Genomic DNA, 538,457 nt, shown 5'->3' with positions numbered 1-538,457 from the left:
TTTCAATATTGTTTGGTTTCCAACAAACTTGTGAATTTACTATTCGAAAACGACCGCAATAAGCAGACTGCTATAACAATTATATTAAGAGTTTTGTTACGGCATTGTACTTATTCTGGGAGTTCTGACAGGTAACTGAGTAACCGTGAAAAATCTTTCTGTATTTTTTTTACTTTTCTCACCACTGTATGTTTAATTAAATGTGTGCTGCAATTTAAAATACCGCCACTTGTGAAGTACATTCGGTGGTAAGGTTTAAAAAAAAAAAAAAAAAAAAAAAAAAAAAAAAAAAAAAAAAAAAAAAACAGAAATCAATTGAAAACTATCGCCAGCTGTGTGAAGTTTATGGAAATGGAATAATGAGTGAAAGCAGATAAGGCAGTGGTGTATTGACTTTAAAAATAGCCGCACCAATGTTCATGACGATAGTCTTAGCGGTTGGCCTAGCCTAGTGACCAAAGATTTGATGTTGAAAATTAATGACAAAGTTCTTGAATATCGCCGCCGTTTCACAATAATTGAACTCTCGGAACACTTCCCACAAATTTCACGAATTTTACTTCATGAAATTGTTGTACGGAAGCTTGGATACCACAAATGTTGTGCTAGGTGGGTTCCAAAAATCCTTACGAAAGATCACAAAAAAGACTTGCTGCATCGTTAACTTTCCTTGATTAATACAACAAACATGGTAACGAACTTCTCGATCGTATCGTGACTGGTGATGAAACGTGTCAATTGTGAAACAAAAATGCAGTCTATGGAATAGGGGCACACACATTCTCCCAAAAACCAAGAAAACGCCTCCAAACTTTGTCAGCAAGAAATATTACGGCAACTGTTTTTTTTTAATGCTAAGATGTGCTGGTTGATTTCCTTGAAAAAGGATCAACAATCAACGCAGAGAGGTACTATGAAACATTGCAGAAGAAACGCCGGGCAATAAAAACAAGCTACACCGGGACGATTGACCTCAAAAATTTTGTTTTTCCCAATCGTACATGACAAGTCTTGGATGATTTTTATTGGAAAGTGTTTGATCATCCTCCTTACAGCCCAGATCTGGCACCAAGCGACTACCATCTCTTTCCAGCGATGAAGACCTTGTTCGCAACGCTCCTAAAAGTCAGTGGTTAAGTTCTCAGGCGGTAGATTTCTACAAAGCTGGGATTGAAAAACTTGTGTCACGTTATGATAAAAATGTCTCAATTTGAACGAGGATTACGTTGAAAATTAGCCTAAGAGTGTAGCGTTCAAGTGTATATTATAAAATGTTCCTATTTCAATTGATTAGTTTCTTTATTTCAAAACGTCTGTTACTTTCTGGATAGCCCTCGTAATTTAAATTCTAGAAAGAATAAAATATCGGTATCCTCACTCAAATTTAAGAGCAACGCTGGTTTTTAAGAGTATACTGTGTTACATCACAACAATTCTGCTTTTCACAGGCATATTCCAAGGCTTCATCGTTGTATACATATAGGTATATATATATATATATAAAAGGCCCAAGTAATATTTTCGCTTTCCTAAGTAAAATATTATTTAATATAGAATAGGCCTATATTCATCCCAGGAATCGCAAGAATGTCCATGTAAATTTTCAGAACAATCGGTTAAATACTTTACGCGTGAAAACAAAACAAACAAAGGCATTTAACATGTATAATATTGTTAAGATTAGGATTAGGATAACGAAAAAATTAAACTAATAGTCAATATCAAATCTGTTTGCCTCGGATGAATTACAATGTAGTTTACGTTAGATGTTAGTTACGATTCGTTTATAAGTTTGCATTACTCAAACTTTTCAAAAACATAAATTATTCTAAAATTAATTATAAAACACACTTTATTTTAGTTCTCCACGTATAATGGCGCATATTTCATAAAACGTGCCTTTCTTGAAGCTTTTAATCAAACCCGTTTATGTAATACAAAACATGGAACAACCACAACACTAAGTTTGACTGGTTCATAGCTAAAAGATTCGAGGAACTGAGCCTGCATTATCCAAAGATATGCGGAACCATAACAATGATTATCCCGTACATCCCCTGATTGTCTGACATCCTCCCTCCCTTACCGGAAGGTCAACGGCCCGGGCCGACCCCTGGCACCAATTAAATCAAAGAGGTCACAATTGAACCATGTACATAAAGCCTGTTACGCTCAGTCGGCACACCACGGCCGGAAGCTCGTGTAGCTGTTACAATTAACGTTATTGTCTTGCAATTTAACTGGTTGGGGTGGCTAAGAGGCCTCTGCTGCTCCATAACCGAGGATACTGGAATGAACAACATGCTGTAACACAGGCTTTAATATAGAAATCTAATGTGAAGCTAGAATCTATTGTAATTCTAATATTTTTTTACGGAAAGTAACTTAAAAGTAACAAGCCGTTTTAAAATGGCGGCACCAAACGTAACATGTATCAACAACAATTGTATTTCTGTGTACCCATCTCCGATGGATTTTATAAGAGGCTTTTCCACCTGCGTTGGGTTGCAGGATTGTAATAATATATTGAATAACCTAAAGTTTCAAAGTCTTAAGATTACTGTAATGTGGAGGAGTTATCAATTAAAAAAAAAAAAAAACATTTGTAAAGAACAACTTTCAACTCTCACGCTCTATTTACAACATATCGAAAACTACTTATAGTAAACATGTTGGTACTGGTCTAACTATATTCAACATGTTGTGACAGATATGTGTTTCATTAGATTACGTATTTTTAAGCCATCTAAAGATTTAAAAAACAACGAAGGCTTGAACACACAAACCAAACAAAACACAGACACGCGTGCGCGTATGGAACGTTTCAGACCACCCGTGCAGTACATATAGCAGCCAAACAAAACGAGCTGCATAATTCGTTTCAAAAGATACCACAAAGAATTATTAATAGTAAAACTATTTCAAACCGGAAATAAATCGCCCAAAAAGACATTTATTGAATTATAGGAGATTTTTCAATGTTGCCATTTGAAAAATTTCAAATGGCAACATTGTCTATTGATACCTAATTTTAAAGGTCTATTTACCTTAAGCGATTTGCCGCCAAAGCCTTAATAAAAGCTATATTTGTGAAATCTGAAATCTTTTCATCCTGGACGTCACTATAGTATTTGGATTTTACTAACGTTGGCCCAAATATAAGGTGTTTTTCTCTCACCTCTACTAAATTAGGTTGGTTGATCTATTCGTTGAATAATAGTTGGATTATTTTCAGGGGTCGACTTAGTTGATCGGTGATCAAGGTAGAAAGTAATACAAAATATATTGGTGGCTCAGAATATCATGTAGGCCTACATTGTAGATTATCAGCTTAAGAACTCAGTCTCCAAATATGTTATTCATAGCCACACCATTTCATACTAGTCCGACTAATTTATATCAAATCACTAAAATTTCAGGGTATACCGCTTTCCTAAGTAAAATATTATTTAATATAGCAGAGATTCGCCTTGGAAAGGTAATATAATTACACGGTGAAGAATTATTAAAAACAAAACAAAAACAGGTAGTCTAATGATTATGTAACATATACGAGTGTTAACCGTCACCCTAACATATCACATCACTGTTAACTTTGGTTGTGTTAGTTACCCAGGAGATAAATAATGCATATGTGTGAGGTTTGCTGGAGGCCCGGGGGGTTATTTCAGATAGTTCAGAGGTCCGACGCTAGGGCTGCTCCACGAATGCTGTACCGTTCAATATTTGCTACCTGACTCCACACTCCAATTAACTTTCCCGTGCCTCATTTGTATTATTAGATAAGATATCTCTTGTATAACTAATACAGTCAAAGTTACTATTTATACAATTCGGCAGTATTTATACAGTTCTGCTACCATTTTACGGCTGACGAATGCTCCACGAAACTAGAAATACCACGTTTTGGCAAATGACTATTCTGCTTATTATGCAATGACATAATATTTTAAACCTTCATTAATTAAACCAATACCATACTGTGGTAGTACAAAATGTATACTATAGGTTACGTAATAGGCCAGCACATAATTTAAAATTCCATCACAATATTTGGTTAAGATTTGCATGCGGTTACTTTAAAACAAATAAAACTACAAACCCTATTTTTGGAATATTTTGAGATGTGGGTAGACGTAAAGTAAACAAAACGGAAGGTCCCTACAGGTGTATAGAATTAACAATATTTCAACTTGTTAGATGATTAACTCTCATAATTTTCTCACTGAATAGGACTGAAAATCGAAAGTTTCTATTGTTAAATGAACACACCTGCGAGTTGTTACACACAAAACGGAAGGTCCCTCCCTACAGGTGTATAGAATTAACAATATTTCAACTTGTTAGATGATTAACTCTCATAATTTTCTCACTGAATAGGACTGAAAATCGAAAGTTTCTATTGTTAAATGAACACACCTGCGAGTTGTTACACACAAAACGGAAGGTCCCTACAGGTGTATAGAATTAACAATATTTCAACTTGTTAGATGATTAACTCTCATAATTTTCTCACTGAATAGGACTGAAAATCGAAAGTTTCTATTGTTAAATGAACACACCTGCGAGTTGTTACACACAAAACGGAAGGTCCCTACAGGTGTATAGAATTAACAATATTTCAACTTGTTAGATGATTAACTCTCATAATTTTCTCACTGAATAGGACTGAAAATCGAAAGTTTCTATTGTTAAATGAACACACCTGCGAGTTGTTACACACAAAACGGAAGGTCCCTACAGGTGTATAGAATTAACAATATTTCAACTTGTTAGATGATTAACTCTCATAATTTTCTCACTGAATAGGACTGAAAATCGAAAGTTTCTATTGTTAAATGAACACACCTGCGAGTTGTTACACACAAAACGGAAACGAGTATATTATGTAAAAATAAATAATAGATCATCACATCATTTTGTTATTACCATTTATTACTTCAGCTAATAAGTAACAACCCAGGTGAAATGGGATTATCAAATCTTAAAGCATAGTGTGGTATAGTTTCCATGTTTTTCAAACTCTCGAAAAAGAATTAAGAATTAATTTGAAGTAGGATAATAAGGTTATTATTAATTAAGGTCAATGTATGCAGGCTAGAGCGATGAGCGACTCTAATAAATTAACGTGTGTCATACTCTTCGAGAAAAGTTAAAATATGTTAAGTAATATAACATAGAACTGTCTAATAAAATGTAATTAAGTTGATCAATTAGTTTAATTTCTTTTATTTATTTACTGTTTTATTACTGGAATCGTAGGGAACGAAAGAAAATATATACGATACGTTTGTAGTATATAAATTATTAATTAGTATTACCTGATGCTTGTTGCTACTACTTATACATTGCTCTTCACTACCTAGTGCTATTTCATCATTATATAGTAGTGATGAACACTTTAATCGATGCACATCCTTTAATTAAATTATTATAAACAAAAAATACTATGTGAGAATGAATAAGTTTCAATACTTTACAAACTAATGCCACAGAGTAATAAGGTATATATATATATATATATATATATATATATATATATATATACCTTATTACTCTGTGCTAATGCGTTTGTTGAAATGTGTAGCGTTCATACTCTGTAAAGAGAATATTTAATTTGTGGATTAGATTTTTTTAAGAGAACAATTCCATTCCTGTCGTGTCTACAGATACTTGGCGTGTATAAATTCTTATGATTGATTACTATTTTCATACTATTTAATTCATCAGATTTTGAGTTTACTCATTAAGGTTTTATAGGTAGCATAGTATCAATGCCACACGATGTTATAATATTCTTGTCTTCTTGAGGATAATGATCCCTGCCTCCAGCAAAAATATAATACATTTTAGCAAATGCAACCATTTATTAAATCAATCTTAAATAAACTGAAACTTAGTAAAAAGTAAATTTCAGTAAATTTTTAAAAGGAACAATATCATACATTCAAGTACCGAGAAGTAGGTACTCGCAGTGATTAGTAAAGCTATTATAATAATAGTTATAATACGTAGAATGGTACTGCTTTACCGGCATTTAGTACCTGCAATGTCTGATAGAGTGCGCATGTGGCGATTCGTTCCAGTTTTATTTTCAACACAGGGTCATCCTACTGTTAACGAACGTGTGAATCTAATTGATGGATGTTGATCTTTTTTGTACTTAACCAATTGAGTTGAAATTTTGTATTGACGTAGTTTAACACTGGAATACTGTTATAGCTCAGCCCCATTGATACTTCCATGTCCCATGAGATGTTATAAATGTCTAGAGAAGCTTATACGATATTTACATAAAGTCTTGGAAAGTAATAAATAACCCTTATTATTCCAACCCGTTTCTTAATTTTATCATCAAGTTCACAGAGTTTACCTGATAGAACATGGGGGTTTAATTTAAAATATAGTTTTAAGCACATGTATTAGAAATATTTAGTAACGTACTACCTATGGCTTCACACGCAAATTTTTAAAATAAAGTCCTCAGCTTGTTTTGATAAAGCACTAATGATGTAATATGATGGTGTCGTTTGATATTTTGTAACCGTAAGTAAGCATACATCAGGTTAGTTATTTTTTAGTGTTCTTGGTGAAGTTTTGCGCGTATTTCTGGTTTCAATGAATTATATTACCAATAGCTTGTCCCGACCAAGAAAATACAAACATAGGTCTCACAAACCTACTTTGGTAAAAAAAGTTTATTTTCAGCCTTTGTAATCAACTTCCGGTCTAAGATATTGCCAATGCCTTAGTTAGTTTTTACCTTGTTGCCTCGATGGTGCAAATATACACACATACTTATGACTATGAAGCCTACTACAGTCAAAAATACTCTCGATATAAGGAAGGAATCCTTACTAAGTTCGTGCAACATTTTAGAATACTCGTATCGTATAATAGGGTTTGCATTATAGAAGTTTTCCAGACCTACAATTCTGGGAAAGAATGGTTCTTGAGGCCTGTTAATGTTCATTATGCTGTTTTTTCTTGAAACCTCTGTAAACCAGAAACCTAAACCTAAACCTAAACCTAACCTAAACCTAAACAATGTCAAGGAAGCCAACCAGTTTTGATTACCTTATGTTCAAACATTCACAGCTTTGATCATTAAGATGGGTTTTATAGCAGTGTTTTCGTAGTATTTCCAGAACAAAATTTAAACAAAGTACTTCCAATGCATTACATGTTTTCGATTCGCCATTGGCGCAATTTGGAAAAAAAAGTTATGTGGTAACTTTGTCTCTATTATCTGTATTCCACTACTGATCAAGCTCTGTGTACTTATTATTTTATAATTTTAAAATATTAACAAATGTTTCAACCTTTTTGTCGAACTTCAGCTGAAACATCAAAGAAGGTTAAACAGTGTCAACAACTGTTCAATGTCAGTTAAATTTGTATTGCAAAATATTATATTTTTCTAAATTCTAAAGCGCTCGAGGAGAATTTTCAGTCTTTCACTTCCTTGGACTTCAACGAATATTCAAAAAAAGAATTAACCAAATTGGTCCAGTCATTTTTTGCGTTTCATTTTTATTTATAAGATATAGTATGACTTGATCAATAGTGTACTGCAAAAATCAATTATAAAAGGTATTATCTAGGTTTAGTATTATGGCTGCAGTGACGAATTTAAGCGATTTAACATTGGTGATATTGTTATAAAACCCGATTGAGTAAATACAATTTTTGTGTGCACTCGAGTTATTCGCAATTGGCAACCCTGACATTGAGGCAATGTATGTCTACAGTAGATCAAAAACAAACAAATTGAGCAGGGTTGTCGTGAAAAAACACTAACTACTCCAATCCATCATAGCCTGCTATATCAAGTTCCACCAAAGAAGTCCTTTGGGTGACAGCCAATTGAAGATAACACATGGTTGCCAGATCGAACAGCCGGTGAATCATTTCAAAATAGCAAATACTTTTCTGTTATATATATTTAAAATCACTATTTTTAGGTTGTTGCCAGAGGGGGGGGGGTCATTTTAGGGAAGTACCCAAACAAACTTCCCGTTAAAAACTTTTTCAGTTATAATGTTAAAATTAATGTAAGAGTTTGTATTGTTCTGCTATTATCATGCTATGTGTGAGTTGAGATTTAACGTAAACTTGGGCAAATATTTAAGTTTAATCTCTCTTTAATTGTTATTTTACGCGCGCGCCCACACACACACACACACACACACACACACACACACACACACACACACACACACACAAAATAATGATTCCTAATAAAATTGAAATTTAGAACCAGAAATCCCAAAGAACCGAAGGTGGTTCAGTTATCCCATTGTTGCAAATGTTTTTGGTTTCTGATACAGTTTCAACATAAAGTAAATGAATCACGTTTTAGTAACTAAGAAATAGATTCAAAGATATTACCAATGTACTAATATATTTTCAAATCAATAAGATAAACCACATCTGTAACTAACTCTTCGCATTGCGTAGCCTATGTTTAACAACGGATTGCAATGGAGCATCCAAGGGGACAACGGACATGCACTGGGATAATATTGGTTTGGAGTACTAAGTTAATCCTAGATATCTACTCGTACAGCCAATGTCCAAAGTCTTACAAACATTAGATTACTGTACAGTTCTGGCGACTAACCGATGTCTACACTTTTAATTATATTAACCCGAAAATTCACAAAAATATACACATTCAGGTTTTGTATTACTAAAAAAACCTCTATGGCAGCTTTAAGTAAATCTGGGTTTAGAGGTTAAGTAAAAGTGAGGACTCTAGCAGTATTTATTTCATTTCAGTTAAATAAAGTAATTTTACCCTTTATTTTATTAAATCATAGTCAAGGTTTCGTTTGTTCAGCTTTGATTCGTATTTTTTAAATTTTATGGTTCAAAAATCTGCTAAGTTCACTTACTAGGTTAATTATTAAACTAGCAGAACTTAAACTCTATATTAAGCAGGTATGTCATTTCGACCAATAGGTTTTAACGTCAAAATGCCTTACACCTTGTAAGTGATAAATTTGATCTCTGTACAGAATCTTGTCAAAATCGAATCTAAACCGTGTCATGAATGTGCCCCCGTGCAGTGGTTGGCGAGAGAGAAAAAATGAGTACAAGATCGAGGAGAATAACGGTTAAAGTAAAACATTTTTTTAAGTTTTTACCTTGTTTGGGTACTTTATCTTGATAGTTTGCCTTATTGGTGGCAACACTGAGCTTATGTGAGTTCCGGCGTTTCACTTTGTGTGAGATCGCGTTTTGATTTGATGTACAACTATACTAAAAGGTGGGTGTTTTATTATATTATATATAACCTACATTGCTTTCAAGATACCTAATAATATGGTGACGTTTAAAAAATGTCTATAAATAGGTGCGAGTAATAGAATCTTTGAGTAATTAAATTGAGTAATCAAAATCTAATTACGAAAGTACTAAGTAAGTGTGTTCACCATAACATTATTCCAAATGAAAATCAAGCATCATTTGCAGGCATTTCTTCCATTGACGTGAATCAACATTTGGCTTAGAATTAGATGTTTTTATTTTTCTATGCTTATATGTATTGCCAGGCTTTTATTTTAAGTATATATTCAAACATTTAGATATATACAAAAATGATAACTAAACACTAATTATCATTACATAATAGTAAACTTAAACATTGAAATTCATTTCCCTCATTTTCTACCATAAAAAACATATTTGTTCTTCCCTTCGAGTCATGAACTCGAAACATGAGCATACGGTCTCTGTTTCTCTACAAAATAGAATTTATTTACACGGTACCCGGTAATTAATTAATTAAATCTAATCGATAGTTTTAGAAGAAAAATCAACATAATACGAGCATACTACAGTTCTTATTTCTTTTCTATCATAAAATAATTATAATGCATTATAAAATACATGCTCAATAAAAACATCATAAAATTGTTTGATATATAAAGGTTTATAATTCTAGGATACATCTAATCAAACGATATATTCGTGGTTTAAGGGATACCAACTATACAACTTATAATAATGCGATATATAGTTATTTCAATTTTTTTACTTTATGTGATTATTAACTAAATCAATAAAGATAAATTGACTCCATATCATAAATTAACACCATCAATAAATAAATTATTGATGGAGTTTATTTTAAAAATTAATATTTTTATTTTCATATTTATTCAAAGACATGTTAACCTAGCAATTAGAGTCATCATGGTTTAGTTTATAATCTTTGAGGGTCTCTTGTATGTTAATGAAACTTAGAAATAAAAAATCTGTACTCCGCATCAGCCTGATTTAAAATTAATAAAGTATTAAAATAGAGAAAACGGTGGTACTACGTTTGAAGTATCTGAAATCTGGCTCTTCCTGATTTATATCATGAATAATACAATAACAGAAAATAAATCATAATCAGAGCAAAGTAACACAGGGTTATTTAATTGTGTCAAGTCCACTATAAATAACATGAAAACTTGTATTCATTTCCATACATAATGATGTAAACAGTTTAATCATTATAGTACCACACCACAAAATACGAGGGCGTTCCTACATGAGATCTGTGTGGTATGTATTCTCCTTTCCTAACCCTTTTTTAAGTGGTGATATAAGAGGTCTCAAATAAATACTTAGGGTAAATTTATTATTTACTGGGAAAATACGAAACAAAGTATTTATAGTCTCGAGGCTTATAATAGTGAATTTCGAATCAGCATTTAACATTCCTCTATAGGTAATTGGGAACCTGTTTGTTCTGAGACCTTCTTCAAGAAAGGATTAGTTTGTTTATAAATAGCAAACAACATACTTTTCACTTAAAAGAAAAGGATGAGTGTCTGGCAAAGAGAATTGAAAGACCTCAATTCCATATTTGTATTTGAAAATAAACTTCTATTACATAAATGTTGTTAAACATTTTCAAACATGTTCACTAAACGAATTGTTGTTTCTGAAATATAATTAAATATTATGTATTAACACAAATTTTGCCTTAATAAATTTTCCTGCGCAAAAGTAGGGTGTTTTGGAAGATGCAATATTTATAATGCAATCAGTTGACTTCCTAAGTAGGAAGTCAACTAATGCAACAATTTTTTTGCATTAAATTAAACGTAACTAAGTAGTTACGTTTAATTTAACGCAAAAACATTTTTTTCAATATTAATTGACAGTGTTTTTTTTATAACTAAGCACACTTGACAAGTGTTAAAGAGTGTAAAAAGGGACCTGAGTCACTGACTGAAGTACCTTTCAACATTCGACAGTTGGCAGCACTACCTCAACTGTTTGACTATCACCTACCAAACAACTAATTCCCTCCAATACTGTTTACTTTGTGTTATTAACTATATCAAAGTTAATAATGTTTACTTTGATATAGGCAGTACTGTAATTTTGTGTTGTCTTGTAACGTAAACTTTTAACTTTTAAAAGAGCGTATCTGATGTAAATCTTATATCAGGAGAAACAGGAAAAAGCAAGAGACAAAGGTGGAAAACACCTATATATAAACAAAGTGGGCCCAGATGAACTTTATAACATACACACGCATACAGCTGTTTCCCTATAAACATCTCACTATAAAGGCACTACAGAGTTTAATTATATTTCGGCCGAATTGTACGGAAGAAATAAATATTATCTGTATGAGATATACAGGTACAAGTACCAAGTACGAGTTTTGTTCAAATAATTTCAATGATAATTTGACTTCATGTTTGGTGACCGCAAATGAAAGCCTCATGTTTTCGTGAAAAGGTTACGTATAAAATGTCCTAAATTTGAGTAATGTTGGTACAAAATTAACTGCTGTTGAATTGATGGCAATCAAAAAAGTTCATAATAGTTCTTTGTGAGATACTACTGTAGGGCTAGTTTATCATTGCATGTAAAATGCCAGTCTGCAAAAAATTAGGAAATAATTACCTAAGGCAAATAATAGTGAACGTATTTTGTGTTTTTATACAAAAACAGACTTAGCTTTGTTGTATAAGAAATATGAATGTTCATTGAATTATACTGATTTTGCACAAGGCACTCTGTTTGGAAAATGTACAAACCAGCTATACAAAAACAATCTAATGTGAAAATGAAACAATGGAGAATTTTTAGTAAATATTTAATAAAAACAAAAAAAATCATCATTTTGACTAATTGTTTGTACCACGTGATAGAATTGTTTGTTGTGTTAAGGATGTGAAAGTCCCTTCCTAACCAAACTGTCGGAGATGTTATCACGCTTAGATTATATTTACTGTATAAACTCTGGAATCGTTTTCTCTTGTTAGATATGAGTGCACATTTTCGACATTGCCACTCGCATGTAGAAAGAAAGAGTTGTGACGCAGCCTGGACTCTGACCTGGCCAAACAAACATGAGCGGCGGATAGTGACTCAGCCGACTGGGTTATGTTCGGGGGATGCCCTGGGTTCGGAGCAGTCTCATGGGTAGCAGCCTCATGGATAACATAGGGTGAGCTCTGAGAGTCTCAGAAGTTCCGGGGAGTTTCTTCGCTCGAGTCGCTGGATTTAAATCACAACTGGAATCGTCCTAGAACAAGTAAGTTAATCTGAAGGAGACGTTCTTCCTTATCGGAAATAACTTCTCGTAGCAGTAGAAAAATCACAAAAATGTTCAATAATTTTGATTAAAATAAAAATTATCGAACAGTATGTGTAATTTTTCTAATGCCAGTAAGCCACAGTCTTCAACACTAACTCGTTCTCTAAAAATCTGTAAAGCAATTATATATTTGAAACAAATTTTAAGTTTTCAACTCAAAAATGGACGATTTAGGTTTATAAGTGGATGATGCTTCACAAACAATTTAAATTCGTAAAACGGTTATATAAATATTTCTGTAATTACCAAACTCTTGGACGCTAAAGAACTAAACTTAAATAGATTTTGTTGAGCTTATAAAATATAATAAACCAATGAACTGGACGATTTTGCCCAATTTAAAATAATAAAAAATGTTAGTACAACTAAAGCTTCTAACAATATTTATATATGTTGATTCTGTTCTTTTCTAACTATTATATTTTTTAATTTTAAAATCCTACAATGTATTTATAAGTCAAATTTAAATTTCGAAGTATTAAGGTGGTGCAATAAATTGTTCTTGGAATATTTTTAATTTTTAAAGAAACATGTGGTCACAGGTCGTTCAAAATACTATTCCTAAATACAGAAAAATAGAAAAGTGTTTTGATTATTTTACTAGGAGTGATCGGAATCAAATATAGGACATCTCATAATCAGGTTCAAATAAAAAATATTGAAGATAAAGTTATAAACTTCTTACACTACGTACCCGAAGGATGACTGGCGAGATTTACTTGTTTTTTATTATAAAAATGTTAATTGCCTTAAGAACACATGTATTATTAAAGCATATAATTTTCTTAAATAAAACTCAATTAAGAGAATAATTTCCTTAAGTCATAAATGAATTGTAAAATATATCTTTCCGTTATGTACATAACGTTACATTTTACATTTTTATATTCAGCCATGTTCATTTGGGCCTAATTACAAACTTTCCTAAATTTCTCTTTAAATGCCTTTAATTTCGCGTGTGGTCACCAAAAATAACTCTCTATAATTTTTCACTTCAAGGAAGTCTTAAGGGGCTACAAATTACGGCCTTGAACGGTTTTACGACGTTTTAAATACGAATATTTAAGGTTTGGTTATAGGTTATGTCTAATTTCACAACTAAAATACATCAGTACACAGGAAATTAATTAATTATAATGTACAGTTTTATTTATGTAGTAAATTTACGGCAAATAACTGTGAAAATCTAAACATTTTCTGCTTAATTTACATAACAAAGGCTGCTAATGTTTTGGTACGTGTTACAAATATGTTTTGATCATGTTGGGTAGTTGTAAATCGCGATTTTGTATATTGTGTTTATGAAAATTTGTGAATTATTTTTCCATAGAAGTATTGCTGATTTCATTTTGTTAGTTAACATTTTCAGACTTAATTGCTATATTTTTTCAAAAGTTGTTTTTGAATTTTTTGATTACTGAGCTGTTTATTGTGGAATTAAAATGGTTTACTGACAGTTATATTTTATAGTCTAATAATTTATAGAAAAATCAAAACCGTGTATTCGCAACAACTTTTGTACATTCTCCACAATTTGCGTTAACCAATTCTGATCAATAAATTACCACTATAATATTTAATAACAGAAAATAAATAAAAAATGATGTCATAATGCAAAGTTTGACATGTCAAAAAATAGCAATTAACCCGTAACAGCCTAATGTAGCCATATAGACACAGTTGTTCACGCAGTAACCTACAGTTTCCGCATTTGTTTTCTCATTTCTTTTTTATAAGTTGATTGATTTAAGCAAAATGTATCTTTCAGATAGTATTAAACTACTATTGGATATACTATATTTGAATATATATAGTACTTGGAATTGCCAAATTTGAGTAGTTGTTTTGATGTCAACCTTTATTGTTGTATAGTTACTAAAGCTACGTTAAAATATTAAACCAGTGTAAATCTCCTGTTACATTTTGTTATGTTTATTTAAACTAAATATATTACAATAATTGTTTGTTTTGAATGTTTCTTGTACATTAAGAGAAGAATTTGTTGTGTAAATGTTAATAAGAACCTTTAGTTGATAATATTTATTACTTAATTGACAATTTAAAACGGTATAATAGTGTCCAATATATGTTGTTTAATTTGCACCTATCTCGTCGTGTAAGTGATATACTATAGTTTGTTCAAGAACATTGATGATACACTGGTGTCTATACGAATAAAATGTTAATTATTATTAAAACTATATCATATGTTCAAAACTAAAGTTAAGTTTGAAATGTATTAAAAGCAGCGAACTATTCAAAATTGAAAATGGGAATTAGACCATATAGAAAAATCTGCTTAACTTTTAAACATCTTACACGTACTATAATTATAATGATACTTTTTAGTAATGTTAGTGTCAAAACATATATGAAACTTGTTTTATTCAAATATACAATTTATCAGAATAACATTAAACTTACAAGTAAATTTACGTATATTTTATTTGTATGTCGAATTAATTAGTTATAATTAAATTTAATTATATTTTTAAAAGGAATCTCTTTTGTTACCACGAGAAGAACGCCTGTGTTATGTCTATACAATCTTGTTATCATTTATCATTAAGTAACTTTAAGATATCCAGCATACAAGAAACACCGAATCTACCCCACAAGAAGTAGCAGCCCAGCACATTGTTGTCAGAAAACAGTCGATCCGTGTCTTAAGTAGTAGCTCCGCAGGTGTTCCCCATAGTAGGGACACCTGGGTGCTTCTGCTTGTCACTCTGGTCGACTTGGACTACTGTTAGGTCTCCAGCTAGTACTACTGTTGGGTCTCCAGCTAGAACTACTGTTGGGTCTCCAGCTAGAACTACTGTTGGGTCTCCGGCTAGAACTACTGTTGGATTGTTGGGTCTACATCCTTCTTCAACTGGAAGTTTAAAATATGTGATTACATTTTAAATTAAATTAATTCTCATATATTTACTTTCGATTCCAAATTGTCAAAGGAATCCATCATATTACTTCATACGCTTTAGCTAAAATTTTGACTGACTAAGTCTGGTCCTTACTAACCTAAAACAGATAAGTTATACTGAAATTTTAGAGCTATATACTGAATTTTTAGAGCTATTCGATAAAACATTATGGAATGTTGAAGAGAAATTGGTATATTACATTGTTGCTTATAAAAAACGTGTTGACTCTCCGATTTCAGGGCCCCAAAACATTGCTCTTTAATCACCAAATGTTACGAATTAGGAGATTGTAATGCCTTCCAGGAACCAAAACGTATCAAGAGTGTTTAAGACACCATTTAAAAGTACTTGCCTGTAACGTACAGGCTATTCAATATGAAATGCCGTGCAAAGCCGCGGGCAACAGCTAGTTTGTAATAAATGACGAAATAATGTATTTGATATTATTCGATTTTCAATTTCTAAGCAAAATTTCAGCTCTCTAGGTCAGTTCGTTCTCGTGATATCGTGGGACAGACAGAAATAAATTAAACTTTTCTACCCCCTTCAGCGATAGGCATTGTTAATGCTCAACTAATGAATTGTTCAGTTTTGTAGTGGCAATTGCAATTTTAAATTCTGAAACCAATTTTAAACTGAAACCAGAGTGGAATAATAGTTTATTGCTGTCTCTTTCCTCGCAACCGACCCAATTTACTAGTTATTTTGACCAGTTCGATCTTTATACAAAACAGAGCAGCAGAGCGTAGTAGGCGCGACAGTGTTTCCCCCTGGTTGACATTGTGTGTATCAATTGAGCGAGGGGCAATTTGTCGACCATCTTGGTCGGCGCTAAGCAGGATGCTGCAATCTGGAACAATGGTCGGCTACTTGAATCCCATTGGATGCGATAAACAGACAGGTGGTGCCGTCCCGTCACATCATCATCACCACTATCATCATCACCAATAGCAGAACCATCATCATCATCATCACAATTTATCACCATTGACGTCACTTCTGCACCATTTGTATCAACTTCCTGCACTGTGATGATTACCCCTATCAGTCTGTCGTTAATAAAAGATCATATTATAGTAGTATGTCTCACACCAAGTCCTTCTGCGCATTTAGATAACTCGATACTAATGCATGATCCATAGATAAAGATACTGCTGATGTTATATTTGCGGTTGTTGGAAAATTATGCAGGGGTATAACAATGGATTTAATATTTGGTCTGATAAGGAACAATTAGACCAATATGGTTTTATAGTTTCCACATGAGTCTATAAAATAATATTTCATCCTAATGAAGACTCACCGTGACATCAAGTAAAGATAAGTTTTTCGTAATTTCAATGCAGTTTTAAATGAAGTAAAACATTTTCGAAGAAAGTAACCCGTATTCAGAAATCGTAACACATCTCTCTCTCTGAAATCTATACCACTATATAAAAACCTAAGAGTGTTGCTTTGTGCGTTTGTGCGTGGGTTACTTAATCATGTAAAAACTACTGAAACAATCGTACTAAGATTATACATGGACATTCGTAACGTCTCTGTGTAACATAGGCATGTTCTTATTTCGAAAATCCCTCCGGGCTACACCCCTTGGTCTTGAAGGTTCCCTTTTTGCGTAATCAGCTGATAGTAAGTGTGTTTTTCTACCACATCACCTATCAAACTCAAGAATAATAAGTTTAATAATTTACACACATTAAACTGGTAATAGAAAATATCATGTTGTGTTCAGAAGCTTCCATTTGTCTGGGTTCCTTTTCAAATTAACTGTTTGTAATTAAATTGTGATTTAAAATTAACTACTTTGGAATGCCATAATTTATTACATCATAAGTTTGATAGCTTAAAAACTAAGGACCAATCTTAGTCTTCCTTTAGACTTAAGGTTTCTCCACACGGGCCTAAAATAGTTCAATTGTTACTGAAATAGTTGGAGCTATTTAATAAAATATCATGAAATATTGGAAAGAGAATTGAGAAATTACTTATAAAAAAACAGATTCTCTCGCTGACTCTAGGGCCTACCTTTAAGCTTTAATCTAAAATATATTAAGAGATTGGGAAATCTTTCAGTGATTATCACTTATCTCAAGGATTGTTTGGAATGCCATTTAAAAAGAATAAGCTCATAGTGTCTCTGTTTATCAAAATGAAAATGTATGCGAAACCACAGTAATTGATAGTTGTTTTTTAACTTTTGGAGTTGACGTGTCAGTTTCTTACACTGGACATAAAAGATACAACATTTTATCTATTGGGTGATGTGAATAAAAACAAGCTTTTATTGTAGCACTTACTACAGTTTGAGATTTTCACTTAAATCGATTAGATATATATTATATTATGTTTACTAATTTAAGGCCAATAAATATATTATATTTTATTTGTATATAGCATTAATTCAGCATAACTTAATTTAATTTAGTTATATTATGAAAATGACTTCCTTTTATTGCTACCACAAGAAGAACGCCTGTGTTATTTCTATACAATTTTGTTATCATTTATCATTAAGTAACTTCAAGATATCCAGCATACAAGAGACACCGAATCTGCCCCTCAAGAAGTAGCAGCCCAGCACATTGTTGTCAGAAAACAGTCGATCCGTGTCTTAAGTAGTAGCTCCGCAGGTGTTCCCCATAGTAGGGACACCTGGGTGCTTCTGCTTGTCACTCTGGTCGACTAGAACTACTGTTGGGTCTACAGCTTTAACTACTGTTGGGTCTCCAGCTACAACTACTGTTGGATCTCCAGCTAGAACTACTGTTGGGTCTCCAGCTACAACTACTGTTGGGTCTCCAGCTATAACTACTGTTGGGTCTCCAGCTAGAACTACTGTTGGGTCTCCAGCTAGAACTGACTGCACAACTTATAACGTTAGGTAAGTTTCTCAAAGTAACCCTTAGTTTTGAAGCATGGACAATCTTGTCTTCAGTTTCTATATCACTTTTCCATTTCAACTCTCTCTATGCTTTGAATTAGATTAAACCTTTTTTCTTAGGTCATGGGAAGTTTGAAAGGTGTAATTAACAAATGTGGTACCTTGTAGCATGAACCGCTCTGGTAAGCAATTGTATCTGCCGAATTCAAACTAATTCTGGTGAAATCACTAATTTCCCCTTACTTTACTTGCTGCAACTCTGTCTTACATGACATGATTGTATCACTTGGTGAAATACAAAGGACTCAAAACAACTGTTTACACTACACTTTTGACGTACCAAGAGATGAACACATAACCCCACAATATGTCCGATCAAATATTTTAAAGCCAGCTGATCAAAGATATATAGAAATTCTTTCTTTTACTTATTATTTTATTCACACGAAATTGCCAAAATATTTCTCTTATGATTTTAAGTTTTTAGCGTATAGGAGTGCAAGTGTCAGTCCTGTCCCACCATTTAGAACTGTGACATATATGATAAATAATTTACAGTATCGACTTGTCGATTGTGGAATTCCCTGCTACTGTTTGTGACGTTATTAAAACTGTATTTCATGGAGTGGATGATCGCAGCTGGTATGCCCTAGGTATCGGGCCTTGCTGGAGTAGTCTGGGGAACAAGTATGATTGTTAAAAGTAATAGTTTATTCTTGAAAAAAAGTTTCTGTTTAATTTTAATAATTAATGTATAGAACTGTGAAGGAATGTACTGTAGTTTAAGAATTTTGCTTGATTTTAGCCTTTGATAATATGTGATGGTCCTTTCTTTATTTGATTTCTTTGTATTTTCAAAATATGTAATTAATTAATATGGTTAAGTGTAAGAAAGGGCCTAACTTCACCTTTTGTATATTGTAAACATTGCAAATAAAGAAATTTCCGTTCTATTCTAAGCATTCTGTCTCGTATCACAGGACACACGTCTCACCCTTGCGTCACGGACACCATTGGTGTCACTCAGCGCTAATACTTGTGAATTTTGCAAAATCATCACACTTGGCTTACACATTGGTACTTGCAAAACGTTTCCTGCAGACTTATCGCCGTGCAATTCTGGCTTTAGAATTTCGAGATGAGTACAATCCAGAGCGCCGATTATTATTGGTAATCGAAAACATCAGTGATAAAAACCCTTTATCATCTCATTCATCTGTGCAACCGTCATTGGAAACTTACTTCCAATTATGCGATTGATGAACGATTCGATCCATAACATAGCTGATAGTCTTGTTAATTGTACTTCGGGGAACGCCATATCCTGTCCTATATCGGTTTGAAAACCGATCACTAAGAACGTATCACGAAGAAACGGTAGGAATATTTTCATTTGCTTCTTTCTTGATTTTCCACCACCACGAGTGTAATCTTCAATGAGAATCTCGTTTGCCAACAAATCTACACTGTCACTTTCGAATGTTAAAAGTTGTCTACAACTATTTATCACTATGCCTCGTCGGACACTGCAAATCTCTCTGTAGCGAATTGGTATAATCTCTGCAATGGTTGCAAATCGACTAACGGGCATGCGAATACAATAAGCAAGTGCTAGACCATACCAAATGTGCTCCTTACCAGACTTGAAAAGTTTATATTGCATGCTCGAGAAAAAGCTAATGGCAGGTTTGTATTCACTTCAGTTCAAACAGTTGCTTGACTTCCGGATAATTTTAAGTACTTACTACCTCTAGCAAATGTTTACTTATTAACATGACAGAAAATACTTGCTCAAAAGAAATAAGTTTTAAGCAAATCCTTGTTTTCATTCACACTACCTGTTAAAACAACAATCAATTTTAGGTTATTGAATTCTTAAAGTGTTCCTTAAACCAAATTTCGTGATTATTTAGCCAAAATAAGACTTTATACTCGTAGCAGGAGACTAATAGAATTATATTTTCGATTTAGTTTTACCAAAAGTGTCTTTAAATATTTTAAATATGCTATTATGTATATAGGATTCTTAACAACCATATTTCTACATAAAAGGTTTTATAAATACAAGAATTCATTAAATTGAATAACACACAAAATGTTTAGAGTTTACATCTGTTATTTTAATTGGTTTTTCCTTGGGTCCAAATGAATGTAAAGTCTATTCGAAGTTTTACTTTTCCGTTGTCCATCTGTAAAGCTGCAATGCTAAAGGTTCAAAAAGTGGTATAAGTGATAGCCTTATAATCCCACCTTACTAAGACTAATTTTATATAATTAATTTGGATTTACACTACGTTAAGACAAGTGCTAACTTGAAAATTTTGTTACAACGTTTAATGAAAAGTAACAAAACATAACATTATTAAAAAACATATTAAAATATCCAATGCATAAAATGTTAGTAATAGATTTCAGAAATCTGCTATGCAATCATCTTAATGACGTAATTTCCGTTGTTTTTTATCCGATTATAGCCCCCAGAATCCAAAACCACTATAATCTGAAAAATATGTGTATGAGCTTCTGTAATATAACGTGAGCTTGTGATACGATAAATGACGCAATCTTTAATAGACTAATTTCATACAGATACAGTGTTTGCACATAGCTTGGATGCTTTCGTTACCCAGCCTTAAACAAAAAAGTTTCAAGATGGCGTCCTTTCGAATTTGTACAAAACTCAGTTATTGCCCAATATAAAACAAAAATGATATATTTATTAAAAATAATAAGTAATTAAAAATAACTTTTATTCTTGCACTGTTTTGATATATTTTATTTCAAGATTGTGGCCGTTAAGAGGTTAGAAAAGAAATGGTTCTGTTTCAGTTATTATGGATCGTAGACTAAAAAAAGAGAGTTAGAATTATTGAATAATTTGTAATAATGTTTTTTATTCTTCATTTTTTGTATCTCGTGAAATTTTCAGGTAATGGCCGTGTAGGGTTTTGAGTAGTATATAACAACATTGTGAACACGAAAAATATCGTAATTTTAAATTAATCTAAATTAAAATCAATACAGAAATTTTATGTGTACATAGCTTGTGTATCCATTATTTAGTCTTGACCAATAAAAGGCGGCCATTATATACATCCGTAAACATTATAACTGAGCTAATTTTTTTATATACACACAAAGTGACAAATACTTTAAAAGTATTAAACAGTTTTAATAATTTTTTATACTAACACATTTTAATACGTCTTTCATGTTTATAAATAGCGGCCGTTCGAACTTTGGAAACGGGTTGATTATAGCCAGTTATTATGCATTGTAGAACAAAATCAAATAGTGTTTCAGTATTATAAGACTATTTGCAGTGATATTTGTTCTTGTGCATTTATTTATTTCTTAAGGTTTCTCAGAAATCAGCTATGTGTTATTTTGACTATAATATTTTTTAATAATAATATAAATGCAGTAATTTATAGCCGATTCAAACTAAAAGTTGTACTAAAACTGTATTTTTACACATTACATAATAAGTTCATTAGCTACTCTCAAGCAATAAAAGGTTTAAACATAGAAGCCAGTTGTATTTGTGAGACTTTTGTAGGTGCAGCCTACCTAATTCACAGCATAAATCAAAATTGACATTTGTTTGTTGTTGTAGTGTCAATCAATTATAAACAACTTTTATTCTTACTATTTTATAAAACTCTTAATGTTTTAAGGTGGAGACGTTCAAATGTGAACTTTATTTGAATATGTTCATAAATATACTAGTTTAGGATCGCTTGTAACTAATCCAATCCCATGATTTTACAAATAGATTTATGTGCTTACAACAATTTTGATCTATAATGTTCCTAAATATTTGAAAGCGTTGCGAGTATATTGACATGCCAATATTAGCCTAAGCTTCATCACAATCCATCAGTGTTGTGCGAATTAACTATCTAAAGTAACAATACACCTTCGGTTTGACGTTTTAAAATGACACCCACATTTGAAATCTACTTTTATTCAGACAAAAGCATGAAGGGATATTTAATTTAGTATTTGTTAAAAGTTGATGAAAAACTGAATAATATCTTGTGAACATACGACTACGTATCAGAAATTTATATAAATAGAATCGCGAGTAATTTGTCACTGATACATCTATAGCAACACCGATCATTGACAATAATATCAAAATTACGCAAACAATTCCGAATCGAAATCAATTGGGCTAAAACACGCACATGAAATGGAATTTTATCGGGAGCTATTAATCTCGTGACAAACCAGCTAATATACAGGACATATAAAAAGTCCAGTAACGGCATTATATTTTTTGAATTGTTGTAGATGAAGCAACGAAACTTTACAAATAAATACTATACCTACAAAATATACTTTTTAAAGCCAATATCAATTTTTTCCATCATACTAGTCAGAAGAACATCTTAAATGTTGATATCAAATTAAAGGATTTTATTTGTAAAGTAAAATGCCGCAAACCCAACATAAAACGGACAATTTGTACTGTATAAACTCACAACCTAGTTTTTCTTAAAATTTATAGAGGCAAAGACGTAGTCTGGAAAGATATTGGCGGGGGGGGGGGTCTAGACAACTGATGTTTTCCCGATAGAGAGTAAGGCCCCATTTTGTTCCTTAAAAAGTTCTTAACCCGTTTCTTTGTTGAGAACGGTATTTCAGCAGTGCATGCCAGTAATACTGAATTATTTAAATATAATATTTGTTAAATATCGTTAGTTATCGAAAAATTTGAAAATTTGGGGGCGTCCGGACCCCAAGGACCCCCTCGCTTGCTACATTTTTGTATGAAGGAGTTTTTCTTAAATGAGTGTTTTTCTTGTGTTAAGCTAAAAAAAGTGTGATCTGAGAAAAAATGTCATATTTTTAACCTTTTTTATAACTTTAAATTTAGGCCTCAACCACAACTAGTGCAGCTGACGGTCAATTTATTTCTTAGTCACAATTTCGCTATCGATTTCAAGAAAACCCCGATTATGCGCTTATACAATGCAAATTGCCTCAGATCCTGGGCTATTACGTCAGAATATTTGAAAACAATTGGATTTTACTTGCATATTACAATATAGATGCAATTAAATTGTAGTACAGGAATACAATATTTTTAATGTCATCAGATTACTGGCGGATACATTTCTTAGATAAAATGAAAAAATAATTAATCCAACAATGTCATTTTACATATCAGCACAAAAAGACAAATCAATTATACAGTAATAATCAATGATAGTTGACTGTGGTCAAAGATATAGTTGGCAGAAAACTTTATACAACCAATAGTAGTAAACTTCCTTGAAGATAATTCTAAATACATAAAAGATTATTTAAATAATTTAAAAAATATCTAAAGTAGAATAATTACTCATTTAAATTATGTTCAGACAGATATCTCTTAATATGTAATAGATCTCAGCTGTAGGTGGGGAGGAAATATTTTCTTCACTACACAATCCCTAGTGATTTTCTTCAACCATAATAAAACGTTATTCAGAGTTAACTCACATAACTTAGACCTGTAACTCATAAATACAAAACCGTAGACCTGTTTATAAAAATGTGTAGCCTATATTTGTAATAACAACTGAAAACAAGGTGGCTTTAAATATATTATAAAACACGTTACGTTAATAATATAAACAGCTCTTTGCCTAAAATTTGTCGTTATTGTTCTAAATAGTGGTAATTACCTAATTAATTTGAGAATGTTTATAGAATATATTTATTTAAAGCGAAATGTTTACCTGTTGAATAATTAGTATAACGGACTCCAACCTCTTTCCTTTAACGAGAAAAAAAAGAAAATACTGCATTAGTACCATTTTACAGTTTTAGGCTAACCTACATAAACAGCAACTCTATATAGTAGCCTACACACACAAAAAAATCAATAAGTCAAATTTAATTAAAATTAATAAGTACCTACTAAACAAGTTACTATCACTGTAATAAATTATTGCATGTTGTAATATCGTTACGCAAAAAAGTATGCATCGGCCGGGAATCGAACCCGGGCCGCCCGCGTGGCAGGCGAGCATTCTACCACTGAACCACCGATGCGTATTATTGTTACAAAATATTAAATATTTATCTACCTTTTCGAATGAAAATTTATGTTGTAGAAAGTATGAGGATAGCAGAAGTGAGCAGGACATTCTAAAGCTAATGTCAACAATATTGAAAGTCAACCAGAAGAGGAATATTGTTATTAAGAGAATTTCAGACGCTGTTTCTTTCTCTCATATGGAACCCAAACTTTGGATTAAACTGAAGTTCAAGGATATGACATATTGCTACCAACTCGATTATATTTTCTAACCTCAAACGGACGTTAGGTCCGGCATATAGGCTACACTATGTAGCATGCAGTATGTATTGTATGTATGCATGTACATGTACATGCACAACAGCAGTGGCGACTCATTGGTGGGGGGGGGGGGGGCGTATCACAACAAGGTGATTTTCTTTATCCTATAATAAATTAATTGTTGTATTTTGTATTGATCATATAAGTTAAAATGACATAAAGAGGATATGTTTCATGTGCAATTCATACTTGGTTGGTATTGACACTTTGTATACAGTCAACGTTAAAGTTGAAACAGCCCACGCAGCCCGACCCACTTAACCCTCCGAGCGTCCATCATATTTCCTTAAACGTCCACCTGTTTTTGTAACTTTTGCAGTCTTTTTTTACACAATTCATGAAAAGTCTTAAGAATGGTTTAAATATAGTGCATTATACATAATATTTCTTGGAAAGAATCAGAATATGATTATATAAGAACAAAAATCTTTACAAAAATTTTCTTTTTGCAACAGCCTGAGAAAGGGGAAGAAATATTTAAAAAAATATTTTTTTAATTATAAAAGTATCCACATGTTATTGTTATATTACCTCTACAACAATTTCATAATAGGCAAATTATAACAAATTTAGTCATGAACACATAAATATACAGGGTTATAGGGTACTGTGAATATATTCATAATGTTATATCATAATATATTTACAACAACACACTGAACAATCGCGCGAGCCGCGTCCCGCCCGAAATAACAGCTGGTATAAACTACGTTCACTAGCATCTGGTACAGACCAAGAGGTATGCAAAGACCACTAAATGTAAAGAACAATTCACAGGCTTTGGTTATATGTAATTTAGAACAATATTACGCGAATAATAGTGCGGGTCGAATTAATTTGATCGGCAAGTGCCCGCCGTCTTAAAATAAGACGGCAACGTTCAGAGAAAGGTGCCATCAACTTAAAACAAGTCGGCCGACGCTCGGAGGGTTAACGTCATGCTATTATATTGCTAATTAACACATAGACTACAATTTAAGTTGACTGTGATTCGCATGGTCATGTCTTTACGGAAAGCATGGACACCGAATGCAATTCGTATTGAACACTTTTATACAAATTAATAAAACTTCTCCTCACATTTATTCAATAAAGTAGTCAGTCAGAAAAAAAATTTAATCCTCATATCTAAAAAGAATAATATTTAAATAATCAAAACATTAAATTTCAAAAAGTCATGTTCGTCTGAAGAGATCCAAAAAAATCGAAACGAACTCTTCACGTGTTTTCGACATCAGAGACACTTAGACTACAAGATATAAAAACATAGTGTAATCTAGGTGAAAAGGTAATCTCATTGTTTCATCAGCTGTACAACTGAGTGCACTAAGATGTTTCTAACAGGATGGAACAAACGAGTTTGTTTTTATCTTTTAAGACGAACATGATTCCAGATTCCTGGAGTTAAGTCTGTGAGAGCGTCGGATTCCAGACGCCGCGCCGCCGCGCCGCACTAAGAGGAAGATGGTGAACTGGATCTGAACTCAACATCTGCATTAAATCAATCCCCCCCCCACCATAGCTACGTTATGTGTAGGTAGCATGATAACAATGTAGGGTATAACATAATAAAACACCCATCTTTCAGTGTTTTAAACACTGAACATGACATGACAACAACGCAATCTACAAAACCGCGCGTGTTTTACACAAATACGAAGCTGGAACTCAAAATCACCATGTGTTGCCACCTGTAGAAAATACTATTATTGTAAATTACTCGACCAAGGCAAAAACATGAAAATCGCCTAAACATTTTAAATCTTAATAACCCCCATCGATCTTGGGGTCATGTACAGGGGGACATGGGTGACACAGTTTTCATTCAGCCTGAGTGAGGTCATATCTAGAAAGATTTGTCACGTATAGTTTAAGATAAACCCTTAAGAAAGTCCAAGCGCTTTGTGAGGTATTCGTATGCTGCAGATAGCAGTGATAATAGTACGAGTTAAATAACGTTTATTATAGATGATCGTATGACGAATTAATATTCTACCATTTAGAGTTTTCTGAATTTATTTGACAAAATATTTTTGTAAGTTCATAATAAATACAATTGTAAATTTGTGTAATTAAGGTACTCGAAATTAGTTTTCTTTGACATTGTGGGGCGGCGTATTTAAACAGAAGCAGAAGGAATTAAAACGGAGGGATCGGGCACTAACACGACTCAACGAACCATTCCCTCTGTGACTAATTTGAGGAAACAAGCGAGCCCGTGACCATTGTAAATGGAATCACAAAGCATTACACCCGACATAAAATTAAATTTTTGAGACCTGAAAATCTATTGAGTAATAGCACATTCGTTTTACCACGGCACGATACTGATTTGATTTATAAGTTCAAATTCAAATGTTCTTTATTACGGTTTGACAGTTTTAATAATTGTATTACAAGCGTCAATACAGTTAAAAGTAAAATCAATCAATAATAAAATAAAACTAGTGCTGTAGTATTACCATTCACTCCCCCCTACACAGGTTTTTAGACACACTACTGGGCTCTCAACCCAATATCGCAATTCCTCAACAACGTAGAGTTCGTTTTGCTGATCCCAGCGGTTTGCCATGAACTGAATAAAAGGCTCTTGACACTACAAGATCTCTTAATGGGGCCTTAAAATAATTCTTACTTGCCAATTCTCCAATTCATTCTGAGAGTCTGATGATTATCATAAGCACCAACATAACATGGAAGTTGCTCGAAAGCAGAAGTTCTGCGAGGTTCAGCTTTCAGGTTGTCCCTGGCCCTAGTATTGTATCCGTGGATACCACTGCCGTGAGTAACACACATTTGTGTCGGCAACACAGGACCACTTCCAGATTTTAGAGTTAGGGTACAGTCAGTATTCCCAAACTCCAACAAGCATTTCTAAACAACTCTCTGATATTTAATTTGACAATGATTCTGACTGCCTTCTTTTGGAGCCCAGAGACTCTTTCAAACTTGAGTTTTGCACATCCACCCCACAACCTTATTCCATAAAAAAGGTGTGCGGGCCATTCTTAAGACTTCTAATGAGGAAAACTTTGCCAAGTTACGCAAGACATAGACGACGTTGGTGATTTTGGAATAAACTAAATCAACATGGTTACTCCAGACCAGCCCTATATAAATAAGCATTCTCAGGAATGTAGTAAAGTCAACTTCCTCGAGTAGAGAGTTGTTCATCGCTGCAAGGAGATTCCCACTTTGTTTCTGCCGCAAACTAAACACAAAAAATTCTAGTCTGAATTATAGATATAGGTCGGATGTACGATAAATTGAATCCGCTTCGACGGATTGTGATGGAAAGCAAGAACTGTAATACTGTAAAGATACAAACAGACATCAAGTCGGGAATTAAATTAATCGTTAATTTGATTACGGTATGCGATAATTTTGTGCTTCTGTCACGCTAAACCTACTCTGTACGATCGTGTTGAAATTTTTTCAAACTCGATCTTAGGGTTCCATCATATTACACCATAGTCGTGGACTGAGAAAGCTACAGACTACGCTAAAGCGTCTCCCAAAGATCCTCCACTCTGGCCTAAAATTTCAACTGAAATTATTAGAGCTATTCCATTAAAATAGCATGAAATATTGCACAAAAATTCAAGTTATTTTATTGGTGCTTGTAACAATTGTTTCACTTTCAGATCCTAAAGCACCAAAACACTGTAAATAATGTCAATTGTCCTAAAATGGATCAGGAGATTAATATAACTTTCAGTGACATCGCCAAACTCAGGGGTATTTTGGTATGCTACGACGCTTGATGTCCTTGTTATTCGGCATGAAATTGCGTGCAAAACTGCAATTATCTGTTAAAATACTACATAATAATATTTTTTTTATATACTTTCTTATGGCAAAGGGTTTCAAAGCAGCTTTAACCACAAATAACGTTTTGCATACACTATTTCTAGGCATCTATAATTTAAAATTGAGGGAAATTAGCCCAAAAATTATATAATAGCTGCGTTGTGTTGGAAATATTTTAATATTTAATTTAAACGTCTTTGAGGAGTGTGAACTCATTTATTGCTAGTCCATCTACTGAAGTTTATGTGGCTGTTTCGGAGAATCCCTCTTAAACAGCTGATACAAAAACTGTCGTATAAGACCGGTATCCGGTACCAAATGATCGGTAGTAAAAGACGATGTTATTACCGCCGATATTGTACTTTTGAGATAAATCCCAACATCTTAATGATTAATTATCTCTGTAGTAAGGGTCTATTCAATTTAAATGATGAATTTGCTCCAGTCCTCCTTCCTCTTAATGAAGGATCTGGCGATATCACAGACTTGACTCCTGGAATCTGGAGTCATGTTATTGAAGATATTAAAATAAAGTCGGCGACGATGAAGGTCAAAATTATAACTATTTACGTCGTTTTAACATCAGAGACAGGTAGACAACAATATATAGCGGTGAAGAGATATTCTCATTAGGTGCACAATTGAGTGCAGTACATCGTTTCTGACACGATCTCAAAGCACGTTTGGGTAACCGAGTTTTCTACTCCTAACATAGCTTACACCGTTCTTTCAGATAATGCTTGGAGCGGAGGGTGAAGTAGATCTGAACTCATCATTCGTATTGAATAAACCCCTCCCACCATAACTACACCTTTATATTTGCAACCCAAGAGAGACATACTCTACATATAGTCATCTCTTTTACATACCTTAGGACTTTTCCTTTGCAGTGTCCAGCCAATCAACCGCCACATCCGATAATGCCACATCCGCCGTGTCTTATTCTTATCACGACATTGGATGCAGCCAGCGTCAGTTTGTTGGCAACTATGAATTGGGTTAGCTGAATTCTCTGACACAATGACAACACGTTCGGCATTGTCTAGACATCTAAATGTCGTCTCCCTTTTGTCAAGCGTATGTTATAAGTTAATTGATTTGAACATGAATGATTTGAATAATATAATATTGATATGGATTACAAAGAAGAAAATCAGTGCACACCCATACAACTGAGGCTAAACGATTCGGAATATTTCTAACGTCAAACTCATCCTGACATCTTATAAACGGATGTTACTCAGATCCAATAGTTCTTCCTCACTAGTTACTTGGGGGAGTAGCTGTTCTCTCACGTGAGAAGTAAGAAATTTGGAAAACAAACAATTAGCCTCTTGAACGACTCAGAATAGAACCTGCTTAGACGACTGGTGATTATTTGTAGCCTAACAAACATCAAATCAGGGTGGTACATCGCAGTGTAATTCAGGATGGACAATCTTTAGTATTTACATTATCAAATGTAGAGAGTTTACGGATATCTCTAATACTCCTGGGTAAAAGGACTGTAGGTCCACGTCGTAAAACTGTCGGGGGCATTTCTTACCTACTTCTTAAGGGGTGGACAGTGGGTCCACGGTCTCGGCCAGGGACCCACTGTCCGACCTACGGATTTCTTTTGACGAGGGGTTGACAAGGGATCGTCGTGCTCACACTGCAGCACGTGTTCCAGATCTATGCTCTATATCTGCTAGATGTTCAGTAGACTATATAAGAGACAGCCACACAAAGAATTAAACAAAAACTATATCCATAAAACAAAAAGGTGGGTTAGTTACACCATTAACTAATGGCTATAACGATTATAATTGTGTTTGCTTATTGGGTTCGTTTTCGCCTCGACTAACAGAACAACGATTAAAGTATTGTAAAAGTGCACGAAAAATCAAACAAATGGAACAAGATTTGTTTATAATAGTATATATTGAAAGAGTTTGTTAACTTAAGTCGACTGTTCTGTGTAAACTTTGCTTTATGACAGCACAATCATATGTGTAATTAATTTAACCACTATTTTCAATATGTTTACATTTGGTGGTAACACAGATATCAAAGACAATTTACTATATACCTTTTACTATAAAGTTAATGACTGTTATAAAACGCATCTTAGTTGACATTTAACAGAAATAGGCTTCTCAGACCTTTGTATGTACATATATTTCATTGATCGAGGTAACAAGGCAACATCCACTAAGGCATAAAATATATTAAGCATGGAATAATTTACAATGGCCATAAGTACACACTTTTAGACATATTTACTTGATCCTAGGAACAAGGAAATCACAACATTGGCGTCGTATATATAATTCACTCGAGTTAGAAGTGCTTGTACGAAACACTACGAAACCGTGAGAAAGTACTAGTTTTAACATGAATTGTAATAGTATACCTTTCAAACACCTACAGCATTTGTGTCTTTTAATAATTACGATAATCCAAATTTGAAATGGTTTAACGGTTAGCGGTTTATTTCAAAGAGAATTTAAACTAATACGGTGTTGAAATGTAATTAACAATTTTTGCCTTCGAAGTAGCTGGTAACTGATAGTAACTACAAGTATTATCTCCTGTTGTTCATGAATCACTATTTGAATTTACGTTACAATAACTGTACTATACATTTCAATTAACGTGTACTACGTGTAAATGTACTTATTCTAGATGTTTATGATTCATTAGGATAATGTCAAATTACTCAGATAGTAATATACTGCTGTGTGGAATTTGTTTAAGTATAACTCCAATTAGTAATCAACTTCAAATGTGATAGCTGTTGTTAATATTTACTGCCTTAGCAGTACGTTGTGAGAATGTAGTGGAATGCACTGATCAGAATGAAGAATGAGTGAAGGTAGAAAAACTAATGCACGGCCAGGTCAGTTTTGAAAACTAGGACAGTTAGTCCACGGTTGTCGACGTGGATTAACTGTCCTACCCTGCAGAAAAGTGACGTCCGCCACCCTCGTCAAAACTAGGCGTGGACCTACAGTCCTACAATCTACCCAGTACCGTGAATGGGAAAGATAGTTCTGAAAATAATGCAGCTTTAGTGGTAATGCTATTCCTGTTGACGTCCATGTCAATTGGACGTTCACACCGAGATAATGCTATTCCTTAAAATTGACATCTGCAATTAAATGTACCTTATCCCAAGATGATGAGCTTTAACTACTATGGTCTTATAAAACTTGACGACAGGCCATTGAAGAACTCAAAACTGCATTGGATTTTGAAAGTAAACCTCGTACCTGAGATTAATGTTCAACCCAACCCTGAGTTACCTGAGGGTTACACTTTGTCTCAACAAACAAGAGAATATCACCAGCAAAGGGTTAAAAATAGACCTCTCCATATCAAAGCCATCATGAACAAGGTCCTCAAAACAACATCGATGACAATAACTGTTGATTATTCAGTATTTCGTTACGTCCTAAACCTGTCAACGCATTAATCACGTCTGAAGTGGTCCGTATTGATTGAAGTGTATGGCCTTTCGGTATCCACTTCAATCATCATCGAACTCCACTCAAATAGTTTTGTCACATTCTCTCAGAATGCATTCGTGATTCATAATCCCCCGAAACGTTGCAATAGGAATTTTCATCATTCTTGCGATATTATAACTCTCTAAGATTTTTATGAAGTTAGTTTTAAAGTTGCAATTTAATTTTGTGAAATTTTAAGTTGTTTTTATCGTAAAACAAAATTCTTTTAAATAAGGGCTTTACTAAAACATCAAGTAACCTCCATTGCATCTGTAGTGCATTTACGCATCTAATTCAAAATTGGTTGCAAGAAATTGGATTAAAATTACATCAATTGGAAAAAGTAAAAAATTACGTTTTTTACGAATTTTAATAGAAGTTGGGAATTCGTCTGTAATTATTTATTCTTTTTCGGAATCCAGTTGAATTATTATTGAATTATTGAGTAATTGGAGTAACGTAATCGTGTTTTAGAATATCTAGGCATGTCCTATTTTGAAAAGAATAACAAGTGTAACAAGTTTGGCGTGTGATTACATCGAAAGCGTGGAATCATTTATGTCTTAAAGCAGCATATAATATAACAAATACATTCAAAGTTTCTTTATAGTTTCTATTACTTATTAATAGTTATTATTATTAATAGCTTCTGTAATAAGGTGAAAAAACAGTGTGAATTGAATAAATAAACTTTTTAACTCTTTTTTTGACAGTATCTCGTGAGTTACACGAATGAGACTAGACACAGTCAGGGTGAGGTACTTGAGTGGGAACATGCTGTGTAAAGGGCCAGCCAGTACTAGTGCTAGCTAGTTTAACCGTAACGTAACAATATATTCAATAAGAATGTTAAGGAAAAAGGAATCATAAATTTAACGCATGACGGAAAGCCTACTTTTGGTTTCATTTATCATAGTTACTCTCATTTCGACAATTTTTCACCATTCCGGTCACGAGTAATTGGCACTACACGGGTGTGGGAATCTAAGCGTGTCGATAAATTGCGTGACAGAGCGCCCTCATGTCTGAAACCATCTTCTCCCCCCAAACACGCCCCTCATAGGGGTCCATATGGTGGCACGCGTGCTGCTGTCGTCACCGACCCCCCTCCCCCCCTAAAATCTAAACCATCTTGCTCTTGGACTTCGTAATTTGGCAACTATTGAAGATTATGTGTATAAATATCTAATGCTACTTTAAATAAATCCTTTGAATCCTTTGCAAAACATGAATAGGAATTATTAAAAAATAGCATACGTCACACAGATTTTCAAACATTCAACACGGTAGTTATACTGTTATTTAAAAATACCTGATGCGCAATGTAGAATACACTAAACATCAACCTTTCTAAATTGCAGCTTAGTCTAGGTAAATGAAAACCAGAGTGTATTCTGGCCTGCGTGTGATATTCATGAAGCACTTCAGAAAATACTTCATGGCTGTCGTTACGAATACAAATTTAAAGTTCATAACTGGGCAATCTATTATACTTTTTTAACATAGCTTTAATTACACTTCTTTGAACAACATATAATGGCTATAATGTTTTCGCTGAAGTCCTGCCCCAGGGAAGGATCCCATAAAGCAGTAAGGACTGCACGTAGGTGAAGTACCCAATTAATTATGCAATGATCCACAGTCAGCACCTGACTGAGCTGCGAAAATCATAAATCATTTTAATATATTAAACTTTTGGAACCTAAATGCATTTGTATCTATAACGACGCCTAAATATTTACGTTGTTAGGCACACACTTGCAATCCTATGCTTGATCTTTTCATTGTTGTTCAACCTATCCTGGAATACGGCTCCGTTGTATTGTGGCCATGCCAAACCGGCCACCTCACCATGCTGGCCAGGATCCCAGTCCGATTTTTCGGTTGCTGGGTACAAGACTTGGTTACACCTTTCTGGACACCCCTTTCGGCTGCAGTGGCGGCTCAACCCATGGACCAGAGACGCAGTTGTTGTGACTTTGTAACACAATTTGAGCTGGTTAATGGGTTGACTGTCCGGCTCTGAGCAGAAATCAATTTGCGATCCTTTGAGGGAACAGATGAAAGGCAATCTTTCAAAGGAGATTGGAGCCAACTAACTCCGCTTACAGCAGCAGCATCTCCAGAATCCTGAGATTGGGCAGCGGCTTTACTACCCGAGTGGAATTCTTTGGGGTAGCAACAGCAGCTTTAAAAAATGCCTTAGGAGAATTATTTTTAAACCTCCAGATATTTAGTACTGTTAATACCAGTTGTTATGTTATTGCTAGTCTTATTATGTTTTGTTATGTCTCCTTAGTTAATTATGTTTTTATTGCTTGCTATCAGACCTCTGTTTGTTATTGAAATCATATGTATTGTTATCTCTACTTACTGATATTGGTCTATATTCATTTGTGCTGTTATTACTATTGTTATATATTCTTTCTTTCTTATTATTATTTCTCAAAATTTATATTTTATAGTTTTTGTCATAGTTATTATTGTCTTCTTAAACTCTCTATTTCGTTCTATACCCTTTATTTTCTATTTTTATCATGCTTAAATTGCCCTCAATTTGTTATTTTCTTCTTATTTAGAAATATTTGTAACATAAATGTTAATGTTGTGTTTGTGAATTTGTGGAGTATCGTTGTTAATAAATAAATAAACAATGCACAACCGCAGGAATGCATCCTTAGCACCCTCGAAACTGGACATTGTCTCTACGAATAAAATTCGGCAAGCATTTAGTTTTATCGATGTTCACCGAAAGTATGTTCTTGTCAAACTGTGTTTTGAAATGTTTAGATGCCCTGAGGTAAATCGGTAAATCTCATACCACGTGTAGCCTGTAGAAACCACACCAGTACCATCTGTAAATAAAAGTAACCTACTAATCCCAATAATATTATAAATGCGAAAGTGCATTGTTTATTTGTTTTGTTTTCACGCGTAAACTATTTAACCGATTGTACTGAAACTTTACATTGACATTCTTACGGTCCCTGGTATGAATATATGCTTATTCCTATTTAAAAAATCTCTCCTGGCTTCACCCCACTGGTCAGGACATTTAAATGTTATAAAATATGAATTGTAAAGTGAATAGTGTGTAGTGTAATTGAGATAGCAAATACAAAGTTAATATCTAGCTTTTACTCCATATTGCACCAGTGCTGAATTAAAAACATCCAATGTATTGAAAATATTATCAAAACACTCTTATAAACCCAACGTTAATAGAAAAAGTAGTGAAAGTTTTCACATAAGGTATTATAAACTAGTGGGCTTGCTTGATATTGTATTACGGTATTTTAACAATGGCTTTAGGAAAAACATAAAAGAACAGTATCATGCCTCAACCGTCCATTTTCCCCAAGACTAGTCCAAAAAAACAACAAGAATTCTGAAAACAATTTGGATCAATTAAAAAAAGTGTTAATTTTGTTATACAATCGAAACTAACAGCCGAATTAAGAGAAAGATAGAGATAGAAAATGCAGTCAGCAGCAGTGGTAAACTTGTAATAAATTATTCTATATCAACTGGCTCGTCCCAGTTCGCGGAGACTGGGTTATCGCTTAGCGATAAACCTTAGTCATTCTGAGCTGGCTTCGCCACACTGACTGCTCGGATTTCCTTTGAGCTAAAATTAGACTGTGAAACATTATATTCAGTGGTGGTTTAAGCTAGTAATACGCGTTTTACATTTCGTCGTGTATAATTCGCGACTGTGACATTCTTGACGAATCGGATGACATAACCTAAAACTTGTTGTTACTTTTTAATCGGCTATGGACTGAGTTTACAAAATAGGTATTACTATTAGAATACGTGTTATTTGTAATGGCAGGATCACGAAGTATCCTGTGTACGATATATCTGAGCTGTTACATTGCCGGTACACTGTTTATAGATAGAGACAAGCTACGAATGGACTGTCACACGGAGCGGGGGATAGGCGGGTTGTGCGAGCAGTTTTGACGGGGCCTGTACTCTGTAATGGTAGTCTAGTGCTCCTCAATAGGCTAAGTGCCAGCTTCCCTACAGCCTCAATTGATGTAGGTTTTTTAGGCTTCGTATATTAAGCTGATTAAGGATATGATTAAGCGTCAGTGACGGTCGAGCCGTCTGGCTGAGCGGTTCGGTCGTGCGGGCGTGCGTGTGTTGGTGATTTACTCCCCCCCTCCGTCTCGACCTCTCACCTAGGACTGAGGATGTGAATGAGGTAAGTCTGCATGAATGTACTATAGTAGCGGTGTAGACGGATAACGTACGTATCGCAAAGTGGCAGTTAAAATACATAAAACAACATAAACATTATCAGTTAGTAAATATGTTCATGATACTATTTCTACAGAGCTAGTTAGCTGTGTTTGATGACATTTTCGAGACACACCCCTGCCAGTTCTTTCTATCACTAATAACATCAGTTTAGTTGTATAAGTCTTAATACCATAGTTTGGGTGAGGATATACTTAGAGTATTATAGATTTTTTCCAATTTTTCATTTTATTCGGGGTAGGGTAATCAGAAAGAGAATTTAATATAATTAAGTATTAAAATGTTAAAAATTCCGAATCAAACCATAAAAACTATCTAAATATATTTAATCTCAAATTAATAAAAAATTAAGTAATTTGTATATCAAAATATTCAGGGAAGGTTATGGGATCGAATCTATAGCTCAGAAGTAGAGAATGACAAATGCTGTAACAGATCTGACAGATAAAACATAATCTGTGTTCTGGGAGTGTTAAAAATGTGTTCACTATTAGATGCTGCAAGATTCATTTAGTTTTCCTTGACTGCCTTTATAGGCTAGTTCTTATAATTAGCGGGACAGAATACTTAGCAAAACTGTACAATATCATTGCTTTCGTGGAAGGGGAGACTCGGCGAGATCAACCACCCCCTCCCCCACATTTCGAAATACAAACATACAAAATTGCACCAGATAGTTTGTTTTAAGCTAGAACATAAATCACAACAACATGAGGTCTTAAGTGTCAACAATTTCCTGGGGAAAGATTTCCGAACCTCAGTTTTGGAGGGTATTTTATCCCGTTCGCCAGCTTCCTTCGAAATAATTTTCTATATACTCTATTTAATAATTTCATTTCAAAACTAACTCAAATTTGACTACCTAAAATCCGTTAAGTACGGCAATAAGATGTGCGATATTTATATGCGAAGATTTATTTCAGGTTTTAACTTAAACACATATAATTTGGATGCTAAAACGTCGATATGAGCATAAGCCAATAAGACTAAATAGAAAATTTGGCCTCCATACGTGACTGCTTTGATAACAATATTATCGAGGCCGTTCTGCTTAAAACTTCAGCAAAGTATTTTACTTCCAATTTCACTTCCAATAGTTCCGATGTTTTGATGCAATGTTTTGAGTTCGCCATCTAAATATCCTCCTCATAAAATCTAATTAAGTACAGTATGTTCATTTTATCATAATTTCGAATGACGTTCTACCACAAAGAAATTAAAATTAGAAATGATACAGTTACTGCTATAATTGGATTTTAACAGTTATCTAAACTTGTATCTATCTATCATATAGTTTTACAACACCTATTCAGGTGTACAATAATAATTATGGTCCATAAATAACCAAGACACTGTCAATACGATTTAATGGAACGAATATTATAAGGTAAAATCTTAAAGAATTTAAATGTATGTGGATGGGACTGGGGTTTAAATTTCCAGATAAATTCAAATATTGCGCAATTTTTTATTACCACCAAAGTGATGTGTTAAGCAAACAAAAACTTAATCAAACAAAGCTTTACATGTGGAGTGGTTAATAGTGTCCTTACTATTACCTGAGTAAGTATGGGTAATAAAATAAAATAAATTTATACGTATGTATAAATTAATAAAACACAAGAATATGCATTTAAGATTTAGTTTACTTCCTTAAGTAACGGGTAAAACAATCATAAAAGTATTTAAGCTTGCCTGAATCAAACTTAGGATTGCTTTTTGGATCCGAAAATTTGAATAAAATATACTCGTAACTACACACCCTACACTATAAGGCAATGTAAATGAGGAATTTGAACAATGCATTAGAAAAAAAGGTTTGCACATTTTGTTAGTTTCAAAACGCGTTGGAGATAAATTTGTTATTTAAACATTTAGTGGGCAAAATTGTTGAACTTTTTATTTTGCCTCTTTGATATTTTATGGAAGGGAAAAGAAGGAATTTAAATGAGCGAATACATAGTTTAATTATACTATTGTAAGTACTTTATGAATTTAACTTTAAAAATGTCTCCATTTATACTTAGGAATCTTTAAAATTATTTTTAACACTTACTGTTCGCCACCTTTTGATTTACTCTCCTACCGCACCTAAACGCTCTTTGTGTTAAAAATTTTGGATTTCTAATACACCATGTTGAGTTGTGTCACAGACTGAGAGTTTAGTTCACCCCATATAGTACAATTTACAGCTGTTGAATAGATGTAACATTTTTATAGATCCAAGGTTGTAAGTCAGTCCAGTTTTTTTATATGGGATAATATGATTGTAAGGGAGTTAAGGGATATGTTATATTTATTATGTTGTGTTTGTGATCGAACATTATCACTCAGTCACATGAAATTATTTAGATCAACTGTGCCTCTCTCAGTGCGTTTTATTAGACATCGAAGAAGTAAATATTTTAATACAAACCTAAACATAACAAAGAAAGAAAACATGTACCGTAAGTAATTAAAAATATAGTTTGTAAATGTCAACTTATGATATTTCGTCACTGAAATGCAGGCTATATTCTATGAGTGGACAATGAGTGAAGAGACAGTCCTCGTACAGATCGTGATGGTGGGTGGGGGAGAGAGGGGGGATGCTGTTATCTCAATTTCAATTACGAGAATGACTGGTGAGACAATCAGCTGATTCATCCTGACTTACCAACTACAACAAACTGTAAAACGCTACAAACCGTGCCTCCTCTGCCAGTGGATCCCACACATGGACCCATCCTTGCTCCTTACTCTGGCGTATATTTTTCTGGCTATCACAGCTCCACCCTATTCACACTCTTACTTTTTTTATTTCATTTTTTTTACTATACACTATTATTTTATACGATATTTGACAGATTTTGTCAGTACATATGATGTAAAGTGTAGACCTTTCGGGTTCTAATATGGCGTAGCCCACTTAAGCACCTATTTATTGTATAAATGCAAGTACCAGAAAATAGTAGATTGATTAAATAAATATGTAGTTTTCAATAACAATTGTGATTGTTTTAATAGAAAATTGCAAGTAATATTTGTGCAAGGTACAAATGTACGTGTAATGTAGCTATGGTGGAAAGGTTTGAGTCAATGTGATTGTTGAGTTTATCTCCAGTTCACCATCCTCTTCAGAAATCTGACGTTTTCTCAGACTTGACTCCTGGAACCTGGAGTCATTTTCATTTGAAGAGATCCAAAAAACAGTTGGCGACGAAGAAGCTCAAAATTAACTCATTACATAGTTTTGACATCAGAAACAACCAGACTATAATGTAGTGTAATCTATGTAAACAGGTATTCGCATTGTCTCATCTTGTACACCAGACTGAGGTGGTGGACTGGAGTTAAATTCAACATTCACATTAAATCAAACCTGTAGGTACAATTTTTAATAGGTATAATCACTCAATTCGGATAAAGGTATATAAAGACGAATGCTTTATACCATCATGTCCATTCTCTGGAGTTATCGAAGACCTAAGGTTCAAGATACGCCTGGTCAGCGTTATGGTGAAGGTACTCAAAGAAAGTTATTCAACTCGTATTTTAGCCACCCGCACTTAACTTCTATACAATCGTTTTTAAACTTAAATTCTGTTTTTTTATGATAAAATCGACGTTCAGTGTACAGACACAACTGTAGCTAAGTAGTCGGATACTACATTAAATAATGTTATAAGAAGTTTTTATAACATAAGGAGTATCAAATTTGGATTCATTAGACATTTTCATGCACAGAGACATAATATCCACAGTTTGAACGTGGCAAGAGCTCACCATGCACACAAGAATCCCGATTACCAGAACCGATTAACCGAATTCCAGATTATCCGAACCGATTCTGAATATATTATGCCTCGTGTACATAAATAAATAACGACCATAAGATAAATACAGGATAAAACAATGGTCTTCTACAGTATAGGTTTATAGGTACTGTAATTTATATGCAGATGCAGCTTTCAATGCTTAAAAATATTTTCCCAATATGTATTCTGTATTAAGTAGATTACTTCAGTCCCATTAAATTCTGTTGAAGAGACTCTATTGTAGTTGTATCTATTTGTGCATATTTATATTGTAAATAATTGTCAAGGTTACGAAGCCTCTCGAAAATAATAATCACGTCACTAAGACGGGGTGAGGCAGACCACCCGTCCGCGATGTATATAGGCTAAAACGGAAAACCTGTCTTCTTCGTTTTAACGAAAACTCCCATTTTCAACCACAAAGTATTCGATTAAATAATTTGTACACCCAACAGTACGCAAAAGTGGGATAAAGGTAGGTCAAGACGTACATCATTTTTAAGGTTCACTGGTCATTTTGAAAAAGGTTTGAATTTACTTCCCTTTTTGTGTACAGGGTGGTCCAAAATGTCAAAGTTGTACAGTTTCACAGTTTTTTACTGTTACCTCGTTAAACATTTTAGCAAATTACAGTTTTTAACCAAGGTTACCAAATAAGCTCCCCCTCTAAAAATATGGTATAGAAACACATTCATCTCATTGTCACTTTTCATCACATTTCCATTTATTTGTTTTTAATAGTTCAAGTTTACGATATTTGAAACTCGTGAAACCTAAAGCATTAAAATGGCAAGGTATGATTTTCATTACACCTATCAAGGGCTCTCTAAAAAAACTAAATCTTTTGTATTTAAAGTTTGGCTTTGGATGGTTGAGAAATGGCGCCAAAAATACTAATTTTCACTACTTTTTATTACATTTATTACGCCACCGTTGTGTTCTACCTTTGCCTTAGAATACTTAAAAGTGTCTACAACTTGTTTTTAAAACAATTTCCGTGTAATTGGTGGTACTTTATACTAAATGTATGATATCCTATCAAAATTAAATGTTCATTACGATTTATCAATTGTTGGCCTGTGATGGATTTGTTTGATAACAAACCAAATAGAAATGCCGGATATGTTTTAACGTGTTTTTACTCGTAATTAATTTACACATGTGTTTGTACGTTCAGTTACTTTCTACCAGTATGGATAAGCTTATTTTTAACAACTACTGAACCTTTATGAACAAGTTTGGGAGAAATGGTCTTTCAAATATGTCATTCAGCACTGAAGAAACTGTCTTGATGTTGATGTTATTAGATGAATGTTACAGAACTGCACAGCTGATGGTGCTCTGTATGTTCAACGTTACTTGGACCGTGAACATCATTCGCGAAAGGTTTTCCAAAGACATGCGTCGTTTCCGTGAAACCGGAAAATTACAACTGCACCAGAACAAAGAGGATGAGCTCCCTAGGCCTGTAAGGCACCAGGCGTTTTGGCTGCGGTTCAGCTCAATCCACGTGGCTCATCTATAAGAATGGCTTCCGATGCTCGAATAAGCCAACGATCAGTACGAAGGATCCTAAAGGACAATACAATTGACCGATACAGGATTTCACTACACCAAGATCAACATGGAGATGACTTGTATACCTTCCTTTGTGGGCCTGTGATAAAATGCACGAAGATAGACATTTGTTTCTCAAGGCTTTATGTTGTGACGAATCTACTTTCCGGTGTAATGGAGAATTGAACCGTCACAACTGAGGTTCTGGACTTTTGAGAATTCCCACTGGATGCGATAGATAGGCAGCCAAAGTTACCGGTGGCCCTTTAATACATGGTGCAATCATAAAAAATTACAATTTTTTGCCCGTTTTTTTCGTAGGACACTTGACGGAAATATGCACAACTTCTTCATCGATTACAGCAATAATCTATATAAACCTTTTATAGAATATTTTATGATGTCGTTGACATATAACCACGAAACTATAGTATATGAGCCGATAGCCGATTTGCACTTTATAAGCACACAGTAGGTTTGTCTCGATACCGGAATTTTTCTTAGGAAAGACATCAATCTGCAGCCACGCTAGGAGGTCGAATGGCTTAAAATATAAAATTATAATATTTCTTAGACTATATTAATTAGTTTTACAGGGTTAAACTTAGTCAAACACAAAATATTTATCTGTCAGATGAGTAGATAAAGAAACGGAAAGTCCCCCTCGTAAGGTTCCCCATATAGTTAGTTGACGCTGATTTTAAACGTATTAAACATTAAACCGGTTGGTTTTAATTGCGTCTAATTGAGAAAAATACAATCTAAGAAAAAAGTATTATTACATACATTAACCTTTTGATACCCTCCCTTTTTGACCTCCACCAAAACTTACGCGATAAACGATCAATTTCTTGCTTAGAGGAAATTTCATTATCGATTTCAAGAAACCCCTTATACAATGCAAATTGGCTCTCGGTGGCTGAACTGTTACTGATCATCAAAGAGGGGCGAAGGCGACATTCCACTCTCAATAACATCTAACAAGAGCGTCATTCATTCCGCAGCAGGCTGGCAGCGTGGGCCCCATTCATCAGGTCACAGACTCTACCATCCAGTAGCGTATCCAGGTTGTCTCCTGTGGGACCCAGACAACCCGGTCCCTGTGACTCATGATGGTGATCTAGCTTACAATGGGAGGGGCGAAGGCGAAATTCCACTCTCAATAACATCTAACAAGAGCGTCATTCATTCCGCAGCAGGCTGGCAGCGTGGGCCCCATTCATCAGGTCACAGACTCTACCATCCAGTAGCGTATCCAGGTTGTCTCCTGTGGGACCCAGACAACCCGGTCCCTGTGACTCATGATGGTGATCTAGCTTACAATGGGAGGGGCGAAGGCGACATTCCACTTTCAATGACATATAACAAGAGCGTCATTCATTCCGCAGGACGCTGGCAGCGTCGGTCCCATTTATCAAGTCACATACTTCACCATCCAGTAACGTATCCAGGTTGTCTTCTGTGGGACCCCATGACTGAAGTGACCCAGTCACCCCTGACCCCGTGACCCATGATGGTGATCTAGCTTACAATGGGAGGGGCGAAGGCGACATTCCACACTCAATGACACATAACAAGAGCGTCATTCATTCCGCAGCATGCTGGCAGCTTGGGCCTCATTCATCAGGTCACAGACTTCACCATCCAGTACCGTACCCAGGTTGTCTCCTGTGGGACCCCATGACTGAAGTGACCCAGACAACCCGGTTCCTGTGACTCGTGATGGTGATCTAGCTTACAATGGAAGGGGCGAAGGCGACATTCCACTCTCAATAACATATAACAAGAGCGTCATTCATTCCGCAGCATGCTGGCAGCTTGGGCCTCATTCATCAGGTCACAGACTTCACCATCCAGTACCGTACCCAGGTTGTCTCCTGTGGGACCCCATGACTGAAGTGACCCAGACAACCCGGTTCCTGTTACTCGTGATGGTGATCTAGCTTACAATGGGAGGGGCGAAGGCGACATTCCACACTCAATGACACATAACAAGAGCGTCATTCATTCCGCAGCATGCTGGCAGCTTGGGCCTCATTCATCAGGTCACAGACTTCACCATCCAGTACCGTACCCAGGTTGTCTCCTGTGGGACCCCATGACTGAAGTGACCCAGACAACCCGGTTCCTGTTACTCGTGATGGTGATCTAGCTTACAATGGGAGGGGCGAAGGCGACATTCCACACTCAATGACACATAACAAGAGCGTCATTCATTCCGCAGCATGCTGGCAGCTTGGGCCTCATTCATCAGGTCACAGACTTCACCATCCAGTACCGTACCCAGGTTGTCTCCTGTGGGACCCCATGACTGAAGTGACCCAGACAACCCGGTCCCTGTGACTCATGATGGTGATCTAGCTTACAATGGGAGGGGCGAAGGCGACATTCCACTCTCAATGACATATAACAAGAGCGTAATTTATTCCGCAGCATGCTGGCAGCTTGGGACTCATTCATCAGGTCACAGACTCTACCATCCAGTAGCGTATCCAGGTTGTCTCCTGTGGGACCCAGACAACCCGGTCCCTGTGACTCATGATGGTGATCTAGCTTACAATGGGAGGGGCGAAGGCGAAATTCCACTCTCAATAACATCTAACAAGAGCGTCATTCATTCCGCAGCAGGCTGGCAGCGTGGGCCCCATTCATCAGGTCACAGACTCTACCATCCAGTAGCGTATCCAGGTTGTCTCCTGTGGGACCCAGACAACCCGGTCCCTGTGACTCATGATGGTGATCTAGCTTACAATGGGAGGGGCGAAGGCGACATTCCACTCTCAATGACATATAACAAGAGCGTCATTCATTCCGTAGCATGCTGGCAGCTTGGGCCTCATTCATCAGGTCACAGACTTCACCATCCAGTACCGTACCCAGGTTGTCTCCTGTGGGACCCCATGACTGAAGTGACCCAGACAACCCGGTCCCTGTGACTCATGATGGTGATCCAGCTTACAATGAGAGGGGCGAAGGCGACATTCCACTCTCAATAACGTCTAACAAGAGCGTCATTCATTCCGCAGCAGGCTGGCAGCATGGGTCCCATTCATCAGGTCACAGACTCTACCATCCAGTAGCGTATCCCGGGTTAATGTTTTGGGGCACCTAAACCTTTTTAAACTATATTTAAATTTTCAGGTAGGTGAAAATACAGTTTTCCATACGGATAGCTTTTGAATATGATAGATTTTATACATAACACTCAGCATTTCAACACGGTTTAAAAATTACTGTCTCAGGAGGACAACTCAGAAAGGAGTATTTATGACAATGTTCATTAAATCTGTATTCTATCACCAATTGAAACCAATTAGAGCTAAGGTGCGTTTTATATCCAAACAGTCATAGCTTTACAATGTACATTTGCAATGCGTACAAAATTTAACTCAAAGTACATGTAGATTGAAATTAAATGCGTGCTTTTAAATACATGCGTTAATTATTTTAGCAAATCTAATTTTCGATTGTACCAGACTTGATGTGCGTCTACTGTAAGTAACGAAATTGAAATATTCCAAAATAATATTTAATCACAAGGACGATAGTCAATCCAAATATGTCGAGAAAGCTTTTAACTCTTCGGATTTGAGTGATGGTCCTCAACGCAAGCTCTAAGACGTCTATAGTAATTAATGTCTAATAGAGATATGCCGATTTGGAGGGAGAGGGAGGAATTAACGTGTCCATATTTCCTGTGTTCACAATACGCTTCTATAACTATTTTGTGGGTTAAATAAATATTTAAATTTTAGCACTTTGACTGCGGCAGAAGCACTAGTACTTGTTACGTGAGTGTAAGAGATATGACACACAGAGATTTGTGTGAAATAGCTGCTGTGGGTGTAGGCTATATTAAGATTGCACTTTCCGAAGCTTAAATCGCATTACTAATTTGTTTCCTCAAGTAAAGAGATAAGATTATCAATGAGAAAATATCGTAAGGGCTAAAGTTGTAACATAACAGCTCTTAAGTTCCCCAGGTAGGTGGACCTGATAAAAGCTTATATAGCTCTCGTTGCGCAACGGAGCTATAAAAATCTCATCATAAAAATCGCATACGAATCGATTTTAACGTTAACGATATAAGGCTCTCGCAAACTTCACTTCGAGATATTTCACGGTGCTCGTGGTTAGTGTCCCAGATAGTGACTTCCTACTCTAGCTACGACCTTGGTCTTCTTGGATGCTAGGTAGACAATGGTCGTTCATCCAAGACAGCGTTCTTATCATAATTATTTGATACTATGCTTCTTAGGGAGTGATGATAATCAGTGAAAATTTTCGCCCATCCCACGAAAAAGTCCATAAATAAATTTTCTACGAAGAATCCCTGAACAGCACTTCCTTATCTTTCTCTTGATCGTTAACTTTAAAACAACCATTTAAAGAAGAGAGACATGCTGTAATCGCTTGTCAAGGCGGCCATTATGTAAACTCGCTTGGCTTAATTGAACGTGTTTCGTACATCCTTCCCGATTAGTACTACGCTGTCACGATTATATTCAGCCTGATCTATTATTCACACATTTGTTCCACTGTTCCATTTTTAAAATTAATGTTTTCATAATAAAAGATCATCCGATTGTAATTAAAAAATAGTTTCACCTCTCTGATATCGATACCTCGTTACCAAAGTAGAATAGTTTCTTTTTGAAGATAACTACTATCATTACCATTTCATACGCGCACACATAGGATAGGGATGTTACCATTGCATCACTTACAATCATAGGCGTATCCAAGGGAGTTTGGGGGTTTTATCTCCCTTCATTGATAAAAATATGTAAACTAGAATTACCTACACTCGTAGTCTAACCATTATCATAGCTCAGTTTCGTTTTCAGTTGTTTTTATATTTTATCTGTAACAGCTGACAGACAGTACAATATAAAACTTGCGATTTGTATTTTTTTAATGAAGAGTTTATGCGCAATCCGTAGGGATTTAGAAATACAATAAAAACAAGAACTTAGGCAGGAAAAAATGTTTGGGGGGGATCCAGCCAAATGATATTTTTCTGTAGTGGACAGAGAAGGCTCCATTTTGTTCCTTAAAAAGTTCTTCACCCATTTCTACGTCAAGAATGATCTTTCAGCAGTGCTACTGTCAGTAAATAGTACATTTCAGCAATACTGGATTATTTAAATAATAATAATCGTTTACTAAACAAGTACTTGAAAAAATTGAAAATTTGGGGGATCCAGACCCCTTGGACCGTCTCGTTGGCTACGTCCTTGAATAAAAGTCGGCCTCTGTCGCATACTTCCTGCGCTTCGAGCGAGGGAGAAGGTGAGTAATGGCGATGAACACCTACTGATCATCGCTAATCTGTAATATTCTTAAAACCATTATTATCTGTATTGGTGTTGACGTTAGTTGTATATTAGTGACTTATGTTAATAATAAGTGCCGACAGTGTTACCAATAACGAAAAAATAAAAGTACGATTGATATTGTTTTTAATGATATAATTCTGTGATGTATTAATAACTTAGTCATTGAGTACTAACGCATATTGGTATGTAGGAGCATTTGGTTGTGTAATAAGTAAATTGGTATTGTGATGCTTATCTTATTACAAATAAAATCATATTTGTGTTTCAGTGGAACTCAAGTTCAAATACCTACTAATTGTGTAACTAACTGTTAAACATAAGGTTAAGTGATAAAAAAGTTCAAATTCTATAACTGTGCCAACTTGAGGTTTCTGTAATTATTTATCTTAAACTTATAATAATATATTAATGAATATATAATATCAGATCAATGAAAGGATCACACTGAGCACACAATGAATTGTTGTCAAAATTAAAAAAAAAAAAAAAAAAAAAAAAAAAAAAAAAAAAAAAAAAAAAAAACTGGGTTACGCTTGCTCCAGAAGACAGGAAAGCATTTCAAAGCAAAAACGTATTTTAAGTATCCTCATTGACACAATTTAAGAAAACAAATACTAAACTATTTGCAATCGCAATATACCAATAGATATACCTCTAATATGTGTTTAAAACACAATTTTTACCTGATACAATGATATTGTTTCACCATACTCGCTCTCATTGATGTCAACGTCGATTATGAGGACTATTGCACCGCATTGTTGAGTTTGACGTATTTGCGGTGTGCAGCTGAAGTTTGGCGGTTTAGTGCATCAGAGATTTACTGTATCAGTTAGGTAGAATGTGGATGAATAGTTTGTACCGTTATTTAGTGTCACTTCATATAGTACATATTTTCGCAACCCAGTTGGTTGTTACTGGTTGTATAAGTTACATCCGATGTTCTTAGAACTAAATTCTTGGCGGATTGATAACCTAATTGGCACGCGTATTAATTTTTTCTCTCGGGAACTTTGTAGCTGCCGTTCCTGCTGCCGAGTAACACCTCGCGCGCCTTGTCCGTAAGTAAAATTTATATTTTCGTATCATAAGTTAGCCCTTTCATGCGAGACATCTAATTTAAATGTAATGTAAAGTAAATTTATAAATTATAAAGGAACTTACCTGGAATGTGTTTTATTTTGCCAGATCAACTTGGATAATATTTGCCGATATATCTGACGAGACCACGTTCTGTCGATAGTTGTCTCGATATCTCGATATCGAAGTTGTCTCGATAAATGGCTAATACCGTCGCGATTTTGTTTTAGGCAAGTTGCGACCTATTATGTTTATTTGCCAAAATTAAACATATGCGTAAACTTCGAATTCATTTCTACGACCTCAGTGATATCCAACCCCATGTGTATTGTCCATTCGGTAGCCTACAGTGTATCAGAGGGCTTTGATATTTTTGTTAAGTCTGATGGCTTATTACTATAAACATCGTTGTTGCCTTAAATTTGAATAAAAAAACTCTAAATTCCTATTTTTAAGATAGTAATATAAAATTTGTATACCAAAACTTGTTTGGAAATGCTCTAAAAAACGTCCTAATTTTGTAAGAGCCAATAACAATAAGGATATTTATGTAATTAATTTGCCAGTCCAGTTTAAAGTACTACTTTGTTTGTACAATACTATGGCTTCTACAAAGAAAGATGTGAAATTATAATCTATATTAAATGTAATTAGGTTAATTGAGATTTCTCGTGTCAATTACTCAACATAGCAAATCATGTAATACTACATAACATTAGATTTTTTTATAATACATAGTTGTATGAATGTTGTATTGTTAATATTGTTATGGTGAAGTTAAAGTGTATTTTTGATGAAGTAAAAACGACACTTTGATAAAGAAGCTTGTAAATTGAAAAAAGAGCCGTTTTGGTCTTTAGAAATTTTAAAGTAAATCTGTCCTCATCTAATTTTAGATCTTATGTTCTTGACGTCAATAACATATACTACTTTGAAAGAAAAATGTAAAATGTGTATGTGTGTGGCTTTATATATCATCTTACGAAAAACTGTTAAATACTCAAAATTATGAAAGTAAAATAAAAAAACAAATGATTATTTATGTTTTATTGCTATACAATACTTGCATACAGCTATTAAATTGAGTCTCTTTTGACAACAGTACGAGTTTTGAATGACCTACAGTAAAAAAGTTCACTAGAGCAGCCCGCACCAAAATAGCCCGGTAACGTTTGAGGCGGTGTTGCCATATCGGCAAAGTCCTGACTGAGAAGCCAAGTACTCAGCTACACTGTATAAACAGTAAGAAAGTAGATAGTCTTTTGAAAGTATTTTGAATCTTGGAAGTGATTTTTCTTTCCTTATTGAAAGTGGCATATGATTGTAAATTTTTATTGAGACGGATCATTAATTTTCCCTAATACGTAAAACTGGCAACAGTGTTACGCAGGGTATTGAGTTGAGAGAGAATTAAAATGCAACAACCACTATTGAACTATTTTGGTACGAGCTGAATGTTTATAAATTAGTTCAAACTCGAATGATACCGGTTGTACTATCTAACCTATTCTTAAGCCCACCTACCTGAAGAAGGATGCAAGTACAAGTACTCCTGAACAATTCCCAATCGCTGAAGAAGGATGCAGGGACAAGTACTCCTGAACAATTCATAATAGCAGAAAAAGGATGCAAGAACAAGTACACCTGAACAATTCCCAAACGCAGAAGAAAGATGCAGTACTCCTGAACCCATTCCTAAGTACTAGTGCCGCAGGAGAAGCTCAGATCCCCTGCTGCCCAAGTGCTTATCAATGGGAGGTTCTGTCTTCAGTCTGACCCACCTTCACCGTGTCAGCAACACGGACTCAGCAGAGGACTGACTACACTTAGAGTTATTGATTTCTCATATATTTGTGCCGTAGTTTTAAATTATTTACGGTTTTAACTATACTAGTAGCGCAAGAGTCGAATGCAATGTAGTCTGTCGGCTACACACCCTAAAATTTTGTGTACAACGTTACCTGATTGTAACATTGACCATCTTAAGATCAATCTTGATATTACTTCCATAAAATTAATGTTAATGCTCCAATAAATTACGCCCTAACTTATGGGCAGTAAACTATGGAAGATGTCTCATTTTTAAATACATTTTACATGTTTTAAATACAACGTATTTAAAGTTGTACGTATCTAAACTTTTTCATTTTGCGATCTTGTACTCGGTTGTTAAAAGAATATCTCAAACTTGTCTTCCTTAATTGTTTAAATATTTTAAAAGACTATATAAAATATATTCAATAGAGATATGTAATTTATTATTCACTTTTAAAAGGAGTCCCCTTGTATAGTTTTTAGTGTTAAAGTTTAAAATTGTTGTTATCAGGTAAAACTCAATATCATTCCTTTATTTCCATTTTTTTCCAACTTTTGTATTTGCGTCTAACCCGATCAAACTTTACTGAATATGTTAATAAATATGAATTGAAATTGTACACTGATTTAAGAACAAGTTTGAAAATGTCCTTTAATTGAATAGTACCTGTAAAAATAATTAACTAATATTTTTCATGTATTTCATAACGTAACAACCTTGTTTTTGGGTTGAAATGTTAAATAACTATTATGTGTATACCATTTATTTTAGCAAAATGTTACGTTAATTTAGAATATTTTAAAACACCTTAGTCGATTTCTTAGATTTTAAACTGAAAAATAGTATAAATTTAGATATAGTAACAGTTTTGTAACTATTATTTGTACAAGTCTCCTTAGGCTACTATACAAATTGTTAGACAAGTCGATTATAGTAACTGTGTACTTTGTTTTACATTGTGTAAATGTATAATATGTTTTCTATTCATTGCTTAACGTAGTTCGTAAGGATTAATACGCGTCTATAATTATACTCTACATTACGTAAATAAATTGTATTAAATAGAATATTATTACTTTTTCTACGCCTACTTTTAGGAAAGGGCAAAGTTATTATTAACTTAAGCTCGTTAAATATGTTAGTTTAGATCTTAATGTAGAATAAATAATCTGTTATTTTTTTAAACTATAACATTTATTTAAACAACATAGTTAACAAATATTAATAAATTACTTTCTAATTAATAATGTTACATACTCAAATATTAAGATAAAGAATTAACTTATATTGTTTCATAGTGATGTATAAAAAGTCAAAATTATTGATAAAATTGTTATTCGTTAATAAAATATTATTTCGCAAAGTAGTAGACCATCTTAGGATTATCAAAACAATCAATCTTTTCTCATATTTGTCAGTATGTCTCAAAAACCGTTAGAGGTAGGTCTATGATATTTAAAGTTAGCCTGCATTTACGTTTTTAACATAAAATAAGCTCTTTTACAATATGCTTGATCCTAAGTCAGGGATGCACTCCGTGGGAGTCAGCGTTTAAAGGTAATTAAAAATTCTTTTAAACTGTTTAAAGTATTGTTACAATTAAAAAAAGCTGAAATGACAAAAACTGAAAACTTTGAGGGCAGCAATACTGACTCCATTGAACCATATAGCGCCAAACACCATTTGGCAGTGGTGTGTTCCAAGTTCATCGATACTTCCAGAAACCCTACTAATTAATAAAATTTGTATAAATGGAAATAACCGAATTTAATTTCAGTTAACATTGAATCACAAAAAGTACTTGCTCCGCCGGGACTAGAACCCGGATTTCTCACTTGCCGGGTGTATTTGGTCTTCTGATCATATGTTAGTTTGGTTATTTAAACGCATATGTGATAGATATAGCCAATAAAAAATAATTTTATCATAAAAAGTAAGAGCTCTGTAGTGTAATGGTAGCACATTCACCCAGCAAGTGAGAGATCCGGGTTCGAGTCCCGGCTGAGCAAGTACTTTTTGTGATTCAATGTTTACTGAAATTTTATATATATATATATATATATATATATATATATATATATATATATATATACTATAATTTCATATATATATTTCTTGTGTTCGTGTGTATGTGACTGAACTCCTCCTAAACGACTGGACCGATTTTGATAAAATTTTGTGTGTGTGTGTTGAAGGGGATTCGAGAATGGTTTAGATTCATGATTTGGTCCGTTTTAAATAGTTTATTTAATTAATGTTTTATTTATAAATTGTTATTGATGTTAGTGTTTTATATTGGATCCGGCAGATTGCGCTACGACACGTAATACAAAGTCAACTGATACTTTCAGCTGTTAACACTCTCAACTGTAGTTCATCAAAGAGGCAGACACATTGGTATTTACATTGTAATTTTAGTGACTATTAAATTACTGTAAACTGCTTGATCAGTAGTGTAATGCAGATTGTAGACACGAAGTTATTATTTAATTTTAAATTTTGATTGCGCCAATGATCAATAATCCATCTAATGCCATGGAAATGCTATTTATACGCTGTTATAAAAACTACCTCATTAAAAAAAAACTGTGAATGTTTACACATAAGGTAATCGAATCTGGTTAGCTCCTTTAACATTGTGTCTGGCATCTTTATTGTAGTTATTGAAAAGTAAATGGGGATAACACACTCTTGCCCTTATACTAGAAGCATATATCCCTTACACATATTAACTGATCAGTAAAAATATCAAAATAACTTAATCACCGAAATTTAATCTAAGTTGAATTCCGGAACCAACATATGAGACCATTGTTTTGGTTAGTGCAACAGCATAAATCAATTGTGGAACTGTAAATAGATTAGACCGAGGGTGAATTTAAACGACCAGAACAGACTCATATTGACCGCAGCAACTTTTTGGTTGTACGATACACTTTCGTGATTGGGATAAAAAGGCTAACTCTTATTGTTTCTGAAATCGTCGGAGCACTTCAATAAATTATCATGGAATGTTGGAGGGAATACGAATCTTATAATAACTGTTTCACTTTACGACTTCAGGACCCCAAAACACTGTTCTTTAAACTTAAATCTAAAATGGATCAGGAGATTGGAAAAGCTTTGAGTGACTATCGATTATCTCAGGAGTGTTTATTATGTCATAGATAAAGAATCTAATATACTATACAGCCGCATGTGAAACTGACTGACTGACTCACTCACTCACTCACTCACTCACTGATATATAGATACAAAATTCTAACATACTTCTAGAAGTGCTGGAAACTTGAAATTTGGCATGCAGGTACCTTTTGCAATATGGCCCACAGGAAAAGTCTGAAAACTGGACTTCTTTACATCTAAACCCCTAAAAAAAATTCGAGAAAAATTCGCGCTTTTTCACCCTTGCAGGCATTTTTTGTAAGCCCGATAGCGGGCGAACCGTTCGAGCTAGCTCGGATCTGACGAAAAATTCATAGTCAGGAATGAAGTGAACTACAAAAAAGGTCCAGTGACTTTTTGATCTATCTTCCATGGTTTTTTAAACGACAAAACGTTCTAATATTTGACATTCCAGAGATTTTTTCGCTAAAAATAATGTTTCGAGCCCGATAGCGGCCGAACCGTTGGTCGTAGCTCAAATCTGATTGACCCATTAAATTAGAAAATTGCGCGATCTACAGAAAAGGTCCAGTAACTTTTTGCCCTATCTCCATTGGTTTGGCCGAAAAAAAAACGTCATTACGTGCAATTTTTGTGTAATTTTCACGTGAAAACTTTGTTTTTGGGGTAGATAGCGGTGAAAAGTGGTCGGAGGTGAAAATAAAACAAAGGTTAGATTTAGGAAATAATATGTTCTACAAAAAAGGTTTAGTGACTTTTTACAATATCTCCATTAGTTTTACCGCAAAAACGTGATTAATTGAAAATATTTGGAAATTTTCACCTACAAATTTACATTCCGGGCTTGATAGCGGCTAAATGGTTGGTCGTAGTTCAAAACACGTAATTTAATAAGTTTTAGTAAACGACCGAAAAACCTGTTTAAAAGGAAATATTTAATAATTTTTAGGTGAACATTTTGTTTCTGGAGGCGGTAGCAGCCGAACCATTGATCATAACTTAAATCCTAAGTGTTCAATAACTAGATAATCTAGAGATCTGAAAAAAGGTTAGGTAGCTTTTTGTCGTATATCCTTACGTAAGCCCTAAAATGTCTCTTAATGGCAAAATCTTGGTCGTAGTTAGCAATTTCAGGAGTTGTAAATATGATGCGACTGTAATTTGTGCAATCCGTTCTTGTTCTGGATTTAACTTGTGTTACTAATTTAACGAGTGACTACAACCCCACATCGTGAATTGGCTGAGCGTTAGAGAAGGTAACATTAAACCCCCCTGGAATTTCCTGGTCATAACCTCCTGAGTAAATTAAATCCCCTGATGTGTTAACCCCCCGGTAACATTAACCCCCCCTCCCCCAGGGAATTTCCTGGCTTGACTAAATAATCTCCTGATGATATTAAACCAACTGTTTAACTTAAAATACTGCCTTAAGGTCGGTTTTTATTATGTTTATACTAAACAATTCAAAATAGCTGACCAGTGCAGACTTTTCTTCCGAGCTCAGTCCTGGCTAAACCAAAACTCGCAGCAAAAATCTGACGACAGAATCGAAAAAAATTAACAAATTCTACTTCTAATTTACGGATTTAACCTGTCACCGAATTCCTCTTATCCCCGAATTTTAAGCACTTACTTTGGGGGCCTGGGGGCGATCCGAAGGCGAGTACATGAATATATATACGTAGTTTATCCACATCATGCTCCCTGCGCAACACGAAACTAACAAGAATGGTAGCCGTCACGATATTTTTCCTTCAAGGTGAGGCAGGCTATCGATAAACAATAGGCCTACAGACGTTGTCCAAATGTTTCAAGTTAGGCGAGACTATTAAGTTCCTGTGTTATGTCCAATGCTTTCGGGCCTAGAGCAGCGAGACGTGACTGGGTGCAGAGACTGATATTTTGACCACAATATTATCCATGTTTGGAAGTCCGATTAAACACTAGGAGACCAAAAGATACCTAGCTTAGATTAGGTGATGGTGAGGTTTGAAGAGATGGGGATCTCTTCCGAAATCCCTATTTAACTTAAGGATGCTTGGAGGAATCTCCGGTCTAAGCAGGTCCCGGGTAAACTCATAAGGGCAATTAATTAAGGCCATGGCCTAGGGGCGCAAGCCGAGGATCAAAGGAACAAAAAATATGTTGAAACAAAAAAAAAAAAAAAAAAAAAAAAAAAAAAAAAAAAAAAAAAAAAACGCAATGCACACGGAGATGAGGAAGTAAGTTTTAAGTGTGAACGGAATTGCTCTCTGTCTGAAGAGCAGAATTTACGCAGTTTATTTGAATGTCGCATGTCGTAGCCTGCAGGTGAGGACGAGGGTAGCTGGTACGGGGCAGGCGTCAGGCAATGACTCATCGGAAATTCATATGACTAGATGAGTCATCAGCTCCCCTTGCATCGTAGATAGTTTGTTCTTTGAAGTGTTACTGTCATTGTTTGTGTCGGTGAATTGTTTGACACTTCTGATAGCTTGTTGTTGATTTGTTTGGATATTACTGATCAACTGAGAACTACTAGACTGCTTGAGTGAATTTAAGGTAAGTTGTATGATATGACAATTATTACCATCACTATTTGTGATAATTATTAACTATCGCTTTTATGTTAGTTAATATTATAAATAATGCGTACCACTAACAATTAATTTTTGTTACCTTAATTTCCGTGTCATAAAATAATTGCAACACGCTAAATTTAAACTTGTTTTCAGTTACTAAACTAGTTACTACTGGACTGACACAGCCTTTCTGTACGATGGTACGTACGCCCATGATATTTTTTTTGTAATAATGAAATTACATTCTTTCAGAGACTATTCTTTATCAAACGCTCAACTTTTTAAATCAACGTAACGCTTGTAAAAAGTACATGTTAACCACAACAAATTTCAGTTTTTGAAATAAGCCAACCAAAAAACCGTCAATCTTGGTCTGAGTTCAGGAAGAGAACTAAAAGTAAATCTGAAGAAGTCAAAAAATGCAGTGGTACTTTGAAAAACTGGTTATAGCCCCAAGAGGACATACCTAAAACAGATGAATCTGTTCCTTTAATCTGTACAACTACTAGTGGCATCTCTACTGATGAACTCTCTTTCTCCACTACCAGTGTAAATGAAGAAGAAAAACTTGTAACAAGTTTAGAATCGTATTTTTGTTTTGATCACGATCCGGCGAACTGGATTGTAAATAATATATTCCATGATTACGTATCCACCAATGGGTTGGTCCTAAATAAAAATTCAGATTTTTCAAAGGCAAAGAAGATATATAGGAACTGTTCTTGGCATTTTAATTTAAATAGTTTTAATAGACAGTGGGCAAATGAAGAAAACCCAAACAGAACCTTGTTGGTGTTGTCTGAAACTAAAAGTGCAGTTTTTTGTGGCCCTTGTCGTCTTTTTCATTCAGAAACACAACTTGGGTCGTCTTTTGTGAAAGGAGGTTTTAGTAGCTGGAAAATGTATCGTCGAGACTCAAAGAACATTAAAACTCAGTTTCCCACAAAACCAATCCAATGATTTTCCACTAAACCAATAAAATGATGTTAATGGAAAGATGAGGAATTGGGTAAGGTTGATTCCAGACTTACTGAAATGATTGATTAAGAAATTGATTGAAAAAGAGTTACTGGAACATGATACTGCGAAGAGTTGTCGTTGTAATAAAGGCTTTAGCTTCTTGTAGGTTGCCATTTCGGGGGATAATAAAAAGTAGGCCTATTTGGTTCCAATTCAAATGGAAACTATATAATGAAGTTTTAAGTTCTTGCTGAGTTTGACCCTATTTTGGCCGACCATACTAGATATTATGGAAATCCTATGAGGGAAAACATTTTGTATCTCTCATCCACGGTGTGTGATGATGAAATCATTGAGTTACTTGAAACTAACCTAAATTTTAAATTAGGCTAGAAACTCTCAATATTTTTCAGTTGTTGTGGATTCTACTCTGGAAACTTCGCATATGGATCAGTTGCCATTTATAATGCGCTATGTGAAGCAAAGTGGAGAGTCAGTCGAGAGATTTCTTAAGTTCTTGCCAAAAGTTGGACACAAGGCTTTTGATATGTTTACAGTCGTCACCGAGGCTCTGCAACTTTTTGGATTGGACATATTAAAGTGCCGCGGGCAATCTTACGGCGACGCGTCAAAAATGTCCGGCATTTATTCTAGCCTACAAGCAAGAATTCTTGAAGTCAGTCCATTTGCATCATACCTGTATGTCCCTGGTGCGGCCCATCCTCTAAACTTGGTTGGTACTTATGCAGTAGATTCCTATTATGAATCAACCTCCTTCAAGATTTGTATAATTTTGTTGTAGCTCTACTTATAGATGGATAGTATTAGATAAGTAGAAAGATACTAAATTAACTACATTTGGACAACCTTACAAGATATCTGATTATCTTTATGTCTAAACACGGTTATTAGAAAAATGAAATGTGGACTTAAACAATCGTCTGCGATGTGTGTTAGTATTGTAACATGTCAGTCTGTGAACAAAATTTGTCGTCGACTATGATTCATACATGTTTTTCTGGTTTAGGGAGTTGATTGTGTTGTTGGCTATTGATGGCATATACTTAAGCGATCTCAAGAATGCTTAAAGGCACCTCGCCACTCAGGAAATGCTGTCGGTGACGATTCAGTAGGAGATACAAACCTTAAGGGATTGGTGCAGCGTGGAGTGTGGATATGTGTATTCCTTTCAATCATCACCATTTACCGTATGTACTAAGTGTTCAGCTGATTGGACAATATCAGATACCTCGTTAAACCTCTGTTGGAGGGCGTGGGTAACAAGATGGGATAGAATTCTTCCAAACTGAGCTTACGAATAGCAGAGGAAATCTTACCATCCGGGTAAATTGGCCCATAACTACCTTTCTATTATCTTATACTAGCGGACCCGGCGCGCTTCGCTGCGCATTTCAATAAGTTTCCCGCGGCTTCGCACGCAATTTCCCGTTGAAAACAGTACACTATATTCACTTATTCATTTTCTATCACATTCTAAACATTGCTGAGATAATTGATAGTCGTTCCTTCGTGAGCTTCTTGGGCGCATTATGAAGGTATGTACCACATTCCTGATACTTCTGTCAAAAAAAAACAACTAAGGTTGATTTTATAACATTCTTTATATTTGTAGCCAACGTAAGATAGTAATTATGATATCTGCATTGCTCTTCTGATCAAGCATGAGCATGGTTTATATTAAATAAATATTGCAGTTAAAGGTGAATTTTTACGTCAAATTTGAATTGTATTATCTGGATAGTAAAGTCTATGTTTAACAGTGATTGCAGAAACAGTTTAAACAAAATTTGTCGTTTCTCTTAAGCTTACTCTATGCTTTAAAACTATAAGTGTAGTAATTAAATTATATATAAATATATTTTTTGTCGCATTATATATGTTTACAAAGAACAGCTGATTAAAAATTTGAAAATACTCTTTCACTTAATAACATATGTTTGCTGCAATGCATTTCTTACGGGTATTTCTGTAACCAGTGGGGTGGAATCCTGAATCGGGAAAGGGATAAAAAGTATCCTATAACCTTCTACAGATCAAGACGAACAAATTAAAAAAAAAATTAGGCGAATCCGTCCAGCCGTTTGTGAGTGATGCTGTTACACACGAACAGTTTCATTTTTATATATATAGATCTTATTGCAGTGAAACGGAATAGCGTTTAGGAATGGAGAATCTTACAATGACGTCATCATTTCAACTTAGGGCTGCAATCTCTGGCCGGCATCTCTGTCGAAGGGTATGAGCGTTTATGCTCAGTGGAGGAAGATAGAATTCGGGAATGCAAATTGCTTACCGTGACCACCATTAACCTCGAAGATTCTGATTTTCCTTGACGCCTGAGTAAAGAAATCTGTTAACACTTCTTTCAATTTATATTGTTTATAAAAGGAAAGGGTACGTGATTTAATTGTCACTACACTTCACTCGGTTCATTGTTACTAGGATCCATGGTGTTTTGTCTGATTACTTGATTAATTAGATCAATTTGCTAAAAATACTTATTTAAAGTCTTAGCAGCATTCCTTGCTAAGACAGTCTTGAGTAACAACTGTGGAAAAGGAATGACTCAGGGTGGACCCTGCTTGATTTAAGTTTACGCCATTAAACGTTTTTAATTTAAACCAAACCTCCTACGACTTTTCAGTTGGTTAGAAGGTTCAAATATCATTCAGAACTTATTGTGGGTTTACTATTAACAAAAGTATCTAAATAGAACCTGTTACGGGGAAATGTGCGTACCATTATAATTTTGGAGGCTGAGTTGTCAAAATAATACAGAAAAATTATAAGAACAATTCTTTTATATTCCTTACATTTTTTCAAATCAAATTAATTATGGAGAAATCAAATGTACATCCAAAAATTGTCAATGAACTGCATCAAAATCTCTCTGAATCTGTTGAGCCAAACCCAAAAGGTCTTGTTTAATTTTAAAAGACAACTGACAATAGAAAGCTGATAGAGTAGAAACTGACTCATCGAAGGATTATCTTCACTTATCTCCTTTGCCGTCACTTATTCGTTTTGTAACTTCTACTAGGGTATCTAGTAGAAGTTTTCTCCTTCTATTTTTTTTTTTCATAAAATAAAAATATAATATTTTATTGTTCATTGACATAATACAATGTTTGTAATTGACATATTACAAGAATCATAAAGTGTAGAAATACTAATTCTTAAAATACCTTCAACGTACTATTACAACTATGTGAGACAATGAACAGCAGTTACAAAAAACCAGATAAGTTGTAAAAATCACCATTTATAAGATTACGAAGTCGTTTTAAAAGGACAATGGTCAGGACATTCTTCATGGGTTCAGGTAAGGAATTAAATAATTTAGGTCTGAAATAGTAATGATATTTCGAATAATTTAATCTACGGTTAGGAATTATGCAACTAGTTTTATTCCTTTTATTATACTGGTACTGTAGTAATAACGAGGACTCAATGTTTGTATTATTGAAAATTGGTTTGTCAAAAAGGGAGGGGAAACTTTCTCATCGTCTGAGGTCACAGATTTTCCTAAGCGCTTGCTAAGAGAATTCCAAAACCATTCCTATAACTTGACTCCATACAGTTGAGAACAGGGTAAATTTGTCGGAAATATACAATTTTTAACGTTTAAGAAATTGAATAGAAACCGAAAATAATACAGTGCCCTGGAAAGCCCAAAACCTGATCAATTTAAAAATTCCACCTCAAGTCAGAATCTTTTTTTATACCCAAAAACTTCACACAAGCTGAAAGTATGAGAGGACCCCCACTGTAGTGAAATGCCTCGTAAACCTTAATAAATCTCCATAACTCTTTGCAGCGAGACATTCTTTAAACATTCTTGTTGCGTCACGGCAAAGGTAAATATGAAAATAATAATACTTCTCAAACTACAATTTTAAAAATTACTCAAAGTTCTGAGTAAAGATAACGGCAGTAACAGTGAAAGATGCAGTCCTGTGCGACGCGATGCGGTGTTGCCACTCAGCCCGTAGAGAGTTGGCAACATCGCTTCCTCACTCAATTAATTTGACCCTTGCTTCCTGTAGTGATCAGGTCAAAGTTTAACTGGGCAGACGGAGTGTCCTCTCGTCACCTCGGCCCTCCAACCAAGACAGACAGGCTCACCTCCCACCACCGGGCGTGGGTGCAGTGGAATGTCAAGGAAGTAAGAAAGATTCATTCTGATAATATTCTCTTCACTCTATTATACTTCATAAACAATTTATAAGTAAACGATAACACTCATGATGACTCAGAAGTCGAAGATTACACAATTAGTCATTATTCAATGCCTTCTGTGTTTTCGTATTTAAATAAATGTAAGTAATGCTATACAGAAGGTCTTATCTTGTTATTTTAGTCATAAATACATTTTACGATCTCATATTTCGTGCACCCAATACCATATATTGAAGCTTTTCTAGCCCTTAACTTTATTTTTACAACGAATCTTCTTAATTTAAAATATTGAAATGTATTTAGTCCATTTAAATTTTAATGCCAAGTTTTCATAATATTTCAAATATTACTGTATTACTTATTATTGAAGATAACGTTCAACAAATTTAAACAAAATACAACACCGAGTCTTTTCTTACCACTGTGCCTGAAATAGATTGAATAAAATTACTTGTAATAGAGATGCAGCCGAAATGTGCTTAGCAAAGATCTATAAAGTAATAAACAAAGTTAGTAATAACGAACCAATTTTGAATAAGTTTTTATTTTACTGTACGTTTAAATTTCATGTAAAATATTAAATTAACATTTCAATCTAATATTTGTATTTTTACTGTTCATGTATGAGAATTAATTTCTCAATATATTTCATTTTTGTTATAAACTAGTTTTATTATTCATACGTAATAAATAAAGATTATAAGGAGCAAATTTAAGAATCAGTCCCAAATCAGTGTTTTATATGTAGAATTGGCTTGTCACGAACAAGTTTGCTTCAACATTTATTTGTTGTAGCGCCGGAATAGATAGTTACAGGCTATCTCAATACAGTGAAAGGCGGTTGTTGTATAATAAACCGCCTACATAAATGCAGGCGCTAATAAATAGCTACGTTGTTTCCAGTTTCTCTAACGAATAACAATATTCTATAACTTTAGAGTATGAATGGATTTAGACAATGTTTTTGTCCCACTTTTTACTGTTACTCATTATGCCAAATCTAAAAAATCTTGGCTTTTCAAATTAAAAATTTTTTTTATTGTTTACCATACATAGAATGTATTGGTGAACTATCTTATAATTAGGAAATATCGTCCTAATTAAAATTACTCGTATATATCAGGTGGGTTGAAATTCACTACCCATTTGATAAAAACAAGCAGTTATAATTCTAAATAGGTAAAGATACTGAACATGGCGCTTTGAGCATAGAGTTAATATAATACGGGGTGTCTTAAAAGTTATGTGTCTCACAAACTAAATGGTAACGAATAAGAGATAGTGTAGCAAAACCAGCTATTGGTATTCCCAAAACATCCTAATGGGCTTGGGTCAGACAAACAAAATCTAATAAATGCTATGTTAATCATGATCGTTCATTCTTGTAATAATTCTTTTATGATTTCGTGTCATAAGTTCTCAAAATAACTATTGAGTGAATGTTTTATTTACCTTACAATAAATTTAAATGTTACTTAAACTGTAAGGGCTTTATAAAACAACTCTAACTTTAACTAACCACCAAATGTTATGTTACAGTAACATTATAAACCTACGTTTCGAGATCTGCAATCTGATCTCTTCTTCAGGTAAAGAACTAACCTAATACATAATTACAAACTAGGTTAAAATAATTATTTTAACCTAGTTTGTAATTATGTATTAGGTTAGTTCTTTACCTGAAGAAGAGATCAGATTGCAGATCTCGAAACGTAGTGTTACTGTTTTCTTGTTTCACTGAACGATGGCAAATGTCCGGAAAAATCCTGTTTCCTTCACAATCCTTCCATCGTCAAAAATAACCTTTAAACAAAGAATTATAAACCTCTATTTTTCCGATCTCCTTCTTTTTATAATATCTTTAACAAAGAAATTGCTAGTGTTTCCTATTTACAAATTTTGACTTACCCCCAAAATACCCTTCTTTGGAGGGGGAAGGCTGAAACGCAGATAATTCTATAGTTCACGATGGGTATCAATTTTGGTCCGTCTGGTATTATATCTGCAATGTAAATTTTACTAGTATTTTTTTTCTATAAAATACTGAAAATAGCTCGTGAGAACAAGTAGGAGGAAGAGAATAACAAAAACAAACGGCATCGAAAATTAATTCCTTCGTCAAAAACTAATATTATTTTTAAAGGTAGAATCTTGTTTTTCTGTTGCTCAATCATTTAATATTTTAGTAAAAAAGAGTATTTCACCCTTTTAATATACCCTTTTGGACAAATACTTTAAAGTTCAGATATAAAGTTCCAAGACAAATTGTTTGAATATTTTTTGTTAGCCAACCACCTTGAAATCAAACCCATAGAGAAATGATTGATGGAAAGGATACGGGTTTTATAGAGCGTGTTTACAACGAAAGAAATTATGTGTAAAAATATATCATTTCTTTAGGTTATATTTCATTAAAAACATTTAATCTTTTAAAGTTATAATTTCGTTTTTTATGTAATTTTTAAAGTTACAATTAATATACACACTATAAACAATAATGGTCTTATTTTCAGCTGTTTTTCATTAGTCTTAGTTAAAAAAACAGCCCAACATTACTTTATATGAATTAATTTGTTGTAATTTGATTGGCTGAGCGTTAGCGAAATCGATCACTCAAGAGCCCTGTCTACCCACACGAAATTGTGGCTGAAGCTTCAGTTCCACATACATACTTCGAGTTCGATGACGTTACTTGCCATTCCATGAGAATTGGCAGAGGGTTAGCAAACATTTTTACACTGGTCTTATGTGTGACCATGATGGTAATCAGGACACCACAGAATAAATAAGTCTGTAAACAAACTGATTGCAATCATGTCATTTCAACAAATCATGACACAATATTACATGTTTTCTTATGAAATGATCAATAGACTTGAAATTTCGATTACAACTTCAAAGAAACCAGTTACGCGACGATTGGTGTACCCTTAACTTGTTAGTATAATAGATGAATGCTGTGTAAATTTTTTAATAGACGAGATTGATTATTTCTTATAAAATATTTTGAACCCAGTACTGACAATCAAGGAATTCTCGAACTTTTATTGGGAGCTAACCCTTGTATGAAGTCCATCTTTATTAATTGGCATGCAGCCAGAATTCGGTTTCTTGCTAAACTCCAACCCGCCAAGAAGATAGGTTCCGTGTAATCTTAGTGATTAGATAGAGAGGACATCAGATAAGACAGGAAGACCTATCGCAACACACTTTATCCTTAGCCTTGCGTTCAATATTTCAACTCCCATTGGAACCACGCCACGAGTCGGTTACCGATCCAAGTAGGAGTTTCCCAGGTGTGAGGACGTGACTTCCTCCTAACTCCTTACCTCGGAGATGGCACTATTGTAATTATCGTATTACTTAATATAAACGGTTCCGCAGCAGCGGTTGCGGTGGAGATTGGTCGATTGCGTTGCTTCGCAGTCAATCCAACAAATTTCACGACTTCATTCTCTGTTGTATTCGCGATAATCTTTTCCTTGTTGTAAGGCTCACATTAGGTAATGTTCGGTATTAGTATTTCATCAGTTTGGAGTCGAGGAACAAAATAACTAGTATCCTTCTATAAACGATATTCTTTTGTTGACAATGCTGTACTACTTTGAAATTAATGGCCATATCCTAGAATATGTTATTTCCGTTGTGAGTTCACACGGGGGTTTCTTAATAATTTTGGATGTTAATTTCCCAATTCATTTATCTGAGACTAGAAATAGTGTTTTTTATGGTTAAAAGCAACGATCTCTAGAAAACGGTTGAGATTCTACCAGCAGAGAAATAAAACTAGCGTTGTACGGACTCTTTCAACTACGCAGACCTTAACTTTTCCAAAAAAAAAAAAAAAAAACAAAACTATCATTTCTGTTCTTGAGATAATTCTGAGGATCATTTTTTAGTTATTTCAGGATTGAACCAGAAGGAATAATCGTTTCTCTCCTCCTTCCATGAGATGAACCTGTTTTGTTCAGGTTTCGATCCCAACCGGTTTATATTTAGCGCACAACAATTGCCTCCAGTCGGATAATTTCATTATGGTAAATTGATAAATTCATGGTCATTAGCCTGCCGTACAAAAATTATGGAAAGTTCTTCTGCAACGCTCTGAAATCTATGCAGTATTGAAGTACATATAATTTAATAGTGGTAGAGCCATTGCAACTGCATGATGATAACAGCGATCGTTTAACTTCCTCGCCGTCCTAACCTCAACTGTTGGTTGATTTCCTTGGTCGGTACGTTGACATTAAGGTTATGCAATGGACTTTAGGTTGGAAGAATGTTTAAAAAAAATGGCCACAGCTATTGGAGATTCCTTTTTTGCACTCAAGAAAACAGAAAAAAAACTATTTTGATCATTCCAAGAGAAGTGGTAGGTATATGAAGAAGGTCATCTTGTAACTAGGCCCAAAGAAAAGTTGTTGAATATAAGGATATTGCCAGTACAGTATATAGCAGATGGTGTGAGGAAATGACATGATTTATTTGAAGGACAATCCTATTTTCTTAAAAAAAATTATTGAAGAAACATTTGATATTTTAAAATTTAATTAAATTAAAAACATAGTTTCTTTCAAGAACGAAACGTTGTTAAACCCTGTTAATTAATCCCTGACACTACAACTCATATATACACTGTCAAAAATTCACAGTTTTTATCTTCAGTTTTTTTTATTTGGGCCTAGTTAGAACTCTGTCTCAAATTTCTATTTTAAATTCGTCGTGGAAAAACCAGAACTATTTTAATCTACTTGTTCGTCTTCAGGAAAGTAATTTTAAATGGTTGTGACTTTAAAATTAAAAATAGTTATCCCACCAATGCACCACTTTATCACTATGCACTTGTGCACGAACCACTGCAGCTATGGCATCAATGACGGTTACGCAACCTTTTCTAATGGTTGTCACAATCCCCCCAAGACGCTTGAGCAAGATGTCTGTAAGGTCCGGCCGCCCGCGCCAGCCCGGCTCCTCTGAGAATCATATTAACCTGCATCTACTCTCAATGTCTCCTAATGCATGCAATTTTTGATTTCAAAACTCCCGCCCAGTCCTAGGCTCGCCCACCGCAGGTCTTCGCTTGACCACTGTTATTATCCGGTAGCGGTTTCCAAACCCTTGCGACTATTGTTGGCCGCTTTTCAATTTTGATGGAATATCTGCATCATACGTCAATCACCCGGTGCTTTCGAGACGAGTCTGGCTGGCCTGGAGATGGGATAAACAAACAATCTTCGGCAATACTTGATTAAAATGTCACAACTATGAGAATTCGTTCGGTTCGAATGAAGGAATGTTTCATTTTGCAAATTGTATTGTTTAACAAATCTCACGATCGAATAGTTAGTTGAAGACGATGCAAGAAAGTGTCGTAAACTAACTGTAACGTAAACTAACCTTATACTTAATTAAAGTAATGGTACATCATAGCTCACACTATGTACGGTAGATAACAAATTCCATCATGGGAAGAGACTCACGATCCTTAGAGAGAAAACTCCTTTATAAATAGACTATAAGATACTACTTAAACATCACTGTAACTATCCTCCACCAGTTTTTAGAGAACGGTAATGTCCACGTGACTGCTGTGTTTGACGCTCCCTGAATTTCTGTCGTGTTAGACCGACTCATTCAACTTATTAATAATTAGGATGAAATCCTCTTTAGGGATCTTGTAATAGTTACGATATAAGAAGAGTAACTGTTCCTTACGGTTTAGAACAACACGTTTCTTTTATTTTTATTAATGAGTTATTTTTCAACTCCACTTTACTACCCCAATTAATTACTTCAAAAGGAGTTTGAAGTATTTCCACACATTCCTCTCAAAAGGTCTTGCCTTTTAATTATACTTAGAATATTTATATATGGCTAAACCAATATTTCTTAACCTCTCCCAAAATAATACTCTCGACGAATCATGAGTGTCAGCCAGCTCGTATTGAGTTCGGATTTTGAAGCTATTTAAACATTTAAAAATGCAAACCGGAATTGCAATAAATGTACAGGGTTAAGGCATTTATAAGCGTTCACAGATTCTGTTAGTTTTACTTAAAACCTAATTTAATCCTATAGTTGTTTCTGTCATATAAAATACTAATTCCTTCGATACATTATAATTGTGTACATTCATTTCAAGGTTTTCACCGTCTTATGTGACATTTTTGTGAACGAATTTTGGCACTAGTTGCTGATTGCATTAAAAAGGAATGTTTGTAAGTATATGAGTAGTATTATGCCACTCCTCCAGCCATTAATACATTTCCACGTGCAGTTTTCAAGGACAGCCGTAATAACAGCACTTCTGCTGGCTTTGGTCTTCACCACAAATCTCACCACCATTCTGTGGTCCGTTCCATCAAGCGCCACCTACTGATGACCTTTCCTTTTTAGGCAAAGGAGACGATACTCGTAATGTACCATTGTATCCCAGTTATTTAGCTATCAGAAATATTATTTTGGAAATTCGACTCCTGCAAATTCTTACTTTAGGAGCCGGGGCCAATTTGCGCTGTGTAAACACACAACCAGGGTTTTCCGTGCCATCGTCAACCGCATTAGTTTTAGTGGAGATTTGAAATGGGATTGCATCAAAAGGGTTAAAAATATGAAACGATAGTTATTTTCAGGTCATAATTTTCTTGACATGACGAACAAAAACCCAACCGTCAAACTTGTGATTAAATGTTAAATAAGCGTAAGCGAACTATATAAAGGCCCTGAAAGCGCTCACTTTGTCTCTTCATCTAGTAGTCTGACTGTGATATAACTATCATTTTTAAGTCTGGTTAGGAAATTAAATTAATCAAGCTAGAAAAAATCGTTTGATGTTATTAACCCTTTCGATCACCTCTCATTTGAACTCCCACAAAAACTAGCGTGGTTGAGATCGATTTCTGTCTTAGGAATAATTTTTCTATTGATTTCAAGAAAAATAAGGTAGTGTGTCTATACAGTACGAATTGGCTATCTGCTTCTAAACTGTGTACATTTCCTAAGATCCAGGTAACTCTACGGAATATAAGGATTCTGGTACATTTGTTCATGTTTGGTTTTATGATGGTTTTGAATTGCTTTAACATTTTTAACATGTTTTAAAAGTAAATTGCAATGTACAATAATTCGAGTACTTTGTATACTCGTGTTAATGTAGGGTTGTTTCATAATAAGGTAAGGTATATTTTTTCAACAGTTAAGATCAGGATTGTAATGTATACTGAAAATTAGATTTCAAATTAATTAGATGAGTCATCATCGCATGTATTTTACAACTATGAAAACATCACATTGTTTATTGTCAAGCACAAGTAGTGAATTCGAACATTTCAGTTCACAACAATACGCAAACTGATAAATTATTAACTATAAATGGAATGCACAATACCTTGAACAAATATAATTCCCTTTTATTAATACGATTTTTTGAACAAAAAATAAACATTATCAGAATGACTCAATCACCCAAGGAATAAATATGGTACGAATATTAGAAAATCATATGACACAATCATAGTTTTTTGTGTGGATTGTACGATAGCAACACAAAGATGCCACAGATTAGATATTGTTATCGTGTCAACCACCCAATAAAGTATTTAGATGTATAATACAAAGTTGCAGTAAAACTATATCAACAACAACAGCAAACAACGATGGTCAATTTCTCGTAACAGACGAAGAAATTAATTGATGGTACAAGTAGGCATATTAGTTCTATTAATTTTTAAGGGGGTCCTTTCTACGCCGATGGCATTTTAATTGAGCACGCCAACAGTGTTTTAAGGGAAAAGGTTCAAATCCATTTGAAAATTTATTAACCTACCCGGGAATTGAACTTTGTGACCTCTCGGTGAAGGTCAAATGTTTTAGTGCAGCATTTGCTAAAATGTTGCTATGTTCCGTCTATAAACAAACACTGTGTTTGCATATTCTTGCGAAGTAAAACTACTCATACTGATATATCAGTTTTGAATTTGTGCTTCTAACTAAATAAATGTCATGATTTAGTTTTTGTAGAAATACGTAAAAATCGTAAATTGAAAACGAGGCAGGCAGCGCATATTCGAATACACATTTCCTTCAACAACATTTGAACATTCACAGTTCATTTTCCTTGAACATTTTCTTTTTTCAAACTATACATGAAGCACTCATGAGGTTGTTACTTTACACAGCCTCGCGCTACAACTGTGTAAGCACATATGTTACTGAGTAACACTAATAATTAACTATAATTGCCTGTATTTCAGTTTTAATGGAACGTTGTTTTGGAATAATTAAATCATCAGAGTTTGATCTCTCCCCCATTTGAAATACATTTACCAAACATATCGTTCTCATTACTGTTTTCAACTGTCGTATAAACTATTTGTGATGTCCAAAACAAAAATCAAATCAAAATCTGTTCATGCATAATAAAATATGAGCTATAACATCTAGAATCGACAAGAAATACTGCATGCAAAACAAAAATGCACTCTTCTTTTCTTACTACAGCATTAAATTGATTTTAATAGAAAATGATATTTAAGATGAATTCTAAACCAAGAATAACATAGCTATACAACATTAAAATTAAACACACGTGTATTCAGAAATATTCAGGTCGATTGATTTAGAGGAAGTCTTGAAAGTAGTTTTTACTTTTTATTGTTTTGGCGCTTCCAGTTACCCTTATACACCACCGGCACATTATATGTTATTATTAAAAAACTTGAAATTATGTTGCATGAAAAACCATTAGGTTCGAAGTACTCCAATATCGCGAAGAATGTAGAATCTTAAGTGAGCTGATGCGAGTAATCGATAACGCAGTAACAAATAGCTTTCCATTTTCTTCTTTTTTTAAACTCTTCAAGATCATTATGAAAATCCAGATTATTAGAATTACCTTATAGGAATGGCATACCTTGAAACTTTTTTATAGTTTTATTGAAACTTTTATGGCAATGCAAGACTATAGGAAAAGAAGAACTCAGGGGAACGAGTTGAAATAGCTCCTTTCGCACATTTGGAATTGTCCAAAATGTCCAGACCTTCTACAAGAAGTTGCTATACATAGTCTGAATACTAAACATGTGTATACTTATTAAACCTATTAATAATCTGTATTAATTGTAATTTGTCTGTTTCAGTTTTTCTGTCTCGCTGTTTTGGAAGGACTTCACCACTGGATACCGTGTTGATTTAGTGGTTAAATCTTCAGTTTATTTCAAACGCAAATTCACCAACAATAATATTCGTTTAGCGATAAACTTGTACATTATAGGCACTGTTGCAGTTGCAGGCTGTGGGTAAATGTCTAAATCAATAGTCAACGGTGATCTCCTAAGATTCGACGGCTCTATTGGCACGCTTCCTCTTTGGACTTGACGTAATTTCAAATTGTCGTCCAGTACTGTGGACACTGACTGATAAATTATATCGAAAGCTAACAGGTGACTCTTACTTCAATGTACGTGCAAAAACTCTACTTATATTCTTAAAAAACTCACCTGTCAGCTCTATAAACTATGAAAGTATTTGATTAAGAACTCGGAGATCAAATGCCAGCCATTTTTATAGAGTTAAAATAAAGTATCTTAGTCTTGTCAATCTCGCTGAGTGTAGTCCGGAGATCACGGGTGTTGTTTCACAAAATGGAAAAGGTAATGTCTACAAGTCTACCTTTGATTATCAAGGAAAATTCTTCTGGAAAAACGCATTGAAGGTTTACCAGACAAAACTTCAGAAATATATAATTAAAGCCAAATTTCTGAGAAAAAATTTTTAGTTTTAGGTTGGTCATAGCTATATTCGGTACATGGAAATTCTTCTCAATGGCATTAGATTTAAACTGAGCATTTCTTTATTAATACAATTGATAGTTGTATTTCATTCGTGAGCATTTTGGAAGAACTCCTTCTCTTCGTTACTTCTCTTATTTTACAAACAGTTTCCAAAACAACCTTTGTTTAGTACAGACTGATACTGAAATTTCAATTAGTGCATCCTCGGACCCTGTCACCGCGATAGTACCATCAACGATATCATAAGTTATAGAAGAAGCTGATGATACAAAGCAGTTTTCAGTCTGTACATTTCATTAACAATACCAGACTCTTTATTTCTTACAAGAGTTATTTCACAGAGGTCATTCTGATAAATATTCAGGACTTCAATTACAGTTTCCCAGTGTTCACAAAATTTTCTGCAAACATTTTCACGGCATATCATTTTTTATGAGATAAACCCTTTCCAGTTTTACTTTTATGTACCTGTGCTGCAATAATGTCACCTAACGTTTTGTAGAGCTAGTGAAAAGTATTAAATTATATATTAAATATTAAAAAAGTGCATGCCTTATGTCAGGTTACAGCACATGTGCCCACTACGTTAAGACAATACTTGTTTTGCTATAGGATTGTCCTCAACAACCATTGATCTTGATGGAATGTGATTCTAAAACCTTCATCCATACTGACGTGATTAAATTAAATAAACCTCGATTTATGAGGATATTTAAGGAAGTTATTATAAGTGTATTGGTTTATTTGTCCTGGAACAAAAACCGATTCAACGTAGCCTACTACGGTTCCTAAAATTTACCGGCAAAAACATACCTCCGGCTGGCTGCCGCCCCTCAAAGGCTGCGCTCCAAGGCCTGTGCCTAGTGTCCCAAATGAGAAATCCGGCACTGTATACGAAGACAGACAATAATTAATTTGGATTTGAAGGCTGCAGCTTAATCCGAAATAATTTGGGGGCACTCTCAAAAATATGAGTCGACTGTCCTGGCCAACCTGAGGGAGGCTTCGCTCACGCTCAGCCAATAACTTTACAGTATTATTAGTCTTCACTTTCGTCAATCAATCTACACACGAATCCACCCGGGCAATGGAGAGTAAAAATTAAATGGAGCAACAATGGTGGCACATTGTAATTGACCATATCTCGAAATCACTCTTTAAATTTCGTAATTTAGTGTAGAAAGGTAGGCTCGACAAAATTGTTGCTTTCTAGACCAGTAGAAACGGTCGCCCAATTCTTAATTCCACTCAAACCCATCACGAAATCCGTGGAAGTAGTACAATTAACTGATTCTTTTAATTTTCCTTACTAAAACAATTGATTTTGAAATATTAAATTTACTGAGCACATTATTTCACACTGATTTACTGCCTAAACTATTTTTTAAATCGCGCATTGAATTAACTAGTACTGTATATTGATTGCGTCTAGCTGAAAAAACGGATAGTGAAATATCAAGTGAAAGCATCTTGGTAAGTGTAATTGCATAATGCAGGTTTATATTTAATTTTTATATAACTAATTATGTTTTAAATAACTACTAGTTGCGGGAGGTGCTTTTTTTCATTTTTTACTGATCGTTCCCCCCGCATCCAAAACTACCGTATTACAAGAATGTATATATTTACAGAGTGTTCCATTAGTGGACGATCAAACGTCTAGAGGTGACCCAGCAGGTCATTTCCAACAAGAATCCCACTATAAGTGTTTATTCAAACGAAAACGTTTTGTGATAATACACTAAACTAGTAACTCTTATGCTATTGCTTTTTTGTAGAATAAAATAATATTTTACTTTAACACAGTCACGCCTTCACGATGACTAAGTTTTCTCATAGTGAAAAACAAAGCGTATAACCATTACAAATTTTCTTAGAGTATGTAAATATGGCTTTTGTAGAAATGTATATGGCTCATAATGTTCCTAGGCACAATGAGAAGACTAGGACAATAATTTAGAACGTACGTATTGAAAACCCCTTAAATACAGTTGTTATTTTTTTTATAAAACTAGAATTTAGTAGGTCTAATATTAATTCATATTAAACATATTAATTCATAAAATTTAGTTAGTTCAGTTATTTGAATACCGTACTGTGAGTATATTTTGTTTGACTGAAACTTCTTTTCAGTAAATCCCGTAAGAAATAAATTATTGCATAATCCTGTAAGTTGTTGCAAAATCTACCTAATTCTTCCAACTGAGCCGGAAGGCCTATTATATAGGCGTCTATTTGAATATTCTGAACTGTAAATCTAACATCTTAAATTTAGAATATTTCCCCCTTCCCAGGTACTCCCCGCAGCGCTCAGTGTACACAGCGCTCGCAACACACAATCACATACATTCGGACCGTATTCTCTTCAGAAGCAAGGTTCATGTGGGTATATCAACTATTATATTTTATTTCACTGATATTTAAGGAACCATTTTTAAGAAATTACTATAAAACATAAAAAACCACTTCACTTTTACTTTTAACACCTTATTATCTATCGTAGCGTTAGTAGGGATGTCTAATTTTGAAGTTTTGTTTTGTAAAGTGTATATATAATATGTAAGTGATAAATACAAAAAGTTTAAAACATTTTCTGAATGACCTGTGATAATATAAAAAACTAAAAAAGTTTACATGCGTATATATTATGTCTTTAAAATGAGACGTCTTCAACAATCTACGACCAATACATCCGAAAATGTGCATGAGGGTTTTACCACCGTTTTTATAGGGCCACAATCAAGGTGACCGTCAGTACATTCTGCTCTTAAAATCCCATATGTTGGCCACACTGATCACATTTTACTACAGATCTTTTTGTCAGCGGACCAGCTGTTGTTTTGAAGGCGTTCTGGGTTATGTTGTGTTTACTATTTTTATGATTTTTTGGAAGTGATTAATATATCTTGTGAGTACTTGCTTAAGAGTTTTATATCATAGTGCCTAATATGTTTAACTTCAATACTATTCCTCAATTTCACACATTCGGTAACGTGAGAAATAAACATAATTTCTTTTATAAATATACTCATCTGGGAAAACAACTTAAATAGAGGTCATTATTAATGTACTCATTTTGGTACATAATTAGCTCAAAGTTGGTTAGTGTTTGATCCATTATCTGTTTATTACAGTGTTTTAGGAACTGGTGGTAGTTATTTTATCCATCTTACGCAAGATCCCATCAAATAAAATATATATTTTTTGCTATATTGTGCAGTGTCAACTTTGATTTTAACACTCTACGGAAGCTCTGGGGTCTCATTATTGTATAAACTATTTTTATTATTTTCAAGTCCCTTATCCCGAACTCGGCAAATACAGCAAAATTTTAACTGTATAATCTATTTATTAGGCTAAGTTTTATACAGTATTTTAAGTTAAGTGAAGTGTTTTAAATCAAAGTTAATATTTTAAGTCTAAATTATTATGTGCAAATGTATGGAAAACTTCCGCAGTACAATAGAAATCTGTATACAAGTATTTAGAATGAGTACCTATGTACTATTTCGTTTACTATTATTTATTTTGAGTTTTAATAAACATGTGTTTTACATTTATTTTGTTTTTAAATCATAATTAATGATTTTTTCTCTTGCATTGATACTAGAGGCCGCAGTAGGTTATAAATGCTCTACCAAGACCAACGCAATGAGAGCGCGTTTTTAGTTTAAAGATAGGTGGTAGCACTGGAATGAGTGCAGTTATAAATACGTATTGTCAATTTTGTAAAGTTCCCATAGATATGGGAAAGTTTTGTTGGACGAAGGCTTGTAAATAATTGTCATAAAGAATTGGTTTGATATTGGAATCTGTTGGGAAACTTGCGGAAAAAAGAAATGCATAAATTTGTAAGGGTTTCAGAGCACTTCATTGAAAAAACCAATAACAGTAAAAATAAGATCGAAGAGAAATGTGCAGAACTTTTCTAGGATTTATTTTTACGCACAATTGAAGAATTTCATAAAAAAGTCAAGTCCTTCCTAAACCAGAATATCTAAGTGTGTTGTTGGATGTGTGATTCAACATGTATATTTGTTACATGAAAAGAATAAAATAATCAGGTTTTTATTTTCGAATAAAGAACTTACCAGAAGACACGTGCTTTTTTATAACTATTAAAAAAAATGTGGCAAATAAATTACCTCGTATTTTAATGGAATGTGATTTGGCTGAAACAACATTGAACGAAAATCCTTATCTATCAAGTTTTTAGATTAGCAGTAGTGCATGGTCATGTTTATCAGCTATGTGTTAATAAGGCTGTTGAGTAACTAGGCAGGTAGATAGTACCGCGTAGGTCGGCGAGGAGGCCTGTGCGTCATGATGCTCTAGCGGCTGACTACAGCAGTACGACCACCACACGGCGCCGCCATGTTGAGGGTTCTAGAGGCTATAGGCGTCCTAGCGCTCTGCATCAAGGGTGTCGTGATCTTCGGCGCTTTACTCAAATGGATTTACAAGGGTGTGAAAGCTTCGTCCTTCAGGCTGGAAGAGACAGGAAGGTGGGCTGGTATGTACTGTACTACTACAGATTGTAATTTGTACACAACACAATAGTCACATGTTTTGACATGATCACGTTTCAAACATAGCGTTATACCATTTCAGACAATGACTAGGGTTAAATACAGATGAAGTTATAAGATATTGTATTATAAGACTAAAATTTTGTTTGGATTTCAAAGTGCCTCAGGGGCGTACTTAGAGGGGCTATATGGGGGATGAATAACAACAGTAAGTGGTTTGAAGAATAACGAATTTACCATCCAAGATGTGTGTACACTTCAATAATTATAATGATACATTAATAATATTTACGAACAATATACAGTGTGTAAAATGACTGGAAACACCCAAATATTTTGTTTTAATGGCCGACATTCAATATCCAAAGTAGCAATACTATCTCGTAGTTCAATACCTTCCATAAAAAGTGCTCTGTTTTTATATAATGATTCATAAAACATTTAACCTATACAAAATGGCGTCCGTTTGAAGGTTTAATATTGATCTTATCTCAACAGCCACCACTTTTTAATAAATATAGCTCACTATGTGTGGTTTAAGACAATATGGTCTAGTAATAACTTTTAAAATAATATGTATATAATATGATCTAGGCTTGCATTTAAGATTTCCACGACACTATCCGTGGACCGTTCACCCAATGTATTAGGTGTGTGATGGTTATTACGTAGAAAAATAGTTAAGATAGCCATTAAATGTGTAAAAAGTTTGTAGAGTGTATATGCTATGGGTTTAAATAACAAGGTGTTTTAAGACATTATACACACCTGTCTACAGTGATGATATGTATATGTTCTCACGCCCTCCAGCAAAATTAAATGCGCATATGTGTACACTACGACGCTCCTATATATAGCGAGTCGTAAATGGTGATTGTAAGATTACCCATGATATTTATGACCAACTGTATGGCATGCATGAGACGTGTTTTGTACCACGAGACATTATTTTTAACTTCCTCTTATACACATTTTATAGGAAAGGCATTTTTTGTGAAATAATCTTATATTATTCAATTAAAGCATGTTTTAGATTTATAATTGATATAAAATAAATATTTTATGCTACATACAGGTAACTAGTATGTTGTATGTAGATATTGATATGTATGCAAACGTATGTTGGCCTTAGAAATTAAACTCTTGCTCAAATTTTGCATGTATGAGTAGTCTACTTCTATGCCAATTATTGCCAATTTATAACCAAGTAAGTTGGTTATTCGTTAAAAAATCTAAATTTTCCTAAAAAGATTTCTTTGATCTTCATTGCGTATGTGTCAATCGATGCTTGTCAAAATAGCATGAACTTAAGTCCCCAAGTTTAAAACACATAAAGACTAGCAGTAATAATCGATGGTACCTGAATTATTATTTTTATTCAAATATATAACATAGGTGCCAAATAGATTTTAAAACCATACCATAGTTTATATAACAGTTATGTATACTCGCGCACTGACAGAGGAGGCATGCCATTTTTAGTTTTTAGCGATGCAATCTAAAAGATACTCTAAGTAAATTAACCCTTTTAAAGGAATAAACAGGAAGAAGTCTTTTTTACTCAGCTTTGGATAAGCTTTAATGTTATAACTCAGCTATGTACTTACGGTAGGTTTGATAACAAGCTCTTTAATTCTCCTCGTGCATAAAGATTTGTATTTCCGATTAGGTTTTTTTACTTATAAAAAACAACAACATTTTTAATGGTTTGTTTGGCATAATTATGTTTAATAGTTGAAGAGCCGAGAAAAATAGTAGAATCTAAAGTCAATTTCGTTATCTTCAGTAATTACAAGGATATAAGGGCATTAGGCATTAATGTTTTTAAGAAGGGAAAATATAGTTTAAAGGTCAAACCTACGGATTATGTACGTCCGAACAGTTTTGGAAGTAGCTGCCTACAATTATGTAAAGTCTACTTTTAGTATTTTTTTTGCAAGTAAAATTGACAAATTTCCTTTTTTTTTGTTCCATGTTCTTTGGACTCGTCCCATGTTAGAAAGGTTATATATGTTTGAATTAAGGAATTAATGTTACAGGAAATTTATTTGTTTTACTACAATTTGGTAGTAAACACCATCACTGTGGCTCTATCTTAAGTGATGACAAGTGTTATAATAATAAGGGCGTCTGCCGCAGCTAACGTGGCCGATTTCCATATTATAAATAGCTGGAATATATGTTTATTTGATAACCCATGTGTACTCTTTATTGCAGTCATTACTGGTGCTACAGATGGCATTGGGAAAGCATTCGCTGAAGCGGTAAGCATAGTACTGTATATAATAGATTTTGTATACGTTTATAATCCCATTTTATTAATTTTTCGTATCCCAGAACATAAAATTTCCTTATTAGTACAGAAAGTGGGCTTCTTTATGTGTGGATCTTGTTTGATGAAATGTTGGGAACGAAAATTGACAAAATCACTTTCCGGTACATTGTTCAAACATTGAAAAATAACTTTAGATCCGAAAATACGAATAATATTTCTAGTTACACTGCAACGGAAGGTTGGAGGCAAATGGACCAATGCAGTTACAGTGAGTTATAATCCATGCATTTTTAGACCTCAGGCTTATTTATAAATAACGTCTAACTTTACCAGTTCACGCCACTTTACTAACACAGTTCGACCTCACTCTGGAGAGCCGTGTCTTCTGTCATGTTTAAACCGAAACTGCTAATTATACATATCCGTCTGTACAGACGTGATTGTATAAGGTTGTAGGTAATCGATGACCAGTATGGCCAACAGTAACAACTATTTATATTATAAATTAAGTATTATTTTTTATTAAAAACATCGCTTTTGTGTAATATTTCATTAATGAATTTCATAATATTTTTTTAACTTAAAAGTCGTGGTTTCCTGTCAATCGGCTCTCAGTATAGTACCATTAAAATGCAGGGTTCATTCTTGTTGAAAACATTGTTTAACGATACTGTTTAAATTTCATAGGTTACACAGAGTTTATAGTTTAAATTATTACTCCGTTGAAATCTAATTCCTTAAAATTATCCAATGATATTACTTATCATTTGAATTAATTACTAAATGTACTGATGACTTAGGGCTTTCGTAAATTGTCGTGTGTGGATTCCAGTTGGCTGAGAAAGGCATGGACGTGGTTCTCATCAGCAGGACGATGTCCAAATTGGAAACTGTTGCTAAGGAAATAAGTAAGTACATTTAATTTTACCAAAAAGATAATTACTATTTATAATCTGTTTGAAATAAAGTTTGCTTAAAGAATATTAATTTTGTGATGTTTTCTACAGGAAAGGAAACAATAGCGAGTAAAGAAAGTTACATAGCTGCAGATCGTCTGCTGCAATTTTGATTTTATGGCGAACAACGCTGTACGGTTACAGTACTTTCTTCCTTATACAAGCCTTTCTCTTCGACAGTAGTTCAGCAGTTTTAGTAGTTGCTCGTACAGATGACGAGCATATGATCCATTATGTAATAACGAAAGCATCCTTTCAAATCATCCATCGGCAATAACAAATTTTAAACAATGAATTTAATAACCTTAATATAGAGCATCCATGTGTCCAACATTACTTATTTTTAAAATACAACGCTCAACAACATAAAATAATTTTATGCTTATTGTAAATATTACAAGATAATATAACATGTCAAATCATGTATATGAGCCGCTGTGGTTTAATTAAGTAAACTTTAAATAGATTAGGCATAATATAAATGTTTAAAACACTTCTGGAACAACTTAAATATAAAACTCACTTAATAATGTTTAAGCGGATGTAAATAATAAAGTCATGTAGACTTTATCAATTTAAAATAATGGCTTCGTTTTTTTATTTGATGCATAAAGAATTATATCGCAAGCATAATGAATTACCTTTCTATTATGGATCGTTAACGTAGATACGAAAGAGAAGTGCCTCAAGAATTGATCCTTAGGGAACACCAAAGTGTATATACATTTTGTATCACACAGCCTCTGCACTCATTTCTCTATGAGTATATATGTATGACAAAAGTAGTCTATACTTTGAGGCAGGGTTAGGGCACCTTACATTATACGCGTATTCACCTGTCCCTTGGTGCGATATGTCTTATTTTTGCATTAATTCAACATTTTAGCTTTAATAAGCATCGTGATTCATGCAGGCAACCATATTGAAAATAGTTGAGTGGTGATTTGTTTCTTAAATCTAGTTCTAAAATATACTGCGATGCTTAGAAAATTTTGTTTAATTATAATTTATTTTGTATTTTTTAGAATTAGGAAACAATATTTTGTCCTTATCAGATTTTTTTCAAATGTTGTAAACCTTTTTGAAACTTAAGCTATATACAGCTAAATTAGCTTTACATTTGTAGCTACGTAAGTAGTTTTTCTTCCCAAACCAAATTTTAGAAGTGAAAACTTTTCATAGCAACGTTGAAAAGTTTTAACAATAATATACTGCAATTAATATTTAATTATATTGATTTTTGCTGTCTACTTAATGTTGACAGCATCACGCGTCTGTAACAGAGGTCTGCAAACTGTTTATTGGAGGTGTCTGGTTTATTATTTTTGACAACAATAATTGTAGGCTCGTGTCAATTATTTCTACTAATTACACTTTAAATAAAAAATATCATGGATTTCTTGCCAAATTCTGAAATGCAGTCCCCGACGTTAGTAGCCTCTGTGTTCTTCCGTGGTGGCTAAGGTGGTGTGACCGATTTTGGAGTTATAAATAAATATAAATATATAAATATTTTTAAATATTAAATTCATGGCTCTTTGAGGCAAAACCTCCATATATTCAGAAAATGCTGACAAAATTATTTTGACCACTCCACGTGAAATTAGAGGCTTTTAAACAAAGATATTTAGGCAATATTGTAATCTGGCCCAAATAAAAACGGCTGAATATATAAAACTGTGATATTGTAACCGTTTGTGGGTGAGTTACAACTTCAAAGATTAACATGTTTGTTACAAAATGTAATTATTTTAAAAGCCATTTTTTAAATATTTGTTTCCAGCAACATAGTTTTTGTAATAAATAAAAATATATCTAAATTTTTGGATCTCAGTTTTTGTACAGTATCGACTCTTCCTCTTCTTGTGTTTAATTGGAAATATTAAAGGCTTAAAAAGGAATCAACGCCATTTTTCCTAAAAAATATGATTTTAAAAAGCTATTAATGTTACATAATAAATTGTTTTTAGAGTCAAAAATCGATGGCACACTTTCCATTTCTGCACTTTTTTATTATTTCTTTGACTCAAAAATAATTATTCCACTAAACTGCTAATTTTCTTATTGTGTAAGGTGTGCATAGAAACTGTCCCGTTTTGTGGACCAGCCACTTAGCTTGTAAATAACACGTTCTCTTAAAAAGTAAACATCCCTTCTTACATTTTGAAAATTTTTAAAATAACAATGTATTGACCGTTAAAGGAGACGAATACCACGTGAACACCAAGGTGATTGCTGCAGACTTCACCGCTGACGACATCTACGACAACATCCGGAAGGAGTTGTCTGACCTCGACATCGGAGTGTTGGTGAACAACGTCGGTATAGCTCATCCATACCCTGACAGGTTCCTGGATCTCCCGGGCCATGACAGGGTGTTCCGGGACATGGTTCAGTGCAATGTGACCGGTGTGATGGCGATGTGCCTGGTGGTCTTACCGGGCATGTGTGAGCGCAGACGGGGCGCCATCGTGAACGTGGGTTCTATGTCGGCCGAGATGCCGAACCCGATGTTCACCGTCTATGCTGCAACTAAGGTACGTTACCTACATTTTGTTCTGGTTGTTTCGTATTAACTTTATAAAGTTCACTGTAAACGTTTAAAAACTAACATTGGCTGAGCTTTAGCGAAGCCTATCACTCGTGGGGCTGGAGACGTTTAATTTCTGTCTGTCTGTCCGCACGATATCTTAAAGACGGACTGACCTGTAGACTTGAAATTGTGCATCAAGCTTCATTTCTATACAAGGAACACTGAGTTCGATGATGGTGCATGTCACTCCATGGAATGTGGTTGAGCGTTAGCAAATATTTGACATTGGTCTTATGGGTAACCATGATGGCAACGAGAAAATAGAAGAATAAATAGATAAGTAAACAAACTCATTACACCCATGTGAGATTCAAAATCGTGACATATTAACACATGTAGCCTTACTACCCTTACACACACAACATAATTTTATAGTGACTTGCAGACTTTAATTATTGAAACACTGATATTAACCCTTTTAGTGCCAGAGATAAAATCAAATCCATGTTGAAAAGTGCAGAGTTATTTTTTGTGAAAAAAGTGAATATGTGAAAAGTGCCAGAGGTTTATGGACAAAAATGCAACGTTTTGGAAAAAAAATTGTATACAATTTATTTTTGATCATAATAAGCTTCTTTGTAAAGGTAAATTAATTGAGAATTAATTATCAGAAACTATTTAAATTTGTATTTAAGGTTTTAAATTTAAAAAATCACTTTAAACAGCAGCATTTTCACGGAAACAAAATAAAAATCAAGTTTGAGGTACAATAACTATTATCAAAAAATTGTATTTTGATATTTCAATACTTTCATGATAAAGATAATTTTAAAAAGAACCCAAAATCATGTGTAATAACCTAATATTGTACCATAAACAACATTTTTATAAAGAGATTATTTTTACTAATACGCAAGGTTTCAGAAAAAATCCACTTAACATTTATTTTCGATCGTTAAAAATTTCTTTTTAATTCGTTTTAAATATAAATGAATTTTTCATCAGAAAATATATAACAATAATATGTTTATATCATAGAGCACTATTCTGTGCTCTATGGCTTATATACGGTAATTAAAAAAATTAAAAATCACTTTAGACAATGACTGTTCTACTGAAACAAAGTAAAAATCCAGTTTAATGTAAAATAACTAATATATTCCTAATTCGCGATCCAACTGAGAAAGTGTTGTATTTTAGAGAGATGTTTAAGTCACCTAACAGCATTAAAAAGTAGAAATAGTAGTTGAAAAGGTTAGTTTAGTTCATGTATTGGCCTTTGGTATGGTATCAGAGAGTATGGGATAAGTTATAGAGGTACCACAAACGAAATAGAAATCGTCTCGTTCCTGGTAGCAGAGCGAGACTCGACACTCAAGCGTGTTTTTACAGCACGCTCGTAGCGTGATCCCTGGCACACAAAGGGTTCAACCCAAATTAATAAACAAAATTCTGAATGTATCATGTGGCAAGTTATGTCAAGAAAGAGTTTATATGAAGACTTTAAATTTCACATGAAACTTCGTTTATACAATTATTTGGTACAGTACGTAATTTACAATACGTAATTTTCGTGTCAGTTTCTTTCTGTATGATTGTCTGTCTGTCGATCTGTCCGCAGCACATCTCAAAAATGTACATTTACATGCTACTCAGCGAAGTCTGTTACAACTCGTGGTGTGGCGTAATTGTACTTTGTAACAAATTATAAATAATAAAGCATTTAATATTTACCTAATAACCATTAAATACCCAAAATACAGGTATTCCGTAATCCTCTGGACAAAGATCTATAATAGTACTGCTCAGGTCAAGACATGTACCCAGGTTGTACTACTATAAAATTGCTGGTTTTTAATATTAAAATTTTAATATTTCCAATGGCTGATATTTTTAAAACATTAAAAATAATGTCACATTGTCTATTTAATGACTGGTCTCGTTACCATAAACATTTGTCCCGAATTTTGTAGAATTTAATTTATTAGTTTTTAAGATATTAATTTTTCAAAGACAAACAAACGCTAAACTAAGCACAGGAAACACATGTTCATATAGGGAAATGTCTGTCTTTACCTAACCAATAATGTTTTATATATATATATATATATATATAAGATTTTATATATATATATATATATATATATATATATATATATATATATAAAATCTTTGTCCAAAGAGTTACAGGACATCCTGTATTGTACTTTAACTTGTAGACCTCCTATAGATAACTATTAGGTGAGCCGCTAATAAAATCATCTACAGCAAAACAATGTTCTTGAGACTAGAAAGCTTCTCAATCATATTTTTAGAGCTTATGAATTTATATAATATTTTCATGTATACCACTTTGATTATGTCAAGAGAAGTGATAAAATCTGTGCTACTTGAAACCTTCCGCTTGTGCGCTGTCTAGCGGTAAACGAAGAAAACAGTGATTACAAAATATATAATACAGAAAAACTATTAAGCACGTGTTTTGTTGAGTAAACTCCTCAATCCATAAAAATGATGTAATTACTGTAAGATTAAAATGGATGAAAGTCAGAACAAAAGATACAGTATATTAGAACAATCTGTGCTTTAAAGAACAGTACTAGCTGTATAGAACAAAATGTTTGCAACACGATTCCCATCTGGATGCAAGGTCTATTCTCTGCTCTGTCCGTCAAAGGTAAACTCAAACAGAACTAGTGCGTCAAGGTCAAGCTTTGAAGAAATTCAGCTGATCATCCTCATAAGGCCTTGTATTTATGCAGGCTGTTTATTTACAAAGCTTGACCTTTACCTGCCATTTTTGTTTGAGCTTACTATAGATAGATAAATTTTGTTAAATACATTAGCCTCTTGTTGCAAAGGGTGATATTTCACATGTTTATGTATAGAAGCCCAGAAAATATGCACAATTGACAAAAAAATAATTTTGGTTTTTACTTGCACAGCCTAAATTTGGAACGTAATAGTGAAACAGATAACCTACGAAATAGAGGCTAAGAGTGTAAAACACTATATGTTTTCTCTCTACATTCCCCAGATACCCTCTTGGGAGCCTAAAATGTACGTTCTATTATAAAGGTTCCTTGTAACGATGCACTTGATCATCCACAAAAAGTAGAATGATCTCTAACAAGATGTGTTCTCTATCAAGTAACATCACATGAAACGTTGTGGATCGGCTTTTTTTTAAACACACTATCTGTGAAACAGCAAACTACACTACATATATACATGCGATTGAAGGTAGAAATGAGATTTGATTTTCAGTGATTTGTTTACAGACTTCTTTTAGCAGCGTACTAAATGCATGAGTTCAATTCTATGGACAAGCCCTGTCAAGTAAAGTATTTATATAACGTAGTCAGCAGTTATGAAATGGAGTCTTCAAGTAGAACAAGCACTGATTTTCAAATACACTTGGTCTTGGTGATCATAAGTTTAAATTATCTTGTCTAACAAATTAAATCAAATTTCCTTAGGCCTTTGTCTCCAAGTTCAGCCTGGATCTGGCCTCAGAGTACAAGAGGGACGGGATAACGGTGCAGTGCTTGACACCAGGCTTCGTGACCACCAAGATAAGCATGGCCAGGGAACCTTCTTGGATGGCTCCCACGCCGGAGAGATACGTCCAGAGTGCCCTCAAGTCTGTCGGTTACGGGGGGAAATCCACTGGGTACTTTCCTCACTCCTTGATGGTTAGTAGATTAGAGTAGGACGAAAGTAAGTAGTTGTGTTTGTAACTGTACAATAACCACTTTATTGAATCTTTTACGATCAAACATTATACCGCACCGCCAGATCGTATTGAGTTCATAAACACGGAACCTATAAATGTTCTCTTGTACAGGTAAAATTGCATTACATGAATTTACGCAACAGTTACCTACGCTAACAGATATGACCCTGATAAAGCTCATTTGGAACATCCTTCATACATTCCAGGTAATTCGTGATGAACTAAACAGCTTAAAATGTCCAAAATAGTGAATATTCCCACTAAAAACAAATAATACCTCGGATTTACATAAACATCTAAAAAATATGTTTTCTTTAGAAAGAGATTTTCTTTGATCCACCATGGTATTTGTTTTTCAGTTTGGTCTCTGAGCACATTAGAAATCGTTTAGATTATTCCATATATTATGGAAAATTAATTATATACTTTGCAGTAAGTATACGAAACTGGCTATTGAAATTAGTACATCAAAATTTAGGATCACTCAAATATGCTTTTAGGTAATGGACTACTGAGGAAAAGCCCATAGAAGTAAGATGGAAATTAATGATATAAAATTAACTGTAACATACCACTACTACACTTATAGATACTCTGAAATTATCTGAAGTTGTTATGTTTTTATATCCTCTTTTCTTTATAGTTGTAAAATTTAAAGTTTTTAATTTCTAATAATTGTTCAATGTTCTGTTGTAGCTCTTCTCTATTCACGCCCTGCAGTTCATCTCCTCAACCCTCGTTTACTGGATTGTTACTCGATCCATGGAGAAATTTCGAACGCGGGAAATGAAGAAAAGAGAAATCGCAATTAAGACATAAAACAATTTATACTTTATAAAATTTATAATCTTAAGCCGCACATTAACTCATATGTCCAGAAATTACTTGATCAAACTATTTCTTACGTCAAAATATTCAAGAAATGTTTTACTTTTTCCGTCTTCCTGTCTGTGTACATTTTCTTAAAATGACATATTTAGAAATGTTTAAGTTATTATGAACAATTTAATATGAATATCTAGTTATCTTAATTACTTACAACTAAAGGAAGTAATATAATCTTTAATTACTGCTTTACAATTGGAGCCGGTTATAAAAATTTCATGATGAACTTCATAAAACCGATATAAAATGTTTTACGATACATAAAAACTAGCTTATAAAGCAAAATGTTTACTCATAATTTTTTATGATCGGATACTAAATATCTGAGAACCACATTTAACTATTTATGTGTAATTGGTTTATAGATATTTACTAGAATTTGAGTTCATTCCTGGAATAAGTTATTTGTTATCTGATCATGAAAAGTTATGTAATAAACGTTTTGCCTTTTGATTATCTATTGTTTATGTTTCCTTGCAATTCTTTTTCTAAGATTGGCTTTCGTAAATTTTACTATAAAATAATCGGAAATTTTAAACGGTAAACATATTTAGTATCAGTAAATATGGTTGCAGTAAGATCAATTCATATTTATGTAAAATTGCAGCACTACAACTAAACTCATTTTAGAATCAAGAATTGAAAAAACGTCAAAAATCTGGTAAAGTTTGGTCAGTAATTTCTAGGCACTGTATAATTTTCAACACGCCACTCATAAATCTCGCCAGAAGAATAAATTATGTTTTTTACAGGATTGTGATAATAAAACATCATTTTTAAAACGGTGATGTAATTTTCCTTCTAAACAATATCATTTGCTTGTCCTTGATTTGATTTTTGTCATCAATAATATAATTTTAGTTACTATAATTTTAGAAGCTCTAGAAACCGCAAAATACATAACACACTATAACGAATACTTATAACAATTTTTATTAACATTATCCAGTGTAACTAAACCATCTAAAAGTCGTACTAAACCAAAAATGATATGTTGAAGAAACCTTTATAACTCGTTGGCTGATTGGCAGCAAATATGTGCTTTAGGGTAAAAAATCAAATTAATGGGTGTAAGTATTCAAAATATTCACTTAGTTCAAGTTAATAGTCTAGGAGGCAAGAGCTTGATTTCTCTTGGGATCGACAGAGACATTTTCCTTAAGAAAGAGATTGATATCAGTTACGCTATTTTGGGTAAATTTTGAATGAGAGGGTATCAAAAGGGTTAAAAATATGAATTTTGTTTTTTTCAGATTACTTTTTTCTAGCTTGATACACTTAAAAATGACGATCAGATACATATAAATAGTAGGTTGTTAGATACCCGGATAAATAGACTGAAAGTTCGTTTAATGTTTGGCAAAAAAAAAAAAAATATTATGTGATGAAAAATTATCGTTTAATACTTTTAACCTTTTTATACCCTCTCATTTCAAACTCTCATTTATGGGAAATCTTTCTACAAATTTCAATAAAAACCCTGTGTGCTTATACATTGGAAATTGACTCATGGACTATAGGAGAAGCTAGAAACAAATATACTACATATTAACAACGAATTTGCAATGTCTTGGTTTCTGAACGGGAAGAAGGGCACTTTTCCAAAGAACCCATAGTTATCTACGAGATAACTATGGGTTATACAAGATCTAGTTGGACATCTCGTATATGTGCAACTAGATCTCCCTCCAACCCTAAATACCCTTAACGACTCCGCCTCTATTCTCTGTTTTTATTTTATTTTTTTTTTTGCACGCTTAGTACCAACGACTCTGCGACATGGTTACGTGTTACCCAGTTTGTCCCTTGATACTCCTTCATAAATCTGTACTGGATAATTCTAGACTGTAGCAAACTTATTTTTTGCAAACGCTATTAATTTGTAATTCATCCAAGTGTTGACATTAACAGCAAAATTGGTAACACTGTTTATTATTTAAGAAGAAAACAAAATTTTTTTCTTGATTAAAATTTTAACTATAAATCTCTGAAATTAGACTAGTTCATCCCAATGAGTTTTTCTTAACAACCAGAGAATACAATGATAGAACAATTGTTTATCTCAGTTATCCTTATCTCTACGATAACACCTGATACTCCATTGGAATTGCTCTTTACATTGCCTACACATTTTGTAGTTTAAAATAGTTGTTAAACTTGTAGATAAAATATAACATAGAAAAATGTTAATTCACCGCCACTTTAAACACTAAATTCACATTTTGCACGATTGTGTACCTCAGTAAAAGAAGGTTTTTACCGAGTTACTTGAATTTATCTTAAACCATTCAGTGATTTTTTCAAAATCACATACACTACTAAACTAAACAAGATATGACACAATTTATCATGTATTATTTGATACTTTTACCTGCTGAACAACGTGATCAGGTTTGATAGAGTGGTTCCTTGGATAAATGAGGGATTTTCACTAGATATGTGATGGGTGGTCTTGTCATTAATTATTTTAACTAAGATCAATTTCTTTTTGTTTACTATTCACCGCAATTATTGGTAACCGCAATTCTTGAAATGTACTATCAAGAAACTGACATATTTTAGTGTGAAAAGCCCAAGATTCAATTTCCAGGAATAGATGTTAAGAATTACATTGCTTGATATTCAAAGGCAGTTGATCAAAGTGTTTTGGACCAACATAAGAAAATTATTGTTTGAAAATATATTTATTTGCTTTATGAAGCTTAAATTAAGTTACTACTCCTGGTATTATGTAAAAGGTTACTGGTGCCCAGATAACCACTTGTACAGTAAAAGAGCTAGTTACTTTAAAAACAAAAAATGTTTGGAAAGCAGAATGTTTACAATAAAAAATCACGGAAAGGAACTGTGTGTCCAGGTTTCATTGGATATTAGCGTATGTAGTAGTGTTTTGTTATTATTAATTTTTCAGTGGAAGATGGCTTTATCCCAACAACGGATGGCATATTAATTAATGTTTAATGGATTAGAGCATAGTAAATAATTGATTAACGTCTGCAGTGATATTGCAAGAAGAGCTATAAAATGTTAGAAGTAGTAGAAAATTTAAAACTATTAACACCGAAATGTTGCTTCCATTGCCGTTCATTTTTTTTGTACACTCTTACATCATATATAGACTAGATCGTTATTAATTGGGCCAATAATTCGACAATGTCTTTGGTAGAATAAAACAAAGCAATATTGTCAGCAAATGCGCTTAATTGATCCATAAATGATAATTTTAGCAAATCATTAACAAACTTAAAAACAAGAGTTGTCGCTCTTTGGAGTATCCCGCCACACAAATAGAGAAGAAAACAGCTGACCATCAATCTCAGTGTGTTGTTGCCTATCGAAAATAAAATCGTCAAACCATTTTAGTCCAGTCAACGAATGGCCAAAATAAGGGGTCTAGAAGGAAGGTCAGCAAGCGGTAATACCAACTGTGGGAAGTTGTTTAGGGCATCTGGTAATAAAACACACTAAAAGACCTCAACCCTGTTAGTTTAGAAATAAAATAAAATGTTAATATACATAATTCATATGCAATACATTTCATTGACTAAATGGCACTTCAAAATGTAAAAGCTGATGTGTCTGTTCTAAAATTTCCAAGTCAATTTTGTTTGAATCTTGGGCACATATTTTAAAAGCGTTTTTGAAACCTATTTTTCATCACGTTTTTAAGAAGAATAACATTTATTATTTATAATATCACTGTTCAAATTAAATGATAAACTGAAATAGTGATTCTGCTGAGTAAGGAAGAGTAATAAACAAACTGACACGATCAAACAAAAGTAAGAATGTGGAGAATGTCGAGTTAGATAACGGTAAATAATCTCAGATCCTTGCAGGATTGCAATTGCAGAACTGATAAACCACACTATCTTATCTATAAGCAGTAAAAAGGTCAAGGGGACTTGTTACACAACATTTACCTACAAAATACTGACACAAATACACAATCAACCAAATATTTTATCTTGTCAGTTGCGTATATCACGATTATCGGTCTAAATATGGGTCGTGTCATTCTCACAAAATTCCTAGTAAACTATTGAAGGATATTGTAATTAATTTAAAATTCAATTGTGTGCTTTTCCTAACAAATTAAAATTGAGTACCGTGGTCCCAATTTCAGTTAGATGTGTTTTATTTTAAAACCAAATATTCTAGATTCAGAATTTCATTATTTTTTAGAAAGTTTTGAATTCTTTTAAAGACAAAATTTTCAACATTTTGATAAGCACTGTAAATTTGAGATTGGGGATTAGTTGTTTGTGAGGCAAGGATAGTCCTTTTTGAAAATTGGGATTACTTTGGCATCTTCGGAAGAAATGGAACATTGCCAGTTTCAGATGAAAACTAATCAATTTTGTAAGATGTTTCTCTACGTGACTGAAGCAACGTTTGAGTAACCAAACTGACATCCAATTGACATCAGACGTTTTTATTTAGTTTAGTCTCTGTATGACCTGTATTACTTCCAACTCTTACAAGCCAAAACCGTGGATACAACCGTTTTCGCAATTCCCTTACATGAGATTGAGGTTTTGCAACTGATGAATCCTTTGTAGTTACGGAAGGCACGTATGTATTAAATTCATTTGAGTTGATCTTTAGCAATTTCATTTTAAATGTGGATTACAATTGATTTGAAACATTTATTGGATACTAATCTCAAGAGTTGTCATTAATACATACTTCACGTGGTTTTTGATACATTTTCACAATTACTCAAGGCTTTGATGGCATATGTTTTAGGCTTGTTGGCTTCCATGACATTCCTATAAAATTTCCGATAATTTCTAAAAAAGTTTTGAAATCTACATTTTGAGATTCAATAGAAATTGTACGGAGGAATTTAAGCCTCTCTCGAGATGCAAGAATTCCTTTTGTAATTAGAGAATTTTTGTGGTGTGTAATCCACAGAAGAAGTGCTACTTAAAATAACGGATAAAATTCATAACCTTTAATATTTACTCTATGTCCATAACGGCCTAAACAAAGACAACAACACGATAGGAATATTTGTAGATTTCATGAAAGCTTTCGACCTTGTAGACCATATGATTTTGATAAGAAAGTACAAAAGTAAAAAGCTTTTTTAGGTGGGACCTGGTACTTAGTCTCCTGTGCTCCCTAATTGGTACTAAATAGTTTGCCCTCAGTGCACTATTTGTATAGTTAAAACAATTTGTAAAACATATTTAAATATGTTTAACAATATTGCCTTCAAAATTAGCTATTTAAATAGATAAATAAGTTGAATTAATTAATTACCCCACTCTTCTTTCTAGGTCCATTAATAATTAATTATAACTCTTAGCTCGTAATTATAATATTTTCTTAAATTTATGTTTATTTCTATTCTTATTTATATTTATACTATTACATACCCGCAGCTTCGCCCGCAATTTCCATGCAACATTCCGTTTACTTGATTGAATAGCACCCACGATTTTAGTAACAATTGAATTATTTTAGACCAATTTAGAGGAACTCCAAAGTTCATAGCTTTCTTAGTATAAGCACTTATCGCACATTCTAAAGAAAAGTGACGCAAGTCCAAACTGTAATGGTTTTCAGTATGTTGAATTGAAAAAGTTAAGAACTTCGAATTTTGAAAATAACAAAACTTGCTGTAGTGTAATAAATTTGGTAAATGAAGACTCTCGGTTGTGTTTGCAAACAAAAAGATTTATTCACAATGAAACAAACTATCTTCCTTTCAAGGTTTTAAGGATTTTATATGTTTTACCTCAATTTATCACATTCAAGCTAAAATAAGGGGTCGGTTCCTTGTTGCATTTTATTGTATATGAAAGTGTTGGTTGGTCCCTTGTACTTTTAGATTATTAGCCTGCTGTTGGATTGTTTTCCTGCTGTTGTCTTATTGAATGAATGTCTGCTACCATAGTATTTACACTTAGTGTAAATGCATATATATTGCAACTGACACCATTAAAAGTAAATACCATATAAAGTACACACTTAAAATACTATTCGTTATTGCATTGACCAGTTGAACCTAGCCACATAAGCAGGAATAATTCCTTAGATACGGTTGTCATGTTTCCTAGCACCAATTTCGGACGTAGGCCTACATTATATATTTTGGTTCGATATAAAATAAAAATTGTTCAGGGTTTTATTTATTTAATAATATTGTTTATCTTGTGATAACTGGTGGGAAGCTGATTTTATATTAAATAGTATCCCAAGGACCGCGAGATCCTGCCTGAGAATAAATTTTATTCCGCACCATTTCATTCTTTTATTCTATATTTACTTAATTACAATGGCATTGTTCGATCGGATTTAACATTGAAAATATTACCCATACACAGTATGTTTAATTTAGTGTAGCATACAGTGAACTTGTAACATTCAAAATATTCTATGTATAAAACATCAGCAAAGATAGCCTTTGATAACAGACTTACAGAATACACACCGTAGTTGATCAAACCAGAGTAATAAAAATAAAGGAAGAAATAACAATTTAATAACAAAAGGGGCAGTCTGGCATTATTGGGGCCACTCGCCTAGAAATTAATGTGGGGTCCTATTTTTGGGAATGGTAATTACCAGGAGGTATGGAGCACCCTCCAGTCAAAAGGGGTTCGGTTTTTAATTATTTCAAAAGAAATTAACTGCTTAAAATCACCTTTCACGCTGTTATGGCAATAAGAAGAAGAATATTGGTATTATTTAAATCATACAGCTCACGCTTACATGCACAACACGTTATTCCTGTCGTTACCCGTGGCTTTCCCTACGTTCCTTTCGTTTTTTGAGCTTTCACGACAAGTATGATTAAGGAAAGAATTTTAAAACTACTTAAATGCAGCATTACAGTCAAGGGCTTCAACGATATCGTTCAAGTCTCATTTTGGATGTATAATTGAGAGTCTAAACTTCATTCCAACCGTCGAAGACTAAATTTAGCTAAGCTAGATGATCAGATTCCTGTTTCAAAAACACGCGATTGGGACTGAAATTCATTGAAAACGGTATGATGTTACGAATACATTTTTTGGAACCACAATCATCTGTTCTGGTAGGACAAGCAATATTTAATCTTCCATTACCAGAGTTAATGACATCCAAAAACGGTTCCTCTCCCTCGAATCTCTCAAAATACGAACAAAGAAGTCGCCACTTACTATTAGCATAACCATCAACAAGCAATTCAAATCTAGGAGACCGGCATACTACTGTTTAGAAGTGAAAGGTATTTTGCACACCACGCTTAACCAATATACAGATCCCGCCCCTAACTAGCGCTCTCGGCCATAAAACTCTGCAACCCCGTAGCCTGAAAAGGTAACAGGATTTTTCCGGACATTTGCCATCGTTCAGTGAAACAAGAAATCAGTAACACTACGTTTCGAGATCTGCAATCTGATCTCTTCTTCAGGTAAAGAACTAACCTAATACATAATTACAAACTAGGTTAAAGTAAACAAATCTTATCAAAGCGTTGTGGCACGCCTAAGTCAGGAATCACAACCTACATGTTGTTTGTCAACTTCACTAACTCTATAAACATACACTTAATAAAAAACTATACAAAACACTAATCATTAAAACTGAACTACGGAATACAGGTCACAATACGTCTTCATTCGTCTACTAACCACCTACGACAATCCTGTTTCCTTCACAATCCTTCCATCGTCAAAAATAACCTTCAAACAAAGAACTGAAAAGGTATTTAGGTAACTTTTTCAGGAATCTTTCTCAGTCGTAAACGCTACTGTAATTCCGACTTAAAACAAGTCATCTCTGGCGTCAAGGAGTATTAAGAAATGAGTATTGAGATATGTATTAAGTATGAGAGAAATGAGTCATCATAATTAAAAGTTTACAACCCCAGAATAAACTAGTAAATAAATATTACAGCACACAACATTTGATACGTCGTTCACACACACACACATTTGTCAGCAGGACACAGTCCGCGATACCGTGCCCTGTGGAAAAATCGTTGAAACATTACTTCATTTCTGCGTTTTTTATTATTATTGAGAAATATTAACTTATGTAAAAGGTAGTTGTAACAAAAGGATACGAGGCGCAGAGCCTCAAGGAAATAACAATTTTAAAGATCGAAAAATGGCTAATTAATATTGCTTTATCATATTATTTGAATTAGGCTTTCGTCATTGCTAATATAGATTGCAACCGCTCCTTTTTCTATAAATGAATTTACAAATCAAAACAAAATTATAAAATATGTGCATGTAAAAATACAAATTTTAACCAATATCTAGTGCATCGATATTCTGTAGGAGGGCCCAGGGTTCTCATATCATTACCATAGCCCTAGTAATCAATTTAGGAATATGAATGATGAAACGATAAAATCTTAATAAAAATTAATTAATTATTGCCACTATTCTCCACCATGTGCGAATATCGAGTATTGTTATGATAATACTACTTCCAGCCCACCTGGATTCTTCAGAGGCCCTACCAATCTCTCCAAATGCATTTTGTACCAACACATTTGATTAAAATGCGAATTCTTTTCAAGAAGTCAGGGTTCTAGTAAAAATAGTCGATGGAAGCAGCGATTCAATTTGATTATCACTTAATTTAATATTGATTCATTTATTATTTAAAGTTATTTCATATGTGATGAAAAACTATTTATAGTGAAATAAATTGTAGATATAATCATTTCAATCGTACATGTACTTATTTCTGAGCTGCTTGATATTATTAAAGGAAAAACCAGGGGTGCAACTCGCCCTCGACCCTTCGAGGATCTGTGATAATCCGCCGTGAAATGATTGGCCGTGGGTGCAACTGGACCTTGTCCCTCATGCGCTCGGATTCCAGAGTGCAGAAAAGACAGTCGAGGTTCGGTATTGGCACTGACTGCGTCGCGTCCACAAACTTGTAAAAAGTAGGTGTTGGCAGCTGCATTATTATCTTGGGCACTTCACATCAGGAATATATGCAATAAGGCTGCTCGCAACTTGGGCTATCAAGCATTATCTCAGTATCAACTGAGACTCACCAAGCACTTTAACGACATTCACTCATTGAAGATGTTGTACTATGCACATGTCAGACCCCATCTCGAGTACTGTAGCGTCGTTTGGTCACCGCACCAGCACTACCTTGTGGACGATATTGAGAAGAAACAGACGTGTCTTGCGACTTGTTGGGATTCGTCTTGGTTATAGATACACAGAGGTCCCCATACAAGATATTGCTACTTTCCTGAACATACCATCACTCAGTTCTAGACGCTGTATTCAGGATGTGATGTTTTTCTACCATTTGATCAACGCTGAGTTGGACTGCCCTGACCTTCTAGAAAAAATCAACTTCAATGCATCGTTTGGAACCAGAGCCATGAATTCTTTCACTAAGGTCGCAGCTTCCTCCTCTTATACAGCAAATGGCCCAATGCTGAGGATTCAGTGGCTAGGGAACAACATTCCATCCACCCTCGACATCTTTATCGCATCCACATCTGCAATCAAAAGCCGGCTTGCATCACTGTAGCTGTTATTATTATTGGTTCGTCTCTACACCTACCCTGCCTGTGTTGTGTCTTAGTCTTTTATTTTATTATCACAGTTAACTTGTCTGTCAAAACTGTTACCTACGTCATAGTTCATATTTCTTGTTTGCATCGTTCTTGTTAAGCATCTTTCTTTGTTATTGTTATATATTTATCTATTTATTGTTACACATTACTTGTTATCTATTTATAATTTCTTGTTATCATCTTACAATTCATATCTATTTGTTTCATTATGTATCTATTGTTTTGTTTACTGGTTGCATATTCTATTGTTTTTGTTTTAGTCTACTAATTAGTTTCTTTGGTCAATTGTTATGCATGTAGATAAAATTGAAACTTACTTGTTGAAATGGCGATGCCGTTGAAATAATAAAAAATAAATAAAATAAAAATAAAATAAATAAAAAATAAGTATTTATTGCTTTTATGTTTACTGGTAAATGTACTACAAATACACGCTGTTCTGTGGTTTTGTATTCATTGCACCGTATAAGATTTCACAAGCAACCTTTTGGCTAACTAGCCACAAGACTGAGATTGCCGTTGCAATTCAAAAGATGAATCACTTCTTTACGTCGTTGAATCACTTGGTTCCTTAAAACTCTCAAGAATGTAGAATAAACTAAGCCTATGGGAGCTCGCGGCCTCTGAAAACTTCGGGTCTCTTACACCTCTATATCTTTGAGAGTTCCTAAACGTTAGAGCTTTCAACTACTAAGAGCTATCGGCCTATGGCAGCATTTAAACTATGGCAGCTTTCAGGCTGCTGGAGCTTCCGAGTTCTGGGAGTAATCCACATTTGGAAGCTCCAGTGCTCTTGTAGCTCTTCCTGGTATATGACATCTCCAGGTCTGCGATATATTCCGGCCTTTGGAAACACACCGGCTTCTGGCAACCCCCAGTTTCTGGCAGCTACCAGCCTCTGGGAGATCTCTGCCTATAGAAACCCTGGTCTCTGGCACGTTCGGGCGTTTGGTAGCTGTCGGCCTCCGACAGGTTTCGTCCTTCGGCAGCCTTCGTCTCTAGCAGCTCCCTGTAATACGTTCTTCAGGTACCCGCTTCTGGTAGCTCACGGCCTCTGGAAGCTCCCAACTTCTATAACTCTCTGGGTTCTGATATGTCCATTCCGATTTTGCTTAAAATTCACCCAACCACAGAGTATCTAAATTAGTTGAGTAGAACAAAATTTAACCCTGGAGTTAAAAAGAATTAAAATGCCCTCTTCAGTCCGATTGTCCCGAACAACAAACTTGGCCTTACTATTAACAAAATTTGTAAGATGAGTTAAGAATTGCATCCGTAATAAATTATGATTACAGTATATATAACAGGCATAGAGAACGATTTATATTTACTCATTACAATAGGTAGATTAGAACTGTCTTTAATTGATAATAAACAACAATTAATAACAAAACTGGGCTAGCTGAAGCAAACTTGCCCACAGTCACAACTGGTTTTTGAGACACTCAGTATATCGAGGTAGAAATGAAATAAATATGTCAAGCGAAGGAGAAGTTAGGAACTCTACGAAGCGAAAGCGACGATCAGCAAACAGGGGGAAAGGCGAAGACAGGACGGAGAGATGAGAAAGTCTGCGTCCTGATTTGGTGGTGGCCGGCAGCTATCGCGGACGCAGAGCCTTGGCAGTGACATTGCGCGGACGATCGCGTACGGTGAACGGCACCGCGCACACGCGAGTGTAGTGACGTCACGATCGATAAGCGCGCCCCCTACCGAGTATCGCGCGACACCGCCGCCGCCACCGCCACCGATATCGCATCAGTATCACTAACTCGACAGACTCCACGTCGTGATGTTCACCCCGTTAGAGAAGGTAGGCGTCGTCTGCCTGTCCATCCTAGGATTCCAGATCGCCAGAGCTGTACTGAAGAGGGTATACAACTCAGTGCTGGCTCCCGCATTCAGATTAAATGTGAACCTGAAGGAAATGGGGCAGTGGGCAGGTTAGTTTCATTCAGTAATCAATAAAAATGTCTTCTTAGTCAATATGTGATTTCTTATAAATGTCTTGATGAGGGATTGATTTGATCCTAGGTTTTTTATGATCTTTAATTTGCTGCATCATTAATATATCATTAATTTGGTGTATATTTAGTACTTAAATAACACGATAGTGGTTAGTTACTGTTGTGAAATGTATTTTTATTAGGTCTCAAACAAGTAGGTTTTATAGACATTCTTATCTTTTAAAACTATTAATGTCTTAAGGATTGTAAATTACAAATTTCAAGTTGCATTTTCTTGAAAATCGTTGTAATAAAATAGTGTATCTATAGATTTCTTAAAATAAATCATAATATTTATACATTTTAAAGAACTATGTTAATGGTACTTTCAAACATTTGATGAACTTTCATTGTCTTAAAGAATGAATAATATTTAAATTAGAAAGTAAACACATAATTTTGTCATTTCGAGGAGGAAGCATCCAGTAATAAACATTAATATCTCCACAAACATGTTTACCAATTTGAGGTTATTTATCAGCGAGGTTGTTTATTCCAAGCATTGTTTGAATCAGCTGTTCCCTCCAATTTCACTGCACGAACACTTGTGCAGCAGTAAGCAGAAAGTGAGTGTTTGGTATGTGGGGCGATGCGATAAGTGACGAAGCGGAATTCTATTTTTGCAAGACCAATGCCCACGGATGACATTTTCAGCATTATGCACAACACTTTGTTTACCTTAGGTTGGCATTTCCCTGCATTATATTTACATTGTTCACACCTCCGAGGTGTATTATTGTTCTTGTAGCCGTATCTTGCACGATTTGACAATGGCTTACGAAATTATGATTACGGTAAATTATTTGTTTTCCTGATCCACGTCTCTAGATTTCTAAACCATCGGACGTCTTCGAATTTCCTACAGAAAAATAGTAGTAGGGGTTACTAGTATTAGGGTAGTAGTAGGGGGTAGGTGTATAGTTAGTAGGGGTTTTGTTCAGAAACAAGAATAAAATTGTTAATTGTTTTGTAAGACCATTTAGTATCTACGTATTTTTGTTCTATTAGTTGTTGGAAAGCGACTAATCTTTTATTCTTGGTTGTGTTGTTTTTCTCTCTCAGTAATAAATAAACAGTGTAACACGTGAAATGTACGGTTTGTTTTTATGTTGCAATGGATATCAATGATGAGGCACATACTGTCTAAAGAACATTTATAATAATAATTAAATATATTATTTTCTTAAAACGTATACAATGAATAAAGTATGTTACGAAAATAATTAATGCTACATGGTATCACTGACATCTAAGAACTCTGAATGCATTAGGCCACATGATTTATTTATTATCTATGTTATTATTTATTAGTCGACTGTTAAATTATCTAAATATCGGTCTTAAACAAGCAAAATAGATGACCCATTCATGTTCTCTTTAGAATACAAACTTTGATAAGTTGGGGATTCAACGTTATAACGATGGTAATTGGGTTCGTTTTATTTCATTATTATAACGTTTGATATGTTTTCTGCGAATGTTTTGTGAGTGTTTTATGTCCATACCACCGTCCAATATACGAACTCGCTTCCTAATTTAAAGAATAATATTTCAATTTACAAAAATTTCAATTTTTTTTTTTTCAATTTTATTATAATCAAAGACTACGCTACACCACATGTCGTGTAGCAAACTTCGCTGATTTCACATGCAAAATTTCATACTGTTCATATCACTAGGCTACATGTCTTACTATGTCACATGTAAAAATTTCACGTAATTGTACTCAGTTTTTTTACAAATTTATTTATTCTGCGATCTTCTCGCTTCGATCATATTTACCTATCTATAAAACCAATGTATAAGCGATCGCTAACGTTCAGGCAAAATCCCATAGAATAACATCCAACTTTGCTGAACTCAGTGTTGTATATACTGTATAGAAATGAAACCTCAAGCAAGATTATTATCCTATAGGTCTTGTTCTCAAGATATCGTGCGGACAAACAAGCAGACTGAAATAAAAAAATGTCTAACTCCTCGAGAGTTAGGCTTCGCTACCACTCAAGCAATTATTGACCATCGTTAAATTTTGTTTCATCCTATTCAGTATTGAGAATTATTTGTGACACGAAGGTTTTAACACACGTTTACTGTAAGAAATAGTGTTTCAAGCTTATCGATGATCTTAAAAACTGTTTGCTACAGTGTAATAAATTACAAAAATTGTTGTAATACTTAATCATCAACTTAACTCGTATACAGTATCCTAAGAATATAATTTATTGTATGCATCTTCTGTAGAGGTGCATACATTTTAACTGATCTGATACGAAAATACCTGTCTCACTTATAATTTTATGAATTATATTATTTAATCTTCCTTTTAGTTGAAATTCTATAATTTCCATCGCCGCCAGTTTCATGACCTGCGAAAAAGTAGAAGTGTGTTACTTCTGTAGATTAATAAGCATTAATTATGAGCAACTCTAAGAAATCAATGAAATTATGAAACTGTTGCAATATAAACCACACAGAAAATATACAACCCAGTAATACACTAGAACACTACGCACAGCGCGATGTGATGGCCAGAACTAGGAGCTACCATTGACGGACTGGACGTTGTCTAGTCCAAAAATAGTTATTAACCTGTTAATAAAATATTTGGTTTGGATCGAGGGAGACACATGAGCGAGTTGTTGGGTTTGGATCGTCTTTGATGTAGACCATTTACAACCGTGTCGTTCAAATGCTTTCATGCCTGAAATGAAGTGTTATCTATTCCCAATTAAAGTCTACATTGGTTTTTTCGATTTAAATGGTTTGCATCAGACCAACGCAGCAAGCCAAGCCAGTCACGGCCAGGTCTATGTGCGCAAACACCTCTCGCTTCCATGTTTGTTAGCAGTGTCAATATTTTGTATGCTAATTTGGGTCTAGACCAACACACACTCGACTTTTAGTAGGACCTTCAGGAAACACAACAATCTCAAGGAAGAAGTGTCCTTCCTTTTTTAAGTTTCTGTTACGCTAATGAAACAAAAATTGATGTTTACAAGGTCAACATTGTAGTCTTCCAACTTTTGATGAAATCCCAAGGATTTATTAAATTAAACAGGGGCTCATAAAAAGCTATATGTAGGGAGGGGGAATGACAAACCCCCTTTCCCCGTGACAACATGATTTGACTGTAATACTTACTCGTTGCACAATAATAATTATTGACGATTACATGGTACATAATCGTTACACTGGTGGGGCGTAATAAAAATGCTAAGATAATAGTAAAACATAACTGACCTTGTCCTGGAATACATCGAGTATTGGCTTGTGTATGAAATGGTTTTACACCACTGATTTAAATAATTTTCTATTAACCTTTAGGGCAAATGAAATGTTATTATCTTCATATTTTAAAGCAATGTATTTTTGGCTGGGCATTAGCGAAGCAAAACACGAGAAGCTGAAATGTTTTAATTTATGTCTGTCTACCCGCATGATATACGGAAGACACATTGACCCGTAGAACAGAAATTTTGCGTGAAGCTTAATTCTATATAGGTAAAACCGAGTTTAAAAGTCACTCCGTGAGATTTGACTGAGCGTTAGCTAATATTTTTACATTGATCTTAAGGATGACGTTGATAGCAAAGAGAAAATAGCTGGACAAATAAATTTGTAAACAAACTGAGTAAAATCACGTGAGAAAAGGTACAAAGAAAAATTAATATAATAGGGTGGAAAGTCAAACTTTTGTGAAACCTATAGGAATTGACAAAAGTGTGAACGTATCATATGGCACGATATTTTGAGAACGATTTCATCTGTTAACGTTTAGTATCGCATGCACTTCATCCCTACGTAGACAAAAATGAGTTCTATGACGTTGCTTGTCCAACTATGGAATTTGTCTGAGTTTCGTTGAAGCCTGTCACTCAGTAGGGTGACACAATTTTATCTTTTGCTTGTCGGGTTATGTGGAAATTTATTTTCTGTGTGATGTCTGTTTGTCTAACCGTCCGCAGGGCATCTTAAGAATGCAATGAATTGTGAGATGTAGATTTGAAATTTTATATTCTATCTCAGCGGAGCTTGTTGCCAGGCACGTGGTGTGCCGTACTCCTACCTTGTAGGCTATAGATTGTACCATGATGTTAAACAGAGATTGCTACAGTCGGAAATTGAATGGAATAAATGTGTTATAGGTAGATCACCAGTTATCCTGTACGTCCATTCTATTATTGAACCATTATTTAGGTCAATTTTAAAAACTTTAAATTCGTCTTTGCATTTTTAATAACTGTCAAAGTACAGAATGGTCTCTTATGTTCTGGATGTATGGAAGAGACAATGAGTTGATATTGGGGACATCTATTTTTTCAGGTCCCTGATAACTGGTTTCTTAATTTTTCGGGCGGTTCAACTATATCAATTTTTATGTATGTTCAAAACATACCCGTGATGTTTTATAATTGCCTAAGTTATAAAACGTTAAATGTAATGGCCCAGTTGTATAAGAAATCTATAGGAGGGAAATTACTTTTTACGCAACCTTGTAAACTGGCCATGAGTTTCTTTATTAGTGCTCAGTATTAAGTAACCCAATATCACTTCATACATTAGTCACAACAAATCAGCCTTCAGAGTCGATTTTAACCATACAACATTCGGTTTTTTCTTGTGAAAACAAATTTTAATTTATAAGCTTTTTCACTTTTTAATTCTTTTGTGAATATTATCTCAAGTTTATTATTTCAAATAGTTTATAATTGTTTCCAATATAATTGTATAACAAAGGATGTAAAACATATTAGTGACATTTGTTTAGGCGTATTAACATTATGCATTCAAAACATATCTTAGTTTTTGTAAATCAATATTTGTATTATTATGTTGTGGACATCAGAAAAATATTTCTTTTTCCTAACTAAGTTTAATTAATTATCCAGAAAACCACTTGGCCTGTTGGGCTTATGCTAGAGTATATATCCATACCTCCTCATTTCAAAGTTTGTGAATATATAGACATTTTTAAATTTTACATCCCCAGTGTTCTCTCTGTCCCTAAGAACTCCGCTATGGAATCATTCTAGTCACACCAGTGTAATCGCCTAAGAGATTAAGATATTTTTCTTGTGAGCAGTAAGCCTACTATAATTTTAATTTAAATCTAAAACCCATCATATGTACATTTGGCACACGTTAAATCCAACCTGCACCATTAGTTTGTTCTTGCCCACGTGTCCTCAATGAAAGCCATGTACTTTGGTGCGTACGCAACAGCCATTCAGTTCTTGTGCTCCTTCTGACTACTACGCTGGGTCTGTATTTCGCGTAGTGTATTGTACAATGTAATTTGAAATGCTAAGAGAAAGGAAATCGAAATCTATATGATTTATTCCACAGGTGAGATAAACGTTTAATTCGAAACATCTGAATAAATTATCTAGATGAATGCCACGCCACGGTCGATAAGTACAGAATGTACTTCAAGTTTTACAATTATAACTATAAACACCGCATGAAACAACACAATTCTCGTTTATTTATTGCGGCTATTAAAAACAGATAGTGGAACTTCAACGTGTACTTTTATGCCGTAATAAAAATCCTTTATCCTTAAATTACTCCATCAAACTTCACCATTTGGTTCGTCACGACAAATAATTTGAAATGTCGTGTAAAATATATTGTGCTTTTTAAACATCTGTGTTTTTAGCTAATGACTATATACGAGTATTTAAATTAAAAAATTGGATTAAGGTATAAAATCGCAAAATGTTTAGACTAATTAAGGTCTGGTTTACCATTTTTAAGTAAAATATCGTGTCTTTTTTTAAACTCTGGCTATATATATATATATATATATATATATATATATATATATATATATATATATATATATATATATATATATATATATATATATATATATATATATATATATATAATTTTGATAGCAAAAAAAACCGAAGATTTGATGACAAATGTATAATAATGATAAAATAGGGGTTACTTATGAACATTAATCATTAAAATACACAATAACAAATTGACCATTCTCCCGAGCGCGCGCGCGTGTGTATGTGTGCGGACGGAGTACTGTGACCGCTGTTAAAGTATATCGACTACTTCACTCTCATCTCAGAATTCCAAATTCAGGAACCATCCGTGCAGAATTTTGTATGCTACGGAAATCAAAATCACTACGGTACTACCTAAATATAAAGAAATCTAAGTATGACCGCCATCTCCCACAAGCCTCTAATGGATCGAACTCGGTGATTTGCCTTTTCAAATGACAAAAAGACTGAGACGCTACCGCGAGAGATATGTTCCGTTTTACTGTACTGATGGTTATAGTTATTCCACAATACGAAAGTACACGTAGCAGAGTTTCAACGTTAACCACAAACTAACTAGTAAACCTACAATAACGGGAGTGTTGTGTGTTTATACATATAAAACAAATTATTTACAAACCGTCCAGTTTTTATGTCGGTAAGAACGAGAAATGTTACCGGTTTTTTACGCTTTTCAACCAAACTGCAACTTTCTAAATTAATAACTCGAAAACGTTAAGACTCGAAAACCCCATGAAGACCAAATTTTTATAAGAAATAGGAACAAGTGCTCCCTTTGTATTTGTTGATGTTGATGCTCTGTTGATGTTCCATGTATTTCTTTTTCTTTATATAATTTTATATGTTTTAATTTAATATATTGATCACAAAAACGCGACTTTAATGCACTGACACCAGAATGTAATTTAATTGCAGATATGTAAGGCTTGCTTTGTGACTTTCTCGGGTAAAAATTAAGCGACCTTTTCTCTTTGGAAGAAGAATTATGTTTTTTGTTCTTTACTGAAAACGTGCAACTCTCAAAGAAAGTAGAATCCATTTAATTGCATGCAGTACATATGTACCAATGGCAATCGTTTTTATCATAACAATGTGAATATTCTGTAACAATGTGGATTTTTCCCATTGTAAGTTTTAAAATGGTATATGGCTTGGACTGAAATTTTACATTAAAGATTTTTCGGGTTCTTTGAGGTAAGAGTGTGCAGCAAAACATTAGTAGGCAATCTTCCTAAAGTTAATTGGTAACTTAAAGTTATAGTTAGTTGGTAGGACGTAAGCTATGTGCACACTAGATTTTCTCGATATTTATGAAACATGCAGATCAAGCAAAGATTGACTTTCTACATTTTTAGACAACTATGTAGAAGCTTATATGACGCTCAGCCAATCATTGTCGCTGTTGTTTACCCGTGACTTCACACTTTCAGAGAGGTGGGATATCCTTCAGCTGCGAAGCTAAACACATAGACGCTCGAGTATGCAGTATACACCTTCGTTCCTCAAACTAAGATGACTTACGCAAAGCCTTAAGAAGTGACTGAAAGAGACACAAGAAGGAGCTGCAGTTACGCTTATCATCTCACAGCACAGTGTTATTAGGTCTAGAGTCACATTTATGATGTAGCGTCGAATTGATACTTTCACCTTCCCAGATTATTTGACACTGATTCAGAGGTCTTGAATACTAAATATTATAGAGGCATTATTTAACTTGCAACAGATAACTTCTCTCATATTCGATGATCAAATGAAACCATAGCAGACTGCCTCGAAATGACGGATAATAATGGAATAAATTTTGATTTTTCACAACAACAAAACGCATTTAACGTTTAGACTAACGTGAAGTAGTAAATACATACATCATATTATGTGTCAAATCTCGTATGTATAAATTGACAGACAGTTTACTATGTTTTGTGAACATTGTATATAAGAAATATCATAGGAAGTATAATATTCCTTACAAATCAGGGGGCATGATGAGGAAAACAACTCAGACAACCGGGGGACATGATCGATTATTTAAATATGGCTTTGAAGGAACCATAAGTATTTTTAATCATAATCATAAGAAGGCATCCTGCAGCTGTGTATTTTTATTGATACGCCCACAAAGCTATTTTAGCTGTAACATAATGTACAAACCTGTTGAAAGCTCATCGTATGCACTTTTCTAAAGTCATCCTATCACGAAGTGTTGAAGAAAGTAACGGATATAATACAAACAGGCCAGGGCTTGAAGAAATGTTCTGTTGAGATTTCTGCTCAGAGCACTACCTGATGAACTTGTAGATATAAAAACTGTGAACAATTTATAAAAAATATGACGTAAAGCAGAAACGACAGTAGCTAATAAATGACTTAAATCTCTATAATCACAAAATAGAAACGTCATTAGTTCAAGAGTAAATTTCGTAGAATTGAAGAAAATATTTAAACAAGAAAACCTTCCTACTTTATTTAAGACAACCAAACTAACTGCTTCTTTTCCCATAAGCCCAGCCTCGTGCGAAAGAGGTGTCTTTGTTATGACGAGGATCAAAAACTGGTTGAGAATTTAAATACAGCTTCAAATTCAAGAATCATGATATTTTAGAAAGGTTTGATATGAAGAGGAGAAAATTGCACTTGATACTTTGTTTTACGTTTTGTCTATTAATGTTTCACATGAAATTCGTGATAATAGCAAATATTGTAATTGATATTAATAAAAATTAATACTACTTTAAAATGTCAAAGTCTTGATAGTAACAATTTTTTTATATTGTTAAATAAATATTTGTTCTTGGGTTCGGTTTTTTGTCTTCTCTTTCCACCTTAAAAATTGAGGTGAAATTCAATATAATGGTAACTGTGTTTAAGGTGTATAGCTTAGTTGGCTACTATAAAACTTCAGGTAGGGAAATTTTAGATTTCATTCTTATAAAACAAGCCCAGATAATAAATGTAAGGCATATATATATATATATATATATATATATATATATATATATATATATATATATATATATATCGTTAGTACAATAACTATTTCACTGTCATAATTTTACCTTTGTTGTAATTCAATAAGGAATAAAAAGCCGTTCTACAAAAAGTTTAATTAGTAAAGCTAATTGAATTCATGATTTGTTAAATAAGAAAACAATGTTATCATATATTATGTATCATGTGTTATAAATTGTCAAGGATGAATTTTTATTTAATTCTCAAGGTTATAAGAATAAATTTGCCGACATGCTACCTCTCTTGTAACTTTTAACGTAGGCTCTTTGTGGCTAGTAAAAAAGACAATCCTTGGAAATCACTGTGACGAACGTAGGAAGGAAGTGCATCAAACGCGGTAGAGCTAGTAGTAGAACCTGTATATCTTCTTGTTCCACTTTTTTAGAGTTGAGCCGGTCAGGAACCAGGAAGGAAGCGGTTGCCGAATCTGGTTTCAGTTGTCTTTGCGGACCTTGGCAGGTACAGGACAGTCCCGTTCTTCTCAAGGGCACTCTGAATACCTGCGCGTTGGCTGTCTGTCTGTTCTGACTGAAGATCGATTATCGATTCTTGTTGCACGGAAAAGCATCACTTGTTCATTAATTCTATGCACGTTTCTTAATACGGTGTTCAATCTTTGACATGGCTTGGAAACTTTACGTGGATAAATCATCGTAATTATTTTTAATAGAATTTAAAATAATATCCCCCAGTTAGGAGTAACGGGGACTGTAATGTTAAAATGGACATTTTTAGAATCATGGCATATGGAGTATCATTGGAAGACCTTAAAATGGATATCTTAATCTTCACTAATCAGTTTAACACAAACCGTTCAAAACTGGAAAACTCTTAACTTATAATTCAAGCTTATGCACTGATTTGTATCCCTATGCGTGTAATCCATAAAACAAAATAAATACTAAGTTGTAACAAATTTAATCTATTTCAACCTATCATCGCCACACTTCTGCAATTTTGTGTGCACTGGTATTTGTATCAAGTAAATTTATACATTCTACAATGCTACTAAAATAATACATTGTTTTCCCAATTATTCCATTAATCATGTAATGCATTTAATCATAGAAAGTTTATAAATTGGAACCTCCTAATATACTCTATAAGGAAATAGTAATCCCGGTATATTTTACTACATTTTTTAATAAATATTGAGTAATAAAAGTCAATTAATATTCTCCAGGACGTTTCGATGTTTGGATATAAACATATATAATTATTATAGACTAATATATACGCTTCTTACACACTATTGACATATTTGCGGTGTATTTGAAATTAAAGGGAAAACAGTTTCTAATTGGATACCATTGAATTAGACATACAACTAATTAATGATACTTTGGTTCAGCACTAATAACCATAATACTAAATTTAGGCTTTACCTGTGAGATAAAATATTTAAACCACTAAACAACTGTTATTCATTATGTAATACATTTACTTCCATGGCTTAAAGAGTAGTCCGTGTGGACAATTTCTAAAATTAAAATTATTGTTTAGCTTCATATAGAGCAAAGTAAAGCACCATTGTTAATTATGTATGTAGAAAAACTACAACGAAACATTTTATTCTATATGATTGTTTACACCATTAATCAGATGGAGCACATTTGACCTTGGAAATGTTAGAGATTGAAGTAGCCGATTCAGGAAATTGTTTAAATGACACGAAGGTTAGACATTGCAGGCTATTGCTTAAAACCAACAATACAATGGGTTTTATATTACTGTTCGCATCAAATTACTGGCTTGCCATCACGTGTTGCACCGGGATTAGGGACTCGGGTTTTCCATTAAATCCTCACCCTTAGACCTAACCTCAATCCTGGATTTTGCTGGCGATTGGCAAACGAAACAAACTGTGTGTTGCGCCAACCATTGCTATTTCGGCGATAGCTCCAGTGTTGCAGGCCTACCGTGCTGCCTACTCCTGCCTGACCGTCAACAATTGCCCCCAACAAGTTTCACAACGACAATACCGCGGAGAATCGCGGTGAAAGCCCGTTATCAAACCGCCCGCTCCTACTGCTGCAGTCGCCGTTCTTATCACGTCCTGTACCGTCCTCAGCACGCCTGCACCTGTCGACTACTCTCTAACAGAACCCCTAAAATTGGCTGTAATTAGAGCCCATACATTTTATGTCACAACTGTCATAAATTTGAAATCGTGGTTTGGAAATGATCCAGTTTGACGAAGGTCTAGTATTTGTGGTAACGTAACAATTAGAGAGAAAATTACAAATTTACTCCGTGTAAGAGGACGCACTTCAATTACGTGAGCAGTTTGAAGTGAGTTTATAATTTTTAACTCTAACTGTTAATCATTTTTCATTGTTTAAAATCTTAAACTTATCATCTTTTAAAATGGGTTAACTGTAAACCTCTAGACTTGTTGTAAGTTTTGATAATGAATATCAGCTTTGATCTGTGTCAAGAGTTCAGGTTTGCCTTGTTTTTTTCTTTTTCAGAAAGGTGCGTCTTAATTTTAGATTTTATTATGAAAGACATTTATGAAAGCGAAATCAAAAACACGTTCACAAGGAAAATTAAGAGTATACCAGGTAATCGAATCTTTCTAAAAAGATTTCACTTATCAAATTAATTTAAAATGTCTCTAATTTCTAATTGAAAACGCTGAAGGTTAAAGGAAACTCAATTGAATTTCATCAATATTAAAAAAAGCCGGTATGTATAACACGAATAATATGAAATGAAGTAGCAAAGCTAATCGACAAGAAAAAGGAATTAGTACAGAAAAGACTGATAAGTGTCGCCTTATCAGCAGACCGAGTGACCTCCAGCTCGACCACAGACTTTACATTCAATAACCGGATGTGTTGGAAGGGAGTGTTGCCACGACTAGACAGGCACGATTCCGATCTAGGTTAGGATATCAGGTGCTCTGATCATCAGCACAATAATTATTGACAATGGGCTACCTAACTTTCTTTTTCTCGTTTCCGTCCAAATTCTATTAAAACAACAATATTTTCAAGCAATTGTATTGGGGATGAGTTATTTAAAACGTATTTATAAAAACTGTAACATTTAGTTTATCAGAGATCTTAAACAAAACGATAACGTACGTTATTGTTCTTGATAGATTTTATACATTTTAAGCATCTAGAAAATATTTTATTTCCAAGTATTTGTTATTATTTGTCCCTCCTATTTTTTCTGTACACGAGATTATATCAATATTTTATTTTATAGTATCTAAGATCCATCTGAATACTAATGTTATGTTAAGTGTATTATTTTATTCACTGTCAAACTGGAAAACAAGACACAACTTTTAATTGTAGGCTACAAAAAAATAATGCATATTTTTGTTATAATGATTCAAAACTTAAACACGAAAGTTGTTATTGTTTGCATGCATGATTCAGGAAGGAAGTTACGTGAACCTCACAAAAAGACCGCCAAAACCAGTTGTGGCAGAGTTATTTGCGGTAGTATAGTAGCCACAAAAAGTGATCTGAGAATCGGTTTCACAGTAACCTAACCTAACCTTCACCATGACCTTGTCCACTCACTCAACCTCAGCTCAGTCTCGTGTAGCAAGTTTTTTAGGTCACAACTTCGTAAATTGGCCCAGGAACTGCGGCTCGCTTCCTGCTTTTAGATTTAGCCGGTTATCCTTAATGCCTAATTATTAAATCAGGATGCTCTTTAATCAGGATACTTTATTAATTTTTGTCCTAGTATATGTTGAAATTGTGTTGTGTCATTTCGTTGGTAATATGGACGTATTCCAACTCAATTCGTAAAGACCTAGTTCTAAGAGACATATTCAAAACCATGTAAAGGTTTATTTTCATAAAATTAAGGGTAACATTAAAGTAATCTCATGCAATTTTGATTTATCTTGTTAATGTCAAACTAATTTTCAACAAGCTTTTATTTCACCAGTTGATGGTAGGATTTGAAGTAATGTTTTTTTTTTTTTTTTTTTTTTTTTTTTTTTTTTTTTTTTTTTTTTTTTTTTTTTTATATATATATATAACGAGAAGAACAGCTAAGACAATTTAATATCAACCAACCACTAACTTGCCTTATGAAGTCTGAAAGTCTATATGCTAAGTAAGGGTTAATTTAAAAGTTCAAATACCATAGTTAAAACAATAAGAAGGGAGTTTTGAACTATTACAATTTATTAGGACTAGTATTAGGTTTCCTTTCCTGGTAACTTGTGTTTTGATTTAAAACTTTCTTTCACGTTCCTAAGATCTCAAAAATCTTGAAAACCGCTTTCCCTTTAATCTCCTTTTACTGTATTTTTAGATGTTAATAGTTTAGATATTGAAGTCTTTACAACTTTATCTACAGGTCATTTAATACGTCTTTAAAATCCAGAAATGTTAAATGGCTGTTATTTTGTAAATGTACCTTTTTATTAGGATCAACATACTTTGTCTTATAAAGAACCCTAAATTTGGCCTCACGTGATCATTTAAATAGTTCTAGCTACATTTCGCTTACTACCTTTTATGCCAGGTCCCAAAATTAAGTAGACTATGCTTTATAAGTAAAACAAAGCATGAGGCTATACAAAAACTAAATTCAGTTCTCAAACAATAAATGCGAAATTTGGGTTTTTAATAAATACTGTTTTTGAGATGCTGCCGGCTGTTGGCGAACGCGCGTTGTTAAAAGAATTCTTGCCACACGTGCACATGTTACGTCGTGACGAGACGGCACATACATTACCATGCAATTACAGAAACGTTTCCGTTTACATTTGATCGTTAGTATTTGAAATGCTTCCCCGATTAAGAATGCGGTGATTCATTTTTGGGAGTTGGCTTGACAACGTCATAAGATAAATGTGTTTATAAAAACACATAATGGTCACTACACCTACTACAGTACTCTACCCCGCATAATGAGACTTGGTAATGATGCCTGTGCTGATCTTGACTTCTTTGGCCCTTCTACAGAATCTTTCAAGCGGTGTGCACTCGCTTTCATCCTAAAGTAACTCAACATGTTTTCATACTACTAATTTAACTAAGCTGTAAATAAGCATTATGCATGTTAATTTATTCTATTATCAATCGTCAATTCTTATTTATTAATTGTTACTATCCTTGTTATTATAATTGTTATTTACTATCGTTACTTATTATTGTTATTTATAATTCCATTTATTATTGTTATTTATAATTTGTTATTTATTACTGTTATTTATAATCTGTTATTTTTTATTATTATTTACTATTGTTATCTATGATTGTTGTCATAACAGCTGTTATTCATAATTGTATTTATTAGTCCTTGCACATTCTTTTGATTGTTATTAATGTCTTTTCTGTGCAGCAGCCTTCTTCTTTGTTGTTTTCAGTTGTACAATTTCTATGTAAAATGGTGTATTGCCGTAAATAAATAAATAAATAAATAAATAAATAATGAGTGTGGGGATGGTGTGGAAATGGATTAGGGGCTTTAGGTGTTAACGTTCATGATGAGGGAGGAAGTGGACTTTCTGTCATTACTGAAGATTTGGTGCAGACAGTTGCAGAACATCGAAAGAGAACGCTTCACGATTTTATCGTTTTGGTGTAAGATGGGTTCCCTCCAGCATCAAGAAACGTTCTCTGGGGAATTGTAACCGAACGTTTAAATAATAGAGTGACAATGTCTCTAATACACACTCGTCCGACCTCACCTGAGTACTGTAGTGTTGTCTGGTCACCTCATTGACTTTACCGGTTAGAAGATGTAGAGAAGATACAGAGACTGACTGGTGTTCGTCTTGGGTACAGACACGAGTACACTGAGGTTATCACATGCTCTTCTGAATATATCTTCACTCAGTGCAATCCGTCGGATTCAAGATCTCTACTGTTTCTTCGCCGTCTAATCAATGCCCAACTTGACTGCCCCGTCCTCCTAGAGAAATCAATTTCAATGCATCATGCGAGATTCATGGCTACTTTGACCGAGGTTGCAGCTTCATCTTTGTATGCAGCAAAGAGTCCCATGCTTAGGGAACAACATTCTGGCCACTCTTGACATTTTCAAATTATTTGCAACTGCTTTCAAAAGTAGACTCTTTAGCCTTCATATTCTTTCTCTTAGCTTATCTCTTCAACTGTAGTCTCTGAGTGTGTAATGGTGTTCCCTGATGCTGACACATTTAGGTTGCCACACAATTTTTTTCTGGTGCTTCTTTAGATCTTTGTCTTTATTTTTAGAATCATCTTTTTTCTTTACGTGGAACTATAACTCGCTTATTACAAATATTCTTGTTATACCGTATTATTTATTGCATTATAAATTTGTATATGTTACATTTGAGTTGTGTTATTACATTACATAATTATGTTTATATCCACATATTTATGATTATTACTTTCTGAATATTTTATTACTATGTTTTCTTTAATAGTTTATCATGTTACACTTTCAGTTGTTACTAGAGTATTTATTTCTCAATACTTTTGTTATCCTATAGAGCATTGCATACATTTATATTGTATTGTTTATTGATATGTTTTAATTTAATCATATATAATTATTTTTTTAGCTGTTAGTTAATATATTACAAATGTTCTAACTGTATTATCTGTACTTTGAAATGGTTATGCCGTTGAAATAGGTAAAATATTTCAATATAATATTGTTGCTGTATGACAATCTGGCTTCCACACATTGTTCTATATATATTTATGTCTTCTGATCATATGTTAGTTTGTTTATTTAAACGCATATGTGACAGATACAGCCAAATACAAAATAATTGAATCGTAAAAAGTGAGGGCTCTGTGGTGTAATGGTAGCACATCACATTCACCCGGCAAGTGAGAGATCCGGGTTCGAGTCCCGGCGGAGCAAGTACTTTTTGCGATTCAATGTTTGTTTAAATTATATATATACTTTTTGTGATTCAATGTTTATTGAAATTAAATAAGGCTATTGCCATTTATACAATTTAACGTAAATAAAAGTCGTTTGACAGATGTTTGGTCTTCCGATCATATGTTAGTTTGCTTATTTAAACGCATATGTGACAGATACAGCCAAATACAAAATAATTGAATCGTAAAAAGTGAGGGCTCTGTGGTGTAATGGTAGCACATCACATTCACCCGGCAAGTGAGAGATCCGGGTTCGAGTCCCGGCGGAGCAAGTACTTTTTGCGATTCAATGTTTGTTTAAATTATATATATACTTTTTGTGATTCAATGTTTATTGAAATTAAATAAGGCTATTGCCATTTATACAATTTAACGTAAATAAAAGTCGTTTGACAGGTGTTTGGTCTTCCGATCATATGTTAGTTTGCTTATTTAAACACATATGTGACAGATACGGCCAAATACAAAATAATTGAATCGGAAAAAAGTAAGCGCTCTGTGGTGTAATGGTAGCACATTCACCCGGCAAGTGAGAGATCCGGGTTCGACTCCCGGCGGAGCAAGTACTTTTTGTGATTCAATGTTTATTGAAATTATATATATATATATATATATATATATATTATATATATAATTATATATATCTTATATATATAAAAATCTTGAGTCACGATGTATGTTGCCAATAAACTCCAAAACGACTGAACCAATTTCAATCAAATTTCACATGTATCCGTAATTTAGTCTAACTTAGAAGATAGGATAGTTATTATCTGAATTATTCGCTTATGTCGTGAATATAAACGAATAAAATGAAGAAAAGTTTTCAAAGCGCCTGCACATTATAACCTGCAATTACGAGATAGATACGTATATTAAACAGTGAAACACTATTTGAAGGCGCTAAGTTATGATGTATAATTGTCTAAACTAAATTTTTGGTTGAACTTAAAGGTTGAGTGGTAGACCACTTTGTAATAAAATACATTATGCATGTACAATACATTTTTGACATATTTTCTTGATCGTGACATCAAGGTAAAATCTACATCGGGGTTGGAAATATAATTTACTTCAACCAGAAATGCTCATACGCGGGCAAAACTTACGAAAAGCGTGCGAAGCCGCGGGAAACAGCTAGTATATATATATATATATATATATATATATATATATATATATAAACTCGAAATCTCATCGAATAATTTGGCATGAAGCGACTTGATTATGTTTTCTGTGGCCTGGAACTAACTTGACACCCAATGACTTCAACCTCCTGTTTCTGTATTTAATTTAAAGATTTTATCTGGATGGTCATGGTGATAAAAGGTGAAAACAATTTTTTTGTAGTGGCTGTAACAACAAGTAGCGGACACATTATGATGGGGTTCACAGTTGGTTGCATGAAACACTAAGTGTTACTAATATTAGTGAAAACCATGTAAAAACTGTTAATATGAAACAACCTAAATAACTTTCATGTAAAAATAAAAAAATGGTTATTTATATGTTTATAATATCAAATTGTTATGTCTCATGTGTTTACAATTTTACTAATTGACAATAAAATTGTATTGTTTCTTGTGTTATAAGGAATCAGACATTTCAGTATACAGGAAGTAAGAAAAATACCAATAATGAACAATAAGTTTGCATTTCTCTGAGAATTTTCTTTTGTTAACGCTTTCTATTCCTTTTACCTCTCCATTGTGCATATACCATTGATTTCTCAAAATAAGAAAATGCAAATAAAGAGATTATTTCATTCTTTTCGGTTCTGTTCTAAATTAGTTTTACTTACTAGTACCTTTTTGCCTATCTTTAATTATAATTACAGACTGTACATGGTACCGGTAATAAATTAATATAAAATTACAATCAGAAACATGAATTTAGTAATATTGACTTCAAGACTTAGTCATTAATCTCCGTTTAACAGGTTCTGTTATTGGCTGTATTTATTTGGATTGCAGTAATAGCATAAGTAATTATCAATTTCATTGTATTTTTTCAATTTTAACGTAAAATTCTACTTGGGTTACAGTTATCACGGGGGCGACAGATGGACTTGGCAAAGCTTTTGCTGAAGCGGTAAGCTATTCAATTAAGTCTATAAAATGAAATATATGAATTCTTTCATTTAATAATTCTAAGACAATTTATTGATGTATTGTAAGTAATAAATAAATTGAAGCATAATATTGGAAAATACATTTCAAGGTTATTCAAGCACAAAATCAGTGTTATGATGTGCATTCAAGCAACGAAATAAGGTTAATAATTTGTGCATGGATAACTTCATGGTTTTTGACTCATGAAGAAGAGGATAGATCTCCATCCTTAAAAAAGGTATTGTTCTATTTTTAAATATAGGAAATGTAAAAAATTGCATTGTCCTAAATCACCCAATCTCATTTTGTCAGAACTTTGGAGTTTTTTACTTTATTATTAGTCTGCTATTAGCAATTTACAAGCTTAAATTCAATTTGACTTATGTTTGTACTAAAAATTTCCTCTGAATTCCTCAAGATGCAAAGATTTACAGATTGCATTAATATGCACTTTTTACGTGGTACACTGATGTGAAAGTTTCACTGTTATAAGTTAAATATTATTTTAAACCAGAATCATATAACAAAGCTCAGTTAGGAGTGTACCCAAAGAAGGGACATGTGGGGATGGGGTCCTCAAAATTAAATGGGATTTAAGGATTACACATTTACTTCAGAAGATTTATTCATGTATTGTTACTTGCCGAGTAACAGTAAAATGATAATTTTTTGTTCTTAATGATACAAACTAAAAATATATAATAGAATACTATTGTCTTGTTCCTATGAATTCTGGAACGGCTATGTGCCCAATAAATTTCAAGGTGTTGTAATTCTAATACCTCATAATATGTATTAAAACACCTCTGGAGATGGAGCTTGTTATATGTGTGTGTGTGTGTGTGTTTATATATAGTTTCTTTAGTTAAGAACTTCATTCATAATTTATGTTTTCTTCTTGGGAGTATTTGAATATTTTAAAATCTTTCTCAGAATTTGTCATTTTGCACTTGAAAACACATGATTAATTTATGGATATATCTAAAATCATTTAGGGATATTTTGATGATTAAACTACAATGCACTTACTAAATCTAGATTAAAAACAAATACTCCATAATTTAAGAATTATGAGGTTAGTGTTGCTGATAATTCCAGGTGGCCAAGAGAGGAATGGATGTGGTACTCATCAGCAGAACTAAGTCAAAACTTGATGCTGTTGCTCAGGAAATCAGTGAGTACTTGCAGTCACATTCTGGAATTTATGTAGAAATAGATCCCTCGTCCCTTAAATTTTAAACAGATGAAAAGGTTATTTGCCATGTAACACAGTAATGATCTCCTGACACAAAATAACAGTACAATATCATGGAGTTATAGAAAAGTATAATGTTTAGTGATAAAAATTTGTTGTCATAATTATGTCCATTTCTGCTAAGCTGAATGCATTAAATGACCTTTTCATTCTGTACCCAGTAGGATTCTCAAAATAAACTGCTCTGTAGTGTTCAATAAACTTGATGTTGGAAGTGTATGGGTTTAGTTTAAAAATGTGTGATAAAATATTACATAACCTAATTTCACATATATTATAAATAGATTTTCATTTAGTAAAAAAACTTGATGATTATACAGTTTGCTGCAGGTCTAAGCAAGATTTCTTTAACAGTTTAGAAAGTCATGTTTCATTACAAAAAGTGTTATAAAACAAAACACATCCATGCTGTAACAAAATTTTTTTGTAATTTAAAACTGGACGAGACCACATTCATCAAGTACATACATCAACTTCTAATTAGTACAAAAACTAACATATCCTCTCCAGTGAAAACATCTGTCTCACTCATCTTGACTTTCTTGTAATTCAATGATATAGTCTTTAGAGTATTCTAAATTAACATTTAATATTAATATTCAAAACTTACAGGAGAAAACTACAAAGTGAACACGAAAGTCATAGAGGCTGATTTTACCGAGGGCAACACCGTCTACCACCACATTGAGAAGGAACTGTATGGTATGGACGTCGGGGTGTTGATCAATAACGTAGGTCTCAGCTACCCCCACCCCGACCAGTTCCTGTCTCTCCCCGAGCACGGCAAGGTGTACCACGACATCATCCAGTGCAACATTGCTGCGATGCTGTCCATGTGCCAAATTGTGATGCCAGGGATGTGTGAACAGAGACGAGGTGTCGTCATCAACATCGGCTCCACCGCAGGAGACATCCCCAGTCCCATGCTGACCGTCTATGGAGCTTCCAAGGTGATCTATTGTTTTCTTAGTCTTAGGTTTACGGGATCTGTGTCATTATTATCATCAAAGTCTTCCAGTTTACACTGTGTCAAAACATTGCTTACACAACTATTTCTTGAAATATTTTGCCCTCGCTGCATAGAGCGATCTTCAGTCAACAAGATGTTCAACCAAAACTGCCAATAATGAGCAGTGGTTGGTTAAGTTAAGAATGTTTCTCGTAAGCCAATCATGACAAAGCTCCACCCCTCCAACTAGCCTATACAGATGACTACTTATTATTGGCAGTTTCAGATTTAAACCAGCTGTGAACTGAAGATTACTGTCCACAGCAAGGCTGAAGTATTTAAAGATGTTTCAACGAGGTGTGAGCTACAAAACTTTTATGTTAATTATGATCTACTATTGTTTATTGTGATAACAAAGTCATGTTCTACACTGCATATGTAATTTCTAAAAGTGTCTTACAACACATCGAATAATTGACAATATATATTTTATGAAATAGGAATAGAATCATTACAAATATTTCAATGAAAAACAATACATATAACTAGCAAGAGCGAATCTAAAGATCAGTTAAGATATTACACGATTACATTTTACTCAATTATAGTCTAGAAATAATGAATATTTATGGCCCCAGAAAGAAATCCATTGCCAGCCATGCTATTTTTGGTGGAGGCCAAATTATAAGGTAGAAAAAGGATTAAAAATATAAAATGATAATTTCTTCTTTAATTATTCTTTTTTTAACTTGATACGATAAACACCAATAGTCCAATATATAGATAATAGCTACATCACCATTAGAGACTGAGATAAAGAGACTGAAGGTTGCCATTATTGCGAGATCGTTTTGAAGACAGTATTGCATTGCATTGTCAGTTGATGTTAAAATGTCCATGTGTAGTCCGAGAGGTGTGTCATTTGTAAAAAGTAGAGTTGTGTCATCTGCATATAAAATGGGTTGAACCCTGGGGTCATTAATGTAATTAGAAAAGTCATTGGTAAAGAGGTATATATAGAAAAGGACCCAGGACTGACCCTTGGGGTACTCCTCTACTTACTGGAAGTTGTGTAGATCTATACACACATTTTTTCTTGTTTGCAATTTGTTGAATTTCAACAATTTGCCTTCGACCAGTTAAATAGCTGCCCACCCAATCTTTTGATAAATCTTTTATCCCCAAAGTTGGTAGTTTTCTCAAAATGAGATCATGGTCAAGACAATCGAATGCTTTACTATAATCCAGCAAAACGGCCGATACAAGCTTCCCATCTTCCAGGTGATCAGTTATTTGTTCAATCAGACTTGTGAGAGCTGTGGTTGTTGACCTTCCTTTAAGAAAACCGTGCTGGTTATTTGATATCAGGCTGTTTTGTTCAAGGTGTTTTGAAATACGTGAAAGTGCTATTTTTTCTGCTATTTTTGAAAAGGTTGATGTCAATGAAATCGGGCGATAGTTTTCTACTTTTGTAACTGGACCTTTTTTATGCTTCGGATATATTTTGGCAATTTTCAAAGAAGATGGAAAATGACCAGATTTGAAGGATTTATTTATAATGTTTACCAATGGTGGTGCTAATTGTTTAGCACAGTGCTTTACAACTTTTGAAGGGACTTCATCCAGTCCACAAGAAAGCTTAGATTTGAGGGAGGATATCACTGATAGGACTTCTTTTATGGTTGTTGGTGCAAGATTCAATAGCTGTTTGTTAAAGTCTAGTGTGTACAATGGCTAGCTGATGTGATATAATGAACATTCTTGAAAAATGTGGAAAAATATGGAAAATCTAACTTCAGTTTGTAATAAAGTAAATCCATCATTCGTAGAATATAGTGCTGCAAGAAAATTAGAACACCAAGGCAGGTCTCAATTAGGCTACATATTCTAACAACTCTGATAGTGGTAAGAAAGAAGGAAGTAACAAAATGGTTACATTATTCAATTTACATTAACAATCTTTCATAAAAATATAGCACTACATAGCATTCATGCATTGAGAATTGAAATAAATTTGCACTGTTTTACACAACGATATTAAATATAACTAAACAAACTTGTACTATCAGACAAGTCAGTGATAACCTGAAGAAGTTATCACTGAAGTGCTAGCCAGAGTGGGCATATGACCTGCCACTTGATTATTGTTGAACGAGTTATGTCCAAGTGTTGTATTATAAAGTAGATGATTTACAAGAACATATACTCATAATAAAAAATGCTGTACACTGTGATTTCATGTAAAATGTGTTAATAGTAATTAAAAATATTACATGCAAGAATAAATGTAAAACATCCTACTTTATGATCGTTTTTATGACAGCTATAAAAATGCAGTACATTCATTGTATGCAGATATTTAAAATTCATCATAATACTTTATTAAGATACTTTAGTGCAGATATATTCCTGCAGTAGTAATAAAGGTATTTCATGATGCTTGAATAACATGTAAATTCTTGTTAAGAACAGTACATATTCATTCTAATTATAGGAAATCGATTACACAGTGTTCAGGAACTAGACATTGGGAATGTAGGATTTAAAGCAGGTTTCATTTAAAAAAGTAGGTATGAGAAATCCTTATAACAGTATTAATTTATGGACTTATAAAAAAGATTTTAAAATAATTTCCAAACCATTATCATTACCAAAATTGATCTGTTTGGGGACTAGGTTGCTGAGAGAACCTTAATGAAAATTTTTCTAAACAGAGAGGGAAATGTACATACCTTAGTACAATTTTGCTGTACAAGATTTGATACCAACATATTTATAATAACTTAATTTAGTAATAATTATCAAATCATCTTATCGCAGTGGCATATATAGAAATTAGGGGATGGCTGATTCACAGGGTGGTTAGGAAGCATGAAACACCCTCCAAAAATAGATGCTTAGCAATCTTGCACTGGAAAGTTTTGAGCTTTAACCTCATAAATTTTTCATAAAACAAACTAGGTGCAATTTTAGCGTGTCTTTCAAATTTTCAGGGGGGTGGTACTGAGCCCTCTGAGGCCCCCCTTATATACGCCCATGTCTTACCATCAATCCCTCTATCCTTAAAATATGAGTAGTTGCACTAACTTTGTCATTTTGGTTATTTTAAATGTTATTTAGTTCTCCTGAAATTCTTATCCTGTTTGCAGGTGTTTGTGTCCAAGTTCAGTCGGGACCTGGCCTCAGAATACAAGCAATACGGGATTGTGGTCCAGTGCTTAACACCCGGCTACGTTGCAACCAAGATGAGCAAGATCAAGAAGCCTACATGGATGGCTCCTTCACCTGCTAAGTATGTCAACAGTGCACTGACAACTGTGGGCATCGAGGACCACACCACTGGCTACTACCCCCACTCCCTCCTGGTTCGTACACTCTATAGTCTATATTATATAGAAGCGATAACTTTACTCAGCTGTATTTAAGTGTTGCAATACATTGGAATGAGTAAGTAGATTTTGCACCTACTTTGAATAAAAAATATCAGTATTTTTAAATTCTGCTCTGTGTACTAGGACAAAATTCTTAATTTAATGCTGTGAATAAAAATATAATTATTTGTATTATTATGGTCATTTACATACTCTCAAGGAACAGTATTTTTTTCTAGTACAAAAATTAAGAAACAGAAGATAAATATATTTCAGGGAGAAACAATGTTAAAATTAGTGTAGATGTCAAAAATAATTTGGTAAAATTAATTTATAGGTTAAAATAGGTCCAGAAAGCCATTTGTGTAATGCTGATGCCAGATTATAAAGCTTTGTTCTTGTGTATGATGGTTTCTATTAGGTGTGGTGGAATGTTGTACCATGTGGTATTTATCAGGTTGTGATGAGTTTCACATCTCTAGAGTCTTTTTCATTACACTCATCACTGCTTCTTTAATTTTAAATCTTTCTTTAAAGAAGGTTTTCAAACTTCTCGCAACTATTGAGTCTTTGCAGCCCAACGATAGTGCTGACTGCCTTTTTCTGTTTCTTTAGGACTCTCTGCATATTGGCGGTTGATGTTCCACCCAATGAGTCAGTATTTGATATGGGACTAGAACAGTGAAGTAAACCTCTAATTTAAAAATTATAGTAGTACTGTGTCCCTTTTCACATAGATGTACTATACACACTCATTCTGTAATTATAAAGTGTGTTTACAAACTCTATTGGGATCATTAGGGATTTGTTCTATAGGTCAATGCAAACAAAAAGTCACATAAATATGGGTCAGACATTTTTAGTTTACCGTCTGTTTGTCTGTATTTGTTTTTTTAGATTTTATTTGTTATTTCAAACACCATTAGATATATAAAAAATTATAATTTGGAAAATAATTGTTTTTGCAGTCCCAAAGCAAGAAAAAAATGACCCTACATTATAAAATCATGTTTTAAGATAGTGGCTGCTTGAACTTTTGAAAGCTTAATAATATAAAAATTTAAGACGGTTTTTTATATCAGAAATTTGATTACCTTTTATTTTTGGTCAAACAATTGATGACATTAACATTTCAGCATGTAGACTTAAAGTATTCTTTCATCAAGACCCAAATTTCGAAGTCAATATATACTAATTAAATAAAAACATTTAAGTGTATACTACTTTCTACTATTTTAAATTACTTGTATGGTTCATAAACAACTTCTTCCAATATAAAAAGTTTTCATTCATTTCTGAACTTTAAAAATGAGTTATAAGTACTATGCATCTGACATAACATCACAAAATATTCCTTAATGAAATTAGCGATTACGGAAAAACAGGCAACTATCATTTCATCACAAAGAATTATTATTCTTCCAGGTTGGTTGCATCAAACTGATGGAGTCTCTCTCTCCAAACTTTGCCTACTGGATGATCACCCGCACCATGGAGAACATCAAGTCCAGGGCCATCCGAAAGAGTAATCAAATTGCAGCCTCATAGAGCACACATGTGCTGCGTGCTCTTTATCTCTGAGTATCTGAGCATGATCTGATTTATTTATTATTTATTTTTTGTATGTTCTCAGAGAATTGTTTTTCAATGTTTGAAAGTGCCATGAAAAGTTTTTGAGAACAACCTGTCCTCCTTTTAAGGCATTGAATGTAAAAAGTACAAAACTTGTCTTGTAGCCTTATTCATAATTTTGTTCATGAACGTAAAATGAATTTTGTTTGTATGAATTGCTATTGGAAATGCAATTTGATGTTTTCTACCTGATGATGTATTTGTTTTATATTAAAAGTTTTCATTAATATTGCTGTATTCTTTCTTGGCCATGAATTTTAGTTTAAAAAAGTTACCAGACTCATTTAGTTAGTTCTTGACTATCAAGACTGTATTTGGTTCAATTCAATATGATAATTTATTTATACATACAAACAATAAGCATATGAATTTAATTCATACAATTAAATATTAATACAATGACTGTAAAATAAATAATGATAGCTAAAGTAAAGTAAAAATACAGCAAACCTTTTTGAAACTTTGGACACAGAGCTTTTATGATTATATATTTTTCCTCAAATTATTTTAAACAAAATATCCTTATTATGTATGAAAGTGGAAGACAAATCAGATTATTTTCCAGAGAAAATTGATTATTGAAGTTTTAACTCCTGAAAATAAATAGATATTAGATATATTAGCACACCAACTACAAAATTGTATTTTTTCTAATAAACAATGTAGAATTTGAACAAAAATCAAACCAACTCCATGATGTACACAAAAATAACAACACAACTTGTATTGCGTTTTTATGTTTTTTTTTTATAGAATATAATATCTATTTTATTTAACCTTTTAAAACTGTCTAAGTTGGTGTGTTATGCTTTAATAATATTAATTACGAGGGCTGTTCAGAAAGTAACCTCCGGTTGGTCACAGTGCGGGTAGTGGAGGGGAGTAGCGCGCCATCTGTGCATTCACGCACTAAGCAGGTCAGTCGGCATCAAGCTGTAGTCGAGTGAACATCGTACCTGCGCTAGTTTAGTTTTTGTGGCAGTTTGAAATGTGTGCTGCAATAGAAAATACCGCCAAATGTGAAGTGCGTGCTGTTATACGGTTTTTTACAGCCAAAGGATACTCTGCAGCAGCTATTCATCGTGAGCTTTGTGCCATGTACGGACCACAAGTTATGAGTGAAGGAGTTGTCCGTGAATGGGTACGTTTATTTAAAAGTGGACGAGAAAACGTTCATGATGAAGAGAGGAGTGGTAGACCATCCTTGGTGACTGACGAACTCGTTCAGACAGTTGATGCAAAAGTTCGTGAAAATCGACGTTTCACAATGGCGGAGTTGTCTACTGATTTTCCACAGATTTCTAAGACTCTTTTGTACGAGATAGTGACAGCAAGATTGGGTTACCGTAAGTTATATGTGCACGATGGGTGCCCAAAATTCTTACCGACCACCACAAAACTCAAAGAATGGCCTCTGCATTAGACTTTCTGTCACGTTATGCGGACGAAGGAGAACCATTGTTAAACAGAATCGTGACCGGTGACGAAACCTGGATTAAGTACGTAAACCCTGAGACAAAAGAACAATCAAAGATGTGGGCACATTCAGATTCGCCTACCAAACCAAAAAAAGCCCGGCAAGATTTTTCTGCCAGAAAACTGATGGCAACGGTGTTTTGGGATGCCAAAGGGGTGTTGTTGGTTGAATTCATGGAACGTGGGACGACCATTAATCAAGATGTGTACTGTGAAACACTAAAAAACATTACGACGGGCTATACAGAACAAACGCCGTGGTATGCTGACTTCCGGTATCGTTTTTTTGCACGATAACGCCCGTCCTCACTCTGCTTGCAGAACAACAGCCCTTCTTAAGTCCTTCAAGTGGGACGTTTTCAACCATCCACCTTACAGCCCAGATCTGGCGCCAAGCGACTATCACCTCTTCATGCATATGAAGAAATGGCTCGGGTCCCAGCGGTTTGATGACGACGAAGAGCTCAAAGATGCGGTCACAGGCTGGCTCAAGGCACAGGCGGGTGATTTTTATGCAGAAGGAATTTCAAAGCTTGTGAAGAGATACGATAAGTGCCTCAATCGTGATGGAGACTATGTCGAAAAATAGTGCAAAGATGTAGTTGTAAGATGTATATATTAAAATATTTTTACTTAACTTGGTGTATTTTTTTCAATCGACCGGAGGTTACTTTCTGAACAGCCCTCGTATATGAAATGTGCCAGCTAGCTCAAAGCATTAACTTCAAAATTTGACTATTTCTTAGTGACGTAATATATAATATCAGTCTTTACTCTTAAATTCTTTTGATATCACAACATATGACAAGTGTTCCCACATTATCTAGTAAGAACTGTGTGCAAGAATATTTCGTAGAATCCATAGATTCAAGTGCACGTCCTTTAACAACCAATTAACAATTTTTAAATAAAGATTAATTTTCAAAATTTCAAATCACAAAAAAACCATTAATTATCGAGAAAATTACTGTTTCTTAATGATATATCTAAATGAATTTAAATACAGAAATGTGTTAAACTTAAAACTTGGTTTTGCACAATCCAAAGATCAGCTGAATTTTTTCCTCTGAAGATGCCATAAGTAGAACATTATCCCTTAACTGGAAAATATACACACGCCCTTGGTACAGCAAAAAAGTGGATATTGAAGGTAGCTATGTGAAGGAGAAAGAAATGACAAAGGATGAACAGTGACATTACGTTGTATCAAAGAATTGATTCAAGATATTTAAAGTTGTTAACTATCAAAATGGATACACTCCCACACACATCTGTTGTTCAATTCCAGACTACAGGACAGACTGTCGACCTACCCACACTTAATTTCCCGCTATTGAGGCTAGGAACAGATTTAATAATTTGGCGTTCTTAGACCTACCAAAACATAGTGCTCAATCCCTTCTTTTTAACCAAACATTGAACATGCAAATACTAACGATCACAATGCGTTCTATTGCGAACATATGTTTAGTTTTATCTACCTATGTCACTTTTATTGGAAATAATGAGGAAATCACACCTGGATAATATGCAGCCACTTTCCACCGGCCATTTTCAAGGTTATCCAATTTTTTAATAACCTGCAAACTACGTTGCAAAAGATACTAAATCTGTCTAACATTTAATTGTTAGGGTTCGTTAAAAGGAGGGTTAAAATGTCAGTATGAATGAAAAATGTATATTGTCATTATGAATTTATTATATTTTTTATCTTGAATAGTTAATATTTTAAGTTGAGTTTAATATTTCTTTCTAGGCATTCATAAATCAGTACTTAAGATTAAAATCAAAATTTGTTTAGACTATATAACACATTGTAGTGTATTGCATATAATAAGTGTACACATAAAAAAATTATAAATTAAAGTAATTTTAGTAATATATTTACATAAACCTTATTCTGAGGGTTCTGGCCAATCTAAAACATCACTTCCACGACCAATGCAACAGCCATGAAGGTTATTATTTTGTAATCGCTTGACAGGATTTGCGAAATGAGGAGGAGCACCATCTTTTTGGAAGATTCCTTGATCTTTTTCTGGAACCGTAAAATCAGGCAAGACTTTTTCATTTAAAACCTGTTCATACCTATTCCCAGTCATTGTACTGTCTGAAATGTTGCAAGATAGCACCCCATTACAACTGACAGCTACCCAAACAGTAATTATTTTTGATTTGAGTAGTCTGTTCAAGAATGTGTGGATAACCGGTGTTGTAGTAATTACAATTATGCCTATTTACAGCACCATTGCGGTAGAAAGTGGACTCGTCTGAAAAAAACAATATGAATATGCCAATTAGGATCTAGTTCATGAAACTCAATGATACGAGAACAAAATTCCACTCTCCTGTCCGGATCATTTTCAAGAAGATTATAGACTAGGTGACTTTTATAAAATTTAATTTTGTTTCTTTTAATTATTCTCTGTACTGAAGACTTTGGAACACCAGTTTCAAGTTCAAGCTTCCATAGTGATTTCGGTTTACCTGGAGAGCGAAACATTGATACGCATACTAGTACTTCTCTTTCCTCATTTGATCGTCTAAGAGTACTTTTTTACAACACTTCAGTTATTGTTGGATTGCTACTTGGTTCAAATCCTGGCTAAGCAACCTAAAATTGTCAAAAGCAATAGCCCACACACAACACTTCACTTTTTGTTCAACATTAAAAGCCATTTCTCGAACTTCAATATCAGTAAAACTGTAATAGAAGAGGTTAGGTTATGTTTTTATAGCACAAGCAATATACTTCAAACAGCTGTTTTCAACAATGAGCATCATTAAACAGCTGTTCTTTAAAACTGAAACACAGTAATCAAATCAGGTAATTCAAGAAATGAATTTTTATAGGAAGCAAAATTTTCAATATGTCACTGTTTTGTTTCAACAATAATTGCTAGGGAGCTGATATTTTCACAAAATATTTTTAAAGCGTATTTAATGAATTGTGAAGTTTCAAAATGTTCGGTGCATAAAAGGGCAAGTAATATAAAATTAAACGTTTAAACCTCTTCGTGGGGGTTAAACCTGTATATCTACTATGTCGAATTAGCAGAGACATACTAATGTTAAATAGCATAGTTCTTTCTCTGAGAAACCTTGTCAGAGTTTTGCAAAATAAATGCCTTTAGATGGAAGCACTCTTCAATTAAAGCTTGATCAATGTCCTTAGAATACACACTACACAACTCCAGCGCTTGCACTGTTATTTCTATTGCTTCTAGTTCTTTAACACATTCAGCGCCATGTGTATCATAAATGATACACACCAGCACTAACGTTGTGGGCCATGTGTACCATTTATGATACACAAAGCTGTTTAGGCAGGGGCCGAGTTAAAATTTTCATTTTTACCGTCAGGGGCCAAGTGCGATTTAAGATCAATAGTGCTTTTAGAAACACAGTACTATAATTCTTTTTGAAATCGGACAAACAGTTTTGGCAGTACGTTAATTTTTTAATGTCTGTGCAAAAATGATACACGTGGCCCAGACTGTGACAATCAACTAAATTTTGTTGGTAGGGGCCATGTGTACCATTTTTGCACACATGATAATTTTTTGTATTATTATACTTGAATTTGATCCGGAATATCATCCAAGTGTGGACAGTGATTATAGTGACACTCGAAAACCACGATTCAGTCGACTATTTGAAAAACGATTTGAGAGACAAGGTGATCAAGACAATGTAGCAGGACCTTCAATTACAGCCAGAGAGGATGTGAGTAGTGAAGATAGTGAATATGAAAAACTACTAAAAAAAGAAAAACTACTGAAAAAGAAAGAAAGATGTAAAAGGGGCAACTGAAAAAAAAAAGAAAAATTCAAGCAAGAAGTAAGAAGAAACATAAAGTTGACCACAACAATAAAAAAGAAAATTTACATGACATAAAAAGAATAATAACAGGAAAGTTACTGAGAACGAAACTGAACAAGACAAAGATGAAATAGACAAAACGGGTGACACTAGCGAGGAAAATAAAGAGGAAGAGAATTATTGTGAAAAAGATGAAGATAATAATGGAGATAATGATTTTGATGAAGATGACGATGACGAAGAAGAAAATTATCAAGAGTCTCAAACAGAAGGAAAGGGAAAAAAATAAAGAGAAGAAAAGGAAGAGGACTGCAAGGGAGCATGAATATAAATTGACAGTTTTTGGAACAGAAAGGGACATCAAATGGGAAGATTGGCAAGGAAGGCAAAAAACATTCGCTTTTACTGGGCGGGCAGGAATAAATCCAGAGGTTAGTGCACAATTAGCAAATAAAAATCCAGTTGATTATTTTTTGTATTTTCTTGACGATGAAATAATCAATTTGATGGTTGACCAAACGAATCTTTATCTTTACACGGTATGTGACACGAAGGAAATCCCTACATGTGCAGTAGTGTTTCAACAACAAACACTAGTTTTTTTTATTTCACGAAAACTTACAGTTTTCATTTTAGCAGCTCAACTAATGATCTTTTATTTTATAGGTACCCATTTTATATTAATTTTATATTTTTCCAGTCGTATATAGACATTTGTATAATAAAACACGTTTAGAAATATAGTGTATGTACTTCATTAGAAACCTGTGATCTAAACAATAATCTGACGTCCTGGGCCGGAACTGGCCGGGTTCTGTGGTAGGCCTGGGCCATGAGATTCAGTCTATAGTGTTAAAAGCATTGTAGAAGAGCTCAGTTTTGATACATATGGCTCAAACTAGAAACTTACGTATGTATCAGAAATGATACACGCGGCCCACTTGGTAACATGGGGCGTGCATCATTTTTGATACACATGGCCCCGACCGTTAATATATGGAAAAACCTAATGGCCTGTGCTAAATGGATTGTGTCATATGCCCTGGCGCTGAATGTGTTAATTATTACAAACCCAAACCTCCTATGAATAAGAGTGTACTTCTCCCCTCGTCTTTTCAGCTTCAATTGTAAAGAATCTAATATTGCATTAGAAGTATTACACAGAAATTGTAAATAACTAGGACACCAGACACATCGTTCTTCCTCATTTGTTAGGACTTTTTTGTTTACACTTTCCTGTTAATCAATCCTATAGCTTTATTTTGCAATTGGATTATTTGCCAGTTGTGTTAAAAACACTCCCAGTTGTGTTCACTACACTGTTGCTGTCGTTGAACGCCAAATGTGACAGACTCTATTTACCATAATGGTGAGCATTCTCAAACTCAGTTCTGAACGTGGTGACAATATTTATTAAGCATAATGGAACACTGGCCTTAGGAGTCACTGACTTTTATTGTTTATCACTTTAACTAACAGTTTACATATGTTGTCTACACAGCATTCATGGATCATGGATACATTGCCAATGTTGTCTCACATATGTACACCACAAACTCTGTGGCCTGTCATCTACAAACCACAGCATGATTTTATAATCTTCTAGAGGTACAATGACTTTACCATAATTGATGGTTCAAATATGAATAACCTTCTGCTAATCTCCCCAGAGATAAGTGAGAGGTAATGATGTGGATTGTTTCACTTAAAGCAACTTTTACTCATCTGGGTTTTTCAGATATGTTGCAGTTGGTACTGATAATTTCAACTGCATTTTCACACAAAACTAACTTTTTTAAGAATTTGTTTATAAAGATGTTTATGCCATTTAATAATTTATGAGTGATCAAAATCTAATCATTAGAACCTTAAAACTTCTCTTGAGGTACTCATAAATATGACTAATTTTATCAAAGTGAAAGACTATTCTTACACATTTTTACAAAAACTTTTTTCAGACTCAGATGGTCCATAAGATAAATTTTTCATTTAAAACTTAAAATTTGATCTTTAAACTACCAAAATATTTTTTTCCTAAACCATGTGGGGGTAGAAGATAAAGGGAATAGGCAAAATAAGGTACTGCCAAGTTACAGCAAAATAAAATGAATTTATTCAACCATCAGTAATCAGTAATTTCCATATTAACAATTACGGTGAGAAACAAGTAAGTTAGGTCACCTTATTGTCGTAATAACATAACTTCCAGGTCGGTAACTAGCCCAGTCTGTCCGTTAGCTCCTGATCAGAGGTGAGGTTGTGCATTTGTAGTGCACGATTTGGATACGACAAGAGGTGGGTAAATACAACAAGGGAAGGGAACATGTACAAAATACATATTAAAAAAAAGGAAAACATTTCCTTTAATACTAGTATTAAGAGATCAAACGGTGCTCACAATGAAATATTTGCTAGTGTTTTTAAACCACAAAACATCATGTTATGCAACTAAAGTTACTAATAGGTTTAACAAAAATTATTTTATTACGAAGAGGCGATAATGTTAAGTTAGTTTTTCATCAAACACATTTTTTACATTAGTAAGTTGTCTTATATCACCGATATCAATGATTATAATTATTACTAATTATTGTAAAAAGTAAAACAAACTAGTAAACATAATAAAACATGATTGTGGAGTCATGGATGGAGGGATTAATATGAAGTGTAAGCAAATAATATAACAACTTCCCAAAAAGTCAATATTACCAAAATCAACTAATACACATCAACAGTCTATATGTATACAACAATATGAATAATGGATGAATATAACATTAACACATAACAATAGGAGCTTGCTCTTAATAAAACACTAATAAATATACATCAACACAACAATTTTAGGATTGAACAGTACAAAACTATTGATTTTAATGAGCTAATAAAATGACATTAACACTGCAGGGAAACATTTTGGTATGAAAATATTTTTTTGTCATTTACTTAATAATTCTATTTTTGGAGTGAAGCACTATATACATTTTTAAAATACAATACATACTTCAGTTTTAAAGAGTCACAGATTCAGTTTAAATATTTACAAAAAAGAACCAGACATTTTACAAAATGACTAGCAATTTTTTATGGTATAGCAGGAACGAGTTAAAGGTAACTTATTTTTTAATGAGCCAAGAATATTTATATTTACAGTTTACTAAAAACCTTTGACATCTGTATTCTCAACTGTAAGGCTTGAAATTAATATAAGAGAGTGCCACCACAATAAAGACTGTATACTCAATTGTGTCTTGTTCAAAACAAAGTCCATTCTTTTCTTTACAAAATTTATTTTAAAAAACTCAAATTTTGAGGTAAAGCTGTTGAAGCATTATTCAATAAATTACTCATAATAGTAATGCAAGAAATACACTTCATAACATTCAAACAAACTAATAACTTTTATTTGTAATGAGGCTTGTGGTTTATCAGATCACTGTGCACAAACTTATGTGGCCTTATGATGTTTTCCATGACGACAAAAAGCCTCACTACCAATAAAATTGATGTATTACTTTATTTTTAAATTTATGACGAATACATCTAATAAAAAAAACCATTTACAATGTAACGTAATACTTATTGTAACATAAAATATACTGATGGCGAGAGAAAAGAAGAGACCTGGATTCTGGTCTATCTGAAAATTGCAGGCGCTACTACTAGTATGTTGCCGCGCCTTGTTTCGTAATTAATTCCATTATTGTTTCACTGTTTTGATTGATTTGCGTCCTCATTGTTATGTTTTATAAGATAATTTAAATGACGGTACTGTTTTGATCAATTAAAATTGAGCAAAATTTGTGTTTGTAATAAATTCTAATAATTAGGCTCTACTGTGGTTGTAAACAAACAATAATTAAAGGAATGAATTGCTGAAATTAAAGATTTTTTATTGTTAAGATAACAATTACTAATGTTCATATATGTATAATGTAAATTTAGTGCATTTATGTATATAAAATTTAACATTTAAGATGAGTCACACTCTGCAGGAATGCCACATTACTGAAAACAAATAACTCCATTGCTAGGATAAACAATTCGCAGGGTTGGCTGTGGGGCGAAGCGCCTGAAATTACCGCGCAGCAACACACTAGTACACAGCTGTGCGCCGGCACGGGCCAGGTCTCTTCTTTTCTCTCGCCACCAGTAGTTGTAATGAGTAATATTTCAAACAAGATTATTAATTATTAATATCCTTTAATTATGGGGAATTGATAAAAACAAATAAAAATGTATACGATTTTTCCACAATTAAAAATGAATATAACAGATTTTTTGTCAAAAATTGAAGCAAATTAATAGAACATGGTATGTCATGTTAAAATCAGCAGGAGCTCATAAGCAAAATAACAAACATGAGATTTTATATATGTGAGGAAATTAAAAGTTTAATTGGCAACATATATTTATGTATCCTTGTCCATTCTCAATACAAATGCACCAAAATATCCATTACAGTTATTTGGCATGAATACGAGTGTATAGGAGAATTTACACAATTCAAGTGGAATAGTACAACTTTTATTATCATTAAGTGACCTTAAAGTGATTATAAAACATCAATGAAATTTCATATGATTAAGAACACGCAATATCATATAATATCTGTTATTCTGCTTGCAAGCAATGACTTTTGTTTTTTAACTGAATGAAACCATTAAAAATAATGTTTACAGGAAACATAACATTTGGATGTAGTGTATGCCCAGCTAAAGAGAATTGGACATATGACAAGGATTTACAGAAACCATTTCAAAGCACGTTTGGAGGTTTACCAACGTTTACGACTTCACCTATGTTTATGATTGCACAGTATACTCTGTCAACAATCATTTACATGCTGGATTATTGAGGCTTAATCAAGAGAATAATAACAAATAACAAAGAAAACAAGACAATTTTATAAATATGGAAGTTCAGTTATTTATCATAACGATAACCAAAACCAAATATATAACTCAGACATTTCTTTAAAGTCTATTCTGCAGTGTCCCAGCAGTACAACAATGACACTGTTGACTGGCTAGAACACCAAAGGCTTATTAGACTATTATATAATTTGTGCAGCAGTATCAGGCTGTCAAACTAATTAAAATTTTAATCAATGGTTTTGAGTCAAAATTCTTCTTGTCCTGTCTCGAATTAAACAGTGAACATTGTAAATTTTGTTTTCAGAAGAACTATAAAAGACAAAAATAAATAGATAAATGAAAATACAGATAGTAAACAAAAGTGATAATAATAGTATGTACACCCAGGAAGGCTTGAGAACACTTAGTCCATTCTGTGAAGGATTGTGATATATAACGTGGGGACATAGTCGGCAGCAATTCTAGATCAATTTCAATAGTTGTCAAGATTATTACGTTGAAGTGTAACAGATGTTAAGATTAGAAAAAATATTAAACAATCGTAAGATCACAGATTTGTGTTTCATATAATTAAAAACAATGTTTCCTCTAACACTGTAACAAGATTTGTTGTGTATTATCAAAGAGTTTTTTACTAAAAATTTTGTAAAGGTTGTGCAACCAACAGTCAGGGATCACTCCCAATTGGAATATGTGTAATTACTAAAAACAACTCTGCATTGTCAATTATAGTCAGCCTGTGTAAATCTCCTGTTTACAGGTATAAATGAGTCTACCTTAGTCTGAAATGACGGTAAAAAAGTAAATCAAAATTAAGATATATAAATACAACAAGTAAAATCACTTATATGTTATTTGGATACCACTATGTCAATGTGGTTGGGTAAAAATTAATCGTGAAAGCAATAAATACAATAATATCAATAGTCAACAAAGCTTACAATATGTACAATAGGTTAAAATAAAGTTATCTTTATGCAGAATAGGTTAGATTAACAATGCAAATGTAACACAATTACAACAATGTGTAACAGAGCAATCATACCAAATAACAAAAATAAATAAAAATGATGAATTACTGTTATTTTTTAGCACTTTTTATTAGTTTATTGGGAATAAAATTCAACAAAAATAATATATTTTGTGAATATCATTGAGCTTCTTGTTTAAATTTATTATGGCTGAACAGGTGTTTAACAAGTCATGAAGTTAAACCAAACAGTTAAAGTTTTGGATGATTTATATTATTCAGAGCAATTGAAACTCTTTGTTTAATACATTTACCAACTCCAGGTATTCTAATAGATTTCAGTATCCAAAATATAATCTGGTAAATGGTATACTAGGCTACCATAACTCAGCTAATTTGGGTATTCCAATTGTAGATTTTAGTGTATAAATGTAAAAAGTATTGAATGTTAGGTATCCAATTAATTTTCAAGCATTATCAAAATGAAAGACAGTGAATTCTGATTCTTGCTTCAAACCTGAATTTTGCCCAAAACAAAAATCACACTAGAGCCATCCAGCTCTAAAATTTATTCATATTTATACTGCACCAAACATATATGAAAAATATATTCAACATATACTTTAAGAAATGTATTAATTAACTTAATATCGTGTATTATCACAAATATATAATTGGATATATAATATATATAACTTAAGAAAAATCATAATTAGAATGTAAATAAATATGTAAAAATATAATAGTACAATGATTTATAAAAACCTTAATTCTTTTACATTTCCCTTCCACTAATCAAATATAACGTCTTGATTACTTAAGCCAGGTTCTAATGCTACTAAACCAGTTTGCTAATACAACCCTGTAAAAATAAATCTTTCACAACCCAATAATAGCAGTATTATCCTAATAACACAAGCAACATCATTTAAATGGCACAACATTTTTAGCGTTTAAAATTATAATATCTTTTAAAATCTAATGTATCAAAATATAATGTAAACAACCTTTGTCATATTAACCAAAATCCATAATTAATAACAATAAATTCCTCATTTTTTAATCAATTTTTCTTTTTTAAGTTCTCTAACCCTGCGTTAGTACGTGCATTTTAAGTATAAATCATTTTAAGTATAAATCGTAGCAGAGACTGAGCTGAAAATCCTTAAAAATAACTTTGATTCACAAAATGTGAAAACTCTTAATTCAAAAATATTTGGAAGTAAATCACATAGCTTTATTTAATATGTGTAAGATTTTTTTACACATCTAAAAATGTATAAAAGTTGTATGTTTAAGTAGTAGTAGTGAAACATATTCAAAATGTAATTGATAATGAGTGTCAAAAAAACTAAAGCATTAATTAATTTAATAATTAAAATGAACATTATAATTGTTCAACATTAAAAACAAAATTAATAGCACATAAAAATATGTCTCAAGAAAACTGAACAGAATTAAACAAAACCAACGCATTTGTAGTGGGTAAAGAGTTAACAACTAACTGACAGCTTTTAATATGTTTAGGTCCAAGTATAGATGAGGGTGTTACACTCCTGGTACTTAGTTACAATTATTTAGTTATATTACTATTATATATAGTAATGTTTATTCATAAAACATACTTTATTATATTAAATATAACAGAACATCACTATGCTATATCGTGGTTTAATCGGAACAAGCGACGGTGACCCATGCCTCAACTAACAAGTCACATTGTTATGAAACTTCTGATTATCTAGCAATTAATCATTAATAATATAATAAAATAATTATATGTTTATATTAATCACAAAGTATTTAATGATGCAAATTAGTAATTGTATTGACTGAATTATAGTCTGTAGTACATTACAGACTGCAAACACTGTCTAATTTGGACCAAAGAGTGTTCGTTAGTAAAAAATTCAAATCATAGGTGAAGCATAGTATATAATTTTTTCCAATTTTTGAAAACCATAATCATTTTGGAATTTTCAATCAATGAAATAAGTGTCTTTAATACCAATAAATAAACTATTTTACTCAAATGTAAAACCCTCCGAGGGTTAAAATAGTGTGACTGTGACACCACCGTAGTTGTACTAGTGGTATATGATGTGCATACTGTGGCATCGTTAAGCCTAAATGTGTTAAAATAGTAGCATGAACATTTTTCAGAGCGCATGGAATCAGGTATCATGCTCAATTAACGCAGGGTTAAAACTTCAGTGAACTATTGCCATGTATTTTTTATCTGAAAATACATGTTATTTATTGATTAACCAGCATTTATGATAATACAAAACTAAAATTCAGCACCTTCATAAAAATCCTAATATTACAAAAGTCTTATTTCATCCTGCCTTATAGTCTCACCCATTATTGAACACTATTATACTACATAATAGGATAATTTTAAAAATTAAGTAAATATTTTGGGATAAATTTATTTATTCATCGATGTGCTTTCTAATAATCATTAAAACTTCTTTAAAGCTGTTTCAATTTCAATTTTGTTATTCCTTCCTAATCAAAGTATTAGTCCAATTTTCCCAAAGACATTTGTTTCCTATTTCATCCATGTTTCAACATTTGCTCATATTGTGGAACAGGTGGTAATTAAAGAGAGCCAATCCTGTAGAATGCATGGTATAAGGACAGGCTGAATCCTAATTCCTTAAATATTGTGGGCAAAAACTACAAAGAAGTGAGCTGATGTATTTTGATCAAATAAAAGAACTGTTTTATTATAATCTGTCTTATAAATGTATAATCTACATCTATATGGATTTATTCTTTTCAAAACAGTCAACGACGATTCCTTGTACACTACAAATACTCTCCATAAGGTTGTCTTTAGACACAATTCCATTTTTACTGTCCACTCTTCTCAAACATCCCATTGTTTAGACGTTTCCTTGGTTTAAATGCATAGTAGAGAATTTGTGTTTAATCCATAACTATGAAATTCCTCTGGATTCATTGTTAAAAGGTACAAATTATCCTTGGCTCACATCACAAGAATGTTGTGATTTTATTTTTTGGAAATCTTGCACATTTCAAATGAAACATAATGCAGTGTGGTTGAAAAGGTGTCAGTATCTCCAAACATACTAATTGAGAGTAATTTATATACCCGTGCTGCTATCTTTTTGACCTCAAACAAACTTCCAAACTGCCCACACATAATTGTTCATTTCATGTACTAGGTAAAATAAAATCTGAGTTAACTTCTGCAATAATTAGCTTGGTAACTTACACATTGCATATAACAAAATATAAATCTTCTAACCAACATTTCTACTTTGAAGGAATGACAGATCATGGACATTTGCCATGTTTATGCGTTAACACGTTATGATGGCAAATGTCTGAAATCCTGTTGCCTTACAAATTATTATTTTATTGTCAATAATAAGTTTTAAACAAAGGATTTTCATGCAATGTTTTTTGTTTTAGTTTGGGAACTGCAGACTATTTATTCTAGCCATATTGATTACTAAAGTATGCCCTGTTAGAAAGCTACAACCTGATGAGTAATCTAGCCAAATGTACATTCAGTAGAGAATTTTGCTTGTTGTTTGTCTGCAGACATACTTGATTGGGATTGACTTTACAAGCACTGATTTGACCTTATGAGGTAGATAATTATGTGACTAAGAGTGGTGTTAATTAATTGCAGTGGTAGTTCTGAAATTATTAGTTTCGGATAATTAAAACTGTCTTTATCTTTACTTGCTAGGAGCAGAGCAACAAAGGCTTGGAACACGAGTCAATCCTAAACAAATTATCACCTGGTATTAACATCTGGAATTTTGGCAGATTGTAATGAATGGATTGAAATTGTAATAAGTATAAAATGACTTCAAATGTTATAAATAGTGCTCAAATTTAGTTTAGGTCATAATAAATCTTAAACATAATAATTAATATTTATTTATCAAATTGAACTCCCTTAAGTGTTGTTTTAAATTCCAAAACATATTTCAAGAAGAAATTCACTTTATATTTTTCTCTTAAATTACTTTGAAATTCAAAGTTGTAAAAATGTCAAGTGTATTTTGATGATTTTGGATTATTAGATATTATAATTATAGGTGACATTCTTCAGCACTAACCCCAAATCAGTAAATATAGAAATACATTTTCAGGTTGAGATACTGGACGAAGTTGCTAATTATTGCAAATGAGAGTATGTTTGTATGATCAGCCAAAAGTCGTCACTAGTGTAAATTGTGTGAGGAAAATAACCAAGAGGGGTTTGATATAATGATACTGGGTATATGTAGCTTCTATTGTGCCTTACAACCATGTTCTTTAGTTTCTATTGTGCTTTGCAACCATGATCTTTAGCTTTTACTTTAACTCAAACCGTGGTCTTTAATTTCTATTTTGCCTTACAACCATCATCATTAGCTTCTATTTTGCCTTGCAACCATGATCTTTAGTTTTCATTGTGCCTTACAACCACGATCTTTAGTTTGTTTAATTTTGTCTTACAACCATTATATTTAGCTACTGTTTTATATAGCAACCATGATTTTAGCCTTTTTATTAACCTCACAACTTTATTCAGCGTTTGATGCATCTTATAGCTATTTTCAGCTTCTGTTTGCTCTTAAAATCACAATATATCTGTAGCTTTTATTTTATATCAAAAACGTGAAAACATAACCTCATGTTCATGTTCTCATTATCCTCAAAACTTTGATTCAGCGTGTTGCATCTTGTAATCACTACTTTTAGCTTATGTTCAGTCTCAAAATCACAACCTATCTTCAGTTTCTATCTTGTCTCACCACAATTTTCAGTTTCTATTTAACCTTGTAACCATAAATAAATTCTGTTTAACTTCACGATGATTATCTTTAGTTTCTGTTGCTTTTCTTGAGTCATGAGTAAATAATTATTATTTTTTATTTTTTGTGACAAGAAGCAGTGTACATAGTATGAAAGGTACATACTTGGTTAAAAGAAGAACTGTCAAAGGGATAGGTGAAAATTCCGTATGCGATAATGGTCAGATTACTCATATTTTTAAACTTTAATTATTTCAGTTTACTTATTTATTTTTTTGGGTCAGGTTTTAGAGTACCGGATAGTAATTATTAGTGAAAAAAATTACAGAGGATTAACAAGATAAAATAATTATGCACTGATCATAATAATTGCTAATTGTGAAAAAAAGTAGTCTGTACAATACAGTTTCATATTAAGATGAAAATGAGATAATTTATCATTGATTATTAAGATAATCTGATACTTTGACACAATATTTCCATTTTAAAATGAAAAATTAAAATAGTTATTGAAGAAGGAAGGGAATGAAATAAATAAAATGTCTACACTCGATTCATAATATTACAGTTTCATACTTTAAAAACCTTCTACCTTTAGTGCCAAATTGTACTGCAAAATTTATATCTTTGCATAATACTCTATAAATAAGTCTAAAATTCTAAAATGTTGACACAACTGACTATGCATAGGCAAGTGCTGTCATGATGACGGAATGTGCTGAGGCTAAAAAGACCCACAGATGAAAATCGTACGTGTTAACATTTGCATTAAAAATCACATGTAGTTGAACGTTATAATGGTAAATAAAATGCACATTTTTCAAGTAACATCTAGACAAGGGATGTATTGGGGGAAATAGAAACAAATGTCAATTTTATGTTGATTTTCTCTTCCCTCATCACAAATCACCTGTGAACAAAAGCAATTCCATGATATTAGAAATGGTCTAATTTAGTATAAATTAATATAATATTAACAAAGGTTTCATATACATTGAATAGTACAATTTTATTATTTTATACACAATACCCTTATATACAAGGTTACAATTAACTGGCACGAAGTTTTGTAATCCTTAATTCTACAGATTTGCTTCATAAGTTGGTTTAAAGTAGAGGATTTCATTATCTTCATCCCCATTTATTACACAGTAAAATAAATAATGATCCAGTCTTCATTAACTAAACTTGAATACTAATATTTTTTTCAACAATCACAATTGAAAACATATGCAGAGAATATATAATTTAATTAACATGTGGAATTTAAACATAAAAACATGATTTAATATCAACATATTATGTCTAATAGACTGAAAGTGGCTTGTTGGATTTTTAACTAAAAAATAAATAAAAAAATCCATTTTGGCAAGCCACCACTGGTGTCTGGTAACTTACTTTCATATGTACGAGAGCCTTTTTCTGTTCGATCTCCGATCTCATACCAGACAAGTAGCATGTCAGTAGTGTGTGCAGTAGTCGATCGCACATCTTCTCTGCTACAATATTTTTCACTGCTCAGTTTAAGTAGATCTTTAAACTTTCTACACCTATCACGTACAACACCATTCATATTATCTCTGTAAACACAGCACATTCACCGATGGATTTCTGCTGCACTATTCCCTTCTGCTTACATGAAATGAATACCACACCTCAATTCACATTTGGCAGGAGACAATAGACCACGTTTATGTGACTGTAGCTCAGCACACAAACTAGCTACTTGAAATCGGTAGTAACAAATGTAGTGGAGAAGATGCGCAATCGACTACTGTGCACACCGCAGACTTCCCACGTGTCTGGCCGGCATGGCGTGAGATTGGAGGTTGATAAAAAAAAGGTCCTCATAGCAAGAAATTATGTCAACTTTGTTAGGACTAAGAAATGACAGCCTACGGTGACTTCTCATGAATCAGTATGTAACGTGAAAATAAATCCAGTTTCAAACCATATTGTGGTTAACTTACAAGTGATATTACTAAATAAATAATACCAATAACACTTTGTGTTAACATTCTAGAAACTCTTTTCTTATTGGAATTCTTAATACATTTGATAACAAACACTCCAATGATGTACTTTTTTTGTTTTTGTGAGTCGTTTAGTTTTTAGTTATGTGGGTCTGATGTGTTCCTTGAACAGGAAAGGCCTTACAAAAATAAAAAGTATATATTACTAGCCTAAACCCGCGGCTCCGCTCGCGTGGCAGTAGAGAGGGCTACATCAATCAAGCATCGAAAAGAAATACTAATTTTATTATACGTTTTTCCAATTAATTTATTGCTCTACTAATACATCGTAGCATATCATAAAATCTATTATAAAAGTTTTTTGTTTATTTTAATGCGTTTTGTTAAACAACGTTATTAGTTGTATTATTTGGAGCATAAATATAAAGGTTCTTCGGGTTTCCGACTCTTGAGCAAGCGACGTATAATTGACCGTGCGAGAAACATGAGGGTTCCAGATGGATTCCTGCGACGTTAAGTGATTGTCCTTGTGCCTTATTAATCGTCATTGCGAACGCAAGTCGAACGGGGAACTGAAGTCTCTTAAATTCAAATGGCAAGTCGGATGGAATTAAGGGGATGCGAGGGATGAAGACATCTTCCCTATATTATTTTATATTATATATGTTTACAAAGAACAGCTGATTAAAAATTTGAAAAGACTCTTTCACTTAATAACATATGTTTGCTGCAATGCATTTCTTACGGGTATTTCTGTAACCAGTGGGGCGGAATCCTGAATCGGGAAAGGGATAAAAAGTATCCTATAACCTTCTACAGATCAAGACGAACAAATTAAAAAAAAAATTAGGCGAATCCGTCCAGCCGTTTGTGAGTGATGCTGTTACACACGAACAGTTTCATTTTTATATATATTTGGGATATGAATATTTAAATATAATGAGGGATTAAAAATGTTCAGTAGACGAATGTATTTATAAAGAATCCTTTGACACGGCTTGTTAAATGGACGTGCCAACTTACAACCTAATTATGTGGTTTGATGTTCACATAATAAGAAGCAATAGCCTGTCATGTGGTTCTATCTTGCAGACAATTCTTGACTTTTCCGAGACTAAGTATCTATAAGAGAACATTATAAAAAAAACTACAAACTTATGTTTGTATACTATTGTTTTCATTCTTGTCATTTTATTTTGCTAAAAAACGTCAACATTCAACAGACTTCTGTCAGCTTCAGCAGTTATGGCAGCGTGATCAAATAAAAGAGGTGATATTGTTCTACCACGACATATTTGTGAATTATTTATGTTAATTAAAATAAAAACCTATTAAATTTTAAAATAAATTGTATTATCAATTTTAATTAGTTAAATAGTGCAGCAATTTTTTTAACTAAGTAGTGGTACAGGACTGACAAGGTAGAGCAATACAAGTTCTCAGGCATAGTTTGTGCTGATAGTTGACAATATAATTATATAGACACGGGATACAACAAATTGCATTTCTTTTCTGTAAGCTCTCATGATAAGCAAACCTGGTTTGGTTTAAAGGTCTTTTATGCAACTTTCAGAGTGACAGGACATTGAGAATGGGTGATGGATTTTTCAGCCTCTCATCAATTTAATCAAAACCAAGGGAGAAACTTTCTTTATCAGGTCTATGCCTGTTATTAACCTTTGATACCAACAGTCATACCCAATCCAACTGTAATCTACCATAGTGAATTATACCTTATAACCAACTTACTCTTTTTTTCTTATTTATTTTTTTGTCCTCTTAGGACAAGAAGCTTCAGAATTGCACTTAGTCCTATAAGAACCTTTGCGCTGCTTCCGGAGTGACAGGATATTCAGGATGGGTAAGGTTAAGTAGTAGGGGCCGCCTCCTATCGAGATCCATGAGGAAGAATTAGGACACTAAATCTCAAAGTCATGTCTCCCCGGAAGAAGGGGAGACCAGCTCTGAACCAGCCTCTACAGTCAAAGTAGGCAGGGGGTGGCACACCCTTGTTGAGGCTAGCAAGAACCTCTTGAGGTTAGGGAACAAACTGCACTAACTCCAACAGTCATCTCCTGCAGTAGACTAGACCTATCTAATTACCCCAGAATCTCAACATTTGCAGTTAGTACTGTGCCGCTCCTGGACATACATAAGGCTGCCCAGATTTAAGTGACACACAGTTTTTGCTGTGCCAAGTGGAGATTCAACTGGAGGATATAAACCAGACATAAGTGATGCCTGCAGGGTAAACTTACTCCCTCATTCAAAACTTGAGGTAATCAATCTAGTCAGTAAAATGTTTTGGAGGTAATTATAAATTAGTTTGGTGGGAATCCAAAATAAAAAGTTTCAAAATAACAAACATCTACAATCAACTTACTAGCTATACGAGAGAGAAACCCTGTGTCTGCTGGATGGCCTGTAACAACTTGTACCGCAACTTCTCCTTGGTGCTATACCGAGGCAGGTCCAGCAGGTTAAAACATGTATGTGCCACAGGCAGATACTTGTCGTCAGTTGTCGGCTGAATTGTTATGTGCACTGCTTTCATCCCTACAAAACAAAACTGTATTATTATTGAGAAACTTGAACATAGTACATAATTATGTCAAATACTGTTACAAAATTATAATTCAGGACATTCTTCAACCTTAAGATTATATGTAACTATTTAGTTGTGTTGCATTACTGTTCAATTACCCTATATGTAAAGCTATGCAGATAATTTATGGTGATATAAATTGTATAAACAGAGATAAAATAAGGATATATGAAAAAAGAAATGATAGAGAGAATGCTAGTATAAATGACAACCATTTCCTTGCTGTGTCATCCAATTCATAAAAACAGGACAAAAGAATGAATTGCCTGATACCAAACAACTCCTTTATCTCTGTTGGGTTTTACTTCACTTACTTTAATAAATTCATATGGCTAAAAGCTACTTCAGAAAGCTCCTACTAATCATTTCACTACTAAACTGCTTAACCCATTGAGGAAGCAATTACTGTCTAGCATGTCTAGGACTGAATGTTTTAATTGATTTAGGCAAAAATGCATGTTGGACTAAAATATTAATAGAATGAGTTTGGGAACAGATAAATTAGTCAAATTTTCAAGACATTTTAGTCTATTTTGTTGCTCTACAATAGTGTTTGTTGCTTTCTCAAAATAATTTTTTATTTAATTTTTATAATATACATTTACACATTTTTTTTAGTGAGAAACAGATAAAATCAAAGGCAGCTGGTCAATATTGTATTACTTTTTTTGTTTATCTGTTTCAATAATTTTTTATTCAAAACAGCATAATGATTTTTACATGGAAAACCAGTTTTTATTGGATTACTTAATTATAAAGTATAATAACAACACAATCAAATTTTTTCATTTTTTGTATGATAAGCTCCTGAATTAGTTGTCTAGGAGATGAGATAAAACGGTTTGTTACATTCAATTGTTATTATTAAAATGATAATTAAAATAACCTATTTACATTACATACAATGACCATTTATTTACATTTTATAATTCACTTTTGTGTTAGTCTTTGAGTATCCTTGATATCTCAATATCACTGTCTCAAGTATCTGTCTACTTCTGAAGTACGCAAATTGTCTTGTTCCATGAGGTAGCGGAAGAACTAAAAACCCATTCAACAACTACAACTAGTTAACACTAAACATTGAGAACACAATACATAGAATGTAAGCAGAACGTTGAAGTGAGGAAAACTAAGCATATGGCAAAATGTAAACAATAATAAAACAAGCTATTAGTTGTGGTTCCAGTGTGCAAACATAACAAATCGAAACAGAATAATTGCTTATAAGGATGCACGAGGGCACAAAACTGTGATCTAGCAAAAAAACAAACAAATACGTGATTGTTAGTGTCTAGAAAGAGCACGAGTGCCGCTCGGGCAAGATTATTTAGTCCCGCTTGGCTGCAACAAGTGACGCTCGTGCATGTTCCCCAACGGGTTATCTGCTGAGATGTGAGAAACTAGGCAACACCCAGATTTTGGTATAATTATTAAATTAAAAATCACTTCAGACAGCAACATTTCCATGGAAACAAAATAAAATCCAGTTTGAGGTGAAATAACTATTATCAAAAAAACTTTATTTTGAAATTTCAAATATTTAAAACAATCTAAAATTATTGTAATAACCTACTATTCAACTATAAACAAAATTGTAAAAGTAGTTAATTGCTAGAAATTATTTTTATTAGAACGCATAGTTATAGAAAAAAAATTTGATTAAAATCAGTTTTCATCATAACAAGCTCTATTTTACTTTTTTGAAAGGTAATGAATGGTGCATAAAAAATAAGTAACAATCAGATTTTTATATAGTTTTAAAAATTAAAAACCATTTTAGACAGGGACTTCTCTACAGAAACCAAATAAAAATCCAGATTGAGGTAAAATAACTACTATAAGAAAAAATTATGTTAAAATTTCAATTCTTTCATTATGAAGAGCATTGAAAAACAATCTACAATCATGTGTAATAACCTAATATTGTACCAGAAAAGTTATACAAATTTTGACAAGCGCTGGGGTTTGTTTTGCTAAAAAAACAGGGTTTTGGAAAAAATTTAGTTAACCCTTTGCACGCTAACGTACCTATATTACAGCCGTCGGCTACTCAACTGAAAATCGCCAACGGCCGTAATACAGGTACGTCACGTTTTTCGCCTGTAATTTTCTTATAGTTCATCTGATTGCCGCGAAATTTTGACTAATCGATAGTTGCTTTGAAACCAAAATTTATTCCTCTATAGACTGTTTGTTTGGTCGTATTTGAGCTTCGCAGCTGTTGGATTGTTTGGTCGAGAGTGAGGTTACGTTCGTGTTGCTGTGCGTTGTTTATGTTTGTATTTCTCTCATTACTTTTGTTGTTAGGGCATTTTTATTATTTATGTGTACTGAAAATTTAGTAAAATGAATAAGAGAAAGAGAGAGCAGTCACCAGTGAGTGAAAATGCACTGTTAGGTGCATTACATGACACGGGAGTGCACGTATTAGACTCCATCCGTGTAATGTAAATAATGTACATAGTCTCTTTTAGTTACAATTTTGTGATTTTTAACAGTGAAAGACTGAGGGAAGATTATTTTGTTTTGTGTTTCTGTAAGATTTATTTTAGCATAGTGCCAAATATTGATTTGTGAATATAGTGTAACATTACATACAACGTCCATGCAACTTACAAAAACTGTGCCCGTGTCACATTTAGTAAAAAAATCACAACTGGACTTCTATATAAGGTAGGCTTTTGAAATTTTGTAATTAGGTTAAGGGGTAGATATAGTTTACTAGGATATAACAGGAAATCAGCATAAATGTTTTTTGAAACCACTTATTTGTGCTAAAACAAATTTTGAATTTTAATTTTTTTTTTCTAAATTTTTAATTTTTTTATAAGTTTAACCCTTTTAGGACCAGACCAAAATTTGACATGTGCAAAGAAAATTTTTGGGTGTTTCTGCCCATGCTCCAAGAACTGTGCATATTAAAAATGTGCGATTTTTCAAGCGTTTGAGAGAAAAATCATATCATCAGAACTAATTACTGTACAGATTTGTTTTTAACCCTTTGCGATCGGTCGTCGACTATAGGTCGACCGCGGCAGTTTCGCGGAACGCTCGCATGTCGACAATAGGTCGACCGAATAATGTCACTGCTTGTTTGGCCATTTCTAACCTATTGCTGTTCGGTATTTGAGTTATTCAGTACTTTGGACTTCTATTTTGGTTGCGTGAATGCTACGTCGATCTTTATTCACGATATAGGAAGCATTGGAAGTGAAAAGAGAAGACAACTGACGTCTGCACTTGCGTCGTGTTTACAAATATGGCTGGTCCAAGTACAAGTTTTACTGACAATGACGAAATATTAGATGAATTAGATGATTGTGATAGTATTTTTCAGTGAAATTAGTATCCAAAATGAAAAACAGATTATTGAAGAAGACTGTGATAGTGATTGTGAGTTGAATCATAGTAAAAATTCTTCTGAAAATATTGTGGTAAATGGCGGTAACCTAGACGACGAACGTGATGTGTTAGGATTGGAAACTTTAGGTAATGATAGGGAAGAATTTGATCAATTCGTGGATAATGTGATAGAAGTAGGACAAGGAGATGGAAATAATAGAGGTAGACCTAGGCTACAAACTATTAGACTAAGAGGAAGAGCTAGACATGTTACCCAAAGTAGGCCTAGGGCTGGACCAAGGCAAAATTATAATATATATATATATAATATAATATAATATAATATAATGAATAACATGTATCTGATGAGATCCTAGTGCCTTTTCACCTAAATTCATGTAATTTTGGTTTATTACATATGTATAAAAAAAATAAAAATTGTGTTTTTATATTTTTATACTTTTTTTATATTTTTTTAAATGTTACTAAAGTTACAAAAAAATACTATAAAATAATGTAAATATTCTTTTTAGGTTATTTACATTGATATATAAAGAGAAAAAAAATAGAAAAGTTACAGAAAAAGGGATTTAAAAATTGCATTTGTGTATTTATCAAAGAACTGTAAACTAACAGAAATTAAATACGACCTGAGGACAGTCGAAGCAATTTTTATTGAGACCTCAAAGGGTTAAGCTTAAAATGTTTATAATTAAATTGTTCATTGTGAAAAAATAAATTTAAGTCATTATATAGCAAAAAAAATTTTATTTATCTGTTTATCAAATAAAAAAACAAAAACAAATTTAAAAAATTGAGTTTGATCTTAAATAACTACAAAAAATAAGAATAAATTACCTGTGGGAAATGGTATTTATTAGTTCTACATATAATTCTCTATAACTGTACAAAATTTGAAAGCCCTGGAATAAAAAATAAAAAGTTTGTAAATGAATTAAATTTTTCTGTAACACGGTTAAAACACACTTTTCAGCATTTTAGCCTAACATACAAAACCTTATAGGTTACTAAGGATATTATTTGGTACTTTGGGATTATACCGACCACACCAGTATGAAGAACACAAAAATATACATTTATAGAAACAAACATGATAGAACGAAAAAACAACTCTTTAATTACAAAATTACGATTATCAATTGTTAATGGGGTCAGATTCCGTTATATGCCCCCAACGCTTAAACTTTTTTCAATGAACTTAGAACGTTATAAAACGATGTAGTTGAGTAACAGAACTAACATTCCATCAATCAACAAGCATTTCCAGGTATTGTGATCGGTATTGTTGTCGCTGTTATCTTATCTTTCTCGAGAATACCGATTACGGCAGGCCGCGCGGCATCACATGATTATTTAAGTTTTTTGCACGGTACATAAAAACAAGTTTTGTGTGTTTTTTTCAATAAAGAGTTTAGTTTTTGTTGAATTTTTGTGTTTGTAGAAATGTAGGGGTAAAACACGGAAGTACAACAAAGCGACGCACCAGCTGAACGGGCGGCGAGACTCTGCAATCACGTTATCTACTAGACCGCTCGACTTTGACCTCTGTCTGAGGATGGGGAGGGGTTTGCAATAAGACAATTCCTGTTTTATATTGACGAAATATTGTTCTACGCTAATCTAGTAATCAGTAGAAGCAACATGTCAAATAACGATTCATGTCTGGGTGTGGTCGGTATAATCCCAAAGTACCCTGACAACATTACGATGCAACATGACCGTAAAATATTTTTTTCACCAAGCTGATGATTCCAAAGACGTTTAAAATTTGATATCATAGTAAGAAACATACAGGGAATAGAAAAATAGTATATTTATCCCATATAGAAGATTAAAGTATCTCTTAAAAAATATGAAAAGACCGCCGGCGATAAATCAGACGGCTGGTCCTTTTCGCATAGTACGCCGCCGGCGATAAATCAGAAGACTGGTCCTTTTTGCATAGTACGCCGCCGGCGATAAATCAGACGGTTGGTCCTTAAAGGGTTAAATTACATTTATGCAACTACAATTTACCAACTGAACAAGGGCATTTCATAAGCAAAATAATGATAAAAAAATCATCAATATCTGTTAAAAAATAAAAAAAGTTATGATACATTTTGTGAAAGCTTGCAAAACTGCTGAAAATGCCCTTGGCATTTCTGGGTAGTACTTTTGGAAAATAGGCTGGCTTGCAAAGGGTTAAAGTTTATATTTCACCATGAAAAAGTCTTTTTTGAATTTTGTTTGAAATTTCAATACTTTAATGATAAAGACTGTTTAAAAACGATGAAAAATCATTTGTAATAAACCATTACTTACGTAGGCAATTTTCAAACAAACTACAACATTATCTCCATGGGCACTCAGATATATCACCTGATAAATACAAATATCTTCTAAAAGTCTTCTTAAGTGTCTTACATCATTTTTTGTATTAATTGTAATAACTAATATAATTTAGAAATATTTTAAATGAATAAAAACGCACAATTATATAACACAACAAACACTCCCCTAATCATCACAATGATCCAACTAAGAAGAAAGTATTGTATTTTTAGATGTTTATGTCATCTAACAGCACTACAAAGTAGAAATAACAGTTGAAAAGGTTATTTCAACCTTTATAATCTTAATAAGTAGTTCATGTATTTGCCTTTGTTATGATGGGATATGTCAGCCAGTATGGGATGCTACAGAGGTACTACAAATGAAATAGAAATCATCTCGTTCCGAAACTCAGGCACTTTTCGCGTAGGTACCTATCACTTTGGAGCTCCAGCGTATTTTTTACATCGTCTCATAGTGAGTTACCTGGAATTAAATGGGTTAAATAAATGAGGTTACTGGTGTATTATGCTTCATCTCAATTAATACATTTATCTTTGGAACAACAAATTCCTTCCGTGTGTTTTTTTTACGTTCATTACGCTAATCAAGTCTTTTATCTAACTTATGTATTCCCTATTAAAATTACATTTATTTTGATACAGAAACACAGTTTTTAGAATACTGCTTCTAATTTTTTGGTTTTGTGTTTACAAGGTTTTTTCTAAGTGTTGTGTATATTAAACGCAGTTCTAATGTTTTTTTCTATCAATTCTTGTCATTATCTCCGATAACCCCCGAACATAAGCGATTGACATAAAACGAGTTTATCTTAAAATTGGCTATTTTTTTACTTCCATTAATATACAACTATATTACATGGTTTACCTTGAATAGGGATACGGTCAGTGCCAGTGAGGAACAACATAAACTTCTTTTTCTCAGTGAGGGGAAGCTCGTGGAACACTTCCCAGAACATCCGTATGGTTGGATCCGAGCTGGAGTAGCCGCCCTTGTAGATAGTGTTATTCTCCAATATTTCCCAGTCATAGTTCTCGTTCCCTGCACAATATCACACCAGTAGCAACATGAGCTAGTTAATCTCAATTATTGGCAGATAGTGGAACACTCTCAAACCAAAATTGTGAGAAAGTAAGTTATATTGCATTACGATTAGTTCTCACTGAGAATCAATATAAACTATCTTTACCACATGAGGAGCAGCCTAAATGAATTGTGTATATTGTAGTACACATAGCATTGTCACATTGTTAATATACAAGGGCTATCCCGAAAGTAGATTATGTTTTCCTCTGTAGCCGCTAGGGGCAGGACCATTGCAGCCATTATGATGTTAGGGCTTTTTCTGTTTAGTGGCTATCCAGCTGTGCTAGTGAGAGGTTAATGTCACTCCTTGATCTTTAACAATAGTAGTTTAAAAAGTGTGACGCAATTTAAAATCCCACGAGTTGTGAAGTGCAGTTGGTAATACAGTTTTTGTAGGCTAAGCACAACAAACAAATTGATTTATCACTAACTCTGTTAAGTTTATGGGAAACAATGTGATTACTGAAGGTGGAGAGCGTCAGTGGTGGCTTGATCAAACCATTACAGGAGATGAGACTTTGGTATAACACGTGAATTGCAAAACCAAATTTAGGTCTATGGAGTGGGGGCACACAAACTGTGACGTGAAACTGCAGGAGGGTGTGACTACCTTGTTGAAGTCTCAGGTGGCAGAATTTTATAACACTGGAATTTCAAAAAAACTGGTCTTTATAACAACAGATGGCGTACGCAGGAGGGAGGTCACAAGTGGGGCTCCTCAGGATTCCATCTTGGGCCCCGACTTATGGGACATTTCCTACAATGGAATTTTACTATGGAATACAATGCACAAAGCCTGCAGAGAAGTACCTTTGTGTGTACCTTGATACCGAGCTCTCTTTTTGGGAGCATATCTGGTACCTATTAGAAAAAGCTACCAAGGTAACAGCAGGGTTGAGCACACTTATGGCATTTATCAGGGGTTTGACCGCAGGGCAAAGGCGACTTCTTGATCCTGATTACAGACTCCATCCTACTCTATGGATGTAAGGTTTGAGCTGACACTATAAGGAAAGGAAAGCATCAGATGAGAATGACTTCTGATCAAGAAAGGCTGTATTGAGGGCTGCTAACTCGTACTGGAGTCTCTGAACCAGGGGTTCAGGTTATCGCAAGTGTAATGCCCATCGGTTTAAAGGCGCAAGAACGTAAGTATGTTTTTGACAGCAAGGAAGAGCTCGGAGTTGAGGGAGCAGAGCAAGTTGAAAAAGTTATGAGCAGCAGAGATGGAAAGTTCGTTTGGATGCTGAATCCAAAGGAAGTTGGATGAAAACATTGATCAGTAACATCACAGAGTGGATGGAATGACAGCACGGTGAGGTGTACTTCTTTCTCACTCAATTCTTCTCAGGCCACGGTTATTTTGGATCGTACCTGCACAGGATGGGGAAATAGGAGTTGCTCACTTGCGTTTTTGGAGATTCACCACAGGATGATGCGGAACATACCTTTTTTAGGTGCAGACAATGGAAAGAAAAAAGGAGGAACCTGATGAAACAGCTGCCGGAAGAACATCTTAAACCACAAACTATCATTGGAGTTAAGCTACATGGAGAAAGTCCTAAGGGCGTTCGTTTGGTGAGGCCAAGCATTCATTCAGTCATGCATTTATACAACATCTCTGTATAAAAAAGAATGTCTAGGTAATTTCATTCTATGCAAGAACTGGTTAATACTTGAATACTAAATATTAAAACTAATTATTGCTATTTTTGTTCAACACACCTACAACGACAGCCATTAGCTCGTGAGCGTGGAAGAGTTGTAGTACTCTGCCACCACAGACTTTGTGGAATGCATCCCGAAACGCACGGAAGTGACGCTCCACTGAGGCGTTGAGCACAAAATCTACGTAAAGATCCACGTATTCTTTCCTATAAAATTTCAACATATTTGTTGACATATTGAATTCTAAATGTTTTCAATACCTACATTTTTCCAATCTAGAGTGGCTAGAAACATTTAAAAGATACTGGACTAGATATTAATTTCAATTACTTTTCACTTAAAATATAAAAAACTAAATAAAAATAAACATTTTGTTTAAAAAAGGGATTATATAAACCTTATTAAAGTAGATTATTTAGATTAATTATTTTAACAATTTTAGCCATACAGATAACTTTTATTCAATTTATTAACAATTTATCGAGTAATATTTTTTTAGAAGAAACATTAGAAAATACGGTATATACAAGTGATAAAAAAAACCATTCTTAATGGATTTAGCCAGGTCTACATGGTCTTAAACAATATAATTTGCCTTTAAACCTTCTTTTCTTGTAAAATTAATGTTAAAAGGTGTACAATAATTATATTGTATCGGACAAAAATAACACTCACTTGTTTTCCTGAGTGACTGGCACATTTTCTCCGCCAGGTTTGAGGGGGTAATGTTTGGTCTCACCGAACACTTCTCGAATAACCTAAACAGAAGATATGTATAACTCACTTCCAGAATATCTCACTAATTAGCGGCATCAATAGTTTCTCAATACCGTGACTGTATTCGTTTGGCTTCGAGACCAATCAGCTGCGTCTATTTATGGAAGGCAGCTGTTGGCAATAATACTTTTTAAATAAAATTTTGTTTTCAGTTTGTACTTTCAACTTATGTTTGTGCATTAAATAAATCGTGTTTTTATTTACTTTTTGTATGAAACCCCATAGATAAATAACCAAATTAATAATATCGTAGTTTTTTAAATAATGCATAGTTCGCAGTTCCAATTTCCTACATCAACATTCATGCATTGCCAGAATGTTGATGTACGTTCCTACGTTTTTCACAATGTCTTTTGCTTGGCAGAAAAAGAGGAGACAATTACAATTTGTTTACCTTGTAATTTTGAAGTTGTATAAATATATTCTCTATAAGAACATACACATATATGTTCATACGTTACAAATTTTTTATCATGGCTAAGTATAGTTTGAATGGCTGGCTGCTACTACCGACTAGATTTGCTTTGGTGAAAAAAAAACCATTTAGCGTGTTGTATTCTTAGTTGCAAACAAATAATACATAAATCAGTATCAAATTCAGAATCAAGAATTAAATTTTTTTTGGTATAGTGTAAAGAATTTATACTTAATTGTAATAATGTGATCTACACAAATCGATTGTAGCAAATAATTCAAATAATTCATTGTAAGGAATAATTGGCTACACAAAATTTGGTCCAATTGTTTATACTTTTTGTGTGAAAATATTTTATATTTCTTTTGTGTTGTCGACACACAATCACTAAGCACGGCGGAGCAACTGAGATTTCTACACATAACGTAGCTATGGTGGGTAGGGTTGATTGAATGCAAATGTTGTTTTCAGATCTTGCACTAAGTGAAGATGTGATAGATCGAAACTCAATATTTGCACAGATCTACTCATAAAAGTCATTCATAAAAAAATACCCCACAACCGATTCTAGTTGGTTGCTGTGTGATGTGGTAAGAATGGAAGCAGCTTAGCAAGATGAACAAGGTGGCACAATGTAGTTTGATCAGAACTTTAGCAGCATAAATAAAATTTCAAGTCAACACAGCATAAACACAAATTGATAAAGTACAAATGACCATAACATATGTAAATATATAGTTACATGCAGTACAACAATTACATTACACAGAAAGATACGAATTGACAAATTACAAATTAGTTGAAAAAAATTCTTGTTCCAACAAGGTTCTTTTTATTTAATTGTTTTGATTGGTTTGAAGCAAATTTTATAATTATAAGTGAAAGGTATACTTCAATTAAAAATTTTAATTCTCACCAATATTACTGAATATCATAATTTAAAAGACAATCTTTTTTTGTATCCTTTAAAAATGGATATGATACTAGTTTGATAGTAAATTTTTCAGGAAACTTGTTAAAAGGAAACAATCTAATACTAAAAAATTAAATCTGTTTTGAAATTATAGTTGTTGATGCCAAGCTAAATACTTCTTTCTGTTATAATTAAACAGTGCCAATTCCTACCTCTAAGTTCTTGAAAAAATATAAACGACTCAAAATTAGTATTTAAATAATAATATTCATTACTTTTCAAAAAAAAAAAAACAACAGAAACAATTTTACAGTTGTGATTTTTATCTGTGATGCCAAATTAATACCTCTCAATTTAACTCAGAATTTGTCTCATTTGTTAACTGACTAACAATGAATCAACCATTGGCTATGACTACATTGTTGGCTGAGCATTAACGAAGCCTATAACTTGTGGGACTGGAAATATTAATTTCTGTCTGTGTCTGTCCGCACGATATATAGAAAACAAACTTACCTATAGACTTGGAATTTTGCACGAAGCTTCATTTCTAGACAGGCAACATAGAGATCAACGATGGTGCACGTCAATATATGAGATCTGACTGAGCATTAAAAGAAATGCTTTTACATCGATCTTATGGGTAACTATGATAGCAATGAGAAAATAGCAAAATAAATAATTTGTAAACATGCTGAGTACAATTATACGAGATTTTAACATGTAACATATTAACACATGTAGCTTATTCATACAGTAAATGAAAAAAAAAATAGACTTCAAGTAACTTTTATATTGGCATTTACATAACACATACGCTTTGCTAAATGCATTGAATTCTTGATTCTGTAAAGTACCTACTTCGAAGGTAAGACAAAAGACATCTTCAAGGTCATCATCAGGGTAGTCCAGGAGTTCCTGCAAGCCCCGAGCCATTGCAGGAGAGAGTCCCTGAAGGTCCTGCAGCACCAACAGCTCTCCCAGCAGTTTCTTGTAAAGTGCCAGTGGGAAAGGTAGAGCGATGATTGTGAAGTTATAGATGGCCAAACCGCAAAGCAGACCTGTCATCATCAGTTTCAGGAGAATTTTGGAAAGAGATCATTAACATCTAGTATAATTTTTAATGCTACTCTGAAAACAGACATTACCTATTAGATAATACATGATTTCATCTTCAAATGATGTTTCTGAAAACCATATCGCATTAGTTTCCTCGTATGAGCGAAACATTCCATACTTCGGGTCAAGGATTTCTCTCAGCAACAACATGAAGAATTCTTTCTTCACTCCTCCTGCATCCTCTGCCTCCTCTCCGATAAACGTCACCTGAAAGAATATTTGGTTACTTATGTCAAACTACACATTATTTAAAGAACTGTAAACTCACAAAAACATTCAAAATGTTACGTTGAATGATTCTTTAAAGTATTATATATATTCTGCAATTAATAACACATACATAATAGGTTTCAATAATTATATTGTTCTAATAATCATATAAAATTAGGTTTAATTTTAATAAATTCTAAATTGAAATAATAACATATAATATTGTTTGGAGACCTTGAGAGGTTTCTTGTAGTCCCGTTCATTGTAGTTTCCCAGCTCACGGATGGTGTCCTGGACAATATTGTCTCGGCTGACGTGTAGCTCCAGGAACTGGCTCATGGCGGCTGGATCGGCCATGTTGAACATGAACAGCTGTGTCAATAACCGTGTCGATGCCTCATTCATTGCAGAGTGCATCTGGACATACACCATCACAGATTCCAACATGAGCACTAGAATTTTGTATACGGAAACCATGAAAAAATAAATTGCATTTTGGACTTGTAATAAAATGGTTATTTTACGGAGACTGCTCACCTGTAAGGCCTGGTCGGTTTGTAGTAGTGAGGTTTTGGCTTGGGGGTCAAATAGGAAAGGGTAGTTACAGAAATACTTTCTTCCAGTGTTCTGTAAAAAACATATTTCCCGTAAGTAAGCACAGGTCAAGACTGTAACATTTATATTGTAAACACATAAAAACAAGCCATATAAAAATATAGATAGTGATTTGGAACAAAAAAAAGCAATAACATACAATAAATGATATGTCCAAAAATGTGTGTGTAAAGTAACAATATATTTTAGGACATGTATTTCAGTAAAGAATTAAGCAAGGGTGCTATGTTCCTTATTTCTTGATTATTTATAATAGTAGTCCTATACAGTGAATTTAAAACTTCAATATACATATATTGACGTATGCTGAAAATGTTTTAGGTTTTTTCGAGATAAAAAATCCATTGCTTAAAATTAAAACTATATGAAAAACTGAAGCATTATTTCCTTATTATAGATGTTTAATTAAGATTAAACAAATTGGGCAGTTAAAATTACTTATCCATGTAATCGTTTTTATTCTTATACATCAAATAATGAGGTGTCAACAACTTTTCATTAGTTATGGTGTTTTTCTGTTACTCCACTTTGAACTTGATTCTGACACTGGTTACAATTAACAAGTCATTCATGGAATTAATGAATTCGTTATGACCATAGTGTTTAAAAATCAATATGTAAGGAATCAAGTTTAAATATTTTCTAAATACGATATATTTTCTACTACAGGAAGGAGACTGACCGGCCTGAGGGGGCTGTCCTCCATGACCCACTTGATGTAGTCGAGTGAGATGTCTATGTGATCAGACAACTCAGTCAGGTGGAACGTATTGTAAGGCACTTTCAATCCCTCCTGTGCATGCGCATGTCCCGACATACCACTCTGGTTCAGCTTGTTCAGACGTGCCAGTATTTCTAGTGCCGTCAGCATTCCCTCGTACCAGTAGATGTTCTAACAATCAAACATTTAGAAATTTGTAAAAAAAACATACAAATTACAACTTTTCCACAGCAATTATATAAGTTGATAGTTTACAAGACCATCTAGAGACTACAGGTATAGCTCTCTCTCTCATATATATATACAATTAGATTTATTTTTGTTATATTAGATTTTGTTTTAGATATTTCTTATACAATTGAGTCTGAGTTTCCAGTCTTTGCTGAGAGACAAGAATGCATGAGGATTGTCTGAAATGTACGAGGCATGTTCAAAAAGTAAATACCATTTCATTCTACTGCCGCTGTAGCGCTGCAATCGGTGTTCCACGCATGCACACTAGTCAACCTTGCTCACTGACTATCGACTCACGCCATTTTAGTTGTTCTACGTTGTGTTTTCAGTTTTCTCTGAACGTAAATGTTTAAGACAATAGGTGATCCCACCGATTGTGAGATTCGTTCTGTAGAAATATTTTTGAACGCAAGTAATGTAATGTGAAACTGGCTGAAATGTATCATCAACTTCGAGATGTTTACGGAGAAGATGTGATGAGCGAAAGGAATGGTGAGAAAGTGGTTTAGAATGTTCAATGGCAGTCGAACAAATGTGCATGATGAGAGTCGGAGCAGTCGGCCTTCTCTCGACACCAACGATCTGGTAAGGGCAGTTGACGAAAAAATTCAATAGAACAGACGTTTTACTATGACAACGCTGATATTCGCATAAAAGAGTGGTTTAGATGATTTAAAGATAGCCACATTTGTGTGAAGAATGTTCTACAACCTGGTAAGTCTGTAATGGCCAGAAATCTTGCTAGACTTTAATCATAATGAAATGCAATGCAAGCACATGTAATAACGTAAAAATCAAAGCAGTGACTGAGCGGAAAGCAGCAAATTCCTGGTGGCAACCTTTGAAGCGTTCCCCCTCCACTCCCATAACTGGTTTCAGACTGTCATTACGTTATTACTGGCCAACAAACAGGGGTTGAAATTTTTTTGGACAGATCTCATATTCACATATTCATTGAAAACAGTGTTAGCGTTATATAAAATTATATATTTTTCTGCACTGTACAGTGTAAATTAATCTTCTTTGTTTCGAATTTAATTTAAGGATTTAGAACAACCAATTAGAATTGATATTATCCAAGTAATTTATTTTAATAGTTAAAGGACATAAGATTATTGTAAAATTTACATCAGAAAAGACAGACACGCAAGTTACCAATGTAAATAAAACTTCATGCAGTTAGAGCATAAAATAAGGAAAACTGACCAACACTGTTTTAATGGCTTATCTCCTTTCTATAAGATTCAAGATTCAAGATATTTTATTGTCATTAAGCACAATACATATTATGCAATAGACAAAGTCAACATATTATATAGCCTACTTTAATCTAGGCACAGTTATAGGACAAAATACAGTATTGCCAGCTAGAACTAAATAACAATAATATAAATGTGAATAAAAACAATAAAATTACAATTAAATAATTTAAAAATCTATACAATATGTGCTAACAATCCTAATCTTAAATTAACAATGGATTAAAAACTTAATGAGCTAATATCACAGGCTAGGTAATCTTCAACAGTGTAAAAAGCTTTATTTTTCAGCCACTTTGCAATGGTAACTTTAAAATTATTAAGTGTAACATTCCATGCTTTCTCTGGTAATTTATTAAATAATTTTATACTGAAAAATATCTGGCTGTTTTTGGTCTTTTCGAGTCTGACTGGGGGAAGATCGAGTAAATACTTTTTTCTTGTGCAGTGTGTATGAACATCTTGTCTATTTATGAAACTATTCAAATTTTCTTTTACATCAAGTAATGAGCAGTAGATGTATAAACTTGGCAAGGTCATAATTTGAAGTTCTTTGAAAAAAGGTGAACAAGATTCTTGTTTAGAAACATTTTTTAAAATCCTAATAGCTTTTTTTTTGCCATAAACATATTTTTTTGGCACTGGAACTGTTTCCCCAAAGAGTCACACCATACCTCAAGTGTGAGTGGAAAAATGCATAATAAGCAGTTATCAACATCTCCTGAGTAACAGTATTCCTTAGTTTACATAATAGGTATATAACTCTAGATAGTTTAGTACATAAATAATTAACATGATGTTGCCAGCGTAATTTACTATCTAGGATAACACCCAATAATTTAACAGAATCATTACTGTATTTAGTATTATTGTGTAGAGATAATGTTAAATATTCAGTTTTATTATGATTCACTGCCAACCCATTTGCTTTAAACCATTCTAGAGCTAATTTAAATGAAAGTTCTTGATCAGATTTTAAGATTTGTGAGTCTTTATTACAGTTTAAAAGAGTAGTATCATCCGCGTACAAAACAGAATTACAAGGTAGGCTAGATGAAAAATCATTGATTGCAACAATAAACAGAAAAGGTCCCAAAACAGAGCCTTGCGGAACTCCCAATTTCACTGTTCTGAAATTGGACTTGTTCTCCCCCTGGACAACCATCTGTTTCCTGTCAGATAAATAAAATGACAATAATTGTAATGCTTTATGTTTTATGCCATAACTAAACAACTTTTTTAACAACAACTCATGATTAATACAGTCAAACGCTTTACTTAAATCTATCAATGTTGCAGATGATATAATCTTTTTCTCAAAATTATTTAAAATGTTTTCCACAATTTTTCTTATTGCTTTCACAGTGTTTGATTTTTTTATAAATCCATATTGTTCTTTACAGAGCAAATTGTTTTGAGAAAAGAAATCATACAATTGGTCTTTTAAACAACACTCAAAAATCTTACTCAGTATGGGAACCAAAGAAATGGGACGGTAACTAGCAGGATCTGCCTTGCTGCCCTTCTTATATACTGGTACTACTTTGGAACATTTCAGTGCTTTAGGAAAAATCCCCTCAGATAACATCCAGTTGAATAGAAATGTCAATGGTTTTACTATGTAGGGTATAATATCCTTGATGATTTTATTAGAAAACCCAAAATAATCTTCGCTTTTTGATCCACTCAACTTAGATACATATTTTATAATTTCAAATTCAGTTATTACATTTAATTGGAATGTTTTACTAGCATTATTAAATCTAGATAAATAATTACTCAAAAGCTCAATAGCAGTGTCAAAATTATTTTGCTTCAAATGTGTAGTACTAACTATATTTATAAAATAATCATTAAAGTCATCAGGCTTTATTAATTCTTTCAACGCTTTCTTTCTTACAATGAATTTCCTTTTTTATTATACTCCAAGCAGCTTTACATTTATTTGGAGCTCTCATAATATATCTGTCAGTGGCTAATCGTTTTTCTTCCTTAATTCTATTTTTATACATCTTTTTTATTTCTATATACATTTTTTTGTGTCCAGCTTCATTTTCTGTGCCCTTACTTATCTTGAATCTATCATAAAACACTGTTACTATATTTCTAAGTTTATATAGTTCAGGTGTAAACCAGTCAACCTTTGGTCTATTTCTACTTTTGATTTTGACATCTTTAACAGGACAGCATTCTTTAAGTGAACTTGTTAATATTTGCTTAATATATAATCAAACACTCCAATAAATGAAAGATTTTTATTTTGTGAGGCCTTTCGTGCTCAAAGAACACATCGTCAGACCCACATAACTGAAATAAAAGTAAATTAATAATAAAAACAATTTAGATTTAAATAAAAACATATGTCTTGAAAAATACAAAGAGATAAGATTTTAAAGGCCAGGAAGCATGTCTACTGTATATATAAAAATTAATATTTAATTAGATTAAAGGCAGTAACGGTGAATTTTGTAGAGGTCCAGGTTCATTATTTACTAAATAATTTTGGTTCTTTTGCATAAAAATAGTTTCATAAGCATCGAGGAATTTGTTGTCATTGATTTCTTTTAATAATTTGACTTGTGAAAAGCAGTGTCCAGTATGGAGTGCATGTTTCGCCATGGCCGATCTTTCCTCTTGCTGATACTTCAGACATGCTTTATGTTCCTTTACTCTCTTTTTTATTTTCCTTTTTGTTTGGCCAATATATTTTAAATCACAGTTGTCACAATTAATTTGATAGATTCCAGATTTTTCTTCATCGTCTATTTTATTCTTTGGATTTCCTAATATGTTTTTTAGTTTTATTTTGGAATTTGAGGATACATTAATACTGGCATGTGTTTTAAAACTTTTAGCAATTTCTGTAGTTAAATTGTTGTAAGACACAGATATCCATTTTTCAGGTTCTTTGCATTTAGTTTGATAGAGAGTTGTTCTAGAATTTCTTTCAATAATTTTCTTTTTCTTTTTTATCATGTTGTCAATCATTTCAATTTTGTAACCATTAAATAATGCAATTTCTTTAATTTCCTTTACTTCCTTTTTATAATTTTCAATTGATAGAGGGGTATGTACTAAATAATGAACCTGGACCTCTACAAAATTCACCGTTACTGCCTTTAATCTAATTAAATATTAATTTTTATATATACAGTAGACATGCTTCCTGGCCTTTAAAATCTTATCTCTTTGTATTTTTCAAGACATATGTTTTTATTTAAATCTAAATTGTTTTTATTATTAATTTACTTTTATTTCAGTTATGTGGGTCTGACGATGTGTTCTTTGAGCACGAAAGGCCTCACAAAATAAAAATCTTTCATTTATTGGAGTGTTTGATTATATATTAAGCATTTAGTTTCCAATAAGAAGAAGCTGGTAAAATGTATTGTTAATATTTGTATAAAAAAATCAAAAGCATCGTCAACAGTTTGAAAAAAAGTAAGCTGCCACCAGTCAGTCTGATTCAGTCTATGTTTCAAACCTTCAATGGCACCAAAAGACAGATCTCTCACTTTTCTTTTAAGAATATTTTTGTCTGGTACTGTATTTGAAAAATGCAACTCATAAAACTCTGTGTATATACCAGCATGATCAGATACATTTGGTTCGATAACTTGACATTTTACTTTGATTTTGCTTAAATTACTAACAACATTGTCAAGACAAGCATCTTCTCTAGTTGTATCAAAATTATGACAATACATATTAAATGATCTTAATAAATTCAAAAAAGTAAATTTTATATTTTAAAAATATAAAGATGGGAGATATCTAAATCAAATTTATTTATAAAACTGACACAACTGATTTTTGTATCTTTTGTACACTTACATTGCAGATCATTAACATAAGAGTTATCCAAATCACATCATATTTTGTTTTCACAGAAGAGAGGTTGAGGCAATTGCTGTAATCTTGATAACCTAAGTGTTCTGTGATTCAGTAAACATTCACTTATGATACTAATGGGTTTTTATTCCTTCTGCTTGACGTATTGTTACCATTTTTTATAATGTGTGCTGCAATAAAAGATATCCCTTAAATCACAAAGTGATCTTTATTTTTATTGTATTTTTCGTTGGTTAAAACTGTAAATCAATTGGACATTCACCAACAACTTCGTAAAGCAACAGTGGGAGCACAATCAGTGAAGGAGGAATGATACAGTGCTGTGTTTAAAAATTAGTCTCGATAATATTCACAAAGAGCACTGTTGAGGTTACCGAGCATCGTGACAGATAAAACTATGGCAGAAGTGATTGAAGAGAATCACAGAATTTCCTTTTGACTTTTAATACATTTCAAGGAGTTTACTGGATGATACTGTGACATAAAACCTTAGCTATCACTAGTTTTGTACAAAATGGATGTCAGAAGACCACAAAACACAGTGTATGACAACAGCTTTACTTGTACTTTGACAAAGATGGTGGTTCACTACATAACTATTGAAATGAGACATGGGCTAAGTAATTGAATTGTAAAAGAAAATAGCCCATGGAGTGAGAACAAATAGAATCAATAAAAAAATGTAATCTTTTTCTGCAAGGAATCTCACAGCCACAGTTCTCTTGACAGGAAGGTGTGGTTTTGGTGGATTTTTGGAAAATAGTACCATAATAACCTGAGAAAAATAGTTTCAAATGCTCAGTTATATGGATAATCCAAAACAAAGAAAGGGAGTAGTTGAGTTCCTTATAACAATGCTTGCCACGACTGTTCAGAATCAGGAGTTGCTGCATAAGTTCAAGTGCAAGGTTTTTTGCTATCCATTTTTTCATTATCCCCTTAGTAGCTCTGAATGATTACCTTTTGTTTACCCAAATACAGTGCTTCCAGGATGATGCTGGACTACAGGATGATGCTGAACTGCAGGCTGATGGGACTGCTTGCTGAAGATACAGATGGTAGAATTTTACAACAACGGGATTAAAAAGTGAATGCAATGTTTTTGTAAGTGTCTAGAAACAATAAGAAAAAGTAACTAATAGTGTGGCTTTCAAAACTATACAATAAGTAATTCTTAATGTTGGTGTTATGTGAATTCCGAAAGATAAGCTATTTTTTTAACAGGCCTCGATGTCTTTAATTCTTCAACATTATTTAAAACTTCACTATTGACTTCTATGTTAGTATGACTTTATCACTAACAATAAAATATTCAGCACAACTGTCTATATTAGTTTTAGTTTTATGGTTTTAAATGTGTTATTAATGTTAGTATTTTTAATGCACTATTACGGCTGTTACATAAATTTTCAATGTCTAGTAAGGTTTTTTTTTAATTATGAATTGTATGTAAATAGTGAATTGATGTATATAAATAAACAGTGAAATAATTAAATATGTTAACACTTACTGTTGAATCCACTTTGGTATGACTTTTGATGAACTTGAGTATGATACTCTTGTAAACAATGATAAGGCGTTCAAAGTAGTCTGCAGACATCATTATGTACCACAAACCTGCAAATTACCACCAAATGCAATTGGAGTTATTATGCATCTTAATAATTCATAATTTTAATTCAAATATGAAAGAGAAACAACAAGGATAAACTAAAAGAAACTAAACAAAATCAGGTCTCAATGAAATAGTTCTTTTTGTAAAATATTTGTATTCATATTCCTTCAAATTAAAATAACTTTTTTCCAAACCTAGACTATTTGAAAGAATAGTTTCCCCATGAAGTTTTTCTGTTCTAAGAACTAATTACTTCTATCTCACGAGATGCTACTCTTCATCAACTACAAACCTACAACTCTGGCAGCTTCTGGCCGTAGAGCTAATACCGCAGAGGCAAAAGGAGTCTGGAGTTTATCGGAGTTGCGAGCATTGTTGAACTCGTGGTACATGGGTATAGTGATAAAAGCCCTCAAAGTTTCCACATCCGGGGGAGACGTCACAGCCAATTGTGGGATAATGTTGCCCAAGATAGAGTCTCTTATCTGGAACAATCAATAAACCACCATTCCAAGATGCTCACCTAAATGTTATAACTGACTGATTTAAATGTGTTGATTTAATATCTACTTGACTAAAACAAAGTATTATTTCAAACAGTTTGATAAATAATCAAATTTCAATTTAATGTTTATATAAACAAGAGCAGTTGCTTGGAACTTACTAACCTTGCAGCAGAGTTTAGAAAGTAAGGTAAAAATACAATGGTTCAGTTACACATTTTATCTCAAAACTTACCAGGTCTTTAAGTGACTCATGCTCTATTCTGCTTATAGCTTTGAAGCACTCTCCAGCCTCAGTCAAGTTGATGCCATGATGTCGCGATGTACAGCAGTAGTGCGCATCATTCTGCAGCAGAAACGATGCGTTCAGACACGTCCAGCTGCTCAACACCGTCTCCAGATATCTACAAATCATTTTCATTCATGTTTTGAAACTATAGTTTAGTTTTAACAGGTTTGCATGATTTATAAATAAGGTTTAGAGAAAAAAACTAAGGAAATTATTTAGGACAAACTAACTATCATAAATTTATTTTTTAATAAAAATTGTGTAGTATACCAGAATTGGAAACAAAAAACAAACTTACTTATATAGACACAAATAAAAAAAAAAAAAAAAAAAAAAAAAAAAAAAAAAAAAAAAAAAAAAATAGTGCTGGTAAATAAGAGAATGTATACAAATCCATACCAGCTTTCTAAAAATACAAAAATAATAAGTTTTTGATACTTTAATACATTTATACTAAAAACAATAAAATCTTGGTATCACAAATGCTTTTTGTCTATAAGTAAAAAAAGAAACATATATAGTATTGCCATTTGCAAGACTCGCCAGGCATAAATTGAACTTCCTCATAAAAATTAATATTTTAGAACATAATGCAAAAATACTAGTTGTTTTAAATGTAATAACAGAAAAAAAAAAAAAAAAAAAAAAAAAAAAAAAAATAGTTTGTCTCCATTTTTCAGGTTATTTTACAAAAATAAGTGCTCAATTGAAGATGACCAACTAATTGCAATGATGATTGACAGCTTTGATGATTGTCATTCATTGCCTAGTTAATTTAAAGATGGAGGCATCATTTAAAAAATAAAAAGTATGTACATTGTACATAGTGAAGAAATTTGAATTATAGAATATTAAAAACACAAAATCTATGGACTACACATAACATTTTTATATAGTTTGGTTAAATTTGTCTTATTTATATTTTTAAATTTTGTTTTAATGCTATGCAGTGCAAAGTGACATACGTGAGTAAGTCCTGGTCAACTGGAGTATTGACAGGCTGGTTTTGACACGTCAACAACTTATCCAAGGTCAATGTCCACACCTGTGACTCTCTGTCCAAAATCCTCAAATCCTCAGGTGTCACTTTATCCTGGGAAAGATATTCTTGTTGTATATATTAAATAGAAAATTCGGTCTAACACATTCAACATTAAATTCACAGCTATGGAGGGAAATAGCTGATCTAACATTTACATTAGAATGTTAGAGGCTTGTAAAACTATGTAATTCTAATCCTTGCCACAATTTGCAAATTTAACAGTTTACCAAAATCTGAGATGAGTGACATTTTCAATTATTTTATTACTTTTAAAGATATACAGGGTGTTTGAAAAGTATGGGTACGGCTTAATATTTTAAAAAACCATAAGAGATAACATCTATAAACTTTGCACAGTGTCATATGGCTATGTAAACTATTTTTCCTTGCTATTACCATGACATGCCAACCATGGGGGGACGGCCCACAGAGGAAAACATGGAAATCTTAAATTGAAGCATGGGTCGAGTGATACCTCATTTGAAAGAGCTCACTTAGTAGAGTTGAATTCCGTAAACCGCATCTCAAAAGGTTTATCCAATCAGAAATGGCGGCTTGTTTTAGGTACACATTGTGAAGTACATTATGCGCTGCCATTTCTGACTGGATCGTCGTATTCTGATGCGGTAGGCGGCGTTTCACTCTACTAACCAATGTGTTTTCACTGACTTTTTTTAATTAGCAAATTATGTCATAAATTTATAACACAATAAATAAAACTAAAAAAACATTGGTATTTATTGTGTTTTCAAACACCCTGTATAATAATGAAATAATTCCATAAATAGCAAAACAGACATTGCTAATAACTATTGTTCAAAATACGAGGCACGTCCAGAAAGTAAGTGTCTGGTACTCTCACAGCTGTAGGGAATACTTTTTCGACATGTTGGCAATACTGCCGCGTAGCCTGAATCCTCCCCTTCAAAACGAGACCAATCCGAGGTTAGTGTGTTGAAAACTCTTAACGCAGTAGCATCTCTCGCGAAAAATGTCGATCGTATCTCCCGCCAAGTGCGAAATTCGCGCCGTCATTCGCTACCTCGTTGTGAAGGGAAAAGCACCGGTTGAAATTTATAATGAGATGAAAACTTTTTACGGTAATGGAGCTATGAATCGTACGAGTGTGTACAAGTGGTGTCACGAGTTTAAAAATGGCCGTACTCCCGTGCATGACGATCAGAGGAGCGGAAGACCTTCAATTGTGACTGACGAACTTGTGGAAAAAATCGATCCGTGACGATCGCAGATTGACGTTAGATGATTTTTTCTGCAAATCTACAGATCTCTGATACACGAAACAATCACAGAAACTCTCGCATATCAGAAATTGTATGTGAGGTGGGTCCCAAAACAGCTGACAGAACAGCACAAGTTGAATCGCAGATTGACGTTAGATGAACTTTCTGCGATGTTTCCGCAAATCTACAGATCTCTGATACACGAAAAAATCACAGAAACTTTCGCATATCAGAAATTGTATGCGAGGTGGGTCCCAAAACAGCTGACAGAACAGCACAAGTTGAATCGAGTGCAGAGCTCCAAAGAGTTTTTTGACACTACGAACTCGAAGACGATAATTTTATCTACTTTATTGTTACTGGAGACGAAACTTGGGTTACCCACTACACGCTTGAAACTAAGAGGCAGTCTAAACAGTTTTCACCTCATTATAAATTCCAACCGGAGCTTATCCCTTCACAACGAGGTAGCGAATGACGGCGCAAATTTCGCACTTGGCGGGAGATACGAACAATATTTTTCGTGAGAGATGCTACTGCGTCATGAGTTTTCAACACACTAACCTCGGATTAGTCTCGTTTTGAAGGGGAGGATTCAAGCTACGCGCAGTGTTACCAACATGTCGAAAAAATATTCCCTACAGCTGTGAGAGTACCAGTACACTTACTTTCTGGACGTTCCTCGTATGTATTTATTTATATTCCACTCTACACACACTATTACCTGTGAGCACAAAATAAAAACAAAAGCCAGTACCTAAGGGTTTATATAATAACTCGATAATTCAAATCCCCAATCCAGTTTGAATACCCAAACTTGGACTTACACTCAAAGCTTCACAAATAACTAAACTAGGTTTTTTCCACATATCAAAAATTGTTTAGGTACACAAAATAGATTAGTTCCAAATATTATAAACAGTTATAATGAAGTTGTGTAAGAAAATAAACTAAAAAATACACAAAACTACAACAACCACTTCTATTTCACTCTGGTATAGTGACCCTGACCAAGAAATCTGACTTGAAAGAGGGGATAAGCATATGTTTTATTGTAAATAAATGTTTCATTGTTATTAAATGATTACATCTTAAATCACTAATTATTAGAATGTGAGTAAAATGTTAAAATAAATATTATATATGTTACACCATACTTTATAAAAATGTGTAGCCTTTGAATTTATTGTTCTTTGAACTGCATTTTACAATACTAGATTACTTACACAGGCATTAATTGTCATAAAAAAACACAAAATGAGAAAAATCAATAAGTTTTCTTTGGTTACAAAAATTTCATGATTCATAACTATATAACTAACACCAATGTTTCATACACAAAAAGGACCACGTACAAACATTTAAAAGACAACAAATCTTTATTATTTACACAACTAATATAAATGTTTTTTTTAAGGAAATAAAGAAAACTGAACAAGGGATATTATAAAATTTACCACCATAGAAACAACACCAATGAAAACTTAACAAGAGAGGTAAGGACAGTTATTAAGTTCAGGGTAATTTTTTTATTACAATATTTACAGAAGTACCTTTGCCATTTTTCTAACAAGAGAACGTCCAAATCCAAATGCTAACTGGCGAACAAATAATTCTAAGACATCGAGTGCAACGAACAAAGATACTGAGCAATAACTAGCAACTGCGACAATTCTTGAAGTGCGATTTGAGTGCCAGTGCATCCGAAACTGCAATCAGATGTGTAAAAGTGGAATGAAATCAAATTAAAATAAACATACAAGCATATATAAAATCAAAATGGCAGTGGAAAAAATTAGGAGACAACTGTACAAGTAAATAGTGTACAATAAATGAAGCAAACACTTTTTGCAAAAGCGATGGACAGGATATAAAAACACATAAAAAATTCTAATTCTTGCTACAAGCATTACAAATAAATCAAATCAATAAAATTAACTCAAGAGCCAAATAACAAAAGTGTGGTTTAGAAAGAAAAACTGGTCTTTCATAATTTTTATAAGAAAAGATTATAACAAACATTATTTTATCCAATTAATGTAGGAACAAATATTATGTTCGAGAATGATGCTGGAAGTGGGATGATAAATCATTGCAAGTCAACTTTTGTATTTCAGTAATGAATAAAATGGTACTTCTCTATTAAGTCAAAAGTGATTTCAAGAATATATTTAATAGTGGATACAAAACACTTAATTAGAGAAAATCTCTATAGTTTTATCATGTATAAAAATAAATCAAGAAATAAAAGAGGAATCAGTTTGGAAAAGGATAAGAGATTCCTAGTTCTCAAAAAATACAAACTCAAATATTTTACTCAACCAATTCCTAATTATATGAGTACCAACATGGACAATAACCACAGATGACCTTGAACCATGTTTCATCTCACGTCATGGGGAGGTACTTGCACTTAAATAGGACATTGATGCAAACCTCTAATTAACCTTCAGAAACTAGTGACAGTTTCTAATAGTTTTTTATGAATGACATTAAATAGAGTTTTTACAACATACCCTGCCACTGTTGTCCATATAATTATTGGTCCTACCTTATTGTTATTTTGGGAATAAAATAAACCAAAACTAAAGTTATTAAATTTTTTAATAGATGACAATTTTTTTAAAGTCTTATTCTGCCCGTCCTCAAGGACCAATGGCCTGTGTGAGGGTCTTATCAAGTAGAATAAGGAGGAGAGTCGATACAGTACAAGGTCAATGATACTGTTACAAAGTGCTACGGTCACAGACAGGATTTGAACCTGCGCTATCTCTAACTTGGATTCAAAGTCTGACATCTTAAACAGCTCGGTCATCGACACTTCTAATATACATTTTGTATTTTAATAACAAGTCAAAAATTGTTTAGTTCAGTGAATAGTATGTGACTAATTAATTGTATATTGAGAAATATTACTTAAGAAAATGTAATTATTAGGCCTAATAAGAATACATTGCTGCTGTACATCTAAATTTTTAATATTGGATTACTTATAAACTCCACTCTATTTTACAAGATTAGATTACATAATGTACATGACATAGCTTATATTAATAATTCCTGAGTATAACAGGATTAAAAAGTGTTAACTGGCACTCATTTAATTTTAAAACTTTTGGAAATATTATTTAATAACAATGATAAAAATACGTTTAACTAAATATTGTTGGAAGTCATAGAGTTCTTTAATGAAATTTACGTCAAATGGTGTAGGCTTTTAATGTTTATCTATGTTTATCTAAATACCAACAAACAAAAATATTTAAAATATAGAATCGTATTTAGCTTGAACATTTTCAAAATTAACATTCATTCTTCATCATTAAATTTAAACAGATGACTTGTGTATTTATACCTGCTCTAATTTTGCACGTTTTGCACTGGAAGGTAATAACTTGAAAGTGAACACTTTTTTTGACACAACTTGCTCCTGAAAACAAATATATTGGAAAAAGTTAATTTTTATGAAAATTGAATTTTTTCATTAAACAGAAAAATTTGACTTTTATATGTAAAAAAATATTTTAAAAATAAAAACTTTATTTTATAGTTTTATGTCTAACAAATCAACCAATATTTTTATAGGTGTCATAAGTATCTAAAATAAAAAAGAGATAGAAACAAATTGAATTGTATAACTTCCTCTTATATTGAAGTCAGTTAACCCTTTAAGAAGTGTGTGTAAACCCTACATAATGAGTAAGGACTTCATATGATGTACATTCTTATAGTGGCCCAAGAGAGTACGGATGTCGTATGACGTTTAGACTCTGTACTTTTGTATTATCATAAATGCATTCCTATTACTGATTGCCTTTAAGTAGATCAGTCTGTAAAGTGGTTCCATCTATCGGCAACATACTTAACTTCCATGTTTGTGCTCGCATTCACTTGTAATCTGATTTTACCACCAGATCGCATTAGCCATCTGGTAGAAGCCACTGACTCAAGGTCGCGGTTGCGCACGCATCGCTTTGCTGTCAGAATATGCCACCACATTATACTGGCCACACACATGGCAAAAACCAGCCCCTCATGGACTTGAAACTCCCCCTCATAAGACAAATGCTGGAGTTACACTCTACTGAATGGGAACAGATCTCACGCCCAAAACTGGCCATCACACCAGCAGGCGATAAGTACCCATGGCACTGTGTACATCTGGTCGACACTTTATGCGTCCTCTGCCCCAAAGTGAAGGACGAAACAGGAAAATCCAAAGGAAGTGTCACGTTTGTTTATACTCTCAAGAGAAAGCGGAAGGACATCTCTTATGAGTGCTCAACCTGCGGTGTTGCTCTTTGTGTATCCCTGTGTTGAGGACTTTCATGCTAAGAAAAAGTACTGAAATATTGACTTGTAGAACATGTAGTCTTTTTTTTATTAAGCTTTCAAATGTAAATACACATTTTTAAGAGATATTGAAGTTTTTTATTTTTTACTCCTTTTGGTAATTTTTTGGATTTCATCCATAACTCATTTTAGCATATCAAAAGAAGACGTCATATGACGTCCATACTCCTTAAAGGGTTAATAAACAAGTGTAACTATGACACTTCAAAAGTGAGTGATAATTCAGAAATATTACGGTGAGAGGATAACAACATGTTGTCTGGTAAAAAGTGGGAAATAAGATTGAATTGATTATAGCTTATAACAGTTATTGTGTAAGATTTTGGCCCTGAATGAAAATCACTAAACTACAAAGGTTGTTTAATAAGTCCTTAGAAAACCCAAGATAAAGCTATTAGCATAAAGTCAGGTTTATTATCAGTTAGCATTATGTCTTACTTGACTCTGTCCAGAGTTGCAGCTGTCCTGCTTATGGTTTAATTTAAATAGTCAAATGAAGCAACAAACTTTTGTTTATACATACATACATACATACATACATACATACATTTAAAAAAATGAATGTTCTGATGTGATTAAACATTTTTATTTCAAAGGCTTAATACAAAAGAAGATCTAAACAGAGTTGAATGGAGTTCACACAGTAAATCTACTTCTGTGTCTATAACAAGTGGGTAAATGAGTAACCCTAGATACAGCTACATTAAAACTCTCTGTGGCCAGTTTTTTGGTCACCATATAATGTAGATTGTAATTATGTTAGATCTATTATAATAGATTATATGAGCACATAAAAAACATATGATCAGGGAAACGAGAAAGTTTGGTTTTCGGAAATAGGATTTTCAAAAGCAAGTGCTTTGCAAAAATAAAAATAATTTCACTATCTCATCAGTGTAAATGTAAAATAGTTTCTATGTAAAATTCCCCAAACCAGATATGTTTTTTTATTGCTCTTAAGAACAGATGAGTTAAATAAAAGTATTAAGTGAATAAAAATATTTTTAATTTCTCTAGAAACACAAAAATTATTTTTTGCACCTAAATTTTGTAGGAACTAAAAATAAAAATAATGAATTACCCCCTACAGTCTAAATTTTTGAAAGTTTCAAAATTTGATTTCCTACAGGGAAATGTCAAATACTTTCAAATTCTGAAATATCAAAAAACTATAAAGCATGAAATATGCAACGAGCTGTTTTCAGTTGTTTATAACTAACAACCTTGTTACATATTTTATAAAGTAGCGATGTAATTATTATTTTATACAGTAAGAAATTTAAGTAAGCAATCTTAATGATGTTCTGCATAATAAATAAATTTTATAATAATAAAATAGTTCCAATTAGTTCAAGAAATCACTCAGACAAATTAAACACAGAAATTAGACCACATAGGCTAAATTACTCACTATATTTTGTCACAAACACGATTTCACTATATATATATATATATAATACTACACTAATATTTTCATTTTTCTACATGTAACTACAACAACAAATCATATATTGTACAATGAAATTTGAAAATTATAAAACCTTCACCATGAATATGAATAAAGTGAACTGACCATTAAAAAAAATGGCTACTCACTGAATTATAATACATAATTGTTTTGTAGAAACAACAAAAATAAAATATACACAACCAGTTTATTTGAGCCAATAGAGCAACTCTACACCTTGGATTGCAAATATCATTTGACTTAACTTATAAATTACACAAAAAATAATTACTTTAGATAGGAATACTTTGTAGTAGCTCTTATGGCAATTTAGACACACAGCAAAATACTAATTGCAGACATAACGTAAAATAAATAATTCATACTTCGAAAACTATTTATTTTAGTTAAAAACTTATAATAATGGGCAAGATATAGTACTTGACTTGAGGTTTCAAATCATGCAGTTTTGTTCGTCATCGGCTAAAAACTGTGACTTTTCACCACCAGCTGTGATTTTTCAAAATTATGTAAAAGTCAGCTAGCGGGAAGCAAACAATTATGCTTGAAAAAAAAGGAAATAGTTTTTTTATTGTGATTTAAATGACTGCATCATAGTTCCATAGCCACTGAAGGTAACATTCAAAGAGAAAGTTCCATGGCCATTCTAGGGTTAAACATAGTCATATCTAATGGATGAACAACTTTCCGGACGTCCAATGGAAGTGATTACTCCTGAAATGAATGACAAAACCATGATATGGTTTTGAATGACCAATACATCAAAGTATTCAAATTAGTTGAGGCTACATTTGTTTTGAAAGGTACAGCCTGTTTAATTGCACAACAAATTAAGTGAGAAAACAATTGCAAAAATGTGGGTGCCGCTTTTGTTTTCAGAGAGTAAATGCAATCAAATGGTCGACCCAGAGGCATTTTTAGCATTTTTCCATCAGAATCGTGATGAGTTATGTGTCATTACATAACTGTGCAAAGACGTATAAACAATTACAATCCAAAGACATAGGAACAATCATACCAATGAGTTTTTAAAGAAAAACAGACTCTGCAGAAGGTGAAAATGGTGAGGCTAGGCTGGTAAAGTGATGGCAACAGTACTTCGGGATATTTACATTGATGTCATTATTTGAACAAGAAAAGAGTTCTCTTTCATCAACACAATGCAAGGGTGCACACTTGTGCAGTTGCAATAGCTAGAATTGTAGAATTGAAGTTTGAATATTACACTACATCCATTGTACTCACCAGTTTTGTTCTCTAAGTGATTTTTATTTCCAAAATAGACATGAATCCTGTCAAATGAGGAGGTTATCTCTCAAACAAATGCCTTTTGAGAACCTTCAAAAATTGTACATTTTAGATGGCTTAAATAAATTGGAGAAACATTTTTTTTAAATGTATAGAGCTTATTGTTTATGTTAAAAAAAAATTACAAACCAAATAAACAAATTGTTTTTGTCTTTTTCTAAGACTTTATTGAATAGTCTTGTATCTTGTATAATAAAGCTGTACACACAGAAGAAGTTTGTATAAATAATAACACACAAATAATCAGTTATAAAATGTATTACAAACAAAAAAGCAAACAATTAGACCGATTTATAAAATATACAAATTATAATGGATTGAAAATTTAAACTATAATTAAAAATAAATAATATTTGTGATAGAAATTAAGTAGGATTGAAGAAACTTCATCAAATCAATATTAATGCATTTAAAAATGATACACTACACAAAACTGGTTCAATCTTTCAGTATGAGGTCAAAACTAAATGAAGTACATGATTAAATTTGATTAGTTTTACTATCATCTAATGTAGTGAACAAAATACAAGTACAAATGTATTTCATGTATTATTTTATAACCTCACAATCTTGTTAACCCTAGAACTGTTAATCGACATAATTATGTCGGTTAATGTCGCTTTTGTGATGTTAACCGTCAAAATTTTGTCGATCAAACATTCCCTCGTATAATTACTTTTTATAATATACTCCGGTAACGTATCGATATAATTCATGCACCATTGGATTCGGGAAGAAAAATGCTAAGGAACAGATGAGTTTTTATTCCTCTTTGTATTATGGTTATGACGTAGCAAGCTTGTTATTTTGAACGTAAAAGAAAACGCGACGCCGTTTGTTGTGACCGCCATATTGCCGCTGCCGTTCTTTATCACTTTCGTGCCGAGCTGTGGATATTTGTAAGTTTTAATAGTTTTACGCGTGTTTTAGTGTCGTATTTAATGTGTAGTGTGTTGTTTGATGTCGTAGTAGTGTAAACATATATATTTTAGAATAAATCAATTTCTATTTACTGAAATATGTTTGAGAAATTACCGGCTTTGTGTAGGCTATGGCAAAATGACTTTGCTAAAATTCATTTCACATAGTTTGTTATTGTTTTCACTCACTAAACGTTATTTATAGCACTCTTTTAGCTCTGAAGTAACTATTTATTTTTGGTAAATAGATAGTTTTCACAATAAAATATATATTTCCTGTAATTTCTTTGGTTATATATAATAACTGTTTGGGTTATTCTATATTTTTTCAATATCTTTAGTTATATTTATAGTTTTCTAACTACATAATATTTCCTATTACTTATAAACCATAAATTTATAAATTTTGATATAGTACAAGCCTTAGAAAACTATTTTATATTTTGCTGAATGAAAATTTTTCGCAAAATTTTTGAACAATGGCAAAATTTAACTTTTTTTACTTTTCAAAAAATAATTTATGGTAATTATTTTATTACTACTGTATATTCTATTTTATTCTAAGTAATAAAATATGCAAAATAACATGTATTCATAGATAAATGTATTAGCAAAACTTGTTTTACCAAAGTCTTACGTGTACACCCGATTTTCAGAATTTATACGCATCGCTGCTTTTTGTTCTATAGCTCTATGATGCTTTCATAAATGTGTATAATGTTTATGTTTTTCTGAAACTAGATAAAATTTGACACAGAATGGCTATCTCACTTATAAATATTTCTCACTATAACTTCATTTGCTAGGTATGGTCCCCCCCAATTTTAAGAAATATTTTTCGTAAATTTTATATTTGATTAAAAAAAAGTGTTTATTAGAAAATTTTTGATGGTTAATTTTACAATATAGTGCAATTCTACGTTTAATTCTGAACACAAAAATATATACTCTTATTTATATTGCTTTTATTTTATATTTTTAATAATTTGTTTAAAAAAACCTTGCGCGAAGCTCCAAAACAGCCTGACACTACAGGATGAAATGACCGCCAGTTCTAGGGTTAATTTCTAGAGATAAATAAATAAGAACAAGACATAGCACTATTCGAAAACATCTTATGATGATTTGGTTTAAGCCATATAGATGAAGCAAATTCAGCAAAGAGGCAGAAGAATCAGTGAAGCACATATAGCTGAACTGTACTGCTGTTTGTAAAGCCAGATAACGATTTCTAGGGCTCATCTCTTGAACGCAAAGGACATTTTAGAGAACAGGACCCCTTAAACCTAAATGGTTTTTGCAGAATCCTAAGATTTGAGAGATATAAATACAAGTAAGATAGGCAGAAAGGTCTTTTATGACTAAGTGCAGGGTCCTAACTTTTCCTATATTAAAATAATAAATAATACAGTTTAAGGGATAAAACCAATGTGTCCTGACGAAATATGGGAAGGTAAATCCGCAATATAATAAAGAATGAGTTAAACCAGGCCAAGTTTTGATACTTTGTGTTCTAAACTTAAAGTGGGCATGAAGTTACAACTTTTAAAGCTCTTATCATGGTAAGAATACAATAATAGTAACAAGACAATTTTATAGCGACTTGTAAAACAATACTCGTACCACGTTAAGTTTTAGTACTGATGAAGGCTCTTAGAGAATGTTATAAAGCAGGGAACCAAATCAAAATAAAAAAATAAATGTGTGGAAGTTACAGAGACGGAGAAGTTACAGTGCTTATTGTTGTTCAATGGTACTCACCCCAAAAACTGTAAAGTGGTTCCTGTAAAATAATTCTGAATAAAAGGCCAGCTAATATCTCCAATCTGAACACGTAACTACCTTTTCAGTGACTAATAACAAGACTTTCATGCAGACATGCTATTTACACTGTTATAACAAAACACTCAGATAATAATAATAATAATAATAATAGATTGGATAAGATAGGAAGAGCAGGCTTACTTTTTTCAAATTAAAAGGTTAGACCTCTTTCTTTTTCTTGATTTACAAATATTATGTTGAAACACTTCAAACCCATTGAACACAGTCCACCACATAATATGGTTTGTTTTGAAATATGCAGCACTGCCAAAATGACAAAGAAAGAGCTTGCACTTCTACTCATATACTACTGTATATTCATTTACAATTTTAGTGTTTCATGTTACCAGTTGCTTGTATGAGAGGAGGAGAGTGTATTATATGTTCTATAAATTGGGTGGCTCTCTGGATTTGGTAGCCATAAAACAGGCCATCTCAAATCATCTCCTTAGTTTGAGTTGATTGGTTGGTGGCTCAGTGTAGGGTTCATAAGTTTCATAACCACTCACACAGGTATATGAGCTTTTATAGATCTAATCAATATTAAAGTTAGTAAAAAACCACATACTATACATGACGAGTGTATTACATTCAAAACGTATTGCTGTGTGTTAAGAGTGCAAAGTGATATCACACAGAATAAAATTAGGACAAAAGCTGTACATTAAAATCTTTGTTTTAAAAAATAATGTGTTAAAAAACAACCGATGCTTTATTCTGATATTTATGGTGCGAAAACAATATTGATAACGATATAATATGATAAAATGTGGATATGAATATGAATACTAAATGCTCATTGATGAAATATACAGGTATAGAAAAAATATTAGTTCATTTTTTATTTTAAACAGGCACTTCTCAAATACAGAGAACATGATTTTTAGAGTCAAAATCAATGGGACTCTCGAGTTATCTAACTAATTGTTTGCGAGAGAACTATCCTTCACTGTGAGTATATAAAAATAAATACGAGCTAAGGGAGCAAGTGGGTAAAAAAGATATACGAGTGTAATGGTTTTGTTAGCAAAAGTTATAAACAATACAATTACAAGCCCACACTCTAAAAGTAAATAGCACCCATTCTGAAGTCGATTTATAATCCATTCAATTAAAGTAGAAGATAGAGGATCACTTAGTTCTTGAATGACAGCCTATTTTCTGAACTTCTGCTAACCCCTTTAAAATAGAGTATTCTTGGATGACTTTTTGTGTTATTGGGCATTTCCCAAAGGTTTAAGAGTGGCGGATATTAGTTTAGGCATGATTTCATTTAAATCAAACTTAAGGTAAAAAAAGCTATTACAATTTTAAATTCAAGAATTGATTTTTTATGATTCAAGATTGGACATAAGAATCAAAAATTGTTTTTTCAACAATAACTAAAAGAGAACCTTGTGGGATGACTTAAAACCACCACTTCATCTTTACTTTTATAACTATCCATTTTTATTGAGTGGTCATGTTCATACATGACTCATATAAATCCATAGAAGGTTTTATTTTGATTTTTAACCTATTGTTTATCAGCTTATCAAATGATTTTGGAAATATCCAGTTTGGGCAGTTAAAGTGGATCTAGGAATAAGTAAAGTTTTATATAATACCAGTCACAACTCTCATACCCCACAGCATTTATTGATCAATTTAGTTTTATTGTTGGAAGCAATGTAAGGTGACAAAGGTTGATGAGCTGAAGTGGTGACTTTTTAGGTCAAATTTTGAATCTTACAAAATTGATTCTTAAATTTTAAATCGTAATAGCTTTTTTTAACCATAAGTTTGATTTAAATGAAATCATACCCAAACCAATATCTGCCACTATTAAACCTTTGGAAAATGCCTAATAAAACAAAAAGTAATCCAAGAATACTCTATTTGATCCTCTACTTTCATTGCATGGATTATAAATGGATTTCAGAATGTGTGCTATTTATTTCAAAAATCTGGGAGCATAGCTCAAACCAAGCCAACAACAAGATTACACACTGTTTTAGAGTTGTGTAGGAGTCCATTGATTGATCCTGAATCAATATATGTTATCTAAAAAAAATTAATAAAATAAAAATAAAATAAAGTAAAAATAAAATTATAGGATTTTAAAATAAATTAGTCTAATTTAAATGTTATAGAATATAAATATTAAATAATTTAATCTTTAATATATTATCCTGCTGTTTGGGGGCCCAATCTTCCCTGAATACACTGCTCGTCATATTTATTTCAAATCTGAGAAAATTTTGAGAAAGTCTTAGTCTTTTGTGGTTTTAAGTGGTTCATATTTAAGAGATACATAATATCAATTGTAATAAGATATGTTTAAATTCATTTAATACTGAACATATTTTTAAAGTTGGATTACACAGATGTAAAAAATGTAGTGCATATGTTTCTCCTTGTACAATCTATATAATTCCAACAAAAATAATGTAAAATGACACATGGATCACTTTACAATTTGTATAGTATAGATTTTATAAAAATAGTATAAAAGCTAAGACTCTACCTTCTGCCTGGTGACGGTGACGAAACACTGATCTCCGCCAGCGTAGATTCTCCGCACCACGTAGTCGGAGATATTGTTATTCTCCAGGATGGAAACTCCAGAGGGAGAGAGCCAAGGACCCACCACCACCTGGGGTGTAGAAGAGTTGAGTTGCGCTCGAGTGCCGAGCTGCCCCGCCCCGCCCAGTCCGAATGCATAGATCCGCCCACGCGAAGGCACCAATGCTAGTGTATGCTTCCTACCAAAAAATTTTATTTTAGGTAGATTTCATAAAAATATTTTGCATTTTCTACGATCATGATTCTCAGAATCAAATCTGAACATTTATATATACAGATAATAAATAATTGTATTTATAAATAATTAGATAATACGCTTCAATATGGCAGCCATTCGAATTTAAATAAAAGTGTTAATTCGACTAATTCCAAACACAGACACACAAAAAATACACTAGGTAATTATAAACAACTTTTATTCTTTCACCTTTATTATATCTCTTAAGGTTCCAAGATGACGGCCATTCAAACTTTGGAAAAGGAGTTAGTTATTATGCATTATAGCGCAAAACATAAAAGTGGTGTAAAATTCTTAGGCCGTTTACAATAATGTTTGTTTTTGTGTATTTTTTTACATCTCGTAAGATTTGCAGATAAGGGGCGTAACACTGTAAGTACTATAGTTTTTAATATATTTAGACTTAATTGACTCTAGACCATGTATGTCCTAAGAAGAAAGTACAAGCAAAACCAAGTAGGAAGCTTAATGTACAATACGATGAAGAAGTAAAAATTCTAAAAGAAGACTTTCTAACTGCCTTACACAGATATGAACTAACTGGAAATAATGATGACAAAATAGCAATGACAGAAAAAAAGAAAACCTACGACCTTTAACTCCGAAATCTCAAACGAAGCACAACAGCAGAATATATTAATCAGGTTGACAACAAGAGTAAAGCCATCTGGGACACAATCAACTCGGAGAAACAAAATAAACAAAAAGGTGAAGCAAATATGCAGTTGGAGATGGATGGCAAAATAGAGGATAACCCTGTTCTTGTGTCTGAACACTTTAATAAATATTTTTTTTAAATAGCAGCTTCCACATTGGAAAACAATTGCGAACAATTTAAAAACACAATAATAACTCACCAAATTACCCTCCCACAAATTGATACCCGGTTACTATTTTTAAAACCTACTAACACAAAGGAAGTCATTGCAACAATATCCTCACTAAAATCTAAGTTATCTTGTGGAGTAGACGAGGTTCCATCAAAAGTCATAAAACACTGTGCCAAACAACTAGCACCTCCATTAGTCAGCATAATAAACAAATCATTTAGTTCAGGACAATTCCCCTCTGCTTTAAAAACTGCTAAAATATATCCAAAACACAAGAATAGATCCCTCATCATGTTATGACTCATCCTCTTTGAACAGACGTTGTAAATAAATCTCTATCTCAAGGAATTTTCCCAGACGAGCTCAAAATTTCCAAAACATATCCACTACACAAACAAGGAAAGAAACATGAAATGAAAAACTTCAGGCCAATTTCCTTATTACCTACAGCCTCAAAAGTTATTGAGAAAGTTGTATTAATACGACTTTTTCATCACCTACAACTGAATAATCTTTTACCTGCTGGACAGCATGGCTTTTTACCAGAAAAATCAACATTGACTGCTCTTACAGAACTTGTAGAAAAAATTATTGACTGCATCGAAGCTGGAAACACGGTTAATAGCACATTTTTGGATCTTAGCAAAGCATTTGATTGCCTTGACCACAGTTTAATTTTAACAAAACTTGACAGGCTAGGAATCAAAGACACTGCACTTCAATGATTTCATAGCTATCTAAGTGAACGAAGACAAATAGTAGAACTGAAACAGACTATTAATGGAAGAACAGTAAATATAAAATCTGCTTCACGAGAAGTAAAAAGAGGAGTCCCCCAAGGGTCTGTGTTGGGACCAGTCTTGTTCGTTCTGTTCACTTGCGACCTCTCCACATTCATGGAACCTTACAGTCAGACAATCATGTATGCTGATGACACTGTGCTGCTATCCAACAACAAATCAGCTGAGGCTTTAGAAATAGCCTCCTACATATCTGTCAGCATGGCTCATGATTACTGTATAGCAAACGACTTGGTCTTTAACGAAGAGAAGACAACACAGATGATTTTGGGTAAGCACAAAAACAAAGTCTCTGGAACACCCAAGATCGCAACTGTTGAACAAACGAAGCACCTTGGAATGATTCTTGACGATAAACTTTCATGGGACAGCCACATTGATTCTCTTTGCTTAAAACTCAACACCGCTTTGTATGTATTGAGAAGAACCACGGCAGTGAGTACAGAATTGACTACAAAGACAGTCTATCACTCGCTCTTTGAGTCTCATGTTAGATATGGAGTGATTCTATGGGGCAGCTCGTCCTCAAAGAACCTTCAGCGGATCCTACTCATTCAAAAGCGAGCAGTAAGAATCATGGCTTCCCTCCAACATCAAGATAGTTGTAGAGAGGTATTTAAAACACTAAGAATATTGACAGTTGTGGCTATTTATATAATTGAAGTCATTGTACATGCCTCCAAACAAGGACTTACTAGAAATGGTGATCTTCATGGCCTGCAAACAAGACATGCTCAAGACTTCAGCCTGGCAATACACAGGACATCTCTATTTTCCAAAAAAACCATCATATGCAGGAGCGAAACTCTATAATCTACTCCCACCTAAGCTGAAAGAAGACAATCCTGAAATTCTAAAACGAAGCCTGAAGACCTGGTTGTTGAGAGAATCAATCTACAGCCTGGAAGAATTTGTGACATGCTGTAGAACATCCCAAGGAGAGACATGACCTTATGTATTACTTAGATTTAATTTTTTTATTTGTTTTATCGATTGTTGACCCTTATTCTGTACTTGATGTTCATGAATAAAGCCTACTGATTGATTGATTGATTGATCAAACCAGAGAATTACCGCCCTATCTCGCTAATATCAACACTCTCAAAAATAATAAAAAAGATTGCTCTGTCAAGAATGCTAGACTACATGGAAAGAAATGAACTTATTACAAAAAATCAACATGGATTTCTCAAAGGTAGATCCATCACCACAGCTGTTACAAATTTACTTGAAAAAATCACAGACAACCTGGAAAATGGCAAACATGTCTCAGCTATTCTACTTGACTACAGCAAAGCCTTCGATTGCTTGGGTCATGATCTCATCCTGAGAAAACTCTCAGCTTTAGGTATTGACGGCCTAGCAAAAGATTGGGTGGCTAGCTACCTGAAAGATCGTACACAAATTACTGAAATTCAACAAAATCTAAATGGAAAAAAATGTGTATACTGATCAAAGCCACTGCCAGTGAGAAGAGGAGTGCCTCAAGGCTCAGTACTGGGCCCCTTTTTATTTATTCTTTTCACCAACGACTTTTCTGTTTTTATCAATGATGACAATGTAGAGATTATAATGTACGCAGACGATACAACTCTTCTATTTGCAAATGACACATCACATGAATTAGTAACTAGCATTTTATCATCTACAGACAAAACACTCCAATACTGTCTTCAAAATGACTTAGCTATCAATCCATCCAAAACCACGCATATCAACGGAACAAAAGACAAAACTACTGGGGCTTACAATTGATGCTGATCTTTCCTGGGGAGATCATATTAATACATTGACCAAGAAACTCTCATCTGGGATATTTGTAGTTAAAAGAATGATGTGGATGGGAGGCCCGGAATTAGCCAAAACAGCCTACTACGCGATGGTAGAATCTCACATTAGATATGGATTAATTTCTTGGGGCTCAACATCCGAGGCCAACATTAACAAAATCCTGATCCTCCAGAAAAAAGCTATTAGAACACTTGCAGGCCTACAGATAGCTGCAGAGAAGCGTTCAAGTCACTTAAGATCTTAACCGTCACATCACTCTACATACTTGCAGTTGTCATCTACACCAATCAGCTGGACCTTCCAAGAAATGAAGACATACATTCATACAACACTAGGAGAGCAGCCGACTACAGTCTTCCTATTCACCACACAACAACATTTAGCAAAAAACCTTCATACATTGGCTGCAAAATCATCAACTCACTGCCACAAAACCTTTAGGACAAGAGAGGAAACCAGTTAAAAAATGAACTTCAGAACTGGCCAGTGAAGCGACCCTTATACTCGACCAAGGAGTTTTTTGACCTTTTATAAGATGACAAAACATTACACAAAATTAATAAATAAATAGATACATAAAATTGTAAAGCAAGATTACCACATGTTGACGCCATTGTATTTCTTAAAGAAATTGCAAATAAAGAATATTGTCTATTGTCTATTCTTAATATTGTTAAGCAATTTCAAGCACCATTTATTCTTACTTATTTCTAGATAACTCTTAACCCATTGCGGATCACTGACGGGCTGCGCTCGTCACGCAGTGGCCGGGTCTAACTCAGGTCGCAAAAGCGGTCTGCTTTTAAATTTCCCTCCAAATAGTTCTATTAATGTCTGATAGATTGGACGATCGTCTTCACTTGTCAACTAAGAGTTTTTAACAACGGTCTATGTTCAGAGTTTTCAAAAGTTTTCTAAATATCCTACAGATCGCAATTGTATGTCGAAGTTGAAAAATCATTCATATGAGTTTACTCTCTGCTTTTTAGCGCTTCTGATTGGTTGTTTTCCTCAGCTGTTATTATAATAGTAACTAGTATCGCATTTTATGGTATAATTTGCGTGTCATAATATAAGCTGATCGAAATTGAAAACTTACGATCGTCTGAACTTGATTGATATTAATTAAAGATATTTATTACAATAGTTCATAAACAATACATTGTATTTAATTATTTTGTTTTTAAGAATATAGATGGAGATATTTTTATAGACCAGAATCTACTTCAACATAGATATGAAGTGAGTATACAATAGCGAGCGATAAGTTGTGGCCGCTGACCGTAAATTAATTTATGCCCACTGGTGCCCGCAAACAATACGATCCGCAATGGGTTAAAGGTTACAAGGTGGTTGTTGCCATTTAAAGTTATAGAAGTATACTATTGAACCGTTTTTAGTGAATATGTAAAAACATAATTTCTAATTAATTGTAAATAAATTAAGCCCCACCTTTACAAGAAAATTGATATGATTATAACAATGTTTGTCTAGTGAGGTACCAAAGTGATGGAATTTCTAAATGTTTGAAAGTTTTACGATTATATAAACAATTATATTATATTTCAGACGCTGCACTAAGAGGAAGGTGAAGGTGAGGTAAACTCAACATACATATATCACTAGTATTTCTCAAATACTTATTAAAATGAAATAGTGAGGACTTTAGATTTTTCTGCCTTAGTTCCGTTCCTACCGTTATTAAGATTCGTATGCTCATCGTGAGGAAAGAGAGACTTTCCAATTGTATGACATTTATATCATTTGCAATTATTTTGTAAAGCATCAGGAAATAAACTAAACTGATTTCACTGTGAAGTATTGCTAACCTAGACATATAAACCAAAGTACTAAAAAAAAAAAAAAAAAAAAAAAAAAAAAAAAAAAAAAAAAAAAAAAAAAAAAAAACAATATGTTATCAAGAAAATTATTTTAAAATGTTAATTTCAGCAATAATAGGCTGACTGTACTTATTAATACTTAATACATACATATTCAAAATACACACACACACACACATATATATATATATATATATATATATATATATATATATATATATATAAAGTATATATATGTTAGAGATGTATAAAAGATCAATAAGAGATACAAGGGATTTGAGATTAAAAAGTTCTTGTCACGGATTTGTTTGTTTTTTAGATTATATATAAATCAATCCTTTAGTTCAAATTTCTTCTCAGAATAGTTCTAATCAGATTTCTTACAGAATTTACCTAAGTTATCGAGCTCTTGAATAAGATAAAATATATTTCTGTTATAACTATACTCATAATATTAGTACAATTATTAATATTTAGTCATAACTAATTATTAAATGTCATAAATATGAAATAGACTATACCATTCTCATAGTTTGTTCATTGCTTATAGTAATAATAATCCAGTACCATAACTTTCAAAATAAATAATTTGAAAAACTGAAAGGCTACACTTGAACTAATTAATGGAACAAAAAATTAATTTTGGTTAAATTCCTCTTATTATATCTATTATTATACATACAGAGTATCTATTTTACTCATTTATAAGCTACAGCCAAATAGTTTCAAATGACAAGTTTTGACATTTTCAGAACCGTTGTGTGGGTAATTTCAAATGTAACCAAATAGTGAACAATGCTATTGTTAAGTTGTCTATTACTATCGTGTCCAAGTTCAATGATAAAACCTTAGTATAAATTAATCTATTGGCCTTCTTTCACGAGGCCATCTCGCCACCAAGTAGTTCTCCGTTTTCTCAAAAAATACAAGGGGTGATCAAAAAGTGACAGGACTTTTTATACAGTGTGAGTTAAAAGTATGGATACACTCTGTTTAGTTTTTGATGGATAAAGATGGAGGGATGGAACTCGGGACACCTTTCTAAGAAATAAAATAAAATCTTTTTAGTTACTGTTACAACTTCAGTCCATCTTTCACATGTATATAATAAAATGTTTTTCTTGTACTTAGTTTTTCTTTAATTCCAAAATGTTTCTTGCTTTCTGAACAGCCCTCTTAAAACAACAAGGAGTGACAGTAACCTCTCACTAGCAAGGCTGGATAGCCACTGAATGGAGAAACGCCCTGACATCAAAATAGCCACAATAGTCTTGCTAGTAGCGGCTACAAGGTGAAACATAATCTGGATAGCCCTTGTATAATTAACATTAACTAACTATTTTTAAGTTACGATTCCGTTTAATTAAAAATATAATAATAAAAAGTAATGAGGTAAAAATTAAGTATATACTTTGTAATTAATCAACAATTAACATAAAGAAATAAGATTAACAATAACATTTTACGTTTTATAGGATTTTTCTACCAAGAAAAGTAGCTTATATTAGATATATTACAACTCCAAAATTTAAAAACTAAAAAGAACAAGCAAAATGACAGAATTTCAAGCAACATTCTTCATTTTCACTAATTAGATTTACTGTGCAGCAATTCAGGATCTGTGTAAATAAATTAGTAGAACAATGGGTAATTAATTTGCCTACATGAGTATAAAATTAGAAAAATATGAAAATAATGACCACCATAGCTGACAACCAAATCATGTTCTATGGGAACTGCTTTATAGTTTTTGAACTATTGCCGTTAACCCTGGAACTGGCCATCATTTTTCCCAAAATGGCAGGCACTTTTTGGTGATTTTGTAAGGGTTTTGTATTTTAATCACTGCTCATCTATTTTTTAAGATAAAAACATTTTAAAAACATCAATGTCTTTAGAAATAAATGCAGTTTCCCAAAAAAATATTAAAGATTGAATCATTTAATATACTTTTATTTTTTTACAGATTATCGTAAAAATATTAGTACAGAATAAATTTTTCTCAAAATGTATAGCACCCTCTCAGGTAATATGAAAGTTTTTAGAATAATTTTAAAATACACAAAAGTTTGCTTATGTACCTCAATTACAAATTACAAAAAAAATATTTAGGTAAAAGAAGTTTATTGGTACTTTTGGATAATATATCTATAAAAACTACAAAATCTGAAAAAAGTTTGTATAGCACTATTATGTATACCATTGTGACATTTTGGAATTTATTGGATGAACAAATATTTTTTTCTAAGAGATAAATATATGTAAAAGAGAAAAATATGATATTTATAGAAGTTTACATTGTATAAGATATTTTTATATGGCAAGAAACTTTTTTTTAATTTTTACAAAAGTCAAAATTGTGAAATAAATGCCTAACTTTTTTAGCTAACAATTTTCTTTTCATCCAAATATTATTTACAAAGATAGTACGTGTATTGAAGTTTAAAAAAATGTACAACAATGTATTTTTATCTCTATTATTTTTTTGTTAAAAAAATAAAACAAGCTATGGTCATAGAAATAAAACGCTAATACCCTCAGAAAAAGTAAAAAAAAACTTTTTTACTTTTATAATAAATACCTTTGCATAAATTTAAATCAAAATTTAATTTTAATTAAAATTAAGTTGTCTACAAAATAATAAAACACTGAACCTACGTGAACATAGGCTTATTATCAGTTTCACAAAAATCCAACCTATTTGCTAAAACTTAACCTAACCTCTACATTTTTCACTTCACTAATTAAAAAAAAACAATAAACAAACTTTTATTTATACAAACTAAATAAAGAAAAGTCAAAAATATCCAAATAAATAGCAAGCGATACACTAATACCGGCAATGGCGCAATAACAACAAAGAAATCAACACGGCAACCATGCGATGCGCTGTTCTTCTCTACTGGCTGAGTCGGTGATTGCGCAACAGAACAAAAATAAAATACTAGTTCATAGTCTTCGTTGTCTATTATACTGTTGCTTAGAGCAATTCTTCTTCTTTGTTTTGGTATGATTTTCACTATTTCCAGACAACAATAAAGTAACAAAAATAACAAAATTTAATGAAGCTATTTTCGACGCATTAGGCATTTTGGGATTTTACAAAACACGAGCTTTTCAAACGCTTATTTTAAAAACATTTATTTTCCTACTGGCTATTTAAAAGATGTTCCTGAAAGCCAAGAATACACTGTTTTCAATGACGACACTTACGATCGTGTAGAACGTAAACTCACGATAGGGAATTTTTACAAACATACGGTAATTTTAGCGTGTTCGGAAATTACGCAAACAAATGGCAATCGGAAATGTGAACATCCAAGTTTAGAATTTTATAATGAAAGATTTAACTTAACTATAGAGCGTTTTATGATATAATATGAAACCTTGAATCTTTATCTTTAGACTTACGTATGTTTTACTTCAAACAAAGTAAAAATAGACTTGCTGTGAGAGATCATATTACGACATAGTTAATGCGTCGAAAATAGCTTAGTGCCATTTTGAAACTGCAGTTAATGCATCGATAATCGCTTAAAGCCAGTTGCAGGGTTAAACCATTAAAACTTAACACATTAAACTATACTTTTCAATGTAAAATAAATTTGTTTTATCATATTAGAGGACAACCCACAGGAAGTCAGAAAAAATTTTAAATGTACAGCAAATTACAATTATAGGACTATTAGGAGGACACATAAGCACAACAGTAAAAATCTGACCTCAAACAATTCAATCCACACAAAAAATAGTGACTTCTTTTACATCAAACATATTTTCTGCTACATTACATTACCTTGACTACTAAACTCATATCAAGCAGTAATAGTACAACCCAAAAATTTTTTATATTAAAATGAGACAAACTATAGCTATAAAAACAGTATAACACAGAATCATCATCCAAACCTGCCACAAGACACTTGAGTGACGGTTGTCCCCATCAACTCCATTACTTTCCGAGGTAGAATCTCGTTGCTGGTTGAGCCATGACCCAGCTGGCCTGACTGCCCTGCCCCACACGTGAATACACCACCATCCTGTACAGTCACAAGCTATAGCTATAAAATAATATAAAACAGAATCATCATTCAAGACACTGGAGTGACGGTTGTCCCCATCAACTCCATTACTTTCTGAGGTAGAATCTCATTGCTGGTGCTGAATCCACACACCAACGTCCTGTACAGTCACAAGCTATAACTATAAAATAATATAAAACAAAATCATCATTCAAACCTGCCACAAGACACTGGTGTGACGGTTGTCCCCATCAACTGCATTACTTTCCGAGGTAGAATCTCGTTGCTGGTTGAGCCGTGACCCAGCTGGCCTGACTACCCTGCCCCACACATGAATACACCAACGTCCTGTACAGTCAAAAGCTATAACTATAAAATAATATAAAACAGAATCATCATTCAAACCTGCCACAAGACACTGGTGTGACGGTTGTCCCCATCAACTCCATTACTTTCTGAGGTAGAATCTCATTGCTGGTGCTGAATCCACACACCAACGTCCTGTATGGTCATCCATCCAGCATTTCACAAGCTCCACAAACTAAATAACTCAAGAGCTGTTTTGGATAAGAATCTGGTTGATTTGAAATGTTTATTGGAAAATGTATTTTTTATCAGTTACTACTTCAGAGATAACTGTTTGCAGATTTCAGTTTTACTTGGGTTTACAGTAGTGCATCCACATCATTTGCAAATTGGGTTTTGCAAAGATTCATGTAAAGAGTTGTGGAAACAATATTATAGTGTAGGATTAACCAGAGGGGTTTGAGTATGCTAGAGGATTCACTAAGATATTTCCACTTGCAGCACCCTTCTATTTAAGTCCTTGATAAGAATATTAACATGTTTATAGTTTGTGGTAATTAATGCAGATTTTTGTATTTTGATCTAGGTCTACAATGAAAGAATTTTTATCAACACTAACATGTTTACTATAGCACTGCTAAAAATCATTCTAAACCAACTTCATAATAATTGTATTTCTTATTATTTCAAACAATAGAAACCTAGTAACAAAATTGAGTAATTTCAGAATTAGAATACCTGCCAAATTTGGGTTTTTTCCAAGTGAAGAAAAAATATAAACTAAAAATGTTGATGATTATAAAAAAAACATGTTCAAATTACTTTTTTTATTATTAATTCTGAATAATACTCTGATACAAGAATACTGTGTGCAAGTGTTGGTGAAGACGGTTTAGGCATGCAATCATTTTAAAAACATAAAATGTTAACTATTACAACTGATACAATGCCATGAATAAAACTATAGAATAGATCAAATTAGCTGATAATTATTTCAAATTAAAGCTTTATTTTGATAAGGCACATCTATATTCATGAATTTCTCACGGAAGCAGTCTTATTCTTCAATATGAAACAATCTAGGGCCTATTGTGTGTTTAGCCATTCTTTGCAAAAAATAAGTGCGCTTTTTAAAATTTAGTCAACAGTGGAAATGGTACTAAACTATCTGTTTTTAATAATTGTTAAGACCATCATTTAACACTAACAGGCAACAAAGTAACCATGTTTGTCTAAATACAATCAGTGATCAAAACAGTGAGATGAGAAATGAGAAAGAGACATTATTCAGAGCTCGTGTGTTCAAGAATCAAGAATCTGTTTATTGTCGTCCCACAATATTACAATGCATTGACAAAGTCATTTTGTTATACATTTACACAGTATAACAAGATAGTATAAAATAAAATACATACTAGACACTTATGGTTAAAAGTACAAGTCAAAAGGAAATAAAATCTAAAAGGCTAAATCGTCTATACTACACAGAAGCATTTCATCTATACTATAAAAGGCTTTTTCTTTTAACCACTTAATTACAACATTTTTAAAAGTTTTTACAGGTAACATCCTTAGCAGACATAGGCACTTGTTAAACAGTTTTGATACCAATATAAAGAGTATGCGTGCTGAGTTTTTTTGTTAGTCTAGCGTGCTTTAGGTCAATAAGGTCTCGTTGTCTAGTGCAGTAGTCATGCTTAGAGCGTCTAAGTTTAAATAAATCTAGATTTTCCTTAACATACATTAAGCTTTGCAAGATATAAATGGAAGGAACAGTGAGTATACTATGCTTTATAAATAGTGGCTTACAAGAGTCAGTGACATTAAAATTAAACATTATGCGCAAAGCTTTCTTTTGGCATGAGAAGACCTCCTTAGCCCCACCTGAATTTCCCCAAAGAAAAGTTCCATACAAAAAGATGTGAGTGGAATAATGCAAAGTATGCTTTCATTAATAGACTACAGCTTGTACAGGTTTTAAAGTTTTTTTAGTAAAAATATAACTCTAGACAACCGAGCACAAAGAGCATCTGTGTGATGTTTCCAGGTAAGCTTAGAGTCTAAGTTAATTCCAAGTAGCTTAACTGACTTAGTTACAGAACTGGTGCTTAGGCTAAAGATGATGTTTTCTGTCTTATCTTCATTCACACATAGGCCATTGGCAGAAAACCAGAGGTTGGACCTTTTCTCTCATATATGTGATCATGGCTGCATTGATTTCAGGATTTAAGTTAGAGCACATTAACGTAGTGTCATCAGCATAAAGTACACATTTATTAGGAACAAAATTTGGAAAAATCGTTAATTAAAGACAGTGAATAAGAAGGGACCCAGGACAGAGCCCTGGGGAACCCCCGCTTACCACCTGCTTAAGATCCGACCTCTGTTCGCCTATTTTAACAAACTGGTATCGCTGTGATATATTAGAAGTTATAAGTGATAATTCGTTACCTTCAACTCCATAGTACTTTAGTTTCTTAATAAGTTCTTGGTGAGGCACAGTATCAAAAGCCTTGCTTAAGTCCAATAGCAAATGTTAACTTCTTCTTTATTTTCAAAAACTATTAATAATATATGAGACAACACACTCTCAACAGCCTTAATAGTAGATAAGCTTTGCCTAAAACCAAACTGTGCAGATAAAATCAGGTGGTTAAATTCAAAATAATACTCAATTTGACACTTAATAATATATTCAACCAACTTAGATAAGACAGGTACCAAGGCAATAGGTCTGTAGTTATTTACATTATTTTTATCACCTTTCTTATAAATAGGGACAGTGACTGTTACTTTTAGACACTGTGGGAAGAGTCCAGCGTTGAACATCCAGTTTTACAAGAAAAGTAAAAGGATACAAAATTTCACAAATTATTTTTTAATTACAAAATTGGAGAGAGTCCAAAGACATCCTCAGCTCTTGAGTTACTAAGCCTAGTGGTTGTCTTAAGAATATCAGTAGGATTTACAGTGTGCCATTTTAAAGATGGTGCCTTAGGTCCATTTTATGCCAGACGACTCTATCATATCACTGGAACTAGCTGTATTTAAGCCTAAATTAACATTTGTACTATTTACATGACTAGAAATATTTACAAAATAGTTGTTAAATTCATTAACAGAGATAGGAGGTAGCGTTTGAGAGCATTTTTTTTGAAGCACGCCCTGTTTCTGTATTAATTACTCTCCAAGCTGCTTTGCATAGGTTATGCGACTGTAATATGAATTCATCATTGGCGTTCTTTTTTGCTAAGATTATCTGGTTTCCGATATAACTTCTTAATTCTCCTATGGTTTTCTAATAGGTCAGGATTAATTTTTACATTTTTCATAACTTACATCAAGTAGTATCTTAATTTTAGCTAACAGAGGTGTATACCAACATTTGGGCTTTAGTACCTTATTGCCAAGATTATTTCCTAACTTAGTCTTCAAAGGACAGCAGTCATTAAAGTTGTAGAGACACAACTTCCATAAAGTTGTTAAAAGCTACATCAAGATCATCTCCAGCAATTGCCTCTGTCCAGTCAGTGTTGCTTAGTCTATATTTTAATTCATTAATAACTAACATCATTTAATACTCTGTAAGTATAGTTTGATTTTTACAGACATATTAGCAGGCGAGGAAGAGACATCAGCATTCGTGCAGACTAATTTAAATGTTAAAAGCAGACCCAGGTGGTCAGAAATATGAGCCTGTACTGTTTTACAACTATACATTGAGGGGTGAAGGTTTGAGACAAAATTATCTAAGCATGAATTTCCTCTAGTAGGTAAATGGTTGAGGCAAAAAACAGTCGTAGGACTTGAGGGTGTTGATAAATTTAGTTTTTTGAAGAGCTGCATCTATTGAGATCAACATTTAGGTCTCCCGCAATAACAATCTTAAAATTTCGATACTTAGCATTGTTGTTAACACAATGAAGAAGCTGAGACAACTTATATACAAAACCATCTAAAGATGAATCAGGGGTACGATATACAGCTATGACTAACAATTTTATAGTACCAAAGGCTATCATTACAGATTCAAACAGTTTAGGTTCACAAATAGAGTCAATATTTTACAACCGAAAAAGGGTGTGGAAAGGCTTCCTTTACAAAAATTGCAGCTCCACCGTATGAAGATGTCCTGCAGAAGCTATCAGCCAAGATGAAATTATCTGGTACATATAGATTAATCTCGTCTTTGGTACACCAATGTTCATTATCACACAAAGTATGTCGCAATTGGTACTGCTGTTAAATATGTTAAGTAAGTTCAATTTATTCCTTATAGACTGGATATTAATGTGGGCTAAGTGAAGTAATAGTTTTCACACAGGTCCATTAGGCCCAAGTGTTGGGAAGCACTTAAAATAGGCTTTTGGCAATATACTTGCACTGACGATAATAGTCCTATGTACCCGGTTCCTTTGTAGTCCCGGGTTCCAAAAAAGACATACCAGGAGCACTCTTACTTACTAGAATATCTAAAGCGTGACACATAAATACCTGCAGGCCAGACATCCTGGTTGAACACATTCTCCCAAAGTGGCAGAGGGACTCCAATTTTAAAGGAGCTGTAGCCTGGAAACCTATTTTTTAGTTTAATTTACTTCATAACTACCACTGACAGTATCGTTTAGGTACTGTTTTCAGATCTTCACATTGAACATTTTCACCAAATCTAGACGCAAAAATGTGTCTGTATTTCTCCACAGCCCTCAGTCTTTCATTATTAACAGAAGCCCTACCTGTCAAAAACATGGGCTTTTTATTTTTATTTGTCATTGTATTAGGTAAACTATGTTGAGTTTTTCGTATTAGGCCTAGGCCTATTACGCTTTTTGTGGGTAACCTTAACAAACCCACTGTTATTGTTCAATTTCTCCACTTCCTATATTATTCCCCTTGTTCCAAGTCCAACGTTTCCGATGTCACGTCACCGCCGACAAAGTTACATACTGGAACTTGAACTTCAGAGTTGGTCGGTGACTCACAGTCCTCCGAATTAGTTGTAACTACTTTATTTTTCAAAGCCGTTGCTGACCGCAGACTTTTTTTTCCCATTTTCAATCATGATGTTTTTTTTCGTGCTACAGAACTGATTGGCAGCACTGATGAAACGTTTCTTCTGCCACTAAAAAAAAGATGTCCGACTGTCAGATTTATTAGCTACTGAAATCAAATCAAGACTATCTTTAATTTCTTGGTTAGAATTAGCATAAGAACTATCATTGCCATTTAAAATCATAGGACACAAGTTAGTGTTCTTGTGTGTAGATTTCAAAACACTAGAATAAGAAATTGTATTATCATTGCCGATTAAAACATCGCCAATTGCCTCAGTGTGGTTACTCACGATAGATGATAACCTGGCATTTTCTGCCTCCACAATGTCCAAACGATTGCATAGATCACGTTGGTTTTGCGTTAAATCAAGAATTTGGTCGGTTAGAATTTTTATATGTGAGATACAATCACACGTAGCACTATAGTCTTCTTTAATAAAAGGTTTGGCAGCCGTAAGACACTTGCAACGGCACTGTTATCTTCAGGATCCACCCTACAACTGTCACATAGAAAATTAGACTTTTCACCTTTAGAAAATGAAAAATCTTTCTTCTCTTTCCCCGCACATGCAAAATGGAACCACTTAAGACACCTCTCCTCACACATAAACTCCTCCAGAATGACTTGTAACATTTTTCGGACAAGCTCCACATAACGGATTCTTATTAGACGGCGCCATCTTAGATTGACAATCTGTTTCCCTCCTGATACTTAAGTTTAAAACATCTTTATGGAGAACTACTGTACCTGAGTGAGGAAAACTGAGAAGTCCTCGCCGCAGGCGATATACTTGACTCGTATTGAGCGCAATGTTTTCAGTTGAGCCGGAAACATGTGGTCCAGTTCACTGTTGAGGCCCAGCTGACCAAAAGTGTTCTTTCCCCACCCAAACACAGCACCTGTTCATTACCATAATCACATAATTAATAAAGACACAAATTTTACATTTCTTAACACCCAATCAAAAATTTTGAACTTACGTGTTAGGCTACATTAAAAACCAATGAGTCTTGTAAAGACATTCATTAATGTTAGGTATAGTTTACAGTCAATTATGTATTACTACTATTACATTTTTAATCTATATTTATAATTAATTATACAAGAGTAACAGAGCCTACATAGTCCTATGTCTGTTATTTTTCTCTAAAATTTAATTTAATGCAATTACAACACTATTATTACTGTTGTTTTGTAACTCACTGTCCAAAATTTATAATTTATTAATTCCTAGAAGAGTTCTGTGAAAACAAGATTAACCGCCTCAACACCATCACTGATTAAGCTCAACTACTTACCATTTGATAACTGTAATAAATGGTATACTTGTAACTTCAAAGAATTATGAAAAGTGCCTTTACAAAGTTTCAGTATACAGTCAGCTCTTAAAATATTTTGATACCATAAGAAGAGATTAAGCACACCTCCCTCACTGTCACTGAACGTTAGTCACAAACTTACTAGTTGAGCTCAAATAATGGTTACATACGAGGTTCATTAAAATTTAGCTTTTTATTTCTGTGTTTAGACATATAAACCAAATACCTTCCAGTTATCACGTCAACAAGAAAAAAAGGACTGATTTTTGCCACTTTTCAACCAAACTGCAACTTTGAAAATACATCATTCCTAAACTTGTGATCCAATTAAGACCAAACTTTTAAACGAAAGAACATGCTTTGTTGCTATCACAGTGGTGCTGATGCACATGCAAACAAAAACGAACATTGTACGCTTCAAAACTTCTTGTCTTGACATGTGTAACTGGTAGTACTGAAGTTATTTACAGGTTTTGTTATGGTAAGATTTTATTTGGAATGGCAGATAATCAGAAAAAGTTAAGTATAATCACTTAAATTATAACCAAGTAACTTGTGAATGTCTCTATTGAAAGTCCTAATACAAAATAATTCATTTCAATGAGGTTTGAACATTGGTGTTTAAGAAACAAAGAAGGCTACATATTTTTTGAGGTAGGGCCTAATTAGTTTTCACATGGTAAACTGATGTTATAAGTTGACTAAAAGAAACACCATGTTATTTAATTTGTTTTGTATTTTATATTTAAAGAAAACTCTTCAGTTGTGCTAATTAATTTTGTTTGCATATTTTTACAATACATTTAAAATGTTATTTTGTAATTAAACTGTTGTTAATCAAACCTCTGCAAATAAATCTCAGCTTTTAATTAATTATATTGAGGCTCTACATATTTTAACAACAGTATTTTTTATTAATGTAAATAATGGTTCTGGCAGGTCTAATAAGTATTTTGTACTGTTCTTAAATGTCAAAACAATATATTTTATTAGATTTGCTAAGTCACTTTTTGGCACTATTACATGAAAATTATATACAATTACATGATTATTTAAGTGCCAAATGGCAGACAATAAAGAAAGTACCAGATTTAGAGACAGCAAAGCTGTGGCTGCCACCGGAAGCGATGAAGGCAAGGGGAACTCCACTCAGAGACTTGATGAGAGTTGGCTGGGACACAGACTCGCACTTGTGCCCCAAACCTAGTTGTCCACTTTCATTACATCCCCAAGAGAATAGTTGTCCATCTGCAACACCATTAACTCTGCATGTATATATATATATATATATATATATATATATATATATATATATATATATATACACACTTATACATATTAGGTGTGGCAATAGTCAGTAACTGCTGCAGGCCGGTGAGCAACATTGTTTATCTCTCAATATCACTGCTTATCTAATCTAAGTTGTCCAGTAGTCCAGATGTTTTGAATTGTAATCTCTGGGGTTAAATATCCCAGAAGTTATAGTTTGGGTCTGTATTTGGAACGGTGGTGTGATATTACAAGTTATAGCTAACCTGATTTTCGGTTAAATTACTTCTCCTGTAGTCTGTATATATGTAGAAAAAATGGTTGAAGGTGACAGAAAAATAGCTTGATACAAAAACACCTTATATTTATGGCAAGCAATAGGCCATAATTTTTCAAGTCTCTTTTCTTCATAATATAACACAATAACTTTTAATACTTGCATAATGCTGTGCTGATATTAAAATATGTAGATGTATGAAAATCTTTTTGTGAAAATGCAAAAACTATGTGATAATACAGTATATGGAAAATAAAGGTAAGAATTTATTATTGATATATCTACAGTAATATCTCAATTAACTCAGAACAATAATTAAAAATTAACTCTTTGAGAACAGCATTAAAAATCACATAATAGGCTTCTCATATTGTCTGGTCACAACAGTGGCCATGGCTGTTCTCTGCCTTAGATCAGTCAGGTCATTAATTTATTATGACCATATCCTGTCCCTCAGCTTGGTGGGCCACACCTCCTGGCCCATGCTGTTTTTTCATTCTGCTCATCAGGCCACTATACTACGCAGTAATAAAATTCAATCATTAATCAGTTGTGGCTGGAAAGTGCTGCAATCTCTCAGCCAAATACGTAACTAAATTAATATTTCACTATTCACATACCATAGTAAACATCATTTAGAATTATTTGTTATCCAACTGTCAGTGTCTCTGTTGTTACTAAAGTGTATACCATCTACTTGTTAAAGTTTAACCCTTTGAGTGCCACGCGAAGTGGTGGAGGTCATGCAGCCAGTGCCAATCATTTGTGACAGGCCATTCCCCTCAGTGCCAAGCACTATTTTATGTTACTGCAGTATTTTACTAAAAAATTAACACCTTCCTTAAAAATTAACATAATGGGACACTTTTTGCTTTATTATTTAGGGCAAGATACAGGCTACAAATTGGTCTATATATATATATTTTTGACCATAAATTAAAAAAAATATATTTATATATATGTAAACAAAAATACAAAAACAAAAAAAACACATTTTTTTGTTTAAGATACAAAAAGTATTTATTTTTGTTTTATTAGTTTTATGTGCCAATTTTATGTTCCCCATGTTAGTTGGAATAAATGTACCAAGTTTCATAAAAATACATTTATATATAACTGAGTTTTGATTTTTTTAATATATTGCTGCAAAATGCTGAAAACCTGCACCAACATGCACGCTTACTCTTGTTCAAGTAAAATATATTTTACTAGTTTTAAGAAATTAAATCAAGGTAGATTATACAACAGTTATTTATTTATTATGAACAGACTTAAATAAATTACTTTGGGCTTATTTCATTAGGCCTATTATACTAAATCCTTCAGATGAAATAACCGTGCATTTTATCATATAGACTAAGAATGAATTAATGTATTTTAATGTATTTTCGCGGTCAGATTCCGTTATATGCCCCCAACGCTTAAACGTTTTTCAATTAACTTAGAACGTCATAAAACGATGTAGTTGAGTAACAGAACTAACATTCCATCAATCAACAAGCATTTCCAGGTATTGTGATCGGTATTGTTGTCGCTGTTATCTTATCTTTCTCGAGAATCCCGATTACGGCAGGCCGCGCAGCATCACATGATAGTAAGTTTTTTGCACGGAACATAATTGCCTTTCCATTACAATTCAATGTATATTTCTGATCAGCCCCTCTAGAATTTGATATTTTACTGATAGGTACTATCTCGAGGGATGTTTTTCTTTCGTTGACATAAGCGCGGGGCAGCACCAAGGGTGCTGCCGAAGCCCGCGCTGATGGCCGGAGGCACTCGCATTTTGAGTGGCAAAGTAATAAAAGTAGGAAACTTTTAAAACACTAACCAAAATGTCAACACAGCCACACTAGACAGCTAGCAGAAAAAACTGAACGTAAACAAAACGACTGCAGCGTGACAACAGGCGGTTCGCGCCACAGCCTTCTAGATATCAGCTACATAAAAATATTGTATACTATATATATACAAACTATCACTACGTGAATTATGTTGTACATTTCTTGGGCTTTAATTTGATACGTTTTACGATGTCATACGTCAATATTTAGCAACAGGATGACCAATATTGGAAAGACCGATCTAGTCGGCCCTTGGCAATTTTCGTCAATACCATCGGGCCAATTACATCGGCCCTTGGCACTATGCGGAAACGTTGCTAGGCCGATTAAATCGGCCCTTGGCACTCAAAGGGTTAAAGTACTAGTGCATTTAAAGGAGACAAACTTAAAAATATGGAAATGAGTATATTCTGTTGATACTAGAGATCTAATTGAGATGGACTGTATTTTTATTCTATACATAAAAATATTTTTAAAACAAATCAACCTATAATTTAAATTACTTGATTTGGTTAAAAGCAAATAATAAATAACCAACCAATAAAGTTTCAACCTTGAAGCTAGTAAACTTCGTAAATTATTTGAGAATTTCATTTAAATCTCAGTCATTTTAAGAGCCAAAGTCAAACACTGCCATTTAAATTCGAGTAAAAGTGACATAAATGGTTAAGTAAGCACCGAGTGGTGACACAGAACACAGCCAGTCACTATGCGTGGCTCAGCAAACTGAGAGGATACCTGAGATTATATCCGAACTGAGCAATTTAGGTAAAAACTGCATATGGTGATAAACCAATGGACCATACAAGAGTTTGCAAGTTGTGTAGTGAGTTTAAAAACAGTCATATATCTGTGCATAATGATCAGAGAAGCGGATCACTTTCAATTGCGACTGATGAAATTCTGACAAAAATTGAAATGCGCTTCATTGATACCAATCGCAGATTAACTGTGGATGGACTTTCTGTGATATTTTTGCAAATCTCCAGATCTCTGATACAGAAACACTCGGATAGGATATCGGAAACTGTTCGTGAGGTGGGTCCCAAAACAGCTGACAGACCAACACAAGTTGAAACGAATGGAGACGAGGCAAGAGTTTTGAAAAGCTATAAAATTCATGAAAATCAATCTCTCCAATCCACTGTTTGAAATTATGCAGTTTTTTTTACCTCAACCGGAGTTTTTTCCTTCAAATCGAGATAACGGATGAAGCCATGTATTTAGGCGAGGAATCAGTACAAATACACATATAGAAAAAAAAAACTCCCTCCGGCTGTGTAACCTCAGTACACTTATTTTCTGGATATGCCTTGTACTTGAAACATCTTGATAATGTTATAATTTAAACGATCACTTATTGTACAGTCCAAGCTCCGCAGGATAAATACTTATTTCATGTTCAAGTATTTTCCACTATAAAAAATTAATTGATAAGGCTAAAATAATATAAGATATTGATGAGACCATTATAACATCTTGATGTTTTAAGGCAGACATCAGGAGATTTCTATACACTAAATTGTGGACAAGATACTTACTGTTAGTGAGCGCCAGACAGTGCTTGTAGCCACAAGAGATCTGGACTACGAAGTTTGTGGCCAGAGACCTGATTATCTTTGGCCTCCGCAAATCAGTCTCACAATCGCCATGACCTGCAATGATCAGAAAATAACACACAATGTCCTTTTACAAGTCAAACAATTGTTTGTTTGAAGTTGGATATTGAAAATAAAAGGATTGTGAAGAAAAAAGGATTTTTCCAGACATTTGCCGGAGATCACAGGCAGCAGAATTCTATGAAAAGGAATTTCAAAGCTTGTCCACCACTATGATAAGTACCTTAGTTTGTATGGTGATTATATAGAAAAGTGGTATTTTAGTCCATCTTTCACATGCATATAATAAAACGTTTTTCTTGTACTTGGTTTTAAAAAGATCCAAAACGTTCCTTACATTCTGATTAGCCCTCGTACATTACAGTCTTACATGAAATTTACAAATACAGTATATTTTCATACTAGAATAGAACAGAGTAGAATAAACTTACAGTATTAACAATATATATTTATGAAAATATTTATTGTATTGTCTATATTAATACCACTTATTGATGGTATTTATCTTAAAAACTAAATCGATGAATTTTTAATAATCCATGTATATGTGTGCACATAGGCACATATTCATACATACAGACATTAGTGGGATTAACCCCCAGGATTGCAACACTGCCTTGAATATCAATTCTGGGTGTGTTCCTTGAACTCACCAACTGAGTCAAAAACAGAACACCAGGTAGTGTTTAGATTGGGCTCTATATTTTTTTTATTGGTTTCTAAATTTAGTGTTTCCGAGAGATTGTAAATGACCTTGATCCCAGCCTCAGAAGGGAGGCGTTCACAAATGCTGCTGTTCGGCTTGAAAACTCACCTGAGCTCTTGCCTCGTATCTGTGTATATCACTGCCCTGAGTCAATATACACTTAAATAAACAGTAAAATGCAGTCTCCAAAAAAATATAAGCTGGGTACAGTTAGCAAGCTAAGCCTCCTGAAGGCACTTCTGCACAACTGTCTATTGTTCAGATTTGCGATGATTACATTAAATATTATCTCTACTTTTTATCAGTGGAGTTAATACAAAATTGCTAGAAATCAAACAGGCACTGTACTCACCCAACTGCCCATATCTGGCAGCCCCCCAGCTGAACACCTGTCCCCATTCATTGATGGCCAGGGAGTGATACTCTCCGCAGGCGACATTGCGCACATTGTATGCGTCTAGGCCATCCACTTTTTCTGTAAGTCGAGAGAAATACTAAACGTATTAACAATATAAATCTAAGAAACATTGAAGACTTATTATTTAGTAAGTGCTTAACACAAATTTATAATTAAACTAGTTTAGATTAACTACTAATGTCAAAGTTTTCCTGTTCATACAGAGTCGAATCATCGCTCACACAATTAAGTTCTTGAAATATTTTAGCCTCACATGGAGAGTCATCTTCAGTCAGCAAATGTTAAATAAAAACTAAGAATTAAAATGTTTTAGATTAATTTTACTAGTAGGCAGGAAAACCTCAGGTTGCAGTGAGGTTTGAGCATTACATTAGTACTTTATGGTTACTATATAAAAAATAAAGAAGTAATGACTATTGTAGCTTTGTCTATACCTCAGCCTCACAAAAAAACAGTGCTTTGTGTTTCAGTTTAAACATTGCTGGTAAAGGGAGATGAGTTAATTATTTTCAAGAGTATGATAAACTATATTTTTATAGACTACCAACTGTTAAAAAGATACATTGTATATTTTACAGTATCTTTTGGTGTACAAAAAACAGTACATTGAAAAGATAATAATTATCGATCCTTTTAAATAATAATTAGGAAAGTATGTTCTGGAATAAATACATGATTGTAGTACATTTAAATAGTAGGGTAGATGTTTTAAGGAAAACACTACTAACCAAGACGTTTTTGTTGTTTCTCATGCCCAAGCTGTCCATAATCATTGCTGCCACACGAGAACACAGATCCTGTACTTGTCACCAAAACTGTGTGGTACTTCCCGCAGGCAACTAAATAACATAAATGTTATGAACTTCAGGTGTGATAATATGATATCAGTTCATTATCAATTTCAAAATACAGATAACAAATTCCATTTCTTAGTTTAGACGTAACAAAAAATATAATGGGTGATTCACCTAATTACAAAATTTTACTAATGTTACAATTACAATTTTATTTTTCCTTGGGACAAAATTTTGAAAATCTCTCATTGCAATTAGTTCCATTGAACCTTGTCAAAATGGAAGAGACAAATCGGATTTTGCTGTACCCAGTGTAGATTCAATTGGCAAGTACCAGCCAGTATATAAACTTCCTTTGGATTACTTGACAAAAATTAGAAATGTGAGATAGCCATTTTGTGTCAAATGCTATCTAGTTTCAGGAGCAAAACTGTATTACACATAATATATGGAACCGCACTAATACTACAAAACAAAAATCGGCTTTGACAATAGATGATAGAGTACTCGTATATACACACACGGGATTGGAAATAATAGTTTTAGAAATATACTTATACATAAATATTGCCATATTGCATATTTCATTTCTCGGATTAAAATTACAAAACAGTAGCAATAAAATAAATTTAAACAACTTACTGAAAATTAAAGAGTTTTTGATCATTTAATTTTTTTACAAACAGATTCATACAGTTGGATTGAGATGTTTGAAGACATTTTACTATAGGATAATTTGTTAGATAGTGGTTATTGGTTAGATTATTATGATACATCTGTAGCATCTAAGTGATTAAAAATTTTATTTAGTATAAAAAAAAACGTAAATAATATTGAAATAATGAAACCATACTAAATTTACAAACTTCACTCTTCATAAGGAGATTGCGATTATGAAAACTGAAAAACTGCTCTCCATTCCAATAAAACAATGTCTACTTCACAATCCTACTAGTAGATTAGAAAATACTATAGCTTACAATAGCTCAATTCCTCCCCAATTCAATGGTAAATAAATCATATTTATACGTTGAAGGAATATATTATAAGAAGTTATTTTGTGAATTGCATTACAGAAAACTTAAATACGAGTCATGCAACAGACTTCTAGGCTTATATGTTCTGATTAAATTAATCTACCAATAGTTTAAACTCCCAGTCTTGATTTAATTTATCTTACCATATTTGACTTGATCAACATTCTTGAAAGGAAGTTCCCTTGGGACCAATATGTGATGATCCTCTATGCCTCCCAGACCCAATTCTCCATTGGCTGTGTTCCCCCAACAGAACATTTCTAATGGCACCAAACTGGCTGTGTTTTCTTCCTCCATCGAACACATCTAAAATATCAAATTTTATTAAAGATGATATGTATTTATGTACGAGGGCTGTTCAGAAAGTAACCTCCGGTTGGTCACAGTGCGGGTAGTGGAGGGGAGTAGCGCGCCATCTGTGCATTCACGCACTAAGCAGGTCAGTCGGCATCAAGCTGTAGTCGAGTGAACATCGTACCTGCGCTAGTTTAGTTTTTGTGGCAGTTTGAAATGTGTGCTGCAATAGAAAATACCGCCAAATGTGAAGTGCGTGCTGTTATACGGTTTTTTACAGCCAAAGGATACTCTGCAGCAGCTATTCATCGTGAGCTTTGTGCCGTGTACGGACCACAAGTTATGAGTGAAGGAGTTGTCCGTGAATGGGTACGTTTATTTAAAAGTGGACGAGAAAACGTTCATGATGAAGAGAGGAGTGGTAGACCATCCTTGGTGACTGACGAACTCGTTCAGACAGTTGATGCAAAAGTTCGTGAAAATCGACGTTTCACAATGGCGGAGTTGTCTACTGATTTTCCACAGATTTCTAAGACTCTTTTGTACGAGATAGTGACAGCAAGATTGGGTTACCGTAAGTTATGTGCACGATGGGTGCCCAAAATTCTTACCGACCACCACAAAACTCAAAGAATGGCCTCTGCATTAGACTTTCTGTCACGTTATGCGGACGAAGGAGAACCATTGTTAAACAGAATCGTGACCGGTGACGAAACCTGGATTAAGTACGTAAACCCTGAGACAAAAGAACAATCAAAGATGTGGGCACATTCAGATTCGCCTACCAAACCAAAAAAAGCCCGGCAAGATTTTTCTGCCAGAAAACTGATGGCAACGGTGTTTTGGGATGCCAAAGGGGTGTTGTTGGTTGAATTCATGGAACGTGGGACGACCATTAATCAAGACGTGTACTGTGAAACACTAAAAACATTACGACGGGCTATACAGAACAAACGCCGTGGTATGCTGACTTCCGGTATCGTTTTTTTGCACGATAACGCCCGTCCTCACTCTGCTTGCAGAACAACAGCCCTTGTTAAGTCCTTCAAGTGGGACGTTTTCAACCATCCACCTTACAGCCCAGATCTGGCGCCAAGCGACTATCACCTCTTCATGCATATGAAGAAATGGCTCGGGTCCCAGCGGTTTGATGACGACGAAGAGCTCAAAGATGCGGTCACAGGCTGGCTCAAGGCACAGGCGGGTGATTTTTATGCAGAAGGAATTTCAAAGCTTGTGAAGAGATACGATAAGTGCCTCAATCGTGATGGAGACTATGTCGAAAAATAGTGCAAAGATGTAGTTGTAAGATGTATATATTAAAATATTTTTACTTAACTTGGTGTATTTTTTTCAATCGACCGGAGGTTACTTTCTGAACAGCCCTCGTATTTAATCTATTCTTGCTAAACAGAAAAATCATAAAATTATAGTGTCTTCAATTTAATTATTTTAGAATTTTTTGTTACTGTAGATTAAGAATTTGTGGACATTATTGCTAAGATTAATTCAATATTTTTATATCAGATAGTCATTCACGCATTCACGTACATTTACAAGTCAACATAGTTCTTGAGAAATCCAGTTGTTGAGTTGGAAATACCAAACAAAGGTCAGCACAGAGAATCGGTACAATTGATATAAAAGGTAATTTTTATAATGACATCTTGGAAGATAAAGAGCCCTCACTCACTTAGTCCTTTAAGGTTATGTTTCCCTGCTTACTTCCTCCTCACTTTACTATCCATGGGCTTGAAGGCATTGAAGAGGTCAAAGTAAGTTACTTGAAGAAACATTGATATGGATAGATGAGATTAGGTGGCCACTTATAACTGGGTTACACCCCCAAAGTGTTTTATGTCACTTGATACATGTAAAATGCCTGATTAATGAAAAATTATTTTATAGCATATTTTAAAGTTGATTTTTGGGCCATGATAATTTTGGTTGAGGTTGAAATAGGACGGTATCAAAGAGTTAAAAATATCAAACAATAACTGTATCCTAAATCATTTTTTTGTAGCTCTACACGCTTAAAACCAACTCTCAAATGCACAAATAAAGGTTAAATAGGCATCAGCCAACCGTATTAAAAATGAAAAAATTACTATTTGGCAGAAAGGTGACTTTAACCTCATTGGCCGACAGTGATATGACTGATTCATTCTTAAAGGAAATCACTATATCAATTTCAATAAGCACTAGATTGTGTGCTTATAAAGTGCAAATTAGCTTTCAGCTACTAAACTATAAGTGTCATAAGAGCTACTAAAATTCAGTTTGCTTCATGTTTTAATTTTGGATGTAGCTAAGGTATTTGGCAGTACGAGAACTTTTTGTAATATTCTGGCTGAGTTAAGAATTCTAAATAAATTTCACCAGCGTATATGAATTTCTATGAGTGGAGTTTGATGGTAATTGAAGAGACAGGCAAGAGGTCATGAGTTTATCACTGATCCTTGATGAAGGACAGGACCATCTGTTACCACTTTTGTTTTGAACTTTGAGATTGACGATTAACAGGTTATATCTTTTGTTTTTGTTTAACTCCTGAGTCAAGTCAGACAACTGGATCATCTGGAACAGACAGGATCTGTGGAGGCTGCTTATGATCTGGTTAAGTTTATTATTTTGTCTTTTATCCCATCTGGCACAATTAAAATACATTTGGGAAAAATAAGTTTATTTTCAGGGTGTATTGTATGTATCTCAAAATATAATTTCTCATCACAGACTTAATTATGTTGAGATGGGGCCGAAGAAGGTGGATGAAAATTTTTCATATTTTGATCATATTACAAATGCTCCCTTTTCAATTCAATAAAAATCATTTTTCCTGTGCACAGTTAAGAGGAATAGTGTCAAAACAATTTCACAAAATAGTCAAAATGTCAATCTAAATCAATTTAAAGTTTGTGTGCATGTGTGTGCACACGTATTACACACATATTAATCTTTAATTTAATATATATAAAATTCTTCTATAAAGGCTAGAGATGATAAACTGTTTAATATTTTTAAATCCCAGCATAATAAATATATGCACACCATTTTACTTCTCTGCCTTATGACCTGTTAATATAAGACTGAAAAAATTTGAATCGCTTATTCGCTACAAACACCACTCATCAATTCTAATCATAACAGTAGTTTTCTATCACTATTAGGTATGCAGAAACATATCACTTGACTGAAATCTCAAGATAATCTATATCACCTATCACATTACTGATGGAAGTTAAATGTGTAAAATACTTTGTGGATACTAATGATATACCTTCCTTTCCTATTTATCTTTTCACTTGTTATTGTACATGCATGCAAAGTAAACAAAATTATGTGCTAAATTAGAGAAAAAAAAAAAAAAACATAAATTGCACAAATTAATTTGAGAATGGCTAGGTACAACCAGCCATATCACAGTAAAGGTTCATTGGTTTTAAGAGCTGTAAAAACTACCACTAAATTTTGAAGGCAAACATTATAAGCTAAGTCTCTGGAATAAGCAACGAAATAAAAACTAATTTTTTTTTTTTTTTTTTTTTTTTTTACGTAGGGGGAATGCATTTGCGCACGGAGTGTGGGACTCCCTTGCGGACTACCCACTAAACCCCCTACGGGCCACGGAGAGCCCAGGCCGGAACCCTTTCGGATGACATCTTGCCTGGTCCGTGTGTCTTATGTCTCAACCAGGACAAAACTACTTGTTTCGGAAGCTAGGGGTCAGCCAGGCATCCGTCTTCATGCTTCTGATGAAGGATCGCATGTACGTGAGTGGTGACTGCATTCCAGGCGTCCTCATTCTGCAGCATCATCTCCACAATGGTCTCTACCGTAACATCACCAACTGTGGTGGCGAGCGTTTGCCTGGCCTTGGTGAAGCGCCCGCAAGCGAAGAAGGTGTGATGAACATCATCATCTTCCTCCGGGCAGTAAGCACACCGAGGCGACCTGACTTTTCCCATCCTGTAGAGGTACTTCCTAAAGTAACCGTGCCCCGTCAGGAACTGACACAGGTAGAAATCTATCTCCCCGTGGCCACGATCTATCCAGGATTGAAGCTCTCGAATGAGACGGAAGGTCCAGCGGCCGTCCAATCCTTCCGTCCACCTCCGCTGCCAAACCTGCAGAGTCTCCGCCCTGGCAGCAGCCAAGGCATCCTTTCTACCCCGCACGGCAGCCTCCCGGAAGACGGTCTGTCTCTCGATGGCCAGCAGGTCAATAGGAATCACCCCAGCCACGACCGCCACGGCTGAACCGGAAACGGTGCGATAGGCGCAGGCGACCCTAAGTGCCGCTCTTCTCTGTACTGATAACAGCTTTTGACTGTATCGCCTTATCCTCATGACACCCGCCCAAACCTCTGCGCCATACAGAAGGGTTGAGTTTACAGTAGACATGAGGAGGCGTCTCTTACTTGACCTAGGGCTTCCTACGTTAGCCATCAGCCTGCCGAGAGACATAACCACCTTAGAGGCTTTGTCACACACCGCCTGAATGTGCTCCCAATACCGAAGACGGCAGTCGAGTAACACACCCAGGTACTTCGCCGCAGTCCTTGTCCGAACCTCGACACCCCCCACATTCATAGAGATCAGAGTGGGGATTCTCCGTCGAGTGAGCATAACGATTTCGGTCTTGGAGACCGCCAGCTCAAAATAAAAACTAATATTCAAGCCATTGATAAATACAGTATATAAATTGTTATTTTAGAGTATTTTACAGAAAATTCCTACACTATGTAATTTGATTTTAGCGTCTTGTGAAGATCAGCTGACATTAATAAAACTTTTCAACAAATTGTGTAAATCTAAAGATTTCTTCCTCTTCAATTTCAATCACGCTTGTCAAAACAAAGCAACACAACCAATTGAGATTGTCAGTTTACAGCACACTATGACTAATGTTATCTCAATTCTCTGAACCTTTGTGTAATCTCTTTTGATATGTTTCAGTACATTTTGATTTCTCTGACAAAACAACTCCTTAACCAAAAAAAATCTAGAAAACCATTCCCATTAACTAGACTTTTTGTTTAGTGCTGTCTTTATCTTTCATATAATAGAACCCTGAACTGCGGATGGACTAATAACAATAACAACATACCTTAGTCAAACAGATCAAATTGTAGTCACAACTCTACTATAGTTTTGACTTATAGTTGTCAATTTTAATGAGAAGAGTGGAACTTTTTTTGGCCATCAAGTATTTTCATGTAGTTTGGAGAGTATTATGCTGTAGCTCTCCAAATGTTCATCGGTCAATCTGTTTATATTTATTTTTTATAAACTTCCTACTTGAAAAAGATGTTTCACACAAGTATGTAGAACTGAACATAGTTTTCAATCTCAATGCAACTCGAACCACAATTGGATATTTTTCTTTGGGTACTAGAGTCCTAATATTTCCAGTGGTAGATAGGGGTCTTAGAGACAAATCATTTTGAAAATCAATAACTTCTATTTTAACTGCAGGATGATCTTCAACACAATGTTTTACAACTCTAAGTTGAGAACTTTTCTGCATCAATCTCTAAGAAAGGATAGTTGACGAATTGTGTCGCATGTATTATGAGCGGCGCCAAAATTTCTTCAGCGCTTTAAGGTTTAAAGGAGAAAACTGTAATCCTTGTGTGTAAATAAATTGTTTTTAAAGGTTTTAAACTTGGTTTGAGAACTATTCAAACAGTAATATATTTTTTCAGATTAATCATGACAAGTAAAATGGAGCTAAACTCAAGATTCGCATGAGAAGTTGTTGTTTATCTCAGAGAAGAAACAAGTAATTTAAATTTATAGTACTTTGTTATTATAATTAATAGTTCTGATAAAAATATTTTTTGTATGAATTTCCATATTTCTTCTTTTCCATTTTTATTGATCAAGAACAAGTACTGTCAATAATATCAATATTTATGTTCACGATATCGATAACATATCTAATCAATATCTATTTGATTATTTTGTCGGTCTATTATGGAAGTGCCGTATATATCTTAACCAATATTTAGAACATTCAACAAACATGTTTTTAATATACCAATGAAAATTTCATGTTTATTCAAAGTTATACAACACGGAAACACAATAGTTTTTTCCTCTTATTTTAATCTCACATAGTCAATAATTCAATAACTCATTTATTCAAGCAAAGTAACACGATAACATGCATTGGTCATGTCAGATAAAACGAAACTTCTTAAAACAGATTATATTTGCCATTAAAATAACTATAACGACTTGAACTCTCTTAATATATATTATACAACAACCAGGTTCTCCAATTAGCCATCAGTCAGGAATTTACCGACGCTGTAAAAACATTTTTCAAGGCGAAATAACATAAACCTCTTTCTAAATTTTAAATGGTTTGACTCTGCTTTGAGGTGCATAGGGAGTTTGTTAAACAGGTTAATTGCATTGTAACATTGCATTGAGATTTCTTTGGAAAAAAGCAGTGTGATGTGCAAGAACTTGAGGGTTGTTGTAAACCATCATATTGATGGTTACAAGGAATTTTGAAATGTTCAATGTATTGAGTTAGAAAAGATAAAAGTTTCATAAATATAACAACAGAAAAGTAAAAATACTGAGATGCAGATAAATGAGTCTGTAATAGGCAGAAAGAACATCAGAGTTACATGATTTTGCTAAGGTGTGAATGCCAAATATTCCTGAGGTCACTTTGTTAGATACATTTTGAATATGGTTGTGAAATTTTAACTTGGTGTTCAAGGTCGGTTCAAGAAATTTTGTGTTGTTAATCAGGTGGATAGGAATTTCATCTAGATAGAAACCAAAATCAAGATTTTTCAGAAATGTAAAAGTTTAGAAACTGGGTTTTAAGTGAATTAATTGTGAGCAGATTACTGTCAAAGTATTGTACTATGCTGTTGGCTTCGACAAAAGTCAATTGTTCAAGAGTTTCCACAGTGGGGCTGGACAGCAAAAGACATGTGTCATCAGCGTAGAGGACAGCCTGGCTGACTCTGTATCTGCAGGAAGATCGTTGAAAAAGATCAGGAAAAGAGTAGAACCAAGTATGGAGCCCTGGGGCACACCACTCTATGTAGGAAGTTCAGGTGAATTATACTGCCACAGAAATTCACACTCCTCAACTGCTTATACCCTTACACATTGTTTTTAAATTTCTGTGAAGAATAGATTTTATTACTTCAATTCTATTTTAACTTTAAGTAAAGATGTACCAGTAAAGACATAAGTAGTATTTACTATTATTTGTTTTGTAATGTCATGTGGCAAATTTGACTTCAACTGTACGAGTTACCAACTTGTTTTTGTTGCAATAAAGACTTTGACTTTGTCATTGTCTCCTTCCCTTTAAATAAGACTTGAACCAATCTAATGCCAAGCCTCTTATCTTATTACGATTTATTTTTTTCAAGTAGGAAATCATGATTGACGGAATTGAATGCCTTGCTCAATTAAAAATATAGGACTGTGGAGTAGTTTCCCTCATCAAGAGCGCAGACGATATCATCTATAAGAGCAAACATTGCGCTTGTTGTAGATCTATTTTTTACAAACCCATGTTGATTTTCACAAATTATTTCATGGTTTTCCAAAAATGTAGCTAAACGGAGTGAAACTACTTTTTCAAAGACCTTAGAAATAGCTGTCAAAATTGAGATAGGGCAATAGTTTTTGTGGTATTTTTTGTCACCTATCTTGTATATTGGTCTAACTATTGCAATTTTTAAGGCATTTGGACAACATCCTGAAGCAAATGAGAAGTTTATGAGGTGGCTGATAGGTTCTGCCAATAGGTCTGCTATATCTTTTAACATTTTAACTGATATTTCATCTGTACTGACAGAGTTTTTATTTTTTAGATTTGTAATGACATTAATTACTTCTTTACTTGATATTGGATATAGGAAAAATAAAGCTTTAGGCTGTTCTAAAATTGCATTTGACGATGAATTATTTATAGGTATTGCATTGTATTCATTGGCATTAACAAAATAATTGTTTAATTTATTGGCAATGTGCAAAGGATCATAAGTAAGTTCACCATCAGTGTCTCTAATACACAACTCTTTGGAGTCTTTTCCCTTCAAAGGCCTTCTATTGTTTATTATTTGCCAAATCACTTTTGATAAAACAATCAGACGACTCAATTTTACATAGCATTTCACTAGACTTTTCTCCTTTTATAGCTGCACGGTACTTATACTTTAACCGTCTGTAGTATTCTCATAAAAAGTGTGTAAATTCCAATTACTTTGTTCCTTGGTAAAGGTCATTCAATTTATCCTTAAGTTTTAGTGTATCTGGGCTGAGTCTGGTTTTCTTCGCTTTCTTCTTTGCCGCCTTTTTGTAAATTCAGGAAAGGATAAATCGAATTAGTACTATACTTTATCAATAAACGAGTTATATTTTGAGTTCACATTATCAGAGTTTAAAACATCAAGTCATTTTTCTTTAGAGAGAAAACATATAAAAACTCTCAAGTTTGCATCATCAAACCTTCTGCTGTTCATAAATTTTATATCGGGAAAGTCTTTAAGTGGAGAAGTTTCAATAATAATAGTCTGTGCATGGTGGTTTGATAAAGCGGCTGCTATAATCGAGCTGTTTGCCTTAACATCATTGGTAAAAATGGGATATATTAATGTTCTGGTACCCAAGAACTCTCTGATGCAAGATTTTATTATGTTTTTCAGGTTGAAAGATGTCATCAAAGAAAGGAATTTTTGACATTTGAAAGAGTTTTTCTTGGGGTCTATATTGAAGTCTCCCATTACTACAGTCAAAGTGTGTCTATGTACATATTTGTTTAAACAATCTGAGATAGTTCGAAACAATTCAGAGAGAAGTTCAGAGTCATCTGTTGGAGGTCCGTAGGCTGCAATTATCAGCAATTTGCCTTGGTTAGCCAATTCCACTGAAACCAGACAGTTCGTAAACTCCTTCTAGTACCTCACACTCCAGTGCTTGACATTTTATGTTAGATCAGTTCCAGATGCCAACTCCTCCCCTTCTCATATGAGACCTGCAGAAAGCAGCCTGATTCACAAAATTCTCAAAACAAAGGTTCTGAAAATTAGTATCTTTAAGAAAGTGTGATTAGAAAGTGGAAATGGAAAGTGTGATAGAATACTTTAGTTGGTATACTGGGAGGAATTTTAGGAACAGCTGTTGTGTTAGAAGTTGTACTTGATAAAGGGGGTTTAGAAACTACTTTGATGTGCGTTAGAGATGACTCGTTAATAGCGAGATGCAGGTTAGCAAGATGGGACTTTCACTCTTTGTTGAAGTGCATCCCATGTTTGGTGTAGTCTTACGGTGGACAGATTCTAGGCATATAAAGGAAGTATTATTGTGCAGAGCAGCAGGTTTCTTAAAGTAAGGTTGACTTTGGAAATTTCGGGATTTAGAAAAGGGGAGTCATACCTAAAGGGGATTCCGTCATTGAATACAATTTTGCTGACTTAAGTATCAAATCATACTCTTTTAAGAATGCAACAATATTTTCTTGCTTTTATTATCAAATTTCCATGAATGTACAATACCCTAGTTAATAATTACATTATTTCAATATTTTGTCCATGTTTACTTTTTTATGTAAAAGATAAAAGTGTAAGCATATGGTATTATCAATAGTACATCTGTGGAGTACAATTGTATTGGCACAGACCTATTTATTTTATAAAAAATTTGTATGAAATCAACATTATAATCAATTACTTTACCGGCCTTGGTATACGTGAGATTAACGACCAGAGTGGCCAATCAAAATTTCAAAGTTATTACCATATTCTGCTCACCCTCATGAACAAAAATGCATATATGGTATTTGGGAGTACAAATCAAAAATAACTGTTTTATAACAAATTGAAATGTAAATATAAATTTGTGGTTATATTTGAGTACACTGTACTTTTTGTTTTCTATGATTTTCAGCGTTATCTGCTCCCGACAGCTTATCTGAGTGTTCTGTGGTTAGAACAGCTTAGTAAAGAATCAATAACCGTCCCGTGCAGTAGCCCTTCACTGTCTCATGGATAATCATGGCATCCATTACTCCACCGTGGCGTGTTAACTCAAATACTGTCATTTAGTTTTGAAAATATTTAAGTGTTAAGATTGTGGATTACACAAGTAGTTAAAATATTAGAAGATTAATTTATTCCTTTATAATTGGTTCGTCGTGTAATCGTGTCAAGTTACGCCGTAATATGTAAGAACATACATACGAAATTAGGAAGTTATGGTTACATCAGTTTTGCTTATTTTTTAAACTTGTTTTTATTTTACACTATTTATTCTTTTGTAGAGACTTTGGAGCTGCAGTTTAGATTAGGTTATCGTAAATATGTTCTACTAGTAGTACCAGAGTTAAACTTAATCTTTACAATAACGTGATCTGAGCTTGTATTTGGATTCGGTGCCACCACATTGATGACTAGAGGCATTTCCGATCGGTACTATCCATATGTTAGAAAACATCCTAAATCTTACAACGTGGTCGATGTTGGAAAAGTTGGACGATCTGGGGCATGTTCTGAATTCGGGAAAATACCGATCAGAAAAGCCCCTGGCCATCAGAGCCAAAGGCGCCACCCCACACATATGACAAAATAAGAAAAACATCCCTCAAGATAGTACCCAAATTCAAGCTCAGATCACATAAGCACTTGTTATGGTTATCTTTAACTTACTTTTGTTTATATTGCTTTTATTTCATATTTTTAATAATTTTTTTTAAAAAAACCTGGTAATTCTAAGCAATATATGGGTCAACCTCGATTTTTCTCATATTACAATATAATGTTCCAATAGTCAATTAGAAAAGGAAATGACTAGAATTTCTTGCCGGAAAGCAGTTATAGGGAGCAGGCAACCGCCAGACGGTCATAATATTGCTTAGAATTACCTATTAGTGATCAGGGGCACTGACGTGATCTGGGCTTCAAATTTAGAACTACTCGAGTTAATTTTTTTTTTCTAAAAGAGCAAGCAGCGTGAAGCGCTGCGCAGTGGGCAGGCATCGTGCGTGATCCTTTTTTTTATTAAAAATTACTGATAAATTGTTATTACATATTACAATATAATGTAGGTAATGTATGTAAAACAATTTTAAACACATGACCGTCTGGCAGTTGCCTGCTCCCTATAACTGCTTTCCGGCAAGAAATTCTAGTCATTTCCTTTTCTAATTGACTATTGGAACATTATATTGTAATATGAGAAAAATCGAGGTTGACCCATATATTGCTTAGAATTACCAAAAACCTTGCGCGAAGCTCCAAAACAGCCCGACACTACAAGATGAAATGACCGCCAGTTCTAGGGTTAAACTAAAATATGGATTTAATATTTACAGTGATGAAAAAAATTATTATAAACAAAATTAGGAAAACTGAAGACGACCACATTTGCTCCTCTCACAGTTACAGTTGTTCTTTCCCACAAATTTCACATAATGGATTTTTCCGTACGAGTCCAACATGTTGAAACCACGTAAAACATGTCTTATTATCTTTCAAAACAATGTCGTGTAGTTTTCTAAAATGACTGCCATTTTTAATTATCAAATGTTACTTGAATATGTAAAATTGAAATATTACCTTACGTGTATTATTTGAAAGTGTTTACAGCTGTTGATATAGATTATAGTTGTTTGTTCAAAATAATTAATCAGTATCGATTGATTATATCAGTGGTTATGATTAAGTAATATCGTTTGCTAATTTTGATATGAAAAACCGGGTCTGCTTAACGTACCCTACCCAACTTCTATTTGAGTACTGTAATTAGATAAAATCTACATAGCTACAAAAATCAAATCAAATCTTCGGCAAATTGAAAAAGATAATTTCTTCTGAATTGCATACCTACACATTTAATAAATCATTATCTCTCACCGCTCACATCAATATTTCCTTTGTGTTGTCAGATGATAACTTTTTATGAAACTATTCTCTCCCAACATATTCAGACACTTTTTTTCCTCATTTTAATAATGAACCTATATTAGCTTAGCAAATTGGCTCACATTTATATGGAAATCTTTACAATCTATTGAATAAACTAGGATTTAAAAACTTTCCTTATATTGAACTTAATATGATTACAATTTTTGCTACATGAGACTTTACTAAAGTTACATTTATTTCCAATATTTCGTCTTCAAAATATAACTAAATAGATTTGAAATGTGCATTTATGTGTGTTGTGACTGGTTTAGTGTTGATGAGAAACTAGGACAGAGGACAGTAACAAATTTGTTCAAATCAGACACTTACCACTTATTTTCTCAGATGTCATCCATAACAATACATTTAGAATAAATCAATAGAACTTACACCTTATAATAATTTTCACAACACATCAAAATAACAAATAATTTTCAAAAGAAATTTCATGAAGAAATAAATTAGGTTAAGTCATGTTTCTATTCTTTTCTGGAAGGTTTGCGGTTTCAGAATCTGTTTCATCTTTTCATGGAATAATATTACCAAAAGTACCACTACCAACCAATCCATATCGAAATGTTTACAGATTACGTCGGGCCATTTATGACGTATAGTAATGTATATACTTAGTTAGAATCGACCTCGTGTTTTCCATTATTTCTATGCCATTTACTAAGGATTGTATTATCAGCACAAGAAAGGTCATGTATAAGAAAGTAAATAAGTTTATAAAACACTAAAAATATGAAATAAGTACTGAGTTAGTATTTAAATAACGTAGATCTGAAGCATTTATAAGAACATATTAAACACGTCATCTTCTTACATGACGTTTATGACTTTATTAGTCTTATTGAACTCACAATTTTCAAGTTTGCATTGGACTGTTCTAAAGTATAAGTGGAAATTTTAATTGCTAATACTATCAAATAACCCAAACCAAAATATATATAATAAATTAGAAACAAAGCATGTTCAAACAACGTAGAAATTGTTGAATCAATAAAAGAACGAAGTAAAGGTAAAATAGTTATTTCATTGTATGACATTTACATCAATAATTGTGCAGAAGACCTAGATAGGAATTTTCAGCATATTCACTGTTAACGGATTCAATATAGATTTGAATTTCCATCTCGTAATGTATAAAGAAAATGTGCGTTTTACTTCATAAGAAACTTTACAGCAGGATCTGCAGAACGTTTTGTATTGTACGACATAAAAAAGTTCACAAACTACGGCCTAACGTTTTTTTTATTCTTACTCGTATTTTTAATATAAAATAGATTTTACTTATACAAATTCGCCACATATGTAAATGTAATATTCGAGATGTCTATTATTTACGATAACTCAACTTTTATAGTTTTCAATGCAAGTTGGAGATGAAACCAAAATGTTACATTTGGACGGAGAAGTTAGGCGGTTATTTCAATACTGAAGTATCATTTTACCATACAAAAGTCTGAAACCTTATGTAACATATTAGTGATATGAATGTTTTAATGACATTTTGGAAACGGTTGAACACAACATTCTTTCATGGCTGTTTCCATTACTTTTTATTAATTTTCGAAATGAGATGGTTGTTCCTACATAAAGAAGTTATGGAAAAGTTAGAGGAATCAAATATTTTATGTTGAAAAATCTAAGTGAGCAATGTAGTCTAAATTGCAGTATCGAAAACGTATAATCTTTTCTCGTTTTTGTTACAATCAAGACTATCTTTATTTAGGATGTCTTATTCAGCCTATCGTAATGAGCGATTTACTATTGGCCAACGATGGAAAAAGCAAAATCCAATTATCCTTTCAATTAAACTATCCATCGTCGGTAACACTCTTTAAATGAACAATATCAATCTTGTTACAAGTGAAGTTTAGTGTATCTGTAGTATTTGGTTTTACTTAATTTATACTTGTAGTTACATTTATTACAATGCGTTTAGTGTTTGTAACTTGTGGTTCATGTTTACGAGTGGAATTGCCATTGGCAACAATGATTTTATGTTTTGGAATGGGATTGTGCATTGTGCAATCAAATCACTATCACAATGTGTAGTGCGTCGTGCGAACATGTGGGTTTGTCGGTTGTCAGTTGTGAGCGTTAAAAAATCAAAAGTTGATAACGAAGTCAAGAATTAATAAGGTGTTTGGTGTTTGGATTAGATCTGTGTGCATGGGTATGTTGTAATAAGAATAAGAACGAATTAAAATTTGACAGTCAACAACAAGGACTTCTATGCTCAACTGTACAGTTTTAAATTTAATGATGGGTTATGGTCGGTTTATACAGAATACGGAAAAGCATTTGTTGTTCGTTGTAATTGTGATAGGTTAATTTAGTTCACTCAAGATGTCCCAGCCCAATATTACATGTACAGTTTGTGGAGGTACAGAATTTACTGTTGATGCTGGATTTTTCTTTTGTCTAGAATGTCATACTCAGTCACAGGTAACATTTAGAATAAGTGTTCATTCATGTTATAGTGTAGTAATAGGTATTTTGATAAAATTAAGATGTTGAGAGTCTGCAAATTTTCTTTGAAACAAACATTTTCAAGAATGAGCAGTGTGAAACTGCCCATAGATTCCATAAATAAAAAGAACTAATCCTCTGACACGAATCCTAACTTGGTTCATGAACTACTCCTGATCTAGTTCCTGAATTACCAAAAACATAGTTCCTGAACCTGTTCAATTAATAAAACAAAATTAATTTTATTATTTGAAAACAAAAAGAACAAATACAAAACAAAATCTATAGAATCTACTGAACAAGCATTCTAAAACCAAAAATACTGGTTTTCATGAACAAAGTGTACTTAATTTCACAGGTCAAATGCAACAAAATACATAGAATCTATAAATGACCGTAGCTAAAAAACGTAGGTGAAGATTTCGATAAAACTGCCTATAACTTACACATTCATTACATGGTGTACTATACTATTCTTTGGTCGCACCTATTTTAGGAGATATATCGATTTTACATGTCAAATACTTGAAAAAAGGGGTAGGGTACGATAAGCGGACCCGGTTTTTTATATATCGAAGAATTTAATCATCGATACCTAATATTCTCATCTCAAATCCTAGACTATCAATCGATATAAAGTATCTGTAGTTCTGAATAACAATCTTACGTGTTAAATAAAAATATGGATCTAATATTTACAGTGACCAAACAAATTATTATAACCAAAATTAGGAAAACTAAAGACGGCCATATTTGCTCCTCTCCCAGTTACAGTTGTTTCTTTCCCACAAATTTCACATAATGGGTTTTTCCGCACGAGTCCAACATGTTGAAGTCATGAAAAACATGTCTTATCATCTTCCAAAGCAATGTAGTGTAGTTTTCTAAAATTGACTGTCATTTTTAATAATCAATTATGTTACTTATACAAAATTGAAATATTACCTTACTTGTATTATTTTATAGTGTCTACAGGTGCTGATATAGATTATTTAAGTTAATTGTTCAATATAATTAATCAGTATCGATTGATTGTATCGATGGTTACTATTTAGCAATATCGTTTGCCAATTTCGATATAAAAAACCGGGTCCGCTTATCGTACCCTACCCGAAAAAAGGACCATGTATTGATTGTGTATAGAAAGTTTTATCAAAATCGGCTCTTACATTTTTGAGGTACGGCCATCTATATATTGGTTTTGTCAGCACATAGCCTGTTAAATCGGTGTGGCTCCGAGAATAGGTGCTGAATAAGAATGAGGGCTGTATTTTAGGATAGTAGACTGTGTCTCAAATGTGTATAGAAAGTTGTATCAAAATCGGCTTGTACATTTTTGAGGTACGACCATCAATAGATTGGCTTTGTCAGCACATAGCCTGTTAAATCGGTGTGGCTCCAAAAATAAGCGCGGCCTAAGAATGAGGGCTGTATTCTAGTGTAGTAGACCATGTATTGAATGTGCATAGAAAGTTGTATCAAAATCGGCTTGTACATTTTTGAGGTACGGCCATCAATAGATTGGTTGTGTCAGCACATAGCCTGTTAAATCGGTGTGGCTCCGAAAATAAGCGCGGTCCAAGAATTAGGTTGTATTTTAGTTCAGTAGACCATGTATTGAATGTGTATAGAAAGTTGTATTAAAATCGGCTTGTACATTTTTGAGGTACGGCCTTCTATAGATTGGTTTGGTCAGCACCTAGTCTTTTAAATCGGTGTGGCTCCCAAAAATTGGCGTGGCCTAAGAATGAGGGTTGTATTGTAGTACAGTAGACTGTGTCTCAAATGTGTATATAAAGTTTTATCAAAATCGGCTTGTATGTTTTTGAGGTGTGAGACCATCTATAGGGTTTCTCAGAACTTGCCTTGTTAAATGAGTATTGTCCTGAAAATGGCCGCTATAAATTGCGATTATAAAAGTAGTGTTTGTTCATTTAAAATCTTTATTTGTAGTATTTATCTTCACGGTATTAAATTAATGTATATTTTGTATGGTTTAAGTTGATGAACTTGGTCAGGATTCAGTTAGGAACACTAGGTTTGGGTACAGAGTTGAGCACAGAGTTAGGTCTGGTTCAGGGTGACCAGACGGAAATTCCTAAAAAGAGGACTTTTAGGGGTGAAAAAGGACATTAAAGCAAAAAGGAGGACAGTATTAAATAATCTTATAAACTTTGCTTTCATTGTATGATGCATTATTAAAAAGGCACACATATAAATTAGTAATGTATTTAAGCATATTATAAAGCAAATAAAAAACTCAGATTTGTTTAGGCATATAAATTGAAAAAATAAATATAAAAGAATATATTGATGGATTATGAAGTATTATCTGAGGCTATTATTTAATATTTCGTATTAGTATAAGATTGAATTAAATATTATTATGATGTTTCTCTTTAAACATTAGAACTGATTTTAGCCCAAATTTTTATAATTATATTTAAAATAATTCTTTGAAATAATTGGAATTTATTTATTTATTGCATTGATTCATTACATTATTAGCAAGCTGTACTTACAGAAATATATCAGACATTATCACTATAACAGAAAAATATATAACGTATTATAACAAAATTAACCTATCATTCATAATACATAAATAGAAAATCGAAGGGTAGTAGTGCCAGTGCAGCTGAGCAGATAGAAGCAACAGTGGGTCAGTTACACTATAGACAAATCTCTAACAACTGAATCTAACAGCAGTTCACCTGCCATGGCTTTTATCGTGTGCAATGCACTAGATTTTCATGGTCTGTCTTTTAGACTTTTTGTAATGTGATTGTTCAAACATTCAAGAGTTCTCCTACAATTCAGACATTTTACATAATTTTCAAAAGCCTGGAGGACAAGAGGACATGTCACCCTGCCGGACGTCTGATCACCCTGATCTGGTTGTAAGCTCCTCTTTTTGTGGTTGTCAGCTGAAGAATCCTTGCCACAACTATTTAAAACAAATTGTGTTATATTTTAATAACATTGTCTAGGCCTATTTCAAATCACAGTATAAACAATTATAATGTTAGCTTATAGTGAATAAAAAACAATCTAGGTTATGTGTGTTTATAAATATAAAATCAGAACAGTATAAAATTTACTTACTTTTTTTAATATTTTAAGGATAAGTATGCCCGACACAAGTAAAACATGGAAATAAGCATTGTGCATGCTGACATTGCAGATGGGCAGTATTAGTGTCAGTAACATGTAATTCAGTGATAACCTATTATGTTATGTCAGTAACAGCTTGGCTGAATGATTTGGTATTGGCTCATGACTTTCTGGTATTAGGTTACTTGGTAACAGCCGAGGCATTTCATGCAAGCAGTGGGTCTAGGAATGGAAATATTACAGTATTGAATGTTATTGTGCGATATAATTGGTTTAGATTAGATTATCGTAAATATGTTACTAGTAGTACCAGAGTTGAAAATAACATTTACAAGCGCTCACGTGATCTGAGGTTGAATTTGTGTATTATCTCGAGGGATGTTTTTCTTATTTCGCTAGAAGTGCGGAGTGCCACCGAAACCCGCACGAATGGCCAGGGACATTTCTTATCAGAGGTTACTTATAAAGGTTATCTTTAACTTTTTATATTTATAATACTTAGAGACTAATAACAAATAGTAGATAAGGACTTTGTAGTACCCAATAATTAATTGTGTTGTATGGTAAAAATTTGAATGAACCCGTTAAAATTTTTTTAGTCTATGTTCTTTTTCTTCTTCTATGGGGCAGCCTACTGCCATGCACTTAAGCCTCAAGGGCCTTTTGCGCACCCCGGAAGTATATCAAGAGGCCTATAATTTCTGCAGTTCCACAAACCGCCGAAACCAACCTATCAGGTCCTCCTGGGGGTTGTGAGTTAGTTAAATATTTGTCTACTATCATGTTACCATGGTAACATATTGATAGACACGTTATTTTGTATTAGGTTTTTGACAAACAACAGTATTTCCAGTCTCTAGTGGCCGTTACTCAAATACAATACACATGATTTAACTTTGTTTGAAATAATTTGGGACGATAATGTCAAACTCAATTACGTTATAGCCTTTTAAGATTGTTTTATATTGAAGCTATATTTTTATATTTCAAAGGAATATACACATTTTAGATTATAGAAAATAATAGAACTTTGTTTACACTGTTTATAAAAGCGCAGTACTTACAATGACTTAACATAGTAAACGTGTCTGGCAGCATTTAGATTGTTTTAATCGTAATTCAATATTATCAATCATTCAAGTGTTAGAGGATTATTATACTGCAGCCATAAAATGTAACAAACAAAACAATGTAACATTTAGTTACTTTTTACTGTTCTTAAGGAAAAATGTGTCTGACAGCTTCTGAGACAACTACATATGTACATCGCCATTGTACTTTTGGCTGTTACTTAAATGCCATACAAATGATTATACTTTGATCAAATTAATTTGGATCAACATTGTTATTCAGTACATTAAAAGAGCTGGCAATAACTAATTGTAAATAAGTAGGATTAAAATGTTTTTGTATTCAGTAGTTTATGTATTTCTAATTAGTACCCTGATTCGATTGTAGTAGTGGCCGATTGCTATACTGCAGCCTGGTTGTCCGATATCTGAAAATGTTTGTGATAAATTGTTAGGCCCCTTCTGGTTTACTTAACCCTGACATGAAGTGAAATATCCTATTTAAAAGTTGTTTACGAGTGACAAGGTCAGTAATTTGTAATTTAGTATTTACATTATTTGCAATATTGTAATGTAATGTACAATGAAATGGTGGCGTATAGACCTATAAACACTAGTTTGAAGTAAGACACGGACAGAATCCCAAAACTTGAGTCTGTCAAAATTGTTCATAAATAGTTTAAATGTCTTAGGCCTATGCCAATTTAATAATTTAGGAATTTTAATAAAAGAATTATGTCACCTGATTTAATTATTATGTTTTAGGATGTCAGAGAGGAAGTCTTTGATGACTTCTTTGGAAATCAGAAGTTTGCTACTAAAGTATTGACAAAAGCAACACCAGTACCAGCTTCAAGTACGTAACTACCATTTTTACAGTGTAATGTAGCATGACACTCTATTTTATAACAGTAATTAATTTAAATAGATATTTGATATTTACCTCGTGATATTTTTGTGTGTTGTTTACATTATGTTAAAGCATAGTGTACCAAAAAAATAATTTAGGCTGTTCTTTTAATATAAAATTGTTAGTTGAATGATCATACTGGTCACCTAATTATTGGTTTCAGCTGTAATCCTTTTGAAAATGACATTGACTCCTTTTTTTTAAACCTGTATCAAACTCTAAATTATATTGTACTTATTTAAAAAAAATTGAACTTACCTCAAACCACCAATATATACTAGTCTATTTTATCAAATTTGAAAATATCTACAAATAATGGTTTACCAGAAGAGCTATGTGACTTTGAATAATTGCTACAAGCTAATATGGTAAAAGAAATATTATGGCTATCAACTGCACATAGGTTAATAATAATAAATAAACTGACTAAATAAATCAATCTCAAAAATAAATCAATCTCAAAAACAAAAGTGTGATATATGTACAATCATGGAAACATCAGTATGCTACATTAATTCTGTGTAACTGAACTTAACTTTCTAATGGTTCTTATTGTGCAATATTATTTTACCATACTTAATGTAAGTTTTAAGTTGGATCAGTCATTTCAGTTTTACTCTGTTCAGATCAGAGTATTCAGATTAGATTGGTGCATCAATAGGATTAGTCAGAGTTTGATCAGGTTTAATTAAGGCCTAATCAGAGTAAGACAGAAACTGATCAATGAGCATAAATTATTCTATTAATTTATGTGTATAAATTAATGTGAATATAGAGTTGGTTTCTAGCCAGGCTAGGACAAGCTCAATCAGGCTTGTAAGGTATTCTATAGATCTACAATGCTTATTTTAAAACCTGTTTACCAAATTGGATACAGTATCTACATTCTGTAAAGTCTGCTTTAGAGCTCATGTTAAAGTAAAGTTACAATATTGAAGTCAAATTAGTTCACATATTGTTGTGTATAATAATTCTAGATTTGGTGTTTGATAAATGTAGAAACAAAGCACAAAGTCAATAAAAAACGTTCAGATTAAACATATTTCGTAAAGAATTGCAGTGCAGTTTATGAGGTTCATCCTGGAAATTCTTGCCTATGATAATCAGTTACAATATGTTTTTTGTGCCTTATGTTTACGAGTTCTACTCATTGTAGTATAACCTAATATATTAACCTTTTGCTATCGTCCTCAACTTCATATGACTGTCCCCTCATATCGCCAGGCCACTAGTGTGGTGATGGAGTATTCTCTGCCTCAATTTAGTGATTTATGACTGTCCTGTCCCTCAGCTCGGTGGACCACGTTCAGTTCGCCAGGCCACTGGGTTTGGCCCACTATATTGCACAGTTATTAAATTCAGTCCTAATCCAGTTGTGACTGGATGTGCTGCAACCTCTCAACCAAATAAGTAACTAAATAAATATTTCTATATTTGCAGCATATACCGTAGAACAAATTGTTCAGAAATATTTTCTTTTGACTTCAGTGTCACTGCAGCTGCCATCCTATCTAATTAGTACTAGCGTATTTGGTGGAGACAAACCTCTAAATATGGAAACGAGATGATATTCTGTTGATAATAGAAATCTAATTTAGAATATTTTATTTTTATTCTGCAAATAAAAATACTTTCAGAACACATCAACCTATAACTTAAGTTGTATATTACTTGATTTGTTTAAAAGCAAATAATAAATAACTAATCAATAAGATTTCAACCATGAAGCCACATTTATGGCCTCCCAATCGTAAAGGGATAAAATTTGTACTATTCTAAATAGTGTCATTAACATATTGTTCTTTAACTGAATCTGTGCTATTTATATATTATTCTGAGGTATTTCTTATTTCAAATTAATAAGCTCGTCACATTATAATCAGTTGTTGATTCATAAATATCCAATAATCAATACCTCGACCTTGTGTCGCCGCAACCGGAAGAGGGCACCTATCCAGAGGACTAATTATCTACCAAGGATCTGCCACTAGATCTCCCCTATCTAAACCTAACCAGCTTTGAGAGAAAATGATAAACTAATAATTTAGATATGGTTCCGAAAGTTCCCTAAGTATAATACTTAAGCCTAGACGATCTACATACACTTCTACCTGTCCTACTCTACATGATAGCCGCACAGCAACTCCGACACAACCTCGGCTCGTTACTTGCTATTCTAGGCAGGAATAATCCTATCAGAACCTGTCCAGGAGAATTTCAGATAGTAGGAGGCTCCCATTGTTAAAGCTATGACTTAAAGTTCGGCCCAGCTGGCTATCGTTTTCACGGCTACTGATAGATTACGGGCCAAATTCAAATCTATAGTGGCACTCGCTGCAAATATATGAGTGAATTTGCACAAAAAAAAGATACAAAAATATTTATTCCAGAAAAATAATAGATGAGTAAAAAAATAAATTAAAAATGGCTAGCCATCAAAACAAGTAATGAATCACAATTAAAATGAACTTATAAATCTTTCTATATGATACTCAATACACTACAACAAAATGTCATATTTTTTTATCTAAAACGGATATAAACATCCTAACAGAATGTTATAACATAAAGAAGATCACACTTTTTGTAATGTTGCAACTTTTAATACATTTCAGATCAAAATGTGAAACTAACTTCGTGGGAAGTTTTGAATTATGTTATGAAAGGATTAGTCGACGAGCTGATCAACCTGGGAGCCAAGCCAGAACTGAAGATTGTTACACTACAACTGTGGGCCTCTTATCTATGCAGGCTGGAAATTGCGTTTACTTCAGTTGATGTTGAACGGAAACCTAAACTTGGCTACGCTTTTAAGAATAGGTAAGTAAGTTATTTGGTTTGCTGCTGTTGTTGATGATGCTTGACAAATTATTAACTTCAATTTAACTTAGAATTTATAGAATTTAAGCTTTAGCCTTTGTTTTATATGATGTTTCTGTGTATGATAATATCTGATTAAAGTAAGTAAAATGAAGAAATCTGGATTAAGACCCATGTTATATTTGATCTAAGCTGTCAAGATATTATCCTGAAATTATTGTACTCTATTTGACCTACTTAAAAGAGCATTTATATGGGTCAGAATAAGAATATCTTCCTTCAACACGGACGTACTAACTTTTTTAGATCACACAGATCCTCATAGTTAGTCACAATACATAATTTTATTATTGTGATAAATCTATTTAATGTAGTTTCAAGTTTTGATATCCAATTTATTGTAAAAAATTCGAAAAATTATTCGAGGCAAAGGCAATTGTTCAGGATAATGTGCTGTAGTTGAAAAATAAAGCATTTGCAGTCCTATGGTAATAGTAATAATTTTTTTGTTAATACACTAGTCGGGAGTGCCGATGGCCAAGTGGTTTAAGACGTTGGACTTTCAGTCTGAGTTAGAGATAGCACAGGCTCGAATCCTGTCTGTGACCCTTGCCTTTATTTCAGTACCATCGACGCTCGAATCCTGTCTGTGACCCTTTCCTTTATTTCAGTACCATCGACGCTCGAATCCTGTCTGTGACCCTTGCCTTTATTTCAGTACCATCGACGCTCGAATCCTGTCTGTGACCCTTGGCTTTTTTCAGTACCATCGACCTTGTACTGTATCGACTCTCCCCCTTATTCTGTTTGATAAGATCCTCACACAGGCCAATAATCCATGAGGATGGGCAGGATAAGGCATAAAAGGACATCGGCGTCTCCTTTAAAAAAATCTTGTTATAGTCAATGTGTTTTTATCAAGAAAATAGTTATATTCTAATAGAAAGAAAAATTATCTTTACACTTGATTATGAATCCTTCTGAGATGATAAACTTTTCAATGCTATAAGTTGTTTCCGTTTGAAATCCCTCGATTTATGAGCCACCTAGCGGCTAACGCTAGAAACACACACCATCAATGTCTGACGACTAGTGTCAAGCGGAGTGTCATAGAAATGGTGCAAAGAGCACTGTTTAGAACTGTTAAACTGTAGAGCAATGTGGAGCAAACACAACCACACGCACATTTGTATACTTGCCATAGCTGCTTGCTGCAACCCTTGATTTTGAATTCTTCTGAAGCTGCAAACCTGCATCCTGGCCCCTGTGATCATCTACCTGTCTTGATTCTCAGCATGGGTGCTCAACATGCCTGTAAAATTGCACGAGAGACCATTATCTGCACATTTGATTCAACACAACCAAATTTGTTTCAAAGATTGTTTCAACTTAAAGGCTATTTATTATTTAGAAACAAGCCCAGGACCTCATTTTGATCATTTCAGGAATCAGAATCTTTATTTCTTTAAAATAAACATTACAGTATGAGTAAAGAGCGACATGAGATGAATCCTGTACGTCAACCTAGTTTATATATAATAAATTTAAGAATATTGAAATCACACGTCAGCTAATTTTTAATTTATGCAGCCTAATTATAAGTCTAAGATAAATCAAAATTCCTTCTTTAAAAATTTTGATGTCTTACATAATATACTCAAGCTTTACAAATCCTAATAATATTATAAATGCGAAAGTGGCTTTATTTGTTTGTTTTGTTTTCACGCAAACTATTCAAATGATCGTGCTAAAATTTTACATGGACATTCTCAGCTTCCCTGGTATGAAAATAGGCCTATTTTCAAAAATTGAATCTTTTAACAAAATTTCCTCCGATCTATGCCCTACTGGTCTGTAAGGTAGTGAACATCCGATCTTAGTCCCTAAAGTTGTAAAATAGTAATTGAAAGAGCTTTTTAAATGTAATTAACTGTTCTATGTTAACATTGTATTATGCCAAAACTAAACCATTTTTGGACGACTGCCCGTAATACTGTAGTTCCACTAGTGCACGAATCACACACACTGGTGACTGACGTATGAGATTAGCTTGGATTTACTGGCTCTGCATTGTGCTGCTACCTCTAGGAAATAGTTTGAACTATTTGAAACAATATTGTAGCTGTTTTTTCACGGTGCATTTACTGATTTGTTGACGAACAACAAAAGTTCCAACTGAGTGAATTGTCTTCCGATGTAAAGAAACTAATCAAGCCACGGGGAATCGGATTCTATGTGAATTTATTGTTTTCATCATAATACAAGTTTGTTTTAGTTTTTAATCTATTGAACATATATGTGAGTAAAGTGTGATTAAATAATGTAATCAGTTTAGGCTTCATTTTCGTATGGAAATATATAACCTTTACTATTTTGGATTGAATTGCTAGGTTATAGTGTTGAAACAATGTGTGAATTATTCATTTAGTACTATTTATATATATCTGATGGCTGCAGTTGCAAATCGATTATAAGTTAATAGCATTAGTGATATACTAGATGGTGACTTATCATCCAGTGATGAAGAGACCGATTTGCCTCTCCCACCTAGATTATTCCTAGATATCCCTAACGATAGCAATTTGTATAAATTTTATTTTCTCAGTTTATTGGAGTAGAAATAGTTAAGATACACATATTCAATAATAAAACAAATATTTGATTCACCAATATCTTTATAATATACATTAAACTTGGGATTTCGGTTTAAAAATGAGAAAATATTTGTTTTAAGTATTGAATTATAAAATTATAATGGTGTAACAAATACCATTGTTTTAAAACTAGTTTTGCTGTACATTTAAAGTTTAATCATAAAAACATGAGTAAAAACAAGAGTTAGTTTGAAAATCACAACACTGTACTTTAACTAAATATTATAATACAAACAGATAGAGAAATTAGCACTTTTTAATAAGTCTCGAAAGAGTTTATTCATTTAGTACCAATTTTAAAAATCAATTTATAGTCTTCAGGCTATAGAATAAGGTTGAAAATAACAATTATTATTAATTCAATCTTTAATTCAGATGATAAAATTGGAAATTCTAGTAAAACTAACTTCTTCAGTTTTTGAATTGCTACATAATTGTGACAATGTCTTCTCTATACATGAAATAGTAGTTGAACATATTGAAGTTTATATAGAGTTTGTATTTGATTAACTCTTTACAAGAGCTGCAAAATTGTATTACTATTATTCTTATACTATATATAACAAAATATATTAAGAAAATATATTTCCTTTGTCTCGATGTAAACACAGTCATTACATAAAATGTAGTTAGTTTAGAAATTATTTACACAGATTCAACCCATCTCTGAAAATAATTACACTTTTAATTTATTTGACATTACACCTTTTTAACTGTCTATAAGAGTGTTGAACCAGTAAATGAAGCTGAAGATTGCAACTTATTTTTATATTTGTGTGTAGTGATGCAGAAATAATTTATGGAGTTACAAAACCACAGTTAAGAGAGAAAAGCTGGAGATCGAGATCAAAAAGTAGTTCAGCTGCAAGTAGTACTAGTCGTGCAGAATCCAACACTTCAGTGAACAAAACATTGTCACGGAGATCCATAATGTTGAGACTTGCCCATCGGAAGGTAAGTGTGATGAAATATATTATTACCTAATGTTCACTGTTACCAAATCAAGAAACGTCGGTGTTGGTTCGGAAGTCACCTTTAAGCTATTGGTCTCCAGGTTGTGTTAGCCTTAACTTTACCTGGTAAAATGACATTACTTTAATTTTTGTATTATTAATACAATAAATCTTTTAAACTATTAAAGGAGATTTTCAAGCCTATCTACTGCCTGCAGCATAAATTACTTTACAAGGATACTGGCTAGGGGGTCCGGACTCCCCCAAATTTTCAATATGTCATTTATTTTGTTAGTAAACGATTATTATTATATAAATCATTCAGTATTACTGACATGTACTGCTGAAAAATCGTTCTCAACAAAGAAATGGGTCAAGAACATTTTAAGGAACAAAATGGGGTCTTACACTCTGTCTACTACGGGAAAATATCAGTTGTCTGGACTCCCTCCCCCCAATGTTTTCTTGGTTATGCTCTTGTTACTTTACTTCCTCTGTCAGATAAGTCAATTATCTGCTCATTGCCATTTCCATTGATACCAGCCAACATTTTAAATTATAGTACAAAATTACAAACTGTCCAAAATTAACATATAAACCTCATTTTTTAAATTATGGAAAATGACATTGCACCTTTCTCATTTAAACTATAGAACACACACACCCAACTACAACAATTATGGCATGTTATTTTTACACTGAATGTACAATAATATTTAGAATAGCAGTATAACTGCTACTTTTATCTGTGATATACTTTTTCTATGTGTTATGTTATTAACTATATACTGTATATATATATATATATATATATATATATATATATATATATATACCTATATAACTTTTCTATGTGATATTTTATCTCATAAAATGTAACTAAATGAAGCACAATGTAAACATAAACAACACAAGGGATATTATAAACTACAGCAAATATTTCATTCTAGAATGGAACAATTTATCTTGTTAGATTTGATAAATAGCTTAGGTAAAAAAAATCTTAAATATAGAATGCAATTTCTTATGTCTAGTACAAAAATAAACTACTTCAAATAGTCCTAACAGAAGGTGTTAGATCCCAGTGGCATATGATTCAAGGGAGTACCCAAAAGAAACCTGAATTACCCTATTTTTAAAAGCTATTATATCATTTTTGTAATAACCTTATTCACTTTAACACACTGGACTTGGCAATCTACATTATAATGTCGATCTGACACACACCCGTTTTGACAGTTCATATAGTACATAAAGCAACACTACCACCACTATTTATATCCCACTTCAAACAGAAAAAATCACTGATTTTAATGGTGAAATTTGTTTTGTTATTTTGGCAACAGTGATGTCAAGGTCACTTCATAAACTTGCCGGAACGATCGTCTTCATCTAGCGATTTTAAAGCCGGTGCCTGTCTGTTTTGGTCTTTAGATTTAGTCACAAAAAGTATTTATTTTATGATATAGAGTTAATTACTTATAAACAAGTTTATTATGGATCTTTTAAAATCAATATGTAAAGTTTTGTTAGTAATTTCATGGTTTTATGTGTGATATGTTTTAATTAGTATCTTAGGACAATCTAGGATATTGTGCAGTGCCGTGAAAGTGTAATAGGAGCTAACAATATTAAGTGACGTATCATGGGTATGGTTAATTATGTTGGTTTACAGCTTGTTATAGCTTTATTTTACACTGTGTTTCTTACATATGCATCAGGAAATTTAATCCTCTAATGTAGATGTCCATGAAACATTAAAATATCCAGTGGCATTTGTGAAAAATTAAAAAAGTTTCATACTTTATAAATAATTTGTTATTTAATAATAATTTTAAGGTGTCTTCTGTCCTTGACCTTTTGGTTTTTCCAGCATTCTCTGTTGAACATATCCTTCTCTCCTGCTCTTTCAAGATTTGATGAAGAAGCATTTTGATTCATTATTCCTGCTTAGGAAAACAATTCACTGTACATTATTGATAAGGCTTTTCACAGTTTTTTTCTTCTACTATAGTGCTGAATCATACATACACGTCATCAGTATCTTGTGTAGAACAACATCTTAGGCGTAAGTCATCATGTATCCATATCATTTCCCCCAAAATGATCTGAGAATAATTCTGGGTGATAATTTTAAGAGCGTTGGTAGTACTCTTACAACTGTCAGGATTTGGAAGTTTATAAATGGTACTTTAGCTTAGTGAACAAAATCCTTCTATACACAATACTTCACAATAATAAAAACACATGAACCAAAATGTTAGCAAACAATACATTATGAAGGAGGTATTTTTTTTTTTTTCAGAAATCTCTTGCTTCTGCTGAATACCAAACATTAACACAAGAAACAATGCAGTCAAATAACCAAACTTTAGAAGATTTGAGTTCTACATCAGCAACAAGTGTAGCTCCTAAAAGGTAATTAATATTAATTAAAAATTATTGGTTTGTGTCAAAGTTGAGATTAGCTTAATTTCACCTTCTGCTCTGTAATCTGACACCGTTACAGAATTAATTCCTGGAATCTGGAGTACACGTCCATTTGAAGAGATGCAAAAATTTAGACATGAAGATATTCAAAACCATCAAAGATCACACTTGGTGGCTGTTGGAAAAATCAGACAAAGCTCTTTTGTGGTCTAGGTGTCTCTGATGTTGAAACAATGCAAAGCGTTCATTTGAAATGACCTAATTTTATTTTTTTATCTCTTCAAATCGATGAGAACTCCAGATTTGAGAAGTCAAGTCAGACAGTGCCAGATTTTAGACGATGCACTGAGTGGTGGAAGTGGATCACAACTCAACATTTACTTTTAATTAAACCTTCCCACCATAGCTATGTTATGTATTTGTTTATTTTCTTGCACAAAAAGTAAATCAAGCTCTCTTAGAGACTTGGCAATTTAACTGAAATTTAGGAAAATAGTAAAAAATGTAAAAATAATTCAAAAGCATAATAAATACTTGTTTTCAATTTATAACAAAAATTTACACTTTTTATTAAAAACATTTTATTAAACACTTAGTGAACATTTGTATTCATGAAGAGAATGGAAAGAATACATTTTATACTGTACTGTTAATGATGATACTGCACCAATTTTTGTTACACTACTTAATGTAGCAAATGTTGTGTGTAATAAAAAATGTTATATACGTTTTACAAATGATATTTTTTGTAGTGTACAAAAGAAAAGGAAACCTTTTTAGGTCCGCAATGTGGACTCTTAAGTCTTAAATCAGTTATATATAGTATCATTAAATTTGTATAACATTTTCAAAGCGTTTTAATAGATTACATGTTTTTATATTATTTACCCATCTTTGAACATATGAATGTAATTTTGCATATTTTTTGGTTGAAGTGTAGAAACATTAGCCAAATAACAAATTATTTTGTATAGGATAAAGGTCACTGCACACACTAAGTCACTGCTGAACTCTTCGTGTGCAAGTTCAACTGATTGCGATGAGGAACGCACAGTACGAAGGCGGAGAGCAAGGAGTGAAGTGCAGTCCCTACGTAATGTTACCACAGCCAAGGTTGTGGCGATAGTCAATGTAGCACTTGCTCTGACAAAGCAGGACATCCAAGTCTCAGATTTTTTAAGGTTAGTATAAAGTTTGAATTTTAGTTATGTGGTGATTGCTGGTGACTGGTTCTGGAGCACACAAAATTGGAGTCATCAAGCAAATATTGTGCAGTTTTGCAAATTAATTTGATAAAAGTGTTGCTTCTCTCATTTTTGTCTCATGTAATGTCTCATTTTTCTGAAGTCTCATTGAAGTTTAAGTTTTTACAATAGGAAGAATTGTGTGACTTTAATGCAGTCTCCTTGTAAATAATATAAAATTGATGTATTCTTCTTGTTTTCTTTAAACATTACATGTTTTTTATAGTCTTGGTGTAAATACATTAAAATGTCTTTTTCTCATGTATTTTTCTTTATAAGCAGATGTTTTATGAATATTTGTTTTGTTTTACACACATTCATTACTGTAACAAATAAACTAGTACATTCTACAACTGAATAAGCATTGCTCTTGTGAACAAACACTGTTGTGGTGATTATTGTAACAATCACCCAATTAAAAACATATATAAAAGTATATGAGACCTGTTATTTGCAGTGAATATGAGAATTAGGTTTAGCGAATTATTGGTCATGTGATGTAGTGAGCATGTACAAAATGAACTTAATGGAAGGTGTAACTTTATTTTCTATTGTACATCAAGTGTCAGCATTTATTTCACTAATGTGCAACAATCATGTAGGCCAGGTATTGTGCAGGTGGGTGGAGGAGGGACACATATCTTTGAAGACCTCAAGAGTTTTCCTGCCTGGTGACATCACAGTGGATGGTAATGTTCAGCGGATGATAGAACTGGATCATCTGTCGTATATCAAGTGTCAGAACCTTATTACTGGGATTTGCAATGAGCTGGAGATTGGTGAGCTGCCTCCACCTAGACTGAGGGAGCTGGCAGACAGATACTGTCTTGAACTACAACTGCCAGGTGTGTTCCCCTCACTCATCATAGTATTGGTAAATTAACCCATTGCGGATCGTATTGTTTAGGCGCGCAGGCACCAGCGGGCACAAATTAATTTACGGCAGCGGCCGCAAAAACAGCAATGTTGCGCCACATTGTATCGCTGGCTATTGTATACTAGAAAATTCAGCTGTGAAGGTATTCGTTCAGATGGAACATGGGCGTGCTGGGGTATCCGTGATGTAGGAACGATAACACGCGAGCAAGGTTCCGGGGTGGCAGGGATGATGTCTGAATCATAGTCTAAATAAAGCGGCTCGGGCGAAGCGATTACAACATCCGGGCCATTGTCTAGACTAAACCCGCCAACATGTACGTCTGCATCGATTAGTTGTGTCACTAACCTCAAAAGTATTATAATAACAACTGAGGAAAACACCCAATCAGAAGCGCTAAAAAGCAGAGAGTAAACTCATATGAATGATTTTTCAACTTCGACATACAACTGTGATCTGTAGGATATTTATAAAACTTTTGAAAACTCTAAACATAGACCGTTGTTAAACACTCTTAGTTGACAAGTGAAGACGATCGCTCGATCTATCAGACACTAATAGAACTATTTGGAGGGAAACTTAAAAGCAGATCGCTTTTGCAACCTGAGCTCGTCATCGTGCCGATGCTCGTTAGGCCTGGCCGCTGCGTGACGAGCCCAGCTCGTCAGTGATTCGCAATGGGTTAAAATCAATCTCTATCTGACAATTAAGTATTTGGGTGATGTATTAAAATTTAAACTTCATCATCCACAAAATCATTGGCTGCAGCATTTATGTTCTCTGTTGCTTGTGATAGTTGGCAAATACTAATATTCTTCATACTACGTATTTTTTTCTATGTTATGGAGATGTATAGCAATAAAAACACAAAGCACCGACTTGTTTTTATTTGCAAAAGTAAGTAGCGGAGTTTTTGCCTTTATGAACTGATAATTTTTAGATGCACTGAAGGACAATGATTTTTAGTACTGCTGTGATATTTTATAATATATTATGTGTGGACCTGTACAAAGCAACTATGTGAGAGGCAATTTAAGTTTTAATTCATATTGCTTGAGATTTTAAGCAACAGTTTTAGAGAGCAACAAGAGTTAAGCAAGTAAAAGGAGACAAATAATCTTGTGTTAACAAGATATGGAATAATGGAAACTTGTATATCTAGAATTGACATTCCATCAAAGCCCAATAATTATGTCAAAAATCACTATGATGTGAGACAACTCACCAAAATACATGGTTGTTTATTATTTTTTCCAGTAATTTTCATATACATAAATTAGTCGGGTCGGTTCTGATACTCGATATCTCGACTCTTAACAGTATTGAAAAAAATTTAGTTTTTAAGTGAGCTATTGATAGTTGTAATAAAAGTCATACCTTGCAATTTGATTTTTGTAGGTTTTATGAATTTTAAATATCCTAAATTTTAACTATTGAACAAAATTGGAAATGTGCTGAAAGCACATATGTAACATATTTTCAGAAAGAGTACTTCTGTGGTAAACCTTGAACAAAAATTTGGATTCACAAAAATTTTAACGAGGTAAAAGGTAAGAAAAATAAACTGTAAAACCATGCAACTTAGACATTTCGGATTACCCTTTGTACAAGAAGAACAATAAATTAAAACTTTTTTCAAAATGATAAGGGAATAGAGACTGTTAATCTTGACCTATCTTTCTTTACATTAGAAAATTTTTGAAAAATGATCCCTAACCCCCAAAAGTGCAGTTTTTGTTGTTAAAAATGATTTCCCCGAATTATTTGGGGTTAAAATATGGGGATTTTTGTTTAAAAAGAACAATGTAGGTTTCTCGGATCACCACTATACATCGCAGATGGGTGGTCTGCCTCAACCTGTATAGAAGCTAACCTGAATGACACAGTGGATCAAATCTTGAAAACCACAGAACCCATTTACATGAAATTTTGTACACAAGTTAGTCTTACTTTTTTGGTGCTCGCAAAGATAATATGGAACAATGCAACTAAAGCTATTGTCTTACATGTAATGTGTGCTCTATTTTTCCGTTGTGTTGCAAGGGTACTTTCAACTTTCAGCTTTTTATGTTATATATTCTACTTATTTAGTCTAGGTACTTGAAGATAGAATAAATGATGTTGCAGATGAGGTAACAGATCTTGTCAAGCAGTTACTGTTGTTATCTACCAGCTCCCATGGACTTGTGAAGAAGAATGACGTACACACATACAGGTACAGCGAGGTGCAGGTGATGTCAGTCATTGTAGTGGTTCTCAAGTTGTTGTTCTCACTCGATGATTGCACAGAGTTTCAACTGTCACACACCGCTGCACAGATTAATAGGTTTGTCATATACAGATTTTTATTGTGTAAAACATGATAATTTGATTACTAAACTTAATGATTTTGGTTTCCACAATTGTGCCCTTCAATTTTTCTGTTCTTATCTCATCAGTTGTAGGCAGAAAGTATATATCCTGATGCTCTTGTGGTAGGAGGAAACAGAATCCAAATATAGTGTTTCCCAGGGCTCTGTGCTGTAGCCAGTATTATTTCTGATAAGAATGAATGACCTACCAGCTTCAGTTAAAGAAAAGACATTACCTTATGCAGATGATACATTTATTAATGTATGTAGTAATATTGAAGAGCTTAAATGGCCAAAGAAACATTACAGGAGGCTTCACTGTGGTTTAGTTCAAATGGGTTTCTGCCGAACGAACATTAAACTGAGAACATTTTTTTTAGCCTCAAACTAAAGCCATTGAAACATAATTTAGCCAAACAAACTTCTTGGGTATTATCTTTGATAACCAACTGACTAGGGGACCACATGAAGACTACATTTTTGGTAGACTATCCAGAGCAATCTGTCTGCTGAATCGACTCATGGACTGGATAGCAGAAAATTGTGTAAAATCGGTGTAGTTTCCTTATTTATTTTTAGATACAGATTAATAGTTTGGGTTAGTTGCAACATGGTACAGGACATTTGAATACATTAAAAAAGAACAGTCAGAAGTATCACAAAAGCTGCACATATTTAGACCATTGCAAGCCACTTTTCATTGAAAAAGGAATTCAAATCATCAACAATCCCTCTCTCGCTATACAATAACAATACAAAAAAAAAAAAAAAAAAAAAAAAAAAAAAAAAACACAATAGAATTTCACAGGATCAATGTTTTACATTGAACGGCCATACAGTAATTTTTATAGTATAGATGAATACCTGGCACTATCTGTGATAGATTTTTCTTTTTAATTTTTAAACCTATCTGTATTGTAGCCCACACAAATGTTTAACTGTTTTAATTGTCTTTTATTGTACTATTTATTTATTATTGAATGTTTTACCATTTTATTATAATTTTATTAATTTATTTTCTCTAGAATCTATTAACCCTTTTACTGCCGGCCATTTTTTTACCGTACCAGCCAAAATTGCCAAGGAGGAAAATCGCTGTCGTGCATTCATTTACAAAAAAATGCAGTATCTTTTTTATTTTTCATTAGATTTGCATGAATTTTTATTTTATTTACTCGTATTTAAATGCTGTTTTTTAAATAATAAAAAGACATTTTAATTTGAAAAAAACTCATTATTTAATTTAAAAAATGATGTAAATAAAAAATAAATAAAAAAATAAAAATTGTGTTTGGCATGTGATAATTTATTTGTAAAATTATGAGCATGGTATCATTATAAACTAGAGCAATTGCTTAGAACATATACCAAATTTGAAACATAGCTACACTATGAGGATTTTCCCAAAACTCAACACTCCTCAAATTCTGACATTGGATGTACACTGCGATGTTTCACACGAAAACACTTTTTCTTATACTTCTGTTCATTCATTAGTTTATAAAAAGCAATAACACACAAAAAAGTATACAAAACCTAAACCTAATTTCTACATATTTACAATATTTAAACGTGCCTGATGTAAGTTTTTAGCACCTGTGCTGTCCAAAGCAGGTGGCATGCACACCTCTTTTGCATGCCACACAAATGGTCCTTGAATTTTTTTTCTTGACCCACCACTAGCTGTGCTTATTTTGCTACAAACAGAGCAGATCCTTATTTTACTCATTTTATCCTTGATCAACAAAAGTAACACTTCAAAAAACTTTCGATAACATTGTAAACAACAACAACAACGAACGAAGATTTCAGTAACATAACCCGATCAACTGGTTTTGACAGCTGTCTAGGTAGTTCGTCAATTCTAGTCAAAGACAACGAAAATAGAAATCCAAAGTTCTTCAAATGGCTTCTTTCATTATCCTTTGCTCCTAAACAACCAAAATACAGAATATTTCGGCATTTGAACATAACAGTAGCCAGTAACAATAAAAAATACAGACGTCCGACATATCGGACGTTTGCGTTTTCGGCAAAAATGGGTTAATACATGTATTTATTGTTGATTGTCCATGCTTAGTTATACATAGGATACTGTTATTTCATCTCGGCCAGTCAGGTTTTCACTGGAATTAACATTTAATGTAATATGTTTTGATCTAATATTTTATTGAAGCTTTGGTGACGATGTCAATGCATTTTAATGATGTTATAATTACTAATAAAGATTCTTGATTCTTGAGTAATATCATTAAAAATATACAGTCATATGAGACATCTCATCAACCTTCATAAAAAGGTTTTAGGACTGGCTTTTGTGCTCCCCATTTCATTCAGTTGAAGAAATCATTAAACTGAAGGACATCGCGTCAATACAGTTTTAAAATTTTATTAACACTTTCACGACAACGTGTACCTCATCGGGTACACGCGACCTTTCTCAACTGCCATCATGTACCCGACCGGGTACACACCGGGCTTTGGTAAAGCACATCATGCACCCGGTGGAGTACATGTTGCTATACAATTCCTTATTGTGTTTTTATTGTTTGTTTGTTGCATGTTTATTGTCTGTGTTTAACTTTAACTGTGCAAACTTTATCTCGTGTTTAAATAGATACTTCGGACTATCGTATACCCCATATTGTCACAATTATTGTCTTAAGGTGAATTCTAAAAAAATTTGTTTTGTATGCTTTATGGTAAAGAATTTTACAATAATATTTTCAAAACAATTTTGTTTGTGACATGTTACTTATTTAACTCTTTATAAGTTTACATATTTTGTCAGATAATGGAAGAACCAAAGAGATAGCAATGTTACCTTAATCTCATTTTCTAATGTGAACAATATTACACTCACTGCAAATTGTACTAAATATTGAATAAATAAAAAATTCCAACCCAATATGTTTTATTTGGACTTAAAATTTGAGATTAATACAGTTATCCAGTGTACTTACAAAGTTTTCCTCAAATAACCAAACTGATTTTCTTGTTAAATGTGAAAAATACTTAAAACTAAAGACTGAAGCAATGTTGATGTAATGAACAGAGTGATCGGTGTGGAGAACATATCCAGACGGCAGTTTGTATTCAGTGAGTGGATGCAGTATGTGGAGTGCCGCAAGGCCACTGTTTCCAGCTATCACTGGCCTACCAGGTCTGCTGTCTACGGGAAGGCGGTGGACCGGGACCCTCAGTTGTTCCTGCACCATCTGGACCAGACTGAACTCAATGCATCTCAACCTGTCAAGAGACAATATGAAGGTATTGTTCTATAAATATTATATAGTATATCAGAAAATAATACTGAAATATCAAGTATAAATTTTTGTTTTGTTTAGTTCTATAAATAATGCATTATTAATCAACAGCACCAGAAGTACAAATACATTAAAAAAACGTAGCACCATACTCATTCTCAACTTCAAATATTGTCATTTTCAAATGAACGTATTTGGGCATCTTAGTTAAATAGGTTGTCAACTGTGACAGTACATAGATTTCTATTTTTTATTTATGTTAGTGCTTTAACCCTGAAAGTGACTTCCAGGGTGGTAGCCACCCCACGGAAAACCGTGAATTTAACGGACCGGGGAATAAGCCGGGAATCTTCCTGAGAACTGGAAAAATTTCAATCAAATTTTTGTTTATAAAATCAAGACATAATTTGACAGTTTCTTTAATCAAGAACTGATTAATTTTGAAACATCATGTATTACATGACGTGGTTCGTAAAATTGTGAATGATGATATGTTTGCGAGCTTTATGGACAATTAAAATCGGCTGAGCGATCGTGCCGGACTTTTGCACGCTTTAAGCTGTAAAGCGGTAGTGACCGTGATACAAACGTGTTTTTATACTTAAGTATTATTTAGTCGCCGAAGTGGGGTCTCTGGACGAAGTTGTCCAACTCTTATTCTTGAGTGAAAGTAGTATTTTTAAAAGACGTGGTGTTAGATAGATAGCAAAGGCCTAAAATGTACAGTGTTATAAGGTATAAACAAGCTTAGGAGTTCGGTTTCGTTGAATAATATGATGTTTGACGGTTTGATAAGAGGTGCAGCCCTGTTTTTTTTGAGTATACCAGAATGTCAGCTGGATTTTTACCAAGCCTGATACCCTTTAGAGAAGAAAGTAGTGGGTTAGCTACAACAAGTAATGCAGAGAAGGGGGTATTTGTGTCCTGTTGCACAGCAATGACAGAATGAGCTGAGGATTGAGCGGCAGGAGAAACATTTAATGTCCAGAATTGGAGGCGTATAAGCACTATTGTGTAGTACTACCCTGCCACTTACGTATGCCATGGCTAGTGTCGAGTGTTCCCCATATTTACAACACAAACATTAAACTTTAAGTTACCGCTCGATCCAAAGCTCACCGCCCACTGCTTACCGCTCGTATCGCTCGGTTGGTCTATGAACGGTTGTTCCTCATACACATTCTGATTGTTAACAAATTACATAGGTTAAAACAAAGAAAGTGATGTTGTGTTTTGATATCACGGTCACATCCAAATCTCGACTGAACTGCGTTTACACTGGCAAAAAATTGCGCAAGTTTTTTGCCCAATTGTAAAAATCGCTAGTTTAAACAGGTGCAAGCAGTGTCGGACAGTTGTTTGTAAGAACTGAAAAACAGTGTCGGAAAATTTCAATTTTAAACGCCAAGTCATTACTGCCTTGTGTGAACAGACTTTGTCTTGACTCCCGGAACAACCAGCAGTACAACTTTAGCAAGTACTTGCGACAGTTCTTTTAAGTAAAATTGCTTATCTTGTTTACATTATGCTGCATTAGCTATTGTGCAAATTGTCTTGCAACTTTACTTGCCATTGTAAATGCAACTCAATGTCAACCACGCTCGTCATCAGAATGGGATTGGTTGGACGACGGCTGGAAATCCCGTCAGTTCTCCGATCAGTTATTTACCTGAACGACTACTCCGCACCCGTGATGATCGGTCGGATGATTCAAACTGATCAAACCAGTAGTCCAATGTGCATGAGGAGCCTTATGTCATGTTGTTTCGTAATCCTTGAGTATAATCTAACGAACACGATATGACGAACCACAGCCTTTCGTGCATTTATTTACTTTGTAGTTGTGTTGTCGTGATGAAGTGATTATATTCTTACATTATCTTAAAGACTAACCCAAAATATTTAAGAACCAGTAATTGTGCTCGTTATCTGGGTGCAAATATAGAAGGTACTGTTCTGTTCGGCTGTTATGTACTTATTTACATATCGCGAACTAGGCGCACTTCGGTAACTTCAGTAGCAGATAACTTTCTGATGCATTCTTCATGTATTGGTCGATATTAGTGGCATATATTCGGAGCCACGATACTTTTACGGGACTCTAACCAGGACTATCACCAATGATGAGAATCTGGAAAATCATGCATTATGCATGAATTTCGGACTCCGGGAAATATGCGTGATAATATTCTTGGAATTTTTACTAGGGATGGATCGTTTCCAATACTCGATACTGCAGCTTTTATCACTCGATTCGGATACCAACAGAAATGTTAAAATATGCTTGAAAAATCAGGATTTGATTTCACAATTTTAATAATGTGGAGAAGTTGAATCTTGTATACAAAAATCCTCAGTTAAAAGTCTTATTAAAACATTTTTGTACTTTCGTATGAAGAAATGTAGATAGATAACCAAAGTAACAAACTACTGTAATTTAACAAATTATATTTGAGCTAAAATTAGTATTTTTTACATTTTTTTTGCGCATTGTTGAGAGTCTGCACTGTCTATTCATGGATAAAAACGATTGGCAATACGCAAATTACTGATTGGTGAAACAAGTTTTTGTAGTTCTTTGTGTATAAAACAATTTAGAAATATACAGTAACAAAATAACGTGATTTATAATTAATAATATTGAAATTGATGTTCGTATTTCTATGTCTATATTTGTCAACGCTATCGTGTCTGATAGTTCTATGCGTGGGCGTTAGCTGCTCAGCAGAAAATGGGCAATCACTAATTATGGCTTTTATCTATACGTTGTTTAGTACTTTATATTGTACATAAATAGATTGTCTATAAATATAAATACATCCATACATTTTTACGTATGGATGTATTTATAATGTATGTATAATGGAATATTCTGTGGAAGCTCATTTTATAACCTACCATTTCTATTACGTAAAAGGAGAAAGTAGAGGTTATGACTTGTAATTTTGAATGTATTCATTTCCCTGAATCTCTGTGCAATTTCCTTTGAAGTAACATTGTATTGTAAGACTCTCCCTCCCCGCAAAAAGAGATAAATTAATTAACTAGAGTCCAGATGAAAGTATTTGGTTTATTTGTTGATTATACTAAACCGACCGGAGAAATCATTGTCTCGTACTGAAAGTTCGTCCACCACAGACTTCTGACCTACTAGACTGCAGTCTGGCCCATGGAAGCACTGTGTTGGTATTTATTTGTTATCTTGGTACTTCAGAATCGGATACATGTATTTTCCAACCATCACGGAAAGGAAAGTTATTAGGTATATATGATATTATGTTGATATATCGAAAGGCACAGAGATAAAAACTAAGGTACTTAAAATAGGTGATAGCGATAAATCTTCACAGAATTTCTCGCATATCGCTAGCGACAAAATGCTAAAGCACTGCAGCTTTGTGGCATTTCTTGTAAATATAAACTGTCATCATTGTACTTGGCATAGGGGTTAAATACACTATTATTACAGTTGTGTATTTGGTTTGAAAATAGACAAGAGAATCAGAAATTTTCAACTAGGAAAACCGAGCATTTTAAAAGTGGATTTGAGTGGCCACCCTGCAAAAGACTATTGTTAATCTGTTTCACAATCACCTTCTTTATCAAACTTTTACTATCACTCATGGAATTCAAATAGTTCATATAATATATAAGATTACTTGGGAAGTTTTACTGTTTAATTTGATGTATAGTTAATTGAATTATAACTCATAATACGTTCACCGGAAATATATAAATTTGAGATACAAAGTTTACTTGGCAGGCTTACCTACAAAACTTTAATATATTTTTTTAAATTAAGTTTAGTGCGTAAGCCTGCCAAGAAAACTTAAAACTTTACGTCTTTGTAAAACTTTATGTCTTGGAAAATAAAATGTTTGAATATTTTTTTCTGAAGCTTTACTTTGCATTTTTATCATTTTTATTTTTTCATTTTATAAGAGTTATAAACGATTTAAACCACAATAACACCAAACCATGAAAGTCCTGTGCTAAAATTAATGTATTGAGAGGTTAAGAAATTAATAATAATTGACTTGCGTATATTACACTAACAAAATATTTCCTTGAAACAAAGATTATTTTGTATTAAAATGCTATCTTTGTAAAACATCAATATGACAACAGCAAAACATGACAAGTACCTTTTCATGGATGTTAAACTAATTGGTCACATTATCATATAACGGCACAGTGACTACAACCTTGAAGTTGATTGAGAGGGAACAATTGTTATACAAAACTCAAGATTACAAATTGAAATAGAACTTTCAATGTATAAGATTTTTTCTTGAAATAAAATTTTGCCTTTTTTAATACTTGAATAATTTTACCTCTTAAAAACTCTGCAAAGTTGGTTTATAATTATTCTGTAAAGTTCTTACTATTTTGAGAATGAAAAGAGATAAATGAAAAAGCTTTGACAAAGCCTAAAATCAGCCACAATACTACATTATCATACTCTAAAAAGAGGTTAATTCCAAAATGGCTGATGTGGAATGGCAATAATATAAAACATGTAAAAATAAGGTATTTTGAATAAAATATAAAGTACACCACCCAAAAATTATCATAGTTATTTGTTGTTGATATATGCAGAAATGGCAGTAAGGAGGAGGTTGATTTTAAATTATATTATTATTGTGATGCATTTATGTTAACTGCGGAACCATATGGACTTTTAGATATATGTTTAATTACCTATAGCGTTTATATAATAAAATGTCTTATCTATGTATTATTTTATAATATATATAATAGTTGCCCTAGATGTCTTATGGTTGCATGGAAGTTAAACCAAAATTGGCATTACGTTTTATGGATTGAATTCAAATTGAGAATAGTTTTTCATTATCTTTAGAGCCAGAAAGTAAAGCCAGAGGCTGACAACTTTATAAGAGAAAGAGTCTCTAGAGAGCAAGAGACTCCTAAAGACTTGGTTGACTCCTAAAGGAAGGAGAGTGATTCCAGAAAATGATGTATCCCATATATCAGATTCCTCTTAAAGGTGGTGTCAGAAGTATAAATTCCTGCACAGTTTGTCTCATAAATATATAATGTAGAGCAGTATTTTACAGAGATTGTATGAATTCAAAAGACAAAATGATCCTAGAGACTATAGGCTTTAAAAAGCCAGGTGTCCATTAGGACTAAAGCTAGATGATACTATAAGCTAATATTTTACAACATGTTGTGTATGAATTTAGCATGTCATAGTGTACAGTCATTCTAAAAGTGTTCAGTAGATGGTCCAGTTTCTAGAGGTTACAAAAGTTCAGGTCTTTTATACATTATGACTGAATTCTATCTTAAAATTGGGATCAGTAGCCAAAAAGTTTTGTTAAATTTCCTTAATTTTCTAGTTTACAAAAAGTTAATTTGAAATCAAAACAATCATACAGTTGTCTGACTTACTTTTAAAAATGTTCTCAAAAATCACTTTCTATTTTAGTAATATTGTTTTTTTCAGCGCTTAATAAAGTTTGGATGGAATCTCTGAGGCAGTGTCTGCAAAGGTTAAATGAGCAGCCATCCCAGAGAGCCTTGGTCAAATTTCCTCCTTCGCTGACTCCTCTGCTGACTTGCACCCAATATCTGCTGACCCAACATGCTGAGCTAGTGGCCCCGGTCGCACATGTGCTGGAGCAGGATTTCACCTCACAGTCACTGGATTACATCATACACCCAGATCGGTAAGAAAATTATATTAAGAGCAGGGAATTTAAATGAGGAGGAACAAGCAACGTGAAACTGTGTCTTAAAAAAGGAAATAAGGATTGTGAACTTGTGGGATCCAGTTTCTTAACTTTTGAACTGTTGTAAAGGGTGATTCAAAAAGAGCGCCGGTTTTGATATATCAAATTAAGAGATTTATGTTAATGAAAATCTGAAATCAAATACATAAATATGTTCATCTAACCTTCTGATTTCATGTATGAAAAATAATGTCATGCATGTGTCCTCCTCTGCTACGCTGGCACGCAACAACTCTGTCCATGAAATTAGCCATGACTGCACGACAAGTTTCCACTTCAATTTGGCTGACAACCCATCGAATATCCTCCTTCAACTTATTGATGGTTCGGGGTTTATTGGCATAAACTAATGACTTTAGATAACCCCAAAGATGAAAGTTACAAGGTGTTAAGTCACACGACCTTGTTGGCCATTGATGGTCGGAATTACGAGAAATGACGCGGTCCTGAAAGTGGTCACGGAGCAACACAATTGTTTCACGGGCAGCGTGGCAGGTGGCACCATCCTGCTGAAACCACAACTGGTCAACGTCTATGTTATCCAAATGAGGCCACAAAAACTCCCTAATCATCGTACGGTATCAGTCTACATTCATTGTCACAGCTTGCCCTTCCTGATCTTCAAAAAAATAAGGGTCGATGACGCCGCCCGACCAAAAGCTGCACCAAACTGTCACTCGTTGTGGATACATTTCCCTTTCGTTAATCATTCAAGGGTTTTCTGAACCCCAGATATGGCAGTTCTGTTTATTAACAAATCCATTCAATTGGAAGTGCGCTTCATCACTGAAGATGATATTCATTGCGAAGTTTTCTTCCTCCTGCGAATTTCTCAATACCCAATCAACAAACTGTCGTCTCTTCTGGTGATCTGCCACTTTCAATTGTTGCGTCCGCTGAATTTTATAGGGGTGATATTTGAGATCGTACCGAAGAATTCTCCGTACAAAAGAACATCTTAAACCCAATTGTTGAGAACGGCGACGTATTGATTTCCCTGGGCTAACAGCCACAATGTCACGAACCACCTCAATGTTCTGTTCAGTTCGGGCATAACGACGACGTCCAGAACTTTTGAAGTCGACTGTTGAACCCGTTTCTTGAAACTTTTTCATGAGTCTGTGAACTGTTGATTCATTCGGTGCTTCATTACGTCCTAGAGTACTGCGAAGTCGCCTAACAGTAGCCGCATAACTCTCTCCACTCTGATAAAACGTTTTCACTATTAACACTTGTTGCGCACAAGTAAACTTCTCCATGGTTAGACACAGAATGCACTAATGAGAGAAATATCAGCTGCGTCAACAATCGGATGTAGTCAGAAATAGAATAAAGGTCAAACATTGTTGCCAACCGATAAAATACAATTTAATGGTCTTTTCATAACCGGTGCTCTTTTTGAATCACCCATTAGAAGGATTGTTTTGTTACATCATTTTTTTTAACAGCTGCTTGTGTTTGTTGCCATATAGCTGCTGACTACCAGCTGTTCCTGCGATGATGTGGCTATGGTCACTACTGTATGTTCTTTTTACATGTTGTCTGAAAAACATATAAATAAAATAAAATGTATGTACATATTTGTTTACAGTAACAATATTCTAATGATGCTTGTTTATTGCATCACTTGCTGAGACGGATGAGTAACTTTTTATACATGTAAAATTGATAACAGTGTTGTGCAGGGTATAGAGATGGGATTGAAATACAACAACCACTATCAGACCATTTTGGTGGGGGCTACTCTAGTAAATATTACTGAAAATGTTTACATCTGTGCTTGATCCACTCAAAATTGTCTAAGCACTCATAATAGTGTTTAATAGTGTTCATAGTAAACATTTTTATTTTTCATGTCATTTTATATAATCCATAAAACTATAGAAATAACAGTAGAGTCGTTAGATTAATGTATTTCATGTTGTTGATTACTTACAATTTTACAAATATGTGTATATGTTGTACAGTTGCATTACCTTGGGACTCACACATGGCTTGAACATCATCCAGCAGAGGGGATCCGCAGCTACATTCTTAGTAGATAAGATCAAGCCAGGAAACAGGGACTCGACTGTTCTCCCTCGGTACAAGATAAATGAGGTCAATGTTACAATGAAAATTGTAGAAAATTTGAAACAGGCTGGCAACTTGTCCTGTAACAAAACCGCTAAAAGTGCAGATATAGATAGGGGTAAACTATCAGAACTTGTATCTGATGATACTGATGAAGAAGAAAATGATGATGAAAGTGGAGTTTTTGAGGGGCCTCAGATTCATGATGTTACTACCTCCCATTCTACTGTGGAACTGTTCAATACTGGGGCTCAGTACTGGTTCTGTCACACAAGACTGGATAAAAACAGCCTTTCATTGGACGAGTTTGAGGAATTCGCCATGAACTCATTCCCTTCTTCTTTTCTGTGGTTGTTAAAGGAATGTTCTAGAATGATATGTGTGCCTATAAAAGACATTTATGCAAATATAGTCTCTCTTGAAAAAAATTATAAATATATTTTGAATGAGACACACTTTTTAGCCTGTCATAGTAGAAATAAGCGGAAGAGAAATTAGCTTCATAGAGTTTTTTTATAATAGTTTCTGACTGTGTTTGGGTTTTTTTACATTCAGCAGATTCTGAAGCCATAAAAGTTATATTGCAAACATTAGCAATGGAAAGATATCAAAATTTATTGCAGCTTATAACTAACAGACCTTTCTAGCCCAGAGCCCATTACAAACATTTTTTAATAGACTAATCCACTCAAAATTTCAGTTCTGTAGCTTAAACAGTTAAGAAGATTAAATTTTCAAATTTTAAATATAAATAGGTAATAAAGTAATAAAAGATATATAGATTGATTAATATTTGGTTTACCTATTAGATAATTTCTTGTAGTTCTTGAGCTGCTCTCATAGTTCTGTTTATTGATTTTGTTTGAAAAAACTCTGTATCACTGAGACAGTTTGGGTAATTTGTAATATTTGAATTAAACAGGAACAGAATTTTTGTTGGAATAGTCAACTGAAAAAATGACCTTAATTGTTTTTATTTTATCAATAATAATTCACATTATGTTAAAATGTGGAAATTTTATGTTGTATGTAACATTTACTTCTTGGTATAATTCAGTCTATACTGAATATATTACATACTATATTTATATTTTAGTATCATATTATTAAAACCGGTTCAATTCATAGTCCAGTATATTTAGGTTATTAGATAAGTTTCATGTCATTGTAATTTTTTGCCAATCTAAGCTGGCCTTGCTTTGGATCAGAGTAGATTAAGACAAATTTTAACAATGTGTGTGTTGAACACATTTATAATTATATTTTATATTATACGTGCCTAAACAAGATATTTTATATGAAATTATTACAAATTAATAATTTGTAAGTACAAAAACTAAGAAATGTTATTGATTTAAATACTTCATCATATTATGTGAATGCTGGCAAAGGACCAAAATTGTAGTCATATACAATATTATGGTGTAAAATATGCAAATTGCATATGTAAAATGAATATATTTGATCATTGTGAGAATTTCTTGCTGTTAATTTTCCATTAAAGATAATGATCAGCCTTTAAGGCCTTATCAGTTATAAATATTTGTCATGTGAGAATTGATAAGTTTGAACGCTGGCCGTGGTGTGGATCAGAGTAGAGCTAAAACCTCTGATCAGTTATAGTTTAGAGTACTTTTGGAGTAAGCTGCAGTAGATTAATTCAACTTCATTTATTACTTATCCAAAGTATTTATTATTGAATATATAATTATTTTTAAATATGTATAATATATATACCTGTAAATTTAACTATTAGACTACGTTGTGTTTTTAAAATTAAATACACAGTTTTATTTTTCATGTTTCTAATGTTTATTTCCCCTGTCATCCAACTCCTGAGATTTCACAAGTAGACAATGAAAGTAGTCAGACACTGACCCAACTGGATGAATTAAAAACCTTATTCTATTGTAAGATTTGCAATTACAAACACTAGTAAATTGAAATTGTTCTGATAAAGTTGATTATAGTGATCTTGATATCTTGTGTTTTGTCAAAAAATTACAGAGGTTGTACATTTGGTTTTAAATGGCTTCAGAATCAGGATTTATGTGGCTTACATTAACCAAAGATAAGTTTCAGTATTATACATAACCAAGAATAAACTCTAGGCTCAGCACTTAGTCTCCAATCACTATTTCACTATCCACCGTTCCAGTTTATTTGAACAGATTAAAAATATTTAAACTTTATCTCTTTTTGAGTAATAAAGTAGGGATCATCCAGCCCGCTTCACAAACCAATTATATGGACTTTTTATTTGACTCATCAAGGACCTAAGACCTTGGTAAGTGGACAATAACATGTAACGTACAAGATCCACTTTCATTATATTAAAATGCAATTCACAAGTAAAAATGCTTGAAAATAAATGTTGTGCCAAATCTAGTTCATTAGATATCTTTTACGAACATGATTGTACAATGAAGACCGGTTGATTTTATTGTCTTGGTCAAATTAAAAAATAAATTATTAATATGCAAATATTCTTCTGTTGAATAATAAATCATCTTTGACAATAAGAAATGTGTTCAAGCGACTGTCTTTAAATTTTAGTTCATAGAAAAGTTTATTTAATGATATATTCATACCAAAACAAACAGGATTAATTATGTTCATCCAAACTCAAATTTACTTTTCCCCCTGCAACTAAAATGTAATAGGTTTATAAATAAATCACAATTATATGTACATTTAACATTTGTAAATACAAAGAGATGATACTTAAAACTATAGCAGTTTTTGTGAGTAAAGATTAAAAAATATAGAATTTTGATTTTTGTTTTTATTTAGGAAAACGTGTCTGTACAAGAAAATATAATTTTTTTTTAAAGCGGCAACAGTGTTTAAAATATTTCCCAAGCCCTTGCACCAGGTAAAAGGGACTCCATGATGTTATTTATATGGTGAAATTTAAGGTCTCTTTTGTAAAATATTGAAGTATTTACTGTTTGAGTCAGGAACACTGTTTAATTTATTCCTATTTGTTCACTATTTATCTATTCTGTTACTGTATTCCTCCAGGAGGGTTTACTTCTGGCTGATTAATACCTTCCACTTGAACCCACACTGGGCACAGCAAAAACCAATGTGTCACTTAAATCTGGACAACCTTATTGATGTCCAGAAGCAGCAAACCATTAGCCGCAAATGTCGAGATTCTGGGGTGGATGGGTAATTTGATAGGCCTAGTCTATTGCAGGAGATGACTATTGGACTTGGTGGGATTTGTTCCCTAAGAAAACTCCAACAGTGCTAGCTTAGACCTAAGGGTATACCACTCCGTGCCTGCTTTGACGGGAGAGGATGGTTCGGAGCTGGCTTCCTCTTCTTCTGAAGGGACATGATTTAAGATTAGTGCCCTAAATTCTTCGTTATGGATCTCGACAGGAGGCGGCCTGTACCCATCCAGAATATCCTGTCACTCTGGAAGTAGCGCAAAGGTTCTTAAAGGACTAGGTACAATTTTCTAAGCTTCTTGTCCTAAGAGAACAAAAAAAGTTACTTACTAGTATCGTTTTACAATAGATCATTAAAACATCACGGATTATGTGAGAAAACCTTGTAATTGCGTGTGGATAACTGTGTGGTTCAGAACAAAAATAACATTATTATTTTTACTGGTTGGGTACACAGAATTTGCTTGAGATTGTGATTTTGGATCTTGAGACAAAAGTTTAGAATAGAGAAATCTAGTTCTCTTGCAGACTTTGTTATTGATTCAACCCCTTTATCAAAACTCTTTTCAATTGGAAGTGAAAAAGTTAAGTCTCTCTATCTGTTTATGACTGTATGAGCTATTTTTTAAACAATGAGTAGAGTAATAAAGAATATTACTTAATTTAACCGCTTTGAGTGATGCATAAGGTAAAGGAAAAGTAATTTGCCAAATAATTCATTATTGCCCAAAAACTACCAGTGTGATAAGGCACAAACCCACTGGAAGATTTTCATGAACAAATTTTGTGAGAAGGTTTATCATGGAAACAGAATAAATTTTTGTATGAACAAAATCTGAACATACTGCTCTGAAGAATTCCAAGATTTGTTATGCCTTGATCAAAGATCTGAACCTAGGAAGATCCTGATAGAGGTGAATAAGATTGTCTCTTTTACTCCAATACCAACCAAAAGGAGGAGGATGCTACCTCAAAACAATATCAGTGAATCATCTGGCACTCTCAGATAAAAAAATGCTATAATTATACATTTTACAGTTCTTTTACTCCTATATCGATTTTTACAATGCTTTACATCTGCTCTCTTTATTACTTTTAAAAATAATGCAATGTGCCTATAGCAAAATTATTTTCTGTATGTAATAATTATGTTATGAAAAATAGTTACAGTCCATAAGCTACTCTTTAATTGGAAATTTTTCAGATAAAGCCTTTCATACACATTAGAGTTATAGTTTTTATTCAAAGCTAAGTTCTGAACAGATTGATGAATATGTCAATAGATGTGTAAATGGCATGGTTAGAAGGCAAGATAAAAGCTAATTTTTAATTTAAATTTTCTGAAAACAAATGTTTTAATAATTCTAAAATAAAAACTGCTTAACTTACTTATTTTTTAAGATAAAAGTTTGTATAAGATATATATGGTTTCTGAAAATTATGCTCTAACAACAATTACTAACTCAAAACTATCAAAATGTATCATAAGGTCTCTTTTCCTGTGCCCATCACATTTATAGATACATTATTGTTCTTATATAAAAATTTAATTAATTATAGAACTATTTTTAAAGTCCAAATTTCTTTTATCAGTTACACACTTTGGCTCCTCAGAAAACAACCAAGTAAAAGAATCTGAATTCAGATATTACTGTTACACCTCAAGTTGCAAGTATTATAGCAGTGATCTCATTAAATTTAAGTTATTAGACCAGATATCAATTTTAGCTTTATTTTAGTAGATATCTATGTAGGGTATAATTAATGACAGTGAATAAAAAATAGCTTTTGTCCATTAATTAGCTGCAAAATAGAAAAACTATTTGTTGTGGATTAAACAATCTGTCAATAGCAGGAGTTGAATGCAGTTTGAGCGTAGGCCGCTAGGTGTCAGCTCCTGCTATTCCCATTATCTGTACGTAATCACTTACGTTTGGCAAGCGCGATATTCAACCGTCTAGACTCCAGACAGGCCAGTAGTAGTCTGCGGTCTGTCGTTGAAGGGAAGTGTGTCAGTGAGTCTTTGTGCTTGGATAAACAGAAACGTGTTATGAACTCTACCAGTATTATAACTTACGTATTGCTTATATTGTCCACTGGTTTAAAAAGTGATCCGATTATGGTTTATTTCGTCTCTGGTGGAAAATATTAACATCAATTTTTAGCACATTTTGAGTCGGTTTCGTGGATACATCTTAGTTGAAGGTTAGATAGAATAGTTTTTTTGTGGATTGTGTGTTTTGTGTTGTATTACTGATTGATCGAGAAGATCGCATGGTGGATGCTTGTTGCGATTTTGGAGGAATTTGGTAAGTCCTTTAACGCTCTTCTGAAGCGTTTTGTACAACATGTACAAAAAACTTAGTCAAATGTATGCCGGTTCTGAAACACAATTTCTACAGTTTCCCCCCATATTCTAGGTGGCCTTGGGAACTTTTCATCACTTGTGCAACAACGCTTGATAAGAAAACTAAACAAGTGATTTTCCGCGCAATGCAAAATATTTGTGGAATTTTCCTTCTCACTAGCTACAAGTCTAAGAAATCTAAAAGAATCCAAAACAATTACCAGCAATTATTCTTTTAACGAACCTTTTATTTTCTGCTCGTTTGTTTTTACTGCTTGGAACATACTAAATTAATTGTCTTGAATCTTGCATGTTTACTTGTGAACAATTTTGTATTTTATTACTTGTAATAAATGTTAAATAATTCCTGTTTAAAGAATACGAAATGCTTCATTTTTGTAATTTAGTTGTTTCAGGAAAATGATTTATCAAAATATATTTTGTTAATCAATAGTGTGGCAGTACTGTTTCAAATTAAGATGATGCAATCGCTTTTCCTTTGATAAATTATTAAAGTTTTGGTCATTCTATAAGGGGTTGTAGGCATTCAGCTTGGTGTGTGGGCATCAGTGGCAATTTGCCAACAGAAAACCCGATAAAAGTAAATAAGTGTATTAGAGTGTGAATATAAAGTATAATATAACGGAATGATATGTATTCATAAAAATTTAATTTCTTTAAGTAATTTTCGTAAATATTTAAATTTTATTACAAATTTGACCGTTTTAATCCTTAAAATAGAACCGTTATTATTTGGTTAGAATATTTTTCAAATTTGGAGCGATCAGTTTTAAATTTTCTCGTAAATTATGAGTTATTCCTTATTTTTTACTGTTATTTAAAAAAGACTGTAAATTTGAAATGTCTCAATAAAAAAAAAACTCATTGCACCATCTAAATTGAACTCTCTGATTCCATACTAATTTCGGAAGCTGCATTAATTTTACTCTCTGAACATTAGAATAGTGCTATTGTTTAATATCGAATTTCAAATTCTAGAAGAAGTAGAAATATTCTTTAAGTCTCATGTCACATTTTGTACGCACTTTTCCATGTACACCGATGATATAATGTTTAACCAAATATAATAAATATTTATTCAACACACAACATACAAAACACACACACACACACACACACACACACACACACACACACACACACACACGCACGCACACACGCACGCACGCACGCACGCACGCACGCACGCACACACACACACACACACACACACACACACACACACACCACACACACACACACACACACACACACACACACACACACACACACACACACACACACACACACACACACACCACACACACACACACACACACACACACACACACACACACACACACACACACACACACACACACACACACACACACACACACACACACACACACACACACACACACACACACACACACACACACACACATATATACAAATATATTAACTAGTTTATATTGTACTGATTGTCCAAAAATACTGCTCCGTGGGTTAAACTACTGATCCATAAGTTAACTTAAACATAATAAAACTGATACTTTTAATAATAATCACAACGTTATTAATGATATTTGTATTTTTGTTGGCCTTTTGAGAGCCGAGAGAGCAACAGGAGCAGTTCATTTTAATCAAAAGCCGAAGCAGTCGGGATTGGCGGGGGAAGGGTCGATCAGCTGTTTTCCACCTGTAATTAATTATTTGTTGACGCATCTGTAGAAGATAATCCGCCTGTAACTTTATTAGCTGCTCTAACGTGTTCAATAAGTCGATTATACATTCATTATGCATTCGTTAGGTGACGAATTACTGAACTGAATCTCTTTTACCAAGTTTTAATCCAATGAAAATGTGTTCATTTTGTAATTACGGTACAAATTATTAATATCTCATGCAGTCTTTAATTCATTCGCCAGTTACAAATTTGGTCTACACAGCTCTATGTACGAGTAAAGTTCATCAGAACAGAAATACATTTCATACTCGTTGGGCTTTACTTAAACTTCGCGTTGTAATCAATATTTATCAATTCAAGTGTGATATCGTTTAAAATAATACGATAAGAATTAATCTGAATGGACTGATTTAAAACCTGAAGTTCCTAGAAAAATGTTTATCATGCTTGTGTGATGTTATTAGGGAAACCTTCACTAAAATCGTAACAGATTTATTATAAACTGAAATTTTTCGAATGTTATTTTAAACATTTATTATTCAAAAAGTAAAACAGGGGTTTAGCTGTACTTTGACCATTGTTGATCTTTATCATATCTTGTAACCCTATACAAAGCAAAATCCTTAATACATAAAAAAACACAACAGGTTATAAAATATAAATAAGAAACTGCTGAGATGTAAAGTAACTATATCCTATAACTTTTGTCAATCAGACTGTCTTGATTTTAAAATCAAGTTATGGGTTACTTATACATTTCTTAATGGTTTTTTAACTGTGTTCGAATTCGAATTCGATTGATTACAATAAATTCTTTTGAGTTTAAAAATGTTTAAATTTTTTATGGCATGTAAGGCCTTTCAGAATTTTGATAGGAAATGCCAAAGCGATGTTATCGTTATTCTAAGGAGATTATTGGTTTTACCAATACAATCGTTTCGGCAATGTTTGCACCACATCGGTTTGATAACTTTGTTTGAATTTCAATTAATGTTGTATTCCTTGTTGGTCGATCTGCTAATGATTTAGTCTTCCGTGAATTTGCAAGTTCCACATCTTGATATTTTGCAAGGTCTTCATACATTTTGAGGTCTTTATTAGGACTACTATTTTTTATATTTGATAGAATATGTTTTTAAGTTGGGGAAGGGATTCAGTGAAAACAGTTTTAGTCAGTGTAGAAGATAGATTTCAAATTTCTGCTGAACTTTCAAGAATTGGAAAAGCTACTTTTAGGACTTTGTTTGTATTCCAAGTGTTGGTGCTAAATCAAATGTTATTTATAGCTCTAATCTGATAAATAATCGAGAACATCTATCAGTTATTTTGGGCGGTGAAACTCTCACTTTAGTTGGCTGTGCGACATGCTTGGGTATAAATATAGATACTGTCAGTTTACTTGTCCGTGATAATCGTTTGTCATGAGATTGTACTGTCAGTGTTCTCAAAAAATTTTCTTGGGGTAAGTTACAGCAATTTACAGCAACAAAAATTATATAAAAAAGAAATGTATGACCTAAAATACAGTTCCGTTTTGGTTAGTGAGAGTAATCTATACTTCTTAGAGATTATTTAATTTTTTGTAGTAATATTTTTTACGATTTTAGACGAATTGAATGTATAAACTCTTCCACAAGTACATCTACAATAATTCTACAATATATTTTTGTTTAAAATATCACTTAACCACAGGTAGATTTCGTGTGCGACTGTTATTGTAAAATGTGTTGAATGATTATTAAAACAATATAATTGTTGCAATGATGATTCTCTAATGGCCAGGAATACTTAAAAAAAATGGAAGCCCACCTTGCTGATATGTCACACAAGATATAAAAACGATTAAACAGTTTAGAAATGGTTTAAAAACATTATAGTTTTACAGAAACATTTTGATATGGGAATGAAATCTAAATTTAAAAATTTATAGTATACCTGTAAAAGCCCACCATTTACAATAATTCGAAATTGAATAACCTATATTTTGACACAACCGAGATTTTTAATAAGTGTAAATGGCCTCTGCACTGCTAACTTTGAATGGAAACTGTAAGCTTCCAGACTATTTCAAATAGCGCCAGGCTTGTTTGGAATTAAAATTAGTAACTTAACGGAAGTTAATAGTTTTAAAACGTGCGGTATCACTGCTATGTTATTTTATATTTCTCAAAAGTCAAAGACTTCAATCTTATTAAACTATAAGATATTGAAAACCCTTTTAGGAACAGCAGCTTTTATAAATTAACCAAGAATTAAAAAGTTCAGTTAAACTTTGCGCTATGAAGCTCATTATTAAAAAATGCAGTACAAAAGCCCATCATTTTAAAGCCTTAGGAAGTTTAGTAAAATTTATAAACCTGAGAATATTCTACATCTGGTCTATATTTTATCACAATCGGTGTGAAGATTTCTTACAAATATCAATGTGAATGACTGCCATCTTGAAATTTTACATTGAGTTAGAGTGGTGTAACTCTTTTACATCACATCTGTAACTATTAATTTCCTATTTCCATACCTGGTTTGGTTATGATCAGATATGGATTACAGTAGTTATTGTGTTGAGCTGTATTTCTGTTTTATTATATTGTGCTCAAATCTTTCTAAGGTTACCACCTTGAACCATTATGAGAAATAAAAATTTGTATTACATTACGTAAATATCCTATAACCTATTTTATGTTTTGTCTGTACTGTGAAAGTTTTGTTTTATGTATACGAGCTCAGAGCTGTACAAGTATAAACTGATGCCATGTCGAAGTTTTTTTATTGAAAGAGAACTTGTCCAATGCATTTGTAACGACGAGGTATCCCCATTTCAAGTTTGGTCACGCATATAAATTATACTTGACCAGTAGAAAATTCTGAATTGAAAAGTACTAGTTGTAGATGTCTAGTAAATTGGCAGCATAGGTGAGAGTGTACATTTTCATTACCCATGGTAAAATATTAAAATTACCACGCATTAAAATATTTAATAATTGGATTACTATAGTGAGTTTTGCTATGGTAACCTACATAATTGCACATTTAATAATGTTTTAAATACACTTTAAATTTGCCTAAACAGTATATATATATATATATATATATATATATATATATATATATATATATAGAGAGAGAGAGAGAGAGAGAGAGAGAGAGAGAGAGAGAGAGAGAGAGAGAGAGTGCAATATTAAAAGCATTGATATTTTACAATTATAGAAATAAAAAAATGTTATTGACTTAAATGCTACATTATATTATGTTGCATCCTGACAAACGTCTAATCGTCCAGTCTCATACAGTATTAATGTGTAAAATTTACAAATTGCACATTTTGTCAAATTAATTATGCAATTGACGACTGTGAGAAATTCTTTATGTTAAATTCTGCATTAAAACTAATGGTCGGCCTTTAAAGCCCTATCGGTTATAGATTTGGAGAAGTTTAAAGTGCTATAGGTTGGCTGTGTTACCGCACTCAAATATAACAGCCTCGGCAGCGGCATTGTAACGTTTATGTGAGATCGTGATGACATTGGGCGCGAAATTGAGCAGTTACCTGGATAGTTGTTTTACAGATTGTTAAATTGTGCCAATTGTCGAACATAACCTACAAAGTAAGGTCCCTCTATTCTTTATTGCGTCAACTTCACCCTTGTTCGGTGGTAAGAAGAGCTTTGATTTTACAAGAAGTAGATATCGCATCCACATGAGGATTATATGACAAAATAGTGTTCAGAGATAAAGCTAGTTCTATGCGACTGAACATAGATGGCACTAACGTACTACATTTTTGTCTTTGAATTGGGAATCCTTTTATAAATCCTTGCAGTAACGTATGTCTGTGTTTTACTGAATTAAATTAAATTAAATCTTTATCGTTACTGTTAAAATTTATTCAGTAAAACCAGTTCAATTATTCTGTAGTGCATTCATAATATTACTATTTCTTTGATAGAGCGCAGGCAGAAGTGGCAACAGACGATAGCATTGAATGACTATATCACTTATCATGTGGCACAATAGATTTGTTGCAGCAAATTATAAAATCCAATTATTATCTACGTAATTTATTCACCGTTCTTAACCACAGAAAACGTTTGAAACATTTTATTTAATTGAATGCTAATTGTAATTACCAACAAAATAATTTTATACACACATTTTTGTGCTTAAAACAATCAGATTGTAGTTATATTATTGGTTTTTTATCGTAATTTAAACGTTTAAAATGTTGTATATAATGCTATAGAGTTTTGTTAGTTAATATTGATATAGGGTAATTACATTATGAGAAGACGAAGAGAAAACTTAGCATATTTACTCAAGAAGGCTCTCATCTAACATTCTGTTGGTATGAATTAATCTGTTGGATTATAAGGAGTCGCTGTCTATCAAAAACGCAATCAATCCTCACTGTTGACGGAATGGAGTTTCTATCGTGAGCAATTTTATTCTACCGTACAAGCCAGTTAATTAGAGAATCAGAATATTAATGTAAACCACTTTTAAAATTTACTTGATTTAGGATTTCTTTTTAGGATTCGTGATAATCATTGATGAAAGACCTGTTACATTAATATTGGCTTACCAATACTCCTCTGTATATACAGTACTTGTCATCGAGGTGTATACGACATCTAGAAACGTTCTTAAATAGACATTGCAAGATTTCGTATTTTATTATATTTACTTGCGGTAAATAAACTGTGGTAACATAGGCAGTGCAACTGGTTATAGTGTTCCTACTGATGATACATAGTTGTTTAAGTTTTTAGTTGTTACATAATAGATAATCTGTTCAGCAATCGACAGTCAAGTTTGTTGTACCCGTAGTTTATTAGTAACCCTCTTCTCCGCACTAGCCAGTTCTATATCTATGTGCTATTGTTAGTTATTTAAATCGTACTAGAATGCATGAATTTTTCCATCTAAAAAGATTAACTTTTACAAATTTAGATGAGCTAGTTTTCTCGGATAGTCCTATTAGGTCTGTTTGTGTATCGAGTATCGTTTCTGTATGGTCAATTTGCGTACCAAATGGAATCTGCCATGACTTATAGAAGTGGTTATCTTATCGTATGTATTTTGGAAATGAAAATACACCGCTAGCACACCGATTACAGTAAATACACAAAATGGGAGTACGCCATACCATGTGTCCCGCAAGAGGGTTCGTCAAGCCTATAGCTCAATTCATTCTTGAGGTGTCCTGATGTCAGATAGACAGGCATACATCATACGGAAAAGAGATTTTACAGCCCCTTGGCAGAAAAAAAGAAATTGTGTCAGCCTACTTAGTGCTTCAATGACGCTCACCGAATTCCATGTGGACATGCACCATCATGTAAATTCTTGTCTATGTAGAACATTTTCATGCAACATGTAAAGCCTGCAGATGATCTTTGTCGAGATATTGTGCTGCATGGTTCATTCACACTATTTTTTATTGAGTTAGCTTTCATAGCAGTATTTACTCGTAAATAAAAAAGTTCCGTGGAGTTAAGGAGGGTAATACAACGCAAGAGTGTGTTAAAATCAGATCTTGTCACCGACTTTTAACATTGACTTTCACTCTATGATTTTTTCTTATTTCTTTACGAATAATCTACATGTGTTAATATGTTACTTGTTAAAATATCATTTGATTTTATTCCGAATTTAACAAATTTACTAATTCTGTTTTTTTTTTCGTGGTACCGTCATAAGATTAATGTAAAATGTTTGTTAACTCTCAGCCAAATCCCTTGCAGTGATGTGCACCATCATCGAACCAATGCTGCTAATATATAAATGAAGCATCGTGCAAAATTCTATAAGTCAGTTCGCTTTCGACTTATCTTGCGGACAGATTGACAGTCAAAAAGAAAAAAAAACATTTTTCAGTCCCCCCCATGAGTGCACTAACGCTGAGCCAAACAAAAATATATAACATATGTATAACATCTCTAGAAACCAGTGGTCAGAGATCAGACGCATGTAAGAATGTGGTAAGGTACAGTAAGTAGTTCGCAGTGGAGAGGCCAAGGAGCTCATTAGACACAGATCAGCTGACGGTGGTGTTATACAATCAGCTGACTGACTGACCAACCGGTGCCAAACTTTACTCAACAGCTGATGGCTCCAATTAACAAACCTCTGGTTGCTTAAGTGGTAATGAATGCTAAACGGAACCGCGCCGAACAGGGCATTAGCACTCTAATACAGGTGATGTTCCTTCTTAACGTGATCTAAGTCGCTTGTAGTATGGCTGTTATAGTACAATTTCCATCCCGACATCTAATTCGGCTCTCCAATATGTCAAATTGAAATGTACCGATAAGATCAAAAAATGAAACAAAGTATTCAATAACCACTTGGCGATGTTAATCAAATTATGAATAGGATTTGTTTGGTTTCTAGTAAAAGATGTGCACACAGACAACTACGTGGACAAGGTTTGTATACTTGAACATGAAAATAGTGTGTAGGTTGCTTATAAAGTTTCACACCGTTAAGAATGCTTAAACAGTCATGACTAAAAATATGAACACTCGGGAAAACAAATTTGCAATAGCATAACTATTTAAAGCTTTATATAATAAAAAAACTCGCAAATATGAATAGATGTCTTCTGTTGGATTTAGCATTCTTTTGGGTCGAGAATTCACAAATAATGATAACATCTTTCGAATAAATTTTATTGTTATATTACACATTAGCACAGAAATGCTCATTGGCAAAGACTCCTTCTGGAATCTTAAATTGTAGCTTTCGGATGCCTTAATGCTACGCGGTTGGTGTGAGGCCTTACGAATTCAGCAAAAAAGACACATCAAGTAAATAAATAACGGAACATTTGATAGGCCTATCACACACGAATATTAAACGTGATACGTCACGGCCGGTAGAAGACAGAGCAACTGACACTACAATAGGCGATTCCAGTTCCCGGTTCATCAACTTTATCAGCTGTCGGTTGACCAGGCGCTGTTACAATGGAGAATTGTGTTGGACAAATAATGGAAGCCGATTTGTAGCTCATTTAACATGATTTTGCCTAATGGATTCCAAAATGCTTATAGTTGTGCGCCTTTGCGACATTGATAAATAACTAAATTAATAAATATAGTGAAATAAGTATATTCTTTAACAGGCAAAGCGATAACAATAATTATCGTTTTTACGCTAAAAAATTTTAACCGCTTGAGTTTTCAAATTTAAATTTAAGCCTATCACTCATATATTAAATTTGTAAAGGTCGCCTGAATATTTTGTCCACAACCAAACACAAAGCGTTCTGTAACAACTCGACTGCGCATCGGTACGCAGGCTACAATCAACAAGTGCCCACCTACAATGATTGTTGTCTGAACAGTTGTTTGTTTGTTTGTTTGTCAGGCCACTGTTGGCGCTCCAGCCGGTGTTCTTACACAATGGAGTGGACACTTCCGGTTGTTATTGCTGAGAAACAGTTTCAACAAGAAGTGAATACTTAATCTTATTACGTAGAAATCATCGTTGGCTGCTTGATTTGCATCAGGAGAATGGTTTAATTTGATCTCAATAAGCTGTACAAAATGAAATTGTAAAAACTTCTACAATATTATTTAAGGTAATGATCAATATTAATACTAGTTCCAAAAAGTTAAAAATTTTTAGGAAGATTCCGTAGAAATCTGCCTATTGCTATCGCCTAATGGAATTTCCGGGACGTATTTCTCCGACCATGACCCCTAGAATCCAAAACTACCACAATCTGTATAATGTATGTATGTATGGGCTTAGGCAATATAACGCGAGCTTGTTTACACGATAGCTGCCGTAATTTTTAAAATATTTAAACTAAACTTGGTTAGCCCTAACCAATAACAAGTTTTGAAATGGCGGCCATTAGCATTTGAGCAAAAGTTTTAACTCAACTGATTCCAAAAATATATCCAAAGCGATACAATTTTAAATTGTATTAAGTAATTACAAACTTTTATTCTTTCACTTTGTCCGATATCTCTTAATGTTTTAAGATGGACGGCCACATGTGAAATCTACCTTTCTTCCGACATCATTGATTAGTGTTTAAACTGTACACCTATATCTATATGAATTTGCAGATTTTGTTTGAATTCACGTGTCATAACAAAACTATGAGTAAACAATGAGGACATTTTCTTAATATAACAACTTTTTTCTTTACTGTTCTACTTTATTCACTTATCTGGCAAATATATATATATATATATATATATATATATATATATATATATATATATATTAAAATTTGTTTAAATGTATATCTATGTGTCTGTTGTTTATTCTATGAATGATTTGCGTTTAGTTTCTACTGTAACTGTTAATTACAAATACATGCACTTCTTTATACACTGACTTACTACAGAGTATTGGTCTGTGCTTAGGATACAATTGTAACATTGGTAACTGAGCTGTGTATTTTAATCTATGGAATAAACATAGTAAGATTCATTATTTTGGATAAAACCTGATAATATAGCCTACTGGATGTCCACAGCATTACTATTTTTTGCTACAATCTCCCCCATTATCCTTTTAAACTCATGAAAACATAAAAAATGTCTGGTAAATATTGCGTTTCGATATATTTTCAAAATAATACCACCTTCAAATAGAACCTCTAAAGTGAATCATCAAATTTAAGGGCGTTGGAAATGAATTAAACGACTGTTGTAAAAACATTAATGTAACATATTGTGTCATCTCTACTTTACTATATAACTCAGTATTAACCTTTCACCGCCATAGACGAGTTTACGTCAGGTCAGAAGATCGATTGCTTCTTTGGCTTTGATTGACCAAACCATTGTTCTTTGATGGTTCGGTTGATGAGTGTGGAGGGAGGGAAAGTCAGTTCTGTTAAACTGGAATAACTGTTTTTTTAAGACAAAACCAACTACATTACAATGAGACGGGCCTTTCCAAATTGGTTTATTAATCATAATGTGGAATATGTGTAGATAATTTCGTAAAATCTTTTAAAGAAATTGAGGATCCATTTCAAAATTTACTTTAAAATGTGTCAAGCAATCTTATTTAAAAACTCCATAAACGTTTAAAAATAGTCGCCTTTAAGAGGGAATTATATACCCTAATATAGTCCTTTGGGTATTAAATTAATACTTAATAATTTCAAAAACTTGTATAAAAAGGGAAGAGTAGTCATGGTTTTTGTTTCGTTATCTGGCTTAATTTAGCCTTCAAATAATCAAATCAGTATCACGTAAACTCTAAAAGATAACCTGAATTCAACCAATCGTGACTTCACCTCAAATCAATTTTTCCCTACTAGACATTCGATAATGGACGATTCAACTAAATCACACAAAACATCCATCTATAATAACATTAATCACTCACTTAACAACAATGAGCTATGTTTGGACTAGTAGTTCAATTCGTTATCGTATCCGAACGAGCTTTTGGGCCAGAGTTTTCATATAGCCTATCAAAAGGATCCCTAGTACCTCTTACTTCATATTAACTTGTATCTATAAATAGTTGGTCATATTTTATAAGACAAATTTCCACATCATATTAGTTTCTATGTAATTAATGTAGGTTTTGGTCTATAATACTGGTATTTTAATTACATTATGCGATGCATTATTTGTTTTTAAGAGAGAGTGCAATAGGAGCTGAACAGCACTAATATAAATAGGCAAGTCCAGAATTTTTAAATTTACATTGTCTTTCCCTTCGAAGCTGCTGTCTTTCAATACTGATAGAAAAGTACCAGGAAAAGGGGACCGACAATTCTACCATAAGATTAATCCCTCATTATCTCGATTAAGGTCAGGCTCAGTTATTGTTTCTTAACGGGTGTACATAATTTTGAACTTTAAAATATATTATTTACCTTATAAAAGTACTGACTGCAATACACAAGTTTCAGAATTCACTAAATTATAAAAATAAGATTAACTGTTACTCCGTAGCACACTGATTGTCAATTCACTGCCTTAACATTTCATACGTATATTATATTAAGAAGCTAATTTTAGGTATGCTATGTTAATTATCGGGTGTGTCCAATGTATGCTAACAACTTGATAAATTAAAAAGTGAAGGAAACAGGACTTTTCCGGACATTTGCCATCGTTCAGTGAAACAAGAAATCAGTAAACACTACGTTTCGAGATCTGCAATCTGATCTCTTCTTCAGGTAATAACTAACCTAATACATAATTACAAACTAGGTTAAAATAAACAAATCATACCAAAGCGTAGTGACACGCCTAAGTCAGGAATCAAAACCACCATGTTGTTTGTCAACTTCACTAACTCTAAAAACATGCACTTAATAAAAACTATACACAACACTAATCTTCCAAATGATTACATTCAATGATTCAATATTCAATGATAAAATGGATCAACGGCAAATGTCCGGAAAAGTCCTGTTTTCTTCACAATCCTTACATCGTCAAAAATAACCTTCAAACAAAGAAATTAAAAAGGATGTAGCGCATAGGAATTTGAGATTGTGCAGATCCTTTCATATGAGTTTTAACTAGTTTTAGATGAGAAAACAGTGAATAAAGGAATATAAATGTCTTATATGTGTCTATAGAAGAGCGGTACCGACCTAGATAAAAAAAAAAACATTGATTCGTAATAAGAGAATTAAGAGATGGTTTCACGGGTTCTCCATTTGATTATATACACATCACATTTTGCCGTAGGATGTATATTTTTACGTTATATGTTATAATTTTTCTTTGGTTTTGTTTATCTGCTATCATGCAATTTTTTGCCCCAAAATTAAAAGATTTATTTCCTAGATTAGTAGAAATTAATATACTAAGTTACTAGTGGCTGAAAATTTTTGTTTATCAAAAGTTACCGCGGAGACGGACAGACAGGTATACGAACTGCCATTTGACTGTTTGAGCCCAAAATCAGTAGAACTCTATGTAATCAAAGAGAAGCTGTGTTTTAAGTTGCAAGCCTCTAGGCCTTTCTGTCCAGAGTTATCGCCCAGAAGGTAGGTGGATAGACAGACAGACGGACGAACTACTCATCGATATTTTGACTCCAAAGACAATAATTTTCTTTCTTGGACTATGACAAACCCATGTACCAAGTTTCAGATGTCTAAGACCTTTTTATAAGAAGTTATTGGACAGACGGGCGAATAGTGGGTCGATTTCAAGAAGACCTGTCAGGTCCTTAATGATAAGCTTAATAAATTATAATTGACAAGTCTACCTAAAATCTCAGAATATATACAAAATAGTAAGCATGGTTGATTCATTGTGAATGTTGAGTTTAGCCCCAGTTCACCTTCCTCTTAGCGCAGCGTCCGGAATATGACGCTGTCACAGTTCCAGGAGCCAACCTGGACTATGGAGTCGTGTTCGTCGAAGAGATCTAAAATAGTTCGAAGAAGCTCTCTAAGCACGATGGAGCACACGAATTTTCTACACATACTGTACTTATGGTGGGAAAGGGTTGATTCAATGTGAATGTTGAGTTTAGCCCCAGTTCACCTTCCTCTAAGCGCAACGCCCGGAAATTGACTCTGTCACAGTTCCAGGAGCCAACCTGGACTATGGAGTTGTGTTCGTCGAAGAGATCTAAAATAGTTCGAAGAAGCTCTCTAAGCACGATGGAGCACACGAATTTTCTACATATACTGTACTTATGGTGGGAAGGGTTGATTCAATGTGAATGTTGAGTTAAGCTCCAGCTCACATCCCTCTTAAAGCAGCGTCCTCTAAGAGAAAGGGAACTGGAGATAAACTCAACATTCACATCAAAAATAGCACATACAGCACATATCAGCACATACAGCTGTCTTCTGGCATTAGACTTAAAATTGGAAATGTTCGTAGGTTGTCCGGAGAACTGGGTATTAGGATATATAGTCAACGCAAAAATGAGAAGATCAGAAAGATACCTTCCTGAATAAAAAATTAAGAGTAATATAGTAGGCTATATTGGACAAGATATTTTTTCGTATCTCAAATCGAATTGTTTTTTTTATTTTATGTAAGTCTAATGAAATATATAAAAAATATTTGTTTGTTCAATATCCGTAATGCCAGTCTGGATGTCCTAAAATAGGGGAGGGATCAATGCATGCCTCAATTGTTCCAATTAAAGTAGGCTCACCATTTGATCACTTGTTGTCACTAGCGACCTTGCCGTCGACGATCCGGTTTTCATCAGCCTGCCAATGTCAGTGGAACTCGCCTACGTGTTTATGATTCACAGCGGGAAATGATACAATATAAATGTGGCCGTATCAATTCAGTGGTCAAATAAGAACAATTTCCAATAATCGTGGCGTGGATGAGTTTACAAGAAAAATTAACGAAATTAGTTTTAATTGTTGCGTGGCAAGCAATTGTAAGTTATAGGACGAGTGCGTAAAAGTAGGGCAAATGAGATGAAAAAATCGCTAAGTCAAACATATTAGCTTTTTTAATTAATCTAACTGGTGACTGCGTGGTGCCGTAAGTACTTACTCCACTGGTCATTTACCCAGATTTTAAAGTACACGATGAAATAAAAACTCTAAACGTTATTAACTCCATTTCGTTGGCACAATTACCCGATTCTAGCATAATCATAATCGTCTAAGTCAGCTCGTCCATTCAAGTGTTTAAAAATCCTTAACAATATGAATGGATATGAAGCTAAGATGCGTATCAGACGAGTTTTAACGTTTTAGGCGTTGGTGCATTTTTTGTTTAGTCTGGTAGACTGTTGACTAATAAACACCGGGCATCAGCCTGAGAAGGCATGAGTTCATAAACTACCGTTATGCGCCTCCCAGTTCGCTAGTTATTTCTGCCTCCATCTCAAATGTGTGTGTTTCGACTTCTAGCCAAGGAGCATTTGGACATAAAGAAGAACATTGTTTCTAAGATGAAGAAGTTTGGTACAATCAACAGTTCGATCTTCACATTTTTAAACGGTCCTTGATCATTCTTAATGACATTTCTTTATATTAATAGCCTATAATTGTTTTTATGTTAAGTAAACTAGTTTTTACAGCAATGTCGGGTGTAAACATACGGTGTACTCTAGTGACCTTGATTTTTAAAGGAATCTCTCTAAACCTTCAACCCATAAAATATTTAGAATTTGTTTAAGTAGAACCAACATTGTTAATGGATTAATAAATCGTCTCACGTTTTATTAGAATTGGTAGTGGGGTCAGCGCAGCCGATTTCCATTCATCTAATTCAAGGTTATTTGGAAGCATCCTAGATCTGACGAAGGTTCCAAGAACCTAATCTGAGTAAAGATTAACTGTTATGACCGAAGTCGCAAGAGTCTGATCAATATTTCAGTAATGTGATGAAGATTTCAAGGATCCGATAAAGATTCAAAGGAACAAATCAAAATTCCAAGAATCTGGCCAAGGTTCCAAGAATCTGATTGAAGTAACGAAGCATTAATTACTACAGACAACGCCCTAAATTAATTCTGAATCACTTTTGCATACGTCGGTTATCAATGGCGTCACTTGGTTTAATGATAAAAATATATATGGTGTATTAGAAGCAGATTGTATGTATTATTTCGTTTGGAAAATTAAGACAAGGTATTTACAACATGTATTATTCCACAACACTATAAAGTTTATTATTAATTAACTACGAACAAAACTAATAATTCAGTCAATAAAAATTAATCTCTCCTTTGTGGAGGATTGAGCTTGCAGCTCTACTAGACTCTCGTAATCGTCCGTTATTAGAGTCCATGTTAAACATCGGCAATAACCCTTATTACTTTTGTTTCAATCTGACTTAAACGATTTAGCTTGTATATTTTTTGACGTTATAATTTACTAAAATAATAAATCAGGCGTTTAAAAATGATTTAGCTGTGATTTTATTTTTATCTATTTATTTCTAAATTCTTTTGTCCCTTCCATTAATACTGCACGGGGCGGGGTAGAACATCTATCCCTGACTGATAATATTAGGTAATCGATTGTTGACGAGGAGAATCTATTTCTTACCTAATTAAGCAGTGTGAAACCTCGGTGATTTGGTATTTCCTTGGAGGATAGGAGAGTAGGTAAAATATGCCAGAAATACAAACCTTTAAAATTGTTATTTTCTTTTAAAATATTATGACCATTAATAGTTTTGATGGTCATTGAAAAGTTGGAGATAGTTAAGACAGACGTTTTGTGTATGAAACTATTTTACGTGTTCAAAAACTGCTACCGTTACAAAAGTTGTGAAATTTTGAAAACAGTGACGTATAGTGAATGTTATGGTCAAGACTCACAAAAAGTTCCATTATATTATACAAGTTTTGGTTCTTATACTGTTTTGAACGGAACGAAAATAACTGGGAACAATTTTTCCTATTATTATGTGAATGCCGAGTCTAGTTAAGCGTTATTTCAACAGGAAAATGCTTTGTTTCCCTGTAAAAACTGTAACAAAATTATTTTGTTATACCTTTTATTATTATATCACTTGTTGTCATATTACATTATATATATATATATATATATATATATATAATATATATATATATATATAAGCCAGTGTTACTTAACTAACATTTAAGTTTTCCCATTCATACCTGACACCTCCACAGCGAATCCTGAATTAGTTGAATTTGTTGACGCGGTTTGAATAGGAAAACTTACATTTTAGTGAATTTCAATAGAATTTGAAATTCAGTAAATCGACCCATTTACACATTTACCGATCAATTTCGGTATGGGTTATTATTACTTGATAATCATTACTTTTATATTTTTGTGTTTAGTGTTTAAATATCAATCATTAATTCATTTTTCAATTATATATTTTTCTGGGACTCCAACCCAGATCTCTCACTTGCCGGGTAAATATGCTACCATTACACCACAGAGCGCTTAGGGCTTGTTCACATGAGCGCGACGTGTGTGCCGCGCGACACGTCGCGCGACTAAAAGACAACATATAACTATGGCAGCATACACATGGCGCCGCGCCGCTGAACCTGCCGCTAGTTGTGTCGCGCGACTCGTAGTATACGCGTCAACCGCGCGACTTTAGCGCGGCTTCAGTTGCTTGTTTTGTATTGGAGCGTACACACGCCGAGTCCAGTGAGTGATATTGGTGAGTGAATATGGAGATGGAGCAAGACCCATTTGACACCGAAAGTTTTATTGATGAAATTGAAAAGAGAAGAGCATTGTGGGATCTTGAAAGTCCAGATTACAAGAACAGGGTTTTAAAGAGATCTGCGTGGGAGGAAGTTGTAGATATATTTTCTAAAACTGAAAGCACAGTTGAAGAGAAAAAGCAGTTGGGTAAGTGCTAGTTTTATATTTAGAGCAATACACCAGTACAAAATATAGAGACATGTTGCCTCTTCCACTTCCATACCGGCAGTGCACTAGTTGTCGGCCGCCCGTTCTGCCGCTCATTCGGCCGCCGAATGTGTACAAAGCCATTTTTCTGTCGCGCGGCGTGTCGCGCGACACGTCGCGCTCATGTGAACAAGCCCTTACTTTTTCCGATTCAATTATTTGTATTTGGCCGTATCTGTCCCATATGCGTTTAAATAAGCAAACTAACATATGATCGGAAGACAAAATACCTGTCAAACGACTTTTATTTACATATATATACACATATATATATATATATATATATATATATATATATATATATATATACATGTAAATACTTTGTTGTGACCCATTTTTTACGGTCCCAATTTAAAACTGTTTTTAATGTCAGTATATATGATGAGGTCTACGGAACAACCAATTAAAAACCCTTATTATGCAAACTCTCCTTCTCGTATCTCAGTGAACATGACAAAACCCGTTGTTTGCAAAGTATGATGAGAACGACAAACTTTTAAAACACGTCCATAACCTTAGTCTGTCAAGGAACAGCCGCGAGGAGACAGACAGCCTGGCGGGTAGCCATTTCTATTTCAGGAAACAATGTAAACATCTCTACAAGGGAGGTCTTTCATTGTCTATGGTCTATGTCGCTAAGTACATGTGACACGTACTCTAGAGAAGCGCACCAGCGTTCGAAATTAAGTGAAAATGTTTAATGCAATAATAATAACAGTTGAGTACAACAGGCTAGGGAGTACAGTTCGTTGTCTCGAGAAGTCGGTTTTGACTCATTCGGTCGGTGACCTTGTAAACATTGTTAAGGTTTCTAAACTACTAAGGAGTGAAGGGGTGGAATTTTTCAATAGAAGTTTAAATTCAACAACCTATCATAGCAAAAAGGGGAATTTTCATTGTTCGGACTCGTCATAAAACTTGAAGCTTTTTTAATTGTCATGCTTGCCTTTCTAGCTCCATTTCATTTAGCTAATAACCAGACATATGGATACGTTGTACTCATCAACGTCTTAAGTTGAGAAATAAATAAAGGAAATCAAAGAAATCTTGAGAATTCATACAATAACTTTTCCCACAGTGTCAAACATTGTCTTAATATACGCGTATTCTTGTATGAGGTAATGAAATATATAGTGATAAAATATGATACAGTTTGAAACTTACATGCTACTTTGCTAATCAATTACAAAAAAGTAAAAAAAAAAACAATTTTTAGATTGACCTTGTCTGACAATTAGTTAACAGCTGATTCCAACACTGTGTACAGTGAAATATCAGTCAAGTTTACTAACTATCCGAATAGAAGAATACCAATTCTCACAACCATACAAAAACGGGATTTATAAATTATTTGATAAAACACAAGGAAAGTATAAAATATATGGTATATTTGGAGTCTACTTTATTATCAAGCAAAAAATGGGTCGTTGCATTTAAAACATTGACTCAAACCCTTTGTCTCCTCCTTGTTGGTCTTGAACATTTTTTCATTATAATATTTAAAAACTAAAGGAAATTTTATGCAGATTTCATATAAAACGATTACATTTACTGAGAGTTAGTCAATTTGAACCAAAAAGAGTTTTTGAGCGCAGCGAGTGAATGACGCAACCAATAATCAACTCGACCACATTAATTTATAGGTTTTGTTACCACGCACAACTTTGTCCATTTTATCTTTCCTGTAAATTTTAGTTTACAAGATCCCTTCAGTGTGCATTACATTTGGAACACACTGTAAATAAATAAATCTAACCATATCCACTGACAGGATTGCATTGAGTGCGCTCATATTGGAATAATCTATGAAATTTCAATCAAAGTAACAGGATTACGTTGAACGCAAAATCATTCGACTACGAATGGCAGTATGGCCGTAATTTACTCCTTCGTGTAGCCGAAGGTATTGTTCTCTCATCCGATTAGATCACACTTGTAATGCTCAATTCAATTTCAATTGAGCTTGTCATAAAATCTCACTGGCTTGTGGCCTGATGAAAAGTTGTCGAGCCGCACGCCCACATGTCAGCACACTGGCTGGATTATGAGTACGATGCCTCATTCAGTTTCCTTGGAACTGTGGCAAAATGTAATTGACTGTCGATAGCCAGCTGACCGCACAATGAGTTATGGTTTCCTATTGAATTTCATTGGTATTGTGTCCGCAAAAACTCTCTGTTCCGGCCAGATAAACAATTCTTTGGCACATGCTCAGCTGGCCTCACACACAAGAAGAGGCTTGAACAAGTGCTCATCATTTTGATCTACCTTTCCAAAGCATTTGTTCTGTGCATCATGCGACACTATTGCATCATATATGGGCAAGTTAAGTCGGAGGTCTGCGTCATGAATGACTTTCATCATAGTTTAGTGACAGGCTGAGATTGCAAATACCCAGAGACAATGAATCAAAAAGCCCTATGATATTCCTTAAGGATTAATTCTGGGGCCAGTCTTATTTTTATTTATTTGGATTCATCAATTTACAGTGGAGAGGTGATTCAATGTGCTGAAAATATGACAAAAGAAGCTGTCAGCATCATCAAAAAATTAAAGTATATGGAGTTTTGAGCTCGGATTGATAACTCTACCAAGCCTTATCTTCTAGATGTCACTATGCACAGTTGATTCTAATTCGAGTTTAGGGCAGAGAGGACTTCCGCATAGAATGGTATAGGGCGACCGCTTTCTCAAACTTCACAGTGGGTTTGAAACTAATAGATTGACTCCCTACAAAATCAGACCAATCAATTACATCAACATTTTAAATTTAGAATGCGACTCTTCTTGGAGTCAAAAGTGTTAACTCTGTTGACAAGATTATGAAGGACTGCTGTAAAAATGTAGACATTTCAAATGTATTCAACTTTATAGGAATTGTAGCCGCAATAAATCGCCATCTCTAGCGGCTAGATCACGTGTGTAGAAACTGTATTCAGTTTCATAGAAATTGTATTGGAAAACCTCGCTGCCTGTATGGCCGGATTATTAATTCTCTAAGGCATGCTTAATTGGCCGTGCAATTTAAAAATCATATTCCTTTAAAAGTGATTGCAAAGAATTCGTCTGTTCAATGAATTTTCAATTCATGGCTATATTCTACTCGTATGTTGATAGCGCAAACCAAAAATACATACTTATTTATTCGTCTGGAATTAAAACATTGTTAATTTGACTTAGTTTTAAGCAACGCCAAACCGAAATAGAATCGATAGCTCAGCCCGATCCTCTTTGTTCCCGAGCCTTAGCTGTAGCTGTTGTGTTATCGCATGATGAACTACTCTGTCCATTGTTCCAGCCACCCGAGATGAACGCCTGGAGGCTGCGCCCTTTCACGCCTTTGTGGAACTCCGAAATTAACAACAAAAGATTGCGTTGAACATCATTTTTAACATAAAATCTTTTAAGCATAAAATGTAAAGTGTCAGTAATTACTATTAAATATATTCTAGGTAACGAACCTGTAAGTCTGAAATGCGGTTTAGATATTTTGGATCTGCATTAGTTTGAAATGAAATTTTTAATGTACAGTAATACATATCTTGAGGTTCTGTTATTGCATTAAACTTTGACCAAAGGTACAAAATAAACCCATGCTCAAACTTAAATTTGTTTTAAGGCGATTGCCCAATAAACTATCATGCTGTGTACATTCTCTAAATGTAACCAGACATCTTTGACAACTGTATTAATTATGGGGATCAATTTGGTTTACGTTTATTTTCGAATTAGAAATGATAGATTAATATTTTAAAATGTGGTAGGGATGGATCTAACAGGTCTCACGTGACAATGATAATTTTAGCCAAAAATCTATATAAAGCCTTTTATGTCGTAGTTTTTATTCTAAACAAAGCTGAGTTGTAGACAGATAAAATCTTCAGCTTCAAAGTTATAATGTGATTTGATTTAACTGTAAGTACAGTAGTGTAAGCTGCTTACATTAAGGAGAAACGCCATACCAGAATTGAGTGGTTTGATAGCACCACTCTACTTTACCGTATACTTCCCGTCAAAACAAAAAGTCTATGTGTGATGTACCTTCAATGACGATATATACATTTTTCCTCCATCTTATATTACCGGAAGGAATATATACTTATTATAATATAATTTATGAGCTGATTAGAATATGAAAGAACTCACGAATCTTTAACATCTTCAAATGTGGATTGTTAAAAATCTAATAATTTTGAAATCTGTCCTGTATATACTGTATATCTTTAGGCAATTAGATAATTATTTATAACTTGTACTTAGTAAAATCAAATTTAATTATTAGCAATAAGTGTTACCTTTTCAATAAAGTGCCTACGGTTGTGTAAGTACAAGCTGTTTATACTGTTTAGTGCCTGTTATATGTTGTATACTTGCTTTCAGTAAATTGTACAGTTTTAAATGAATATTTTTCAAACTTAAAACATACTGCCCATGTAAACTTTGATTTAATTTCTGAAGAGTTATGAAGGTGTTAGGTAAATAACGTGTTCTGAAACAGGTTGTCCATAGAAACCGTAAATAGACCACTTAAAATTTACAAATTTAAGGTTTTGTACGATAAAAACAAAAATAACTGTACTACGCGTTGTAAGAAACAAGCCCCGGGCTGTCGCGTGCTCAGACTTCTCTCGCTAGTTATTACTCTTTCAGTCCTTTTCTTTAATAATAAAAACCCTTTGACGGCTCCTCTTATTTCCCATCCTCCGCCTCTTGCCTTTTGACGACTCCCAGAATATTTACTTATTACTCACCATATAACCACACATGCGACATAAAGCGGTGTCAGGTCTCGGGATACACTGATTTACAGAAAACACAGTAATGCAGGTGATATTCATAGAGAAACTAGATGTTGAAAAATGCGATTTTGACGTAATGCTCTATTATAATTCAGCAAAACAATGCACAAATTTGTCTGGCGAAATTTATTGGACATTGTTATATAAAAAGTCCTATTATGTAACACTACTTTTAAAGTCTTGCTTTTACTTAAAAACATCTTTTATGGTTAATTTTCTAGATAATATAAAATACCCATGATAATTAGATGTCTCTAACTAAACCCTGATGTAGCGTAAATGACAACAGCTTCAGTCTCGTGGAATAAAAAAAATATAAACTTCAGTCCTAAATTGAATCCTGACCACTCTAAAAATATTTTAGTCTAGTCTTATCAGGAGTCGTTTTCTACATTATCACACTCTTTTTGCTTCAATTTAACAGAATAAAATTCTCCACATTACTTGAAGTGAAAAACAACGCTTTATGATGTTAACGTTGCAGTGATCGTATTCGATCTTGTATGGAAGGGGAAATTTATTCTATGATTCGAAACCCACAGGAAATCTATACAAATGTCAGTAGTAAAATACAAAACTAAATTGTTTTTTAAGAAATGGATTACTTCAAAGAAAAGTTCTAAATCAGAAAAATTCTAACTAAGCTTCAACCGAAAAACTTCTATTGTAGTCCTTTGTTGGAAATCCACACTAGTATCTACTTCTATCTTTAGGAGACACAAAATTTCATATTATAAAATTTTAAATGAACTCCAAATCAAGACACTAACTAGACGTGATTTACAAGAAATAAACGAGAAAACCCCTTTGCCGAAGGAAAATATTTCGGATGAATTGTGAGTAAAATTGATAAAAGGGTAACTAGATTGAATAACTTCATATTATGTCACTGAGCAATTTTTGACGCTAAAAAGGAACATGACCGTGGAGAGATGTCAACACTATTTTTACGAGAGAACAACACACACTAAACAGAAATATGATGGTTATTCAGAGAATCATGAGGTCCGAGATCATTGTAACTGTCCCTCCTATCAGTCATCATCATATGAATTTCAGGACTTACCATCAAATTGTTGGATAGGAGCCAATGAACTATCAACATTCAAAAAAGAAAATTATCAGTCACCCGTACTGGAGGGTGAAATTTTCCCTACTATATCTGAAATTGATCATACCATCGGAAGAGAAAGTTCACATAATCAAAATGTTGAGTTGTACTCTTTACAACTGCCCTACAAACTCGGGATTTAATGTTTCTAAGGTCCTAAAATTCCACATGTATCTATAAAAGTCCTCATCTATTCTAACAACCCTCGCCAGTGTACCAAGGAAGGAATCTCCTGTTTCTCGGCATGCCAATCGAATGTCCTTACCTGGAAGATGAGATGTCTCTGTAAATCTCTGTAATACGCAATGCTTATTCGGAGAAATCCACTTACCTAACATTTGGCTCAATAGTTGGCATGTCAACCTTGTAATACATTTTGCTGAGATGTATAAACCAAATAATCAAACAATGGTATTCGAATCCGAAACGAATCTGAAATTTTGATCGCAACTCCATTTAATACAGACCACACAAAAGGAATGCAGAAGATCAAGTCGAAACTCCTGAAAGCACTTGCGCTTTCACACTGGATGTGGAAATCGAATCGCGTTTCGTCTTGGATCCCACAATTCGAGTTATTACAGAGATTACTTCGGCCGCAAAACAATTTCGCCTGATTGCTTTACGTAATCGTATACAGCCCATTCCACCGGAGAAAGGAACGATGCGCAAACCTTCTTAGAGTGCTATCGCCCTACATTGAACCCGTTCATTAATATTTAGTTGTACTGGTTCATCAGAACGTTAATGGTGTTTTTAAATAATAATTTACCTAGACTTAGAGAATAATGTGGGGAAATTCGCATTGTTTTGTTTTCAAACCTATCGACCAGCTTGTATTTGGTGAGGCTGAACTATTTTGCTTGGGCCGAGGTGCAAAGCCGAGAATCCTATTAGAGCACGCTTCATCAGGGATCCTATTAGAGCATTGATTTAGCAAACTGAATATAGGCGTCCTTACCTCACTAAATTACTATGTTTATAATGAAACCTTATGAACTGTAGTGTGCTGGCGTTGTCACAAACGTAAGTGTAATCCTGTTTGTTTTGTTATCGCAATTATTTTGGAGTAATCCCTGATTCTCTTCAGTATGGCGTATTAAATGTTTTTAGTCATCATGGTAGTAATACTCTACAGGAAGATATGAGACATAATAGTCTATGACAACAGTTTAACCCAAATTATTCTAAATATATCTATACTCCAGAACGGTGTATTAACTGAATTTAATCATCATGGTAACATTACACAAAAATATAAATTACGATTTTAAATTTAGTTAATAACCATCATGACTACCAAAAATTTTATAGTTATAGGCCTAAAAATGTTTTAATGCTACTCTAAAAATCCACCCGCCATAGAGGTATAATCTGTAAGTGAATGTTGTGCATATATTCATACATTTACATGAACAACTTCGAGAACAACGTAACGTCGACAGAAGCCATCTAGAGAGTTTAAATATCGAATGGTTTTAATATTTTCAGAAAGATATTGAAGGGTTAAACTCCAGATTGTGAATGCAATTTGCCGAACATCTCCACCCCCTTGCTGTTCGGTCGCAATGTTTCACGTGATGGATTTACTACGCGTGCCAGCAGCTCTGCCTTGCACTAGACAACGTTGTGTCAAACAAAAATATTATTGCTTCTGAGATATAAACTAATAAACAGTTAATTTTATCCGATTCTCGTTATCAACCGGCAGGCTATTACCTATATAACTTTTGAATAATTAATTAAATTATACTAAAGTAATTTTGGATTAATACAACAGGTGCATTTCACGATACTTTGTATCTCAATACGCTGTTTCCATAAAAGTATAATGAAATATTGGGAGAAAGTTAGTAAATTTCAATATATTTATGTTTTAATATAATACTTAGTTTCTAGATAAAAGCAGATCCAGACTTGTTTGGAGAGCCCATGGCTCTCCGGTTGGCACGGTCGGTTGGATTTTGGATCTGACTACTATCAAATTTTCGCAAACAATCGCGAGAACTTTAGAAAGCCGCGTTATCAATTTAACTTAAAACTTCGAAAATATCGATGTTGAGTCGATCTTGGGTTCGGGAAGAGCCGGTTGCCGTGTGGTTTAAGGCGTCGGACTTAGAATCTGAGTTAGAGACAGCGGCTCAAATCTTGTACGTGACTGTTGTACCATTTACCATTACCATCAACAGTTTACTTTATTAACAACCAACTCCCTTCCTTATTCTGTTTTATAATTCAGTTTGTAACAAATACCTTTATTGAATTGAATTGAATCATAATTTATTTCCAATTTTGGTACACGAAACAGTGTACAAACTAAAATTCAAACTCCTTAAAAAATAAACAAAGTGTAACAATGTAAAAATTAAGTATTAATTTATTATAAGTTGGTTAATAACATACAATTAAGGAATCTATTTATATAACTAGTTGTACATTTGTTAGTAGTAGTAGTTAATTTATTTTAAGATTTTGAACTCATTAGGTATTAATAAAAAATAGTGACCTAGGAAATAATCCTACTTGGGCCTGTAGAAAGCCTGTGCGTAGGCTCGAGTTGCTGCCATGGAATCGTGGACGGATTGTAATTTGTTGTTGTCGTTGTTAAATATGCGAACTACGTGGTGCGCTCGCCGCCACCATAATATACTGGCACAGGCCAGTGGCCTACGAAGACTGACGGAATAAGGCTTAAAAAGAGATCAGGCTCTCATTAAAAAAACCATTATTAATTTACCATCATCATTATCACAAGGCAAATCTGTATATGTATTTCCTAATGTAATGATGTAACGCTGAGAAGTCGTCGCTTAAATGACTAATGGATACTCTAGGTTACTGAATATCAATCGAATTTTGTTTCATATAACTCGTGAGTAAATCTCATTTTGAAAAATTATATGGCCAGAGTTGTTTTTGAATAGATATGATTGTAGTTCTAAACCTGAAGAGAATAATGCAATAACTTTTGTTACGTTGTAAGTAGGTTTACATATAGTTGGAGACATAGTATCATTATTTAGCTCTCTGTAAAGCTTTACTCACAGGTCATTCGAATTAATTCCGTACTTATTCCATCATTCGCATACCAAAGATCGGCCCAAACTTAAGTTTTTTGCAAGATTAATGTGTTTCTTCTTCTTCTTCTTCTCGACTATTATGCAACTGTAAGATCTGTGTTACTTCTTTGAGGTTATAATTTCCTTAACTACTGTTATGAGTTGACTTTCCATTTATTTATAATCTTAATAGGAACCTGACAAATACATATGGTTTACATGACCACCGGTGCCATAAGAGGAACGATGGAACAAAGTGTGTAGTTATTTACGGAACAAGAGTTAATGTCAGCTATAAAGTACAGTTGTCTGCTGTAGCGTCAGTCGCGCCCAAGTTAACGTCACAAGCGGCGTGCATCCCATTACTCCAGGCCGTCGACTGGAGATCCTGTTACACCTTTGGCCACTGGGTGCGCATCGCGCCACCGCCATCTTCTTCGTGGCAGATAAAAACTAGGATTGTTGATCCATAAGAAATCAGGAAAAACTTTGTTCTCTCGGCACTTTGTTCTTCTTCGTAATTTGGCAACATGACACATTTGTGACAGCTGGACCTTCAGTCCTCGTGGAGCGTGAGTCCAAATTCCTTCGAACAAATTTTGTAAGTAATGTCGATGTTGCGACACCTTTGCCCTTGGAAATTTGAATTTTAAAAAATCAGTAATTTGTGACAGTTGGACCTCCAATCCTCGTGAAGCGTGAGTCCACATCCTTCGAACACATTTTGTAAGTAATGTCCATGTCGCAACGCCCTTGTTCTTGGAAATTTGAATTTTTTTTAATCAGTATTTTATGAAGAATGGTAATGAAAAGATAAAAAAATTACCCGTCTCCTTTTCTGAAGTACTTTAGTGTCGTTAACTTTTAGATCTTGGCTCAGAAGTGAAGTCTGGAAATGGCTTTTGGTCACTTTATTGAAACTTGCTGCTGTTGAGAAAACAAACCAGTACCAGGGATGCCTCGTAAAGTAGTATCCATTAAAGAGTAATTAAAAATTAAACCCTACAGCCTCAAGATAACCGTAACACAAAAATTGACGATCTCTGAGGGTTTTTTTTTAAAGAACACAGTATCCCTATTTGAAAGTTGTTTACCATTGTTGAACTAATAAATCAAAACGAACCGAAATAGTTTGGTCCACAAAACAAATTGGACCATGAGTTGAACAGTAAGTGCCATTGTTTCGTTCATGGTACTCAATCTTCCAGGTATAAACGCCTCTTGAACCGTTTGTGGTTCTTGGAAGTTTTAGTGTTGTGTGGTTTTGCAGACCGCTAAGAGATCCGGTGACTGCTGACTTGGCTTACTTCCCAGAAACTGTCACAACATACTGCATGTAAGCACACGTGAACAGTTCCTGCTAACGTGTACTGTATAAATTACTATAGAAAACGTTTTTACCGATCTAGTTCAGATGTAGGTTAATTGTTCCGGTTTAACTACTAAACTATGTATCAGGGACTTCTTTTATATTGGTTTGTAAATAATTCAGTTTGTTTAAAAATTCTTAACGCACTCCTTAAAACTGCAAGGCGCATAAATTTCCTTAGCTCTTTACTTGACTTCCGTTCACGATAGAGTACTGGAAACTATTAACACTATCGTCTGTCACTGAAGCAAAATAGCGAATGGGCACATGTGCCATTGTTGTTTCATCGAGCTTTTAATTGAACGACCTGCATTTCATGGGGATTGACGTGATATAAATGGAAATACTGTTTTGAATAAATTATTCAAGCTCGTGTACAATCAGGTTCACATTTACTGGCAAATGTTTCAAGCAAGTCTTTTTTACAAAGAACTGCATCAGAAGTTAATAATGATCACTCTAACATTCGTATCTTGGATGCTTTAAATTACATACATCAATTATAAGGCTTATAAAGTGGGTGGAGTAGGTAGCAACAAATTATAGAGTGATGACTGCCTAGTTGGGAGGTAATTGGAAGAGATCATTGCCTCAATAAGTTGTTAGTAAAGTTACACTGCAATCAGCTGCTTGAAAGAAGTATGGTGGTTTGGAGAGCTTAAGCAATGCTCTCAATGAGGGTCATATTCGTAACAGAACTTTACATAGTTGTATCCTTCTCTGATAAAAAAGCAGTTCATTGTGCTTCCTAATCTTCTTGTGGTTTTGGTGATCGCTCTTTGTAATTCAGATGATAAAAACTCTCAAGATTACTCAGTTACTATTGATATTGATTACGTAATCATATGTGGCTGCTCTTACATTTAAACTACTTATGGCTGAATCAATAAAAAAAAGCAAATGGATACTGTGATAGATTATTTTGACACATGCAAAAGAAATTAAGGAATTATTTTGTATTCGAAAAACCAAACTTTTTATTTATAACACAATATAATTTATTTTATTTGATACTATTTTCAGCATGTTTCCATTGGTCATGTAATATCTGAGAAACAGGACACACAGTATCAAAATATAGAATTACGCATCACCAACTAAAGGACTATGGTGTCCTCAATTGATCAATTCTAATTCCTCCTTCTTCTATGTACACAACACTTGGTTATCGTTACAGCAAGAGGAATGTGTGAACTATATCCATGACACGTTTCTCTCTTGTAGATCACGTTGTAAATGATAAAAAAATTTATGAGCTGTATTCAACACTTCAATCAACTGGATCTGGAAGTCAACAAATAAAAAATGTTTCCCCGTTAATGTGATTGAACCTTCATGGCGGAGGTGACGTATCCCACTAACTTATTATGTCTTCTCTTAGAGGTTAACTTGAAATAAAAATAAGAGTTGTTTAAAAATTACGTTGTATAGTCCTACAAATCAGCCTTTGTCCTTTCATGTTACTAGTGACATGTTCTGGAAACATTGCAGACTTGGTTGTATCCTTCAGTAAACACAGAGGAAAGCCATTTTATTCGGTACGGAATTCCTCTTGCACAACTATAAACAGAAGTTGGCTCAAAAAAGTGGTATGAATGGTGTGAAAATACAAGTATTCTAACTATTGCTATGACTAAGAGAAATATCCAAAGTGTGTCTCAATTAATGAGACGTGACATATTTCAAATCCGCGTCCGTGTGACGTCACAAATATCCGTGTCATCGAATTAAAGTGACACAGACAATTCTCATCTTATAACAAAGAAAAGCATGACGTTTTATATGCGACACTATTTATTGGCGGAAAGCAATAAATTATTGTACTATTTGATTGCGTGGTGCAGAATACAACAATTGCAGCCTTTAAACTACTTTTATGTCGGTTTTTAACGTAGCATTTCAAAGCGATTGTCACGTCATATTTATACTAATCAAACACTCATAGTTTCCAAACGATTACGGAGGTGTTTTGAGTACTTCCGTGAATCGCTAATCTCAAACGTTGTAAATCAGTCGGATGGAAATGCAATAGGGGATAAGAGGCGGTGTCGGTCGGATGTATCTACCCGCGGCCGGTTCTGTTCTCCTAGGTTCAGTGTAATATTGTAACGGTGTAATGTGTAACGGTGTAACAGTGTAGCGGTGTAGGGCGACAATACCACATACAGATGTAACAGCTGGGGGCAGACTATTGCATTAGTGAGTGACAGAACAGAATGTGTCTCCTTCCGGACATCTTTCAACGCTTCAAGTATTTCTGTAACTCAGGAAAACGTAAACATTTTGTAAGTTCACTCTGGTATATATATATATATATATATATATATATATATATATATATATGTATATGTATATATATATATATATTAATCTTAAAGTTTTAAATTTGAATTACTGTCAGTAGTTTTAATAATACTACAACACTCATTTGTGTTGTAATAAAATGCACATGTCAGCCGAAGCTGAATTCGCATTACTTAGTCTTTAGAGGTGATCCATTACAGTGTAGGCCAACTTTGCAACATTTGTAATCGACTGCAAAATTCGTTAAAATTATTTTTAAGTATATAAATTAAACACTCATAGAAGTATAATAAAATTGACACATAAAATTACGTTGATTCTAATCAAAGGGTGTTATAAAAATAGTTTCATCACTATTTCTTCGTTTATAATCATTAATTAATTTATAAAGTTATGCTTGTTCAAATAATTGTTAACGGATCAAATGTTGATTCTTATGGTTCAGTGGCAAATATAAAATCAATACTTAATCAAGAATCTCCTTGTCTGACATATTTATGACACTTCAAAAACATAATTGTCTTCAAGCATGTATGTGTTAAAGAAATCTGCAGTGTAGAGGACAGGGAGCAAGCAAGTAGACCAATTTATTTTTATAACGAAACTATTTCATTGTATTTGAAATAGTGTTTGAAAATATTTCATTGAAAGCTAAAACCTGTTGCCACTAAAATTATGAATGCGTGCTTTCTAGTAGCTAACAAAAGAAACAGTTTATAGAAATTTCAACATTTATGATGAGTAATATATGACTCTCTCTCTCTCTCTCTCTCTCTCTCTCTCTCTCTCTCTCTCTCTCTATATATATATATAAATAATACAAAATATTAAAAATATTTAATTATAATGAGTTTTTGGCTAAGAGATAAAAATGAATTACAACTGTACACAAAAGATCGTCACACAGAGCCAGCTCTGCCGCTTACAATTTCTTCAAATTAGCACTTTTCCTGAAGTGGAAACATTGTCACTGCCACAAAGATCGAAATACTGTAGTCCTTTGCCCGCAGAATCCAAACATTGTCTCAACCGCAAAGATCGAAACAGTCCTTTGTCGTAAAATCCAAACATCGTGTCTACCGCTGAGATCGAAACAGTCCTTTGTCGTATTTTGCCGTAAAATCCAAACATCGTGTCTACCGCTGAGATCGAAACAGTCCTTTGTCGTAAAATCCAAACATCGTGTCTACCGCTGAGATCGAAACAGTCCTTTGCCGTAAAATCCAAACATCGTGTCTACCGCTGAGATCGAAACAGTCCTTTGCCGTAAAATCCAAAAATCTTGTCTACCGCTGAGATCGAAATAGTCCTGCCGTAGAATCCAAACATTGTCTCTGCCGCAAAGATAAAAATACGTATGCGGGAGATTTGTAATCACGGTTCAACGAATATAATCAAGCCCGTGTTCTTAAATACTGGTGTCTTTTAAAACTTCCAAATTAACTGATATGTTTTTATTTACATTATTTTTAAAATAAAAATTAAAGCTACATAAAGAATGTAATATAGAATAAATCACACTTATTTAAGCGTCAGCATTTTTTACAGGTGTTTAAAACCAAAATTATTTTATCTAAATTGAAAATTACAAACACACAACCACACACACTGACAGATTAATAATATAAAGATTGGCAGGAATCGGTTGAAATTAGGTCTAAATTTACGATTGTCTTAGTATCTTATTGGTCATTTGACGAAAATAATCATTTATATTGTAGAAGCCGATTTATTATGTAAACTTACAAATCGACAATGGCTGTCAGATTTTAGCTTGAAGTTATGACGCAATGCTTAGAAATAACAATTATACAATTCACTTTTCTCGGAAATATATTGTAAAATTTATCAATAGACTGATTTTAATAATATGAAGAACTCGACGCTTATGAAACATGATGCATAAATAAACATGAAGATAAAATATTAAACAATGATTTTGAACATATTCAAACTTTTAATCCTTTTAAATATAACTAAATTCTATTTGACCTAAAATTTTATACATTTAAAAGTATCTGTTATACTTTGAATTATGCAAACCTTTTATTAAGCTTTATTCAGATGATAATTGTTTTTAAATTGTGACAATGTTTATACTTTTAAATGGAGTTTCCTTAAATAAATTTGTTTTCCAATACGAAGAGCTCCTCCTTCAATGAATTATTGGAGCTGTATTATTGCTGATCATAAATAAATGTGCGTGTGTGTGTGTGTGTGTGTGTGTGCGCGCGTGTGTGTGTGTGTGTGTGTGTGTGTGTGATTTTTTGATACTGAAAATCGTGGAGAACAAATTTGGAACCGAGCAATAGTTACACGATGATGTGGAATGGAAGTTAATGGGTCGCGCAGTCCTGTTCGCCCTTCGCACTTTGTTAATTAAATCAGTAGTAACACTTTAATGTCACCCAAGTCGTCGGAGGTGAAGCTTGTCTACTTTATGGGTACTCTTCGCTACTTAATCACGACACAACCGTGTACACTGCCGTCCTCGCTGCAATGTGAACAGGGCTCGAGGACAGGCGGTGTCACAGTGGGTCAGTGTCGCCTTCCTGCCGCTCAAGACTGCCTTGCAAACGACTCCGTACCTTTTCAGGACTGCGGTTTTAAGTCAATTCCTAATTCTTTTTGTCGCGGTGGTTACGTTTTCCTCATCACTCAGGAACTTCCAAGGTTTTCTCTTTAGATACAATCGTCGACATATATCATTAGTAGAAGTGTTTCGGTTCAAACGCACTGGCCTCATTATTGAAGACAACAGGCAAATCTTTTTCTGGTCTTCTGATTAGGGAAAAGTAGGGATGCTCCCAATTTGTTAGATATCTCTGAACAGTAGAAAGAGTTATCCTACATTTCTAAATGAAGTAGTGCGAGAACAAGCAAGGTGATTACCGTCTGTTCCTAGCATAATTCCATCCGCCTCGGTCAAAATTAAAGGCTGGAATATTATATTTTGTGGACATTCTTATAAGTCTCTTAGAATGTTAGTAGGTCTTCTTGCATCCTATCTTAGGGGTATAACATTCGCTTACTCATTTGCCCTAAATTACTACTTAAAATATCTATAAATCTATTCTTTTTCTCTTTTCAGGAACTTTATCTTAAAAGTAAATAACTCTGTAATTGTTAAAAAGTAACCCAACAAAAAATGTAATAATATACTACCAGATGGCTCGTTAAATTTGAACAATGCTACTGGATAATTTAAGATCAGATCCGTAACAGAAAACTCACGCCAATCACTATAATCGTAAAACTTTTTAAAATGCAAAACTTTCTTGCGTTATAATCTTATATTGCCTTTACATTCAGAACGACTTATACACATTTAATTTTTTAATAATCCAGAAATAATTAATTGTACTGTGACACGTTTGCGTTTGAAACGAAGGGTAGTTTATTACCATAATTTTTAAACCTATTTTCCGGTAGTGGTAAGGAACCACGTGGTGATCCCAACACAAAATCAAATTATATTCCCCCCAAAGGCCCGGATCGGTCATTATGCTGGGACACTCCTCTAGCCAGTTTTGATTTAGTATTTCTGATTAATATTACCCCATAATTAAAACCCCCTAAAAACTAAAACATATATTGACCCTCGATACCTGAACCATGCTGCCCGTATTTCCCGATCCCCACAACCCCACGATCCCCCGTCTAACCTGCCTAGCCCGCCATAATTTATTGGAACCTAAATTGTAACCAAAATAGGTATATATCGAGACTTAATTTAATCTACGTGTAACTCACGGGTACCCGTCCAGTCTTCAACTTCCGTCAGCGTACCCGTCCGCTCACTCCTTCACCACAAGTGAGCACTCGCCCAAACCCGTTCGCCGATAATCGGCCTGATTGTGCCCGTTCCGATCATATAACTGTCACATTTTTATTTGGCTTTGTAACCAGGTTCAGTCTTTTGAATGCATTTGAATTATTTTAGTAATGACAAATGTACTTTGAGTATTACAAGAATATAATCAGTTATAGCGTTCAACGGTTAATGACAAACATCTCTGGTGGATTTTTCACATTGGTCGCAAATATTGCCATTTTCTGTTATAAAATGCCATAATTAGCCACGACACAGGAATTTTTAGAATGAAATATTTTTTATATCTTCTAAATATAAACAGTATATACTATTACATTTATTATCAGAGATTCTGTTAAAACTCGGTACTGGTTAAAACACCGTTAAACACTTAACTTACACCGAGACGCCTACATGCTTAACGACGCATACTCCACGCATTATACCACAGATTTCATTGTATTGGTTACACAGGAGATAAGATATTCAAACTGACGACGTGTACTCAGGTCCGGAATATTATTTAAGATAGTTCTGAGGTCCGACACCAGGGCTGCGCCACGTAACTTTGATTGTTACCGTTCAAGTATTGACCTACCTGAGTTACTTGAGCCTCTCACTCCAGGGGGGGGGGGTAGTCCGATCGCTCACTTTTCCGTGCTTGAACTTATAGAACTGGATACGTTACCTCTTGTGTTACTAATACAAGCAAAGCGGTGTAGAGGTCGTTCAAATTCACACATTAGTTGGGTTTACGTTCGGGGTTTACGGGGGTAGTCCGATCGCTCACTTTTCCGTGCTTGAACTTATAGAACTGGATACGTTACCTCTTGTGTTACTAATACAAGCAAAGAGGTATAGAGGTCGTTCAAATTCACACATTAGTTGGGTTTACGTCCGGGGTTTACGGGGGTAGTCCGATCGCTCACTTTTCCGTGCTTGAACTTATAGAACTGGATACGTTACCTCTTGTGTTACTAATACAAGCAAAGAGGTATAGAGGTCGTTCAAATTCATATATTAGTTGGATTTACGTCCGGGGTTTACGGGGGTAGTCCGATCGCTCACTTTTCCGTGCTTGAACTTATAGAATTGGATACGTTACCTCTTGTGTTACTAATACAAGCAAAGAGGTATAGAGGTCGTTCAAATTCACACATTAGTTGGGTTTACGTCCGGGGTTTACGGGGGTAGTCCGATCGCTCACTTTTCCGTGTTTGAACTTATAGAACTGGATACGTTACCTCTTGTGTTACTAATACAAGCAAAGAGGTATAGAGGTCGTTCAAATTCACACATTAGTTGGGTTTACGTCCGGGGTTTACGGGGGTAGTCCGATCGCTCACTTTTCCGTGTTTGAACTTATAGAACTGGATACGTTACCTCTTGTGTTACTAATACAAGCAAAGAGGTATAGAGGTCGTTCAAATTCACACATTAGTTGGGTTTACGTCCGGGGTTTACGGGGGTAGTCCGATCGCTCACTTTTCCGTGCTTGAACTTATAGAACTGGATACGTTACCTCTTGTGTTACTAATACAAGCAAAGAGGTATAGAGGTCGTTCAAATTCATACATTAGTTGGATTTACGTCCGGGGTTTACGGGGGTAGTCCGATCGCTCACTTATCCGTGCTTGAACTTATAGAACTGGATACGTTACCTCTTGTGTTACTAATACAAGCAAAGCGGTGTAGAGGTCGTTCAAATTCACACATTAGTTGGGTTTACGTTCGGGGTTTACGGGGGTAGTCCGATCGCTCACTTTTCCGTGCTTGAACTTATAGAACTGGATACGTTACCTCTTGTGTTACTAATACAAGCAAAGAGGTATAGAGGTCGTTCAAATTCACACATTAGTTGGGTTTACGTACAGAAGATTAAAAATCACACTTTGTATTTCCCCCTGCTCCTTTATTTATAATTATTATATTTATCATAGTAATGGTCCAGAAGAAATTGAATTGGTCATTTGAAAAGCTTGTTTTATAAGTATTATTAATGAACATAAAGCATTCCTAGAATCGGATTCAATAAAAATGCTGATTTGTTGTATCTAATCTTTACTATACTCGTGATGAAAGAGCCACCCGGTTAAGAATTAAAGTTAACATGCTAATTTATTACCAAGTTTTTCAATGCAATTAAAAAATCGTAAACTGTACACGTATGTCTATATTGTATATAAAAGGTCTTAATCGCATGTTTCCTTTTATGAATTTTGAAAGTTGTAGTTTCGTTGAGAAATGCCAAAATCAAGTACCCCTTTTCGTTGTTATCGATAAAAAAAAACTGGAAGACATTGTTTGTAAATTATTATATTTATATGACTAATTGCATAAATAAACTAGTTTCATTTAAATGTAACTCCGGTTATTGTAGCTGTACTAGTGATGAAACACGTGACTTTAAATACACCTGTAAGCGATAATTATTTTGGAAAAGTCTCAGTGAGCTAGGCTGCAACAGTTAAATTTGAACCTCATCCTTTCCAATTTTATCTCGCAACGAAAGCTGCGAGATAAATCGTTACTGAGCCCACATTTATTGCCTCCCGCCTGCATATGTTTTCGACTCAGAGGTCCCATAGGTCACCTTGCGGGGACGAAATACCAGTACATTGACGAATGCTTGCTAACTGCCATTTCATCGTAAACATTTATTAACACTTGACACAAAGAGATGTGTCCCTACTCTTAATTTATTATCTTTTGTTTTTACAGCTCTGAGCAAAGGCGTTACATGCGTGACGGCTTTCTCACACGTAAGCAACGCACTCTTACGTAAATAAAAATACAAAGTAGCCTATACGCACAAAAATATAAAACCATGTAAATAGGTTTCATTTTGTTTTAAGCGCTTATATGTGTAGGCATGATTTATTAATTTGTACAAATTCACGTTTAACTATGCCGTAATCATACGAAATGATTCATGCAAAACCTCAATGGATAGCTTAAAATCTAAGTACAAAGTATATTATTAATGTGAGCAATGCTAGAAACAAACCCAGATAAAAGAGCTTAGTTTATAAATGCATTGTTTTCATTGTATTAGTGTTTAATGTAAACTGTACATATTATAACATACTATGGAAAATATAATCTCTTCTTGTAAGTTTTCTAATGTGTTTCTGGCTTTTTTTAAGAAGAAAAAAGTTTGCGTTAACAATGAAAATAACACTGTAGAAGATACTGTAAATGCCGTGACAAGTCTTTTAAATAATGCTTGGTGGTTCGTAATTAATGGAATAAAAATAGCTATTACGTAGTATTAGGCCTATTTAAAACAAACTAAGCCCAATACAGTTTCTTGATTTCGTTTGATATTTCAATAACAACCTTTGTAACATGATAATGTAATATGAATATATCGAAGAGTGACCGAACTATGATGGCATTCATGTCATCATAAATGGTCGCTGATATCTACGTACGTGCCTATCCTCAACACATGATTAATAAACTAATCACGCTTGTTCGAGCGAATATAGTTGTGAACGTGCTTCTAAACTGCTGTCTCCCATATGTGAATCGAATTAGTATTTCAATTACTGGTTTAAAAGATCATATTTTTCACTTCTTAATGTTCCTACACTTGTAACCACATGTTTCATGGTTTATTTGACCTGAAGAAGATGGCTACTTTCGGTTCTAGAAACGTCGTTTTCTGTGGTTTTATCACACAAAGAGTTCTATAACTCTATTGTCCTGTTAGTCCCCCAATCAGTACCCTGGAATATTTTCGTACTCTCTTCAAATTTATAACCATGACTTTGTTCACACCGTTGTGTGAAAGGGTATGGTAGAAAGGATTTATTGAATGTTGAGTCTAGTCCAGTTCTCTTTCCTTTTATTGCAGTGTCTAGAATCTGACGTTGTCACAAACTTAACTTATGGAATCTTGAGTCATATTCGTCTGAAGGTATGCAAAAATAGAGAGATCTATCTTAGAGATCTATTCAGAAATATCGGACTACACTCAATTATACACCCTGATGAGAGAATGAGAATGCCTCTTCACCCAGACTACACTATATTCTTTATATCTTTTAGTATAGGTACCTTTAATGTCGAAACGGTGCAAAGAATTCGTTTTGACCTTCTTCGTCGCCGAATATTTTTGGATCTCTTCAGACGAACATGACTCCAGATTCCAAGTCTGAGACAGTGTTAGTTGCTGGAGTAAAATGAACTGGAACTAAAGAAAAAATTCCGATGATATTGTTGTTACGAAATTGATTTGTATGGTTATTTAATGTGAATTAGGGGGTTTCTCCCCTAAACCCTTATTACATGTTGACAGAATGAAGATGCCAAACCAAGTATAGAACACTTCACTGTCGTGCCGACTCACTTCATGGCAAGTTCTTGCCTATCATAGTTCTGTTTAGTTATAACCGACGTATGAGTTCTTGAAAGCACTTCAACCAGAAATGTGACTGGCTTTCTGCTAACTGAGAGAGAGAGAGACACTTGATCGTTAGTGAAAGCTGTACAATAAGTTAGCCAATTTAACACTGTGTTTTAAGTTTATTTGGTTCACTGATGTTTAGTGTTTGTTATTGATTATCGAGAATGTTTCTCAACAGTTTAGGATAAGGCATATATTTTTATACCTGTAAAGTTGCGGTAATCACGAATTTAAGATGACTACGAATTATTTTATAAACTGTTATAACCTGTTGATTAAGTGAAAATTAATTTCTTACGAAGTTATAAGATACATATGTAGCTTTTAATCACTCCATTACGAAGTCTGTCAGCTCATTATAACGATACATCTTACGCTTCTGTTTGCTCACTCTAACTATATTCATACTTCATGCACGTTCGTCTTGAGAATAGGCTAATACTCACACGTCTTTTGTTACACTTAATACTGATTATTTTGTTAAAAATGTAAATTCATGTCAATGTTGCATATTTAGTCTTCTAGTGTATATCAATAAATCAGCGAGAAGAACTCTTTTGAAACGCATTATATCACTTTGTAATAACATAAATTTTACTATTTGGGTATTTTTCTAATCTGAGGAATGTAACACATTCAAGTTGCCTTATTTTTAACAAGTGCTGATTTTGCGCGATAGTATGGCAAATCAATAAATCAGCACTGTGTCGTGTAAGCAAGTCTGGATTAGATAAGCCGCCTGTTATCTTCAAGGTCATTGTTTCACACCTCCATGTGAAAGTCGCCACTTAGTAGATTACTAGGTCTTCAAGTTCCCTTGTGTTCAGTTAACTGGTGTTACGAAACTTTCGAAGACTTTACGCACAGGTGTTGCCAATTAAAGCTCTGAGAAGTGATGCATGATGTAACATGATGAACGCAAAAGTGTGGTCCAAATTCGTTGAATTAAACTAATAAAATAACCGGCATCCTTAGAAAACGTGTAAATATAACACGAGCTTTGTTATTCATATTGTTTATGCTATGTAAAAGAGAGGAGACTTTAGGATAGGTCGATAGTATTGTATTATTGCACATAAAATATCTTAATTACTTGTATATTAATGTTCCTTGTAATTTAAAACAAATTTTAAAAATGTGTTCTAAATTTTGAAAAAGCAGTAAAATTAGCTGTAAGGTTCCATTTGATTAGTCAAAAAACAAACCTGTACTAATTTGTTGTAATTTACCTTGATTTAGTTCGAAGTTATATTTCATAACTCTTCCTCTGAGATCTGGAATCTATTTTGAGTTTGGAAGAGTACTGATATACATATATGGACGCTGGTACTGCAAGGGTTACTACTCAGGATTACTATTTTTTATTAAAGTTATTGAGAAAATGCATTATCTCTTTAAGGGTTCTTGATTTCCAAGTATTGAATTGTAGATAAAAGATATCAGACCATGACAGTTCGACAGTTACTCAACTCCCAGATTGTGGAATTGTTAGAGTTAAGGTAACCGGAAAACTAATAATCTGTGATCAAAATGATACTGTTGATTATAGATATTCCCATGTATTATAATTCGTGGCATTCTTTGCTTTAACGTCCACATAGATTTTATCACAAAACCACTGAGCAGGTAATAATGTTTTGCACAGCAGATTTGTACCCTAAAGTCCGTGTTTACTTCGAATCAGATGATTCACATTATCAGCTCTATTTACGACACTCCATCCTTCTTTTCCTTGTATGGTAAGACGGTAAACCAACCACTTTTGTATACTGGAACACATAAAAGATTGCTCTGCCTCGACTTTGACCCACATAACAGCTCCAGCTGGCCTCCAACTGAAAGGCAACAGCTGGACGTGCTGATCCAGCCTTTGTACTGACTGCTGACTGACTCCTCATCACACTTTTGTTTCGTCAGCGAGCAATGAATCAAGGACCTTGGCGGATGGCTTTGATATCTGTAAATGGCGTAGAGGGTTCCATTCCTCGAAGTGACTATCTGTTCCAATTACAGGGCCGTCGATAGCCAGAATGGGCCCCGGGACAAAACACTGGCAAGGGCCCTTCACATATTGTGATATTATAATCTAATTTTTACCTACCAACCCTTCACGTTCTTCAAAAATGAGTGTACTTACTAATTAAGTACTAAAACTGTCTGAAAAGAACTGCAATTCCTTTTTGAATTACTGCAGTTATGGTCTTGTCCAATTATTGGCGTAACAACTGAGAAAATGTATCACTTTTCATACATCTATATTCTTAATACGGCTTCCTCTTGCAGTCAAGGGTGCGAACGGCCTGGGCAGATGTAAACAAAACCCTTTTTAATTAAGACCGGTTAAAAAATTAAAGTTTTTAACTGTAGTTTACAAAAGTACACGCCCAAGTTACCTTAAGAATAAAAGTTAAAATGGTAGTTGTATAAAAGTTTTTAATTGGATACTTAGAAACAGTTCACTTGTACATTGCATAACAAATATGGTGATAATAGGAACACAAGTTTCAGGGTTATGAATGTTTAAATTTACAGTTTGGTTGAAAAGTGTCAAAAACAGTCACTTTATTTAGTTCTTATCTCGATAAAAACTTGAAGTTATTGTTTGTAAATAATTTCCTTTGTGGGTCTGAACGCAGAAATATAGAAGAGTAAATGTAACTCCCTTAATTTAGCCAAATCAACGCTTTTTTGGTCTCTTTGGTCAAATGTTTGGATTATAGACTCAAAACTAACGCCTCTAGTAAGCCTGGATTCAATTAATAAAAAGCCCAAGATCGGTAAACCTTAGGGAGGGTAGGGTGGAGCGGGGCCCACGCACTGGTGCCATATAATTATCTCAATGTCTTCCCACATAATTTAGCTTTTATATTTTAGGGAGAATTTACCCACCAATCAGAATAACTTCCTCTGTTTCACAATTACAATTTGTTATGTTACCATGGTCTTAAAATAAAAAAATAAAAACTCTTATGAAGGCCTTAATAAAAATTTACAATTTTAACTCTTCATTTTACATTATAATAATTTGCTCAATACCAGCGGTGAATACCCTATAAAGTTGCCTAAAGGAGATTTTTCCTCCTCTGCCCCCCTCTCGTCGAGCTTACACAATTATTATCTGCCATGCACGTTTAAACAATACAGTAGGCATTGGTGCACTATATTAACTTTGCCGCTCTTCCTTGCTATGAAAAAAGAACAGTTTCTGATAGCAACTACACTCTTCTAGCTTGTAATTGTAAAAGGTTGAACAATAATTTTTAAAAACATTTTCTTCCTCAATTTACACATTAACATTGTAGAGGTTTTTACCATAGCAAACAAAGCCTTATGTAAAAAGGTGTCGGGCTACACCTCTTGCTCTGTCTCAATTCAAACCAATTAAAATCCTGAATTGTGGCTTTGACAAGAATATCCAAAAGCTACCAAACTATTGTTTTTCGATACTCCTATGATGATTTGATGAGTAAATCACCTTGCTAGTAGTAAATTAAGATATTAGACAAAGTTGATGTTGAGACTAAGAGAGATATCTTTAAATTTGAACATTATCTTTTATATTTGTAATTCAGTACTTCAAAAATATTTTCGGAGTGGTTTTATTTGTGTTTTACGTGATATCTCAAGAAGCTTTTACTTCAGCTACAGTATATGTATGTATGTATGTTCAACCACGCAACTGCAACGTTTGATAAATCTTGAATGGTTTCGACTCGCCGCTTACAAAATTCCCCCGTTCTTTCCTTCTTACCATTGTGAAGTGAGGGAGTTGTTTTTTCCAGTGGTGTGTGTGTGTGTGTGTGTGTGTGTGTGTGTGTGCGTGCGCGCGCGCGCGCGCGTGTGTGTGTGTGCGTGCGTGCGTGCGTGCGTGCGTGCGTGCGTGTGTGTGTGTGTGTGTGTGTGTGTGTGTGTGTGTGTGTGTGTGTGTGTGTGTGTGTGTGTGTGTGTGTGTTTCCTGTATAGCGAGTGATCTACAATACTCCTCTACTTTCCTCGTTGTTATCTAGACCAAAAATTATCACAGAGATAAAATGTTGTACTTATATGGCAAACTTGATGTTCGGTTGTATGGTAGATGTAATAATCTGCTTCTTTATCGAATTTAATCGCGTTATCAATTACGACGCGGCGTGAAGCGAAAAACTTAAATAGACCTAATAATAAAGAGAGTTTGATTTTGTTTAAACTATAGTTAATTACAGTATATTATTTTTATTTATTATTTTATTTACATTAATTTTACTCAGTTCGGTGTTAGAAAATCCACGTGTTCCTAGTTTTGACTTAGAAATTAATTTTAATGACCCATACAAATAATAAATATTATATTTATTTTTAGCAGTTCGAACCCAGAATCCAATTTGTCAATGAACAAAAGAAACATGTAATCACAAGGCTTTTGGTATGAAATTATAAATAATTCTCAAAAATCAGATGCCATGCAGCTGCTATAAGAGCCACTAAATCAATTTTTTAAATAGGTCCTTGTATCCAAAGTAAACTCTAGTTCACAATCATCAAATAACGACCTGCTAGACGACTACAAAATTATATGTTCAAAGTAGGGGAATACCAGTACGGGTACTTGTTGAGGGACCACGATGATTTCCAAGATCGGTCTAGTCCATAATCATCCAGAATACAAAAGTTGGAAAATGAATTACGTAGCTTAGGATCATTACAGTCTGTTAACTTTCAGTATCAATACTGCACTAATGAATTAAATTATATGTTTACATTTTCATACGCTTTCCAACAGTAATGTTGTCTCACATACACAGAAATGTGACCAGTATTCCCCCAAACAATCCAATGCACTTCAGTAAGAGTCCGCCCGAGTTCATCGACACCATTAGTGTCTTGTAAAGATGCCAGCAGATGCTCTCTCGGTGTTTTGATATTGTGTTGCAGATTTATGTACATGGCCGGCCGTCGCTCCCGACACGCCTCAACACCGACGACGCTTACTTTTGGAGGTCTTTGACTCATTCGACGGCGTGATGTATTGCACAGACCACCACAGAATGCGAGCCAAGCGAGATCTCAGACACCGCGCATCAGTTTGCAGTCTGTCATTAATAATCGCGATTGAAGAGCTTCTGGTCTGCAGCCGCTGGCTGCCAGCACTTAAAGCTGTAATTAAGATATTTTCCAACGCAAAGGATTTCAGTTTTAGCTTGATCTGGCCCTTGAATCGCTTTAAAAAAGTTCTCTACATATTCGTATTGGGTATTCGTAAAGATACTCAGGTTCAGATCGTACATGTGACTCAGATTGTACATGTTCTCACCATTGATGAATGGTTAAAATATTTCGAACATGTCTTCTTCAAGCACTCACCACTTTGACTTCATTTACGACTCTTCATCTACGAAGCATTTGCTTCCCTTCATTAGTCGTCTATTCAGACATTTCTTTGAAATCGCGTGTTGTTATTTTTGTAAGGTCTGGCGTACGGCACCAGTGAGAATACTATTATTAGTGTTGAAAAAGGAGAAGTGTAAAAGTAATAATTACAATAAATTTTACACCATGAAATATTTTAGTTATAGACTAACGGCATTTGCAGCTCTGGTGGTCCAACTGTATCTACTACGAATATAATAAAGTAATACATGTACCATCCAGTGTATGCAAAAGATTCGTTGCAAGTTCAGTGACTGAAAGTAGACCGCCCATTAAAAGAAGAAGGATGATATCACTATGTATGTATGGTTTCTTAACTTATATCCTGCCATCCTTAAATGTTCGAATCTCCAGCTCATTTTTCTTGTAAAATATAAGCCTTTTTGAACCCTTGCATCACGGACTATAATAAAATACTAATAGTTCTGTAGCTTCACAGAAATTACTCCTCGGTATAGTAGGGGCTTTACAGCTCTTTAAAACGGATGCTTATTCCAAGAATTATTGACAAGGGATTGTCATTGGAAGAAATAAGGATTAAGGAATGATTTCTTCAAAGGTAAATGCCTGGATTTTACATTGTCACCAACGTAAACTGAAAGGGGGAAGATAATGAAAGGAATGAAGATTGCTAACTCATCCAATGATCCATGCTGACCTGACTCGGCTCCTAAAATCAGAAGATGTAGACGGTTCCCTGCAACTCTGATTATCATTTTATTCCACCAACTAAGTTCGTAAGATTGCCCTCTTAGGCATGATTTGTCTGCGCAACTATAAAATTATACTCAAATTCCTCAAGACCTTTTTGATTTAAGAGACTAATTCCGGTACAATTCCATCGCCTGAATATGGTGTTATTGGCTTCGAAGCAGTGCATCTAAGACAAAGCCTGACTTACTGATTAGTTTTCTCGACTCTTAGCCATCTTCAGGCGTACGAACTATCCAGCACATGAACTGCAATTACCTGAGTGTCAGTGATGCAGAGGTCGTCGCCTGTTTTATGGACCATATCGGGTTTATGGCGTCCCTCATTATTGTTGAACAACCACTCTTGTGCCGATGTCCAACCGGCGTCAGGCACGTGAGACATGCAACGTCATGATGTGTGATGTGACTACCGAGATGTCGATAGCAATTCTGTTTCAGTTGACATGTGAACTGGATATAGGCCTACAAATTTCGTTCTGTTGCTGTTTGTATTCTTGTTGTAACTAAGTTAAGTTGAACTTGAACGAAGTGAACCAAATCTCGAAAAAGAATACACCCGTTCCGCTTCGGACTCTCCAAGTGTAATACCACATGTGGAAATGTACGCTGTAGCGCACTCTTTAAATGATGATGTTGGGTTAAAACTTTAAAGGTGAAATGGTGAGCAGCCCCGGGAAAAAAGAATTTACTTAGTCCGTTTTATTTCGTTTCTAGAGCAGTAAAGAGTCAACTGCTTGGGATAATGTTTGGGCGGAATGAAAGAATTGTCTTTATATTCCTTATAAATTGTCATCTTAAGTTATTTTTATATTTGCATCCATGAAAGAGTGAGAATCAGCACAACAACAAAAAATCACCAACAGGAAATAGAATAAGTAGTATATTCTCAATGTGTGTGTATCGCTGATTGTGTTTTCATGTATATTTCTACAATAGTGCTTTAAAATATATTTTGAAAGCAACCACTGCTAGTTAAGAGCCGGTGATTATCTGTCAAATTAGATTGTGCCACTCGCATCATGAACTCCCTGCAATGGTTGCTAGAGTCCGTCCGGGAATGGAGATGCTAATTACACAATTAGACCCATTAAAATGTCTCGCTATCTCAATCTTTTAATTAACCTGCGGCAACTCACGGGTCTCTCTATTAACCTACCCTCCCTGAACAACAGCACCTACCTTGATTGTAAAGCTGATCACTGCACTATGTCGAGTTACCCATAACTGAGTTCTAGATCGAGTAACTGATTTCCTTATGTTCCTAATCGTAGTTAAGAGACCTCTACGGGTGATGATTTAGAGGAGGTGGAGGGGTGAGTCCCTTTAGGATAATTAGAAGATTGCGATACCGGGAAATTTTAATGAGACCAATTGTTTAGTTTACATCTGTGCCTCTGATTGGGCACTCATAAACGTTCCATCAAGATGGTAAACAAGTAGTAAAATCATTGAATTTGAGTCACATAAGTATGTGACTTATCGATTAGCAATTTATTCAGAAAAATTATATTATTGGAGTTCGGAAAAAACTACGATAGATAGAATAGCAGAGTTACGAACTTTCTCCAACTTTATTATACGTTACAAACATTACATTACGACATTTCGTGAACTGACATCTGCTCTCGCCATCAGGTGCCAATTTCTGCCAAATATTTAAAATTGCATGAATGTTAACAAATATTTTTAATGTCAATAAACTCTAGAAAGTTATAAAGACATAATAGTCGTACACAATTTTTTATCTAAATTCTAATAAAGTAAAAACATGACTCTAAAGACTACCTACACAACACGGATACACAGCAGTTCTGCTTGTTTCTTGTGCATGCTTTGTAACTTTTCTGTTGTTACGTTTCACATTCATGTGTTCATCATCATGTTTTATACTGCAATTCATGTTTTATTAGTAATTTTCTTGCATGTTTGTTCCCTTGAGTAAGGATTTGGGAGTAGAGTAAATTACCTTATATCAATTCTTGAAACGTTATTCAGGTGCCATGAAAGGTCAATAACCATCAGTACAAGTAATAGCAATCCTTTTAGATAGGGAAATTAGCCTGTCATTAAACATGTGAATGATCTGGATACGCATAATTTCAACTGACTCAACGTTTTCAGATAATACTTAACGTAGGTGGGTTGGGAATACATATCGAGTGGAAATTAATTTGTGTGGTAAATCTATATTTTTATCATGTTGCAGATTTTCAACCTTTTGTGACATTAAAAACCTCAATTTGACAGCTGTAGTGTGACTTTCGTATTCCGTCAGGATGTTGGCATGTCTTCGACCGCAGCCTCGCCGCAGTCACTAGTGCCGGTCATTAATCTCTGTTCGCTTCTCTGTTCTGCTAGTGCAGATTATTTTACATGTGGTATTTGCATTTTTGTATACAGTAATAACCGGATTTCTAATAATAGTTAGACTCCTATGTCACCAGCTCAAAATGTTGTGTCACGGTCACGTTCGTCGGCAGTCATTCAATCCTATAGAAAATGTTTGTATTTTGAGATAATATACAATGCTCTCAGGCGTGATACAATGTGACACACTACTGAACTCTAGCGGCAACGCGCCAAAGTTACTGGTGAACCGCTTAAGACCTAATGTAATGTATTTAGCAGACACTAGCGCGATCTTGAATCAGCATGACGAACTCACTTCGCTGGAGCCAACACATGACTAAGTAGGTCAGCTGGATACAAAATATATTAACTGAAACTATCAGATTTAATTACTGGGAGTAAAGAAGTATTTAAGGATATTTAATTTGAAGTGTTAAAAATACTACGGGCCAAAATAGTACAAACAATGTTTACTGATTTTGCTTATTTACAAATCACTGTTTTCATGATTTCCATTCGTTTTCAGTTTACATTCTCAGAATGGCTTTAACTGTAACAAAGATCTCTCTGGGAGTACTCTTAACAACGTACCTGACATCCAATCCTAATATTACTTTGTTTTAGGGCAGCACCAGCGAATTCCATTGGATAGTCCTATGTTTATTAATCTCAACGAAACTGGTATCAACTTGTACTGAACTACAAGTGTTCGTGTCCTACATGATAGAATCAAAATTTATTTTCCGTTCTCAGAGATTCGTTATTTAACAAAAGAAAGTATTTATACGAGTGTCGGCTACATAAATTAACTAACATTTAGGCCTACCCTCATCAGCCAGTCTGTATTTGTAGATAATAGGTATGCACTCTGTAAACCACGTAATAGACTGAGGGAAGAACAAAGCCTTTCTTAGGTTATTTGTTATTACCACAATTGAACAGTATATGCTCTCATTAAGCACTGCTAACATAATACCAAACAATGCATCCTATGTACACTCAGGATTGGAGGTTACGGAAATTACTATTGTTGGAATGTCACACATTTTTGAAACTTTAACATTATGCATCGCATTGAAAGACAGTGCGTAAACATCAGTTATAGTTCGTTATTCACGCTCCCTCATTTATTGTTCTCTTCAGGACAAATCATACATTGTGTCAAGATCTCTCACACACAAAAGCTCTTGTGCTCAGTGATGTTGAAAATAGTTTTCACTCTGGAGCTCTGTTCTTTGGGTACCATTGTTCAATATTAACACTGTGTTATATCATAAACCATACGTCAGTAAGAGGCCCTGGCGCTTCGTCCACTGATTTGATTGAAGCAGTCTTTACTTTGAGATCAACCTATCAAACTATTATGTCAAGCTTCGTAAAACTTTCTTCATTGATTTCTCCGTATAAAATTAGCAGATGCCTTTGGGTTCAGTTGGGTTTAGTAACAAACTTAAGTTTTGCATAATACAGGAGAAAGGTTCATGCGAAATTTACTGTCGGACCGAAAATACAGCCAGTGTAGACACTAACACTGATCTATGTGATTAGTGATTTGTTGTGGATTTGTGTGTAATGGACTAACTTACAAAAGGTTAAAATTTATTGCTACATGTTGAGTGTTATATTTCACTTCGTTCCGCGAATTTAACAAAAAATATGTATATAAAAAAAGATTTAAACAAAGATTAAGATTATAAAAAATGTTAAGTGGATTAAACGCCACTCCTGTTTTTGAAGTAGTAAAACAACCTATCATTTGTAGATTACAAAAATCCACTAACGAACTTACACGTTTTCTGTTGCACAAAGTAGGTAATTATAAAAATAATCAGGTTGTGAAACAAAAAGATAATTAAAGGTTAGTATATATTAACAACAGCTTACTCGTATTTTAAACGTATAAAATTAGTAATGAAGTAATATTTAGTAATATGAAGTTTATTTAACAGTGAATCGTCTTATATTCGGCAATAAAATTAGATTTGTAAACCCCGCTCTATAAATGGCACAACTTCTAAAGTAAGTTATTTACTTACAATTTCTAAAAGCTTATTTAAAAATCTGAGAGCCATTGATATTTTAACCCATTTGACATTCTCCCATTTCCGCTTCCACTTAGGTAACACGACTGACGATTGATCTCCTTGTAATGAAAATTACTTTATCGATTTTGCCCCCAAAAAACAAGATTGTTTTTAATAAGTGGAGACTGGCTCTCATGTTCAAGACTATAATGTATTACTTTCTAAGAACCATCTATGTTTCTTTTGGTTTGTGAATTCACCAGCCGTTAATAATAATTACATGGCCAACAACACACCTTGAAAGATGCAGTTATCTAAATTAAATGTCTTATTAATGCTCATTTACTGCATATGTTTATCACGGTCTCTGGCCAGAGCGCCGCGCGACCCGCCTTCTCTTCAGTCAGCTGATGACTTTATTGGCTTGCACCCAGTGTTTGTTGGCACGCCTGCACTAATTTGCACGAACATGAAACACGTGCTTACTTGTAGTTTATATTGTATCTTCTTACTGTGGTACACCAAAATCGGCTGATTTAGATAGCTTCGAACGTTTTCTCGATCCCCTCTTCTAACTTTCCGAAAAATCATTTTGACAAAGGTTACCTTAATCTTTTGATGACTGTGCTTGTAAGAATATTTTGTTCAGATTTAAGCTGTGTTTGTATGTGCATCATTGATATAATGTGCTTCGAGTTATGTATGATGCATGGAATTACTAGGCTGAGTTTTCTTGTAGCGGTGCAACCAAAAATATTAATTATAACTGCTCTTTCGAATCTCTGTTTTTAAAAGTACAACGCCAGGCTATAATCAACAATCAGCCTTCTCGATTTGGGCGATCACCTACCGCTCGGATGAGACCGTAGAATACGTGGTCTGAACCATTACTACTAATTATTAATATCACAAAATTACCACCAAATTTAACGTGCTGTGGTTTTTCATATGCTCACTTATTTTTAAAGCGCTTAAAGTGTCATAATTATGGGTGGCAGTGACACTCCAATCAACAATGTTTTACCCTGTTTTATCCTATTTGGAAATTTTAATTAGCTACAAAAATTATTCCCAAGACTATTTTCATTTTGGGATATCAAAGGAACTTCCACATACAGAGACAAATACTGCAGAAAATTACTAGCAACAAGAACTAAAAACTTTAATTTAGTCAAAACTATCCCAAATATTGTGGGCTACTCAGTTTTGCGTACATTCTTATCTCAGCATTCAGTGAGATTCAAGGATAAAAATAGATCCTATTTCATGTAAACTAAGTCAATTCGGGAGAGTGATTTCGTATGATGAGAAATTCGAGAATGATAGAGCGCGGCGGATAGGACAGGACAGAGTCGGCGATATCTGGTTATCCCAGAGATGGCCTTGAGTTGGCCCGCACGACATGGAGCACATGGGTCTCGTACATTGTGCCACACGTACAGTACGCGAGTAGGCGTACTACAGCTGATCGAGTAGTGATGTGACATTGTAGTGACAGTAGTGATAACGTATCATTTGTGTCGTGTTGTGTGAAGTTTGTTGGACGTGTCTGGACAGGATAGGTGGTCAACATGGGGATATTCCGCTTCAGAAGTCGGGTACTATACATCAATGTCTTCGATTTTAATAGCATAACTAAAAGTAAATTGGTAAAACGTATCCATATAAATTTCCAAAGTTTTTCCAGTAGGCTATTTATAATTATCAAAATCAAGTACAAATTTTAGTGCTGATTATTTATAATACAAATTAAAGTAAAGGAAAATGTATTCATTATACAATGGAAATCACATCACAATACAATATATCGTAATATATTTGTTCTATTGGTCAATTAGGTAATCTATTTTTTGAATAGGTACCTATTATAGGTATCTATATGCGCAATAAATTTCCAAAGTTTCTCTAGTAGACTATTTCTAACTATCGAAATCAAGTCAAAATATGGATATTTTCGTGCTAATTATTTATAATACAAATTAAAGTAAAGGAAAATTTATTCATTGTATAATGTAAATAACATCACAATACAATCTGTCGTAATATATTTGTTCTATTGGTCAATTAGTTAATATGCTTTTTCGATAGGTACTTTGTTTAAAATTAGTATCTGACGATGAAAGGATTGTGAAGGAAACAGGACTTTCCCGGAAATTTACCATCGTTGAGTGAGGCAAGAAATCAGTAGTATACTTTTCGAAATGTGCAATCTGATCTCTTCCTCAGGTGGATAACTAATCTAACACATAACTAAAATCTAAGATATAATAAACAAATCTTAGCAGAGCGTTGTGACACGTACAAATGAGCAGTTACAGCAACCACGCTGTGTGTCAACTCCACGCACACTATCTCTAAAACACGAACTTAACAAAGATAAAACAGTAAATATTAAAACCGAACTACAGAATACAAGTCACAGTATATCTGGACTGAACGTCAACAACTAACAACTAAGGTGGCCGGTCTTTTTTCTACCCCTTGGGTGTATGAATCGCAGCTCCCTCACTAACATGATGCTCGGCTAACAAAAGCACATCATGTAAGAATTTTCCTACGTTTCATTCGTGTATACTTTTGTAAAGATTTATTAAATTCTTTTGGGTCTTTGTCTTGTTAGAACATTTATTAAATTATAATGAAAAAATAAACTACTACGTATGGTTTTAAAAATTATGGTTACAATCTTGAACCAGAAGTGGTAGTGAAAACTCCATACCACGACCAATTAATGTAAAAGGTACCTGCATACCTGTATAATAGTTCAATAATGATTGACAAAACAAGCGAACGTAAAAAATTGTTTACTAACATTTATTATTCTGAAAATTTCTTTAATTAACAGCAACACGAACATAATAATTGTCAAGGTTGTCTACTTGCGTGGCCGTGATATGTCCTCAGTATAATCAGTGACCTACTCTGTAGTATAAACGGTGTGATGTCCCGCCTTGTTGTTCCATGCACTCGATTGGGTCCTAAACCACCTTGATGTTCCAACAGGTTTCACTTGATTAGGCAGCTCTACTTCACATAGTTGTCGCCTCATCCTCCGAACCTTTAACATCCATCGATCATTGTCACTTTGAATTTAATAATCAATCACTTTGTTTTTATCATAAATATTATTTTTTTTAAACAGAAATGTTAAACCGTAACGATATTTTCAAAAGGCGTTAGTATTAACTGATTAGAGATCTACAGGTATAGATGTTGTACTAGGCTGTGTTACAAATATCCTTCTTTAAACTCAGTGTACTATAACAGCCTTACTTGGGTGGGTTATTAGTGTTATATACTATTGTTAAATGAGCGCACGTTTGTAAACTAAAAGTTGAAATCCTAAGTTTATATTAAATTAGTTAAATTGGTGGTTTATTGAGTAGTGTGTAGCACATGTCTGGTTTAATGAGCTGCAATCAGTTTTGGGTTTGGAAAATGTTTATTTACATTAAATTCATAGCTCTTTCAGATAACTTCCTACATACTAAAAATAAGTAATACATATATATACACACACTTGTTCATTTGAAATTACAGGTATATAAACAATATTTAGACAATTTAGCTTCAAGGAATGACATGTTTATTAATTTATGTCTTGAGGAAATTATATTTTTTAAATTAAATATAACTTAGAAATGACGGCTTAATTTTAAATGTTATTTCTTTACGTAATTATTTTTTTATTAATAAAGTACATGATACTCTCTGATGCTATAACTGGTATAAATACTGTACAATTTTAAAATTTGTATCTTAATCCGTTTATTTTTATTTATTAAAAAACACGTACATTTCCTAATTTAATTGCCTGTAATTTCAAGTGGAGTGATTAAAATATGCCTACTTGTTCTATTTTCAGGAAACTTAGATAATATTTTAAGGATGTAATCTTAAACAAATGGATAATTAAAGTTCATTCAAACTCCTACAATAATAAATATAGAAATACATGATTGCAGGAGAGAGAGAACACCAGTCAAAAGTGCCAGTAACAATAGCTGAGGAAACTGTATCCCGGCTTTAACAAGTAATCACTGCTAGATGTTGATATTTGGGGACACAATATTGCAACGTTCACTGAACCCTTCTGCTATTGTAGCCAGTGGACATAAACCATGAAATATACTCTATCAGAAGGATGAGCCGAACTAGTCAATAGAGTCAGTAACAATAGCTGAGGAAACTGTATCCCGGCTTTAACAAGTAATCACTGCTTGATGTTGATATTTAGGGACACAATATTGCAACGTTCACTGAACCCTTCTGCTATTGTAGCCAGTGGACATAAACCATGAAATGTACTCTATCAGAAGGATGAGCCGAACTAGTCAATAGAGTCAGTACCAATAGCTGAGGAAACTGTATCCCGGCTTTAACAGTGTAAAGAATAGTTAAATTATTTTCATTTATTATTAGATTTAGAGCAATTTCTTTTATTTAATTGGTTTTACAGAACATAACTATTATACTTGAAAGAAATGAATACACCAACAAGTAATGGAAATAAAAAAAAGATGGCACCCCCTAGTGACAAAAGAAAAGCTGTAGCTGAGAGAAAAAGAAAACAACGAGAGAGGCTTCGTGAAGATCCTGAAAAATACGCTATGATGAAAGAAAAAGAAAAAGAACGCAGTAGGAAAAGAAGAGAAGAAAAAAAGATTCCTAGTATTAATGACTTGAGTGAACGTGGAAAGAGAAAACAAAGAGCTGAATGGAGAAAGTGTTACCATAAACACGCAAAAAATAAACTTCAGCAGCAACGAATTGATAACTTTGTTGATGAACAATCTCCACCAAATTCACCGTCTGCAGCTACAGACTTACACATTGAACCTGTTTTTGAAAACCAAAGAGGCAATAAAAATGATAGCAGAAAAAAAGACTTCGAAAAAGTAGAGACAAATACAGGAAAAAGATAAAGCAATTGGAAAAACAATTGAAACATCAAAAGAAAAAGGCTGAAAAGTGGAAGAAAAAACATTCTAGAGTCGTATCAAAACAAGAATCAAAAGTCATCAGTGAAAATGTAGGTAACGAGATGGCAGTTGAGAGTACTCAGTTACAAGAGCCTGGAAATAAAAAAACGTATTGCAAATTCACATAACATCAAGGTTTTAGTGCAAAAATTCTTTATTGATGATGAAAACTCTTTCTCTACTCCTCGACGCAAAGATACCATTACTAGAAAAAATTAAAAAGCAATTAAGATACCTACGGGCTCCATGTTGGCTCTTCACAAAAAGTTTGTTTCTACCCAGGGCGCCAAGATTTCATATCCACATTTTTGCAGACTAAAACCTTTTTGGGTAGTTAATAGTCCTACTAAAAAGCGAGATACCTGCATGTGCAAATACCATGAAAACTTCTCATTCATATTTCAAAAATGTAAACAATATAAAGTTATAGTACATGTTAATTTGAACGATTTAGTGAGTAGCCTTTGCTGTGATGTGACCAAGAAAACATGCATGTATAGAGAATGTACGATATGCAGTCAGTAACAATAGCTGAGGAAACTATCCAGGCTTTAAGAATTAATCACTGCTAGATATTGATATTTGGGGACTCAATATTGCAACGTTCACTGAACCCTTCTGCTATTGTAGCCAGTGGAGATAAACCATGAAATGTACTCTATCAGAAGGATGAGACTATTATTTAATACTGCCAGCAACAATACATTAAAAAACTGTATTCCGCCTTTAACAAGTATCACTGCTAGATCTTGATAGTTAAGAACACATAAATATAAAGTCCAACTTGTAAAGTCCAGTTCAGTGGCATTAATTCTCAAACTTTTAGCGTCTTTTAACGACTTTCCAAACTCTTCTTTTTGCAGTACCAGCACATCTAATTTGCGGATCACAGCAGCCACTAGGACCATGTAGCCTACACATGTAATTTTATGTACAGATGTTCTGTAATTTAAAAATATTACAGTCTAAGAAAAACGAACAGTTAAGGTCGATAGTTGAATCATACAGTTAGAGTTCCTGTTAAAGTGTTTACGAGTACATCACAACAATTACTGGAAACGTACAAATCGTCCATGGGAGTTGATGTAACCTGTATTTACTGGATCGCTTTAATTATCAACACCTGTGTCAGTCTAGGCAACAGCAGCGTACTCTAGACCATACTAGTGCTATTATCTCATTACTACACAGTTAAGTACAAGATAAGACACTGTATTACTCTTAAACTAGGAGGAAATTAAGCTTTTCGTTGTCTACCCGGGTATAGGTTCTCTACTAACAGAGGCTAATGCCTTCATCCATTAAAACATATGCACTTTGTATGCCAACCTTGGCTCGCTACGCTCGGTTCCCATTATTCAGAATTTATTGTGGCTGGCTTCTAGTATATTTTACAACATTTAAAAAAGTTTTGATTAAATGTTTTTAGGATAAAAATTTATTAAATGATAACTTATAATTCAGTTGGGACAGAGACTTTCATTATGTGTCAGTGTCCTACTGGAATATACTTATATTTACCCTTTCTAAACAAATATTTATTGTATTCTATTTTATACTTAGTAAGATAAAACGTTTTTGTGACGCGTTAATGCTAGTGTTTATCATAAACTGTTTTTCTACTCGTTCAAGTTCACTTTACTGGATCGCTGGGAAAGTGCCTGATTCCACTGCAAGGTTCTAAAAGATTAGTTGTTATATGGTGATATACGCCAATCGCTAAGAACCGAGTACCAAATCACCCTGTATAAGTATAAGCAAACAATGAGATTTAGCAGGTACAGATATTTAAAGTGATTTCTCGCTGACCTCGATATTTTGGAACTTTATTTTTTTTTATTTCAACTGAAATGTAATGTTACAGAAGTTGACATGATGTCCTCTAATATGTTTATAATTTAAGCAAGGGAATAACTTTAATATTTTAAAATTTGACATCACCATTATATGTGATTCCATCTGTTATATAGCTGATATATTCTCAGGTATTAAGCATAGACAATAGAATCATTTATTACCAATCCAAAATCCATACACTATTTGGCTCTGTTGTTTAGAAATACAAATCCAACATGCTTACTCAATTGTAGTGGGTTGAATTACCTAATTTTAGCACACAGAATTACCTTGAAATTAGCTAGTTAATGAATAATAATTTGTAACATATTGTGTCTATTGAGTACATTTATTTATCAACATTGCTATCAATGACTAGCAGTAACCCGCGGCTACGCCGGAATTTCGTAGGGTTGGCAGGTGTATGAGCACTTATACATTTCGCTTATGGTCCGAGGGAATTATATTTCTGACGCCAATGTACTCGTTGTTTACTTTGTTGCCACAGTCAAGAAAATATGTGAAAACGTGCTTATTTTTAGTCACATTTACTCCGGTATAGGAATAGGCCTATATGTTAACCAGAGACCCTACGAATGTCCATGGTAAAGTTTAGTACAATCTGTCTAGTAGTTTTTATTCGATTGAGTAAAAAATACACACACACAGAGATACTATCAGCTTGTTATAATAATAGTATAGATTAATATTGAGTATTGTACTCTCGAATTTGCTTTACCATATTTTAATGTTTATTTTTAATAATCCAAATAGGACTTTCCTAGTAGAATATTTCTTCTCTATAATATGTAATGTAATAAAAACATGATATTATAATCAGTGACCCACTTATGAGTATGTTTAAACTGTGTATTGTTCCGCATTGTTGTTTTATGCACTCGACTGAGTTCTAAACCATCTTGATATTCCAAAGGATTCACGCGATTAGTCAGCTCCACTTCACAGTTTATGTGGCGTCAACTTTACCTTTGATAGTAACTATATCTGAGCTGTAGTTTATTGTAACTGTTTCAGTATTTATTAAAAAATTGATTTTTGTAATATAAAGTCAAATTTTGCTCCAATGTTTTTATTTGGCAAAAACGGATAGTTAAGTTAACCAGTTATTTAACCGCACCTAATTTTTATCATTTGTTCGAGAGGCGTTACCGTGTAAAATGCTTAATTGGATGACCGTAAGTGAAGCACATCACTCGAGGGCCAGAAAAAATTTAATTTCTGTCTGTCTGCACGCAAGAACAAACTGACTTACAAGCTTGAACTTCATTATTCTATATAAGGAAAATCGAATTTGATGTCACTCCATGGAATTTGGCTGAGCGTTATCGAATATTTGTACATCTGTTTTATGGGTAACTATGATAGCAACAAGAACATTATGGAATAAACAAATTTTTAAACATATTTGACTAATATGAAATTTTATAATGTGATATTTGGTTTGGTGGATTGTTCGTGAGACTTCCGTTACACTATATGGGATCCATCGATACCCCGTTGTCTCAGTTTATTTGTACAGAGAAAAAATAGGGCTCGATTATCATTAATGAGATTTTAGTCAGTGTCATTGAAGTCTATCCTTCACTAGGCTAGCAGATTAAATATTCTGTCTGCCTGGAAGCTATAAAAATGTCTTTTCATATGGACATTCGATAATGAAAAAAGATCTAGACTTTTTATGAAATTTAGATATTTTGCATGCAAATTGGCCACGCCTGTTATATTACAAATTGTGAAGCGTACTCCTAGCTTAATATAAACACAGTGAGATTATAAAAATAGATATTTAATATACGTAACCACAATGTTACTATTGGTTCGGCTTTTTGAATAAATACTCTTGGATTTACAATGAAATAGATGTAATGGAAGATTTGATTGTACCTGGCGAGTGTCGATATAAAAAGAAAAGTAGGTGACAAATAATACTGCAATGTAATGTCGGATAGAAGGGAAAGTAATAATGATATGTCAGTCAAATTGATCGAGGGAAACATTTCGTCTCTCTCCGGCAATGTAATAGTGAGCCTGATATTGTTGTGGGAGAGGCGACAGTTTAGTACTCAACCTGTCGCAGGTTAGGAGGGAAAGTAATGATGATATGTCAGTCACATTGATCGAGGGGAACATTTCGTCTCTCTCCGGCAATATAATGGTGCGCCTGATATTGTTGTAGGAGAGGCGACAGTTTAGTACTCAACTTGTCGCGGATTAGGAGGGAAAGTAATGATGATATGTCAGTCACATTGATCGAGGGGAACATTTCGTCTCTCTCCGGCAATATAATGGTGCGCCTGATATTGTTGTGGGAGAGGCAACAGTTTAGTACTCATCTTGTCGCGGGTTAGGAGGGAAAGTAATGATGATATGTCAGTCACATTGATCGAGGGGAACATTTCATCTCTCTCCGGCAATATAATAGTGAGCCTGATATTGGTATGGGAGAGGCGACAGTTTAGTACTCAACGTGTCGCGGGTTAGGAGGGAAATTAATGATGATATGTCAGACACATTGATCGAGGGGAACATTTCGTCTCTCTCCGGCAATATAATGGTGCGCCTGATATTGTTGTGGGAGAGGCGACAGTTAAGTACTCAACCTGTCGTGGGTTAGGAGGAAAGTAATGATGATATGTCAGCCTTATTGATCGAGGCAATGTAATGTTGAGCCTGTTATTCTCATGGGAGAGGTGAGATAGTATTCACCTGTTGTGGGTCAGGAGGGAATGTAATGATGATATGTCAGACACATTGATTGAGGGGAACATTTCGTCTCTCTCCGGCAAATGTAATGGTGGACGCCTGATATTGTTTTCATGGGAGAGGCGACAGTTAAATACTCAACCTGTCGCGGGTTAGGAGGAAAGTAATGATGATATGTCAGAGGAGAACGTTTCTTATTGATCGAGGCAATGTAATATTGAGCCTGTTATTTTCATGGGAGAGGTGATATTATTCACCTGTTGTAAGGTCAGGAGGGAATGTAATGATGATATGTTTGTCACGTTGATCGATGAGAACGTTTCATCTCTCTCAGGAAATATGTTGACGAGAGAGTGATAATATTCACCTATTGTAGGTCAGGAGTGAATGTTATGATGATATGTATGTCACGTTCATCGAGGTGAACGTATCATCTCTCTCAAGCAATGTGATATTGAGCCTGTTATTTTCATGGGAGAGGTGATAGTATTCACCTGTTGTAGGTCAGGAGGGAATGTTATGATGATGTGTTAGTCACATTGATCTGGGGAAACATTTCGTCTCTCTCAGGCAATGTGATGTTGAGCCTGTTATTTTCATGGGAGAGGTGATAGTATTCACCTTTTGTAGGTCGGGAGGGAATGTAATGATGATATGTTTGTCACGTTGATCGATGAGAACGTTTCATCTCTCTCAGGAAATGTAATGTTGATGTTGACCCTGTTACTTTTATGCGAGAGGTGATAGTATTCACCTTTTGTAGGTCGGGAGGGAATGTAATAATGATATGTTTGTCACGTTGGTCGATGAGAACGTTTCATCTCTCTCAGGAAATGTAATGTTGACGTTGACCCTGTTACTTTTATGCGAGAGGTGATAGTATTCACCTGTTGTAGGTCGGGAGGGAATATTATGATAATATGTTTGTCACGTAGATCGAAGAGAACGTATCATCTCTCTCAAGCAATGTTCAAATTCAAATTCAAATTCAAACCTTTTATTACCGTAAACAATATACATTATATGGTAAAAGTCAGCCATTTAGTCTAAAATTTTGCAAACATACCACAGTGTCACATTCATACATACATATTTTGCATTCATCAATTCAAGTCACTCGCCAATTTTCACCATTTTCAACGCCAGGGTCTATTTTCAAAATGGATGGTCTCCCAGTTACATGCCAAAAATTCGCCGGCATTATAAAATGCCATTGACGCTAAAAAAGCGTTTAAGACGGGTTTTTAACGCCTTAGGCGTTGGTGCATTTTTAATGGAAGCTGGCAATCTGTTGATAAAATGGACACCTGCTTGCGAAGGCAAGTGTTCGTAAACCACCGTTCTATGTTTTCCAGAACGGTAGTTGTCTCTGCCTCTTGTCTCATATCCGTGCACGTCACGGCCCCTCAACAGGGTACATTTGGACAGAATGTACAGAGCAATGTGATATTGAGCCTGTTATTTTCATGTTAGAGGTGATAGTATTCACCTGTTGTAGGTCAGGAGGGAATATTATGATGATATGTTTGTCACGTTGATCGAGGAGAACGTATCATCTCTCTCAGGCAATGTGATATTGAGCCTGTTATTTTCATGGGAGAGGTGATAGTATGCACCTGTTGTCGGTAAGGAGGGAATGTTATGATGATGTTTTAGGCACATTGATCTGGGGAAACATTTCGTCTCTCTCAGGAAATGTAATGTTGACGTTGACCCTGTTACTTTTATGCGAGAGGTGATAGTATTCACCTGTTGTAGGTCGGGAGGGAATATTATGATAATATGTTTGTCACGTAGATCGAGGAGAACGTATCATCTCTCTCAGGCAATGTGATATTGAGCCTGTTATTTTTCATGGGAGAGGTGATAGTATGCACCTGTTGTCGGTAAGGAGGGAATGTTAATGATGATGTTTTAGCACATTGATCGAGGAAACATTTCGTCTCTCTCAGGAAATGTAATGTGACGTTGACCCTGTTACTTTTCATGCGAGAGGTGATAGTATTCACCTGTTGTAGGTCAGGAGGGAATATTATGATGATATGTTTGTCACGTTGATCGAGGAGAACGTTTCATCTCTCTCAGGCAATGTGATATTGAGCCTGTTATTTTCATGGGAGAGGTGATAGTATGCACCTGTTGTCGGTAAGGAGGGAATGTTATGATGATGTTTTAGGCACATTGATCTGGGGAAACATTTCGTCTCTCTCAGGAAATGTAATGTTGACGTTGACCCTGTTACTTTTATGCGAGAGGTGATAGTATTCACCTGTTGTAGGTCAGGAGGGAATGTAATGATGATATGTTTGTTATGTAGATCGAGGAGAACGTTTCATCTCTCTCAGGCAATGTGATGTTGAGCCTGTTATTTTCATGGGAGAGGTGATAGTATTCACCTGTTGTAGGTCAGGAGGGAATATTATGATGATATGTTTGTCACGTTGATCGAGGAGAACGTTTCATCTCTCTCAGGCAATGTGATGTTGAGCCTGTTATTTTCATGGGAGAGGTGATAGTATTTACCTGTTGTAGGTCAGGAGGGAATATTATGATGATATGTTTGTCACGTTGATCGAGGAGAACGTTTCATCTCTCTCAGGCAATGTGATGTTGACGTTGAGCTCTGTTATTGTCATGGGAGAGGTGATAGTATTCACCTATTGTAGGTCAGGAGGGAATGTTATGATGATGTGTTAGTCACATTGTTCGAGGGAAACAATTCGTCTCTCCCAGGCAATTTAATGTTGAGCCTGATATTGTTGTGGGAGAAACGATAGGTCTTTGCTGTACTCGCCGTTCATGTTTAATCTATCTCTAGTTAATATTTACCAACCATTTCCAACGTTTCCAAGTTGAATTTTACATAATATTTTATTTGATATTCCTTTGAATTTTACATTTTTTTAATAATGTTTGTAGAACAAGCAATCAACGTTTCTATCCAAAAATTTTCTTAAAGACATTACATTGGTCGTCATTTTTGCTTATACCTTTAGTTTTATATTGTTACAAGTATATGCCAGGACTAAGTGTCAATATTAACCCCATGTTTCAGTACCTGAAATCTGATCTCTTCGTCAGGTGGTGAAACACTCGAAATGACAAAACAGGTTAAGAAAACAAATCATTGCAAAGCGCTTTACAGACCACAGCCAAGTGTGTCGCAACAATGTTTGTCAAGTCCACAATAGAAAACGCACTAACTAAAACCAACAAATAACAATTCCATTCAACCTTTCACAGTTATAAATACACCATTACGAACTTCAAATTATAATTAAAATTGTTTTGTTATATATATTAGGAGATATCTAATAACATAAAATTATAACGCGTCAGCCATTTATAAATAATTAATTTTTATGTTAAAGACGTTGGTAAACAATCGGAGAATTAATCATTTTCATCCACCAATTTGCATTTATTATTTGTAAAGTTTTGTATTTGCATCGATCTAGAAAAGTCCTAAAAGGTCACAAGAATTTCAAAACAACCTGTATACAGTTTACCAGTTACAAAGCTTCATTGTTTTGATTGAATTTGATGTCTTTTTTTAGTAGTTGTAGTCAATTTTATTTATTTGTGTCATCAAGATAGGTCAAAATATATTTAGTTGTACGGAATGAGAATAAGTGCTCTGATGTGTATCGCTAGATTTTAACACCGTTTGAGCTGTAGTGAAACGAGGAGCGGAAGGGGCTTGACGTTATCAACTACATGGTATGAATTTTTGAAAGATAGACATCCTCAGTTTTACTTCAGTTTCCGGTTACAAATAGGTTGCGATACCTGTCCATTAAACGACGGAGAATAAGTGTGTTATGTTCCGTCTGTAGAAGAGGAAGTGAGCAAGAGAACTTCAGAGTCTGAGAGTTTTAAACCCTACAAGATCCGAATATTAGCTCGTCAGTCAACAGCCTCGGCTGTATACTTGTCTCTACATTCGATTCGTGGACATTTTAATAAGTTATATCCCAATACGACAAGATAGAAGTACGCCATATCACGTGTCGTGCAACAGGCTTCGTTGTAGTGTCACGTAAAATTCAACTCGACAGCTGAACTTGGTTCTCAAGATATCCTGTACACAACCACTGACTCTCAGCGAAATCACATGGAGAAAAATATACCATCACCGAACTAGATTTTGCCTATATAGGAATTAAGCTCCATACACAGTTTCTAATTTACAGTTCAATTAGTTCGAGGTCGTGCGGGCAGACATACAGAAAGCCCCCTTAGTGATAGGCTTCGCTAACGCTCAGCCAAATACGTTCTGCAAAGGAAAGACGACATTTAGACGACTGACACTGTGTATGTTGCCAGTTATCAATGATTCGTGCGCATGTAATACAAGTTGCCATAGAATGCACGCACGAAGGTCGCTTTATAACTACTGAGTCAGCTGACATACCAGTCTGACATACCTACGGCTAGCCAACGGCATATCCCATAGCCTCGAATCTAAAATAAGGTTACACTCAAAACGTTGTAAACACATTCAATTCAATTTCTCTCCCACAGTAAGAAATTGCTCCTATTGTAACATACACTTTCACAATCAGCAATGTTATCCTTAACTGTCTCTAGATAAATAACTGTCAAATCTGTACTCTCCACTTACTAGTGTCATTTATAGTGCGGTATATATCCGAGCCAGGACGTCGCTGTTACTACGTGGGCCATCAATTAGCACAATACATCGGTCAAGGCCAACAGTGATGGAGTAATTGCTACTCATCGACCTGTTTGGCTGAAAGCAGTCTCAAACTTATATTTGAAGTAGATGTTGGGTTCTCGCAGTAATCCGCTTTACCTTTCCCTCCTTAGTTCCTGACATCGTTATTTTGTCCACGATAGATGTTTCAAACCAATTGCTTTACTGTTGCTACATTTAGAGAACAGATTACTGTTGCGTAAATTTTAGTTCCAATCTTAAAAGTGTTTTTTTTAGTCAGATCGTAGTGCTTAAATATATTTTGAATTAACAAGCCATGTAACTTAAGGTTAAAGAATGTATTTTTTTCTTACTATTTTTGATATACTTATAACATCAATAGGTTTTTATAGTAAAGGAATTGATTTGGTGTTTGGACAGGAAGTAAGTATACATAGCTGTTTATAAGATTCAGTACATTTTTACAACCACTACAACAATTTGACTAGCCTTTCTAGTTAGTGGTTCACGCTTTAAAACAATATGAATATTGTATAGATAATAATTCTGAAATAACGTTGTATGATTTAAAAATAAACAACGCGCCAAATTCATGACGAGTTTTTATCAGACAATGAATTAAAGAAGGCTCAGTTTAATCATATAAACGATCTACTAATTACCATTTACGAGTATTTGTTTACTGGGGTGGAATATGGAGTTAGTAAATGGAATAAATTGACAACTCCGTCTAAGTTACTTAGTGTTATGGAGTTTTTAGCTCAGATGTACCAAGAAACATTCAGAAGTATAGAATAGGATTCTGAAATATCACGTATGAAATTACTTAGCCTAAGTGGTTTTGTAATAAAATTAAGCAACTAGTAATATTTATAATAATAATACGAACCAAATTCCAGTTAATTTCAAAAAAGTATTCTGGTACTATACAAAAAATAATGGATCACAAATTTATTTGAAAACGTCTTTTAATTAATTATCGTAAATTACAGTTTTATGACCAAATATAATACAGAATTTTACCTCTCATGCGAAATACATCACCTACGTAAAATTACGAGAACAGCAGCTTGGTAGTCTTGATAAACTGTAAGAAATGTGATCTCTACCGCGTACAGTAGCTGAGAAGAACAATGTCTTGGAACGCACGCAATTCACTTCGTGCCCGGATCCAATTGAGTGTATTATTCAACCTGCCAAATGGAGGGGAGCAACAAGTAGGTAGACTGGGTCACGAGCGTTTCACATTCATTCAAGGTCATTCACTTCCAGCATGCTACGATGTAAGATTGCTAATGATAAAATTTGTGATATCGGATAATTGTTTGAGCGTTAGCAAAGGGACTAGAGAATTTTCATTTATGTCTATCGGTACAATGTCTTGATAACGAACTGATTTATAGACTTAAACTCGTGCATGAAGCTTCGTGACTATATGAGAAACACTGAGTTCGATTATGGTGCATGTCACTCCATAAGATTTGGCTGGTCTTATGGACAGTGATGATGGCAACAAGAAAATAGTAGGAAAAATCGTAAACTAACTCGGTGTACTATATTAGATTTTACACATTACATTTTAACACATGTAGCCTAATTATTCCAACACATCCAACATAACTTTATGGTGATTTAGTGGGTAGACATTTATTAATTTAAACACTGATACGAAACCAAATTGTGATTGTATTGTGTGGAAAAGTATCTCGAGAAAAATGTTGTCTGTAGACACTAAATTTTGCATGAAATTACATATATATATATATATATATATATATATATATATATATATATATATATATATATTTCTACATAGACAGGAATGAGTTCTATGATGCTGCGTGTCCAACATGGAATTTGACTAAGCGTAGTAGGCTGACACAATTTATATTTTGTTTGCCATTGATATAAACATTTCATTGCCGTATAAAAGTCAGTTGTTCTGCTGTTATTAATGAAATGAGCTATAGATTTAAATAGATTTATTAGACAGAAATGTAGCCTGTTACGGGACACGTGGTGTGATTTACTCCTACCTTGTTGCAACTTTTTTGTTATTTTAGGAATTTCTAGTTTACATTGATGACGATCGACAGATGTTAATGTAAAGGACTGAAACTATTGAAAATCCTGGAGCAATATTAGTCTGATTATGTGTATCACGTGTTCCGGTCTATCTTCTATCACAAACGAGTGGAAACATCATTAACAAATAAATCGTATCACCGTCAATATCTAGATCCTTACATCCATGATCATGTCATATATAGTTGTTACATATAGCATAAGACTGTGTAGTAGTATGGCATAGGAGAAAGAGTAGAAGAAACGCGAAGGAAAAATGCAAAGAGACTACAATAATGGCGGAGAGGAGGTTCAAGAGTTACACAAATACTCATTACACGAAGAGATCCGGTGTTTACTTTTGTACGAAGTGTATAAATGTTTTAAACGCTGAAACACTTTTTATATATCAAAATAATGGATTAAATTGACAAATGTTTCAGTATACATTTATATGATGATGTGGTCTGTCCTACTGCTAATATTTAACTATTCCAGATAAAAAGAATTTAAATTAAGAGTTGTTGAGGGGCACTTTATTTTGACATACTAAAACAATAACGGTAGTCTTTGTGATGTACCATGAGAAAATAGCACTAAAAAACCATACTTTTGGAAGTTTTTGGCTTCATTTCTTTGCGAGAGTTATCAATTGTTTGTCTACTGTTTGTGTATAAACATCAAGCGTGGGTCAATCTCCAAAATTTGTACTATTATATACAAATCTAATGATGTATTTGTGTGTGTAACTCCGTCATGTAAAAAGTACTATACCGATTGTTAGATGGATATTTTTAGGTCCCTAGTTAACATATTATCCCTATTCCTATTTCGAAATTCCCTCCGGGCCATGCCCCACTGGCCTCTGAAGTTGCGAAAATTCCCATAAGAAATAAATTGCAGCAAACACATGTTAATAATATTTAGAGAGCCTGTTAAAACTTACACAAGCAATATAGAATGAAAACACAATTATATTTTTAATTAATTTAAGTATACTTTTGAATTTATTTATATTTATAATCTCGAAGCATAAAGGAAGCTTAAAAGTGACAACAATTGAGCACAGAGGTTATTCAGATTTAAAAATGAGAAGTTTCGGTAAAAATTTACTTTTAACAGACTAATACTTTTAATTTATTACATCATTACTGGTCAAAGTGTATTATAGTTCACTGAACAGTTAAGTACTTTGCTTTAAGATTCCTCCACAATGGTCTCAAATAGTTTAATTGTTTTACTGACATCGTTAGAGCTATCCAATCAAATATTGTGAAATATTGGAAGTAAATTCGAGTTTTTCATAGGTACTTATAAAAACTGTTCCACTTCGACTAAGGGGTCCCAAAACACAGCTCTTTAAAATGAAATTGAAAAAGGATCTGGAGTATCTTTCAGTGACTATGGCTTAAATATCATAAATATTTCTAATGTCATTTAAAAACAATACGTCCACGTTGCCCATTTTCAAAAGCAATTTGCATGCGAAACCGCGGGTAACTGTGAGTTATTTCAATAATAACTTTACTGTAAAGATCGGTTTGAATAAAAATAGATTTAGTGTAAGACTATGTTAGTAACAAAATGAACTATGCGAGGATTTGCACAATGTTTATGTAAATTAATTTACATAAACATTACTTAAAAAGGTTTAGACAGAATGACCTGGTAGAGCAGCTATTTTTTAAATAAGAAATAACATTAAGCTGCTTCATTTAACTTAGTATATTGCGATTTGTGCACTAAATACGTGTGTAACGTATACGTATTAATGTTCAAATTTTTAAAGTTTTTTAAGCTAATCCAATTAGATTGTTATGCAAGAGAATGGTTGCTATTTGTAAATCTATGCTTAAGGTGCATCTACTCAGGAATATTGTATTATCTAACACTCCAAGTATATTTCTATTTACGTAGAAACATCGCGAAATCTCATTTCCCAACCTGCATTCTTTCAAAGTTAGTAGGTAGCCTTTTATGTTTAAACTTAATTCAACGTTTTCTCTGTTGCAGTGTTGTTTCTTGTGTTGATTTGTATAAAAATTTCTCTTGCCAGTGGTGACTTTTCGCCAACCACTGTGATTAGTTTATAGGTAAGTGTTGTAATGAATAATCGCAACTACATTGTGCTGTGTAGTTTATCGTTATTTACTAACACACTACCAACATGCACTGGAACATTTGTTGCACTGGCAATAGAATCTGTTTCTGATTTTCTCAAGATTTTCTCAAGGTTAAGGAACGTTCTTTATTCGAGTTATTCCAGTCTACTTGATAAAATTGCAATCTATGAAGTAATTGAATCAAATGCATTCGATACTCAATTATTCGAACATTATTGATAATAAATTAATATTACCGCTATATGAGTATACTAGCAGTTTCCCGCGGCTTCGCACGCAATTTCCCGTTGAAAACAGTACACTATATTCACTTATTCTTTTTCTATCACATTCTAAACATTGCTGAGATAATTGACAGTCGTTCCTTCGTGAGCCTCTTGGGCGCATTATGAAGGTATGTATCATATTCCTGCCTCTATCTTTCGTGGTTTTTGCTAGGTGTTGATAAGTTATTCAGAACAGTTACTGTATACGGATGAATCTCGGTAAACTAATTAGGTTATAAAGAATCACATTCGGTCTGTTAAAATTAATTTTCTTTGAATTAAATAGTTTATTGATCATTGATGCAATCTGAATTTAAAAACACTACTGATCAAGCACTTTACAATAAAAATGTTTTAAATTTTAAATGTAAACAAATGCCTCTTTGATGACCTTCAGCTGAAAGTATTCAATTCGCTTTGTATTACGTGTCGTAGCGCAGTCTGTCGGATCCAATATAAAACACACCAACATCAACAACAATTTATAATTAAAAAATTAATGAAATAAACTATTAAAATTGGACCAAATACCTCTCTAAAAGTATGCCTATGTTACTTCCAGGAACGTGTAGAATCACTGTACAAAATTTCACGATGTTTCGTGCATTGGTTCCAGAGTTATAACGGAACATACAAACAAACATTCGCATTTATATATATATATATATATATATATATATATATATATATATATATATATATATATATATATATACAGGGTGAGTTTTTTTAAAGTGATCCAATAGCTAACTTTTATATTACACGACTTAGCACCACACTTTAAATTGGGAACTTGCTCAATTTTAAGTTTCGCTCAGGGATACACTTTCAAATTTTTTGAAGATAGCCGCCATTTTCCAATATGGCGGTCAACTTTAAAATCTCTTATGGAACACCTTGTATTTTATGTTGTTTTTATATTCTACACTACAAAATAAGACATTTTTGCATTTTAGAGTTTTTCTATATCTCTAATGGTTCAGGAGCTACGTGGACTGCAAGTTTTTATCAGTCCGAAAAAATCCGAAAACTTGCAGTCCACGTAGCCCCTGAACCATTAGAGATATAGAAAAACTCTAAAATGCAAAAATGTCTTATTTTGTAGTGTAGAATATAAAAACAACATAAAATACAAGGTGTTCCATAAAATATTTTAAAGTTGGCCGCCATATTGGCAAAAATTATGAAAACTTCCAGTCCACGTAGCTCCTGAACCATTAGAGATATTGAAAAACTCTCAAAAGCAAAAATGTATTATTTTGTTGAGTAGAATCTAAAAACAACATAAAATACAGGGTGTTCCATAAGAGATTTTAAAGTTGACCGCCATATTGGAAAATGGCGGCCATCTTCAAAAAATTTGAAAGTGTATCCCTGAGTGAAACTTAAAATTGAGCAAGTTCCAAATTTAAAGTGTGGTGCTAAGTCGTGTAATTAAAAAGTTAGCTATTGGATCACTTTAAAAAACTCACCCTGTATATATATATATATATATATATATATATATATATATATATATATATATATATAGATGTAAGCAAAACATTACATATGCGATTTGAACTAATTTCTAAACACAATTTTGACATGGCCGATTATTATTGTGGACATGTAGCCTATATCCGAAACACAAGTCCACAGCGAATGTATGCAATGAGAAACGTAGGAAAATCTTAGTTGGGACCTTCCATACATTATGCTATGTTTTAATATTAGCGAGGTATCCGTAGTGGTGCCACGAAACATGTTTTAGTTAAGATTAACCTAAATGAAACTAATTGGAGGCAAACATAAGAATAGAGAAATATTTTGCAGAAGACAAGAGTATTTTAGCCAGCGATTCGGTTCCCGACCTCTCCACCTCTCGCCTAAACGCGTTGCGATAAAAGTCCCTTGACACGCGTTCAAATATAACTGCAGCTGGCGTCGCGTCACACATCTGCTCACACACACACACGCACTCACACACATTTAACGGCCAAGCTAGACGATAAGTCTTATTTGCTTCACAGTAGAGTGTAACTTCTACAGTTATGTGGTGTGGGAAGAATCATTGAATTCTTTCTAAAATCTTCCCTTCGCCCCTTCTTCACGTCTGAGTAACTGAATATTTAAATACAGTAAATATACAGTCTGTCCCAAAGGCTCCCTAGTGGAGGGGAAGATCCCGTAATCAGTTCGTAGTTTTGTACCAAATTATCGGGTGCAAATTAAAATTAAAGTAATATTAATTGAGGTTTTCTATTTGTCCAACAATAAATGAAAACTGTTTGTCTTTCAAGATCTGCAATTGACGCACTAATCAAAATAATTCACTATCTTGTCCAAAAATGAAATGTCATATTAAAGTTATAAATTAAAATAAAAGTTGTCTCGACACAAGTTATTCAAAGAAATCAAATAAACTAAAAACTCTTTGCTTATGGCGTCAACAAATATAAAATAAACTATCATACTTTTATAGTTTATATAAAGTAAACTTCAATACTTCGAAAAATAATTGAACACTAATTTTCCAAACTTTATCTTGAAACAACGTTTAAATTCACAAACTGTTCAATATACATTCATTTGAGAATTTCGCAACAACACTTTTGAACTTAATTCTTTAAACTACTTAATATCTTTAATGTCATTCGAATAGAAGAAGATATCCAACTGGAGAAAGCAGATTACCTCGACCTCTAATGCGCACTACCAGGCAGACGTTTACCAACTAAACTGAAATCGACATTAAATTACTAAGAGGGAAGTAGGGAGAGGGAGGGAGGTGGGTAGGACGCAAACAGGAGATACTAGAAAGGTATATGTGACAAATAATGGTGTTTAGAAAATGTGCAATCATCCGAATCAGCTGTTTATTCCTAATCTCCGTCGGACCCGCGCGGCAGACTAGGTCTACGGCCTGTCTGTCCGTATGCTTGCTCTAATTTCACGAGATCTCTTCAATTACTTTAAAAAAGTCTTAAAATGTTTACTTTCAATAAAACTTAATTTTAATAATTCCTTTTAACCTCCTACTTTCTGTAAAGAGGAACGTTGTGGTTACTAATTATTATAAAGCCGGTACAGTTCATAAATATGTAAACTATGAGATGGGGTTTGTAGTAATTATATTTCTAGTATTACTCCTTTTTGTAATTACAATGATAGCAGCAGGCGCCAACTGAAAATGTTCAAATATCACATGATTCATCTTACTTAGCAGCTAGACCTAGTAGAAACATTAAAGGTTAAATAATATACACACTAGTTTTATCCATACACTGATGACATGTTCTGACATATACAAAACTTTCAATAGTCCTTTGTAAATATAGTTCTCGTGTAAAATAAAATTAAGAATAACCGAGTGTATAAATCAATCTTCGCAGTAGTAATAAGCCTCAATCCTTTACGTAAGGACGAAACCAGCTCCATGTTCTGTTCCATTTGTTTGAAACGACGGAAGACGTTTTAGATGAAAATTTAATCAACATTTATAGTATTTTCTCCTTTATTTAATTGGCGGCCATCTTGATTTTTAACCTCATAAGACAATGTTAAAAATAATGCATTTTTACTACCTTATTTTTAGTTGTTATCATGGAAGATCTGATTTTAAAGATGTAACTGATACACATACAAACACTTTTTTTAATAACGTTCGATATTTTTGTTGGTTGCTTAGAACTCTCAAACCTTTTATGCAAATCACTATTTCAATATTTAATAAATATTAAATTCACCAGTAAAGATAAAAAGTGTTCTTATGCGTGTCTTCAAAATGCTACCGTATGAGGTTTATTGTTATTTTACCGGTAGAAATGTCTAATGTAGGCCTACCACGATATGAAAGAACCGGTCTCTTTTGGACCATTTTCAATTAGGAGTAACACATCTGTTTTGGGCAATGAAAAAAAGTTCGTAATCAATTTAAAAGAGTTTCACAACGATTGCAATATTTTAGAATAACATAATTTTTGAAATAGGTTCTATACGAGTACTTAGTAGAAGATTGCCACTTTTTACAGTTTGACAGTTAAAGGCCATAGCGCATTTTTGAAAACTCCTAAGTTATGCAAATTTCAGTTTCTGTAACATTCAAATTATGGCTATGTGATGCATCTTGTGGATTTAAGGTAAATAATTAGCTGTGGATAGATAAATTAAATGTATTCGTTTTTGAAGTGAACGTGGCAAATCTGGACTTCGTTATCTGACGTGTTTATCTGTTATAAATATTCGAGAGTGAAAATTTAGGTTTTATCAGGCTTCCTCAGATAACGTTATCATCATTCAACAATCAATGACCGATATGTGCTTTGGATCACCTGACTTGTTTGATCCCAGAATTTTATCGATAATAGAAATAAATTTAATTTCTTTTCAATGTTTTAAACCCTCTGTTTCCGTCACTTTTTCATGTGTACGTGTGATAATTGAAGATAAACTTAACAAGCGAGCTCGAACCACGACCTTCATGGTTCTAATACCTTCTAGATAACAAGACCTAGCAGCGCTGACGTCATTGGCATGTGCTGATGCTTACGAAGTTGAAGATTATTTGTAGAGTTTATGACATGGTAACTTGAATATTATGGTTGGGAATAAGTACACGTTTCAGATTTATGACTTGTAACAATTTTGTTCGTATTTCATATGTCTTGATTACCTGTGGGTCAAGCAATGATTTTCATACGATCAAGCTGATAAATCCTGGTTGTTGATGGTTATCTGGTTTTTTGACGAAAGCGCTTGAAAATTGAGAAACTACTGCAGTATGCAGTACCGGTTGTTTTGTCTAATAGGGCATTGCTACGATAGCCTAAACGTTGCCATAAGATGTTCCACTTATTCGTGATTTAACCTACATTTGTAGATGTAATCAAGATACTATCATTTACGTTTTACAACGAACCAAAGTATGTTTTATCTGAACATTTTGTTTCATATATTGATAGAGACTAATATTTGGAGCTTTAAATCAATTACACAACAGAAAATCATATAAATTATTGTTACATAAGCATGTAATTACACTTTGTATACGCCTTTCCTAGATGTATATCACAAATATAGTCTGGGGAGCGGACCAGTTGCGTTGTATAACAACTCAGTTTTACTTGAAATCAGTAGAGATATTTTTTCTAAGACAGGGATCTGTAAAGTACGGCTCGCGAGAGGGGTAGCGAAGTGACGATGGATTGTAGTACACTGAGAGTATAGTAGAGATTCGCACCATGCAGGCCGAATTAACATTATTTAAAGGTTATGTATTAAATAATATTCCTTATAATATTTCTTATATACGTTATTACACTATCATCAAAAACGTAGCCAGGAAAAATTATTGTGGGGGGAGAGGGGGGGCCAGACAACTATTTTCCCGTAGTGAACAGAGTAAGGCTCCATTTTGTTCCTTAAAAAGTTCTTGACCCGTTTCTTTGTTGAGAACGATATATCAGCAGTACATGCTAGTAGTACTGAATTATTTAGATAATAATAATAGTTTACTACAAAAAGTAATTGAAAATTTGGGGGGGGGGATCCGGGCCCCTTAACCACCTCGCTGGCTACGTACTTGGCTATCATAACCTTAACGTACATTTTCTCATATACTGACTACATCAAACTAATCAATGCTTATACAAAATAAGCCTTTTTGGGATTTAGTTTCTCGCGCTGTTTTTAAAAAGTAATTGGTTGTTCAGTAGGAAATCATGATAAATTGGGCAACAATATATTACGCTTGAAGAAGCGACTGATACATTTCCTACCTAGCGTGGAATGTATTCAGGGCCGGTATTTGGGCCCAGGGCGGCACGTTTTTAAGGGCGTCATGTTTTGAATATAATTTACAATTTTGCTAAAATACAAGAGCGTTGTATGCAAAATATTTGTTTTCACTGAGATTTATACACTAATTAGAACTATAACAAGTTCGACAATTTTTTAAACGCATGAGATATTTTATATAAGATTTCACGATTATCCTGCGTAGTGCGTCACTGCGTAGAAGGGCAACCGTCGATATACACGACTCTAGCTTATTTCGTCGGGCTGGGCGCTGGCGTCTGATCATGAATAGGCGGCGGCGGGGAGGGCGGCATTGACGAGCGTATGCGCTCCCACCGCATTCGCCCAGCTTCGTTGCGCTCCCACCGCATTCGACCAGCTTAGTTGCGCTCCCACCGCATTCGCCCAGCTTCGTTGCGCTTCGTCGCTATTCGTGAAACGTTGAAACGTATACGTGCTGTCAAACGCAAGCGTGTTTATTACTCAGTTTTTGTAAAACATTATTGGCGCCATTGTATTTTAAAAGTGATATACAGTTAGATTTGATTCCCTGCAAGTTATAGCGTTTTTATGATCATTCATAATTTTCTTATTATTTCTTTAAAAAAATGGATGGTGGAAAAAGGTTAAGCTGTGCTGAATACAGAAAGATAGCAGAACAAAACTAAAAATAGCTGATGTGATGAACAAATCCTCGAAACTTTTTTAAAGCCCAATGTTCAGGTCGGAGAACCTTTTACTTCATTAAATATTGCTGCCGATGTCAATGCATAAAGACTCGACGAGAGAGTGTATGATGTAGTGGAGACAAAACAAGATGACGTTCCTCGCGAAAGTAATGAACAAATAGAAATTTCGGAATTTGAAGCTTCCAGTCCTGGTGAAGCTAAATTCAACACCTAGTAATTATCCAGTGTATTGGAAAGTAAACGGTTGGACTAGATAATACTTTGTAAAACATTGATTCGTGCAAAATAAAGATTGTGATTTTGAAAAATCTATAAGGGTGTACCCCCCAAGCATATATCTTGCCAAAATCATTGTTAGAAAGACAACTCGCTAATGAGATATAGTTGGCAGGAACTATTTAGTGATTCTTCTAGTCATAGGTCGGCGTTTTGTGATCCGTGCTAGCTATTTTGCAAATATTCTAGTCAGTTCATAGATGGAGGGGTTCATTAACTGGAAACATGGTTCACAGAGTATATAAGGAAATGAAAATTCAACGTCCAAACATAGAGCTGCTGTAATCGGGACGATTAATAAGCAACTTACTTCCCAAGTTGAAGAAGAGATCAGCTATTGAAAGGCTGTTATGCATAAAATGTTTGTGTTATAAAACAAATGACATCAAGAGGTCTTGCTTTAAGGGCAGATAATGAAATATTTAAACCGCCAAATTATAGAAATTTTATGATGTGTCTGAATCTTATAACCGAGTTTGATCCGTTTAAAAATCATACATTGACAAAACTACGGAAACCAGAGTTAAGGAAAGTGATCGTAATTTCCTCAACCGTATGTGAATAATTAATTGAATTGATGGGTAAAGATATTCTTGACACAATTTTTAATAAACTGAAAAAATAAAAATATTTTTCAGTCATTGTTGATTCCACTCCCGATGCTACCCACACCGACCACTTATCATTCATTTTAAGGTATGTAAATGAAAATGGACTTGCAGTAGAGCGGTTTGTCGGTTTCCTGAAAAATGAAGGCCATTCATGTGCTCAGTTAACGGAATCAGTACTCGACTTTTAAATATGGGCGGTCTAGATATTCAGAACTGTCGTGGCCAGTCACTTCTGACCAGCCTCAATTATGTCGGGGATTTATTCAGGCTTACAAGCGAGACTAAACGAAATCAACTCTTTGATGTTTTATGTATCTTGTATAGCCCATTCTTTGAACTTGGTTGGATCTAGTGCAGCAGAGTGCTGTCTCTTATCTATTCAGTTGTTTGATTTATTACAATCACTTTACATTTTCTCTCCTCATCTACTCACAGGTGGAAAGTCTTGACAAAAGAAACTAAATTTATGGTTACCTTTTGGGGAGATGCTTTACACGAGTTTAACGCTGTTAGTGAAAAAAGGTTCACCCAAAAAATGAATGTGAACACAGTTGTAACTCTGTACAGTTCGAACGGAAAAACACGTGGATGACAAACTCAAAGAAAGCATAAACTAATAATTGGGAAACTTTTGTCTAAGTTAAACAAGAGAATTGCTTTTTGCAATGAATTTCTAAACAGATGCTCATTCTTATCAAACTAATGCCACTAAAAGTACATCTGCTGCAATGTCTTTTTATGAATTACACTCAACGAACATTGAAGCTCCTTCTTTTGTTGTTGAATGTCTTAGGTCTGTTGTGCAAAGAAAATACGTCCAGTAGAGAAGAAATGTCGCTGTCATAGTTGAAAAGATATATTTATCAAAATATCTCCAGGACTTATATCTAAATGTAAGTGTGGCTCTTAACATCTTTTTGTGCACACCAGCCAGCAACTGTAAAGCAGAACGTCATTTTCTACTCTTTCATGATTAAAGAATTATTTTAGATCATCTGTAGGCCAGAAAAGGTTAGTTAACTTTGTTGTTTAGCCATAGAAAATGACACAACGTGTAAGCTTGACTTTAATGATGTCATTGATACATGCGCTAATATTAAAGTTAAATAGAATAAATCTGAAAAATTAAGTTTGAACTTTTTGAGATATTTTACTACGAATTAAATGTTTCATCTGTTAATAAGCAATTATATCATTGAATAGTTTTGATTTCTTAAATTCCTGATGTTTCCTAATAACCTAACCTAATCTTAGTTTACTTTACCTCACCCTGACTTACGTTAGGAATCACTTTGAAAAAAAATACAACATCGATTTTTTGTCTATGTTTATAGGCTAAGTGGTTTTAAATTGATTTTAAAATATTCATTTCTGAATGGGGGCGGCGAAGTACTTTGGACCGGCAATTTGTAAATCCGGCCCTGACTGCATTAAATACTCTCATGTGGAGTGGGGAGGAAAGGGTGGGTCGCACGCATGCGTAGCGAAGGTTCGTGCTAGCTGGCTTCATCTGTAGTTGTAGATGAGTAATTTATTGGCGCCAAACAAACTGAATAGCCTAATCTAGATGTTGAAAGTGAGTGCCGTGTGTTAAAAGATGAGTGGAGTGTTGAAACTTTGTAGTTGAAAATAACAAAGCTTTGTGTTTGATTCGTAACAAATAAAAATGTTCGCGTTGAAACAGTTTAATATTATCAGTTAGTATGAAGCATAATATTGTAAAAGCATATGTGCTAAAACTATAAGTCAGACTCAATCAGAAAAGTCCATCTCTAAAAATTTATGTAATCTCAACGTGACATGTTTACGAAGAGTAAAAACAGAACGAGACTGCTGTTCCAGCATTTTCAAAATCTGTTATACATTGATTGTGCCGGCTAACCTTTTTCTGGTGAGGGTTAGTAAAATCTTTGTACTGAAAGGGCCCGCTGGGAGTTATGTCTCCAAAACCAGTAAATGTTGAATTCACTCAGCCTGTCTCAAAATAGGCCACAGTTATGCGCTGACCGGAAGATATGGACACTGATTCACTGTTAGTCACTAGTTCGAGATGTCTGCTGGAAATATGAGCGGTATTTTACTGTTTTAGATGAGTCAGCGGATGTGTCCGACCAGGCTCCAGTGTTTCTCTGTAAGAGAGGTGTAGTTATTTTTAAATCATCGAAGAATTGGCTAAAGTTAATTCTACGGAGAGCTACGTTACTTGGGTACAATTTTATTTGAAGAAAATAACAACTATGTCTAAACTCCAACTTGGTATTAATACACTCAAGGGGCTAACTACAGATGGAGGTAAACGTATTCGTGCCTATAAAGGAGGGATACAGGTCAAATGCTGAGGATTTCTCAGCAAGCAAGTTATTTTTTAAACAGTACATTATATTAGACCTCACGCTCTGAACACACCCAGTTTGAGCATTTATTTCAAAACTCGAGAGTGCATATGTGTTTGCTATAATTTTGATGTAGTTGACTAAGCATGAGAAAGGGACTGTAAATTAATTTTTGAACTTTATCTAGTGATTGACATGTTCATGAATTACCAGTCCAAGACTGTAGACGAGCTTTAAAATATCGTTAGCAAAATTGTCAAACAATACTTTGGAAGCTTGAATTTTTGCAGTAGTTCTTCATTCCTGATAACTATTTTTGAACTTAAAACATCAGTAACAAGTTTTCTTCAAACACGTGACTTCTTTTGAGAACAAAATTTTCTTTTCTTTTAATTAATTAGGATTAGCAGTCTTGGACCACATTGAAACTTGCAAGCGAAATCCTGTGCATCTCCCATTACATCATGTATTTAATATAATTTGAAACTAAGGGAGGTATTTATAACACGCTTTGATGATTTCAATGATGCATCAACGGTAGAAAAGTAAAGCTGTTTCAAAATTCATTAAAGGTGAAATTTAAAATGCACAATGGTAATGCAAATTATACCTTAAAAGATTAGTATATAATGCATTCCACATGAATTCAGATCTTATATTATATATGTGAGTTTTCAAATGTATTTAGAAGCCTAGTTTTATTAATTAATTGCATTACTTAATCATTCATTAATAGCCAATCAGCGACATAGTGACATATCCATATTTTTACATTTTTCGTAACAAACGATGACTTTGTAAGAAGTGTAATGTTTTTGTTCATCATACATCTGTAAATGAACCTCTCAAAATGGAATTTGCAAAATTCAATTAATCTTCTGATGAACACCTAAAATTTATTTTACTGATAGGATGTTAAATGCCGATACTAGATGAACTTACATTGTTAACCAAATACAAGTGCTCAGATCTCACACATACACGAGGAAGACAAGAGATGGCTCGACAGATAATGATACTTATTTTTTGTTAAGAATTTTGTAAAGAATATTAGTTTTAATAGATAAATGAAAGTGTTGTCTATGGAAATGTGTAATAGTTATTTATAAACTTACTATATTGGCTCCCTTACTGTGTAATTTTCAACTCATGGTAGTTAACATACATGGTTGACGCAGGTACAACTAAAACTAAATATTACACATATTTTAAAACGCTGTTTTCCATCAACATTCCTTTGTGAGTTAGCGTCACTAGTATGATTTATTATGATTGTGCTTTTGTTCTACCATCTCTAAACACTCACAGTTAAACATCATGGATCACATTCCCTATAGAAGCCAGAGCGGTGTGTGGAACGGTGGTCAAGGAACGGTTTGAATGACAAAACCTGTCAGTGTGTACAGGGAACGGTGGACTAGGATGGTCGATACTGGACCTGCTGCCCGGGTTATGTCAACTGCAGCTGATGTGTTGCAAATTAACAGCTTTCCATTAATTAATCTGTTTAATATATTTCCATAAAACTTCATATACAGCGCGCCTGCTGTCGAGGTAATAGGACAGTTGGTCGCATCAGACATTACATTGGAAAAATCCTTATATCATGATCTGCAAATACCCTAATTAACCCTTCTGACATTTTATAGGATTAAAAAAAATATTGTTGCTTGCAAAAGGAATTTTCAAATATATACAATGTTTTAATATACAGTACCTTAAAGAATGATATATAATCAGTACAATATAATGAATGCTAGTAAAGTATTAAGATATATAGGGTATAATTTTCAATAAGATTATAGAAGACAATGCCGGAATAAAATTGTGTAATATTATGATTAGTCTACACACGTTCGTCATACACAACGTTTTAAATGCTCGTTTAACTAACTACAGTTTCAATACTAATTAATAGCCTACGCGATCTTCAAAGCAAGGTTATTGGCTGAGTGTTACCGAAGTTTCTGATTGTCTGTCTACCTATCTAAACGATATCGCGAGAATAAACCAACCTATATACTTGAATTTTGTATAAAACTCCATTTCTATTCAACACAGAGGTCATTCAAAAGGGTTTGGCTGAGCGTTAGTGAACATTTTAAATTTGACTTGTGGCAACGAGAAAGTCGCAGGATAAAGAAATTTGTTAACAAACTGACCGCAAATATGTGGCATAGATAGATTTATTTATGGAGTCGCCTGATGATAAAACCTTTGGTTTCGAAAGGCTTCTTCCAACAATTAAACCTTATCGGAAGGTATTGTTTTATTAACATTTAGTACTATTTAAAAAATTCAAATTGCTCCAAGAGTCTTCAAATCACATAACAAGTTTGATAGTTTCCATCCAAGGGACAAGAGGCTAAAGTTCAGTCATTCCCAGTGTTGCCAAATTGGACACCCGAAAATATGTGTAAGAAATATATGGGGAACTACGGGGAAAACGTCAAAATTATCGTACACCGTGAAAGTAATTTCTGTTAAATTCCACAATTGAGACAGTAATCTTTTGCAGACTGTACATTCGCTCCTTAGACGTAGTCTATAGTTAGTTAAACTGAAAGTCTTGGCGGAACTCAGACATTAACAAGTTTAATTGTTGCAACTGGGGTTCTTCAAGAGCCCTAGATGTCACAAAATTAGTTTTTATTCGACTAAGCGCAACAGGGTCATGAATTATTTATAAATCTAATTTGAGGGGCACATTGAGGACAATATAGGGGAAATATCCAAACGTCTTAAACGTAAATGTCGTAATACCCAATATCTAGCAAACAATTTTGAAATCGTGTTTGAATATGTTACCGTATCCTTCGGTCTGTAAACTGAACGAAAAGTCCGCTCCATGTAGTCTGATCCGAAAAATTAGTATGTCTAGGTTAAACACGACCTGTCTTAACATGAATGCGTAAATATCCCAAATATGGTGAAATTCTGATGGCAGTGGACGGTCCCTAAAACTGTGCAAACTTGCTGGCGTGCTATGTAAGTTAAAGGGTCGCTCTATATTGAAAGCAGTGGCTAATACACAGCGACTGGCGACTTTGCGCAGCTGCGGCACGCCAGGTTGACTCACACTGACGGTCGACAGGTGGACAGATTGAATAGTGACCCTCTTCCCTGAGCTTTTGCCAGATTTATCACAAGTTAAATTAAGAGCCGGTTGTAATATAATGGCCTTGAGTTTTCCTATAAAAACAATGCTATACTGCGTGCAGAAAACTGCCCGTCATAAGTTTTGATCGTAGCTTTATTGGAGATGATCATTTTATAGATCCTAACAGTTTTTAGTTTTTTAATATTATACTTTTTTAATACGTAAATGGTAAAGTGCAAGAAAGTTACAGATTTTTTCAAAATAAGTTTAGCCCATAAAATATCTTAAAAAAAAAACTAAAGAAACTTTTTGGAAGCGTATTAATTATATCTTTAAAATGATACACCTCATATAATCCTTCGAAGTGTAAGGGGAAAACCCGTAAAACTGCATGAGGTTTAACATTGTTCTTATCAGAGAAAGCCGAAGGTAATTTTACTACAGCTTCTTCAAACCGTCCTAAAGAGAATTTTGCTTCTTCATTTCCCATCTGCACTTATTTTACAATAATGTAAGTTTTGATCATAAAAAGTGCTTTAATAATCGTGTATTTTAATAATTGTATCTTACATTAAATTTATCTAACAATTATAACATTCAATGTTGTCTATGGAAATGAAGAAAAATAATCGCATTAATACGTTAATTATTAATCAATGTACGTTTACAGTAGTTTCGGTTGTTGGGAGCAATCTAAATTGATCGGTAATGCAGGATTTCGGTTTCCAATCGTTTCTGGACAGAAGTGTAGTATTATGCGCTAAATCAGCATCTGTATCCCAATAAAGAGATACAGACGCATTTACTTCACATAAAGTCTCAAATTAGGTAGTTGGCAACACAGGGAATTATGAAGGAAACAGGTTTTTTCCGGACATTTGCCATCGTTCAGTGAAACAAGAAATCAGTAACACTACGTTTCGAGATCGGTTGCAGATATCTAAACGTAGTGTTACTGATTTCTTGTTTCACTGAACGGTGGCAAATGTCCGGAAAAAAACCTGTTTCCTTCACAATCCTTCCATCGTCAAAAATAACCTTCAAACACAGGGAATTAAATATATAAATATTATTTATCTATGGTTGGCACCATCACGAAATAGCTTGTTGCTAATTGAGCCCACAAGTTATCGCGTTTAACGGAAATTTATCTTTGAGTATTGGTAATTAATAGTTGTATTGTACTTGGTAAAAAGCAACTTCTTAGCTCTCTGACGTCATTCACTCAACTACTGAACTGTTACTGAAGCAAATTATCTCATAGTTTAAATTAAATCTGTTTCATAATAGGTTTCGTTGATTTACACAGTCAATAATATCTTTCTATAGCTTTGTAAAATGTATGTATAGCTTGGAACTTTAGTAATAAAACTCAAATTTTACAAATGTAATCTTATGGTTGGCCTTTCAGAAAATAGCTACTATTTAATTCCATGTACTGCTGAACATTAACTACATCCTTATTAGTCCTTACTACATTTCCGAACTAAATGACTTAATCTTTCTTTAATCCTAAACGATTTAAAATATAAATTTATTATTATAAAACCATCCGAGCGCCCATCATATTTTGTAAAATGCACACTAGTTTGGATTTTTTTGCAGATTTTTCTAGTTGATTGATAAAACAACTCAATAACAATTTGTGTAAAAAGTGCTGCATACCATTTTTGTAGAGATTCATAGAATCACATAATAATTGTACAATACGAGTCAAATGAGTATAAAATGAATCGACAAAAAGTGATATTAATGTGACAATATAGGTCTATAAAAAATTACAAAAATGTATGGACAAGCTTTTGAGTGTGACACAAAATACATAACAACTCAGAATATCCTAAATGTAGAGCGTTTTTATGATCCTGTAAGGTTTGTAAAACACATTTTCATAACAATGTAAACGAGTTAAATAATGTCTTATTTTAACAGGTGATGTTAGGGCTAATACGCTCTCTATAAACACTTGAACTGGAGGACAAACGGCTATGACAGACAACATGACTATCGAACCACGACCATTGGTCGGGCAGGCGGACTTACGTTTGTGTTATTCCAACTGATTAAAAATTTATTTAAACAATTTACAGCGTGCCTTGATCAATGATATCAGTTTTAAAATCATTTATGCAATAAACGTTCAACTGCAATAAATTGAAATGAATTAATAAAAGGCAGATTTGACACACATTAGAAGTATGGACCTTTCAAGGCTTAAGAACTACAATAATTTTGAAAATCCTGTGCTACCAGATTATTTAAATGCCAGAGGATTAGAAAAATTAAATAATCTTTATTTAGTTTTTTATACTTTTAATCGTATTACAATACGTAAGACAATCCTCTTTTTTACACTCTGTGTAAAGTTAAGTAGAGTTTTTATTCATAAAGTACGACAGAGTATGACTGATGCCCAGTTTGGCGGAACAGCTTCACTCAGTTTTCACTCAGTTTGAATACCGAGGCGTCTATACTCGTACATTCGATTAGTTGTGAATGGAATAGGACGGACTCGGACGGCTTGAATAACAAAACCCGACAAACTCTACTAAACTGGAGAGGTCGAATCAGCTGATGCGAATGTCAAACACAGCTGACGCGGTTCTCAATATCAAACAGCTGATTTTTTAAAAATAAATGATTAACAACCACTTCTGTCATCAATCAACAGGAATTTATCAATGAATATTGGTGATTATCGAATGAATTCTTTCAAATCTGGTATGTATTTAAAGACTCATTTAAAAACTATTTTCTATCGGCACATTTGAATGTTATAACAGATATAGAGGAATACAATTTCAACCCTTTAACTTTGATAGCAAAATAAACATATTATACATCTTGGCAATAATTGTACTAAGTGATATAATGAACTCCTTTTCTGAACATTTCTTCCATGTATGAGTTATCAGTAACAGAATAGTCACATTAATTCTGTATTATTATACTAAAACGATGAAGATCAAATATTTTAAAAAATAATGTCGTTAATGTAATGACAACTCATTGTACAAGATATTTTTTCTTTATATAAATATATATATATTTATTTATTTATTTATATTTATATTTGATCAATAATAGTACTCCTGATTCGTTGTTGTAATTACATCATTATTCCATACAACGAGAAACAATCAGTATCTGTGAATATTGTGAAGTCGTTCTAACGCCTTCACAAATGAAAGACGCAGTGTCTTATGACATCTGTGAATGCAATGCGTTTAACTGATTGAAGGCGTCCAGCAAACCAAGTTACAGTATACTAGTTCCGTTTGTTCGAGAATGTCTCCGATATTTGATTTAAAACAATAATGTATTCTTTTGTTTCCAAACTAGGCCAGTCGCTATTATAAATATAATATAAACACAAATCTCAGATAATGGTGTGTTATTGTAGGGCTTGTCATAATATTTCGGTAGTTTTTACATTTAGGGTGTTATTACAATACAAATACATAGTTTTCTAATCGCATATACGGTTAAAAGTGTGAAGCACTTTTTTAATTGACTATTTTTGTCAGACTATTTTTGAAATGGAATTTACACACATCGAAATTTAGTTTTATAGATCGTTCTATTAACCTAGAAGCCGAATGAATGCACTAATATGGAACTTGTTTTTATTTTAGTTTGTTGTAATTGAACAAAATACAGTTTCCAGTGATTTGCGTCAGTATATTTAAATAAATTTGGAGTATTTAAATATTGAACAATTTGCAGTCTCACTTATACTTGAGAGAACAGTAATTGGGCTGTATGTTTTTTTTATATATATTCTATTATATTTACATCATAATAAAACTTATTTAGTAAGGAATTTTAAAAAATGAGCTAGGAGATCTTAGATTAGAGATTAGATGCCAACGAAGCGTCTGGAAGCCATGAGGGTCCATCTTGCCTTGTGAAACACATTATTTAGGTGTTTATTCCATGTCAGCTCTTAATTTAGCTAGGGTCAGCCCGACATATTTGACAGACTTCTAAACAGCTAGCGTAATAATACCCAGCTTCACTCGGGAAAGAGACTCAAAGCTCTTTTCCTGGTGAAGGGAACTACAACTGTCTTTGCAGGATTGACTCGAAGTCACGCCATAAGACACCACATATACACACAACGAAGGCTAATATTCATGATGTCCACAATGTTGTTGCTGTACCACCATAAATACTCGTACGTCATCAGCATAGCTCTAGGAGTAGATACCCGCTTGCGATAAGTCTCCTAAGACACAATCGACCACAAGATTACACAGAAAAGGTGACAAGACATCCCCTTGTGGATATCCCTTAACCACAGATTTGTCATTCAATGTACCTACAACACGTTTGGAGAAGCATAGCGTCGAACCATTGGAAGACTCTTGGATCAGCATAGCGCTTCTGTACCCCACGAACCCTGGCAGCCAGCAGTTGTCCCCAACCCTACTCAGCAGCTGGTGCAATTCAGTTTCACAGGACCTGCAAGACTAATATGCATGTTGGTTTCAACGTGAGAAGTACCTAAAAAAAATTAATTTTTTAAATATCTCTCCACCAGTCTTTAAAAGAAATTCTACAACACGTAGAGTAGTTTATCCCTTTTGAAATAAAAACCACTTTACGCCAAGCACGCGGAAGCGTAACTAGCTCTGGAATGGTCACATAGTAGGACTAGGAAAGACTAGGTCCTTCTGAAGCCGAGTTGGGAAAATTCCAGCCCTTCTTGTTTTTTTTAATTGGCCAAACTTACTGATTCCCCATCTGATATTTGATTCGGTTACAATGCGCCTGGACAGTTTCCAGCTTACGCGATTGCCTCTCGGTTTTGTCGGTCCATAATCTAGAGCTGGTCGAACCTTGCTCTGACGCAATGGACAATTGTCATGACAACTGCTCCTTGTAAAGCAGATGCAGTTTGACTATAGATGCCCACTCGGTTAGTTTATGGTTTCGATAGAAAGGGATGGCAACTTTGCATTGCAATAAAATATGTACTTATGATCTGAGAAGAAGCTTTTTGAAGGAGATAGTTGAACAAGTTTCTAAATTCGGTTCTTCAGATCTCCATGTCCTTCATATAATGTTCATACACCACGAGACTAAGCTGCCCTCGCCCACATACAAATAACAACTCCGTGGTTATATTCAGTTAAAATATTAAATGAAGTAAGTACTATACTTGACACAATCTGCTAACAAACAATTCAATATCCTCAATGGTCCGTGTAATTTTAATTAGCTTTGCTCCTAAGAATCTATATATATATATATATATATATATATATATATATATATATATATATATATATATATATATATATTGTGTCACTAGTTGATTGAAAGTATTGATTTCAATAAAAAGATTAAACGAGATGAATGCTCTCCTACACACCATAAAATTAGTTGTGCTGGTATGATGTTCATCATAATCCTAATTCTAATAACTGCGAATGGGCCTTTGTTTGTTTTTCCTGCTTTCACGGGTAAAATATTTAACAGATTTTACTGAAGTTTTACAGGGACAGTCTTACGGTCCCTGGGATGAATGTAGGCCTATCCTTACGTCGAATATCCCTCCGGGCTAAGCCCCACGCATCTTTAAAGTAGTGAAAAATCCCGTCTTGGTCTCTAACGTTGTGAAATATTAATTAAAGGAGCATGTCTAATGTAAACAACTGTTCTGTACAAGGATTGTTTATTGTTTTCAATTTGTTTCAGTTATTGTTTAATGGTGAATGCATTCTCTAAGAGATTTTTTCACCGGTTTAGATTTCAGCGATTAGGTAAATACTTATCTACCATAAAATGTCCTATAACATAAGACGGTCAGAATATGACACCGAAGACTGCCTTTGAAACAGTCGGCAATACCTATGCTAACGTATATGAAAGTTTGCTGAACTGTGTGTGTTTGAACTAACATACCATTTCCAGCTCTAAATGTTCTAAAATATAAAAAATATTGTTCAGTTTATACAGAAACAAACGTAGTGTTATTGCTAACTCAGATTAGGTATAAAAGACAAAGTTACTATTTAACTTTTACTATAAATTTAAATACTGTTATAAAACCCATCTTGGTTGTCTTTTGATAGCAGTTGTCATTCTACACTTTTTGCGTATTTTCTTGATCGTGGCAACAATGTAAACTCAACATTGGCGTCGGAAATGTAATTCACTCGAAGCAACAGCGGTCAACGCCTACTAAATTGCGTGCAAAGAAGCGGGTAACTGCTAGCAGTGCAGATATAAAGGACAAAATAATCTAACTTTTAATATACACTTTAAGACTGACTGTTATAAAACCTATCTCACTTGTCTTTTGACAGAGTAGGCTCCTCAGAGCTATGTATGTATATATTTTTTTTTTTAATCGGTGAAAAGACAAAATTACTAAGACCGGAGTAAATTACAACGATAATAAATATGCACTTTTTAACATATTTTGTTGAACGTGACAAGAAGTCAAATTCAACATTAGCGTTGGAAACATAATTCACTAAGCCGAAGTGCTCAAACACGTGCAAAACCTATGAAATTGCGTGCCGAATCACGAGTAACTGCTAGTAATATATTATAAATAGTCTACGTGTGTTTGTGTTGTGGATCAATTTTTTTTATTACAGCTGATTGAATGTTATTGACCGAAAATGACTGTGCTTTTAAATGTGATAAAGTTACTTACATACTTACCGATAAAAAAATGAAAATGAAACATTAATGTGCACATAATCAATAAATAAATACATTGCAGTATTTAAATACATATTAGGAATGGTTAGGCTATATTATATTGATATATTGAATACCAAATACTTATAACAATGAAGCACTCACTATCTCGGCTATGAAAATATGAGAAATTCTTGAAGTATTACAATGTAAAGTTGGCGTAGTAAGAGTTTGGTTTGGATAACTATTTGATCATATTTAAAAATTTGTTTGATAATTTTGATGTTATACCTACTGCAAAAAAACTGTTATATTGATAGGTTTACTGAATTTAACTACCAAAATATATATTTAATCAAGTTCTAAAGATTATTCTATAGTTAGATCTAATATTCTATTTCTTATTACTCCTCCGTGTAACGTTTATAAAATATTTTATGAATCTTCCAATTCGTGGAAATTTGGATCACGACTTTGATATTTTAACATACAGTTGAAATACCCACTAACCGTTTAAGAAGTTTAAGTGAAATGAATTTAGAACGTGTCTTGAATGAGAAAACGTTAACTAAAACCCTCATAATAACCCAACGGATGAACTTATCCCTATTTGCTAAAATTATATCTCTAGATAATTTTTCTAAACTAAGCATACCCTTTCAGAAGCTAAGAAAACCTTTTTCAGAAGTTTTGTCGAGACTTTTGATGCTGACTAAAATTTACTCTTGGGGACAGTTACTTATATCTTTTATTAGCCGAGATCAGAAATCAATTATTATTATTGAGCATACAAAATTATTCAGTAACAGCTGTTTATGTTTTAATTTTGTAATAATTTTAATGTGGGAGAACTTATCCATGACAAATTATGTTTTTTATTATTTAAACTTCCATATTTCTTCAAAAAGATTCAACTCTACTCAATTGGCCATCATGGTACTTCATTTTCAGGTAATTCCTTAAAATCCACAGACCACTTTATCACTTCTTATTTGCATTTACTTACCGTTCGTTAACGATGGATAAATTTAACCTCTTCTGACCATCGCGTAGTAGTTTTTGACTGCTTCCTATTCCGTAAGAGGAAATAAATAATCACAATAAGAAAATAGTTAGTGATACACTGTACATACTATGTTTGTGAATGTGGGTTGAGGCTGCAGTATAACAAGAGGCCACCACCACAATAGAATCATATTTATGATTATGTAAACTTTAGAAACAAAAATGTTGACACAAATTACGTTATATAGAAACTATCTATGTTGTGTATCTGTAACATGTAACAAACAAAAGAGTTTAATATTTAGTTACTTTTTACTGTTTCTAAGGATATAGGGCCTACTATGATTCTATTGTGGTGGTAGCCTCTTATTATACTGCAGCCTGGGTTGGTAATTTAGAACTTACTTGGGGAAATCCTGGTAGTCTATAGAACTTGTAGCTGCTGATACGAGCATTTTGTTTACAGTAGGTCTATAGCTAATTGTCTATCATAAATATATGACGTTAAGTGTTTTTCTGAAGTGTATCAACCTACTTGAGCTCAAAAGTTCTAAGACTTGATAAAATTGAACAAATACATCTTAGTGTACCTTTTTTTAAGATATGTGTTATTTATATGCAGCATTAGAACGTGTAACTACATTAAAACACTTTAAATGCACGATGCGTTATATGCGTATGCACATGGCTATGCATGTGGTCTTCCTGCATACCTTTCCTACGCGTTCCTAAAATCGTTGAACTTAGAAGCAGTTCTATCAATCCATCTGAGGCATATCATTAAAGCACGACTCTGCCCGGCTGTGAAGGGGTCGAGTGCGCAGATAGGCTATGCAATGCACGGTGACTAGCCAGTTGCAGTACAAAATAAATCTTTTGGTTGAATATACAGGAAGTACTGCCAATTTGTGTTTAAAATTGTTGTTCGACTTAAATTATATTATTCTCTCTATTTTGAGAAGAAAGTGTTGTACATTACGCTATCTTTTACTTATGGTAAACACATTTTGACAAATTAAAACACAAAGTTTGGTCTTTCCTAGTTGGGGAATGATTAGCATCTTAACTTATCACCCCTGGGGCTTAGAGTCGAATCTCAGTTTCGTCACATCACCATCAGATGCCAAAAATGTTCACCTGAGCGTAGCCTAAAATAAAGTAGTGACACCATTCATCCATAAAAAAGAGAAAGCGTTGCAAATAAAAAAAAGTTTCAGTGTGTCACCCTAAGGCATACTTCGTTACAATTCAAATTTCGATGAATGGAAAGTCAGTTACCGTATTAAGTATTGTAATTTATGGAAATCTGTAATCACAGGACCCCATTCAGAGTAGTCTCCTGGGGACCTAGTGTTTTCTGGGTGGACAATGATGGTAAGGCAACAATTTGTCTGTCACTTTTAGTGTTTCCTACTAGTAGTAGCTGTGAATTGAGTAGGGAAACACACACCATAGGTCAGAAACATGGACCAACCTTATCTTATATTCGTTTCATATGTTCTTCGTTCTGTATCAGCCGTTATGAAAACACGTATTTTCACTGTTTGGTAGTTGCATAAAATAATGTCGGAATTGCCAAATTCAAAGAGACAAAGCAATTATCAAATAATTTACTAAAAGAAAGATATACAAAATTATAAAGTGCAGTTTAGGAATGTTCTTTGTAACAGATTTTGTAGAATTAATAAGTATGTAACGGAAGGAAATTCTATGTATATGATTAGTAGTTTTGTATTTAAGTCTTACATGAAAAATATGGCATATATTATCAATATAAAAAAGTTATTAGAAACGGTACCTACTCCTCAAAAACTTTTCCGAATAATAATTAATCAACATATCATTTAAATGTTCAATACGAAAATGTAACAGACAATTAATGAACATTATTTCATGCATTGACATATCAAAAAGCAAAGAAATGATAACGTTTATATGACCAGGGCCGTATTGAACTTTGGAGGGCCCGGAAAAGATATTCGGTCCCTTAAAATAGACGTATAGCGAGGCCCGGCCCAGGCTCTTGTATATTGTCCAAAAAAACGGGTCTGAATACGGACCTTCACATTACTACTCGACTAAGTTTAAAGTTGAGTTCCTTCTTAAAGACTAAATCTTTTTGTAACCAAATCAAGTAGCCAGGTAGTCTATTTCTCAGATGATTTACCCTTTGCGCAATGCTGGGAATTGAATAGTATTGTAATGTATTCAGGATAGAATCAGGACTGTTGGAAGGGTGGAGCACAGGGGCAAGCGCCGGGTGCCGCAGTTTTAGGCTGAGGCATAATTGGTGATGATAATACAGTCTACATTTACTTGCTATTATAATATGGAATTGCATTACTAATATTATTAATAAATATTTTACTGTTACAAATGATTTTTTGAAATGATATCATCATTATATTTACTTTTTATATTAACGTTGGTAGAGAGGGAAAGGGCAAACCACGCTTACCTCGTATGCCACCGCCAACCCAAGGAACGACTCTGGGTAGAACGAAATCTCTTTTATAAGAGATTTTATGATCTGACGAACTAAAGACAGCCTAAGTCAACCCTGTACATTAACTTAGTTTAAATAATTCAATAATCAACAACTTCCTAAGAAACATCAAGTCGGAGATCCAATGTCTAGCCTCAAGACAAATATATCGAATTTATGGTTCATACCTCCAAGCCAGATCGTTTCATACTGAAATGAAAGTGCATGGTAACAATCTGGAGAAAGTTCTTATAGTTCTTCCCTCCCTCCAGGAAGTTCATGTAACCATTTTTGAGTGGAGACCTTAATGGCCTTAATGGGGAGGGGGAGGTAATGGCCTGTGGAAATATCTCTTCTTGAAGATTCTGGCAATTGAGCCCAAAGCAAGAGTTAGCTTTTCTGCTAATAACAGCTAGTTATTTTCTAAATTAAAAGTTATATTAATAGCTACACCCAGATTGTTGACTGTAGAAAAGGCGATAAAGAAATGTCTTTCGAAGAAAATAACTAAAGATCAGAGTACGTATACATTGATAAAGAAGTACAGTGGACGAGGACACGTTCAATTGCAATTTATTTTTAATTACAGACTCTCCAAATCAGCATTGAGACCCCTGCAATCATTATCTGACGTCCCCTTCTTACAGATTTTGGTCATACACAAAACCTTTTCTTGACATCTTGATTCTATAATGACAGGAATCATATAATTTATATATGTTATATATTTTATTTCTTTATTCGTACATATGTACAGAGGCGAAATTGGGGCCACATTGGCTCTTTCTTAAATATAGAGCACAGTATACAAAAGAAAGCTTTTTGGTATATAAGACAGTTCGGAAAATGCCACTTCTAGATTCACATTGTCTGACTGATAACCACAGAACGATTACTCACGCAGTTTTGAAACCATTTCAGGATGAGTTGAGTAATATCATGATAGGTTTTCCAAGAAGATATCCATGTCGTATCCTATCCTTTACAACACAATATCGTACATCCATTGGTTTCCGTAGGTAGAAGCAACGATCTTCTTACAAATAAACATGAATCGCTAAGGGATAATCTCGAGCACGGTGGACTAATTTGGATAATTCTATTTTTTCTAATATTCATTGAAGTCCAATAAAAGTTTTTATGGAGATAATAATAAGAGCAGTTTTCTGTAATAATTTATAATTCTGGAAAATACGTATAATATTTACAAAAAGTAATTTATAGTCATCTGACACAACAATTGTTTATACTTTGAGCTGAAATTTACCAAGGAGGCAGAAACACTTGTTTACATTTAAATTTCAGAAAATACTAAATATACAGTGCCTAAATATATCAGTGGTGTAATGCAGATTGCAAAGACGAAATTACTATCTAAATTTTTCTACATACAGAACCATTGACAAATTTAAACCCCCGAATGCATTGGAAATATTATTTAAACGCTGTTATAAAACCCACCTTAGTGAAAAAGCTGTGAATGTTTGCACGTAAGGTACTCTAAACCGGCTCCCTTGACATTGTGTAACGCATTTTTACTGTAGCTTAAGGAAAACCAAAGGGATGGCACACTCTATCTCATATACCGGAAGAAGTACACAAACGAGAGAAGTAGATTCTTTTTGACCGAAATAGTCTTTTGATGCTTACGTGTTAATTTTCTTACTCGGGTTAACAATAAAAATCAGTTAAAGCACTAGAAATATCATAGACCGGAAATAGACACTATTTGAGTTGGTTTCATACATTATTTAAACCTTAGACGGCACAACAACACAAACTCAACTGTAAAATCGTACATTCAAAATTAGAACCTGCGAGTGAATTTAAATCCCCACAACTGAACTTGTTAACCCCAGTAACTTTTCTAGTCATATATATATATATATATATATATATATATATATATATATATATATATATATATATATATATATATAAAGATTGACTGCAGTATCGCTGTATTGTAGTTTTAGGTGACCTGTCATTCATAAGGGTTCATACATCCACCCGAGCGTCATAGAAAGTTCTCGTCTAAGAAAGATCGGAAGATTATGATTTGGTGAAAATTAGTCGACTTGGAAAGGAAATTTGAACCTTTTCCAACTAAAAAAACTGAGAGCTTCTTATTCTCCAATGGCTAATAAAGTCTCTGGCCTTTTCATTACCACTCTGTTTCATTGACTTTTCTTCTTGTTTTTTGTTACGGCACATCAAGCTACTGATATTGTAATGAACCCACAAGATTTCTCTGGAAATCTTTGAATCCCTCTCCATAATGTGATAAAATAACCAATCTCATTGCTTGTGAAAGATTTGAGAGGAAATACCTGAAAATTTAACTAATTTCAAATATTCTAGAATAAAATGTTCATGTTGCAAATAATCACATGGTAATACATATAAACAGTTGTATTTCAATTGTAAATAACATTTTTTATTTTTAATAAAAATATAACTTCTTCTGGTATGTTGCAGGCATTCAACACGCCCCCACCGAAGCGAGAGGGATCGGGGGAGCTGGTGGTGGGGCTGTGGGGGCAACCCCCCTCCCCCTCAGACAAGGTGACCATGATACGGCAGTCGAGTCTGACCAGACTGGGGGTAATGATTAACACAGCAGTCAACAAACGCTCCAGTCACTCCGGTTAGTCGGGTATGGTAGCTTAGTCGGCGTAAGGTATCATATTCATGCTATTCTTTAATTCACTGCAAATCTTAGTCGAGCATGTTTTGGACGTCGAACAAAGTACAAACCGCATTATTAGATAAAGTTGTTGGAGAGTACACACTGTACAGTTTTTTCTTATAACCACAATCACAATTTAATAAACAGTTTCATTAAGTCTGATCAACACAATTAATTGATCGGACATGACTCAGATTTTAATTCATGTATGAATAGGGTTGTTGTAATTTGTAATAACAACTAGTTAAAACCTTGTAGTGATTGTTACATATTCGTGTTAAGTTTTGCTTAAAACTTCATATCCTTTTCTATGTTACTTTTATTATTTTTGAACTCATTAGGTTCTGATAGTATGGCTAGATCTGCTTTGCATTTATTAAGTCTTACCAGATCGTATTGCTCTTGACCTTGCCTTTATGTGGTATCTAATTATTGTTGTCATTAAACCTGGTTAGACCCTAGTAAACCTAATATAATTGATCATAGCTGATTTTACATTTTTAATTTGTTACGAATGAAATTTCAGCAATCAAAGGAATCCCTCAGAATTTCAAAGTAATATTGCCCTTCCAATTACCTTCGCAATAAATATATACTTCGCTCGGGCAAGAGGGTAAACAGGCCACGTCGTAAACCTTGTGTACTCTTTGCTAACTGTACACAGTCAGTTGGAAAAGTTGTCAGTTTTCTTCACATCCACGTATTACTGAGAAGGAACTTTCCAGAGTCCTCTGAGCGTAGGCCTCTCCTAATAAGGCCCCAGACCTGGACACCATTTTATCACTGGATCTTCCGCGACTCCCATTTTGAACCATCTCATGGCTCACTGCCCTATCTTATCGTTGTTTACAGCTCGGAGACTTCCCTGTTCCTTAGAAGATGGCGGGGGTTATCCTCATACTAAAGCCGGCTAGGAATCTGACGCTACTGGAGAGTTACCAAACAATTTCTCTTCTATGAACTCTCTCTGATGTTACAAGGGCGGTGACAATCGACTTGAGTAAAATTGTCTAAGTATAGCACAAAAGATTCCTCTTCAAGCTAGCACACATATTTCTTCTGGAGCCTATATTCCAACGTTTGTTGTTATATCTTCAACAAACGTTGGTCTTTTTGTTGTATCAGTAGGGCCGACCATCTAAAGTCTCCAACCAGTCTCTGCTGATGTACCACAAGGATCAGTCCTTGGACCAATTTAAACCTGTAGTACACCTTCTCTCAAAATGTACAAAGCAATCTACGCTGATGACGCTTTATTTTTCGTACAGCCAGCACATCTTGATCAATCGTGCATATTTATGCAGCAACAACCTTCTGGAACCAATAACCTGGAACCTAACTCCAGAAAAGTTGAAAATGAAGATCAACACTACTTAATATATGCTTACGTTATATGCTTCACTAGGGTGATTATCAGTTCTTCATGTGAGCCTTCATCGCTAGGACAAGAGGCTATGGTGGACCACTAAAGCCAAATACTTAGACATAGTGTTCAAACGCACCTTGACCATCAAACCGGCCACCATTACCCGTACCAACCTAGAGAAATCCTCCCGCAACGATCTCTACTCGCTGCTTAAACTGACCTCTCCCCTTTTGGATAAGCATAAGGTTTCTACTGTATAGGGGTATCATTTGTTCAGTAACTTCTTATGCAACCCCTACTTAGTACCATAAAACATGTCTCGACCAGGAAAAGGCTGTAAACCATCCAACACTCAACACTGCGTTTCTGGCTGAATCGCATGGCACGCAGAAACACAGTTACTTCATATCGGGTCTACCATCGATCCACAACTACATCAAGAACCAAGCTCGACGGCTAATTCAACGGCTGAACAGTTGGAGTGGGGTTTATTATGAGAGTGCCCCAATCCGGAAACTGTAGAAACCTAAGAGGCTATTGGACGACTCGTCCTAGGCAACATCAGTACCCGGTCACTACTGATCCCACGACTTCCCTCCCCACCTTATTACACTTCCTATAGAACTCCTATCCCCAAGCACACCTTCAAGCAAGTCTTCATTACTTGCCGTCATGCTCAACAGTGATTAGAAGCAATATATTTCCTGCAGTTATTTGGATCATTTCCTTAACATTGCTCGAATAAAGGATTAAAATTCTTGTCGGTGCAACAAGCAATGATCACTACTTTATTAAGTAAGGATTTTAAATCACCAACAACGAAAATATAGCCCAAAATAACGAATCAGAAACCAAATTTTGGCCATTTCTATCCTAATAAAGAATGTTTTTTAAAATACATAGTTTTGGAAATTCCATCTAGTTGAAAAATTTAAGTTGAAATAAAGAATACTGTACTGAGTTATTACTAAATTCAATTGCAACTAGTAACTTCAACATATTTTTATCACTTTCTGCACTGAGTTACCTATAATGAAGTACCGTATCATGACAATCTAGCTTCTTACAAAACATCTAGAGCCGAAAAAAATATTCTTGTCTCTCAACACCAGTTTCTATCAATATATAAAAACGATCAGCAATCGATTTCAGAGTTTTTAAACAGTCTAAGAAGTAACATAACATACTGTAACTTCGTATCTACCTGCGATTGTAAAAAATCAATAGCAGGCATTTTCCTTCAGGCTCAATTCATACGAGGAATCAAAGACAATTCTATTTGTAAGTAATTCTAACAATCTAAAATTTCTGAATTCAAAGATATTGTATCGAAAGCTATAGTATTATAAGCATGTAAACTCAACTCTATGCTAATAGCCCAAAGACATATTTTAACCCCATCAATATCAGGTATCAACAAATTTTCTCACTCATCTATTTCCTAACACAGACGTAACCATTCCCCAACCTCGTAAGTTCAACGGATCAAATTCAAAGCAAAGCCTACTTCAAAACGGAAAGGATAATCAAAAATATTGACACTAGCGACTAGAGCTCTCCTTTTGTAGCCATTCTTAAGACAGACGTTGGAGTGCTCCTCTGTGTTGACTATAAGGTGAACAAAAGATTGACAACTCCCACTCAAGTAAAGAAACCCGAACTTCTACTAAACAATCTACAAAACTCCACTTACTTTTGTCGATTGGATCTATACAAGGCCATTACAATTCAAAAAGCGTATCTACACAATGTGTTTCTTCGAGATGTTCGAGATCTACACATGTCATGTAAGTCGAAGATCCATCCATTGAGATACATACAATAAGAACTCACCGAGGAACGTAGAGAACGAACAGGCTATACTTCGGTATCAAAACAGCACCAGCAGAATTCAACCGTATCATCTACCAAATTCTCAGAGACGTACTCAACACCAAATACTACTTTGACAACATCGTAGTCCACGGCTCAACTATGGAAGATTGTAGATCCAACATGTACGCTTGTCTCAAGCAACTGCAGAAATTTGACCAACACCACAAACAAGTGCTTTCTTTTAAGAACGCATAGAGTTCCTAGGCCACGTTGTTGAATACAACAAAATCTTAAACTCATCTGGGACGATCAACGCACTCCTGAAAATGAAACATCCCACATCAATTGAAGAAGTAAGAAGATTTCTAGGGATAATAACCTATTATTCACGATTTATTCCTAATCTTTCAACCCTCACAGCGCAGCGCCTCTACGAAAACCTCTAGTAAAGAACACTAAGTTCAACTAGAACAGAAAATGCAGCGAAGCCTTCGCTCTACTCAAACAAGAAATTGCCAGTGATCGAGTTCTTACACCGTTTGACCCAGCCTTACCAGTTCAACTCGCCTGTGATGCCAGCCCTCAATGTGTTGCGGGGATACTTTCTCACATCATCGATGCATAGAAGCGACACATTGCTTTCTCATCAAGTTACATACGCAACTGAACAACATTACTCCCAGTTAGACAGAGAGGCATTGGCCATTGTCTTCTCAGTAGGACATTTTTATCAGTAATTGACTGCAAGACCCTTCAAGTTAATAACTTACAATCAATCACTTGTAATCATATTTATCAAAACTCTAAAATACCCCAAATAACGAGTTCGACTGCAGCGGTAGGCTATGTTGGAATCCTATCAGGTTTTAACTATGAGGTAATATATAAGATAGGCAGCAAACACTCAAATGTTGACTGCTTATAAAGAGCACCAATCGAAACGCCACGTAACACTGAGAAATAAATTTATATTGAAGTAAACCACATTTTTGAATCAACAATAGAAGTTATTACCACAATCAACTTAACATATGAAACCCTCTGAGAAGAAACGAGGAAAGCTCGAAACCTATCCAAGCTCCTTCAAGACAGCAAAGAAGACTCCGAGTAAAGCATCTCTAACAACATCATCTTCAGAGGATCACGAGTCATTGTACCAGCAAATCTTCGCTCAAGATTCGGTCCTTAAAACTTTATCACACGCACATCAGATCGACAAAAATTAAACAACTTGCTCGCCGGTACGTGCACTGGAACTCGATCGGCAAGGACAAAGAAAGAGTTGTGCGAGAATGTGCTTTGGCAAGAAACAGACCACCCAAAGCACCTACAGAGCACCTTCTTGGGAGAAACCAGAGAATAACTGGTAGCGGGTTCACATTGACTACTCTGGGCCGTTCCTGAACCACAACTATCTTGTCATTATGGATGCAAAATCTAAATATACAGAAATGGGAGTATGCTCTTCAGATCCAACTTCGTCATCGACCATAGAAATGCTCCAAGGATGTATACGTTTGCTACCGGATACTCAGATGTGACGGTGTCAGACAACGCTGCGATCTGCATTAGCGAAACTTTCCAGCAGTTCAGCAAAGGAGGAGGAATATTCCGACCATTAATAACGTAGGGTCATCCAGCGACCAATGGACTAGCTGAAAGGAACGTTCAAACCCTCAAACAAAGATTGGCAGCAATGATTGAAAACTCCTTAACGATGAAACCGAATGGCAGGGAAGTGCTCTACAGGTATAGAGCTACGCCTTTGGCTGGCGGAAACACCTTCAGAACTATTGCTAAGCAGAGAAATGAGAATCAAGCTTGATATATTAAAACTACCAAGTATCCAAAAATCATTAATTTGAAGTACAAACTAAGAGACACAGTCTAAGCCGGCTACTATTCGAACAACAGTAATCTCTGGAAACCAGGAAAAATCTTACAGAAATACGGACTCATACACTACCTCATCAGACTAGACAGCGGCTACACTCTTTCAAACGACATATCAACCAATTACACCTTGGTGGAAAACCAATGAAGACAGCCATCTTCTCTCCTAACGTACAAGACGATGCTCAAGAAGCACCAAAACCAAAATTACCCATAGTAGACCTGACCATGTTATCAACTCAACAACAGCAACCACCTCTCCAAGTCATCGAGCAACTTCAACGTGAAGCCGGAAATGAAAATCAAGTGCTGCGCCGATCCATTAGAACACCCCACAAGCTTGTTAACCCGAAAACATTGTTACGATATAATTTTTCGTTTGTTTGACTTTTCAACTTCTATCTTTTTTTAATAAGCGTGGGGGAATTATAGTGTTTCAACCAGATGTTTTTAAATATTGTACCATTGTTCATTTATGTTGGCTCATTGTAAACAAACACACGTTAAAAAAGTACAATTATTATTAACTTTTTCCATGATTATTCCAAGTCATTTATGCTCATATTCTATACATATACAAGTGCACAACACAAGGCCATGACATTTTGCTCTGTGTACGAGTTTTAAAACCGCTTTTAAACATTTATTTTATTACATGTAATTAGACAACTTATTCTATCGTTCCTGACAAGGATTAATTCCTGAAATATAAATTGAATCAGCGCATATTAAAAGAATTTCAGTCAATACATCTTGGACTTTAGAAAAACAAAACAAAATGCTTCTAGAACTAAAAAGTAGCACTTGGAAAATTTACATTTGTTAATTTATAACAGTAAATTCACGCTTCATTCAGTTTCTTATAATGTGGGCAAAACTCACTGATTGGGAGTTGGTGGATATAGAACATGTGCTTCGACAGGGATATTAGGAAGTTCAATCAATGTTTTGCATAAAATTAAAACAAATTGCTACAATATAATGCTCATTTCTATTTTAACCTCTTTTTTACGGTGATTGTAAAACTTGTTGAATTTTCTTATATGACTACTAGTTCTACAGCTGGGAGCCATTGTAGCAGGTTCATTCACATGATGAGTTCTTAATTAACTGTCAACTCTCTACATGTGCAATAAGATTCTCTCCTTCTCACCGTCTCTCGCATGTATCGAGAGAGTGTCCGGGGGACATTAAAGGTTTCGTGAGTAGCATATGATAACTTTAACAGAATTAACGTTATGTATTATCGAAGAAGATCGTGGACCGAAAGGCAAAAAATCTAAGGAATTTCAGCGTTGTCTGGTTCCTATTACGACTTACCCAACTGATCGTGTTACTTTCATAGATGTTTTCGTATTTGACATATATTGTAAGTTTACTTATATATTAATGTTTGCTTAGGATAGGTTTTCTATTGGGTGCAACAGATGTCATAGAAATGATTATTGTGCTGTTTTTACATAAAATATCTCAGTTTAATAAATATAATCTAAAAAGATTATTGCGCATTCTAAAGAATGAATAATGTTAATTATTGCAATTATTGAGTAACAACATGTAGCAAAAAAAGGCTAATGGTTTCATAATCAGTTATCCAAATTGCTAATAAAGTACATTAATAGTGTGTAAGACAATAACAAATGAACACGAAATCGTTTAACTACTCTTTAGATGACGAACCTGAGTATGTAAATATGGAAGTTTATTTAATGTAATAGTATGAAAAATGAATTATTAATTTTAACCACAGACAATGAAATCAAGGCGAGTTGGGATACTGCATTTTGCACTATACCCTTTTTTACTGACGATTGTTGTGTTTCTCTTTGAGAACATGGTATTTTCTCTTTGTATAACAGTATGCGTTTCTAGCGTGACGTCAGGTGCGTAGATTTGTGATTTGCACTGGTAAATGCCGCCATTGTGTGTTACTTTTCTCTAGTACAATGAATCCGGTTCCATCAGTGTTATTTCGTTAATTGCGCGTGTGTTTCTGAGACTAATGTGATATATATTTAATTTAGTTTACTTAATTACTTTCCGTCAAATTGACATGGCCGGTAAGACCTTAGACTATTGTGTCTAATGCAGTACTATCAGTCCTAGCTTGTTTTGCGTCTTGCCCTAATTTCAAATTAACGTTCAAAATGAATTAGTAATATATTTTATATTTACTGTCGTGTTTCTTATTTTGCTATATTTTAAAATTTTTAAATATCGCTATTCGTTATTTTCTTAAACTGTAATTATTTTTTTCAGGTAATGGTGATATTCAGTGGTGTTTTTCACAGGTGAAAGGGACGCTTGATGATGATGTTACTGAAGGTAAGTTACGATCTGTTTAGTTCTATTTTTAGCGACTGAATTCTATTTTTGAGTGTTAACCATCAAACACTACTATCAAATTGCTTGTTCTTGTTAATGTCAGAGTTTGAGGTTAATGTACTCTTTAACTTCAGCCATTGGTAGAGGTCTTTGTGTATTTTTTTGTTTAATAGGCTAAGTAATTTGCACTGATTCTTAGCTTAGTTTGCCTAAGCATTATACCTTTGAACATTGTTCTGTCTATCTTAATAAATTTAAAGATAAATAGTAATTTTTGTATTTAGCCTAGTGTGGTATAGGTAAGTAGTCATCCTAGCCTAATCCAACAAGGTCTGTATTCTTTTGTCTTAAGTGTGTGTGCATTAATGATTTAAAAGGAAACTTACTATCTGTTCCAATAGAAACACGTCAAAAATGTTAAAAGGGCACTGCTAGAAAACTTGGCAATTATTGGAGGTTCATACAGGTTTACCATAATTAGTGCAAAATTAACTTTTTCTATTCTAGTTGACGATTTTAATTGTTAACAGTATAAGTAATTACGCTATAATATTTAATTTTAACGAATACCAGTTTTAATCCATGATATAGATTAAGAGAGTCCATGATTTAGATTAAGAGAGTTAGAATAATTTAGCCTAGTTGTTAGAGATAACGTCAAAACTAGAATTTCTTTGGTGCCTTTTCCAAGTATTTGTTGACCTAAAATAACTTGGTAGTGGACGATACTACGACACTGGGCATTGTACTTATTCTTAACTAAGTATATCTTGAATGAGATTAAATGATGGTTTAATTGAACCCGTTTAACCCTCCATTGCTGACTTTATTCATCTGTAGTGCTAAATGTTTTTTAAGAGTTTTTCAAGTCTGTTTTGAAAGGAAATAATTAGTACTAAAAATTAACTATACAGTATTACGATGAGTTCACTATATTTGGAAGAGCTTTTTTTACCGGGATCTGAAAAACTGCTTTATTAGAAAGAACAGATTTTATTTGACTTGCTGTAAAAGTTACATGTTATGAGGATCGGTTATATACTATCTCCCAAAAGGAATTGTTCAGCGAGAAGAAGGTCTGTCTCTCCCTATTTACTGTTTATTATTAGGCTATATAAGTAGATTTAGATTATCTTTACATAAGTAGCCTATGTTACTAGTAGAAGCACCAAATTTAAAGATACCTTTACGAGCGCTCATATATGGATACACTTAAATTTAGGTACTATCAAGAGGGGTGTTTTTTTTTCACCAGAAGTGCAGGGTGACACTGTCACTGTATCCGCACTGATGGCCAGGGGCTTTACTGAACGGTACTTTCCTGCCCTTAGATCGTGTTCCAGATCACTTTTCTGACATCTGATCATCCCACACTTCTGTTGAAAAAGAAAAACATGCCTTCAAATATTACCTGTGTTTAAGTTCAGATCAAGTTAGCACTTGTCAACTTTTTATATTAACTCTCCCAGTGGCAGGACTTTTTCTACGATTTTGTATTTTCCCAATGTATATTTCTTTAGCTATATACATGTTATAAACATAACAAATTATATATAAAATAAACTGCATAACACACACAATGTATCAATGTTAGAATAAATTACTTACCTTTTGGTTGAAAAGTGTATAGGCCTAGGCTACGTTGGAAAATAAATTATTTTTTTCAAACACTTAATTTTTGTGTTTCGCTTTACTAATGAAATAAAAGAATATAAAAAATCCTAGATAGCAGTTATTTTCTAAATATAATTATTATAATTTGAAAAACACAGTTTGAATGAACTAAAACAGAACACTAACACTAATTACATAAAAACAACTATTAACACAACTTTTTTTACAAAATTTTAGTCTGTATCTGAGCCATCTTCTTTCTCCCAGGCCTTAGAGGTCTCCAATAATGTTCCAAGTAATGTGGTACACCTAGAATCATTGTTGCCATTTATAACATTTTTATAGTTTTTCTCATCTGAAGTTTCAACATCATCTTCCTTAAGCAGATAAACCTTGTCCCTGCTGTATGAGAAGTTCTCTTTCTAACATTGTCGTCAGGGAAATTATCAGCTTCTAAATCGCTAACACTTACATCACTTAGTTCTTCATTTGCTGCAAGTTCCATAATATCACTAGAAACTAAAGCACTGTCAAATTGGACAACAACAGAATGCGAGAGAATCAAATTAAACAACGCTATTGGTGGGCGACCGACTCTGTCAATAAGCCGTAACTGTTCTATTAATGCGACTTGCCAAAAGCATTAAAACCAACATTCGGTAAACAAAACTTATAGCCTGTACAATAAAATACTATATGAAATTAAAGTTTGGATTCTGCTCTTTCTATCCATATTACTTACAATGTGCATCTATTGTGGAATGTTTTTAAAACCCGCTTAACAAAATAGGCTTACATAAATAGATGCTAGAGCATCTTTGCCACTGGTAATAGAAAATAAATAGACACTGCAGCGTCTTTCACCACTCAGATGATTTATACGCATATATCTATTTACTTAGCCACTTAGAGCAATAACAAATAGTAGATAGGAACAGAGTGGTCTCCTTAACACTAACTTTACTTGCCTGTTGGAGGCAGAAAACAAACGATCGTCATATCATTTAATTTTTACAGTAAGTAAAATAAAATCTGTTCTTTCTAATACGTTAGTTTTTTAGGTCTCTGATAAGAAAAACTCTTCTAAAATAGTGGTCTCTGGATAATAGCAAAGTACCAAATTAACATTTAATGTAACATATATTATGTCGTTTTTCAGCAAAAGGTACAGAAAAAATAATAATTAGGCCTATAATTACTTTTACCATTGCATATGTTGAGTAGATGTAGGCCTATCGATTTTTTAAAGAAGAAAAAATCATTTTGTTTAATTTTTATTCATTTTACCTCAATAAAAATCCAAAATTGGCTATACAGAGTAAAGAAACATTTGTTACTATTAAAAAATACTAGTTCAACATTTACTTTTTAGAAAAAAAGTATAAGGACTAAACACAAAGAACATCCTCATTTGAAATGCATAGGCCTAATGCAGGAAAATCTGACCTATCACAAAACAGGAAAAAGTAATTTAATAACGAGATGCACAAATAAGATTGGCAAACAAAATCGACAACACAGAGGAAAAACATCAAAATTCCCTATATAGATAAAATCTGTTGCGGAAAGAAGAGAAGTACTGAGTAACTCGTAAACAATTTATCATGTGCAGTTGGTAACCCTACTCTGACCTCATAAATTATTGTATTTTTTTGTGAATGTTGGTAATGCAATTATCCCTTCTAACAATGTACCTCTCCTTAGCTTGTTATCCCTTCCCACCCAGAAATCCCGATTCCTCTCGCTCCTCTAGATTACTGGACTATTTCAGATGTAACCTAAAATTTCAAAATATCACTTATTATTGTTATTAATTATGGATCACAACCGCCTAAGAATCCTTTCTGGAAAATAGAAACATACTATTTTGAAATATTGATAAAAACAGCCAATCCGTGTAAATTAGGAATTTATATATAAAAAAAATTAAAATAATATATTTATAAAATGTAATTAGGTTTAAATTAATATAATGGTATGTACAAAATTGAATATTAGAAACAATTAATTTATAAATTGACTCTTTATGGGTGACTTTCTACCTACAGATTGGGGTAGGGTACGATAAGCGGACCCGGTTTTTTATATCGAAATTGGCAAACTATATTACTTAATCATAACCATCGATATAATCAATCGATTCTGATTAATTATTTTAAACTATTAACTTAAATAATCTATATCAACAGCTGTAAACACTCGAAAATAATACATGTAGGATAATATTTCGATTTTACATAAGTAGTTCTGATTATTAAAAATGGCAGTCAATTTTTAGAAAACTACAGGACGTTGCTTTTTCGTGGCTTCAACATGTTGGACTTGTACCGAAAAACCTATTATGTGAAATTTGTGGGAAAGAAACAACTGTAACTGTGAGAGGAGTAAATATGGTCGTCTTCAGTTTTCCTAATTTTGGTTATAATAATTTGTTTGATCACTGTTGTAAATATTAAATTCATATTTGAATTTAAAACATATGATTGTTATTGAGGGCTATAGGTACTTTTATATCGATTGATAGTCTAGGATTTGAGATGCGAATATTAGGTATCGATGACTATATTCTTCGATATAAAAAACCGGGTCCACTTATCTTACCCTACCCACAGATTGCCTTAAGTTCATAGTAATGTAGAAATGACATTATCATTGCTTTGTCATTCAGACATATTTCAGTTGAAAGAAGGGATTATGACTTTCCAAAAGTAAGGTTAAGAAATTAATGAACCATTTTAACCCTTTAAGTGTCTTGAAAAATTAGACCTGATCTTTGATAAAGTTACAATTTTTTTAAATTTCCAATGTGTAAAGTTAAATTTATTTTCGTTTCTGTATGTCAAAATAGAGTTATTTAACGGTAAATACAATTTGTTTAGCCCTTTTTGGATTTCCTAGGCTAATTTTTAACTTTTGAGAATATCGTAGAATAGCAGTGTAGTTGTCACTAATATTTTTATCATTTATTCAGTAAGTATGGGAATGAAACACAGTTTTATAGATAAACATATACTATATTACAAACCAATAAAATTAGAAAAATACAAAAGTAGACAAAGAGTGTTTATTTGGTGGCGGGCTGTCACAACTGACATTCCGCGCGTCTCCCGCAAGCCACTGTTATCGCGTGGACTTTGAACCTTGTCATCGCTCGGCAACCTGTAGGACGGCTTTGCGGGGCTTGAATTATGTTTCTTGCTTTCTGATAACATCCTTATGACCGTAGTAAATTATTAAAAAAATTGGGGTTGACCAAGTAATTGCTCAAAATTACCAAATCTTAAAATTCCGAATCGTCTGGATTCACCATTCACACGAATAATGGTAAAAAGCACTAAATACATACTGGAAACTGCTGTATATAATATGAATAATTTACTTTAAAAAGAATAGGACACAACAGAAAATTAGCGATAACCGAAATACATATGCGTGTACCAAACGCTTCTCACTAACTAACTGGCTAGATGCCTTGACGGGAGCTCCCGTCAATGACTTTGTGAAAGGCGCGGGGCCACGCCCGCTAGACAGTGTTTGGCCAATTAGAAGCAACTGCCACTCCCATTGTAACAGAATTTGAGGCAGGGCAACCCGTCTGTATGTCGCATGACTACTAGAACCATCTAGCAGAAAAATATTCAACTAACATAGCAGTAATAAAGAATGCAAAAACGCGGATCCACGGCAATAACGTTTTGAGCTTGTAGTGGCCCTCCGCGGATCCGCGTCAATAACGCTGAAAAAGGTTAAAATAGTAGTATATTTAAAAAAAACCTGTATTTTCATGATTGCAAAGGAATTCTAACTTATAACATACACCTAATATATACTGTGGGAGTGGGAGGTTTTGATCACTATATCAATTTTGTCAATAACTTTATTAAATGTGAAATAGCGCTTTTGTCCTTGGCCTTACCCATTGATTATTGCTAAGTTCAATGTGCTGCAACAGAGAATGAAAGTTCTATGACAAATGATTACAGTGAATGTTAGTAAGATTTGAAAACCGTTTTTGAAGAAGAAATTGATTACCCAACACATGTAAAATGGAAAACGTAGCTAAAAGTAGACGGAAAATTCCAGTTGGTGCAAATCTTGCTAACTTTTAAGTTTTAATTACTTTGTAGCAAAAGTGCAATCAGACCTCTTTAATCTAATTAAGAACTAAATTGCTAAAGATTCAGCTGTCATGCCAAAAGATTAGAAAAGTGTTTTCCTAATAGGAAAGATGAAATTCTAAATATGCATTTAAGTCATACTCAAGTGATTCTATACAAAGTTTTTGTATGGGTTGATGGATGTGTGAATTCATATTTTGTAATAAGCGATTATGACACAAAAGACTCCAACTGGGGTTTCCTTGACCAGTAATTTTTAAATTACATGAATACCTAAGTTAAATTTTTCAATAGCTCAGTTCCAGTCTATTTACAATATTAAATATCTGTTTTCTTGCTGCGGATCTAGATATAATAATTGTTATATGGAGGTCCTTTGCAGCAGGTCATGGAAAGGGAGTTGTGGATGTACTATTGTTGATCAACTAGAATGTCTAATCTGGACTGATTAAATCTAGATGAGCTATCACTAATACTGCTAAAAATGTTTGGCATTTTAAAACTCTGTGATTTTGTCTCAATACTCTATGTACCAAAAGAGGATGTTTCAACAATTTAACAGTTTCTAAGAAAATTTGAGACAAAGATGGGATCATGTATCAGGAATTGTTGGGATCTAAAAGTATCATTATTTTCCAAAATATAAACAATACTGTGTTCTTGCTGGACTCGCATGCCATTCTGCTTTACAAAACTTTTTTATTGTTTATCCTGAAGAAAAGACATGTATGATTATAAAACCGGCCAAGATATGATCTTTGAATACAAAAATATTATCAATGTACATTATTTGAAAGTAGTACTGTTACTGGAAAGTATCATTATTAATGTTAATTTAAACAATGTTCTGCACATAAGAGCATACATTTGAGTGGTTGAGTAGATCTAGCAAAAATAAAGAAAAATCAGACAAACACAAACTTTTGTAGATTTGTATTGATTGATAGATATTGTCAATATTAAATACAGATAGGCTATGTCTAAGCAGAGACTGTAAAAGTGGTTGGTTGGCATTCTAGGTTTGCACATAGTACCATCTTCTTAGGCATATATGAAGTCCTGGTTTTCTTGCTTAGCAAAATAACGTGTTCAAAGTAGATTACCTGGAATCATTTAGTGAATTAATTAGATTTTTCTGGGAATAAAAACTCCAATTTTCAGCATTCGCTCACAACTATGTTATATTGTCCCTTTTTTAAACATGTTGATAAGTCTGCGCTGCATTTGATGTTTAATAAGTTACCTTATGAAGGAGCTTGATATTTGCCATAAGCTAATTCTGAAAGTACTGAAAGATTTCTACTTTACTGACATATTATGTAACATCTAGTGAAGTTATTTTTAGAAAGATTTTGCATAGCCCTGACAATTTTGCCATACAAATCACTAGTTCTGAGTGGTGATGGTATCAAGCATAAATTAATTTAATTTATTTATGTCTGACTGACTTTGACTCATCAGTTGTATATCCCCGTTCTAATAAATGCTAGGATGAAGAAGCCATAAAAATGCCTAGCATGTTCTAAGGTTAAATCACATTTTGTTATGAGATTTGTTTAATCCCATAGTGCATTCACTATTTGAGTGAACTTTGTTAAATTCAAACACGTTTATTATATTATACTGTACTGTTAAAAGGTTTTCTCATTCTCAGTATATTAAATCTATATATTATAAAGCAGATTCTGGAATAAATAATCTAAGGGGAAATAGGCACAAGACACAAATCTGAATTCATTTTTTATGTTGGCTATACAATTTATTGTCAAGATTTTAAGAAAACACTTAATTTTTTGTATGCTTCTTCAATTAATGAGAAATATACTAAAATATTATATATTTTTTTAACATACTTTATTCAAACAGCTATTGTTGAAAGAGTAACTTTTGGTCTCTTGTGATTTAGTTACAAACCTTGGAATGAAATAAAACCTTGAACTTGAGTTTACTTTTCTAATTATGTTTAAGACACTTCAGAACTAAAATTGTCTCAAACCAGCCCTAATATAATAAATAATGCAATAATGCAATGTTTGAAACAAGGAAGTACAACAAAATTTGTAGGTGATCCGTTGTGAAGGTGAATCCCTGTTTTCAATAATGTTAAATTGTATCTTTCAATTGCAATGAGATGTAAGGAATTACTTGGGCAACCATAAACACATCTAAATTTGGCACAGTCAGCTCCAAATGTCCACGCCTACATTGCTCTGGCCTCCAAAAGTTTTATTTATAAAATGTCACTGTCACCGGTGTACTCAATGACGAGTCATGTTAGACGGTGTGATTTTGTGTGGGATTATCAATTGCGTGAGTAAACTTCCTCATTTCCACTTACAATACTGTAATAACATTTAAAAGGTAACAAATTGGATCAGTTAACAATACTTGTGGCAAGCAATATATTCAATGAGTAGGTTTGTTACATTCCTGATTTGAAACAATAAAAGTCAATTGGATAATGGAAACTTTATCCACTGAAACTATGGAACTTTCAGTATATAAAATAAACATAATTTTGTTACTATTTGGTTGGCAAACATTTCAGTGCACACATTTATAAGATTTGTTATTGGATGAAAATTTATGTTAGGACTATTATTAAAAAGGTTTAATTCTAAAATTAATCTTCTGCATTTTGTTATATAACATACACAAATATTAATAAAATTTGTAATAATTAAACTAAATAATCAATTTTTCATAGCGATTTCATAATAATTACGAGTATATCATTGCCTCTAAATAGGAACTCTTCTCAAATCCATAAATGTTTAACTGTGAAAGATAATATTTTTGTGCATCAATGCTAGTGCATTGTTATAAATATGATCGTCTTAGTACTAATAATTTACAGTTTACATTCAATATAGCGTTCCTCATAGGAAAATCTATACTGAATATGAGATTATAAACAATTTTATTGACAGATAATCATATTTTTAACAATTCAATAGCATTAAGTCACAAATCTAAGCTACTATAGTGAAACTTTTCAAAAAAAAAAAAAATATTTGTAGTTGTATAATAATTGTAGATAGCCGGTTTGCAGATTTGAATTCATATTCATAACTCAGTCACATGTTAAAATCAGAGCCTCAGATGTGCAGCTGGCAGTTAACTTGCGTTCCCTCTTAATTACAGTAGAAACCATTAACAGATACAATCATAACTGAAGTAAAAAAAAAATATTTCAATATTTGCCGCAGTGTGAAGTGTCATTCTTGATATTACCTACAAATTATAGCGATTATATTGTAATAGACATAGAAATTTTCTTTATTTGCAGTTTCGTCAAGAAATACAATGGCGTCAAACATTTTAAAAATGAAAAGAAGAAGAGAATGGACAGTTTTCCGTTCTTCCATTGCAGGAACTCTTCCAGCGTATAAAAAGGTTTGTCGATCAGCCATGCTGTCAGAGCAGTCTTCAGTCTTGTTCCTGTTAGGGTCCTGAGCTCATTTGGCAGGAGGTTGTGGAGTTTTCTTCCCATATACGCTGGTGTCTTCTCGTACAGTGTGAGGTGATGGCGAGGCATTGTGTAGTGTGTGGCATAATCTGGTGTTGTAGCTGTGGATATTTGAGCCTTGTGGGAGGGTTCCTGCATCAACATACAACACTACTTCTTTTATATAAAGGGAGATGACAGTCATTATTTTTAATGTCGCAAACACTTCTTTGCATGAGTCTGTAGAGTTTATACCGGCCAGTATTCTCACTGCTCTTTTCTGCAATACTAAGATACGTTTTGTGTTTGTTGCTGTTGATGCTCCCCAAACAGCCAGCCCATATTGCAGGTGTGACTGAAAGAGCGCATAATAGGCGATCATAGCAGTCTCTAGACTACCTGATTGTCTGATGCGCTTTAGAACATATATACAGGAGCTGAGTTTAGCTGTTAAGGCATCTATATGCCGAGACCAAGAGATTTGGTTGGAGTATTCTTCCTAAGACACACCAGGCACAGTTTGAACCAAGACCCCTCTTCTCCCGAAAGCCAGCTGCTTGGTTTTGGAAACATTCACGGCAAGATCGTTCTCATGGCAGTATTGGTAAGCCATTTCCAGAGCAATATATGACTGTACGGCGAGTTCATCTGGTGAGTGTTCAGCAAGTAACAGCGTCGTGTCATCCGCATACATTACAGCTTCACAGTGTTCTCCCAAGTACTGCAGCATATCGTTTTTAAGCAGTATGAACAACACTGGCCCCAGTACCGAGCCCTGTGGCACACCCCTTTTTATGGGAAGAGGGTTTGATCTTATAGCCTGTGAGAGCCCTCTATTTATTTCTGTCAGCTCTACCACCTGACTGCGGCCCTCCATATAACTTCTGAACCACTTCATAGCAGTACCCCCGACACCCAAACTTCCAAGCTTGCCAAGGATCAGACTGTGGCCCAGGCAGTCAAAAGCCTTACTAAAGTCCAACATAATGCCTGTAACCAACTTTCCTGATTCCAAGTTTTTAACAATGAATTCAGCTAGAGCAATGATGGCTGATGTTGTAGAGCGGCCTTTAAGAGATCCATGCTGTTTACCTGTCAAGAGGTGGTTAGTCTCACAGTGATTCATGAGTCTTCTGAGAACCACTTTCTCCATTACCTTGGAGAATGTTGGGAGCAAGGAGATAGGCCTGTAGTTACTGGCTTCCAGTGCACTTCCTTTCTTTAGCTTAGGGTAGACCTTAGCTTGCTTAAGTGCTGAAGGGAAAAGTCCTTGTGTCAGGGACACATTTACAACATGTGTCAGGGGTGGTATTAATTAATTCAGTACTGCAGTGTTTTAACAGTTTCGCTGGTATATCATCAATACCAGAGGATGTTTTAGGTTTTAATGTGTTTATGATATCACTGATTTCTTTCTCATTTGTGAGAGGTAAATGTAGAAAATCATGATTGGTTTCTGCTATTGTAAGAATTTCCCTATCACAGGTAGGGTTGTTTCTAATTGTCTGGTCAGCAATATTAGCAAAAAACAGATTTAGATGGTCAGATATTTCTCTAATATTTTCTGTCGTTTTGCCATTAATGCTAAGTTGAAATTGTTTGCTTGTAGGTGCTTGTATTTTATGTTGTCCGTTTATTACTTCCCAGATAGCCTTTGACTTATTGCCTGATTGTCCAATAAGTAATAAAAGTTTTGATAACATAATTGTAATAGTTAGGTGGAATAAAGTTATCCTAAGCACATCATAAGAAATACTTATTTTGTGTTATCCAGTCTTTATTGGTAAAGCCTAATAATGTTTAAAACAGAAAGGTACTCATATAAAACTTTTTTCCGAATATTCTGTACATTACTAAACCATACAAATCGTACTATCTGTCTACAAAATGTCTTGAGAGTATTACGACAGTAAACAAATCACAAATGTTACTATAAAACAGACTGTGTTGTTGGCCATAGTAATGTTTCTAATACATGTGCAGGAATTTTAGTACGATTTAAAAAGAAATGTGTGTTGTTTTGTATATTTTGCACCATAATAAAGTGAGATATAGTGCTGTATGTACTATTATGCTATTATAGTACAAGACATAACATTACAAGCCTGGGTTGAGACAAATAAGCTGGTGTTTAGCCTGAGATATATTGTTTAAACTTTGCATGAATATAGAAGATTAGTTCCTTGCGATAAAACTGGTATTACATTTGTTACTTCAGATCTCTTTACATTATTAATAAATAATTAAGCAAAAGAGCAGATTTGCAATGATATGTCTCGTGTTATAGCTGTATTTCTGTTGGAAATTGATTATATTCTAAGTCCATAAATAGGGAACACTGACCCTTGACGTCGGCGTGTTTGTATGAAAGTAGTGAAGCTACTTAGTTTTATGACATCAATACTATTCGGAAGCAAGTTTTAAATTATATTAAAAGTTTTGATTATCAATAATAGAGTTGGTCCTATTAGATCGTAATCATAAGCATAAAACCCACTTGTGGCTGGTTTTCATCTGACAGTAGCACCTCTTTACTAGATACAACAAAAACTGACATGTTACTTAAAGTGTTACTTAAATCTGGGTAATCCAGTGGATATCCAGAAGCGGCTGCACATCACTAACTGCTAATGTTGATATGTTGGGTTAAAAGGGCTGGTGGATAGGTCTAGTTTACTGCAGAGGATGACTTGGAGGAGGAAAAGGTGGAGCTCCCATAATTCTAAAGGTTGTTGCTAGCTTAAATGTGAAGGGTTATTGTTTTCTGCTGGAAGAGGCTGGAACATATTAAGTCTCCCTATCCCCGATTCTTTCAAGGTGATATGATTGAGATAGTACCTGTTATCCCTCTTTATGGGATCTCGACAAGAGGTGGCTCTTACCTGCAACCTTACCCATCCTGTATATCATGTTGTACCAATTGTATTAAATAATAATTCTGGGGTAACTGGATTACCGGTGGAAGGAGTAGGCCCAGAAGAATGATAAGGATTGGACTGTACAAAAGAGGCTGCTATCAGCGAGGCGCGCATCGCAGATGGCAGTGTTTGATATCGAAATTGAGAGGTGGGGTGAGGTAGGGGTGCCGTGCCTTCCGTCTCAGTTAATCGGAAGTGATTGTAACGAGTAGAGTTTGAAAGTGCTTAGAGTAAATCTTTTTGCTAATCGTCATCGAACCTGCGGGTAAGTGAACTTTTTAACTGGAGTCCAATCAATATATATTCTTAGTTATTTTGGAATAATTTTGGGGAAAGAAATATTGTAAAAATTAAATTTAATGGGAATTTAGGAACTTGTCCTTTTGATCTGTGCAATATAAAACTTGTTGGTGCAGTGAGCACATGTATATAAAATTTTATGTAAAAATACTAAAAGAGTTTTGTGGTTGTTACAGATGCTTTCAGCAATATTTTTAAATCTCTAACACTGAAGAATATTTTTAAATCTCTAACACTGAAGAATTTTTTAATTCTCTAACACTGAAGAATAATTTTTAAAGTAAAGTAAAGAAAATTAGTAATAAAATAAAATTGAATTTTGAAGATAAATTAAAGTGAAGAATTGCCAGATCAGATTAGAGTGTTAAAGTTTTTGAATTTTGAAAATTGAATAAAAAGCTGTAAGAACTTTGTACATTTTTGGAGTGACGAATATATTACGAGTTTGAATTTAAAAGTCATCAAGAAGTTTTTATTTGAATTTTAATTCCAGTAATTATTTTTAAGAAGAGTTTAGTTTGAACTTTATTTATTTTAGAAGATTTTCTTTTATTTTTAAACCTTCACAAAAGTTTTAAATTTCAAAGCTAACCCCTCATGTGCCAGTAAAACGGTACACTGTCATTCCAGACACAGCACATAGGTCTTTGGTTTCTACATCTTGTCCCAAGTAAACATATATAGAGTAAAAATACTGGCAATAATTATTTTAGCTGCCTTCAAACAGCTAACATCTTTACTGGGCATTTTGTTCTTCAGTTGAGTGATAATTTACTGATTTCTAAACTAAAACATGCAAAAAAGCCATGTCCTCCAAATCTATTTTGAGTGTTATATGTGACATTGTCTGTACAGAAGTGTTTTTATGGTAAATGAGTTGAAGCTTTAAAATGCTGTAAATGTGGCAAATGCCTTCTGGGGGTTGAACATTTTATCATATAAATATATTTTCATGTTAACTGTATTTTTCCAATATAAAATAGAATTAAAAGCACTTTTATAGACATTATATTTACTGTGGTTAGAAAACAACAAAACTTTCATGTTTAAATTCACTAATTTTATATACATTAAATTATACCTATTTGTGATTGGATAAAAAACACATCAACATGTCTTTTTTGTTCAGCTGATCCTTGCTCCCCTCCTACTGATGCTCCTGAGATTACCCACATATTAATTCCTGACCAGGTCAAGACTTATGAAGGCAGTTATTTTGGAAATGGTATTACAGTTCAATTAATACTTAGATTTAAATGCAAGTAGCATTTATTTTAAAGTTTTTAATACTTTTATTATTGTAATACAAATAAAATCGTGATATAGTGTAAATCAATAAATTGACGGTTATATTTTATAAATCACTAATTAGATCGAGTAAATAGGTTACCAAATCTAGTTCTTATCAGTGTATTCTTAAAATAATAAATTTAAATTTGATGCCCATTAATAGTAGATATGCACTTATAATTTTATTTCAATTTTGTTATCAACTATAATATTTAAAAAAATTAATATTTATTAAAACAAATTGTATATATTTGTATTTCATAACTTTAAAATAAGTAAACACAGATTGCAATGTTTTAATTAAATTGCACTGACAAGAAAGGATCTGTACGTGTTGTGAAAGTGGTAGCCTATGTACAGTAGTGTTCAGTGACATGACAGTCAATGAAGATATATGTGACAGTAGTAGCAGATTGGCACATCCTACTCCCCAACATAAATTGTTACTTCAACTTCCCCATCAGCGTTCCTACGGAACATTGCTGGCCATTTTTGTTCAAAGTTAGTTATTTAAATTAATAGAGTCCGCTAATTTTTATTTACTGCTCATTATCTTTGGTGTAAGTTTTGTGATTTATAAGAGAAATGCTCTTCGTTATGTTAGAATTAGTGAAGGCTACAACAAGTCTATTTTGAAATGATATATTAACAAATAGGGATTTATTTAGATTTAAATGTTGTTTTTTACCAAGTCAGAGTATACTTCTTCATTACCTGGCAGCACTTGTGATAATTACTCAGGTTCCAGATTGCACTTTATAGTACAGTTCATGTTCTTGCAGCCGTGGGAGGGGAGACTATTAATGATTTGTAGGCATACACTTATCATTAACACGTTCGCTACCGATATGTTAAATAAAAAACATATATATAGACCAGCCTGTCCCATATATGCGCCGTACGGTTTTTTACTCCTGGACCAGCGTCCCACATATGAGCCCGCTCGGGCCCGCTGATACAGACCGACGGCGCATATTTGGGACAGTGTTCTATTGTTACTAATAATATCCTGACAAATCACTGGTCTATTTTAAACGGTTTAATATTTTTCGTATCGGTCTCTGGGGGTGTCTGGCGCAAATATGGGACGGTTGGTCTCTGGATAAGTCAAAGTCAATGACCTGTATTTACGGTATATATTTCACTGGTCTCAACAGTATTAGTTTGTGAAATGCTCGTCCGCCGCGCCACTGCAGCAGAGCACGTGGTTCACTAAGTTTTGAGGTTATGTTCAGTGAATGAGGGTTACGTTCTGTGAGTAAGTTTACGTACTGTATAAGCTTCTATCTGATTTTTTATGAACATGGAGCCAAATAGAAAAACGAAGGCGTGTGTGTACCAACAGTGAGATTGACCGTGAGTTAATTGATAGTGACAGTGACACTGAAATAAGTTTCTTTATTTTCATCAGATGGTAACAGTGAGTACATTCCAACCTCTAACAGTAGTGATGATTCTAGTAGTGAAGTAGACCGCAATGAAGTTGTTACTGAAGTAGAGGCACATGAATATGTGCAGAATCAAAATAATTTTACCGATGATGTTAATGTACAGTTCGTTGCCAATGAAGTCCACAATGATGATCATATCAGTATTAATGGTTGTTGGACTGACACGAACAAAGTCCACTAATTCATGATTTTGTGGGTGAAGAAAAAGTGAATATACAAACAACTGATCCAGTTGAAGTGTTTGGCAATATTTTTGACACCGCCCTGTTAGAAAAAAATTGTCACATGGACAAACACCAGAGCTGGAATCATGCGAGGGACACCTCTTTCCAAACATGCTCATCTAAACTTTTGGGGAAAATGTTTCTGTTGAAGAATTGAAAAAATTTTTAGGTTTGTGTATGTTGATGGGTAATGTAAACCTTCCATCTATAAAACACTATTGGTCCAAGGACGGCTTATATGAGCATCCTATCTTTGGCCGGACCATGTCCCGCAATCGTTTTGAATGTATTTTAAGATGTTTGTGTTTTTATGATCCAAACATAGACTCCACAGACAATAGGATGCATAAAATTGAGAATGTCCTCAATGATATCTTAGCAAACTCTGTTAGGGTTTACAGCCCTGGGAAGTCACTTTCTCTAGATGAGGCTATGGTCCTCTTCAGAGGCCGACTGTCGTTTCGGCAGTATATAAAAAAACAAATCACACAAGTACGGTATAAAACTGTACGAACTGACAACATCTGATGGATTCATTTTAAATATCATCATCTACTTAGGAAAGGGGACACTTATTGACAAAGAAAAGGGCCACGCCTTTGAAGTTGTGAGAAAGTTAATGCAGAACTACCTCGGCAAAGGCCACATAATCTTTCTCGACAATTTCTACAACAGCGTGGACCTGGCCGAGTACCTCATGACCAACCAGACTAACATGTGTGGTACTCTACAGTCAAATAGAGTTGGGAATCCGCAAGTTGTGGTGCAAACAAAACTGAAAAAGGGGGGAGTGTGGTGAGCCGTCAAAGAGGTGACGTTACCGTCATGAAATGGCGAGATAAAAGAAATGTTTTGACTATTTCAACTTCAAATGGCCCCGAGATGGAGGAAACAAGAACAAAAAAGGGGAGAAGTGATCCCAAAAGCCCAGCATGGTTGTTCGCTACAACAAGGGTATGAGTGGGATTGATCGCAGTGATCAAATGATCTCTTATTATTCCACTCCTAGAAAGTCTCTTCGGTGGTACATAAAAATATTTTTTCCACCTGCTAGATGTATCACTGTGGAACAGCACATTTATTTTTTTCCAAATTGACAACGAAGACAACCTATCTGAATTTCAGAGACATTATTATAAAACAATACATTCATGTAGAACCCATTCCACGGAAACCTCGCCCCATCCGCTCTTCACAGACGACTCATGCTCCTGTCAAGCTGGAAAAGCGACTGAGGTGCCATGTCTGCCGAGAAGCACACAATACAAGGAAGCAAACCTTTTATGCCTGCTCTATTTGCAAGGACTCTAAAGACAAACCATTTGGCCTTTGCATGCCAACTTGTTTCAATCTATGGCATGAGAAGTAGGCCCAAACATCCAATTTATCTCAAGTACACTTTTGTTTGAATTTATTTGTAATCTTTGTAATGTAAAAGTTTGATTTATATGTCTTATAAAATATGTAAAATAAACTTGTTCATGGAATAGGTGTGTTTTTTTGTTAAAAAATTATCCTTGAATCTAAAGTATTTCAACAAATAAATAGTGGCTCATTTTTGGGACACTCGGTCTATGATACCATTTTGATGCTATAGACCGACCGGCTCATATATGCGCCGTAATAAAATAATGCTAAAAACCGCAAAAACAGAAATATACATCAAATAAATATATATAATTAGGGTTATTACAAAGTATAATAACCTATTTAAACAAAATCTTACCATCGGTCTGTGATGAAGGGCACACCAATATTAACTTGGTCTGTGTGTAAAGATCGTATTTCTGACGTCGGTCTCTCGTAATAACCCGGCGGCGCATATATGCGCCGCTCGGTAGCGAACGTGTTAAAATTTTATACTTTGGTAGGCGCAGACTTCTGGAAATACTGTCTTGTGGAAAAGTTGTCATTGTAAGATTAATAATTTTAAACTAAAAACTACTTAACTATAATCATTTAATTTTTTTTGTTTTAATGAAGAACCCAAAAATTTTAGAATTACATGTATATTAATTAGTGTATTAAGTATGTGTATTATGTAATATCCAAACATATGTACACAATTTATTATCTTTTAAAAACATTAAAAAATACGCAAAAATTTACTTATTAAACAAATTATTGCAATTATTATTAAGAACTCGACAAATTCTTCTAAAAATCATGTTGTTATTTGTTTGGCTGTATGATAACTCTTGATAAAAAGGTTCTAGAGGCTTGAAATTTGGCACACATGTTCCTCTTAGTCCAAAGAACTCTTCTATTGATTTTGGGGATAAAAAGGCTAAAGAGCAGCTAAATTCTAAGTAACTTCCTAAAGAAATACTGTGAAGTCTTGAAATGCCTCGTTATTTCTCATAAAGACCTTAAATAATCTTGTATTGGTTTGTTTTTAGTTAAAATCATCTTTATTTTATATGAAAAATTCATACGGAACATATAATCAGTGTGGTGTAACAATTCGCTAAGATTCTCTGTGACAGTCAGGTGTGTGAAAAAATAACTTTGTAGCATCTTTCATTGCATATAATTATGTACAGTGAAAGTTAAAAGTATGGCAATTCACAGATATGTAGGCCATAGTGTGGAGGTGCTTCATTCTGCTGAAACTAAACTTCATTACATGTTGATTGCTACTTGGATAGTTGGATAAACCCGATTTTGTACTATTTTCTGATATACCTCAGCGTTAAGGTTTCCATCAATAAAAAAGGGTCTAACAAACTGATCTCTCACATTGCCAAGCCAAACGTTTAATTTTTCGGGATGCTGTGTTTGTTGCTCTCTCATTGAATAAGGGTTAACATCAACCTAATAACGAACATTGTTTCTGATAATGTTACCATTTAACATAAAAATTGCTTCATCTCAAAAAGCAATGCTGTTTAATCTAATTGCATTATTATCAATGTTCCACATTATTATTTCACACAAAAAACTCGACAATCAAAATTGTCCTCACTTAGCTCATGAACTAAATGAATTTTGTCATGCTTTATAACCACTGTCATGTAAAACTTTACAAATTGATGTTTGAGATATACCTACTATTTGAGAAACATTTCGTGTTGGGGTATTAGGATCTTCTATAGTAGACTGTAAAACGTTAAGTGATAATGCTTTGTTTGCAGCTGATTTTTTACCACCCAGGTTTGGGGTGGTCTTTTATGCTGCCTGTTTTCTGGAAACATTGGAAAAGTTAACTCCTGATTTAGGTACAGGGTTTCGATTGGGATAAGTGTCATTAAATAAATTCCTTACTTCATCATAAGATCTCACCCGGTCTCCGTAGCCTTGCATAAGGATCTTAATACGCTCTTGTTCACTTAAAAACTCCATTTAAACCTAAAGTATCACAAAAACACATCGTAATTTTGTTGATTCCAACCAGAAACTGAACATGATACTGGACCTCGTAACTGATTATATATAAGGAAGGTCTGCTCTGAAGCAGGTAATAACTGTAAAACAGGTTTGAGTTTGTAAGGCAAGTGGTTGTCTATTGAAGCTATTTGCCTTCTTAATGTAAATGTTCATGTCTTTCCTCAATTAATTTTTAATATATTTCAATGAGCTGCCATGTTTTACTGGGTTGAGATAGATAGCTTTAGTTTCCACTGCTCTTCTTCTTTTTATCAAGATCTTTCAAATGAAGTGTCACTTAATGTGTCCTTACAAATTTGGAGTCACCCCCCCCCAATCCCATTTTTGAGAAATGGGAAAAGTTGTAACAACAACTAAAAAGTGATCTTCTATTCCTAGAAAGATGACACGAGTTCCATCCCTCCATCTTTTTCCAACAAAAACTAAACACAGTGTCCCATACTTTTAACTCACACTGTATAGAGTGCATATTGACTTATTTCATATACATTCACTGTGACCTTCACTGTTGAGCCAGGCAGATAAAATTATAATTACATTCTGGTAAATTGTTGTATCTTTGACAGTAATATAGTGTAGGCACCTTACATGAATTGAAATCATTGAACGATTTTAACTTGGAATAATTTCTAGCTAGGAAATTAAATTTGTTTTACTCAAAACAATACAATAAATTTTTTTGTTTATTCGGTTAGATTAACATTCACACTAAATTTGTTTTACTTCACAATTTTTAATTTAGTTTTGATTTTCATCTAGGAAAGATAACTTAAATGGCTTTTACTAATGGTTAACTTGTAATTCAGACAAAAAGTATAATTTTAGCTAAAATCTCGGTAGCACTCTTGCTGTATTTTATCCCCTGAGATTAGATAAGTAGCAAGGTTACACAATAGATCTGTTTACATTTTATCATAATATGTCCTCTCTCTCTTTTACAGTAAATCACTTGAGTTGTATTGTAAAAATTTGTGATCGAAAGTGATTTAGAAATAATATTTTTACCGATTGTAAATGTTTTGAATAGTTTAGTTAAATATATGATAAGCAATAAAATATAGTATGTCAAATTATCTTGTATGTCTGTCTGTCAAGTGGTAGTGTAAATCATGTCAGTTTGCTGTTAATTAGAATGAAATGCCCCATAATTGTTCTTTTCCCATACTCAAGTTAAGAGGGGATGATACATAATATAAAGAATTTACCTTAAGCCAACTATTAAATAAATTACAGTTGTGTGGAATGTCTTTATGACCACAGGCAAGTAAAGTTGTACTTATTTTGGTGTAATTTTCAGATGATTGTAATCATTTAACTTTTAAGCCAGAGTATAAAAATTATCTGGAAAAGAACTCTACAAAATTGGTGTATGGTTGGAGCCAGCCATTTGTAGGAATTGAGGACTGATCTTAGACAAGATGTTTGAGGACTGAGCCATGTTCTGGCTCATTCGCTTGAGTTGGCACAAATGTTATGGGCACTGTGCCATGATCAATGTTTCATCTTGTGGACAGGAAAGTTGTGTTTAATAATCTCAACATTGAGTCTTGTAGAATTGACTCTCAAGTCAAAACCAACAGATTTCACTCACTTCTTGCTGGTCACACACTGTGGGTACTCTCCCAGTTGGTGTTTCATCTTGTGGACAGGAAAGTTGTGTTTAATAATCTCAACATTGAGTCTTGTAGAATTGACTCCCAAGTCAAAACCAATAGATTTTACTCACTTCTTGCCAGTCACTTGCGCTGTGGGCACTGTGCCATGATCAATGTTTCATCTTGTGGACAGGAAAGTTGTGTTTAATAATCTCAACATTGAGTCTTGTAGAATCGACTCTCAAGTCAAAACCAACAGATTTCACTCACTTCTTGCTGGTCACACACTGTGGGTACTCTCCCAGTTGGTGTTTCATCTTGTGGACAGGAAAGATGTGTATGATAATCTCAACATTGAGTCTTCTTGAATTGCCTCTCAAGGTTTTATTCAATTCTTGTTGGTCACTTACAGAAGGATAATTATATAAAGAGGGTTAGATTGATAATAGATTTAGTTGAAAAACTGAATCTAATATTTTGAAACAACAAACAATGTATTGAGTATTTCTTTTGTGATAATATTTTATTATTGGTTATTTGATTAACATGATTGTATTATTGAATCTCAGTATCCTATTAAAATGAAATGCCTATTAAGTTCCAGTTACATTGAATAACAATGTTTAAATCCTATTAACTTAACTGTAATTATATCAAGTCACAGACTATTATTTGATAAAGGTTATTTTAAGAATTTGACATGATAATTAGGATATTACTAAACATGTTCGATAGATAATTTATACTACACAAAACAGGTATCTGAAATTAAGGTCACATGTTTTATATGTTCTTTCATTGTGTTCTAGCTTCTTGTGGCCCAAATATGATAAGAAATATTGGAATATGTCATTAAATCTAAAAGATTCTGATTGAAGCTATGGATCTTACTGTTGCATAACTATTTCTTGTTTCCTTTAGTCCAGTTGATTTTGCACCCACCCACAAGTTCTTTGTCCTAACTAGCTCGTTCACATCCATTGGGCATTTACCTGAACCTATACTTTCATCACTGTATATACATAATCATCTGTTCAACAAGATTGATTCAGTTCTAGGTATCATGGACATTCACCTCAAAACTAACCACTGAGACTTAAAAAATCCTCAAATTCTTCAGCTGTAACTTAGTTTAATTGAATCTTTGCCTTGTCTTAAATTACTAGACCTAATGCAGTGTCATTATGGCTAAAATTTCCAGTAAACTGGGCTAATTCATTACATTAGCCTTGTTTGTCTGAGACAATTCTCACTCTTTCAGATGGCATATTTGAGCTGATCTTTGATTTCGCTTTTGAGAACAAAAGAGTTGAAACAATTATGAAACTAATTTTTAAATGATGAAAATTGTATTAAAATATCTATTACCTTATAGTTTGTTTTTTTTTTTCTAAAGAAAATCACCTGGTCCCGGCAACCTCTCTCACACACCAAACATCTCACTTTAAACATTTACCACACAAAATGTTTTTCTTGTACTCGAATACATGGGTGACATGTATTTTTACTGCTAAACAGTAAAATATTGTTTCCGAGGTAATATATATTTTAATGTGGTAGTAGACGTCTACTAAGTGAGATGCTTAGTGTTTGAGAGAGATTGCCTGGACCTGGCTCTGTTGGGGATCTTTAGAAAAACTGTAGTACTTGTACACAACACTCATTACACCACTATACATTGGACCAAATTTGAACGTATTATAATATTGACAATATTTTTTATTGCATTAGTAAGACATGTTACGCTTATGGATCAGAACTAATGGCCCTTAGAAATTTCAGATTTGTGATAATTCTAAGTTAAATTGAATCCTAATATTTCATCATGATTACTTAATACTATTTTAATACATTATTAGCTTTGCAATTATTAACAAGTTTGAATTGTAATCTTAATATTTTGTAGCAAAAAGCCCATTAATAATTCTAAAGCAACCCTATATAAAACTTAAAGAATGACAGAATAATTTTTAATGTTGAAAATAATAATATTTGTCAATGAAAAGTTTGTTAGCTTGTTGATATTGTTTTAATGGGAGAAATGTTTAAATATTACACAATATAGGTGACCAGCTGGTATAATGGCCTACAACTGGGCTAGCCTACTTGGCCAAGAGCCAGATGAATGTGGCTTTCTATGGTACCTGGAATGTACAATCCGATGGTTGCAACACATGTGACTTGTTGCTTGTTTTGTTCACTGACAGATTTGTGTTAAGTTGTAAAAGTATTAGTTAAATTATATTTCACAGCTAATGTTTGTGTTCATAAATTTTGTTTTTTTTTACCTGTCAATTATTATTAGTTGTTTAATTTTGAAAAATCCAAAATTAATATAACAATCCACAGTCTTCAATAAATTTTTTCTAATTTGGCCAGACTGTAATTTTAATATTAAGGATAATTAAAATATTAATTGGAGTGCAGTAAATAATCCTCAACTGCTCATATTAATTCCAGCAATCCATCCCCTATTAATTTGTTGCATTGATGCAACAGGGTGTGCCATTGTTTTATTATTTTGTTATTATTTTATCAGTCCTAACAGTATAAATTGTTTTAAATAAGGTTTAAAATAAACTAGCTTGTTTTTGAGTAATATCCGTTCATTTTTTATGATGACATGTAAAAAAGCACTGGTGTTTGTATAATGTAATAGAGCACTGATAGCAGGTCCAGTAGCTTCTTATTGCCTTGCCAGAAATAATGATCAACACAAATATTACATTACTCAAATCACAACAAATTTAAAAATTGATTTCATTGTCATAAAGCGGAGGACTCAACCCAGCCTTGTTTTCAACTTAACTAACAAAATATTTAAAAAAAAACAAATATTGTTGAGAAAGATAGTACAACGGAACAATTGTAATAGTTTAGAGTATTGTCTATAGATTGAAATACTTGTCAAAAGAAAATCTCAAAGCTGAGCAAGTCAAATCGAGTTGAGCTTTTTGCAGTGGCACTGAACCATCTGGAAGTCAATTCTATTCTTGCATGTGGGAGAGGGTTAATGTGACATATTAACTACTTTTAAAACTTCGGTTATGATACCAATGGTAATTTAGTTTTCTCTTTGTGGATTAACTGTTAGTGCAAACACTGTAAAATTAAATGTGGTTGTTTAGTTGTACCTTGTTTTAAAATAAATTAGAACTTTAATACCCGAGCAAATTGTAGTTAAAACAATCTTTATTTGCTGACTAGTTTTTTAAACATCCAGTGGCTCACTTTACAACTGTTCATGATTCAGGCAATTTTGTAAAATTTGCAGGATTATCTTTAAAAAATGCTAAAGACACTATACTAATAAAAAATATATGTGTTATTGTAGCCTACTTGTTTGGAACATTCCATACAGTTAAAATATAACCTAAAATTTATTATTAATCATTAACCTAAAATTTGTATTAGATATAATATGAAGAAAAATTATAAAGCATTATGTTTGTCACGTTTCCAAAATCACTAAATAAAAACTGCAGTACTATAGAAAAAGTATGAAATGGCCACTTTAAAAATTGTATTATTAGAACAATGTTTTCATTTCAGAATATTTTCAGAATATTTCTATTTTCTCTATAAAGTTGTTCTGCATAAACTAATGCACTATGCCGAAAATGTTTTTACACTAAAGAGCTACTTCTGTTTGAGCAGTTCTATTTTAGAGTAATGTTCTTATTAGGGTACGATCTATTTTTTCAGGAGACAGCAGAATAATAATATATTCAATAGTAATACTTATTCAAATTTTGTTTCAGCGGACATCATTTCTTGTGTAGAATTCAACCACGATGGAGACTTGTTGGCCACTGGTGACAAAGGGGGCAGAGTTGTTATTTTTCAAAGAGACCCAATTGTAAGGCATATTAAAAAAAGTATTATTTAAATAAGTTATATTGTAGAAAACCATTTGTAAATTAAGAGTGTTTTTCTTGTTTTATTTTTATTAAGCGTTATTTACCCTATATGGTTACATATTAAAAGCATAAAAATAATTGTTCTGTCTTAGAGTATTTCAGAATAATTATTTCTTAATATGCTAGTCTTTTAATGATGAATTAAAAGAACAATGGAGATGGATATTATAATTTTATACTTTTCAAGTTATTTAATGTTCATTATCTTATTGCATTGTAGAGTTACCCAAATATCTAAACAATCCAGACTGAACAAATTAATTAATTTTAACAGCTTTTTTCTTTATTATCTTCTAAGATTAGAAATATAGAAACTATTACATTTGATTTATCCTTTGCAATTTGAGAAAACAATGACATTTACAAACAAGATGCATAATAGAGGTAAAAATATTGAATATACTTGTAAATGCAATGTTTCAGAGTAAAAATTGCATTCCAAGACGGGGAGAATACAACGTATACTCCACGTTCCAGAGTCATGAACCTGAGTTTGACTACCTTAAAAGTTTGGAGATAGAAGAAAAGATTAACAAGATTAGATGGTTGAAGCGTAAAAACCAAGCTCACTTTCTACTTTCAACTAATGGTACGTCTGTCTTACGAATTACTTAATCTCCAGTAGAGACCAGGCACCACATTATAGCCTGTGGCTCATTTTATTGAGTCTGCAGTAGAGCCGTGGTGCGAAAGTAAAGTGTGTGCTGTTCATAAGTTTGTTAGTTTTTACTAACCTATTTTTATTCAGTTCATACAACTAACAAATAATCTTCTTGGAAAGTAATATTAGAATTAGTTTAGCTTGTTTTTATTTAAAGTGCATTTATTGAGATCTTATCGCATTTGATATATGAATGTACTTAATCCATAGTGCATCTGTAATCAACTATTTATAGGCAGTCTTGAAAACATGCATAATTTGTGCCAAAGTGCAAAAAAAGTAGTTGTGATGTGTTATGCATGATGATCAATTAACGGTACTGCTGCCATAACATTTGTGTCTCCTATATCATTGCTAATATTTGTAACAGCTATATGAAAAATATTCAATTGCCAAAGAATGTTTGGCATAGATTTTCTACTTTTTGTTTGATCCAAAATTTCAAGATTGTAACTAAAACAATACTTTTCTTAAGTTGTACTGAGCAGTATGTGCAATCTTTCATGAGTTTATTTTATTTGTCAGACATAGGTTTTGTAAAATGTTGTGGCAGTCTCAGTGAGTAATGTTTTTATAGATATATAACACCACTTTATAGCCTGTTGCTCATTGAATTGAACCAACAGTAGAGCCGTGGTGTGACAGTAACTTGAACTTGACGGAATGTGAGTTCTGGTGGACTAATGTGTTGTTTGGTTCTAACATTGCATTGTTACTAACAACTCATTTACTCATCTGTAGGCCCAGTAAATGAATAAGTGTAAACAAAGCTATTTGTTGGGTGCGCTATTCTGAGACTGTATTCTAAACAGTTCTTTGATTGTTCGTGTTATTTTATATGATTGATTCTTCTTTCGGATTAAACTGATGTAAATTAGAAAAATAACATTTTTAAATAGTTTTATTACACAGTACAATTAATTGATCTTGTTATGTTACTAAAATGGCAAATGATTTGCATAGTGTTTTATTAATATGTAAATATTTTTATAAAATGTATAAGATATACATTTGAGTAATAATAAATTTAAATATTTAAAGACACATTTTTATTTTATTTATTTCTGAAATTTTTTGGAAAATATACAAATTTAATTATGTATTTGTTGGAATTAGCAATGGCGATTGGTGTATACGAGGGCCATCCGGAAAGTAGTACCCGTTTGTGAAATAAAGACACAGAAGTAAATATTAACAAATATAAACATTTTTATTGAAACGAGCATACCTTAAACTACTTCTCCACATAATCTCCAAGCAAATTTAAGCATTTGTCATAACGTGTGACGAGTTTTTGTATTTCAGCGTCATATTCCTCCGCCGCCAGCCGATTGAAATACGTAGTCACGCCTTCTTTAAGTTCTTCATCACTGTCAAATCCTTTTTCCCGCCAAAAACTCTTTAAGTTTTGTAAAGAGATGAAAATCTGAAGGGGCCAAGTCCGGGCTATATGGTGGATGGTCGAAAATTTCCCAATTGAATTGCTGCAGAAGCTGTTGTGTTATCCCCGCCGCATGAGGCCTTGGTTTTGTGCTCATCTGTAAGCATGCGAGGGACCCACCTTGCACAAATGTTTGAATAATGCAGATGGTCTTTGACAATTTCATGAACAATTGTTCGAGAAACATTAGGGAAATGTTCACAGATGTCATCAATTGTGACGCGCCGATCGTTCCTCACGAATTCGTCTACTGACCTCAGCAGTTGATCTGTAATGACAGATGGTCTCCCTGAACGCTCATCGTCGTGTGTGTTCCCCCTCCCCAAGTTGAAATTACGACACCAGCGCCGAACAGATGACTCTTCCATCACATTGTCTCCATACACTTCCTTTAATTGGCGATGAATATCACAAGGTCGAATGTTTCTTGAGTTGAGAAATTTTATTACAGCCCTCACTTCACAACTGGCGGCGTTTTCAATTTTTTTAAACATTATGAACTGCCACAGAAACAACACAGGCAATGCTAGCGTCACGGAACTTGTAACAGAGAAGGCAGACAAGCCACTGAAGCGATCTGACCTTGACCGGCGGCTACTCGCGTCGTCAGCGCCTTACGCGGCTGAAACGGGTACTACTTTCCGGATGGCCCTCGTATTTGATTCCTCACACTGTTTTACTATACATACTATAGTATTTATGAAAATTGGAAGTGATATAACAATGTTTATTCGAAAAGTATCAGACCTCTCTTAGATGGCTGATTGTTACGCAACCAATCATCTCAAACCGGTTATAGGGTTGAGGGCAGTGGGTGGAATCCTTCCAAGGCCATCTCTAAGCTTTGCCCATTCATTAAGATAAAGTGCTCTGTTTCGTATTTTGTTATTTGTACTTACATCCAGAAAGTTCATTTTCAAATTTTCATGTAATATTTCAGAAATTGTAGGTATGAGATACCATAACCTTCTTCTAATTCCTGTACAATCAATCGATGGTATTTAATGGTATTCGTTGATTGCTGCACAAACTTATTCAACATTTGCTAGATATCAGGCTGTTATAATCCTGCTAGGTCGCTGGTCATTCTCCACTCGAATTCGGCCATTGTCGAATCTCCTAACCTACTGTTAATTGAGTATCACCATAACTCTTCATCAACATTTTGTGTGCCATAGAAACTATTTATAAAGCAGAAAAATCAAGGTTCTGGTAATAATTCACATTGTCTTTGCATACAAAACAGTGCCTGTATGACTCACTGACTGGACGCTGCAAATTCTGGGCAGTAGACTTGGAATGATCCCATCCCTTCATCACTATAATCAATCTGAGACTGGAATGATCCCATCCCTTCATCACTATAATCAATCTGAGACGGTTGTGCGCTTAATAATCGGCATGCAAAGGGAGATTAGTTACTTTTCTGACAAACCACATATACTGGGTTTAAATAGAATCGGTAACTTTAAATATATATATATATATATATATATATATATATATATATATATATATATATATATACATCTTGTACTGTAAAACAAACCAAAAACTAAAAAAAGGCCTGGCATCCTTTAAAAGTGTCTGTGCATCCTTTAAAAGTGTCTGTGCTGTACCTCACCATTCTTAGACAGACTTTTGATTTTTTTGTCTGGCACTAAAGAGGTTAGCAATATAAATCAAGTAATGTTGATTGTAGAATTAATTAGCTTGACTCTGGATCATATTTTTGGGAGTTGATCAGCTCATGATAGTAATCTGTTTGACGTTTCTCTTAGAACAATTTATTTGTTACTGTATATTATAATATACTACTCAGGTGATTGTTGTTTTAAACAAACTTATGTATGTATAAAAAATTTTTGCTTGTAGATAAAACAATAAAATTATGGAAAGTATCAGAGCGAGACAAGAGGGTGGAGGGTTATAACACCAAAGAAGAGAATGGACAAACTAGGGACCCTTCATGTATTACTGCACTGAGGGTAAGTTTCGTATTATCTAAGTATTAAAAATTTAAAATAAATTCTGTGCATGGTGGAAAGAAAAATTGGTGTGCCATTACACATCTACAGCAGGGTTGCAGGCACATGACGTCATTCATGATTTCTTGAACTGTTATTTCATTTTCGTGGCTGATGTTTATGTTTTTGTGCGAGAACAATATTTTCATATATTCATATAAAAGCCATACAGGCATGTTTTTGTCATATTATGTGCATATATTGAAGTAAAGTCGTACAATTAGCATAAACTGTATCACTCCCTGAACAAACAGAGGTATTCGCAATGCCATGCACTCTGTGAGTGACCGCGGACGAAACTGGGCTGCCGAACTAGCATACCACCATTCTTTCTTTGTGGATAAGATTTTGTTTAATTCATAGCCAAATTAGATTGGTCTATTGGGTTGTGATCTATTACATAAAAATGTGGATGAAAAGTAATAAATGTTATTATTGGATCAGCACCATATACAATCACAAACATTAAATAAAACCATCACAAGCAGCTTACTTTTATTACTTCTTTACAGACCTGTGTCATCGAAGACTATATTAAATAACTATGTCAACCAAAATATCTGCTGTTAGTGTAAAATTAATTAGATGTCTAAGTTGTTCATTCATCCTAACTCTGTTTTATGCTTAAAAATGGGTAACTAATAATAATTACAAAATTCCAACAATATTCTATTAAATATTAATTTAAAATTATTGTTGTATTGAATTTTATGAGTTATTACTATAAACAACAACCACAAACAACAATGTCTATGATGGCAGGTACCTATAATAAAACCAATGGAACTGATGGTAGAAGCATCGCCAAGACGGATATTTGCCAACGCACACACATACCACATCAATTCCATCAGCGTTAACTCGGACCAGGAGACGTACCTGTCAGCAGATGACCTGCGGATAAACCTGTGGCATCTGGAGATCACCGACCAGAGCTTTAACATTGTGGACATTAAGCCCAGCAACATGGAAGAGCTGACGGAAGTGATCACGGCCGCAGAATTCCATCCACTCGAATGTAATCTGTTTGTCTACAGCAGCAGCAAAGGAACAATTAGGCTGTGTGATATGAGACAGGCGGCGTTGTGCGATAGACATTCTAAATGTGAGTCCATCATCCTTTAGTTATGGATTTGATCTAATCAGGTATGAGAAGTTGATATCCTATTATATATGAATATTGGTGAGCTTTATCATTGTGGATTCATAACTAATCAGGTATGAAGAGAAGCCGATCTGTAAAATATGAGATGTAGTGAGTTCCATTATTGTGGAGTTATGAAATTGTTCTATCCAGATAAGAGGAGAAACTGATCCCCTGTAATATATGAGTATTAGTGGTCAGATACGTTATTTTTGAGTGGTGAAATAGTACTCAAGTATGAATAAAAGTCGTGATTGTTATCTTTCTGCTTCAAACCGCAGCAAATCGTAGCTCAAATAATTAACATTTTGAGATATCTCGTTGCCACTATGGTAACCAATTTTCAATCTAAAAATGTTGAACTGAAACTAACGATAAAAATCTGAAACTCAATATAAAAGTAAATAAATAAAACATTTGTTTGTAGGAAATAAAGAAAAAATAAACATGGTTCTTAGTTGGTTTTCTTTTTTTAATCAAACAAAGCAATATAAAATACTAAATGAAGACTCTACTTGTGCAGCCTTATAGATTTATTTACTAATTACCATGAATCTATGTCTATTTTTGGCTTACTCATTAGATCAAAATTATTCCAATTAACCCTTACCGCGCGATGCACTCAAACGCTGAGTGAGGTCCACATGTTACTGAAACGCTGTGAACTCAGATGCTGAGTGCATTCAGTTTATTGGCTACAAATGACGTGTTGTTTACAACAAACGTGCTAGAACGAAGGGGAAGGTTGATTTATGGCCTGGGCAACCCAACACGTGGACACGGACCGTTCCTTGTCGACAGACAAAATATTATTTATTGTTTTTGTGTCTGGAGCTTCACGGCGACACTCCAGGCAGCGCGGTTGACTCAGGGTCTGCGTGCGTGTACTGCCAGCCGTCAGTCACTTGTATCTCGCTTTCAACTACGGATCGTTGCTTACTCGTTTTCTATTTTTATTCAGTTACAATATTATTTTAGTGTACAAAGACATTTTTATAGTAGTGTTTATTTGTAGTGTGATGTAGTTTATGTGTTATAATAATGGTTATTTAGTATCAGTTAGTTTTTATTAGTATTAGTGTTTCTTTTGTGAAAATATGGCGAATCCAGACGATCCGGAGTTTGATAGTTTTGTTGAGGGGATAATGGACACATCCTTTTCGAGTGCTTTTTATCCAAATGAACCAGAAGATTTCGATATGGACGATGTGATTTTGCACAATATAACTAACAGTGACACAGACAGTGAAAGTGGTGTTCCAAATGAAGGATTACCAAGTACTAGTGGCGGTAATCAAAATAATGACGGATTACCAGGTATGTCAACTTTCATGAGGAACTATAGGCCTATTCCCACAAATGATAATGAATGGATAGATGTAACCAATTTCGATCAAGGACCTTCTACTACTATTCCGATTTATAGTGTAAATACTGGGCCTAACTTGCCCACCAGCTTTGATCATAAGACAAAACCAATGGACTATTTTGCTTTATTTTTTAATGATGACTTGTTAAAATACATTTGTGATGAGACTAACTATTTTGCTAATACAAAAAAAACACGTTTGTTGTCACCAAATTCTCGCCTACAAAAATGGACAGACATATCTGAAGTAGATTTGAAAGCTTTCTTAGGAGTTATCATCAACATGGGCCTTTTAACTATGTCTAATATAAATAATTATTTCTCTACTAAGTGGGTTAAGCGGATGCCATTTTTCAGCGATGTGTTTTCTAAGGACGAGTTTCTCAATATATTTTGGAACATCCATTTTAACCACAACGAAACGCAACTACCAAGAGATAAAGGGTTTCTTGTGAGACCTATTATTGATCATATAAAGAAAATGTGTCAATTGTTTTATAATCCAACTAATTCCGTAGCTATTGATGAAAGCACAGTTTCCTTCAAGGGAAATATTAGTTTCAAGGTTTATAACCCTCAGAAACCTGTAAAATTTGGAATGAAACTTTTTGTTGTCTCAGACTGTGATAACGGTTATGTTTATAATTTCATTCCATATTTTGGAAAAGAAACCTTGATTTCTGGTTCAAATCTATTGAAAACCACTCAAATTGTGAAAGTTCTCAGTGATTCTGTAATCTATAAAGATGTAACTAATCCCAAACGCGGTCTTCATGTATATACCGACCGCTACTATACAAGTCCGGAATTAGCCGCAGAGCTATTGAAAACTCATTGCCATCTCACGGGCACTGTAATGACGCATAGGGTTGGAATGCCACGTGGACTCAAAGAAAAATATAAAAAAATGAAAAAAGGTGATTTATTTTCGTACCGAAAAGGAGACACCTTAGTTGTGAGTTGGAGGGACAAGAGAGTTGTTACCATGCTCAGCACTAAGAGCAAAGGGAGCAAACACGATATGACAATTGTTCCAAGTAAATGGCCCAATCAACCTCCAATACCAAAACCTAATGTCGTCCTAGATTATACAAAGCACATGGGTGCTGTTGATAGAAGTGACCACTTCATATCCAATTACCAATTCATGCGCAAAACAAAGAAGTGGTATAGGAAAATATTTTTCTGGCTACTAGAAGTAGCAATTGTAAACTCTTATTTGTTGTATAAGAGTATACAAACTACACACGGCCGAAGACCAATGTCACATGAGGAATTCAGGGAGAGCCTTGTTGAAGATCTTGTGGCAGAGAAGGCAAGTCTACGGAGAGAGAAGAGACGACGGCGCGCGCCAGCTGGGCCCCTTCACGAGCGGCTAAGTGGGCGGCATTTCCCATCAAAGGCAGAAAAAAGGAGAAGGTGTGTTGTTTGTATGCAGAACGGACATAGACGTGACACACCATATTTCTGCAAAACATGCACATCAACCCCAGCACTTCATGTAGAAGACTGTTTTGAAGCATATCATACAAAAGAAAATTTTTAGGTAAAATTTTGATTTTTTTATTTACAAATATGTATATAATTTTGCTAATACAACATTATAATTAGAATTTTATTAATTTTTGTTTTATTTTAACATTACAGAACCTAAAACCAAACATAGCTTTTAAAATTTAAAATTTGTATTTTTTACATAAGTTTCAGCTTTTTGGGTACATTTAGCATTTGAGTGCATAGCGCGGTAAGGGTTAAAAAATGTTGTAATAATATAATTCATGCTAATGTAAATTATATTAATTTAATAAAATATGTCACAAATTAGTAATATGGCACATTCAATAATATTATTCTGTTGTTTTTCAGTATTCGAAGAACCCGAAGATCCGACAAATCGCAGCTTCTTCTCTGAGATAATCTCGAGCATCTCAGATGTGAAGGTGTCGAATTCGGGCCGGTATATGATCTCCAGAGACTACCTGTCGGTTAAGGTGTGGGATCTGCACATGGAGACTAAGCCGATCGAGTCGTATCCTGTGCACGAGTACCTGCGGTCTAAGCTATGCTCGCTCTATGAGAACGACTGCATCTTTGACAAGTTTGAGTGCTGTTGGAGTGGTAATGACTCGTGCATCATGACTGGTTCCTACAACAACTTCTTCCGAATGTTTGACAGGGTCAACAAACGCGACGCTACTCTCGAAGCGGCCAAGGAGATAGCCAAGCCCAAGACTGTTTTGAAGCCCAGGAAGGTAAGTGAATTTTTTCAAGAACAGAATATTATTTTGGGAATTTTGTGAAAATTGGTTTTGAGTGTGTTATTACACAATGTTATAGTGTCAACGTAATTAAGTACTTTCTGAACAAAGGCGATCTTAACCCTGGAACTGGCGGTCATATTTCTCTCAGTGGCAGAGTGTTTTTGGTACTCCATACATTGCCGTATATTTATTTTATTATTACATGTTTACTATAAAGTACCTATGTCATATTATATATTTCTTTATTCAGCATTGTTCAAGGAACATTTTTCACATAACATAATTAAAACAAAAAAATTCCCTTATTCTACCTCTTCATGAAAAATAATTTTCTTTAGAAAAAATAAAAATTAGTTCAAAGTTTTTGATTTGTAAAATTATTGTTGTTAGTGATATGCAAAATTCAAAATATAAAAAAGGAAGAGCATTTAATTCTGAGTAAAAATAAAACAACACATAGTTTATAAGGTATTTATTTTTACATGTGGTAAACGATACAAAAATCATACACTGACATTCGAAAGTGCTACTTACCAACAAAAGTAAGAACTTCAAAACTCACTTGGATTTGTATAATCTTGTAACTATTAGTTTATATTAATTTTTTTTAAATTTTTTATTATATATTTTTTTAATTATGTTCTGAGTAAATGTCTAAATCGGAATCCTAATCCTTGCTTATTTTATGTACAACTAGTTCTCGAATGTCACTTGAACGATCGCGGAAATTACGATCCATTACGTAAACACATACAAAAAACTTACATTATTGTGTTATATACACACACCCATCATTACAACTAACTCAAACAAACAATAAACCAGACAGAACACCATGCAGCTGACGAAATAACAATAGCCGAATGAACCAGTTGACTCACGCTGCGCGCGCAACTAGCGCGGTACGCGGGAGATGGTAAACAAACAGTTTAGAGATTATAAAACATATGGACGTATAACGAAACGATAAAATTATTTATTAGTGTATTATTTACATAAATTGAACCGTTCTCTTTTGATTGGTATCAATGTACAGCTAGTTTTCGAATGTCACTTGAACGATCGCGGAAATTACGATCCATTACGTAAACACGCACAAAAAACTTACTATTATTGTGTCATATACACAACCATCATTACAACGAACTCAAACAAACAATAAACCAAACAGAACACCATGCAACTGACGAAATAACAATAGCCGAATGAACCAGTTGTCTCTCGCTGCGCGCAAAACTAGCGCGGTACGCGGGAAAAAGTAAACAAACAGTTCAGATATTATAAAACGTATGGACGTGTAACGAAACGATAAAATTATTTGTTAGTGTATTATTTACATAAATTGAACCTTCCTCTTTCGATTGGTATCAATACCGATACTCTTTGATCCAGTTTTAAGTACGTAATATTGAGAAATAAAAGACGTATTAAAACGCCCGATATCGGGCGCTGCCATCTAGGATGCGACTAAAACGCCCGATATCGGGCGTTTGCCAGTTCCAGGGTTAATGACTGATTTTTGTGATACCTGGCTACTTTTTGCTGTTCACTGCTGCAGCTTCTATCACTACCTTAGTTTCAATGATACTCAACCTCTTGCAGATAGCAATATAACAACTGTTCTTGTGTCACATATCCACCGGGCATATGATAAACTGCCATCATCTGGTGACATTGTGACACATTCTGCAGCAACTTTGTGCTATGTATGGCATTCTGCACGGTACTGGACATCTAAATGTCATCTTTTCCTGTATTCTTATTGGGAGGTGGTTAATTTGAATGTGGATGAGATAAACATGGTCATGATCTTGAATTCTCAGGGTATCAAAGTTTACCTGCGTATTTGAGGTGATGACATTTGCTTTGGTTGGATTGAAGGCAAGCCCTTGTGCTTCTGCCATCTGTTCTACCTGGTCTAGAAGAGCCCACTTAGATTCTATAAGGAAATATAATCTGTGAAGAAACAATTTGGCTCACACAAGTTTCAGTGCATGCTCCTCAAAGCATCACATGCAATAGGGAAAATAAAATTGATGTTAATGGCTTTTCTTGTCTTCCGCCACAGTCTATATAATATTGTGTTACTTCTCGCTTATCACTTCAAACTCAGATGTTTGTTACATACTTTTGAAATCTGTTTGTTTTTGGCACTCCTACATCTACCAACAAAGACCACCTGCCATAATTGCAGACTCACTAACTCTTATAGTTCCAATATCAAAGTTGTTTGAGAACTTCTTGCTTATCTACTACTCTAGCCACTGCTATATTAACCCATTGCGGATCAACGACGTGAGGGTGACGCGGAGCGAGGCGTGGACCAAAGGCACAATGACGTGACCCTCACGCGGATGACTCATTTGTTTTGAAAGGCTTATCGCTGTTATAAGCCTCGGAGATATTTATAGTCAGTTTTCCTGGACTGGCTTCCTATCTTATCTCTGGTACTCGTCCACAAATACTCCCCTCGTTATCGGTCAATAACGTTATTATTTGCGACAAATTGTTTGTCTGAGGTGTACAGTCGTGGCGTTCGATTTTCCTTTGCCTCGTGTGCGTGTACGTAAATAAAATGGGTGACAATTTACGATCATCTGAATTAGATAGACTATTATTAGAAAGTGGAAGTGATGAAAGTGATATTGAGGATGGAGACGGTTCTATCACGCGTATTTGTCCACGTGTTCATAATTACGCGGATACTAATGTTGACAGTGACGAGCGGGCTAGTGACCATGATTCAGATGTTCAGACTATTTTAGACATTGTTCCTGGGACACCACCGGATGTGGAAACTCTATTTCAACATCATTTCAATATCAATAAAAACGCTCAAAGTAGTGCTTCCGAGGATATTTATGAATATACTTCTAGTATAATATACTTGTCTAATATGATCTGTATAATGTTTATATAACATAAATAACAACATAAACAAACAAAACATGTATAATTAGCGAGCGCGCTAAGCAGGCAGGTAGGCATGCAAACACTGCGGGTGCTGCATTGTAATACGGATTAATTCGTACTCTAAGGCCCGCGCGCGCGCCGTTTTGACGATCCGCAATGGGTTAAGTAAAGAGTTAGATATTTCTTCAAGAATATTTAAATATTTTTAAAGGTTTATTTTGTTTTCTTCAGATTGTGACAGTACTATGAATTAGAGTTATCATTTCTTATAGACAGATTTATTCTATTGCTTATTATTGGCCACGTATACTTGTATATTCTAAAACTCAGCATTTTAATAATGAAACTGTTTGAATTGCAGGTTTGTACGGGAGGCAAGCGGAAAAAGGATGAAATCAGTGTGGACTGTCTAGATTTTAACAAGAAGATACTGCACACAGCGTGGCACCCCTCAGAGAACATCATCGCAGTGGCGGCGACAAACAACCTGTTCCTGCTACAGGACAAGTTGTAGCCCTCGGCACTCACCTGCCTCCCCCTGCCTCTGGGGTGAGTGGCACAACGCGGCGTGGTCAGTGTTACACTCAGCTACATTTATTCTATCAACTTCATTTTTGATGGATGAGGATTTTAACACTGTTTTGGATGTTTGTTGTCAAGTGTTCAAATAGGGCAACTTTTTCTACGACATAGTCCATGACTTGATATTTGCCCCTATATAATTTGTAATCTGTGGGAAATACCAAATTGAAAATTTCAAGAATGTATTTATTTGCAACTTAACTGTAGTAAATGTCCATACCAACATAGTAATTCTTTCAAAAACTGACGTAGCCTCTGGATTCACAGGCATAATGTAAAATTATCCATATCAGATTAAATAAATATTTGATCTTGACATGTTCACTATTAACACCGGTAGCTCATAGCAGTGGCTCACTTTTAATTTATTTGCCAACCAGATTACACCAAAGGTAATCTATTTTGTGGAGTAACTTTTATATTTTATAATTATTACAATGAAGTGAATTATTTATTATGTGTATGAATCACAAGTATGAGCTCATACCACACACAGGATGGTCATCCGAGTGGGAAAAATTGGTTGAGTTTATCTTGGTTAGTTCTACCCCTGTGTCATGGCAAGCCCCCAAACACGTGACTATCCATTGAACAATTAATGTTGGCCGACATCACCTCGAGTCTCGATCACCATCTGATTGGGTCTGACATGATGCACTGCAATGACAGAATGAGCTGAGGGCTGAGCGGCAGGAGAAAATGTAATGTCTGGAATAGGCGGCGGATTAGCAGCACCGTGTTCACCACCATGCTGCTCACGTCTGTTGTGGCCAGTGTCCAGCACTCTCATTATGTGCAATACAAACAATAAACTTTTAAGTTGCTGCTCTAATGCTCACCGCTTACCGCTCGTATCGTGGCTGAGTCCTTGGTTCGTCTATGAATGATTGCTCCTCACATACACGCTCCGATTGGACGTCAGATTACACACGAAAACAATGAAGGTGATGTTGTGTTTTGATATCACGGTCACATCCAAACTTCGAATGAACTAGCTGCGTTTACACTGGCAAAAAAGTAGCACAAGTTCAGATTTATAGTATCAGTTCAGACTGAAACCAGATTGAGAACAGTATGTTTGTGTATCTGTTATTATTTCTGTTTTTATTATACGTATGGTAAGAATAAAGTCACCGAAAAAATAAAAGAGAAATGACCTATAACTCTAAGCGAGAGATTATTCAAAAACATTTATTTTTTACAAAACCATTAAATACAACTAAACTTTTTTGTGCCTGATGTTGTCATTGATATACTAATTAAAATAATAGTTGCATAAGTTCCTTGATGCTGTCCTGATCCAAACCAAATTTTTAAACAATGTTAAACTCTTTTTCTTTGTTTTAAATTTATGGTGGAATAAATTTTTAAAACTTGATACCATTATAATATAATGTTTGTCTTTTAAATAACTTTAATTTTGTGATAAGATAATACTAAATAATTTTTACTTCTTGTGTCATAATATTACTTCATGTGCGGATATCTTCTTGTGTATATCTTCATGTATATAACTCAAATTTCCTTTATTGCATTAAAATACTATTTTTTTAAATTCTCCAAGTGTTGTTTTGTACTTAATGTATTTTAAATGTTGTTGTGGATTGTAATAAAATAAACTGAGTATTTTTTTATCTGCTCAATTTGCACATTTTTCAACCAAAATAATTTAACGTTTTAACTTTAACAGTTTTAGTTGAAAGTCAGATTTTTAACCTTTTGTCGTTGTTGTGTATGTACATTTGTGTATTTTCCTCCTCAATATCAGTGACATTGTCTAGTGTAAATACAGTAATTATTGCAAGGTTAAAACAGTGACCAACGAGGATGTTGCTCTTGAGTGACTGATCAAAGAACAATCCTGGTGGTGAATCACTTTGAGCCACACCTACAAAACGAATGAACCTGAGGAAAGGGAAACATCCTTTTATTGGGGAAGGCAGTCTGAAATGTGTAAAATGATTTAGTTGCGTGTTTTTCATAGTTTATGATCTTTAAGATTTATCATTGGCTGATTTAAATTCTTTTTATCAACATTTATTTTGAGTGAAAAACATTTGCAGTCTTATTTTGTGGCTTATGCATGTGCAGTTTTTGCTGTTGTTTGACACAAATTGCTAATTTAGTTTTTTTATTCTTTGTCCAGCATACTAATTTCAAATTATGAATGATCTATGAGAGCTGTCCAGAAAGTAACAAATTGAAATAAAGGATTGACAATATGAAAGAAAATACCTGCAATAATTTTAAAGCTCCATTCTGAGGCTGTTCTTCAATGTAATCTTTTTTTAAAATTAAGGTACTTTTAACAAAAGTGTTTTAATCAAACCAAACTTAAAAATAAACGAACCCTGAACTAAAGTTTTTTGTTTGTGGCTGCCTGAGATCTTGACCATTGTAATGGCACTAGATCTGGACTTTATATAGGATGATCGAACATCCTTCATCTGAAATCATCCAAAAGTTGACAGATACGATTATTGTGGGGGCGCCCATTGTTGTTTAGAAACAAACTTTTTGAGCTCAGTTTTCCTTGATGCTTGTGTGGTGTAACACCTGCAATAGTTTTTACAGTATTTCACAACACCTTTTTGCATTGATGGTAGTGCCTCATTCAAGAAAATCAGCCAGAATCACATCTCTTTTACTGTCTCAGAAACTAGATTTTTCTGGCTGATCGAGTTTGGAAACATTTCCTTGCGTTTACGAGAAGTTGTGTGTGCCCATTCCATAAACTGCCTTTTTGTCTCATGATTCATGATGCTTCAACCATGTTTCATCACCAGTCACAATATGATTGAGAAGTTCATTACCACGTTTACCATGATAGTCTTCAAAGAATTTCTGCAATTGGAAGAATTTCTGTAAGAAATTTTGGAACCCACCTGGCACAAAATTTGTGGTGGCCTAGCTTCTCTATAATATTTTAAGAACTATACTTCTCGTCATTTTGGGGAAATGTTCTAAGAGTTCAGTTCAGTAATTCTGAAATGGCATTCACACGATCTTTCTCAATTGATTTTTGGGAATAAGTCTCACAGGCTATTTCCTTGTCACGATTATTGAGGTAATTTTAAAATTAATACATCAGTGCTTAATTAATACTTTCACTCATTATTCCATTTTTGTAAACATAATAAAGTTAGTGGTGAAATTCAATTGATTTGTAGATTTTTTCAACATAGTTTTTTTCCAATAAAAAACTGTTCATAGAATGCACTTTACAGGTGCAGTGTACATTTTAACTAGTCACAGTGAGAAAAGTAGGAGTGATACAGACCGCCCGATACTACAGCTTGATGCATATTGAGCATATGAATCTTTTTACCCCAAGATAATGGCCACTTGACTTGCTCACTGCCAAGCTAGTCCCAGACATCTGTGTTTATTTCTGGACAACCCTTTTTAATCAGTGTAGTGGCATGGAAACATTCTGGTACATACCTCTGATGATCATTTTGTGGACCCCAAGGATTCGGAATATATAAAAAGTAATATCTCAGGAACAATTTAGTCCTTATTTTCTAATTTCTATTTATGGTAGAATTTACTTTTTTTTGGTCAAAAACCATCTGGGTTTCGAGTGGCCACAGGAGTAAGAGTAAGTAAGTTACTTTTTTTTACACTTTATGGTGTTGTGACGTTTCACTTAAGCAGTTTTCTATTTTATCAACTGCTTGTTCTAAATGTTTGTGTGAATTCCTTTTGTTTAGTTAGAAGTTATTTGCCACACGTACCTATCATTATACATGTTATTTTTTATTAAATCCTAGCACTGCAATCATGCTAATTCTCTCTTGGATGGCGTCGATTTGTGTGCATGTTGCAAGACTTAAAACAATCTGTAAAAAAATAACAAAACCTGTTCAATATACACATTGTAGCACATAATTTTTTCTCATGAAATTTAGTTATATAAACAGTTACTATAATTTATAAATCTTATGTTTAACTATATATTGTCATGAGAGGAATGAGAACTGAAAAACATTTTACTAACATTTTAACTTTGATAATTTTTTAGCAGTAAACAATTTGTACGAAACTTCTAAGTAGCCAAAATGTGTAGAATATTATGCAGAAATAGAATGTGCTTAGTTTTTAGTGCTTAGAAATAGGAATTGCTGCAATATGTTTTTTGTGTACCTTACAGTAAGTGTAAAATTAAAAGAAAAGTATTATTATATTGTGGAAAAATTACAGTATTAGATAATATGTAACCATAGCTAAAAAGATATAATTATTATATAATTATATAGGGAAAACGTAAATAAAAATACTGTGGAAACACGAATTTTTAGTGCTAACCCCGAAAACAAGCTACAAATAATCTATACTGAATTAATGTTAATTTAAATAATCGTTAAAACTTTTGTAGTTTTCATTAAATTGGCTTTTTGGTTCTATACTTTCTATAACATTTTATCTTGTTCCGTATATTATTTTTTTTTTTTTATTAGGTTGCTACTATTTGAGCCTGTCACAGGTATTAATGTCAATCATTAAGGGTTAAGTTTCTTGTGGTGTATTAATAGCATTTCTTTTTCAGGGCAGTGTCGAAATGGGAGGAGTTGGATGCGCGCATAGCGCGAAGCCTTAAGAAATACACTCTTTGGTGACGTTTGGGCTTCCAGTGCCATGTGGTGCGCAGCACGTTCATCTGTGTGGTATCTAGAGATTAGCTTGTTTTGTGCCTTAGTTTGACAAATAAAAAGGAGCTAATCTATCCCTTCACTTCTTGTAGCAAAGTGTCTTTTTATATTTAGCCGAGCTTTAATTGTCACTGTGTAACGCATATTTATACCTCGATGTTTAGAAACGTGTATATTATTGGTGGTGTTGAGTTTTAATGGTATATACACCTGTGTAAAATGCAGCTAGTCTGTAAATTGAGTTCCTTTACTTTAAATTAAAACTTGTATCATTTAGTAATATTCTACTATTTCAATTTTTATTTCTAAAATACAGTATCTATAATATATTTAAAAGGTATTTTTATACATTGTATTTTTATGTGAAATGTAATTTTGTATACTTGTGTTACGCACAACCGATATCCCTCTGTTAGAATTTAGTGTTAACTTAGCTCGGATACCACACAGATCAGACCGTGATCGCGCCTCAGATAGAACAAATTCAGAGAATCAAAATGACTCACATAAGTGGTGTGTGAAGAACGATTGTTTGACTTAAACAGTGACTTCAATCTGATCGAAACATTGTCGTTGTTGATTATTATATAATTGCGAACTTAAAGTTGGAAATTTCATTTTTTAGGTTTACGTGCATCACAGATGTATATTTATAGTTTATTTTATAATATATATTTTGCTAGGAAACGAATTAAACCTGTGAATGCTTTGTATATTTCATTTTAGACATAAGTATTGTCCAGGCTTCATGATCACAATGTATTGGATTTTAATGTAAATTATTACTTTTGTAGTTGTTATTTAAATAAATAAATCAGTATATTAAAAAAACTTGTAGAAGCATACTTATTATGCAATAGGTTTGTTTTAGTGCATTAAAATTAATAAATTAAAAATGAAACAAATGATGGTTTTTTTGTAAAATGTTCAGTGGTGTCCAGTTCATTCCTGTATTTTATCCTTAATTTGTCATTTGTCTCGGAATAGGATTTTAATTTATATTTTATTAAAATGTAAGGATTATTATTAATTTCCTATCTAGACATGATCCGAAATTGATATTTGCTAGCAATAAGATGGCAATAAGAAGATGAAATGGAAGACACAGATGCCAAATATTATCTTCCAATGTGATTTCTATTTTAAGCTTAATTGAATTTACTTAAAATCTAAATGTTTATAAGTTTGTTTTGTTACTATATCTGACTTAACAACAACGTTGAATTACACAAACCTTTTAAATAGGTTTTATCCAGATTATGTGTATCTGCTATGATATTCCAGATACCTGGACTAGTATTGGTGTTAAATTGATTTTGTTTTGGTAACTGTAAAAAACCCACAGTTGTTTAAAAGTATAAATATGAACTAAGATGCTTACTGATCGAACTAACATAATCGTAGCGTAAAATTGCTCAAAAACTTAATGTTAATTTTTTACTACCCATGTTACTTAGTCGTATTTAAAAGATATTGTTTATTTAGGTGTGTAAATATGTAAGTAATATTGTTTAAACTTAATTTATAGATTTAAGTGTAGACAGTCATCCCAAAAACTTGTAAAAACTCAAAAAAGCTCAAAGTTAATTGTTACTTGTTGAAATATACTGTTATTAGCATTTAATGATTTGATGTTTCAGTAATGTGTATGAAGTAATTGATTTATTTATAAAAATTAAAAGAATAGTCACATAGAAAAGTCTATGTAAACATAACATATTTAAAAGAATTAAGTTTCTTTTCATTGTATGGGACTTATTTTTAAAAGTAATTAGGAAACTTACTATTTACATTTTTAACTAGCTGTATTTGTGATATAAAACAATATTAACACAGCACAAAATACAGCCAGCATAGGTAAAAACATATATGCTAAAATAATTAAAATATAAACAGTTTTGTTAGTTTTTTAACACACTGTTTGATGTATATAATTCAACCCAGTTACATTTTTATTGACAGCTAATTAATAGTGTAGTTAAAATAGCTGCCGATATTATTGTTTCTGCATGTATATTTTCTTTGTATAGACTAACACTACATTGTGGTCATGAATAGCATAACATGTTTTTAGACAATTCTTTTGTTGTATTTTTTCTAAACGTTTAAAATAGAAATTGATGAACAAAGTTTATTATTTTAACTACTCTAAAATATTTTTAAGATCTCATTTGAAGTGCTAATATATTTTTATATAATTTTGAAAATGAATTAGTTACCTTCTTAATTTTTATTACATTGATGGTGCTAAAGAAGCATTATTACAAAGCAAACAAACTCGCTTTAGCTTCTTGCCATTACCAATTGATCAGACGTTTAAAAATTCCAAATGTATACTCGTCTTGCTGCACTCTGATACTGGCATTCTGGATATAACTAAAATTCCATAGGAAAAATTATTGAAGTTATTTTTATCAATAAAAGAAGTAAATATATGTGATTTGTGTTTTATTTTGTATCTAGATGTCCTCTTTTATTACGATTAATTTATTGATAATATAGTCATTGCTCTACTAATTGGTGTATAACTTTCCTATACTAGTTGCAATGATTTTAATTTGCAATAAAATATATAACCTAATTAAAAAATTCTATTTTTGTAAGTAATACTTTGCTTGCAGTTCTGTATTCATGTACGTGCATCGCTACAAGTATGCTGCCTATTTGTGTGGACAAAGTTCTTAAGGAGAGATCTGATGGTAGAATATTATTGAATTTTATCGGTCAAAAAGTACATTTTAAAATTAAAGCTCTAGATGAGGAAACTAATTAAATAAAAGGGGCTTTGTTTTTTGTCTAACAAACACTGTGTTAACAAATAAACACCCACACATATGGATATATATACATGTGTTGTGTGTGTGTTAGTTTAATTTTTTATGAGGTTAAGTGGTAGAGAGGACTTAATAGTCCAAACTTCGCCTCTAATAAAGACTTTTTCATTTTATGTCATAATATATATATATATATATATATATATATATATATTTATTAATATTCATTTTTTGCTATTTTGTAGGTACCACTTCTATGGTTTAATTTTTTCAGACATTGTGTGAAACTATTATTATGGCTTACAGTAGTAATAAAAGTTGTTGCTTACATCAAATTATATTACACTAATATTTTGATGGATGGCTACGTTTTTGAAACTACAGGGAGACCCATCTCGATAGGGTGATTGCTGAAAAAATACATTGTCATACAGTTTTGTGTAAACTTCAATAAATATACTCTTTAAAAAATAATTTTTAGATGATAAAAGAATGTTCTTTAAATTTTTTTTTAAAACGTAAGTTTTTTAACTAAAGGTTGGAAAATTTATACCTTTAAAATTATCAGTCAAAAGTCAGCTATTTCTGCCCTAATGTCACTTTACTTGCAAATGTAATTGAACGTATTTAAATGATGTAAAAACCTATACATATGCATACTATTATGTTGGAAATGGTTTAAATTACAGTTTTTATACTTTCTAGAATTTTAAATGCAACTTTCATGAAAAAAGTACTTAAAAATAATAAAATGTGCCTGCCATTTTAGACAAAATAATGGCCATTCCCAGTGTTAAACAACAATGAATCATTTTAGCTTGTACAGTGAAACCCTGTTATAATATCTCAACTTATGAAGTTTTTCCATTTACAACACCTGTATTAAGTTCACCCCAAAATTGGTCCTTTTTAGTGTAAAAGAGTTTTGCATTCATGGTTTCTCACAAGGGTTTCAACAAGGGTAAAGTTAAGAAAAATATGTTCTGAAAAACTAGTATCATTTCAAATGTTTAACCCTTTTGATATCCTCTCATTGGACCTTCTCCAAAACTAGAATGTTTGACAATAGATTTTCCTTATGAGAAAGTCCTCCATCAGTTTAGAGAAAAACAGGTTGTTAGCTTATAGAAAGCAAATTGGCTCTTGGATTCTAGATATTACTTTCTTTGTTCCACTATTCTGTTTTTCCACTGAAAAATAATTAACGATTTTATAATTTGAGTGCCTAAATTAAGTTCAAGTTAAATAATTCAAGTCCACTTGTGAATTTAATTTTTGTACATCCTCCAGTGGTGATGGTCAAATGCAACATGTTCGAATGAAGATCAATTCTCAATTTTCTAATTTTAACAGTTCGTTTTAGCCTGAGTTGATTTAATTAAAATTATCACCAAACCGTTCATCATCATCTGCCATTCTTGAACTAATAGAATCGTATGAAAACTCAAAAATTAATTAGTCTAAGAATAGCACTATATTATAAAGGGCTTTCGGAGGTTTCGAGAAATATATTTTTAGAACTGTCATATCCCTTACACTACTTCCAATGGATGAATTATATAAAAAGTCCTTAGTCCATGATAGATATGAACCCTTTAAGGAGTAATCACGTCTTAAGACGTGATTATATTTTAGACATAGAGGAGTAGCTATTTTTAGACTAATTAACGTCCAGAGAGTAGAGATTTATTTAATGTTATTTTTATATAATTGTTGGAGTATCAAAATATGTATTTTACCTTTCGAAAATGAAAAAAAAAACATTAGCAGTAAATTTTGAGTTGTCATTGCGTAATATGACTTTATGGAATAAATTAATGTGCAAGGCAGGTTTAGCAAAATAAATAAAAGCCTTGAGTTTTATAAATGCATTGTTCTAATAGAACATTATTTATTACTTGATGTTTATTACAAGAAAACATAAATACTGAAAAATTAATTATATACTGGTTTTAGTCACATTGTGACTAGCGGGAAAACATATAACTTTTAGTGTTACTTATTCATACTAGACAGCAGCACCGCTACCGAAATGCATTAGGTAGCGGTGCATAAATTAGGAGTTTCTAAATACAGACTAGAGGAAATATATATATTACTATTAGTTATTTTATTGTTGATTCCCATTACAAAAGAGTTTTATTATTAATACTAGTATATTATATTTTAGGTCTAATTGTTAAAATTTACTATTAATAAAGTAAATTAGTAATAACAGACCGATAAATGAAACAGTAATATTTCCCAATGAAACCGGCTCAAGACTTTGATTACTCCTCTATGGCACATGTGTAAACGTCTTAAGACGCGATTACTATTTAAGCGTAAAGGAATTACTACTTAAAGGGTTAAGATATCAAACATACACATTTTGTAGAGGACATAATAATGCAAACACTACACATAACTACAAATTATTATACAAAATAAGTAAACATTGATTGTCCGTTTGATTAATGCCAAGCAGTTATGTTTGAATGATAACACGCAGCATGCTTACTGTGATGCACAAATAAATAAAGAAAATACACAGAATATTATTTACAAAACTATGGTCATTTGTAAATTAGGTTATCTATTTATGCTGTTTTGTGTGCAAAGTACGTAAAAAACATTTTAATTTATATACTGCTGATTTGCTGTCATCCACGAATAGACACATCTGACGTACGGTGGTGACTCATGAACATGAATATAAAAAATATTAACTGCATGTAATAATTATATACAAACTACGATAAGTATGTTATCTTCCATGATTTTCAAACAAAACATGTTTTAGAGAACTAATTGGCATACTGTTGATCAGCTGTTGTCCACGAATAGTCTTGCTCCAATGCATAAGCACACCATGGAATATACAAACTTAATGTACAATATTGTAAAAAATGATATATACTTACTGTATTATATACTTATTTTATAAATACCTCCAATAGTTCCGTCTACTGCTATGAGCCAACCGACAATAACACTCATACAACGAAAGACTTGCCTTAGCGTGGTCACTTCCATTTTCCTTTGCGCTTCACCAGTATCAATCAACCATCATAATAGACAGACTATTTACGAGTCTGAATAATTCATTGTTTACTTCAAACTTAATGTACAATATTGTAAAAAAATGATATATACTTACTGTATTATACTTATTTCATAACTACCTCCAATAGTTCCATCTACTGCTACGAGCCAACTGACAATAACACTCATACAACGAAAGACTTGCCTTAGCGTGGTCACTTCCATTTTCCTTTGTGACTCTTCACCAGTATCAATCAACCATCATAATAGACAGACTATTTACGAGTCGGATCAATTCATTGTTTACTTCAGTAAAACGTGGGTCAACTGAAAATGGTTCCATGAGTGATATGTGTTCGAGTCTGATCAATTCATTGTTTACTTCAGTAAAACGTGGGTCAACTGAAAATGGTTCCATGAGTGATATGTGTTCGAGTCTGATCAATTCATTGTTTACTTCAGTAAAACGTGGGTCAACTGAAAATGGTTCCATGAGTGATATGTGTTAGTAATTCTAATGTTTTATATTATTATGATCATAACATTGTTTAGTATTATTATTTGTATTACTACTTTTACAGTTACCAATTTTGTACATATTTAAACTACATGAACTAAAAATAAAAAGTATTGATAAACACAAATACAAGAGGAGGAGACAACCGCCTTTTAATAGTTACCATAGATAAGGAAATTTAGTTAAATAATAATTATATATTTAAATAGGCGCTATAAATATGTTAAACGTACGATAATTAGCATTAAATTTTGATAATTCTTTTATTAGGAATACTGATTAAATAATACACTAGATTAACTATACTGTTAACAATTTTAAAATGACACTCTTAATTTGAATGCGGACAAGGTGCACTGGGGTAGGTAGACACTACGGTAGAGGGTTACAGCAATTTTCGGAATGGTTAGTTTCAGTAATTTGCTAAAATCTACCCTGCTACCCCGTATCGCTCGCTACACCACTTGTGACCTCCCTACAGTAAAGAGACCAGTGGAAAGATCTGGAATGCTCTCATTCTCTCACTCCTCTACAACGAAACCTGCATGCTTACTAACCTGGCATCTACTGTTACACTGGTTTGCACCGGTTGCAATAAGGTTGGCTGCTAGTTGAAGAACATGTCACCGACAGACTCTTTCTTCAATAGACTTCTTTGCTGGCGCAATTTTGTAGCGCTGTATGGACCATATAGTCCGGACAGTACAAAGAAAATATTGCCATCAGAAATGTCGGCCTTTATTGCATAATGTCAATGCTATTGAGGCAGTAGTTAGTTGTTCCCTACACCAGGAAAAAGGAAACCTTTCACTTTTATCTCTGACTTACTCATATATCTTGTCTGATTAAACTGTGTGATGATGTGGAATGAACATTGAAATAATGTGTATCACATGGTGAGATAGGAGGTCCCCATGATGCCCAGATGCTTTATTGGCGTCAAAAAAACAGTGATTGGGGAATAAAATCAGACATGACCCAGATTCACCATTAATTGTGGTTAGACACCAAATAACAACTAGTCTGGTGGAAAAAGGCAGAACAAGCCACAGTCCAAATCCAACTGAACTTTCTCATTAAGTGATGAATTTGATGTCAGTATTGGACAGAAACTCCTAGATCTCTTTGATGGTATGGTGTAGGCTTTCCTATTAACTAACAGCATCTGGAGTTTACAATAAGGTTAGTTGAAATGCTAGGAACTAGGAGTTCTCAGGCTTCCTATTTAATATAATTTGGAGGAATATATTCTAAATATTATACATTGTCTTACAGGTTTACATATAAAAATCCAACAGCTTGACTTCATAACACTATGTTTTGGTTCTCAGAAGGCCCAAGCCCTCCTCTGAAATTTTGAAAAACAAAAATTAAAATTGAATTGTTTGTTTTAAGCTAGAACATATTTATGACGTTAAAAAGCTCAACAATGTTCCAGGAGATGATTTCTTAGTCCCTGTTTTTGGAAGGTATTAATAGACACTAAACACACCCAGTGTGTCAGCCCCCTTCGAAATAATTCATAATATAGGACCTGATGTACATTTTGTTTGAGGTGTTACCTGCAGGTCGGTAACATATCACTATAAACAAGTTTTTTTATATGATGTGTTCTCATAATCTGGATTTAGAACTGATTTTATCATTCATAGTAGTGCACATAATAAATATTTCCATGCAACAAAATTAACTAGAATGGGGTAGACTAGTTGGGATAATTGTATTATCCATATAGGATTAATTACATTTTCAGATAAATCATAATGGCGCAATTAAGTATTTGTGCAAGTCATTTGATAATGTACAAATGATGAATAAAGTATACTTGAATTTGAAACACAAGGTCTTGCTGACAGTAATAATTTATCACTAAATATAGTAACAGTTACCACTAACAAATTTACTTTTACACTATAGAATATTACATTATTTTGGCTTTAAAATATTGACATGCTTGCAACATAAAACTTAAACATATGTTAATTTTTGTTTACAACAATATCAGTATAGTGACCAAAATACTTGTGGTTAAAAATTTAAAAGTAATCAGAAACAATAAATAAAGATGTTTTCACTGGTTAGAAAAAGAATAATCCAACAAAACATTATGAGACACTTCAGTACATCACGCATACACCAGATACTAGAAAAACCGGATTGTTGTGAAGATCCATGCTGTGATGATGCTCCTCCCCCCCCTGAACAGGATCATGGACACTCCTACAAAGTCTATAAGGCCATCAGCCTGTTCCTCTTTCCAGTCATCCTGATGATGACATTTGTACAGTACAAAAACTATGTAGCAGCAAAAACAGAATGTGAAGACAGGCCAGAATTCATTCCTTATGACCATTTGAGGATTCGTACAAAGAGGTTCCCTTGGGGTGATGGCATCAAGTCACTGTTCCACAATCCTCATGTTAACCCATTGCCCGATGGTTACGAGGACGAACACAACGAATAAATAAAAAAGAAAATTAAAAGTATTTTACCTAAATTCAAGTAATTTTTTTTGAGAAATATTAATAGAAATCCAATGCTTTTTTAATTATTAATATTTTTGTTAGGAAAGGTTTTGAAAACATTAAAACAAATTGTATTTAACTGAAAATTAAAGTGATTTTACAAACTTTACAGTTTAATTTTGTGTAAGAACTTAGAAAAATAAAGTGAACTAAATTCAAAATTTGTGGACTTTAATACACATGTTTACATATTAAATTTAAACATTTTTACCACACTGATTGCAATGAGCTACTATCCCAATTGTTCTCCCGCAGATACCAGTCACAAACTATTAGCTGGAGAAGTGTTATGGTTTATTAAGGGTCAAACATGTTAACTGAAATAGATGCACAATGTGTCTTCAGTCGAACGTCAGAATTGAAAATTCAATATTAACCCTTCATCAATGAAAGGGGTGCAGGGATTCAGGAAGAAAGCTTTAGGGTTCTATCTTCCTATAGATGAATACTACTCTGTATTCCAGGTGGAAGTCACAGCTGTAATGGAGTGTGCCTGTGAGAACCTGAAGACAGGTGTCAAGGATATGAAAATCAGCATCTTTACATACAGTCAGGTAGTCCTCAAAGCACTGTCCTCTTATTGAATTCAGGTCAAGAATCGTCTGGGATTGTTAAATTGCTGTTTCCAAGCTGAGTAGATTCAACGATCTCACTTTGTGTTCGGTCTCAGGATACACAGGTGATGAGACCACTGATGCATTGGCAAATAAGGAATCATCAACAAAGTTCATGGGGCCTCAGCTGTCTGTGGGATATGCATGTCAGGTAATCAATTCCGGTACATGGCCACAACGCTGGAGCTTAGGATAAGTAAGCTTGTTTTGGTCTCTCCTTCCAGAGAGGTTGCCATACAGGCATTACAGTTGGGGAGGTGTTTTGTGACAGAAAAATAGCTTGTTACAGGGAACTGTCATCTGAAAAAGAACCGAATTGGTGTCTTCAACGGAGACCCTGTGTGTAGGATGTGCAGACAGTATGATGAGATAGCTTAGCACATGGCTTTTTACTGTGATGAGTGAGAAGCACATGTCTTTGGTATACTGATTAAAGGACAGGTGATATCTTACAGGAAACTCACTGGCAAGTTACAGCATGGGCTGGAATGTATTGAATCTATCTTTTTACTTTATGGGGAGTGCAAAAAGCCCTAGTATTTGGCTGACGTGCTTTGGTTTTGGGACCACTCCTTATGAATGAATGAAAGAACCCTTCTTCACCAGCTCGAATGTGTGATTTTAAAAATACACTATCAATGACAAAGCTATATCACCAACTTAAAGACAGGTTGGAAATACACACAGATTCTTGTCTACAAACGTATTTCACAAGCCTTTACATAGGACTGAAAATACATTGTATTAAAACACAACACCATCTTAACAGACTGATTGAGGTATATGAATATGTTAGTTTTAATAGGTTTTTGACTGGAAGTAACATCAAGTGTAAAAACATTTATTGTTTAGCAGAAAATAGCAACAGAGATCGGTTTCTGTCGATCTCATGAAGTAAAGAAACAAGTAATCATTGACTTTCAAATCCTGTTTTATAAACTGCTATGCACTAATAGAAGAATAATATTCAGATTTGCCAGACTGCCTCAAGGCTGTATTGGAAAAATATAAGATTTACTGACAACCCTGTTTTTTCAGTAAAATTGAGATATTACTGAAAAAATAGATATTTTTTTCTATTCCCTGTTAATAGAGATATTTTGGAGAATATTCTTTCTTCATATGCAACCATATTTCACCTTTGCATCTTAACATTCTATCTTTAGGAAGTTCATATACAATTTATATATACTTAACCCAGAACTGGCAACTGATGTAATGTTGATCTGATATACATCCTTTTTAACAGTTTATACACTACCACCACTATTTATATACCATTTCAAACAGAAAGATGTTGTCACATTGACATCAAATTTTCCAGAACAATCCATCTTCATCTAGCCATTTTGAAGCAGGCATCTGTTTTGGACTTTAGACTTAGTCACAAAGGGTATTTATTTCGTGAGATAGTGTTAATTACTTGTAAAGGAATTTATTATGTATTATGTATTTTTTTAAATGGATATGTAGTGTTTTTGTTAGTAATTTTATGGTTTTATAATATGTGATATGTTATAATTAGTAACCTAGGTCAATCTAGGCTATTGTGTAGAGCAGTGAAAGTGTTTGGGAGCTACAATGTTAGTGATGTCTTGGGTACAGGCCCAGATTACCCATAAGGTCAACCTAGGCCATGGTCTAGAGACGCAAATCACATACCAAAATAAAAATGTTAAAACAAATAGAAACGTAATGGAGATGAAGTTTTAAGTGTGACTGGATTGATTTCTGTCTGCAGAGCAGAATTTCGCAGTTTACTTGAATGTCGTAGCCTGCAGTAAGGAGGGGCAGGCGAAGGGGGATGACACTGGAAATACAGACGACTAGAGGAGTTACCAGCTCTCCTTGCCTCACAGATTGTTTTGTACCTTGAAGTGTCACTGTTATTGTTTGTGTCAGTGAATTGTAGACATTTTCTGCTAGCTTTTTGGTGATTTATTTGAATATTACTGATCAACTGAGATGTATTGGACTACCTGAGAGAATTTGACTTAAGTTGTGTGATATCAAAATCACTATCACCACTATTTATGATAATTATTAACTATCGCATTTGCATTAGTTAATATTATAGATAATGTGCACCGTAACATAACATTTCAGAGTCATAAAATAATCATAGCACGCTAAGTTGAAACTTGTTTTCATTTATTAAATTTGTTAAAATAGGCTATAGTATTCGCTGTACTTAAGGGCACGTTCTACAACAGACCTGACAGCCTTTCTGTACAATGGCTTGCAAGGCCATGATATATTTTTTATAACCAAATGAAATTCTTCTAGACTATTCTCTTTATTGAATGCTAAATCTTTTAACCACCTAAAATTTCAGTTTTTGAAATGAGCCAAACAAATAAATGTCCATCTGGAGCTGAGTTCAGGACGAGAGCTAAAATTAAATCTGATGAGCTCAAAAAGTGCAGTAGAACTTTGAAAAATCAGTTATCATCACAAAAGAGCAAACTTAAAACAGGTGAATATGTTCCTGTACTGGTGGCATCTCTACTGATGAACTATCTTCCTCCACTATCAGTGTAAATGAAGAAGAACAACTTGCAACAAGTTTAGAACCTGAAACATTTTGCTATTATCCCAATCCGGTGAACTTGGTTGTAAATAATGCATTGTGTGATTATGTATCCATAAGTGGCTTAGTTCAAAATAAAAATGCAGACTTTTCAAAGGCAAATAAGATGTATAGTAACCGTTCTTGGCGTTTTCATGTAAATAGTTTTAATAGATAGTTAGAGAATGGAGAAAAAGGAAACTGAGTCTGGTTGGTGTTCTCTGAAACTAAAAGTGTAGTTTTTTGTGGTCCTTGTCATTTTTTAAATCAGAAACACAACAGAAGTTTTCGTTTGTGAAAGAAGGTATTATTATAAAAACCAATACAATGATTTTAAACGATAAAGGAGAAAAATTGGGTAAAGTTGATTCCAGATTTACTGAAATGTTTGTTCAAGAAATGAGTTACTGGAAAATTATACTGCAAAGAGTTGGCATTGTGATAAAGGCTTTAGCTTCTTGTAGGTTGCCATTTCGGTGGTCAAAAGAATTTGGTTCCAATTCAAATGCTAACTACACAATGCTTGAAGTTCTTGCTGAGTTTTTGCCCTTTTTCAAGAATCAGTCTTTATTACCCATAAGGCACAGATTTACATGCATGAGGTATAGTCAAAAAACAGGAAACATGTTGTTCACAAATTGTCAAAAGGAACTATAAAATTGAGATTGAAAGTACACAAATATGAAAGTTTTGTGGTTGAAATTTAAGAAAACAACCTTAATTATTTGTTAAATTAGAACTAAATAACAATGTACAGGCAGTGAGAGAAATGAAAACCTTAGGTTAATTACTTACAGATTTCAGCAGCAGGAAAGTCAAAAAATTCTTTTACATGATAAAAAGGATTACTTATTAGCCAATTTTGGAGTTTTATTTTAAATTGTTTAAAAGTAAGATTAAGGACTTCTTTAGGCAGCTTATTTAACATTTTTATACCCACTATCCTATGACTAGATTGATTTTTTCCAAGTCTAACAAAAGGTACATCAAAATTGTTTTTATTTTGGGTGTTGAAGTTGTGTACCTCAGCCCTTTTTACATGTAAGCAGGGGTTCTTAAAACTAGTTAACAGTATATTAAATATGTATAAATTAACAACAGTTAAAATCTTAAACTTAATAAAAATAGGCCTGCAGTGTTCTCTATGGTTAACTTTAGCTATAACTCTTAAAACCTTTTTTTGTATGACTAGAACATTATTTAGGTGTGGGCTATTCCCCCAAAAAACAATTCCATAGCTAAGAACAGATTGAAAGAGTGAGAAGTACACTGTCTTAACATAGTCATCAGGTAAAATGTCACTCAGCCTAAGAAAAAGAAATGTTAATCTACTTAGCCTAGTACAAAGATGCTCTATTTGTTTTTTCCAGCTCAAACTTTGGTTAATCCAAACTCCAAGGAACTTAACCTCTTTGCTAGTGTTAAAATTATTTATTGGAGGTACTGATCTCAGTCCAAAAATAATAGTTTGGGTTTTCTCCTCGTTTAATAAGAGCGAGTTTGCAGAAAACCACTCAGAAACAGTTTTAAGTGAACGATTAGCCATGTTTTCAAGTTGATTTAGGTCTCTATTGCATGTAAGTAATGTAGTGTCATCTGCATATAGGTATACATTACTTCTTAGACAATATGGTGTCATTAGTGGCTATAATGAACAGAAGGGGTCCAAGGACCGAGCCTTGTGGAACACCACAGTTGCTAGTAGCGATAGAGGACCATACACCCCCTATATACCGCTTGCCTTCGATTATGGAGATAACTGTTGAAAAATTCAAGAGTTTTATTTTTTATCCCATAGAAACTAAGCTTATGAAGCAAAGTGCCATGGTCCACGCAGTCAAATGCCTTGCTAAGGTCAATAAAAGAGGCCCAGGCAAAGTTTTTATTTTCAAAGGCATTTCTAATAACCTGTTCCATGGCCCCAATTGCATCCATGCAAGACTGTCCACTTCTGAAGCCAAATTGTTGTTCATTAAAGAGTGACCAAGACTCAAAATAGTGGTTTACCTGATTGTGTACAATGTGTTCAAGTACCTTGGACAGGATAGGTACCAGACAGATAGGCCGATAGTTGCCTGGATTGTATTTATCCCCCTTTTTGAATTTTGGAGAGATTTTGGAAATTTTTAGGCATTCAGGAAAAATACCTCCTTGAAGGCAAACGTTAATACAGTAAGTAAGAGGTGTTACAGTATAATGTACTATTTCTTTGATCAAACCAATTTGAGAAACCATAGTAATCTTGAGATTTGGAGTTTTTCATCTTTTTGATGACCATAAGAACATCATCACAAGTTATAAGTTTAAAGTTAAAATTAGGCTGATCTATTTGTGTTAAATTAAGAAATTGCTCAAAAGTAGTCTCAGGTTTTACAATGTTATTTCTGATGGAACTGACAGATTCAATAAAAAAGTCATTAAGAACACTGGAGTGTAAAGGAATACAGCTATGATTGGACTTAGATTGTAGGTTAGGCCTAATTAGGTTCCAAGCTGTCATGCATTTATTGTTAGATTTTTCAATTAAGTTAGCATTGTGATTAAGCTTAGCTTCTTTTATTGTTTTCTTGTATTTTTTGCTGACCACTTTAGCAAATATGCAAATCCTGGTGGAGAAAACATTTTGTATCCATCATCCACTGTGTGCAATGATTTCATTGAACTACTTGAAAAACAAGTACTAAACAACATTTTAAACCAACAAATTTAGGAAACTCTTAATACTTTTCAGTTGTGGATTCTACTCCAGAAATTTTGCATGTGGATCAGTTGTCATTACTATGTGAAGCAAAGTGGAGAGCTAGTTGAGAGATTTCTTAAGTTCTTGCCGAAAGTTGGACACAAGACTTTTGATATGTTTACAGTCGTCACCGAGGCTCTGCAACTTTTTGTATTGGACATATTAAAGTGCCTCGGGTAATCTTACGTCAACACGTTGAATATGTCTGGGACTTACTCTGATCTATAAGCAAGAATTATTCTTGGTCAGTCCACTTGCATCATATGTTTCTTGTGCAACCCATTCTCTAAACTTGGTTGGTACTCACGCAGTACAGTAGATTCCTGCCTTGAAGTGGTACTATAATCTAAAATCTCCTTCAAGAGTTATATAATTTTGTTGTAGCTCAATATATAGATGGACACAGTATTAGATAAATACAAAGACAACAAATCAACAATAAAAATCCTGTCCATGACAAAGTGGTCTGCTAGGTATGACGCTGGAGAGTGACCCAGGTAAAAAAGACTGGTACCCGAGTGAAAGCAAGAAGTCTGATCAAAAGATTGATGAGGTTAGAAACAGCTGTAATAGCTGTTATAGGGAACTATTTCCAAGTTCCAATAATTAACAATAATGTAATTTAAAGTTTCCATGATATTGACCACTACCATATAAGCATCATCTGTGACAAAATGAAGAAGTAATATGGCACTTCAGGTACACTTTCGGAGCCACTAAAAAAATCAATGTAAAATCTCTGAATAAAAAAAAAAAAAATTAATCTGAAAAACTTAAAAACACGTTAAATAAACGTAAGCTTATATATAAATACTGCGGTCTTGACAACAGTATTTAATATATGTACATTCACATCTATTTAATGCTTTTTTTAGTTTTTCACGTTAATACTTTACGTTTTATACAGAGATTTTACATTGATTTTCGAGTGGCTATAAAAGTATATATTCTGGAAGCATCATATTACTATCTACTTATATACACATTGTCTGTCAAAAGTACAAGGAAGCTAGCAAAATACTAATACACAGGCTCTACTCTTTAAATGTTTGCTAAATCTTATTATGGTATGATATTGTCATATAGCCCATGAAAAAAAATCTATTTAAGCAAATTAAACCTCTATCTTTAATACTGCAGATTCCAAAGAATATTTTCAGTTTGGAAAGAAGGCCTAAAAAAAATATTAGTGCCAAAAATATAACTCTAATAGACAAACTGTTTTAAGCATTTAAATAGGATATTAATTAAGGAATGTTTAGCTGGTCTAAGAAAAAATTGTGAGAAAACTGTCACAAGGTTAAATGCTATTTTTTGGGAACATTTCCACTTAAAAGTTCCTAGTATTATAAAATACCTAGTTTTGTAATTGAAGCCATTATAGTTTATAAACATTCACAGCCAATAGATCTGGATTTCATAAGTTATCGTAATATTTCTAATCTACCAACCTCAAGTGGTAATAAAACCATTGTTTACCTTGTGACTAGCTGTAGTAAGTCAAATGGTTTATTGACTTCCCAATCTCTTTTTGTCTATCGTAATATTTCTAATCTACCAACCTCAAGTGGTAACAAAACCATTGTTTACCTTGTGACTACTAGCTGTAGTAAGTCAAATGGTTTATTGACTTACCTATCTCTTTTTGTCTATCGTAATATTTCTTATCTACCTACCTCAAGTGGTAATAAAACCATTGTTTACCAATCTCTTTTTGTCTATCGTAATAATTCTTATCTACCGACCTCAAGTGGTTTTAAAACCATTGTTTACCTTGTGACTACTATCTGTAGTAAGTCAAATGGTTTATTGACTTGCCAATCTCTTTTTGTCTATTGTAATATTTCTTATCTACCGACCTCAAGTGGTAATAAAACCATTGTTTACCTTGTGACTACTAGCTGTAGTAAGTCAAATGGTTTATTGATTTACCAATGTCTTTTTGTCTATTGTAATATTTCTTATCTACCGACCTCAAGTGGTAATAAAACCATTGTTTACCTTGTGACTACTAGCTGTAGTAAGTCAAATGGTTTATTGATTTACCAATGTCTTTTTGTCTATTGTAATATTTCTTATCTACCGACCTCAAGTGGTAATAAAACCATTGTTTACCTTGTGACTACTAGCTGTATTAAGTCAAATGGTTTATTGATTTACCAATGTCTTTTTGTCTATCGTAATATTTCTTATCTACCAACCTCAAGTGGTTATAAAACCATTGTTTACCTTGTGATTACTAGCTGTAGTAAGTCAAATGGTTTATTTATTGACTTACCAATGTCTTTTTGTCTATCGTAATATTTCTTATCTACTGACCTAAAGTGGTAATAAAACAATTGTTTACCTTTTGAATACTATCTGTTGCAAGTCAAATGGTTTATTGACATACCAATCCCTTTTTGAAATTATTCATTTATTTTTATGGTTTATTATTTTTGGGACATTATAATACATTTCATCAACACAGTGACATTGTCACATATATACACAATAACCTTTTTGTTATATGTTAAAATGAAAATACAAAGTACACAACACAAACATTTAAAAATAATAGTAGCACTTACACAGGCACTAAAACAAGACCAATCAATATGATGCAATGGACACATGTTCTTGCATGTGCTGGACCAAGGTTGATGGATATAATGAAACATATAACAAAATGTTCATGCATGTGCTGGACCAAGGTTGATGCATATAATGAAACACATAACAAAATGTTCATGCATGTGCTGGACCAAGGTTGATGCATATAATGAAACACATAACAAAATGTTCCTGCATGTGCTGGACCAAGGTTGATGCATATAATGAAGCATATAACATAATGTTCATGCATGTGCTGGACCAAGTTTGATGCATATAATGAAACATATAACAAAATGTTCATGCATGTGCTGGACCAAGGTTGATGCATATAATAAAACATAACAAAATGTTCATACATGTGCTGGACCAAGGTTGATGCATATAATGAAACATATAACAAAATGTTCATGCATGTGCTGGACCAAGGTTGATGCATATAATGAAACACATAACAAAATGTTTCATGCATGTGCTGGACCAAGGTTGATGCATATAATGAAACATATAACAAAACTTTAATGTGCAGATTATATTATGTCACTGTGTTGATGAAATGTGTTGTGACATCACAAAAATAAGGAACGATCAGAAATGTAAATTTCCAATCTAATGCCAACACAACATTTCAGTTTATAGAGAGAGAGAGAGACATTCTTCAGGGTATACAGGGCCACCTAATACTTCACAAAATCTGTACTACAGCTACAAATTTATACTCTGTTGTAATAATGACCAACACAAGTTGTTGTCTTTAGTGTCAGTTTTAATGTCAAAGTCAACTTCATGAGATAAATTTTTTCATGAGTCATCAGTATTAAGAATAAATACTTAGAAATCTACAGATAAAATAAGGCTGTCATCAGTAAACAGAAACTTTGCCATCAATTATTTAATAAAATAACATGGATAAAGGCAATCAGTAATAATCATTTATAAACCCATTATTGATCAGGATAAGTTGGATATATTGAGCACAACATCCTGACCCACGTACTGAAGAAACTTGTCAGAGGACAGTCCACCGAACAAAGCAGTCAGCAGAGCTACTCCATACCCTGTCGCTCGTTCACCCTGGAAGAAAAATCCTCAAGTTCAAAAATCTATAAAATAAAATAATACCTGTATACTACTGTGAGCATATATTTACTATGTAATTAAAACATATTATAAAGGACAAAATAAATTAGCAGTAAGCTCATCTGCCTCGCACTAATTTAATACATACCTAACTTCAAAACTATTGGAAATCTGTTCCTAACCTGCTCTAGTGTTACCTTTAAAAGAAAAAAATAAAGTGAAATTTAAATTTATTCATTGTGAACCAAACTTGATTTCAAGTTCATTATTTGTAATTTCAGACATCTCATTTCTGCAAGTAACGGTTTAATATAAATACATTTGTACAACATAAATTTTATATTCCAGTTTAGCATATTTGAGTGTTATACAGATTTAGGATTTAAATCCTGTTTCCTGTTTATTTTGAAACAAAAACAGTGTTTTTTTTATTCCAACCAGGCTTATTATTGGCAATTGTTTTAAGACTTGCAATATACTACAAACAGGATGAGCAATTCAACATCCACCATGGCACCAGATCTAGCTAGGGTTAACTTATGCAGACCACAATTCTAAATTAATTAAGGTTGAAATTCCTGAGGATCAAAGATTTTATCCTAGAAATTGTTTGTTGCGCAATAAAGTTATAATTACTATTGCCGTATTTAAACAGGATTTGCTACCCTTTGACGACCACAGGGATATCAGTAACCCAGTCCACTGCTGGAATGCACCAGTTGTATTAATTAAAATTACTTACAATGTATAAGTCTTTTGTTAATTTCAGTCATTTTTGCACAAATTCTGCATATCATACCGCAATATAACTGTAAAATGGGTAGCACGAAAACATGATCTTTTTAAACTGTCATAACAATTTTTAATCAAACCATAAATGTAAAAAAGTTGATTGATTAAATGTATAAAGCATGCTGTAGAGTTGTACAACACATACCGCATGAACTGGTGATGCCATGTCTACATGTATCCAGACTCCAGGGAAGTCAAAGTCCAAATGAGCTGCTATGAACAATCCAGCACATGATGATAGAGCATTTTGTCTGTCCTGTAACAAGCAATCAGTGTGGTCAGCACTTCATAATTTTATTTCATGAGGGACGTATTTTAAGTAAGAGCCATTGTCTTGTGAACTCTTGTAATTCAGATAAGCACAGCAACGAGTCTTCCTGCGATTGTGGATCATTTCCGACTAAGCATGCATCGACTGCTAACAATACACATTACAATACATTTTTAAAATTGTTAAGATGCCTGAATTGCTGTCATGTGTGAGATACAGTTAATGATACATTTTTTGTATGCACGAAACCATAGACTGCAGACATTTACTGTCTGCTTTGAAGTTTACGACAACAATGCAATGAATGAAGGTAAGAAAATTGGTTAGAGAGTTTTAGGGTGGCAGTTGGGTATGAATAGGTTTATGTTCAGGTCAACCATCTGTGATCACTGAAGATTTGGTGGTTACAACTGAAATGAAGATTTGTGAGGACAGGAGATCCACAAGGAATTGGGTGATTTGATTTTTGACTTGACAAAATGAATAAGACATGTTTCTAGGACTTATAATAGATAAAAATTTAGTTTGGGATAAACATTTATATCATGTTACTAATAAAATGTATACTGGTCTCTATATGCACTGCGACAAATGGCAAAAATTAGTAATTTAAATACACTAAAATTAATTAATTTCTCATTGATCCACTCACATTTAGCTTACAGAATAAGCATTTATGGAGCAACAACGATAAGCAATTTAGATAGGCTATTGGTCCTACAAAAAAAACCTTTGAGTCATGTAACATTTAAGATATACAGATTCTGTTAAACATATTTTTCCTGAACTTGAATTCTGACAGTATATGGTTTACACATATTTGATTAAAAAATTTATGTGAAACAAATTTTCTTATCCTATACTAAAAACTAATAAACATACATATAATACTAGTTTTAATAAATATATTGATCAACACAATCTCAAATTTTACAAAAAGAAAATATATTACAACAAAATTTATAATAGAAACAGAACTGTTAAAATTAAAGTTAAAAAGAAGTAAAGGATTATGTAACTAATTTATCTCTATATTCTTTGATTTAAATAAGAATTGAAGTTAATTGTTAAGATATAAGTTTTATCATTTGACTAAACAAATGTTAAAATTTTTTATTTATATTTTAAAATCAATATTAGTATTTAGTTTTATTGTAGTGACGCTATTCGTTGTACCTTGTATATATTATGAAATAAAGTGGTTTGGCTATGACAACAGTGTGTCTGGGTCAGGCATGATGTTTTGAAGGTAGGCTTTATGCCATGAGAAACTGACATCAATGTAAAAGTCTACTTTATAATATTTTCCAAGCTCTAGAACAAAGATGTAGCATGCTGAAAAAGAAAATCTTGCTTCTACACAACAATGCAAGGCCTCAAAACGTTGTCCAGAGTGTGAAAATGATTGACACTTTTGGTTGGAAAATTTTGGATCAACTACCTCAACATTGCTCTAATCAGTTTCCACCAGGTTGGGACCTAAAATATCATCTTGGTGGGAAGCATGAAGAAATATAACACTGTCCATTTCTCACTGTTACACAATAACTGTAAAATTTATTATTGATAAATTAAAATATATTTATCATAAATCTATTTTGTTATTGAAATGATTTATAATGTTATACTTTGAATATTAATTATTGTGAGAATTGCTACTATGATTATTAGTTGTAATATTGTAAGAAGAAAACACTAGATAACTACAATTTCAAGATAATTATTATTTATATAGAATTTATCTAAATCTTTAACCCTTTCCGGACGAAACATGGGCACTGCCCTGCCTGCTGCTTTTCACTTTTAATAAGGGAGGTTTTGATTCTATGAATGATAGCAACTGTGTCACAGAGGACTGGTAATGTGGTGTTCCACTCTAAAATGGACTTTATTTTAATATTTTTCTTAAACAGAGTATTTTGTGTTGTAAATAATTTATTGAGTACAGAACGAAGAAATATCAATCAAATATGGTGATTTTACAAACATATTTTAAGAACATCATTTTATCATTAGTCATAACTTTGTAATAAAATATTTTTAAAATTTGGTTTTGGAACTAAGAGAAACCAAGGACCATGTATCAAGAATGGTCAATAACTAGATTCTGATAGAAGGATAGCCATTCCTATTTTTATTATTGAAAAATTAGATAACGTGTCTTTTCTCAAAAGGGATCTACTATCAGAATAATACTATATTGCAAATATTGTTTTATTGTGAAGGAAACAGGATTTTTACCGGGACATTTGCCATCGTTCAGTGAAACAAGAAAACAGTAACACTACGTTTCGAGATCTGCAATCTGATCTCTTCTTCAGGTAAAGAACTAACCTAATACATAATTACAAAACTAAGTTAAAAATAAACAAATCTTACTAAAGCGTTGTGGCACCGCCTAAGTCAGGAATCACAACCTACATGTTGTTGTCAACTTCACTAACACTAAAGACATGCACTTAATACAAAAACTGTACAAAACACTAATCATTTAAAACTAAACTACGGAATACAGGTCACAATGGCGTCTTCACTCGTCTACTGACCACCTACGACTGACCAGAGGACTAGCCAATGGCAATCGTGACGGCTGGCTGAAACAAGATGGCGGAAATAGAAGGGAAGGAACAGAATGGGCCCTTTCGTTATTATTGGTTCATGCGAGATGAACTTCTTAAAACCATATTGTGACTCCGCATTGGTTTATTACAAATATCCGATCCGTTTGATACTTTTGGTTTTCTCTTTAGTTCATTTTTTAGAATTGGCAACCAAAGCGGCCTAATCTCGACTGATGGTTGACTGATTGGTTGGTCTGCCAATTTAATGTATGTTGCCTCAATTAATTTCCTTTTGAAGAAATGTGGTTCCCGATGTATTATGTGGCTTCATCCCAATTCATATGATGGTCTTCGGACCAACAATGGTGTGCAATTTTTGACTTTTCTGTGAAACCCTTTCTCGTGTTTTCTTTGTGTTCTTTTATCCTTACGTTTAGTGGTCTTTTTGTCTCGCCTATGTATTCCCTATTGCAGCTACATTTTATACTGTAAACACAGTTTTTGGAATCCTGTGTGCCATTTTTTGGTTTGTTTTTACAGACTTTGTCTAAGAGTGTTGTGTGTTTAAAACGCGGTTCTAATGTTGTACTTTCTACCTACTCTTCTAATTTTCTCCGATAATCCCCCGGCACATAAGGGATTGACATAAACGCAAATTTATCACAATTCTGTTTTTTCTGGACTCAGGAATGATTCTTCTGGTTCGTTTGCACTTATTAATTACTAATTGAGGTATCCATTGCTTCTGAGATCCGATTCAATTTTCTTAAATTCTTCTTTTAGTCCATCTTTATCTGAGCACAAGCTCTTTGCTCTATCAAACAACGAGTAGGCTACTCCTTCTTTGACAGATTTTTGATGGTTGGATTGATAATTTAAATATTTTCCTGTGTGTGTTATCTTTCGAAAAACAGTTGTCTTAAGGACATCCCTATCTCTTAATACACACACATCCAAAAAGGGAAGCTTGTTTTTGGACTTCCACTTCCATTGTGAGGCGGATGGAAGGAGAAATACTATTAATGTGATTCAAAAAATTATTTAATTCAATGTCTCCATGAGAAAAAATAACAAAGGTATCATCCACATACCTCCACCAAATCTTTCGGTTTTGAACTGAGCTGAAGCCAAAGCTTTTCACTCGAATTCCTCCATAACAGATATTGGCGAAAATAGGAGACAGTGGAGAACCCATTGCCTTCCCCTCATCTTGACGGTAAATTTTACCCTCTAACTCAAAATAATTGCATTGAGTGCATAGTTCTCTAACAGTTTCCATAATTACTGGCACGGGAAGTTTAGTTCTATCCTTTAAATGTTTGGTCTTCTTTGAGACGTGATTTAATAATTCCGAGAGTTTCTGGAACTGGTACATTTGTAAATAGACTTTCGACATCAAAACTTACCAGTTTGTCAGTTTCAGTCAACTTTAGGGATTTTGACTTCTCTACGAAATCCCTGGAATTTTTGATGAAAGAGTCAGTTTTTCCTACCAATGGCGTTAAGATGTCCAAGAGGACTTTAGACAATTCCCTGCAAGGTGAATCACGAGAACTAATGATGGCCGAAGAGGGATGGTAGGTTTGTGGATTTTGGGAAGGCCATACATTATGGGGATTTTTGAGTGGTGAGGAGTTAATTTAGATCTAAATTTATCTGAAAAAAATTCTTTATGTTTTTTCTTAAGGTGTTTGCTACTTTGCGTTTCAAATGAATCAGTCGGGTCTTTATTTAAAACTGTATATTTGCCAGTATTTAAAGTTTCCGCAATCTTTTCTTTATACGCTACTGAGTCAAGTACCACAGTAGCGTTTGCCTTTGTCGGCAGGTAAGATTTTGACCGTGTCGTCTTTCCCAAGGATTCGACCTGGCCTTTTTTCTCCTCTATTGTCAAATTGGGTTTTGTGGGAGGAATTTTTTCTGAGTAAAAGACTGGCCTCACAACGAAACCGGTCACCCTGTTCCTCAGGTAACTGTGAAACAGCCGACTCGATTCCAGTTACGAAATCCAGTGCCTTTACCGATTTTTGTGCCACAGAAAAGTTTAAACCCTTGGATAAGACTGATATTTCCGCTTCATTCAGGATTTTTGAAGAGAGGTTTATTACATTTTTATTATTTGCAATCCGTATTCACGTTGCCATCCTTAGGCAAATCACATTTTTTAGGCCTAATTTTTTCCAGTTTGGAGATTTTCTTTTTCTTATCTGTTTCAGAAACTTTTATACATCTATTTTGGATGCTTTTCGAGAATGTTGTTGAATTCTGTGTACCGATCAGTGTTTTTAATTCAGTTTTTTACACTCAATACTATTTTGGAGGAGGTATCTTTCACGATGATGATATGCAATTCTTTCTTTAAGTAAAGATTTAGAAGCAGAAGACAAAATTTTACTGGCTTTCCTACTATGAAAAAGGAGTTTTTAGAGTCTAACCCTATAGGCATAAGGTCTTCAACCTTACATTTATGCAAGAAAGTTAAATGATTAATGTGTTTAGTTAATTTAAGATGCAAGATCTCAAGGTCTTTGATTTGTTTACTGGTTCCGGGTCCGTACCGAGAATCAATTCTTTGTTTAAAGGGTTATTTTTGACGATGGAAGGATTGTGAAGGAAACAGGATTTTTCCGGACATTTGCCATCGTTCAGTGAAACAAGAAAACAGTAACACTACGTTTCGAGATCTGCAATCTGATCTCTTCTTCAGGTAAAGAACTAACCTAATACATAATTACAAACTAAGTTAAAATAAACAAATCTTACTAAAGCGTTGTGGCACGCCTAAGTCAGGAATCACAACCTACATGTTGTTGTCAACTTCACTAACACTAAAGACATGCACTTAATACAAAACTGTACAAAACACTAATCATTAAAACTAAACTACGGAATACAGGTCCAATGCGTCTTCACTCGTCTACTGACCACCTACGACCTGAACAGAGGACTTAGCCAATGGCAATCGTGACGGCTGGCTGAAACAAGATGGCGGAAATAGAAGGGAAGGGAACAGGAATGGGCCCTTTCGTTATTATTGGTTCATGCGAGATGAACTTCTTAAAACCATATTGTGACTCCGCATTGGTTTATTACAAATATCCGATCCGTTTGATACTTTTGTGTTTTCTCTTTAGTTCATTTTTTAGAATTGGCAACCAAAAGCGGCGCCTAATCTCGACTGATGGTTTGACTGATTGGTCTTGGTCTGCCATTTTAATGTATGTTGCCTCAATTAATTTACTTTGAAGAAATGTGGTTCCCGATGTATTATGTGGGCTTATCCCAATTTCATATGATGGTCTTCGGACCAACAATGGTGTGCAATTTTTGACTTTTCTGTGAAACCCTTTCTCGTGTTTTTTTCTTTGTGTTCTTTTATCCTTACGTTTTAGTGGTCTTTTTGTCTCGCCTATGTATTCCCTATTGCAGCTACATTTTTATACTGTAAACACAGTTTTTGGAATCCTGTGTGCCATTTTTTGGTTTTGTTTTTTACGAGACTTTTGTCTAAGAGTGTTGTGTGTTTTAAAACGCGGTTCTAATGTTGTACTTTCTACCTACTCTTCTAATTTTCTTCCGATAATCCCCGGCACATAAGGTTAGTTCTTTGTATTAGGTTAGTTCTTTACCTGAAGAAGAGATCAGATTGCAGATCTCGAAACGTAGTGTTACTGTTTTCTTGTTTCACTGAACGATGGCAAATGTCCGGAAAAATCCTGTTTCCTTCACAATCCTTCCATCGTCAAAAATAACCTTTAAACAAAGAATTGTTTATTGTAATATGTAACAGGAATGATATTACTCACTGCCACAGAGTTCTTCATGTCGGCAACAGCTGAGTTGTACTCAGAGAAGTGCAGTTCTGGGCAATAGACAATGGGAAATGCCAAGTCTCCAGACACCTGACCTGCCGTCACCACATTCTTTTCCCACTCAGCAGAATTGGTCAACACTGCTGCATGGTATTTGCCTGTGCTCATAGCCTGCAACATTCAAAATTCACAAAACTATTATTATCATTAAATTATTTTCATTCTCTTGATATGGCATACTTTTACAAACCATCTTTATTGTACACTAATATTGTAATTGTTTTGCAATATGCTCTGATTTGTCTGCAGTAGCCGAGTACAAGATTTACCTGTGCTCCAGTCAGTGTTGCCATGTCAAGAATCAAATCAGCCTTAAGATCTCTTGACGCATAGACAACTCCATCAGACAACACTAATCGACCTTCAGCATCAGTGTTGTTGATTTCCACAGTCCTGGAATTACATAATTTTACAGTGAGCATTATAATTTATAAGTAACGTACTTGTCAGTACAAATAGTGAGAGAACAAAAAACATCAATATCAGACAGAAAAGTAAATGTCTTAGGATACTGTTATACGAGGTCTGTCCAAAAAGTATCCGACCGCCGATCAGCTCGAACCGGTTATTGGAGGGGAGGGGCGAGCCTACTCCTTCCCATATTAGGCATTGAATACGATCCGGTCACTCAGTGAGTCACAGCGCTCTGTTCCGTACAGTACTGCAGTGTGTGCGTCACATTTCAATATGACTGAACATGTTGAGCAGCGCATTTGCATTAAATTTTGCCAAAAACTTGGCCATTCAGCATCAGAGACGATTACTATGATAAGGAAAGTTTATGGTGACGTGTCTATAGGTGATACACAAATAAAAGAGTGGTTTAGGCAGTTAAAAATGGCCACATATCAGTGGAGAGTGATGACTGATCTGGCAGGCCTTCAACAGCCAGAAAAACTGAAAATGTTGAACGTGTTCCTGCAGCGATTAATGAAAACCATTGATTGACTGTCCGAGAGCTGGAAGAAGATTTAGGAATACCAAAATCGTCAGTTTGTAACATTTTACATGAAGATTTAAAAATGAACCGTGTTTCGGCAAAATTTGTTCCTCGGCTGCTGACAGAAGACCAAAAGAACTGTCGACTTGAAATCGCACAGGACAATCTGGATTTGATAAAAAGTGACCCAGGGCTATTTAAAAAAGTTATTACTGGTGAGGAGTCATGGGTATATGGCTACGACCCTGAAACAAAGGCTCAATCTTCAAAGTGGAAAACTCGCGAAGAGCAACGGCCGAAAAAAGCAAGACAAAGTCGAAGCAATGTCAAGACAATGCTGACAGTTTTTTTGACCAGGACGGCGTTGTTCATCACGAATATGCTCCAAGAGGCCAGACAATGAATAAGGAGTATTATCTTGAGGTCCTAAGGCGGCTACGAGATGCAGTGCGAAGGAACGACCTGAACTGTGGACAAGCCGTAACTGGATCCTGCACCATGACAACGCGCCAGCTCAAACATGACATCAACCAACTACGACAGCCTCCCTACAGTCCTGACATAGCTCCTTGTGACTTCAGGCTATTTCCGAAATTAAAAATTCCTTTGAAAGGAAAAAGATTTGCGACGAAGGACCTGTTAGCCATTCCGTAAAATGAATTTAAGGAGTGTTTCCGGAAGTGGCAGGAGCATTGGAACGAGGTAGCGGCTTGTATACGGGACCAGATTGCCGTTGCCCCCGAGTAATGTCAGTTCATGCCAGATGTCAAGGTCGGATACTTTTTGGACACACCTCGTATTTTAAAATTTAACATGCAGATGAATTTATGGAATATACAAGTGTACCATTGAACATTTTCACCCATTTTACAATGTTGTCATGAAGAATTTTAAAGTTACAAAAGAAACCATAAAAGAATAAAAATAAACAAATAATACTAATGAAATGATCTTTATGTTTTAACCCTTTGAGTGCCACTCGATGTGGCGGAGGTCGTGCAGCCAGTGCCAGTCATTTGTGACAGGCCATTCCCCTCAGTGCCAAGCACTGATATGTTACTGCAGTATTTTATTAAAAAATTAACACCTTCATTAAATATTAACATATATATACATTTTGACCATAAATAAAAAGAATATATTTATATATGTATAAGCAAAAATAAAAAAACAAAAAAAACACATTTTTTTGTTTAAGATACAAAAAGTATTTATTAATTTTTGTTTGATGAGTTTTATGTGCCAATTTTAAGTTCCCCATGTTAGTTGGAATACATGTACCAAGTTTCATAAAAATACATTTATATATAACTGAGTTTTGAATTTTTTTTATATATTGCTGCAAAATGCTGAAAACCTGCGCCAACATGCACGCTTACTCTTGTTCATGTAAAATATATTTTACTAGTTTTAAGAAATTAAATTAAGGTAGATTATACAACTGTTATTTATTTATTATGAACAGACATAAATTAATTACTTTGGGCTTATTTCATTAGGCCTATTATACTAAATCCCTCAGATGAAATAACTGAGTGAGTGTTTTTATCATAAGAATAAATTAATGTATTTTCGCGGTCAGATTCCGTTATATGCCCCTAACGCTTAAATTGTTTTCAATGAACTTAGAACGTTATAAAACGATGTAGTTGAGTAACAGAACTATCATCCATATTCCATCAAGCATTTCCAGGTATTGGCGATCAGTATTGTTGTCGCTGTTATCTTATCTTTCTCGAGAATCCCGATTACGGCAGCCCGCGCGGCATCACATGATTATTTAAGTTTAGTTTAGTTTAATTAGCGTTGGGAGCATAATGTTAGTTTTGTTACTCAACTACATTGTGTTATAACGTTCTAAGTTCATTGAAAAAGTTTAAGCGTTGGGGGCATATAACAGAATCTGACATATTTTCGCTTAAGGGCGATCTGTTCCTTTTACTCATTTCGGCAAACTATACCTTATTCAATAATGAAATTGAACTGAAGTAATATAAGTAGGAAACTTTTAAAACATTAATCAAAATGTCAACACAGCCACAATTATAGACAGCTAGCAAATTAAAACAACTGAACGTAAAAAAACGACTGCAGCGTGACAACAGGCGGTTCGCGCTACAGCCTTCTAGATATCAGCTACATAAAAATATTGTATACTAAATATACAAACTATCACTGCGTGAATTATGTCGTACATTTCTTGGGCTTTAATTTGATACGTTTTACGATATTATACGTCAATATTTAGCAACAGGATGACCAATATTGGAAAGGCCGATCTAGTCGGCCCTTGGCAATTTTCGTCAATACCATCGGCCGATTACATCGGCCCTTGGCACTATACGGAAACATTGCTAGGCCGATTAAATCGGCCCTTGGCACTCAAAGGGTTAAGGATACACACAGTTGGTATAAAGAATTAAATTAAACAAAGGTAGGAAGCTTAAATCAGATAAAGGGCAATACAAATTTAATAAAATTTAAAATTCAATGGATATTGATTGCAGATATCTCAAAATAAAAAAGAATACAAGGAGCACTTTTTTTTATTGAAACTAAACATTGGCAAAGAATAGAGAGCATTTAACATATGTATGATCTCAATCCAATACATTTCAGATTAAATTTATTTTGTAGTTCAAATTTATGAAATGTGAAAATTATTAGATATTCTCAATTAATAGAAAGCAAGTTACTGTACAGAAAAACTTTAGGGTTAAGAAAACAACAATTGCATTAAAAGTAATTAGAATATCTTGATGTATAAGCATGTACTTCTTAAATTTGTTTATAGAATAAACAAAGTTTATGAAATTCAAACCTTCCAAAGTATATTGGATAATAAAATAACATATTAGGCCTAATAAAAAATGCAGTAACCAGTTTTGGGTGCTTCTACCAGTCAAAGCACTGTTTTAAAGGGGAATAGAATGTTACATTAAACCAGACCTAGCTCTACAACCCAAATACAAGCCTCTACAAAATGGAGAATCTTGAAGAAACGGAAGATGTGAAGGGAGGAAATATATGTCAAAAATAGTTTATTGCTTCTGTGAAAAAGCCTACCTGCCAGAGTACAGTGTGTGTATATCATCAGGCCTGGTAGAATTGGGTCCCACCGAGTTCTCTGCCAGACAGAACACAGCATGCAAGTTTTGAGTGAAGCCTTGTCTGACAATGGAGTAGAAGGCTCCCAGAATGCCAGCTGCACCTCCACAATCTCGCTTCATCCCAGGCATTGTTGTCTGGTGTTCAAAATCTCATGTCATTGAGATACATTCAGGAAACATTTTAAAATTGTAAATAAGAAGATTATTAAAGGATTTTTTGTTGTTTTAGTATCATTATTTGCTGGGGTAGATGTATCCTTCTAATACATTTTTGTGGTAGAAATGGAAAATTTAAATATCTTGCCAATAATAATATATAAAATAAATACTTTGTATAAGAATTTCTATCCTATGTTCCCTCCCCCAGAAGTAGCTTGAAGAGTCTACTTATACAAATCAATGTGAACTAAGATCAGATTAACTGCATGTTTTGATAATAATCATGGTATAATTAGCCGAAGAGTGTAAGAACTGCCAATGGTTTAATATTTATGAAAATTACGTGATTTTATAACTAATTAGTGGTTACAGTAATGAGCGTGACTGAGGCAGTTGACTGATGATCAATCTTGCTCTTGCAAGCAGTTCATCCAATCGGCTACGGGTAATGAGGATATTTTATATCCAACAAAATTATGTCATCTTATAACTGATTAGCAGTTATACTAATGAGCGTGGGTCAGTCTTGCTCTTGCAAGCACTTCTTCCCATCGGCTACTGATGATAATCAAAAGTCTTTGCAAATACCTTGGTCCCCAGCTTTTAAGTGCTAGAGTGAACTTCTCAGAATAAGACTTTTAACATTAAAGTTACATTTTGTAATTAAGCATGAAAGTTAAAATATAATAATTGGATACAGTTCTGTAATTTATATTTGTTTTTATTTCACTGCATAAATACATGTCACTAGGCATGTCCACTGACCTTAGTCTTGATGCTGAGGCCACCAGTGTCATACACGATGCCCTTGCCCACCCAAGCGATGGTCTGAGTGGCACCAGACGGAGTGTAGCTGAGTACAGCCAGTGCAGGAGGACAGGCAGCTGCCTTCCCCACGCCGTAGATTCCTCCCATCCCCTTCTCTCTCAGCTCCTCACCACGGATAACAGTGACAGCTACATTCAGTAACTGCCCCACTCGCTGCACCTCCTGAGTGACCAATTAAAACTAATTATTGAAATTGGAAGCCTAGACAAGATATTTATGTAGCATATGGAGTGCAAACAATTATGTTACCTTAATCTAATTAATTGTGGTTGGAGCAGTTGTAAAATATGTTAAGACTAAAAATGAAAGTAATTTTGGATTAATAAACTTTGAACTAACTATTGAATTTGAACACTGAGTTATATTATTACAAACATAATAACCCTAAGTAAACTCTGTCCTTTACTTGAGCAATGACTGCAGTATAATAAGCGGCCATCACCACAATCGAATTATCAATATAAATGATTATATAAACAACCAAAACTAAAATGTCAAACTAAATTACTTTACAGGTAGGTCTATTTCAAATTACAGTATAGTTCAGCTGTTTTAATATCTAAAGAGTAATAATTTAATATGAATTATAAACTATTTAGGCGACGTGTAGTTATAAAATGTAACAAACAAAACCATGTAACATTTTGTTGCTTTTTACTATTTTGAAAGATAAACGTATCTGACAGTATTACAACATAAATAACACATGCACATTGCCATTGTACTTGCGGCCATTAATAAATAATTCAAATAGCTTACGCTTGATTTTACTTTGAATTAATTTGGAACCATACTGTTATTCAATACATTAAAAAAGCTGGCAATAATTAATTGTTATTAACAATAATAAGTTTTTAAATTCGATGGGTTAGGTATTTCTAATGGTTAATTTGGAACTCTGAATTGATTGTGATAGTGGCCACTTACTATACTGCAGCCTGAGCAATATTTACAGCTAAACAAATAAACACTTTTGAGTATGACGTGCCTTTTAATCCACCACCTACTAAGCATATCAGTTACGAAAAAAGTGATCACTATTGATTGGATGGATTCACTATTATAAAGTAAGCCTGATTTTATTTTCATTTGGTCATGTTTATTTGATAATTACTACAACATGTTTATGTCCCACTTCAGTCATTTTGTGAATTAACACTAAAAAAAGGTTCACTACAAACTGTAAGTGTAACTGTACATGATTGTACTCTACAAGAGATAACACAGAGTTGAGACTGTAGAAACATCAACTTGTAGTAACTTGATCATTGTTAATGTACTGTACCGCCAATTAGTAATTTAATCTCGCCAACAGATAATAATTTTATTACTGATCTGCAATCGTTACACTACTAAGTGTGGCTAAAAATAAATGTGGTCACTTCCTGGGAGGGTGTCAGTTAAGCAAGGGACAGCTGATATAAGATTTGTTAAGTGGTGCCTACTGTATTTTAAAATAGGAGGAGAAAACAAAAAATAAAATAGATGGTGAATTGTATACTTGAACATTATCTATCATATGTGTATTAATCTATCAAACGTAACAGTCAGGCATAAAACTGACCGAAACAAAGTGGTCAACATTCATCTCATTGCAGGGTGTGTCTACGATGCGGGCAGCCATCCTGATTCCATCCGCTGCTGATTGTAGAACCGTAGCTTCCTCTTTCGTCACCATGGTAATGGCCCCTTCTTCCAACAGCAGGAACTCCACAGTAACGGTCGCGTTCTCCTTGTTGGCGTTCATTTTCCGTGAGTACATGGGGAATGCCCGGGCCACTGCACAGCCTAATGCGAACATGTCCTTCCGCTCACAAACCACCTGATAAGATCGCATTGGCTTTCATTACAATGTGATAAACATCACATAAAAATATCATACAAAAAGCAACTTGTAATACAAATCTTATAAAACTAAATTTTAACTTAAAAAAAAAAATTGTTCTTCAATATTTTACATTAAATTTATTATTACCACATTTGTCTTTAGCACAATTGTAACATTTCTTATATGAATATTTTCTTAATAAGCTGTAATAATGACATGCAGTATGGAAAAAAATAATTTTGATTTTATTTTAGACCTTTTGGAGTCCATAGGCGAACATAGTCCAACATCGCTATCTCGGCCATTCCAGTCCAAAGCTGGGCACAGTCCGAAATCTGTTGCAACGTGAATATCTAACCAAAAAAGGTCATTCAGAATCATATCTGTTTGCTGCTCTTTGGTTAACCATTTGTTTGGAATTTGTTTGTTTAGGAATAGATACAGATGTATTGTGAGTTTTTCAACAAGAAACAAGTGAGTTTTCATTATCAAATGTAATGGCGTCAACAAGACGAGGCGGTGCGCTGATGCAATCGTTTTGTACGATGAAGACATTGTGGATGTACTGTTTGATTTTGATAGTGATGATGATGATATTGATCCTGATTTTGCTATTTCTGAGGACGAAAGTATAGTAAAAGATTGTGACTTAGATGACAACAAGGCTGAAGAACAACCTTTACCACCAGGTAGGATTAGGCCTAGGCCTATGCTCACACAAATCTGGACTCCATATTAACTAACTCATGTATTGAAAAGTATCATACTACAAAGCACTACAAAGAGTAGGCCTAAGCCTAAGCATAACTGTATGTTTTGTAAATAGGTCCAGACAGTAAATTTTCTTTTTGATCATTTTTTATTTTATGTGCAGTTCAATAAGCCATTGTTATATTAAGATTTATTTTTTTAGTTCTTTTCACTATTATACTGATATAATATTCAGTTTTGAAGTAAAAAAAAAGAACCCAAGTAATTTATGTACGTTCCAAGTAGCTTATTTTGCTCAAAACAGCATACCAATGGAAACTTCTAAAGTTTATCAATGTAATTAGTACTATTTACTTTGATACACTAAAATGTGGGTATTTTATTGAATCAAATACATTGTATATATAATACAATAACATTTTTATATTCAAACAACATGTTTTCTAAGCCATGAACATAATCATGTAGGTATTTAGAACTTATGATGGTCACTTCCTTACAGTTTGACTGAGAAAGAAATAATTAGTTAATAAAACCTACATAAAAAATGTTATTTATTTAACAAATAAAAAACATAATGAATACAAATATTATTTCCCACTATTTAACTTTGTACAAAAATGGTACAATGTCCTTCTTTGTAAAAACCAAGAGTGTATTATAATTGATTGGTTTATAGTGACATGTACATATGAAACATTGAAATGTAGGCATATTCAATTGAAATTATTTGGATCTAATGAGTCATCCCGGTAGGAAACAAAATGACCCCAACAGGTTGAATATGCAGAAGAATTAATTGATATATTTATTTTTAATGTTTATATTTATGTAATAAACTCATATACTTTAAAATTTTTTGAAAGCTCAGAACACAGAAGCAGTGAAAATAGCAAAATAAATTATATTTTCTTTTAATACACGCCTTTTTTGACGTTGATTTTAAATTTTTGTAGTAAAAGAATTCTTTTGGAAAAATAATGATTTTGAATCATGAAATAGCAACTTACTCGCTACATAATAACATTTTTAAGAGTACAGTTTTTTTATAGAAGCACAACAACATTTTATTTCACATTTATGCATTCTTGTATTGAGGAACTTTTTGAAAAATTGTCCCTACAAAAAATGTACTACTCACTACCAGAAAAACTAAAATACTGATATTTGTTAGTTACAAGATTGTGGTTATTTTATATATATATATATATATAATATAATTAAATTATATGAATATATATATATATATATATATATATATATATATATATATATATATAATATCTGTAATATCTATTTACAGAAATATTTTACCATCCCTATAGGGGGTGAAGTTAGAAATGTAGAATGCAACTTTCAACAAATTTTCATTTATATCATGGAAACATTTTTTGTGATAACCATTTACCATTTCCCCACATTACAGCTATAAATTACAGTTCCTGATATAAAAAGAGTATAAAATAATACATTATTTGCGCAAGGTATATTTTTGGTAAAAAAAGTGCTGAAGTCAGGGTGACCATTTTGAATTTTTACAACAGTACACGATCTAAGGTTCATAAAAAGGCTTGTTGAATAAAAAAGGTATATAGGAAAACTGAAAAACAAAAACCATATTAGAAGATTCCATTTGTAAAATAATCAAAATGAGTACAGTTCACAATAGACTAACGAAAATAAATACACAATTAACCAACCAAAATGTTCTCTCCGTCAACATCAAATGTCTCGGACTTGATCAGTTTGGTAAGAGCATGTGGTCTGGATGGTGCATTGTGGCGAGAAGCTTGGTCAGGTAGCGGTGCTAGAGTAGCTTGGTTAAGATACAAGCTGACCGGGTCATTCTGGGACCCAGTGAACCGCTTCAAGGCTATCTGGAAGTCCTGATGGACAGTAAATACAGATTTATTAGCAAAACAAATGCTGTTTTATATTCATCTTCCCATTACTACATAACAGTAAAATTGTAAAAACATTCTTAAGAACCAATATTGTGTATACTATTATAAATAAAGTTTCATATATATTTATTGAAAACCACTGCATTATTAAATATTTAACCCTTTGGGAATATAGACATTCTGACACAATGACGTCATAAAGATAAAGGAATTCCAAGAAATAGCAACATACTGAAACTTCTCAGATTCTTTTAAGATTCATATCCGTATATCTGACAATCTGATCCTTTCAAAGCGAGTGCATGTCTGAAAGACCATTAGAAATCATGTTTTTAACTTAATTTCTCTACTAGTTTAATGTTTCTTGCTGCATTGTAAATGTTTTACCTTGTGTTTCTTCATTTATACATGCATGATGAATTTGTTATTATAGGCTATACTCTAATTTAGAATAAAATAGATATGCAACTAATTTTTTGGTTCTTATATTTATTTTCAAACAATAAAACCTATAAAATACAAACATACAATTTAATAATTTTAAAAATAAACTATAAACAAACAGTTGTATCTGTCTATAATATAAGAACAAAATAATTTAAAACTTAGTTTTTCAAGACATATCTTAAACTGTTGTAATTACATGAACACACAAGTGCTTAATGACTAGCAGAATCCCAGTCCATGATCATACGGTTAAGAAACTATTTCTTCAGTTCCATAACAAAATGATTCTCAATCCCCATGATTGTACTGTATCTTTCTACAGACAGTGGCAATGAAAGGATCAGTTATGTTCTCTAGTCCTGTAATGAAATAAAATCTCCCTGTACTGTAATCCTTTATTAATGTAATAAAAAGTACTAAAATATTATTACTCAATGTGCCATGACTGACACAGGTCCTAACACGTGCATAATTTCAAATAGTAATAAAACATCATGGGGGAATTCTATCATTCAGGGGATATTTCAAAAGCGAATTGAGTTAGAGATTTAAATACAATACCTACTTGAAACTTCATTTATATTTAAATAATATCAAGCTCAATGCTGTTGTGTCCTCCCATGAGAGTTGACTGAGCGTTATTGATGCCTATTACTCAGATGGATCTCTCAAGAATGCTTTAAGCTGTAAACTTAAAATTTTGCATATTTCTTCATTCACACCATAAAAACAAGTTAAACAAGACAGTATCACAAATGTTTTATATGAACCCTATGTACACACTAATGATAAATTAGCTAAGATAAGAAATATAAAGTGTGATCTTCATGACTATAAATATTTATCTCTGATAAGAAGTTAATTGACAAAAAATGAAGAAGCCTATTTGGACACTGTAATACCATTATCCATTCATGACCTTGAAATTCATAAATAATAAAATTAGAGTTAATGTGTCATAAAATTAAACATGGAAATAAACAATGCAAACATGTACCTCAGTAAAAGTTGTATATAAAACATACCATAATCCAGCACAAAGTATGGTGATGCATTACACACACCTAGCTTTTGTTATGGTACACCTCATGTTTTTTCAGCAATGCATTTGTGCTGAGTTGAAATCTTTTATTTGTACTTTTCCTGACTTGGTGCTGGATTCAATTATCTATATATTTGATATAAAACCATCTTTTTTGTTAACTTTTACTATAGTGTGTTTACACCAAGTATTTGAATTGTCTACTTATTAGATGAACTCTATACAATAGAATTTATCACCTAAAGAATAAGCAAATGCTAATAACCCTCTGATGGAGGTGAACGATCCACTAAGTGCGGCAACACCACTCATTTACTCATGGTAATAACACAACGTTGCCTGTTATACAGTGCCTTTAGTTCAACTGTTATTTTCTTATTAGTAATGAAGTTAATTAGCCTTATATAGCTTCAAATTTACACAGGTTAAAAACAATAAAATTTGTAGTACAACTTTTCTTTGTTGATTCACTCCATTTAAAATGATGGTTATTGTTATGAACTGTTTCTATCCCTGCAATATCATTAATCTCTTTTATGATTATTTTATTCACGGTGCTCAACAGACATGTCTTCAATAATTGAATTTATTGAACAAATACAGTCAAATTATATTAATTTCGTCTTCTGACATTACTGAGACAATACATGGTTATCAAACTGCTGCATAGTATTTAATAATTATGTTACTTATTTACACCGTTATATTCAATGTAGTCTTTTTTATTTATGTAAAAATCAAGGTAGCTTTAAAAGTGATTTAAAATAATGCTAAAGGCACTGTTCTTTTGTAGACTATATCTTAAAAGACAAGGGCCGTTTTTTTTTTTCAACATGTTTTGACTATTTGTGTGACATTTATTGTTTCAAAAAGCCATGTCACAAAGCACAGATGTACAGACTGGTAGATAAAATAGGCCTATATATAAATATAATTATAAACTTTGGAACTGGGAATCAAATTTGGCGAAGTTAAGTAGAAATTCTAAGTAGGAGTTCTACCATAAGGATGGCCACATATGGTGGCCAGATGTACGATCGTTTTAGTGTTGCATTAACCTCATGAGCATGCGTTCCTCTTGTAACGACTGGTAAGATTTGACGAAAGTCACCTGAGAACAAAACTGTACACCCGTCCATAGGTAAATTTATATTTTGCAAACCACGCATTGTTCTCTCTAATGGTTCGACCAATTTTTTGTTTGGCATGGTAGCTTCATCCCAAACAATTTGCTAAATTTGACTAAGATAAAAGTATACTAAGGTAATAACTCTACTAATTGGTTTTACTTAACTTTAGTTAAAGATTTGTTACCGTTGGATTTCATTATTATACTTCGCAATGAAGTGTGGTATGATGTCCGCTCAACCAATCAGAGCACAGGTGCTGTTCTTTGGTCATAAGTTGCGCAACCAAAACAAGTGGGCTTTTAGACGTAATACGTATCTACTAAAATATTGATCAAAAGTATTTGCTTAAACAGTGCATTTGCTTTTACATAATACATTGATATGGATACATTATTGATAAAAATAGCTTCGGAAGTACTAAACTGCACTAAAACTGTTCTGGAAAATTTAAACTTTAAAAGAGAAAAATGGTTACTGTGTGTTATTCTTTGGAGATAGTTAGATGCCACCACGGTATATTTGTAGGCCTTTTTGAAATGTACAACTACGTAGATTATTTTGTTATGTAGTTAAGTTTTAGTCAGTATTAACAGTGAAAACACTCAAAAATATCAATTTTTGCATAACAGAAACCTTTTTCTACTTTCTATGATTAAAATATTGATGAATCAATATTATTGTGGTTTTTTATCATACCCAGGAACTTGCCCTAGTTCATAACGAAGTTACAGTAAAAACCGTATAAAAATCTGTTGAGTAATTTAGAAAATATCAATGCACAAACAAACCAATACAAAAAGTGACTTTAATTTATACTATCTATTGATACCATATATATATATATATATATATATATATATATATATATATATATATATATATATATAATAAATTCACTTTGTAAATATATATTTTTTAGATTATGAAAACAAAGATATTATTTTTATAGTTACAATATAACTAACTTTTAACATACTTTACTCTAAGATATGACAATGATTTACACAAATAAAAATGTTCATGCATATATCTCATATAATAAGCTCAAAAATAAAAATATTAGAAATAATAATTTTTATAATTTTGCTGACATTTACTGAAACTTCTTGCTTCATAGAAAATTCTAATCTTTCTCTTATTCAGTGTACATGTAATATGTATATTCTAAGTACCTCATCCTGGCACAAACCGAGAATCGGCAAACGGTTTTTCAGCACAAGAAATAATTACGTCTTCCACGGTTCTATCACTATCACTGATCTCAGAATTGCACTTGTAGTCACTGTCTAATTTCAGAGCAACAACACAATCCCACAGGTTTTACACTCCATTTCCATCATCACACAATTAAACAAAAACAAACAACACACCTAACCTTGCTGTATAAAAGTTAGCTGATAAAAAAAATTATGATGGAATGTTTCAACAAACAGGACGTCAATACCTAGAAAACGGCTAGTAAAACAAAATGAATAGATAATGTTATTAGTAAAGGAACCCCTGTATGGACTATGGAAACACTGTTTATTGTATATTATAAGAACTATAATAACTCTTAACAATAAAAAGTGGCTAGACAAAGCCAGTCTATATAACTTGCACGTGACTTGGCATTCAGTCGGGAACTGCTCAGCACGTAACCAGCATGTGTCCCCCAACAGTGAGTTAATAGTAGAATGATACGAGTTTCTCAATTTTCATTTGGAATTAAGCTGAAGTTAAAGTTAGGCATTTTGGTCCTTGCCAGTCAGGATAACAATTATTTAGATTGGGTGCATTATTTCTTGCCATTCAAAAGGGTTAATAATGGAATTATCAATAAGAGTTGCTCAGACAGCTCTACATGTGGAAGAAAATTTGCACTAGAGCTGCAGGGACTGAGTGGGGATTAGATGATCCATCCATCCTTCCCAAGAGTCCAAAAAAGGGATAATTTTATACTCTACTATGCCAGTGCAGAGGGGGTATACTATTACAAAATATTTGTGCTTTAAAATTTGACATTATAATATATATATATTTATATAATATATGATATTAATATTATTTATATATATATATATATATATATATATATATATATAACTTATTATATAAAGGTATATTAAATTAATGATGTATTCCCTTTTCAAAGGTACAGCAGCTTACCTCTTCAGAGACACGGCCTCCAAGTTTGCACTTGATATCATCGAATTTAATTCGATTCAGGTTCTTCAGTTGTCCGATAATAAGGACAGGATGTTGTTTTGGATCGTTGTCCGTGACATGAGTACCATAAATAAGATTTACGTTCACCATTTTCCTCTTTAACGGTACATTAGCTGAAACACCATATAAAACAAACAAATATTGATATTTATAAATATTTACTTTAATTTGAAATGTATTACATACTAATTTATCTATGTAAATGTAATATTACATTATTTGTAGAGTAAGCAATTAGTTTAGACATTTTCTGATTACAATATTAATTGCCTCCTAAACAATAGTACATAACATTTTAAGTAAGTTCTTGGATTTCTGAAATACACCAAGATCAATATTAAACTACCTCTAATGTTTGGTAATTAAAACACATTTGATAATAATGTAATGTGACCTAATACACTAAAAACACAAATCACACATAAAACGTGAGAGTTTATTTCCCACCATCACTAACAATGTAATTTAAAAGCAAAGGTTTTACACTTTAATGTGAAGTAATATATACATTAATAATGACAACCATATTCAACAGCTAATGTCTTTCAAACATTAATATGTACAAACAGCCCAGAAATAAAAATACTTATACTATACATAATTGTTTAAAAGAAATTATTATAAAATTATAAAAGTAAATATTTATCATAAAAAAAAACAAAGGAATAATTAGGTTGCCTATAATTTATTATTTTAATCACTGACGTTTATTAATACCAGTTAAATCTTTCTATTGAAGGTCACGGTTTTTACATAATAATTATTTTTAATTTTTACCAACAAAACAGTAAAAAATAAAAAAATATCATCAAATGTAAACAAGATTAACCAAAACAATAATTCGTTAAGAGATTAAACTAACTACACTAATAACTTTCATAATTTTTTAAATTATAAAACAAACGATCTTATAAAGTAAAATTATAATCTAAACTCTTTGTTAGAAGTTTTTTTTATTGGTGATGGAAGGTTTGAAAAGATTTTGGACAGGTGTCATAGTTTTATGTTATTAAAATAACAATTTAAAATGTAGTAAAATATTCAAATATATAGTGAAATATTCAATGTCGTCAAATAATGTGGTCAAATATTAGGATATTATAATTATATAGCAAATGTCCTAAATCCTATAATCTAAAATAATACCTATGAATAAAATTTTCCAAGTCTTAAATTAGTGAAAATATATAGGCAAGTTATAATTAAGCTGCCTTATTTCTGTACTAAAAACGTTTTAAAGACAGTTATAGATTATCAATAACAAAAAATACATTAAAATGCAATATGAAAATATCCATATTTGAATAAAATAATACTAGATGTGAACTCTAGTGCAGTTTTTCTTGTTAATGCAGTAAGATAAACATTACATGGGAAATAATAATAAATGTTTAGTTGAAAACTTATAATGCGCTGAATTGTAAAACTGAAGATGTACTCATACATGACATGAAGGTTGGTAGTAAATAACACTGTAATTTTCATCATGGCTTTGCAGTAAATTAACATTACATGTCATTAACTGATATTTTAAAAACCTGATTACAATTTTTTAATAGAATGTTACAAATTTGAGAATTTAAGACATTAGTTAAATTCAAATCACATTTGTAAATAATAAATACTTTAGAAAGAAGAATAAAACTCACATGGGTTTTTTGAAATATGATTGTTGGAAGTTTTACAATTTAACTTAACTAGCTTCCTCCAGAACATAAAGAATACTGATTAACTGTTATCAGACTATGAACTGTGGAACAGATTGGACATGTTCAAGCATGTGTGTTATCACAGCCATGAATGAGTAAGGCCTCATTAATGCTAGGACTGATAGTCAATCAACAAAAAGAATTTGAAATTGATTAATATGCATGCAGTAATGCTAACAATAGTCAAAACTTCTTTTTATTATTTCTCAAAAGATCGAACTTAAAAGTCAAATTTCGGTGTTTTATATTAGAATTTGTAAAATATGATAATGTGCTAATTTTCCTTGTCTCATTTTAATTCAGAAACAATTCTGTCTCAAACTTCATTGAATACTTTAAATTTATTTTGTCTGCTCTCATTGTATTTCTTCCCTGTAATATTACCTCATTATCAAATTTCTTTCTTCTTTTCAATCGTATTTCATCTTCTTTGCATTGAAATTTTTCTGTCAACAGTGTCAATAAACTTTGGACTTCACTTTCCATTTCTGAGAAATCCTCACATACATTCAAAATATAGTTTTTAAATGACTCCAGCAGCTGTACTGCCACTTCCTTTTTTTTTGTAAAAACCTACCAGTTTTATTCAGTCTTTCAAGGAAGCGGTTCCGTAAAATTGTCAACAGCAGTTTCGTAGGAGGCTAACTTTTTGGCAAGCCCTCTTGCTTCTTCTTTAACTGTAGGTTTGTCAAGTTCACTTGCATGTATTTCTAAAAGAGTATTTTAAATTTCTGTATAGCCTTTATTAAGTGCTAAGACAGCATCAGCTCTGGCTTATCACATGGTGTCACTCAGTCTTGTGAGTCCAAAACTAGTTGCTTTGGTTTAAGGTGTGATATGAGTGTATCCTGTCTATATTTTGTAGCACTAAAAAAGTGCACACATGTTGAACCAAGTAAAAAAAGAAAATAATGACAAACTGCAACTTTCTGCAACTTTATTGCCAACTAAGTTTAAAGTATGGTTGGTGCAAGAATGATTTAGAACTCATCTCAAGTACCTTGGCTTGTAGTCCTGCATATAGTCCTGACATAAAGGGTCTATCATTTTGGGCGGGTAGACCCAAAATGATAGATGTTGGCAGCCTGTGGCCATGTTGTTTTGGTGTAAACTATTTCATTAGTTTATTGTTGTTCAGTGAAAGCTGCCATTTCATGACAAGTTACACGATTGAGCGTTCAGATGATTAAACTTTATTATCAAAATGAGTGTTCACTAGTTAAAACGTTACGTGCGTTGCAGCCATTTAATGGCAGGTGCAGAGGACCTTCAATGTCAACTTTTTAACGTTTGGTAGCTAAATTCGAGAAGACCGGTTCAGTAAACAACCAGCCTACACCCCGACATCAAATGAACACCAGATCTATCAAGAATGTCGCCGCTATCCGTGAAAGTGTGCAGAGGAACCCGAGGCAGTCAATTCCTTGCCGTGCACAAGAACTCAGCCTTTCGCAACTTCAACTTGGCGAATTTTGCATCTGGATTTAGGCCTGCATCCGTACAAAATCCAACAGAGCTACGAGCAAATTTATAACCATAGACAACGACGTTTGTTTGCCGAGTGGGCTTTGGAGCGTTTCGAAGAGGACCCTAATTTCGGCCGAAAAATTATCTTCAGCGATGAAGCACATTTCTGGATGAATGGCTATGTTAACAAGCATAATTGCCATATATGGGACAACGCCAACCCACATGAGGTTCACCAGGTACCGATGCATCCACAAAAAATTACCGTTTGGTCCGGATTTTGGGCTGGCGGTGTGATTGGTCCGTATTTTTTTAAAAATAACATTGGTGAAGCCATCACTGTCAACGGCGAATGCCACTGAACGATAACAGATTTCTTTTGTCCAAATCGAACGATATGGACGTAAATGACATGTGGTTTCAGCAGGACGAAGCTACGGGGTGCCACACAGCAAACAACATCATGAACATTTTGAGGGTATGGTTATCTCTCGCAGAAGTGATGTGAATTGGTCACCAAGATCATGCGATTTGACGCCCCTAGACATTTTTTATGGGGTTTTCTGAAGTCGCAGGTCTATGCCAATAGGCCATAATCAACCGATGAACTTAAGATCAAAATAACCTAGGCCATCGCTCAAATTCAACCGGATTTATGCAGCAGAGTAATTTGAAATTGGATCAATCAAATCCGTACCATTGTGAGAAACTGTGGTGGACATTTGAACGATGTCATATTCCATACATACACGGGCCTTTCATATGAAAAATAAATTTCGTTAATATATCATACATAACTTGTTTTATTTCATCTCAACATCTACCCGCTCAAAATGAAAAACCCATTATTTGAGGCATTGTCATAACACTGACCTTTGCAAAGTGTTATGTTCAGACCTAGATCATTCAACACTTTCAGTAGTTTTATCCTCAATAATCTACAAACATTAGTTACAAGCAACCTCAGAAAGTATACAATTGGGATTCTTAAACAATTAGATAAATAGTGTGTATCCCAAAAAGCTGATGTTAGGAAAAGGCCAACTGATCACAGCTCATAGAGAGAAAACCTCTATTCTAGAGTGCAGCCGTGGAGGGTGTGGCCAATATGGCCCGACACTTAGCCTCATCCAACCAGAGATATGCTGCGTTACCAAACCGTCCTGCCGTCAGACTGACACAGAGCTTGACTCAGTGGCGTTCTCAATCTCTAACCTTGGCACTCCAAAAAAATACGAGAGCTGCTTATAAGAGACTGTATTAACAAGTAGCATGAAAAGACCTATATTTTGGTAGAAAAAACTGTTCCTGTACCTCCAAAATGTAGGTAATTAATTGACATTTCTATACTTTTGGGTACTAACTTTTTTTAATAATATGTTCACAAAAGGGTGTCATAAACTTCTGTGGCTGATAGTACTCTTCATTTCATACAAAATATAGGCTGACAAATCTATCATTTAGCTGCTATCTGCCATTTTGTATTATAAACACGACCACTATAAGATAGACTTGCATAAGCCCGGAACAACAAAAACTGACTTTTCAACTGTAAAATGTTTGGTGCTCCCAGTAGACCACCAAAAAAGGTGAAGCCTGTAGAGTCATGAAGAAAAGTGAAATTGTTTGCTATCAACAAACAATAAAATACTTGATTTTATTCATCATTACCTTACATTTGATAGATTTTTAAGTACTAAAGAATTATTTTACAATTGAAAATTAATTATTTGTGATTGAAATATATATTTTTGAATATGTGTTTTTTTTTTTTACCATAATTTGGTATTTGGCCGAATACCGAATAGTAGCCACATATTCATGGCATTTCTAATTTGTATAGGGGAGAGGTTTGGTTGTCTGGCTAGGATGCTTTCAACCTCTTCTTCAAAGCGGTTAATCATTGCTACTCATAAGAAAACATATAGACTAGTTTTGCAACATTTTATCTTTACTTTTCATTCACTGCCTCTATTTGCTGGATGAATTACTGTATAATAAGTGGCCACTAACACAATTGAATCATCGATATTCAAGAGTATTGATCCTTGCTATTCATGGCTATCTAAAAATAATGAAAATAAAATGTCAAACCAAATTATGGGTACCAGTAAGATTAAACGCCGGGGCGGCAAATCACGAATTTGACGTTACCAACGTATTCTGCTCACCCTCCTGAACAAAAAATATATATAGTACTATGGGGTGCAAATGACAAATAACATGATTTTAGGGGGTATATTGATAAGTGGTAAAGTTTCTAATGTTTTAATGTTCAGTTTGTGTGCTGTGTCTGGATAATCTGTTTACTTGAATATTATCTGCGGCCGGGACTGATAGCAGCCTGATAGCATACCTGTTATCTGAGTTGTCCGGGGCATAGGTCAGTTCTACACAAGATATCGTGTTCAGTAGGTCGGATTGAGTGAGTGAGTTTACAATGATGAATCAACCATCCACTAGTTCAACCAACCCTAGTGAATTGTGTGTGTCGGAGTGTTTCGTAGGGCACGTAAAGAGCTTACGTTTTAACCGAAACGAAATTATCTCTTTTTTAATAGAACAGGGCATTTTTAAAAATGAGTGTATTTGTTCGTCGTGCGGTCGAGTGGTGTTTTTAAACCGGGAGACTGTGTCGTTTCGTTGTGATAGACCACTTTTTTGTTGCTGCTGTTTAGCTATATCCACCAACACACTAATGGTAAGTGTTCTCTGTTAATATCCATCTATATATTTGAGTTTTTAATGATTTATTTAGTTTTTAAACTTTACATAATTGCCTTTGCATTACATTTCAATTTATATTTTTGATCAGCCCCTCTAGAATTTTATATTTTACTGATAGGTACTATCTCGAGGGATGTTTTTCTTTTATTGACATCAGCGCGGGGCAGCACTTCGAAGTGCTGCCGAAGCCCGCGCTGATGGCCGGAGGCACTCGTAATTAATTTTTTTCTCGAAATTAAGAAAAACATTATTAATTTTGATCAAAATTCTGCTCATTTCTGTAATTTCTCATTTACGTTTGCAAAGATGGCGGCGCAACCGATGACGTCATCACGAGGTTCAATCATTGGCCACAAAAGGTCACGTGACGCTAGACGTGGATGTAGAACATGGAGATATTACTGGAAAGTTATTTAATTTTTTATTTTCTAGAACTTCGTTATTTCTCATTTCCACCCCATCAAACCTTATACTTTTTTTTATATAGGGCGATTCCAATAAGTTAAGAACGCAAAACTCGTATTTTTCCGCCCCGGCGGTTAATATGATAATTACCAAATTATGTATTAGGTATTTCAAATAACAATATAGTTAAGCTGGTTTTAAATCTTAAAAATTAATATATGAACAGTAAATAATACAACAACCTATATTTATAAACTGTTACAAACAAAATAATTTGCTTACTTTTGTACTATTTTAAAGAATGAACATGTCGGACTCCTTGTGAAACAAGATTTGACTTTGAATTGATTTGGAGTAATACTGTCAAACTGAATTATGTTTTAGGCTTTTAAAATTGTATTAGAGTGAAGCTATACTATATATGTAAAAGAAATTTGTTTCATATGAAATAACTAAACTTTATTCAATCTATGTTTGAGCAGTGTAGTTACAAAACAATAGGCAATCTGAAATAGTATTTCTGCAGATACTAATGCCGTCAAAACTACATTCATTAATTACATTAAATTAAAATAGTGAATGATTTTCAATATATTCATAATAGCCTATCAAATTTAGAATGATCAAAAGACTTCTTAACCCTTTGAGTGCCGCAGTGCTTTGCTAAATGGTATGCATAAAATGCCGAGCGAAAATGCCTGATTCTGCAAGTCTGGTTAAAAATTCATAACAAATTTATTTAATGGTATAATGTCTTGGGTTTTTTTTTATAAATATATTTTCTTTATACATATAATACATTGATCACTTATGTAACGTTTTTATACAAATAAAAAAAAATCATTAACAAAAACTTTATGAGCAAAAACATTTAGTTTTTTATTTTGACACAACTTAGTGTTATTGAAATATTTTATTTTTTCACATTTAGTTATTCTATCTTATACTCCATTTAATTCTTTACAAAAAGACATATAAACATTTTTTTTATACTTAGCCTATAAATAAAGTTTGGAAAATAAAATATGAACCATTACAAAACTAGAAATTTTCTAACTTAACCTAACACTCTGTGTATTGTCTACACTGATAATGCTTAAATCTAATGCCTGCAATACTAGGTCTTCATTGTCAGCAATGTTTTAACGACTCATTGTTTATAAATATTACTTAACAAACATAAAAAACTATACAAACGTATTTCTAAGTAAAGTACTAGATGCTTACGATCGCCGTAACTCGCGGCCAAGTCATTATTCTACTTACACACACGACTAGAACAACATACACAAACGAAATAATTTGAAGATACTAACACTACAAACCCATTTACACTTAAAAACTTTCAATTATCATTTGTGAAATAAACAGCAGCGCAAACAAAACACGTGACGGCTTGTCAGCGTTTCGGTCGATTCTAAACTCGACTGACGCGCTCACTTTACAACCGCCGTAAAAATCAGAATCTAACCAGCATGCAACAAAATCTACATCAAAAGTTACGTTGAAGCCTTCGGAATGCGTATGTAGTCATTGAACTAATTTAGATAAATATTATATAAAATATAAGTGTTACTGCAGAAGTCGCTAACAGCGATTCTGGCATTTCTTGCATATAATGCGGGATCGCTGACAGCGAGGCTCCTGCACTCAAAGGGTTAAGTTTGGTTTTTGCAATGTTGTGTTTGTTCTGATTTTTCTTGTAGTAGGCTAAAACAATTTGTTTTCTACCCTTAATTCTAGTTTTCTTGTAATCATTTAAAACATTGTTCACTGTTTAAAAATACATTTTGAGACAATAATTGCAAGTTCATTGCCATTGTTCTTGCTGACATCACTAGCCTATTCAGTAAATAAATGAAATAAAAACAGCTGGCAACGGTTAGGCTAATTAAGAATACCTATAGGTCAAATGCGGTATTCAATATTTCTACTTGATAATCATAATTCGATTGTGGTGGTGGCAGATTATTATACTGCAGCCGTTTCATTTTGAAAAACAACTAATATTGAGAAGTGGCTAAAGTACACAATTACCTATTTTTATTTTGTAGAGAACAGTTTTAATCTTAAAACAAAAAAAATTGTACCAAATTTTGCAATTTGATATAGAAATACAATTTTCAGTAAAACTTAACAAATTACCAATTTAAATTTAGCACTTTTGAGATGCAACATACCATAGGCCTATAACCTTGTAGCACTTTTCAGATGAGTTATGAAAATACCTAGCACTCAAAAGGGTTTTATACCGATATTAGACGTGCAGAAAAAACTGGATTGTCTCAACCCTTTAAGTGCCAACGTCCAATTTTACCGGACGACAAAAGTTGTCTGAAAAGTGTCGACATCCGATTTTACTGGACGAAAAAAGTTGGCCGAAAAGTGCCGACGTCCGATTTTACCGGACGTTCGGGAAAAAGTTACTAAAAATTGTAACCATTAATATTTTAAAATAATATCATATTGAAATGTTTGTGAAGAATCGTTCTTTTCAAAATAAATTGTTATAGTAGGCCTACACTTCCGATCAAACTTTAAATTATGAAACTCACATATAAACATTTTTGGTTGCCATTGCTACCGGAAACAATGTGACAATAGTTTCTTAAAAGTTGTAGTATAACTTGCTCATTATTGAAGATAATAATATAAGATTTACAGACAATTGCATACACTTTCCAGTGATATGCACTAAGAAAAGGATATGAATTTTTTTGTCATAATAATTTGGTTGAAAAATGAAATTTAAAAAAATTTTGAATTTTTTTAGGCAAGTCCATTTTTGGTATTTCTAAATTTGGTGTTATGGTAACTTTGTTATTTTATGTTAATTAAACAGAGTTTTCAGAGAAAAATAAAACAAAGAATCATGTTGATAGCTTATTAAATAATCGAACTGTGAATTATGTACTAAAGCCTTGCAAAATGCCTGCAAAAGGGCTGGCACTTTTAGGTACACCCACTAGAAAAATACCTGGCACTTTTCAGTATACCCACTCAATAAATACTTGGCACTCAAAGGGTTAAATTTTCTTTAAACATTTTTAGATTTCATTTACGTATTGTATCCCCATTATCGTGACTTTTGTGATTTTTCAAGCATCGCATAGAAGGCTATCGTAATATTTCCTTCAGAACTCACTCTACATAATTCTAATAATATTCTTCAGAGTTCATTTACGTGCACTGAGACATTGGGATTCAGATTCAATAGTTATCGAAGATTCAGTTTGATCATCAAAAAGAATATCTTTGTTGTCTTGCTTTTTTCGATTCTAAAAAAAGGGGAAAGCCTCGATAAAATTATTAATTTTCTACCAAACACTGAAAGATTGTAACCTAACTTACCTCCGATCAACAATTTATTAATCTAAGCTAGACGCTAACACATACAGACGTCAGACACAATCAGAGTTGGTTGATGCAGTCAAAGAAAGTGACGAGCCACGAACCAGTGTCAGTGATGGAAATAACTGAATGAAAATAACTGGTTAGTTCGGTTATTTAATTTAACCGATTAGTCGGTAATTTTTGCTGCAACCAGTTAAATTTAGTTCTAAGACTAATTTTTCTAATAATTTTAGTTCATTAAAAAAACTTAGTCTCTACTTGAATAAGTCATTAATTCTGATCGGTTAAAAAAAAAAATAGTCTCAAAACAAAATTTTCTACAGACTAATTTTTCCATAAGTTACATAATTGTACAGACATAGTCTATACTTGATTTAGTAGTTTACTCTAATAAGTTATTTTAATTACGCCATTAAAAAAAAAATTACTTTATCGATTAACTTTGGTGATTCGTAACTTAAGTAAATTATAATATTACCATCTGAACGGTAATTACATTGAAGTCTAGAAGCCCATTAGATATTTTATGATAATATATCATTTCAAAATGACTTAAATAAAATAAATAAATAGAAGTAATAATAAGATTACAGAATTTTGTTTTCAAATCCGGTTTAGCCGGTTCGAGTTTGTTTGAATTTCTTGACCACTCAACTGCTCGCGCTGCGTCACTGCTCAAGAATCCATTCTCTAGAATACTAGATGGACACAGTACCGAATTTGTGATTGTAGCGTATAACGTTATTGTTCATTGCATAATTGACAGTGACGTGGTTGATAAAATGGTATTTTTAAACGCAAATGAAAAAAATTGTTTTAAACTGTTTGTAACAATTTTGTTCATGATAGTGTAATTTAATTTGTTTGTGTGTTTAAGTTAGTCATTGTACCTTGACGAATTAGAACTGTGATTTACAATTTCGTAAAAAATATGACTAATGCTTCTCTCAGAGAAAATGTTAGTAAAGGATTGATGATTGATTGATTGATGAAAATACGTGTTAATTTTTTCGTTAAATATTTTGTTCTTGTAAAGTTCCATAGAAAATAGGCTATAATCAGATGTAAAACATAGCGGACTGTGTTTGTAACATACCACTTTTATTTAAATTGTCAATTTGTAATCCATTGTATTTATTTTCTAATCCAACCATTTTTTGTTCTTAAGTCCAAAGTAACTATTTAAATAATAAAAAATTAGCCCCTTTTATTATTTTTTTTTAATATAAATAATGAGCGTTAATAAACATAAATATATTTATGGCTTACAAATTTTTCTTTATATTATAAGTTTTCTTTTATATTAACATGAATATTATATTAAGATTTTGTTTATAACTTACCAATTTTGTATTCTTCTAATGTACTCTTAGTTGTGATTTGATTTGAAAATGTTAAAATTACCTACACGAAATAAATGTCAAAAACAATAATTGATGACCAGTTTATAGTTTTTATTTATTTACGCTCTATTGCAAACATTACCTACCTAACTCCAGATCAAAGATCTTCCATATCAAATATCATAGGTACAGTATGGTCTTATTCATGGGCGTCATTTCAGCTTTTTAACTGGGGTGGCAAGATCTACTGGGGGGTATGGAATACCCCCCAGGTGGAGGGGGGGTCCGGGGCCCTCCCCCGGAAAATTGTAAGAAACTGGCTTTAAATTTGTTAGTATTTTAAGCTTTTTCAAGCTATTTTTTACAAAAAAATTTTACTGCTAACAACTTAGCCTAAAACAATAATTTTTAATGAATTGAGTTATTAACTAAACCACAAGGTCCACAAGTGAGGTAATTATTGTTCACACAACAACTCAAAAGTGTGCCCAATTTTAATTTATGTGTGCCCAGCCCGTTTGTTTTTTATAAAAGGAAAAATCAAGTAAACATGATCAAACAAATTTCACTTTATTCTATGTAACCAGACTGCATCCACAAGTTAGTTTTAAACAAAATGAAGCCTTCTCTTCTGGCTTGAATTGAAGTCATCAATTACTTTTGAAATGTCTATTTCTACACTCCTTTTCAATAGCCAAAAGGGCTAACGAAGACAACCTCTCCTGGCCAATAGAGTTTCTAGTATATGTCTTTAACCGCCGTAAGCATGAAAAGGATCTCTCACACGATTGCCGAGTTCATTGGAATTGTATAGTACAAACGAAAAAGTTCAAAAAGCATAGGGAACACACTTTTCAAAGATGTTTGTACAAAAACGTCAGCTCTTTCTTGGATACTTTTGCTTCTTGATTCCTCCGTTCTGTTAAAAACAGTTTAGTTCAGACAGAAGAATGTCATAGTCTAAACTATAGTATTTACACACATACTGTACACTGGCTGTGTCTATATCACTTCCACCTAGAACTTTGCTTAAGTGGTTAAGTACATCTAGGTTGTTTTCTTGAAGCCTGGCCTCTATCTCCTCGCTTAGGATATCAATAACTGGCCAGAGGATTGAAAACTTTGTAGTACTGTTGTACAGATTCAAATGGAGCTTTACTCCCACCACCCGATTTTTGAGGGAATTTTGCCCTTTCTTGGCAACTCGGCAGCTCTAAACCCGCACGTGTCAGCAATTTCTGTGCAGTGATTGAACAACTTGGTGAAAACTCATCTGTTCTGAAGGATTGCAAAACTTCAAGTGTGCTGTTTTTTACAGATTTCACACACTTCATAGGTCACTCATGCTTGACTGAAGGGTCCTTTGACAGTATGTCACATTGTGTTAGAACTCTCCTGAGTAATAGAAGGTCAAATACAAAGTTGAAGTCCTCCATATTTTTCAACAAAGCATTGGCTTGTCCACCATTGTCAGGGTCTGTTTCAGAAATCTCTCGTAGTGTCGTAAGAGTGGCATCAAAATTATCTAACAAAGAACGCACTGCTTCCGACACGGCAAGCCCATCTGGTATCACTCAAAGACTTCAATGTTGCTGTTCCACCACTAAAGCTTTTTGCACTTTTTTGAATGTTTTCAAAACAGCATGTCTTTTAGTTGATTTCTCAATGAAGTTGTAAAGACTTTGAAGCACAAAGAAGGTGTTTCTTATTGAATTCACGCTTGTGCAACAGCTTACAATGCACAAGTTTCAATATATGTGCATTGCAGTGAATGTACATTGCCATGGGGGCTTCTTGTATAATTCTAGCTGCCACTCCTTTGTAGGGACCCCTCATGTTCGAAGCCCCATCATAGCACTGAGCACGCAGATGTTTAATATTCAAGTCCAGTGAAATCAAAACGTCCTTAAGTACATTTGCCAGTGTATCGCCATCAGTTCTTCTAGCACGGTAAAACCCCACAAACGAACTCATGAACTTCTAGTTTATCATTAACATGTCTCAAGACAATAGCTACTTGCTCGTGCTTTGCTATGTCTTGGGTCTCATCAGCTATAATGGCAAAAACATTTGCATCTTTAACTTCTTTGGCAATGTGCAACTTAATTTGTTCCCCAATTATGGACAGAAGCTCATTCTGGAAAGTCGCTGAAGTAATATTGAAAATTTTTGCGATGCTCTACAAAGAATTTGTTTACTAAACTATTATCTTTGGAACGAAGCCTCATCAGCTCCAAAAAGTTTCCTCTGTTTTTTGAATCTGTAGATTCGTCATGACCTCTTAGAGCAATAGATTGTCTCCCACAAAATATCAGGGATTCACACAAAGCCTCTAAGTACAATCTGTTTTCTTGTACTTCTTCTGAATACTTTTGATTTACTTTTTCAATAACAGTGCCACTTTTGTCGGCTTCTCCTTAAAGAACTGAGTTTAGTGTTACTACTTCGATGCGAGTTACTCTTTTCATGATTCTCAAATACTTTTACAGCTTTCTTCCATTTGGAAAACCCACTGAGTGTAAATACATTTTCTGCATTTTTTTCTTCTGGGCTGTAAAACGAACGGCAGGCAAAACAGAACGCTTTGTCAGTTAGAGGACTGTATTCCAGCCAAGGATACAGTTTATACCACTCTGGCCTAAATTTCCTACCATCCGTTTTAGGGAAATTTAATTCTCGTGGTTGGAATGAGCCTTCCCTAAAAAACGCCTTAGCCAAACTGGGCCATGAGCAGGATCACGTTTTATTAATTACAGTGATTGTCAATTGGTCAGATGAACTAGAGAACAGCTAGGACTCTGCACTTCATCTGTAGGAGTAGTTGTGGTATCTTCCATTTGTAGTTGTGGTTGTTAACTGAGCCGATGACGAATCTAAAACGTCTACTACAGCCGTTCTGGTTCATGTTCCAAAACAACTCCTTCTGGTAGTTCATCTTCTAACCGTTTCTTTTTGTTTGCTGGGCCTGAGCTAAAGTAGGACAGCAACGAACTCTGCCCTTTTTTTGTTCTTCTGAGCCTGAAAAAACCCCATTTAAGAATAGCAAAAGAACATTTAAATAATGGCAAAATGCTACTAGAACACAGAGTCCTAAACCTAAAATTAATACAAAGTCTAATATAACATGCATAGGCTTTGCACAATTTTTTTTGATTTTGGGCGCTATTGTGTGTGACACTATTTCTCATCTCTTTTGTTTTGACATCGTACCATTTGATAGGGGATTGAAAGGGCAACAAAAAAGATGCCCTGACATTTGACTTCAAGTTTATGGTTTTCATACAATTTAGGTTAAGAAATTTTAAATGGCAATCATTTTGAAACTAATGATTGAATTAAATTGGTAATTCTTCTGAATATGGATATTGTTATTAGATAAAAAACCATGCCAAGTTTGAGTTAAATCGGTCAAAACATTCTCGAGATATAAATAAAAATTTAATAAAACAAAATGGTAGATATCTCAAAAACGGTGTTTTTAAGAAAAACCATTATTCTTCATTTTACTTTATTTTGATTTATCTACCAAAGTTTTGTTTTGTAATTTTGGGAAATTTTGTGTAAAATTTGTATCGGAATAAACACAGCCTAACAGCCAATGAGTAAAACAGTCATACTTTTTATTTGCATACTGTAAACTGTACTTAAGAAGCTGTAGGCGTACACGAAAACCCCAAGTCTGCCTACATTACCAGGTTCGAAATAGTTTAAAATTTGCTATTAATCTGGTATTTTTTATTACACATAATCTTTTTTTGCCTAAAGATAAAGTTCATTTAGTGCCTTACTCTACGAGTTGATTGTAAAAACATGTATTTTAAATAATTGCAAGACCATAAAAGATCTGGATGTTTACTAATTATTTTGTATGACCTTTTTAGTCATTGGCTCTTCGACACAAACGTCTGCAGCCTGACAGCCACGGCATTTGCAAAAACAGCTGTCAAACACAGGAAGGCGGGAGTTATTAAAATGACAGTAACATAACCTAATTAGAGGTATAAGCTGAAATTACTTAATTTCAGGTGATTTGGATGGTATCGTTGTTATTTTTACATATATAGGTTAAAGTAGTGTTGCGTTAAATGTGAGGTTATATGACATCGGTAAAAAGCATTTAGGTGGCCAAACAAACAAAAATAAACCTAGTATTCCATACCGTACTATAAAACAAGCTACTTCCCTTATATATGCAAAAACTTCTCCTATACCAACCAATTACACCTATAAAATGTTTAAACAACTAAAACCATAACCGTAACAATGCAGAACTAACTGGCAGAACTAATAAAGTTAGAAGTTGAGGTTATGTTTTTTGGGGGCCATTTATTGAAATCTAGTCAGTAAAAAGATTTTCTATTTTTTCAGCATTAGGCCTAGTTGGATGTAAACAAAGATGGGGAAACTCCAGAAAACTGACCAACACCTAAGTTTAACCTACGAAATAAGAAATAACTGAACTAAACTTACCATCTCTTAGTCCATGCAATCATACGACGGTTCACTTGAAATGTAATTCACATCGTACTGCAACTGCACTAATCGAATACATCTACTGAGAGTAAGGTTAAAGTAGGCAGGCGACACGACAGACGTTGTCTGCTTCTAGCTGTAAAGACAATATACTACAACAGGTGCCCTGTTGCCAAATCTCCCTCGCCAACTGTGTATTACAGAGTTGCCGTTTCCAGGACGGCAGACGAGAAGCAGCCTACATTGCTCATTCTCGCTCTTCACGCATTTAATGTTCCTTATTTCATTTCGTAAATTCTACTACACCAATATTTCATTTTAAGTTTATGATTTACAAGTTTTTAAAAGACGTGCTATCTTTCTGTGCTAAACTAAGCAAAATTAATGGAGAATTGATAAAGTTAAAAGGTTCCCTATTGGTAGACTTGTATTTTCCAGTTTTAAGTAAGTTATATGTAAATTATTTAGACATTTACTTCAAAATTCTGGGGTGGGGTGGCAAAATACCGGGCTCCACAATTCTGGGTGGCAACTGCCACCCCTTGCCACCCCCAAATTACGCCTATGGTCTTATTATAAGACAAATAAAAAGATTGTGTATGTGTTGTCAAGGGGTTTCGTGAATGATAAGGATTTGCTTAAATATGAAATAGAAAATTCATTATATTAAAAGCAAGGCAGAACAGTAGCCTACTTATGTAAGTGTAATGGTAATGTGTGTAATGGTGAACTCTGGAACAAGAATAAAAACCTATAATATTACTAAATAAATTGAGCACGGTAATCCAACTAATTCATCTGCTAGGCAATAAGTGAAACTGTGAAAAATTCAATCTGAATTGAATGTAAAACATAGTCGGTTATTCATTCAACTAAAATAACCGATTTACGAGAGGAATAACTGACTGGTTAGTCGGATAAAAAAACCGTTCGGTTATCCCATTAGTACGAGTCACTTCACACTTCAATTTTTGATATTCCTTCACAGGTCATCACACTATAACAGGATTCTTTTCTGGCTAGTAAGAGGTCTAGAGCTAGTGAGATTATGATCTCTTACTTGATCAAGCCTCACCGGGCACCGAATAAATTGTGCAGTTATTAACATTTTTATTTAAGGGTGGGTAGTACATGTATTTCGTAGCCACATTTTAAAACTCATTTTAACCCATAAAATCTGTGTCATATCAAACTGCAGCAGCCAAAATCTATTACTATTACATTTTGTGATTTTCGTTTGATATTGATGGTTTTTTAAATCAATCTCTGCTTTAGCAAGATTCCTTAGGAATCATTTAATTTGAACGTTTTACTATATTGATATGAATTTAATAGATTTATTTTTCTTAAACTACACAATGTTTGTAGATTAGTTAGATTGGTAAACATTTAAATAATCCACTATCACTCCTTTCTTTTATATATGGTGTACTCGTACTCAAGAAAAACGTAATGAACTTAATACCGTACCATTACCAATATTAAAAACATACATTTTAAAGTCTGTACAGTCATATAACTATTAATATTATGGTCCATTTTCAAAATGTTTTTAATACATAACTTACAAGTTTGTCATATTGTTGGGTTCAAAAACCGTTTGTTCCTCTAACAGTAATTATTTGTAGTCCGCTTGATGAAACGGTGTGGTCGATAAACGGGGTTCGTAGTTGGGAAATCATGTTCAACAAATGTAGGTAGTAAAATTTTTTATAATGAACTTTCAAAAAAACGTAAAATCATTAAAATAAAAAAATAGTCCTCAGTGAATACAAGTTTTGTTTCGTATTAAGAAAACCTCTCAAAAATAAATGATAATTCTTTCCAAAATGATTGTAAAATCTATGAAATGTAAATTGCCTCCTACAGACCATTATTTAAAAAAATATAAATAAAACACTGTTTTTAAAATCTTGTTTTAAATCATTAATACAAGCAAAACAAAAAGTAGCAAGCGTTTTTGTTGTTTATTTTGTTTTTTACACGTTAACAATAAATTCTTTAATGAATTAAGCGGGAAAAGAAATGTATTGTTCTTTCTGCAACAAAGAAATTTTAAAGAAAAATCATAACTACCATTGCAAATCTAAAATACACTTTGACAATAAAAAATCAAAATACAACGAATTTAATCATTTTTAACGATGGGAAAATGAAAATGCAATTTTTAATTATGAAAATATGTCTTAAAAAAAACTGAATGAATTGAAACTTTTAACAAAATAAAAAATTGGTTTTATTTTTTATTGAAATATTACAAAACAATGCTGGTAAATTATCTTTAAGAACAACTGATGGATCATTAAGTGAAACTTTGATATAGCATACCCGAAAACTACAAAAACATCCACATATTCTTGGTTTCAAAAATATGAAATATAATAAAAAGAGCTGTTCAAAATGGAGTGCAAATTTAGGAAATATCTTGAAAAGAATTAATTAATAACTTGTACAAAGTTAAAACAAATAAACGAAAACCTGTAGAAAGTATTGTATAGGTACAAATATGATCGTATATTGAAGGCTATTTTAGTGCATAGACTACACTCTAATATAAACAATCTAAAGCTAAAACACATTAAAGTAAAAAAAGAAAAAAATATTTTCATTGCAGACTTATGTAATTAATGGAGTAATAAACACTATACTTAATTAAATACGTAATTGTAGTGAAACATAATCATTGCCTTTTGCAGCTCTAAAATTCGAACATGTATTTACAATCGAAAATCAGTACAATATTTTGATTAAAATTTAATTTTAGTTCTTTTATATGTTATGAGTGATCAGGATGTCTACGAAAAGTATAGTATCCTGGACTTGTTTGTGCAATAAACAAAAAAACGTAAAACAACAGTAGATTCTTAGATGGGAAATCCCTTGGGCTTAATTAGTTGGGACATTTTGGGCGAATATCCATTCCTCCTAAAAAGTACTATGAAGTTGTAGTATATACTTTATTAATTTGTTACTTATAAAATAGTTAAAATATACATTTGGTTTATTTGAAACAACATCTGTTGCTAAGCGCTTTGTACAAAAACCTAACATCCACAGTGCACATAATTGGTTCTGAACATATTCGTCAGAGGAAAGCCCCACACATTTAGTCGGCAACTTTCACTAGCTGTTGAGCATGTCCAGAATATCCTGAAGAGTCATGCCTCGCGTGTCGGGCACCACGAATATTGTGAAGAGCAGGGCCAGGAGGGAGAAGAAGGCGAAGATGAAGAAAGCGACATGGGCACCTAGTTCTGTGGTGACGTTGTTGAAGAACTTGGTAAGAATAAAGGCGATGAACCAGGCGAAGGAGGCGCAGATTGAAGACGCGAGAGCCTTCACATTGGAGGGAAACAATTCGGCAAATACGGCCCATGGAATAGGTGCAAATCCTGTAATACATTAAATATGAATTGTAAAATATGGTTCTTAAACTTTTGGCTAATGTGCAACACAAGAAAAACGGCGTTGTTTTTAAATTATTGGATATAAAGTTATATCTAATCTTGTTAATGGTATAGACATTTCTTTTTTTCTACTTGTAAACTAGTATTACCACACAGTTTTTCGTTCAAACACGGCTACTTTTGACAGTGGCGTTTACAATTTATTGGCATTGTATAAAGCACGTGTTTCATTTGAGTTCGTTTTGCTTACACCAGATTATTAAACAAGTATGATTATAGCTCAGCTCAAGAATAATAAGAATAATAAACAAATAAAAAACATTGATCATGCTTTACAAGACCACGACTATACCAATACCAATAACAAACAGTTATGCAAATTGTGACAACAGTCACACAATTTCTTTTAACAAACACATTACAATAATATTTGTTAAAGATCAAAGTCTTCAGGAAGCAGAAGCGGTTAGAAGAATAACAATTTCGATTATATCCATCATAAGTAATTTTTATCTTTCGAAATGATCGTAACCGATTAGAAGCATGTTCAAGACTGGAATGGGCCTTTAATACAGTTCAGTTTAGCTACGCACACCTTATCAGCAGTCACAATTGAATTGGTAGTTTCCGAAATACTCAAGGGTTCAGACTCCTGTAAGGTGGCTGATCCCTGTAAATCGGAATTAATGCACGAGGTACTCAATTAGAGATTTATATTGTTCTAGATTCAATAACATGAATCATCATTTTGCATCTACTGGCAAGTAAAGTTATATTATATACTGAGTGTTTATTACAAGCTGTTGGAAACACCTGTAAATTTCAGTTTGTAGAATGATATAAATCTTTCTTAAAGATTTATCATCATAAAATACCCTTGAACCGATTCATAAAAAATATAATTTCTATATAAATAATTATAATCCTGTTATGATTATACCCTTACCTACAGTGACGCATAGAATGTAGCCCACCAAGCTCAGTATGGGCATCCAACCGTAGGAAGACATGTCCGAGCCGTTTGACACGATGTAGAAGTAGAGACCGAGTAGAAACTGCGGGAAAACATTCGACGTGAGAATTGAAGCAAGTGTCAATATAGTAACAAGACATTGACAAGAGATATTTTGGCCTAAGAACGTACCTGAAAAATAGTCATCCCTACGGCAGACCAGATCAAAACATTCTTCATTCCGTATCGCCTGACGAGAGGAGCAGCGAAAGCTCGGAACACGAAAAGGATGACGCCCATAATGATGGTAGAGACACTTGAGGAAAATGAAGTACCCGCCATAATGAAGATGTTTTGAGCATAGAAGAGAACAACATTGAGACCACTGAACTGCTGGACGAAGAATAGCCCACAAGAGATGATCATACCGCGGCGGTTGCCTCGGTGAGTAACAAGGTCCGCAATGGTTGCCTTCTCTGACATTGATTTGTTCACTTGGCTCTACAAGTTCAAAGTTAAATTAGTGTCCAAGTGTAAGAGTGGTTTTTTGGAAGGTATGATTCCGTTATCAATAAATTAATGTTCTGCACAATTTAAATGACTTTTTATGTTAAACAGTTAGACAAATGTGCCTATAACTCAAGTATATGATTAGTTTTATACAAGTTTTGTTTAGGTACAAAACTACAAAACATCCTTTGTTCATATCCTGGCAGCTTCCAATAAGGTTTAATTAGTTCACTAATGTTGCATCTATGCCTGATAAAAGGCTGAAATGTGGTTTCCACGAAGACCTTCCAACAAGTTTTCTAGCCTCTGAAAATGTTGGCCACCAAGTAGATTTTGAACAATCGTTAGCATGATCAAGTTACCAATGTTTTAATGCTGCTCTGAACTGAATACCCTTTCTTTGTACGACAGTTAGTTATTGAAAACTTTTCAACACGAATATTTTTATAGTTGCTAGATTAATACCCCTCATCTACGTGTAAGTTTTTGAAAATGTCCTGAAATTTCACTTTAATAACTTAATAACCTTAGAGGAAATTAATAAGAGTGTGCACGAGTTGAAACTTAAGGTACGTTTTTATCTTTATAAATTTTAAGGTGTAAAATGTTTACCATTAGTGAAATGCATGTTATCATTCAGGATGTTTACAACGTTACATGTACGGAAATATTTTGTTATAAATATTAGTAGGGACATGTAAAGATACTTTTATAAGCAGTAAACATTCAACTTAGTTAAACAGTAAATATGTAATATAACCTTGTTTGAATATACATTTATTCAGTTACTCACAGAGTAGCAAAGTAAAAGAGTTTTAACATTTACAGATTGTAAGAACAAATTAAGATTGTATTGACATATGTAATGCAACGTATATAGTTTATAAATCACTTATTGGAAAACATACTCTCCACACTATAGCATATCTAATAGAAACGTTGTGTTTCGCAGAGCATGTACCTCTAGTAGATATTGATTGTGAAACACGTACAGGTTTTGTTTTTAAACACAAAGAAGAGAGTAGGTGAAGAGATCGTAGAGGTGAGAAGAGAGCACAGGGCTAGCGCAGCAACTATTACAGCGTTTACCCACTGCCTCTCTTCTTTTCACTTAGTTTCTCTTTCTCTGTGGTAAAATAAATCTACTGTAAAAACAGACAATTTTTTATCTTAATTGAAATGTACGTTGTAATTCAGGGTGTTCGCAACGTTAAAAGTACGTAAATATATTTTTAGAAATATAAAAACTATAATAAACATATGACAATGGTGTAATTCAGCTATAAATAAAGCATTAGGGCTGTATACCTGCATAGTAGACAATTCGTTCTGCACATCTTCTGCGCTACGTCCTGACCTGAGCCACGTGAGGCTGGCCAGCGCTCCTGAGACATTCTTCTTGCGGAGACAGTAGTAGGGCGTCTCGGGGATGATGCTAAAAAGGATGAAGAAGAGGATGGAAGGGATGAAATTGATGTAGATGAGAGCTGAGAAGGAAACGTATGGGCCAAACACGTACTCGATGAGGAATCCACCGACGAGGAAAAAGGCGAAGAGAGATCCCAGCGCCCCCCGCACTTCAGGCTGAGGAAATCATTTTCGTTAGATGGGACTATACGAAGGGTGAACTTTTCAAACAAGGTATTAGAATAAATGTATTAGGCTAAGAACAAAATCTCATTCTAACAAGTCAATTAAAATTTCGCTGGCTGTAACGTATTAATGTAAAAATAGTTGTTTCAGAACGCTTGACTTTAATATTATCATGTATTTTTACAAGCTAGTTCTTCAGAATTGATGTAGAATTCGAGATAAATGTTCAGTTTCAGAATAAAGTTCTTTAGAAATGTGTATTCGTACAAAGTGAATTTCAAAACATTAACAAATTAATATCACATTTGATAAATCTACTCTTATGAAATACAAATTGTTTATATGGTACAGCGTAAGTATAATAGCATTTTAAAATTTGCAGGAAAGGTCACATAAGTGATGAAATATATTTAAACTTGAGCTCTCATTCTTGAAAACTAAGTTTTAAACGTAGGAAGCCTATATTGAGTTGCCCTTAAGGACAAGAAATTTATATAGAGCCTCATTTAATAATAATAATATAAATATAATAACCTTAATTATATATTGAACTGAACTAAAATCTATTATATTTATTATGTATTGTAAATTTGTTAATTAGCCACAACTACTGGTAACAGTGGTTAGTAATATTCCATTATTGCCATGTCTTGTAAATTAGAATTACTGTGGAATAAACTTCATTATTCATATTCATTATTCACTTAGAATATATTGAATTATTAAGAAGTTTGTGGATAGACTCATCTCTGTGAATCTTTCAAAATGTTTCCCTCAACATTGGTAGGTTATGTTCACTTCACCATTTATCCGGAACTGGGATTACTATTAACACATTTAATTACCTCAGAGACTTCAGCGACATACATGGGGACGGTAAGGAAGGCCATTCCTCCTGCCAGTCCGCCGAGGAACCTGCCGATGTAGATCTCCCAGACCAAGGAGGACAGGAAAACCACTGCCCACGCGACGATGCTGAGTACTGTGGCGATGAAGAGGGTCCATCGGCGTCCCACCAGGTTGACGAGGGTGCCGGCCAGGAAAGGACCGAACATGGTACCCAGGGCTGTCATACCACCGATCCACGACCCTTGCTCATCCGTTAGCAGCAGCCAGGAGTTGGTGGGGTCCTCCAACTTTGGTAGGGTGGGGGAGGGCCAGCTATAATGTGTCCCTACCGCCACCGAAGCCATGTTCGCTGTTAACAACGCCACAAGGAAATATATAATCAAATAATATACTATGATCTTGAAATAAGACTTAAAATAACTTTTTTGACATCTACAAATCAAATATCAGAATATGACATTAATAAAGATTCCTTGACACCGTCAGAAGGTTGTATTGTATGATGAGTGGTTTCCCGAAAAAAAAAATCTTCCTTAGACACATTATTGAATATATTTATGTTAAAATATCAAGAGCAATTTAAAGGTAATCTAAAATACTTGTAAGAAAAGGATATGGGAATTGTAGCAGGAGTTATTTGGAGAGGTAAAGAGTATAATCACCAAAACCAATCCTTTAAATTTGCACAACTTCCAGATACTCTTTGCTATAGTGCAGGAGCTGAGAGGCAATTTGCTCATTATATAAGGACACAACCACGTCTTTCGTGACAATGAAAGGAATAGTGTTTGGGGGTACCAGTGCTCTTTCTGCCAATCGTTATATCCCCTATTAATACCCGATTTACAATTATGTTAAATGTTTGAGCAAAATTGGATGGTATAGAAACGAATCTTCTTTTGATAGCAAAATATTGATAAGCGTTTTTAACTAATAACATTGACATTACGAATGAGGACACGGCAAGGATTGTTTTCTTAGAACAACGATGCATTTATTATCATAACCCCTAATAACCTAATCTCAAAAAATAAGTACGTGTAAATTTTACCCTTCTCTCCTGGGCATCGTCAAATGCACTGTCGATACTTGTGTAACGTATCTTAAAAATTTTATCGAGAATGACAATATTGAGATAAAATGTCGCTATTATGTGATACCGTATCATTTATAGATAGTACTATCGTACTTCAAGTTCGAGATCACAACAACATTATGCTATTTTCTGGATTTATCCACATAACGAATGATTGCACAAGGTTAAGACAATTTATTTAATATTTTTCTCATCTTATGTTCAGTCTCAATACTTTATGAGAACTTGAGTTTTCTGAGAAAGCTTCTAAATCTAACGATAAAATCTCCAAAAGTCGACATTATGATACAAAGCTCTTATGGTGAAAGATTTCGGATGTAACAAAAGTAAACCCCAAAGATAATCATACACATGTTATACCGTAGTTGTCATATGTGAATCACTTTTGTTTCTAAATTAATTTTATATATAACATTTTTTCATGTTCAGAATCTTCTGCATATTTTATCACTGACTGATTTACTGGTTTAGAAACTAATGAACCGATTATCAAAGTAGCACTGATGGATTTAGTAACTCAGAAACTAATTAGCCGATTGCCAGGTTGCCACTGACTGATTTGCTGACTCAGAAACTACTGTAACGATTTTATGCATAAATGAAGGGAGTACTCCAAATGTCGAAGAATACTAAAATACGGTTATCACTTTCAAAGTAGTGCATTACTTTTTTGTGTGGCAAGTTTCAAATTGTAATAAAATATGACAGAATGGAGACAACGAAAAGTCATCTGGTTTATTAAACGGTGACTTTTTCAGCATGCAGACAAAAATAACTCAACAAGTTGTTGCTACTCCGTGGAGAGGGGCTTCATGGTTCAGGTTACGGCGTAGGGCTTATGTCATGAGTTTAGTCCGCCCAAGATTTTCCTAGAAACACTATGGTATTAGGTGGTTGGGTAAATCCCGTCTTGTGTATCTCGCTGGCGCCATGTCGTTGTGAAGAAACATATCTGAATACTTGGCGTATCTGCGAGGATTCCAAACTAGAACCAGAGGTACTGACCATCTTGATCGTTGGGCAAATGTGGCGATACCGAAACTTCTGGTGCTGACTTTCTTCTTACGCCTCCTATAGACGAATAATTCCTACTTTTTCTTATCCTTCCCCAGTTTTCAGTTTGTCAATCATAAGGTTTCAGATATTCAACAACCAACAGGCCTGTGAGAAACAGAGCCTATGATGCACCTTAGAGACCTTAAAGTAACCACACTTACTTATTGTGTAGGACTCAGGTTGAGTGGACTCATATTTCCCTAGCCACTAAAGGGAACAAAGAAATCAGAAACGTGGTCTCTTCTACTCTAAGAAATATATATTTAAAAGACCCGCGTATTGTCTCAATTCCATTTAGCAATTAGCACTGCAATAGTCAATAAAAAGACTGAAATATCTGAAGACATGAAGAATAAAGATATGGTATTCAATCTAAAGTGGATATTATAAAGTAATTAACTGCCATGACTCTCGAAATATAAGCTTGCAATAAAGTTTATACTTTTCACTAATAATACTAGTTTTGACCTCGCCAAAGTAATAATAATAATAATAATAACAACAACAATAATAATAATGACAATAATAATAATAATAGAAGATGTAGTGCAAAAGAGATGGGGAATATCCCCCACCACAGTTCCTCTACGTAAATTGTGTATACTATATTCAAAATTTAACTTTTATATTTACTTTCATCTTGATGTGATCATATAAAAATGAAAACAATGCATAAGCCACCAAAAAACATTTTAGACGAAAATAAATATATCAGATTTTGTTTTATGCAAGATGTTGATTTCATAAAATTACTGTGCTATGTCGTTTGGAGGGGTAAAGTGATTAAATGCAAGTGCAAACCAGGCGCCGAGTATCGTGGCCTGTATTGTAATTGTTTTAAATGTATTTTTTCTAACCTTAGTACAATAAGGTTATTTGATTCCCAATTAAAACCTTATCAAAAATTTCACTTGGTATCATCTGATTTACTTTGACAGCTATGGATCTGCTAGATAAGAGAGTCCTTGAATTGATATGTTGGTTACAAACAAACAGTTTATCTCGAGTTGGTATATACTATAACTACAAGCAGATAAGGCCAGCCATTGATGAGTTGCTATTATTTAAGTGGTTTTTTATGTTACAATTGCAATAGGTGAACAGTTAAAGTAAACCGTATAGGTTACTAACCCTTTAATATCAACAAAAGTGTTACGTTGTTGTAATGTTTTTGTTGTAAAATCTGTGGTTTTGGTAAATGGTTGGGTATAAAATACTCAATTTTACATAAATATGTAAGGAAAGGAGACTTTAAATTTACAACACAATACTTTTGATCTCAATCCAGTTCACTTTTACATGGACTAGTCTAGATATCTCTGATGTCGAAACGATGTAAAGAGTTCATTTTGAGCTTCTTCGTCACCGACCTTTTTGCATCTCTTCAGACGGACTCTTGTTCCTTGAGTCAAGTCTGTGAATTGAATAAACCCTTCCTATCATAGTTACGTTAAGTCGTCATTATTACGCAAATAGCCAGTTTTCTGAAAATAACTAGGATGTTAGTTTTTTTAAATTTGTCTATGAGTTTGAGTAAATGCTATTTAAAGGCTTTCCTCACAATTCACTCAAATCAGAGAATTCGAATAACCCCCACCCCGGGGTTGGAATCAGAGGATTTAATTCACTCATTATGATCTGTCCAGATTAAAATTCGTGCATCTGTTAGAACTACCATTAGAAATGTTGTCTGATGTTTTAAAGAAATACATCACACCTATTTGCATTTTTCCAACTTCATACTGATGGATTTATATTGTTTCAATTATAACTCTTGTTCTAGACCCCTTTTCTGTTGATTATGGTCAATAATGTACATATATATACACAACTTTACCGAATTCAGCGTATAAAACCTGGCATTGAAGATGTTAATATAGACTTATAAACTATGTTGCAGTGAATAAAAGTGTGGTTCAAGCAAGAAATAGCAGTTAACTGTAGTTAAATGAATGTCTCAGAGAATATCATAAAAAAAGAATCCTGTTAATAAATTTATTGAATTCCATGGTTGGCTACACAAAGTTCAAAACACGAGTAAGGCTAGTAAGTGTTAATTAGGGATTTAAAACTAATAAATCAAACTGTATTTAGAAGGAAACCGAAAGAAGTGAAAGCGAGTATATTATTCTGTTTCTGGCCATAGTTGTTAATTTGGCTGACCATTGCATACAAGGTCTTTGGAATCGTCCCGAGTGTACTGTTGCTCTCTGCAATATTGTTACTGTACGCAATCATCAGAGTGTTCAGAGGGATCCTCTAGGCTTAATACACAGGAGTGTTTCGTTTGTCGTAAACAATACAATCTAGTTGGACACGGTACAAAACCAGCACAATACTTGGTAATCAGTTGTGATAATATTACAACGGATCAATTGGCTTTACATTGCAAAGGTACCAATACAATGCCCTCAATGTCATGAGAACATAATACTATACATCTTTCAAGGAGGCAGCCACACCCCTAATTCGCCCAGTATGATTTGTATACTGAACTAATAACGTTTGTCTTGCAAATTTATCAAAAACTCACTGAATTCACAGAACTGAAGATGTTTATAATCGATTAATACCTTTATCACAAATCACATGTCTTTAAGTAGCGATACTGTAGTCTCTGGAGTGATACTTGACTTACAGGATTGACAAAAATTGAGATAGGCTATACGACGGGGCGCCACTTTACTCCTTTGTTTTTACATATTAATTACTAAGTACCGTCTGAACCGAGCCCTTTCCTTACGTGTATCCCAAAATCGCGGCTTTGTTCTTTTACAGGTTTTTAGGGTGGCGGGAAACTCGCTTTGTTTTGTTCATTACTGTTTAGAAATCTTTCTTAATATCGTACACACTACTCTTGTAGGTAATGTTAATTTTGTATTTATCAGCAATGACTTTTATATAATATTGTCCTCCCTTTATCCCTTAATTTTCCGTATAGCTGAGTTCCAATCAGAGAAATTCAAAATATCTGTACAAGTTCATGCCGAACTTTCAAACCAATTTCATAAAAATACGTTTCTATTAAATTTGACGTTAAATCCAAAATTCAGTCTCGAGTATCCCGTAATTTTGCATTTTAGAATTTGAATCGTGATTTTTATGTTATAAAATGTTTAATAATCGCGCGAGATTCTCATTATTTTGTCTCACAGTGCATATTACTGTTTGTGCATATTATTGTATGGACGAACTTCCAAAAACCTTCCTGAGTTACATCTCCATTTTAAGTAGACTCATTAATGTATTTTATGGCATCTCACAAATCTTTAAGGTCCAAATGTCTACCGTACTTCAAAAGGTCAAATTGTATTAGTGTATACTGTGAAATTACGTACACTAAATACGGGTAAAAAGTAAACTTTTTAATGCTTTCTGTTGTAATCAAAATACAAAAGAAATTAGCGTTTATTCTTGGTTTTCTTTTGAACCATAATAATGGTTATGTTATGTATTATACCAGAAAATGTTCTATGAGTTAAATTACTTGTAATGTATTTGCCATAGATTAAGGAAAATATAATGTTTGTCCAATAAATACATCATTATTATATACATACAGAGGGATAGGCATAAAGTAACTGATTGCCAAATTTAATTAATATAATTATTTTGCCAAGAAATAGCAAAATTACATATATAATGAAATATGATTGTGTTAAATTCATCCTGTGTCTCAAAAACTATGACAGTGTACAAGAATCTAGAATCCAAGAATGAATGATATCAAATTTTGATCAAGGTTAAAATACACATGTTGTATCTTCTAGTGGACAAGACATGTAGCGTTCAAGAATCAATATGTTCGTCTTGTCCAAGTACACCATAACATGGACAAGTGACAATAACAAGATTAGATAAGAAGTTCCTCACTAAATTATTGAAGTCATCAATAAAAGATATGTTCGATTTATTTGGAAAATGAGTCTTACATGCCAGTGAGGTATCCGGGATTTAAATTTCTGTAGAACCCATCTTATATTTCTTGGAAGAGAAAGGGGAAAGGAACTGACTCTCCTTTAACTTTATACTGCGTATATTGTAACGTATTAAAAGTAAGAACGTTTGGAAAATATATGTAATAAAGCTTTGAGAAATAGATTAGATTGAACAGAATAGTGTCGTCTACTTTTTCCATCTCATGCGCCCGAGTCTGTACATATTTTTAAACCCTGATAATTAAAAACACGTTATGTTATGGTATTGCAAATTTGTAAAAATTTTATATCATAAATCTGCTTAAATTTCTGAGTTTTCATCAAATTTACAAACGTTGAAGTCAAAGTTTATTCCAACTGTTTTTACAAATTTGGGGGGTTTGAAAAAGAATGTCTCGTACGAGATAACAAACTTTTAACGCTTTAATGTTTTTACTTTTCTTATCCACTCAATAATCCGCTTCATTCGATATTCCATCTATCTGGTGATTGTTTGAGTTGCACCAAATAGTTAGTATTTTTTAGTTTATAACTACAGTAGCTAGTATAAATATACGAGTTACTTTAGCTAAGCTTATTGGAACAATTTTATCAGTTGTACTCTCTGAAAAAAAAACTTAATCTAGTTTTAAACATATTTGACTCAGCGCAAACTTGTTGTGAAAAAATGTGAAAAACGAATTTTTACCTATTTGATTGATAATTTAGTTAACACGTTCATAGTTAACATAATAGTGGTTTTTAATAAATAATTATTAATTTGAAGTACACTACCTGACGAACAAGCTTGCCGCTGAAATTCTCGCTTCTCTGGGACTTCGTCTCAGTTATGTATGAGTGTTTATTTATATTTTGTACACCATCAGTTTAGTACCAGAGTGAAAACCAAACTAGATACCTATTGTACCTTCGTTTAGCGTGGATTCGTCCTACTTTCCAGATCGATCAGTTGACTCCCAAGATTACTTTGTAACATACAATTAATTATACACAAGTAAATATAAAATAAACACAATATTCTGTGATAAAACGTTTCTTTGGTTTTCTTAAATAAACCCGAACGAAAATATTCTCTTTGTGTTAAATAAAGAGTAGACTGACTTACCGGAGAGTACGCAAGCGTACAGGTTTCCCTTGAAGCCGGGGAAGTTGATCATGGTGGGCGGTTCGGCTACCTTCTGGTGTTTGTCCACAGACACAGAAGTTCTGCCCTCTCAGTGATAACAGTGTTTGTTTAAGTAAGTACCTGATTATATCATAATAGACGTCAGATACGCATCGATCACTTTGCCGAACCGTGCGCAACTCTGCTTATCTCCAACTAGGTTTCTTGATATCGTATTGTATTGGTGCAGTCTCCAGATTAAGGGAAATCTCATCATCCGACACATTCACCATAAATGGCTTGAACGGTCACCAGCCGGCATAGCCAACGTGCTCCACGTGCAGGAGGGAAACACGTGGAAGTCATTCATAAATTACACGCATTTTCCATTCATTGAAGTAGTAAATCAATGCTGATTTTTAAAGTAATGATACACCAGAGAGTTGCTCATATTTCGATTAAGAACAGGCTGAAGTGATAATAAGTTTGACGTTTATTCCATGAGATCAATGTTAACCTCAAATTCTCTATGCCCATATTTTTGGTCGCAGAATTCTCTTCTTGTTCATGTTTAATTTTTAAAATATGGTTAAACTATGATAGCTCTATAGCTATGTAATATGTTAACACGTATGATATAGCTCAAGTATGATACATACTTTATCTATATTATATGATGTTAATATACCTTCACTGTGACACGAGTCATGTACCGACTTTAGGACAAGTGAGGGTAGTAGTGATGTACGTCCATCGCAGTCTATGTGTGTCATCGTGTTGGTACATTTCTAGCCCTAATTATGTGTTTTTAATACATATACAAACGCCTTTTCTTGTTTATTTTTTATTTTAAAGTGTAAGTATTTCAAAGATAAAGTACAAAAACAAATTTAAAAATTAATATTAATATCGGAAGATTTGAAATAACATTTGGATGCATATTAATTATTTATCGAAAACGAGACATGTCTCGTAATTCTACGACAAAAAATAAAAGTGGCATCGTGTTTGGGGTTTAAAATTGCTCTTGCGGGGCTACAATCACGATGACCAGACTAGACTAGTACAAGTGGCCCTAATTTGAGTTGTTATAGCATAGCCAAGGATAAGCGTGGTATAGTGTTCAAAAGATATCCGCAAACAGTAATAAGTCCGCAATAAGTTTGGGAATTTAATACTTGAATGTGAAATCAACCTTATACAATTTTCAGCACGTTTAACTGTTCTTCTGAATGGGGAGGTTGTATTAAAATTCAGGAAAAGAATAGCTTTAATCCATTATACTACTCGACAGTACTTGCTGCTCCTAGAAGAAAATTTGTGTCGCCCCTGGTACTGAGTTGGTAAGCGTCTACGTTTAAAACCTCAGGGTCTCGGGTTCTAATCCTGGTTTAGCTATTGCATTTTTGCTCGCTAATAAATCACTTAGGTCTAATTTGGAATAATTTGAGGAACGGTTATGAACTGATCAAGAGCTCTAAACCTTCAAATCACGATAAAGAACAAAACATAAACAAAAATAGTATATCTGTAGAGTGCACATAGAATAAACATAAATATCTGTAAAATACCTGAAGTATGTAAATAGTCTACATCGAATGAATATGTCAATCATTCTAGAAGATATTTTCATTAAATCTGTAGCCTTCTATAATCGCGAGAGACGACTTGATTGTGTTCATCAGTAGCGCTACGCAATATACTGTTCTGTGTAATGTACAATATGCAGCAGAAGGTTAACTATTGAATAAAAAAGAGTCTATTTAAATTCAAGAAACGATACTACAAGACCTGTCCTGTCATCAGTAGCACTACGCAATATACTGTTTCTGTGTAATGTACAATATGCAGCAGAAGGTTAAATATTGAATAAAAAAGGAGTATATTTAAAATCCAAGAAAACGATAATACAAGAATTGTCCTGTCATCAGTAGCATTACGCAATATACCTGTACTGTTCTGTGTAATGTACAATATGCAGCAGAAGGTTAACTATTGAATTAAAAAAGAGTCTGTTTAAATTCAAGAAACGATACTACAAGACTTGTCCTGTCATCAGTAGCACTACGCAATATACTGTTCTGTGTAATGTACAATATGCAGCAGAAGGTTAACTATTGAATTAAAAAAGAGTCTGTTTAAATTCAAGAAACGATACTACAAGACTTGTCCTGTCATCAGTAGCACTACGCAATATACTGTTCTGTGTAATGTACAATATGCAGCAGAAGGTTAAATATTGAATAAAAAAAAGAGTCTATTTAAATTCAAGAAACGATACTACAAGACTTGTCCTGTCATCAGTAGCACTACGCAATATACTGTTCTGTGTAATGTACAATAAGCAGCAGAAGGTTAACTATTGAATTAAAAAAGAGTCTGTTTAAATTCAAGAAACGATACTACAAGACTTGTCCTGTCATCAGTAGCACTACGCAATATACTGTTCTGTGTAATGTACAATATGCAGCAGAAGGTTAACTATTGAATTAAAAAAAGATGTCTGTTTTAAATTCAAGAAACGATACTACAAGACTTGTCCTGTCATCAGTAGCACTACGCAATATACTGTTCTGTGTAATGTACAATATGCAGCAGAAGGTTAAATATTGAATAAAAAAAGAGTCTATTTAAATTCAAGAAACGATACTACAAGACTTGTCCTGTCATCAGTAGCACTACGCAATATACTGTTCTGTGTAATGTACAATAAAGCAGCAGAAGGTTAACTATTGAATTAAAAAAGAGTCTGTTTAAATTTCAAGAAACGATACTACAAGACCTGTCCTGTCATCAGTAGCACTACGCAATATACTGTTCTGTGTAATGTACAATATGCAGCAGAAGGTTAACTATTGAATAAAAAAAGAGTCTATTTAAATTCAAGAAAACGATACTACAAGACCTGTCCTGTCATCAGTAGCATTACGCAATATACCTGTACTGTTCTGTGTAATGTACAATATGCAGCAGAAGGTTAACTATTGAATTAAAAAAGAGTCTGTTTAAATTCAAGAAACGATACTACAAGACTTGTCCTGTCATCAGTAGCACTACGCAATATACTGTTCTGTGTAATGAACAATATGCAGCAGAAGGTTAAATATTGAATAAAAAAGGAGTATATTTAAATCCAAGAAACGATAATACAAGAATTGTCCTTGTCATCAGTAGCATTACGCAATATACCTGTACTGTTCTGTGTAATGTACAATATGCAGCAGAAGGTTAACTATTGAATTAAAAAAGAGTCTGTTTAAATTCAAGAAACGATACTACAAGACTTGTCCTGTCATCAGTAGCACTACGCAATATACTGTTCTGTGTAATGTACAATATGCAGCAGAAGGTTAACTATTGAATTAAAAAAGAGTCTGTTTAAATTCAAGAAACGATACTACAAGACTTGTCCTGTCATCAGTAGCACTACGCAATATACTGTTCTGTGTAATGTACAATATGCAGCAGAAGGTTAAATATTGAATAAAAAAAGAGTCTATTTAAATTCAAGAAAACGATACTACAAGACTTTGTCCTGTCATCAGTATCACTTACGCAATATACTGTTCTGTGTAATGTACAATAAGCAGCAGAAGGTTAAACTATTGAATTAAAAAAGAGTCTGTTTAAATTCAAGAAACGATACTACAAGACTTGTCCTGTCATCAGTAGCACTACGCAATATACTGTTCTGTGTAATGTACAATATGCAGCAGAAGGTTAACTATTGAATTAAAAAAAGAGTCTGTTTAAATTCAAGAAACGATACTACAAGACTTGTCCTGTCATCAGTAGCACTACGCAATATACTGTTCTGTGTAATGTACAATATGCAGCAGAAGGTTTAAATATTGAATAAAAAAAGAGTCTATTTAAATTCAAGAAACGATACTAACAAGACTTGTCCTGTCATCAGTAGCACTACGCAATATACTGTTCTGTGTAATGTACAATAAGCAGCAGAAGGTTAACTATTGAATTAAAAAAAGAGTCTGTTTAAATTCAAGAAACGATACTACAAGACCTGTCCTGTCATCAGTAGCACTACGCAATATACTGTTTCTGTGTAATGTAACAATATGCAGCAGAAGGTTAACTATTGAATAAAAAAAGAGTCTATTTAAATTCAAGAAACGATACTACAAGACCTGTCCTGTCCATCAGTAGCATTACGCAATATACCTGTACTGTTCTGTGTAATGTACAATATGCAGCAGAAGGTTAACTATAGAATTAAAAAAGAGTCTGTTTAAATTCAAGAAACGATACTACAAGACTTGTCCTGTCATCAGTAGCACTACGCAATATACCTGTACTGTTCTGTGTAATGTACAATATGCAGCAGAAGGTTAAATATTGAATAAAAAAAGAGTCTATTTAAATTCAAGAAACGATACTACAAGACTTGTCCTGTCAGCTCTATCTTCAGCTGTGTTTTTAAAAGGGTAGTTTTAATAAATTGTATAACTTTCTCGTGAATTTTATTTATTAGTTTATATATATATATATATATATATATATATATATATATATATATATATAAATTTTATTCCCCACAATTTGCCATGGACTATAACCCTATTAGCCCATCTGTAAATTACCGAGCTTAGAAGTTAAACACGAAACTTGTAGTGACTGTTTAATCTGGGTACATCTGACATGAAGTTGCAACTGATTCGTTCTACAAATTTAACAACAAACATATTTAAGTAGACAAAACTAATTTAAAAATCAGCTGAAACTATCTTTGATAACGACTGATAACATTCGTTCTCATTGTATTATATTCATTTGGAAATTAATGTTATCAATGCATTAGTATTGATAAATTTGCCTCGTTTATATAATATTATTCCGTTAAAATCCTCGTTAAGATAGTATTTTTATATTTTATGATTAAATTGAGTTAAAAATAGCTTAATATAAAAGCTGAAGGAGTACTATTATTACTTGAAAAATCGTAATCAAATACTTATTACACAAGTTATATCCATGCAGGCAGCTGAATTCACTGCTAAAAACTGTAAACCAGCGAAAGCAACCTGGAGTACAATTAACAGCTGTAGATTTTCTAAACACCATGGAGAGCTTGGAGTGTGTGAGCTTGAGCACAGGAGTGTGGCAACAAAAAGTCCTAATTAAATAGTATCTACTTCTATATATGTTTGTATGTGTGTCCTATATGTTTGCTTCCCATATTTATCAAAATGACAGATCATTTTAATTTTATTATGTCGAAATCCCAGAAAACGTAAATTTCTTCACTTCATTGAAAACCAGAAATGCAAAAATATATATTTGACATTTCTTCATCATTTCTAAAGGAATTCATTCCTGAAATAGCACCAATTCGATTCTAGCAATAATTTTTTATTCATCAGTTAAGGAAAATGTCCATCAGATCTAAAAATAGCTCAAACATTACTCTAGGACAAACACCCATAAGAAAATACGAGTCCTACCGTCCGATTTACATTACGCCAATCATCTCTGAAGTATTTGAAAAAAAATAATTTTAAATTATGTGCTGAAGTACATACTTTAAAATTATTAAAGTATTGTTATTAAATTATTATTAATTATTTGTCCACATGGACAAACATAATATCTCGTCACTATACCAATTTGGGTTTATATAACCTCAATACAACTTAAACTTCTACGTCTAAACATATTCTGTCTGTACTTGACCCTGGTGAACATATTCTGAGCTTATTATATGACGTTAGCAGAGCATGTGATGTGGACATTGGACAGTGATATTCTTCTAAGTAAACTGGAAAATAAGGTTTTCGAGGTATCATCCTTCGATGGTTTAGGTTTTATTTGAAAGGTCGCATTCAGGACTTCCAAATACAATGAGAGACAGGTGTTCCTCAGGGTTTAGTACTAGGCCCTTATTTATTTATACTTTTTATAAATGATCTTCCTCAAATTCTGAATTCAGCTCCTGTAATTAATAGCCATTTATAAATCTTTTTGCGGATGATATCAGCCTCATTATTAACATACTGTAATTTATGTTTTTACAAATCGTTATTTATGTTATGTATTAGACCACTCATTCATTACAAGATACATGAATACTGCAGTTTCGGAGAGATTTAAACTCTCACTTACTCAAAATTCAATACATTACTATAAACCTAAACTTTTTAATTCTTTACCAATATGTTTAATGTCAATTAACACTCTCAATAGTTTTAAAATCAAAGTGAAAGCATACTTCGAAAGGGCATACAGTCAGCAAGAGTCCTTTGAATTGACGTGTGAGGTTACCAGTGCAAAAATTAGCCATTTTACAAATATTAGACTTAGTGTTGAAATTTCCATTTTCTGTGACAATAGTTTTTTAATTATTTATTTTGTAATATTATACTTAGTCTAAGATTTTAATGGATAAACAGCAGTTGATGAACACAGGAAACTTGTATGTCCTATTGTGTAAATAAATGACAGATTTATTTTGTTTGTTTATATAATAGTTTATATCTAGAGCGGGTTAACCTATTGAGTTTGTGAGAAGTTTTACTCATTCATACAAAATCCTAGTTTGAAAAAGTCTACTTGTTATATTATTCCATTTTTAAATTATAGCCAGATCTTCAAAGAGAAATGTTGCAAGAAACTGAACATTAATTAAAAAAGTGTTGAGTTATTTCTGGTAGCCTGTTTTATTTCCTATTCATTGGTTGTAACAAGTTAATTATTTGAAAGTGCTTAAAACCTATTGCTTATTTTAACAAACCTATACTGAACTTCCATACATTTTTGAATTTACTTATAACATTTACATATTTTTGAGAAACAGTTTTAAGTTGGCGACATATTTATATCATTTGTAGGAGAGAACAACTCATAACAATGATGAAGTAAACAAGATGTTGAATTAGGATACTTAGGGTATAACTTTAAGGTGTAAAATACTGATTCACATTGTATGAGGAGGTAGATTATTAAATAATAAAGTATCAACGATTAGATTTGATTCATTCTCCTCACGTGTGCGGTTATCATAAGCACAGATTTTCTTACGAGAGATATAATACCAGATAAATCTCGTATCTAACTTGTTTGGATTAGCTGAGGGTGGAGTTCCCTCTCGAAAACTGTTGAATGCGTTCGGCCTTTCTATTGGATAAATTTGTAATTGTTTCCTCTGTGTCAGATTCCATGTTACCTGACATAATTTCATTCACGGTACGTTAAAATTATTTGTAATTCGAAAATACTATAAACAGTGCAACGCTGTATACTTCGCATGGACCCGTGAAGGAATACTAATCGCAAAGATTCTTTTAATTACTCATCTCTAATTGTTCTGTCCTAGTAAAAGGTTAGCTCTCTGGAGTTATGTTTGACAACAATTAAGTCCACCCGAGCATGAAAATACAGGTAAGAGTAAAAATGTATTCCTGCAGAAGATGGCGTTCTAGAAATGACATAGGAAAATGGAAGTATTGTCCAATCACCTGTATCAAAATAAATGTTATGCAGTTTCACATGACAAGGAGAAACGAAAGGGAATAAGGTTGTGAAATGTAGTTATTTGTAATTTTAATTGAAGTACTATCATTGAATTACTTTGCTGGCAAGTCAGATTAAATACTTTATGTATGATTCATACTTTCAGAGAATTTACAACCTCCTGTAGTGAATATTTAAACACTTAGTTTAATGATATTCACTACGTAACGGATATTGCAGTGTACCTATCGATATTCAAATATCGAATTCGATGTTTATATGAAGTAACGTACAGTTATCGAGTGACTGTTTCATTCTGTCGCTTAACTGAGGAACATTACACATTATATTATTAGAAAGACTGCAATAATATAAATATATCTACATAAGTAATAATTTTGTGGAATCTAATATATATAATATAATATATGAGATCCGGGTTCGAGTCCCGGCGGAGCAAGTACTTTTTTTAATTCAATGTTTATTGAAATTAAATAAAGCTATTGCCATTTATACAAATTTAATGTAAATAAAAGTCACTTGACAGGTGTTTGCTCTTCCGATAATATGTTAGTTTGGTTATTTAAACGCATATGTGACATATACGGCCAAATACAAAATAATTGAATCGTAAAAAGTGAGGGCTCTGTGGTGTAATGGTAGCACATTCCCCCGGAAAGTGAGAGATCCGGGTTCGATCCAAGTACTTTGTGTCTTCGGTTGTCGAAACCAAATGGCTCTGAACTTTAGTAAGTATGTGATAGTTATTTTGAATCGTATAACCAATCCTGATTTCTTACATCATGGGATTAGAAACTATAAGGACAATGAAAACACATTGTTCAGGACCTTTGTGTTCTTAAAGATTCTAAACTAAAATATAGGATGGGTAGTTTTGAAAGGAATGTATTTGGGTTTTGTTGTGAGGATCATCCTTTTCAAAAACAAAGCTACCGATGCTAGATCCCTGTTTCAAAACCATTATAGGTATGCTAACGTTGTTCATAACAGAGACCAAGGCCACATATATAGCCTATAGGAAAGTTCTTACGTGGATAGCCTATTAATCTTCTGAACTAGTTTTAGTAGATGTGCCAAAGGATATTCGACTTTCTCCTTTTTTAACTATCGACTGTGTTGAAGACCTTGTTTTTCTAAACGTATCTGCGTGGTGAAGATCTACGTGTTTGAGAGCTCCAGGGTAAATATTAGACATTTCATTAGTTTTTTTAATATCTACTTAGGCAAATTTTAACAGAACGTGATTTTTTAGTTTTAAAATATAATTATAAAACAGATCAAAAGCAAAATTTCTTTTATTTTGTGGAATACGTAAGTTTTTATATACATTTAACACCTCTAGCCATATATTTCTAAGAGGAGATTGAAGTCAATACTGTCCTAAACACCCTTAAATGAAACATTTTTATCTACTATATGCATATAAAGGATACATTGCTAAAACGTGCTCAACAAAAAGGGGCTTCTGTTGACCTTATTACATACAGGGTGGACCAAAGCACCTGGTCCACTGGTTATAATAGAAATTCCGTCTTAACTGTACCTCCCCTTTCTATTCTGAGGCAAAATAATTCGATAAAATGATTTTAGCTCCTAAAAATACCTATAAGAAGTATTTTTGGGTGTGGTGTTGTTTTTGAGAAATTTTTAAATGCAAAGGTGGGTCTTGTAGTGCCTTATTTTAAAGGTCACATGACATTGATAATTAAAAAAGTGTTTTCAATTTAGCTTGCTGTATATATTCAGGGTGTTATAAAATGTCACCCAGAATTAGATGAGGACCTACCCTTTCAAAAAATAACAAAGTAAGTTTTGTTCCCAACAATTTCGACATTTAAACATTATTTACCTTTCAAAAAAGTGTTATAACTAAAAATTTTAATTAAAAATATTAGTATTTCAGTAAAACTTTTGTATTCAAACGTTTGTTTTATCTCAAGAGGTTTATGTTCCGGAGGAAAAAATAACAATTTCAAATGATTTAAAGCATTTTCTTCATGTAATAAATTGTAATAGGGCAAAACCCTACTAATACTTCGAAAAGTCCTTCATAAAGCCTAACAACACCTTACAGCTTCTTAAACTGTTTCCCTCTGTTGCCGATGGAAAGCTTCACCCGCCTACTAAAGCTGTCTAATGAACGCTGGATTTCTTCTAGAGAAATGGAAGCTACTGAATTTGTTATTATTGTTCCATCATAACTTCTCTAGTAGTTTCTCTTGAAGCATAAACCATACACTTCAGCATCCCTAAAGGTTGAAACAGGTCCAAACAAGTCAGATCTGGAGAACGGGCGGGATAACCCGTCCTGTTGCACCCCGTCCTTTCCATTTACCAGGAAACTGTTCATTAAGCGAATTACAAATAGCGATAGCGTAATGTGAAGGGGCGCCATGTTGCTGCAGCTACATTCTTTGTCTAACTTCGTACGGAAGACACATAAGTAGGTTACGCAAGACATTGTTAAGGACATAATTATATATATCTATATTTACATTTCCTTCAAAGAAGTGGGAGTGAATTAATCTGTTTCCAATTATGCCAAACCAGGTGTTCAGAGTACAATATCGTTTTGTTTGTCTACTACACGCATGCAATGTAGATTTTATGGACCAATAAAACATGTTATGGTGATTCACCTTATGGTGAGTCAGCCGCTATTCTTCAAATTCCCGTGGGATTTGTAGAGGAGCCGCTAAAACATCGGCAGATTTTTCGCTTCTAACACATCACGCAATAGTCTTACCTTTGTTGTGATCGCAAAACACACTTCCGGTTTCTCAAGCACGATCTGTTAAGTTAGGGTACTGCAGTGAAGTTTTGATAACACTCACCAAAAACACATCAAACGCCTTTGCGCTGGTGGAAGCTATTTAAATAAATAAAATTAGAAACAAAACAAAATTACTGTAATTTTACGGTGAGTATGTTTCTGAAACTGAGTCCAACTGTTGCAGGAGAAACAAACATTAAAGATAGTGTTTCCTAGCTATCATTTGCTTGTTCGGTACTGAACTAGCTAGCTGTTTCAAAATAAGTACACCAGGTTAAGTTTCATAACAATATAAAAACCTGCATTATCTTATTGTTTACCAGAAGAACAGTGCAAACCAACTGACAAAAGTTTACGGTCAAATTCCAAAAAGCTATAAAACATAAGAGCATAAAAAAGGTAAAATTTCCAAGTATTCTTATCGACAGACATTGAAATTGGGCAAGTGGACTTCGTATTAGTGGATGATAAATTTAATGTTTGAGGATCTGTAACAATTTTGCGGGATTTATACCGATGTTGTTTAGATAGTGTTGATTGTTTGGATAAGATTGCTTGAAAACAAATAGAAGTAAATGAGTTGAAAATGTAATTTTTGCTTACCGAATCTGCTTTAGATAAAGCCAAAATTTGTATACAAACAAATTTATTTATTTATTCCCTTAACTTAGGTTTATTGCAAAATATACGGTTTATTCCATTTTTTTTAATTATAAGCAATTTTATTTGGAAATTTCAGAATTTGTTTGGAACTGAACTTCCTTTGTTAGTTTTTGGAAAGGTAGGTCCTCAAGTAATTTTGGGTAAATTTTGAGTTCCATAAGTTGTTGAATAAAGTAACAATATAAAACCTGATAACGCTGTTATTTTAGATTTTTAACACCCTGTACAATTAAAGCAAGACATTAAATTGATTAAATGGCCTGTGTCAAGAAATCTTTAACATGAGGTACCACACGTCCCACCGATACAAAAAAATTCCCAAAACAACCCCCACCAATTAAAAATAATTTTAACGAATTCTTTGGCCACAAAATAAGGGGGTACAGATGAAGCGGAGTTTCTATCTTCACTTATTATACAGCTAGAGTCAGTCCAGGTAGACCACTCTGTATAGCGTACACAAATGTACGTTACGTTTGTTTTTGTTGGAGTAGATAATCAATCAGCACTTACATCATTGAATCAACTTAATAAAGTGTTTAAAAATCGTCATTAAATATTGCTATACCTAATGATGTAATTACTGAATTATACAATAAAAACCTTCCAATTTGGATTGGAATAGGCCGTCTCCGAATAGGATCAATTACAATGTATGTATTTCTCAGCCGAACTAAAATCAAAGAGAGATGTAGATAATGAAAGGGACCATCAGACTCTTTTTTCTATCAAAATGATCATCGTCGCACACCACGCTGCTAATCATAAAGTATTCGTAAATCCACCCCCCCCCCTGTTGATTATAACTTTTTCAAGCTTCTTTCGATTTAACTGTTCCTTTTATGCTACTCCTAGATTTACGAGAAGTGCCAAAATTTCAGGCAGTAATATATTTTAAGGATGAATAAACTCTGATTATTACTACTTCATCCAATCCCCCCACCTTAACTCGACTAAGTAAATAAGCTAGACGATTCCCATTTGTGGTGGAAAAGTGGACATGCTAGTATATTCCACCTGTAAAAAGTTCCTGCCAAGAAGTCTAAGTTTGATGTTTAGAATAGCATTGCACCATGTCAGATACAAAACAATGCAGATCCCATTGGAGATTTAAAATGCTTTAATTTTGACTTGGTGAAATTAATATATCCTAAGCTATCACATTTTTCCAAGTTAATTTATGTCGAAAGTGATTTAGCTATCGTCCATCCAACAAGTCCAGTATATCTTGCAAGGTCATGCCCCTAGTGTCTGGGAGGACGAAGATCGTGAAGAACAGGGCAACGACACAGAAAAAAGCGAAAAGGAAGAAAGCAACATAGGGGCCGATGAGCTCGGAGATGTTGTTGAAGAACTTGGTCAGCAGAAAGGACAGGAACCATGCGAAGGACACGGTTACAGCGGATGCGATCGCCTTCACATTGGAGGGGAACATTTCCCCCATCACTGCGAATGCTAGTGGTCCAAACCCTAAAAATTAAAAAAATATTTTTAAACTGCTTAGAGAAACTCCATAAGTATTAGAATAGGCTACACTGTATGTAACCCAAGAGCAAAGTGTACAAACCTACCTTACATACCTTTACCCTTCCATCAATCATGTAATGTAATATTTTTTGACATATTGGACAAAAAGTCTCCAATTATGTTACATTCGTAATTTTGTATTTTATGTCCATAATACAATGTGCATTAAATATCATGCAGTACCATGTATTATTAGTTTTGCTTCTCCTGATTGTTACAGGACTTTCGGGTCTTTTAATGTACAACTTTAGGGAGCGTATCATCATGTAATATTGATTTTTAATATTTGTATGTAATTTTAATCATGCCATAGTTTTGACACCTGAAGAAGAGAGCAGATTCTAGTTTTAGAAAAGTAGTTTTACATATAACAATGGTAAATGTCCGAAATCCTTAATCCTAAATATGTATTAAGTAACAATAAAAACATTAAACATTTATTGTTGTAGGTGTACGGTTAACATAAGATTTAAATATATTGTTTATTCGCCATGTAGTCGTATGACACACTCATGCTCATTACAAAACTGTAATTTATTTATTACATTTTTTTAACAAAATCTTACCTTTTCTCTGCCCAAAAAAAGATTATTAAGAATCCAACAGTGGCTTCTCGAAACCATGTCATTGTCCGTGTCCGCCCGTCTAAACGATAACTCTGGTCTGGAAACTTCCTGGACTCTTGAAAATTGGTTCCTCTTGGACCAAAGAAATTTACTATTGATTTTAGGATCAAATTATCTATCTCTGCGTCTTTGCCATATCTTTTAATAGGAAGCATTGGAAACTAGAAACAGTATCCTCTTGGTACAAATAAAACATATACTGATTTTAAGATAAACAGTTTTAAGGCCAGTCAGTCTGTCTATCCGCATGCCCGTGTTTGCTCATAAACCTTGATAGAAGGTTTAGGAAACTTGAAACTTGGTACATAAAAGAAAATTATAACAGGTCCAACATTATAAATTACAATAACAACCTATAGTTAACTTTTTGAGATATTGGTATCCACTTACGATGATGAGGTCATAATATCAAATATTTTATTTTAGATTTGGTTAGAACTAATACAACCAGTTATTGACCTGTATTCTACTTACCCACGCTATATGTCAGTATATAGCCCACCAAACTGACGACAGGGAGCCAGCCGTAGGCGGACATGTCCACTTTCTGGTTAAAGTAGAAGTACACACCCAGTGCAACCTGTACATACGAGTGTCTGCTATAATAGTATTCAAATTATTGTTATAGAACTTCAATCCTCTGCATTACATTACATGTATACACGTTCAGTAATTATTGTGTCATTTTAAACATAAAAAATCCTAAATAGTGATATCAGTATTAGAGTAACCCGCATAAACATAGTCCCCAGGTGGTTGGTTTATCTGAACCCTTCTTCTACACTCAACGCTCAGCACTGTTGTCAGTTTTACGTGCATAAAAATTAATTACTTACTCGTCTCAACATTGCAAAAGAATATACGTAGGGTATATTCATCAGTTTTGCAGATCACATCTAAGAATATAGCGAAAGACACGTCATAGCGGTTGCCTGCAGCGTTTTGGCAATACTGCCCTTTGGTAACATATTGTATAATTGATTGTAGGAATATGTTAGGATTATATTCATACGAATAATGGCCTCCTTCCCTCTAGCAGATCGTTAAGCAGTTCACAACGAATACGCCTACAACCTATAATAAAGTAAAACTGGCATGAGTATAACGATTGGTTTCAATATAAAGAATAAATAGTTTAGGGCAGCCTTTACAAAAAAATGTCAACCTCTTAGTGAACAAATAATAAACATTAATATAACCCTTCTTGCAAAAATATATGACTGCTTATAAATAAAGCACAAAATTTGCGTTCTTGAAAAATAAAATGGAATAAATTCCGTATACATATAAATGACTTGTTTCCTTCCGTTAACAGCTATAAAACACATCAATTCAGTAATTTCTCCAAGGAAAACATATTTTGTGTCTCTGCTTATTTTAATGTAGCAAAGTCTACATTTTAACAGTGTATTAACAATGTTAACGATTATTTCACGTATATTTTTATATACAGGGTGAGTTTTTTAAAGTGATCCAATAGCTAACTTTTTAATTACACGACTTAGCACCACACTTTAAATTTGGAACTTGCTCAATTTTAAGTTTCACTCAGGGATACACTTTCAAATTTTTTTTGAAGATGGCCGCCATTTTCCAATATGGCGGTCAACTTTAAAATCTCTTATGGAACACCCTGTATTTTATGTTGTTTTTAGATTTCTACTCAACAAAATAATACATTTTTGCTTATGAGAGTTTTTCAATATCTCTAATGGTTCAGGAGCTACGTGGACTGGAAGTTTTCATAATGTTTGCCAATATGGCGGCCAACTTTAAAATATTTTATGGAACACCCTGTATTTTATGTTGTTTTTATATTCTACACTACAAAATAAGACATTTTTTGCATTTTAGAGTTTTTCTATATCTCTAATGGTTCAGGAGCTACGTGGACTGCAAGTTTTTATCATCAGTCCGAAAAAATCCGAAAAAATTGCAGTCCACGTAGCTCCTGAACCATTAGAGATATAGAAAAACTCTAAAATGCAAAAATGTCTTATTTTGTAGTGTAGAATATAAAAACAACATAAAATACAGGGTGTTCCATAAAATATTTTAAAGTTGGCCGCCATATTGGCAAACATTATGAAAACTTCCAGTCCACGTAGCTCCTGAACCATTAGAGATATTGAAAAACTCTCAAAAGCAAAAATGTATTATTTTGAAGGAAACAGGATTTTTTCGGACATTTGCCATCGTTCAGTGAAACAAGAAAACAGTAACACTACGTTTCGAGATCTGCAATCTGATCTCTTCTTCAGGTAAAGAACTAACCTATAGGCTACATAATTACAAACTAGGTTAAAATAAACAAATCTTACTAAAGCGTTGTGGCACGCCTAAGTCAGGAATCACAACCTACATGTTGTTGTCAACTTCACTAACACTAAAGACATGCACTTAATACAAAACTATACAAAACACTAATCATTAAAACTAAACTACGGAATACAGGTCACAATACGTCTTCACTCGTCTACTAACCACCTACGACTGACCAGAGGGACTAGCCAATGGCAATCGTGACGGCTGGCTAAAACAAGATGGCGGAAATACAAGGGAAGGGGAACAGGAATGGGCCCTTTCGTTATTATTGGTTCATGCGAGATGAACTTCTTAAAACCATATTGTGACTCCGCATTGGTTTATTACAAATATCCGACCCGTTGATACTTTTGGTTTTCCTCTTTAGTTCATTTTTTAGAATTGGCAACCAAAGCGGCCTAATCTCGACTGATGGTTGACTGATTGGTTGGTCTGCCAATTTAATGTATGTTGCCTCAATTAATTTCCTTTTGAAGAAATGTGGTTCCCGATGTATTATGTGTGGGCTTCATCCCAATTCATATGATGGTCTTCGGACCCAACAATGGTGTGCAATTTTTGACTTTTCTGTGAAACCCTTTCTCGTGTTTTTCTTTGTGTTCTTTTATTCTTACGTTTAGTGGTCTTTTTTGTCTCGCCTATGTATTCCCTATTGCAGCTACATTTTATACTGTAAAACACAGTTTTTGGAATCCTGTGTGCCATTTTTTGGTTTTGTTTTTTACGAGACTTTGTCCTAAGAGTTTTCTTGTTTTCTTTGTTTCACTGAACGATGGCAAATGTCCGAAAAAATCCTGTTTCCTTCACAAATCCTTCCATCGTCAAAAATAACCTTTAAACAAAGAATTGTATTATTTTGTTGAGTAGAATCTAAAAACAACATAAAATACAGGGTGTTCCATAAGAGATTTTAAAGTTGAACCGCCATATTGGAAAATGGCGGCCATCTTCAAAAAATTTGAAAGTGTATTCCTGAGTGAAACTTAAAATTGAGCAAGTTCCAAATTTTAAAGTGTGGTGCTAAGTCGTGTAATTAAAAAAGTTAGCTATTGGATCACTTTAAAAAACTCACCCTGTATAATACATTTCAAATAGCCTTAGGGAATAGTACACCACGCTGGTGCGCCAACTTTTGGAACACAATTTTTGGAAATTTGTATCTTACATCTTATTATTCTTCTGTTGAAAATTTTAATTAGGGTATATTATAGATGTGATGTCACCAATTGAAAAGTTTTGTATTTGAACCAATTACAGTGAATATGTATGTTGACCGATAATATTTTGAGCTGGACTTCTATTTACACTAGTTTCACCGCATATACAGTATTTTTCACACAGTCCCGTTATATATGTGCATTGCTAAATACGTAGATCGAGTTTCTTTTTTTGTTAATCTGAAGTTCTAGCCGGGAACCGTTTATCACCTACTTTAGGGAAGGGTTGAATGGTTATTTGTTAGCGTTTGAGGATACTATGCACAACCAGTGTTCGAATGCAGGTCCCTAGAGTGATAATCTGAGACACCGCCACTCAGCTACAAGTGGTGACGTTATTATTGTTAGTCATACTGTTATTTGACTAGAACAACAACATACTGGTTGCATAACCAAAGCTGTCTGGTTACCGATTAAATCACAAAGCTTTAGTATGAAAATTAGTGTAGAATAATTTTGAATGTTATGGGCTTGGATATATTGGTCCATAGAGCAACAGAGAATCAAACCTTAATGTTTTCGGTTTTGGGAGATGTAAAACGAGATTTCCCCGACCGACTCACAAGATTATACTGTGAGGCAATACTAAGGCAAGGACAAGAGTGTGTACTATACGAGGCAGCAAAACTACTGGGCACTGGGCAGGGCAAGAACGTAACCAGGAAAAAATAAAAAAAAATAAAAATATGGAGGGGGGTCTGGACAACTGATATTTTCCCGTAGCGGACAGAAAGTAAGGCCCCAATTTGTTCCTTAAAAAGTTTTTGACCCGTTTCTGTGTTGAGAACGACCTTTCAGCCGTACAATGCCAGTAATACTAAAAAATTTAAATAGTAATAATAATGTACCAAAAATGTAATTTAAAACATTGAACATTGGAAGGTGGACCCCTTTGATTCCCGACCAAAATTGCAGGAAAATTAGATGCTTTTAAAGTAAATTTTGGTACATCAAATTAATAAAATTTTGACGATGTGGAAACATTGAGTTGAAACGAAAGTAGTAAAGTACTCGTATAAGAAAAAGGATCGGTAGTACGTTTTTGACCTGAATTCCTTCATATGTATAGTTGTTATGAAATAAATAACATTTGATTATATTAAATAAGTAAAGTGCCAACTTTTTTAAATTGGCGTGTATTTATTATATCTATACTTGCAATTAACCGTAAATGTAAATTAATTTAATTTAATTAACTTTTATAGTATTTGTTTACTTTTTAAAAGTGAGACACCAGCTATGATAAATTATTACAATGTTATTCCGAATGAAATCAAATAATCCATACACATAATATAATACATTCAATTGTTCAATCTAACCTGAAAAATAGACATTCCAATAGCTGAGAAGATGAACATGTTCTTCATGCCAAAGCATCTGACTATGGGTGCCGCCAAGCCCTGCACGATGAACAACAGCGCTCCAACGACGATGGAAGACACGCTGGAGGAGAAGGAGGTACCGGACATGATGAAGATACTCTGGGCATAGAAGAGGACCACGTTGATGCCACTCAGCTGTTGTCCAGCGACCATCCCGCAGGCGATGACCAGACCCTTGCGATTACCTCTCGTACTCACAAGATCTGACAGTTTCACTCTTTCTGCCATTGACCGCTGAACCTCCGCCTGCAATGTAATGTTTTCTGGTTTGTTTTTTTAGTCATAACACACATTGATGGACAAACTAATGTTGAGAATAAATGTAAATATACGGAAAAAAAGATCACAGCTTTCGCTTTAAAGTCAAATATCCCTAATTATTTTCAAAATTTGAAATAAATTAAATTCTTTACCATAGCATAATTTTTGGGCCAACTAAAACGCTTGATAAAACTGTTTACCGTCACTTGACACTTTCCTTAAGTAATGTAGCCAAGAATTTATTTTTTATTAAATGATATGATATGATTTCTTTTTTATAATTAAAGTCGTAGTATATTGTTCCCTTATGCGATTTAACATGGCTTTTTAGGTAAGTCGTAAAATATTCTAGAACAAAGATTTAATGCGTAATGTTGAGAGGATTAATTTGTGTAATCATTTTACCGTAGTTTATGTTGTAACACGCCGTTTTCATAGGGGATCCTTAAAATTTTCAATACTATTTTTAACCGTTGTGGAACTACGTACGTGTGACGTACCTTTCGATCTATTACAAACGAAAATGTTGAATAATTTACTTGTATTAATTTTTAAAGGGTTATTTCAACGCCAGTGGCATACGCCAGAAAATCGTTATCCCAATAAAAACTGAATTGTTGTGCTATTTGTGCTATTTGTATGAAACAAGCTGCTCCAATTATTATTCTAGAACTATTTATTTTACTTATAACAATTCAACATAGATAAAAGTTATTAACAATAATGTTACTTCAATTACCACTTTATATTGCTTAAAATATTGATGATACCAATATAATTGAAATTCGCCAAATAAACTTATTTTAGATTGATTTATAAACATGATGTGTTTGAATTGTATTTGACTGAATTTGTGATTGTATGTAAATAAATATAACTGTAAACAACAAACACCTCTGTAACATTTAGCACATTTTAGATATTATTATAAATAAGCAAATGGATACATAATTTAGTGTAAGGAGCTATTGGACATTTTTAATCGATTAATTTTAAAGTGATTCTAAGTTTTCGATATGCAACAGAATGTACTGTAACGTTTTGTATATTTGTCTATATAAAAACTTTACTTGTTAACAGTAATTGAATTCATACCCATAAACGGAATTAAAAGAAACTAATCTATATAAGTTTATATTCGTATAGGTCTTGTTATTTTAAATAGTATATACCCTGATTTCGTTTGTTTCGTTTTTGACTTCATTCAGGCCACGGCCGGTCCTGAGCCAAGAGAGGATTACCACAGCCCCGGAGACGTCGCCTTTCCGCAGACAGTAGTGCGGAGACTCGGGGATGAAGGCGAAGAGGAGGAAGAAGGCTATGGACGGCACCAGGTTTATGAAGATGAGGGCAGAGTAGGAGACGAACGGGCCAAATATATACTCCATCAGAAACCCGCCAACCAAGAAAAATCCAAAAATCGTCCCCAAAGCCCCTCTCACGTCGGGCTAAAACAGACAATTGTAATATTATTTGATAGATCATTTTATATAAACCACATTTAAATTGGCTATAGAGTTCATTACAGTGACCGAAAACACATAGTGTGACGTCAGTTCGATGGTACTATAGATAAAGTATTCGTTTCGAAAGGTCATCATAAACTATGGTGTGATTGGGGAGAAATTCCCAATAACAAAAATTAATTATAGTACAAAAAGCCAACCAAGTTCGTTCTAAAGTTTTGTTAAGCTACGTACCAGGAGAATGTGTGTTCAATTTAATAATAGTTTTATACCTAATTATAAGTGAATTATCCAGATCTAGTCAAATTCTTGATTGTTTAGAACAACTAAATGTTGTTAGTGTTAATGACAGAAACCTAGACATGTAAAGTTAATTAATTTGTCTAATGTTGATAATTTCTCATCTGGAAGCGGCGAACTCTTTCAGCCTTTAAGAGAGTCAGGAAACGATTCTGAAGGGAGTGCCGATGGCCGAGTGGTCTAAGACGCTGGACTTTGAGACTGAGTTAGAGATAGCGCAGGTTCGAATCCTGTCTGTGACTGTTGCACTTTTTATCAGTACCATCGACCTTGTACTGTATCGACTCTCCCCCTTATTCTGTTTGATAAGATCCTCGCACAGGCCAGTGGCCCATGAGGACGGGCAGAATACGGCAAAAAGGAGATCGGCTTCTCCTTTAAAAAAAAAAAAATTCTGAAGGGGTTCACCCTGCTTGTTATCGCAATGGGTGGGTGGGGGGATAATGCAGAAGACGAAAGTGACTTAAAAACTGCGTATAGGCTGAAAAAACCTAATGTTCATATTGTATTTCTATATATTTAAAGTATAGAATAGAATAGAATATATTTATTTTCCTCAAAATACAATAAACATTTACAAGTTATTCATTTTTACATAGAAAGAAATTCAAAACTGAAACTAAAACTCAAATGTCTTGTTGCCAGGTTTTTTAGGCTACATAAGTCCTACTAAAAAATAAACTTAAATTCAATTAAATGCCAGTTTAATTTATAGTTTTAAAACAAAATAAAAATATGATATTAATGTATATATGAGGAAACAATAGGGCCTCCAAGGCTAAGCCTGTTTGGAGGTTCCATAAGTGGTTACTCCAAAGCTTTGTTATTACTTAGAAACCAAAAGTGAGTAAAAATATTCCGTTCTACTTTTCTCAAGGTTTTTGAGACTATGTGTCACCGAAGTTGTGGTGTTTATAATAATTTATTGTAATTGTGTTTGTAATAATTGCTGTTGTTTAGTATATCTGAAAAGACAAAATTTCAATATAAACCTCAATCAGATCAATAGAATTATCATCAAGCGTAAAACCTTTAATATAAAGTACATAGCACACTAAATCAGAAAGGAATATTTTTGCAGAGGAAAATTTGGACTTATTTTTAATTGCTACGTTCAATTTAATTTGACACAACGCATGTGGTTTAAAATCGACGTCACATTGTTTACATTTGAGTTTCAGTAATTGTTGAATTCTCAATGGCTAGCCAATATTCATTCATATGAAAAAAATGTTATTATAAGGGAGAATCCCGTGGTTATGCTTTTCGATGGGTCTTGTTTTACTCCACGATAACAATTTACAAAACTCACCTCGGATATTTCAGCCACATACGTGGGATTGGACAAGAAGACAATGCCTCCGGCCATGCCGCCGAGAAACCGACCTATGTAGATCTGCCAGACGGTGGTCGCAGGGAGTACCACACACCACGAGAGAATGCCGAGCACCACCGCGGAAAAGATGGTCCAACGGCGACCCACCAGGTCCAGCAGCCAGCCTCCGAGGTAAGGTCCGAACACGGTGCCCAGAGCTGTCAAGGACCCGAGCCAGGAGGCCTGCTCGTCGGTAATCGGTAGACTCGAGTCGGACTCCTGGAGTCTCGGGATGGTTGGTGAAGACCATGTGTATTGGGTACCCACAGCCGCAGCTGCTAGGTTAGCTGGGACAGAAGCGATGATTTGTAGCAGAATGTGAATATCTTAAACCTATAAAAGTACTAATCTGGGTGCAATGGGCCATCGATATCCTTACATCTAGGGGTTGGTGAAAGAAAAATTAGCACAAGCTCAGGGAAGGGTTAAGCTCTAACATTTTTTAGATGACTTTAAATTACTGCAATTATAAAGTCGTACGTCTCTATGTAATGTTCAAATAAATTAATATATTCCCAACGTACGTTTCATTCATTGACATTCCGTGCTCACGTACCCAGAATATAAATGGAATTAAGTTCGTTCCTGTCGTGTTACGTAATACTTTTGTTATTTGTTTTGTAATTCTTTTTAAATAGATAAAAAGTACACAATAGTTAAGAACATGATTTCTTGCCTAGCAAAATAACAATTTTAAACGCGTTTCATAAAACGAGCTATCGATAAATCACCGTTCGATAACTAGCAATACAATTGTGTCCATTGACATTTTATATAGATTATATTTAGCTTGAATTTTAAGGTTACATCTACAATAATTTCAGCTGTAATTTGATTTTTATAATTAATTATCTATTTTATTATTGAAAACTGCTGACATTTAGGTGAAACCAGTGAAATCACGATCTACAACAAATAAGAATAGATCTATTCAGTATCATTTTCATCCTTTATTACATGAAAATGAAAACCATATAGATCAGGATATCCTTTTTTGAACCATATGGACCAAAGATATTTTTCATACCGAGAACAGCTAAGCTGTTATGATGGCCCTTTATTAAATAAAATCCTCTAATAATTCCTGAAGATTTCGGGTACTTATAAAGACCTCATACGTGTCTCCAAAGTTCTCTCAACACTGCAAAAGGCTATATTTACTGGCAAAAAATGGAAGAAGAACTTACAAGCTACGTTTTGAACTGCCGAATATGCAACAAGTTCAGTAAAGACAACATTCAAATACTCTCAAACAGGAGGGAACACCATCAAGGCAGTTCTTAGATGCCGATTTATTTGAATTCTAAAAATTCCCTTGTGGTAGGAGTCGCTTATTCGGGATATTTTGTAATCGATCTTGTGTCGAACACAGCGACTTGAGTACTGATATAAAAACTGAAGAAATTGTTCGCAATCCATAGAATACCAGATAACCTGAGGACAGATGGTGGTTCTCATTAATTTTAGATCAGCATTTTAATAAAAACAGGAAATTCAGCCACAGAGTTCCTTTTCCCTTTTTATTCCTTCAAATGGGTTATCTGAGAGATATGTCCAAGAAGCTAAGTATCTATTAATGAAATCCAAAGATGAAACTTTTGATATTAATTTGTCTAAGTACCATTGTCAAAGTAGATGGAATCTACGAGAAGGAGTCTGGAGTCACCTGTGCAGAGATTGATGGGACGGAGAACAAAGACTTATCGGAACTCATAAAAATCAATTAATCCCATCCTTGGCAGAAACAATTTGGCAAAACAACTAAGAAACATCAAAGCGAGAGGAGACAAATTTGGTGACAAGGGAAAGAAAGAAGCAACTATCTTTAAAATTGGTAATGGAATTATTTATGGAAGTATGTGGAATCTTTAGGAGCTTGTCGAAACCATACAGATTGGACCAGACCCAGATCTTATACCATTCAACTCCAAAATGGTTCAGAATACTGAGGAAACTCGTAGTTTTTGCGCAAGGACTTCTCAACAATGCAACACTAAAGAAGGAAAGTTATGTAGATTATATTTAACTTGTTCCAGCTGATATATGTTGTATCAGCTGTAATTTGATTTGTTGTTATTACTCCTTTTTGACATGTTTTTATGATTGGTTTTATAAAGTAAGTTATCATAAATAAGTATTGTTCATTCATTTTTATAGTTCATTATCTACATTATTATTGAAAACTGCTGATATCCGTTTAAACGCTAACTATGGAATTTACATGTTGTAAAGCAAAATAATCACTACTTACATAAACATTTAACTTAGGTCATTTTAAAATGTAATAAAAAAGTAATTGCAATCTTCCCAGTTTGACTATATTGTAAATCACATACGTTTTCATTGTCAGACGATTTAAAGTAATTGATACAATATCTACAGATGTTACAATTGCTAACGCTAACCAGTCCAATATTACCTGCAAGTACAGAGAAGTAGAGATTGCCCTTGATGCCTGGCAATGACAGTCGCATGATGAACCGTCTGATGTTTTGATCAGATTTGACCACTTGTAAGTTATCTATACACCTTCAGAAAGCTGTATATTGTTGTTATCGCGGTAGAATTAATCTTAATTAATCTCCTATGGTTTTTCTTACTTCTACTGAACACAAACATACTCTATTTGGACAGTTGTACAGATTTTTTCACAATAGCAGTTCAAAAATTTAATGTGAATGTCTGAGAGGCTCTTCGCCTTGTTCATGGGTATATGAGCAAGAGATCCGGAGGTCCTTTCTTGGAAAGTGGTTTGGAAATTTAGTTATTAAAAGTATTTTTAGGGGATTTTGGCATGAAGTTGACATTATTTGGAAAAGACTAACGGACACAATTTTCTTAAAGCTTTTTTTTATTTAAATTCAAAACCGTTTCCAAGTAAAAATATTGTCTCAAACAATGCGGTATATCCTCTAATAGTTTATTTATTAAAACTTTTTTTGTGTAACGAAACATAAATATGCAAATAAAACAAATGTAATTTGTCATACGTGTAAGAGTCCGTACACGTAAATACCACTACCTGAACACAAAATACTTGATCAGATATCAGTGGGACGGCACTATACGTATAGACCTTGCATTTACTTGCAGCGATAGACCAGGAGTTACTTCACTAAAATGTACGAACATTATCATAAGTTTGACTCATACTGCAATCATTCAATACCATAAAAAACTGTCCTAGTTTAAATAATTACTTTCAAGTGTTCCGTACTTGTTAGTAAGAATAATTCTAGTAAAGAACTGAAGCTATGATTAAGGGAACCATCCCTCAAAATAGCGAAGCAAATTGTTTTAACAAAACCTGCACTATTTGTTCTTAATTTTTTTCTTACCTACTTAAATTATATTCACATTCACAATAACAGTTTGTGCCCGTTTTATACAGTTTTGATAGTTTAAATATATATTATAAAACGTGAAATGTTTGTGAGCTTATAACATTTTTTCTTTGTACATTTATTTTGATATTTTGTCTAAACATACGAGTTATAATATATAATAAATACATTCATAAGTATAAATAGGTTATAGTGTCTCTATAATAAAAAGACATAACCTTCTCTAATATTTTGTGTAATAAAAGGAATTTTATGTGGTAAGATATATCAATGCCAGTAAGAGAAAGGTTGAACAGTTTCATAATTATCAAGATAGGCATTAAATATGACTAAATGTTAATAAAAACAATACTTTTCCATAAACAATTAGGAAAAGTATTGTTTTTATTGAAATTTAGTAATATTTAAAAATTTTCAAGATAGTCATTGTTTAAAAAAAAAAATAGAAAACATCACTAATGCTCTTGGCTATTCTAAAAATATTCTGGTAATTAATGTAGGATACATCATAATGTAGGCTGATACATGATAGTGAAAGAGTATAGGATTTGTAAGTACGGGAAAAAATGTTTAGACGTTTAATTACAATTTAAGAATGGTATTTTTTAACAAAGTAAATGTTAAACCAAGGAGTGATTGAAGGTTGGAAATTGAAATATTTTGTGGCTCTTACAAGACTGTAACAAGATATATTGTATAATCAAAGGTTTTTGGTTAATGTCTACTAGTACACCAGTATACAGTTCCTTATGGGAAAATGGAATTATAAATTTATAATTTATAATTGATTATAAATTATAGACGATCACGTTTAAACACTAAAATCCAAGTATCTATAGTGAAAGATTTATGGATATGTGAAACATTCTTATTTATGTATAACGGAGTTTTAAAATTCGCGGCCGGCTGTACTGCTTGTAACAATTAAAGTAATAATTATAAAAATTGACTCTGCCGCGTTACCTGTCAACCCAGTACGTTGTTCTCATACGAGTAGTTCTGCTCACCGCCCATAGGTAGCATTCCAGTTTTACTACTAGGTCAGTGATAGTCTGCTTGTATAGCTACTTACCTTTCTTTTTTGGCTTTATTATTATTCCAATCGAAATCACAATGTTATAAGTCATGCATTAAAATAGTCACATGCAGATGTCTCAATATATTAAAATACATACTAATACAGGCCAGAGCTAAATATAACTAATACTAATTAAAATACAATAAATAACAATTAAAACGATAAAATTACTAACGACTAATAAACTATAATATATAATATGTAACAAACGCTTCTCTTAACAGGATCAATAAATAATTAATCTACGAATAACTAAACAAATCATTATTGATCCTGATCACGATCTTGACCCTAAACTTGACGGTACTGAGGCACACCCGTCACATGTTGGACATAGAGGTCCCGGCTCCACTGGATCGCTGTGGAGACACAACGGCGGGAGAGGGCGACACCGTACTGCCGTGAGACACCCAAGCGAGCCAGTGTCCCAGTTAGCCCTGTCCCAAGCACCCAACGCGCCGACGACAAAAGCATCCAGAGTTACAGTGAAGCCGCCGGAGCGCAGGTAAGCGGTGTGATTCCTCTCTCTAGCCTCGACTATAGCACGCCAACCGTCTTCATAGGGCATGGTGACATCGACGATCCGAATGGTTTTGCGTGAATCGTCGATGACCACCACATCCGGACGGAGGCGAACCAAGTCATCCGGAACCTCGCGATTGACCAATAGGCGGTCCAGAGGGACACGCTGATTCCGGCGCACTTCCACCCCCGGCAACGGACGGATTGCAGCGATAAGGTGGTCCAGAACCGCGTCGGACTTTGATCTTAGCCAAAAGGCCGAGAAGCGACCGACTTACCTTAGAAGTCGAGGATTTGTTATTTTATCTTCCGTTGAAGCTTTGGTTGTGAGTTTCTTCCTATCTTAACTGCACTATCTTGACTCACTTACTTTTATTGTTATTTTATTAAATAATCTTATTTTGTTTTCTTTTTGATTTTCAGGAAGGCTCTTCCGTTGGACTACATGAAAGAAGTAAAAATATACATAATTCATCTCATCAATTTAAGGCTTACATAGAATGAATGTTTGTAACCATATTTAAGCAGTTGTTTTAACTGTTAAGCAATTTATGAATGCTTCAAAATTAGTAAATATTTATAATGAAATAATATCAAGAGATTCTATTATTAAAATAAGTCATGTTTTATATCAAATTCTACATAGTAATCAAATTTTTAATAATACTCATGAAATGTAGTTTGAAATTATTTCTTAAGCACACTGCTAATGAGATTTCGTTTGTTTCGATTGGTTATTCGAAACTTTTTCGTTTTCATAAAAAAAAAATATATAATAGTATATTTATTGTTCTTATTATTTTTGAGAGGGCTCTTCCATTGGAATTTTTACGCAAAGTAAGATACACATAACTCATATCATTGACATAAGAGATCATAAAATAAATGTATACATTCATATTGAAGAAGTTTTGGAATTACTGCCAGGTAATTTATGTAGGTTTTAAAATGAGAAAATATTTATACTGGAATGAATAATAAGATATTCTATTACTAAAATAAGTAATTTTTAATGTCAAATTCTACATAACTATCATATTATACATTTATAATACACATAAATTTGATAATTTAGTTTAAAATTATTTATTAAACATACCTTTAAGTTTAGAAAAAGAAAAACGAATAATCAATTAATATTCTGCTGGACCTACTAGCAGCTATATGTTATGAAAATTGTGCTGCAATGGTAGGTTCATATACACACGAAGTTCAAGTTGTGCATTTATGAAACCTGCATCATTTTATAAATAAATAATTTTAAAAGATACTACTACTACTACAAACATCCACAATATATCACAGTAAATTAAATACACATTACAAATAATCAGTCTGATAATACGATAAATACTGCAACACCGCACCATCAGATCAAGCTTTAGATTTAGCACCTCGCTGATTGTTGAGCAAGTCCAGGATCTCCTGGAGAGTCATCCCTCTTGTGTCAGGCACGAAGAGAATAGTGAAGAGAAAAGATATGATGCAGAAGATGGACAAAATGAAGAATGCAAAGTGAGGACCCAAGCTTTCGGAGATGTTGTTGAAAAACAGGGTGACCAAGAAAGCCATAAACCAGCTGCTCCCAGCCGATATAGCAGATCCAATGCTCTTCACGTTGGATGGGAACATTTCGCCCATCACGGTGTACGGCAGACTTCCGAAACCTGAAGTAAATAAACAAGCATCATATATGATGTTCCTAGCGCCATACTTAACCTACATATATTTTGCGGTTGTCTTTGTTGAATCGTTATTATTTGATATAATATACCTCCCAAACTACCACCAATGGTCGAGCAGACTGTTTTGAAGGATACGATCGCTCAGTGGTCACCCATCCAAGCAGCAGCCACGCTCGACGTTGCTTGATTAGTTTATCTGGCGATAACTGCCGTACCAACCACTACACTGTGCTATTACACCTGCAGTTCAGCTTAGAAACAGTAAGCTAATGTTGCGTCTTTCTCAAATAAGTTCGGATAATCGGATTCAATTATTGTAACCTTATATCTCACCTGCTTGGAGGAATTATATATACACAGGGTGAGTCAGAAATATGGTAAAATATTTTAAGACGTGATTGTAGAGACAAAAATAAGAAAAACATGTTTTATAAAGGTAGGTCCGGAAACGCTCCATTAGTGAGTAATGGCTGGCGAAAGATTTTGTTTTGTTTTCAGTTCACCTGGTAGCAAAGCACCTGGTGTTTGTTTAAGTGATTCTGAAATGTTTTGTTCTAACTTTATAACTCAAATAAGGCGGATTTATAAGGGAAATCACCTGAAAAATAAAATAAAACCACTCTAGAGTTTGTAGTGTGAACAGTGTTTGAGAAAAAGTATGAAATTTGTCAAAAATCTAATAACAAAAATACTGTCTTAAATGTTTGATGTCCAATAAACAAATTCTTTTTCCTAATACAGATTGTAGAGAATTTAATTCTGAAAACAACCATGATAAGAGAAGTTAACTAAATGTGTAAAACAGGTATGAAATTGACTCCTCACGTGTTACACTACACAGCAAACTTACATGCTGTTTTATAATAAGTATTTGATTGGTAACAGCTGGTAATAATTAATCATTTAAACAACAGCTGTTTGGACATTTTTAAATAATAAATAACCATCTGGGCATTTATTATTAGATGACATATGTCACCTCATTGTTGAACAAAACAACAAACTGTAAAGATACTGCGTGTTTGTGTTAAGTATTTTAACCAGTTATTTTCATCTATTTTAGTACTGATTTTGTGGTGTGTGTTCAATTTATTAAAATTGGATGGTAATATTCATGTGTATTCAAACACTGAATTAGTAGACATGCATTTACTGTATGGTTTGGGACGCTGCAATAGTACTTCAGCAAGACGTCTGTATCAAGAGAACTTTCCTAACCGCAGATGTCCAAGCGCAAGATTTTTTGCCACTATTCATCAACGCCTATCTGAAACAGGTTCTTTGAAGTCTTCGGAGCATAGTAATGCAGGCATCGCCCGATCATGTAGGGCTGTTGAATTAGAATAGTTGGTTCTTTATGAAATTTCTGATTATCTTGAAAAGAGCACTAGAGAATTGTCACTACAGTTCAATGTCAGCCAATCTAGTATTCAGAGAATACTACACGAGTACCAGTTACACCCATACCACTTCCAGCATGTCCAAACTCTTTTACCACAAGACTACGCTCCCTGTGTTGCTTTTGGTCTATGACTTTGGGAAAATGTGCTAATCCAAACTTTTTAAATACAATTTTGTTTACCGATGAGGCTCACTTTAGAAGAACACCTATCATTAACTTCCATAACAACAACACTTGGGCAGACAGAAATCCTCATGCTATCAAACCTAATCACCCACAACATGTAATAACATGTAACAGTAAATGTTTGGGCTGGAATCTTAGCAGATTATTTAGTCGTATTCGTGCTTCCTCCCAGGCTTAATGGCGTGGTGTACTTGAACATTTAACAGACGAACTACCTAACCTGCTTGGTGATGTACCTCTGCATTTGCGCCAAAACATGTGGTTTATGCATGACGGGACACCTGCGCACTACTCTCTGGCTGTTCGTGGACACCTAAATGAGAGTTTCACAAATCAATGGATAGGACGAGATGGACCAGTTTCATGGCCAGCAAGATCACCGGAATTAAATCCTTTGGACTTCTACCTTTGGGGACACTTAAAAACATTAGTTTACTCTTCCCCAATAGATACCATTTAAGAACTCCGATTAAACATTTCTAATGGAATAGAAACCATTAAGCAGACACCTGGAGTTTTTGAACGGGTCCGAAACTCGAGAGAAGACGCATAAACGTGTGCATTTTGAACAACGGAGGTCATTTTAAGCATCATCTTTAATCTTCCGGTGAGACTTAAAGAGATTGTAGATATATTTATTGCATTTAAAAATAAACTATTGAACTAAAAATATATTTGTTTTTCACCAGCTGATATAAATCAGATACTCATTCCTTATTATAAAACAGCAAAAGTTCCCACCATGATTGTATTTAATATTTATAGCGCAAACAAATTAAAATTTTCACAATGATTTACTACACAATTATATTTAAACACAAACATAAATTTCTAATAATATCACTGTTGTTCAAATATCTATTACTTTAGAGAATAGATATTTCTGTTCTATATATCTTACTGTTTAGTAAGTTGTACAATCTTTGATATAAAGAGTTGAATTGAAATCAAATATTATCAATTCACTTTCGTATTTAAAACTGACTTATATTTAATCACATTTCTTAAAATTTAAGATAACAAAATGAGCAATTTATGATTTTCTTATTAGTTGGTATAAAAAGGACAATTTTTGAATAAACAAACAAGTAGTTTAATTTAGTTTATCTATTTAATTATTAATACTTTATTAATAATAATTTATTAATTATAATATTTAGTTATTAATACTTTTATGAGTTATATTTACAACATAAAAACGAGATTAAGAATTGTTAAAAGAAGAGATAAAAATATAAAGGAGAAGAAAACAACCTTTTCTTACTCGGATTTATGGTATATTATAGAATAATTTAAGGAAATATCCCATAGAGACGGAATGATTGCTTATTAAAAAGCAGAAAATAGTGTTTGTAAATTAGGAAATAATGAATGATGATTTTGGGGTTATTTTCATAAAATGTTTTAGGTAGACTATACCAATAAAGTCTTTTGTTTTGTTCAATTAATGTAAAACTATTGAAACTGCTTTAATTTTTTTGACCAATAAGTACTTGGTATATAAACGTTATTTAATTTTGTCATTAAATGGGACAATCAAGACTAGTCATTCATACTTTTATATAATACTGAGTTTTAATACTAATTAATACATTAATTTTCTAGTCTCATCAGTCCGAGCTGTTTGTTTAGTTTAATAGTCCTTAAAAACGCAACATGCCAAGCTTACCTGTACCAAAACTGATGATATAACCTACTAGACTGGCAAGCGGCCACCACGGATAGGAAGACATATTGTGGCCATTGTAGATGCAGTAGAAGAAAACACCCAACGAAAACTGGAAAAACAGATAATCGTTTCGTACAATATATCTGGAAGAATATTTTGCCGCCAACACCACATTGGAGATCTTATGATTCGTAACACTGGCTTTCTAACAGAATACATACTATGTGACATTATCAGATTTCAATGCCCTACTTCTCACAGAATTAGACCTATGTTTATAATAGTGTCTTTATGTAGTTTATTAAAACTTCTGTAGGCTATATTGCTACCAGAAGCTAAACTTTATTTTTTTACTTTTACATTATGATATTAAAATATTATCAAAAATTCCCAGTGTTTGTAACATTGCTATAACTGTATAACAAATAACTGCATAATATTTTGCCTGTAAAAATAACTTGACTTTTGATTTCCTAGGGGCAGTTCTTAAAACCCAAAGTAACAATTTATTTGATGTGTTTTCTGTAACTACGGATGACTATTTACTTGTAACTGTGGTTTAAACGGCAAGATTTCGCTAAAGGCAGACTCAGTATAATTATCAATTTTGTAGTGACGTCGAATCTTTATGAACATTTCATACAATGTAGCTTATTTTGTATTATTTGCATTTAGAAAGTAAAAACTATTTCAGCAACGTAAACTATAAAAAAATGCAAATTGAGGATCGAGTACACACCTCATTGAGTGAGATCATACAAATTAAATACGGTATTTGTATTACTGTAGTTACTTTAGACATTCGAATGAAACTACGACGAATGTACTTGAAGCCCATAGTGTATGATTCATTATTTTAGTTTCTTTCACTAAGCAATCAATACATACTTTGTTCTTCTGCAAATAAAAATAAAACGTGTTATGAATTATAAAAAACAACTATAAATACAGTTTTGTTTGATTTTAGTCTTTAGTATACAAGGAGTTACAGGAATACATTATTCTACAGCAATAAATTATAATTGATAGTTTGAATGGTAATATAAAATGGTATGGAAAGATTTTATTTCAATAACGTAACTTATATAATTTAAAATATCGTAAATATAATTTTAACTTCTTGGGTCTCGATATCCACAATTAATACATTTCTCACAACGCAAATATAAATTGGTATTCAGAAAGTAATAAGGTTGGGTAGTGTGAATGACATATGCTTAAAACTTGTTTCTTTTGAGCAATTGCTTTGGAGTGAATATGACTTGCTAGACATAGCGAGTTCTAAAAAACATCCGGATGTCAAGTAAGTGGAGAATTGACGGAACAGAATGCTTACTAGGGAATTCGGGCTACGGGATGTCACATTGGTTAATTACACAATTCAAGCTTCCTACAAGCCAAGAAGAAATACTGCTTGATCTGGTTCACATCAGGGAAAGAGTAATAATTGGAAATATGCTTTGGACAATTGAAGAAACGATTTCCTATAACCTGGAAATTGCCGTCAGAAACGTACCTAAAGTCTTGCAGTCCTGCATAACAAAGGGAAACATCTCAATATGAACATGAATTAGACAATGGGGAAGACCACGAAGGACCTGTACGTGATGAGAATAATTCTACAACTCAAAGGAGAAAAGAAAAACTAGTCGTTACGATGAATAAATTGTAACGTTAACAACAGGAAAGCTACACCCTAGGCAAGTGTTTAAAGTATCTGCTATTGCAAGCTGGTACTGTCTCTAGCACAGGTAAATATCCGGAGTTTGATCAAAGTTTTCAGACTGTTTATTCTCATCGAGAGAAGGCAAGTGTAAAACTGCCTAGCACATTCTATAAGCACAATCTATAAGTCACTCCTTAATTTGGTAGTCCACTCACTTAAGCCAGTATTTCAAAACGTTACCTAATCCAAAGTTTTAGGTTTTAATTATGGAAAATATACGCCATTGGTATGTCACCTTACGAAGGAGTTACACAATTTAACGGTTAAGAACTGTTACTCAGGACCCATACAAATTATTGGATGGACTTGTCATCTAGTAAACTCACCTGGAATACTGCCATCCCTGCTGCCGACACGACCATCATGTTCTTTACGCCAAACAACTTGGTTAGAGGAACTGCCAGTCCTTGAACTGCAAAGAGGACTACGCCAAGTACAATGGAAGACACGCTGGATGAGATGGAAGTACCGGACATTATGAAGATACTCTGAGCGTAGAATAGAACTACGTTAATGCCACTGAGTTGCTGGCCGCACAGTAGACAGATGGAGATAATCAGACCTTTGCGGTTACCTCTAACTCTCACCAGATCTGACACATTGGCCTTCTCTGCCGTTGATTGGTGGACTGCATCCTGCATTTAGAATAGGTAACAACAGGTAAATTATCAATCATGTTTACTTAATAAGTCTAAGACCGAAAACTGCCTAATAACTTTTTATCGATTGAAGTTTTACAATACAAGCTCTGTGCATTCTCGCAAGAATTGAAAAGCTTTTGTTCCATGATATTATTGATGACTGAGGAAAATGTCCTTGTTACTGAAAATCCCCTTAGATTCATAGATCAAGAACGATAACCATCTTGGTCAAAAGACAAAGTAATGAAAAATAAATATGGAAGGATGTAGTTATTTAAGTTCATTAATATTGTAAACTTCAAGACAATTGGAGCTAAGCTGTTAATAAAATCTAAAATATAAAGACGTGAGTTTGCCATAGAATAAATGGTATTCAAGAAAACACAATACCTTTAAATTTCCAGGGATTAAGATATTATGTATGCTTATAAGCAATGACATTTTTTTTGCGAGTGGTATCTTCCTTTTTTCTTCCTATTCTCCTTTAGATGTATTTCAGCTTTTTCTTTTCCGCTTTTGTTGAAAAATTAACTCCTATGATGACTCCAGTATTTTGCCGCTTCTTTTGATAAGGTGCTGTTCATATACATCTAAGCAGCAGCTCTCTCTGCATATTCTATTCATATTCGTTTAGGATCATCAACTCTAACGCACATAATAAACGGTCTTTTAAATTTTCACATTTCATGCAATTATAAGACTTACGAGTCCTTTTACTGTCCTAAAATCTTTCGATCACATATCCAAAACGTATTTTGAGAGCTTCAGTAACGAGATTGAATCTTCTTTTCTATTTGGACTGAGAAATATTATTTTAGATAGAAGTATGATCATCATACAAGTCTGTCCACTTTTTATAACAGTAATATAATTATTGACTTTAAATTACCACTTAACATGAGTTAAACTAATATAAATAAATCCATTACCTGTAGCTCGGTGAACTCTCTCTGCACTTCTTGGAGCGAGCGGCCTTTTCTAAGCCAGGTGAGACTATCTAAGGCCCTTGACATTTTGTTCTTACGAATAAAATAATGCGGAGATTCTGGGATTAAGCTAAAAAATAAAAGGAATAAAACTGGTGGTATGAAGTTTATATAGATGAGTGTTGAATAGGAGACATATGGGCCAAAAAGAAATTCCATGAGAAATCCTCCCACAAGTAGAAAAGCGAATATGGCGCCCACAGGACCTCTGACTTGTGGCTGAAACAAATAAACAAAAACCCCTTACTCGTCTACTGTAAAATTAACTAATTTATACTGCCTATTTAACGTAAGTAATAATATGCGTGACATTCCTTTTGTTACGAAAATGTTTATTGCCTGAGCTATTTTAAAGTAATATGCACTGATGTAAATCCTAAAAGGCTACAATTCTGCTACATAAAGTGTATTTTTGTAATTATACTATTTATGTCGAATCTTAAAAGTTATATGACACTAACGTTAGGGTTTCATCCAAAACAGAAAACTGTCTTTATTTCACTCCTCCGGAACGTTTATATTAGGGTTGCAATGATACTTTCATTCTTGTTTACAAATCAATGGATAAAAAAGAAAAATTGAACACGCTATTTCAATATTGTAAAACGTCATATTTTGTTTTATATATATTCTGTTTTATATATATATATATATATATATATATATATATATATATATATTTATATATTATATATATTCTTCGAGTAACTCATATTAAATTACTGTTACCGGTATAAGTAGTTGTGTTCATAAACTTTGAAACTTGAGTAACGAAAACAAGTATGAATATAAGTAATTTTACATTTCAAGTTTAATATCGACTATCAGACGTTTTATTATCCCGCAGTATTCGTTTTAAATATCATTATTTACCAGTTAGGAATTGAATATCTTACCCGGTGACGTTCAAGCCCTATTTTGGAAACGTGCTTAAGTTTTGCTGGATATCCTTATACTTTCCAATCTAACACTTAAACCGTGGTAAACTGAGTACCTCGTGAACTTGAGCCACTGGTTAACATTACTCTCTGAGTAACATGACTCCTGAACAAATTAACTCTCTGAGTAGTAATTATTAGTTTTAAGTAAATCCATAATTATGTTATGGTTATTTCATACTTATAGTGAATTGCAGAAGATAACGCGTTATTTATAACTAGTACCTCAGATATCTCGGCTACATAGACTGGAATTCCGATGTATACGAAACCTCCGGAGAAACCGCCCAAGAAGCGGCCCATATAAATATGCCAGGCAGAAGTGGCAGTGAGTAGTACAGCCCAGGCGAGTAGGTTGATCACATCGGCTAGCATCAAAGTCCACCGCCTTCCCAATTTGTCCATCACCCAACCGCCGAGGAATGGGCCGAATATTGTCCCAAGAGCCGTCAGTGAGCCCACCCATGAAGCTTCATTACTGGTTAAGTGAATAAACGAACCGGGAGCTTCCAATTTTGGCAGCGCGGGTGAGGTCCAGCTGTAGTGTGTGCCTATGGAGATTGCCACTAAGTTCGCTGCAAAATAACGGCCAATTAGTGTTTTTGTACACTTACCTGTACACTATTTACTTGTAGAGATTTGAGTAGATGTATACGTAAATGGTGTGGGTGATAAAGTTACAACTCCTTTCAAGATCTTGACCGTAAATTCAAAATCATTCTTCACAGTTCATTTTATATTTTCATGGCTGTCACTTAATGCGGTTCTCCTGGGAGATTCAACCTAATTGACAGTGTGTTTTTATAAATTTTGAAAATGTTTCATGACATCAAGCTATTTAATTGCAATGTTATGCTTATTGTTAATAAAATGGTCGCAGTTCGTGAACGTTAGCACACCCCTTGCTCTGTCTGGTTTGAGAGCTAATTATCCAGAACATTTCCAGGAAAATTCTTCACGAAATCGCCTTTCGGGTAGGGTACGATAAGCGGACCCGGTTTTTTTATATCGAAGAATGTAATCATCGATACCTAATATTCGCAACTCAAATCCTAGACTATCAATCGATATAAAAGTATCTAAAGTCCTCAATAACAAACATATGTTTTAAATTAAAATGTGAATTTAATATTAACAGTGACCAAACAAATTATTATAACCAAAATTAGAAAGACTGAAGACGACCATATTTGCTCCAGTTACATTGGTTTCTTTCCCAAAAGTTTCACATAATGGGTCTTTCGGTACGAGTCCTACATGTTGAAATCACGAAAAACTTGCCTTATAATCTTTCAAAGCAATGTCGTGTAGTTTTCTAAAATTGACTGCCATTTTAATAATCAAAATGTTACTTATGTAAAATTGAAATTTTACCTTACGTGTATTATTTGAAAGTGTTTCCAGCTGTTGATATAGATTATTTACGTTAATTGTTCAAAATAATTAGTATCGATCGATTATATCGATGGTTATGATTAAGTAATATCGTTTGCCATTTTCGATATAAAAAACCGGGCCCGCTTATCGTACCCTCCCCCGCCTTTCTTTCAGAGTATCTAAAATCTATTATGTCCATTGAAGATAATGTACTGGTAATTGGTGTCTGGTTAGACCATCTTTGAGTATTATAGAGCTGTATTCTTTACACTGGACGTAAAGATAATGACATTGAAGGAGTGTAGATTTTGTTCTTATACTTGTAAGTATTGTGACTTGTATGTTTTTATCTGGATATTCTAACACTGGAGACATCTACCTTACTAAAACTGCTTACTTTTGAATTTTAAGATGCTTAAATAAGGTGTAATCTTTTTGTAGAAGATGGTCAATAACTTGATCTGCGCAGTCTCCGGAAAATGTTTCTTTCTTTCCAGTGTTGCTTTTATGTTTATATAAATGTATGTAATACATGTTTAATATTGTCAACAAGTCAACATTAGACGACAACTCATCCTGTAAAAGTAAGGTGCAACAAAGTAAGGTACCTGTCAAAAGTAAATAAGGTTGCTGAACTAAATTTGGTGGTAGTAAACGATATATTAGTTCTTCAGTAATGAGTATGGCTTTTCTTGGACCTTTTGGGTATGTCTAGAGCTAAGTGCGTGAATGTAAATTATATGTTTCTTACGTCTAAAACCATAATTTTCTGACGCTTGGCAGGCTAACAATTTTATGAATGATTTTTATGAATGGCTTTAAGACTGATACTGTACGCCCAAGAAAGCATGGCTGCCTTAATAGTGTACGATAACGGTTTACTCATTTTCAACTACATACTTCAAATATATATGGCAGTACAATGAAATTCACAGTTTGATGGGCGGTGTTGAAATCAGAAAGGTTCTACATATGGCTGCTCAGACGTCATACGAGATTTGGGCAAAGTCATTATATAAGTATTTCAGAGACGATGTTCAATTTAATTGCCTCAGAACAGTAGCCTAATACATACTACAAAGAAAGGAAATCGTACTGTAATTAAAAGTCCATTACTGTTTATTCAACTACTGACTCCGAGGCTCCAATGCTACTTCACCATTTAGTTTAAAATGCTCGATAACACTGTTTTTAAATGAAATGAAATGAAAATTCTTTATTTTTTACAGGCAAAGTTAGGGCCGCATGGCCCTTTCTTACACTTAACCTGTTGCAATGTAAAATTTAAAACATTAAATAAATATTACCTAAGAATAAAACAAAACATAATAAAGATAATAAAATAAAGAAATAATTTCATTTACACAAAGTAGTGAAATTAATGTAATATTTTAACGTGTAATAATTAAAATTTAACACATTGATAAATTAACCATCTCTACTATTCTTAAAACATAATATAAATTTATATTTTTAATATACAAATAAATTAAAGTATTTATTGCTAAATGAACTTTTTCACACACAATCTCACATTCATCCCTCTGCCAGTGTCACGCCCACAGCATCTCAGACCGGAACTGCCCCGGCTAACCGTTCAAGATACATATCTTTCAGTTTCGCCACAAACCGGGAACTGCTATCGATGGAAGTAATTGTTTGGGGAAGGGCATTCCACAACCTACAAGCCATTACATGGAATGACTTATCAAACACTGCAGTCCTGTGCTGAGGCATTCTCAAAATGTATGAGCCAGAGCGAGTGCTTCTTACACCTACATGAGACACAGATTTAAAATATTCAGAAAAATATCTTGGAAAACCAAATTTCAATATTGAATGAACTAGTTTTAAAATTTTGATGGATCTTTGATCTTTTAATTTTAGACTATTTGACTGAATATAGTACGGTGTGATGTGCTGCTCCCGTCTCACATCTTAAACGTAACGTATACAGTAGTTTTGAGTTCTTTGCAGCTTCTCACTCAGTACTATGGTCATATCATTGATCACGGAGTTACAGTAATTGAAATGTGGAAGTACGAGTGATTTAGTCAAGAGCAGCTTGATATGTTCTGGTAAAAATCGTTGTAAACGTATGAATATAAAAAACAACGAAATACTTTTATTTTTATTAGAATTTACAGTATCACTCAATTTTTACCCTCCAAATTATTGTTACACAAAGTGACTATTTAAAATATTTAAAGTGATGTTATGACACTTGTAATTGTGATATACGTATTCATAACCATTCTTCCACCCCGGATGTTTTACTAACAAAAATGACGCACCTAAAGTACATTTTAGCTGAGATTAGTTTAAAGACAGCCAAACGCAACTATAATACATCTTTTTTAACGTAGAATTTTCAAAATAATCGTAAAAAGGCTGTCAGAATGAATGTTTATGGATGTTCACAAGTATAAAGCGTTTTACAGATTGCGCTTCGACTATGGATTGTCTCAGAGACTAGTAGTGGCTAGGCACCTTCAAAGAATACACGATCATAAATTTAATTAAAAATAGTTTTTCTAAATCTTTTGCGCCAAAATATAAAGTTATCAATCAAGTGGATTGTTAAAAAATATGTGTTGAACACTAACATACATATACAGGGTGTACATAAAGTCCTGCACGGGTATAATATTTTCTGAACGATAACAGATAAATCAACAAGATTTGGTACATCAATACTACACCTAAAAATCTACTTTTTGAAGGAACTATCAGTTTTCTGTAATATCATGGGGACGTCCCGCAAGGAGTCGGAAGGAAATCTTAAATAGGAGCATAGGTCAATATGCATATCATTTTAAAGGTCTTATCTAGCAGAGTTTAATGCCGCAAACCGCACTCAAAAAGATTGATCCAGTACAAAATGGCGGCTGTTCAAAGGTTTTACTTGGTTACATTTTATTAGTAGCCATAACCTCAGTAAAACAAAACTGCAACCAAACGAATACTGCAGCTAACTACTACATTATGCTTGTCAGTTGTACAGAAGTGAATTATGACGTTAGTAAAGTTATCCTCAAGGGTTACAAATTTGGTCCTAATATATTGATAACAGGGAAAACCTGATAACAGTAACAATTAGAAATCTCTTATCTTTGGGTCGCAGTTAGGACTTTCCTATTAGCCTCCCGTATCCAGTGAGGATTTTCGCTACTCCAGTAACGGCAATTGCGCCTGTTTACGCTTCTATTCAGCATAAATGAACACTCGTCCGAAAACACAATATTGATTACATCAATTTCGTTGCGATCTATTTTGGCCATCATAGTTTCACAAAATTCTATACCACGATTGAAATCACCTTCGTTGAGTTCGTGCACCAAATGAACTTTATAAGGCTTAAAATTAGACCCTTTCAGAAGTTTTTTAACAGACGTAACAGAGATGTCATGAGTTTGTGCCGCTGAGCGTAGGGACTCTTGCGGATTTTCAATAAATGACTGCAATACATCTAAAGAGTTGTCTTCAGTTGTCACAGTAGCGGGCCTTCTTGACCTATGACGATCGGAAACACTTCCTGTTTCCATAAAGCGTTGAACAGTTCTCCCTACAGTTGTTCTAGAAATTGGCTGCCTCTCGTGAAAGTAGTCATTAAATAAATGGCATGCTTCCTCGTGTGATCGTCTGTTATTTCCCCAACCAACCATCATAAGAAGTGTTATACGTTCACGTTCGTCAAGCGACATAGAACTACAAGCAATACGACAAACTCTTTTGTACTAAAGCGCACTGATAGAAAGGATGGACAGCACTACTAAAACAAGAAAACTAGAATAGCCTACTATGAATAGACTGGCTAATAGGAAAGTCCTAACTGCGACCCAAAGATAAGAGATTTCTAATTGTTACTGTTATCAGGTTTTCCCCGTTATCAATATATTAGGACCAAATTTGTAACCCTTGAGGATAACTAACGTCATAATTCACTTCTGTACAACTGACAAGCATAATGTAGTAGTTAGCTGCAGTATTCGTTTGGTTGCAGTTTTGCTTTACTGGGATTATGGCTACTAATAAAATGTAACCAAGTAAAACCTTTGAACAGCCGCCATTTTGTACTGGATCAATCTTTTTGAGTGCGGTTTGCGGCATTAAACTCTGCTAGATAAGCCCTTTAAAATGATGTGCATATTGACCTATGCTCCTATTTAAGATTTCCTTCTGACTCCTTGCGGGACGTCCCCATGATATTACAGAAAACTGATAGTTCCTTCAAAAAGTAGATTTTTAGGTGTAGTATTGATGTACCAAATCTTGTTGATTTATCTGTTATCGTTCAGAAAATATTATACCCGTGCAGGACTTTATGTACACCCTGTATATATAATTAACTTCAAGCTTTCTATAGTATGTATAAACAGTACACAGCTTATAATAATTATCGACATCAATGCAAAACGATCTTAAGTCAATTCAATGGCGGTTTACCCATAATAATATGCTGTTACGTGCAGAGAAAACCAAGTACATAAATTTTAATGTGAAGAAGAACATTATTTTTTATATTAATCTGGAATATAAGTGTTCTAACTGTCTTAATTACCAGGGAGTTTGTGAGACGGGTAAATGTGCTGTTGTAGAAAGAGCGCAATACATTAAATATTTAGGAATTCATCTTGACGAAAGAATAAACTGGAAAATTCACATTAATAAGTTAAAAAAACAATTTAAACAATATTTTGAGATACTTTAATTTTTTTGCGGGAAATATGTAATGAGCCATTGTTACGAATTTTATATTTTGCTTTGGTCCAAAGTAGATTAGAATATGGAATAGTTTTTTTGGGGAGAGACATATTTTTCAAACATTAAGCCATTATACATTATACAAACATTTCATAAGATTAATATCCTTTAAAAATAGAACTGAGTTTTCACGTCCTCTTTTTGAACATTTAAAAAACTTCCATTACAGTATATGTTTGTCTACATTGTAATGCAACTGTTCTATAATAAGAATGGTAGCATGCCTCGTGATAATTTCTTATTTAGGATGAAAGAGATTAAAACACTGCTAGAGATTCCTGGATGAAGTAAATTAAAGTTGTAGTAGCAAAAATTGCAGCAGGGTATTGTTAATTAATTGTTTGATTTAATATAATTTTATTGTTGTGTGTGTGTGCGCGCGCGCGCGCACGTGTGTGTGAATGTATATTGTACAAGGAGTTATTTTGTTTTACATTATATGGCACAATTTAAGCATATTAAATAGATGCGTGTTTTGTTTTGATTGTTTTTGAGCGAGAAGTTGAATTTTGTGTTTTTGTAATTCTGAAGCTGGATTCTTGAAATACATTGATGGAACCTCCAAACAGGCTTACCCTTGGAGGCCCTATTATTTCCTCAAACACATTAATACCGTATTTTTATTTTGTTTAAAACTATAAATTAAACCAGCGTGTAATTTAATTTAAGTTTATTTTTAATTAGGACTTATGTAGCCTAAAAACCTGGAAACAAGACATTTGAGTTTTAGTTTTAATTTTTTTCTATGTAAAAATTAATAACTTGTAAATATTTATTGTATTTTGGGAAATAAATATATTCTATTCTATTACACATAGCTAACGAAATTAAACTACAACACACTCACCTGCACATACGGAAACATACAGATTACCCCTATCTCCAGGGAAATTGAGCTTCATGATGAGTTACTCTGTAGTACCTGTACATAGATAAAGTGTGCATCTGTAACTTTGAATTAAAAAATTAAAATAAAGCTGTTAAATTTAAGCTTCATATATTAATGAGGTCATCGCAGTAGGAGAACAGGGGAACTTTAAAAGAGTTTTGGTAGAACTCAGTAGTTCCATAATTAATCCAATAATGGAATAAAGAAAAAAAGTATTCTAAATAACTAATATTTGTTAATGGAAAGGGACTTAGTGTCTTACAGATAACATTGTAAAATATTCTTTCATAAACCTCACATTATATTTTTACTAAACGTTCAGACTTCTCTCTTGGTGTGCCAGCCAAGCAGCCATACCATATTCGGTTCGAATCAGTACACCGATTTTATCGAAAATAGATACACTAAGTCCCATATTCAAAATGTTCATTTTCGCTGCTAAATATTCTAAGTCCAAGCGCTAACGCAGCGCTAAGTTACGTATGTGCAGAAATGTTTAAGGTAGTTTCTAGAGTCTCCAACAGAATGTGTTTGGTGTAAGTCCAGGAGGTACTTGTATATCAGTGCTTAAAGGCCCAAGTGCCGTTTCTCACTAACTACCCTATCTGTTGTTTGAAGTTAGTAACTGTTTATTTATTGGTACTGATGCATACAATTGGTTATGGTTATGATGGGTGATGTTAATGTTAATAATTAAATAATTTTTACTATATTATTCACTATATCAAGTTTGTTGATTCAAGTAAAGTATTCAATGCCATCAGATCTGTTATCTTTGACTCATATATACATAACGTAGAACTAAAATTAGCTGCCTAAACTATTTTTTCAACAATATAATTTACTAAAGAACAACGATAAAACTTGACTTAAACACTTATAACTAACCTATTTAATATAAAATACTACTGAAAGCACATTTGACAACAAAATATACATAATAAAAGTAATTTAGCTATAAAATTTATAGAGTACCCAGCTTCAGGGAGTTATCTTGTAACTTCACTCATTAACTAACATTAATCATCGTAATAAGCCATTAAAGCTTTTTAACGAATGTACATTTATTTTTTTTTTATTTCGTTAGGGAAACTTTTGTAAAATTTTGGGCCCAGATACTGATACGCTTGCCTAAATACTTTTTGTTAACTTTTTTGAATTCTTAAGTAGCCTCAAACTAAATTTCTGTTATTGTAATGTAAATCATAATTTTCTCTATTACCACTTCTAATGAAAAAAGTCTTAAATTATTTATTAATATTTTATAAGTACACCCATAACATATCAAACCGTGTTGAATTTTTCAATTTATTAAAGAATAGTATAATGTTTTTAACAGAGCTGTATTACAAATATTACGCAAAAAATAAAACTTTCTGATTAATGATCTTATTTTAATTTTTAACCGATTAAAATGACTTTTCCAAGAGAGCTTTCGATCCAAAATAGCTTATCCAAAATCCTTAATAAATTTTACTATAAACTCATTGTATCTCTTGACAGTTAAAACTTACTAAGTTACAATTATTAAAATGTTACTTAAGAGATATTGGAAAATAGAATCCCATTACACCAACATTTATTATTATTTATTTGAGTAAATCGTAAAAAAAATGAATAGTGTTGCAGACAGACCCTTGTGGTTCTCCGCATTTCACTGTTAGAGGCCGACTGTAACAACTAGTAATTTTAATCTGTTGTTTTCATTCAACAAGACAAATTTCGAACCAATTTAAGGCTATTCCTCTAATACCCACTGCTTCCATTTTTAATAAAATTATATTGTGGTCAACAAGATAAAAAGATTTTTCTTAATCTATAAATAAACCGGTTGTCTTATTTAAACTATCACAAAGTTTGTCTGTTAAAGAGATTAAAGCGTCCTCTGTAGACTTGCCTTTAATGAAGCCGTATTGGTTTGCACTACAAAATTTAAATTGTTAATAAAACTCACCAAAATATTTACCATTATTTTCTCAAAAACCTTAAAAAACACTGACAAAAAAAGATTGGACTTAGATTATTTATCTTTATTGAATTTCCTTCTTTAAAATTGGAACAAGATAGCTTGATTGTAATTTTTCTGGAAAAACCTCCTTGTTAAAACTTATATTTGTAATGTGAACTAAAACTGGCCCAATAACCTCTAGAGTTTTTAAAACCAAAAAATTAATCCAATTAAAACCTGAGGATTTTTTTTATTTTTCAAACTATTAACTACACTGACGATTGCATTTACTAATGTCGGTACAAGGTATATTGACCGCGAATTGTGGTGCAGGCGAGTATTGGCGGTGGCATAGTCCGGTTTGTCTTTCTGTACACTGATAAGAGTACATTGATAAGCCTAGCGACCTCCTCGCCCTCAGTCACCAAATCATCGTTATCTAATTCGACATTTGTTACTATTTTCTTGTCACTTGAGCTGGTAAGTTAATTTGTTATTTTCCTATGTTTGGCTGAGTCACCATTGCAATTATCAATTTGACTTCTGAAAAAGTCATTTTTAACGTTTCTATTTCTGTTGAAAGACTTTTAAAAAGCCGTTGCAATAATTTTTAAATTTTGTGTTATATGGTTTTTTTTCGAAATTTTATACAATGCTCTCCTTCAGTTTTAATCATAAGGTTTGCTCTGTCGTGTTTGAAAAATAAATGAGAAATTCTCCAAAATAAACAGCTTGAAGTGGCAATTTTTAGAAAATCAAGTTGAGGGGTTATGCTGATATATCAAGATAGATTCGTTAAAAATTATGATTTGAAGTCGAGTCATACGCTTTTGGAGTAAATAACTATCAACAAGTACATTCGTCTATTGATATTCTTGGGAAATTACCTCTGTAATTGCATTACCAGAGGTAGAGATCCGATTATAGATGGGCTAAATAGAAGATAGATTAGAAGGTTCTCAAGAGATTTAAAATTAATTGAAAGAGATCAGAAGACTTATATTTTATAGCCAGTAAAACTAGAAATGAAGCGTATTCAATAATTTAAAATGATTTTATAGGAAAACATATGTATAGAAATGGCTAAATATAAGGGCTCTCCCGGCAAGTGCAAGATCCGAGTTCAAAATCCGGGGATGTGTGTGTGTGTGTGTGTGTGTGTGTGTGTGTGTGTGTGTGTGTGTGTGTGTGTGTGTGTGTGTGTGTGTGTGTGTGTGTGTGTGTGTGTGTGTGTGTGTGCGCGCGCGCGCGCGCGGGACTAAGTATTAGTGTTGCTTTTAGCCCAAAACGTAACAGGTTGAATCGTAAATAAAATGATTACTATTCTCCTCTAACACGAACAACAAGGTTAGTTGATAATCGAGGAGGTCATAACCTAAGTACTTTAAAACAGGGAATTGTTGAGATAATAGATTAACTAATACCTGCATGACAAGATTATTGAACCATCTTGATAGTTATTGGTTATGTGGTGCAATTTCACAATCCTTCAAATACTAATATTATTTTATATTAATTGGGCGTATGCTTCCCGTACTTAAAAATGTGAGCACATTAGAAATAAACAATAGAAATGTAATATTCTTTAAATTATCTATAATTTAAATGCCTATAATTTTTATTTATGATTATAATAGAATTTATCTGGATCAATTCTGTTTTATTCTTCATTAATTCACATATTACGTAGCTTATTAGCTACTACTCATTTTATATTGCCAAACGTTAAATATCGTGTAAATTGTTTTCGACCAGTTAAAGCTAACGTTTGCCTGCTAACCTCAAGGAGCCATTGCCTGTGTTTAAGGGCATTATTTACGCCCAAACAATATCTAAGCTTAAAAATAACATATTGAAAGTAATCTGGAGATTTCATATAATGCGGTTATTGAATATGAAATAAATATTTTTGTCCAAGGTCAGTTGTGTTTAATAAAATACAGGCAGAATACAAAATAATAAATATTATCGGGCGACATAAAATCTAGCGTGTGCATATTTGTGTTTAGTGCCTATGCAATGTGAGTAATAGGAACACAAAAAAATAGTTTTAAATTATTAAAAATACTTACTTTCACATCTTGTAGATTTTTTATGTTTATAAAATATTTATTTATGATTTAATTATTTGAATTATTCAGATCCTTAAAAATAATAAAAAATATCTAATGGGGAATATTTGTTTCAATGGCCTCTAAAGAGTTAATGAGCGTAATTCTTGTAACTTACGAGATAACTAATGACAACTCTCGTATAAGTTTGCCTGCCGGACTCTGGGATTGCTGGAGGTTACTGCTCACGAACTCTTAAGAAACCGTTCGTTGTTGTCAGTTAATTCACAAAAAATCCGTCATCTGTTTGTGTTTTATTAGTGTTCGATAAGTGGTTAAATTTAACACGACGAGAAAAGCTCAATAGCAGTATGTAAACCATAGTAATCGTCAATCGATTGACATTGAACTTATTATGCAAATTGTTAACAGTTGCTTAGTGGTGTTAGAACAAGATGTGTTTTCCACATACAGTTGGTTATTGATTATTGAAATAGTTTGATGGAATAGCACTATCAATCAAGAATGAAACAATCAGCTCTCATTATTGACATATCAGCAGCAACGATGCTCAGAGATTACGCTCAATATCACTTCCTTGATTGTTGACCTGTATATGTATCAATAACAGTTACTGTATTGTCGGGTGGGGGGCACCGCTCCTCTTCATGCTAGATCTAGATCGTTACGCTCGCAAGCAATTATTAAAATCGGACTTATATCATAAGGACTCATGATATAATATGATGGAGGTCTATGATTGTTTTCAAATGTAGGCTAAGTAGACAGTAGGCATACATCAGGTACGTATTATTTCAGTGTCCATTGTTAGGAGGATCATTGCGACTGTCTTACATCATGCTTTGCACGTGTAAGGTCATTTCTGGTTTATTTATTTCTGACGTCACAGTTGAGTTCGTTCCGATCAAGAAAATGTGTACATAAGTCTTGGAAAACTACTTCGGCAAAAAACAGTTTATTTCAGTGCTTGAAAGGACACCTTAGTTCTACTTCCGGTATTAGGTATTTTTACTTTCAAAGAAAATACGTATGTATGCTTACGTAGGTCGGAGAAGCCTACTACGGTCAAAAAGTCTTCTAGTCTTTGGACAGTAGGTCGTTGAGGTATATTACACTTGACATATTAGACTTGAAATTTTGCATTAAGATCAATTTATACTGAGTTTTATGATGGTGCAGCCAAGGAAATAGGCTGAGCGTTAGCGAATGTTTTTCCCATTGGTTTTATGGGTAATGATGTTGACAACGAGAAAATAACAGAATAATACAATTTGTGAATAAAACCGAGTACTGAGTATGAACATATGACATTTGAACATGTATATTTTTATTCATAGAGTAATACTCAAAAATAATAAAGTGAATACTCAATGACAAAGTCGGTGGAAAATTTAATTTTAGCGCACTTTTAAGTTGCAGTACCCTCCGCAGTCCGCTGGAACTTTTAGTAATATATAATAAATGTGCATTATTGCTGCTATGTAAAAGTGTTACTTGAAAAGATTTCACGTTTTTAACTGTTTATACATCTTAATACATTATTGCACAAACTCATTTCACTGGAAATAACTTTTGAATGTACCATGTGGCAAGATATCTTGAAGACACTTTAATACTTAGACTTTAAATTTTGGATAACTGTTATACATAGATAAGGATGTGTTCTGGTACATGTCCAATAATTGAATTTGGCTGAGCGTAATTATTGTGTCAATTTTTTTATGACGTCTGTTTGTCTATCTGCCCGCAGGACATTTCGAGATAAAATTAGTTATGAATTTGGAATTTTGCATACCACCTTATTGAAATCTATTATGAGGAACGGGGTTTTGCGTAATCCTTCCTTGTAATAATGAGTGAATATTTTTCTTGAAAACGTATAATTTATGTTCTTGCAATGTTATAATCGTTAAGAGTGAAAAATTTTAACTATACTTGAAACGTATGTGCTTTGAAAGTTACAAAAATTTCCCGGCTTAAAAATTTTAACTTATTTTTTTACAGTTATTTTAAATACCGATACGAAATGTAAATACACTTTGTAAAAAAAAAAATAAGACAACATGTTTAAGTTTAGATTTGGCCGTTTAGCTAACTCATTTAATGTATCTAAACATATTTAAGTTTTAATATGTCAATAAACACATTTTTGTTACATCCGTTATTCCTATAGACTAAATAAATTCCAGCATATAAATACGAAACTATCACCATTTCAACTAATATAACAACAAGAAAAATTGCGTTTTCAAAAAGACATTACATTGGGTTTTAGATTTATTTCGAGCTGTCTTCTGGAATTTAATTTCAGGTTACTCATCCTCTTTACCACGTATTTGAACTTGTTCAAGACTAATGAGATTATAATTTTGTGCTAGAGTGGTTATTGAACAATCATTTAAGTTTTAATAACGTTGACAAATAGTATTACGAATACAGAAGGTTATTAATAATACAGAATCCTGTAAATCACACAGAAGCAATTACACGTTTAATAGATTCGACGTCCCAAGTGTATTATAAAAATGATTTCATGAGATAAAATATTTTCACAGGTGTAACTGAGGGTAGGGGTTTTTATATAAAAATAATAGTTATGTAAACAGAATACCATGTGTTCATTACTGTTGTGCAACAGTTGCTAACAATTGTTCTTCTGAGAATGGGTGTATTGAAGTGTACCTGTCTGCATAGTCTGTTGCACGTTGGCCTAGAAATAGCAATACTGATCAACAAATATGAGATAAAACGTTCGAATTTAAATTTTGTTTGTGTTTAATTGAAATCCTTTTAAATATAATTAAATATATTTAAGATTTAGTATGCCGATAAATCAATTTTTATCGCACCTGTTTTTCACATAAATAAAATAGATTCTAGCATATTTTTGTTAATTCTAAGCAACCAACATCATTTCAACAGAAATAACAATGAAAATAAAATTGTTTTCGGAAATGGATTTCATCGGCTTTTACAGTTATTTGAAGCTATCTTCTGGAATTTTATTCAAGACTACTTAACCCCGATTTGAATTTATTCAAGAATAATTTGACTGAAATTCTATATTGAACAATCATTTAATTTTCACTTGTTGGGGCATGGTTTTAATAATACAGAAGATTTAGAAAGGTTTCAAAATAAAAGAATGAATTTAAACTGTTTCACTTCATTAAAGTGTATAATTTAAAACAATCAATTAAATTCGTATTAATTGTGTTTGAAAAATGATATTCTCCACAGTTTTACGAACAAAAATAAGGGCGTGAAAGTGTTTGAGGTTTAACTTCTTAAGGGGTATTGGTACTGTCGGCCGGGTTGAGGTTCGATGGTTAGGAAGGGCCATCGTTTTGTGTTTCGTAAATGGTCCATTAAAAGTAACTAAAAATGAAATTGAAAACTTCGATGGATCATATTACTTAAGTAAGATTCAACGCCTTTGTAACTATTGTAATATAGTTGTAAAACATGGTAATACATAGTTGACCTAATAAAAATTAAATTAGAGAAAGAACATGTCGAGGCATTTACCACCCGTACTCTTCACTTTAAAATTCTTCAAATTGTTAAAAACTGGAAAATAAAGAAAAAGAGCTCATGCAGTATATGTGGTATCTTGTAGGTCGGAAACTGAAGTAGGTATCAGTCAATACGATACAGCTTGAACGTGGAAAAATGCAACGATATGTAGGCCTAAGTATAGAGGAGTTTTGTTGGCCTTTGCTGAAAGAACGAAGCGGATCTTACTTACCTTGCCGTGAGAGTGAGAGGTCGAGTGAAACACAAATCAGTAGAGTGGTCCTTGTTCACTTATTGTTTTATATAGGTTTATGTTTGATAACAGGTAGATGGCTTCTATAAATACAAGATTGGTCATATCTATCACATCGAGAGTCTTACTTTGCGTTACAATTACAAGGAATTTTAAAGTATGAAAAGGTTAAACACGTACAAGGTCCTCTCAATGTAAAGCCCTTGGGAATCCTTTATAGGATAGTAATTATTTTGCAGATCATGCATTATTTATACTCTTGTGCAATAGCTTTAAAGTTTAATTTGCATAGCGTTTTAGTTTAGATCCACAGTACTATTGAATAATGAAAAATTATTTACCAAACATCCGATCGAACCAAATAAAGTACTAAGTATTTAGTGTTTTTAAGATTTATGTTTACATCTATGAAAACACTTTAATCTTAGATCAGTTTTGGTGACTTTGCCATACATTTTGGCCTCCATTTTTTTTTTATTAAGTTACGTTATAGTTATTAAATTATAGACAATTCATAACATAATTACAACAATTTTAAACTCTTTTATTCAAGGATGAGGAAGTAAAAAATATAGTCTTTAAACTTTACAAAATTAAAACTGTTAAAATCATATGAAGTAGTTTCTAAATCGTGGAATTTGTTTGAAATAAAAAATTATATTTGTAAATCACTCGTAAATTTTAATGACGTACGAGTCTCGAAACTTTGTACGGCCTCTATTTTGATATTTTTCGATTTTTACAATTGGTCCTATGGTTAACCATAATAAAGAAGAAATAGCCAAGTACATATATTCGTAAAAATCAGTACGCTCTCAAGATATTTCAAAATATGATATATTAACATATTTAACATAACTATCCCAACACTCCTATGTTTTATGAATCCCACACGGGCCATGTGAGGTATAGCAACACCACGTCTTGCGTAACGGACTTCACCGAGGTTGCATGCACAGTTTGTAGTGTATAGCCCATTTCATCTTGAGATGTCCTACAGACGGACAGGGATATAGAACAGTTTTTGAATCTCGCCTGGTAGACTTACAGGTAAAATGCAGAGTAAAACTTTTTACACATATGTTTTTCCTGTAAACAATATCAAACTGATGATGCCTTAACCGGCGAACGAGCTTTTTAAATAAATTTAATGTGGAAGTATGAAAAATGTCTTTTCCATTAAAACCTACTCACTTCCACCAAGAATACAAAGCAGAAAATTATTCTTTAGTGTATTGCAGATTCTCTTAAATATATAGTGTAGTGGTAACATACGTACCCGGCCATTAAGAGACCCGGGTTCAACTCCTGTCGGAGCAAGTACTTTTTTTTATTTAATCTTTGTTGAAAATTCAATCAGGCTATTACTACTTATACAGACTTGTGTGTGTGTGTGTGTGTGTGTGTGTGTGTGTGTGTGTGTGTGTGTGTGTGTGTGTGTGTGTGTGTTCTTGAACGGGAAACCAACCAAAATCAACAAATCAACAAAAAATTCAGACTAGTGAAAATTAGAATGGCTATAAATACACAGTTTTGACAGATTTTCTTTATTGTGACAACAAGGCAAACTCAACATTGGTGACGGAAATATAAATCGCTTGAACCAGAAGTTCTCATGGACGTGCAAAATCGATGAAAATCAGGCGAAGCCGCGTGTAATAATATGTAAGAAAAAAAAGAATTTTATATGTGTATTTCCCAAAATATTATCACATTCAAAAGTGATATTTGTTAATTATATAAAATCAAGTAAAATAAAAAGTACGAGTATAATGCTTTGAGTGAAAAAATTGTACCGTTAATTGATTAATTAAAATTTTATATAATGTAATTTTCGCAACCTAGTCAGCCAGTATAATTTAATACTATTTTTATCCAATGTTCCGGAACTAAATTATTGGGCGGAGGAACTACCTAATTGGCACGCGTATGAATATCTTCTTCTAACCCTTTGTAGCAGCCCAACTATGTGACCGAGCAGACCTCGCGCGCTTTGTCCGTAAGTAAAATTGATCTTTCGTATTATTAAATTAGCCCTTTGATGCAAAACGTATAAAAATGAATGTAACGTAAAGTAAAGTTGTAAATAGTAAAGTAACGTACCCTTGAAGATCTTTTATTTGCTTGATTGAGATAGATAAAAGTTGTGGCGTCATCCTTATGGCAAACACGTTTTTATAATAAGTAATTTGTATCATTAAATGGCTAATACCATCGCGAATTTGTTTTAGGCGAGCTCACGTAGCTGACGTAGCTGATGTATCTCACGTGTTGTTTGAGTAGATGGCTACCACTTTCCCAACTTCTACTCCTCTTCTAGAAATAACCGTTCTTAGACTACAGCTTCATTGTCTCGTGCCAAGACGCCGACACCCGGGTTGTGAGTCTACATATTGCGAAGGGAAGTGAAATCTTATTGTTTTATAAAGTAAAACATCGTAGGCATAATTCCATAGAACATTGGATATTTTAGGCCCACCTAGAAAATATACATTTTTAGTTCTTATGTTCTAATTGGCAGCAACGTGGCATTACATACTTTTCCTTTACCATCTAAAAGTGGTGCTTGTAAGTTTTAATAATTAAACTGAACTTATAAGTAAACTTTGCAATTCGAGTATTTATTACTACGACCTCAGAAGTCACCACCCCCATGTGTTATCGTCAAACGGTACAAAATAAGACAGTGTTACCTTTTGTGTTACCAAATAACATAATCCTGTTTATATATTGATCCACAAAAACAACGTTCTGTGAAATGTTCTACTCTTTCTACTTCAAGTAGTTTCATCGAATAATGACAGAGTGCAGCACTAGCGGGAAGCTAAGGCAAATGGCTACCAGCTGCACAATGATGCTGTTGATGAGTATCTTCACTCGATGGGTGTGGTGTAAGTTGGCCCAACGCGGTGGCTAAGGTATTAATCATCCATAGAAGCTTTGAGTATGAGTTTGAGACGCTGACTTTTATCGTGATTTTATTGAATAATGCTATATTGGTTTTTGGGAGGGCTCTTCCACTGGTACATGAGAGAACTATATGCATAGATCAGCTCATAAATTTAAGAAGTGCATAAAAAAATTGTTGTAACCATATTTACGTAATTTATGTAGGTGTGAACATTAGTAAATATTAATACTGAAAATAATAATAAGAGAGTGTATTATTAAAATAAGTCATATTTTACACAGTTATCTAATACACATAAAAATGTAATTTACGCCATTTCTTAAACATGCGTCTACGTTAAGTTCTATGAAAATGTTGATATAATCAATTAATATTCTGCTGGATCTACCAGCATAAGATAAGAAGAACATCTTCATTGAAATGATCAGTTATTAAGAAGTTGAAGATTTGTATTTATGAAACCTGTATCACTTTGTATCCTTCAAACTTTATGAACGTGGTTAACAATGATAAACATTGAATTTTAAGTGACACTATAAAAAAAGTCGCACGGCGATAATTTTGGCTGGCGCCACCCTGTATATACATGCACAGTTCTGAGAAGCCTACTTTTACAAAAGACAACTAATTTATTTAATTAATTTCATAACAGTCTAAATGTAAAGTAAAAGTTGGACTACATTGTCTCAAATCTGCATTTCTAGCAGTTATCCGCCGCTTTACACGCAATTTAGTAAGAGTTGCATGTGTATGACCACTGCTGGTTCGAGTGAATTATATTTCCGACGCCAATGTTGAATTTGCCTTGTTGCCATGATCAAGAAAATACGCCAAAAAGTGTATAGTTTTGGTCATTGTAATTTATTTGTTCTTAGTATGATTTGTTCCATACGTGATTTTTTCCCTTGTTTCCAGATCAAGAAAATATATATCACATATCAGAGAAGCCCGCTTCTGTCAAAAGGGAACTAAGATGGGATCAGTCTCTAAACTTATAGTAAAAGTTAAATAGTAACATTGTCTTTTAGATCTAATACTTAATACGTAATAAAAGTGTGCAGTTAAAACTGCATTAACAATGACACTACGCGTTTTGTTTTTTTATAAACTGAAAAATACTGTGAATACATTAGTACATTTAAAGCTGGAAACGGTACATTAGTTTTAAAAACACAGTCCAGCGAATTTTCATCTAGCATATTTCTTGTCGACTGCTTCAAAGGGGAGTCTTCGGAATCATATTCTGAGTATCTTATAGTCCGGTAAAATAAGGATGCAACCTCGGAATGAAAGATAATAAGCTGAAAATTTGCATACGTCTTTATTTTGATGGTATAAAACTTACTCCAAAAGTCTCATATAATCACGTGTACGCGTCTTTAGATATTTAAGGTCAAAGTTCACGAAAATCAGTTTTTTGCAAATATCTCGTTTCCCTTACGCTAAATGACTTTGAAGGTGGTTAGAGAAATTGTAGAACGGAAAAATTCTCTTCAACTTTTGTATAAGGTAATTTTATGTACGTTCAACCCTTTTTGAGATACAGCGCAAAGAGTAGGGAACCGCTTACCTGTATATACTATAATGCGAGGTCAGCCAGTAGAATACAATAAATAAATGAGTTATATTGTTAATTATTCACTTACTATTATTATTATTATTATTATTACTTAGTACTATTAGTATTGTTAGCATTATTATTAAATTTTTATTATTATCATTATTATTATTTATTATTTAATAGACCATATTTATAGATATTAATTGTAAATTATATATTCTCTACATAATATTTATTTTAATTTTTACCAAACATACAATATTAAAAGAAATATTTCAAATGAATTTCAATTATGTATTTATTTATTGATCCAATAATCAATTTATTAAAATTACAAATATAAAATATTTGTTTTCATTATTAATGATTCATATTTTTGTTTTAATTATCTTCTTGTTCATCGTCTTCTTCTTCTTCTTTTTCTTTTTCTTCTTCCTCTGGCTGTTCAATATCGGATTCATTATCATCATTCTCGTTTACTAAAGTATCAGAATAGAAAGATTCAAGAATCTCAGGTGCATATTCACTTTCTTCATTGAAACCATGAAGTTGATGAGGCGTTGAGGCATGATTGTCCAGTACACTGCCCACAAATTAAAGTGCATCGCAATCCTGATTTCCTGCATCCGCAATTAGAACCACAACCTTTCTTGCAATTGCAAAATATTGTATTCAGCAGTTCTTCTGGTGCTGGTGGTAATGATGTTGTTATTGGTTATTGTTATTGGTTAACGTTGTTTGAACTACCCAGCCGAATTCCTGGGGTTCTAAATCATTTCCCAACCAAAGTTGGGTCTGATAATAGACACGAAGGATATGCTGACGAGCTGCTGTACTTGAAGGTGGAAGACTTGATAACTGCACTGGTTAGTTGAGTCTTGTTGATTTGATGAACTGAGTGTATCGAAAACACTTCTGATTTCGGAGCATTATACGTTGCTAAGAAAATACGTACTCCATTTTCAAATAATTCTTGTACAGAGCAGTTTTTTTTATAATTAAGCTGATTGATTTAAATCGTGATTTTTTTTCTAACATTTTAATAAACGATATTTTACCTTTGTTATAAAGCGCAGAAGTCGTATCACATCCACTAAACGCGTGTAAAAATAATATGTGTTTCCTAGAATGAGGGTATTTATCAAAACTTTTCGATGAATCCAGTTTTGTCTCCACATTACCCTTACCCATTAAAAAAAAAAAATATTCTTGTTGATGTGATTGAGCACGTCCTATCAAGATAACTAGCAAATCAATATCTTCCCTTATAATGACAGAAGTTTTTTTTTTAAGTTCAGACTCTGCAATAGCTGTTTCTACAATGAGAACATCAGCATCATCTCTGATATTAACAGAGATATTAACAGTTGTAAAACTGTTGTAGTGATATTAACAGTTTTTAATTTGTTGATAATAATGTCTATAAATATTTTTGTATTAGATGAATGCGATAAAAACTTTTCTTGGCTGAATGCCACCTCCATTGTTTCATCAAAGCGGAGTTCGTAAGATTTTGAAACACCAGCAGTTCTTCTTAATTGTTCCATTGCTTTAATGTCCTTAGTGTAATCTGAGTAACCATCAAATACAACAACGTTACTTGACCCATAATGTGTTTGTAAATATTTGACGTATTTATTCAAAATATCAGAGATAGTATCATCTTTATTCCATACAACGCGATGCGAGAGAAATCCACCATCGATGATATATGTTGTAGTGGTTTCGTCTAGGTATATTAAATAATAATAAAAATTTAATAATAATGATAACAATGCTAACAATACTAATAGTACTAAGTAATAATAATAATAATAATAGTAAGTGAATAATTAACAATATAACTCATTTATTTATTGTATTCTACTGGCTGACCTCGCATTATAGTATATACAGGTAAGCGGTTCCCTACTCTTTGCGCTGTATCTCAAAAAGGGTTGAACGTACATAAAATTACCTTATACAAAAGTTGAAGAGAATTTTCCGTTCTACAATTTCTCTAACCACCTTCAAAGTCATTTAGCGTAAGGGAAACGAGATATTTGCAAAAAACTGATTTTCGTGAACTTTGACCTTAAATATCTAAAGACGCGTACACGTGATTATATGAGACTTTTGGAGTAAGTTTTATACCATCAAAATAAAGACGTATGCAAATTTTCAGCTTATTATCTTTCATTCCGAGGTTGCATCCTTATTTTGCCTTATTTTACTGAGTTATTATGTTTTAGGGCATTTTCTAAGGTAGATAAGCAATTATTTAATCGCTGAAATCTAAAATAATGGTTATTAATACCATTATTATAAATGACTTATAGTGGAATGTACTCACTATAAATATAAATAAATTGAAAACAATAACAGTTGATTACATTAGACATGCCCTTTTAATTAATAATTCACAACTGTAAAGACCAAGGTGGGATTTTCGCTACTTTAAAGACGAATGAGGTGCAGCCCAGAGGGATTTTCGAAATAAGAATAAACCTATACTTATCCCAGGGACTGTAAGAATGTCTATGTAAAATTTCAGTACATACGGTTGAATATTCTACGTGTGAAAGCAAAACAATCAAATGTATTTTCGCATTTATAATATTATTTGGATAACATTCACAGATACTGCTACTATTAACATTCACGATATATAACAGTGATATAAATATAAATTACAGATAATCAGTCTGATAATCACGATAAATACTGCAACACCGCATCATCAGATCAAGCTTTAGATTTAGCACCTCGCTGATTGTTGAGCAAGTCCAGGATCTCCTGGAGAGTCATCCCTCTTGTGTCAGGCACGAAGAGAATAGTGAAGAGGAAAGATATGATGCAGAAGATGGACAAAATGAAGAATGCAAAGTGAGGACCCAAGCTTTCGGAGATGTTGTTGAAAAACAGGGTGACCAAGAAAGCCATAAACCAGCTGCTCCCAGCCGATATAGCAGATCCAATGCTCTTCACGTTGGATGGGAACATTTCGGCCATCACGGTGTACGGCAGACTTCCGAAACCTGAGGTAAATAAACAAGCATCATATATGATGTTCCTAGCGCCATTCTTTACATGTATTTTGTGGTCGTTACAGTCGTGTTTTTATTAAAATTTGATATAATAAGAGTTATGTCATACCATTATACTTACAGTCTAGCTTAAAAAGAGTAAGCTAATGCTGCATCTTTGGGAGGGATGTTCGGAGAATCGAATTCAATTGCAACCTTATTCCTGCCTTGCTTAGAGAAATTACAACTACGTGGGTCCAAAATATATATTTCAAGGTGTAAGAGGACAATAAATTAGCCTTTTTTACTCGGACTTATGCTATATTATACAATAATTTACCAGAATTTCCAATAGCGACGGAAAGATTGTATTGATGAATGAATTCGAAAGAAAAGTGTAATTATATAGATTAAGGAAATAATCAATGATTATGGAGGCATTTTCATAAACTGTTTTAGGCAGACTTATTCCAAGGTTGAACATTTTTTGTTCAATGAATGTAAACTATTGGAACTGTTTTATGTTTTCTGATCAATAAGTACTTGGTATTTAAACATTAGTTAATTTTGTCACAGCATGGAACAATCAACGCTAGCCATTCATCCTTTTATATAATACTGAGTTTAAACACTAATTAATACATCATGTTTTTCATCTGATCAGTCTAAGCTGTTTGATTAGGTCAATAGTCCCTACAAACGCAACATGCCAGCTTACCTGAACCAAAACTGATGATATAACCTACTAGACTGGCAAGCGGCCACCACGGATAGGAAGACATATTGTAGCCATTGTAGATGCAGTAGAAGAAAACACCCAACGAAAACTGGAACAACAGATTATCGTACAATATATCTGAAAGAAGATTTGCCGCCTACACCACATTGGAGATCTTATGATTCGTAACAGTGGCTTTCTAACAGGATACAGACTATGTAACATTATCAGATTTCAATTGCCCTACTTCTCACATAATTAGACCTTTGTTTATAATAGTGTCTTTATATAGTTTATTAAAACTTCTGTAGGCCATATTGCTGGCTACAGGAAACGTTTTTATTATGATATTAATTATGATGGATAATTCAAAATTCCAAGTGTTTTTAACATTGCTACCAACAAAATTGTTGTAAAGGCAATAAAGAATTTATTTATTTGACGCAAACTGTATAATTTGCCTGTAAAAATAACTTACCTTCTGATTCCTTAGGGGCAGTTCTTAAAACCAAAGATAACAATTTATATTATGTGTTTTCCATAGCACCGGATGAGTATTTAGGTGGAACTGTGGTTTGTTTAAACGACACAATTTTGCTAAAGACGGACTCTTACAGTATATCAATTTCGTAGTGATGTCGAATCCCTATGAACATTTGATAGATACCTTATTTCGTATTCTTTGCATTTGGAAAGTAAAAGGTAGTTCAGCAACGCAAAACTAAAAAAAAATGCAATTATTAAGATCAAGTACGCACCGTAATGTGTTACATAATAAAAATTAAATTATATTGTATTACTACAGTTACTTTACACATTTAAAAACTATAATTACTATAATTTTATGTGTGAAAAAATTATGTTACACAAAACTATCCTCATCTTACAAAAATTTAAGATGAATAGTACATGTAGGATAGCCAAATTGTAGCAAATTTAGTTATAAACACAAAAATATATAGTTTTATTTCTTTGAAAATAAAAAAGTGATAACAATTATGTTTATACAGAATAGTGCAAATTTGCCATTTTCCAGTTGCTAGGCAACACAATGAAATAATTACTATCAAACAAATATTCAATATGTTTCTTACCTTTTTTATGTTTGATGATATAGAGCAATATATAAAACAGTTTTTAACATTTTAGAATTGAAGAAAAAAAACAAAATATATTTACAATAGGTTTTTGGTTTTCTCACTCTGAGTCACTTGCTTCTTCTGGCAGTACATCAGATTCCATGAGAATATTATAAATATCACTAGATCCACATGGGTCAGCCATTACTAGTTTTAAAATGAAACTAATTATATTAAAACTGGACACAAATCACGTATACGCACTCCCGAACAAACAAGAAATGATTTGTTTACAACCAGCAATCTCCGCTACACAGATACGATCGAGCACAATGACAGCTTATAAAGTTAAGCTGGTTGCCATCTAGATACATCACAAAAGATAATCAAAGACCACTAAACATTAAAAGCAACAAGCAACTCATGAGCAATAGATTTATATATAATTTAAAGGTCTGTGAGCGGTAATATGCATTTTATCGGTATATTCGTTATAGTGTCGATTACACTTTCATCGACACCAAATGGGTTGACCGACACTTCCAGGGTTAACACCATACGTAAAGGGGTTTTCACTAAAAACTTAATACATACTTGAATTTTTCTGCTGTTAATAAAAATAAAACGTATTATGAATTAATAAAAAAATGTATAAATATAGTTTTGTTTCAGTTTAGTCTTTAGTGTACAAGGAGTTGCAGGAATACATTATTTTGCAGTAGGCCCTAATAAATTATAATTTATGTTTTGAATGGTAACGTAAAATGCCTCGGAAGAACTTTATTTGAACTACGTAACTTACATAACTAAAAAAAGTAGTAAAACAGTAAAACTTTTTACTTTTTGGGTCCTGATATCCACAAGTAATAAATTACATTTTTATTCAGAAAGTGATCGTATTGAAATAGTGTGAATAAAAACAAATTTACTTGAAACTTGTTTCTATTAAGTAAATAATTTGTTTGGGCTGAAAAAGAGAAGTAAGAATTTCCTAAAGGTAGCAAGTACTATAGAATATCCAGAAGTTAAGAAAATGATTGATAACTGAAGTGAATAAAAAATCTGCCGCTAGATTTTTCTGGGCACGTGGACGGGGACTTTTAAAATCTGGTGAGGAGCACAGATGATGACTGTAATCTAGCACTTGCTTATTAATATTAAATTCGCATGGCTGTCATTCATATCGATTTGTTAGAGAGTGATTTAAATGTCTGACGAGGCATAGTGATAAACTAATGCTAAGCACTTTTAAAATTTGAAAATTACAGTGTAGAATTGTTGAAAAACTAGTTTTTTTACTGAGAATTCCACAAGTAGTAGTGAAATATCAAGAGTAAAGTAAGTGGAAATACTCCTACGGTTTTTTGGTGACCCACGTTTTCATACCTGTAAAGAAGAGAACTGATGGTAGTTAAACGATCTACAGTCAAGATTATTAGCTACGTTATGGATCGAATCGTTGATAAATCGCATGATTAGATTAAGTTTCCTAAGGTAGTTGCACATATGAATGAGGCAGCAAAGGCTTTGTGGTACTGGAGTATTCATTTGCCAACAGTAATCGGCGCTATGGATTGCCAGGATTGAACGGTGACGAGTATATCTGCAGGAAAGATTATGCTAATATCAATTTGTATATCGATTCGAAAGTATTAACGCCGAGTGACCCTGGAGTGTCCATGACATGAGGGTGAGACCAAGTCCTGTGAGACGGAACATCATCCTTACTAGGATATTCAGACTACGAGATATCACATGATTAATTGCACAATTCAAGCTCACCCAAGAAGAAATACTGTTAAATCTGGTATATATACTAGTATATATATAAGGAGAGGTTGATCCCCTTTAAAGGCTTATTCTGTCCGTCCTAATGGGTAACTGGCCTGTGCGAAGATCTTATCAAACATAATAAAGGGGATACATTTGATACAATACAAGGTTGATGGACAAGATTTCAACCTGCGCTATCTCTAATTCAGACCCAAACTCCAAAGTCTTAGACCGCTCGGACATCGGCACCGCACCCCCCGATGTTTTGTTTTTCAAAACAAAAAGAAATTGCTTTTATACAGTTGGAAAGATGATTTGAACAATTGAAGACACAATTTCCTATACTTGAAAATTTCTGTCAGAAACGCACCTAAAGTAATTAAGATGTGCAGTTCTGCATAACAAAGGGAAATATCTCAGTATGAACTAGAGACCACGAAGGACCTGTACGTGATGAGAATAATGGTACAACTCAAAGGCGAAAAGAAAAAGGAGTCGTTACGATTTATAAATTCTAACGTTAACAACAGGAAAGCTGCAACTAAGTGTTTAAGTATTCGATATTGCAAGCTGGTGCTGTGTCTAGCACTTGCTTAGATATATCCGGATGTGTTTTAAGATGTTGTTTATTCACATCGAGTTGAGGCAAGTCTCAAACTGCCTAGCACGTTTTTATCCACCTCACTCCTCAGTTTTGTACTCCACTCCTAAACTGAGGCAGTATTTCAAAACGTTACCTAATCAAAAACCTCAAAAATTAAGTTTTTGAGTAGGGATGTATGAATTGAGTATTTGAATAATTCAGATTTTTCTGATCAAACTCAGCATGAGTTTGATGTAAATACCTGTAAAATAACAGTTATTGCTTTTTCTATATACAACTCATGGGTAGAGGCTTTTACTATAAAAGTGACATAAAAATTAGAAAAATCTACTTCGCCATTGCAATATAATGTAGCTCTGATTTCATGAAGGAATCACAAAATTTAACGGTTAAGAAATGTTCTTCCGAACCCATATGAATTGTTGGATGAACTTGACATCAAGTAAACTCACCTGGAATACTGCCATACATGCAGCCGACACGATCAGCATATTTTTTACGCCAAACAACTTGGTTAGAGGAACAGCCAGTCCTTGAACTGCAAAGAGGACTACGCCAAGTACAATGGATGACACGCTGGAGGAGATGGAAGTACCGGACATTATGAAGATACTCTGAGCGTAGAATAGAACTATGTTAATGCCACTGAGTTGCTGGCCGCACAGTAGACAGATGGAGATAATCAGACCTTTGCGGTTACCTCTAACTCTCACCAGATCTGACACTCTGGCCTTCTCTGCCTCGGACTGGTGGACTGCATCCTGCGTTTAGAATAAGTAACAACAGGTAAATTATCAATCATGTTTACTTAATAAGTCTAAGACCGAAAACTGCCTAATAACTTTATATCGATTGAAGTTTTACAATACAAGCACTGTGCATTCTCGCAAGAATTGAAAAGCTTTTGTTCCATGATATTATTGATGACTGAGGAAAATTTCCTTGTTACTGAAAATCCCCTTAGATTCATAGATCTGAAAACTGCCTAATACATACTCTGTGAATTCTCACAATTTTAAAGATTTTTTGTCATGATATTGATGAGTGAGGAAAATGTCCTTTTTAGTAAAACGTCCCCTTATATTCATAGCCTAAGAAAGATAACCTTCTTGACCCAAAGACAATGGCATAACAAATAAGTATGGAAGGACGTACTTATTTAAGTTCATTAATATTGGAAACTTCAAGACAATTTTTGCTAAGCTGCTAATAAATCTGAAATATAAAGACGTGAATTTGCATAAGACCGTAATATAAATAGGATTTAAGAAAATATAATACGGTTACATTTCTAGGAATTAGGATACAATGCATGAATATATGCAATAGAATTTGGTTTGCGAGTGGCACCTCCCTTTTTTCTGATTTTCCTTCAGATTTATTTCGGCTTTTCCTTTTCTGCTTTCATTGAACAATCAATAGAGTCCAACGATAACTTGCCTTTTTTAAACTGCCACATTTCATGCAAATTAACCTTACCAGTGTTTTAGTACTCTAAAATCTTTCGATGACAAACACAAAACGTCTTTTGAGAGTTGTAGTGACGAGCTTGACTTTTTTTATTTAAAATAGGAAATATTATTTTAGATACAAGTATGATCAACATAAAAGTAAGACTGATTTTATTACAATAATATGGTTTTTACATTTAAAAATCCACTTAACACGATTTAAACTGATAAGAAACACAAATAAATCCATTACCTGTAGCTCGGTGAACTCTTCTTGTATTTCTTGGGAGGAACAGCCTTTTCTAAGCCAGGTGAGGCTCTCTAAGGCCTTTGACACGTTGTTCTTTCGAATAAGATAATGGGGAGATTCTGGGATTAAGGTAAAGAACAAAAGGAATAAAACTGGTGGTATGAAGTTTATATAGATGAGTGTTGAATAGGAGACATATGGGCCGAATACATATTCTATGAGAAATCCTCCCACAATTAAAAAAGCAAATATGGCGCCCGCAGGACCTCTGACTTGTGGCTGAAACAAATAAACACATATTTCTTATACGTATATTTTAAAGTTAATTAATTTATATTGCAATTATATAATATTTGACGTAAGTAATAATATGCTTGAAATACTTTTTATACGAAAATGTTTATTGTGCGAGCCATTTTAACCTAATATGCCCTGATTGGAATTTAAAAATAGTTATGTATCATTATATTTAGAAATATTGCCGATATGACTCTTCGGCATACAATAGCTTAATTTTGGGGACCATTGTTTCAACTTTGTTTTAAAAATAAACAATTAAATAATAAGGTAAGAGTTTTATTCAAAACTTTGGGAAAACAGAAATGTGTCATTTTTACCCTGGACCGTTTATTGCATTGACAATTTCATTCTTGTTTCAAAATAACTGAATTTGGTTTCAACCAGAAATTGAACACGTCATTTCCATGTTGTAAAGCATCATATTTTGATAAGGTAATAATAGAGATACTAACTTTTTTAACATATACTACAGTAAAATTAAGTGTACTTTGTTAGATGGACTCACGGTAGCAATTTCACAGAAGATATTTTAGCTGCAACACATTTTTAAAAGCAAGGAGGCCTTTACACCTACTGTTGAGAGTGGAAAGGTCACATATTGAATGTATAATTTGCATTTACTTCATTATTGGTATTTATTATATTTTCTATCGAGTCCTTATTGTTTGAAGGTATTCTTTAAATCATGGTCATATGAAATGCTATAATAGGACTAAATAGTTTAAAATTTGTTAATGAAAATGTATTTACCTTATCGCGATGAACCAGCCCAATGTAGTTCGGATGTAGTTGTAATATACTACCATCAAATTTTCAATCATATGTATTCTACGAGTGATTCACATTAAATTACTGATGTAAGTTTATTATGTTCCGACAATTTGAGGAACTATTGGCTTACTTGAAAATAAATGTGAAAATAAGTAGTGTGCTCTATATAGACTATGAAATATGTTACGTTCTAGCAATATTCATTATATAGGTCATTATTTACCATTTGCAATTACCAATGCAATTTCTTATCCAATGACTGTTTTATTTTGGCAATGTGCTCCGCTTTTGCTGGATATCCTAATCATTTTCAATCTAACATGAGTGAATTTAATTAACTAGTTAACTTGACCCGCTTTTCAAATTTACTCCTTGAGCAATGGGACACCGATAAACTTAACTCGCTGAGTAGTAGCGTTAACATTCAATCTCATTTAATCCAAAGTTATCTTATGTTTATTTCACTCTTATATTTATTAAAACATATATATCGGCTATATAGACTGGAATTCCGATGTCTAGAAAGCCAAAATAAATAAATAATGTAGATTATAGACTTGTATGATACCTGAGCTATCTCGGCTACATAGACGGGAACTCCCACAATCAAAACGCCTCCCGAGATGCCTCCTAGGAAGCGGCCCACGTAAATGTGCCAGACAGCTGTAGCGGCGAGTAGGACGGCCCAGGCGATCAGGTTCATCACAACGGATAGCATCATGGTCCAGCGCCTTCCCAATTTGTCCATCACCCAGCCTCCGAGGAATGGGCCGAATACTGTCCCAAGAGCCGTCAGTGAGCCCACCCATGAAGCTTCATTACTGGTTAGGTGAATAAACGAACCAGGAGCTTCCAATTTTGGCAGTGCGGGTGAGGTCCAACTGTAGTGCGTGCCTATGGAAATTGACGCAAGGTTCGCTGCAAAATAATGGCCAATTAGTGTTTTTGTATTCTTACCTTACATATATACTTTTAACCTGCAGAAGTTTGAGTAGATTTGGACGTAAGTAATAAGACCATAATGGTACTATTAGTAAGTACGAATTAACACTACCAGGCTAGAAAGTATTTTACTACCTTGAAAATCATTCTTCTCAGTTCATTTCACATTCTGATGGTGTCACTTACTGCGGCTCTCCTGGGAATTTCAACCTCGTATATTTAAAAAAATGATCAAATTTTCAATATGGTCCATGACATCGAGCTATTGAATTACATCTTATGCTTGGAATTGTAATAAAATCGTCTCAGTTAGTGAATAATAAATATTAGCATAACCCCTGTTATCGCCATGTCGAGAGATGAGTAGCCTGAACATCTGCAGTAGTCTTCACGATATCGAGCTTTCTTTCAGAGTATGTAAAATTTGTGCTGATGTCCATGCCTTGAAGACATGTAGGTGTTCGTATTGATGTCTTCTAAGATCGTATTATAGAGTTGTATTCCCTCCACCATATTAAAAATAATCAAAGTTCATGTCTATAACTACGGGACTTTAATTAACTTAAACATGGTAGCCTACTAAACCGTGTCAAAATAGCTCTAACTGTTGTTGGTTCCACTTAATGTTTTGGAACGTCAGATGGTTAAAAAGGGCTAAAAGTTCTCCACATGGGGTTGTCAAAGTTTAAACAAATTTTAAAAACGTACACAATAACAACACAATAAATTGGGGTATCCGACAAACAAACATCCGTAGGCGTACCGCGCGCACTCGATTAGTGGAGCATGATATCTACCAGAATACTTGATATGTACGGGATCTAATAACCCACCCCTTCTACTTGTGGATTTTGGATGAATATAAATGAGATCAGTATTATCGTTATCAGCCTTTTCCTCCGAAAATCCTTTCCTATCCAGGAGATCGTACAATCATGCTTTTCGATCCAACAATTGGCAGTTTAAAAACATGCGGTTCATTTCACTATCCGCAAGAGAACACGTCTCTTAAATGGATAACCAGGGAAAAATTACAAAGTTTAGTAGTACATCTTTTCTACCAAGGGTTTTCAATAATACAACTTTTGATGTTTCACAACCAAATGACTCAAATGCAGAATAATAAACATTGGAGGTCCTAAACATTGTGATTTTCTTTCAAATTCTGCGAAGCAAAATTTAAATTTTCTTGCCACCCGCGTAACAAATGCATATAATAAGTATCCTGTTCTAACTGGTTCAGAACAACCAAAATACTACTGTCGCATATTATGGTAAACATTGTACCTCCAAGACTCCTAGGTTTATTTTACCATTTAGGCTTAGCGCCCGATGAAACCATTTCTATGAATATAAAAGACAACGAAATTCTATTATTTTTATTATATATTTCAGTAACACTAGTTTATACTACAAATTTATAGAAACACAATGTGGGTATTTAAAGGGTTTGTCAACTAGTCTAAATTAATAGTCATGATACTTGTAATTATCACAGACGTATTCACAACCTTTCCTTCACCCCGGTAGTCTTTTGAACACAAAAGATGCATCTGAACTATATTTTATCTACGTTTAGTTTGTAGACACCCATACCCAACTAATACATCTTTTTTTACATAGTGATTTCTAAATAACATAAAACGGCCGTAACAATGAATTTTTAGGGATGTTCACAAATATAAAACGTTTTATTTATGGACTGCATTTTGACTATGGATTATTTAGGTATAAGAAACTATTGCCTAATACCTTTAAATTAATTCTGATATTAAATTTTATTGAAAATATTCTGTTGAAATCTTTGTACCAAAACAAAAGATGATCAATCAACTTGATTGTTATAAAACATGTGTTTAATACCAATAACCATACATAATACATAATAACACCAATACATAAATATATATTTCTATTGTATGTATAAACAGTATATGAACAACCAAGGTGCTATTACACACAGCTAAACCAAAGTTCGAAATTAAACTACAACACACTCACCTGCAAATACGGAAACATACAAGTTACCCCTATTTCCAGGGAAATTGAGCTTCATGATGAGTTACCCTGCAGTACCTGTACATAGATAAAGTGTGCATCTGTAACTTTTAATTAAAAAATAACAAGAATTAAATGTTAAATTTAATTTTCGGATATTAATGAGGTCATCATAGTAAGAGAACAGGGCCACTTTAAAAAAGGTTTGGTAGAATTCAGTAGTTCCCGTAACTATTACAAAAATAACACAAAGGAAGAGAGTGTGTAAAGGCTCAATATTTATTAATGGCTAGGGACTTAGGTTCTATGTTTAGTAAAATTGTAAATTATTTTTCATAATCCTCTGTTACTCAATTATTATATGTTTAATTCCCCTCTTCTAACAATGTGTGTGACCCAAGTGCACCATGTCTATTGAAGATTGGAAAAGCTAAAGCCACTAAATGCTATTTTGATACTTGAAGTTTTTGCTCCTAAATATATGTTTAAGCGCCAAGGTGCTATGAGACCTTGTGCCACAACTTGTGTATATAGTCTTCTACAGAATGCATTTGGTGTTAGTTCAAGATGTGGAGCAGTGCTAAAAGGTCTAAGTTTCAAATATGTTTAATATGGTTTCTACAGAATTCAACAGAATGTGCTTGGTGTAAATCCTTGGTGTGCTTTGAAGACTATCAATTGAATCAAAAGTTTCAGTATAGTACCGATATTTCATACATATATATAAATTTTGCAATCTATGAGATCATACATTCACATATTTTCATGTAGACTATGAAACATTACAAAGGAAAAATAAATAGAAGCCATAATATTTTTATAACTAATGTATATACTTAATTAAAATCTTACAAGCTACTAAATTCTTTTAAAGTAATATAGTAGTCAGCTAAATATTAAAGGGTCGTCAAACAAACAAGGTTGTGCTAATTAATTATTTGAATTAATGCATTTTTTATCTATAATAGTTTTAAATCTCAGTAATAATAACCATAAGCAACTAAGAGTCAAAACCCAAAGGAGCATAAACATAATTATTTCCATAAATTAAGCACTTGTTATCTAAAAACAGCATACATCTATATTTTTCCAATATCTGGAAGACTTGAACACCTAAATTACATGCATCACAAACATAGCAACTTAAAATGGAAGAAGGCTAGATGGAAGCTAGAGGAATTTGGTTGGTCGGCTATTTATACTTAGCCTACAAAAGTTTCCATCAGTTTTATTGGAAATGTATAATCTTTGTCTTCCAATTCTCTAGCCAATTCTTTAACTATAGTTGAAAAGTATGTCCTTCAAAACGGTTTCAACATCAAAATTACAAATTAATTTTTGACAGTTATTGTACAGTACAGTACATACAAATACGTACAGGAAATGTATTTTGTACAAAACACATGTGAGATAACATGTTTTAGTATGCCAATTTATCAATTTTCAACGCATCTGTCCACATAGGAAACATATATTCTAGCATAATTTTCTGAATAATAATAAGACTATCTTTATTTCAACAGACACAACAATGTAAACTAAAACTGTGTTTTTGGAAATTTGGAATTGTGTCTTCTGGAATTTCATTCAAGAGTACTTACTTTATCCTGCTCTTTGCCATGTGTTTGAACTTATTCAAGACTAAAGCAATTAAATTTATATGCATGTTAGTGCGATTAGTAAACAATCATTTAAGTTTTAACAACGTTTTGATGAATAGTATTACGGATATAGAAAATTTTGAAATTTTAACCTGTAATGACTTACTAGCAATTAAACATTGTTCGATTCGACCTCTCAAGGATATTACAATATATACCCGCATTTCATGAGTTACAAACGTTCCCAGGTATAACTGAGGGTAGGGGTTTGTTGTATCCTGTTGCGAACGTTTCTGATGTGTAACATTTACTAACAAAACTACGTCCAAAAACGCAAGTGTTGAAAAATGACTGACTGCATTGTTTATTGCGTGTTAAGGATATAAATGTTGATATTGTTAGGATTCTGTTTCTTACTAGGATAATTACACATTTCTAAGAACTATTTTGAATATGTTGCCACGTTTGAACCATAAATGCAATGTAAAAAAGTGCAAAATATTTTAATATTGGCAGTTTGAACATGTTGATCTCAATGTGGATTTATATTGTTCAAAATTATTTGAACCACCATGAACTTAAAACGAAATCATAAATAACCCCTCTTACGCCTCTATTTTGACTACTGCAAACAATGCTTTGAATTTTAGAATAGTATTAATGCTTATAAACGCGTAAATAAGCATTTCCTTTAAGTTATAACTTGCTAAACTTGTATATCAAGAGTGGGCTGTACCGGCAATAGTCTTGATTTTACTACTATATAAACATTGTTATAATGTAAAAACATTTATTTTCTCAATTTTTGGTCATGGGATAAATTTTATTATGAGGATATGGCACTGCGAATAAAATTAGTTAATAATTGTATAAATAATTTAAATAGTTTTATTAGTTATTCAAAACAAAAAACAAAATTTAAATTTTACTACATTGAAGTATGCAGTTTACAAAGGACTCGCAATCGATTAAATACGTACTAATTGAGCCTTAAGAATGAAACTTGTCACAGTTCTGCGAACAAAAATAAAGGCGTGAAAGTGTTTGAGGTTTAACTTTATTCTTTACAGGTTTTGTTACTGACCGCAGTTCTGGAGTTTCTAGTGGTGGGGAGGGACGGTTCGGGGATTTCTTTTCGTAAATGGTCAATTAAAAGTGCGTAAATATGAAATTGTTAACTCCAGTAGATTATATTACTGAAGGTGATTTCCTGTTTTTCAACTGTTAAAACATAGTAATACATGATTGCACTAACTCATAATTGACGTAACAAAAATTAAATTGAACAAAGCACATGCTATGGCATTTGCCAACCACAAAATTCTCTTTGAAATTCCTCAATTTGTCTATAAACTGGAACAATAAGACACGGAGCACGTACAGTGTATATAGTATGTGAAAGGTTGTGTCAGTCAATACGATACAGCTTGACCGTGAGAAAAATACAACAGTATGTAAACATAAAGGGAGTTGTATGGTCTGAAAGGCCACGGACGAAGCGGATTTCACTTACCTTGCCGCGAGAGTGAGAGGTTGAGTGAAATACAAATCAGTAGAGTGGTCCTTGTTCACTTATTGTTATTATATAGCTTTATGTTTGATAACAGGTAGATGGCTTCTATAAATACAAGATTGGTCATATCTGTCACATCGAGACTCTTACTATGTATTACAATTGCGTGGAGAAAAAGTAAAACCGTACAAGGTCCTCTCAATGTGCGGACATCACCTGTCACTCACACTCAGGATATTACGTGTTTTGTAGATCATGCATTATTTATACTCTTGCGCAACATTTTAAAGAGGATTTACATAGCGTTTTAGTTTAGGTCAACAGTAAATTTGAACTGCTGTTAATTATTTACAAATTATATGATTGTAATAAATGAAGTATTAAACTAAACGTCTTTTTATAAGTTAGTTTTACATCTCATAAAAACATTCTTACATTAGTTTGGGTGCTTCTGCCAAAACACTTGGCCGCTATTATTTCACTAAGTTAAGATATAGTGAGAAGATTCATGTCACATTGAAATTCTAAACTGAAATGCTGTTCAAGGACAAGGGAATCAAAATTAGAAAGTGTTGAAACTGTACAAACTTAAAACTAATAAAAGTACAAAATAGTTTCGAAATCGTAGACTTTCTTTGCAATAGGTTAGAAAGTTTGCTTCAAAATATTGTGTTTACCCCGGTAAGTCTTTTGAACACCAAAGATGCATCTGAACTATATTTTATCTATGTTTAGTTTGTAGACACCCAAATCCAACTAATACATCTTTTTGTACATAGCATTTTCTAAATAACGTAAAACGGTCGTCACAATGACATTTTAGGAATGTTCACAAATATAAAACGTTTTATTTATGGACTGCATTTTGACTATGGATTATTTAGGTCTCAGACACTATTGCCTAATACCTTTAAATTAATTCTGATATTAAATTCTATTGAAAATATTCTGTTGAAATCTTTGTACGAAATTAAACTACAAATATTTTATTTATAAATATTAAATTAAACGCATGTAGCCTAACTATACCAACACACACAAGACCATATTACGGTAACTTTGTGTGTAAAACCTTATTATTAAAACACTAATATGATACCTAATTTACTAAACAAAATGATGAATGAGCCATGTGACAAGACATCTGAAGAAAACTTTTATATTCAGGCTTAATATTTTGCATGGAACTTAATTTCTAGATAGACAAGATGAAGTTCTATGTGCGTGCATTTATATAACCATAGAAATTAGATGAGCATTGTTGAAACGATCACGTAGCTGACACATTTTCTCTTTTGTTTACCGGGGATGGACAATTTTCTTTTCCGTATAATTGCATTTCGTTCTATATATGAATAAGAAATAAGCTACAGACTTGAACCTTAGCGAAACCTGTATCGCAACAGGTGGTGCGACGTAATCCTATATTGTTTGTTATATAAACAAATATTTCGATCTGTAAGGATTGTACTATCTCTGTACCAACTTTAGATACTGTAAAACGATAGTTCTTACAATATTTGTATTTACGAGCCATAACAGGGCTAGGAAATAAAGCTAAAAGCTGAACATAGGTTAAACAAAAGATAAATGAAAGGCATCAATTTATCGGGTTTTTTAATATATCGTCACACAAGCATTAAGATACCATTTCTGACGAATGAGAAATAAAATGATTTGTTAGATGCCATGAGGCATAGTAAGAATTTGAATAATAATTTTGGAACATCTTGTAATCAGGCTTAAGATAACCCAACTCAGATAAGTATACGCATTTTTTACAGTGAAATATGTACATGCAAGATGGCCGGATGAAGAAAAGTGTTTTGTATTTACAAAATATCATTTCCTTAAAAAATAATGTATATTTTATATTTCATTTTAAAATATTATTTCCTTAAGTCATGCATGAATAAAAATCAGCAGTCCATGAAGCTCTAATGCATATAGGGCTATAAACACAAATTTCATCTTTAAATAATTTGGGGTAAATTTTCACTTAAAATATAAGTGTATTTTTTATTCTTTTCCACTTTTTTCAGAAGAATTATCTTGAAGTGCTGTGAGTTTACAATAAAAATATTTTCACAACCAAAACGATTGCAGCTCATAAAAAGCAGGCTGTGGTGAAACGATCTTGGGTTTTACCCATAAGAACAATATTAAACTTCATGCAAGTTTCTGCCCTTATTCTAAATTGTAGCGTAATAAGAGAATATCTTATTAATACGCATCTAAAATAGCTTTTGAATGGTTGATTTTTTATGTTCAAACGATGAAGTACAAACAATTTCAGATTTATTTTGCATAACTAATAGCACTCAGCAGGTGTTACTGTTGTCACCAGAAAAACTTGCTCTTAGCTGTAAAAACATTTCCGTGACTTTTCTGAATCAGTTTTGCCAAGTTGACATTATTTAGCCAAAGGAACTTATAGGATCTCGTTTAGAATTTTTAATGTATTTATGAGATATTTCCACAAATCTACCTTTAAAAGTAATCGTGTAGTAAAAAATTATATATATATATATAATTTTTATATATAAATATATAAAAAATATAAATATAATAATAAAAAAATATAAATATATATAATTATATATATATGTAAATATATATGTATATACAGGGTGCTCATAAACTCCTGCACAGCAGATAAATCAACAAGATTTGGTACATCAACACTACACCTAAATATCTACTTTTTGAAGGAACTATCAGTTTTCGGTAATATCATGGGGACGTCCCGCAAGGAGTCAGAAGGAAATCTTAAATAGGAGCATAGGTCAATATGGCACATAATTTTAAAGGGCTTATCTAGCAGAGTTTAGTGCCGCAAAACGCACTCAAAGATTGATCCAGTACAGAATGGCGGCCGTTCAAAGGTTTTATTTGAAAAAGATGTTTACTTACCAAATATTTTCAGAGTTAATGTTCGAATTGTTCACCTCCGGTTATTTGACAGTTGGAAAGAAGCACATAAAAACTATTAACAGAATTTTGCAGGGCAACTTGAGGAATCGTCTGACATTCTTGAAGTATTCTTTGTCTCAGTTCATTTAAATTTTGAGGCTTTGTTTTGTAGACGTTGCCCTTAAGGTAACCCCAAACAAAATAGTCTAATGGAGACAGAGCTGGTGAACGCGCTGGCCAATCTACAGTCCCCCGTCTGTACACGAAGTAGATTTTTAGGTGTAGTGTTGATGTACCAAATCTTGTTGATTTATCTGTTATCGTTCAGAAAATATTATACATGTGCAGGACTTTATGTACACTATATATATATATATATATATATATATATATATATATATATATATATATATATATATATATATATATATATATATATATATATATATATAAAATTTCAATAAACATTGAATCACAAAAAGTACTTTCTCCGCCTGGTCTCGAACCCGGATCTCTCACTTGCCGGGTAAATGTACTACCGGCATAATTATATAACTATATATATATAATTATGGGAAGTTGAACGATTAGCTAAGAAGGAATTAGCTTTTAAATTAAAGGTAGTTTACAGAGCGAAGTAGAAGGCTAATGAGATAGATGAAAATTCGAAGAATGCCTTAAAAGCTCTGCAGTGTAGAACCAAATCCAACCACTACAGAATGCGGTTAGAATACTAGTCGTCTATTATAGCAATCAGAATACCAACTACTCATTGCAGTTGATGAAAAAGTGATTAATTATCTGGAAGGCATTTAAAACAAATTAAAATCTGCGAAAAGGTTAATCATAGACAGACCTGGTTTAACAATAGATGCAGCGTTAGCGA

The 538,457-nt window shown here is 33.5% G+C and overlaps 10 protein-coding genes and 1 non-coding gene across 23 annotated transcripts; 5 read left to right on the top strand and 6 right to left on the bottom strand.

Moving 5' to 3' along the window:
- Window positions 1-24,395: 24,395 nt before the first annotated feature.
- On the bottom strand, window positions 24,396-24,466 carry Trnag-gcc. The gene has a single exon. It is a non-coding gene; the product is annotated as a tRNA-Gly (tRNA).
- Window positions 24,467-74,276: 49,810 nt separating this feature from the next.
- LOC124359711 (very-long-chain 3-oxoacyl-CoA reductase-like) lies at window positions 74,277-86,263 on the top strand. Its single transcript, XM_046812677.1, has 6 exons — window positions 74,277-75,080; window positions 77,314-77,360; window positions 78,204-78,279; window positions 80,530-80,864; window positions 84,340-84,555; window positions 85,293-86,263. The coding sequence occupies exons 1-6, from the start codon at window positions 74,942-74,944 to the stop codon at window positions 85,413-85,415; spliced, it is 936 nt and encodes a 311-aa protein (XP_046668633.1). The 5' UTR covers window positions 74,277-74,941; the 3' UTR covers window positions 85,416-86,263.
- A 10,472-nt stretch (window positions 86,264-96,735) lies between these two features.
- On the top strand, window positions 96,736-122,269 carry LOC124359710 (very-long-chain 3-oxoacyl-CoA reductase-like). Of its 2 annotated transcripts, none has more exons than XM_046812674.1 (6): window positions 96,736-96,980; window positions 114,767-114,813; window positions 115,932-116,007; window positions 116,701-117,038; window positions 120,187-120,402; window positions 121,834-122,269. In XM_046812674.1, the coding sequence occupies exons 1-6, from the start codon at window positions 96,830-96,832 to the stop codon at window positions 121,954-121,956; spliced, it is 951 nt and encodes a 316-aa protein (XP_046668630.1). In that variant the 5' UTR covers window positions 96,736-96,829; the 3' UTR covers window positions 121,957-122,269. The 2 variants fall into 2 exon arrangements, with proteins under 2 accessions (XP_046668630.1, XP_046668631.1); XM_046812675.1 differs by lacking the exon at window positions 96,736-96,980 and adding an exon at window positions 97,660-97,726.
- Window positions 122,270-138,517: 16,248 nt separating this feature from the next.
- Window positions 138,518-215,165, bottom strand: LOC124359709 (probable E3 ubiquitin-protein ligase HERC4). Of its 4 annotated transcripts, XM_046812670.1 has the most exons (25): window positions 214,976-215,165; window positions 202,554-202,716; window positions 201,308-201,418; window positions 200,514-200,636; window positions 199,378-199,491; window positions 195,533-195,694; window positions 193,875-194,026; window positions 187,654-187,784; window positions 178,186-178,423; window positions 169,162-169,236; window positions 167,360-167,515; window positions 164,489-164,616; window positions 163,470-163,638; window positions 163,024-163,216; window positions 162,627-162,733; window positions 155,733-155,942; window positions 154,973-155,062; window positions 154,670-154,852; window positions 154,255-154,432; window positions 153,968-154,167; window positions 151,677-151,759; window positions 151,059-151,207; window positions 149,115-149,288; window positions 142,326-142,498; window positions 138,518-138,879 (listed from the first exon to the last, which is right to left on the bottom strand). In XM_046812670.1, exons 2-24 carry the CDS (start codon window positions 202,714-202,716, stop codon window positions 142,329-142,331), a joined length of 3,459 nt encoding a protein of 1,152 aa, XP_046668626.1. In that variant the 5' UTR covers window positions 214,976-215,165; the 3' UTR covers window positions 138,518-138,879; window positions 142,326-142,328. The 4 variants fall into 4 exon arrangements, with proteins under 4 accessions (XP_046668626.1, XP_046668627.1, XP_046668628.1 ...); XM_046812671.1 differs by lacking the exon at window positions 169,162-169,236; XM_046812672.1 differs by lacking the exon at window positions 167,360-167,515 and having other exon boundaries at window positions 214,976-215,164.
- A 1,518-nt stretch (window positions 215,166-216,683) lies between these two features.
- Window positions 216,684-247,759, top strand: LOC124359708 (TATA box-binding protein-associated factor RNA polymerase I subunit B). Its single transcript, XM_046812669.1, has 11 exons — window positions 216,684-217,099; window positions 222,073-222,163; window positions 224,833-225,037; window positions 228,474-228,645; window positions 230,950-231,062; window positions 232,049-232,255; window positions 232,937-233,163; window positions 235,323-235,521; window positions 238,602-238,816; window positions 244,283-244,505; window positions 246,536-247,759. Exons 1-11 carry the CDS (start codon window positions 217,001-217,003, stop codon window positions 247,137-247,139), a joined length of 2,355 nt encoding a protein of 784 aa, XP_046668625.1. The 5' UTR covers window positions 216,684-217,000; the 3' UTR covers window positions 247,140-247,759.
- Window positions 247,760-251,801: 4,042 nt separating this feature from the next.
- LOC124359707 (protein phosphatase PP2A 55 kDa regulatory subunit) lies at window positions 251,802-395,992 on the top strand. Of its 8 annotated transcripts, none has more exons than XM_046812664.1 (11): window positions 251,802-252,025; window positions 344,633-344,801; window positions 352,177-352,242; window positions 365,770-365,865; window positions 376,349-376,446; window positions 376,931-377,096; window positions 380,485-380,597; window positions 381,399-381,741; window positions 385,016-385,401; window positions 388,685-388,894; window positions 393,455-395,992. In XM_046812664.1, the coding sequence occupies exons 2-10, from the start codon at window positions 344,726-344,728 to the stop codon at window positions 388,835-388,837; spliced, it is 1,497 nt and encodes a 498-aa protein (XP_046668620.1). In that variant the 5' UTR covers window positions 251,802-252,025; window positions 344,633-344,725; the 3' UTR covers window positions 388,838-388,894; window positions 393,455-395,992. The 8 variants fall into 8 exon arrangements, with proteins under 8 accessions (XP_046668620.1, XP_046668621.1, XP_046668619.1 ...); XM_046812665.1 differs by having other exon boundaries at window positions 251,802-252,129; XM_046812663.1 differs by lacking the exon at window positions 251,802-252,025 and adding an exon at window positions 302,104-302,145.
- Window positions 395,993-401,837: 5,845 nt separating this feature from the next.
- On the top strand, window positions 401,838-402,369 carry LOC124359706 (cytochrome c oxidase subunit 6A1, mitochondrial-like). Its single transcript, XM_046812659.1, has one exon. The coding sequence runs from the start codon at window positions 401,938-401,940 to the stop codon at window positions 402,334-402,336; it is 399 nt and encodes a 132-aa protein (XP_046668615.1). The 5' UTR covers window positions 401,838-401,937; the 3' UTR covers window positions 402,337-402,369.
- A 9,420-nt stretch (window positions 402,370-411,789) lies between these two features.
- LOC124359705 (probable aminopeptidase NPEPL1) lies at window positions 411,790-443,599 on the bottom strand. Of its 2 annotated transcripts, none has more exons than XM_046812658.1 (10): window positions 443,455-443,599; window positions 433,736-433,908; window positions 428,765-428,950; window positions 426,090-426,347; window positions 424,463-424,687; window positions 423,495-423,673; window positions 419,758-419,881; window positions 419,423-419,599; window positions 412,930-413,040; window positions 411,790-411,986 (listed from the first exon to the last, which is right to left on the bottom strand). In XM_046812658.1, the coding sequence occupies exons 2-10, from the start codon at window positions 433,883-433,885 to the stop codon at window positions 411,864-411,866; spliced, it is 1,533 nt and encodes a 510-aa protein (XP_046668614.1). In that variant the 5' UTR covers window positions 433,886-433,908; window positions 443,455-443,599; the 3' UTR covers window positions 411,790-411,863. The 2 variants fall into 2 exon arrangements, with proteins under 2 accessions (XP_046668614.1, XP_046668613.1); XM_046812657.1 differs by lacking the exon at window positions 443,455-443,599 and adding an exon at window positions 435,445-435,590.
- An 8,617-nt stretch (window positions 443,600-452,216) lies between these two features.
- On the bottom strand, window positions 452,217-463,932 carry LOC124359704 (facilitated trehalose transporter Tret1-like). Its single transcript, XM_046812655.1, has 6 exons — window positions 463,780-463,932; window positions 456,581-456,933; window positions 455,451-455,726; window positions 453,825-454,133; window positions 453,627-453,735; window positions 452,217-452,665 (listed from the first exon to the last, which is right to left on the bottom strand). Exons 1-6 carry the CDS (start codon window positions 463,829-463,831, stop codon window positions 452,397-452,399), a joined length of 1,368 nt encoding a protein of 455 aa, XP_046668611.1. The 5' UTR covers window positions 463,832-463,932; the 3' UTR covers window positions 452,217-452,396.
- Window positions 463,933-475,800: 11,868 nt separating this feature from the next.
- LOC124361110 lies at window positions 475,801-531,602 on the bottom strand. The gene is made up of 16 exons (XM_046815146.1): window positions 531,548-531,602; window positions 529,173-529,522; window positions 527,537-527,812; window positions 526,285-526,593; window positions 522,377-522,485; window positions 521,384-521,670; window positions 497,124-497,432; window positions 496,588-496,603; window positions 491,524-491,796; window positions 489,925-490,402; window positions 487,605-487,714; window positions 485,123-485,472; window positions 483,217-483,492; window positions 481,721-482,029; window positions 477,331-477,436; window positions 475,801-476,173 (listed from the first exon to the last, which is right to left on the bottom strand). Exons 1-16 carry the CDS (start codon window positions 531,600-531,602, stop codon window positions 475,902-475,904), a joined length of 3,885 nt encoding a protein of 1,294 aa, XP_046671102.1. The 3' UTR covers window positions 475,801-475,901.
- On the bottom strand, window positions 491,161-506,425 carry LOC124359703 (facilitated trehalose transporter Tret1-like). Its single transcript, XM_046812654.1, has 6 exons — window positions 506,351-506,425; window positions 499,588-499,937; window positions 498,368-498,643; window positions 497,124-497,432; window positions 495,072-495,180; window positions 491,161-491,796 (listed from the first exon to the last, which is right to left on the bottom strand). Exons 1-6 carry the CDS (start codon window positions 506,403-506,405, stop codon window positions 491,504-491,506), a joined length of 1,392 nt encoding a protein of 463 aa, XP_046668610.1. The 5' UTR covers window positions 506,406-506,425; the 3' UTR covers window positions 491,161-491,503.
- Window positions 531,603-538,457: the final 6,855 nt, after the last annotated feature.

Source organism: Homalodisca vitripennis, chromosome 4, assembly GCF_021130785.1.
Source record: "Homalodisca vitripennis isolate AUS2020 chromosome 4, UT_GWSS_2.1, whole genome shotgun sequence".
NCBI classification, from domain to species: domain Eukaryota; kingdom Metazoa; phylum Arthropoda; class Insecta; order Hemiptera; family Cicadellidae; genus Homalodisca; species Homalodisca vitripennis.
This window is presented reverse-complemented; position numbering and strand designations above follow the sequence as displayed.

Excerpts from the sequence above, each read along its gene's own strand:
- LOC124359709 (XM_046812670.1), bottom strand. The coding sequence starts at position 202,716 with ATGTGTTCGATGGAGGAAGAAAACACAGCCAGTTTGGTGCCATTAGAA. Across the intron at positions 201,419-202,553 it reads TGTTGATCAAGTCAAATATG|TTGCCTGCGGGAAGTACCAC; the intron begins GTAAGATAAATT and ends TATGTTATTTAG. Across the intron at positions 154,168-154,254 it reads AATCATGTATTATCTAATAG|GTCTGCTTTGCGGTTTGGCC; the intron begins GTAATGTCTGTT and ends TGATGATGACAG.
- LOC124361110 (XM_046815146.1), bottom strand. The coding sequence starts at position 531,602 with ATGAAGCTCAATTTCCCTGGAAATAGGGGTAACTTGTATGTTTCCGTA. Across the intron at positions 526,594-527,536 it reads AAGAGTTCACCGAGCTACAG|GATGCAGTCCACCAGTCCGA; the intron begins GTAATGGATTTA and ends TTCTAAACGCAG. Across the intron at positions 476,174-477,330 it reads TATACTGACATATAGCGTGG|GGTTTGGACCACTAGCATTC; the intron begins GTAAGTAGAATA and ends TTTAATTTTTAG.
- LOC124359705 (XM_046812657.1), bottom strand. The coding sequence starts at position 435,511 with ATGTTCTGGAGGAAGCTAGTTAAGTTAAATTGTAAAACTTCCAACAAT. Across the intron at positions 424,688-426,089 it reads ATGTTGACCACTTTGTTTCG|GAGGTGCAGCGAGTGGGGCA; the intron begins GTCAGTTTTATG and ends TTGGTCACTCAG. Across the intron at positions 419,882-423,494 it reads CACACACTGTACTCTGGCAG|GACTGTGGAAATCAACAACA; the intron begins GTAGGCTTTTTC and ends ATGTAATTCCAG.
- LOC124359707 (XM_046812661.1), top strand. The coding sequence starts at position 339,523 with ATGACAAATTATGTTTTTTATTATTTAAACTTCCATATTTCTTCAAAA. Across the intron at positions 339,616-344,632 it reads TCATGGTACTTCATTTTCAG|GCATTCAACACGCCCCCACC; the intron begins GTAATTCCTTAA and ends GGTATGTTGCAG. Across the intron at positions 377,097-380,484 it reads CTTTCTACTTTCAACTAATG|ATAAAACAATAAAATTATGG; the intron begins GTACGTCTGTCT and ends TTTTGCTTGTAG.
- LOC124359711 (XM_046812677.1), top strand. The coding sequence starts at position 74,942 with ATGTTGAGGGTTCTAGAGGCTATAGGCGTCCTAGCGCTCTGCATCAAG. Across the intron at positions 80,865-84,339 it reads CCGTCTATGCTGCAACTAAG|GCCTTTGTCTCCAAGTTCAG; the intron begins GTACGTTACCTA and ends AAATTTCCTTAG. Across the intron at positions 84,556-85,292 it reads ACTTTCCTCACTCCTTGATG|CTCTTCTCTATTCACGCCCT; the intron begins GTTAGTAGATTA and ends GTTCTGTTGTAG.
- LOC124359706 (XM_046812659.1), top strand. The coding sequence starts at position 401,938 with ATGTTTTCACTGGTTAGAAAAAGAATAATCCAACAAAACATTATGAGA.
- LOC124359710 (XM_046812674.1), top strand. The coding sequence starts at position 96,830 with ATGTTCACCCCGTTAGAGAAGGTAGGCGTCGTCTGCCTGTCCATCCTA. Across the intron at positions 114,814-115,931 it reads GCAAAGCTTTTGCTGAAGCG|GTGGCCAAGAGAGGAATGGA; the intron begins GTAAGCTATTCA and ends TGATAATTCCAG. Across the intron at positions 116,008-116,700 it reads TGCTGTTGCTCAGGAAATCA|GAGAAAACTACAAAGTGAAC; the intron begins GTGAGTACTTGC and ends CAAAACTTACAG.
- LOC124359704 (XM_046812655.1), bottom strand. The coding sequence starts at position 463,831 with ATGATCAACTTCCCCGGCTTCAAGGGAAACCTGTACGCTTGCGTACTC. Across the intron at positions 456,934-463,779 it reads GTACGCTTGCGTACTCTCCG|CGAACATGGCTTCGGTGGCG; the intron begins GTAAGTCAGTCT and ends CGTTGTTAACAG. Across the intron at positions 452,666-453,626 it reads CATTCTATGCGTCACTGTAG|GATTTGCACCTATTCCATGG; the intron begins GTAAGGGTATAA and ends AATGTATTACAG.
- LOC124359703 (XM_046812654.1), bottom strand. The coding sequence starts at position 506,405 with ATGAAGCTCAATTTCCCTGGAGATAGGGGTAATCTGTATGTTTCCGTA. Across the intron at positions 498,644-499,587 it reads ATGTAGCCGAGATATCTGAG|CCACAAGTCAGAGGTCCTGT; the intron begins GTACTAGTTATA and ends TATTTGTTTCAG. Across the intron at positions 495,181-497,123 it reads CAGGGATGGCAGTATTCCAG|TTTTCGTTGGGTGTTTTCTT; the intron begins GTGAGTTTACTA and ends CTGTTTTTCCAG.
- LOC124359708 (XM_046812669.1), top strand. The coding sequence starts at position 217,001 with ATGTCCCAGCCCAATATTACATGTACAGTTTGTGGAGGTACAGAATTT. Across the intron at positions 217,100-222,072 it reads AATGTCATACTCAGTCACAG|GATGTCAGAGAGGAAGTCTT; the intron begins GTAACATTTAGA and ends ATTATGTTTTAG. Across the intron at positions 238,817-244,282 it reads TGTCAAGAGACAATATGAAG|CGCTTAATAAAGTTTGGATG; the intron begins GTATTGTTCTAT and ends TGTTTTTTTCAG.